Raw genomic sequence first — 531,521 nt, 5'->3', positions numbered from 1 at the left:
CCTAACTAACAATCTAATATTCACTCGTGCAAGGAAAAACTATATTTACAATTATCCCACATATACCTCCTGCAGTGTTCCTACTGTTTCTCAAAAGTAAAAGCTCCCTCCCTTTTGCCCATGAAGCATGTATCCTTCTGAATCATAAGAATGGATTTTGTCACTGTTCAGCACCTGATGGTTTTAAGTTTCTGACTTGTGCTGTAGGATAAACTGTGTACTTTCATATCAAATTTAAAAGAGTGTTTCAAAAGAAGTTTATGGCATAGAGCATACACAGCCATGCAATGAGATAAGGTTCCTGGGGGCTACTTAACTTATGTGGAATAAAACACATTTCAGAAAATATGACTCAAACTTCGATGAAAACATCATTTAAATATAGGGCTTCTTCACTTACCACCCCAACTTATGTGAGTTTTTCAGATAGTTACACTGGTGATTTTTTAAAACTTGTTTTGGAGAAAGAGTTCTAAAAATATCACATATGTCCCTCCCTGCCTTCTAAGTGTGCACATATGCACGTGTGTGTGTATGTGTGTGTGTGTGCACGTGTAAGTCCTCAAATGTTCTCTCTGCTGAGAACTTCTCCATGGGCTATTTCATAAATTTTTACAAACTGGATGGCTAGGAGTAGAATACTATTTGACCCTGCATTGCCCTCTGGCTTCCATGCTCATTTTTACTTCATATCTAAGTTTCTTCAAAGTGTGGTTCACACTTAACTTTCACCACATCCCTGCTTCTTGATCCTTTCTGGACTTGGTAAAAGATGGACTTTCTTTCCATCAGCCTACCAACATGCACTGGCAAAAAGTTCTGTTCCCAAACTCTCTGAATTTAATCATGAACTTTTCTGGAAACTCCTTTCCCAGCTCCCTGGCAATTGCCTCTCCATTATCTTTGTATTGGTCTCACCATTTCTTCTCAGTGATCCTCACCAAAGCTTCTGGCCTTTCCAAGTTCTATTCTGACTCTATTGCCTTGCCTTAAGCAGTTCCACACCCTCTGTAACCACGTCCACCCTAATGATTCCCAAACCCAATTTTGGCCCAATTTTTATCCCTCCACTCAAAATAGGCACCTCAAGCTCACAGAACCCAAGGTGAAGTCACTGTCATCCCCCAGTCTGTTCTTTTTCTTGGCTTGCCCATATCCAAAGCCAGAAGCCTGACTTCCCTGATATCCAAGATCACATCTGAGATTTCTAGATGTGTCTCAGCTCCACTGTTTCTTCTTTATCCTTGTTGTCCATATCTTTATCCTGGCCCCTAGTCTTCCTCCTCAGGATTGTTGCAACAGACTTTTAACTGATCACTTTTTCTCTCTCACCTCAATAATTTTACATCTACGCTCCTGTCATCAATAAAGTTACTAAAGATCTAAATCCGTTTACGTTACCTCTGCTTAAAAATCCTTTCCCCAGCATGTAGAGAATAAGGCGAAGGTCACTGAAGGGCATTTGAAGTCCATCTTGATCTGATCCCTGCCCATTTTTTCATGACTTGCCACTTCAGAATCTATCTTTCAGCAATTTATAACTGCCTATAGTTCCCTAAGCACACATAACCACTAAGAATTTGCTTCATGATACACTTGAGGAACATCACATTTCTTTATTTTTCTAGATAAAATTAAAACTGGCTCAGGCTTTCTTCACCAGTGTTGATGAGAAAGCCATTCCCTAGGATTGAGGTGCTGAACTCAGTCCCCTCCTTCCAGGGAGGTCCATTAGGATTGCAGGGCTCCCACAAGGAAGAGGTCCTGACCCAGGTTCACAGGGTGGCCCTTACTGTGACTGAACTTACCACCTCTGTCCAGGTCATCTGCAGGCCATGAGCACTGCTCATCCCACAGGACAGTAATAAGAAGGGCACCTACTGGGATCCCTGGGTGGCGCAGCGGTTTTGCGCCTGCCTTTGGCCCAGGGCGCGATCCTGGAGACCCGGGATCGAATCCCACGTCGGGCTCCCAGTGCATGGAGCCTGCTTCTCCCTCTGCCTATGTCTCTGCCTCTCTCTCTCTCACTGTGTGGCTATCATAAATAAATAAAATAAAATAAAAATTAAAAAAAAAAGAAGGGCACCTACTAATAGTGCACTTACTATATGTTTATTCAGTGCCACTGTTCCAAGCAATTTGCATACATTCACCTACTTATTCCTCATAGCAGCCTTATAAGGTAGGCATAGACAAGTCAGGAGCCAGTCCCATTTTGCAGGTGGGGAAGTCAAGGTCCAAAGGTCAAGTGACCTACCCAGGGTAAGTGATGGGGCTGGGATCTGACTCATTAGCCTGACTCTTGCTCCTAATTACTATACTCCACACCTCTCCCACTACAGTTCTCTGAAGCTTCTAGGACTGGCCACGGAGAAACTTCATCATTGCTCCCAAGAACTCATTGACCAGCCCCATACAAGCAGACTTGTACCCCTTTCCCACCACGAGTTACCTTCATATCATGTAGCAGAAGTAGGGTTGGGGAGTCTTGTTTCAACACTTTAAATCTATTGCTTTACCAAGAATAAAAGAGAATGAACAAGGTAACAGCTTACACTATTCCACAACTCTGGCTGTTCCTTCTACCTGAAGTGTCTCCCTCCACCTAGGAAGGGAACTCTATAAAGCTCTTGTTCCTTTTTTTAAAATACAGCTCCTCCAAGAAGCCTTCCTTGCCTGCCATTCCTTTTCATTTTGGGTCTGCACCCATACCTTGCACATGTTTCTATTGTCGTGCTTGCCACAAAACATTGTAATGTTTTTAATATTTTTCATAGTAGCCTCTTTTATAAACTTAGGCTTCTCAGGGACAGGAGCTAGATCTTACATAACTCTGTATTCCAGTCCCTAACAAGATGCTTAGAAAACTAATAAATACTGCAAGCTGTTTGATAATTGAAGTAAGCTGACCCAAAGTCAACACTGTACCTATCATTATTTTACCACCTCTCCACTGCTCCCCCACTGGCCCCACACCACCATCATTCCTCTCCTGGTTTAGTGCAATGACCTCCCTGCTGGCCGCAGCACTTCCATGTAATAGCCAGGATAATCTTTAAAATAAAAAACGGAGAATGCTGCTCAAAATCTCCCGATGGTTTCCCACCACAATCAGGAAACACTATGATGACCTACAAGACTTCTATATGATCTGCACCCTTTCTCCCTACTGACCTGATCTCCTTCCCCTACTGAGCTACTTCATCTCTCCAGCCTCCCTGGCCTCCTGTTGTTCCTCAAACACACTAGGCATACTCCCACCTCAGAGCCTTTGTACTTCTGGTGCCCTCTGCCCAGAAGGTTCTCCCCATATAATCCTCAGAGCTCACTCCCTCACTTCCGTCAAGTCTTTGTGCAAATACCACCTTCTCATTGAGGTCTTCCCTGATCACTCTATTGAACACCTTGCTTTATTTGTCTTCATAGACTTTTTCACATTCTGCATAATACAATATAATGTGTATGCAATACACTGCATACTTTACTTATTTATCTTATTTATTACCTATCTCCTCCACATAGAATGTAAGCTCCATGAAGACCTGGCACATTTCAGGAACTCAATACATCTGTGCTGTATGACTGACTCTTAGACCAAGGAACCCAAATCCAGTCTCTTCATTGCCTTTAACTGGACAAGGCCTTCAATCTATCCTCAGCTGCTTCAGCTCTCAAACAAGGGAGGACTGCAAGATCTCATAGAAGGAGGTTTATACTGGAATAAGAAGAGAAAATCTAAGATTTTTCCCACCCACTTTTTGTCTTTTGCACTCTTTAAGGGAAAATTGGCAATCCATATTACAATCTCAAAATATTTTTGGTCCAAAACAATTGCATAAACATTTGTATGTGTGGGTGTGATGGAGAAAATATGAACTCCGTGTTTTCACAGACTTCCTTTTAAGGAGAAGGAGAGCATGGAGTCTTTATAAGTTGATCCAGTAATGAAGGAAGAAAAACTGAGAGAAGGAAGAAAGAATTCATTAATTTACACTAGAAAGGAAGGATCTGGAACTGCTCTTGGAAAAAGAGGACTGATCCAGAGATCTCAGAAAGTAGCCCAGTGTGGGAGGAGGTAAAGATGGGCATTTAAAAATAAAATTTGGTATAAAGAGAAGGGTATCACAAATCTTTGAAATCTAGAAAAAGCCTTGTACTTCCACAGAAAATCCTGCCTTGTCTACAGCACACCCTTCTGGATTATCAGATTCTGGCCTTCCACTGCTAATAAGTGCTATTCTAGAGTACTCTTCTAGAACTCTGTAAACTGTAGATAACTGATAGCTATTGAAAATAGTTCTTGTTGATAGACATGTAAATTCTTTTTTTAAAAAAAAAGATTTTATTTATCTATTCATGAGAGACACAGAGAGAGACAGAGACATAGGCAGAGGGAGAAGCAGGCTCCTTGCGAGGACTCTGATGTGGGACTCCATCCCAGGACACGGGATCATGACTTGAGTCAAAGGCAGACACTCAACCACTGAGCGTCCCAGGTCCCCGACATGGAAATTCTTTCTCACAGAAGTAGAATGGACTTCCCTTTCCTACTGTGGAAACAGTCCAGTCTCACCTCCATCTATACATCCATTTCTATATTCCTAATCCATCAGAGCATCCGTTCTGGGGATTCTTCTTTGAACTGTGACACCTTACAAGTTCCTTCATTAATGAGTTAAATAAAATCTTTAACAAATGTTCACTGTATATCAGTATGAGAGTCATAATCATCTTTCTAAAAAATTATATTCTTTAATTAAATGTGTGAAGAGAATTTTAAAGATGTTTTATATTGTATTATGCAATATGATCAAGAAAATGTAAACAAAATTGAGTTGTTTTTATTTTTTATATGTTGATAATAAGAATGACCTTAAAGTGACCAAATTATTTTTGGACAAATGGAGATCATACACAGTTCCAGAGTTTTAGGAAATGGACACTCCCAGACTGGTTTCACTGCCTTCAGATTCTTCTCCTTCAATCCAGTCTCCATAATTTTGCTAAAGTAATCTTCTACAAGACAAGTTTGATCATGTCAGTCCCTTGGTAAAACACTGTGAACAGTTCTCCATTGCCTATTGGGTGAAGCTCAGAGATCCTCACCTGATAGACAGTTCAGGCCCAAACTATAGTCTTGAGTACATTCCACCTTTCCCTGCCTTAACTCTCCAACTGAACACTCACTCAAAACCTGTGAGTTTGTACCCTAGAGTCTAAATGTGACATCTATTCCCCACTCATGGGAATGACATCCATTCATCCCTCAAGGTCCAGATCATGTCTCACATCTTCAAAAACTCTCCCAGAGTGATCTTCTTTTTTGAATACACTGAACAACTTACCTATTTTCTCATGTATCATATACTGTTCTAAAGCTTATATCTAATTAGACTGTAAACTACTAATGAGCATACCATATTTTATATTTTATTTGTATTCCCCAGGACTTAACTCGGAATTAGGCACATGGTAATAAGGATCTATTGATCCCTATAACATAAGAATTAGCCTCTGAGAGAGAACTCCAATCCTTTCCTCCAGCAGTGGCCTAATATTTGATGAGGAGTCACATGCATCATACACACTCATGTACATACCCCCCCAACACACGCACTACACAAACTCCAGGCATCATATACTACACACCATCCCATACACACACACTCCTCACACCACACACATATTACACACACCCCATGTATACTCCCCACACACACCACATACACACACAAACACACGCACATACATTCTACACACAGCCCACACATACATATATACCAGACACACACCACAGTGCGAAAGCATCACAAATACCCCTAACCAGAACTCCTATCCCTCTGCTTTGGAATCTTTCCCAAGTTCCCACAAATGCTATTTACCCAAATCCTCCAGATGATTCCAACCTGAAACGTACTCCAGGAATTATAGCACATCCAGAAGTCCCCTGATTGGGTCCCCTCTAGACTCCCAGGCTTTCTAAGAAGGGCTCCTCTGCTGTGCCCTTATTTCCAGACTTCATCCCAGGGGCCTCTGAGAAGTTGCAGTCCATTCTGTCTGCCCAGCACTCACTAAGCTCTTGCCCCAACCTTTGCTCATTTTCTTCTAGGCTCCACACTGGCTGGTGGCAAAGCTGCTCCATTTATGCAAATTCCTGCTCCCCTTAATATATGCAGGGCCTCAGCTAGACCTAGATGAGATATAATAATGAATAAGACATTATCCTTGCCCTCCAGACGCTTACAGGCTAATAATACCTGTAGAACTAATTAACTTCTAAGGGAAAAAGAGATAATATCTTCAGTTGTGTCATTTTTGCTCACATTCAGGTTAGACAAAGTCACATGAATTGCTTGTTGGTCTTTGTGAACAAGTACTAAGGAGAAACCACTGCCAAATCAATACATTTTAATTGGATGTGTTTATGAAACCCAGGAGAGTTTCCTAAATGTATTAATTGCTTCCCAAGGAAATATAAATTGCACAATTACTTAAACCATGAAAATTAATACAATGACAGCTCTAAAATATTGCTTTGTAAACTGTTGCTAAATACATAAAAATAAACCAACTGACCTTTTTAAAAGTTTTAAAAAAATATCTCTAAATGATCAGCATACAAGAATCGTTTGCCTTGAAACTAACCAACTTACTTAGGGCAGTATATTAACGCATCGCAATTCATTTACAAGAGATTTCTTCAACTGTATCATTAGTTTTAGAAAAGTTATTTCAACAAAGAAGGTAGCTAAAAGGTTAGATGTGAACTATTTTCCAAAAAAACAAAAGGTTTATCTCTTAATCTGAACTTAGAATTTAAAAAGTAGTTTGCAGTGAAGATAGTAATTATCTGTATTCTAAGATTCTTTCTAATTTGAATTTTCCAATGACTTGCATTAGAAAATATGCTGAGGTCTGGTTCTCTGAGATGGGAGAGATGGAAGAAATGCCATTCATGCAGAGCTTTCAAAACTTGAAATTACTTCCTCTAGAAAAGAGCCTTCTCGTTCCCATGATCACCCTTTCAACAAACACTTCTGAGTAGTTTCCATATAGGCCTCCCACCGCGTCAGGTACTAGGAGATAAAGGGAGAACAACCCAGTCCCCAGCCTCGGGAAGTACAGTCCTAAGGGAATGGGCATATTTGCTTTCCTAAGCTGGGAAGGGGGAGCGCAAGAGGCTGAACACTGAAGTCTCTTCACAGAGGACAAAGCACTTCAACTGAGAACTGAACAATAAATGTGACGTTGCCAGGAAATCAAGGCAGGCAAGGCCATTCCAACAGAAGAACCAGCATGGGCGAAAGACATAAAGACCTGAGAAAGCATGGCAGGGCCATAGAAGAGCAAGAGCTAAGACCAGACCTTAACAATATGAGGCAATCAGTAGGACACACACAGCTAGAGGAGCAAGCAGAGGCCAAATAAAAATAATGACTAATTTTGAGCACTACTTATGTGCCAGGCACAGTGATAGGTGTTCGAGTAAAGCACTTATATTACTATCATAAAACAATTTCCCCTTGAGATAAGTACTATCATGAAACCAATTTCATAGATGAGGAAAGTAAAGCACAAAAAGGTTACTTGTTCAACATCTCACAGCTAGTCAGTAGCTTTGATACCAGGCATTCTTTCTTTAGAGTCCGTAAGCTTAACCACCTTTTAACTATGAAGGATCCTATATACCAGTCATAGGAATTGAGAAAGTACAGATCTTGCAGGCAATTTGGTTTTGCTCGTTTGTATAATGGGAGTGGGGAAGGGGGCAGGGCACAGAGGTCAGAATCCCAGTCATGAAGAGAATACAACTCTTAGTAAAAGAGAAAACAAAGGCCTGCCCTAGGCAGGAGCGGTGGAGACAGAAGGGAAAGGTTGATGCCCATGATGTTTAGGCGGTAGAGTAAAAGACAACATGGCAACCCTGATGGGGATTGGGAAGAGGACAGAGGTAGACAAGTATTAGGAAGGGAACACCTCTTTCCCACTCCTCATGTTTCTTGAAACATGAACAAAGAACATCAATTAATATAAAACTCCAGGCCTCTCTGCCCTCATACTCCCTGCCCCCTTGAGCTATAGCAATTTATCTGATGATAAATCTGGTAGAGAAATGGGGCATGTGTAGTCCACCCTTTCCTCTTCCCTCCATCTTAAGGGCAATAGGTCCTTGGGAAGTATACATTCTATTCTGCATTTCCATAAAGCAGGGAGGCTCACAGTTTTCCTCACAGTAGGAAATAAACTTGACCCCCAACATCTGGTGCAGGAACCGAGAACTTTGAGAAATAAGACAAAATGGTGGCAATTGAGGTACAGTCCTCTGGTGGAATCTGTGATTTGGGGTCGTTTGCTAGTGTTTAGCATGTTAAATGGTCCATGAAGTTGGATTTTGTTGTTGTTGTTGTTTTCAATAAAACCTTTATTAATATTTTGAACAGCCACTGAGAAAACCAGCTATTCAGGCATTACCGAAACTAATTTCTAAATTTAAATTGGGGGAAATAGCTAGAGTGAAGAACAATACCATCATTGGGCACTGTGAATGCCAGACAGAAGAATTAACAGCCACCCTTCAGATGGAGAACTAGGTGTAGGGTTGATGTTTTCTAGACATTGCAGTCAGAAAGAGTGGGGCCCTCTTCTAGCTGCCTGCTTGCAAAGATGAGCCTCTGCTGGTCAGGGGAGATGATGTCTTTATCCTGGATCTCAGCTTTCACATTTTCAGTAGTGTGTCACTGGGGTCTTCAAGGAGATTCGCATTTTGGCCTGTGAGCAAATGCAAAGATACTGCAAGTCCAATCATACTCAGTTGCCTCAACACCAGCACACTGCCACTGGATCATGCCAGCTGCCTCTCCTATGAAGCTGATTTTGACAGGCAGTTGACTTTGAACTGCTAGGCCTGGACAAAGGACCAAGGATGGTTTTCCCTCTGGCAGATTCCCCCGCTTACAGACTGTGGTGGCTCTGTCTACAAGCAAGTAACTTTCTCCAGAGGCAGAGAGGCACATACAGGACTCTACCAAAGGCCAGCACTTCACCAAAGGGGAGAGCTTCAGTGCTGTAAAAGGCTGTGGAGGGATAGGATAGGTGCAGGACTGCAAAAAAATAATGTACTCCTTTAAAACTGCAAAGTAGCTGAGCTCTGCTGTATACAGAGGAGCTCTAGTTGAGTCCTGGGTTCAAATGGTTAGTGCTGTGTAAGCAGGCAGTATAAACCGCGAAAAAAATAGAGGTTTCAAATACACATGATAAGAAAGGGGGGGCGGAATAGCTCTAATAAGATCCTCAAACAACTGCCTCCGTTTCAAGCTTTTACTCTTTGTCAGAGAGCCGCAATGCCTCAGATGGCATGTAAAGGGAGGAGACATGAACGTAGGTGGTGTTTTCCCCAGGTTGACTCAATTCCCCATGCCCAAACTAGCCAACTTCTTGCTGATACGTCTCCCATTGCGTTTAAGGTCACATATTGTGTGTTTCAGAAAGCTGAAAATAGCCAACCGGCTTCCTGATAAAATCAAACTTTCTCCTCTGGTCCTCACACTTACCCATGCATTTCTGCTTCAGCCTTTGGCCACTCTAAGAACAAGGTTCTGGAACACTATTTTGCCCAGGATAGGGGTTGACAGTTTAAAGGTGAAGGGTTGGCTTATTTTCTAACCAATGACCTTGAGTATCCTCTTAAATCTTTAGTTTCTTGACATGTGATGTTCGGGGACACCTAGAATTATATTAATACAACTTCCAAGGCACAGAGACACCTGCCCAGTTTCACGAGATTTTACCTGGACTACACTTCCTGGAAAATTCCCCAAATCTATCCAGAATCAGGAACACCTCTCACTAAGACTGATCAAAATAGCAAACTGAGGAGAATGGATTACTGATTTCAATTTCCATGGACTTTCACATCACAGTGGCAATAAAACATGATTTTGGACTTCCAATTCCTCTGGATTTTATTGATCCTTTAGACTTTAATTTCTCATTAGACATTATATAGGGGATTGATATTAACTTTGGAGGCATCTTAATGATGTTGGCATTTTGATTTCTTGTGGAATTGTAATGTTGTCATTTAATCTCACAGCAAGACATGGGCAGTGTGCCATCATATATCTGATGGAAAACAGAACAAGCTATTGATAGTCAGCTACAGAACAGAGTAGCCTACAAGTTCATTCAGCTGAGAGACTTGTTCAAGTAAACTCTTCACTGCCCCCCTGTGGCTCCAGGTTGAGGCCCACAGGAGTAAGGTAGTCATGGGAGGACAGGTCTGAAGAAGTGAGAGTAGGTTGCTCCAACAAGCTGCTCCTCCTTCCCCTGAGCAGAAGAGTCCCCACTCTGGCTAACCAAATGGTAAAGCCAATAAAAAGACAAAAATATGGTAATTAGCCAAAAGGGAATACATCTTCTTCACTCCCAATGTTTCCCTCTAAGTGAAGAGCCATCAATTACCATAACATACCTGGCCTTGGTCCACCTATATACCATTTTGGCTTGAATCACTGGGTAGGCCCAGGCACCAGTATGTTTTAAAAGCTCTCCAGATGATTCTAATGTGTAGGCAGGGCTGAGAACCAAAGAACTAAATGATCTCTAAAGGTACCTTCCAACTCTTAAGGAAAAAATAAAAAATAAATTGCTGCGATCTTGCCAGAAGTGAGAGGAAATGACTTTGAGGCCCTTGGGACATCCTTTCTAGTAGCCCTAAGACTCAAATGCATAGTGTGCAATCAACCTTCTAATGGGAAAAAAATACATGAGCTTCATGTTGGTCCCAAAGCTTGCCTCTTAGGGCTCCCCTACCGGGTCACTGCCACACAATCAATGGTAGCACTATTCTGAATTGTAACTTGAGAGAGAAATAATCAGGAACAATCCAGCTACGCCACAGCCTAATCACAGTGACTGATATTTCTAGGGCTGTGTTAATCAAGCCTTCATGTAGACAGACCCTTATGGTCAAACTGATTCTGGAATGATTTTGCCTCCACGGCTGGAATCTTTTATAAACTAAAATTCTCCATTCACTCTTCCCTCTCACCTAAGTGCAAAATCCCTCCTAATGGTAGCATCTGTTGTCTGCAGCAAACAGAGTTGATTATAGATGCTCTGAAAGGATTTTAGGTCCTTTCTCATGCTATTCAGGGGGTGATAGTGTGATGAGAAGCAGGGACTCTTATGATTAAAAAAAAAATCTTTGGCTAAACAGTAAGTGCAGTAATAAAGATATGCTGTTGTATAAAATATTAATATTTGTTGGATTTTTATCTCTTTCTTCAGTACTAAATACAGCCAATAACCATACGCGCACTATCTCTTATAGCTACAGAGCAGGTGTGCAGGTAACTGGTTACCAAGCAACGTATTGGCTAGGGATTAGAGCACACAGTTGCATGGGCATAACTCTGAATAATGCAGACCTTGTTAAGTGATACATTTTTCATTATCCTAGTATCACATCAAGTTCTATACCACCTTTTTTTTCTCCTTCTTTAATCTGGGGAACATATTCCTATTAAGAACCTTAAAGAAATCTTACCATCAGATATTTCTTTTTTATTAAAAACAATGAAAAGAACAGATTCATTATATCTTATCCATCAAACTTGTTATCTACCTAAACATCTGTTCAGTTTTTGTTGTCGTGTTTAGAAAGAATAATTATCCAACAGACCTTATAAGAAATGAATTCCGGTGGAGCGAATGAACTTTACTAATGACTTGCATTTATAGCTCCTCGAGGAAAAAGTTACCTATTCTCATAATCCTGTTTATTCTTTCAAAATGAAAAGGTCTTTGGTGGTTATTTTAGATCTTAAAGGGTTTTTAAAAACTAGCTCTCAACAGCTTTCTGATCCTTAATAAATATGATCAAAATATATTTAAAATGTTTGTAGCTCCTCAGTCCCCAAGTATGGATAAATGCCTCTGCTCTTTACCTTTACTTTCCTAATTTAAATATCAGCCTGCGTTAAGGACTCAAAGTAGCAACTATAAAATATTTTGTTTATAGGGAAGATCTCTGATACTTGTGATGACATCATTTGTCCTTTCTTTTGTCATAATTAAAAGAGGAGGCAGTTAGCAGCTGAAAGGAAGACAGTGGGAAGGAGGAAGGAATTCAAAAGGGGTCCCTAATTCCCCCATTCTTTGGAAATATTAAACAAGGAGGAAATCTAGTTATATATATATAGTAATCACCCTTCTGTATATTCCACAGAACACCTCTCTGGAGTTATTTAAATGATCTTGCCTACTTTAGAGAAGGTACTTCCATGTGGAAATGATATATGAAGTGATTTTAGTGCAAGGGAACAAAATAAATATTATTTTCCTTAATTTTAAGATTATATATCCACGACAAATACATTTTTTTAAACATGGAAATAAGACAATGGGGTTTAGTCTTGATTATGAGTACAGAGGAAAAAAACAACTTAGCCTAGTTCTTGGGTTTCATGTCATAGTTATGAATTTAGAGAAAAATAAATTTTGCACAGCCCTTTGGAGTTCATGCAAGGCTGTACACAACCACTTGCCTCAGACAATGGAGCAGTGGGAACTTGCTTCTGACCTGGCGGCTTATTGAAGCTCAAACCGACAATTTTATAAAATTTCCAGCAGCTTTGTAACTGTGTCCATTATTTATGATTCAGCATCTTCAAATTCATCTAAAGTATACTTAACATGAGCAGAACACCAAAAAATGGCAAAGTAGGCAACTTCAAATTTTTTAGGGGAAAGAGCTATGAAAGCTATGCCCTCTCTCCCTATGTGCTTCTTTCCTTTTAGGAAAGAAATATAATATTCTCCATACTGAAGGTAGGATTAGGAGTCAACACACTGAAAATGAAATGGATATTTCTTTTCCTTACATTTGAAATCTATATTTTGGAAAACAAATTTTTTAAATAAAAAAATAAAATTTGTATGCTTGATACCAACCTTATATCTAAAATAAGTATCTGGAATCCATACCTTTCCAAAATTGCAAAATGACATAGCTGCTTTTAGTTTCAAGATTCTGCAGTAAGATACATGTACGGCGGTCTCCCTCTTATCCATGGGGGTTGCATCCCAAGACCCACAGTGGATGCCTGAAAGTGCAGGTAGTACGAACTCTACATGTGCTAGGTTTTCTCCTACACACATATACAAACCTATGATAAAGTTTAATTTATGAATTAGGCACAGTAAGAGATTTACAACAATAACTGAAGATAAAATAGAACAATTATCACAATATACTGGAATAAAAGTTATGTGGATGTGGTCTCTCTCTTACACATACAAAATGCTTTATTGTGCCGTAGTTACCCTTCTTCTTGTGATGTTGTGAGATGATAAAATGCCTGCATGATGACATGAAGTGAAGGGAATGATGCAGGCACTGTGACACAGCACAAAGAAGGCTACTACTGACTTTCTGACAGTTCGTCAAAAGGAGGATCATCTGCTTCTAGACCAGGGTGACTATGGGTAACCGACACTTACTTTGTCCCAGTCTACCTGGTTCTTTCCTTTTATTTTATTTTTTTTAAGATTTTATTTCTTTATTCATAAGAGACACACAGAGAGAGGCAGAGACACAGGCAGAGAGAGAAGCAGGTTCTCCACAGGAAGTCTGATGTGGGACTTGATCCCAGGACCCAGGGATCACGACCTGAGCTGAAGGCAGATGCTCAACCACTGAGCTACCCAGGCATCCCTACCTAGTTCTTTCCTGATAAGACTGTTGCTATGCTGTCTGGATGTGAAACGGTCTTTCGACTAGTAACTCATCAGAGTGGTTTAAACACACACACACATATACACACACACATAACGAGATCTGTTCAAGCTTTACCTTTGTTCTATGAACTTTTTGTTAAACCAAAAAGATATTCTTGTCAACCTCACCTTACTATTTCAGGCTGGAGATTCAAGATCATATCTATGTACAAAGTCTTATAACTTTAAACTAGTTTCATGGTAATTTCCTCATAAATGTCATTTCTACCAAAATCACACTTGAAAGATACTCATTACCAGAAATCATACCTTATCAAAGAAATTTGCATTGACTCAAAACAGATAAATTTATACACATACATTCCTGCTCTACCCCCACTCATGTAATTACTTAATAATTATGTAACAAAGACATACACAAACTAGGTAAAATTTCTTAAGTTAAATTCTTCCAAAAGTATTTATTGTGTGTCCAGTATGCCTTGACTGGTTATTTTCTTTATTCCAATAAGGACTCTTTCTAAAAGTGTTTGCCTAAAGTTGTCTCCATTTCTCAGTATCAGTTAAGGTAATAAATGAAAGGGAGAAAAGACGGTCTATAAGCCTATCTTCTTTTGTGATCTTTCATGCAGAAATCAACTGGGTTACACTTCAGAATTGAATCTTTAGACTTACAAATTAGCAAACACTGCCTAGCCTGTTGCTAATAAAAGGGCTGTATACATACTTGCTTTTTTCTTTACAATGAAAATTTTAAATTTGCAATACATACAAATCAGTAATAAATTCATATTTCATGTCAATTCCAAAACAAAAAATACCTTTGCGAGACCCAAAATGAATACCACCTTCCATTAGTCCATTTGATGTTATGAGTCACCTTTCTTCTTCTTTCTGTTCCCCTACAGCTGTCAGAGAGTCACGGCCAAGTTAGTCTGTTTGCTTTGTTCAGCAAAGAAAATGTTCAGTTTCACCTTGAAGTCTGAATTTATTAAAAGGTATAGAACCTTCTACTCCGAACATCATTACAACTCTTTTCCCCCAAAAAGTGTGAATGTGATCTAAATGCTATTCTCAGAGTGACCACCTAAATAATCATATTTTCAGTTTATTGCATTTCTTATGATGCTTGAATCTTTTCAGAAATAAGACAGGACCAAAAATTATATTATCGAGAGAAAATTTATTACAATGTCTACTATTCCCATATTTAAAATGTCGGCCTCATGATTCATTACCTTTTGTCAATTCTCCTGTGCACTTGAACACGGTTAATTAGCAAAGTCTTTCTTAAAATCTGCCAGGGTCTTGAGGGAAAAAGGCAGGGGGCAGGCAGGAAAAACAGGCCTGCGGTTAGGAGTGAAGGGATAAACTAGATTAGGTCACAGGACTGAAGAACCCCTGAGATAAGACAGGACTGTTGCTCCCCACCCTCTAAACCTGGAGGGCCTCGATACTGTCCTCCTTTGTGACCAGTGAGGCAAAACTCCCCTGAGAAACAGGTAAATGTGTCAGCACCCTGAATCATACCTTTGCACTGCCAGGACTATTTTGTCATCTAGTAGACATATATGTTTTTGTCTCTGGACTATCAGAATATGTCCTTGTCATTATCAACTCAAGTTCAGTTTTCTACGGGAGTATCTATGGACCGTATAAATGAGAATCAACATTTCTCAAGTACATGCTTATACCCAGTGCTTTCTTTGAGAGAGAGAGAGAGAGAGCACATGTGCACTAGGAGGTAGGGAGGGGCAGAGGGGGAGAGAGAATCTTAAGCAGGCTCCATGCCCAGCACAGATGGAGCCCAATGCAGGTCTTGATCTTAGGACTCTGAGATCATGACCTGAGCTGAAATTAAGAGTCAGATGCTTAGCCAACTGATCCATCCAGGAGCTTGTATGCCTGATGCTTTCTGTGCATCTTCTTATTTAATCCCCTCTATACTACTGCATGGTTGTACTCTCATCCATCTATTGTATATGAAATACACAAAACACAGGACTCAAAAAGGCCAAGTAAGATCCTTGTACAAGGGATCGCATTTGTAAAACAAAACAAAACAAAACAAAAAAAACACGGATCTGAGATTCAAATTTAGGTTGGATTCCAAAGGCCCTGTTCTTTCTACAATGCCATGGGGGCTGGTGAGATACAGATTTCCTCACAAGCTGAGGGAATTGATTTTGGCATTAAACAGCATCATGAAACTCTTACCTCTGAAAATAGTTTTGGCAGTTCCTCAAGTAACTGATCTGTATTTTGTTGTATAACATTCATTTTTGTTTGATAACATTTCCAACATTTAAGTACACTGAAGATTTGTTGCTCTGCTGACATTTAAATTAGTTTTTGCATGTCTTTTCTCCCAACAATGTTAGGTCATTGAATTTTGAACAGAGTGGTTTTTCTAAAGAGTTTCCTCCATATGTAAAAAGACTACCACATCATATTCAGAAAAAAATAGTCGAAGAGGAAAGTCCTGAAACTATATACATCTCAAAGTAGGGTCCAAAAAACTTCTCTATAAGAGTTACCTTGGGAGGTTGTTAACATGCAGGTTCCTGAATCCCATCCCAGAAATAATGATCCCAGATATGGAACCCTGTTACCTACATTTTAAGCACAAAAGTTCAGGAATCACTACTACAGGCAATACACTGTCAAAGAAGTATTGTAAAGATGCAACCCATAGAAGTTTTCATGCTCCAAGAGTCACAAAGAGGGCCACTTCTAATTACTGAAGTCTTAAATTTGAAACAGACATAAATGAAATTGACAAGACTCTCTGTGCAAATACACAGATTTTTGTTTATGGAAAGAAATTAGCTTCAGGTATGCCACTCTTGATATGAAGCATGGTAAACTAGCTTAACCCACTTACATCTTCACCACAAACCATTAAACTAAACACATGTACAAAAACCAAGAAGGGCCTTGGGGTCTATGGCAATTGACCCACTGTCCTTCTCCTTCTCCCTCTCTTCTTACATAGGCTTAATTCTTCCATTATTAGATGATTACAGGCCTTCTTTCCTCCCAACTCTTCATGCTTCATAGTGATTACACTTAAAACCTAACATGCCAACATAAAAGAATTCCTGTGTCATGTACACGACATGGAAGGCCATCGATCATGGGTCCCCTGGCAACCCTGCACTTCTCCTTTCACCCACCTCATCATTCTTAACCCTGGAACAATTCCCAACTAGAGCCCCCCTAGCACCCAATTGCCGACCCACACTGTATCCTTTCCTTTTGATAAAATGGCCTTTAACTCATCATCTTCTTTACCTGATTGATATCAATTTACCTCTCAAGGACTGCCTCCTGCTGGAGCCTTCTCTGATGCTCTGTAGCCCCATGGTAGGTGAAGTGAGGGGTTCTAATTTCTGACTGCACATCAGAATTATCTTGTTAACTTTTGATATAAATATAGCCCCTCCAGCTCTTTATGGTTGCTGTGTGCATGCTACATCTTTTCCTGTGCTCCTACTACTTTTAACCTATTTGTGTCTTTGAATCTAAATTATGTTTCTGGAAGACAATGTATAGTTGAGTCTTGCTATTTTATCAAATATAACGTTTGTCTTTGATACGAGTGTTCCTCTATTCACATTTAATGAAATTATTGTTATGGGTGGATTTATTTTTTCCATCTGATGTGATGGATTTCTTGGCTAGTAGATTTCATATTTTAAAATTTCCATGTAACTATTAATTTGATTGGATTTATTTATTTTCAATATGACTATCTGTGTTCCATTTTCTTCATGTATTGCCTCCATTTGCATTAATTACTTGTTAGGATACCATTACAATTTTTCTGGTGACTTTTAAGTCATTTTTAAAAGTTATTTTCTTAGTAATTGCTTCAGGATTGATATGTATCTCTACTTGTCATTGTCCACTTCAGGTTAATATTGACGGAATTCTGGTAAAATATATCAATTTTGTTTCAATGTAGCTTCATTTCTTCCCCTATTTTCCCCCAATAGAACTTCCCCAATAGAACTCTGTGCTATTATTATTAGATATATTACACCTGTCTATGTAATAAACCCCACAATATAGTATTATAACCATTGATTTAAACAATCTTATAGTTTTAAAGAAATTAAGAGAACAAGACAAAAAAGATATTGCTCTAGATATATCCTATTTCACCTACATATTTACCATTTCCAGTGCTCTTCTGTAGTGTAAGTGCCTGACATTAAACTTTCTGATTGTAGCATAAGTGCCTGACATTAAGCTTTTGATTGCTGAGGCATCCATTTCAAAAGACATCCATCTTGAATAAACACATTGCCAGATGTATGACACAGTTACTAGCAAAACAACCAGATGAGGAACTAGGATCCCCTACCCAGGAAGCTCCCTTTTTCCGACAGCCCTGAGTAATCTGGATAACTGACCACTTGAGTGACCCCACTACCCCTTTCCCAAGCCCTAATTCCTGCTCTCATACTTTAAGACAGCTGATAAAAGGGTGAACACACAAAACCCTAGACACTCCTCCCTGGAACATAATAAAGGCAGAGCACCAGGTTGTGCTTCCCCTCCTTGTACTGCCCAACACATTGCTGTGTGGCCCTCTGGCATACCTTGTACCCTCTAGCATCCGTGAGTAATAAATCTTGTTCCTCAAAGTTTCTTGATGATTTTGCTGAATGTAGCTTGCCATTATAGTAAGAACCAGATGGGCCAAGCCAATCACAATATTTATTTATTTATTTATTTATTTATTTATTTATTTAAACCCTAAACTTAGTCCACAGCTTGATATTTTTTCATTTGGTAATGTCTAACATATAGATCTCCAAAGAATTTCCAGTAATAACAAATATAAACAGAAAGAAAATTCCTTGGTACTGCATAAAGGAAATAGAACAAAATTTTAAGAGATTTTTTAACTGCCTCTTATGCTGACAATTATAGGATGATCCTATGACTCAGAAATGTTAAAAGAATCAGTGATACAAAGGTTTTCCTTTCTTTCTAATCTTTTCTTGGTAACAATGATCTATGCTTAACCCCATGCCTGTTGCCTTCTAATTCTGCTCCAAAGATGAATTAGCTTTCCCAAGAAATTCTTCTTCAAGAATTTCCAGACCAACTGAATTGGGTCTCATTTCATTCTCATGAGACAATGAGATTATCAATGCAAATTGAGCAATGGAAAAAACAAAGAAACATCCATTCCCATGAATTACATACCCATCTAAATGAAACACACGGTATGTACATACATGCTAAAACTTATTTTTCATAATGAAGACAGACTCAGCCTTTGACAATATTCTCTGGCTGACCATTTTTAATCTTCTTAGATTTCTGGAATAATTGTGTGCTCTGACCTCTGATCTTCACCCAGCTCAACAGGACTACTATCCTCTCTGGAGCCTACATGGCATACTTTCATAGAAAAAAAAAAAAAAAAACAACCCTTAGAGCTACATTTAAAATGCACATTTTAATCAAAGGCCAAGATTTGAAAAGGGCAGTATTATGCTCATTTTGCCTCCACCTCTAGAAAAAAGGATGGGCAAGATTTACATACTGCTTAACTCCATTGTGAAGAATTTTTATGGAATAATTTAGTTTTGTTCAGCTCCAAATCTTAACAAGGTCAGATTCTCAAATAATTGGCTATAAGGTTATGTACGACATATCACATTCAGTTTATTCCCTACACTCCAGCCCCATAATCTGTGTCTGTGTCACAAGAATAATTGGGAATCAACACAAGTCTGATGATTGTACATGCCATCATGCCCCACATAAACAGACTTGCAGCTGGTAGGTTCCAAAGGATTGCTTTTATGTTCTCTTCTCCCTCTGCTCCAACATAGGTTTTAAGAGATTGGAAATCAAAGTTGCCTGGTTTGACTTCACTTAGTGATTGCAAAGTTTGTTTAATTACTGCCTTATTCCCAAAGCATGACAGAGGGTGAATCGCTGGTGAGGGTTGGGGAGGGAGAAGGACAAGATATCACTAAGAGAATATTATTATGTACCCACTGTTCTCACTTTCCCTTTCCTCCATAAACAGCTCTTGGGCCCATGAGGACCTTCTGACCTACAGGTAAGGCATCCAGAATCCCTTTACTGTGATAGTTAATGAGCCTCATCTCCAGAAAACATACATAGCAGGCTGTTCCAGATTAAAAATGTGCTTAACCTCTTGCAAATGCAGAACAGCGCAGCTTTCATGAAAAATGGCACTAAGGAAAATAATCTTCTGACAATACAAAGTCAGGGGATGTCCAGCAACCTAGAGCCAACACTCAAAAAAGCCCACCTGCTACCCCTTCGATGGCCAGAATCTGTGCTAAAGAACACAAAGCATCTGAAGTTGATCTTTCCCACCCATCCATTTTCATTTGCATTCGCAACTGTGTGTGTGGCAGCATCCTACTCTCCCTGACTGACCAAGATCCCCATTTCAGTGCCCATGTTTTCCCATTCTCCTCTTGGCAGCAACAAATTATTTGTCCTTCTTGCCCTATAGAGCCATTCCATCCAGGCCCTGAATGACAGGTTCACTCACTAAGCCAGGACACTGATGGCTGTCCCATGTGCACCCCCCACTTCCCAAGATACATGATTATTTTTTTTAAAGGGCCTCTAATATCTTTACCCAAAGATATAGCAACGTTGAAATTCCAGATGACCTGCATGATGTCCCTGCAGGGAAAGGAGAAGAGTGTCTACTGATGTCTGTCAAATGATCCCTCATACACTTGTATTGTGTAAGGGAGGCCCAGAATGGGGTCTCACTATCCTCTTCATATACACCAAGGCCAAACCCATTTCCTCACCCACTGCTGAGATGCTATAAGGCTAAGGCCTAAAACAACAGAATGTGAACTAGTCAGAAGCGCTAACAAATGGAGCAGTGACTGCTGATGTATTATCCACCCTGTATGTACCTTATTAAATTCAATTGAGTGGCACAACTTTTGCCAGATTTTCTTAGAAACTGTCATATAGTACAAATATCATGCATACTACAGTAGAAAATATGATTCTGCTGATGACTCCCTATGTTACCTCTCCCAGGCAAGCACCCATTCTGGACCTCAGGTTCTCCATATGTTAACCAGAAATGACAATATCTGCCATCCAGGGCTGTGTGAGGAATAAATGACACAGTGCCCATGAAAGCAGTGAGCCTGGGGCCTGGCACCCAACAAATGCCCTTCTTCATCCTCATTCCAACTTCAAGATTTGTTTCTTATCTAAAATACTTTTTATAAGAACTTGGATATCCATAAAATCCCCTATTTTTTTCTTCTCCATAACCACTCACTTTCCTCCTTGCACTATTTGCCCTGCCTCTTGAGAAGACCAATGCAATCTATCTCCCTGGGTTCTTTGCACACTGGCCATGGCAAGAGATATGAAAGGCTGTGCATGAGTTCACACTACAAGAAGAACCTTCTGAGAACAACCTCTGAGCTCTGCACTTGGTACTGTAATGGCTCCACCAGAACAAGGACAGAACCTGGTCCACCCAAAACCTCCAGCCCAATTAAGAGAAGCACTAAATATGTGAAGCTATTTTAAGACCATGTGAGACTGTATATCTTTACTGTGTATTGTGTTATAAAAGCTAAGAAATTATAATAATGACAGCTAAAGTAATAGGTGCTCACCATGAGCAGCCACCGTTTTAAGTACCATGTATACTGTTGTTATTCCCATTTTATAGATAAAAAACTTGACGCTGTTAAAGTTTAGGTAGTTTGCTCAAGGTCATGCAGTGGAGGAACCGCTGTTGTTATTCAGTCTGTAAAAACTACAAAATACTCTTCTGAGCACAAGGTTTAGAGTATTAGATTAGTGTGAGATTCTTAAGGGAAGAAATCACATCTTCCTGATTTTTTATTTCCATGGTTGACAGTCCATTAATGTGTGTTGGTTAAGTGACTAAAGGAATTAGAGAAGTCTTGCTGACCGATATGAAGCTGATAAGTAAATTACAAAAGAGTAAAGTAAAGGCTATTCATTGCAGGCAGAGTAGCAGGCCCACATGCTCAGAGGATAACATAACTATCAACAGGAGCTGAGAGGAAGACTGACCAATGAAGCCCCAGGCTTATTTTGACGCTAATGATGGATGATAGATGAGATAGACTGGGATATCAAGGATGCCTTAAAAGCTTAAGCAGAAAAATACAGAGTTGATACTATGGGAAATAGGGAATACCAATAAATCCTCGAACAAGGAAACAATTTGAGAAAAGTGGCATTTTAGAAAGACTGATCTGGAAGAATGCAGAATAATCCAAGTGTGAGATCAGGAAGGAGTGAATCTGAGTTTGCCAAACAGCTGAACTAGAAGAAAGAGATACAAGAGCCAAAGCATGGAGAGAAGTAACAATTTAACAATGACTGAGCATCCTTTATGCACCTGGAATAGTGCCAGGGATTGGGGGGAAGGGGAGAGAATAAAGGAGATATAACCCTGGGAGACTAATCACCAAGAAGACGAAAATGAAGTTGAGAGAGCTCTGCCATTGGTGTATAGGTATTAGACCAGAAGTGTACCATCACAGACCTCAGGTCAGAAGGGCAGGATACTAATTTCAGATGTGAAAGTTGATGGGGAGACAATTCTCATCTTTCTCTCATCCCTTCATTAGTATTTCTTTCTGGTAACATTTTAAGCTTCTCCAGGAAAGGAGCCATATCATTCATATATTTCAAGATGACTAGGATAGTGTTAGAAATAGAGAAATAATATGATGAGTATCTAGGATCAATTAAATGTCATGAAATCCAACTGGAATTTCTTTTTAAAATTATTACAATAACCTATTCTCTCTCTATTCCCTCATTATCATTTTATAGTCCCTCCTACCTTTTCTCCATTCCTTCACAATTACCTCTCTACTCCTGACGGGATGTGTTTCCTGCTGCTCCAGCCATCTGGCATTCTGTTTTTGAATCTCAGAAACTCTATCAATTTAGAAATATCATTGTTTGCATACTCCCCCAAAAAATTAACATGAAGAAAAGAAAGCACTGTATATTAATGCTGAGAAGTATTTTAGGAAATACCGTGTGATAAGTGTTAGGAAGGTATATACCATCTTGGTAATGAACTTCTAGAAGTCCAAGGACTAAAATTCCACTACTGACTTTCTGTCTTACACCTCTGTATTTCCTTCCTTGGTACCTCAATTGTTCTAGCCCTAAGTGAAAAATACTCTGATCTGACAAACTCTCACAAAGAAGAAACCAGAACCCAGCACGGGCCTTTGCACAGAAATGGATTAATGGGAAAAACCCACAACAAGTAGGAGGTAACACTCTAGCACATCATCTCATCCATGATTAGAAATGCAGCTCAGGAAAGGCAGGTGCTATTACAACAATGGACTGCCCAGTCAATAATCATCCATAGACAAAAGAAATGGGGGCTAAAGCAACTTCTAGAGGGTTTCAACTCTCCATCAAACTTCAGTTGATTGACACTAACTGTCCAGAGCCCTATGTTAAGCACTTTGGGCTGTTCCTGGGCTTGTAGGAATATGGCGCTGGATTGATTGCTGATACCTAGCATAGGGAAGGCAGAGGTAATGACATGTGTGCTGGTAGGCCATGTCTGGTCATGTCCAAACTCCACCTGGATGATCAGCATGAACAGTCTAAAGGATTGAGTGAAATTCAGCAGTAAAGATTCTAGAGAATGCCAGTGAATCTAATCTGTGTTTCCTGAGTCATTCCTAGGTGTAGGGCACTGCACATTACTAAGGAAAGACTTGTAGTAAGGGAGGAAGAGTACAAAAGAGAAAAATCAAATGACATGCAAGTCTACTAGAAGCTAGCTCTACAACCCTACTCCCTTGGACTTCCATATGTTCATCTAGAAATGAGAGAAGGACATACACTTTCTCATACAAAACTCAATGTTTCTTTTAATTGCTATTTTTACTACTTCTCGTTCACCAGCCCCCCACCTCCCCCCCAAACACACACACACAAAAGGTGATTCTTGTCAAAACACTTCAATCATTTCAGGGGACACTAGTTTACCTTGAAGACAGAACATGGGAGTGATCACAGTTTAACCTAAATACCATCTATATTCTGAGCATTTTAGATCCAAATTTTTTTCACTTTCCCCTTTTTATAAATCATGCTGTACTTATATTCCCCAAATGTCAATCTTGAGAAATATGATGTTGGCACCACCTAGTAAGTGACTGACTACCATGTAGATACTGAGTACTGATGGAGAAAGGGATTATCATGGGTTCCCAGATTTCAAATTTCATAGATGGGAGGATGCTAGGGAGAAGAAAGATTTGGAGGAGAAAAGACTCATTATCTTATCTTGATGTGATTAGAAGGTATCTGAATAAAGCCATCCAGTGGAAATGTAAGCCTGAAGCTTGGAAGAAGAATCTAGGGCAGAGATAAAATTCAGGACTCACTGATATATCAATGATAACTGATATAATAAGAATGGATTAGATGAACCAGCCAGGAGAGTATGTAGAAAAATAGTCTACTTCAGATGAAAAAAAATGCCAGAATTTAACAAGTAAGCAGTAAGGGAAGAGAACCAAGAAGAGACAGTCTATGAGGTGTCACAACAACCAGGAGAGTGAGATTTCATAGAAGCCAGCATAACAGATTTAGATGAAGTAGCGTCAAACAGCAGAAAAAATCAGAAAGGGACTAAAAAAAAAAGTCCAAATGATCTTGTGATAAGAAACCAGGGCTGTTAGCAAGAACTACTCCAGAAGAATAGAGTAAGCAGATGCAAACTCAAATGAGGAAAACAGTAATTTACTTTTATTTTTGAGGAATATGAAGGATTGTGCACAAAAAGGTGGAAAGTGAAAAGCTAATAGTGTGATAAGTTCTGAGCACTTGCTTTTCCCATTGCCTGCAACTGGATAAAAGCAGGCTATTTTTTATTTACTGGCATGAGTCTATCAATGGTTGATTTCGACGGACTCATTTCTGGGAGAACTGACAGACCATACTAAGTAGAAAATAACTTAGCATCTCAGAAAGGAGGAGCCTTCTAAATCCCATTCCCTTGTCTGCTGTGTTACATCTGTCAGGTTTTAAAACAGCCATTCAGTCTCTTTGTTGATCCATTTCCTTAGCTGTGGAATGGGAAAATAATTCCCTTTTAATTGGATCCTGAAGGACTAAGGGCTTTTCAGACTGTCCAAGACTCGGCAGTGTTTAGAGACAATATCCTGGCTCAGAAATTTCCCAGCTACTCTGTCCTGACACCGAGAAAGCCACTTTCTCTCTTCACAGGAAATCCTTAACCAGAATGAATGCTCAAGATATAAATTTTTCCTCGCAGGTTTGTTAGGCACTGAACCCTAAACTATCACCTTGTGTCTACAATATGCAAAGTAAAGTGAAGAACTGAAGAAATGATCCAGAAAATTCAGCCCCAGCTTGAAGTTTGCCTCAGAGTATTCATTTGTTTGGCCAGAAAACTTTCTAAAACCGAATTCCTACAGCATAGGCTAGGGCCTCCAGTTTATTGGGTCTGTGCAAGTTCATTTGAATTCTCTGTTTCTTTCCTCTTGAATTTCAGCCTCTACCAATTTTGCATCCCCCAGGAGCTGTCGTTAGCAGCCATATATCCTCTTGTAAATAAACCCCAACTGTCTGCTGGAAATTTCCACTTGCATAGCCAGTCATCGCACCAAATGCCACGCACCTAAAATCAAATTCATCAATCTCTCCCCCAAAACTGGCTTCTTCCCAGACTCTCCTATTTCTGTCAATTGACATCATTCTCCCCATCAACCTGGCTTATGTCCTCAGCATCATCCCTGTGCCCTCACTCTCCCTCGTCTTCCATACCCACTCCCCCAGTCCTAAAATTTTTCCACTGAAATGCCTGGCCTACCTGTCTCTTCTAGTTTCCGGCGTCTGAAGACTTTCCATGTATCAGACACCATGCTGAATATTTGACAAACTTCACCTTACTTAATTCTCATGACAAGTTTATGGAGAAAGAGGCTGATAGAATTTTCCCCATTTTGCAGATGAGAAACCTGTGGCTCAGAACTTGTGACTGCTAGGGACTGGACTATGTGCATCCCCCAAAACTCCTATGTTGAAGCCCCGACCTCCCATGTGACCATATGGAAAAAAAGTCTCTGAGGAGTGATAAAGGCTAACCGAGGTCATGGGATGGGGCCTTCATCCAATAGGGCTGGTGCCCTGGTAAGAACAGGAAGAGACACCATGGCTCACTTACTCATACTCTCTTTCTCTCTCTCTCTCTACCATGTGAGGACACAACAATAAGGTGTCCATCTACAAGCCAAGAAGAGTCTTCACCAGAAATCAAATTTGCCAGCACCTTGATTTTGCACTTCCCGGGCTCCAAAATGGTGAGAAAATAAATTTTGTTGTCTAAGCTACTATGGTATTTTGTTATGACCGGCTGTACTATGATAGGGACCATGCCCAACCCACTACGAGGGCACAGAGGTCAGATCCAAAGCCAGGACCCCTTTTCTCTGCAAAGCATGCCCCGAGCAACCACGCTGGATGGCTCTGGCCAGCGCCCTGGCTCAGGCTCTCCCCACCGCAGAGGGAGGCTCTGTAACAACTTCTTGGCAACCACCTTGCTTCAAGTCCTCCTTACCTTCCTCCAATCAACCTGTGTAGGTCAGGTTTGCTTTCCCCAAACACCGCCCACCCAGATCAGATCATTCCTTGGATCAAAAAGCTTTCAGTGGCTCCCCACTAACTACAAAGTCAATTTAATCTCTTTAAACAGGCTTCTAAGTACTATCCAAGTTGGCTCTTGCCTTCTTACCCAGATCTGGGTCCCCTCACTGCCTATCCCCAAGGCACCCACGTATCAAAGTGGCATGAATTATTATTATTATTATTATTATTATTATTATTATTATTATTATAATTATTTGTCTGTGAGTTCCAATGAGGACAGGGACTATGGGCACCTCTCTGAGCAACTAGTGTCTGGCACACAGCAAATGCTCAAGAAATAGCTGTTGAGTGCCTGACTGAATTGCACACTAGTCACCTGGCCTGGCTACACTCCCTGTCCTCCCATCTGCCATGTACCCATCCACCAGAACCACAGCCACCTCAGCCCACCATAATCTCACACTTCACCAAGCCCCTCCTCAAAGGGCTCTTCCTGTGACCCGCTCAACACATACTACTTACTAGGATGAATTAACATGATTATCCACATTCAAGAATGTTCAGTTTTGCCCTGTTTGCAATAGCAAACAACACTACAAACTTGTGGCATTGACTGCCAGTGCCTCCTAAAATCCAGTCCACCCTTCTATGTTATAAAAATTCTGATCATTAGCTGGGTCTACTGCTGCTCCACCTAAAAAATATAAAAATTGAAAAACAGCAACAACAACACACTCAGTCTCCTTTGCAGCTAATTATGGCCACTGGACTAAATGTTGGTCAATCAGGAAAAGGCAGACCTTCCTGATCCATAGCCTCAGTCCCACCACATGAAATGTAGACGTGACTCTGGAACTCTAGCAGCCACACTGGACCATAAGGATAAGGACTAACCCAGGTAGTAAGCTGGCAAGAGCCTGGGTATTACCAGTAGCATGGAGCAGTAAGAACATACATACACTGCCTGCCTTGGGCCTTCTTTTTCATGAGTGGAAAATGAAAGTCTACCTTATTTGAACACTATTATTTAGGATTTTCTACTTCATGCAGCCAAGCTGGAACACACTGAAAATACCTATCATTAGAGAAATGAATATATAAAAATATGTTCATGGGCAACTGGCTGGCTCAGTTGGGTAAGTGTCTGACTCTTGTTTTCTGCTCAGGTCATGATTTCAGGGTTGTGGAGTCAAACTCTGCATCATGGTCTGTGCTCAGCACAGAGTCTGCTTGAGATTCTCTCTCTCCTTCTCCCTTTGCCCCTCCCTCTGCTCTCTCCCTGTAAAATAAATAATCTTTTTTTTTAAACATTGATATAAAGGTAGTTAAAAGAAAAGATCTACCTATCTACTCACCTACCTCTATGTTTATCTACTTGAGAGAAAAATAAATGATATATGCATTATACTTTCAAGCAATTGATGGATTTATGTATTATTTGTATAACAAATAACAAAAAAATTTTTAATTATAAAAATGCTAATTTTTTCTACCCTGTATATATTTTGCTTCCTAGATAAACCTTTTAAGCTTCCCAGAAGCAGGGATAAGAACTTTTATTTTGTGTTTGCCACTCTCTGTAGGATATAATATGCCCTAATATTTGATTGGTCAAAATCTGTCAGAATTTGTCAAACACTGACTATCTGTACAGGAACACTGAGGGTAAATGGTGAGGTGGGGGAGGGGGCCTAAAAAATGAAATCCTTCATCCTAAATAACTTTATATTTTATAGGCTGAAAGGTTGTTTACTTCTCTTAGCCCTATATCAGCTTTTATGCTCCATTAAAAATTAATACGTTTGACTAATCTTTATAGCCCCTTCCTCCCCACCTCTCACCAAATTTAATTCACTTATCAGCTAAAAAAATTAACTATTTTGAATTCTAAAATGAAAGGGAAATGTTGATTGTGAAGATTACCAGTAAGAGAAGCTGAAAGGAGCAAAATAAAGACAAAAATGGTATAAAATGGAATTTCTTTACAACATATAGTTTAAAAGATGACACTGATATTCATCCATCTATTTACCAAGTTCAAACATATCTTAAGTGCTTAGTAGTTACGGTCCAGAAGATGAGATTTCCAACTATCAGCAGTGGAAATCCAACCATATTTTGTGCTCTTCACTAGAAGACTTTGTTTGAGGCCTATCAAGAGGTAATAGGGCATGGCACAGAAGTTTATTGGAAAAACAGCTCTTGTTTATTTCATAATTATATACTTGACATTTGGAAACTCCTGCTTGTTACTCATCGCTTAATTAGGCGCTCCAAAGTTCATAAAAAATCATAGGTTTAACTTCAACTTAAAAGATCCTTTAGCTCCTCTTGCTCTGAAATTCGATATCACCCACTGTACATGCAATTACAGCCCTGACAAATGATTGCTGACAATAATAGACCTCATTTAAAGGAGAGAAATCTAAACATAGCAATGATCTGATTTTTTTAAATCTATGTCCAGGGAAAGAAGGTGTGGGACAGATAAATCAATAATGGGGGGTAAAAACCCTAATTGTTGACTTTACATTCAGCAAATCATTAAATGAAGCTTGAATTAATGGAGATTTACATAAATAGTCTAAACAGTGAGTGACCTTCAAGAAAATTACTATTAAGACAAAGGCGTTTGCATATCTCTTCAGAGATGTTTGACAAGGGAATGATGTCAGCTGCATGTCTTCATTATTGCAGGTTTTATTTAGATCACCAGGGTTTTTCTGAAATTATATATATATATATATATATATATATATATATATATGCTAAAGTAAATGGTATATTTGATTAATTTTGACAGTTATAATCACACATACACACAACACCCAAACTAGTTATGTCTAGGAGTGCAAACTATTTTTTGTTTTCTTACCAGCAGTAGTTTGAGAAAATGAGGGTGACTAATGGTGAAAATACTATTGATAACAAAGGGTTCTATAAAAATGCAGAATATTACTTCGAGTCAGTATTTCCCAGGATGGTTTACTAAAAATCCTGGTTCATCAATATGCTTCACAAAAGAGAGCTCTGTGGTCAAAAGAAATGAAATATGATACCTACTACATTCTCTCCTTGATATTCACATTAGTATATTACACTCTATGAAGCATATTAAAGGCTCTGAGAAGTCATGTAATAAAGTAACCTACATAAATGTAATCAAATATTTTTTCCCAAAGTAACTTATATCACTATTCCACTGGGGAAACTATGCTCAAAATCAATAGTCTCAGGTTGGGTTTCCACTGTGCATTATAATCCTCAATGGAATGCTGTTTATTATGAAGGTTATTTACCAAATTCTCACTATGGTTAAAGCACTATAAGGAATAAGAGATGAATAAAGTAGGATCTTCGATCTCCAGGAGCTGCCACTCCAGTAGAAAATCTAACATGTATCCCACACTGAATGTATCATGGTATCTGGCATATGCAGGCAACTATTGCCATAGTTAACTTGAACAGGAAAGATTTCAGAGTCTGTGGCATTTCAAACTGAATTTTAAAGAATGTATTGAATTTCATTTGGGGGATACGGAGTTTGGAAATAACGAGGTGCAAAGATAAAGGGGCAGGAAACTCAAGATGTTCTGTAGGATGACTAATTGGCTAGTGTAGAGATTTTGGGTAAGGGACCTACAGGCTAAATGGCTGGAAAGCTCTCTAGCAGTTTTAAACAGAGTTCAGATTATGGGAGTGGTTAAATGTAAAGCTAAGGAAGGTGGGAGTTATTAGGTAGGCAAGATGGAATAACTATGAAGATGATGTGATTAAAACTCTGTACAGAATGGTTTGCAAGGCCACCTCTGGTATGGAAGTGCAGCAGCCTGAGGCCTCTCATCCTCTGCTTGGATCACAGCAATATATAATTTAAGATCTTTTTTTTAAAAAAAAAGATTTTATTTATTGATTTGAGAGAGAGAGCACACAAGCAGGGGGAGGAGGAGGGAAGAGAGGAGGCAGAGGAAGAGGCAGAGGGAGAAACAGACTCCTTGCTGAGCAGGGAGCCTGATGCAGGGCTCCATCCCAGGATCCTGGGATCATGACTATGACCTGAGCTGAAGACAGATGCTTAACCCACTGAGCCACCCAGGTGCCCCTATAATTTAAGATCTTAAACAAATCCATATGACAAAGGTTCAGAGTGGTATACATTTTATCAGAAATGTTCACAAGCAAACAAGAGACTAGAAAATTATGGTTTTGGAATAACAGGGAAAGGTGATAAATTTCCCCTATCTTTCATAAATCCAACCTGATGGCAATACAAACACGTAAACCTGAAATATCACCCTGTGCACTCCCACTGTCACTTGGGTAGTAACCATGGAACAGCCCTGCAAAACTGATGAGACCAATTTCAACACTGCGACTTTTATTGGTTACAAGAGGTTACCTTTATCTCTCAAAAGCCACACACTATTAAAAATTTACATGAAGCAGAAGTATTTCATGTGAGGAATCTGTGGCTTAAAAACAAATAAACAAACAAACAAACAAAAACTGGCAACTTCATATACTTAAGGACCAAAACAGAAAACACACAATTTGATGTTTAAAAACCAATGGCTGTTTGCTTTAGAAAACAGTTTTACACCCTAAGAGACTCTCAACTATACAGGAAACTGAAGGTTGCTGGAGGGGAGGTGGATTGGGGGGAATGGGCTAAATGGGTGATTAAGGAGGGCACTTGTTGGGATGAACACTGGGTGTTGTATGTGGGTGATGAGTCACTGAATTCTGCTCCCGAAACCATTGCTGCACTGTATGTTAACTAACTTGAATTTAAATTTAAAAAAAGAAAAGAAAAAGAGAAACAGTTTTACTACAGAAACTGCCTTCACATCTACTGCCATAGTTTAGGTAACTAGGAATCTATAATGGTGCTTGCTAGGGGGATGGAAAAGATTGAAATGAGACATGGAGAATTTATTATTTATAATTATAACAAAACACAGTTAGCCAGTTTCCACACAATCCAGAATGGCTCTCCTCACATACAAGGTGTTTCATTGGGAAATGAAGTAGTTTAATCTATGGAGCACTCTTGGGAAGTTCAAAACCACTGACCACAGATAGGTTTGAAGTCTGACTAATTAGAATGGCTGATATAAATAAGGAGCTGAGTTCATATACATTACGAAGTAACTAAAGATCTCTTGTTTTTCTTTTAGTCCTATTTGCTAAAAATCTTCCTGAAATGAATGAATCCATATCCCTTATCTAATCTGCTTATCTAGCGCATTATCTAGATCAGTCATTTGCAAACACCAAAATGGCACCGGACTGGCTATCTCCAAATCACCTGGAGAGCTTCTGAAAAATGTAGATTCCTGGCCTGCTTCTACCGCTACCCCACTACCATTCTGATTCTGTATGAGTCTAAATGAAGTTCCAGAAACATTTTTTTTAATGACCCAGATTGGTGAAGCCAGTAATCTAGATGATAATCAGATGTTTCTTAGATGTTTCACAATATCAGAAGGGCCGTAAGATCTCAAGATTCTATGTCACTGTAGTGACAGGGATCATGTTAGGTTAGATACCAAGCCTTTTCCTGGGTACGGAGCTGGACTACATTTTCCAGCCTCCCTTGCAGTTGAGGGGTGTCATGTAACTGAGTCAACCCATTGGAAGTAGATAGATGGAGTGTGTACCACTTCCAATCCTGGCCCTCAAAAAAACTTCCCAGAGAATCTTCTCGGGTGGCTGCCTTCCTTTGCTTGCCAGTCAGGATCCTTAGTGTCAGCAGAAAACTGAAATTCTAAAGGACTATCAGAGCCATAAGATAGAGTCCGAGTATCTGAATGAGCGTATAGAGCAGAACAACCACCCGTCACCCCACCACAACTAACTCCCATTGCATTGTCAGATGGATGAGACATCAGGTTTCATTACAATAAGCTATTAAAATGCAGGGACCCTTGGTCCCAGCCATTAGCTTACCTTTACTAGTACAACTCCCTTAACATTTTCAGCAGCCTTAGCTGTTGGTTAAGCATTGCAAAATCATAAAGAAATATACTTACATTCTAACATCTAACTAGGCATACTTAGATGTTAGGCATAACATCTAAAAGACACAGGACCATAGGACATATTTAACCTTTAAAAGAAATTCCGATATGAGCTTATTTTTCTGTGGTTTTTCTCCTTCCTTCTAAAAGTAGAGTACAAAAAAAAAAAAAAAAAAAAAAAAGTCTGGCTAATTGAGAGTTCCAGGTAATAAGATTTCAATTTAATAAGGTTTTATAACAGTTACAGGAATAAAAACAAAATACAGCAACTAATAAATCTGAATTTTCAAAGACCAAATGAATACAAAATAAAAGGCTGTGAAATTTTAAGACTTAATAGAATCACACAACCAGAAGAGTATTCAAAAGGTCATGATATTTATTTACTTTTGAAAAAATCTGTAGGAAGAAATTCTACCACTGAGCTCATCATTGTCATCGCTTTGGAGGTGGTTTTACAATATAATGTTGAGGACAAGGTTAGGAGCTAGACAGAGGTGGGTCTAAATCCCAGCTCTTCTGCTTAGTATTTGGGAAATCCTGAAAAAGCTAAGGCTCACTCTCCCCGTCTACACCATGGTGATGGTATTACCTATTTCACAGGTTGTTATGAAATTGAAATGGGCAATGTATGGCACACTGTAAATATTTAACACTTGCTTATATTAATATAGTATCAGCATCATACTATATTGTAGTCATCCCCATTACTACTATTGTGCCTCCCTCTAGCCACCTCTCCTGCAACAGATCTTAGTTACTTGCAAGGTATCTTCTTTATTTAGGACAACCAGTTCTTATCTACACACATAAGGAAGATCTTAAGAAAACTAAGGAGCCATAGACTGCTAATTTTTATCCCAAGAGAAAGATGAGGCTGATAGTAACTATGCCTGGAATTCTATATAGGTAAACATTGTTCTTGTAATGCTACAACTAGTATACTAATACCTATGCTTCTTTTTTTAAAGATTTTATTTATTTATTCTTGAGAGACACAGATAGAGAGAGAGAGGCAGAGACACAGGCAGAGGGAGAAGCAGGCTCCATGTGAGGAACCCGATGTGGGACTCGATCCCGGGACTCCAGGATCACACCCTGAGCCAAAGGCAGATGTTCAACCACTGAGCCACTCAGCCATCCCTAATACCTATGCTTCTTAATCCTTTCTCTGCCAACCATGAAGACCAATAAGTCCTGGGCACGGCTCACTCGTGCTTGACACCCCTCTAAAAATGGTAAAACTCTCCCCATTCTTGGAGAGAAGAGCTGGGCTGCCTGTCATGGTCACCTGATCTCAGCAAGCCTGAGCTGCGGGGGCCCTTCCTATCCTAGCCCACCTCAAAAATGCATGTCTACAATAGGGAGTGGAAATCATATGAAGAAGGTGTGCTCTCCTCCCTCCACCTGGACTGCCCAAGGCATCAGGGAGAGCCTGCCCCTGGAACTTCTTTTGATAAGCTACTGAGGAGACCCTCAGTTTTCTAAGTTTTAGTTTGAAAATTGAATTCAGGAACTTGTCAACTCTGACAGCAAAGCTTTAACATTCAGTTCAAAAACAATCTGCTTGTACTTTACAAAAATCCATCTTCTGACTTCAGAGCAGGAGGATTTTTCAAAATCTTCACATTGCAGGGAATGAAAACTTCAGTTTTTCTTCTTTCCAATTAAACTTGGGTTCTTTATAAAAGCCATTTCATGTTCCCTTCTCTTCCTACCCTAACTCTTTCCCCCCCCAAACCACCTTTTTCAGCACACAGAACTCAAGTCTTACATTTCAAAAAGCAAGGCTGAGACTTTTAGGTAATGCGAGGCCCTCCTCATCAGCAGACTGAGGACCAGAATAGATAACACACATAGGATTAGTCGCCAATCAACACTGTTCAACTGACAGAATTTATGACACTCAAGGTTTTTAAAATAATACAAAGCAGAGCCTCTGAAAGAAATCGCCCCATACCTTGAAGTTATAAAAGTCACACCTGGCAGCAGAGACCTCCACTGAAGGCTCTATTGAGAGGTAAAATTACCAGGATTCAAAGGGGTAGGTCAAAACCCTACACATGGCAGGAAACCAAAGGTAAAAACCACGATCCAATGACAGATGGCAAAGGCCCATCAATGGCGGGGAAATTACACGGTGAAATTCATTTCTGACATTTCATTCACACAAGAATAACAGGACCCTGAAGTTACAATGACATTCCAAAAGGGAACGCCTCCACAGATGACGCTCCTTGCATAGCTCAGCCTCCAGGGCATACACCCAAACCAGAATTTCATACAGTTCAGGTGTGGGTGGGAGGAGGTAGGGGGTGGAAATGCAAAGAGAGCAGAGAAATGAGCAAAGAGGGGGAAGAGAGCCAATATCTAAGCAAAGGGAGGATACGGTGACAGTTCATTTCTGCTCCTTCCCAAAGGACTTGAACCTTCACTTCATGGATTTTTTTTTAAGTGACATTTGAAAGGTGCTGCAATCATCCATTCATTTGTGTTCTGTTTGCCCTTTAAATGTAATATTTCAACTCAGAGTTCAAGCTGCTGGGGGTTTGAGATGTTTTCATGAAAAGTAACCAAGCCAGACAGTTCCTATTGTCAAGGAGACCCTGTTGAAAGAGAGAAGCAACTAAAATTAGCCACACCGGCTAATTTTATCACTTGGGCCCAGGGGCACAAGGCTTCCAGACTACTCCATTCTTCCTAGCAGGAAGGTATTGAAGGGAAGCAATCTTTCGATTCTGGAGAAATCCAGTTGTGTGTGCATGTTCAAGCTGTGGGGTGGAAGTGTTCTGGACGGGGGTGGGGGGGTGGCGGGGGTGCTCGTATCTCAGAGCCGTTTCCATTTACCATCATAGGAAACAAAGTTAAATGCTTTTCAGTGATGGGCAACTCAAGAAAAACAGAGCCCCTTTATTTTTCTTAAGTTTTTATTTAAAATCCAAAGGCAAGCTCTATAGTTCCAGTTACTAATTTCTGCCTCATTGGCCTTCCATTTGAATGGTGACCATTATTTCTTTATTAAGATTTTGAATTTGTTTTCAAATGGCTTCAACAAGACTTAATTAAATATTACTACATATACATACATACTAATACATATACTAATTTCTACTACATAGTATATTAAAAATCAATTCTCAAAGTATAAAAAACAATGGAAAGGATTTCTCATCTTACAGTATCACACACCACACACACACACATACACACACATCCCTCCAAAAAATTCACTTTTGCTTTCTTCTGCTTTAGAGAACAATCACAACTGCTTGCGATGCCAGTGACACTGAGTAGCCCGTGCACCCTCTCCTCATGCCAGCACACGCATAACTATTTAAAAAAGGTGATTACGCACACACCTTTCTTCCCACTGAAGCATCAGACTGGGGAGATGGAGTTTCCCTAGCAAGCCTCAGAAACACAAAACAGGACATTTAATTTGTTTAAGTTTCCAAAGCAATTTGCCGGAGACAAAAATAAAATACCATGGCATTTTGCTGGCATCTTAAAAAAGGAAACCCTCTCTGAGAGGTACAATGAACCCCATGAGATTTCCAACACGAGTCTTCTATTTGTGTGCGTACATATTTTTATAATTTTGTTCACTGAAGAGTTTTAACATATTCCAACCCATGCACGTAGTGAAAGAGGAGCTTCCAGCAAAACAGGTCTCTTATGAAGTAGCCCTCAAGGTTACCAACAGCTAAACAAGCTCAGGCTGCCACCCACACTTGCCTGGCCCAGCCTTGGTAATCAAGAGACTCTGTTCCCTGGAAGAAAAACATTTCTTCGTATTCAATAGAGTATACAGCACCACACTCGCGCCCGCCCACAGTTTTTAAATCTTTAAAGAAAACTTATATGCCCATGAGTAAGGTATGGCCATCTATGCTTTCATTATATTAAAGTGAAGCTTGAAATGAGAATGACTTTTTAAAAAAGAAATTACTCATCTGCAGCTCATGGCTTCGACATTGTACACAGTGCCCAAAGAGGTCAAAGGCATGCATAGTTTAAAAAATTCTAGGCTTCTGCTCTTCGATGTTTGTACTTGACCAGCTGCCACTGATGCCCTATTGTCCTGAAAAACTTTATTTCCCTGCTTGGGAGTGAGTTGTCAAGCCTTTGTTGGTCTGCTAGTTCTCCTTTACCACTGTAATGACTGGTCAGCACAAAACCCCCCAGTGTATGGGGTTCTCTGCTCCACTGCTTCTGTTTGCTCTAACTTGATGCTCAACCACCAGACAGTTATGTAATAGCCATAGATGGGATTTTTAAGGTACCATCTGTTTATGAGGTATCGTTTGACAACACATATATCTAACAAACATCCAGCTCTTTCACCTCAGATTAGAGTTATTTAATTACAAACAACAGAAAAGGACTCTGGCTAATGCACAAGCAGAAAGAGACCTATATCCAAAGATACATACTCTATATCCAAAGAGCAGATAGCAGAGTTCTTGGGATAGATTAAAAAAAAAAAAAAAAAAAAGCCTGGAGATCTGGCACAGAAAAAAAGGTAGAAACCTAGAAAGGGCTGAGTTCTAGCTAACAAGGACAACTTGACAGTCTTAACTAGGAATTGCTGCTGGAATGTATAAGTTCCAATCATTTGGGGGAGAGGGGTATCACTTATAGCACATCACAGATTTTTCACAGTCCCAAGGTGAAGTCCAGTTGCCTTAGGTCAGGACTTCTCAACCTCTGCATTAGTGACATCTTGGACTGGATGATTCTTTGTTATGGGGCGGGAAGGTTAATGCCAGTAGCATTCTCTCTAGTTGTGACAGCCAGAAATGTCTTGACATTGCCAAGTGTCCCCCAGGAGGCAAAATCACCCCAGTTGAGAACCGACTTAGACTGACTCTCAAAACTACCCATCTGATGGCTTGGGAGAGGCCAGGGCCCTTGAGGTGTAATCCCATAAGACAAAGAGAAGATGGGTAAATCTCCCAAAAGGAAGTCGGGCTACTGATCCCAAAAGATACGAGAATTAATGCTTATAGTCCATGTCAACGTTGGTAAGCAGAAAGCTGAAGATTACATTTTCTAGCCCATGTAATCGGAGAACAAGTTTTTTTTTTTTTTTTTTTTTTTTTAAAGTGGAACCTACTAACCTTCTGAAAACAGACTGTTAGAAAAAGTCGTCCATCAGAACAGTGTACTCATCCCTCCCCATGCTGTGCCACTTAGCATCCACATCCTGGAAAAGCACAATCCTAGTAAAGCGGGTGCACTTTCCCATTTTTATTGAAACTTTCCCTGTTTCCCTATCTGTTTTTAAATCCTGCCAGATCTTTTTCCAACTCCTAGTATCTACGGACTTGTGGTAATTGACGTGGCTAATTTAAGGGAAACTAATTCCAAATCCCAGAAAACACCCAATGCATCTCTGTATTAATTAGTCAGCTAACTATGGTGGTTCCAACATGGTGCTAATGAGACCAAAGACACGAATCCAATCCTCGTGCCATATGGGCTTGTTCAACAGCCAACCCGGAGCCCCACTCCAACCAGCCAATTGATAGATAGATGTATACGGCTGCTCGTGGGGAGAGGGGAAGCAGAGAGGATGGATGTGTCCAGACAAATGCACCTCCACTGCTAGCACAGCCCGTGTGGCACAATCTCTCAGGACAGGGGAGCTAATCCTCACAGAATACAGCACGCAGCACACCCATCACGGTGCCTCGTCCCTAACACTCCCACAAAAGACTTGTCTTTCCCTCTCCCCTTTCCAGCTCATACCTACTCAACGTTAGGTTCCTTTGCTGCTTCCTTTCCCTTCTGTTCATTACCATTTCTTTAAAATTGGAGTGCAGAACTTCATCTCCAAGCTGCACTGACTCTAAATTCCCTGATCCTACCATCAGCAGCAAGCCTGGGCTTGTCTCTTCTTCCATTATTATTTCTGACAGCCCCAAAGAAATCACTTAATATTCATTTCAGTCTCCTTTTTCAGACAGTCTTAAAAATCAATTTCAAAATTTTTCTTCTTGATCCTGTCATTTAGCACCGAAATGGCCCAAACTGATTACTTGGGAGCATTAGCGTTTCTCCCTTCTCCTCCCAGGATGTCAGACTTTGAGTCTGTTCTGGTATGATTTTGGTTGGCTTCCATTTCAGGGAGGTTGTTTTTCACTGAGAAATATGATTCTTTTTTTTTAAAGCTATATTTGTAGAACAATTATCCTTACAAAAACAGAAAAAACAGAAAACAAAACCAGCATTAAAAGAATAGGCCAAACACTTGGCTACAAGAAAAATCAGATTCAATGGGTAAGAAAAAGAAAAGTCTTGAAATTCAGTCACCCTAAAACCTCCAAGAGTGCCGTGTGAAAGCCCCTATTTTTCAAACAGTAAATTCGCAACAGTAACATCATCTTATTTATTAATAAAAAGGAGAAGTTAAAATAGCCATTCATGATAAGACGCTGAATGCTGCAAGGAAGCCAAGAACGGGAAGAAAAAGGTCTGAAAGGAAAAAAAAAAAAAGGGAAGGGCAGCTTTTATAAAGAAGCAAAAAGTTCTTTGTCTTTGCTGCCATTCTGTGAACAGTCTGGAGAATTCCGTTCATTGTTATTGTTGCTGCCCTTCTTCCTTGCCATTGTTTTGCTTTTTCAGGTTGTCTTTAATTCTCCAAGTAACATTATTAGAGAGTTGGAGAGGTTGCAAACCACCAGGAGGACCAGGCTGCGGGGGTGGGGGGTGGGGGGGCCGCAACTCAGTGAAACGTATCCAGAGCATTTGATGCCTTAGCCTGTGTTTTCTCTTCTCGGGGAGCCGAGAATGATTTTCAAAGTAAGGAATGCTGCAGACATGACATTAAAAAAAGCTCTGGACCATGCAAAACAGTCCTCCAGCTTGATAACCGTAACCAGTTTCTGCTCTAACCTCTTAAGAATCACTCTATCTTTGTAATTCCACCAGCTTGTTATTTTTATTATTACAATATCTTCACAGACTTTTCCCCCTGCCATAACTCTAGCCTGAGAAAGAAAATCTCTGCTAAAATGACCAGGCAACAAAAGCCATGGGCATGAGCTACAAGAGAGCAAACAACTGGATTTTTCTTATAGGGTCAAAGAGTCAAAGATTGTTCTCTCTGGAACTGGGGACACACCAGACATTGGGACTTAAAAAGTGTCACCTCAGGTGTTAACAAACAAGAGAATGTGTATGCAGCCCCAAACCACTTTCTGAGACTGAGGATAAACTACAGGAGCCCGTGCACCTCACAGCAAATGTGATCTTGCAGACCTTGAAAAGGCATCATGTGGCCTGTGGCAAGAGGACTCTCTCTCTTTTCTGCCTGCCAAAAGTGTGACCCTTCTATGGATAGCAGGTTTCCTTCTAGTGCCACCAGGAGGCCACTTACTTTGCACCACAGCACTGTCCTGGTTTTTAGGCCCTAACTACGGAAAGTCAGCCGGTGACCACAGCGAACTGAAAGTCAACTAACCTAACCAAGGGATGGTGATACTACTGCTGCTTCAGCGTGTACCGAGCATCTGTGATGCACCTCACTCTGCCTGCAACACTGCCTCTGACTAGGAATTCACTCCTCTAGCATGAGGGGTGCCTGGACAAGGAGCAGGAAATTAGAGCTCTTTAGATCACTGACCTTTGTTTTTTTGTTTTTGTTGTTCTTGTTGTTTTTGTTTTTGTTTTTAAATAAATGACTCATCTCTGAAGACTGTGGTGATGGTAGCTGGGAGAAGAAAAATTTTAATATAGATCCTGAAGTAAGTCATACAGTAAGAACAAATGAATTGTGCAACTACACCCAGAATTCTCCTGAAAGTTCTGCCAGACTTCAAGTGAAGCCAACAGAAGAACATCCATACTTTCGAAATCAGGTTATGATTCACCTGACTGAGGGTCCATATATGTCGCTGATGGATTTCACATCTAAATTCTTACAAATAGGGATCCCTGGGTGGCACAGTGGTTTAGCGCCTGCCTTTGGCCCAGGGCGCGATCCTGGAGACCCGGGATCGAATCCCATATCGGGCTCCCGGTGCCTGGAGCCTGCTTCTCCCTCTGCCTATGTCTCTGCCTCTCTCTCTCTCTGTGTGACTATCATAAATTAAAAAATAAATAAATAAATTGTTTAAAAAAATAAAAAATAAATAAATACATTCTTACAAATAATAAATAAATAAATAAATAAATAAATAAATAAATAAATAAATAAATAAAAATAAATTCTTACAAATAGCATTAGCTCTTTGAATGCATTTCTAACTGGCTTGGAACTATAAATATTTCAAACTAGACTGAACTTTATGAGAGACAGAACATCTGAACCACTCATGTAACAAACACATTAGCCTACTCCTTGGCTAATAAGACTAGAAGCAGGTCCTCCCGTGAGGATGACACACCCTTAATCTAACAATGCCACACTGTTACCTTGGTGGTCTTCCTCTCACATTTCCTTACGATGCTTCAGCATTGTCAAAACTATCATTGACTCTAACAAAATGAGTATGCTAACCCAATGCAGAGCCACACAGCATTTTCACTGGCAGGTGACCATTAAAGGTCACCTAACAAAACCTTCCTCTAAGTTCCAAGGCCTCAGAAGCACAATATGCCTGGTAGCCTCACATAAACACATCTGCTCATGGGAGATGACTACTTTTCAAGGCTCTTACATGTCCCTCAACTTCAGGAGTACGGGATCTCACAGAGAGCAGTTAACGTTTACAGATGAATATGTGATGTTCTGTGATACATGAATGAGGGGAACACTTAAGAGGAGAGCATATTTTTATTATAGTCCTCTCCATTCTGCTGAGATGGTTTCCTGATCCTTCCATGTCAAATTTTCTATGTAACTTCACCTCCCTTTGAATCCTTTCCACCATGCTAGCCTCAGATTTATTATCTAATTCTTAAGAATGGCACCACCCAAAATACCAAAGACTGATTTCTTGCAAATCACCTATCAGATGACAGTGTCACACCCATTCACCTAGGAAATGCTGAGAGTGCCAGGAGCCTCATGGAGACACAAAGGAGAAAGAGCATTTCACAAGGGCTCAAAACCTTCAAGTCTGGCATTCCCTAACCAGGGAGTGAAATCCTGGTCAACAATTCTGTGGGCTAACAATTCATTGACAACTATTTGTGGAAGGCCTTTGTGGTCTAGTTACCATGATGGATCAGGAAAAAAAAAAAAAAAAATCTATCAGATGTGGTTCTTCCCCATCAAGCATCTTCCACTGTCTCACTAGGGAGACAAAACTAATACCCAAGGCCAAGGAATAAATCTTTAAACTAACCTTAAGTTTTTAAAATTGAAATAGAAGAGGGATAATTCATGGATTTGCTAATTATACTTCTGTGCTGTACACATTAGCCTTGAATGGCTCATCCATGGCTTAACCTGACTTCAGGGACATTTCATCAAGGCCTCTCTTGACTCTTGCACACGACCAGCTGCTACCACTTCCTAAGCATGGTTTCTTACTAAACACACTCCATTTTGGTGGCTGCTCTAGCTCTTTCCCATTTTATACAAAGCAAACATGAAAGTTAAACACTTTCAACACCTAGCCTGTATTAGTTTCCAAAATTTTCCACGCTAACATGGAAATAAGCTTCCAAAAACCTAAAAAGCATTTTCACACAAATAGATGTCAAGCAATTTTAAATACTCACAAACAGTCCTTTTCACACCCTGTTGCCAGTTTATTTATGTGTAATGTTAAAAAAAAAAAAAAAAAAAAAACAGGAAAAGAAACGGCCCAAAGTGAGCAGCAAGTGAAAGCTTGAAAGAAAACACAAGGAAGAAATATACAGTAGTCCCTCCTTATCTGCAGGACAAACGTTCCAATCCCCCATGGATGCCTGAAAGTACAGGTAGTACCTTAACCATTTATACACACACACACACACACACACACACACACTGTTTTCTCCTATACATACTTATCTACAATAAAGTTCAATTTATAAATTAGGCACAGTAAGGTATCAACCACCATAACAATAAAATAGAACAATATCACAATATAGTGTAATAAAAGTTATATGGACGCAGTGTCTCTCTCTCACACGTGCAAAATACTCTATTTTTCTGCACTCACCCTTCTGGTGATGATGAGATGAAGTGAGGGGAATGACATAGGCACAGTGATGCAGCATGAGGCTACTGTTAACTTTCTGACAGGTCGTCAGAAGGAGGATCATCTGCTTTAAAACACAGTTGACCTGGTAACTGAAATTGCAGAAGGCAAAACCGGGGGATTACTGTATGGCAACCATTTCCATGAACCCTTAGTTCTCCCTGTCAGATTTTAGTTTTACAGGATCCAATTCCACACTACACACAGCAGAGATGGTTGAGACAAAGGAGGGAAAGAGTGAATCACTTAACATACAATTTAGGATATAACCCTATTCTTTTCTGAGAAAATTCATGTCAACTTCCCTTACTCTGCAGATGAATAAAAGCATTTTTAAATAAAAAGCCACCATAAATTTTGATGTTGCAAATAAATCCCCAGATGTTTTGTGTGGCTTCAGAAGTAAAAAGCTTCCAAAGCATTTACTCTGAACGTAATAGTGGACTCTACAGAAACACATTGGGCACTAAATCCACAATGATATTATATGAAAGATACAGTGTATTATACGCTTCTTTTTAGGAGACTTGGGACATTGAGTGCAATCTCTTGGGAATACAAAGTTAGGCTGTAACAAACTTTTAAATGCATTCTTAAAATTTAAATGCTTAAGTGCCTGGATCTGTCTGGAGTTATTACTTAAAATCAGAAAAAAGTAAGACAGATTTTTAAGTCAGGGAAGAAATTAATGTGACTTTTAATTCTTCACTTATAAACACCTACTTGCTGAAAATAAAAGAATACCATAATATCTAAATGAACATTAAAATGTATTAGGTAAAAATAGTTCACATTTGGGTTCTAGGAATCACAATTACAGACTAAAGACTCCCTCGCTTGGCATTAGAGAAGGAACTTAAAAAAAAAGAAGAAGAAAAGAAGAAAAAGAAAAAAATTTTTGAGACAGCTGTGCCCTCTGGAGGTGGCACTTGGGAATTGAATGAATCTTCCCTAAACCAGCAACAATGACTTTCCTAAGGAACTGAACGTACTTGGAAAAGCAAAGGCTTAGGTTTCATTCATGTTCCTTTCATTGTGTCAAACCAGTTTTCAATGCATAATAATTCAGAATTTCAATTTAGAAACATTCAAATGGACACAAAACATTTTGGTAGGAGAGATTAAAAGCTCGTGTTCAATATCTAGCATACAGTGATCAGGAACACTCAATATTATGAAAAGAAAGAATGGCAGTTCCAAATCAAATATCCTCGAGCCTCTTTTTGGTGAGCTGCCTGAGAGCCAATGGACTACGTTCTTCAAACTATCTTTTCCAACACTCTGGCAAGAGAACCAAATCATTTAGATTAGCCAAAGCCTATCCTATCTTCTCAGAATAATTCACTGCCTCTCCTGTACTTTTCTTTTGACCTGTCTTTTTATAGCTCACTCTTAATAAATGGAGCTATCTTTCCCCTTGCGGGGAATATGGATGGGGAAGGCGTTAGAAATAAGTATTTATTGCAGGAGTTTTAGAAATAGAAATTTTAAAAGTTGGCTCTATGTGTTTGGAATTTCGGCAAAAAAAAAATATGGAAATAATGAAGAATGTGATTATGGGTAGGGGAGAATCAAAGACAAAGCCACCCACCCCACTGGTACGTGGTAGATGTGAAAACCAGAAAACAGCCACTGATTCTAAAGGGAGAACGAACACATCGTCTTCCTTGTAAAACCTGCTTGGATGGGGGCAAACGTGTTTCCTCTGAGAGACGTGGGGAAGAGATGGGAGAGCAACTGGGTAGGCCTCACGGCGCCGGCGTCCTTACGGTCGGTGTTGGGCAGAGGGAACACCGGCTATCAGCGCCGGCGGCGGGGGGGCGCCCGCGGTCCCTCCTCGGCGCCGGGGGCGGGGGGCGCCCGCCGGGTCCCAACCTCAGCGCCAGGGGGCGGGGGGCGCCCCGCGTCCCTCCTCGGCGCCGGCGGCGGGGGGCCGCGGCCCCTCCTCACGCCGGGGGGCGGGGGGCCCCCCGCAGGCCCTCATCGCGCCGGCGCGGGGGGGCGCCCGCGGTCCCTCCTCGGCGCCGGCGGCGGGGGGCGCCCGCGGTCCCTCCTCAGCGCCCCGGGGGGGGGGCGGGGGGGCGCCCGCGGTTCCCCTCCTCAGCCCGGGGGGTCGGGGGGCGGCCCGCGTCCCACCTCAGCGCCGGGGGGCGGGGGCGCCGCGGTCCCTCCTCGGCGCCGGGGGGCTGGGGGGGAGCCCGCGGTCCCTCCCTAAGGACCGGGGGGTCGGGGGCGCCCGCGTCCCACCCTCACGCGCGGGGGCGGGGGGGGCCCCGCGGTCCCTCCTCGGCGCCGGGGGGCGGGGGGCGCCCGCGGTCCCTCCTCAGCACCGGGGGGGTCGGGGGGCGGCCCGCGGTCCCACCTCAGCGCCGGGGGGGCGGGGGGCGCCCGCGGTCCCTCCTCGGCGCCGGCGGCGGGGGGGCGCCCGCGGTCCCTCCTCAGCGCCGGGGGGCGGGGGGCGCCCGCGGTCCCTCCTCGGCGCCGGCGGCGGGGGGCGCCCGCGGTCCCACCTCGGCGCCGGGGGCGGGGGGGCGCCCGCGGTCCCACCTCAGCGCCGGGGGCGGGGGGCGCCCGCGGTCCCTCCTCAGCACCGGGGGGGGGCGGGGGGCGCCCGCGGTCCCTCCTCAGCTCCGGGGGGCGGAGGGCGCCCGCGGTCCCACCTCAGTGCCGGCGGCGGGGGGTGCCCGCGGTCCCTCCTCAGCGCGGGGGGGCGGGGGACGTCCACGGTCCCACCTCAGCGCCGGTGCCCGCCGCCAGGCTCGCCGCCCGAGGCCAAGGCCAGGCGCTGCCACCACGGTGGAGCCGAGGAGACAGGAGATGGCCGTGGCGGCTGACAAGCAAGGGCAGCTGGGCTCTAGCACCGGGCATGAGTTTCCTCACTTACCGGAACGTCATCTAAGAAGACGGCAGCAACACCAACAATCTCAACAGGGTTGTCAGGTAGGACCATACACGCCTTCATCCGTTCGTTCTTTCACAGCAAATACGCCCTGAGGACGCTGCTCCTTTGCAAGTGCTGGACGTGCACCAGGGACACCCTGCCGGTCAGACTGGACCCAGGCTCCCACAGTGAATACTCAAGAGGGATGAACCCGGGGTAGCATGAGTGAGGTCCTGCGTGCAGACCTCGTAGCGCAGCTCCCCACTAATGCTCGGTCTTCTCAAAAGGCTGCTGCTTAGGATTATTAGGCGCCCGGGTCTACATCAGCTCCATCCTCCTCCTAGAGAGGAGAGGGTCAGTGCATTCCTGGGTGGCCCGGGCGGGACACCAACTTCTTCACATTAACAACAGGATGAGAGTTTGATGAATGAATGAATGAATGAATGAATGAATGAATGAATGAATGAATGAATAAAGTGACTGAATGAACCCTGCCGTGGATCCTTGCAGGAGGGTGGAAGTAATGAAAGGGACAGAGTGCCATCCTTATATCAGATAAACTAAAATTTACCCCGTAGACGGTAGTGAGAGATGAAGAGGGACACTATATCATACTTAAAGGATCTATTCAACAAGAGGACTTAACAATCCTCAATATATATGCCCCGAATGTGGGAGCTGCCAAATATATAAATCAATTATTAACCAAAGTGAAGAAATACTTAGATAATAATACACTTATACTTGGTGACTTCAATCTAGCTCTTTCTATACTCGATAGGTCTTCTAAGCACAACATCTCCAAAGAAATGAGAGCTTTAAATGATACACTGGACCAGATGGATTTCACAGATATCTACAGAACTTTACATCCAAACTCAACTGAATACACATTCTTCTCCAGTGCACATGGAACTTTCTCCAGAATAGACCACATATTGGGTCACAATTCGGGTCTGAACCGATACCAAAAGATTGGGATCGTCCCCTGCATATTCTCAGACCATAATGCCTTGAAATTAGAACTAAATCACAGAAAGAAGTTTGGAAGGACTTCAAACACGTGGAGGTTAAGGACCATCCTGCTAAAAGATGAAAGGGTCAACAGGAAATTAAGGAAGAATTAAAAAGATTCGTGGAAACTAATGAGAATGAAGATACAACCGTTCAAAATCTTTGGGATGCAGCAAAAGCAGTCCTAAGGGGGAAATACATCGCAATACAAGCATCCATTCAAAAACTGGAAATAACTCAAATACAAAAGCTAACCTTACACATAAAGGAGCTAGAGAAAAAACAGCAAATAGATCCTACACCCAAGAGAAGAAGGGAGTTAATAAAGATTCGAGCAGAACTCAACGAAATCTGTGGAATAGATCAACAGAACCAGGAGTTGGTTCTTTGAAAGAATTAGTAAGAGAGATAAACCAATAGCCAGCCTTATTAAAAAGAAGAGAGAGAAGACTCAAATTAATAAAATCATGAATGAGAAAGGAGAGATCACTACCAACACCAAGGAAATACAAACGATTTTAAAAACATATTATGAACAGCTATACACCAATAAATTAGGCAATCTAGAAGAAATGGACGCATTCCTGGAAAGCCACAAACTACCAAAACTGGAACAGGAAGAAATAGAAAACCTGAACAGGCCAATAACCAGGGAGGAAATTGAAGCAGTCATCAAAAACCTCCCACGACACAAGAGTCCAGGGCCAGATGGCTTCCCAGGGGAATTCTATCAAACGTTTAAAAAAGAAACCATACCTATTCTACTAAAGCTGTTTGGAAAGATAGAAAGAGATGGAGTACTTCCAAATTCGTTCTATGAGGCCAGCATCACCTTAATTCCAAAACCAGACAAAGACCCCACCAAAAAGGAGAATTACAGACCAATATCCCTGATGAACATGGATGCAAAAATTCTCAACAAGATACTAGCCAATAGGATCCAACAATACATTAAGAAAATTATTCACCATGACCAAGTAGGATTTATCCCCAGGACACAAGGCTGGTTCAACACTCGTAAAACAATCAATGTGATTCATCATATCAGCAAGAGAAAAACCGAGAACCATATGATCCTCTCATTAGATGCAGAGAAAGCATTGGACAAAATACAGCATCCATTTCTGATCAAAACTCTTTAGAGTGTGGGGATAGAGGGAACATTCCTCAACATCTTAAAAGCCATCTACGAAAAGCCCACAGCAAATATCATTCTCAATGGGGAAGGACTGGGAGCCTTTCCCCTAAGATCAGGAGGAACAAGACTGGGATGTCCACTCTCACCACTGCTATTCAACATAGTACTGGAAGTCCTAGCCTCAGCAATCAAACAACAAAAAGACATTAAAGGCATTCAAATTGGCAAAGAAGAAGTCAAATTCTCCCTCTTCGCCGATGACATGATACTCTACATAGAAAACCCAAAGTCTCCACCCCAAGATTGATAGAACTCATACAGCAATTTGGTAGCGTGGCAGGATACAAAATCAATGCCCAGAAATCAGTGGCATTTCTATACACTAACAATGAGACTGAAGAAAGAGAAATTAAGGAGTCAATCCCATTTACAATTGCACCCAAAAGCATAAGATACCTAGGAATAAACCTAACCAAAGATGTAAAGGGTCTATACCCTCAAAACTATAGAACACTTCTGAAAGAAATTGAGGAAGACACAAAGAGATGGAAAAATATTCCATGCTCATGGATTGGCAGAATTAATATTGTGAAAATGTCAACGTTACCCAGGGCAATATACACGTTTAATGCAATCCCTATCAAAATACCATGGACTTTCTTCAGAGAGTTAGAACAAATTATTTTAAGATTTGTGTGGAATCAGAAAAGACCCCGAATAGCCAGGGGAATTTTAAAAAAGAAAACCATATCTGGGGGCATCACAATGCCAGATTTCAGGTTGTACTACAAAGCTGTGGTCATCAAGACAGTGTGGTACTGGCACAAAAACAGACACATAGATCAATGGAACAGAATAGAGAACCCAGAAGTGGACCCTGAACTTTATGGTCAACTAATATTCGATAAAGGAGGAAAGACTATCCACTGGAAGAAAGACAGTCTCTTCAATAAATGGTGCTGGGAAAATTGGACAGCCACATGCAGAAGAATGAAACTAGACCACTCTCTTTCACCATACACAAAGATAAACTCAAAATGGATGAAAGATCTAAATGTGAGACAAGATTCCATCAAAATCCTAGAGAAGAACACAGGCAACACCCTTTTTGAACTCGGCCACAGTAACTTCTTGCAAGATACATCCACGAAGGCAAAAGAAACAAAAGCAAAAATGAACTATTGGGACTTTATCAAGATAAGAAGCTTTTGCACAGCAAAGGATACAGTCAACAAAACTAAAAGACAACCTACAGAATGGGAGAAGATATTTGCAAATGACATATCAGATAAAGGGCTAGTTTCCAAGATCTATAAAGAACTTATTAAACTCAACACCAAAGAAACACAATCCAATCATGAAATGGGCAAAAGACATGAACAGAAATCTCACAGAGGAAGACATAGACATGGCCAACATGCATATGAGAATATGCTCTGCATCACTTGCCATCAGGGAAATACAAATCAAAACCACAATGAGATACCACCTCACACCAGTGAGAATGGGGAAAATTAACAAGGCAGGAAACAACAAATGTTGGAGAGGATGCGGAGAAAAGGGAACCCTCTTGCACTGTTGGTGGGAATGTGAACTGGTGCAGCCACTCTGGAAAACTGTGTGGAGGTTCCTCAAAGAGTTAAAAATAGACCTGCCCTACGACCCAGCAATTGCACTGTTGGGGATTTACCCCAAAGATACAGATGCAATGAAACACCGGGACACCTGCACCCCGATGTTTATAGCAGCAATGGCCACGATAGCCAAACTGTGGAAGGAGCCTCGGTGTCCATCGAAAGATGAGTGGATAAAGAAGATGTGGTTTATGTATACAATGGAATATTACTCAGCTATTAGAAATGACAAATACCCACCATTTGTTTCAATGTGGATGGAACTGGAGGGTATTATGCTGAGTGAAGTAAGTCAATCGGAGAAGGACAAACATTATATGTTCTCATTCATTTGGGGAATATAAATAATAGTGAAAGGGAATAGAAGGGAAGGGAGAAGAAATGTGTGGGAAATATCAGAAAGAGAGACAGAACGTAAAGACTGCTAACTCTGGGAAACGAACTAGGGGTGGTAGAAGGGGAGGAGGGCGGGGGGGGGTGGGAGTGAATGGGTGACGGGCACTGGGGGTTATTCTGTATGTTATTAAATTGAACACCAATAAAAAATAAATTTAAAAAAATAAATAAAAATAAAAAAATAAAAAAATAAAAAGAAAGAAAGGGAGAGAGCTGCCACTCATGAGGTAAATAGTAGCTGGGGTTGATGTGGAACCTACAGAATAATAATCTCCTGAGGAGAAGCCTTGTGTCTTTGAAGGACTGACCCCTTTCCCAAGAAAAAAAGTGAGTCTCTTCCATTGAAAGAGTGGTGAGCCTCCCTCCAGCTCATACCCTCGTTAAAAGCTTCCGAAGGCATTTGGGTTATTACCTATCTTCTGCCCCTTTGGTAGGTGTACCTAGAGGCTCCCAGTGGCTTCAGGGGCCAGAAAAGCTTTCTCCCTGAGTTCCCCCTGGAAGGAACTGATCAGAGATGATAACTTATGTCACTAAAGGGAGTCACATAGTTGTAACAACAAATCCCGGACAAATGAAAATGCTCTTCTCAACTTTTTTTTTTAAAGGTGTTTTAAGGTTTCTAATTCTCCAAACAGTATCTAAACATAGGCAGCGTCTTTTTCCTCCCTAGAGCCACCTAAAATGATTTTTCCTTTAAAATAAATTTCAGGAAGATGTATTAGTCTTCCACTGCTGCATAACAAATTAGCACACGCTTAGCAGCCAAAAACCACACTCATTTATTATCTCATAGTTTCTGTGGATTGGGCATCTGGGTACAGGGTTCTCTTTTCAAGTTCTCACGTGGCTGAACTAAAGGTATTGGCTAGCACAGCGATGAGACAAGAAAAAGAAATGAAAGGCATCCCAATTGGTAAGGAAGAAATAAAACTTTCAGTATTCACAATGACATGACAGTATATATATAAAACCCTAAAGACTCTACCAAAAAACTACTAGAACTGATAAATGAATTCAATAAGGTCATAGGATACAAAATCAATATACAGAAATTCATTGCATTTCTATATACTGACAATGAAGTAGCAGAAAGGGAAATTAAGAAAGCAGTTCCATTTACAATTGCATCAAAATAGTAAAATATGTAGGAATAAGTTTAACCAAGGAGGCAAAAGACCTATACACTGAAAGTTATAAAACATTGTTGAAAGAAACTGAAGATGACATAAACAAGTAGAAAGATATTCCCTGTTCAAGGATTGAAAGAACAAATATTGTTAAAATGTCCATACTACCCAAAGCAATCTACAGATTTAATGCAATTCCTACCAAAATACCAACATCATTTTTCACAGAACTAAAGCAAATAATCCTAAAAAATCCTAAAATCTGTCTGGAATCACAAAAGAGCTCAAATAGCCAAAGAAATCTTGAAAAAGACAAAACATGAGCTATCACAATTCCAGATTTCAAGATATACTAAAAAGCTATAATAATCAAAAACAGTACAGTACTGGCACAAAAATAGACAAGTAGATCAATGGGAAAAAATAGAGACACCAAAAATATATTTTTATATAGTCAAGTAATTGTCAACAAAGGAGGCAAGAATGTGGAATGGGAGAAAGGCTGTCTTTTCAACAAATGGTTTTGGAAAACCTGGACAGCCACATGCAAAAAAATGAAACTAGACCACTTTCTTGCACAGTACACAAAAATAAACTCAAAATGAATTAAGGACCTAAATGTGAGACCTGAAACCATAAAAATCCTAGGAGAGAACACAGGCAATAACTTCTCTGACATCAGCCATAGCAGCATTTTTCTAGATATGTCTCCTAAGGCAAGGGAAACAAAAACAAAAATAAATTATTGGGACTACATCAAAATAAAAAGTTTCTACACAACTGAGGAAACAATCAACAAAACTATAAAACAACACTTAACTCAATAAAAAAAAAAACCTAAGTAATCCAATTAAAAATGAGCAGAAGGCACGAACAAACATCTCTCCAAAGAAGACATATGGATGGCCAACAGACACGTGAAAAGGTGCTCAACATCACTTGTCATCAGGGAAATGCAAATCAAAACCACAATGAGATGCGATCCAACACCCATCAGAATGGCTAAAATCAAAAACTCAAGAAACAACAGGTGTTGGTGAAGATGTGAGGAAAGGGGGGCCCTCATGCACTATTGGTGGGAATACAAACTGGTGCAACCACTGTGGAAACAGTATGGCATTTCCTCAAAAGATTAAACATAGGATTACAATATGATCTAATAAGTGCATTACTGGGTGTTGGAAAAGAGGAAAATAAACCAAGAAAACATAAAGCTATAGGAATGTGCTAATTTATAGTCATCCAATCCCTATCCAATGTCAACAGTGACTAAAGGCCCAAGGGATCCCTCCTCCTGTCTGGCCTCAAGCTCTCAGCCCTCTCCAGCCTTTCCCTTCTGCTCTTCCACCCCCCTGTTTGAGGAGGATTAAGGGTCAACATTGGAGCTCAGAGGGTCAAGGGCATTTACTGAGGGCCATAGGCAAGAAAGGCCACTGACAGTCAGTGCGTGGGGCCTCTGACCAGCAGCAAGGCAGCAATGAGAAGGGTCACAGAGGCATACCTGGGCTCTGAGCTCAGCTCAGCCACCTGCTCACTTTGTGACCTTCAGGTCTAGTTCCTGAATCTCTGTTTCCTCATCTGTACAATGAACGTCTAAGATTTCCTTCAGAGCGCTGGTAAGCCCTGGGGAGACAATATACATCAAGCGCCTAACACAGCATCCACATGGGAAGAGAAGACAACATAAAACCCACCTGAGGAGCAGTTACTCCCCCAGTTACTGTTTCCCAAAGATCTACCATTATCCAGAAAGGCGCTTGGAACCATGGGATTTGCAGGCCACCCAGAAATCACGACGTTGAACTTTGACACATCTACAGTCTAGCTGAAGGATGAGGCCACTCAGCCAGCAAACAGGTGCACTGTCACGGACAGACGGTGAGTGCAAGTGTTCTCTTGCTCAAGAATGTTTCCCCCAGAACTGGTGAGCCCTTGGCCTCTCCAGGGGTTCGAGCCGAGGCTTCACTTCAGCAGCTGGCCTTGCCATGACTGGCACCTTCCTGATGGCTGGACATGAGGGCCCTGAGGTACCTCCTAGGGAGACACCTACTTCTGGTACCCTCAGGTAGGTACATCCAGATGCCCAGCCAACGGTCATCAATGGCTGCGTTCACTTCTGCAATGTAAAGGTAAATATCAAGTGCCTTAGAGGGCCTGGTGCCACCAGAGCCTGCCATCGGTGCTGGGTTATCTTCCTAGGGCGGCTGTAACAAATCACACAGACTTCGTGGCTTAGGACAATATACATTTATCCTCCTATAGTCCCAGAGGTCAGAAGTCTGAAGCCAATTCCGCTGAGCTAAAAATCACGGCGTCAGCAGGACAGCCTTTATTCTGTGAGCTCTGGGAAGGAATCTCTTTCTTCACTTTTGCCAGCATCTAAAGGCCGTCTGCACTGTTTGGCTCCTGGGTCCTCATCACTCCGACCCCTGCTTCCACCGATCACGTCTCCTTCTTGGACTCTGGCATTCCTGTCTCCCTCTCATAACGTTCTTTGCAATTACACTCGTCTCACCTGGATAATCCAGGACACTCCTCCTTTCTCATGATCCTTAATCACACTTGCAAAAAATCCCTTTTGCCAGGTGAGTGAACATGGTCGCAGATTTGGGGGGGATTGAGACGTGGAGATTTTGAAGTGTCATTGCATTGCTCACCACAGGTACCTCTTTTGCTGAGACGGATGCCTGTAAACACTTTCTACCTATCCCATCCCCCAAATGACTCTGAAAAAATGACTCCTCTCTAGACATTTACTTGATCCAGCCTGCAAACAACTTGGGGATCGAAGCACATTTTCATAGAAGTAAGTTTGTTGAAGTTCAGTAAGAAAAAGATGCTATGCTTTCAACATCACAGGAGAATAATTTATTAAAATCTGCTTTTAAATGTAATTGATAGGACACATTTAGTAAGACATGAAAACAGAACCTATGTTTTAGTAGCACACCAGCACTTTTCACTTCCATTTTTGCCAACTGTGATGATCACTAACACCTATGTGCCTCCTACCCTGTTACTAACTATTCTTTAAATCGGCTTGATACTGCTTTTTTTTTTTTTTTTGACAGTTCCGTGACAGGCACAAATTATGTGACTGTTACCATGGTAACAAAGGGACAACACCCCCCCACCCCCCCACCCCCCACCCCCGCCAAAGAGAAAACATTAAGATTAAAATAAAAGGGGGAAGGGATAGTCCAAATTGGCACTAATGAGTCATTGTCCAAGTGTAACTGGGTGTCAACTGGTCAAACTTTGGGAGTTTTTCCAGGACAGACCCCAGAATCAGTCAACCAACAGGGGAAATTGCCTGTAAGAACAAGAATGCTAGTCTCCTGCGAGAAGCAATGGTTCAAAGTTTATAGAACCTTCTACTCTCCCTTACATATGCATCTCTTTTATTTGGATCATCTCCTTTGTTCTTCATCTCCTCCTGCTTTTCCCCCTTCTGAACACATTAGTTACTATGGAAACATTGGTGTGAATGTCAGAAAGCTCAGCTCAGAAATGCTTCATAAAGTCAATTTATAGAATGGTCTGACATTTATCTCATGTTTGGGAAATTTAAAGAATTTGTGATATTCATGACCAGAGATGGGGGTGGGTGGTAAACACTGCGCTATGTATGGATTTTAAAATTTGTTTTATATACACTGGGAAAGCATCAGGTTTTGTCTTTTTAGGGAAGAAGAGCAACAAAAACAGGAGACTGTTTTGGGATTTGAAATTGGATTCATTTTCCATCAGTTCAGGAAGGATTTCTACTCTCTAAGTTTGTAAGGCTGACTGGAATCTCTTGTGTCAAAATAAATGCTTTTCGAAAAAATTACGGTTGGCTTATTTTTTTTAACTTAACAATAAGACAAATGGTATTATCTATAATAATGTTCACATGGCAGCAGCAATATTAGTTAAAGGCACAGAAATGTTACACCCATGCTGTAAAAATTCTTACTTCACTATGGGGAATTTCAGAGTTAGTGCTACCCTGTGGAATAACAATGATAGCAGGTAACGTTTAAAGCACATTTACTATGTGTCAGGACCCAATCTAAGTACTTTCCATGTATTAATTCATGTGATCCTCATTTATTATACTTTTTTACACACAAGAAAACTGAGGCATGGGAGGTTAAAGTAACTCATCCAAGTTAAGTGGTAGAAGTAGATTCACACCAAGGCAATTGGGCCCCAGAGTCTAGATTTTTAACTGTCATGCAAAACTGCTTCTGTATGAAAAAGTAAAACAATACTTAACAACATATCCAGATAGAGAGCTTGGAGTTATCAGTTCTAGACTAAAAAGGTGATCTCGGCATCCACTCGCAGTCTATCCTCTCTGGGGTTATTGCCCAAGGCCTTAAGGTTCACCATGCTGTCATTGAAGATGCAGTGAGTTCCTAATGATTAAGTTTGACAAGGAATTCAGTTTAGAGTTAAATCAGATTTCCGATTTGCAGGCTCTTACAAATTTTGTTACATAAAAAAGAGTAATAATGTGTCACTATGTGATTAGCAATAAAGCTATAAACAGCTGACATTAACTCTACTGCATTCCATCAGAAGAATTACAACAAAAACCCAACCCATCAGCCTGTAGGGCGATGTTTGTTTCTTGCCATCCAATGTTTTCCATACCCTCTAGAAACAACTCCCAGTTTTTGTTTTACAAATTTGTACCTGCTTCATTAATGCACTTGACCCTCCTGTGGCCAAAATGGATCATATGCCCTAGACCCAAGCCAATCAGCACATCTTAGCTACATGACCTCCGTGATTAGTTTGAAGATCCACATGTGACCATATCAGAGGCAAAGAAATGCCAGGAAGATTTTTGCTGGGAATGCTCCAGCAAGAAGGAAGACCTCTTTTCCTTGCCTGGAAGACGTGAGTGTGGCATGAGCTGCTCTAACCATCTTTGCCACCACAAAGTGTTGGCCTAGAGCATACAGAGGCCCTGTAGGCAGAGACACTGAAAACTTTGGAACAAACACCATGTGAAAGATTAAGAAAATTCAGCCAAGTGGCATCATTTGATCTTGTGAATATGGTACTGTTCAAATATGTTGCTAGGCTTTTCAAGGCACTCCTGCCCCTCTACCTGTTGTTTTTTTGTTTGTTTGTTTGTTTGTTTGTTTTTGTTTTTGTTTTTAAAGATCTAAACATATTTGAGCTGGCTTACAACAGAAAAAAGCCTAATAAACAAAACATGAAGCATCCATGTCTTTTGAGGGCACTTTACCTTGTTCGTCAACAAGCAGACACTCCCTATCTGAGATTCCAAAATCCACAACCCTCTGGAAATCCAAAAGTCCTTTTGTAGCTCATTTGGTGACAAAAAAGACATGACCTGCATGGACACGAGGCTACTCGTAGTCCTTACTTATCTCACGTAATGTGAATATTCCTATGTCTTGCTAATCTGAACTGCTAATATGTGTGATTACAAGATGCTGTTGCAGAACCTGCCAGAAGCATCAAACTATCTAAGGTATATAAACCCTTATCTTTACTCAATTTTTTAAAAATTATAAGTTCTTAAACCCAAAGGTTTCAAAGGAAAGACCATGGTATTCTAGTAACAGGGTAAATTGAATGAATAATAGTGCTTAATTTCTGACTAGGTTGGGATCTGAGTTAGCCAAAGATACTGTTGAGAACCACAAGATGAAAGCATCCATCATTCCAAAGTTGTATTGAAAATATGCTTGCCTGACACACGATAGACAGGCCTCAAATCAAATATCAGATTGATAAACATCAGGACAAAGTAAACGTTTCTAAGTTCAGAACAAAAGCAAAAGGAGCCAGGCATCTCAAGGAACAGTATCAACAGCTCTGAGAAGAGTATTTGCAAGAATAGAACCTGTTGCCTGACTCCACACCAAGTCAGGCTATACTGTATGTATTATGAACAGTAATTCCAAAGATGTAAAAGGATTATAATGCTAAATGCATGTGGTTATGACCTTGACTAAATACTGAAGTGCTTATTCTATGTTCACAGGGGCTTTGTTTTAAACCCTTCTTCCTGAGTCACACAGACACACATATCATTGTCCAAAATCTGTCTGCTAGACTTTTCAATTATTCAATCAATAAGGCACTTCTATCCTGCCCCTTCTATTTTTAATCTAAACACATTTGAACTGGCTTACAACAAAAAGAAAATGGTCTAATGGACAAAACAAGAAGCATTTGTGTCCTTTGAGGGTGGATACACATCTTGTTCACTTTGTTCATATGCAAGCAAATATTTCCTTACCTAAGATTCCAACACTCACAAACCTTTGAGTTTTATGTTTTATATATACATATAAAATGTTTACTGGGGGTGCCTGGGTGGCTCAGTGGTTGAGCAGAAGTCTGCCTTTGGCTCAGGTCATGATCCTGGGGTCCTGAGATTGAGTCCTGCATCGGGCTTATCCCTCAGCCTATGTCTCTGCCTCTCTCTCTGTGTCTCTCATGAATAAATAAATAAAATCTTTTTTAAAGTGTTTTTTACTTTTCATTTGACTGCAGCCAGAAAACTATCATGCTATGTGATATCAAAAAGAATACTAGCAACTAATTAAACATAATCTTCAAAGTAGAAAACTCTGAGGTCATGACTCATCTGTTTGCTTCTTTATATCCAGGATCTAAAATAGTGATTAGTACACAGTAGGTGCTTAAGATGTACTTTATTAATAAATGAAATACACACTACCTTCTGACACCTCTGTCATCTGACAACACTGACAACTGGTTGGTGGGACAGCTGACAGGAGGAGGGGAAATCAAGAGAAGAAAAGCCCACAAGGGTGGTGACATCACTAATATAGGGAGAAATACTGTCCATGGGCCTCACATCCATTGTAGAAAAGCCAATGGAGATCAATGATCTGTAAGGTGCCTGCTGGCCCTATGATTACCTAGTTTTGCTGCAAGAAAGGAAAATCTAAAAGGGTACAAATAGAAGTCTAGATAACTTGAAATACAAACTAATAAAGCATAGAGTCATCTCTAAATATGGAGGAGACTCTTGAAATTTTAAACTTCATAGATGTGAAAAAATTCTGCATCAAGCATTTTATTACACCTAAAAGATGGTACAGTTGTGAAAAATAGTCCAGCTCAAGATGACCCACACCCTGCTCTGAGAAATATTAAACTTCTACCTTCCTGTTAATAATACTGCTAACATCCAAACCACCAAGGTGTAAGAGTCCACCCAAACCCAGCACGTTGTCAAATTTTACTACGTCTAGGACCTAGTGCTAATCCAACCTATCTTTCCCATGAGAATAGATAACTCCCCCGCCCCTTCATTCCAGGTTCTCCTCCAACCTTCCTTGCATCCAACTGCCAGATGAATTCTCCTAACAAAAAAACTTGGATCCCATCACTGTTTTAAAGCCTCCAACAGCTCCTGGTTAGTTTCAACAGCATGTCACTAACCTTCATGATCAAACCACATGGTCTGAGTTTCTAAGTCTAGCTCCTGCTTTCCGATCTCCAGTCCAGCACTCTCCTCTACCTGTCCTTCAAAATGTTACAGCTCATCTTGATCCATATCATTTTCATTACCTAAAATTGTGCAATTCAATGGCATGGAGTACATTCACAATGTTAGCACAACCCTCGCCCTCGCATCTAGTTCCAGAAATTCATCATCATCTCCAGAAACCCCAGACCTGTTTTCCCCCACTCCCTGGCCCCTGGCAACCACTAATCTGCTTTCCATCTCTATGGGCTTGTCTATTTTGGATATTCCATGGAAATGGAATCTTACAACATGCGGTCCTTTGTGTCTGGCTTCTTTCACTCAGCATAATGTCTTCAAGATTCATCCATGCTGTAGTATGTGTCAGTTCTTCATTCCTTTGTGCGGCTGTAAAATATTCCACTGTATAGTTATACCACATTTTATTTACCTATTACCGATAGACATTTCGATTATTTTCATCTTTTAGCTATTATGAGTAAATGTTGTTATGAATATTAGTGTACAAGTTTTTGCTTGAATACTTTCTTTTTTCATTTCTTTTGTATACATACCTAGGAGTGGAATTGTTAGGTCATATGGTATTACTTGTGTCACTAACTGAGGAACGTCTAAAATGCTCTCCATAACAGCTGCACCATTTCATATTCTTACCAGCAGTGTACGAGGATTCTAATTTCTTTACATCCTGTCAACATTTATTTTTGTTTTGTTTTGTTTTGTTTTGTTTTTTATTATGGCCATCCGGGGCACCTGGGTGGTTCAGTGATTGAGCATCTGCCTTCAGGTCAGGTCCTGATCCTGGGGTGCTAGGATCAATTTCCACATCAGGCTCCCCGCAAGGAGCCTGCTTCTCCCTCTGCCTGTGTCTCTGCCTCTATGTATCTCTCATGAATAAATAAATAAAATATTTTTAAATAAATAAATAAACAAACAAAATCATGGCCATCCTCTTTGTGGTATTGATTTGCATTTGCCTAATGACTAATGATGTTGAGCACCTTTTTGTGTATTTTTTAACTGTTTACATATCTTGTTTGGGAAAAAAAAAGTCTACTCCAGTCCTTTTCCCACTTTTAAATGGGAAAAAGTGGTCTTTTTTGTTGTAAGAGTTCTTGATATATTCTAAATACTAGACCCTTAATAGCTATATAATTTGCGAATGTTTTCTCCCATTCTGTAGGTTGACTTTTTACTCTCTTGATACTGTTCTTTGATATACAAACATTTTTAACTTTGATGAAGTCCACATTATTCTTTTCTGTTGTTGCTTTTGTTCTGGTGTTATGTTTAAGACATCATTTTTTTAAAAAAATTATTGCCAAATCCAAAGCTATGAAGATTTGTCCCTGCATTTTCTTTTAGAGTTTTATTTTATTTTATTTTATTTATTTATTTATTTATGATAGTCACAGAGAGAGAGAGGCAGAGAGAGAAGCAGGCTCCATGCACGGGGAGCCCGATGTGGGACTCGATCCTGGGTCTCCAGGATTGTGCCCTGGGCCAAAGGCAGGCGCCAAACCGCTGCGCCACCCAGGGATCCCCTCTTTTAGAGTTTTAAAGTTTAGCTCTTAAATTTAGGTCTTTTGAATTTTCTTTTTTTTTTTTTTTGTTTCATAGTAACTATTATCACTTTATTTAAAGGATCTAATATAAATAATCAAGGTTTATGTATTATATTTATTTGATTATATGTTTCTTTTTTTTTATTGGTGTTTAATTTTTTTTTTAATTTATTTTTTATTGGTGTTCAATTTACTAACATACAGAATAACACCCAGTGCCCGTCACCCATTCACTCCCACCCCCCGCCCTCCTCCCCTTCTACCACCCCTAGTTCATTTCCCAGAGTTAGCAGTCTTTACGTTCTGTCTCCCTTTCTGATATTTCCCACACATTTCTTCCCCCTTCCCTTATATTCCCTTTCACTATTATTTATATTCCCCAAATGAATGAGAACATATAATGTTTGTCCTTCTCCGACTGACTTACTTCACTCAGCATAATACCCTCCAGTTCCATCCACGTTGAAGCAAATGGTGGGTATTTGTCATTTCTAATAGCTGAGTAATATTCCATTGTATACATAAACCACATCTTCTTTATCCATTCATCTTTCGTTGGACACCGAGGCTCCTTCCACAGTTTGGCTATCGTGGCCATTGCTGCTATAAACATCGGGGTGCAGGTGTCCCGGCGTTTCATTGCATCTGTATCTTTGGGGTAAATCCCCAACAGTGCAATTGCTGGGTCGTAGGGCAGGTATATTTTTAACTGTTTGAGGAACCTCCACACAGTTTTCCAGAGTGGCTGCACCAGTTCACATTCCCACCAACAGTGTAAGAGGGTTCCCTTTTCTCCGCATCCTCTCCAACATTTGTTGTTTCCTGCCTTGTTAATTTTCCCCATTCTCACTGGTGTGAGGTGGTATCTCATTGTAGTTTTGATTTGTATTTCCCTGCTGGCAAGTGATGCAGAACATTTTCTCATGTGTGTGTTGGCCATGTCTATGTCTTCCTCTGTGAGATTTCTGTTCATGTCTTTTGCCCATTTCATGATTGGATTGTTTGTTTCTTTGGTGTTGAGTTTAATAAGTTCTTTATAGATCTTGGAAACTAGCCCTTTATCTGATATGTCATTTGCAAATATCTTCTCCCATTCTGTAGGTTGTCTTTTAGTTTTGTTGACTGTATCCTTTGCTGTGCAAAAGCTTCTTATCTTGATGAAGTCCCAATAGTTCATTTTTGCTTTTGTTTCTTTTGCCTTCGTGGATGTATCTTGCAAGAAGTTACTATGGCCAAGTTCAAAAAGGGTGTTGCCTGTGTTCTTCTCTAGGATTTTGATGGAATCTTGTCTCACATTTAGATCTTTCATCCATTTTGAGTTTATCTTTGTGTATGGTGAAAGAGAGTGGTCTAGTTTCATTCTTCTGCATGTGGCTGTCCAATTTTCCCAGCACCATTTATTGAAGAGACTGTCTTTCTTCCAATGGATAGTCTTTCCTCCTTTATCGAATATTAGTTGCCCATAAAGTTCAGGGTCCACTTCTGGATTCTCTATTCTGTTCCACTGATCTATGTGTCTGTTTTTGTGCCAGTACCACACTGTCTTGATGACCACAGCTTTGTAGTACAACCTGAAATCTGGCATTGTGATGCCCCCAGATATGGTTTTCTTTTTTAAAATTCCCCTGGCTATTCGGGGTCTTTTCTGATTCCACGCAAATCTTAAAATTATTTGTTCTAACTCTCTGAAGAAAGTCCATGGTATTTTGATAGGGATTGCATTAAACGTGTATATTGCCCTGGATAACATTGACATTTTCACAATATTAATTCTGCCAATCCATGAGCATGGAATATTTTTCCATCTCTTTGTGTCTTCCTCAATTTCTTTCAGAAGTGTTCTATAGTTTTAAGGGTATAGATCCTTTACATCTTTGGTTAGGTTTATTCCTAGGTATCTTATGCTTTTGGGTGCAATTGTAAATGGGATTGACTCCTTAATTTCTCTTTCTTCAGTCTCATTGTCAGTGTATAGAAATGCCACTGACTTCTGGGCATTGATTTTGTATCCTGCCACGCTACCGAATTGCTGTATGAGTTCTAGCAATCTTGGGGTGGAGACTTTTGGGTTTTCTATGTAGAGTATCATGTCATCGGCGAAGAGGGAGAGTTTGACTTCTTCTTTGCCAATTTGAATGCCTTTAATGTCTTTTTGTTGTCTGATTGCTGAGGCTAGGACTTCCAGTACTATGTTGAACAGCAGTGGTGAGAGTGGACATCCCTGTCTTGTTCCTGATCTTAGGGGAAAGGCTCCCAGTGCTTCCCCATTGAGAATGATATTTGCTGTGGGCTTTTCATAGATGGCTTTTAAGATGTCGAGGAATGTTCCCTCTATCCCTACACTCTGAAGAGTTTTGATCAGGAATGGATGCTGTATTTTGTCAAATGCTTTCTCTGTATCTATGGAGAGGATCATATGGTTCTCGGTTTTTCTCTTGCTGATATGATGAATCACATTGATTGTTTTACGAGTGTTGAACCAGCCTTGTGTCCTGGGGATAAATCCTACTTGGTCATGGTGAATAATTTTCTTAATGTATTGTTGGATCCTATTGGCTAGTATCTTGTTAAGAATTTTTGCATCCATGTTCATCAGGGATATTGGTCTGTAATTCTCCTTTTTGGTGGGTCTTTGTCTGGTTTTGGAATTAAGGTGATGCTGGCCTCATAGAACGAATTTGGAAGTACTCCATCTCTTTCTATCTTTCCAAACAGCTTTAGGAGAATAGGTATGATTTCTTCTTTAAACGTTTGATAAAATTCCCCTGGGAAGCCATCTGGCCCTGGACTCTTGTGTCTTGGGAGGTTTTTGATGACTGCTTCAGTTTCCTCCCTGGTTATTGGCCTGTTCAGGTTTTCTATTTCTTCCTGTTCCAGTTTTGGTAGTTTGTGGCTTTCCAGGAATGCGTCCATTTCTTCTAGATTGCCTAATTTATTGGTGTATAGCTGTTCATAATATGTTTTTAAAATCGTTTGTATTTCCTTGGTGTTGGTAGTGATCTCTCCTTTCTCATTCATGATTTTATTAATTTGAGTCTTCTCTCTCTTCTTTTTAATAAGGCTGGCTAATGGTTTATCTATCTTATTAATTCTTTCAAAGAACCAACTCCTGGTTCTGTTGATCTGTTCCACAGTTCTTCTGGTCTCGATTTCGTTGAGTTCTGCTCGAATCTTTATTAACTCCCTTCTTCTCTTGGGTGTAGGATCTATTTGCTGTTTTTTCTCTAGCTCCTTTATGTGTAAGGTTAGCTTTTGTATTTGAGTTCTTCCCAGTTTTTGAATGGATGCTTGTATTGCGATGTATTTCCCCCTCAGGACTGCTTTTGCTGCATCCCAAAGATTTTGAACGGTTGTATCTTCATTCTCATTAGTTTCCATGAATCTTTTTAATTCTTCCTTAATTTCCTGGTTGACCCTTTTATCTTTTAGCAGGATGGTCCTTAACCTCCACGTGTTTGAGGTCCTTCCAAACTTCTTGTTGTGATTTAGTTCTAATTTCAAGGCATTATGGTCCGAGAATATGCAGGGGACAATCCCAATCTTTTGGTATCGGTTCAGACCCGATTTGTGTCCCAATATGTGGTCTATTCTGGAGAAAGTTCCATGTGCGCTTGAGAAGAATGTGTATTCAGTTGAGTTTGGATGTAAAGTTCTGTAGATATCTGTGAAATCCATCTGGTCCAGTGTATCATTTAAAGCTCTCGTTTCTTTGGAGATGTTGTGCTTAGAAGACCTATCGAGTATAGAAAGAGCTAGATTGAAGTCACCAAGTATAAGCGTATTATTATCTAAGTATTTCTTCACTTTGGTTAATAATTGATTTATATATTTGGCAGCTCCCACATTCGGAGCATATATATTGAGGATTGTTAAGTCCTCTTGTTGAATAGATCCTTTAAGTATGATATAGTGTCCCTCTTCATCTCTCACTACAGTCTTTGGGGTAAATTTTAGTTTATCTGATATAAGGATGGCTACCCCTGCTTTCTTTTGAGGACCATTCGAATGGTAAATGGTTCTCCAACCTTTTATTTTCAGGCTGTAGGTGTCCTTCTGTCTAAAATGAGTCTCTTGTAGACAGCAAATAGATGGGTCCTGCTTTTTTATCCAGTCTGAAACCCTGCGCCTTTTGATGAGGTCATTAAGCCCGTTCACATTCAGAGTTACTATTGAGAGATATGAGTTTAGTGTCATCATGATATCTATTCAGTCTTTGTTTTTGTGGACTGTTCCACTGAACTTCTTCTTAAAGGGGAATTTTAAGAGTCCCCCTTAAAATTTCTTGCAGAGCTGGTTTGGAGGTCACATATTCTTTTAGTTGCTGCCTGTCTTGGAAGCTCTTTATCTTTCCTTCCATTTGGAATGAGAGCCTTGCTGGATAAAGTATTCTTGGTTGCATGTTCTTCTCATTTAGGACCCTGAATATATCCTGCCAGCCCTTTCTGGCCTGCCAGGTCTCTGTGGAGAGGTCTGCTGTTACCCTAATACTCCTCCCCATAAAAGTCAGGGATTTCTTGTCTCTTGCTGCTTTAAAGATCTTCTCCTTATCTTTGGAATTTGCAAGCTTCACAATTAAATGTCGAGGTGTTGAATGGTTTTTATTGATTTTAGGGGGGGGATCTCTCTATTTCCTGGATTTGAATGCCTGTTTCCCTTCCCAGATTAGGAAAGTTTTCAGCTAGAATTTGTTCAAATACATATTCTGGCCCTCTGTCCCTTTCGGCGCCCTCGGGAACCCCAATTAAACGTAGGTTTTTCTTCCTCAGGCTGTCGTTTATTTCCCTTAATCTATCTTCATGGTCTTTTAATTGTTTGTCTCTTTTTTCCTCAGTTTCCCTCTTTGCTATCAACTTGTCTTCTAGGTCACTCACTCGTTCTTCCACCTCGTTAACCCTCGTCGTTAGGACTTCTAGTTTGGATTGCATCTCATTCAATTGATTTTTAATTTCTGCCTGATTAGCTCTAAATTCTGCAGTCATGAAGTCTCTTGAGTCCTTTATACTTTTTTCTAGAGCCCCCAGTAGCTGTATAATAGTGCTTCTGAATTGGCTTTCTGACATTGAATTGTAATCCAGATTTTGTAACTCTGTGGGAGAGAGGACTGTTTCTGATTCTTTCTTTTGAGGTGAGGTTTTCCTTCTAGTCATTTTGCTCAGTGCAGAGTGGCCAAAAGCAAGTTGTATTGGGAAAAAGAGAAAAAGAGAGGAGAGAAAGAAGGAAAGAAAAGAGAAAGAGAAAAAAAGGGAAGAGAAAAAAAAAACGAAAGAAAAAAAAAAGAAGAAAAAGAGAAAGAAAAAGAAAGGAGAAAAAAAGGGGGGTGGGGGAGGGAAACAAATCAAAAAGCAAAACAAAACAAAACAAAAAAAAACAAACAAACAAAAAAAAACAAAACAAACCCCCCCCCCCAAAAAAAAAAAGAACCACAGGGGAGTATCTTCTGATTCTGTGTTCTTTAAGTCCCTTGGCTTCTCCTGGAAGTTGTCAGTCTAGCTGGTGTTCTGGGGGAGGGGCCTGTTGTGCTGATTTTCAGGCGTTAGCAGTTGGGGGAGCTGCTGTGCCCCTGCCTGGTGCAGGGCTCAGTGGGGGTTGTTTACCCCGTGAGGCCGCAGGAGGAACAGCCCCAGTGGCGGGGCAGCTCTGGAAACCTGGATTCAGCTCCGGCAGGAACTCCGTCTGCAGGGCCTGGAGGCTCCGGGCGGGGCCGCTGATCTGCTCAGCTCGGGGCAGGAGCGTCCTCGCTGTCCTGGGCCCTCCCGGCCTCTGCCTGTCCCGGGGGAGGCGGGATCCTGGGCTGTGTCCCGGCGCCCTGTGCTCCGGAGCCTGCGCTGTTGGATTCGCGCTCCCGGGCCGCGCAGCCCCCTCCGCGGAGCTGCCGCCCGAGCCCCTCCGAGCTGCTCCTGGAACCGCGCAGCCCCCTCTGCACGGAGCCTCTTCCTCTGCCCGAGCCCCTCCGAGCTGCTCCCGGGGCCGCGCAGCCCCCTCCGCGGAGCCGCCGCCCGAGCCCCCCGAGCTGCTCCGGGTCCCGCCGTGCGCGCTGCAGCCCTTAGGGAGCTCGGCGCACTCTCCTGGGCGCGCAGTTGCTCTGTTACTGTCCCGGGGATCCCGAGGGCATCCCTGCCCTCCTGGGTCTTGCTCCACCTCCCTGCGAGGCCCTTTCCGCCCGGGAAGGTCGGTGCAGCTCCTGCGTCTCCGGGACGGGGCTCTCCTGTCCTGGGGACACTCGGCCCGGCCTCAGCCCGGCTCCTCGCGGGCCCCTCCCCCTTGGAGGCCTTTGTGTCTTTATTTCTTTTTCCCCGTCTTCCTACCTTGATAGAAGCGCGAACTCTTCTCACTGTTGCATTCCAGCTGGTCTCTCTTTAAATCCCAGGCCGAATTCATAGATTTTCAGGATAATTTGAAGGTTTTCTAGGTAGTTTAGTGGAGACAGGTGATTTGGGGACCCTACTCTTCCGCCATCTTGCTCCTCCTCCTCCTTTTGAATTTTCATTTTGAGTTACTTCGGTAAATGATGTGAGGTAAGGGTTCAAAATCATCTTTTGCGTAGATAACCAGTTGTCCCAGCACCATTTGTTGAAGAGTTTGTTCTTTCCTCCATTGACTGGTCTTGGCATCTTTGTCAAAAATAAGCTAACCATAGACACACAGGAACTCTTATTATCTTTTACACAGATTTATCCTCTGAGCTCAGGACCCATACGTATCCATAAGGCCATTCAACATATCAACCCTTACATTCCCAAAGCAGACTTCATGGTCTCCTACCTCTCCATGACTGCTCATGTTCCACTGTTCTTTCTGGGTACCACCATTCATCTAGCCATGGAAGTTAGAAACATTTCCTTCTCCTTCAGTCTCCATATCCAATTCCCATCAACTGAGTCTTTATAATAAATCTAGAATCTGCCCAGTTCTTTCAAGCTCCTCTGTCATTCCCTAGATCAAGTTACTAGGGCCTAATCCCTGTACCATTAAAGGTCTCCTAACTAGACTCAGATCTCTGCATTCATTTTTATACTCTTTTGGTCTACTATTCAGGGATTTAAAAAAAAAAAAGACAAATCAAATCATGTCTCTCTCTCTCTCACTCTCCTATCCCTACTCCAAGCCCACCTTATTTAAAGTTTTTCAATTTCCTCCCATTATTCATAGGATAAAGACCAAAATGGCATATACGATTTAGCAAGACCTGATTCTGAATTTCCTCTCCAGCCTGATTATGTACCATTCTTGAACCTTCAAATAAGTCACTCTACTCAAACTTCAGGTCTCCCTTCAAATGTCACATACGTAAGTGCCCTTTGCTAAATCAGACCTCCTTGCTAATTGTTACTATAGTGTACTATACATTTCCTTCATAGAGCTCTTCACAATTTGAAATTATGCATATGTGAAATTATTTAGGTCTCTTCCAATGCTAGATTTAAAGCTCCATGAAGTCTACTTTATCTAGCCTGGAAATGTCAAAATCTTCCATCATCTGTTCCTAGTAGACTTATTCACAACTATTCTTCACATTCTCATCCTCATATTCTAACAAAATCCTATAAAAATTCTGTCACTGTATTCTGTTCACACTGTGGTTTCCTATTTCCTCTTAATTTTTTTCCCACAATTGTTTTGTTATTAGTGTAGCACATTTTCATTCTTCACTCATTCTTCTAAGTTTAATTTATGAAGTATCTATTATATATCAAGGCCTGCACTGGAAATGTAGGACTAAAGATACAAAACAGAGAAAGTCATGGTTTCTGACTCAGAGAAAGCAAGAAGACAGGCCTGTAAACAAAGAGCTACCACACCCCCAGATAAAAGTTGATAGGAAAGGGACTTCTGAAAATTATCATGAGAACAGAGATTTTTCTTCCTGAGAAAAATTGTCAGAGCTCCACAATAGGATGTATAATTATAGCTGGTCTTGAAAGATGAGTAAGGGCAGAAAGAAGTTTTTAGGGATAAGCATTTATACAATGATAAGTCATGATGAAGGGAGGTGGCATGTTTGCAAGTAGCAAGTGGCCCAAGTTGTCTGGCGCATAGGGTTTACAAAAGCTAAGGTGTCCAAACCAAAAGTCTTGCCTTTATATTTCAGATGCAGCTGACAAACACAGTCATAAACAACTGTCCCTTTCCCCTACTTCATTAAAAAGTGTAACTTTCTAATAAAACATTAGAATGAGAAATATTTTGTAAGATAAAACTCTGGTGGAAAGATTCTATGGTGGCTGCAATGAATCCTGTCCCCTGATATATAATCTTGTAAAATCCCTTGCCCTTGAGTGTGAATGGAACTTGTGACTTTGAGCAGAAACAATACAGTGAAGGTGAATAAATTTTGCCAATGAAATTAAGGTCCTTAATCTGTTTATTTTGACTAATTAAAAGATTATTCAGGTTGGGGGTGGGGGGCTGACTCATTCAAGTGAAATCCCACAAAAGAAAGACTGCATCCTCCCTAAAGCAAGAAACTCCACTTGTAAGGAGATGAAGTAACCAGCCATGTTGGAAAAGCCAACAAAGAACTCCTGGCAGCCTATAGTGGACAGCCAGCAAAAAACTAGGTAGGGCCTGTCATGCAACCACAAGGAAATGAATTCTACCAACAACCTTAATGACTTTGGAAGTAATGCAGCCCTAGCCAACACCTTGACAACAGCCCTATGGACAAGAGTAGAGAATCCAGTTGTGTCACACCAGACTCTGGACCTAGAAAAACTGTGTGATAATGAATGTGATTGTTCAAAGCTGCTAAACTGTGGAACTCTGTTACACAGAAATAGAAACCTAACAAGCTTTTAACTTAGCAAGATGTTTTGTTGTTGTCGTATTTTTACACTTTTGTCAAAATAGCTTAAATATCTAAAGGGACAATCAAAACAATAGACTGGTTAGAACAAAATTGAATGGATTTCTAACCAGCTCCCCAGTAAAGGGAAGTGATGAGTGAAGCTTCAATCTGACTTGCTCTACTTTACAATAGGATATGTAACTTGCTTGCTCAGACTTTCATTCTTCTGGTTTCTTTAGCTTCGAGGAACCAGTTGCTCTCAGATGAAGGAAAAAACAAAATGCAGAAACATAGCAGCCTTGAGAATCAAAGCACAACCATAAAGAAATAAATGGAGGGATCTCTGGGTGGCTCAGTGATTGAGCATCTGCCTTTGGCTCAGGTCATAATCCTGGGGTCCTGGGATCGAGTCCCACATCAAGCTCTTTGCAGGGAGCTTACTTCTCACTCTGCCTGTGTCTCTGCCTTTCTGTGTGTCTCTCATGAACAAATGAATAAAGCCTTTAAAAAAGGAAAGAAACAAATGGAAAAGAACCCTTACTACATAATACACAGCAGCACATAAATAGTCCACAGACTGTTCTGCCCCAGTGGCTCCCTTGCTTCTGCTGTTTGAGTCAGTATCTTCCCCTAGGAATAATTGTATAATAGGGAGTGGATGACCCAGCATCAGATGAGTCATTACTATGACTTATATGGTCAGTTTTTATAAAATAAAAGCAAAGAAGGGATCCAGAGCATCTATAATAATTTAAAATGAAAACATTATACTTCAAGTTGTAGAAGATGGCATAAAATGCTGTTCATCTTATAAATTCACAAGTAACATAATAAACATTATGATATAAAATATAACTTTATAGCATCACCGTAAAAATATAACTAATACACTAGACCTGAGAAATATAATAGCACTTCATTTTACATAATTTTGTTAAGAAAAACCTAGAAAGGATAATTAGAAACCTATATCATTTGTGAAAATAGAACTAAAATTCTGAAATAAAATACCAGGAAAAAAGATGCAACAGTAAGCATACAAAGAAAGCAATCCTTCCTAACCATGTAGAACATACCCCCAAATATAGGTTAGTATTCAAAAGTAAATCATTGCAACTTGCATCTACAGGTTAAAAAGGGGGATAAAACTCAATAGATGCTGGAAACTAGTGAATTTATGCTCATACCTTTAATGTTTAAAACTCTTTGAAAACTAGGGCTAATGGGATAATTATTAAGCATAAAAAGCCTTTTCAAACCACCAAATGTTTAACAGGAACTTCTATATGCATTCCAGTTTAAATCCACTATTTTTGGTCAAGCTTTGATTATTTCACCTTCTAAATAGTCCTCAAATCTTTCAATGGGTCAGGCTTTCAGTATTTACCTGAATGACTAAGCAGTTCTCCTAAATGACATCTGCTATGGTCTGAATGTTCGTGTCCTCCCAAAATTCATATGTTGAAATCCGAAACCCCCAAAGTAATAATATTATAAAGTAGGGCCTTTGAAGGTAATTTGGTATTGAGGGCAGAGCCCTCATGAACAGGATCAGTGTGCTTATTTAAAAAAAAAAAAAAAAAGCCCCAAAAGAAATCCCTCAACCCTCTGGCAATGGCCATGTGAAACAGAGTCCTCATAGTCATCTATGAGAAAGAGGGCCCCCATCAGATATCAAATCTGCCAGCACCTTTAGCCAAGACTTCCCAACTTCCAGACTGTGAAAATATATTTCAGTTGTTGCTAAGCCACCCAGTCATGGCATTCTGTTACAGTAGCCAGAACAGAGTAAGACAACATCACTGTCCTTGGCCTGATTCCTCTCAAAATATTCCCCTCATTGCGGTCAGAATTATCTTTCTAAGTTTGATCATGTCATATCCTTGATTAAAACCCTTTATTCCAGGGTATCTCGGTGGCTCAGTTGGCTAGGCATCTGCCTTTGGCTCAGGTGATCCTGGGATCAAGTTCCATGTAGGGCTCCTCTCCCCCTCCTAACCCCCCCCCCCCCCAATAATAAATAAATAAAATCTTTAAAAGTAAATAAGTAAGCAAATAAGTAAATAAATAAATCCCTTTATTGGTTCATCTTCATCCTCAAAAGAAAAATCTAGTGCCTGGGCATGCACCCAAGGCTCTTGGTGATCTGATTGCACTAATGTTTGCAACCTACCTCCTGCCTCCCTGTCTGGTCCTTGTAGGTCCTGTGCATGTTCTTTCCAGCCTCCTGCCTGAGGCACTACCCCCTCCCTCTTCTCTAGAGGTATTTCAACTCGTTTTTAATCCCCAGATCAGGTCTTTTACCTCCCAATTTACCTCCTATGAACTTCCTTCCTCCAGGAAGCTTTCCCAGGTACCACACTACCTCTTAGATTACAGCCAATGCCCCTGTCAGCTGCTCCTCCACAGTGCCATGCAGATATCCATTCCCTACTCCTGCCACGTGATTATCCCATTTAGATACGTCTGTTCTACTTGATGACTGTGTTCCTCAGTGATGCTCAGTGCTTAGCACACAGAAGGTACCGACTGCTCACTGAAAGGAAGAATGATTTAAAAATTGAGACAAAGGAGCAAAGGTGACCTGTATTGGTTGGAATACCTCTACAGAAACACAGGCTAGAATGGAATCTTCTGTGGGAGTTAATTGCCCAGACCAGATGAAAATGCCTGCTTCTCCCTCTGCCTGTGTCTCTGCCTCTATCTCTGTGTCTCTCATGAATAAAATCTTTATTTTAAAAATGCCTGGAAGCATGATCTACCACCAATCCTAAAAGAAACTGCCACAGTCAACCTTCCAGATCTGAAATATCCTATAGACCTGCTTATTATCACCTTACACCCACACTCAGAGGATGTGCTGTTTCCCCTTTAAACGAAAAAAAAAAAAAAAAAAAACAAGCCTTATGTACAAAATGAAATGCTAACAAAGCTAAAAATGGTGGTGTCTGCATACAGTCTAACAAGAAGGGGACGGACAGAGAAAGTCTCCCCTCACTCCATAATCTTTAGGAGAGTGTCTCTGTTTCTTGGATGAGTTCTACACTCTTAGCCTTGTCTTATAAGCCTTTCCTGATCTGCCCCACCTAACTCTTCAATCTTCACTTTGCACAGCCTTGGTGTGGTTCAGGTTCCAGCAGTTCCTCCTATTAGACAACTTTTTTCTTTGCCAAGGTCAGTAACTTTGTTATTTAAAGAGAGTTCAATAACTATGGCAATATTTAGACATCCAGATATTTTTCAGCTTCATTTTGGCAGATAAAGATTTACTGTGATGATCATTATAAAAATGAAAAATAAAATGTTTTCTCATTTCACTAGTATTCAAATAATAGAGTAGGTGTCTTTTGACATAAGATGTGCTTCAAATAAATTCTGGCAAGTTCAATTTGTCTGAATGGAAAATGAAGCATCATTGATTTTTGACATTTTAATTTTAAGTGAGCTGGTTGTCAGATTTCACTTGAAAATGACCCACAATATCTGCATCAAGGGCATATCAACTATCTTCACCCATTCTTGTCATTGTTCTATGTTCATAAATTTATCCTACTATGTAAGTGCTATTATTTGACATGTGTGAGGAAGAATCATCGTTACTCACATTTCCAGTTTATTGCAAATATAACAAAAACACCACACAGAAATTAATATAACAATCCCTACACGGGTTCCATTGTTCAACAATAAGATTAGAAATGATATTGAATCTCTACAGAGGTCATAGCATCATACTAGATGTTGCATCCACAGAGAGGAATAAGAAATGGCCTCTCTCCCACTGGGGAGAGAAACCTGGAGATAAAATGATCCTCATTCTGTGTAAGATGTATAATAATAGGAAATGAATTTTCAGGTGCACAGAGGAGAATATGATTGCTTTTAAGGGGCTTAAAAATATCACAAAGAGGTGACACATGAGAAGTGTCCTGAAGGATCTGTAGGAGCTTGTCAGGCAGAAGGAACTGTGAAGGTAATTGCCCAGAGTTATGAAATGGCCTGGCACTTGCTGGGACCTGAGACTGAAGTATCAGGGGCAGGGTGTGTGGAGTAGTAAGAGACAAGTCTTCAAGGAAGGCCTCAGAATGCCACGCCAAAGACCATGGCTTTCTCCTATGGGTGGTTAGACTTGCCTTTTGGGTAGAGGTAGTAGTAGTAGAGGTGAATACAATAGACAGGAAGGAATAGAGGACCACAGAATGCCTCGTTAGGAGGCTCTTACAAAATATCTCAGCAAAGCATGCTGAAGCTCTAATCATAGCAGCTGGAATAGAGATGAGTCAAGAAGTTTATCAGTTATCTGCGGCTGCATACTAACACAAAAAACTTAGTGCACATAATAGTGCTTGTGCTCACAGACCCAGTGATCAGTCGGGCTGGACTAAGCTGGGTTTGGCTGAGCAGCGAGGAGGCTGAGATAACCCTCCTTTTTGTGTCTCATCTTTTGCTTGGGACCAGCAGCTTGCCCAGGCAGCGCATGCTTTCCTGTGTGTGTGTGTGTGTGTGCATACGCGCACGTGGTGTCCACCTTGCAAGTGCAAGAGTTGTAGTTCAAGAAGTACAAGGTAGTAAGATGTCACAGGTCTTAAACCTTAAGCTTGCAACCGGCGTACCATCACTTTTGCTTTGTTGGCCACCAGCCAAACCCAAAGTCACAAGATGGGAAAAAATACTCTGACTCTTTACTAGTAGGAACTGCAAAATAAAATGGCAAAGGGCAGGAAAACAGGTAGTGGGGACTGGTGTCAATAATGCAACAGATCACACTCTGCCCTCTGGGCTGCAGTTACTCCCTGTGCCTCCCAAATACAATATATACTTATCCCCAACAATGGGTTTCTCAAAGCCACAGCCAATCACAGCATCGCATTCCAAGTTTCAGAGCTGGTAGTCAAGATTAGATCCAGATGAGTCTCATGTTTGAAAAGAACAATTGTTCTTCGTTCAGAGAGTATCAAACAAAAGAATGAGCTGTCTGCCCTCATCTGCTCACACGTGCACACAGAGCTTATAAATGTGGTGAAGTTGGGGCAGGATACCTGCAAACACACTCCCTTTTAAGGAGAACGGCAAGCTCCTAGCTGTCACTGGCCCACAGCAATTCCGAAATCCCACTGGAAAAATGTCGCTCTGTGGATGGGGAATGTGTCTTGATTAGGCCAGGATTCTGTTTCCTGGGAGCACCTCCCTGCCATCCCTTGTTCTCTACTGGTTCTGACTCTGCTCTTGGAGATTGCATCCTCCTCCTCAACCACTTCTGAAAAGGGTTTTGGGAGATACGCCATTTTACCAATGGAGCAACTTTCTCAGGAATTGAAAAAATATTTTTGAGAAACCTCAATTTTTTTTAGTCCTAGATGGCAGTGCTTTTGTTAATTCAATGGTCTGAAATGATTTGTGAATTTCTATGCATTTGATTCCACAGTCTACTCTAGGTGCCAAATGCCAGAAGTCACACCCATAATTCTTTTCTTGACATTCTTTTCTCTCACTCTTGACTTAATTACCACTACTAAGCACATTTGACCAATGGGGACCCATGGCCTTAATCTTCATAAATGTCCCTTTTTCAGCTGAAAAGGTATCCTTCAAGCTCTCAATTTTCTCAGTCTATGTCTTTTATACAAAAATTGAAGACTCCAAAGAGTTCACCTTAAAAAATTCCAGAAAGTATAAGAATGGGTACAAGTACCCATTCCATTAAATATCAGGGCAATGGTATTGACTTGTCATGTAACCTCTGGCAAACTCCACTGTGCTCATGAGAAAACACGAGAGAAAAAGACAATATCTTAGTATTATGAAATAACCTGATCTCCCCAGGCCCCAAAAGGACTTTGGAAAGTCCCAGGGATCACCAAGCTACACTTTAAGAACCCTTGGTCTGGATACCCATTTTCTTCTCAGAGTTTCAGAACAGTTTCTATAGCCGCACCCTTGATTTTCATGCAAATAATATGTAGATTAGATCTCTACGCATATTATTTCTTTATCTTTGTAGTTCTGTAGTCTTTAAGAGGCCCATTTCATCTAAGAATGTGGAACTTGATAATTTGATACATAAAATAAGTCTGTACTAGAAATATTTTAGATAAAAAAGTTGACTATCCATGGTACTAACTTGTCATTCTGTTAACTTCAACTGCAAAATAGTGTATCTAAACCTCAATAAGGAAAGAAGCAGAACTTTGAAAATCTTTACAGAGCTGGGGAGACAAAAATTAGTAGCTCATGACTCGATTAGTAAGATAGGATTTGATGAAACCCTAGTGGTTTGGGTTAAACTCTGAAGGACTGGGGCACCTGTGTGGCTCAGTTGGTTAAGAGTCTGACTCTTGATTTTGGTTCAGGTCATGATCTCCAGGTTGTGGGATTGAGCCCCAAGTCAGGCCTGTGCTCAGCACAAGAATCTGCTTGAGTTTTCTCCCTCTGCTCCTCCATCCACTCGCACACATTCTCTCAAATAAATACATAACCTTAAAAAAAAAAAACAAAAAAAGAAAAGAAACTGAAGGATTAAACCCCCAAATAAGAAAAACCAGGGACTTAAACTCAACTTAGAACCACCTCATCCCTAGCTTCCTGGCAGTGAAAAGTAAATCTCTGGGAGAAGATATCAGCATTCAAAGACTCAGAGTATTTCTACAATTTTTCATAACAATGTCAATCACTCAAAAGAAATATCTAAATAGACTAGAAGGCACAATGTGACCAAAAACTGAGAGAAATAATATAAAATAGAAACAAATCCATAGGATATCCTGATATTAGTTATCAGATACGGGCTTTAAAATGGCAAAGATGAATGCATGTTAAGCAATTAAATGATAAGATTTCAATAGAGAATTAAAAACTATAAAAAAAGAACCAAGTGGAAACTCTAAGTTAAAAAATGAAACATGATATTAAATATTTACTAGATTAAACAGTGAATTAGACATAGCTGAAGAGAAAAACAGTTTCTCCTAAAAATTTTTTGGAGATAATACTGAATCTGTAAGTCAATATGGGAAGACCTGACATTTCACAACAGAGCCTTCCAATCTATGAACATTGTGTCTCTCCATTTATTTAGGTTTACTTCCTCCCAGGAAAGTTTGTAGAGTTCAGTGTACACAGGTCTTGCATAACTTTTATCGAATTTATACCTAAGTACATCACATTTCTGATGCTAGTATAAATAGTATTGATTTTTCAATTTTGGTCATATATAGAAATGCAACTGATTTGCGTGTGTGTACACACACCTGCAAAATGGTGGTTTTATTAAAGCATAGGGACAGAACCCTTGGGCACTAGGGTTGTGAAGAATGGTTGAGTATATACTTTGAAGTTGGGGAGGGGGAGCAACTGATTTTTGTATACTGACCATGTATACAATAACCTTGGTCCCTTATCAACTTAAGAATTTTTATATATTCCATAGGTTTTCTGTAGAGTCCAGTATGTCATGTGTGAGGAGACTTTTAACTCTACCTTTAGAATTTGAAGGGTTTTTCTTTTTCTTGCCTAGAAACTCCAATACAATGTTTAATAGAAGAGGACGGTAGACATCTTTGCTTTGTCTCTGATCTTAAGGGAAAAACATTTAGTCTTTCACCATTAAGTATGAGGTTAGCTGCAGGTTTTCTTAAGATGCCCTTTATTAAGTTAAGGGTGTTTTCTTTTTTTTTCTTTCCTGAGAGTTTTTATCAGAAATGAATGTTGGATTTTGTCAAATGCCCTTTCTCTACTTACTGAGTTGATCTTATGGTTTTCTTATGTTAGTAGGTCAATAGAGTGAATTGCAATAATTTTCTAATGTTAGCCCAAACTTGCACTAACATAAACCTTATTAGGTCACATATCATTTTTACACATTGTTCAATTCAAATTGCTAAACTTTGTTTAGAACTTTGGCATCTGTGTTTGCGATAAATCTTTGTCATTTTCTTGTGATTTTGGTATCAGAGTAATTCTGGCCTCAAAGGAGTTGGGAATTACCCCCTCTTCTATTTCATGGGTGTATTTGGGGGGAAGTGGATATTTTCCTCCTTCAATATTTGAAAGAATTCACCAGAAAGTCGAGTTTGGCATTTTCTGTCAGGAATATATGTAGGGGCACCTGGGTGGCTCAGTTGGTTAAGTGCCTGACTCATGATTTCAGCTCAGGTCATGATCTCAGGGTTCTGAGATTGAGCTCTGCCTGAGGCTCTGCACTCAGCACAGAATTGGCTTGAGATTTTTCTCTCCCCCTCAACCCCTCCCCTGACTTGCATGTGCTCTCTCTCGAATAAATAAATCTTAAAAAAATATATATCTATAGAATCTGTAGTCACATCATTTCTCTCATTCCTAATATCAGCAATTTATGTCTTTTTTTCTCATCAGTCTAAAGATTTATCAATTATATTGATCTCAGAGTTAACTTTCAGCTTCACTGACTTTCTCATTGGATTTTATTTTCTTTGCATTGATTTCTTCTCTAATCCTTTTTCATTTGTTTGAGTTTCACTTGCTATTATTTTTCTAGCTTAAGGTGGAAGCTAAAGTCCTTGATTTGAATTCTTTTCTTTTCTAATATAGACATTCAATGATATAATTTTCCCTGTAAGTACTGCTTTACCCGATTCCCAGAAATTTTTGTTTTCATTTATATTAAGTTCAATATACTTTCTTTTTATTTCTTCTTTTTACATTTAAACCATTTTGTCTTTAAATAGATTTCATGGATTCAGTATATGGTTGGATTAAAAAACTGAATCTGATCAGGGTAACTGACAATTTATAATGAGTGTAATTATCAATATTGTGGTTTAAATCTACCATCCTATTGTTTTGTTTTGTTTTTTTCTATTTGTCCCGTTTATTCTTTGTCTCTTTGCTTCCTTCTTTTGGATAATTTTTGTGGCTACATTTTATCATCTTTGTTGTTTTATCAGTTATGATCTTTCCTTTTTATGGTTGCTATAGGGTTACAGTATACATTCTTATCAGTCTACTTTCAACTAATCTACACTATCTCACAGTGTAGTATTACATTAGAACTTTAGAGTAGTATGCTTACATTTCCCTCCTTCTATCTTGATACGGTTATCAGACATTTTGCTTTACTTTTATTAACCACACAATACCTTGTCATTATTTTTGCTTTAAATCATTAATTACCCTTTAAGGATAATTTAAAATGAAAAAAAGCCTTATATTTGTTCACATATTTACCATTTTTGGTGCCCTGGTTACTTTTCATAGAAACATATTTCTATCTGGTACCATTTTCCTTCTGTCTAAAGGCATTCTTTAACATTTCCTGTAGGGCAAGTCTGCTTGTGATGAATTCTTTCAGGCTTTCAAGGTCCGAAAAAGTTTTTATTTCATTTTTGTTTTTGAAAGATATTTTTGCTGGGTATAGAATTCAAAGTTAAGTATTTTTCTTTCAGTACTTTAAAGATGCTAGTTACTCCACTGTCTCTGAATACTATTGTCTTTCGTCTTCTTTTAACTTTAGCTGCTTTAAGACCTTTCCTCAGCCACAGGTTTTAAGGAATTTGATTATGATGTGTTTTGGTATAGTTTTATTTCTTATACTTAGAGGTTCACTGAGTTTCTTGGGTCTCATTTGTTTCCCTTTCTCTGGAGACACTGTCCTGTGCTGTCTAATATCTAATATTTGAAAAGAGTCTCATATTTTGTGTTTTTAGAATTTCAAATGGGTAAATCCAATCCCTATTATTCCATTGGCCAGAGGCAGAAGTTCATTTCAGGTATCTCATTTTTACCATATACAATTTTTATTTTTTGTATTTACTTAACTTTTAAATTCCATGACAAAAATGTTTCATCTATAAAGTTACTAAAATTGTTTTATTATCCCACCTCTTTAAATACACATTATGTGCATTTACAGAAAAAGGCAATTGGAAAACATTAATGGACTTAAATACAGCATGTAGGCAAAACACACTTACGTTTTCTAAACCTGTTTGATGATGATATACAAGGAAACTTGTTACAAATCATAATGCTTCCAATAATCTGTCAGGAAAAAAGATCACATTAATACCCCTTTACACTTCAACACATATTCTCTGAGCCACCCTGGGAAAAAGTAATATTTGTTTTTATTCCCTGAAGTAATTATTAGTAGGTTTACACTTATTAAATATATCCTTAAAATTTTCGCCACTTTGGAAAATCATAAAGTTAGTAAGCTAGCTAGATTTCTTTTTTATTGGGTCAAATAGGGTACAAATGTTGTATATAAGGTACATAGTTTAAATCTTTGGGACAAGAGACTACGAGAAGATAAACAAGCCAGTAGACCTTCTATTCTTATACCACTAAAACTGTAGATCATAGCAGGTAGATGTATATAGCCACCCCATTACCAGAGAGATGTAAATTCTTCTGACAATTAATCTTTCTAAATTTTGTAGTAAGGTCAAAAATATAAAAACATTACACACAGCACACAAAGAATTACAGAAAGTTAATGATATGAACCCTGAAACAAAATAATCCACACTTTCATTTGGAAGGTAAGAAATGAAACTAATACTATAATGCTTAGGATCTAATATAAAATTTTCACTGATTTAAGTTGAATTATATTGATTGAAACTTTACAGAGTAACTTTGCATGGTATTAATTCATGAGATAATCAGTAGATACACAGCTCTAGTCAAGTCTTATAAACCCCTAAACGTTTTCATAGGTTAAGTGAAATCAGCTAAAAAATACCAAACAGGAGTAGAGATTTGTGAGAAGTACAAAACACATAAATGCAATAGATATATAATGTAATCTGTGCAATTCAAAATCCCCCAAAATTCCTTATGAAATGTACAAGTAATAAATAATAGTCATACTTGACTTAATATCAAGTTAACAAAATAATGACTAATCAACCTTGTGTTTTACTAGTCAATTGCTTAGAAACACCAACTGCCACTTTAAAATTACCTTTACCATAAAAATAGAAGGCATATCAAACTCTTTAATCATCAAACATCCAAAAAAATTTGGAAGGCAATGGTCAATCAAAAATATTATCTGTTAAAAAAAGGTGATTAAAAAACATACATAACCTATTTTTTTTTTGCACAATTTTCTTTTCTTATGAAAAAGGGCACTTAGTGTATAGCTAAAGCTTTCAGAAAATAAAGATCCTGTTGACTTTTCTATTAGGCAGATTACATGTTGTACAGTTTTTTAATATAAAAATATAAATATTTTTGAGTCGGTGAAGGTGAAATAAGTGGTTGGTGTAAAAATCCCATCACCATTTTACTTGAAAAAAAAACTTTTTTTCCCCCAAAGACCATGAAAACAATACTGATTCCAGGCAGTTCTGTGTTGCCAGAAGCTTCCCAAATTATAAAACACTGCAGTATTCAATGAAATTTCAAAAGTGGGCCCGTAGTCTTTTGTTTTCTTCTCGTAGTCTTTCAATTTCAGCCACTAAACCTTCATTCACTGAGTATCTTTCCAGCAAAGAGTGCATTTCATTCTAGAAAAGGGGAAAAATGCTTTTGAAATCATTGGTATTTCACATTTGGCAAGCAAGCTGTTTTACATACATTCAGCTATCATTTCTGTCATGTTCAATTAACTAGCTGAATGGTATTTCTTGTACTTAACCATCCTTACTACTTTGTTAATATAAATGAAAGATCACTGGTAAAAGTTATATATTTGGAAGGCTTATATTTGCAAATGTGGGAAATTTTTAGCTTACTTATTAAAATAAATAAATAAACAAACAAACAAGCAAGCAAGCCGTGGAAAAGTAGCCTTAACCAGAATAAGTTAAAAAGAAGGGTGACTAGTTAAAATCTCTTTTACTTATTAAATTTCTAAAACTCCCTCTTTATTTATCCTAACAACTAGATATAATAAAGCAAAAACATATGACTTTTTAATGGACTTTTTAGATCCACAACTCTAAACTCATTTAAATAAAATATGTCATACTTACCAGCTGCATGTGAAACTGTTTAATCATCTCCACTTGCAAATTCACAATGTCCCTATGGCATGCTTCTCTAAGGAAGAACGTAAAATACTTGGTAAAATTATAATGGTTTCACCAATTCTAGATCATTCAAAAACTGGCTAAACTTTTCTCATTGTTTCAAATTATTGGATGTTAGTAATAATAATACTAATAATAAAAAATACCAATGCACCTAGAATTTATTTACTATGTACTAGGCATTGTTCCTTGTACTTTAAATGGAAGAACTTATTTAATCTTTACAATTAGGTGCAATTATTACCTCCACTTTACCAATGAAGGAATTGAGCCATAGAGCAGTTAAAACTTATCTAAACAAGCAGCGAATGTTGGAGCTAGTATACAAATCCCAACTGTATACCTATACAGTTTTCATACTACACATTCCTTAATGTAGAAACTGACATCAAGGAAAGACACAGGTTTATATTATAATAATTATATTATTATATTATAATAATATAGGTAATTTACTAGGTTACAATGTTTTAACTATTATCAATGTTTTGGCTATTAAAAAAAAAATACTTCCAGTAGAATGCCAAAGGGTTATTTGGGTGGTTATACTATAGGTTACACTATAAAATTAATTCATTCATGCCTACAAAAGAATACATGAAAATTATGAAGTATAATAATAAAAGAATCAGTTACCCACCACACAATTTATGAGCTAGAACATTACCAAAATTACAGAAGCTTCCTCTGTGCTCCTTTCTGACTCTATCACTTAACATAGAAGAAGCCCAGGAAAGAAGTCACTATTCTGATGAATTTTGTTTAAAAAATGTTTTTAGGGGCAGCCCGGGTAGCTCAGCAGTTTAGCACTGCCTTTAGCCCAGGGCCTGATCCTGGGGACCCAGGATCAAGTCCCAAATCAGGCTCCTTGTATGGAGCCTGCTTCTCCCTCTGCTTGTGTTTCTGCTCTTCTCTCTGCATCTCTCTGTGTCTCATGGATAAATAAATAAAATCTTAAAAAAAAATGTTTTTAAAAAACTGTGTAACATAGAAGCTGCAATCAATATATTTTCACTATGCTTGGTTTTGAGCATTACAAAAATACCACATCCTATTTAGTACTGAGTAGTGTACATTTAAGAAATTAACTCAATATCATGTTTTCAATATTCATATTTTATATATTTGTAAGCCACTGATTTGTATCAGTGTACAGATTCTCCTGTCAATTGACATTAGGATTTTAGGATTGTTTGCACGATCTTACTATTACAATGTTGTTATAAACAATCAAATATATAATTTCCCAATCCACATGCACCCATATCTGTAGATGATATACCAAAGAGTAGATATGCTGAGTTAAAGGTATGATCCAGATGTATCCTTACTTAGTTTTACAAAATAATGCGAACTATTTGCGAAGTGGTAGTATCAGTGAACATGCTTGTCAGTAGTATAACACAATTCCTCTTGCTCTGTATCCACACCAAGACTTGGTCTTGCCAGATTTTTTACATTTTCCCATCTAATGGGTGTGAAAAATCTGTTGCATTTTCAGTTCTCTGATTAACTACAGGATTGAACATCTTTCCTGATGTTCATAGACCATTCCTCTTCTGTGAAATGCTTGTCCATGTCTTTTAACCTTGCTTTTCTACTGAATGTCCTTTTTTAAAAAATATTTTATGGGGATCCCTGAGTGGCTCAGTAGTTGAGTGCCTGTCTTTGGCTCAGGGTGTGATCCTGGAGTCCCGGGATCGAGCCCCACACAGGGCTCCCTGCATGGAGCCTGCTTCTACCTCTACCTGTGTCTCTCATGAATAAATAAATAAAATCTTAAAAAACATTTATTTATTTATTTGTTTGTTTGTTTGTTTATTTATTTATTTGAGAGAAAGAGCACAAGGAGGGGGAAGGGCAGAGACAAGCAGACTCCCCACTGAGCAGGAAGCCCGACACGGGGCTCAATCCCAGGACCCTGAGATCATGACCTGAGCTGAAGGCAAACATTTAACTGACTGAGCCAACCAGGTGCCCCTTGAATGTCTTTTTTTCTTTTTCGTTTCTGAGAGTTCTTTACATTATCTGATCCTTTGTTGGATATATGAGACCAGCAGATAGATTTTTGTCCTTTCACTTTGTTAATGGTGTCTTGTAATGAGTAGTCCTTATCAACGTTCTCTAATGACTGACCTAACAACACAATCAAATTTGCCAATCTGTTTTTATTGGTAGTGTATCCTCTTATGTTTTAATAACTTTTCTACCCTAAAGTCACATATAAACTCTCTTACAATGCCTAAAATTTCACCCTTTAAACTTTTATGCTGGGTAGAATTGATTTTTTTAATATCAGGGAATAGGGATCTATAGTTTTCTCTATCATATATCAGATTTCTATATATGCCCAGGTTTTGCTCTCATCCATTTGATTCCTCTGGGCAATTTGTCCATCCTGTGCTAATGCTACACTATTGTAATTATAGCTTAAAGATTAAGCTTACCCATCTGACAAACAAGTCCCCTTCAACCTTGTTCTTCTCTAGAGTGTCTTGGTTATTCCTGGATCTTTTCTTCTTTCACATAAATTTTGAAGTTATCCTATCATCATCTTCCAAAAAACACAGTTGGGATTTGATTGAAATTGTACTCAATCTACAGACCAATTTAGAAGAACTGACATCTTCATATCTTTCCATTTATTTAAGTGTTAATGCTTACTGATAAATTATTAACTGCTTTTCTACAAACATCTTTACCATCTTTGGTCAGATTCATTCCTAAGTATCTTACTTTTTCTGCTACAACTATAAGTTTGTTTTTTTTTTTTAATTCTCTTCTGCTTTCAAGTATGACAAAAGCTGGATTTAAAACAAATAAACTGGGGGCACCTGGGCGGCTGAGTCGTTTAAGTGGCTGCTTTCAGCTCAGGTCATAATCTCAGGGTCCTGGGATCGAGCCCTGAGTTGGGCTCCCTCCTGAGCAGGGAGTCTACTTTTCCCTCTCCCTCTGCCCCTCCCCATAGCTTGTGCTATCTCAGTCTCTCAAATAAATAAATAAAATCTTAAAAAAAAATAAAACAAATTGAAAGCATCAAAGAACCACTAAGGTGGTCAGGATCTGAGGGGCTATGGTCTTGCAAAGAAGGGAAGTTGGGTAGGTAAGCCCCACATTTACCTCTGCTTTTCCCTCTGTGGGAATGTGTCTATTATACAGTTTTCCCTCTGGGGAAAAGAGGCTGAAGTGAAAACAGAAGCCTGGAGTCTGAGAGAGTCTCACTGGTTTGGGGAGTGCTAGGGTTTGCGACAGCAAAGCAGCCAAGGCTTCAAGGTACCAAGAAGGTACCTGCAGAAAAGTAAACCTAAAACTGCAATCTCCCCCTCAAGATATCTGTTGACTCCTCAGCAATGCCTATACTGGGTTAGACGGCAGAAAAACAAACATAAAGCAGCAGCTGGGGTAGACAAAGATTTTGGCAGCCTTGTGATGCTGGGGAAATAGAGGCCAAAGTTCAGGACCCACCAAGGTAAAAAGACCGGTGAATGCTCCAGATATTCAGTTGACATTCTAGAAGGGCAGAGACTAAACGCTAGGAATAAAGGCAAATCAGAAATAAACTAGCCCCAAGAAAACCTGAAAGCCAGCAAGTATAGGAACAGAGTAATCTGCCTGCCAGAGGAAACTGGAATCTTCTTGAAAGATAATAAAAGTAGACCCACAGACTTCTGCTTAGGAAGTAATCTCTCCAGCTCTCAGAGTGAGGACAAGGCAGATAACCTATAAAATCATACATTTTTAAATTCAACTTGAGAGTGCAAAGAAATCTAAATGAATGAAAGTCCAGAAAATGATGAGTCCCTCCTAGAAGAGAGAGCCATGGCTTTTCATCCTCAATAGAGCAGGGGGTGGAGGGTGGGACAGTGGCTGTTGATAGGGTCGGGAGAACTAACTGCAATTTTTATAGGTTTCTGAAGGCCAAATAGGATTGGCACAACAGTTTATAATCAAACAATTTAGAATCAAACAGTTTAGAATCAAACAGTTTAGAATCCAAGGAGTCCTAGCCACAAAGACAGTCTCCGTCCACTCACCAACTGTTTGCCACAGGCCTTTGCTGAGTGCTGAGGTAAAAAACTAGGGGAAGGGCAGGGAGCTGAGAGAGACACAGTAGGGCAGAAATGCACAGGGCCTGTGAAGTCCACGGGCTGTGGAAACTGAGAGTAACCTGCCTGAAGCACTCCAGACCCTTGTGCAGATAGCAGCCTCTACAGCTGAGAAAGGACAGCTGATAGAGCCCCTCCACACCTCCTCCATTCCTCTACTGTACGGTATAGCTATGCAAGACTTACTGTAGGTTGAAATCAGAGTGAGTGAATTTATAGAAACCCTTTGAGCCACTCCGGGTCTGCACTGAGTCCCAAGCACGGGCTGCCTATGGTTCATGGAGGGGCAGAATAGTTGAGAGCAGCCCTACTCATCCCTACTCCCCAGGTGCAGGTAGGTATGCAAGACATGCTGAAAGCTGAAGGCAGGGCAGCACTGTCTTTCCCAATCTGCCCCAGCACAAGAGCTGTCTCCCTTTCCAACACTGCTTTACTCACACTATATTAAGGTCAGCTGTACCCAGACAATTCTCTTTTGCCACATTTATACATTCCTGAAAAACCTCATATTCTTTAAAATTATATATTGAAAACAGCAGGACTAGATTTTTAAAAATGTACCGTGTGTGTAACAGAATATTATCAGCCATAAAAAAAGAAAATTGTGGGATCCCTGGGTGGCGCAGCGGTTTGGCGCCTGCCTTTGGCCCAGGGCGCGATCCTGGAGACCCGGGATCGAATCCCACATCAGGCTCCCGGTGCATGGAGCCTGCTTCTCCCTCTGCCTGTGTCTCTGCCTCTCTCTCTCTCCCTGTGTGCCTATCATAAATAAATTAAAAAAAAAAAATTAAAAAAAAAAAAAGAAAGAAAATCGTGTACTATGCAATATGCAACATGGACAAACCTAGAGGACATTACACTAAATGAAATAAGCCAGTCACAGAAGGACAAATACTGAATGATTCTACTTATATGAGATCTCTAAAACAGTCACACTCATGGAAGCAAAGAATAGAATAGTAGGTATCAGGAGTTGAGGAGAACAGGAAATAGGAAGTAGCCAAATGGCAAATACAAAATTTCAGTTAGACAAAATGAGTAATTTTTAGGGATCTGCTGTACAATATTGTGTCTAAGGTTAGCAATACTGCATTGTAGAGCTAAAATTTATTAAGAGGGTAGATCTCATTGTAAATGTTTTCACCACAATAAAACTAATAGAAGAAAGAAAGAAAGAGAAAGAGAGAGAGAAAGAGAGAAAGAGAAAGAAAGAAAAAGAAAGAAAGAAAGAAAGAAAACAGAAGAAAGAAAAGCCAGAAAAAATACAAAAGAAAGAAGGACGGAAGGAAGGACTGAAGAGAAGTACCTTCTTCCTTCCCTTCCTTCCTTCCTTCCTTCCCTCCCCCCTCCCTCCCTCCTCCCTCCCCCTCCCTCCCTCCCTCCCTCAATCCCTCCCCCCTCCTCATCTCCCACACGTTTCTCCATAACAGACTTAAAGAAAAAGGATAGGAGCAGACTAACTAAAATTTATGCAACTTTGTAACCAGAGAGAGCATTAATAAAAACAATTAAACCCTAGTAAAAATACTAGCATAGTTTAAATAATGAATAATCAATGACTATTTGACCAATAATCAATAATGAATTAATCAATAAACAAACCCTAGTAAAAATACTAGCATTGTTTAAATGGTGAGGTAATCAAGAGGTAAGAAAAAAGAAGAAAGGATTGGGGCTGTCAAGGATGGAGGCAAGGATAAAATATCCAAAGGTGGGGAACAATCACAAAATAAGTCCTTCCAAACATTTTGTGTTTTTTGGCACAAAGCCAAAGCAGGTTAAAAGGAAGGGAACAGGAAGAGATGGGCACTGACAGGGGGTTTGCTGCCTTCAGCTATGTTCATATACTTTGTCTTAGCAACTGTTATATGAACCGACACAACTCCTCACCATCGTTGTCATCACTGTCCTATTTCCCAGTCACAAATGAATTAATCCACATTAAAGAATATATACCTTAACCGGACACATTGTACCTACCATAATTCAACTATAAGGCCTTTGTGGGCAGATTACTTATAATTGTATCTCTAGTATGCAGTACATATACTAGGCATGTTGTAAATGTCAAAAATGACCAAAAATGATTATCTTACTTTAAAAATACACTGTTAACATGCAAAAATATTTTTTCAAAACACTTCTTTAAAACAGGCTCTCATATGGAGCCCAATGTGGGGCTTGAACTCACGAATCCTGAGGTGAGCTGAGATTAAGAGTCAGACATTCAACTGACTGTGCCCGTGCAGGTGCCCCAAAAACACTTTTAACATTTAAAAGAAACATGCACCAGGGCACCCAGGTGGTGCAGTCAGTTGAGCATCTGACTCTTGATCTCAGCTCCTGTCTTGATCTCAGGGTTATAAAATTGAGCCCCATGTCACGCTCCACACTTAGTCCCCACCAAGTCTGCTTGAGAGTCTCTCTCTCTCTCCCTCCCTCTACCCCTCCTGCTTGTGCTCTCTCTCTAAAATCAATCAATTAATCTTAAAAAAAAATGAAAAAAGGAACCTGCACCAACAAAAGCTGTACATCTTAACTAGCATTGTTGCTCAAATATATTCCAAATCAGAGCAAGAATACTAAGTAACTACACGTCAGAAAAGGAAAAAACACACACAAAAGATTCTAATAATTGAAAATAGCTTCCAATATATATTGAGATGATAGGTAAAAGGAAGCAACAGTGTTGAACACATTCTTAGCAAAAAATTTTTTATTCACTATTATATTCTGATGCATTGCTTCAAAATATTCAGAATTCCTTTAAAAAATTCCTTCTCTACTACATTATTACACATATCATACTTAACAGGTGATCTATAAATATTTCAGGTAAGAATATCATTGGGAATTACCAGAATCTGTTCAAATTTTGATGATAAAAAAAAATACATGATGGCAGCCTGCCTGCTACACTGCCCTGCCAAGCTATCTAATAATTGCCCTAGGTAAATGTACTTTTTCCTGGCTGATATTCAATAAATTCAGTACAACAAGATCAACAGAACTCATCATGTTTTCTATTGTTTTTATGAACCCCAAAACCTAGGCAAAAGTAGCAACTGTCAATATTACTTATGGTTCTGGTTTTACATCTAATAAAAAAAGCCAGGTAATGTCTAGATAGAAAGAGCAATTTCTCAATTACTAACTACCTGAAGTCATCCAATGTCTCCTGTATCATGTTCTGAATAAAACGGATTTGAACAGATGTCAATGGTGCATTTGGCCGATTATTTCCAATGGTATCAGCTATTTTTTCTGAGAGTGAACTGGCAACTCCAGCAGTGACAGAGGATGCTATCTTTGGATCTAAAATAAGTAATGGAGAAAATATTAATAGTCAGCTTAAACTAAGAGACATTAAACATTTGTAAATAAGATTTGGCATGAGAAGACTTGAAAAACTGGTAAAGAGGGATCCCTGGGTGGCGCAGCGGTTTGGCGCCTGCCTTTGGCCCAGGGCGCGATCCTGGAGACCCCGGATCGAATCCCACATCGGGCTCCCTGCATGGAGCCTGCTTCTCCCTCTGCCTATGTCTCTGCCTCTCTCTCTCTCTGTTTGACTATCATGAATAAATAAATAAAATCTTTAAAAAAAAAAAAAAAAAAACTGGTAAAGAACAGTGTTCCTGTGACATTTAGAAAAACTCACTGTCTGGAATACAAATATTAGAAACTTTCTATGACATTATTTCTAATAGTCATTCATCTATCTATCTATCTATCTATCTATCTATCTATCTATCAACTGCCAAATGTCTAATATAATAACATACGACAGAGGGATTAATCTTGAAGAATCTTAGAACCATTTACTCTTATAAAAAATGAATGTGACATGCTACATCACAAACTAGATAAACCAAGACTATTAAAAATAAACAGAAGGAATATAGGAGTAAAGTACCGCTACAAGCAAAGCCCCAGTGTTTATACTAATGCAATATATCCACAGAAACCTTAAAATATAAATATCTATATAAAAGAGTTACTTCTATACAAAGAGTTTCTATAGATAACTTGTATAACTGAACCTAATATCCCATTAAATGTGATCAAGTTTTTAGGATCTATGGCATGAACTCTACACAGGACTTCAGTATGGATGGGGGGGAGGGACAATTTCAAGTAGTTAATGACTCATTTTCAAAGGGTCCTACATTATATTCCTATTTGTATCATATTAGATTAAGACCCTTATACATTGGATTGAAAATCAAATTCACACCAAGAGTATCAAATCAATGCCAAGTTTAACCATTCATATACATGTCATTGTCCTTTAGTAAGAGAGTCACAGTAGACAAGCCTCGTCAAGTTTAAACTCTTATTTCCTTAGCCTATGATCACTGTTTATTTATCCCTTCAAGTTAAATGGTGGGAGTTTTCAACTTAACACTTTCAAATATCAGGAGGTTTTATGTACTTACTTGGAGTTGAAGATCCAATGAGGTGGGGTTCATATATGAATTGGGCTTCAATTTCTTTCTCTGGCTTTTCAAATTTCTCAGGACTTCTTGTTTGGTTAGATGACGGAGAGGTATTCAGATTTCCAGTTTCAGTACAAGAAATCAACTTTGCAAACTTTTTAAAATAAACAATATATCAATTCTGGTGTTATCATTATTATATACATAACTTGTATCTACTTTTCTTTTTTCTAGCAGAGTCAAAAAGCGAAGAATAAGAAGGAATATAGAAGGAAAAGAAACTGCTAGAAAAGGGGCAAAACATAACAAGTTTACTAATCAAAAATAATTTCAATGATAACATGATAAGGAAATGCTCATTTGCTAAGCATCTGCTTTTGTGTCACTGAAAATGACATACACACACATCAAAAAAAAAAAAAAATCCCTAAACTCATGTGATAACCAGACAGAAATATTAAAAAAATACGTCAGAAGACATTTTTGTACTTCTTAAATATCTTTTCAATATCATTCTAAAAAATCAATATGAAAATGTGACAGACGTGGCCTTGCTGGTAACAGCTGGTAACATCTGTCCATTCTAAGCCCTTACTTGGCTATTTTGGATACTGTATTATAGCAGAAGGTAATGAAGATGTATACATTCTTAGCACCACCAATTAGCTCTAAGACTTAGAGTAAATGACTTGACCAGTAACTTGTGCTTTCTGCTGCAATGGAAATAAATTCTAAAAAAACTCAGGTATGAACTAGGTCAGGTACCTTGTCAAGAAAAAAAAAACAGTGTAAGTTTGTACCTGCTGTTACCACCAACATTTCCATAGACAGATTTTCAAAAAGTATTTAGTTTTTAACATGTGACTTCATGATTTAAGAGTATTTTTCTCCCTGATAGGTGTACAGCACTGTCAATAATTAGGACATATCCCCCGACAGTTGCCTGCTTTCTCTCTCATGATGAGCTTCATCATATGCTTGCTACTAACAAAGGCACACAGTGAGCTCAAGTACTATTTTTAGGCAGATACCTGTTTGAGGGAGTCCTTAGGTTCCTGTTTTCCCAGATACACTTTCTTAGATTCAGCTGTCAGATCATGATTTTCATTTTCTTCCTTCCCTGGAGATCCCATAAAGACATTAAGAGGACTAGAATGCAATACTGAAGTGCTTGAAGCTACTGGATTTTTTCTTGGAGGAAGGATTGAATTCAATTGTGGTAGAAAATCAATGGCTGAAAAAGAGGAGAAAAAAACTATTCGCATATGGTGGTTTTCCTCAATGTTGGATATTTAAGAAAAGCACTTAACATGACCGACAGGTTGATATGGTAGAAAGACATGCAATCTGGATTCAGGAGGCAAGTTCATTTGTCAGCTCTACTCCTTACTTGATGTGTACAAAATCTTGGGCAAAAATCAAAAACTCTTGTTTCCTGATCAGTAAATGTCAATAATGATATCCATCACCCTGAGTCGTGAAACTAAAGAGAGATACTATGTAAAACCACTTTGAAAACTGCAAAGCCTAATGAATGTTTTAGTTAATATCATTAGTTTTTGATAACTGAAAATTGTTAATTTGGTATGTATCTGTAGTTTATATAGGTAGTCAGCCTCTAAGATGACTCTGAATGATCCCTGCCTGCTGGCATGGATCCATGCTCTCATGTAATTCCCTCCCTTTGAATGTGGGCAGGACTTAGTAACTTGCTTCTAACAAAGAGAATACAGCAAAAGCGGTGGGATGTCACTTCCAAGATTAGGTTACAAACGCGCAGTGGCTTCCATTTTTAGTGCTGTCTCTGACTATCTCAATTGAGGGAAGCCAGCTGCCATGTTGCTAACTGCCCTGTAAGAGAGGTCCACATGGGAAAGAACTGGTATCTTCTGCTAACAGCCACATGTATGTGCTTCGAAGAAGATCCTTGCCCAGTCGAGCCTTGAGATGACTGCAGCCCTGTTGACATCCTGATTAAAGCATCAGAAGAGACCTGAAGCGAAAGGCACCCAGCTTAGCTGTGCTCAGACTCTTAACCCAGAATTATGAGATGATAAATGTTCTTTTCAGTTTCAAAATGTTGGGAGTAATTTGGGGGCATCTGGGTGGGGCATTCAGTTAAGAATTGACCCTTGTTTTTGGCTCAGGTCGTGATTTCAGAGTTGTAAGATCAAGCCCTATGTCCAGCTCTGTGCTCAATGCAGAGTCTGCTTGAGATTCTCTTTCCCACTCTCTCTAATCCTCCCACTCATGCTCTCTCTCTCTCTCTCTCCAAAATTAATAAACCTTTTTTTAAAATGTTGGGGTAATTTGTTACATATCAATAGACAACATAATATCACTTTTAATTTTCATAAAAATACTTCTCAATAGTTCTTACCATCTTTGCCTATGGACTCATCACCTCCCTTGTTAACCACAGCATCTATAATAAAATTAGAAAATCAAATTTTTAAAATTGTGAAAAAGAAGCCATAGCAACTTAAGCTTCCTATTCATTCCCCAGAGAGTTAGATTTTAAGAAGGGAAATCTGAGTGAAGTTACAGCTGAGACTCATAAACTTCATTTTTCTTTCTTTCAGCTTTATGCATAGCAACAAATATGAAAAGTAATTCTATGGTATAGCGTCATTTAATGAGACAGCAAGGTATACTAGAAAAGCACTGCAGAAGGCTCCAGAAATCTATAATACAATTCTGGCTATACCACTTAATAGTTTTATAACCTTAGACAAGTCTTTAATATAATTAAACTTCAGTTTCTGCATCTATATAATGAGAATAACATCCTGATGATCTCATAAGATTGTTTTGAGGAGCAACTGAAACAACATAAAAATAGTTTGTAAGCATTACAATGATATAAAAAACAAGAGTTTATTAATATTTATTTTAATAGCAGAATATGTATAAGAATATTCCAATACTATAATACTATTTATTTACCAACTAACAACCAAAAATTGCTTCACTCCATTTTAGCAAATAAAAAAACAGGCAAAAGCCATAAAAAAAATCCACCAGAAATTCAAATGGTCAATAAATTATCATACATTATTACCATAGTAGTAGGAGTATCATCCACTCCTCTATCTGCATGTGTGGGCATTTTATACACATACACACACACACACACACACACACACCTAGTAATCACACAACATATATACACTTAGAAGTTATTAGTTTTCTCCAAACAAAAACAGAAGATGAAGAAATTGAGGGACAGACTAATAAGCCTTTTACCTAGGAGAGTTGCATTCATAAACCTCTTGACAATGAAAACCAGTACTATATTTAGTATCCATGCTTATTAACAATATGAAATACTAATAAATGAAGGGCATATAGCTCAAAATTCTAATCATATTTTTAAAAAGTAAAGAGGAATTTCTATCTTTTACTCATTTCTCTTAAAAACTACTAACGAGGTGATCCCTGGGTGGCTCAGCAGTTTGGCGCCTGCCTTTGGCCCAGGGCACTATCCTGGAGTCCCGGGATCTAGTCCCATGTCGGGCTCCCGGCATGGAGCCTGCTTCTCCCTCCTCCTGTGTCTCTGCCTCTCTCTCTATCATAAATAAATAAATAAATCTTAAAAAAAAAAAAAAACTACTAACGAGGAATTCATTTATAGCTCAAACACTTTTAAAAAGCCCCTTCCTACATTCTTCAATTCAGAGAACCCCAGGGGTTCTCATAAGCCAAAGCTCACAGATGGTTACTAACCTCCAAAACCTTTCTCAACTCCAGCCCAGGCCACTTTTCCCTCCTTTGCCCATGTCTTTCCTCTCTTTATTCTTTAACTATGTAGTCTGACCCCTCTTCATCCCAAAAGAAAGGAATCCTCTCTCTTTCATTAAGTGGAAGATAGGGGAATCTGACCTGGCAATGAGAGTAGTCATTTTTAGGCCAGGGTAAGGCAGAAGAAGCTAAATAATTCTGTGCCATCACATATATATTTATTCTCTCTGATTATGAAATCAACTGTAGAAAATTTGGAAAACAGATGACTTTAAAGGAAAAAGTGAAATTTTATAAGATCATGAGTGGATATAACAATTTATACATCCTGCTTACTGTTGACATTTAGATATGTTTCAGAGTTCCATCCATTATTATAAAAAAAAAAAAACAATGCATACAAATCTTTGTGGGATTCTCTGAATATGTTCTACATAAATTTATAGAAATGGAATTAACAGGCCAAAGAGTATGAATACTTAACCTACCAAATTATGCCCTAGAAATTTACTCATATTGTTAGTAATACTGCTATTAGCAGTCAGACTACCCAATTAATGGAAATAGTATGACCATCAGTTTCAAAAAGACACAGCCAAACAATGTACCTAGTTCATACAGTATTAACAAAGATAGGTAATGTTTCTATTTATCAAAATGGTAAAGTTTTTTATGTTTTTGTTTTCCTTCTAATGGCAACATATCCTAGCAATGGGGGGAGAGGGGGGAGAGAGGGAGGGAGAGAGAGAGAGAGAGAGAGAGAAGGATAGAGTATGTGTGTGTGTGGTTAGTGTAAAAGATGAGGCAATCTATCACCTAGCCAAATTTCTTCATGAAAACAATGAATAAATATCAATTAGATACTAATAATCAAAAAACAAATTTTTTAGATTAGAAAGATATTTTTTGCCTAACAAAATACCCAAGATTTTAAGATTTACTTAGAAGTAGGATACAACTAAAAAATTGCCTAAAGAGACAAAACTTCCTTTAAGAAACTTCTGTGGAGGGATCCCTGGGTGGCGCAGCGGTTTGACGCCTGCCTTTGGCCCAGGGCGCGATCCTGGAGATCCGGGATCGAATCCCACATCGGGCTCCCGGTGCATGGAGCCTGCTTCTCCCTCTGCCTGTGTCTCTGCCTCTCTCTCTCTCTCTCTCTGTGACTATCATAAATAAATAAAAAAAAAAAAAAAAAATTAAAAAAAAAAAAAAAAAAAAAAAAAAAAAAAAAGAAACTTCTGTGGAAATTAAAATGCTAACTTGAGAGCTATTTGCATAGTTCCCATGTGAAAATGACAAGCATATACTTCAGAATGGTAACATCTGAAATATCAGGGCAAAGGAAAAGATACCACCCCAGGGACTAAGAAAATTAGCAACTGTCATGAACAGAATCAGACTGAAGCTATTACCCAAATCTTTCAGCTAGAATAAAAATGTAATGAATGCCAGCAAGAGAACATGATCCTCTGATCTGAACAGACTTACCATCTCTGATAGGTGAGAACATATCACCTAAACTACTTTTCCTGGTATCATCAAAGCTGAAGAAATCCTGATTTTTCCCACTGTCCGTTTCCTTAGATATAATATCAGTGTTTATGCTTCGTGGCAAACCTTACAGGAAAATTAGATATGAAAATAATTGTTACTACATCAAAATGAATTTATCATCAGAAGCTAGGCTCTATAAACTAATGCATTATCCAAATTATTGGTAATAATTGGTATTATTATTACAACTGTCAGCACCATGAAAAGAAAACAAGGTAATAACAGCTTAGTTAACCATGATTTTCATGGAATGAAGGGCTCCTCAAAAGCAAATAATCTATTTATTTGTATGATACCACCTTATTTTGACCATTTTGGTGAAAATTTCCTAAAATAAGTATTATATAAGCATATAATACTTTGCTACTCTCTTTAACAAAGTATACTGAACACAACCAACTTCTGTCATAATGGGTTTGCTCTTATGAGCATCTACAAATGATTTCAAAAGTATTTAAGGCATATAGCACGATGCCTAACATAAAGCAGGATTCAAGTAATCTTAGTTCCTTTCCACAACTGCAGTAAATCGAAGTTTTTTTCCCTCTTCTGTCTTTTCACTCACAATGGAAGCTTAACACAAAAAAAAAAAAAAAAAAAAAAAAAAAGGAAGCTTAACACTGCTCTCAGTATTAAGGACCTCAAATGACTTTACTAGCCTCAGGACAGATTTAACCAAGAGGAAAGAAACCAGAATACTAAACCCATAAAGAATACCATAGTAGACAACAATGAATAGGCATGCAGCAGTTTATTTTCCCTGCCAGTTATAATGCAAGGAATCAGGGCAAGGACTTTGTAAGAGAAAATCCATGAGCTCAACAGCTTCTTGCTCATTTTTGGGTTGAGGATTAAGTTCTAGAGACTCAAAAGCTATGATGAAAGTCTGGTATTTTAAATGGTAGCATGTGACTGTATTACTTTTTTTTTAGATTTTTTTTTTTTGAGAAAGATTTTTTTTTTTTTTTTTTTTTTTTTTTTGAGAAAGAGAGGGGGAGAGGCAGAAGGAGAGGGAGAGAGTCTTAAGTGGATGCCCCACTGAGCAAGGAGCTGACTCAGGGTTCAAACTCTGTGAACTCGTGATCCCGAGATCACAACCTAAGCCATATACGTGCTCCCAATAATACCTTTTAAGTAGTGTTTTAGTTGCCATCTTGGTCCAAAATGAAAACTGAAAAGCTAGGATAAAAGCAAAGAACCACCAGAATATCCAAAAATGTCCAAACCTGGCAAATAAAATAAACTTTTCTAATAACACCTGATAATAAGTTAAAATGTGGGCAGCCCGGGGGGCTCAGCGGTTTAGCGCCGCCTTCAGTCCAGGGCATGATCCTGGAGACCCGGGATCGAGTTCCACATTGGGCTCCCTGCATGGAGCCTGCTTCTCCCTCTGCCTGTGTCTCTGCCTCTCTCTCTCTCTCTCTCTCTCTCTCTCTCTCTCTCCCCGTGCATCTCTCATGAATAAATAAATAAAATATTTTAAAAAAAAAGTTAAAATGTTAATGAACATTTGTACATCAGTGTCATTGAAGTGTTTATACCAAGAGTTAATTAAACTGTTACAAAGAAATTTTCTCTCCTTCTTCTAGGTCTTTAAACATGTACGAATACCTAACTCTAGCCTCTGGAACTTCAGGAGAAAGAAAGTTTGGTATCATTTGAAAGTAGTGCTAAAGACGTTTTTTTTTTTTTTACTTCTTAAACAGCTGTTTCCTACCGAAAAAGCACTAGCAACAAGTCTCCAGGAGTTCTCTAAGTTTTTATTTAAATTCCAGTTGGTTAACATAAAGGTTAGGTGTACAATATAATGATTCAACACTTCCATACAACACCAAGTGCTCATCACAAGTGCATTCCTTCATCCCCATCATCTGTTTCACCCATCCCCCCCACCCCTCTCCCCTCTAGTAACCACCAGGTTGTTCTCTAGAGCTAAGAAAAAGCACAGGAGGCATCACAATTCTGGACTTCAAGCTGTACTACAAAGTGATCAAATGGTATGGTACCGGCACAAACATAGACACACAGAACAATGAAACAGAAAACCCAAAAAGGAACCTACCATTAATATGGTCAATTAATTTTTGACAAAGCAGGAAAGACTATCCAGTGGGAAAAAGATCATCTCTTCAACAAATGGTGTTGGGAAAACCGGACAAGAACATGCAAAAGAATAAACAAGTAGACCACTGTCTTACATCATACACAAAAATAAAATTCAAAATTAATTAAGGACCTAAATGTGAGACCTAAAACCATTAAAATCTTACAGAAGAACATAAGCAGTAACCTCTTTGACATCAGCCATAGCAAATTCTTTCTAGATATGTCTCCTGAGGCAAGGGAAACAAAAACAAAAATAAACTATTGGGACTTCATCAAGATAAAAAGCTTCCACACAGCAAAGGAAACAATCAACAAAACTAAAACGCAGCCTACAGAATGGGACAAGAGATTTGCAAATGATGTATCTGATAAAGGATTAGTAAACAAAACATATAAAGAACTTGTCAACTTAACACCCCAAAAATGAATAATCTAATTTAAAAATGGGCAGAAAACATGAACAGACATTTCTCCAAACAAGGCATCCTGATGGCCAGCCGACGCATGAAAAGATGCTCAACATCACTCTTCATCAGAGATATGCAAATCAAAACCATGAGATATCACCTCACACTTGTCAGAATGGCTAAAACCAACAACACAAGAAACAAATGGTGTTGGTGAGGATGTGGAGAAAGGAGAACCCTCCCGCACTGTTGGTGGAAATGTAGTGCTTGGTGCCTTTAGAAGAAGCAACGTGAACTTTTTTCAAACTTCCAATTTATTTTATAGAAAGTTTAAAATATAGTAATAGAAATGATGATAATTGTGATGACAACATTAGCAAAGCCATAATTTACTGAGTGCCTATCATGTGCCAGGCACTTCTGATACATTTTCTCTGGTTTTCACAATAACCCTAAAAGTTAAATATTATCTACAGAAGAGAAAATAAGACTCAGAGTAGTTAAGAAAAATGCCCAAAGTCATGCTGGTACGCTGTCACAGACCCAAGACTTAAGCCTAACATACTCTCAATGTTTCAGAGGGGGTAAAATGTATGTACACGTGTGTGTGAGAAAGAGAGCAAATGATGAAGCAAATGTGGCAAAATTTATAAAACAGTGAATCTACTAAAGGATATACTACAGCTCAGGAGTTCTTTGTACTTTTTCTGAAATTCTTTTATAAGTTTGCAATTATTTCAAAATAAAACTAATAAACAAAAGTTTCTAACTCAGTGGGTACAGAGCAAACATTCATTTTGTCAGAAACACTGCTAATCAGCCAAGAGTTATCATTAATCAATGACCCTGAAGACCCAAGTCTTGCATTTCCTAATTAATGCTGTCATCATTACACGAATTTCCTTATTAAAAACTAAATGAATAATGGTGAAACTTCAGAAAGCTGAAAGTAAATGAGAAAAACTTTATTTTGTTTAATTTTGGGAATTATGAATAGAGTCAACAATAATAAAATAATCTTTGAAAATAATGACAATTTTCATAATATAGTTAATTCAACATCTTGGCAAATATTACTTATTCATTTCAAAATGAATTCCTTCTAAGAAATAATATTTGTTTCTGGGAGTTCTTAAATAAGAAACTAATTATTTTTCTAAATAATATGTAAATGACTTATATAAGGATGATGTAGATATTAACAGAAAATTTATAACAAAGATATCTACTTAGTATTTTTTTTAAATACCATTATATACTATCAAGGCTAACAAAGTTTCAATTCTACTTGAAAATTGTAAACTTATGTTGAGAAGGTACAATGAATATTTTTGTTCAAGTTAAATACTTGTCCTGAAACCTTAAAAAGACATGGATACATCCATTTCTAATGAAACTAGTTGGGAAACACAGTGGTATACCATGTAGACTTTAAAAAATTTTTTTTAATTTTTTTTAAAGATTTATTTATGTATTTGAGACAAAGAGAAAGAGAAGCAAGTGAACACAGGAGGGAAGGGAGAAGGAGAGAGAGAATCCCAGAGAGACTCCCCACTGAGCGCAGAGCCCAACACCTGGAGCTTGATTTCACACCCCTCAAGATCACTATCCCAAGCCAAAACCAAGAGTCTGACAATCAACCAACTGAGCCGCCAGGTGGCCCTACCATACAGACTTTTAAAAAATATGTTGCAAGTTGACAGTATAGAATAACTTCTTAAAATAAAAATAAAAAAATTAAAAAAAAGTTTTCAGGAATTTAGAGAAAAAGAATATCAACAACAAATACAGCAAATACAGGGAAGCTAATCATCACAAAGTCTAAATGAATTCTTTAAGAACCATTTCATCAACATGATTATCCGAGGAGGAAAAATTATTTTAAAATTACAACATTTTTATTTTTATTTATTTTTTTAAAGATTTTATTTATTTGTTCATGAGAGACACGGAGAGATCGAGAGAGGCAGAGACATAGACAGAGGGAGAAGCAGTCTCACTGCCGCAGGGAGTCTGATGCAGGACTTGATCCCAGATCCCAAGATCACACCCTGAGCCAAAGGCAAACACTCAACCACTGAGCCATCCTGGCATTCCTGTTTATTTTTCTTTAATAAACTACTACTATCCTGCTTAATATGTGCCAGGCACTATTTGGCACTTAAATACATTCACTTCATCACCTGACTTGTTTTACATTATGAAATATGAAATAAAAGAAGCCATTAAAAGCTTTTTTTTGTGACTCAGATCAAATCAAAATGACAGCATCAAAGAATCATATTCTCTACTGAATAATCTGAAGACACAGTGGAGGTCATCCAGTCTGGAATGATATTCAGGTAGTTTCTGGGGATGCCTGGGTGGTTCAGCAGCTGAGTGTCAGTCTGCCTTTGGCTCAGATCATGATCCTGGGGTTCTGGGTCTGGGGATCGAGTTCCGCATCGGGCTCCCCATAGGGAGCCTGCTTCTCCCTCTGCCTATGTCTCTGCCTCTCTCTGTGTGCCTTTCATGAATAAATAATTAAAATCTTTTAAAAAAGGGTAAAAACATTATGCTGTTTTTAAAATAACCAATATTTCTTACAACAAAAGTTCAGCTAAATAGACTAAGTACCTTTCAGTAATTTTCAAGAATTTACAACTCGAGTTAAAACGGTCACCTCTTCCACTTTCACAACCTACTTCCATTTTATCTACATACACAAGTGAATTTGAGTTCTCGGTTCTTAAAGAAAGCACTATTGATATACATTGGGGTGGGGTGCCAGGTAGTAACACCACATACTATACATAATGAGTATTTACCTGCTTTGTCCTGAACAGCAACAGCTCCTTTCCCTCCGGCAGTTGTCATGGACTGTGGTAGAGGTGTGCCAACAGAAGTGGTGGCTGCTTCTCTGATGACTCCAGAATTCTGAACTCCTCCACTGCTAGCGCTCACATTAATGGCTCGTTTGTTCACAGCTGTGGGCTTATTTGAACAGCCTTTATTTAAACTTGACTGAAAAGTAATGGAATATTTAAAATCTCAGGTTTCTAATGCTCCATAATATACATTAATATTTTATCAATTCCCTGTTAGGTTAAAAATATATAATTTCCCTTACGAATCTTAAGTTTGCCGGTAGATCGGAGAGTTTCCCTCTGAACCAAAAACCCTTTTAAAATATTTTTGAAGAGAGAAACACGAGAATTAAGTACAAACAGTAGTTTTAAAATTAAGTATCAAATGGCTTTGTACTAAAATCATTTAAATGCCTTCATATAAAAATGATTATAATGTAAAAGTACCTGTGTTTAATGGATAAAACATGACTTCGATATTCTGAGCTAGACTTATTTAGTAAAAGCAGAAATAATGAAAAGAAAGAAAATACCTTACCTTAGAAAGAGCAGTGGAGTACTGAAATGCTATACATCGCACAGATGTCTTATGAGCACTGATGGTTTTAACTGGTGACTTCAACATCCTTAAGTCATATTGATATATTTTCCCACGGGAAGATCCAATAGCCAAAGTGGCTCCATCAGGCATGAAATCTACTGCAGTTAGAGGGGTGTCAGCCACTAAAGTTTTCACTAGCCTTTGGAAAGAGTAACAAAATATATATACATAGATATGTGAGCATACGCAAGTATATAAGCATATGTGACATCAAGATAGCTATCTACCAAAACCAGTTACTTAGAATTTGGCAAAGTTACCTAGAATATGCATCCCCAATATTTGTGTAAAGCAGAAATTCAGAATTAGACTGAGAGACATTTCTAATAGAATGGCATATAAAGGCACTGAACACTCCATCCTATTTTTCTATTCACTTGCAATGGGTACGGTCTACATCATCTAGAAGCAGCACTTACTTCTCTAAGTAATTACTACTTTGACAGTGAACGTGACAGGCCTCCCGGGTCTTACTCCACAAACAAGGGCTCTCGTCTCAGGGTTAAGGAGGCCCTAACTGTCCCCTTTCCATTTATTGACTTGCTCACGTCTCAAGAGGACTATGACCTTTTGCAGGGAAGCAGCTGCTACTTTGCTCTTAGCTGAGCATTTCTTGACCAAAAAACTAACAGAATCCACATGGCTTGATCCTTATGAAGCTAATACAGAAATATGGATATTGAACTGCTGAAGCTGAGTATCTTTGCCACAGTATCTTTCACAGTGTAAGAAAGAAATGCTTACTGACTCTTAAGGTTCAGTCAATTAGTTCAAAAAGAAAGAATAAAAAAAGAAAAGTTTTTTAAAAAGAAGAAAGCGAAACAAGTTAACAGCAAACTTTTAACAAGGGCTGACAGAAAGTCCTACCCTAGTCATAACATTGCCATTTTCTCCCACAGAGTCTTTGGATATTGTTATGTGTCTTCAATATACCTGTAGCATTCTTGTACCATTTTTGTTTTTTTTATAGCGAACCAAGCACACCTATAACTATAAGAAGGACAGAAGGCACAATGGACCCAGATACTTAGGAGATGATGTACCCTCCAGTTCTAGGTCAGTGATTCTCAACTGGGGACAATTTTGCTACTTTTGCTAATTTGGGGAGTGTCACTAGCCTCTGGTGGCTGCTGAATATTCTACAATGCCCAGAACAGCCCCTCATAACCAAGAATTATCGAGCCCAAAATGTTAATAGTTTAGAAATCCTGCTCTTGATAATTAATTTTAAAGCACATTAATCATATAGCTTTTAAAATGTACATATTTATATTTCTAAAAAAGAATACTATGCCTATATGCTAAAATAAAGATGTGCAATCATTAACAGGCTATCCTCAACATTTACCATCTGGATGCACTCTAAAGAATATTGGTACCTCATATATTTTTTTCTGCATGGAAAGAAAAAGAAAAAATTCTATCCTCTTAGATATCAAGCACACAAACTTTAGATCCCCCAAACATTAATCAGAGGTCTATGCAAATCACAAATATGTCTGCTAATGAGATAATAGTTACTTATTACTTAATTAAGAAATGATCGTGTCACACTTACTTCTTACTTGAAGTATCATAGAGGATGATTCTTTTATCCAAGCCTATAGTTACAAATAACAATTCATTGACAGGAGAAAAACAGATGCCTGAAGCTGGAGCTTTATGCGTACTGTCAAAGTTATGGTATGGACTCTGACTATTTACATCCCAGAGAGTTACTATTCCATTATCCGAAACACTGCCAAGTAGTGATTTCTTAAATAATGAGTACTTCAAGTGTCGAACAGACTATAAAAATAAGAATAAATTTTATGTAATTGTAAGCATTCATAAGAACATCTTATATAAACTACATAAATAACAGCCAACAATCAACCACACCATTCACAGGGGATTTAGGACTTCTCTGGATTATAGAGTAACAGGTTTCAAGTATTTCACAACCATAAAATCACTTAGTGGGCTATAAGATGAACCTAATACATACCAATATTCTAATCAAATATTTGTCATGGTTTTATTATCTTTGACTAGAGCTACCTCGATTTCCCCTTTTGTAGAGGAAAAATACAATACCAAGTTGAGATTAACTACGTTAATTCATCAGGGTTAGGAACATCTACCACAATAAAAGGCCCAGTAGCTAATCACAGCCAAATCACAAGTAAGTATAAGAGGGCATGATCCCGGGGTCCTGGGATCGAGTCCCGCATCAGGCTCCCTGCATGGAGCCTGCTTCTCCCTCTGTCTGTGTCTCTGCCTCTCTCTCTGTGTGTCTCTCATGAATAAATAAATATAATCTTTAAAAAAAAATAAGTATAAGAGAAGACTGGCAGAGAATAAGTAGTATTTCAAATTTATTTTCTATATATATTTTAGGTATTTGGATATATTTGCTTGAATCTGAGTGAGCATCTGATGTACTGGCAATTTAACACATGAAGCATAATAAAAAATTAATTAAACCACAAGGAAAGAACTGACAACACTCTAGACTGGGGACGGACTATATCCTTCTTTTAAAAGCATCAGCCTGAGGGCAATATTGGCCTTTCTCTAAACACTCATCCCTGAAGGCAGTGGAGATAGTCTCTCTTTCTAGCTTCTGCTGGACCAGAATAAACAAAGATTCAGTTTGAGTAAACAGATCTTGAATTAAAACTGGATAAATTTTATCTTTTACTAAAATGTTGCTTTCAAACTTGTACTGATACTGTAATTTACTGAGCTGAGGGATTAAGTATTTTACATTTAAGATAATTTTTCCTGCACAGAAACAGTAATATAACTATAGAAATTAATAGTAGATAGAACCTGCAGACTGGGAAACTGGTTATAAGACATCTTCAAAGAGTTAAGTTATAGTACCAGATAAAATTATGAATCAGGCTCTAGTAGGCATATAGTAGCTAGACATATAGGTACCAGACAGACCTGGCACAGAATAAAAGTCAAATCTGAAAGGTTTTTTTGTTTTTGTTTTTTCTATCTAGTTTTATCTATTATAGTCCAAAAGCTTCTCTATACCACTAGAAACCACATAGAAACCACTAGCTTCTATAGATTAAAAACTCATATACTACCTATTTCTAAGATGTTTCAAAATAATACCTGTCAGCCTTTAACAACAAAAATATTTAGGAGTAATACAAAACGAATTCTCCCTGAGGAAACAAAAGGACTATTTGTTACCAGACACCTAAGGTAAGATAATTACTATGGGCATGCATAAATTTGGCTCCTCATTTTCATATGGTTAGAGTACAAGGAGAAAACATTGGTTTATATTTTGCATTTCTGTTAAGCAAAAGTATATCTACTCCAAAAGACAAATCTTTCCTCTGGTCTATACTCAAGGAAAATAAACTACTGAGACCTTGACTATATAAAAGACATAGAAGGCATGTGGGTGGCTCAGTTGGTTAAGCATCTGACTCTTATTTTTTAATTTTACTCATTTTTTTTAAAGATTTTATTTATTTATTCATGAGAGACACAGGCAGAGGGAGAAGTAGGCTCCTCACAGGGAGCCCGATGTGGGACTCGATCCCGGGTCTCCAGGGTCACGCCCTGGCTGAAAACAGCGCGAAACTGCTGAGCCACTTAGGATGCCCAAGCATCTGACTCTTAATTTACGCTCAGATCATGATCTCAGGGTCATGAGATCAAGCCTTGCATCAGGGGCTCCATATTAAAAGTGGAGAGATTCTCTCCCTCTCTCTACCTCTGCCCCTCCCTCCACCCCCAAGCGCTCTCTCTCTTTCTCTCTCTCTCTCTCTCTCTCTCTCTCTCTCTCGGAAAAAAAAAAGAAGAAAGAAAAGAAGAAAGGAAAGGAGAGAAGAGGAGAGGAGAGGAGAGGAGAGAAAGAGAGAGAGAGAGAGAGAGAGAGAGAAAGAAAGAAAGAGAGAAAGAAAGAAAGAAAGAAAGAAAGAAAGAAAGAAAGAAAGAAAGAGATCCTTAGTAAATTGCAATGTCTATAGAGTCATGTGTCAACCTATCAAAACATTAATTTTTAAAAAAAACTTTGCAGCACACTAGAGTTCATATATTTATGGTCCTTCATATAATCTAAATCTGGATTAAATACACAAGCAGAATTTACTTAAAAGAAAAAAAACCCTAACACCATAAAACAGATCTCATAGATTCTCTAAGTACATAATATTCAACCTCTTATCCACAGGATTCCTACTGGAATATGATAATCCAGAATCTATTAGAATATAGCAAGGAACTGGGAGCCTATTACTTCATATAACAAAACCTTATAAATAGCTAAAAATGCATTTCTCGATTAAGTCAAAACCTAAATTCCAAATATTGCCTCATATTTTGTGGATCTATATGGCAACGCTTTAAGAAAAGAAAAAAAAGGCTAATGACAACCATAAACCTTCCTCTCAGATAACCTAGGTTCAAGCAGGGTCTTGGCCAAACTCTGTAGGGTCTTGGGTAAATTACTTAAACTCTCCAAACCTCAGTGTTCTCATCTACAAAACAGAAAATGCTCTTGTTTTCCAATCAAAGTTGTTCTAAGGATTAAGCAATCTATGCACAGGGCCATGTACATAGTAGTAATTGCCACTCTTCTCACAGGTTCATGACTCAATCATCATTGTTTATGTACCCATTTGACCATACTTCATACATATTTTTAATAAGACCCTTAAGTAGCAAACTAATTTCTTTAAATGGCTCCCCTCTCTCTGATATATTTCTGACCTTTCTACAGCGATTAAATCATCATGTCTTTAGATTAGCATTAAGAGAGTATCCAATGACCTGGATAAATGAAGTATTAATCTACTAAATTATATTTAAAATAAGTACTAATACATGTTAGTATCAGCAGCACTTATTAGGCCCCTACCTAGTTTCAAATTCAAGCTATTTCTAAGAAAAAAAATACTTACAAGAACATTATCTTAAAAAATCCCTATAAGCGCAATGCCATTTTTTCTTACGATACATTATTATTATGTAAGAATGGCATGTGCTTGTGAAGAAATACATGTTTCTAAATATAAAAAATACATCACTCACTATAGATCAAGGGTTGACAAACTTTTTCTTGAGGGACCAGGTAGTAAATATTTTATGCTGTTGTATGCAAAAGCAGTATAAATGAGTTTGGCTGTGTTCCAATAAAACTTTATTTATAATTATAATGGTCAGCTATTGGGTCATAGTTTGTCAGCCCCTGCTATAAATGTGTGAAATAAAAAAACAAAATACATAAACAAAAAAGAGAGAGAAAACTATCCATAATCCTACCACCTATAAAAAACTAGTTAACATTTAATTTTGTTGTAAGTCTTCATTTTATTGTTTAAATACTCTTCTGCATGAATGTATGTTTGTGTGTATCCAGTAAGTATAAACAGAAAACCTGGAATCACACTTTATTATTATAAAGTTAGCATTGTCACTAATATTTTCTACATGATTTTAACAGCTGGATAGTAATGAATGTATGAGCATATCAACTTATCTAAATAATCCAACATTGGACATATAGGTTATTTCCAATTTCCAAGTACCCTAACTGCTAATTTATGAAGGAATTTGTATTTCACTGTTGTTCATGATTTAAAGGTTCTTGGTTGAAAAATGCTAAGTGACCATCTGTCTTCCTTCTTTTGTGAATTGCATATTAATCTACTTAGTTTATTTTCTATTGGGCTATTACGATTTTTTTAAACCCTAATTTGCAATTGATCTTACTATAATAAGGATACTAATGCTCTCATAAGTATATCTATTTCCCCATTTTTCTTTCAATTTTGTTAATTTTTTTTATATATTGCTTTTTTGCCAGATTTTTGGTTTTTATGTACTTAAATTTATCAAATCTGCCCCCCTAACTTATGACTTTGTTCTTATACTTAGAAAAGCCTTACCTTCACAGAGATAAGACTGTACATTCATATTTTATTATAGCTTTATATTCTGTAATATATGTGTGTATGCATATACACATGTATATATACATATATATGCTAGACACTATACATGCAACTACGTACATACAATAGATACTACACATGTACACACAGACATATGTGCATAAATATATAGTTTCCCCTCAACTCCATCCTTTCCCTCTTAATTTGCAGTGTCTTACTTCAAGCACTAATCAACTGTCACCAGATGTATGCCCCACTTCCATTCTCAGTGGCTTACTATCCATCCTTCACATTAATGCAGCAGTAACCTCTTCAAAACTAGAAATCTGAACATATTTGTCTTACTTAAAATCCTTTTCACTTGAAGACTGAAAAGTTGTTTTTCTTTTTTTTTTAAGATTTACTTATTTATTTATGAGAGACACAGAGAGAGGCAGAGACACAGGCAGAGGGAGAAAAAGGCTCTCTGCAGGACCCTGATTTGGGACTCGATCCCAGAATTCCAGGATCACCGCCCTGAGTCAAAGGCAGACGCTCAACCTCTGAGCCACCCAGGTGTCCCTGAAAAGTTAGTTGTTATGGTGGTGGCAGAGTTTCTGAATATGTCTCTGAATTCCCCTACATATATTTGTGTTTGTATGAACACGCACACAGAAAAGACAACAAGTAAGCCTGAACTGCCTATCCTTACAAAGTCCTATTTTTCAAGGTTGGCCCTTGGCTGGTGTCTGGGAACTTAGGATTTGGGGAGAATTCCCACTACCCTAAGTGGTAAGAGCCACTCACTGATAAAAGTGGCTCACTGTGCCTACACTGTTTGTGTAAAATATATGGCTTATGGCTGAACCATGCCTGAATACCTGCTCTCCTTCTGGGAGTCTGGAATTTCGATAGAGGGTGCCTATGTAACTAACTAGCCTCCAATAAAAACCCTGGGCAATGAGTCTCTAATGAGCTTCCTTGGTAGAAGCGTTTCATACATGTTGTCACAATTTGATGCTGGGGAAATTAAGTACATCCTCTCCACTGAGAGAGGATGCTTCGAATTCTATACTGGGTTTCCTTGGGGCTTCACCCCAGGCACCTTTTCTCTTTACTGATTCTGCTTTTACCCTTTCACTGTAATAAATCATAGCCACGTGTATGATTATATGCTGAGTTGTAGTAGTCCCAATGAATCACTAAACTTGGTGTTGGGAATCCCTAGTGCAATGAGTGTAAATGTCTGAGTGTGTGTGTGAGTGTGAGTGTGTGAGTGTTACAGACAGCAAAACTAAAATCCCATGAACATTTACAACAAAATCAGATGATCAGATATCCCCCTGAGTCATGTTAGTAAGTCATGTTAGTAAGTCAAACAATTAGCAGCCACAAGTCCTTCACAGTGTTAGTATCTATGCTAAAGGAAACAGCAGGAAGTAACAGGGAGCCTGGACAGATATGAGAACAGGAAAAGCCCCAAGTAGCCAATAGATATATTAAAAAAAAAAAAAAAAAAAAAAAAAAAGCATGGTGGCCAATTTGACAACATCAGCTGAAACCAGGATTATTTGCTGCATTGGTGGAACTATACAGAGGTCTGCAGAAAGGTATGAAGAGCTAGAGAAGTTTAGCTGCAATAAACTCCCCAAACTGAGCAGTCGAGACGCCTTCCTCCCAAGTCAGGGCACCACACTAAGGAGACACTGGTAGGAGTGGGAGCAAACCTGAGTAGGATGGAGTCAACAAAGCTGAGGAGAGCAGAAGTTCACCTGCAAGTGAGTGAGTGGAACAAAGTTGGGCAACCTCAGGAAATGAGTCACCATTAAAACAAAAACAAAACTAAATCAAAACAAGAGGGAGCTCTTGTAAGGCTAGAAAAGATACCCTGAGCCCCATCTCTGTGTAGAAATTCAGGGAAACTAGCTACGAAGTTATTATGAGAAGGACAAAGAGAACAAGAAGAAAGGCATTCTCAAGAGATGACCAAAAAGAAAATAAAATGATACAAGACACTACCAAACAATATAAATCAGAATTAGAAAACTTAGAAATGTCAGAACTCAGCAAAGAATTAGAAATTTTAAAAGCCTCTTCAAAAATGAAGGTCAATTTAAAAAGAATATAAGAATTAATAAACACAATAGATAAGATCTTAGAGACAGGCAAAAAGGAGAGAATTTTTGAAAATCGAAAATAAGGAAAAAGTTAAAATGATTTCAAAGTAATAAATCAGTGAAGATCTAGTAAAGAAAAAACAAACATAAGGAAAATAACAAATATGAAAAGGAATTTGAAAAAACTTCCTTGAAAGAAAAGATCTGAAACTATGTATAAAATGAGAACCCCAAGTCCTCATGAATGATAATACAGAATGACCAATACCAAGACACAGTCTAATAAAATTACTGGACTTTATAGAAGAAAAAAAAATATCCTTTGGACACCTAGGGAAAAAAAAAACAAGTGACTTCTGAGGAAAAAATACTTAAATTACCATCAGACATTGGAGACCAAAAATGATGGGAGTAACAACACTGAAGTTCCTCAAGGGGAAAAAAAAGTGACCCTGCTACTGAGTTACATCAAAAGAGAATTTATCTCAGAGAAAAATCAAAAAGCAGAAAACACATACTTATGGAAACAATATTAATGTATGGTACTCTTTGTGATTATAAAATTTTGGAAAATACCTAAAACACAGAAATGTTTAAACTGTGGCATTTGAACAATGGAATATTATAGAGCCATTAAAAAATTATGGTTATGGGGGCACCTGGGTGGCTCAGTAGGTTGAGCATCTGACTCTTGATTTCAGCTCAGGTCACGATCTCAGGGTCGTGGGATCAAGCCCACGTTGGGCTCCACACTGGGTGTGGCATCCGCTTAAGATTCTCCCATTCTCCCTCTCCCCCTTACTTGTGTGCACTAAGATAAATATGTAAATCTTTAAAAAAAATTATGGTTATGAATACTAATAAAATGGGATTCTCACCTAATAAAATGGGATGGAACCCTCCTGTAAAAAAGGCAGAAAACAAGACTAGATCGACAGAATGGTTATTAACTGCATGGAGGGAAGATAGAACTATAGAAACATTGCAAGAAAACATTCTTCCCATTACAGAAAATTTGGAAGACAGATATAGAATGAAAAAAAAAAAAAAAAGCTTTTAAAAAGTATCTACATTAAAGATATAGAAGTTTATTTTATGCCAACATGTCAATTATAAAACTGTTCAAAAAACATACTATATAGACTAGACAAATATACACAAATACTAAAAAAATACATGGAGGACATATTATTATGCAAACAAATAAATGTTCCTGTGTAACATCAAGGAGACCACCATTCTAGAAATAAAGCTTTGTAGTCAGCCAAACCCTCTGAGTGGTAAAATTATATGGGTAAAGATATAACCAGACAAACAAGCTAACCCAATTAAAATTAAACTCATTCTTGATAAGATAATAATTATTTTTAAGTGTAACTACTAATTATTTACACTCACCAGACTCTATACCAAACATGCTTACTAATACTTACAAAATCTATACCTAAAATGTCAAAAAATTACATTGAATAAAATAAACTCATTTAACACATACTGAAATACATTGTATTTCTTTTTTAAAATAGACTATTATTTAAAATCTCACAAATAACCTGCTGCATTTAGGATCATTTTTAAGTCTAAGGAATCCATAAAATAGATCCACTCTGTAACTGCTTTGAAAGGGCTGCAGTTTGGGAAAGGCAGCACAGGTTAACCTATTTGTGAGCCCACACTGCTGAACCTGCCAAAGGGCAACATACAATTGTAATCTAGGAAGTCTGTCGGCCCCCGCAGTTCTGCAGAGGCAGTAAGGCTCTTTTCCCCCCTTCAGTGTTCCACATAAAACTAACAGCTTCAATTCAGTTCAGACACTCCAAAGTTAAGATCTAAATATATTCAGGGAATTTCACTTCCAATATGAAATTCAGTATTATAATGCTGATTCAATGACACTCCAGGTTTTTGTCACTTTTGCTAAGAAATCAATTTGGTGATTTTTAAATATTTCAAATTCTTGATTGTTCATAGAAACAAAAATTAAAATGTTTAATCATTCGATGTGCCCTATCTACTATTTTTCCCAACACCTAGACCCTACCTATAGTAACTGACCAACATAAAAATTATGTCCATTTTCTGGCAGACTTAAATTTTTATGAACATTGATTAAATTTAAGAAATGAATATTTAATATATTTAAAATCGTAAATGAATTTTGAGAAATCTAAATGAACACTCAAGTAGCAATTCTACGTTTCTAGTAACCAATAGATAAAATACTGCATAACAAAATAATTTATAGGAAAAAACAAAACAATCACTCCAATAATTTCAATTATAATACTCATAAAAGGGAAATAATAAGTATGGAGAATTATGAAAACTATGACTTTCCTCACAAAAAAAAAGCTAAGGAAAATGAAATAATATAGTATACAAAAAATAATACAGTACACAAAAAAATATACAAATATATGTTCCGAGGAAAGCGGAAAAATTAAAATACTCCAGTTCAATTTCTTCACTTTCTTTAATGCTCTCCTTCTCCTAAGTCAGTCTAACACATGCAACATGATTACTGAGGTCAAGTTATACCTGGCAAACAGCAGGGATTTGGAGGGAATACACTAAATATACTCAAAGCAGTTTGGGAAAGTGAATCACAGAAGTTACTTTAATGATTTAACATGATTACTCATTAAAAGCCCACACTGAAGTTCCCTGATCTCTTACCAAATGTTAGCACCGATGCTAAATACTCTCAGCATCTCGTTTAGCCCTCATAACAAACAAAAACAGGACTCTACTGAAAGTATATTCTCATTCTCATTCGACAGATAAAGAAAAGGAGGCTCAAGAGTTTAGTAACTCGCCCAAGTTTGCACAGCTAGCTCTCCAAATAAATGTGGGACCTGGGATACAGAATGATACCAAAGACCCTATAGAGACTCTGACCTGTGCTAGCAGGGGCAGCAGACACAGGAAAATCTCAGGTAACCTTGCACAAGAGAAAGCCTAGAGCATTACTGTTTTCCTCAACCAGAAGATAATTTAAATTCAGTTTTGCTATGCAAATAATCAATGAAAATCCTTTGAAAGCCAACAATACAGTGACCTATCTGTCACACAGGATTTCAAAATATGCTGAAAGTAACAAGAGAATACTGCAAAGTTCCCAGAAGCTTTGGATTCTCAAATCTTTATACATTCAGCTGTTCCTGAGCTAGAAAGAGATCCCAATAAAAACAGTGGTACTACTCTTACAGAACAGATCTTCAAAATAGTCAAAAGTCTTGCAATCTAAAAGTCCTCATGTGTAAAATGAAAATAACATACATATCACAAGTGAGTAGCAAAGATTAAATTAGAAAATGTAACGTAAAGCAATATTCATAGTGCTTGAAACACAAGAAATGGTAGTAAGAATTCTACAAAGGTGGTAGTGGTACCTTTGCTGAAATGCTCTCCAAACCTCTCATTACCTATAGTCACCCAGTGGCAACAAGATGGTCTTTTGCAATACATAATACTGACATAATTACATACCTGTATGGAAAACTGAAACCTCTATCTCACACCATACACAAAAATTAATTTGAAATGGATTATAATAGACATAAATGGGAATGGTAAAACAATAAAGTTTTACCTAAAAGGAAAAAAAAGGGCACTATTTTTAAGACCTTGGGGCAAGCAAGATTTTTTCAAGACGCAAAAAGCAGCATCCATAAACGAAAGCGATATACGAGACTAGATTTCATTAAATCTAAGAACTTCTGTTCATTCTTTTAAAAAGGCATTAGAGTTAAAAGGCCAGTTGTAGGCTAAAAGAAGATATATACAACATGCATATACAAAAAATTACTCCATCCAGAATATATAATAAAGTATAAATCTATCAGAAGAAACACAAGTATTTTGTCACAAGAACAGACTTTATCAGTCATTTCACAAAAGAAGTCATATGAGAAAACACCCAACTTATCCAACATGCAGAAATGTAAAAATTAAAACCATAAGATACCACTACACAACCATCAAAATTGTTATAATTAACAAGATAAGCAATACTTGGTATTAGCAAAAATGTGACCCAAGTGAATCTCACAAACATTGCTGGTAGAAGTGTAAAATGGCACAAGCACTTTAGAGAACTTTTTGGCTTTTTTTTAGTAAAGCATGATGCCTACACTAAGATCTAAGCAAAATCCATTTTTGAATATTTAGTCAAGACAAGTGAAAATATATGTCCACAAAAAGACATTCATAAGAATATTCACAGCAGCTTTATTGTAACAGCTAAAAACTAGAAACAAAATACATGTCCATCAACAAACTGTGACATATACACACAATGGAAAACTACACAGTAGTAAAACAATATGAACCACTACTTCATGCATCAAAGCAAACATAATGAAGACTAAAAGAAACCAGACATATCCTATTCTAAGAAATAGATGTAGTGCCTAGAAAGGGTTAAGAGGGAGTCCTCTGATGTGCCAAAAATGTTCTATACCTTGATCCTGGTAGTTATGCAGGTATATGTAGATATAAAAATTCATTAAGCTGTATAATTAAGATGTATGCGCCTTTTTATGCAAGTTATATCTCAATTTTAGAAATCTAAATACTTTACACATAATAAAGCCAAGAGCAATAACTTAACCTAATGTTTTCAAAACTATTCCTTCATATCTGGTTTTAACTAAAAAACAAACAAACAAAAAAACAACAACAAAACTCTCTCACAAGATACAATAAAAACTGAAATGTAAGAATATACATGGTAGGTATCTGGCCTAACTTTTATATTACTAAAAAGTCAGCCCAGGACCTCTAAATCTAAATGTGTCATGCTTCTAATATATCAAAAATCTTTAAAAAAAAAAAAAAAAAAAGGAAAGAAAGAAAATTAATTTCCTTAAAAAGCAAGATATGTGAACAGTAAGATTTTTTCACATTAGTTCCAATGTCTATGGGCTTAAGGTTTTATGTCTCATTATCAAAATACAAATAACCAAACAAAGAATGACAAAAAATATTACCTCCTTTGTTTAGGACTATATTAATACATTCTCTACGGCAAATCACTTTCCACATCCATAAAATACAGAAAGTGAAATTACCTGTAAAGGCGTTCTTTCAGTTCAAGGTTCTAGGGTTTCTGACATTCAACTAATCAAAAACTCTGATTAGCTCCTCAACTGCCTTCCAAAATAAAAGCTGAATCTTTGGTCTGGCATTCAGAGTTCCACATCAACACTATGTCCATACTTTCCTTTCCAATCTTTTTTCACATTGGCCCTATATAAAAACCTTCCTTAGTCCTTGTTTTTCTTCATGTGATTTCCTACATATAAAATATCCTTTTCCCAAAGTTCTGTACTAGCCTATTAAGATCTTTGTCCTCTCTAAATCCATTCACATATTTATTAGATCTTTTCCATATAATGGTTGAGGACAAAGAAATAAGACATGGTTCCAGCTATAAAGTGGGAATGTAAAGAGCTAACCTGAATATAAATTAGAATCAAGTAATTAGCAAAGAAGTCAATTTATACTGTAGTAAAAATAAAACAAAATAAAAATCATTTAAGCATTAGACAAAGATGAAATCCTCCCTTTCAATTTTCCCTATTTTATTCCCAGATAATTCTCTCACTGTTCTGAATCACCATAAGATTGTTTTTATATCAATTACCAATATCATTTTTATATTTTTTATTCCCCCAATACATGAAACTTGAGAAGACTTTTTTCTGTATCATTTAATATCCATTAAATTTTCCTTAAATACTACATACTATTCAAATAATGATTCCGAAAACTGCTTTTCAAAAGTGAAGAGCTCCCATATTTTATCTAATAATAGTTATGGCCAAAGTGATTACAATAAAAAGTAAGGATTAAAAGAGATTGCACCTCACTGGAAATTTCTGTAGATAATTTCATGGAAAGCTGGCCAAGAGTTACATATCTTGAGTAACTGCATTTATTCTTTAACAAATTCTACAGAGTAATGTTTTATAAAGAAAAAAGTTACTTGAATAATTTTCCCTCATAAAGTTTCCCTATTTCTATATTAACCTGAAAGTACATCATAAATAAGCTTTGGCTCTTTGACTATCATATACTTACACAAAAATCAAAGCTCAATTTATCCTGTGCTTAAACACACTCAACTATCCATGTCCACCAAACAGAATTTATGAACTGAAGTATCTGTCTTGTAGCTGACATAGTTTGAGCTATGATAACTGTGATGTCATAGAAAGATTAATATCCACATTTCAGATTCACCCTACCAACAACTGTTTGTGTTTTGTTATATACAGTTATATTCTAGGAGCATATGACTTTTCAATGGCATAACTGAACTCATATAAACAACATAATCTAGTATGAATTAGCTTGTTATTTGAACATTTTTAAATAATATCATTAAAAAATAGCTAGCTCTAAGTTTTTCAAGCAAGCCAAATGCAAATTTAAAGTACTTAATTTTGAAAACTAAAAATTCATTTACTTATGTAAGGTAATCCAAAATCTACCTTATCAATTCTGATTTGAATAAATACATACTGTACCTGGTTACTGCCGTGACCAAAAGGAGTACTAGATAAATTAGTGGTTACACTGTGCAAAATAATTTCGCCACTGAGAGATCCAGAAGCAATGTAGCAATCATTCCAATTATATGTGACACAAGTTACTTCATCTTTATGATCCTGAAAGAAATGAAAGTAAGTACACTGCCACATAACCTTCACACCTTACATTTATTTACATGTTTGTAAATTTCATTTATTGTAAAATATTATGTATTTGTAAATCTAATATCTGCTTTAACATTTTCCTCAAATAACCTTAAAAAAAATTACTCAAATGAGTAGGAAACTATTTGTTCAACACCAAGCCTTCTCAGGGAACAGAGACTTGGTGTTATCATCGTAATAATGATCAGGTACTCTGAAACAAGAGACAAAAAGGAAAGGTAATTTTCTAGACGGCATTACGTCTACCTTCCACTGACAAGTAACCTTTACTGCAAGTTAACTATTAGGAGAGCCCCTGGCCTCGAGGGTATCACTGTTCAATGAGGAAGACTAGGAAGACCGGACATTTAAATTAACATGAAATTGGCAGAAGGAATGCTAGATGAGTAGGGGAGGGGAAGTGTCCTAGGAAAGAGGCATCACGGTGACCTGAGTTGACAGAAGAAGCAGTGGGGAAGACATAAAACTTGAGTTCAACCTTAAAAGAAAAAATGAGTGATAAGTAGGGGAAGAGGAAAGAAACTAGACACGCAAAACCAGAGAGAGAGAAAAAAAAAAGCCCCAAAGCCAGAACAAGCAAGGCATGACTTAGAGATAAGGTAGCTGTTTCCACTTTCTGAATACCTACTGATTCTGGGAACATTAGGAATTCTTATTAGTCCTCAGAAGAATCTTGAGAGGCAAGGTCACTTTTCTCTTTTTATGGATTAGTTAACTACTTGAGGCACAGAAAGGCTAAGAAATCTGTGCAAGCTCACATCACTACTAAGAAGCAGATCTAGGATTCAATTCCAGGCCAAACTCCAAAGCCTATTTCCCTCTCAGGGTACTAGGCTGTCTCCCAATACAAAGGGGAATTCACTTTGAGGAAACAAAACCGGTTTTAAACAAACTGTATTTTCCAACATCAAACTAGAGATACCTAGCAGGAGCATAGAAAAGTGATCAGGGCTAGGAGTATAGTTTTTAACAGTCTGTTGTTTTATCTTTTCTTTTTTTTTTCTTAAAGATTTTATTTATTTATTCATGAGAGACCCACAAGGAGAGGCAGAGACACAGGCAGAGAAAGAAGTAGGCTCCCTGCGGAGAACCACATGGAGAACCCCATGCGGGACTTGATCCCAGGACCTTGGGATCATGCCCTGAGCCGAAGGCAGGTGTTCAACCACTTAGCCACCCAGATGCCCCTCTGCTGTTGTATAAACAAACTAACTTGTGTATCTAATAATTAGATTAATGTAGTATCAAAAACAGTAGCTATAATATTCCCCTTGTAATCATAATTTTTTATGATTACTAGTATGTCTGGAGGTATCTTTACACTTTATTCCCTTCCTAAGTCAATGAAATAACTGCTATCCTGAGGAAAAAAAACGTCTGATGAGAAGAAAAAAAAAAGACAGTGGACATTTAGTGCATTGTTCCCATTTGGAAAATTAAGAACACGGGGTCCAATACAATTTGTATGACTTTATAAAGAGGCAAGCATCGTCCTTATTTTGACTGTGGAAAAATAAGTCATCCAGTAAATATGCAATAAGCACCTACCAAGTGCCAGAAACTGTTCCCAGGAAGAGGACCGCAGAGAAGAGACCCAAAGGTGAAAGATTAGATTTCCCACTATCACAATCAGTCAATCAAATACTTACTAACTGAATGAATAAAGAAATGAAGTACTCTAGGAGTTGCAACCAGTAAGAAAGAAGATAAAACGATCTGGAGTAATTGGGAAAACTGAGGATGGAAAAATAAGAGAATTTTGCCATGCCGTAAAAGTACAGGGGTAAGTGATGCTCCTAAAGTGAGAACATGCGACAAAAGTGGCCACAGACTTCTAATCTCTTCTCAATTTCTGTATTCTCTGTTCATAGTAGGTATACCCCTCTAAATAGCTTTAATTTTCATAATTTAAAAGCTTAAACATGGATAATATCTGAGTTTGCATCTCATCTTTGTCATTACTAGTTGTTTTACATAGAACAAGTTTTTTAACATCCCTGAACCAGAGTTCCTCCACAGGTATAACGAGTTCCTCCACAGGTATATTCTGCTTTGCAGAATTCTTGTGGCACACAGAATAAACATATGTTAAGCACAGTGGCTGGTATACCAAAGAACTCAATAAAAGCTAACTATTCTCATTATTGGCAACTCTTCAATTTTCCTTAAGACTCTTCAAAGTTTAGCTAATATCTGAAATAATGAACTTCCAAAGGTAAGAGTTTAAACAGCAATTACAGGATTACACTTCTGTTTAACTAAAAGAAATTCTCTTTTATATACAATTTCCCTAGTAAGAATTAACTCCACGACATTTGACATTAACAAAATGATAATGATGTCTAGTATTTGCTTCAAACTAATCTAAGGGTGAGATTATATAATAATCTGATTAGAGAGTAGATAAGAGCACATATAAAATAATCTTGGTCATGAGCTAATCATCAAAGTCAGACAATGAATATGTGTACGTAGGTATATATATCAATGTTTAGAATTTTTCATATTAAAATTTTTTTAAAAAGACCTATGAAAATGAAAAATAAACTTAAAGATCAGTGTCCAAATATTAAATATACATAATAGTAGAAGCAGAATTCCAAAAAGATCATAATGCAGAAGCTTTCATGTGATGACTATTTTTATTTTCTAAAACTGTAAAAACGCTAAGTATTTAAAGAAACACTAATTGTAAATAGTAAATTATTTTAGAAAATATTTCATGACCAAAATGAAAACATATACACACAAAAATAACAGAAATAGCAGCAACCAAATACATTAGAGAACTAAGAAGTCAATGCCCAACTTTGATTAGTAGGTCTATTACATCCATCCCAAAACCACTCTCATTATTTTCAAAGAGATTTCAAAAAAAGATCTCTGACAATTCACACTTAAGAAAAAATTAAGGAAGTGATTAACTCAAAAAGAATGGAACTAAGTGAAAAAATTAGGGAAAAGTTTTAAACACAAACAATATGCATTAGTGACATACATGGAGGCAAAAATAGACCAAAAAAAAAAAAATTCTGACTAAATAGCATCTTTATTTTCCCTAACAAATCTCACTTCAATTCTGAAACATCTTATTTTTATCATAAAAGCTCAAAATTAAAAGTCTGGTAACTAAACATCCTCAGATACTTTTTTACTTATAAGGATTTAAGAAAAAACAAGTTGCTTACCTTAAGAGATCGATGAACTCTTTTTGATTTTAAATCCCAAATATTAACAGTGTGATTTAGGCCTCCACTTACCAAATACATAGATGTAGAATTTAAACTGACACATGTCTGTTTTTGCTATTAGAGAAAGAAAAAAAAGTTTTAATTTAATAGAGCTCAGAGCTGACTTTCCAGTCCCATTCAACACTTAGTAAGCACTTTATATGTTGAATTAAATGCTATAAACATGATAAGACTTAGATTCACCTCTCATCATTTTCTACATGCATCTAACAGCTTAAAAGGAGTTCAAAAAGGCTTCAAGGAACTCAACCAGAATGGTGTTCTCCTCCAGAGAACAGAGGGGACAGAGGAAGCTTAGGAACACCAGCAAGTCTTGGCCTCCCGTCATGGCTTACTTGCCCTTACTATTGCCCCTTAATAAAACCTACTCTTGCACTTTCACAGAATATCTTTAATTAGAATCAACCCATAGCTCAGAAAACACTAAATGCAGAAGAGACATTATAAAGGATGTCTAAACCTCTTCTCTCATAGATGGGGAACGTTCATAAAACGCACAAAATAATTTGCCCAAAGTCTCACAACAAAGTCTCCCCAAAAGGAGTCCAGGTCTCAAACAGCAGGTCATCCGAACCTGACTCGACACTCTTCCTCACATCTGTAAAGGCATCATCCACTCAGTTTCTCAAGATAAAAATCCAGAATCATCCTTGATTTCTTTTCTCCCTCCCTGCCATCTACCATAAGTTCTTTCAACTCCAAGCCTAACATAAACATCAGAGGGGATCCCCTTTATCTACCACTGCTACCAGCACACTAATCCAAACCCTACAGAACCACGATTAACAGCAGCCTCCTAACTGGTTGTCCCATTTCCAACCCTACTCCCCTACATTCAATGCTTCACATGTAGGATGACCTTTACAAAAGGCAAATCAGATCATGACTCTCTCATTTAAAATTTTTTGATGGCTTCCAATCATCCCTAGAATAAACTGCAAACTCCTTAACCTGCCTTTCAAATCTCTTCCTACCTGGTCTCTCCCCATTTTCCTCCTCACACTCTAATTTTCCAGCCTCACTGACCTTCTTCCATTCCTTAAATGTATCAGCCCTGTATTTGCCTCAAGGCTTCCACACAAATATTCTTGCCTGGAAACCTAAAGTCCCTGAACTCTGGCTAATGACTTCTTCTGGCCGACAGACAGCAACTTCAATGCCACCCCTTCAGGAGACCTCCCTTGGCCACCTAATGTTGCCCCGCTCAGTATCTTCTTTCAGTTCTCTGTGTAACACCTTACTCACTATCTGGGTATTCTGTTTAGTAGTTCACTCTCTACCACCAGAATGTCAGCTTCGTTAGAGCAAAGACCATATTGATACTCAATAAATATTTATGGAATAAATGGCTAAAAATACAGAGGTTTTCAAGTTTTTCTTACAATGAGTATCTGTGAGTGTGACTAAGATGCTGTACCTGCTCTTGAAGAGCACGGTTTGCCTTTTATCAACCAGAGATGCTCTCTTCCTCAGTTTTACGTAACTGAGGCAGTAGGTCTCAAATTCCTTATCTACCCATAGCAGACATTCTCCGCTCCAGCCTCTAGCATATCTGGGCTAGAACTGATGCTTGCATCAATCCCACCTACCTTCAGGAAAGGATGGATAGAAATCAAAAGTCCTTTTTTTTTTTTTTTATAAATTTTTATTTATTTATGATAGTCACACACAGATAGAGAGAGAGAGGCAGAGACACAGGCAGAGGGAGAGGGAGAAGCAGGCTCCATGCACCGGGAGCCCGACGTGGGATTCGATCCCGGGTCTCCAGGATCGCGCCCTGGGCCAAAGGCAGGCGCCAAACCGCTGCGCCACCCAGGGATCCCCTCAAAAGTCCTTTTTAAATTAGATGAGAGGTCATATTTCATTGTCCTTCTGTGTTCCAAGTGAGCTACCTTACCTATTCCAGTGTATAAAATTATGACAATTCATAATGCTTTAGGGCCTGCTATGAAAACTTTGAACCTTAAATTGAGAAAAAGCTAACTACTTGTACCTTTTTAGTTAAACCTTATTCTTAAAAAAAAAAAAAAAAAAAAGAAAGAAAAATAAAAAGAAAATTAGCTTCCAAGGAATATATGTGACTGAAAATGGGGCCACTATCATTATCCCAAATCAGAGGGATTAACGTGTAAAAACTAAAGGATGAGAAAACAGTATGCAGGGAGAACTTCATACAAATGCTCTGGGACCAAAGCTCAGTTTGACAAAGCCACCTGTTCCAGGAGAGCTTGGGGAGACTCAGGCACGCCCCTCAGTAACCAGAAGGACAGAAGCTAAAGCAGAAGTTACCATCACCCAGGGGTCTTAGCTGATGGTCCTGTAAGGACAGGGCTACATCATTAGGACTCTTAAGGTCAAATAAACCTGGTGACCTAGGTAGGACTTGGGCTTTAAGAAGGCAGCAATACCAGGGAATCTTAATTTCCCACAGAGAGATGGAGAAAGCAAGTGACAAGAAGACAGAATCTAAGTCCTTAATTGCTCCCCTAGGATCCACTATTATTTTACCTAAAGATGTTTTAGTACTCATCTCCTCAAACCTTATTTAAATGTTACTGTATTTTTTTGAGTTTAGGTTAAGAATAATACTTTTAAACACCTTTATATTTAGCTGCAAGCATTATAAGAAGCAGTTACCATCCAAGTAGAACTAAGATTTAATTTTAAAAGTTGTTTTGTTTTGTTTTTTTTAAATCACTTACCCCTTCGCCAAGCTCGAAAAGTAGAAAAGGTTTATTTTTGTAATGTGAAACAACAATCTTGTCACCACTGGAAGATGCTGTCACTAGAAAGTTATCTAAATGAAGAGTTATGGAGCATCAAACAATCCATGAGCATCTCTAGCACTAGACTATTATTGCAAGAATTGTGATGATAAAAGCACTGCACTAACCTAAGAAGACAAAGAAATGAATATAGCTTATATATCAGCTTTCACAAATGGCTCAGGTTACTAATTACTAAGAGTAATTCTCTTTACTACTACCGCAGGGAAGACCTATCCTCTCCGGCTTTGCTATTACTTGAAAGCTATTTTACCCAAGTGAAATACTACTCCATTTTCAAAGAATAGGCCAGAAGGTCTAATTTTATCCTTAAAGAATGAGATCATGATAAAAGCAACATCAGCAAATATCAATCAGCCTTTTCATCTATAAACACTGCTCAAGATAGTTATTTATTAACACAGTACTTGGTACCAATTTAAGTTAGGAAACAAATAAAAAATTAGACCAGTTTCCAAAAATCATACCACACTACCTCACAATCACATCAGTTTTGTTGATAGACCATTAAGTGGTTTATCAGCAAATGCCAACTCTAATAAAACTCCTTGGAATAAAAATAAACCCAAACTAATAAATCTTATCAAGAACTGCTTTTCTCTTATACAGTAACAGGGAAATTAAGCTCTACACATAATAAAAACCTAATAATAGACAGAAGCAACCTCACATATCCGTCACTCTCTTTAAAACATTTTCCCCCCACTACCCATCTGAAGAGTCCTTCAAAAATGTACTCCCTTCACCAGTTTGATTAATAGAGCACCAAAGTAATTTACTTTGCTACTTTAATACAAAATCAAGGAATGATAAAGAGGTATATTTAATTCAGTAAGAAAATTAATCATTTTTATTGCAAATTTGCAAGAATAATTAGGTTGGGTGTGAAAACTTGTTTTTTGTTCATAAATCAGTCATATTTTAAAGCTTTGATACTTTTACTTTCATCAGGAAACAATATTAATTTGATATTTATAAGGTCAGGCGTATGTTAAAAATTTGTCGTTTAAGAAACAGTCTGTATGTTTAAGTTATACAAAAGAATGATAATTTCTAGCATACCAAGTTTATATAACATTTTCATAGCATTTTGTTTACAGCAGTGGTTCTACTGAGGGCGATTGGCTTCTGGTGGGTAAAGGCCAGGAAGGTTTCTAAATATCCTAAAATGCACACAGCAATCCTCATAACAAAGAATCATCTAGCCCAAAATGCCAATAGTGCAAAGTTGAGAAATTCTGATTTCTAAGCTTCTTTCACTCGTTTATTTTATCCACATTTAGAAGCTTACTAAGACAGGGAGGGTGGAAATCAGAAACACAAAAAGCTTGGAAAATTAAATCTAGACAATTTCTGTTTCAGAAATCATACTTTTCATCATACACAGAAAGAGAAATACAGAATACATGAGTAAGATGAGAATGTTGCACAACTTTATTTTTTATCTCCTCCCCCAACTTCGCTTCTGCCTTTGAGTTCTGTCTTTAATTTTAATACAGACCAGATCCATAAATAGCCAAATGTAGATGCGAAAACTCATTCCAAAATCTTTCAGAAGTTTTCTCACCATTACCTACCTTATGTCATTAGGGTTCAATGATGAACTGTTGATAACAAAACTAATTATATGGTCTGTATCTAGTTATAATAGTTATACATATATAAAATATATATATTTTTAGGATGCACCTATAATAAACAATAAAGTGAAACCTCTATTTCACTTTATCTATCTAGCTTTCATAGCTATGCAAAATGTATTTTTTATTAGGCACATGTAAAAGTTTCATTGATACCAGTTATTTAACCTAACAAAAAGTGGTTATTAAATTAAAAAAAAAAAAGGATACTATTGCTGCTCCAACACATTGAGCTGATTCCATGTGGTGATGTGTGTGGGCTGAATTTATCCACCAATGTCAGAGATGAAGCATCCCATATTTTAATATCATCTCCAGATGAAGCAAATCTGAGGTTTTCCTGCATGACTGCACCTACAAATAGTTCAAAACAATATATTTTAAAAAAAAGTAATCAAGGACAGGCCAAAATGAAGGATCTAATCTAAATCAAGAGGCTCTACTGGTTCACTTTTGTTCCAGAAGGGATGCTCACCACAGAGTAGCTGGAATGATCCTTCTAAAATCACATTCTCTCATTTGACCCTCCCAATGGCTCTCCACAGCAATTATAGCTAAATCCAACTTCCTTGGCATGCCTAACATGACCTGGCTCCGGTGAAACTGTCCTACTCCTCTTCCCCAGGGCCACCAGACTCACAGGCCTTCTTGCCTTAGTCTTTCCATCTGCTGCCCCCTCTGCCTGGAATGTCCTTTCCCCAGATTTCCTCTGGTCATCTCCTTCACCTCACTTCAGTCTCAGCTCAAATGTCTCCTCAGAAAAGCCTTCCCTGACCGCCATGGCTAACACAGCCCATACCAGTTACCCTTTATGCAGTTTCATTCTTTTTTTTTCATGGCATCTTCTGTTATTTGCAACTCTTATTTGTTCTCCTAACAATGTCTGCCTCTCCTGACTTGAACAAAACAAAGATCCTGAAAATGGATTTTGTCTTTTGTTTACGATCAGTCTTGAAATGTTCCTGGCACACAAGTAATCAAATAACTGTTGGCTAGAAAACTTCTTATGTCTTTTAAAAATGTATGATAAACTGTAACATCCCTGCGGGTCAGAATCCAATGACTCCAGTTTTTCCCAATAACTCCAAAATTAGCAAATATAGCCAAAAGAGATGTCACTAAGTCCCTATACCAATATTTGTTCTACAATGCCCTCATGCATATTATTTGTTCACAGTAAATAATTCAAATACACAAGAACAGCAAGTAGAAGCAATGCCAGACCAGTCAGTAAAAAATGCTTGGGACGCCTGGGTGGCTCAGGTCTTGATCCCGGAGTCCTGGGATCAAGTCTCACATTGGGGTCCCCAAGGGGGGCCTGCTTCTCCTTCTGCCTAGGTCTCTGCCTCTCTCTCTCTCTCTCTCTCTCTCTCTCTGTGTGTGTATCTCCCATGAATAAATAAAATCTTAAAAAAAAATTGCTCAAAAATATACGGAAAAAAGGAAGGGAACAGGGCCTAGAACTATATACCCTCCACACCTTCCTGGTGTGGAGTGTTAAGACTACAACACAATACTAGTGATGTCACAGAGTCCCAAGTCACCAACAAAGCATCACATTTATGTCCAGTATATCTTATTTCAGAGGCCAAGTTAAAAGGTGTAATAAATTATGGGGCCCACTTGATTCTCAAGAGACAAAAAAGAATTTTTTTTAATGTGCTTATGAAAAGACTAAAACTTTTGTTAACCAGGACAGTCACGTATGGGGTTCATTATGCTTCACGCATCTGCTAAGTTCAATGTTTCCAAACGCCGACAGTCATCTGTTGAAATGCAGACCGGCCGTGTTTGGATTTGGGGCCTCGACACGTGGTAACGTGCGGCTGGTTCCCTGCTCAAGGTGCAAGTGCATGCTGCCAAGGGGGTCTCTTAAACCCAGTACACACAACTTGGGGAAAAAATGTCTTCACTACAATCGTACACCCTCCTGCTGAGCCGTGTGGTGTAAGCGCGGAAAGGTGACATTTAAGTGAAGGCTGAGAAAAAGTGGGTTCACAGGATCGGCCCCCAAGTCAGGGGCCAGGGGCCGCGGCAGTCACTGGATGTCCGCTCCCTTCTCTTCGAGTGGACGGGGGGGGGCACCTGCCCCACCTGCGCCTTCGGGGAGCCGAGCACCTCCTAACGGAGACGCACTGATTACATCAGCGTCTCCAACAAGGTCCCATCAAAGTGAGCGGTCAGGACGCGAGGCGGCAGGCGACAGCCCACCCGAATTTAGGGGCAGCGCCTACAGGGCGGAAACCCACAATCCACCACAGCCCTTCGCTGCAACAGAAGTTCTTCAACTTTCCTCCGCCCGAAGTGCACTTTCCTCGCAGGAGAACTGCTCAGCCGGGGTTACCTTCTGAGGTGCATGCGAGCCCGAGGTGCATGCGAGCTACAAGGGGGAGGCGGCCGGCGGAGAGGCGGCCAACTTTCCGGGGGACAGCACCCCACTCCCGTCACCGCTCGCCCCCCCCCCCGCGACCCCGCCCACCTCTCAGGGCCGAGCCGGGGACCGTGGCCCACCGAGGTGCGCGCCCCCGGCCCGCGGCTCCCGGGCACTTCCGCGCCAACCCCGCGGCCCCGGCCCCTGCCCGACAACTGTCCGGAGCACCGGACGGGCCGGGGCGCGCGGGGCCTGGGGGCCTCCGACCCTTCCCCGGGGTGGCCGGAAGGCTGGCGGGGTTCGCGAGCGAGCAAGGACGCGGCGGGCGGCAGCGCGCGGAGCCCCCCGGAACCTCACCTCTCCACCGCGGCACCCCGGGGGCCACGGCGCGGCCCGCTCCGGCGCTGGGCTTCCGGCTCCCGCCCGGACGGTTAAACTTGGGCGGCCGGAAGTCCCGCCCGCGAGTGGCGTCAGGGGGAAGGGCTGCTCGGGGCGGGGCGGGGGTCGCGGTCCCCGCGGGCGGTGGGAACGGCCTCCCGGCGGCTCCCCCCGCCCCAGCCTCGGTGGTGGTGTGCATTTGTTCGCCGCCCTCCCGCCGAGCCCCCGGCGCTAGGCGGGACTGGGCGCGGCGACGGGTTAGCCTGGGAGGCCGTGCGCGGCTTACCCCGCCGGCCCTGGCCTCGGGGAGCTTACGCTCGCTCGCTACGAGGCCGACTTAGAGAGTCAAGACCCGAAGAGCGGGACTGCCCGTTGCTTCAAAGGAAAGCTAACCCGGGAAGAAAAATAGATGAAAGGGAAATGAGCACGGATATGGGTTTAGGAAAGATTTCATCGCAGAGGAAACCATGGAGAGCAGATAATACCCCGTGCAATTTACAAACCAGAGGGCAGGCTCGGAAAAGCGAAAAAAAATACCCAAATGTGTAAGTGCCCGAGGTATCTGACTTCAAAACCCATGGTCTTGCTTCCTGATCATTGATCTTTCTTAAAAATGCTGCAGGGTCAGGAACATCAAACACCACCTGGTTGGGAAGGCTTTTGAAAGGGAGGTTTCCCAGAGTGGAAAAGAGAAGAGCTGAACTGAGTCTTAAATACCAAGGCCTTTTCTTTTTCTTTTTTCTTTTTCTTTTTCTTTTTTTTTTTTTTTTTTTTTTTTTTGTAGCTCTGATAACTTTTGCTGAGAATACGGACAGTAGGGCATTTCTTCTGCAAACAGGATTATTCTTTCATCACAAGTGTGGGGAAGGAGTAGGAGTGGGTTTCTGAACTAGGTACATAAGCCCCAGTTATTTGTACCCATGTTGCAAATAAACCCAAAAACTCTGAGTGCCGTTTCTTCAGATCAGAAGTTGCAATTCTAACCAAGTTGTAAAGATTGGTGGGGAGCCTCAAAAGGAGAAAGATAGCAAGCAGCAACTGCCTTAAGTGTATAGTTTACGGTTCTTGAGTTTATTAAACCCAATTTTGACAGGAATAGGAGCCAAAAAAAGTTGGAAAATGAGGAAATAGGGTAAGGGAATAAGGGCAGGGAGAATTGGGGCAAATGAGAAAGAAAGGACTATTAACTAAATCTCTGAAAAGTTAGAGCCAGAAAGAAAATTGAAAGTAGAATTTATGTGAAACGAAATATAAAAATATATGTCATATAATACGCGTTATATACTCTGATATAACAAATGTATACAATAGATGTTGAAAAAAAAAAATAGATGTTGAATGCATACTTTACTAAACATATGTATGCATGTATAGATATAATGTGTATATGTATACTATATATACATGTATAGGTCATCCTTCTAAAATACTATTATATGTCCCCCACTTTACATATGAAGAAACAGAAGTTAAGTAACTTGCCTAAGGTCACACAGTTAAATGATATGGACAGGAATTAAACCCAGAAGCATAAGTCTACAAAGACTGCTATTCAGTCCTTTTGCTATCTAGTCAAGAGCTAAAACAGAGCATAAAGAGCCAAATGTTAACCTCCACTGCCCCTCGTTGCTGGTGCCACAGCCTCATCAAAACTTATATGGTCTTTAGACAATTCTGTCATTCCTGTTCCTACCCTTGTGTCTATGTGCATACTTTCCTCAGATCTATAAAATATAAGTAATAGAAGCCAAATGATGGAAACCTCACTAATATGAATTATATAAACATATATACCTTTCCAAAAGTAGACATCATAACAAGAAATATTTCCAGAGACAATGAGGGATATTTCATAACAATAAAACTGTCAGTAAAACCAGAAGTAACATAAATTATAAACATATATGTGACTACAGAATCTCAAAGTATGTGAAGAATAAATACCAACAATTAAACAGGGAAAAGGCATATCCAGAATCATTGTTGGAGACTTTAACAGAATTCTCTCAGTAATTGATAGACTATCCAAATAAGAAAAACAATAAGTATAGATGTGGAAGATCTGAAAACTATTAACTACTCTGTATGAAAGGAAGGAAGAAGAAAGCTCTAAAGTCAATGATCTATGATTATCTTAGGGAACCTGGAAAAGAGGAGCAAATTACATGACGTAAAGATTAGAGTGGAAAACAGTGAAAGTGAAAACAAATGAACAGTAGAAAAAAGTCAATAAAATCAGAAGGTGGATCTTTGTAATTATTAATAAAATTGATAAATCTCTACCTAGACTTATCAAGAAGGAAGAGAAAACGTAAGTTACCAATATGAGAGGTGAAAGACTGTCAATACAAAACCAAAAGATACTTCAAAAGATAGTAAGGGAATAATATGAACAACTTTATAACAATAAATTTGGTGACTTTAAATAAAATGGACAAATATTTTGGAAGACATAAACATTAAAAGAGACAAAAAGAAATAATACAAGGAGTCATGTGCTACAGAATTTGCATTCATAATTAAGGAAAATCTTGCACAAAGAAAATCCCAGGATCAAATGGCTTCGCTGTTGAATTCTATCAAATACATAAGAAAGAAATAATATGAATCCAATATAAACTTTTTCTGAAAACAGAAGAGGGGGATATATCTCTTAAACTTATTTTTTTAAGGATAGCATTACTCTGATATGAATACCAAAGATATTATAAGAAATAACTAGACTCATGTTCCTCATACAAAAATTATACATGTATGCAAATTAAATATATATGCAAATTAATTCCAGTAACATATAGAAAGGATCATACATATGACCAAGTGGAGTTTATTCCAGAAATGGAAGGTTAGCTTAACATCCCCAAAATCAGTTTAACAAAATAAAAAATACCCATATAATTATGGGTCAACAGGTGAAACAAAAGCACTTGAAAAAAATCAGCATTCATTCATGATTAATAAGTCTCCACAAGCTAGGAAAAAAACAGGGAGGAGGGATGCCTGGGTGACTCAGTGGTTGAGCATCTGCCTTTGGCTCAGGTCGTGATCCTGGGATGCTGGGATCAGGTCCCACATTGGGCTCCCCACGAGGAGCCTGCTTCTCCCTCTGCCTATGTCTCTGCCTCTCTCTGTGTGTCTCTTATGAATAAATAAATAAATAAAATCTTTATTTAAAAAAAAAAAAACAGGGAGGAAATACCTCAACTGGGTCAAGAACACATATGAAAAGCTCACAGGCTGTACCATACTTCATGATTAAAGGACCCAATGCTTTTCTTCTAAGATCAAGAACAAGACAAGGGTGCCCAGTCTCACAACTACTATTCAAATTCTACTGGAGGTGCTCTCTGGTGCAATAACAGACAGACAGAAAGAAAGAAAGAAAAGAAAGAAAAGCATACAGAATGGACAGGAAAAAACAAAACTCTATTTGCAGACAACATGATTGGGTAGGAAGATCATAAGAAATACATTTAAAAGCTCCTAAAATCAATAAGTAAATTTAGCAAGGCCTATGCAAAATCAATACACAAAAATAGAGTAGCACTTCTAAATACTAGCAATAAGCAATTGGAAAATGAAATAAAAATTACAATTCCATTTCCAATGGCATCCAAAAGCATAAATACTTACAGTTAAGTTAATAAAATATATTCAATAACTACACATTGAAAACTATAAAACATTGCTGAAAGAAGCTAAGACTTAGATAGAGAGCTATATCACATAAATGAGATGCAAAATATTGCTGGAATGTCAATTTTTTTAAAAAAGACAAATTCAAAGGACCTATAGCTGCTATCGATCTACATTTAATACACATTAGTCCAAAGTGACAGAAAGCAGTGTAGCATTGCCTGGGCAGTGGAAGGGATGAACTCTAAAGAAGTCAAGGAAGCAATTGGTGGTGATGGAAATGTTCTTTACTTTGATTTTTTTTTTCCCAAAATGAAAAAAAAAAAAGCTACTACACAAGTTATAAAGATTAGAATGGCTTTCACGTTCTTAATAGTAATATGAGAATTCATAAGACAATGGAACTGTTCCTTTATATTTTTGAAGAAAAAAAGATTATTAACCAAAAATTAATCTAGTCATAATGCTATTCAAGTGTGAGGGAGGAATAAAAACATTTTCAGTCATGTAACATCTCACCAAATTTCCCTCCCATACACTTTATGAGGAAGCTACCTGATGGGTACTCCACCAGAGCATCAAACCTGGGTACCCCTCTGAGAAAGGGAAAGGGGATCCCCAGGATGTCACTGGGGATAACAACCAGGCACCGGGCTTAAAGAGCAATCAGTCCAGACGCAGGTGAAAAGGCTCCTGGAGTGCTATTATCAAAACTAAAAATACACAAACACACACACTCCCACACACCCATATCTGACATGCTAAATGGTGCTAAGAAGAGATTTGCAGAACTGGGAGAGAGCAGGTAAGGGCTTAATTCATGACTGAATACATTTAAAAAAAAAATGGAAAACCAACCAACCAGCCAGACAATAAGAGAAAACTAATGCTAGGGAAACAAAAAGTTGTGCAAGAAAGGAAAAATGTACATAGCAACCACAATTTACCATATAATTCTGTGATGAGTAATGTTAATGTAATTGTAAAAGGTGGACATGATATGTTAACTTAACCAAAATTGTGATACAGCTACCTTGAGGTGCTAGGGAGGTGGGAAGGATGCATATGTGTGTAGTTGAGTCCTGTAGAACTGATTCCTTCTCTTCCATGGTAAAAATTAATAGGTAAATCCTAAAATTGAAAAACTATTTATCATGAATTAGCTTATTATTCAGAGACAGAGATGAAAAACAAAAGACAGAGCAAAAAAAGTTGCCTCAGGGAGAGTAGTAAGTGGGTGATAATGGGTACGGGCAAGGGACTGCATTTTTTTTTTAATTTTTTTAGCTTTGTGGTTTTATGTTCATCTTTATAACTTATTCCAATATGTCTGATTATTTTAAGTAAAGTAAACCTAAAAAGAAAAAAAAAAAGAGTAAGTACAATATACTGACCCATTCATATTTTAAAGCATCAAGATTTAGAAAGGCTAGAGCAGCTAGATAGTATGTTTTATAGTGGATTTCAGGAATATGCCAAAAGCCACATTGTTATTATTGTAACATCAATGAACATTTGTGAGTCCTCCAACTTCCCAGAAAGCTGTGCCGGTTATTTTGGTCACCAAGGTGAACACGATATCCCTACCTTGGATGAGCTCAGATATACCAAGGTAACACCTACTAGTGATACAAAGTGATAAATGCTATAATATTTATTAGGTGCTGGGGAGTGGAATTAGTACCACCTAAGGAGCTAGGACTGGTTTCAAAAGGAAGCAAGATGACATATATTTAACAACATACAGTTTTCGGATACCCACAGGGCCCTATCACGTGGAGGTCTACACCCCTTCCCTCTCTACTCCTTCCCAACTGTCGCCACCTGTTCCCTTGGACCCTGCTGCCCCACGTGGTTCTTCTTTGCACACTCTTCCCTGGGACTTTCCTGTGGCTCATTCGGCACTTTAATCAGGTTTGTACCCAAACTTTACCTCTTCTTTTCTCCTGACTACCTTTTCTGAAATATCCCCACACCTCATCATGCTCTGTCTTCTTACCTGAATTTGTCTTCAAGGCACATACCTACCTGACATTTTATGATATTATACATTTATTTACTTTGGTTTGGTTTGTTTAGTTTCTTTATTGGAATGAAAGTGCTACAAGAATAAGAATTTTGACCCCTTTTCCCTTACTACTGTACTCCCAGGGCTTAGAATACTGCCTGGCATATTGTCGGCCAGCACTTGTTGTTTGTTGAATGTGTGAATGGATGAAGACGGAATATCTGCAATCTAGATCTCTCACCTGAGTGCAGAACCATGTACCCCATCGCTACTGTTCCTATCAAATCATACAACTGCCCAAACATCCCCTCTTCCATAGCCCCTCCTATCATCCCAAGGGTTCAAATCAGACATCTGCAAGTCAATACTGACTTTCTCCTGTTCCTACCCTCCTTCCCATAAACATCCAGATAGGTCATCACTAACCTGAGATTATTCTGTTGATGATTAACTCTCAAATCTGTCCAGTTCTCCCCATCCCCACTGCTACTAACTCAATTTAAAGCATCCGTGACCCCTGGCTGGATTGTTAAGAGTATCCTCCTAATTTGTTCTCTTAACTTCAGGCTCTTATCCCTCCGACTATCCTCCAAACTCCTACCATATTGCTTTTCATAAAAGGCAAATCTGATCACATGACTGCTCTGCTTAAAACCCAGGTCCTTAGAATAAAATCTAACTCCTTTGCACAGCTTCCTAGGCCCATCACCATGGCCTCATGCTGACATCCTCAGTGTTTCTCTGGCCATCTGTTCAGCCTTACTGACCAGATATGCCATGTACCAGCTTGTCCAGCCTTTGCCCTTGCTGCTTCCTCTGTTTGGAACGTGTCCCTCCTCTTTCCAATTTGATCATATGGCAGAGACCGACAAACTGTCCTCCCTGCTGGGTGTGGCCACAGCATCCTTTGCCGACTCCAGTAAATCGTGCATCTACTCATTGGCCCCCTGCCCTAGACCCGAAGCTCAGGAGCACAGTGCCTGCCTATGAAAACTATGGCTTTGCATCTGCAGGACGTAGCATGATGCCTGACACAAAGGAGACACTTAATAAATGATTGAAGAATGAATGAATGAATGAATGAATGAATGAATCTGTTTTTCAAAAGCTGTTCTTAGAATTTAGCAGTAAAGTGGAAAATGGATTGCTGGTGGGGAGTCTGAAAGCATGCAGACTAGTTAAGAGCTAATTGACATATTCTGGACAAGATGAAGAGAGCCTGGACTCAGGCAGAGGCAAGAGGAATGGAAATAAGGAATCAGAATCAAGAGACTTTTGTTCAAAAAAAAACAAAAGATATTTTATCAGCAAATGCAATTGAGCTCTGTGTATTTTCTGAAGGATGGGTCCAGTGTTTTAAATTTAGACAAAGGGCTGGAAAGCCAGACGTACCCCGTGAGAAGCAATCAATCAACAAACTTGAAAGTTTGTTGAAAGTGAGAGGAGGCGATTGAAGTAGACAAAGAGGTTAGCAAGGCACACAGAGTTTTTTATACAGAAATAAAAGAAAGTGTTTTAACTGCCGAAGAATCTAGAGGCTGACAAGGAGAGTGAAGATTTTAGTGCAGAGGATGTAATAACTGGAAAAGTTTGCTTCTGCCCTTAATATAGTAATAAAATTTGCAGATAGTCTACAACACTATACTGACTGCAAGGTTATACATTATATAAGCTGCCTTCCGTTTTGATGAGAGACATAAAAAAGTAAGCAAGTAAGATTCTGGGGTTTATTGGGGGAAAATAACTAACTTCCAGGGCATGCCATAGTAAATATGCCTTATCCCATTTACAAATAATTGACCTCTCCAGAGTCATAATGTGATGTAATATTGAAGGTATCCCCAAAACATGGAAAGATTCTGTTACGACATCTGTGCTATTCGCCTAAGCATGGGGAAAGGAAAGGAATGGATATTTCTTAGGAGCCTACTATGGGGAGGACACCATGGTTTACAGGTGTCTCTCACCCATCTTTTCTCTTTAAAAATGAACATGAGTCATTATATGTCATAACTGATTTGGGGAACTACTTTTTGGGAAATCTTCAAAAACAATGAAGACTTGCAAATACTACTTTTTCTGAATAGATAATGAATATATATTATGACACATTTAATCAGTACAAAAGGTAGAATTAAAAATAAATCTTCTCCCACCCCAGATACTGAGCCACATTTTTCCCTCTAGGACAATAACTAAAAATAATTTTTATGCACCTTTCTATACATAATGTACACTTTTACATACATCCTTCAAAAATCCATTCAGTATTCACTGAACAGGAACATTAGCTTACTAGACATCTGTCCTGTGCTCTTCTTTTTTCACTTAACAATTTGGCTTGGAGAATTCCCCATCTTAGTACATATTGGTCTCATTCCTTTCTCTCATCACATAATATTCCACTGTGTGGATGTATCATGCCTTATTTAACAAAGCGTCTGTTAGTGAATATTATAGATGTTTCCAGATATTCTTTACACATGCATAATTTCTCATACACATAATTAGAACTGTATTTGCTAGCACTGCTCAATAGTAATATGATGTGAACAACTTATGTGAGTTTAAATGTTTTAATAGCCACATTAAAAGAAAAAGTAAAAGAGGGGCACCTGGGTGGCTCAGTCAGTTAAGCATCTGCCTTCAGCTCAGGTTGTGATCTTAGGGTCCTGAGATCCAGCCTCATGTCAAGTCCCATGTCGAGCCCCATGTCAGGCTCCCTGCTCAATGGGGAGTTGCTTCTCCCTTTACCCCTCTCCCCACTTGTGCATGCTATCTTTCTCTCTCATATAGATAAATAATTTTTTTAAACAATAGAAAAAGTAAAATTAATTTTAAAATATATTTAACCCATTATATCCCAAATATTTCCATTTGTAAATCAAAGTAAAAAATCAGCAATGAGAGGGGCGTCTGAGTGGCTCAGTTGGTTAAGCATCCCACTCTTGCTTTCTGCTCAGATCATGACCTCAGGGTCATGTGATGACCCCTGTGTCAGGCTCTGTGCTCAGTGCAGAAATTGTTTGTCCCTCTCTGTTCCTCCCCACTCTCACACATGCGCTCTCTCTCTCTCCCTCACTTTCATTCTAAAATAGATAAATAAATAACATCTTTAAAACAAAATCATCAATGAGAATTTTGATTCTTTTACTTGGACTGAATCTTTGAAATCCAGTGGTTGGGCTGAGCCTTTGAAATCCAGTGTATATTTTATAGTGTGCAACCCAATTCAGACAAGCCACATTCCAGGTGCTTACCAACCAGTTATGGTCACAGCTACCATATTAGACAAGATAAGTATATACATTCCTAGAAGAGGAATTGCTCAGAAGAGTGAGGAGAGTTGCCTTTCAAAGAAGTTGTACCTATTTAAATTCCCCTCAGTTCAGTTAAAAATAGCATATCACGGGGATCCCTAGGTGGCTCAGCAGTTTGGTGCCTGCCTTTGGCCCAGAGCGTGATCCTGGGGTCCCGGGATCAAGTCCTGCATCGGGCTCCCTGCGGGGACCCTGCTTCTCCTTCTGCCTGTGTCTCTGCCTCTCTCTCTCTCTCTCTCTGTGTCTCTCATGAATAAATGAATGGAATCTTTAAAAAAAAATAGCATATCACTGAGTTTTGATTTGCATTTTCTTAATTACATGTGAGTTGAACATCTTCTGATATGTTGAAAAGTTATTTGTATTTTCTTTTCTGTGGACTATTTTTGTGTCTCTTTCTTTCTTTCCTTCTTTCTTTCTTTCTTTCTTTCTTTCTTTCTTTCTTTCTTTCTTTCTTTCTTTTTTTACTGGATTAGTTTTCTTCCTCATTGATGGATCAGAGAATGAAAATAGTCCCTTTATCTGTCATAAATGTTGCAACTTTTTTTTTCTAGTTTACCCTCTTTTGGCTTTGGTTATGGTATTATTTTGCCATGCAAAGATGTTTATATTTTAAGTAGTCAGAATATAAGCCTTTTATTGTCTCTTGGTTTTATCATACTTGTAGAGGTTTTCATCTAAAATTATTTAAAAAATCTTTTCCATGACTCTTCTAATCCTCACAATAAAGTTAAGAAACTGATGTCATCATTTCCATTTTACAAATTAAAGAATAGGTGCTTAGAGAAACATTAAATAAATTGCTTAAAAACACCCAGCTGATAAGTGGAAGCACTAGGATTCAAACCCAATCTGTCTAGTAATGCTAAAAACTATGCAGCTTTTTTGACTAGAGTGTAATGATCAATAAGATCTGTGTTAGATGTCTTACTATTGTCCATTTCTTTTAAATCTTAGTACTGTATTAAATATATCATCATTACTGATAGCTAAAACATTACATCAATGATAGCACCATATTCCCATAAAATTCCAGATAAATAGAATAAGAACTCTGGGTATTCCATGGTATAAGGATGACCTGTCTACCCCAGGTGGTGGAAACCAAGGATAATCAACTGGAGTACAACAGTTAGGGAAGGCTAACACATGGGAAAGATGGGACATTTGATTGGTGTCATAAAGGAGATACAGAAATTAGATGTACAGAACAACAATACAAAAAGTCACAGAGAATGAACATAAAATATTCAAGAGTTCAGTTCATTGAGTGAAAGAGAACAAGTAAGTTTCCATGAGACTATAAAGACTTCTAAACCAAAGGTTTGGACATATTAATGTGAGAAGCCAGAAGTCAATGATAGATCTTGAAAAAGGCAGTGATACGATTGGAATTACACATCAGCGGATTAATCTGGCTGGTGTTTGTAAGAGCTACTGGAGAGAGAAGAGTGAGGGAGAGAAAGAGAGATGGAGAGAACGGATTAAGGGAGAGAAAGGGGGAAAGGGAGCAGATCATTAAGGATCCTGGAGAGGAAAATTAATCTATCTCATTATTGTACTACATGATTGTATTGTATTCCTATTACTCACCTTTTCCACCAAATTTTACTCCAAATAACAACTTATATTATTTTAAAAGCTCAAATCTGTCCTTTAAAGAAATATATTTGTGCCCCTCCAAACTCTGAGACAAATTCAAGAGAAGTTTCAGAAATATCTTGTGCAGTGATTTCACTGCTAGAATAAATGTACAGCTTCTTAAAGTGAATACCTTGGAAAATGTTCTAGTTTTTTTACCTAATGTTTAAAAAGAAAATCACTTTATAATCTTTTCTCATACCCCAAACAAATTTCAACCACCATAAAGGAGAAGAAAGCCTGCCTTTCCTGTGTGCGATTTTCAGAGAGTATAGACATCTTAATTCCTATGTTTAGTTAACAGGCCATCTTCCTCAAAATGAAGACTCATCTATGGGGGGTTGGTTTTGTTTTTAAATCAGTATCTATCAGAGCTAAGTCTAAAAGTTTGACTAGATTTCAGCTGCAAACTAGATTCCACCATCATCATTCAACAGACTGTAGACATCTGTTGTTTTTGGTTGCCCTCCATTTTTCCCACATATTCTGGAAACAGCACCTCTTCCTCCTCTTTCCTTTAGATTTATTCCTCCCCTCTCAAACCATGTGATTTTGATCATGTTACCATTCAGAGTACCTACTCCCTGGCCTAGGAATGGGCCTATGACCCTGGTCTGACTAATCAGAGTTCTTCCAACCATGTGATATATTTTAAAGTGGTGAAAGAGTTGTTCCCTTTTTTCTCTGGAGTTATATGGCTGAGGAAATGTAAGCCTGGGGCTGCCCACAGTCTTCTGTCCCTGCATGGACAGGAATTCTGTTTTTAGTAGGAGAGAATAAGACCAAAACATAGAAGGACAGGGATGTGTGGAAAAGGGGTTAGGGCAAGAAATGGAGAGAAAATGGTAATATAATTTAAAACCTGCTTCCTCCCTTCTCATTCTCATCAGTGGGAACCAATAAATTCCTTAAGCTGGTTTGACATGAGCTTCCCGTAATTGCAACAAAAAAGAGACCTAATTGCTTCACTTACAAATTAGTTCCAATGTACCCAATATGACCTTACACAAGCCTTTAGCTCATCCAATCTTTTTGATGTCCGCATCTCCATTAGCTATCTTCTCTTTCTTATTCTGTTCTCTTAGCTCTTATCCCAATTCTCTGGCCACTCTATCTTGGCCTCCTTCTGGCACTTTGCCCCAGAAATTTTCATGCTGTGCTTTTCTTCCTGTGAAATAGTATCAAAACCCAAATTCAACAGAGTAGACTCTAAATCAGACATCCCACAGGCCCCTCTAGACCAAGGGGCTGTAATAAACTTGTCTTTGACACCAAACCTGCTCCTTCTACCTACTATATTCTGTATCTCAACTGATTGACCCCATCACCCAACCCCATCACACAACCATAGGCTCAATCCAGAATCCCAAGAATCACTTTTAGAGTTGCTTCTCCTGTCTTCTCTCTTCCTCCATTCTGTCAATCATTAGATCAGACACATGTTATTTTCTAAGTATCCTTCAAATCAGCCCCTACTTTTTACCTTAACATGCCTTACCCTACTTCCAACTATCCAGTCTGGAATACTACCATTACCTCTTAGCAACTCATCCTACCTCTAGGTCAGTCCCTTGATTGTATATGTTTCATCCTATTGACAGAAGGACCTTCCTACAAAACAAATATGACCATTTCACTCCTCTCCTGAATGTTCTTCAAAAGATGGCTCCCCATCACTTTCAGGATAAATTCTAACTCCTTAGCTAGGTACCTATAGCTAGTCTTGAATCACCAAACGTGTATTAAATACTCACCATGTCCCATGTTCTGTAGTAGATGTTATAGCAGCAGAAAATAAAACAAAAATATGGCTTCTGCCTAAAAGAGCTCCTTGTTAAAAAAAAAAAAAAAAAAAAAAAAAAAAAAAAAAAAAAAAAGAGCTCCTTGTTTTGGAGAAAAGTCACTAAACAACAGCAGCTTGGTTGAAATGTACAACACAAATGCTGCAATTCATGCCATTTCTAATTCCATGAAAAAACAACATCAAATATATGATCCAAGAGAGCTCAACCTGAGTTATTTGCCTTCTCTAGTCCCACTCTTACTTCTAGTGATTTTGTTTGAACTGTTGTGAGGCTGTCCTAGAAAAGCTTAAAGGAGGATTCATCCCAAAGAGTGACTTTTTGCATTTCTTGTAGCTACTGATAGATATAGTACTCAAGGAGATTTGAACACTGCAGCCCTGCACTCCTATACCTTGATGAAGAATGTGTTGTCTGCCTATAGCCACATAGGTTCACCTTTGGGTCAGGTAGCTAGCTGTCCTGTACCTTCTAAACACAAAATAAAGAATGCTCTATATCACTTGGTTTTTAATAACATGCCATAGACTTTAATGTAGCATTATGGGGTTATAGTATTTAATTGGCTTGGTGCTTGCTTCCTGTCTACTTTTATAATAAAGGGTACATTAGGTGTGCTTTATGTGTGTGGCTTGACTTTGAATAAAACAGCTGCTCTCATTTTAAACTAGAGAAAAAACTAGGAATTATATCAGAGGGAACAATCCTTCACCTGATGACCTAATGGATTTTTTTCCCCTTCTAATTTCCATGAGTCTAGATGCATCTTTTGTTAGGAAAAAATGCTTTCTGGCTGTTAATTTGACAGCTGGAAATTTTTTGCTCTTTTTCACCTGGACTTTCATCACTGATTTCAGCTTCTGGGGGATGGGGGAGTTATCTCAGAGAAACTATTTTTGAAAGCTGACTAGAAATGGTCTAAGGGTGACTTGTGACGCAGGAAGGTAAGCATTAAGCAGATTGTTGAATAGGAAAAAAAAAGGTTGTTTGATATATTTCTTTCCTTCTGCTGAAGTATTGACCAGAAAAGGGCTTCTTGGGTGCTAGTGAAATTCTATTTCTTTATTCCCTGTAGTCACTAGGTATGTTCAATTTGAATAAATTCATTGAGCTATATTCTTTGGATTCATGTAATTTCTGTATATATATTATACTTCAACAAGAAAAGAAAGAAGAAAGAAAGAAGAAGAAAGAAAGAAAGAAAGAAAGAAAGAAAGAAAGAAAGAAAGAAAGAAAAGAAAGAAAGAAAAAAACAAAACAAAACCCTGCAATATCCCCTCTCCATCTGGAGGATTGGAGAGTAAATACACACACACACACACACACACACACACACACACACACAATTCCTCTTCATGCAAAGGGATTATTTTCTAAAATAACTTTTTCTGTTTTTTAGACTATTTTTTAGCCTTTTTTAAAGACTCTTTCTTCTTTATTAGACTTTAAATTCCTTTAGAGGAGAGCAAATGTCTTATGTAGTGTATGCTCTCTCCTGGAGCTAGCACATAGGAGATACTTAGTTAAATGCTAAACAAATAACTAAGTGAAGGAATGAATAAATGACCAAAGTAAAGATATTAGAAACAGGTTTTAATGACTCAGAATAGGAATATAGTAAATTAGTATTCTCTACCACTGCAAAAGATAATTATGTTCATGATGATCTTGGATATTGGCCAGGTTCTTCAGGTAGCTTGAATCTCATAATTGTGGTAAATATTAAATATAATGTTTGACCAATCAAATAAGTATTACCAGGTAAGCATCAGGAAGACTAAGGTCTCTGTGACTTAGTGATTGTCCTTAAAGAGTGTTGCGACTACAGTACTGCAGGGTGCGATGGGCTTAGTGTTGGAGCAGGGGACACAGCACCGTCTTCATCCTCCATGTGGTAACATCTTCATTCATTGATATTATAGATACCTGACTTAACATGTATGTTTTATTTTGTTATTGTTTTCTTTAGTCTTCCTCTTGAAAACAATTTCGTGCTTAGACTGTGGAAGAACAAATAGAATAGAACAAGTAGAACTATTTTAAAATATTTTTAGTCAATGACCTTTACCATTGTTTTTGTATATAGGCTTTTAGAAAGTCGTTCTGGAATATGGATATCATACCATGATTTGAGGAACAGGAGTGGAGTTCATAATATATTATTTACATATTTCTCTGTAACAAATTACTCAAGAATGTAATGGCTTAAGACAATTAACACAATAGCTCTCATAGTTTCGGTGAGTCAGGAATTTGGGAGCAGCTATGCTGGGTAAATCAAGGCTTAAAAAAAAAGGTTAACTCACTTGGCCAAAGTTACAAAGCTAGTAAGTAGCAGTGTCAAGATTTGACCAGGTTCTCTGACTTTTAATGACTGAGGGTGAGATAGTGGCCAAGATAGTGGCCAAGATACAGTTAGGAAGCTATTGCAATAGTCCAAGCATGAAATAACTTGAGAGGGTTACAATTTATAGTACAAGTCTAAGTGAAACTATTTTGATAGCTGACTGCAGAACTATGCTGAGAGTCAGGCAAGAGGGCCTCCTGCCCAGGACATTTCTTTGAAAAGCTGTATTCTGGACACTTCTCTGACCCAGAGCCAAGACACTGGCCTGCCTGGACCCACACTCCTCCCTTTAAGTTCAGATGCCCAGAACCCTAGAATTACCTGCTTACACTGACCTTAGCCCATATCCAGAAACTTTATTCTTTCCCAGGTCCTTCCTGTTGAGGACAAAACTTGCTATTTGTATACATAACTCTTATACCTGAGAAATATCCTCAGTTGGCTGTTTGCCAAGGGTTTGTACAGAACTTCCCAGTCAGGTAGGGGGGTAGGGGGTACTGTGCATGTATATGAAGCCTCTCACAGTGCTGGGTGCAGTGGAGGGGGTTGTTGAAAAGAGAAAAGAGGGCACCTCTGAAGGCATCTTTCCTTGTGTAACCAAGTTCCTGTGCAGTACCCCAAAGAATTTGAGAATCTTACATTAAAAACGTTTTCCAGGTCACTATAGAAGTATATTTGTCATTAGGATGACAGAACACACTTTAGGTTTAAAAAAAAATGTAGTGGGCAGCCCGGGTGGCTCAGAGGTTTAGCACCACCTTCAATCCCGGCGTGATCCTGGAGACCCGGGTCAAGTCCCACATCAGGCAACCTGCATGGAGCCTGCTTCTCTCTCTGTCTGTGTCTCTGCCTCTCTATCTCTCTCCTCTCTGTGTATTCTCATGAATAAATAAATAAAATCATAAATAAATAAATAAATAAATTTTTTAAAAATGTAGCTTGGGGTGCTTCTGAGTGGCTCAGGGATTAAGCATCCAACTCTTTTTTTTTTAGCATCCAACTCTTGATTTTGGCTCAGGTCATGATGTCAGGGTCGTTGAGCCCACATTGGGCTCAACTTTGGGCATAATGCTTGCTTGAGATTCTCTCTCTACCCTTCCCCCGCTACTTGCTCATGCATGTTCTCCCTCTAATAAAAAAAAATAAAAATAAAGGAAATTTTCAAAAATTATTACTTGACGCATAACTTTTAAGTGTTTGAATACTACTTCATGTGCCTCTATTTGTACCCTGGCTGATCAAATATGGTCATATTGGAGATTTATTTTTCTGGAAATATTTTAGGCTAGAAAGTCTCCAGATTCTAATACTATGAAAGTGTTGAGTAGCATTCTAAAAATCTCTAGAAATGCTGGTTAAATGTAACAAAAATTTCTTTAAATTGTGTATGAGCTTTAGAAAAGAATAAGCAATCCTCAATGTGTGGAGGCCGAGAAAAATCAAGGCCATTCCACCTCAAGTTTAGCATTAGCACAAGTACAGCCATCTTAGGCCCCTGTGAATAAGAGCTGAACTTTATAGGAAAAACTGCAGAATGTCCTCAACGTCCTCACAGGGAATCCCATATCAGAAAGACAACAGAGCCCACACCTGTGGTAGAAAGTCCCATATTAGAATGAGAACAGAGCTCAATGCCCTCGAAAGCCCCATATCAAAGGTAAACAGAACTCGAGAAATTCCTCCACCCCTTCTGAAAATCCCCTAGACCAGCCTATAAAAAAACCCAACTGTAATGCACTTTGGGGTCCAAGTCCCTGCTCCACTCTGTCGGGTATACTTGGACCCAAGCTCGAGCTTGCAAATAAACCCTCGTGCACTTGCATTGGTGTCGGCTCCTTGGTGGTTTCTTGGATTCACAATCTTGGGCACAACAAATGAAGGAAATGAAGAAATGAAATCTAAGGTAGAAAGACTATGAGCTGATACTATAGCCCCACTGAATGAAGCTTTTAGCTTTGATAACATAAGGGTGTATGTAGGTTTTAAGGGCCTGGGACTGCACAGAATGGCATGTTATAACTAAGATCCTTTTATGAAGCTGAGATCTTCAAAACATCATGTGGCCAGCAGATAAATGGCTCCCTCAAAATATCCATATCCTAATAAAGGAACCTGTGAATGTTACCATACATGGCAAAGGAGAATTAAGGTTGTGAATGAACTGATCTTATAATAACAGGATTATCCTGAGTTATCTGCGTGGTTTCAATGTCATCATAAGAATCCCTAAAAGTGGAAGAGAAAGACAGAAGAGGTCAAAGCCATGCAGTGTGGGAAAGACCTGACTCACCATTGTTGGCTTTGAAAATGGAAGGGAGACCACCAGTTGAGGAATGGATGCAGCTTTTGGAAGCTTCAAAAGAGAAAGAAATGGAGATTCTCTAGAGCCTCCAGAAGGAGCTAGGTCTCCTGACACCTTGATTTTAGCTTAGTAAGATACATCTTGGACTTCTGACCTACAAATTTACAGATAGTTTGTGATAATTTACTATAGCAGCAATAGGAAACTAATGCAGACTTCATCTTCCATAAATATCAGACTAGAAAAAAATCTGCTCATTAACACAAGTAAAAAACAAGGAAATGTATCTAATATACTGGTGCTTTAGCTTAAAAAGTAAGATTTTATTACCATGGCCTTGCCCTTCACTAGGCGTAGGATCTTGGACTTCTAAACTGAGAAATCATCAAATTAACTGTTCTCAGGGAGTGGCTTCTGGAAAAATCCTCTTAGAAAGACCCAACCTTAGCCCAGGGCACACACGATTTACACAGATAAAGTTCTGAGACTACTCTACTTAAAATGATAATCCAAATTTAAAAAGAGAGAGGGAGAGAGAAAATAATTTAGCATAAACCAAGTTAAGCAGTTACAGCCGAAAGCAAAATCAGTATCACAGAAGATTCATAGAACAGAAAAATCTGACAGAGAAAGAAAAATGAGTATGTTTTAAATGACTGACAACAGAAAAGAATCAGAATAACAAAACAAGACATTATAAAAAATATCAGAGATTTAATAGAGAACAAAGTGGAAATTCTAAAACTGAAGAAGATAGCCTTTGCAATTAAAACTTTCATGAAGAGATTAAACAGCAGGTTTGATAGAATCGAAAAGAGAATTCACAAACTGAAAGGCAAATGTAGAGACGCCATCTAGAACAATGCCTGGATGAAAAGTAGATAAGAGAGTAGAAAGAAAAGATCCAAAACATGTGGGGTAAGAGTTCCTGAAGAGAATCAAGTGGATGAGAGAGAAGCAATATTTAGAAAATGTATTATAAATATAACTTAAAACTAATGTCAAGTAGGTACCGATGAACAACATAAAATAGTTAAGTACCTTTCTCCTGACTCGTCTCTGGCATAAAGTAAATAATAACACTCCATGTTGCATAATTAGCCATTCTTTCCTACATTGTATATGATAAGTTTCTCCTCTGTCAAAATATAATCTGCAAAAGTTAAAAACATTGTAGTCATAAAAATATAAAATGAATATAAGATGAAGACTTCAACTCATTAATTGGGGAGGAAAGCCTTTAAATGGTAAGACTTATTTGAAGAGCACCTTTAAAATATGAGAATGAGATTGCTAGTTTAGACACAAAACTGGGTTTGTCCTACAGGACAAATAAGGGATCAACCTTTGGGTTATCTTCCCATCACTGGTATCCCTTTGCAACAAGATTCATTTACATTTTTACTATCAGTTTCTTACAAGTCAACCTCCACTCTTACAGAGATGCAGAATGTCCTAATCAGTAATAAATCAAATGCCAAACAAAAGTTTACAGCGCTAGATAATCAGATATGTACCTTAGGCACATTAGACAATGCGCAGCTCTCCACTGACAGGAAACCTAGTGATCCTTTCTGCCTATTTCCAAATTGTACATAGTTTTTCTTAATATCCCATAGATTTGGAAAGGTTTCATAGATTTAAAAATCAATTAACATCAAAATTGGCCCTTCATTGTGCTTCAGGGATTTTTCTCAGAATAACTTTATTTTTTAAAGGTTTTATTTATTTCAGAGACAGTGAGCACACAAGCAGACAGGGAGAAGCAGGATCCCCACTGAGCAGGGAGCCTGATGCGAGGCTTGATCCCAGGACCCGGGGATCATGATCTAAGCCAAAAGCAGACTTTTAACCAACTGAGCCACCTAGGCACCCCTCAGCATAACTTTAAAAGAGAACTCTACTTCAGTTGGTGGTAGGGAATGCTACACTTGGACGGGTCGAATACATTTGGAAGAGCTATTGTAGGGCAGGCTACTTTGATTTTATCATTAAAAAACCCAATGCCACAACCCTGGTGAGGGCTTACAAAGATAACTACATCTTGCCCGCTTGTTTTCAATTCATTCTCCCTCTTGCAGCCAGAATGACCTGCAGTGCAAATCTGACCTCATCTTTTCCTGGCTGCAAATCCTTCAGGAGCTTTCACAACCTCACCGTGGCCCCTGGAGCATTTAGTGAGCACTCATAGCCCTCTAGGCCCTTCTTCTCACCGTCCCTGCACCACCACTGTAGGCTTAGGATCCAGCTTAATTGAACTTCTTTCCAGTTCTTGAAAAGCCACACTCCAGTTTGCCTTCAGGGGTCCCAAAATGCTATTCTCTGAGTCTGGACTATTTCCCTCCATCTTCAGAAACTATTTCGTACTTACGAATCTAAACCCAGTATTAGTTTAAAATCTGTCTTAGCCCAGATTTCCTAGATGACAGAGCCTAAAGCAAGAAACTAATGCTGGTGCTTTGTGGGGAGGGCAGGGATGTGTAATTCTAGGGCAAGCAAGTGTGAAAAAAATGGGTGAAGCAAGACAGGAGGTGCAGCAACTGGAAATGTGTTAGCACACTGGCCACCGCTGCAAGACAAGCCTTAAGAATATAGCAGTATGCTCAGCAGACATGATTTTTGATTATTCAAGATTTCTCAAGGTTAGGGGCGCCTGGGCGGCTCAGTTGAGTAAGCGTCTGCCTTTGGCTCAGGTCATGATCTCAGGGTCCTGGGATTGAGCCCCACATTGGACTACCTGCCCAGTAGGAAGTCTGCTTCTCCTCTCTCTGCTCATGCTCACTCTCTCTTTCTCTGTGTCTCTCTCAAACAAAATCTTAAAAAAAAAAAAAAATTCTCAAGGTGATGGTACAGAGAAACGATGCCTCAAAATGGAAGGAGGTAAGCAGAGGAATCTGTTTGCCCCAATGTCCTGTGTCTTTTGTTTCCCACTAGACTGGCCTTTTGAGGATCTCAGCTCTATGCCAAGATCTTAGTTCTGACTTCCCACACTGTGCATTCCCAGACCTCACAGACATTAAAACCCCAAGTAGAGTTAGCCATCTCATTCTTCTAGGTCATGACATCTGGCCCTTTCTGCAGCCTCTCAGAAAACCAGATTGCCCATCCAACAATGTCATGTGCAGTGAGTCAATATATGGCACTTCTATGTGCCAATATATGCCACTTGGAATGAGAATTATTTTGAGCTGAAAGCATTTGGGATTCAAGAGATACAGAAAGCAGCCTTTCTGGAGCTTCCCTTCTTTGTTGAAAAGCAAAAGCTTCTGAAAAATGAATACTACTGGAAATCTCCTCTCCCAGGGAAGGTTTATGGCCACAGAGAAGATGGAAATTCAGCACCAAGTGGATCTGCACAAAGAAAATATACTCACTGGTTTCTCCCATATATTTACCTTCTCATAGTTTCCCCTCCTTGTCTTATATTTCTCTACAGATTTACTATTCTTTGTTAAGATGATATATAAGCCCAAGTTTTTTGTTTGTTTTGGGAGAGAGAAATGCAGAGGGGCAAATGGAGAGAGAGAATCCTAAGCAGGCTCCACACCTAGCACAGAGCCCAACTTGGGGCTCAGTCTCACAACCCTAAGATCGTGACCTGAGCCAAAAGCAAAAGTCAGACACTTAACGGATTGAGCCACCCAGGAGCCCCTACACCAAGTTCTAACCACCCTTTGAGTTACTCATCATTGAATTTCTTCCATTTGTGTGCATGTTACACACATCAATAAACTGTTTATCTTGTGCTAATCAGCCTTTCGTTGGTCTACTTCTTCACAGGACCCCGTCAGCAAACCTAGAAAAGTAGAGGAAAAGTCTTTTTTCCAACATGTGCTCATTTGGATCCTCTTGAGAAGCAGATGTCAAAACTGAGTTAAATGTCCAAAATATTGATTGTTCAAAATAACTATGAGGACGTTGAGGGAGTGGGAAAAGGTGGAAAACGCAGAGAGTAATGTCAAAGCATGATGGAGTCAGGGAAGGAGGTTCTTACTAAGAAAATTTCAGTCAGGATGATGGGGAATCCTAGACCCAAAGCTGCCTGTCACAGGAGTCCTGTGTCTCACAGGAATGGGCCTGCTTTGCGCTCCCTCTGTCACTTAGTCACTGGCAGAGAGCAACCTGAGGAAGAGGAACATCGGCACCAACACAGTAGTGGAGTCAGAGCACAGAAGCTGGAGTCATCCATCGCTTGTGTTCCTCTCAGCAGATCTGAGTGGTGCACAAGGAGTGAGAATCTCTAGCTGAGTGTGGAGACCAAGATGGGAGCCAGGACCCCTGGGTGCTGAGTCCCTGGCATTGGCAGCACAGCCCAGCATAGAGGGCAGATAAGATCTGTGTTTGACACTGGAGTCAAGGCAATTCTGGAAGCTTGTCTTCAAAGCATCTAATCTTTCATCCTACATTAGGGCTCCTAGTCCTTGCTCTGTGATCCCTTTATCAAAGCATGATTATACTTTACTGCAATTGCATATTTTTTAGTAATCTTTCCTGATAGTGTAAGCTCTGAGGAGGCAGGGACCATATCTGTCTTGTTTGTGGTCCTCAGAAGGGGCACAATGAAGAGAGTTGAACAGAGGAGAGACAGAATCCCTGTTGTCTGTCACTGATCCTTTCAAGGAAGGCTCTGAAAGAATCCATGGACTTTTTTACACCTAAGAGTTTCTATCTTTAAAACAAGTCTCAATTAAAAACATACAGATACATGCATACATAAGTAAAGCCTCTTTTAGTGGTTGTGAAGGATAACCTCATAAAAAAGATGTGGAGTGAAAAAAATTTTAAGTTTAAATTAAAAAAAAAAAGATGTGGAATGGAACTTTTCTTATATTCTTAGACTTTTCCTAAGCCCTAGAGATGAGATCAGTGGTTAATAAGTCAATTCACATTCTAAAGATTGCTGAGGAAGCTTCTAGCTACCCACTTCCAGGACTTGTCAAGAGATGGCAAAACAGGCCCCTTGCATCCCCCCTCCCTCCCGCCTCCCGCCACGCCACGCATACACTTGCCCTACCTGGGTTATCTTACATGAGTAAATGAGAGTTCGTTCACTCAGGGGATGTCTGGGAGAGGAAGAGTGCTGTGGCTTTCCCCCTCTCTCCTCTCTCCATGCTCCATCACGAAAATGATGGGGGTACTGAAAAGAGTGTTCTTTGTTGCAAAAATGGAGTTGGGGTGGGTGGTTCTAGAGAGAAGCATGGTAGAGATCTACACATCCGCAAGAGAGGACCGCAGTCATCTGGCAGCTTAATCTGGGGCCCCCAGGAACAGACAGAGCCTTTAGGAGGAAGGATTAATGTCCCTTGAGTTTGAGGCTATCCTTGTGCTTCTCGCCCGCAGAATTCTGAAGATGGGAGGCTGTGACTGCACCTGTGGCACACACAGCTTCGGCCCACGCTGTGGAAGTTGCTTCCTGTAAGCTCTGTATAATTCTGCCTTTCTGGGGTTGGAGTGTGGTTTACATTTTTATGTCACCCTTGACTCTGAATTTCCACATCTCTGAGTTAGTTCAGTTTGCGGATCACCTTCCCTCATGCACCCTAGACACGGAGCAGGCTTTTCTGATTTCCCCTTTAATGTCTGTCTCTCGTAGGAGGCATCTGCACATGGAACAGAGGAAAGGGCTTTACCCTGTTGCTTCTCACCTTTTTCCCCTCAGACCTCTTCCTTTCCTCACTTCTCTCTTCTATTGGGGTCCCTAGCAAATTAATTTCCCTTTACTTTTTCCTGTAAAATAACTCAGACCACTGCATCCCCCTTGCTTAGGGTTTCCAGTTACCTTATACTTACCATGCCCTGTAAGCAATGGACCATGTTCTCCAAAGCTTCCACCTTGAGCAGCACTAAGCTCTGCTACCTGTCTCTGAAATTATACAGCTGAAGTAAGAGATCTGATTCAGAAGTCACTGAAAAATAATTGATAAGCCACCACTCTCCACCTAGTTCCCTAGAGAGTTGGTGAGAGGACAGGGTGCCCTCCGTCCTGCTTGGGATGGGTCTCAAGGCAATTCCGGAGGTGGAAGAGAACAACATGTTTCCCTGCTAGATAAACTATGACTCCCCCTACTTTTAAAAGCAGATGCCGTGAAAGTCAATTTTGGTTTTAAATAACACATTTTTGTCCTCTTCATTTCACCTCTGTCGCATGAACGATGCCAGAATACATTTAATAAAGAAGTCCGTGCTAATCATTATGACACAATATACCGGTTGTATTGTGTTCTAATGTAACTCACACTTGTGGATTTCAAAAAGCTTCCCAGATTTAATTAATCCTCAGCTTCGCTAATGAAAAGCACGGCTTCTACCGGGCGTGAGTTTGGGTTTCTAATCTGTTCCTTAAGGTCACCTCATTTTTCTTGAAAATGTACATTTATAGTTTAACACTGCAGATCTTTCACATTCCCTATTAAGCAATTATTTTGATTACTTCATTATCTTTCTTTTTTTTTCCTAGACTATTTAGGTTGGTTTCTGCCTACCGCTAGCCAAGTGTAATTCCGACATTCTCTCTCACTCCCTTTATTAGCATGATTTGCATTAGCAAGGGATTCATTTTCATTCTGAAGACTGAAAACAATTTCATTATCTGATAAAAATTATCTCCTCATATGCTGTAAGAAGCAATTCTCCTCATTTATGGTCTCATTAGGCATTTCATATACCTAATACATCTTCTCAATTCTTCCTCTTTCCGGAAGTAATCATTCTTGTGGCTCAACTAACAATATCTTGGGCTCAGGATTCTCATTTTTGCCTTCCTTCCCTCTTTTGTTCTTTCTTTTCCTAACGTAGTAACTGCATCATCTCTGTGAACACTGGCTATTTCCTTCTCTTCCTACACACTTTGTTCAGGTTTTGTTCCAACACCGATGCTGTTGTATCGTGAGTTGTAAGTTTACATTCTGTTGTCCTTAATGGACTATGAGCATCTGAAGGGTGGGCCACAGCTTCTTGATCTTTATATTTTCAGGGTCTGGAACTGTGTCCAGCATATAGCAATAATCAAAAGATGTGTATTGAGTAGATGAAGGACTAAGTAGACAGACAATCATTTGTCAATCATTTGTCTAAAAATGACAGACAATCATTTTTATCCCAAAACTTAGTACTTTTCAAGACACAAGAGAAAGTGGAGAAGCCAAAGTAACTTGATAAGGAAATAAATCAGTTGGACAAACCAAGGTGAGTTGAAGAAATACTACACAGATCTATAAGTAATAGGAAAGAAGGGCTTTAACTGCCCCAATGGGAGCTAAAACACTCTTGAGGCTGCAAGAGGCCAGTTGAGCAAGAGCAAAATTTCAAAGCAAGATCTGGAGAATATGAATACATCACAAAGGATCACATGGGGCAACTTCCAAGTCACACCCAGTGCCTTCTATACAAATAAGATACTGAATCATGACTACTTCTTCTCACCAAATCTCCAAAAGGTGACAGATATTGCTGAAACATTCCTCAGTCTGATGTCACACTCTTGATTTATTTCTCACTTTTATTCATCCCTCAAGGAGGAAAAAAGTAATCAGAATACTTCCTTTTCACCATTAGCATGTTAGAAATATAAGAAATGCTGAAGAATCATCCTGTGGCATTGGGGTCAGTTCCATGGAAATGCCAAGGTGCCTGCCTTGTGTGTCTGCCACTTGGAGCAGAGTGTATTTTTAAGAAGCAGAGTTCCCTAGCAGGTTTACACTACATTAAATTTAAAATGCTATTAAACATTTAAATGGAGAGGTCAAGCAGACAGGTGGCCGTAGGATTTTGGAGTTAGGGGAGCAATCTAGGTTGAAGATGAAAATTTGGAAGACTTTAACACATAAATGGAACAGATATTGTCATCCTGAGTGAGAGTATGGAGAAGAGAAAAAGGAGCACATGCGAGGAAGGAGAGATTTTGCTTAAATCTTTTAAGTAAAGAGTCAGCAGACTATGATCTGTGGGTAAAAGGCCCTCTGCCTATTTTTGTTCAGTCTTGAGCTAAGAATGGTTTTACATTTTTAAATGGTTAGGAAAAACTGATCCAAAGGAGAAGAGTATTTCATAACACATGAAGATTATATGAAATTCAAATTGATAATTAAAGTTCTATTGGAACACAGCCAAGCACATTTGTTTTCATATTGTCTATGATTGCCTTTGCACTACAATAGCAGAGTTGACTGGTTGCAACAGAGACACACAACCTAAAATATTTACTATCTTGCTCTTTACAGACCAAGTTTGCTGGCTTGTGATGTCCTACGAGAACATGAGTCCTGGAACTGCTATGCCATTGCTGCCACTCTGAGGAAAATGAGTCTGAACATGAAAGGTGCAGGGAGGAGGTTGCTAAGATACTTGCTGAGAAAGGGAACCAGAGCGCAGAAGGACTGTGAAACCCCCAGATTGAATCAAACCTGAAGCCCACATTGCCATTGCACTTTTTAGTTAACAAATGAATAAACACCCTTTATTGTCTAATCATAGTTGGATAGATTTTCTGTTATGTAAAACCAAAAACATTTTAACTAACATAGTTATGAGATCCAGATGTAAATCATAGATCTTTTTGCTCTTAATATACCAGCTTGACCCAAATCTCCCATTTCAGAGCCTATAAAAGCCCAAGGTCATCTTCATGATTTCTACAAATTCCTGAAGATTTATTGCCTTAGTTCAGGCTGCTAAAGAGACTACCATAGATTGGGTGCCTTAAACAACAAGTAATTATTTCTCACAGTTCTGGAGATGGGGAAGTCCAAAATCAAGGTGCTGGCCAATTCAGTGACTGGTGAGAGTCCTCTTCCTGGTTTAAAGATGGCTGCCTTCCTTCTGTACTGGCACGCAGCAGAGAGAGTTAGTTTTCTGGTATCTTCTTCTAAGGGTATCAATTCATCATGAGGACTGCATCCTCAAGACCTCATCTAAACCTAATTACATGTCAGAGACCTCACTTCCAAATACCATCAAATTGGGGTCAGGATTTCAAAATATGATTTTGGAGGGGGACACAAAAATTCAGTCCATAGCATTCATGGTCATTGCTCCATGAATTCCATGTCCATGACACATGCTGTCTATTTTTCACCCATTCCACCTCATCACAATTTCCCAAACCTACACACATACTCAGAGCCTATCATTTTGTGAGTTGAGTAATTTTACTTAGGGCTTGTGGGATTATTAAAAGGGGTCACTTTAACTACCATACAATCTCCTCCTACTATCTCCTGGCTATTCATTCTGTTCTCCTCTCTTTACTCTCTTATTCCTCCATTTACAAAAAATAAAAAAAAATTAAAAAGAAATTAATTCCTCTCTTTGTAGGATGAGCTTGCCTAGGACTATCTTAATTTGGGGACCATCCTGCTTTTTATACTGAAAGTTTTGTGTCCCAAAAAGCATCTTAGTCCTGGGCTAAGTGGCAAGATTGGTGACTCTATTTCCATGTCTCAAGTAAAGTCCTTTTATCTGCTTCTCTGAAGCATCCAAGCCAGCTCACATCTGTGACTCACAGAAACCACCTGCTCCAAAAGACAGAAACATCTTCCTAATCAAGGCAAGTCTCCTTAAAGAGAATAAGTAACTGTACCAGATGTTTTGAAAATAATCATTTCTTATCATTAGATGCATGTATACTTAGGATTGTTATGTCATCTTAATCAATTGATGCTTTTAACATTATGAAATGCTTCATTTTACCTCTGGCAGCAATTCCTATCTTGAAATCTATCTTGATATTAATATACTTACACAGGATCTCTTATGTTCACTGTTTATATCCTTTTAGTTTCAATCTGTCAGTGTTTTTATTTAAAATGCACACAATATTTGACTTTTAACCAGAATTATGGGTCCATTTACAATTAGTGTAATTAATGATATGATTGAATGTAAGTCAAATACAAGTCATTGAGACTTTTAGGACAGTCCATTATCTTTTGCCTACCATGTTTCTTTTTTTTTAATAATAAATTTATTTTTTATTGTTGTTCAATTTGCCAACATACAGAATAACACCCAGTGCTCATCCTGTCAACTGCCCCCCCCAGTGCCCGTCACCCATTCACTCCCACCCCCCGCCCTCCTCCCCTTCCACCACCCCTAGTTCGTTTCCCAGAGTTAGGACTCTTTATGTTCTGTCTCCCTTTCTGATATTTCTTACCCATTTCTTCTCTCTTCCCTTCTATTCCCATTCACTATTATTTATATTCCCCAAATGAACGAGACCATATAATGTTTGTCCTTCTCCAATTGACTTACTTCACTCAGCATAATACCCTCCAGTTCCATCCACGTTGAAGCAAATGGTGGGTATTTGTCATTTCTAATGGCTGAGTAATATTCCATTGTATACATAAACCACATCTTCTTTATCCATTCATCTTTCGTTGGACACTGAGGCTCCTTCCACAGTTTGGCTATTGTGGACATTGCTGCTTTAATAAACATTGGGGTGCAGGTGTCCTGGCGTTTCATTGCATCTGCATCTTTGGGGTAAATCCCTAGCAGTGCAATTGCTGGGTCGTAGGGCAGGTCTATTTTTAACTCTTTCAGGAACCTCCACACAGTTTTCCAGAGTGGCTGCACCAGTTCACATTCCCACCAACAGTGTAAGAGGGTTCCCTTTTCTCCGCATCCTCTCCAACATTTGTGGTTTCCTGCCTTGTTAATTTTCCCCATTCTCACTGGTGTGAGGTGGTATCTCATTGTGGTTTTGATTTGTATTTCCCTGATGGCAAGTGATGCAGAGCATTTTCTCATGTGTGTGTTGGCCATGTCTATGTCTTTCTCTGTGAGATTTCTGTTCATGTCTTTTGCCCATTTCATGATTGGATTGTTTGTTTCTTTGGTGTTGAGTTTAATAAGTTCTTTATAGATCTTGGAAACTAGCCCTTTATCTGATACGTCATTTGCAAATATCTTCTCCCATTCTGTAGGTTGTCTTTTAGTTTTGTTGACTGTATCCTTTGCTGTGCAAAAGCTTCTTATCTTGATGAAGTCCCAATAGTTCATTTTTGCTTTTGTTTCTTTTGCCTTCGTGGATTTATCTTGCAAGAAGTTACTGTGGCTGAGTTCAAAAAGGGTGTTGCCTGTGTTCTCCTCTAGATTTTGATGGAATCTTGTCTCACATTTAGATCTTTCATCCATTTTGAGTTTATCTTTGTGTATGGTGAGAGTGGTCTAGTTTCATTCTTCTGCATGTGGATGTCCAATTGTCCCAGCACCATTTATTGAAGAGACTGTCTTTCTTCCAGTGGATAGTCTTTCCTCCTTTATCGAATATTAGTTGACCATAAAGTTCAGGGTCCACTTCTGGGTTCTCTATTCTGTTCCATTGATCTATGTGTCTGTTTTTGTGCCAGTACCACACTGTCTTGATGACCACAGCTTTGTACTACAACCTGAAATCCGGCATTGTGATGCCTCCAGCTATGGTTCTCTTTTTTAAAATTCCCCTGGCTATTCGGGGTCTTTTCTGATTCCACACAAATCTTAAAATAATTTGTTCTAACTCTCTGAAGAAAGTCCATGGTGTTTTGATAGGGATTGCATTAAACGTGTAAATTGCCCTGGGTAACATTGACATTTTCGCAATATTAATTCTGCCAATCCATGAGCATGGAATATTTTTCCATCTCTTTGTGTCTTCCTCAATTTCTTTCAGAAGTGTTCTATAGTTTTTAGGGTATAGATCCTTTACCTCTTTGGTTAGGTTTATTCCTAGGTATCTTATGCTTTTGGGTGCAATTGTAAAAGGGATTGACTCCTTAATTTCTCTTTCTTCAGTCTCATTGTTAGTGTATAGAAATGCCACTGACTTCTGGGCATTGATTTTGTATCCTGCCACGCTGCCAAATTGCTGTATGAGTTCTAGCAATCTTGGGGTGGAGGCTTTTGGGTTTTCTATGTAGAGTATCATGTCATCTGCGAAGAAGGAGAGTTTGACTTCTTCTTTGCTGATTTGAATGCCTTTAATGTCTTTTTGTTGTCTGATGGCTGAGGCTAGGACTTCCAGTACTATGTTGAATAGCAGTGGTGAGAGTGGACATCCCTGTCTTGTTCCTCCTGATCTTAGGGGAAAGGCTCCCAGTGCTTCCCCATTGAGAATGATATTTGCTGTGGGCTTTTCGTAGATGGCTTTTAAGATGTTGAGGAATGTTCCCTCTATCCCTACACTCTGAAGAGTTTTGATCCGGAATGGATGCTGTATTTTGTCAAATGCTTTCTCTGCATCTAATGAGAGGATCATATGGTTCTTGGTTTTTCTCTTGCTGATATGATGAATCACATTGATTGTTTTATGAGTGTTGAACCAGCCTTGTGTCCTGGGGATAAATCCTACTTGGTCATGGTGAATAATTTTCTTAATGTACTGTTGGATCCTATTGGCTAGTATCTTGTTGAGAATTTTTGCATCCATGTTCATCAGGGATATTGGTCTGTAATTCTCCTTTTTGGTGGGGTCTTTGTCTGGTTTTGGAATTAAGGTGATGCTGGCCTCATAGAACGAATTTGGAAGTACTCCATCTCTTTCTATCTTTCCAAACAGCTTTAGTAGAATAGGTATGGTTTCTTCTTTAAACGTTTGATAGAATTCCCCAGGGAAGCCATCTGGCCCTGGACTTTTGAGTCTTGAGAGGTTTTTGATGACTGCTTCAATTTCCTCCCTGGTTATTGGCCTGTTCAGGTTTTCTATTTCTTCCTGTTCCAGTTTTGGAAGTTTGTGGCTTTCCAGAAATGTGTCCATTTCTTCTAGATTGCCTAATTTATTGGTGTATAGCTGTTCATAATATGTTTTTAAAATCGTTTGTATTTCCTTGGTGTTGGTAGTGATCTCTCCTTTCTCAGTCATGATTTTATTAATTTGAGTCTTCTCTCCCTTCTTTTTAATAAGGCTGGCTAATGGTTTATCTATCTTATTAATTCTTTCAAAGAACCAACTCCTGGTTCTGTTGATCTGTTCCACAGTTCTTCTGGTCTCAATTTCGTTGAATTCTTCTCAAATCTTTATTAACTCTCTTCTTCTGCTGGGTGTAGGATCTATTTGCTGTTTTTTCTCTAGCTCCTTTAGGTGTAAGGTTAGCTTTTGTATTTGAGTTCTTTCCAGTTTTTGGATGGATGCTTGTATTGCGATGTATTTCCCCCTCAGGACTGCTTTTGCTGCATCCCAAATATTTTGAACAGTTGTATGTTCATTCTCATTAGTTTCCATGAATCTTTTTAATTCTTCCTTAATTTCCTGGTTGACCCTTTCATGTTTTAGCAGGATGGTCCTTAACCTCCACGTGTTTGAGGTCTTTCCAAAATTCTTGTTGTGATTTAGTTCTAATTTCAAGGCATTATGGTCTGAGAATATGCAGGGGACGATCCCAATCTTTTGGTATCGGTTCAGACCCGATTTGTGACCCAATATGTGGTCTATTCTGGAGAAAGTTCCATGTGCACTGGAGAAGAATGTGTATTCAGTTGAGTTTGGATGTGAAGTTCTGTAGATATCTGTGAAATCCATCTGCTCCAGTGTATCATTTAAAGCTCTCATTTCTTTGGAGATGTTGTGTTTAGAAGGCCTATTGAGTGTATAAAGCGCTAGATTGAAGTCACCAAATATAAGTGTATTATTATCTAAGTATGTCTTAACATACTAAGATTAATTGGTTATTAATTGATTAATATATTTGGCAACTCCCACATTCAGGGCATATATACTGAGGCTTGTTAAGTCCTCTTGTTGAATAGATCCTTTAAGTATGATATAGTGTCCCTCTTCATCTCTCACTACAGTCTTCGGGGTAAATTTTAGTTTATCTGATATGAGGATGGCTACCCCTGCTTTCTTTTGAGGACCATTTGAATGGTAAATGGTTCTCCAACCTTTTATTTTCAGGCTGTAGGTGTCCTTCTGTATAAAATGAGTCTCTTGTAGGCAGCAAATAGATGGGTCCTGCTTTTTTATCCAGTCTGAAACCCTGCGCCTTTCAGTGGGGTCATTAAGCCCATTCACATTCAGAATTACTATTGAAAGATATGAGTTTAGTGTCATCATGATATCTATTCAGTCCTTCTTTTTGTGGATTGTTCCACTGAACTTCTTCTTAAAGGGGAATTTTAAGAGTCCCCCTTAAAATTTCTTGCAGAGCTGGTTTGGAGGTCACATATTCTTTCAGTTCCTGCCTGTCTTGGAAGCTCTTTATCTCTCCTTCCATTTGGAATGAGAGCCTTGCTGGATAAAGTATTCTTGGTTGCATGTTCTTCTCATTTAGGACCCTGAATATATCCTGCCAGCCCTTTCTGGCCTGCCAGGTCTCTGTGGAGAGGTCTGCTGTTACCCTAATACTTCTCCCCATAAAAGTCAGGGATTTCTTGTCTCTTGCTGCTTTAAGGATCTTCTCTTTATCTTTGGAATTTGCAAGCTTCACTATTAAATGTCGAGGTGTTGAACGGTTTTTATTGATTTTAGGGGGGGATCTCTCTATTTCCTGGATCTGAATGCCTTTCCCTTCCCAGATTAGGAAAGTTTTCAGCTATGATTTGTTCAAATACGTATTGTGGACCTCTGTCCCTTACGGTGCCCTCGGGAACCCCAATTAAACAGGTTTTTCTTCCTCAGGCTGTCATTTATTTCCCTTAATCTATCCTCATGGTCTTTTAATTGTTTGTCTCTTTTTTCCTCAGTTTCCCTCTTTGCCATCAACTTGTCTTCTATGTCACTCACTTGTTCTTCCACCTCGTTAACCCTCGTCGTTAGGACTTCTAGTTTGGATTGCATCTCATTCAATTGATTTTTAATTTCTGCCTGATTCGGTCTAAATTCTGCAGTCATGAAGTGTCTTGCGTCCTTTATGCTTTTTTTTAGAGCCACCTGTAGCTGTATAATAGTGCTTCTGAATTGGCTTTCTGACATTGAATTGTAATCCAAATTTTGTAACTCTGTGGGAGAGAGGATTGTTTCTGATTCCTTCTTTTGAGGTGAGGTTTTCCTTCTAGTCATTTTGTTCAGTGCAGAATGGCCAAAAACAAGTTGTATTGGGAAAAGAAGAAAAAGAGAGGAGAGAAAAAAGGAAAGAAAAGAAAAAAAAAAAGGAAGAAAAAAGAAAAAAAGAGAAGAAAAAGAGAAAGAAAAAGAAAGAAAGGAAAAAGAAAAGAGTGGGTAAGCAAACAAAAATCAAAAAAGCAAAAAAAAAAATAAAAAAAAATAAAAAAAGAAAGAAAGAAAAAAAGAAAACACGGGGGAGTATCTTCTGATTCTGTATACTTTAAGTCCCTTGACTTCCCCTGGAACTTGTCCTTGTAGCTGGTCTTCTGGGGGAGGGGCCTGTTGTGCTGATTTTCCGGTGTCAGCACTTGGGGGAGCTGCTCTGCCCCCTGCCTGGTGCAGGGCTCAGTGACTAATGTTTATCCTGTTTATCCGGTGAGGCCACTGTGAGGGTCAGTGGGGGTTGTTTACACCGTGAGGCCCCAGGAGGAACAAACGCAGTGGCGGGGCCAGCTCTGGAGCCCTGGAGTCAGCTCCTGCAGTAACTCCAGAGCTCTCCACCTGCAGGGCTTGGAGGCTCCGGGGCGGGGCGCTGATCTGCTCAGCTCGGGCAGGAGCGTCCTTGCTGTCCTGGGCCCTCCGGGCCTCTGCCTGTCCCGGGGGGAGGCCGGATCCTGGGTTGTGTCCCGGCGCCCTGTGCTCCCGGGCCTGCGCTGTTGGATTCGCTCTCCGGCCCTGCAGCCCCCTCCGCGGAGCCGCCGACCGAGCCCCTACGAGCTGCTCCCGGAGCCGTGCAGCCCCCTCCACACGGAGCCTCTTCCTCTGCCCGAGCCCCTCCGAGCTGCTCCAGGTCCCGCCGTGCGCTGCAGCCCTTAGGGAGCTCGGCGCACTCTCCTGGGGCGCAGGTCCCTGTTACTGTCCCAGGGAGCCTGAGGGCATCCCCGCCCTCCTGGGTCCTGCTCCACCTCCCTGCGAGCCCCTTTCCGCCCGGGAATGTTGGTGCAGCTCCTGCTTCTCCGGGACGGGGCTCTCCTGTCCTGGGGACACTCGCCCCGGCCTCAGCCCGACTCCTCGCGGGGCCCCTCCCCCTTGGAGGCCTTTTGTTTCTTTATTTCTACACACCCCTCCCTCTTCCTACCTTGATGGAAGCGCGAACTCTTCTCACTGTAGCGTTCCAGCTGTTCTCTCTTTAAATCTCAGGCCGAATTCGTAGATTTTCAGGATGATTTGAAGGTTATCTAGGTAATTTGGTGGGGACAGGTGACCTGGGGACCCTACTCTTCCGCCTTCTTGCCCTTCCTCCACCTTCCATGTTTCTGATGAGACATTCGTCTACTCTTACCATTGTTCTATTCCTTAATATGCTACACCTTTTTTCTTCTAGGTGGCTTTATATTTTTTTCCTGTCTTTGGTTTTCAGAAGTTTGAATATGATTTGCTTGGGTATGGGTTCTTATTTAAAAGGCAGAAATCATTTCTGTGAGCCAAAGATGTGGACTGGCTTTGATGCTTGCCATTTCACAAATTTAGTCTATTTTTTCTTCCATGGTACCTGATTTGATATTAAGTTGATCTGACAGGGCAGCCCAGGTGGCTCAGCGGTTTAGCGCCGCCTTTGGCCCAGGGCCTGATCCTGGAGACCTGGGATCAAGTCGGTCGTCGGGCTTCCTGCGTGGGGCCTGCTTCTCCCTCTGCCTGTGTCTCTGCCTCTGTGTGTGTCTCTCTCATGAAAAAATAAAATCTTAAAAAAAAAAAGTTCATGTTATGAATTTTTTTTTATTTCAGAGATTATAGTTTTAAGTTCTGGGATTCCCATTTGATTCTTTTCTATACTTTATATATCTTTCTTGATATTCCTCATCTCTTTACCTATTATATCAATCTTCCTAATAGATTCCTTTACATGTGTAACATAGTTATTTTAAAGTCTTCATCTTCAATTTCTAACATCTGGGACTTTAATAGATCTGTTTTGCTATCTTTCTCCTTGATTGTGGGCACATTTTCCTGCTTCTTTGTATAAATACAGTAATTTTAAAATTATATACTGCACATTGTGGACAATATATTGTAGATGACACATTATCTTCCTTTGAAGAATATTGAGTTTTGTTCTAGGAGACCATTAAACTACTGACAAATCACTTTCATCTTGTGGAGGATTGGATGAAATTGTTGTTTTGCCCTGAGGCCTGAGTTGTCATTCTTAGTCCTGGGATTCACATTCTTAAGGCATGGCCCTCTTAGGGTTTCAATGAAAAGTACAAAGAATTTAAGTCTCTTTTACTTAGCTGGTCTTGAATTCCAAAACTTGTCTCTCTAGCACCAGGCACCCACTGAAATCTCTGCTCAGCTCTTCAAACCTTCCAGGTCTTACTTTCCACTGAATTCTTTGGGATACGATTATATGCAAGTGCAGCCAACAATTTGAGGGGAATTTGTGCAGATTTTGGGGCTTCCCACTCTGTCGCCCAACTTTTTGAAATATCTTTCCTTAACTTCTAACTATTCTGACAACGCCACACTCTGCCTTGCAAATCCTCAGTCCCATCCATCTGCTTCTTCCTGACTGAGCTCTATCCCTCATCTACTTTACAAGATGAGGAGTGCCCTCCAGGAAAAAGCTATTCAAATGTGGCTCTTGGGGTGCCTGGGTGGTTCAGTCAGTTAAGCATCTAACTCTTAATCTGGCTCTTATCATGATCTTAGGGTGGTGAGATTGAGCCCTGCATAGGGCTCAGCATTCAGCAGGGAGTCTGAGATTCCCTCTCTCCCTCTGTCCCTCCTCCCTGCACTCTACTATGCTCTCTTCTTCTAAAACAAATAAATAAATCTTTTAATAAATAAATAAATGTCTATCTTACATAGCTTTTTTCCCCTTTATTTTAAGGATCACATCCCCCTCAATTTCTGTATATTTTCTCCAGGGCTTCAAATAGTTATTTGAATTCTGATTTTTTTTTAATTCTTTTTAATTTTTATTTATTTATGATAGTCATAGAGAGAGAAAGGGAGAGGCAGAGACATAGGCAGAGGGAGAAGCAGGCTCCATGCAGGGAGCCTGATGTGGGACTCGATCCTGGGTCTCCAGGATCACGCCCCGGGCCAAAGGCAGGCGCCAAACCGCTGCGCCACCCAGGGATCCCTGAATTCTGATTTTATAATTATTTACACTTCTTTTTAGTCCAAAGTTCAAAATTGTTATGACTAAATGATAGCTCAATGAATGCTACTCTGCTAATAACTAGAAGTTAATACCTCCTGTTATAAATAAATAAATAAATAAATAAATAAATAAATAAATAAATAAATTTATTCTCTTGTCTTTCTAGGCAAAATTGAACTTTCCTGATAGGTGCATGTAATGATATAAGATATAATTAAAGTGAGAGCTAACTGCACTGTGGGCCTGCTAGCCACTGTTACAAGTGCTTTATCCGTTCCTGACTTATAGATGAGAAAGCTGAAGTGCAGAGAGGTGAAGAAACTTACTCTAGTTTATGTGGCTGGTCAGTAGGAAAGCCAGGACTCCAGTCCACATGGCCCATTGTCATCATTGGCTATCTTAGCCACTGCATGGTGTTGCTATTTAAGTGTGGGTTGCCTTTCCTTGATGGAGACAGTTTAGAGGGGATTTAAGCTTGCAGCAGAGAAGGACTGAACTGAATAAACTTTATGTTTCTTTAAAATCAATGAATCTGTTTACTATAAAAATTATAATCTTCAATCAACCAAAAATATTTTCACATTAGAAAAATTATTTTCCTTCAGTCAGAAATCCAGAAAATGTACACACAAAATGGTATTTCCATGTATACTCAGCTCCCACAGAATTGTTTCTCTTTTCTCTACTTTAGAATCTGACTTACAGCACCTCGAGCAAACTATATATTGTGGTTTTTGCCTGAACTTCCTGCCGCAGTGCTGGTTATATATTGCGTTCATTTCTGAATGTGGTGTTGAGTTTGATAAACCAACTTACTTCAAGCAATTCAAATCAACAACCTTTCAAGTTTTGAAAAAACAGCCATTTTGGTGTGTTTTTCCATGCCACCCCAAACACATTTGGAAAGTAATTTTAACCAGTAAAATTTCTCTAAGAGTAAAAGCCACATTTAGGTTTTTTTTCTGAAACTGTTTCTAAAATCAATAAAAATATCCCTTTTCCTGATACCTGTCCCATGCTACATGCCTCCCACATTGTTTTAAGCTGATTTATCGGAAGTGGATATTGTTTTGCAAAAAAACAAACAAGCAAAATAAATGAAAAATTCTTGAAAAAAATTCTGCAAAATACAACCCCTTGGAAGTCTATGATCTTAAAGATGATCTATGAAATGGGCTGCATTTCACTTCAGGCTGCCCTTGAAGAAACAGTTCATTTAGAATATATTCTCATAAGGCCCCCGAGGAAAAAACTGTTCTCCAGAATTAGTACTGGGAGTACCAGTGCTTCTACATACATGGTCTGTTTTCACCTCACAACACCGTTGATCTTGTAGTGTGCTGCACTTGCTTGTCAACACACACTGCCGGAGAGCATGCCGCCCCATCTGTGGCTGGCCCCTAGTGACTGTAAAGGTTGTAATACCATCTTTTTTTTTTTTTTTTTCAAGAAATTAATTCAACTCCTGTCTCCAGCATAAGGGAGATGACAGTTGGGTCCTACCTTTGTTTCCTTTGCCTCATTTTTCTTAGCTGGCTTTAACTAATATTAGCTTTGTATTGAATGCACACTTGTAAGCTCTCTTCCATCCTTTTTGAGCAGGTCTGACTATAACTGACTAAATTATCAGGATTTGATGACCATAGTTTTAAAAACAAGAACCACTGAACTGTAAATGAAAGTCGAGAGAGGCAGATGAAAACCTGAAAACAATGTCATGAGTTATATGAAAAGAGTTAATAGCCTGGACATCGAAAGATCTTGGAAATCAACAATAACAACAGCAACAAAATAGATGGACATACAGGTAAAGGTCTTGAAGAGGCATGAAAATAGTAAAACATGTGATGAGCCCATGACAAATATAAGAACCATTCAACTTCAGTTGTGGTCAAAGAAACATGAATCAAAATTTAATGAGAAACTTCCATTAAAAATGGGGAAATAAATTCATTGGTTCCTTGAAATCCACCTACCTTGCTCCCTGACCTTGCTTGAGATAGGCAAATTTGCCTATCTGCCCAGTAAAATAGAGTGGGTCTGGTGTGAGCAAGGGCATGGTACGTGAAGGCACGAGGGGGCAGCACTAAAGACAGGTCCAAGGCAGAGGAGACACCAAGGCTGAATCTAGAATGAAGAGCTGGTATCATTAGATGTTATTCTTTTTTGAAGGAAGGGAATCGTGGCATTTTTTGTGGCTGCTCTCTGGCACATAGTGGGCACTTGATAAATGTTTTCTAACTGAAAAGAGTGAGAAAGGACATTCTTGCCAAAAAGCAAAGGCACAAAGTAATGAATAAAATCCATCAAATGAACAATGTGTGCTTGAACAAATGAGCTAAGTTTTTCAGGGAAATACTAGTCTATCTACGAAGGAAATTTAAATGACCAGCCTCCAAAGGACAAAATGAAGATTTGATATATTTTTTCCTTCCTATGGATCATTACCAAATACTTCACTATGAGGAAGTAGAGCTCTAGACAATACTTTTGGATCTAATGACATCCTGATTTTTCTAACCATCTCATCCAGACCACCAGGTCTAAACACTCCCAATTCAGGCATTTTCCCAACCAGTATGCTCTGGAAAGGTGTCTGTGCTGCACCTTAGGAAATATGGATAGTTGCCTCAAATCTCAATACTTTAAACTCTAAGATTGTGTTTTTCTGGCTACTAAGGAAGACAATTAGATATGCTGTAGGACATGTATTTAAATGTTAACATTGTTGAACAGCAGTGGATTTCTGGGTAACTTTTATTTTCTACTTTGTACCTTTTAATATTTCAAAAATTCTCAATATTAGTTCTGAAATGTTTTTGTAATGATGAGAAGTCAGTTCAAGTTATTCTTGTGACTCTTGCAGGGAATAATTAAATTAGGACAGTTGTGAAACTCATGGAAAATCTTCAAATTATTTAGAAATGTCCTGAGTTTTCTTTCACATTGTGGACAGTTTCAAGGGAGGGTTCAAGGTGATTTGCACTTTGGCAGAATGTGTTTTTTAGACCTGTTCTATTCTGTTATTAAATACAAAATGTATAAATGTTATTAAAAATACCAAACAGGACCAAAGGCAATTTATTAGCAATTAATTTTGTGTTATTTCCAAGGCTCCAGTTGAAAATGTCCTTGTTGTAATAAAATTCCTATGCCTCTTAACCCAGCATTTTAACTAATGAATTTAATTGTGAAGAAAACTGCTGTCACTAAAGCTTTCCTCTTAATCATGCCTCTATTTATGACCAAAAAAATATGTTGCTATGGAAATTTTAGTGTCAGACTTGCATCTCATAAAGCTCTACTGAAGTGTAAAGCAAAAATAGGAAACGAGTCTCAGTAAAGAAAAACTTCTTAATATATTTTTAAAAGCATTGAAATTATGGATAGTAGATGGATTTTACAAATGAACCTCATTTTGCATAACAAGTCATGTATAAAGTTCTGCATATATTCCAATTTTAGGAAAATCAAATAATTTAAAGTGTAACTAGGGAACTTACCGTTGACAGACACTGCTCAAGGAATCTGCCTCAATTTAATTAAGCATATATTGAGGCCCTACTATCTTAAGAAACAATATTTTCATAGATTGAATTTTCCAAAATGAGCATGTATATAACTTGACATTAGTTTCAAAATGATTTTTAGTTGTCATTAAAACCCTAAATTATAGAACCAGATGTGAACTACAGCTATATAATGAGACCAGAGTCACAACTCACATTTAATAGCTATTTACCCATAGGTGAGTCAATAACCACATAAAGCACGCTGGCCAACAAGATAAAGAAGGTAGACGATGTACTGGCTTTTAGCTTATGAAATACCTCGCATGTGCAAAAAGTGGAGACCAATATAACAAGACCCCAACTTAAAAAAGACAATTTTACAAGTACAAATGAAACTTCTTGCCTTCTTACTAGATCTCATTCCCCCTTCTTTATCCAAGAGGTGACTCCAAACCTAAATGTTGGGTTGCCCGTGAACCTGCACTGAGAAACATAGTACTTACTTACACAACTACAAATACTCTGTATTATGTCATTTTGCCTTTTATTTTTTTAAATTTTTTTTTCCTTCTTTTGCCTCAAAAAGTGACATTTATTCAAAGAAAAAAATAGGAAAAAAAGTGACAAGATGTCCATCCCTTGGCTCCTTTTCCTCCCCCCTCCTGCTCTTCTTCTGCCCCCCAGACCGAGGCCCGGGTCAGGCTCGGTGGACCACCCTTCAGATGAGGTCAGCAACATTGAGGGGCATTTCCTCAATGGAGGTGTTGTAGAAGGTCTCGATGTCTCAAAGAGTCCTCTTGTCTTCTTCTGTCACCGTGTTAATAGCCACACCCTTAGAGCTGAATCGTCCACCACGACCGATTCTGTGGATATAGTTTTCCTTGTTGGTAGGAAGGTCATAGTTGATGACTAGAGACACCTGCTGCACCTCGATGCCTCTGACCAGCAAGTCAGTGGTAATCAGTGCTCTGCTAGAGCCCGAGCAGAACTCCCTCATGATAACATCTCGCTCCTTCTGGTCCATGTCTCCGTGTATGACAGACACGGTGAAGTCTTGGGCGTGCATCTTCTCGGTGAGCCAATCCACCTTCCTTTGGGTGTTGATGAAGATGACTGCCTGCGTGATGGTCAGAGTCTCGTACAAGTCGCACAGCGTGTCCAGCTTCCACTCCTCTCGCTCCACGTTGATGTAGAACTGGCGGATGCCCTCGAGGGTCAACTCCTCTTTCTTGACCAGAATCCGAATGGGGTCCTTCATGAACTTCTCAGTCACCTCAAGCACATCAGAAGGCATCGTGGCAGACAGCAAAACCACCTGGGTGTTGCTGTTGAGTTTTTGGAATGTGTCATAGATCTGCTCCTTGAATCCATGGCTTAACATCTCATCAGCTTCATCCAGTACAAACATCTTGATGTATTTGGGAGACAGGTATCTCCGGTTCAGCATGTCAAACACACGACCCGGGGTGCCCACGATGATATGGGGAGACTCCATCTGAAGCTTCTGCACCTCAGCATGTACGTTGGTCCCCCCAATGCAGGCATGGCAGGAAGCACCCATGTAATCTCCTAATGACTACCTTCTGTATCTGCTGAGCCAACTCCCTAGTGGGTGCCAGGACGAAGGCCTGTGTAGCCTTTAGATCCAATTCAATTTGTTGCAGAATTGATATGGCAAAGTGGCTGTTTTCCCAGTCCCAGATTGGGCTTGAGCGATCACATCATAACCCTTGATACAAGGAAGACTGGCTCGCTGCTGGATGGCAGAAGGCTTCTTGAAACCATAGGCATAGATGCCAAAGAGAAGGGACTCAGAGAGGTTCATGTCATCAAAGCTGTCAACAATCTCATTCAGTTACTATCGATGACGCCTTTGAGCTCCATCCCATCAGGGCCATTGTCTCTGGATCGGGAATCCTGACTCGCAGACATGATCCTTAGAAAACTCTTTTGCCTGTTTTAAAAACTTTTATATGAATGATGTGTTCATATGTTTTCTGCAACACTTCACTTTTCTCTTTTGCTCAACCTACTTTTGAAGTGCATCCAGATACATATGTCTCTTTAATTCATTTACAACTATTGTGCAGTAGTGTGTTACACATTCATTTCTTTTCTTTTCTTTCTTTCTTTCTTTCTTTCTTTCTTTCTTTCTTTCTTTCTTTCTTTCTTTCTTTCTTTCTTTCTTTCTTTCTTTCTTTCTTTCTTTCTTTCTTTCTTTCTTTCTTTCTTTCTTTCTTTCTTTCTTTCTTTCTTTCTTTCTTTCTTTCTTTCTTCTTTCCTTTCTTTTTTTAAAGAGACACAGAGAGAAGGAGAGAGAGAGAGACATAGGCAGAGGGAGAAGCAGGCTCCACACAGGGAGCCTGATGTGGGATTCAATCCCGGGACTCCAGGATTACACCCTGGGCCAAAGGCAGGGGCTAAACCGCTGAGCCCCCCAGGGATCCCTACACATTCATTTCTAATTCCTGTGTACTGTTGTGCTGTATGACTACACCGCTATTGATCTATTCTCCACCTGAGGAATACCAGGTAGATTTGGTTTTCTGTGTTTTTGTTTTTTTGCTATTGTAATCAAGGCATCAGTGAACATTTTTGCACGAATTTCCTTGGGTGTGTGGGCAAAGCTTCTTTGGGGGGATATACTGCCAATGTCTCAAGTGTGGGAAAACAAGAAAAGGCGGTTAAACAGTGGACTTCCTGGTCCACTGTATTCTTCCCTAATCCACAGTTAAGGGCTTGTCCAATCCTGTGCACACATAGGTAATTTTCAACTACTAAAATTTATGTTTCCATAGGTGGAAGATACCCTGGACGACATTATACATATTTCACCGTGGTTTCCAGACTTCATGGACAGCTTGTCCATTCCAAGATATGTTAACAAACAGTGAGGTACTCAGTCTCAAGCTAAATAAAACCCAAAGGAAGGGGGGCAGACTCACACACTTATGACACTTTACAGCTAAGGCTATCAGACTGCTTGTGAAAATACAACAACGCAAAACTCTGTGCTGAAGGGCACTATTAAGAGCCAAATGAGCAGGGCACCAGCAAGCACCCAAGGAGCCCTGGGACCTGGCTGCTCTGCCATTTGAATTAGGATGGAGAGATTTCATTTAAATGTGCAGAAGGAGAAGGAAGAGCAATACAGACTAGAGACAGAAACCAAGTTTCTAGCACTCTCCAGAAATGTGCCATTTTCCCCCTGCAATTCAATGAAGGAGAACAAGTCTGCTGGGATGGGCAATGTGTAAAGCGCCTACACGGGAAGTGAACCGAGACTACTGCATTTAAGCCTCTGAATAGCTGGCAGGTGGTCAATTTCTAAAGCAATTTCTTGGAGATTGATATGGAGAAAGATCTGGGAAGCTCTGGGATTTTATTACCCATCACTTAGCTGCTGGCACTGGCTCCTGTTCTCCGGCTCCTTGCTCGCCTCCCCTCTCTTTCGGCTTCCCTTTTCCCCCTTTCGGTTTGCGTCCTGTCACTCTCTGTTATAATTAAAATGGAAAACATTGCAGGTGTCTGCTATAAAGCATTTGCAGATATTGTATAGTACATGAAGAAATAAGCAGCTGCAAATTGTGTAATTTGGTCTTAAAAAAAAAAACAAAAAAACAAAAAAAACAAAAAAAAAACACCCTGAAAGACATTCTGGAAATAAACACATCTTTCATCCTGGTAGGTTTGAATTTTCTTTTTGTTTGTACTTCAGCCCATTTGCTCATTATTTCCTCACCGCCTTGTATGGAAAGTAAAGTTTCAGCTTTAACTAGTGAGTGCTCCTCTTTTAGAGGAGATGGGGGAATTTCTGGAATCATGGCTTAAAATGGGGCAAGTGTGTCTGTAGGGTGTGGTGCAGCCTTAGGCAGTGTTTCTCTCAGTCAAAACAATGCCTAAGAATAACAGCAGCTGTAAGTTACTAAAAGTGGAGAAAAAAATAAACGTGTTGAAATATTTATTATCTGTGATAGTTGGAAGGGATCCACCATCCCCAAAGGAAACCAGTATACTGGCATGGATGACAATGGGGACACCCCAGTCCCCACTCCCACAGCCTTGTTTCCTTGGGGGCATCCGTTCAGGTCTGCAAGTCATTTAAAAAAAAAAAATCTGCTCCTAGGGTAGACAATAGGTGTTCCAGTTTTAGCTTGAGGCTCAGCTATGTCTTCCTTCTCCTTGACTTTCAAATTTCCTGGAGCAATGGAGTGGGTGTAAGAGCTGTGGAAGCCAGTGTAGCAATGAAGAGTTAAAATGCTCCAGTCAGATTTAAGTCTTGGCTCTACCTCTAGCTGTGATCATTGGGCAAATTATCTAATTGCCTTATGCTTTTGTTTCCTCATCAGTATTATGGGGTCAGTCATCCTATGGGAATCATGGTCAGGATTCTCATGAGGACAGGAGGAGATAACGCATAGGAGGCATATAATATCGTGTCTAGCATGGCAAATGCTCCAGAAAGGTTAGGCAGTAATGGTAGTGGTAGCAGTGGTGGAGGTGGTGGTGATACCTTCACTTCCCCTCCTTTTGGAGCCCCATAGTGCCATCTTGCCTGGGTCACATCCATCCATCCATCCATCCATCCATCCATCCATCCATCCATCCATCCAAGAAATGTTACAGACATGTGCCAGGCATTATTCTAGGGTCCTATAAATAGTGCATGCCTTTATATCCACTAATGTTTAAAATAAAGAAAAATGAAAAGCACCCATTTAGTAAAAATTTATTAGTGGAAGACATGAATATGCACTCCTTGGAAATTAACGTTAGGTTGAAGTGAATGGCCGTGGCTACTAGTGATGCTACACTTTCACTCCAGTATTAAATGTGTAGGTAATTTCTCGTGCCTTTTTTGCCCCGGTGGCTAAACTTGCCATAAGTTAAACTTTCCCTGTGAGAAACACAAAACCCCTGAAAGCATCCTCTCTCCCACGAGAGAAATTTATAAACTCTAGTGTCTGGCTGAAGGATTAGGAAGCCCTCACCACATAAGAGCCGCCACTATCCTAACGGCTTTTCTGCAAGACCTAAATTTTATTTCCTATGAAGGTATAGCCATCAGGCAATTTCCTTTTCTGAACTCAATGGAAAATATTTTGTTCTTTTTTCTTTCTCTGCAGCATAGTTTCCTACTGGCTTTGTCTCTATTTCTTCCTTTTCCATTGTATACTGCATACTTATCTTCTCTGAAAGTCATTCCATTATTTTTTTCATACATTCATTCATTTTCACTTAACATTTATTGAATGTCCACTAGTGTCAGGAGTTTGCCACTCCTCTCCTTAATCACCGGTAAAAGTACCCCATGATATGCTAAATCAAGCCTGAAGTCTTTTTTTTTTAAGATTTTTTTTTCATTTTCCCTTAACTATTCATGGGCCCGCATACATGAAGCATTTAGGTACAGCATTCTTTGATGCTAAATTAAATGGGTCAGAAATGCGTGATCCTCTTCCAACTTGGCAGGGAAATGATAACTCCTAGCAAAGGGCTATTACTACCTCAGGTATTGTGCTAAGCACCTTGTTACATCATCTCACCCTAATTCACACAACAATCCTATTAATAGCCTCATTCTACAGGTGAGGAAATGAAGGCTTAAAGAATCTGTTTCTTTCTTACAGTTGCAGAACTCTGCAGTAGTGAAGTTACTGTTCAAACTCAGGTCTGCATAATTCCATTGTCTATGCTCTAAAATTTTATGCCATGTTGCCTCTCAGCAGCATAAAATATAAAAGGTCTTAAATTGCTACAGATTTCTTTCCAAGCCACATAGACAAACTCCCAACGTTGAACTGATCACATGTTGACGTTTAATCCAGAGTTCTTCACCCGTGGCACTACTGACACTTTGGGCCAGATAATCCCTGGTTGTTGGGGGCTCTTCTGGGCATTGTAGGATAGGGAGTGGCATCCCTGGCTTCTACCCACTGGAGGCCACTAGCACCCTCCTCCCAGGCATAGCAATCAAAAGTGCCTTCAGACATTGCCACTTGTCCCCTGGAGGCAAAATTATCCCCAGTTGAGAACCACTGTTTTAATCCATTCTTGATCTATGGACACATCTAAAGACAACCTCACATGTGAACTATACAAACATGGAAATAGTTGCACCTGCACACACATATTTTCTACGAACAATTCTGTAAGATGGTATTACAAAGCATTATCATTTAATTCAGATACAATGTAAGACATCACTCAAAGCTACAATTTTTGAGGAAATTTAGCTTCTGTAAGAAACAATTATATTTTGCTTGTTTTATAAGACAGTTCCAAAAATGTATTCAAACCAAGAAAAACAGTATCAATTAAATCCTTTATAAGGTTAATTAACACATAAAGAATGTTTAGGGAATAATTGACACCATCCAGTTGAAAAGGCTTCCTCCTGACACGATACAACCATTAGCAAGATCGAAAAGTCTCTCAAGATTGAATATAGATGGCAGCGAGATATCAAATGGAACCTGAGAAAAAGCAGAAAGTGTTCATGAAATGCATCATTTCAAACTGTTGGCTGAAGTGAAGTTCTCAAACCTACAAATACCAATTCCATATAACGATTTTATGTGAAAGATATTTAACTCTTGCCTAAGGTAAAATGCAAAGTTTCATTTCTCTGCGCTGCTGAAATGTCACACACTATCATTTTAGATCCTATTAAGATTCATAGATTAGCCTATAAAATAGCAGATATTTTAGAAATAGAGACTATTTGCATCTCTATAATCACTGTAGATGATTCTAAAGGTAGGACTTTGGCCCTCTTCCTAACAAAACGCTTTCCTCCATTAACAGGCTGCCCAGTTGACAAATGTCCCTGTCTTACTGGAGCTTAAGTCCTGCCACAGTGAAGCAAATTATGTTTGGCGCCTACTCTCTCTGAAAGAGGCGCGAGGTTACCTGGTGCAGCCGAAGACACCTGAACAGATATAAAAGACGGAAAATAAGAGCACTGGTTATTTCATTGAGAGAGAGGTGGGAAGGTGAGAATAATAAACAGGAAGGAACATTAACATTTCCTGGGGACCTATTCTATGCAGATCTAGATACTTTCGAAGATGAATGAGCAAATGTCTTGTAGAATGACCACAGCGGATTAGATCCTTGTGGGCCTAAATTCTGGCAAGAGATTAGAAGACAAGTTTTATTAATTTCTTGTCAAATTGTTAAACGAACTTTTTCTTCCTAAGGAAACACAGTGAAACTAAAAGTGGAGGCTGATTTTTATTTCCTTTTCTTCATTTCGTTGGATTAAAACACGACCAAAGCATTCCAGTGCCTTCTAAAACTTAAAATAATAAAGAGGCGAAACAATTAATAGTGTCTTCCTTCCTCACTTGATCCTGAGGTACTAGGTATTACCAGTTTGAGGAGTATCTTCCCAAAACTTTTAAAGTCCTTTCACAAATGTATTATTCATGTGGGTTTTTCTTTTCCCTTTTTGCTTTCCTTCGTTTCTTGAAATAGGATAACTGGATTTCCATTATTTGCTTTTTCAACTACCAATATGTAAGAGAAATCCCTCCTTAATCAATTCAGGGAGACAGAATAAACTACATGGAGTTTAAGAGTGTGCATTTTGGGGTAAGACTGTTTTGTTCAAATTCAGACTTCACCACATACCAGCTATGTGAGCTTGAGTAAAATACTTGATCTGTTTGAATTTTAATTCCGTCATCCATAAAATTAGAATATTGTTATTACAATTGCTATCACAATATATTGTTGTTACAAGATGGAATGAATTTAAATATATACTCAGATCGGTGCCTAGCATACAATGAACACACAACAAAGGCTACATGTTACTATCCTTGTCGAACACACTCTTTTTTATGGCTACAAAACAATACATGGGATGGTCGTATCCTATAAATCAACCACTCGCCAGAGAGGTCGTCTCTAGTTTTTGTACATTTGTTTATTCATATACATCCTTGGACATCGATGTTCCTATTTCTGGACCACTGATTCCCCACGATGGTTTAGTTTAGTCAAAGGGTGTTCACATTTCACATTTTAACATTTCTTGTCAGATTACTTTTCCGATACGATTATGGCAGTTAACACTTCAATCATAAATACAGAGGTATAGATAACCAATAAACCCAGATCTTTTTGTTGAAAAGATTGTTCTTTCCTCCCTGCACTGCAAAGTCACCTTTGACATAAACCATGGGACCCAATATGCCTGGATCTCTTTCTGGACACTATTTTGTTCCATCGGTCTATATCTATACCCTCTCCAATCCCCCACTGTTATTACAGCTCTTTCGTAAGACTTGACAACTAGAAATGTAATTCTATTTTTGTTCTTTTGTTCTTTTTTGTTTGTTTGTTCTTTTTTTAGATGGTTTTGGCTATTGCAGGTCCTTTGCATTTCTGTGTTAATTCCCTGATGCTACTGTAAATGATAGCTTTTCAAATATTTCATTCATAAATTTTTCCCGATATATAGAAATAAAGTTTACATTTACATTCGAAAGCATATAGCAAATTTGCTAAATTCACTTATTCATTCTAAGAGTTTATTTGAAGACTATTTTGGATTTTCTATGTCTATAAATAATAAGAATTTTACTCCTTCCTTTCTCATACTTCCACCTTTCTATGTTCTCCCTTTACTTCACTGGCTGAGAATCTTCAAGCTGTGTTAATTAGAAATGGTGAAGGAAGTCATAAACATATGATTAACTTTTAATTCAGGGAAAAGGGAAAGGTTTATTTAATGAATGGCATTGTAAAAGTGCCTACTACTAAAATTCATTATTTTCTTTACTTATGTCCTGTACTATCTTTGTTTAATTTATTCCTAGGCATTTTGTTATTATTGTGAATGTTTTAAAGTTTTACAATTTTTGTTTAAAATGATTATTCTTGAGGTGCCTGGCTGGCTCAGATGGTGGAGAATGTGAATCTTGATCTCAAGGTTGTGAGTTTGAACCCACGTTGGATGTAGAGATTACTTAAAAATAAAATCTTTTTAAAAATGGTTATTCTTAGTAGAAACAAAGTTATTGATTTTTATATCAGCCACTTTATCAGATTCTCTTAATCAAAGAAGACATAGACATGGCCAACAAACACATGAAAAAATGCTCCGCATCACTGGCCATCAGGGAAATACAAATCAAAACCACAATGAGATACCACCTCACACCAGTGAGAATGGTGAAAATTAACAAGACAACAACAAATGTTGGAGAGGATGCAGAGAAAGGGGAACCCTCTTGCACTGTTGGTGGGAATGTGAACTGGTACAGCCACTCTGGAAAATTGTGTGGAGGTTCCTCAAAGAGTTAAAAATAGAATTGCCCTACAACCCAGCAGTTGCACTGCTGGGGATTTACCCCAAAGATACAGGTGCAGTGAAACGCCGGGACACCTGCACCCCAATGTTTATAGCAGTAATGTCCACAATAGCCAAACTGTGGAAGAAGCCTCAATGTCCATCAAAAGATGAAAGGATAAGGAAGGTGTGGTCTATGTATACAATGGAATATTACTCAGCCATTAGAAATGAGGAATACCCACCATTTGCTTCAACATGGATGGAACTGGAGGGTATTATGCTGAGTGAAATAAGTCAATTGGAAAAGAACAAACATTATATGGTCTCATTCATTTGGGGAATATAAAAATAGTGAAAGGGAATAAAGGGGAAAGGAGAGAAAATGAGTGAAAATACCAGTGAGGCTGACAGAACATGAGAGACTCCTAAATCTTGGAAACGAACAAGGGGTAGTGGAAGGGGAGGTGGGCGGGGGGTTGGGGTGATGGGGTGATGGGCACTGAGGGGGGGCACTTGATGGGATGAGCACTGGGTGATATGCTATATGTTGGCAAATAGAACTCCAATAAAAAAAATAAATAAATAAAATAGAAATCTAAGAAGAAAAAAAAGATTCTCTTAATCATTTTTAAACCCTTACATTTTCGTTTTCCAGTTATATCATTTACAAATAAATATAACTTCATTATTTGTTAGTATTTATGTTACATATGATTTTGTTCCCTTCCCTGATTGCAGTAGCTAAAAATCTGAAAGTAATATGGATTCCTAGAAGTGCTATGGAGTCCTGTTACTCCTAAAACTTCTACTTAAATTAGGAATAGGAGGAAACCACCTAAACATGTTCTGGGTAATTTATGAAATTTTATTTTATTAAACAGTAAAATTAAAAAGCCACTATCATCAAAAACATGGAGTTCAGTTTTTAAAAATGTTGAGTTAGGTGAAAATGAGAAATTTATCTCATAGTCAGAGTACACCAATGCTATAAACATTAAGAGAATCTGAATGTGCTTTAGGAAGTCAGAGTTATATCTTTTCCCCAGAGAGTTCAAGATTTTAAAACTTAGAATTTATAAGATCTCAAATAAAATGATACAGTTAAAAGGTAAAACATTTCCTGAGACATGTTTCTTGACTTGTATTTACTCAATCTTGATACCTGAACATTTAAAGTAAGCTCATATAATGTTTTATAATGTGAACACACCCATGAGGCTCAGAGACTTTTTTTAAAGATTTACTTATTTATTTGAGGGTGGGAAGAGGCAGAGGGAGAAGGAGAGAATCTCAAGCAGACTCTCCTTTGAGCAGAACCTGACAGGGGGCTTAATCTCACAACCCTGAGATCACGACCTGACCCAATATAGAGTTGGATGCTTAACCCATTGGGCTACCCAGGTGCCCCAGAGGTTCAGAGACTTTCAGTGACTCACCCAAACTCCCTAGGCTAGTACATATCATAGCCAGGATCTATACTCCTGGCTCCTCAGAACACGTTCCTAACCACTCTGCTGTACCGCCTCTCCGCCCCGCTGCCCAACTGTCCTTTGAGCTCCCTCCCACCGTGTGTGGCATTCGTGAAATACCCCTGTTCCCTGCAGCCTCTCCTTCTACTCCTACCTGACTGCAATCTCCTGCTCCTCCTGTGGGCTCCGTGGTGCTATTGACCCTTTTCCAGTTTTGGTATTTGGAAATTTTATGGAAGTTTCTAAGGCTTCCACAGGGAATTTCTCAAGTAAAGTCAAGCTTATGTGAAATTACTGAATTTCTTTTTTTTTCCTTTTGCCATTCAATAGAGACAGGATTGGTGATCATATAATTGTGGGGGAGCCTTTTATGTCTTTTGTAAGCAGCCTTGAATCTGAATTGTCTTGGATAAGGTACCAAGGAGTCCCGGTTCCTTTCCATGGATCAAGAAAGGCTTTGTGGAGAGAAAGGAAGAAAACCACCTGGCAGGTAAGCAGACTGTAAATTAGTTCAAACAGGCTATGCTTTAAAGGGCAATAGTAAAGAAATGGTGATAGTTCTGCCTGTCTGGAAAGGATAGAAGTTGGAAATAATAGGAGGAAGGGAAAAGAGGTAATCAAGTTGGGGCACGCTGAAGGGGTTCATTGCCAGGACTTGAGCTTGTCTGGGGGAGCTCTGAAAGTCACTGGACAGTTAAGGCTACTTGCCAATGCTATATTCTATAGGAGCTTCTGCATGAAAACTAGATTCTGTCCTAATGAAAGATTTTTGTTACTTCTGTTCTTTTGTTGCAATAACTTTCCTTGACTGAAAGAGAAGTCCTATAGTCTTCAAAGTATCTCTGGTTTTTCTCAATCCAGTGAGTTTTTGTTGAGCACCTACGTTGAGAACTCCCCTTGCTTCTCTCTCAGCACATTGCCAGTTGCCTTTTCAGTGATTCTAAGTGTTAATGACCAAGAAGAAAGGGAGAACACCAAATCCACTCCTAGTAATTGGTAAGTGGGTTATGAAAACCTGTGGGCATAGTGATATGGGTGGATTTAACTTTGTCTCCTTTCAAGAACTTTCAAACACAGAGAGTCAGAGCCATCAGGGGAAAAAAAGGTTTAAAAGCTTCAAGATAAGAAAACAAATGCTTTTTTCATCCAGCATTCTCACATATAAGTTTCTGTACCATGTTAGAGTTCTATCTCAATATATCCCCCGAGTTTTCGAAGTTAATAATTTATTGGATTTTTTTTTCAGACTGGGGAAAAACATTCATTCCAAAGTAGGAAGGATAATATGATACCAGCTTACTTAAGAATCAATATCATGAATGACTGGTGACCCATCCGATAAAAGTTCCAGATGAGAGGGAACTAGAGATCTTTGGTTTCACTTTACTTTATATGATTAAGAGAATCCCTTCACCAACAGTAACACATATTATCTCCCCAATATAACAAAAATAGCACCCAATACTTAAGAAGGTGAGAAGGGCTTGTATACAACCCTGCCAGGCCACAGGAAATTTCACATTTTGCTGAGAACAAGATTTTTTTTTTTAGATTTTTATTTATTTATGATAGTCACACAGAGAGAGAGAGAGAGAGGCAGAGACACAGGCAGAGGGAGAAGCAGGCTCCATGCACCGGGAGCCCGATGTGGGACTCGATCCCAGGTCTCCAGGATCACGCCCTGGGCCAAAGGCAGGCGCCAAACCGCTGAGCCACCCAGGGATCCCTGCTGAGAACAAGATTATCTTTCTCATTCTAGTTTTGTGTTAATAAAACTTTAAATACGGGATCCCTGGGCGGCTCAGTGGTTTGGTTCCTGCCTTCGGCCCATGGCGTGATCCTGGAGTCCCAGGATTGGGTCCCACATCGGGCTCTCTGCATGGAGCCTGCTTCTCCCTCTGCCTGTGTCTCTGCCTCTCTCTCTCTCTCTGTTTCTCATGAATAAATAAATAAAATCTTTTAAAAAAATAAAAAAAGAAAACTTTAAATATGACAGAAAAAAAGGCTCTTTTTAAAACATAATACGACATCAAAGGGTCATTTTGGTAAGAGTAGAAATCTTTTTAAATTAAATTTTAAAGAAATAACAGGATTATAAAGACATCTTGCAGGGAACAGGAAACTGAGAAACTAAAGATGGGATATGGGAGAGAAAGAATTTATACAGAGAATTGGTTCAAATCTTATACTATCTAAAAATAGGATTGATTTCTTCTTAAATCATCATTACCACCACTACTATTGTCACTGTCACTGTCCCGGCACTGAGCCTTGGCTGTGCATGGCATTTCCTTGAGCTCCTGAGCAGAGTTCACCTTTTAATAAAGGACACTTCTTGTTCAGACATGTTGTCCCACATGTGCAGGAAACCAAATGTTTCAGTCAGGCCAGAAACTGTTCGGCCTTGTCTCTCCTCTTGTATCTAAGCAGATGCCAAAAATGTTTTGAACAATAGCCTCTTTGCCTCTTATTGAAATACATGAAGAATGCCTCCAAAAGGGAAGATCGATTGAAGGAGACTACATCCACTGGGTGTATGTTTAAAAGTCAATTTTAGGATATGTTCATAGTTTCCAGTTGTGGTATGATAAAAAATAAGTAATTGATCTTTGTCCCAGCTTCCTGGCATAGAGCTCCTAAAAGAGTTTTCCTTTGTTTTTTTGTTTTTTTTCTTTTGTATGCTAACAAGATGACTACGGCAGGGAAGGGGCCTAATAGCTTCAAGATGGAGCTGGTCACCGGGAAAGCCAGCCATGTGATTGGAGAGATAGAGTTTTCAGCCCTAGGCCCTGATCTCTGGGGAAAGAAAGGAGACTGGAGATTGAGTTTGACCACAGTGGCCAACCATTTAATAAATTGGACCCATGTAATAGAACCTTCACGGAAACCCCATAACCACAGAACTTCTTGGTTGGTGAACACAATGAAGTGCTGGGAGGGTGGAGCTCCCAGAGAGGGCATGGAAGCTCTGCCCCTCTCTCCAGCCCCCGTATCTTGCTTTCTGCATACATCTCTTCTATTTGACTGTTCCTTGGTTGTATCCTTTATAATAAAATAATTGCAAACAAAGCACTTTCCTGAGTTCTGTGATTTAGTCTAGTGAATTATCAGATCTGAAAGGATATCATGGGAACTCTCAAATCTGTAGTCTGCTGAGCAAAAGTGTGGATGGATTGCCTGGGTACTTCATTTGTAACTGGCACCTGAAGTGGATTACAGCTTTAATTCGTGTAGTCTGTGCTAACTCTAGGTAGTAGTGTTAGAATTGAATTGAATGGTTAGACACCCAGTTGGTGTCAGCAAATTGCAGAACTGGTTGGTGTCAGGAAAAACCACCTAACAGTCATATCTGGTATTATGTAAATTAGGGCCATGTTCAGCTGGTGAGTGTCTTTGGACCTTTGGGGCCTTCTCCTACACTCCCCTCCTCTGTGGCAGCTAGTCTGTGCACATTGCCCTTCGTTCTCCTCCCCAGGCCAAGTGGAGGCACTCCTCGATGAGAAATGATAGGGCCGGCAGTGATATCTCCATTATGGGAATATGCACTTTTTATAGGGAGTTATTTAAGAAAACAATCTTGTAATGCCAAAAGAGATCCTTGAGAAAAAAAAATAAAAGTTTAGGCTGTCCATATCAGGCTTGTTCTAACTGCTTAAGAGTCTAAGGCACACCAAAAAAGAATCTTTGAAATGTGACACCCTATGGTGCAGGAAGAGCAGCTGCTCTCTCCCTCTCTCTCCAGGAAAGTATTTTTCACCATACAGAGAACTAATAAAGGGTCTCAAACAGGGCAAATCCCTTTTAAAATATCAAAAGCTCTAATCAGAACAGAAGGATGAGTTATGCAACCAACAAGGAAGTACATGAGGCATAAAGGCAAGATGCAAGTTCATGGCCAGTGGTTCGGTGCTTCTAATCAGGGCTCTGGGGGAAGAGTTAAAGTTCCTTGGATAGAGGATTTCACGGAAATGCCTGTGTTCAATGTGTTATAAAACTGAACGCCTATTTCTCACTCTCTGTGCAGATGCAAAGTATAAATTCTGATACAGTATTTATATATGATTACATCATTTTACATCATTGCCTTTATTTGCAGAAGATAGTTTGAAAGCTTTACCAAGTCCTTGTTTTCCTACTCTGAAAAAAATATGTTTTCTAAGAGAGGAAGCCTGCATTTATGGATGATTGCAAATGGGCTGGAGTCTTTGTTTTACAGAGTTTATTTCATCTGTAAATTGACCGTTTACAAATGAAATGGAGGTCAAGAGAAAATGTGATTGAGCTATGAGGTCACATTGTAGAATGTAGTTTTAATCATGATTGGATGACATGCATATGATGTTTTCTCCTTACTTCTCTGTTGGAAAGTAAACTTCAAGCCAGAGTATGCTTCCGTTTTCCTTTGGCACTCTTCTAATTCCCATAAACAAGGATTAATTAAGCATCCATGTATTCATCACCAGTTAGGGATTTTATCTTTATTCTTTACCTCACTGCTGAGGTTCCGGTTCCTGGGAGACAGACTCTGAGATGAGACTTTGCTTCCAGGAAGCTTATTAGGAAATACTCTTGGGATCAACATTCATGAGAAAAGGAGAAGACAGCAGGATTAGCAGAGAGAAGATGGGCTGCAGGGCAGTCCTGAGGAAGGGCTCAGCCAACACCATGGAGTTCTGAAGCTGGGCTGACCCTTCAGAGATGCACTGATTTGTGGTAGGGAGGGGTCAGGTCTTTGCACCCCATATCAACCAGTATTTGGATGCAGACCTCCCCTGAGGAAGAGGCCATCTCTTTTCCCTGTGGGCAATTCCTGGAGAGGATTGAGAACTGAAAGCATCAGTCAGCACATTTCCCAGGGCTGGGAAAATGAGCTCTTCAGTCCTGAAGGGGAGATCTGGGTGGCTCAGTGAAGGGGCTGTGACAGGCACAAATATTTAATTCAATGGTCAACTGTAAAACCATTAAACAACTAGCAATATGACAAAATGCATACTAGTATATAACCAATATAAGCCAAAGGGAGATTTAAAGTAATAACTAAGTAGGTATTCTTATGCCAGATTTCCAAATGCTGCTTTTCTGGGTCATGGCAAAACAAGCTTAATATATTTTCAGTACAACTCCTATTAATCACTTTATTTGATTACCCCAAGGAACAGTCCCCATTTTGTAGTACAAGGAGAAGAACTGGGAAACAAAGAATAGGAGGAAGATTCAGAAACAGTCTTTTTTCCCTCAAATAATACCTTTCCATAAACTTAAATACAAAGAAGTTCAATAATTTCACCTAAGCTTGACTCTACTTGAGAAATTCCATATGGAAGCCCTAGAACCTTCCATAAAATTTCCAAAGTCAAAGCTGGAAAAGGGTTCCAAGTCCCACAGAGCCGGGGGGTGAGGGGTAGGAGACTGCAGTCAGGTGGGAGTAGGGGGAGAGGCTGCAGGGAGCAGGGGCTTTCTGTGGTTGCCACACATGGTGGGAGGGAGCTCGGAGGACAGTCAGGCAGTTGGGGGGGGGGGAAGGGCAGCACAGCAGTGGTTAGGAACGTGTTCTGAGGTGTAGGTACTCTGACACTCCTTAGCTGAGGAAAGAACCTGGGCAAGTCACTTAAATTTCTCACATGCCATAAACAGATAATAACAGTATCCACCTTAACTAGAAACAGAAATCTAAAGTCACATGCTGACCTTTAGAATATATGTGTATATTAATGTCTGATTGCTGCTAACAAATTTATGACAAACTTAGTACCTTACTATAGATCTCCTCTCTTACAGTCCTGGACATAAGAAATCTGAACCCAGTGTCACTGTGCTAATATCAAGGTGTCAGCAGGGCTGGTTCTTTCTAGGCGTGGTAAGGGGGGAATCTGGTTGTTGTTTTTGTTTTTTGTTTTTTGTTTTTTTACTTTGGTAGCTTCTAGAGGCCACCTGTTTTCCTTGATTTGTAGCCTGCTCTGCTTCCATCATCATGTGCCTTCTCCTATTGTCAAATCTCCCTCAGCTTCCCTTTTATAAGATTGACTATATTTAGGGCCCACCTGGATAGGCCAGAATAATCTCCCCATCTCAACAACCTTAACTTAATCATATCTGCAAAGCCCTTTTTGTCATACAAGGTAAACGGTTCTGGGGATTAGGATGTGGATATATCTCTGCGGGAGCCATGATTCAGCCTACCACATGGGTGGTTAAATGATACGGTTGAGTTCACAAGAACATCATATTTATATCCTATCTCCTCAACAAAGTGCTGGTAGCTGGAGTTACTGAATTGTTTCTATTTAAAAATTCGTAGCATTATTTGCAACAACATGGATGGAGCTGGAGAGTACAATGCCAAGTGAAGTCAGAGAAAGACAAATACTGTATAATTTCACTCATATGTGGAATTTAAGAAACAAAACACATGAACAAAAGGGAAAAAAGAGAAAGAGACAAACCAAGTAACAGACTCAACAACAGAGAACTGGTGGTCACCTGGGGGTCCTGAAGGGGAGGATGGATGAAATAGGTGATGGGGATTAAAAGTAAATTTATCATGATTAGCAGTGAGTAATGTATAGAATTGTTCAATCACTGTATTGTAAACATGTTATCTATACTGGGATTAAAATTTAAAAGTAAATAAATAAATATTCATGGCATTGCTGTAAAATGCCTATTGTACCAGAAAGTATTAGTGTCCCCTAAAGTACATACTTGTTCCTCTACAATTCTCTATGTTCTTGCATATCAGGTTGAAGCCAATATGATATGAACAGAAATTATGACGGTCATTCCATGCTTGCTCTTGGAAATGGTCGCCCTAATTTATGGCCTAAGTGGAGACACTTTTTGAGACTAAAAGGGAAGTATATTAAGCATCTCTCTGAATCAACGGGTATACATTATGAGTGCTGCAGGCAAACTCAGATGTGTGGTCGCCCTACTTGGAAACATCCAGTGCAGTCCTTCAGCTCTCCTCTTCTGCACTGGTGAGGCTGGAGGCCACAGCACAGCTACAAGGAGAAGGAGAGTTGTTCCACCTGTACTGGACTTTGCACAGGAAAGAAATGAACCTTTATTGCCCTGATATTTGGGGTCTGTGGTTGCAGCATAACCCAGCCCATCCTGTCTAAGGCACACAGGTGCTGGCACACTTGTCCTCTCCTATCATGGGGTGTGATGCCATCAAAGTGAGGGCTTAACTTCACTGAAAGGTAGAGCCTTTGGATCTCAGCAGCAAACTTGTAGGAAGAGATGCTTTAAGTGGGTACAGGATGCTGGGCTCCCTCCTGACTGGCTGTGTCCAGGCTGCCTGTGTGCTTTTGACCTGGGACATAGTCATAAAAACCCCAGAGTCTAAGTAATACTTGGCATTTCTTTTTTTTTTAAATACTACATTTATTTTTTATTGGTGTTCAATTTGCCAACATTAGGAATAACACCCAGTGAACACCCAGTGCTCATCCCATCAAGTGCCCTCCTCAGTGCTCATCACCCATTTACTCCCACCCCTCACCCTCCTCCCTTTCCACCACCCCTAGTTTGTTTCCCAGAGTTAGGAGTCTTCATGTTCTGTCTCCCTTTCTGATATTTCCTACCCATTTCTTCTCCCTTCCCTTCTATTCCCTTTCACTATTATTTATATTCCCCAAATGAATGAGAACATATAATGTTTGTCCTTCTCCAATTGACTTATTTCACTCAGCATAATACCCTCCAGTTCCATCCACGTTGAGAAAATGGTGGGTATTTGTCATTTCTAATGGCTGAGGAATATTCCATTGTATACATAAACCACATCTTTTTATCCATTCATCTTTCGATGGACACTGAGGCTCCTTTCAGTTTGGCTATTGTGGACATTGCTGCTGTAAACATTGGGGTGCAGGTGTCCCGGCGTTTCATTGCATCTGCATCTTTGGGGTAAATCCCCAGCAGTGCAATTGCTGGGTCGTAGGGCAGGTCTAAGAACAGGCCAATAACCAGGGAGGGAATTGAAGCAGTCATCAAAAACCTCCCAAGACACAAAAGTCCAGGGCCAGATGGCTTCCCAGGGGAATTCTATCAAATGTTTAAAGAAGAAACCATACCTATTTTACTAAAGCTGTTTGGAAAGATAGAAAGAGATGGAGTACTTCCAAATTCGTTCTATGAGGCCAGCATCACCTTAATTCCAAAACCAGACAAAGACCCACCAAAAAGGAGAATTACAGACCAATATCCCTGATGAACATGGATGCAAAAATTCTTAACAAGATACTAGCCAATAGGATCCAACAATACATTAAGAAAATTATTCACCATGACCAAGTAGGATTTATCCCCAGGACACAAGGCTGGTTCAACACTCGTAAAACAATCAATGTGATTCATCATATCAGCAAGAGAAAAACCGAGAACCATATGATCCTCTCCATAGATACAGAGAAAGCATTTGACAAAATACAGCATCCATTCCTGATCAAAACTCTTCAGAGTGTAGGGATAGAGGGAACATTCCTCAACATCTTAAAAGCCATCTATGAAAAGCCCACAGCAAATATCATTCTCAATGGGGAAGCACTGGGAGCCTTTCCCCTAAGATCAGGAACAAGACAGGGATGTCCACTCTCACCACGCTATTCAACATAGTACTGGAAGTCCTAGCCTCAGCAATCAGACAACAAAAAGACATTAAAGGCATTTAAATTGGCAAAGAAGAAGTCAAACTCTCCCTCTTCGCAGATGACATGATACTCTACATAGAAAACCCAAAAGCCTCCACCCCAAGATTGCTAGAACTCATACAGCAATTTGGCAGCGTGGCAGGATACAAAATCAATGCCCAGAAGTCAGTGGCATTTCTATACACTGACAATGAGACGGAAGTAAGAGAAATTAAGGAGTCAATCCCATTTACAATTGCACCCAAAAGCATAAGATACCTAGGAATAAACCCAACCAAAGAGGTAAAGGATCTATACCCTAAAAACTATAGAACACTTCTGAAAGAAATTGAGGAAGACACAAAGAGATGGAAAAATATTCCATGCTCATGGATTGGCAGAATTAATATTGTGAAAATGTCAATGTTACCCAGGGCAATTTACACGTTTAATGCAATCCCTATCAAAATACCATGGACTTTCTTCAGAGAGTTAGAACAAATTACTTTAAGATTTGTGTGGAATCAGAAAAGATCCCAAATAGCCAGAGGAATTTTAAAAAGAAAACCATAGCTGGGGGCATCACAATGCCAGATTTCAGGTTGTACTACAAAGCTGTGGTCATCAAGACAGTGTGGCATTTCTTGATAGTGTTTTATGAAGGAGATCACTGGGCTTATAGTCTGGCACCCAAAAACAGGAGAGTCTTAGAACAAAGGCCTGAATAAAGAACAAGGACTGAAGTCTGCATTTTGTTTGTGGGACTTTGTGGCTCAGAAGCAAAGCATGACAGGCTTTGTCAGGAGCTTCCACCGGCAGTGGCCAACTGGAAGCCAGACCTTCCGTGTGTGGAGTGGGAGGAAAAACTGAAACACGGGCTTCTTCATTCGTCTGGGTGGACCCTGAGCTGTGGCAAAGCATTCTTACCACGTGGCCAACACTGACTGGCAATTTCCAATAGACAGTCTAACGGAGCTTGCAATTCACGAAAGAATTACACAGAAATCATTTTACAGGTTGCTTTTTAGAATTTCTAACGTGAGCAGTGAACCTCTGTCAATATTAATGAAAGGATGTGCAGAATGGGGGGGGCAAGGACAGACGGGGGAAGAGGAAGGATGGAAGGAAGCGGAGTGGACACTCACCACTGGGCTTCCCAGAATGTCTGTGAGGTGCCAGCTGACTCCACTAGGCACTGTTGGCTAAGGATAATCCTGCAGCCAAATAAAATGTGCCGACATTCATGAGAATTTTTTGGTTCATCAGAAGTGTGGTCTAATAGCTCTAATAGGGAATTACACTGAGTGAAAAAAAAAATGATAACCCCCAAAGGGTTACATACAGAATGGTTCCTTTTACAGAATGTAATAAAATGACAAAATTATATAACATACCAAATTATAGAAATGGAGAATAGATTAGTAATTGTCAGAAATTAAGGATATCAGTGGAGTGGGTGGTGAAGGGTCTAAAAAGGACAATGAAAGGGGTCCCTGTAGTGACAAAATTGTTCTGTACCCTGACAACTAAAGTCAGCATCCTGGTTGTGATGTCGTAATATTTTTTTGCAAGATGTTACCACTAGGGAGAGCTGAATAAAAGGTACACAGGATCTCTCTAGGTTATTTCATATAATTGCAAGAGAATCTATAATGGTCTCAAAAAAATGTTTAATTAAAAAGAGGATGGCTAAAGAAAGAATATTAATAATACATCTATTAGCTGCCTCTTTACTCTTTTTGAAAATGGAGCAAATATTTAGGCTGAAAGCCACTAATGAAGGAAGTTTCTAATAGTCAAATGAACAAAGACTCATTTCATATTATTTAAAGCTGGAGGGGATCCCTGGGTGGTTCAGTGGCTTAGCGCCTGCCTTTGGCCCAAGGTGTGATCCTAGAGTCCTGGGATTGAGTCCCACCTTGGGGTCCCGGCATGAAGCCTGCTTCTCCCTCTGCCTGTGTTTCTGCCTCTCTCTCTCTCTGTGTGTCTCTCATGAATAAATAAATAAAATCTTAAAAAAAATAAAGCTGGAAAAAAATAAAGATGACCACAATGTACCGAATGCTTACCACTGGCGTTATATTGGCACCATGTGGAAAGTGTTGCATGCTTTTTCTAATGTAGTTCTCCATGAAGAGAACATAAAGACAAGGAACTGAAGTATAGAGAAGCAAAGTGACTTGCTCACGGTCACACAATCAATAGATGGTGGAATAGAGAATTAAATCATGTTTTTATCCAGTAAGTTATGTTGCTTCCGAGAATTTCAACAGAATCTAATAGACCTGAGGTCTTTAAGGGCAAAACTGGACAAGAACCCGTGCCCAGCGCTCTTCCTACCATACTGTGCTCTCACAGATGGTTGAGTAAAGAACATAATGGCATTAGCTGCCTGAGACAGAGGCAGAATCAGAGCAAAAATCTCGAATGGCTAGTGTCCAAAGTATTAACAATAAAAATGGGTAAATTTAAACCTGTGCCTTCTTTGTGTATTTATTTTAATATAAGAATATTTGTGCAGAGACCTTCCAAAGCTTGCCAATTGATTCAGCTATATGAGGCAAAAGCCAATATCCTCCTAAAATGAAAATATGATCCCACTGTAAGGGTACAGTTTTTTTAATCAAGACAAAATCGTTTAGCAAAATGAATGAAGTAAATGAAACTAGATGTTTACCTCTGTTTTTGGCAAAATGGAAAGCAGTAAACAAATTTGCTAATGATACCCCTGCCTTTCACCTCCTTTAAAGTGACCCAAAGCGACTAAACTTCAGGAAGTCGTCCCTTTGGTTCAGAAATGCAGTTTTATCCTGAATGAAGCCAGGCTTGCCTAATCCAGCCGTACACACTCTTCTTGCCACTTAGACAGTAAATACACAATATCAGGTTCATGATTATATTTTGGTTTAAATTACATCCAAGTATCATTATACCAGCAAATTGCACATCTCACAAAAGTAGGACCCATACTTTGAGCACAGAGAGCACAAAGGCTCTTGGTTCCATGATGAGCGAGAGCGTATTTCACCTTGACACTATTGCTGGCAAATCTCTGGGAGACGAGCATTTTGAAAACGCTATAAACAGCTTAGCCTTTTCTTAGCATTTTGAAGAGCACATTAATAGCCTGGCCTTTTCTTAAGGGCCTTCTTTTTCCCTTAGCCAAATTTGACAGTTAGAAGTGAACAGTGAGAGGATGGAATCAAAGTCAGGGCTATGTTTTAAAAGCAGTGTGGAACTGATGTCATCCGGCTTTGTCTTCAAAAGAATATAAGAATATTAAGTGGATGTCTCATGAACTTACACACAAAGGATACTCTTCACTTGAGGACAGAATGATAATGTCTCACAGAAGAAAGATGTAATTCTAGATGCCCATAAAATCTATTCAGACAGCTCTTGGCTGGTACAAAAAAAGAAAAAAAAATAGCAGAATAAGAGGAAGAAAAAGAAAAGAAAATCTGCAACATTCAATCAAAAGAAGTTATAGTTGTAAGTCAAATTAATTTTAAAATACTTAGTACACACCTAACATAGACCATGCGAAACCTTAAGCCCAATGCTGTAAGTGACAGTTTAAAGACAGTATGGTTATGGCCACCATTTGGAAAGTTTTTTTTAAAAAAAGAAACCAAGAAGCATATGGTAATGTAATAAGACTAGCGAAAATAAATTAAATAGTTTAGCATCACCCTCTAGGATTTAACAGCCTATATATAAAAAAAAAAAAAGTGAGGTGGAAGCTTTCCTACATAAATAGGGACACATGCAACCCCGTCCAGCACCCAGAAAAACCACATCGGTCATTTCAAAGGGTGCTTTGAGAACCCACCTAGTTTATCTTCTACCCTTTCCATATGACACACTCAGCAACTTCAGGATAGTTACCGAGCATATTTGGGGAGAGTTGAGGACTAATTTTAAAAATTGCCTAAGCAGGTTGGCCAGGAGTGGCCTCTGCTGGAGCAGGAAGGTGCCAACCAATTGGGAGTGCTTCGCTGGATGCTGCAGCAGATTGCATTTTCCCAAAAATGGCTGCAATGATAGCTCCTAACCCACATGCCCTTCTTACAATTTGACACTGACACTCTGCCCATCAAGAGGTGGAGTCTATATTCAACCCTGAATCTGGGTGGACTGGGGGCTAGCCGGGAGAAGTCATCATGTAACTTAAAAAGCTGGGGGCATACACAGTTGCTGCCTGGTTCTCTTGGGAGGCTCATTCTTGAAACCCAGACGCTACACTGTACTGAGGCCCAACCGGCCACACAGGGGTCACGTGTCTTGGCCCACAGCCCACTCTACGTGGCCAACTCCACTGTGGCCCAGAGCCCACTCTACGTTCCCAGCCCTCAGCCCCTCGCCAAGCATCAAGCACCAAACCAAACTAGCCTTTGAGCCTTCAGGGATCCCAGCCTTAAACACCTGAATCATCCCCAAACATGGAGTCCTCCCAACTCATGGTCCAGGTACCCCAGAACAGAGATAAGCTGCCCTGCTGGGTCCTTTCCAAATATTCATTAAAATGTGGGTCATTTAGGGGCACCGGGGTGGCTCAGTTGGTTGGGGGTCTCGGGAATGAGCCCTGCTCAAGGAGGAATGTGTTTCTCCTTCTCCTTGCCCCCACTCTGCTCTCCCTCACTCTCTGTCTCTCTCTGTGTTTCAAATAAATAAATAAAATCTTTAAAAAAAATTGGGTCATTTCATAGCACTAAGTTTGGGGTGCTTTGTTATATGATAATAGTAACTGGAACAGATGAAAATGGGAACTACATGTGGCTAAAAGTGATGTGGGCAGTCATTCCAAGCACTAGAATTACTGCAGCCTCTCTTTCAGGAATGAACTCCGAAGCTTTATCTTACATGTGTTGTTTTTCTACTATAGCCACTCCTCTGCCTACAAGGGTTTAACTCCAAGTGAACTCACATAGCTCTTAGATCATAATGTTTTCTTAGGATGGTGCCAGGCACTATTCTGAGAGTTTATGTGGATTAATTAATCTACACAACAAACTCATGAAGTAAGTACTATTGTTTTTTTTAAGTAGACTCTATGCCCAGCACAGAGCCCAATGCAGGACCTGAACTCACAACCCTGAGATCAAGACCTGAGCTGAGGCCAAGAGTGGAGAACTCAACCAACTGAGCCACCCAGGCACCCCGAGGTAAGTACCATTTTTATTCCCATTTTACAAATAGGGAAACTGAAGCATTGAGGTTAAACAACTTGCTCTGGGTTACACAACTAGCAATCTCAGAGCTAAGCTGGGATTTTGAGCCAGGCAGTTTTTTGGCTCACTAGCCTGTCCACTAACAGCCACATGCACCACTTCCCAAACTCTGACTCTACCTCCCCCTTGGCACATATGGCTCAGTCCAGCCCCACCCCCTGATGGCCATGAGTGTCCAAAGTGCAAATGGGGGACACTCCTGGTGTCGCGGTAATGACAATGGTTAGAGTGCAGGCTCTGGCCGGGGCTGTTGGCAGCTGTGTGACTTTGGGTAGGTCTTTTAACCTCTGTTAACCTTTCTTCTCACTTTATGCAAAACAGCCAACCATTTTAAAAGCACAACTCTCCTTTTCATGAAGCATTAGCCCCATTCCTCCTTCCTAGACTGTCAGCCTCATCAGGGCAGGGACTTTGTCTTTCTCACTTCTCATTCCTTTGGGACCAGCATAGTGCCATGTACTCAACTACAGCCAGTAACTGAGCTGACTTTGGCTTTTCTTTTCTTTTCTTTTCTTTTTTTGAACTTGTCTTTTTTTTTTTAATTTTTAATTTTTATTTATTTATGATAGTCACAGAGAGAGAGAGAGAGAGAGAGAGAGAGAGGCAGAGACAAAGGCAGAGGGAGAAGCAGGCTCCATGCACCGGGAGCCCGACATGGGATTCGATCCCGGGGCTCCAGGATCACGCCCTGGGCCAAAGGCAGGCGCCAAACCACTGCGCCACCCAGGGATCCCTGAACTTGTCTTTCTTTTTGTATCCAGGGCTTTGGGGATTTGTTCTGTTCTTTCTATCCCCATGAACAAAGTCTTAAATCATGCCTTTACCACTGAGCGGGCTGCCAAAACTGGGACTTGGGTTTTCTGCCTCGACTTTCAAAGTTCTTCCTAATCAGAGAAAAAGGCTTTCACAGGTACCCTTGATCATGTTTATATCCACCCAAGGATTCTCTACTGTCTTCCAATCGCTTTCCAAAATAATTAAAACTCCTAACCACGGGCCACAGGAGCTTCTACTAATTTGATTTCCTATAGGGAACTATTGGACTCTTCTTAAAAGATATCATAGGGAATTTCTCACCTTTAGAATTATGTCAAGATGATACCAGAATATTAACTGAAATTATTATTGAGGAGGGTTGTCTGGCCACCAGGCCCCTGTTTTACCCCATACTGTAATGACTTTTGTATTTGTCTCCCCCACTAAACTGAAGGCAGGGACTCTGGCTTTTACTTCTGTACCCCAATGTCCAGCCTAATGGCTGGCAAAGGGGACACATTTGCCAAGTGTTTACTATTCAAATGCATGTAGCTGGTGAGCCCAAAGTCACTGATAATGTCCGGACTAGAACTGCAGCCCTTGAGGGACCCCCAGAGGATGTATCAAGTGCATTTGTTCACTTCACAAACATTTATTAAACACCTCTGTGGGATTCAGCATTAGGCCAGGTGGTGAGCATAAAAATGGAGTAAGATCCAATCTTATTATATAAGACTGAATCTGCTCTGGCAGGGGAGACTGATATGGAAGCACATCACTAGAACACATTTGGGTAAGAACTCTGCACAGAGATCTAAACCACGGTCTTGAGAGGCAGTGATAACAAGAAGGAAGTCTGGGTCTGGTTAACAGACTCTGCGTTATTTCCCATTTTTACATGATAAGCTAGCAAAAGATAAGACGCTAGCATGGTAGAGCGATCCTCCAGCTGACAGCCAGGGTCCTAAGGCCATAAGGGGTCGTGGTTATAGGCGGTCACACGATAGAATCAATACATCAGATATAAAATTAAAGATGTTAATGACTAAACTAAGACAGGTTAATATATCTGTGACTACATCTGCTTCTACCTGTTCTTGTGCCCTCTACTCTTCCTCCCCAAGCCTTCTTAAAGATAATAATGATTTTAGTGGTGAGTCTCAATATCTGATCATAAATACATCAAAAAAACTGATTACTTTAAGAATCGGACATAAGAGAACATGTGTACACTAAATTCAACCATGTTAAAAGGACTACACATGGTGATATACACATGAATAAGATGGAGGTCATTAGAACTTAACTGTCATTAAGGATTTTTATGTTAAATTCAAGTTATTTTTAAGAACATATACTATATAATTAAACTATTTTATGTGTGACCAGGGCTTGAGAAACAATGGCAGACATCAGGCCATCCTGGCGCTTTCTCTGAGTGGAAGGGATGAGTTTTGGGATCTGTTATGAGGTAAATCCACAGCTCAGGAAACCCACTCAAGCCTCTCGCACGCTGTTGGCTGCCTTGCTAGTAGTCCTCTCCTCTCGCATTGGCCTCCCTATTGGCATTTTCCTCTCTCATGTCCAGGAAGGCAAGGGGGCTGGAGGAAACACACAAGCCAGGGTGCCTGGTGCCCCAACAATGTATGATTTCTAAATCTCTAGTGTGGTCTTCAGTCCTCTTATTTGTCGTTGCTCAGCTGTGATGAGTTGCGTCATACTCAATGACCATGAATACTCAAGACCTTTGTCTTTCTCTTGGAAGACCATGCCCTTGACCCTCTACCCTGCTCCACCGCAGGTAGACTTGCCTCTACTTCCTGGGGTAAGTGAAAACCTCTGGGTGTGAACTGCCCCAGCTTTTTCCAACCTTTTCTTAAGCACTCACTCACACTCCCCCACCTTAATCTGCATCTTTCCTCTGTTCCTGGTCAGCTCTCTTGCTTGGGCTGTCCATGTCTTTCTGTTCCCACCCTCTCTCTGAAGGCCCTCCTCCATCATTTGTCCTTCTCTCTTCTAGATGGCAAACTCCATCCCTCCTAGCTCTTTCCCCTCATCCCAATTCCCAACCTAGTGCCGTCCTCAGCCATTCCTTTCCCCCTCCAGACTTCTCACCGAAACCTTCCTGAAGATTCTTCTACACGTGCAACTTTCACTCTCTCACTCCTTGGTTCCGTGCTCCCTATTTTCATGAGACATTCGCTGGGTGTAATTTAGTTAAAGGTGCAGATCCAGGATTGAAGCAGACCTGTATTTGACTCCTGCTTCCTTCACTTACAAGGCACAAGATCCTGAACATGCCACTTAATTTCTTCATTTCCAATGAGGGGATAATAACAGCAATCACCTTCACGGAGTTCTTGTAATATTCAATGGGATACCATATGTAAAACAGTGAATAGTGTCTGCACATGCCATATGCTCAATAAAAATTATTACTAGTAGCAGCATTTGCATTTTAATGATTATTATCATTATTATTTGTCAGGCACTACACTAGGTCTAGTTAGAAATCCTGAACTAAAAGAAATCCTACCAAATTCATGCAGCCAAGGGAAACTAGTTTGCAATCTTCTATTACAGCGTGGCTTATCTCTTGGCTTAGGATCACCTTTCCCACCTTCAAATCAGGGTTGCTCCTAGGAGTTTCTTCCCATGCTGATTCTGTATGACTCTGGTCCGTTCACTTCCCACAGACACACATACAGTAAATTTATTTGTATCATGTGAGCCAATAGGAAAATACTTAATTTAGCTGAACACAGGACCTTTAACCTATGCTGCTTTTGCAGCAACAAAAGTCTGTTCTGTGTGCAGTTGGAAGTCAATAATTACTGATGAGCAGACAGTTGTATATTATGACTTTGTCCTCCCTACCGTCAGTTATCGCAAGAATAGGAAGTATATTTTTAGCATCATGTTTGAATCCTACCTGACAACCCAGAAACTGCAATAATTTCAACCTATGTAAGCAAGGAAAGGATTACTTTGTTGTTGGTACACCAGAAATGAAACCTAACGGTCATTTATAGCCTGTGATTACTCACTAAGAAGGTTAGCAGGGAGCGCTCATTTCCTTCCTCCATCTTCTTGGTATTCTCAATTCTTTTTGGTCACAGGCTGTGCATGGCACTATTTGTTTTAATTAGGAAGACAAAGTACAGGCAACAGCGATTGTAATAGGTATGTTCAGTAAGGAAACAAATTACACAGTGAGATCTCATCTCAGTGACAAAAAGAGCTTCACTAAGGCATGTAATTTTGTCTAACAATTTGCTTTTTGGAACAGGCTCAGAAATTCCTATGCACTGCCCCAGCACTACTAGGTAAGGCTTGCTCTCTGTGGAGGTATTAGTATGGGGTTCATGGGGTTCAACCAGGGAGCCCCTTCTCTTGGACTGGTGGACCCTTTCACTGCAGGGATCTCAAGTCAGGATCCCGCACACTGACCTAATGCCTCTAGGATTCAACAGTGATTTATATCACAAAGAAAATGGTTCCTGATTCATTCTCTACCTTTTTTTTTTTTTTTAAGATTTTTAAAAAAGGACTCTCTATACCCAATGTGGGGCTCGAACTCACGACCCCAAGATCAAGAGTCACATACTCCACCAACTGAGCCAGCCAGGCACCCCATCTTTCTCTAACACTGTTCCTCTCCTTTTCTATCAGTATTTCAAAACAAATTTGGATCCTAAAAATCTCTTTGGAATTAGTTGACTAGGGGATGAAGAATTCACACACGGCAGGGCCACAGTAGAGGTGATGATGATGCCTAAACAGCTAACAATTACAAAACATTTATTTGTGCAAGGCCCTATTCTAAATACTTACTTAACCTGTATTATTTCCTTTTGTCCTCACACCTGTGAAGGCTTGGCATTACTACCTCCTCTTTACATATGAGAAGTTAAATAATTTGCCTGTGGTTCTACAACTAGTAAGATTCAAGGCTGGGATTCTAATCCAGGTTTGTCAGATGCCCAAACCCATTAGTGCTATAAATCATGTGTCTTAAAAAAGCAACTCCTTCTCTGACCTATTTTTATTTTTAACCATAGTTTGTACAAAATTAGATTAAACTTGATTTTTATTATAGTGTCTCCCATGGTAAATCTATAAATTTCCATAATGCAAAATTAGAGTCCCCACTTAAAAAATGGGAAAAGGACATGAATGGCCAAATGAAAAAATTAAGTCAAATATTGAATTTCAGATATTTAAAACTAAAGGGAATTTAATTCCATTCAAGAAAGAGTAACCAAGTGACACACTGTACTAGGCACTCTAAGTATTAAAAAATAAAGATAGTAATTTTTCAACCTCCAAGAAGCTAATGATCTGGTGGGAGGAACACAGTGTAATATTTCAGTTCTTACTTCAAATGTCATCTCCTAAGAGAGGTCTTCCCAGACCACCCTATCTAAACTGTTGCCCCATTCCCTATAACCTTTTATCACAAGGGTTAGTAAACTTGTTTTCTGTAAGGGGCCAGAAAATAAATAATTTAGCCTTTGTGGGCTGTATGGTCTCTGCCAAAACTACCAAACTCTGCTAGCAGCTATAGATCACAAACAAACAAGCATGCCGTATTCCAATAAAACTTTATTTACAACACAGGCAGTGGGCCTGTTAGTTTGTTATAGTTTGCTGTAGTTTGCTAACCCTACTCTAACATATCACTCTGTTTTTTCTTTCATAGCATTCAACAAAATCTGAAAATTATCCCACTTAGTGATTTATTACTATTATTTACTATTTCCCTCCACAAAAATGGCAGCTCCAAGACAGCAAGGTCCTTGCTGCTTGCTCATAGCTAGTTCTCTGGGGTGTAGAAAAGGGTTCCTGACACAGGACGGTTCACTCTAAATATTTATGGATTAACTAAATGAATGAGTATTATTCCACAAAAAGAGAAACACTGATTGCCAATAAACATATAAACTATATTTGGCTATATTATTAATAAATATGAAATAACTGAAAATGTCATTTTTTTTCACTTATCATACCTAGAATGGTTAGAAAAAGGGAATAAGGAAGACAAAGAAGAGAGGGAAAATAAGGGGAAGGGAAAAAGAGAGGGAAGATAGGGGAGGAGAGCCTGTGTAGACAAATATGTGGGTAAGCTGGCCCTCTCATCTACTGCCGATGAGACAGTGTGTGTGTGTGTGTGTGTGTGTGTGTGTGTATGTGTATATATATATATATACATATATATAAATACATACATACACATATATATGTGTGTGTGTGTATGTATACATACACACACACACACACACACACATATAAAGTACTGACACATACTATAAGGATAAACTTTGAAAACAATGTGCTAAATGGAACACGCCAGCCACCAAGGATCAGGATTGTATGATTCCCCCTCTGCACAGGTATCTAGAATAGGCAATAGTACAATAGTACAATAGAAGTAGAAAGTAGAATAGAAGTTACCAGGAGCTGGGGGAAGAGGGAATGGGGAGTTATTATTTAATGAGTACAAAGTTTCTGTTTAGAATGATAAAAAAATTCTGGAGATGGATGGTGGAGATGGTTGCACAGCATTGTGAATGTACTTAATGCCACTGAAGGGTATATTTAGAAATGGTTAAAAGTGTAAATTTTAAATTATGTATATCTTACCGTAATAAAAAAGTATATATGCTTTTTTATTCCAAAATTGTACTCCTAAGAAATAACTCTGAGGAGATAAGACAGACGGGTGAAATATGTATATGCTAGAATCCATCAACCTCAAGATCTATGAATAAAAATCTAGTTGTATAAATAGAGCCTGATAATAAATATACAAAAGAGACCACTATGCAAGCATTAAGCATGACAAAGTAGGCTTTTCACATAAAAATATCTCCATAATACTATTGTTAAATTAATAAAAAAAAAAACAAGCTACGGAATGCATGTGCAGTAAAATTCCATTGATGTAAAAATTCTAAAGTTTACTTATACATGGAAAAAATGTGAAATATTTTCCAAAATGCCCACTATTCTCTGAATAGTAGATTTGAGATGATTTAAAAATTATCCTCTTTATAATTCTCTGTACTTAATTTTTAACAAAGAATATTTTTAATCAAAATAACATGCTATTATAAACTCCTGTTTATCACTCTTTCACATTAATTAAGGAGGGTTAGGCCCTTGATACTTTCATAATAGATGTTTTCTGTATTTCTGTTTCCATAGCAGCGATAATACTTATAAAAGAATCAGATACATTTTTAAAAAGATACGTACCTCAGACAATGGTGTTATAGCTCTATCAGTCAAAAATAGACTTATTATTTCAGAGCAACATTCAATAATCATGTTCTAGAAATAAGAAGACAATATAGTGAGGTTGAACTTACTGGTTAACTACTAGATATTTTAGTTATAAACTATTTCTTTTTTTTTTCCCATCATCACCTACCTCTAATTCCCAGGAGGCAACTTAGAGGGGCTCATAAATCACAATCCCTCAAATAATTGAGGTTATTTGAAAAGACACAGGATGGCCACAACAGATAAGATTTACTTATGAATAAATACATTATTTTACTGTTAAAATACATATGTTACAGAATTCACACCAGAATAAATTTTTGGAAAATCATTTTTTTCTGAGAAGAGAACCCTGGGATAAATAGATTCAGAACCCAGAAAGGGATTTAAGCAGAGACGAATGGCTGAGAATTGAGAAATAAATGGAAAGAGAAATGAAAAGGAACCGAGAGTCAATGTCATATATTCTCCATTGTTGATGACATTGCCACAGCCTCTACTGTGTGGACACAGCCGTGTTTATATGTAGATATCTGAACCCAGAGGGATCTACCCATGGGCAGGGGTGAATCAATTCAGTTCTCTATTATTATAATTTCATATAAGGAAGGGCGAGAGAAGAGAGCTATAGTGAGTACTGACTATAGGAGCTCAAGATCCTGATACAAACATGGAAAAGGCAGCCTTTGAGCCAGAGGTAAGATGAATAAGATAAGGAAACAGATGAGTGAGAACTTACACCCCCTGTAATAAGTAAGCACAGTCTTGGCTCCTGACTCACCAGTTCCATTTTCTGTGAGGCCCATTGCGTTAGTTTTCCAGTCCTTATGTATGAGCTTACTCATTATACCCTGCCACATACTGCCTCCTGCCACACCTACTCTACTTGAACAGTGTAAGTAGCCCTTCTTTACTTATAGCTAAAGGACTCATGACTATCTCTGACTGGCAGCTTGGTGATGTTGCCAGCATCCAGCAATAATTCATTTTTATGGTTATTTAATACATACATGTACCAGCATTCAGAAATATGAAAATGACAGTTCCATTAATTTTTTAAATAATTTTTTAATTTAAATTCAATTTGCTAATATACAGTATAACACCCAATGCTCATCCCATCAAGTGCCCTCCTTAGTGCCCATCACCCAATCACCCCATCCCCTCATCTACCTCCCCTTCTGCTACCCTTTGTTTGTTTGCCAGAGTTAGGAGTCTCTCATGGTTTGTCTCCCTCTCTATTTTTTCCCCAATCAGTTCCCCTCCTTTCCCTTATAGTCTCTTTCACTATTTCTTATATTGCACATATGAGTGAAACCATAAGTTCCATTGATTTTTAAATTATGACTCCCCAATGCTGATTAAAATCTGAAAGAAGCAAACCACTCAATTCACAGCCCCAAACAATACTATATTTGAGTTTTGATAAATGCAGGAACATAGAAAAAGACCACATTTTAGAGTTCCAAAACTATTTCTAATTCAATTCAATTTAACAAATATCTTTGAGATGCTGTGGAACACAAAGGTGAAGAAATAGACCCTATCCTCACAGTGTACAATGGCTGAGAAGAATAGATTCATACACATCTAAATAAAATGTCAAGCAGAATGTGGTCAGAACATGGATAGGAATATATTATAGGAACCTAGAGGTGGGAAAGAGGAATTGCAAAGAACAGGGAAGACTTCCTGGAGGAAGGTTCATGTGAACTGAGTCTTGAATGAATAGTAGGATTTCACTGGCAGACACTGGGGACAAGGGCTTTCCAGATGGAGGGAGCCAAGTTAGCAACAGAACAGTGGATATGCAAGGAGCAAAAAGCATCTGATATGGTCTTTACTGTGGGTGTGTATAGGAAGCATGTCAGTAAGAATGATGAGAAATAAGGCTAGAGAAGTGAACTTATAACAGGACAAATGAAAGTAAGGAAATTGAGAGGCACTGGACTGAGGAAATAATGATCCAGCTGCTTTGAAAAGGTACTTCTGGCCATAGTTTAAAGGTGAACTGGACTCAGAAAGAGACAAAAGAAAGAGAAATTAACCAGGAGGCTAATTTCAAAATGTTTGGGTGTGAAGTGATCATGGCTAGAAGGGGGCCTGGTTCAGTGGGACCAAAAAAGGTGGAGGGCAAGCAGGGTATCCAGCACTGCTCAGGTGACACCACTTTCCTATGATGAACCTCACAGGCTCTTGGCCCACAGAGAGGATACCCCTGTCTGCACTCTGATTCTCTTATTTATCTCTATTTCTATTTCTAATTCGGTTCCTAGGACTGGTTAAAATATGTTTCCTTCCTATATGAAAGGTTTCAATAACAGCCATGATGCAGTAATGTCATGATTTCATCAAGTACTATCAAGCAAAGTCAGACTGTCTACATGATTAATCATTTCACGTAACAGATGAAGACAGCAATGTTACCTGATAAATAAACGCTTTCCACTACCTGTCTCAACATTTATCAAGCAGAAATTTCACCTCAGCAACATCCTATTTCTATGGCATTATTTGTAGTAAGCCATTACAAACATCCAAAGTTGGCTGATTGGATGCTGGGCTACCGCTGAAACATAGCCTTGAGCTCATCACACCAGGCAGAAAGCTGCCAGAGGTGTACTGTGCGTGGTTGGCAAGGGGCTGGGCAGGCACAGAATGACCCTTGTTCAATCTTTGCCATTGCTCCCTTAAAAAGGAGCATCTGTTAATTCTACAAGGATAGTTTTCTGAGTTACTTCAAAAATAATCATGCTGACTCTTTGACTTAGTTTAAATCCTCATCTCTTTCACCTATGGAAAAAGCTTCCTAAATTGTTTTCCATCCTCCAAACTCTTGCTTCCTCATCTCTCCTTCACATGCCACCAGGCTTATCTCAGCAAATCATAAGGTAGATCATGAAAAGCCCTTCCAGGTGCTGCCCCCTTTCTCTCCTACCACTTGTACTCAGCCCTGCCTTTTCATGGTTCTTCCCTACAGAACCAAGTTCACTCACCATTTTGTCATTCAATGCCTACTGTATGCATCCTAAGTGCCATAAGATGGTAATGAACAAGACCGAAAGAGAGTTCTTAAGGAGCTGATTGGTGGTCTAGTGGAGAGAAAAGGAGAGATAAGAGTCTTACAGCACCATGTGGTGAATCAGAGGAGGAAAAGCTTAATTCCACCCACCTCTTCAAGCCTCATCTCCCACTACATACCCCCGTTCTCCTGCCACAACAGATAGCTCATTGTTCCAAATATAACATTCAGTCCCTGACTTCACATTCCTTCTCTTGCTATATCCTCAGTCTGCTATGCATGCCCTCCAACTAAAAGCTTCCCAAGCAAGTACTAGAGAGACACTATGTGTTAGGCACTGGGCTAAACATTGGAGATAAGATGATGAATAAGACCTCCAGCAAAAGAATTTGTGGTCAAGAGAGAGAAAGAGACACAGAAACACATAACTGCCAAAACAATACAGTAAGGGTACAGGGTATTTTGTTGGAAGGCCACATGTGGATGTCACAGAGATTCTAAAGAACATGACAGTTGGGGAAAAGATTTAAAAGAAGTTTTGCTAAATAAATAAATAAATAAATAAATAAATAAATAAATAAATAAATAAAAGTTTTGCTATGTATTTTAAAAGGATTCCCTCTTGAATGTTCTTATGAGACACTCCATTAAGATTTAGATTATTTTCAATGGTTTTGAACATCAGATTGATGCTTCTTTGAATGCCACATTTTGCTAAAAGAGGACCACCAGGTGGCTGGGCTCATTATGAATGACATCTGGGTACTTACAGCCATACTCATACAATGATTAAGCTCCTCCATGACAAAGGTTTAATTGTACTAATTTCTGTATGTCCTTATCTCCTCCCCAAGCCTGGAAAATTTTTGCTTATAATAGTACCTCAAAAAGAATTTGTTAATTGATGCTAATGTCCAATTTTATTTTTTTCTGTTTTCATGGTACTTTGATATTTGGGATACGTTGACATATATTAAGTTTTGTTTAAGATTTTATTTTGGGGGGTGGGGCACAGGAAAATAGAGAGAATCTCAAGTAGGCTCCACACCGAGCACAGAGCCCAAAGTGGAGGTTGATCTCACTATCCTGAGATCATGACCTCAGCCGAAATCAAGAGTCAAATGCTTAACTTATGGAGCTACACAGGTGCCCTGACAATATACAAATTTCAATTGCCTTTTACAATCCAGGCATCTCATAACTTTGTTCAACTAACCTTAGGTGAATTGGTGAACATATTTTAGGCTTCTCATATCAGTATGCTATTTTTCCAAATAATGTGTTTGTCTCTTAAAGTCAGTCTGGTTTACATCTTTCATAATGCTTTAAAGTCGTTGGTAAGCTCTGAAGATATCCCTAAAGCTATGAATGACAGGTTAAAATAACTCAGTAATTCTGAGCCAGTGTTGTTCATTTTAGAAAGATACGCATAGTTTTCAAGCCAGAAGTGATGAGAACACCTGTTCTCTACCCTTTCGTTACATCTTAAACTAATATCTGTATTCTGAACTTCTTAGCTTATTCCAGACCATAGGCTTTGGGTGGGGAGGGGGAAACCAAAGGAAGAGAGAATAAGAAAGAGTTTAAGATTCATTATCCCCCATATCAACCAAAGGCACATTTTCTGGGCCTTTCTGTTTAATAACCCACCAAAAATCTATAGTGTGATAGAAATAAATAGAATAGATTATAGAGGTTATGAAATCCTGTCCAATTCCAGACTAGAATCGATCTCTTCAAGTGTCCTAGTTAACTTCTAATTAGCGTCAAGTGAAGGTTGGCATGACAACCAACTGGCAGATTTAGTCAATGGGATTTGTTAAAACACAGAATAAAGTTGCCTTTTCTTAAAAAGTTCCAGTTAGCATACTGGAAAAAAGAAAGAAAACTTTATACGTTCCTTCTATTTCCCAACTTTTCAAATGTTCTGAACTAATCTGTTTGCCAATTCACCTAAACAAATATTGGTTTGTCTTCCATTTGATGAGATTCCCTCATACATGGAACCAACAGAACTAAAACACATCTAAAAATGCCCTACTTAAAGCTGAAGAAACATTTTCTAAGTTGAAGAATAATTCAAAGATACAGGGGAGAATATCAGGTTTGAAAGCAGTTTTACTCAAAGACTGATTGATCCACTCGCATAGACCATTCCAGTTAGGACATGAAAGCAAGCCACATACCTTAGTTAAGGCAAGGTAGGGCCTCTGGATTCCTCTCTCTGCTTACATTCAACTGCTGCCTGTACTCCCATTTACTTGGTATTTATTTATACTCATAGTCAACCTCTTGACTGAGACGTTGGGCTCATTGTGATAAATTTGATACGTACATTGGACCCCAGGGAAATTCTAATGACTCACATTCCAACCAACAGGCACAGCTCTCCTGCTCAGAGCACTATTTTAGTTAAATGATCATTTTTAGAGATAAGAAGAAAATTAGTCCCAGAAAAAGTTAAGTGAGTGACCCTTCGTAGTAAAACCGAGTGGCAGAGCACAACCTAGACTTCCTGTTTGTATGGATGCTCACTCTCCTGCCTCAGACAATCTCAGCTGAAAAGACAAATGGGTTCAGGAGAAAATAATCCTTTTTCATAGATGAAGTGGATTCAGGGATAATCTTAGCAAAGAATATTCTGGATTATAGCTCAAAGACATTAATGTGATATGTTTGGTCTACAACTAAAAAACTGTGATTATGAAGTGATCTACAAAAGAAGTGCAAAAATGACACGAGAACTGAGTTTTTCTTGAAAACAGATATAAAAGGGAAACCAGGTACTTTATTAAAATATGTATGTTATTTTATTATGTTATATATAATCTCATGGGTTTAAGATATCTCATCTTATAGATTTATTATAAGTACTCTGTATATATCAGTAATTATCACGAAATACCTGGTAATTCATATGGTAACATACAAAGAGACTCAAAAGATTTTGGGATGTATAACCCAAAACCTAAGACATCAATTCTATGATAAATCCAAGCACACAGCAGAGGAGATGTAGGTATGGGAAAGCAGCATTTTGCAAAAACTAACTGTTCTTGCCTGATGAATCCTTTTATACCTAGGCTTGTTGCTTTCACAATAAAGAAAAATGCAGTCACTCACTCTACTGGAAATTCTGATTCAAAATGCCAACAAGTATATTCTGAAAATCAGGAGAGCTGCCAACTTTTATGTTTTCACATGAGTACATAGATGAGGAAAACAACAACAAAAAAGAGCTAAACCTACACCTGAAACTAATGTAACATTGTGTGTCAACTATACCTCAATAAAAAGAAACGTTTAAAATGGCAAAAAAAAAAATTAGAAAAAAGACAAAAAAAGAGCTATACCAATACTATTCTTTAAGAATTAAAAATGATTTGTTATTGGTAATTGAATATTAACCTAGCAAAAAATGATTTAAGGAAAAAGAGCAGACCAAAAAAGAAGGGAAGATCCTAAAATCTTAAAGGAGGCGGGGGGGGGGGGGGGAAGAGCCAGGCCCCAACTGGCTGGAAATTCAACCAGGAAAGCAGCAAAAGGCAGTCCCAGAATTAGACTGTGAGGCAGGCACTGGGGGAAAGAAGTCCCCAAATAGACAAGAAATAAAGGAAATGAGATATTATACGACAAGCATCAACACTTGGGTAAAAATCTATGGATGAACATGTGAAAATGTAATGATCAGAAGAAAGTTAAGGAAAAAAGACAAGTCAAGAAGAATCAAAGCTCATATATGAAAGGAAAATAACCATAGTATACTATTTGACTTGGCTGCAATAGTGTAAACACCAAATATCGATTTAACCAAATTCTGTGATATAATACTCAAGAAAGGGGAAAGGATAAGTTGGGGAGAAGTATAAATGAATTAAAACCTTATATACTATAATAAAACCAACAGATATTATCTCAAATTGATACATCAAAGAAAAAAAGAACAATTAGTTCTAGATATTAGCACTATTCTGGCTTTCCTCCTTCCAAGTCAGTAGAATGTGACATATTTGGCCAATGAAATATTAGTGGAAGTGACATGACAGAAACTGTAAGAGCCAGTGTGTGATTCACCCCCTTTCTTTGTCTCCTGTTGCTGTGACTGGTGTTTTTTTTTTTTTTTTTTTTGAGGTTTTATTCATTTATTCATGAGAGACAGCGAGACTGAGAGGCAGAGACACAGGCAGAGGGAGAAGCAGGCCCTCTGCTGGGAGCCCCATGTGATATTTGATCCCAGGACCCCGGGATCACAACCGGAGCTGAAGGCAGATGCCAACTGCTGAGCCACTCAGGTGCCCTGTGACTGGTAATATTTCATATGATGGATGTGCTACCAGCCTGGATGCTGGCCTGAGGAGATATGGAGCAGAGCCTCACTCAGCCCACTTGGATTTGAAGGCTGTTTCTTACGGAATTTTTCATGACTGATACTACTTATTATTATAGACATGGAAGTAAATAACAAGTGAAACAGCTGAAAGAGTTGAAAATGGTTGCCTCTGCAGAACAGGACTATGTAATGAGGAGAGGTTGGCTAGGAGGAGCTTGTCCCTTTTCAGGAAGTCTTGTAGAGCAATTTGATTTTGAAAATGGCCACAATAACTACAGAATCTATACCTCAAGAAATTAGATTTATGCGCAAATGGAAATTCAAAGAGCAAATGAATACGGGACAACAAATATCTCTCTGCTCCTTTCATTTCCACAGACGGTAAGGAATTGCTACTTCACTCCTGAAGGAGGAGACATCCAGCTTCAGACTTGTAACTAATCTGCTTGGTAAGTTTGGAAAAAGCAAAAGAACATGCTAGTTCAGCCCCTTCTGGGAAATCTTTGCTTTTATTTCTGGAGGCACCCTGCCTGCAGGACTGTTGGTCTTGGCTCCTGTGTGCAGTAAGCCCAGTGGGGGCAGAAGGGCAGTGGAGAATCCTATGGTTACACATGTGTGATGAGATGGGCAAGTCTAGCTCATTCAGGGGTGAGATATTAGTAAGCTCATTTGGTCACAGACCTAAAGCCACGTTTGCTAACCAGTCAGCTTTACCAGCAATGATGCTGATATTTTGATCTCCACTACTCATCTCCTATATCCCATTCCTCAACTGGGTTCAGAACTCAGGAAGGGTAAAAGAGATTTGACCCTCTTCTCCAAACACATTATACCAATCACCACAGAAACCACTCAACTGGGTGATCAAATGAATAATGCATCATTAAGATGTGTAAACTTTTTTTTTGTTGTTCAAAAAATATACATGCAAAGAAAAAGTCTGAGAGATATACGCTTATCTATATTTTCTAGTTTTCCTTCACACATTTCTTGAGTAACAAAAATGTTCAAACAATAGACTTAAGAATAAAGAGTAAAAGGCGATGCCTGGGTGGCTCAGTCAGTTAAGCAGCTGACTTCAGCTCAGGTAATGATCCCAAGGCCCTGAGGTCAAGCCCCATGTTGTCATGCTCCTCGCTTGGCAGGATGCCTGCTTCTCCCTCTCCCTCTGCCCCTCCTCCTGCTCATGTTCTCTCTCTCTCTCAAATTAAAAAGAAAAAAAAAAACAAAAAAAAAGGGTAAATGAATAATATAAAGTTACAAAGCATTGTTTTTTGGGATTCATAGTGATATCTGAATGATTTCTCTAGATTGCCTTTGTTTTCATTCATCATCAGATTCTTATAATTGGTAGGCTTAGAAGAGCTTTGAAGGAAACACTACCTATGTGTCCAAAAAACATTGGATCGTACCTGATACTCCAAAGAGAGAAAACAATAGAACCACAAAGTTCAAATTTAGTTACATAGCTTTGATGAAGTAAAAAAAAAATCACATCAATAATTATGTAAAATGACATCCATGCTGCAATAGTAATGCAATTTTCTATTATTTAATAACTTACTTCCATTTCCTTATCAATTGATTTCTCTTCCATTTCTTTCATTTCAGATACATTTTCATCTGAAGTAATTTCAGGAGTTGTTGGCAATGATATTTCAGCTATTTGCTTAAGATTAGATAGTTTCTCATGAATTGAAATAACTCTAAAAATAATAAATACATATTTTACTTGAAGAAATAAGAAAGGCATTCATTTATTCCCAGAATCAATAATATGTGTAAAGTAAGTCCTCAGTTATTTAACACTTGGATTTCTGACATTCCCAAACATCATTCATTCAATCATTTATTCATTCAAGAAACATGAGCAAAGAGACACAATTCTAAGCTCCATAATCTTTATGATCTAGTTATACACTCAAATAGATATAAAATGACTGGCAAAGGCACAATGGCAGAAAGGTACACATCCAAAATACTGCTTAAGATAAAAATAAAGGAAATAAAACCCATGTGGGCAAAGAAAGTCCAGGAAATGACAGTTTGCTCCTGTATAAATCTTGATGCCATGATATGATTGCCTTGCTGACCTGAAGTAAGAATTACAGCAAGTTAGGCATGGTTCAAAAAGGCCAATCAGGGCAGCCCAGGTGGCTCAGCAGTTTAGCGCCGCCTTCAGCCCAGGGCCTGATCCTGGAGATCTGGGATCGAGTCCCACATCAGGCTCCCTGTATGGAGCCTGCTTCTCCCTCTGCCTGTGTCTCTGTATCTCTCTCTCTCTCTCTCTCTCTCTTTCTCTATGTCTCTCATGAATGAAAAAATAAAATCTTTAAAAAAAAAGGCCAATAAATGAGGCCACAGGAATGCACAGTACATTGTTGGGAGAGAGGTGGAAGGGTAGGTAGAAGAATCAAGACAGAAGGAAAAGCAAAAGCCAAGAAGGAAGGCAGAGGACACAGGGGCAATTATATCAAAGACGGAAAGCTTCTGGAGCCACAGGCCAGGGAACAGTGGATCCTCTGAAGGCAGAGGTAAATGGATAGATGAGGGAGTCAGGAGATGGAAAAGCGTTTGAAGCTGCTAAAGGAGGCAAACAGCCACCTGCATGGCCTTCAGTGATTCCATGCTACAGGCACAGCACATGTGTGCACACGTATGCATGTGTACACCACTGTGGGTGTCCCCACCGATGGAGAGAGGAAAACTTTTATAAGACATAACTGATCCATAAAAGCAAACTGCCATCAGGAATAGAGTCAGGAATGTCAATTCTCTTGTCCCACAGGGCCCTCACCTGCAGCATGGGATAATGCTTGATTATCATAATGATGGTTCTCGGCAATATGAGATGAAAAAGAACCTTTAATTAAATAAGAGGATTTAAAATTGCATGTTTAAAAAACTCTACTATAAAAAAGGTAATGGATAAAATGTAAAAATCTGTTATTAAAAGTTTACTTGGAATACATCGATTAAAAAAAAAAGGGGGTCATCTCCAATAGTGCTAGAAAAACTGCCTGGTGCATTGGAGAGAGAATAGGACTCAAAGGACCTGGGTGGGTCACGCTTGGTTCCATCACACACCAGCATGGGACCCTGGACAAATCACCTAACTTCTCTGGTCCTGACATTCCTCCTACTGCAAGACTGGAACTATAAAACCCACTTCATTTACTTCACAGCATTTTGTAAGAAATGACATAACTACATTCATTCTTAAACATAAGAAACCACGTGAAAGAAAGATGATACTCTAACACACCATTCTTCATGCTAATAATACCTGGAGAAAGAATTCTTATTTCTCTTTCAAAAATAACATAGCTTTCCTTTCTAATATATGGTATTGCAGGATGGATCAACTATCCTTTGATGTTTGGGTTTCAGCTTGTCAATGAATGTCCAGAGCTGCACTATCTGCTTCAAAAATAAATGGCCTGGTCCAACTCTGTAAAAAGCAGGCTGAGACCAAGCAGAGCAGGCTGGGCCCCTTGTGCAAGATGCAACATCAGAGGATCTAGCTTCTCAGCTTCAGGCCCCAAGCCTTCTGACCCCATTTGCCCCAACGTCTTGCCCACATACATCTTCACCTCTCTGTCCACATCAAAGCTGGGTCCAGCTTTTGAACTCCCACATTGGCCCATGAACAAATATCCATCATCCCATTTGGGTTGGACCAGCTGCCTACAGCCTCTGCTCTCATTTCCTGACTCATGAGCACTCACTCTACCTGGCTGCTGGGGCCGAGAGGCAGGACCCAGCCAGGAGTAGAAATGTGGGTGGTGGGAAACCTGAAGGCAGAGACAGTAGGTAGGGAGCTGGATCTTGGTTAGAAGAGTTTAATTAGATAGAATAACACAAATCTTTAGGCATGTTTATTGAGAACAGTATCTTTTCCTTTGTTGTGGTAAAAAAAATGCAAATAATTAAAATAGGTTTTTCTTGGTGAGTACTTAATTTGGAGATTAGGAAATGAAATGAAGGAGGGCTGCCCAATTTGAAGGCTATTCAGGTCTCTTCTCTAGCCTATTTTTTCTGATCTGTTGTACTCTTACTTTGCCTCCTGAATGATGGTCAACAGGAGCAAGTTCCCACATACTGATCCCATCTTGACCCTCCTAGGAGCACAAGGAATGCCGGCCTCAGCGAGAGACAGACGCCACTTTGCCCCATGCCACCGAGGGACAGCTTAGCTGAGAAACTGTCAGGCACGCTCCCGTGTGTTTACCTCGGTGACTGCTGCATGTCCCTAATCTTAGGAAACCTACCATGGCTCATAAACACTCCAAGTTAAGAACTTGTTGGAACAAAAGAGAATTCTGTCAGTTTGATTACATTCTACTCTGCAGAAATTATAATCATTTACATATGATTCTGAAAAAAAAAATCCTGCCATTTTTCTGGCTACAAAGCAAGTGTTTAATTTCCTAACTTTGTTGCTTAGCTGGGCTAGTATATGTCCCATGTCTAGAATTTCTGCCTCACTGAGAAAAAAAAAAAAAAAAAGGAAATTTGAATAATTGAAAATATGCCAGCTCTTGAAACATCTCTTGTTTTATTCTCTTTTATGGCGAGGCCAAGAAGTCCTTCAAAATGAAAACCATGGAGCATGAACAAAGCTCATCAGGGAAGAACAGAGAAGCACCCAGTCTCTGTTCACTAAGCACTTACGAGGTGCCCAGCAGTGCACAGAGTTGACACTGACAGACACAGAGGTTAATAATGAGACCTGACCTGACATTTGCCCAGTGCTTTTGGCCTTTCAGGGTATGTGCACACACTGTCCTGCTTGATCTTAACAACAACCTCGAAAGGCAGGCAGAGTAGATATTATTTCCATTTTACAACTGAGGAAGTGGAGGCTGAGGTCACAAGGGCAAGGAACAATGGAATCAATACTAAATTAACTAAGCAATGAAAAATTTAAAAACAGACTAGGAATTTGGTAAATTCTTGGGAAAAGAGAGAAACCAGGCATGAGCAAAATTAGGGATATGCCCTGTTTGATGGAGAGGAAGGAAGACAACCTAGATGAGGCAGAGACTACTGATGTGGGGAACAATATAAATTAGGATCTGACACAGGGCAAGGGAGGTGGTGGACTTTGTCCTTAATGTTGCAACCCAAAACAGAGCCACATGTTATTTTTTAAACACATCTCAAATTTCAGAAAAATATAATACAGACAGTATCCTTGTACTCTTTATCATCTTTATGATGCATTAGGAACTGTTTCTCCAAATCTAAGTACTCTTATTATTATACCCACTTCATTGATAGGGGTAGGTTAAGCACAAAGAGGTTAAGTAACGTGCTCAAGGTTGCAAGGTGCACCACTGGCATTTGAACCAAAGTGGGCTGGATTCAGAGTCCATGCTCTTAACCACTACAATATCATACTCCTCTAAATAAAAGGAAGATTCTTCTAAAAAAGGCTTCTAAAAGTTCTGTGATTTACCTTGTACATTACTAAAACAGCCTATCCCAATGAAAAAATCAGCAGAGTTGTAGAAAATTCACCATTACTTGCCTGTTCAGTGGAACCCACAAAGAGCCAATACAGACATTGCTAGAAGTGCTATTAGGTGCAGCATCTGAAATATTCTGAGGCTTCATATTATATGCATACAACAATAAAACCTATAAGAAAATTAAAGGACATAAAATATGGCATCAAAATTACATTTTGCTTCAAAATAATATCATTAAATTTTAAAGTTTTCCTTTGAAAGAGAAAACAATATTTTTTTCAATTCACTTTAAACAACTTTTTCTCAGTAGGTTCTATGCCCAATGTGGTGCTTCAACTTACAACCCTGAGACCAAAGAGTCTCATGCTCTATAGACTGAGCCAGCCAGGTGCCCCCTCAATTCACTTTCAAGAAGAATAATATGAACGAGAATTGTATGAAGTTTATGATGTAAAATAAATGCCATTTGATAATAATATTATTTTTGAAGGGTATCATTTGTTATTGCAATTAAGTTTAAATCTCAGTCTTCGAAGGCCCTCTGTATATTGGAAATATGTACCTGGTGACTATCCAACCTTGTTTCTTATTACTTCTCAATATGCACTTTCCCCACCAGTGGTCATAGCTGCTCTGTGCATCATTTACACTTCTCCTTTCCTCTTTCCATTATTCAACCTACACACAGCATTTTGGTCCCCACTTCTAATGTAGAACTTCTACTAATGACTCATGCTCTGGTAATTTCCCTGTTGTTTGCATTTTGACAATCTTTAAAGGCAATTCCATATATTCTAGTACCTATTTATGGCCATCTTCACAGAATTTGAGATTCACAGAACCTTAGAGAGGATCTTGTCTAAGGCCCTCACTTCAGATATAAAAAAACTCAGGCCCAGAGCTGCCAGTCAAAATTGACTAATTAAGCACATGCATTTATCTCTGCTTCCTTGATAGTCAAACTAAAATAAGAGTAAAGTATGCATTTAAAAAGGCATAAATCTACAAAGACAGACAAGAAGAGACAAGGTAAAGGAGACAGGAGGTGTTAGCAACATGCTGAACGACAGAATGTACTCAGAAGAGCACTGGGTGACTCAGAAAAAAGGAAAGGCTGTGTCCTGACTGCCTTGGGAGGGGTTGCCAACAATGAGCATGACGGAGAGCCCTGGAAAGGCTTAGGAACTGGAGACGTCAGGTATCTTAATCTCTCTCCTATCCCTTCGACAAGCCCATGCAACCAGATTTCCCCATTTCACTTAACTCCTCTCTGGCCAAATGTCTTCCATTTTCCTCTCTGCCGAGGCTAAATCAGAGACTTATCCTCAGGGGAGTTAGGTACAGGAATGAGATGCTGAACTGAAGACACTAGAGGGGCACCTGGGTGGTTCAATTGGTTAAGCGTCCAACTCTTGGTTCAGCTCAGATCATCATCTCAGGGTTGTAGGATAAAGCTCCACATCAGGCTGTATGCTCAGCACAGAGTCTGCTTAAGACTCTCCCACCACTAGCACACACTTCGTAAAATAAATAAATAAATCTTAAAAAAAAAAAAAAAAAAGAAAAGAAAAGAAAACATTGGAATTAAGTCAAAGCCTGTGTTCTCAACAAGAGACATCCCCTACCCCACTGCGGGCCCTGCCCGTGATGTAGGAAACCAGACAGAAATTGAAAAGCATCCTCTTTAAGGAAACTGACCAAACAAAGAGAAAAGACCTATGGGCACTGACATTTCAGCATCCTACAATGAAACTGCTGGCTCCTGCAGTTACCTTACAATGAGGTCTATAAATCAATAAGTCTGACCTGATACACTTTTTAGCACCTTCAAATATGAATGAATAGCCAAGGGTCACTAGACATGAAATGAAAGGTAGAGACCAAAACTAATAAAAAAAAGGAACTTGAAGAATCAGGTATAAGATGGAGAGCAGAAAAAAACTTCAATGAAACCATAATTGAGAACTTCAAAGAGAATAAAGACAATATTTCCTCTGTGAATCCAGAACACAGTGCTGTTAAAATGAACAGAGAACAAGAAAAAGCTCTTAAAAACTAAAAAAAAAAAAAAAAATATGATCACAACAACTGAGTAATCAACAAAAGATATGAAATATAAGGTTGAATATATATCTCCCCAGAAGTAAACCTAAACTTAAAACACAGGTAACAGGGGGAAAAAAGAGGAGGAAAAAATTGATAAATTCAATATTTGAATAATAATTCTAGAAGGTATAGAGATAATCAGAGGGAGGAAATTATCAAAGAAAAATATTCTTCTTGAACTAAAGGCTATACTTTCCAGATTGAAAGGGGCACAATGGATGAAAGTGGTACACCAAGGCTCATCATGGAATTTCAGAATAAGGGGGACAAAAGAAAGATCCCCAGAGCTTCCAGAGGAAAAAAAAATCAAAAGAAAGAACTAGGAATCAGAATAGGAGCAGACTTAACAGCAATGCAGGATTGCCAGAGACAGTGGAGCAATGTCTCCCATGTTTTTAGGGAAAATAATTTTCAACTTAGAATTATGCCTAAAGAATAATGAAGTCAGCATTAAAATGATGACTTTCTGTCGGACACTCAAGGTCTTTTCTATTCTGTGTAAGCATAGGGTCAATCTCGGTCAATCTGTTGCAACCTGTTCACACCTCAGGGGACTGTAGTCATGGTATTGGCCCTTGGCCAAACCTGAATGAAATGTACTACTGCAGTCCTGTCCTTGATTCTGAAGCACCAGGAGGCAGCCTGTGCCATCCTGTCAGCATTTTGGTAGAAAATATACATATTGATGATTTGCATCTGCATTCTATTGTTCTCTTCATTTCTATCACTAAATCTGATCCTATGCATGGTTTTGACCACATGAACAGAGTTATGAAAGACTTTTCCTCAGATGAGACATCAGCCCTCTTGAGACCAAGATATCTTACCATATTTTGGTGCTTATGATCTGTAGATGAAGTGTGTCCTGTGCAACTGAGCAAGGACCCTGGCAACTGCTCCTGGGCATCTTGGATCTTTCTAATGGTTATCTTTGCTTACTTTATCCTGCCACACCTTATCCTTTACCAAAATCTTCCATGAATATACTTTGTGGAATATATTATATGGTATATCCTTTGAATAATCAGAACCTCCAACACACCGTTTTTGGGGAAGCTGGAAGATGTATTCATTCCACACAAGAGAGCAAGTCAAGATAGAGAGAAACACGGGACCCAGGGAACCCATCTCAGAAAGAGATGAAGGAATTCTCAGAAGGAAGGCAAATGGGCTCTTATGTTGGTATCTGAGCCAGGAGAGCAATCAATCCAGTTTGGAGAATATCTCTGAAAACAAAGACAATAAAATAATGAGAGACAAGTTGATGAGTGTGACCATACAGAGAAGAACTGTATGTTCTCTGAAAGTTTAGGAAGAATGAGAGATTTTAGAATACAGAGAACACTAAGTTAAACAACAACAACAAAACAACAACAACAACAAAAAAAAAAAGCAGGTTTTTTTTTTTTTTCTTTAGAAGATGGAAAGGAAGGAAATAGTACCTTATCTGGTTCAGCTGTGAGTGATATTTACATAGTTGTAAACATTGGCTATTGGTTTAAGAATTGTGATAGAATTCATTTAAGAGAATGTGTGGAAGAGAGAATGTATGTGAGGGGGAAAAGAGGTTGATATTAGCCTTCATCTTCCACAGTAGTATGTGAGTTTGATAACTCAAGGAATTATCATGTGAGCATGTAATGTAGATATATGGCGGGGGGGGGGGGGAACCTAAACAAACAGAGACAGCTGAGAGTTAAAAGTAGTTGTATCTAATGGTGGAATTCAGAGATGTGGACAGCTAGACAAAGAAATATACTTTTTATTCGTTAAAAGTCTTTTAAATTTGGTTTTTCAAACTATGGTAAATTTGATGAAACATTTCTGAAATGAAAATGTAATGAGTCCCAGAGAGATTAGTCTGTCTTATGGTGTTGCTGTTGTTTTGTATTTGTTAGCCTTGACTCCCAAACTAGCATATGAAATCCCTGTGACAGAAGTGACATCTTGGACTTTTTAGTAGTGCTTGCAGCACCTGCTTCATGTTAATTAATATCTTTATATTTCTGAAATTTTCATTCCATCTTTTAAGAGCTAATGAAGTTCCCCAAAGCACATTAGTGGAAAAATTTAAATAGACAACATACTTAAATTTAACCCCTGATAATGAAAATGACTTTCTCCCTCCTCAGGCTGACACTTGTCAATGGCTTTGAAATGCAACTTTAAAGCCTTTTCTATCTGAGTATATCACAACTGAATTCAAAGTTTAACAGTCTGAAATCAAAATGGACTTGGATAAAATAGGGCAGTGGTTGAACAACAGAACACTAAGCTCACTTGCATATTTGTTGTGAGCCTGGGCTTTGGGGCCAGAATGCCTGAATTTGCTCCCACCACTGTGTGATCTGGGCAAATTATGAAAGTGTTGTGCCTTTAATTCCTCATTTGTAAATGGAAGTGTGGTAATGCCCATCCCTTGGATCGTGTGAGGATTCAATGGGTCAATGTGAAGTGCTTAGAGCATCACTACTGTAGTTGCGACCATCATGCCCACTCCTGGCTCCTCACCCCCCCTTGCTTGGTACCTCTATGGAGAATTCTCCATAGTCTTTAAGACCCACTACTAAACCCAAGCTAGTTTCCTGTATGACTTCCCAGGCTGTCCTCATTGAATCCATGTGCTTAGTTCTATTCCCAAATTGTCCTCACTCCTCAGGGATAAGTGTCACCCTGTAACACTTTACATACTCAGGATTGAATTCTGCAGGACACAATACACCAATGACGACATTTCCAATGCTCCTTAGTCACTTCTGCAAAGACTTGTTTTTCAATGGCAAAGAAGTGATGTGATCTTGACAAACATTGAGGAATACTGTATTTAAAATTGGCTTGAATGCAGAATCCCTTACAGCCCTGCAATGGGTGAAAAAAGAGCCCCTCCTCTACTAGATGGAGTTGATTCATTACTTCCCCACCTTGGTATCTTAGTCACCTAACAAAGTGCCTGCCATATGTACATGTATTGAGTATGTACTCAATCAATGTTTTATTAATTAGTTAGTAAGCAGCTAAGTTATATGCATGTTATAAAGAAATCCATATGAAGAACTAGAAGACTATGGTCCCCATGTCCATTTTTGTCATTAATAAGTTGTGGCATTGGTCAAGTCACTTTACCTACATGGGGCTTGGCTCCCTCATGTGTAAAATGAGGGCATCAAATAGACAGTCTCTTAGTTTCTCTTCATTTCTGAAATTTTATTTGGGTGGTACTAAGAGAAGTCAGAGAAGTTTTCCAGTGGGAGCTGTGTAAGCCTCAATGCAGTAGCTTCTTGGAGTGGGGTGTTTTGGTAGCCCTGGCCTAGCCCAGTGCTTCTCAAAGTTAAATGTGTATATATTATTTGGGAGATATTAATAAAATGCATATACTGATTCAGTGGATCTGGAGTAAGACCTAAGATTCTGCATTTCTAATGAGTTTCCAGGAGCTGCCAGTGCTTCTGGTCTTTGATTCTCAGATGCCAGTCCCTGTCTCCTCTATGCAGTTTTGGTCTTCCCCAGCTCCAGAAGCAGGGTGTAATTTTGGGCCTCATCTGCAGCACCAGGCTCTCATTAGTCACTTGGCCAACAAGACCTAGAATCCAGAGCCCCTCAGAGGGAAGCCCTGTGCATCTGTATGATCTCTGAGTTTCAGCACTCCTGACATCTGCACTGACAACACTGAGCTTCTGAATTTACTATGACTTGATAGTTTTCCTAGGAATCCCAATTCTTCCTTCAGTACATAGGACTGAACTTGTCTTGAATGCACAGCCTGCTTATGAAATACAGTCTAGCTCTAACCAGGGTCATAAAAATCTCCAGAAAAGAGCATTAGCTCCATATTTCTTGTTCCCAGACTGGCTGGATTTCTGCATTGAATAGACCTATCTACAAGAACCTTTCTGGTTCTATCCAACTCTGTGTTTTCACTTGACACTTGGAGTCCTAATTTTCAGTGCTTTGCTTGATCAGACACCTTGCACTTGATCATGCTTGACTGCCTAAATCTTCTGTGGCCTCTAAATACCGTATCTTGGACTGTCTAGCTGCACTTAACGCAATAGCCTAGCAACAGTCTGATTCCCTCCAAATGAGGTCTCATAGACCAAAAGAAAGGCCCCATTACTGCTTCTTTATTGCCCCTCCTCCCTGCTAGCTCCCAATTGCATCCCTTTGAGTCTCATCAAGTAATAAACATAATTCAAGTCTCATTTTAAAACCTGGGCTGGCTTGTAATCCCAACATACTGGGAACTCTGGATGCTAAAAATAACAAGAAGATGAGTTACAATAAAGCTGAAGGTCCTAAGATATATTCTTAAGACAAATCTGGGCCATCAAACCTCTGGCTGTAGTTACACCTTTTTAAGCTGAGCTGTAGTTATGCATCTCTGAGCCATTCTTCACAACTAATTTTAAAGCTTGTGTCCAGGAGGTTCATTAAAATGATTGCTCCTTGAAACCTCTGTAGTTTCTGTCTCTAGAAGATACTGGAATTTTTCAAAAGATGTTTAGTTTATAACAAAATTCCAGTGAAGAGCTTATATGTGGTTCTACTATATTCTTCTAAAGATTATCTTGTTAAATAGGATAATACAATTTCTACCCCCATACTTAAAGTTAAACTTTCCCATATTATAAACTTAACCCTCAAAAGTATTGTGGCATGGAAATATTTAGCCCTTGAAAATTCTAAAAATTTTATGTCAAAATCCCTAGTTCCAGGATTTCTGCTTTGCTGCCACCAGCATCCTTAGCTCCTACCAGCATTTCTGCTTCAGATACTAGATTAACTGAAGAGGACTTAGTAGGTGAATCAAGGGATATTAACTTGCATTGTTAACCCTCTAAGTCCCTGGAAACTCCAACATCTTAGGTCAGATATTAATTTTCATCATCATCCCGCCCAGAGGCTAGATGTGCCTGCAGCCAGGACCATTGTCTGAGGACTCAACAAAGCACCATGCTTAGGAGTGCAGACTTGGAATCAGATTTCTCTAATCCTGATTCCTTGTCAGCTAGCTTTCCTCTGTCCTGTGTCTTAATTTCCTCTTCTGTAAATTGGGGCTGATGATAGTACCCACTTCACAGAGTTGTTGTGAAGTTAATATAAGCAAAGTATCTAGAATATACTAAGTTTTACATTCACTATTGCTATTATCTTGTAGTTTTATGAGCTGTAGCCAGTTATTCAATACAAAACTCAACACTAAACACCTAAGATAATGAGCAGATAAATGTTCAAATACACCAATACTTAAATCATCAAACAAATTTCAGTGTTATCTTCTGAAAAGATAGAATCTCAGCTCTGAGGATATCTAGTCCATCCAAGTCACCATTTCCCATTTTTTTGACTAAAATTTATGTCAGCAACTACATCTTTTATCATGACCCAATACATACAGATTTATTACCAAAGAGGGGAAATAAGAAACGGGAAAACCGTGTGTTCTTGTGTCTTTGCTTGTGGCATAAGAAAACCACTCTAGCAATCTGTTTAAATCATAATTTGTTAGCTGGTGCTCTCTTTTTAATCTCTGACACCAGTTCATGCTTCCATGTTAACTGTCAGACACAATCTTTGATGCATAAAACCCTATTACTCTATCAGCCACAGATATAGTCATAGCATTAACTTCTCAGATCACTGTCTCAGACTGATATGGATATGATACTTGTATGAGCTTGCAAAATGAACTTCATACTTTTCTTCCTTATTATTTAAAATTAGCTGCTTAGGTAAACATTCTATTTCCCAAGTATGTAATCCTTCTGTACCCATACCCTCCCTGCATGGATATACTCTTTTATCACTTGGTTGTTTCTCTTGCCAGCAAGTAAATAAATTCTGACATACACTGAAAATCAATTAATCTGAGAAATTTTCTTTTTGACAACATCGTGAAACAAAAACTTCAGTAAACATTTTTTTTCTTGTTTTAATTTCTTTAAAAAAAAATACTACTCAAGACCCACACAATATTGATTCCATGGTCCATTAGTATTTTTGGATCCACAAATTGAAAACTACATTACTAAATTCCCCAAAAGAGACTATGCAGATTTATTATTTTTAAATGTATATAGAATATCTGGCAAAAGTTTGATGTGGAAAGTGTGGGAAGGAGAGTACTTTCAAAATGTAAGAAATAGCTTTAAATATTCCTGGGGAGTGATATGTTAAAGTTCCTCTTTTTGTATGAGTAAAAAGAGATATAATTGACCAAGAGTTAGCAGCAGGTTACCAGCCTAAAGAGGCTGAATGAAGAGACCAATGGGAGAAGTGTGCTTGAGAGCAAAGAGAGGTAAGCCCAGGAGGCTTCACAATCTGACAGGGTCACATGGGTCAAGGAGCAACAGAAGCTACCAGAGGCGCGGCTAGAGGGGACAGCACTCAAGAGCTGGAAAATTCAAGAGTAGACCAATGCAGAAGGCTAAAAGCAAAGAAAATGCTGAATAGGGCAAAACTATATGGCAATTGTTTTATGGGGAAAAGCCTGAGGCTCTTCTTAGAGAGAGCAGCAATCAAAGGAATGCTATGGTGGGAGGTCCCTCTGCAAATGGCTGTGGTGACCAACTGTTCCATTTTTTAAAGCTTGACCTCTCATAGAGATTCTCCTAGAATGCGAATCACTGTTCTTTCTCCAATTGTTTGGGGATTGATATTAAACTGCTTCTAAATACTTGCCTCCATTTCCTCCTGCTCCCCAATTAGCGCTAGTGCAAAGGTCTTTCCATGCATATGGATATAGATACGGATAAAGACACAGAGTTAGAAAAAGATAATAATAAACATTAAAACAAGGAGTGATATATGTGATATGAATTTATGAAGGGCACTTAGAAGCAAACTAAGGTTTTTTTCCGTATATGCTATGCATTTAAATTTTGCTGGTAAGGCACAGTTTACTCTCTTTTCTATACAATGTTGGCAGCTAAAGTATCTATAAGAAGATACTGTTGCTAAACTTTATTTTTTTATTTTTGTTGCTAAACTTTAAAAGAAGACTTTAAATAATGTTTAACAGGTGTATTACATGTATATTTGAAGTTATTAAACTTTAAAACAGTATAATAATTTTAAAATAATTTCAGATAATAATAAATGCCAACTATTATTTATTGAGGCTAGACATTTACCCAATTGTCTCTCTTTCTCTCTTTTTTTCTTAAGATTTTATTCATTTATTTGTGTGAGAGAGAAAACATGAGTTGGGGAGAGAGGCAGAGGGAGAGAGAGAGAGAAGCAGACTCCCTACTGAGCAGAGAGCCCGCTGACAACAATGTGAGGCTGACTTTGGGATCATGACTTGAGCCAAAGGCAGATGCTTAACCAAGTAAGCCACCTAGAAGCCCCTACCCAAAATATCTCTAATTACAGAGGAGGGTAACTATGATACAAGAAAGTTAACTAATCTACTGAAGAACACAAAATTATTAAGTGACAGAGCTGGGATTCCAACCCATGTAATTTGGCTCTAGAGTCTGTGTTCTTAACCGCTACACTAATATAAGCAAAATAAATAAAAACAAAGCCATTCCCAGTAAAATTTTACAAAGTCAAAGAGAAAATTTCAAAAGCTGCTAGTGAAAGAATTCAATACTTTAAAGCAATAAAAGTTAGTCTCCCAACAGCAACAATGGAAATGAGATGATATTTTCAATGAAATAAAATAACTTCCAATCTTAAATTATTTACTCCATAAAAATTTATTTCACAAATAAATGTAAAATAATGACACTTGTCAGACAAACAGAAATTGAGTGTTTGCCTCTAGAAGATCCTCACCAAAGGAAATCCCAAAGTATATACTTCAACAGAAATAAGTGATCCTGGATAAAATGTCAAAAATGCAAGATGGGGTAAAAAAACAACAAAACAAAAACTACAGTAAAAACAGAGAAAATTCTAAATGAAATAACTCTTGTATAAAGCAATTAAAACTATTATTTTGAGTTAATAAAGAAAATGTACAGTAATATCATAGAAGTCATTAAAGGTAAAAAGATATTCATTAACTTTAGGCTTTGATAAGTATGTAGGTTGTCCTGAAGGTAACCACTAAAAGCACTGAAAAAAGTGTATAATTTCAAAACTCATAGATGAAAAACAGATGATAAAAATAATCCAAAAGAAGGGAAAAGAGAAAAACGGAAGAGCTGAGACAAGTAAAAACACAAAATAACATGACAGATTTAAAACCAAATCTATTAGCATTTACATTAAATGTAAATGTATTAAATTCCCCAGTCAACATATAATGTCAGACTATATTTGAAAATATTCAAGTGCATGTCTTTGGTAAAAACAATTAAAATGCAAGAACACAAAAGGGTTGAAAGCAAAAGGTTGGAAAAAGATATAGTGTGAAAATAACCACAAGAAAGTCATTTTCCTATAGTAATATAGTAATATCAAACAAGGCAGACTTTATGAGGGTAAAACATTATTACAAAAAGGCCACGAGTCATATCAAAATGATAAAATGCTCAGTTCACCAAGAAGATACAGAGTTAAACTGACTGCACAGTCAGAACACAGTTGCAAATTATGTAAAACTAAATTATGTAAAACAAAATTTGACAGAAGTAAAGGAAAGACTAAACAATGAGAATCACTACAAGAGATTTAAATATACTTCTTTTAATAACTGATTTTTAAAAATTAAAGGTAAACAAGAAAAGGGGTTTGAACAAGACTAACCAACTGACCTATTGGATATATATTATATATATATATAAATATATAATATATATATTCATATATATATATGAACACTGCCCCGGTGACCGAGGACTGCACATTCTTTTTAAGAGCAATGGAATATTTATATAATAAATCTTTCCCTGGAGAAAAAAAGCAGGTTTGAACAATATCAATCATGTAGAGCATTTTTTTATTATCACAGAACAACATAATCTAAGAATAAAAAATAAAAGATAACTTTCTAATATAATATATAGAATATATATAAGAATATATACAAGTTCTGTGTAATTTGGAATGTAAAAAACACATGTTGAAATGGCCCATGAGTCAAAGAATATATCATAACTAAAATTTTAAAACTATTTTAACTGAACAATACTGATAATACTATAATAAAGACTTGTGGGATGAAACCAAAGTAATGTTTAGAAAAACTCAGTCTTAAAATGCATACATTAGGGAAGAAAGGACTGAATATTAAGCCAAACATCTATCTCAAGAAGTCAGCAGTTAGAAAAAGAATACAAAACAAAACAAAAACAAAATAGAAGAAAGATATATAGATCAGTGAAATAAGATTAATTAATGAGAAAGCTCTGGTGACAATGACCAAGAAAAAAATACATAAACCACCAATGTAAGAAATAAAAAGTGACACTTCAATATAAATACACTGGAGAGATTAAAAGTATGATAAAATTTTTAAATAAAATGAAAAAATTCCTAGATAAAGCAATTTAAACAAACCTGACTCAAGGAGAAACAGAAAACTCCAATGTTCTATAAATAGGGGTGATAGTCAAAATATTTAATACTTGGTTTGACATGGACACTAACCATTAGAACAGATATTGACCCAATCAGAATTAATACCAAGTCTGGTATCTAGTAAATGAATACTAGTGCTTAACAACTGCCCCTACCTATTGAGAATTATATTACTAGTTTTCTATTTTCTCACAAATTAAACAGGTCAGATTGCTTTACTGATGAGTTCCTATCAAATATCTGAGGAGAAAAGTTTACTCCAAACTTACAGAAATGTCACCAGAGTACCAGAGAATAGAAAAACATGATTATATTTATCATGAATTTATAAGTCTAACAAAATCTTGATACAAAATATATCTGGCAAAGATAGTATGAATATGAAAATTTGTAACCCAATATTACTCTTAAACAGTGGCAAAAACCCAATACAAAACATTAGTAAACTGAATCTAGTAAAATTAATACATGACCAATTGGACTTTATCTCAAGAATACAAGATTGGGGATCCCTGGGTGGTGCAGCGGTTTGGCGCCTGCCTTTGGCCCAGGGCGCGATCCTGGAGATCCAGGATCGAATCCCACATCGGGTTCCTGGTGCGTGGAGCCTGCTTCTCCCTCTGCCTATGTCTCTGCCCCCCTCTCTCTCTCTCTCTCTGTGACTATCATAAATAAATAAAAATTAAAAAAAAAAGAATACAAGATTGATTTAACATTTAAACTGAGATCAATTAGTATATTTAAAAATTCTAAAATCATCTTAAAGACACAGCAAAAGATTCTGATAAAATTTCTTAGCAAGTGGACAATAGAAAATAACTTCCTTAATGTGAAAAAGAATGGCTGCAAAACAAAAGTTAAAGATCATATATTATGGTGACACATTAGAAAGTTTCCCTTAAAGATTAGGAAAAAGGAAAAATGATCAACTCAAGTTAGACTTTTCCTGATTTCTTAGTTATTTTCAGATTTATTCTACTAGACAATATAGGCTCTAAATTGCTGTATATTCTCACCTATATGACAAGGGGGGGTATTCTCTATTTTCAAGTTATAATGGTCAAGTTAAACTTTATATTTAAATATAGGATTTAGCTTTGTGATTATATTACATACCAGAGGTTCTGTGTCCTTTGGAGGTCTTTCTAGAGGGGGAATGTACCACTGAAAGCAAAGTTCTTTGTTTAAATCTTGTATCTTCATATCTGATGGCACATCTGCAGAAGATGGGCCGGTAGAGAGCTTTAATGATAAATCGGAGTGTAGAGAACTGCCATGACATAACTAGGGAAAAATAAAAAACAATTTAATTGCTGGTAATAAATAAATCCATTCAATATCTAAAACATTCACTCAATATCCATTCAGTATTGGCTACATTATAATACTCTGGGAACTGTCTTTGTTTTATGGGTGTAGCTTATAAAACTGTCCCCAGTTATCAGAGAAGATTCTCCTACAAAAAATATGCTTCCAAACCCATGGGACTCAGGGTGCCTGGGTGGTGCAGTTAGTTAAGTGTCCACCTCTGGGTTTCAGTTCAGGTTCTGATCTCAGGGTTGTGAGATCAAGCTCCACAATAAGCTCTGCACTATGTGCAGAGTCTGCTTGAGATTCTCTCTCTCTCTCTCAAATAAATAAACAGATTTTTTTAAAAAGCAAAACAAAAAAACAAAAACAAAAACAAAAAACCAAAAAACAAACGACAACTATGGGACTCAACAAATGTCATCCAGTTTGGTGACTCTCCCAAAGTAAAGATCTAGAGAGGAAAATGTCAATGGTATCCTTTCAGTCTTAAGACCACCTCAGGTCACTGGAAACATCTACTTTTTTTCTTGTTTATTCTATGGTAAATGAACTGAAGATACGATTTTAAATAATATCTACTTTCCACCAGCATTTTTGTCAGTGTCATATTCAAAATAAGACACAGTTTTTGCTGAAAATATTAAAATCAATTGCTCTCATTCCCTCTTTACATGAACATGGCTGATTTGTAAATTCAATCTTGGTGAATCTGGGCCTAGCTTTGATGCAACCAGGTCCCTGAATCAGAAATTTTCAGGGAACATAAAGTGTAGAATGCAACTGGAAATTTCATAAATTATTTAGTTTTTTAAAAGTAGCTGAGAAAGCAAAGCATGGTTGCTGCCCAAAAAATAACAGTCTAGCCAGAGAGATAATAATAGTGATAATAATACCTCAAATCTGAAAAGAACCTTCTTTAATGGAGTGCAAACTATTTTCAAAATTAACTTGTTGTAATTCCCAAGATTATAGCATGGTATCTGGGAAGCAATTCTTCCATGGAACTTTTGACATCTAAGGTTATCTTAAGGTTTGATGAAGGGGAACATTGAAGTAGCCAGTAAAAAATGCCTGGCATTTCTGTAAGGCTTTGTACCTTCCACTATTTCTGAGCTTATTCAAGATATAATATAACACTGTCAATGAGAGTCTTCAAAATAAAATAAAAAGAGAAATAAAGACACTGACCTTTCAAGTTGTCTACTGATTAAAGAAAAAATATGTCATGACTGAAAGGTAATATTAAAGAAGAAAACTTTCCAAAAATATCTAGAGACTATCATTATAAAAGTATATAAGCCAGAATCCTCATTTATTAGCACTATGATATAAAAAGCATGAGCAAAATAAACAATGAACAAGATCATTAGGTTTAAATAATCATTTAAAGTGCTCAACAAAGATTAATTCTGTCAGGCAGTTCACCAAAAAATCAGGTAAATAAAAAAAAAATCAGGTAAATAATCAATTCAAAAAATAATTTCTCATATTTTTTCATATCTGAGTGCCTTTCAGAGGTTCTGACAACTATTTTAGCAAAGAACTCATGTTTAATAACTAAGAAGAAAAAAATAAGGAAAAGATTTACTATTTCAATGTATACAGCATTTACTAACATGACGGTCTAAGAATGCTAAATTGTAACAAGTCAGTATCAAAATAGACATTAATTTCCATTATCTTTAAAAAAACATAAACTCCAATCACTAATGAAATTAAGTATATATGCTAATTGATGGACTATACACTGAATATTTTCGATATGTTTGATTTATTCTTTGAAATAAATGAAATAACAGTCCTACCAGGAGAAGTCTTGTTTGCCACAGTCCTATAAACAACAAATCACTTTATACTAGTCAATTATTTGACCTTACAACACAGTCTAAACATGAATAACCCAGCATTGTGCATAATTTTAATCATATCTTTTTTTCTTGGAATTTTTAATGTAATTTGTTTGGCACCTTTGTTTTTCCATGACAGAGCTTCAATAGACCTAACAATATGCAGACGCACACACTGATGAGCCTGGCACCTAGCAATGACCGCTCTGGAAAGACATCTACTTCTTTGTGGAGGAAAAGCAGGATTAAGTATCAAATTATAGAAAGAATTTGATTGAAATAGCCTCCTGAGTGATTAAAAGCTCAAAAACGTTATTATAAAAATCAGCCAAGCTTGCAGTTTATTTAAAAAAAAAATCCAAAAGGCTCTATGCTCATTAGCTGTCTACCCCAGTGAAACGAACACATGATGAGGTGGCTTGCACCTGTCAGACAAGTGACAGTGATCTCTAGAGCTGATTATTCTGGGAGAGTGTTACACTAATTATTTTTTTTTTTTAAAGAGCAAACAGAGTACAACAATCTTTGATAACGCTGCTGCCATTAGAAATGTCACATATATTTACAATGCATTCAAGGTTCTACATTTGGAACATCATGCTTAGGAAATGGGTAATGCTAGGCTGCCCTTAATCCTAAAATACTCAAGTAGAGTTCTTGTCAGAACAGTATTTAAGAAATCACACCTATTAGTTTCCAGACTCATACAAAATAATCACAAGAATACATTCACTAAAACTATAATTCTCCACCTTCTCATTCTCTGCCTCCTAGGCCAGAATTTCTGAGGCATCTGCAACACATGGCAGTTATCCCCAAAAGTAGTCAGAATTTCTGGAGGGGTGAATCGGGATCTGGTGTTAGATGGAAATGATTTTACCCCATTCCTGCTGCTTACTACCCTACAGAGTGCCAGACATTCATAGTACATTACTGGCCTTTCTGCTTCCTTTCACTCCCTTCCCCTGGAGAGCTACTTGATTGGTGAATTTGGGGGGAAAAATGTTGGATATGTATAGCTATGCTGTTTCTTCTTGGAAAAGAAAGAGAATGGTTTGTAGGGAGTGAGTGTTCTCTTTGTAGGGAGTGACTATCCTCTACTTCTTCATGAGACAGATTTTAAAGGGGTCTGTATCCATACAGATTTTAAGGGGGCCTGTAATGACCAAACCAAACAAACAAAAAAACAAACACAACCGGATTGGTAAAATCTGTCCATTTGCTGTTTGCTTTCAGGAAGACCATTTACCAGTAAATATAAATAATATCCTGCAAGGTCAACATTATGACTCATAAGGGTGGGTAATTTTTTAATCCCAAACTCTTAAACTCTTTATTTCTCAAATGACTTATAATGTGGGCAAGAAAGAGGGATGTTGAATATTGGGTGTGCTCATCCCTAGTATCTGGGAACTAATTCAAAAATCCTCCCATGTGGGTTCTAATACACTGCCCTGAGAACAACTCCATAACCCTAAGAATCACATTTAAATGAATTCTTAAATATCTTAAATATCTTAAATAGATCTTCCACTGCTTTTTAAAATCACAATTTATTAAGTTACCTCACTCTTTTGCTCAAAAGAATGATTTTTTAAAAAATATTATTATCTACCCAACAATCTAGCAGGATAAGATAACCAAAATTTCTCAATTTGGAAGAAGTCACATTTTCAGGTCACTTCTCTAGGATATGAAATATGGCCAAGTCTGGTATGGACAAGTCTATAATCATAACAATGAAAGCACTATATGATGGATTCCAAAATCAAGATAATTGAAAATAAAGGACTGATTTTTTGTTTGTTTGTTTGTTTGTTTGGAAAGAATTCAATGGAAATGACTTGATTTTTTCATTTCATAAATACATATTGGAAATTTATAATATACTATGTCCACTTGAGTTTTCTCAAATGTGCTTCCTTCAGAAATATACTGGTTATAAGAAGTTTTATAAAAATATATAATGTTTGGAAACAGTACCTTGACTGAGTCATATAAGATTTTTTCTGAAAAACCAGAGTTTTCCAATCCTTGACATAGTTCTTTTGGAAATTCATCAATACAGGAGGAAGAATACAGCTGTAAAAATCTTTTAAGGAAAAAATGCATTTCTTTTTGGCGTAAAATCAGCCCAGAGTTGAAAAGGGATGTGAGAAGTGTGTCATCTGGCAAAGAAATTCCAGATCCTGGCTTTGGAGATGCTTAGGGAAGAAAAATACCTTAATTTAGAATCATGTTAGGTAACAGAACAGTCTCAGTATTGTTGATATTTGCTCATTAACTGCTATCGCTGTAATTCACACCACTTCAGCTAGTGTCTGTCAGTGTAATTCCTCCATTTTTTAAGCTTATACACTCATGGAATTGCTTCTTGCCCCAGGAATGAAAGAAAATTTCAGAAGGATATGAGAATATTGCTTTAAGCTTTAAGTCTTGACAATGCAAAATATTCTATGTAGTCATCTTATCTGGGACTCATCCCAACAAAGATCTTAAAGCAAGAATTTAGATGCAGGTAATTTATTTGAAAAGTGATCTTTAGGAGCGTAAGTGAGAGAAGGAACAAAGTGTGATGGAGAAAAGAGCCAATGAAAGTGAGTTAATGGGTGGGCTGCAGCTTTGGACAAGAAAGGCTCAGTCCTGCTGAGGACCTTCTGGAAAATCACCTGTAGAATCATCTGGGACCGGGAAGGTGGAATGTTTTCTACGGTTCCCTACCTCATTAGTATGTGTGGAATCCCTGGCACTTTGGGCTGTCCTGACAGTGGGCTGAGTAAGTCTCAGTAGTTTCAGGAAGAGCCCAGAGCAGAAAAGGAGTAAAATGTGGGTGTGTGACATGTCAAGTGCCAGCAGGTGAATTCAAAGGTGAGCTGAGTTGCTGTGGGGCAGGCACTGCCAGAGTGTGCTGTACTGGCTCATGTCCACATCCTTTGCCATTGAACTTCTTTTATTCTTGCCTTTTTCATAATGTACCTTTTACACCTGACACCTTTCTGAGGCTTGTCTATCCCACTGCTAACACCTCGTAGCTGTGCTTAGTCGCTCTGGCTGGTTTCTCCACTGGGCCCTGACATGGGTCAAACTGTCTTTTCCGACTATTTGCAGTAATGAATAACATGAAATCACCAATTTTATGTGCACAGATAAAACACAACATACATTGGCACAAATACAAGAAGGACTGATGTGAGGCAGACTATATCAGTTTTTCTGAATGTTCTTCAGACAACATTAATAATACAACAAAAAACTAAACAAAACAAAACAACTCAATGGAGTGGCTGTCTTGGGAAGCCTCTGGATAAATCTATACAATAATATTTTTAAATACATGAAATAAAATATATAGAATGCCAAAGGAAGTCAGTTATGTTGCAATACTATTCTACCCAAAGATCTGTGTATCTCAAGAACCCCTGAAATTTCCACATTCTCATAAGAATTCATTCCAAAAGATGTCAAAAGCATTTTACAATTCTAAATAAGAAGCTTGACTTAAACAAGAAATGGAAAAGAATGTGTTCTTAACATATCAAAAATCTACCTAGAAGTTTGCTCATATTATTAATCCTTTGCAGATGAATATAGTAGCGCAGTAGAAGAATCCATGTAATATCCACTTTAGTCTGAGTTTTTTTTCTAGCATCTGTGCTGTCACACACGCCTTCACTTTGACAAGAGACTGTATAGGCAGTCTGGAAGACCACTTGGTAGTTATCTGAAAGTGAAAAATAATAATAACAGTAAGCAAAAAAAGTTTGTAAGATAAATACTATGCTTCCCCTGAAAAATAACCATGTATAAAACAAACAAACAAACAAACAAACAAACAAAACCAAAAAACCACAGTCCATAAAGGAAAGACTGACACATTGGACCACATGGGATTTAATGATTTAAAAACATTTTTGTAACACAAAAAGACACCAAAGTTAAAAGACAAACCATTGACTGAGAAAAAATATTTAGAACATGTATGAATTATTTTTCTCAAATATATATAATACCTTGCACCAATCAATAAAGAAAAAGTCGGAGTCCAACAGAAAAGTGGACAAAGAATTTCAACAGTCAACTCATAGAAAAGGAGACCCAAATAGCCAAAATGTTAGCATCACTTAAAATCAGAAAAATGCAAATTAAAAAGGAAATACCATTTCCCAACCATCAGTAATTGATAGATACTAAAATCTGAAAATAAGAAAAATTGATAATAATGTGAAGAAACTGGTTCAAACTTCTTGGGAAAGCAGTTTGGCAGGATCTAATGCAATTAAAAATGCAGATACTCATGTAAGTGATAAAAGTGTATGAGGACTCTGGTAGAAGACATTCATGACACCATTGTAATATCAAAAAAAAAAGGAAAAATAAACAGAAGTCTATTTATTTGATGGCATGTAAAATGAATTAATTAGATCTAAGACAGAAAGTATACAGTGTAGTGTCACAGTTCAAATTATTGATGTACTTCTCACCAGTGCGTGAACCTCTCTGTACTGTAGGTCTCTCTAGACTTTTGACTTCCTGGGTTTTAATGTTCTTGTCTTTAAAATGGGCATGGAAAGATCCTGGATAGATCTTGACAACATACACCAAACTAACAAGTAGGCTCCAGATGATACCTAGAGTATACTACCATTTGTCTAAATTTGAAAAAAAAAAACTCAATGCAATATTTTGTACTATTTATGTGTACACATGCACACAATATATAGCATTTTATTAGGATAGTGGTTGCCTCTGGGAAGGAAAGGAGGAAAGATGAATAGAATCTTTTATGGTTAATGGCCTATGTATGTTTTCTTGAGTAATAAGTTGAATCCCCATGTACTTACCACCCAGTTTAGCAAATAGAATATTCCCAGTACTTCTGGAATATTGTGCAAACCCCTCCCTAATTCTATATTCTTCCTTCTTTCCTTCCTTTTCTTTTTTCTTTTTTTTTTCCTATCTCACATACTTGTTTCTTTTTTGTAATATTTATGTACTGAGGTACATTTTCTAGTAACTTATTTTAAAAAGTTCACATACACAAAACACAAAACACACCATTTGAGTCCTTACAGGGACTTCATGCTTGATTGATTATTTAGCTAAATATATGATTTGGGTTGAAATTCATTTTTCATTAAAACTTGGAAGGCCTTCTATTGTTTTCTAGTATCCATCATTGCTGGGGAGAAGCTGATACTAGTCAAATGCTCATTCCTCTGTGTTTGACCATCTTCTCTATTCTGTGATTTTTTTTACTTTTTTTTTTTAATTTTTATTTATTTATGATAGTCACAGAGAGAGAGAGAGAGGCAGAGACACAGGCAGAGGGAGAAGCAGGTTCCATGCACCGGGAGCCTGATGTGGGATTCGATCCCGGGTCTCCGGGATCGCGCCCTGGGCCAAATGCAGGCGCCAAACCGCTGCGCCACCCAGGGATCCCTATTCTGTGATGTTTTTAATGAACTCCTTGTCATTTGTGGTAATTTAAAATATCATTTTTCATCTAAGCCTTCTCAATTTGGAAAGTAGTAGGCCTTTTCAATGTGAACACTTATCTTTCCTTATGGTCTTGCAAAATATTCTTATATTTATTTCTGCAATGAAATAAATATAAGAACATAAAGATTCTCTCTCTCTTGCTCTCTTTCTGCCTTTCCCTCTCCCTTTCTCTCTCACTCCACATATTTAGCCACTTGATTTATAACAGATGTGACACTGCAATGTTATGAAGAAAGTAGGTCTTTGGTCTTTTTAATACATGGCTCTGGGTTAATTGTATATCATATGGAAAAAATCTTGACTTCAGCCTCACACCATATACAAGAATAAATTCTAGGTGGATTGTAGATCTAAATGTGAAAAATTAAAAAAAAAAAAGGAAGGTAAAGATAGGAGGGTACCTTTGTGACTTTTGAATAGAAAAAGATTTCTAACTGGATACAAAAAGCATAAGCCATAAAAGACAAGGTTTATAAACTGGACAACATTAAAATTATGAACTTTGTATAATCAAAAGATATCACTAGCAGAATGAAAAGGCAAAGCACAGAGGGTATAAAATTAATTGCAATACATATAATCTACAAAATGGTCATATCCAGAATACTTAAAGAATTTCTCCAGATTTCTAAGAAAAAGACAGAAAACTCCCAAGAAAACTGGGCATGATTCTTGAATAAGGAGTTCCCAAAAAAGACTAAGCAAAAGCCAATACTATATATAATAGTTCCCACCTTTCTAGTTACCAAGGTAAAATTTAAATTCAAACTCCTTTGGAGAACTTCTTGATAGTGCTAAGTTGAAACTATATATACTTATGACCCAGTAATTTTACTCCTTGGTATATACATAAAAATGTGTACATCTGTGCATAAAAATGTAACATACAAGTGTATTCACAGAAGCATCATCCCTGATGACCCCCAAATATTTATCAATAGTAGAATGGATAATAAATTGTTATTATGTCCATCAAAGAGTGAACTCCACACACATAACGTTGAACAAAAGAAGACAGATACAAAATAGTATAGACTGTATAATTTCACTTACACAAAAATCAAAAGCTGGCAAAACTAATCCATCTGTTAGAAATCAGAAAGCAGGGAGGTTAGGATGTACTGACTAACCCTATTGTGATAATAATCCCACAATGTATACATATATAAATCATCACACTGTACTTAAATGTACACAATGTCTTATGTCAATTATATCTCAATAAAGCTGGGGAAAAGGGGGGTTGAGAGGGGGCATGATGTAGACCTCTAGGGTTCTGGATTTGTTCCATTTTTGACCCATGATGGTTATATGGGTATTACATTTATGATATAGAATGAAGCTGTATCTTCAGGAATTTGTGTGATTTATCCTATTTATAATACAATAAAATATTTTTGTGGTGATTTCCAGCAAAGGTGTTCATATGGTATTGGCATGTCCCCTTCTCCTGGAAATCATCCCAAAACAACACAAAAAGCAAGTAACAAAAACACAAATTCTTTTTTCAGTAAATTGGGAAAAAGCTCAAACCCCAAAGCACAAGATGCATGGAATTGTGCCCAAAATAGTTGTCAGCAGGTATAGGATACAAAGGAAGCAGAAAGAAATAGCAATGTATACTTCTTGACTGTGAGTTGAATATTTTTAAAACAGTATTATGGTGCCAGTTAAGTTCAGCCATCTTAAGACCAATTGTTCAGAGTTTAAAGAAAAATAAATACATATACATTTTGCACATGGATGTGATGAGCTCTTTAAAGTAAAAAAAAAAAATTATTTGTTACAGCTTTTCAAACTACAAATGATAAAGTCAGCAAAGCATCATATAGAGTAGGTTATCAGCACACAAAAGCCTAGAAACTAGCAAGTTGACATTGCTGAATATATACCCTGAAGTCTAAGAGCTAAAGGTCCTGTTTGCAATAGCTTCCCCTGGTTGAAAAATCAGTAAACAAAATTGTAGCACTTTCCAATAATAAAATAACTTGTTGAATTAAAGATGTAGTTGCAAACATGAAGACTCAGTTAATAATTCATCTGCAGAGTTGTACTTTTTCCTTACAAATGCTCAAATCTACAGACATTGTTGGACATACTGTTTTGCTTGTATTTATCTAGTAGTATCAGTACCAACTACTGAAAGAAGATCTTGTATGTGAATGATTAGCAATAATTCAAGTGAAATATGAAAAATATTAAATAGTCTTTCTGAATCCCATCGTTTATCCTGGAATAATCATGTTGATGTGTGCATTGATGGCGAAAAGAAATGGTAAATAAAAGTATGGTGCCTTAGCATGAACCTAGGCAGGCACTTACATCAAACTGCACTAGTAGTTAGTTTTTGTTTTTGCATTCTCCATTGCCGTGCACTTGCAGTAAAATGAATAAATTAATTAAAATGCCAGTTTCACTTAAGAATGTCCCTGATGAAGCAGTAAAGTTAAAGTTATTAACTACTGACCCTCAAGTATACATCTTTTTTCATATTCTTTGATAAAATGGGAAGAACACATAAAATGTTTCTACTCAGCTATCAAAAAGAATGTAATCTTGCCATTTACAACAATGTGGATGGAACTAGTGTGAATTATACTAAGCAAAGTAAGTCAGAGAAAGTAAAATATTATACGGTTTGACTCATGTGAAATTTAAGAAAGAAGGAAAAATAAAATAAGATAAAAACAGAGAGTGAGGCAAACCATAAGAGACTCTTAACTATAGAGAAAAAACAGAGGGTTGCTGATGAGGAGGGGGGTTGGGTAAGGAGATGAGCTAGATGGGTGATGGGCATTAAGAAGGGCACTTGTTATGATGAGCACTGCAGTTACACATAGGTGATGAATCACTAAATTCTACTCCTGAAACCAATCCTACACTATTATGTTAACTAACTTGAATTTAACTTTAAAAAATAAGGAAATACATGATGGCTGTCTTAAAGAAAAGCACTTCTGTGATGAAGTTGCAAATGGAATACACTGCTCCCCATACCTCTCCCTACCTCATACCACGGAACACCATTTTTTACATAAAAGGACAACTGAGAAGACAAACTAAGTGTTTTCAGGCTTAGGTCTATGGCAAACATTTTCCATAAAGTAACAGGCCTTCAAGGAAAATAACTGACAGTATATACTGCCATTGATAAACTCCAGATTTTTCAGTAAAAATTTAGACTTTTGGAAAATTTGTGTATGCCACCATTGGCTTCCAATACTGAGACTTTTCTGATAAGAATGGTGGTGGTATTTTAAAATTTTGATATTTTAAAAATTGTCCAGTGAATTGTACCAACATCCAGAAGTCCTGCATAATCCAGGGAGTCACTATTTTCCAAATATCTGATGCATGATATTACAAAATCATGCATGAGTAAAAGATCCATTCAGACTGAAAGACCAATGTATTTTAATGTATTTTTATTTTAACAGAGTACAAGTTCAATGATATTGTTTCATGGTCTACAATGGAACTAACCTTCAAGAAACTACCACTGTTGGTTTGGTACCAAAGAAAACTATCTACAATTATCTGAAAAGGCTCTTAAAATAGCTTTCCATTTTCTATCTCATATCTTTGTGAACTGGATTTTCTTCACATATTTCAACCAAAACATTATGCTATAATAGACTGCAGAAGTGGGTGTGAGAGTCCAATTATCTTTCATTAAGCCAGACATTAAAGAGATTTTTAATGTTATTTATGATAACTTGTAATGGATTTATTACTATTCTTTTAAAATTAATAAACTTTAATTTTAATTTCTAATGTAACATTATTTCTTCTATAATAATAGATTTCCCTAATTTTATATATAATTTATTTTGAAGTAAATTATATTTTTCTCCAAAGAGAAAACTCATTTTACAAAGAGTTTAAAATTCATTTGCTTCAAGGGGCATCTGGGTGGCTCAGTCAGTTAAGCATCTGCCTTCAGCTCAGATCATGATCCTGAGGTCCTGCTCCCTGCTCCATAGGGGCCTGCTTCTCTCTCTCTGTCTGCCTGCCACTCCCCCTGCTTGTGCACTCTTTCTCTCTCTGTCAAATGAATGAATAAAATCTTAAAAAATACATTTGCTTTGAGTTAAAAAAAATCAGCTCAATTTCTAAATATCAGTGACTACTTTGTTCTTATCATTTAGCCTTTTTTAAAAAAGATTTCATTTATTTATTCACGAAAGACAAAGAGAGAGAGAGGCAGAGACACAGGCAGAGGGAGAAGCAGGCTCCTTGCGGGGAGCCCAATGCAGGACCCTGGGATCATGCCCTAAGCCAAAGGTAGATGCTCAAGCACTGAGCCACCCAGGCGTCCCATCATTTATCTTTTTTTTACTGTAATTAATTTTCCTAAATAAGTTGGCTAATGGTTTGTTTATTCCCCTGAAATTACATTATTTTAATGTTTTTGTTTCCTAGTTTATTATATACATATTGTAAAATGATACAAAATAATGCCAAACGTAACTGCTCATGTCAATTAATTTAAGTTGGCTAAAGTTGCCCATTACCAAAAAAACTACTATAAGTTTTAAAACAAAGAAAGCCCAACTCTGTGTTCTATTTAAGAGGCATATTTAAAATAAGATTATTTAGAAAGGTTGAAAGTAAAAGAATGGGCAAATGTGTACTAAGACAATGTAAATCAAAAAAGAAAAAAGCAATATTTGTGAATCTACTATCAAATAGGCAGGCATTCTAGCCAAAACAGATTCTCCCCTAAAGCCTCCAGAGGGACATAGCTCTGTCCACACCTTAATTTTAATACGGTGAGACCTATTTTAGACTTCTGAATTCCTGAATTGGAAGATACACTTTCTGTTGTTTGAAGCCACTAAATTGTGGTTGTTTCTTACAGCAGGAATAGGACGTCAGTACAATAACAGCACCAACAGCACTCGGTTACTTGCAGAGAAGATAGAAGGGATACTTTCTCTCCATGCCCTTTGATGTCTTTTGAATATTTATTTATTTTTATTTTTTTAAACATTTTACTTATTTATTTGAGAGAGAGAGAGAGAGAGAGAGAGAATGTGGGAAGGAGAAGGAGAGAGAATCTGAAGCAAACTCCACACTGAGCACAGAGCCCGATGTGGGGCTCAATCCCACCACCCTGAGATCATGACCTGAGCTGAAACCAAGAGTCGGATGCTTAACCAACAGAGCCACCCAGGTGCTCCTCTGGAGTTTTGATTCTTAAGAATAAATTACTTATGTAAAAAAATGAACTTAATTAAAAGAAGAAAAATGAAGCCAATGCTATCTGGTCTTTAATGTCACAGAAGAAAAGTAATGCCAGCTCAACTTTTCTCTATATATAGAAAGGCTACTTTTTCTGATTGAAAGCTTACAATTATATTTTTTGTCTTTATAATCTGAAAGTGATGCCAGAATTTGTCCTGGTACAATCTACACTATACGTTTATCTTCAGGACTTTTGTGGAAGGTATATCCCATTGCAATGGTTCCCCTTCAGCCACAGCCAGAGTTGCATGGATGGGTTGCACTGGTTTTGGGCCAGTATTTACGCTAATTTCCCTGCATTTTTCAGGTGGTGAGAATTCGAACCTTATAGTCTCAGGTAGGGTTCTGACTTCTCTCAAATGGCTCATTTTGGGTCCTGACTGGGCACTTGGCTGGTTCCTTGGCATCTACTCAAGCCAGTGGGCAATGTGTTTCTAGTCCCAATGTGTTCGTAGGCAAATCCACTCTGAACCTCCATTCTATGTAGTTCACTGGGTTCCAACCTTCCTACCTACAGTGCCCTCCTTCCAGATGCCCTTTTTGTCCAGGCATTCAGAGTCCCCACCCCAGCTCTTCAGCCCTTGCTTATTTTGACTTTGGTAACTTGAGATTTTCTTTTCCTGATTTCATGCTCAGCGATAAATTAAAACAATTTTGGTTCTGTTTTGCCCAATATTGTTACAGGTTTGGATTGGGGAGGTGAAAGCATTTTTCATCTCAGCTCAGTCCAAAAAAGGGTGATGCATTAATTCTGCACTTTGATTTCCTGGCCCTCTTATCACACCCAGCAGTGATCAAGGGCACAGCTCTTAGAACTGGATAGATCAGGGTTTGTATCAGCAGTAGAAAATTATCCTAGTTACATAACCTCCCTGAGGACCTTTCTTCATTTACCATATGTGCATAATGACACTCTCATGGAATTTTCCTAAAGGATAAATGAAATCACATAAGAAAGCACTAACGCATAGCACCAGAAGCCACTGGTCCGACTATTAACTAGTACTTGCTGCATATGACTTTCTGTTTTTGTGTCAATTTTTTACTGTCTGGGCCCTGCTAAGGGTTCCAAACAACTTTGTTACATTTACTTTGCTTCCCACAAGTGTCAGTCTTCCTCTGAGTCTTCAAGGTAGCATTCCATTGCATCTGTTGCTTATTTTTCATTGTTGATTCTGTCCTAATTGTCTCTCCATACCTAGTGTCTGAAAATAGAGGGTGGAGAATGCATGTTCTGCTCTTGGTCATGGGACTATTCCTTCTCAGATTTAAGTCATCAAAGGAAGAGATCTCAGTGAAATTTCTAGAATCTTGTATGTGTTAGATCAGGACAGCTCTACTCCACTGAGGATGGTTCTTATCATCCCCCGACTGTCTCAGGTGCTTATACTATGAACCAATACAGATCATATGCACACACACACACACACACACACAACTGCTGTTAGCATAAATGATTTATCTCCATTCTCATCTGTAAATTGTATACTAGTTTGAGATTGGGGAATGTAATGTGCCTCCCTAATTCCCTACCTATGGACAATTGTGTCTCAGAGAAATAGAACAAATCAATATAGTAGTAAAGAAATGGCATCCCAGTTTGTAGTTGGTATTGACCCCATGTCTCTGAACAAGGGGCAAGGCAGTAAGAAAAGAATAAATCATATTTTTTCAGGCTGGAAGGTTTTCTCTGTTTCAAGAGGCAGAGCATATTATTAAAGGTCAGTTGTGATGCTTAGTTCTGCTCTTTATATTCTTTTTTATTTTATTTTTGTATTTAAAATCTATTTTGTTGAGGAGTACATAAAACAAGAATATAAAGCCCAATGAAATACTATGAAGTGCAAAGTGAACAACCAGGAAATTGTGTCTATAACCAATTACCAAAACCTGGGTCACCATCCCTGCCACCAAAGTAAACTCTACTTGACTTTCATAATATATGCTTCCTTTTACCTGTCACTTTTTCCCTTGGAGAACAAATCTCTAATCATTAAACTATAGTTTTGCCCATTCTTGAACCTTATATAAATCAAGTCATGCAATAAATGTCTCATTTTTTTTTCTGGCTTCTTTTTTTTATTGGAGTTCGATTTGCCAACATATAGCATAAGACCCAGTGCTCATCCTGTCCAGTGCCCCCTCAGTGCCCATCACCCAGTTACCCCAACCCCCCACCCACCTTCCCTTCTACTACCCCTTGTTCGTTTCCCAGAGTTAGGAGGCTCTCATGTTCTGTTACCCTCTCTGATATTTCCCACTCATTTTCTTTCCTTTCCCCTTTATTCCCTTTCACTATTTTTTATATTCCCCAAATGAATGAGAGCATATAATGTTTGTCCTTCTCCGATTGACTCACTTCACTCAGCATAATACCCTTCAGTTTCATCTACGTCGAAGCAAATGGTGGGTATTCGTCGTTTCTAATGGCTGAGTAATATTCCACTGTATACATAGACCACATCTTCTTTATCCATTCATCTTTTGATGGACACCAAGGCTCCTTCCACAGTTTGGCTATTGTGGACATTGCTGCTGTAAACATACGGGTGCAGGTGTCCCGTGTTTCACTGCATCTGTATCTTTGGGGTAAATCCCCAGCAGTGCAATTGCTGGGTCGTACGGTAGTTCTATTTTTAACTCTTTGAGGAACCTCCACACAGTTTTCCAGAGTGGCTGTACCAGTTCACATTTCCACCAACAGTGCCAGAGGGTTCCCCTTTCTCCACATCCTCTCCAACATTTGTTGTTTCCTGTCTTGTTAATTTTCCCCATTCTCACTGGGGTGAGGTGGTATCTCATTGTGGTTTTGATTGGTATTTCCCTGATGGCCAGTGATGCAGAGCATTTTCTCATGTGCTTGTTGGCCATGTCTATGTCTTCCTCTGTGAAATTTCTGTTCATGTCTTTTGCCCATTTCAGGATTGGATTGTTTGTTTCTTTGCTGTTGAGTTTAATAAGTTCTTTATAGATCTTAGATACTAGCCCTTTACCTGATATGTCATTTGCAAATATCTTCTCCCATTCTGTAGGTTGTCAATTAGTTTTGTTGACTGTTTCTTCTGCCGTGCAGAAGCTTTTTATCTTGATTAAGTCCCAATAATTCATTTTTGCTTTTGTTTTCCTGGTCTTCATGGATGTATCTTGCAAGAAGTTGCTGTGGCCAAGTTCAAAATGGGTGTTGCCTGTGTTTTCCTCTAGGATTTTGATGGATTCTTATCTCACATTAGATCTTTCATCCATTTTGAGTTTATCTTGTGTATGGTGTAAGAGAATGGTCTAGTTTCATTCTTCTGCATTGGCTGTCCAATTTTCCCAGCACCATTTATTGGTGCTGTTCTTTTTAGATATTGGACTGTTCCAGATAGATATTGGACTGTTCTTTTTCCAGTGGATAGTCTTTCCTGCTTTGTCAAATATTAGTTGACCATAGAGTTGAGGGCCCATTTCTGGGTTCTCTATTCTGTTCCATTGGTATATGTGTCTATTTTTGTGCCAGTACCACACTGTCTTGATGATCACAGCTTTGTAGTACAACTTGAAAGCCGGCATTGTGATGCTCCCAGCTCCGGTTTTCTGCTCTTTATATTCTGACAATAGGTTCACCAATGTTAGTTTTGAGTATGACACACATTTATGTTTTTCTTTATACCAAGTGTATTTAGTTCTGAGAGGCTGCATCCAGGACCACTAATCCTAAATATTTCTTTTAATCCAAAGTGTCTTATAGAATTTAACAATTTTTCTCCTAGCTGAATTTTTATATTAAGGCCCCAAGAAAATCAAGACAAAAAGATCAGTATATTTTAAGACAAATAGGCTGAAAGTAGCCATCTAAAACATGTTTTTTGCACTGAAGCTAAATATGTTCCTATATTGACAGTACCATCATTTCAAGGTCTCTATTTCCATAAGACCATGTAAAAGAAACCTCAATAAATCAGACCAGCTGAATCACTCAATTACCTTATTGTCCAACAGATATCATACAGTAGCTCTCTGGTATACACACTAATCTCTTCTGGCACACATACACATGACTAGTCTATTTGTCATCATCTTTCTCTGATCAGCAGTTACTCTGCCTAGAAAATGTGCTTTCTCTCCACTCTCCTACCCAGGTCTCTGGTCCATTTACACCTGCCTTACAGTATACTTCTAGAAGAAAATGTTCCTAATTAACTCACATGCCCATCTTGCCTGTGTCTTGTTTTAGTTTAATCTGTCTCCAATAATGTGGTCCTCTTAAAAGATGCATTTATATAATTTCAATGTGTAAGTCTGTTCTGATTGTAAATGACTGGAAGCTCATGGAAGGCAATGCTCACTTTCTTGATGTGTTCCATGACTACTCCTTCCCTTTGGACATAAATATCTGACACAGTGCTCTGCACAATGATTACTGATCACTACCTTGTGTACATATCAATGCTAGTGAAGGTGAGATTACTGAGGAGGTTTTCTTCTGGATGCCAATGTATGCTAATGTAAGGAAAATTAAACAGGTTTTATTTGTTGCTGTTGCCCTTTAGCAATTCCTTATAATATGAACTTCATTATCATCTGGGTATTTGTAGCAGTCAGGAGGGGATTCAGTACCTCCTTCCAACCCAAATAACTGAAGTAAGGGAAATCATCAAAATGAATTAATTATCAGTCTGCTAGGAAAAATACTGGAGGGCAAAACTATTATCCTTAAGGCAAGGAAAAATGCAAAATAGATTGGACCTCAAAATTCAGTCATTTCAAATTAGTATTTCAATACAATAGTAAAGGAGTGCTAATGGCACAAAACAGAAATTGAAAATTGGAATATGCTATGAAAACCACTAATATAGGCAAAGAAAGCATACACTATAGCATTAAGCACAGCTAAGATGAAGACTGCCTGCTCAATTGGATCAACTAAGATCATCTGCACAGGGGATGCTGTTCCTTACTGCTTGTGCCCATGGGTGACAATATTAGTTGATCATTGTAACACCTTTTCCTGTCTTTCCATACAGCAGTTCAGAATTCTTCTCAGGTAGCTACCAGCCATAGATTTAACTTGTCATGTATGACAGTCTGGATTATCATTCAGCAAACATTCATGCCCCTCTCCCCTCTTCTACAGGCAGAGATGTCCATTCCTCACTGATGTTGGACTTGATCTTATGATTTGCTATGACCAATGGGATATGGTGTGGAGAGATGCCCAGAGTGTGCTTCTGTGATTTAGCTTGGCCCCTTTGCTCTGATGTATACCATGAGAAGAGCATGCACCAAATAGGTATGGCCTCTTTAGCCTGGGCTTCATAACAAATGCACATGGGCTATACCCGAACTCAATCTATAGACCAAAGCAGACTACATGAGACAAGTCAAAGAATGAATTCTTGTTGTAAGCTACTAAGTTTTAGGGTTGCTCAGTATATAGCATAATTTTGGTAATAACTGATCAATACAGTGTTTTAGATGAAATTGATGAAGCAAAATCCCACCAGGCATTAAAGCAATAAAATAAGAAAATTACACCTCAGTGTAAAAAAGTCCATCTAATGGTTTAACCCCAGGCAAAACATTTTTAGGTTGGAAAGGAAGAAAGACAAGGTAGGGGATGATTTCAGACACTAGCCCTTTGGCTAAAGTTGACTTAACACTTCAGGAGAGTAAGCTACAGATAGGTTTTCAGAGGCTTTAGGAAGACGACTCCCACCTCCACCAGGTTCAAGTAACACTCTTCATTCATCCCCTTTGGCTCAATGCTTCACCTACTGCCAAGGAAAATTTTAATTATTGTTGTTACTGAAATGTCAGCCTGGAACCTTACTTCTTAGAACCCATCCAAGTACTCAGTACATAAAAAGCACTCAATAAATATTTTTCAAATGAATGTTAAATATGTTACTGCTGATCTCACTTAGAGGTTTATTTTATAGTTTACTAACTAACAAAGGAGTCCTAAATGAGAAAAAGTAATAGTAGTGAGGTCAAGTTTAAATTCTAACCTCTCATTCATTAATCCATTTAACAAATATGAATGTCTGTAATGCGCAAGTAATGTGTGATTTTCTGTGGTTAGGGAAGCAAATCAAGGTCCCTCCTCTCAGGAAACTGATGATAGTTCAATGAGAGAAAGAGCTCAAATATGTACAGCCAGGTACACACTCATACATGCACACATACACACACATTTAAAATAAGTAAGAAAAAGAACAAAGAGCTACATGAGAGTATGAGAGCAAGTACACATTTTAAAGGATCAGGAAAAGACTTACAAGTAAATATTTTCAAAAGGCCTCATTTGACATGTGTGAACTAGAAAAGAAGCAGACAGAAGGGCATACCACTTGTCCAGAGCCCTGCATCTGAAATGCAGGAGCTGACTGAATAACATGTATATGTATGCAATGAAATGACTCCCCTTTGTTTTGTAAGGTAGGCCCTAGGAAGCCTATCCTCTCTCTCCCTGAGGTTCCTAACACCACTATCCTTGCTAAGCTAAAACTCAACAAACCACAATTAAATCTTTGCAACTTGATCACACATTATATATATCAGGATTTCATAAAATGTCTAGGCATTTCAAACATACCAAGCAAATAGTCTGTGTATGAAGACAAAAGATCCACGGTGGCAAATTCTGGGATATTTGGTAATGTCCCTTGGCTTACTTTATCAGTTCTAGCATTCTTCTTTCCAATAAGTAGATTTATTGTCAGCACAGCTTCACTGACCTAAAATTAATGCATAATTAAAGTCCAAAAAAGCAAGCTTTCTGATTCATAGATTACCCATTAAGTAAACAATGTGAAAAAGTGAATTCATAAAATAATATTAAATATACATTGGAAGAAAAAATAAAGATAATCTGGAAAACAACATGTGATCTCCAACAGGTAGTATATATCATTGTCAAACAAATCATTACTGTTGACAATTTAATTAATGTATGAGCCACTGTAAATAGGCTCTCTCACCTAGCTACAACAGATATTTGCCAAAATGTCAAAATGTGCTCATATGTATCTGCCAATACTTTCATTAAAGAAAAGCTGAAACAAACAAAGCCAGGTCTGCTAACTAAGATTAAAATCACTACATATGTAAGGAGCATTTCTAATCTTCCCAAAGAAACATCACTGGCATAAATTATAAAGAATGTGAATTTTCCTTTCTCTCATAGAGATACATTGTGCTGCCCTAACTGCTGGCAGATAGAGGATACAGATAGGACAGTAAAGAAAAAGATTAAATAAAAATCACACCAACCTGGGCAGCAGCTCTTATCACAATCCAGGCCAGTGAAGTGTACATTTCAAATTTATTTACTATTGGTTCTTTAATAGAACTATGCCTTCTGGTAGGAGCCTAAAAAACATAGCACATACATTATGATAAAGATAAAGACATCATGAAGTTTCTCAAATAATCTTCAGAGTCATCCTCTGAAGATGACATTTCAGTGGAGCACTAGGGAGCCATTAAGAATAATAATGTAAAAAAAAGAACAATAATGTATATGTATCTATTGACATGAAAAGGAATTCAAAATATATTAGAGAAGGAAAAGTAGGAGCTACAAAACAGTTTGAAAAGTGTTATCCTATTTCTAAAAAGACATGTACACACATATACTCCCTGTATATAGAAGCAGAGAAAATTAATAACAGTGGTTACCCTGGGTTTTAAGGGTGATTATTTTTATCGTATTTTCTAATTTTTTATAATGAGCTTATATTATTTGAGTAACAATAAAATAAACACAAAAATATTAAGGAAATGCTTCCTTAAAATGATATTTGCCATTTTAATAGAGGATTTATACATTGACTATATCATATATAAGGATGTCAGAAATAAGAATGTTAAAGATTTTTTTATCTACTTAAAGATTTTTGATACATATTTTCTATCATCTTTTTTAAAGATTTTATTTATTTATTCATGAGAGACACAGAGAGAGAGAGAGAGAGACAGAGAGGCAGAGACACAGGGAGAGGGAGGAGCAGGCTCCATGCAGGGAGCCCAACGTGGGACTTGATCCCGGGTCTCCAGGATCAGGCCCTGGGCTGAAGCAGCGCTAAACCGCTGAGCTACCTGGGCTGCCCTGCTATCATCTTTTTAACTGGGAAACTATTTTTTTTAAATTTTTATTTATTTATGATAGTCACACAGAGAGAGAGAGAGAGAAGCAGAGACATAGGCAGAGGGAGAAGCAGGCTCCATGCACCGGGAGCCCGACGTGGGATTCAATCCCGGGTCTCCAGGATCGCGCCCTGGGCCAAAGGCAGGCGCTAAACCGCTGCGCCACCCAGGGATCCCTAACTGGGAAACTATTAAAGGGATAATGTAATCATAAAATTCTATAGAATAGCAAAAGTAACATTAAATGGGGATATTTTTTACTGTGTGTTGTGTGTTAAGTTTTTCTGTATGTGTGTGTTCAGTTTTTTAAACATAAGAAAGTGCATGCTATGAAAGTTGACAGAAACTCCACTAGTAACATAGTATCTGCCTGTTTCACATTTTTAATGTCACCTTTAAAATAAACAGTTCTTAAGATTTAACTAATCTGGATAACTATTCAATTAGAATGCTTGGTTCCAATTTTTTGATGTTCATATTTTGGCTAATGCTTTAATCTTCAACAAGACTGCAGAATAAAACAAACAATAACAAAAGATATCTTTCTTTTACTCCTGCCTACAAGATTCCCAAGGAAAAAGTCAATGAATAATGCTGATGCCAGAACAACATGCAAATATGGCCTGGTCTAGATCAAGGGCTAAGATTTGTAGGAGGTAGATGATACCTGGAGAAATCTGCCTGAGGAGATCTAAGCAATACAGCCCTGTCCCAAGATATGAAGACCCTAGTCATTAGCTGTAATGAAACTACTTAGGTTCTGGGGTAGCCCTTGCCAGCTTACTGGCTCTGTAAGTTTGGGTAATTTACCTAAATTCTGGAAACAAGACTAATAGACATTAAATGAAGAATACATAATAACATTAATAATTATAATGTAAGAACAAGTAGTGACAGATATTTAAAAAAGAAATCAAATCTCATTTTGAATTGAGAGGGAGGCTTTATTAAGATGGTTGGGCTAGAGTTCAAAATAGAATAATGTGGACAGGAAAAGAATATAATGGGTATCTTTTTTAGATGGAGAAAGTGTTTAACACTGTGTATAAGATTCTAGCTTATGCAAACAAACAAAAAGAAGAAAATGTATCTAGACTGGAAATGAAGAAGTAAAGTGGTATTTGCTTGCAGAAGACAAATGTAGGAAATCCCCCCCACACACACACATACATCTCTAGAATTAATAAATGTGCATAACAAGGTCATAGGACACAAAACTCAATACTCATAAATCATTTGTATTTCTATGTATCATCAGTGAACAATCTGAAAATGAAATGAAGAAAACATTCCACTCACAATAGAAATAAACTTAACAAAAATGTACAAAATTTATACACTGAAAAGTAAAGATCATTACTGAAACAAATTAATATCTAAATAAATGAAGAGACAGTTCATATTCATGAATTGGAAGATTCAATATTAAGATGCCTGTTGTCCCTAAATTGATTTACAGATTTAACACAATCCCTGACAAAATTTTGTTAGTTTTTTGCAAAAAATTGACAAGCAGCCTTTACAATATGTATATGAAAATGCAAAAGACTCAAAGTAGCCAAAACTATTTTGGAAAGGAAGAACATAGCTGGAGGGCATGTACTTTCCAATTTTAAAACTTACTGAAAGCCACAATAACCAAGAGGGTGGATACTCTTATAAAGGTAGACTTATAGCTCAGTGTAATAGGACTGGGAGTCTAGGAATAAACATTTACATTTATGATCAATTAATTTTTGAAAATGGTGTGCCACGGCAATTCAATGTCAAAAAGATAGTCACTTGAACAACAGATACCAGGACAACTGGATATCTATGTGCAAAAGAATTTAGATCTTTGCACTTTACATAAATATTAATTCAAAATGGATCATACTTAAACATAAAAGCTACAACTATGAAACTTCTAAAAGAAAACATAGAAGAAAATCTTCAGCATCTGGGGTTAGGCAATTAATTCTTAGATATGCAGGTGCCTGAGTAGCTTAGTTGGAAAGTGTCTGCCTTTGGCTCAGGTCATTATCCCATGGTCCTGGGATCAAGTCCCATGCTCTGTAGGGAATCTGCTTCTCCCTCTGCCCCTCCTCCCATTTGTTCTCTCTCTCTCTCTCTCTCTCTCTCTCTCTCAAATAAATACATAAAAAATCTTTTAAAAGAATTCTTAGATATGCAACTAAAAGCACAATATATAAAAGAAGAAAAATGATAAATTGGACTTCACTAAAATTTACAACTTTGTCTAAAGACATTATTAACAAGGTGAAAAGACAAGCCATCAACTGGAGGAAATAGGTGATAAGGGACTTGAATCTAGAATATACATTTTGGGGGAGGAGCAAGATGGCGGAAGAGTAGGGTCTCCAAATCACCTGTCTCCACCAAACTACCTAGAAAACCTTCAAATCATCCTGAAAATCTATGAATTCGGCCTGAGATTTAAAGAGAGACCAGCTGGAATGCTACAGTGAGAAGAGTTTGCGCATCTATCAAGGTAGGAAGACGGGGAAAAAGAAATAAAGGAACAAAGGCCTCCAAGGGGGAGGGGCCCGCGAGGAGCCGGGCTGAGGCCGGGGCGAGTGTCCCCAGGACAGGAGAGCCCCGTCCCGGAGACGCAGGAGCTGCACCGACCTTCCCGGGCGGAAAGGGGCTCGCGGGGAGGTGGAGCAGGACCCAGGAGGGCGGGGATGCCCTCGGGCTCCCGGGGACAGTAACAGAGCAACTGCGCCCCGGGAGAGTGCGCCGAGCTCCCTAAGGGCTGCAGCGCGCACGGCGGGACCCGGAGCAGCTCGGGGGGGCTCGGGGGCGGCTCCGCGGAGGGGGCTGCGCGGCCCCGGGAGCAGCTCGGGGGGCTCGGGCGGAGGAAGAGGCTCCGTGCGGAGGGGGCTGCGCGGTTCCAGGAGCAGCTCGGAGGGGCTCGGGGGCGGCTCCGCGGGGCTCGGGGGCGGCTCCGCGGAGGGGGCTGCGCGGCCCGGGAGCGCGAATCCAACAGCGCAGGCTCCGGAGCACAGGGCGCCGGGACACAGCCCAGGATCCCGCCTCCCCCGGGACAGGCAGAGGCCGGGAGGGCCCAGGACAGCGAGGACGCTCCTGCCCCAGCTGAGCAGATCAGCGGCCCCGCCCCGGAGCCTCCAGGCCCTGCAGACGGAGTTCCTGCCGGAGCTGAATCCAGGTTTCCAGAGCTGCCCCGCCACTGGGGCTGTTCCTCCTGCGGCCTCACGGGGTAAACAACCCCCACTGAGCCCTGCACCAGGCAGGGGCACAGCAGCTCCCCCAACTGCTAACACCTGAAAACCAGCACAACAGGCCCCTCCCCCAGAACACCAGCTAGACTGACAACTTCCAGGAGAAGCCAAGGGACTTAAAGAACACAGAATCCGAAGATACTCCCCGGTGGTTCTTTTTTTGTTTGTTTGTTTTTGTTTTTGTTTTTGTTTTGTTTTGCTTTTTGATTTGTTTCCTTCCCCCACCCCCTTTTTTTCTCCTTTCTTTTTCTTTCTGTTTCTTCTTTTTTTTTTTTTTTCGTTTTTTTTTTCTTTTTCTTCCCTTTTTTTTTTTCTCTTTCTCTTTTCTTTCCTTCTTTCTCTCCTCTCTTTTTCTCTTTTTCCCAATACAACTTGCTTTTGGCCACTCTGCACTGAGCAAAATGACTAGAAGGAAAACCTCACCTCAAAAGAAAGAATCAGAAACAGTCCTCTCTCCCACAGAGTTACAAAATCTGGATTACAATTCAATGTCAGAAAGCCAATTCAGAAGCACTATTATACAGCTACTGGTGGCTCTAGAAAAAAGTATAAAGGACTCAAGAGACTTCATGACTGCAGAATTTAGAGCTAATCAGGCAGAAATTAAAAATCAATTGAATGAGATGCAATCCAAACTAGAAGTCCTAACGTCGAGGGTTAACGAGGTGGAAGAACGAGTGAGTGACCTAGAAGACAAGTTGATAGCAAAGAGGGAAACTGAGGAAAAAAGAGACAAACAATTAAAAGACCATGAAGATAGATTAAGGGAAATAAACGACAGCCTGAGGAAGAAAAACCTACGTTTAATTGGGGTTCCCGAGGGCGCCGAAAGGGACAGAGGGCCAGAATATGTATTTGAACAAATTCTAGCTGAAAACTTTCCTAATCTGGGAAGGGAAACAGGCATTCAGATCCAGGAAATAGAGAGATCCCCCCCTAAAATCAATAAAAACCGTTCAACACCTCGACATTTAATTGTGAAGCTTGCAAATTCCAAAGATAAAGAGAAGATCCTTAAAGCAGCAAGAGACAAGAAATCCCTGACTTTTATGGGGAGGAGTATTAGGGTAACAGCAGACCTCTCCACAGAGACCTGGCAGGCCAGAAAGGGCTGGCAGGATATATTCAGGGTCCTAAATGAGAAGAACATGCAACCAAGAATACTTTATCCAGCAAGGCTCTCATTCAAAATGGAAGGAGAGATAAAGAGCTTCCAAGACAGGCAGCAACTAAAAGAATATGTGACCTCCAAACCAGCTCTGCAAGAAATTTTAAGGGGGCCTCTTAAAATTCCCCTTTAAGAAGAAGTTCAGTGGAACAGTCCACAAAAACAAAGACTGAATAGATATCATGATGACACTAAACTCATATCTCTCAATAGTAACTCTGAATGTGAACGGGCTTAATGACCCCATCAAAAGGCGCAGGGTTTCAGACTGGATAAAAAAGCAGGACCCATCTATTTGCTGTCTACAAGAGACTCATTTTAGACAGAAGGACACCTACAGCCTGAAAATAAAAGGTTGGAGAACCATTTACCATTCGAATGGTCCTCAAAAGAAAGCAGGGGTAGCCATCCTTATATCAGATAAACTAAAATTTACCCCAAAGACTGTAGTGAGAGATGAAGAGGGACACTATATCATACTTAAAGGATCTATTCAACAAGAGGACTTAACAATCCTCAATATATATGCTCCGAATGTGGGAGCTGCCAAATATATAAATCAATTATTAACCAAAGTGAAGAAATACTTAGATAATAATACACTTATACTTGGTGACTTCAATCTAGCTCTTTCTATACTCGATAGGTCTTCTAAGCAAAACATCTCCAAAGAAACGAGAGCTTTAAATGATACACTGGACCAGATGGATTTCACAGATATCTACAGAACTTTACATCCAAACTCAACTGAATACACATTCTTCTCAAGCGCACATGGAACTTTCTCCAGAATAGACCACATATTGGGTCACAAATCGGGTCTGAACCGATACCAAAAGATTGGGATTGTCCCCTGCATATTCTCGGACCATAATGCCTTGAAATTAGAACTAAATCACAACAAGAAGTTTGGAAGGACCTCAAACACATGGAGGTTAAGGACCATCCTGCTAAAAGATAAAAGGGTCAACCAGGAAATTAAGGAAGAATTAAAAAGATTCATGGAAACTAATGAGAATGAAGATACAACCGTTCAAAATCTTTGGGATGCAGCAAAAGCAGTCCTAAGGGGGAAATACATCGCAATACAAGCATCCATTCAAAAACTGGAAAGAACTCAAATACAAAAGCTAACCTTACACATAAAGGAGCTAGAGAAAAAACAGCAAATAGATCCTACACCCAAGAGAAGAAGGGAGTTAATAAAGATTCGAGCAGAACTCAACGAAATCGAGACCAGAAGAACTGTGGAACAGATCAACAGAACCAGGAGTTGGTTCTTTGAAAGAATTAATAAGATAGATAAACCATTAGCCAGCCTTATTAAAAAGAAGAGAGAGAAGACTCAAATTAATAAAATCATGAATGAGAAAGGAGAGATCACTACCAACACCAAGGAAATACAAACGATTTTAAAAACATATTATGAACAGCTATACGCCAATAAATTAGGCAATCTAGAAGAAATGGACGCATTCCTGGAAAGCCACAAACTACCAAAACTGAAACAGGAAGAAATAGAAAACCTGAACAGGCCAATAACCAGGGAGGAAATTGAAGCAGTCATCAAAAACCTCCCAAGACACAAGAGTCCAGGGCCAGATGGCTTCCCAGGAGAATTTTATCAAACGTTTAAAGAAGAAATCATACCTATTCTCCTAAAGCTGTTTGGAAAGATAGAAAGAGATGGAGTACTTCCAAATTCGTTCTATGAGGCCAGCATCACCTTAATTCCAAAGCCAGACAAAGACCCCGCCAAAAAGGAGAATTACAGACCAATATCCCTGATGAACATGGATGCAAAAATTCTCAACAAGATACTGGCCAATAGGATCCAACAGTACATTAAGAAAATTATTCACCATGACCAAGTAGGATTTATCCCTGGGACACAAGGCTGGTTCAACACCCGTAAAACAATCAGTGTGATTCATCATATCAGCAAGAGAAAAACCAAGAACCATATGATCCTCTCATTGGATGCAGAGAAAGCATTTGACAAAATACAGCATCCATTCCTGATCAAAACTCTTCAGAGTGTAGGGATAGAGGGAACATTCCTCGACATCTTAAAAGCCATCTATGAAAAGCCCACAGCAAATATCATTCTCAATGGGGAAGCACTGGGAGCCTTTCCCCTAAGATCAGGAACAAGACAGGGATGTCCACTCTCACCACTGCTATTCAACATAGTACTGGAAGTCCTAGCCTCAGCAATCAGACAACAAAAAGACATTAAAGGCATTCAAATTGGCAAAGAAGAAGTCAAACTCTCCCTCTTCGCCGATGACATGATACTCTACATAGAAAACCCAAAAGTCTCCACCCCAAGATTGCTAGAACTCATACAGCAATTCGGTAGCGTGGCAGGATACAAAATCAATGCCCAGAAGTCAGTGGCATTTCTATACACTAACAATGAGACTGAAGAAAGAGAAATTAAGGAGTCAATCCCATTTACAATTGCACCCAAAAGCATAAGATACCTAGGAATAAACCTCACCAAAGATGTAAAGGATCTATACCCTCAAAACTATAGAACACTTCTGAAAGAAATTGAGGAAGACACAAAGAGATGGAAAAATATTCCATGCTCATGGATTGGCAGAATTAATATTGCGAAAATGTCAATGTTACCCAGGGCAATATACACGTTTAATGCAATCCCTATCAAAATACCATGGACTTTCTTCAGAGAGTTAGAACAAATTATTTTAAGATTTGTGTGGAATCAGAAAAGACCCCGAATAGCCAGGGGAATTTTAAAAAAGAAAACCATATCTGGGGGCATCACAATGCCAGATTTCAGGTTGTACTACAAAGCTGTGGTCATCAAGACAGTGTGGTACTGGCACAAAAACAGACACATAGATCAGTGGAACAGAATAGAGAATCCAGAAGTGGACCCTGAACTTTATGGGCAACTAATATTCGATAAAGGAGGAAAGACTATCCATTGGAAGAAAGACAGTCTCTTCCATAAATGGTGCTGGGAAAATTGGACATCCACATGCAGAAGAATGAAACTAGACCACTCTCTTTCACCATACACAAAGATAAACTCAAAATGGATGAAAGATCTAAATGTGAGACAAGATTCCATCAAAATCCTAGAGAAGAACACAGGCAACACCCTTTTTGAACTTGGCCATAGTAACTTCTTGCAAGATACATCCACGAAGGCAAAAGAAACAAAAGCAAAAATGAACTATTGGGACTTCATCAAGATAAGAAGCTTTTGCACAGCAAAGGATACAGTCAACAAAACTAAAAGACAACCTACAGAATGGGAGAAGATATTTGCAAATGACATATCAGATAAAGGGCTAGTTTCCAAGATCTATAAAGAACTTATTAAACTCAACACCAAAGAAACAAACAATCCAATCATGAAATGGGCAAAAGACATGAACAGAAATCTCACAGAGGAAGACATAGACATGGCCAACATGCATATGAGAAAATGTTCTGCATCACTTGCCATCAGGGAAATACAAATCAAAACTACAATGAGATACCACCTCACACCAGTGAGAATGGGGAAAATTAACAAGGCAGGAAACAACAAATGTTGGAGAGGATGCGGAGAAAAGGGAACCCTCTTACACTGTTGGTGGGAATGTGAACTGGTGCAGCCACTCTGGAAAACTGTGTGGAGGTTCCTCAAACAGTTAAAAATATACCTGCCCTACGACCCAGCAATTGCACTGTTGGGGATTTACCCCAAAGATACAGATGCAATGAAACGCCGGGACACCTGCACCCCGATGTTTCTAGCAGCAATGGCCACGATAGCCAAACTGTGGAAGGAGCCTCGGTGTCCAACGAAAGATGAATGGATAAAGAAGATGTGGTTTATGTATACAATGGAATATTACTCAGCTATTAGAAATGACAAATACCCACCATTTGCTTCAACGTGGATGGAACTGGAGGGTATTATGCTGAGTGAAGTAAGTCAGTCGGAGAAGGACAAACATTATATGTTCTCATTCATTTGGGGAATATAAATAATAGTGAAAGGGAAAATAAGGGAAGGGAGAAGAAATGTGTGGGAAATATCAGAAAGGGAGACAGAACGTAAAGACTGCTAACTCTGGGAAACGAACTAGGGGTGGTAGAAGGGGAGGAGGGCGGGGGGTGGGAGTGAAGGGGTGACGGGCACGGGGTGTTATTCTGTATGTTAGTAAATTGAACACCAATAAAAAAAAATAGAATATACATTTTGAAGACTCTTGTGATTAAAAAAAAAAAGAGATATATCTCAGTTTAGGTTATGGGCAAAAGATTTGAATAAACAGTTCCCCAAAGAAGATACAGAAATGATCAGGAAACATAAGAAAAGATCTCAACATTATTAGCCAGCTGGGAAATGCACACCAAAGCCACAAGGAGATATACTTCATCCCCACCAGGATGGCTACAATCAATAATACATATAATAACAAGTTTTGGCCAGACTGTGATGAAATTGGAACCCCTATTCACTGCTCATAGGAATACAAAATGGTACAGGTACTTTGGAAAACAATCTGACAGATCACCAAAAGGCTAAACTTAGAGCTAGCATATGATCTAGGAATTCAATTCTTAGATATACACCCAAGAGATCTGAAAACAGGTTCACTTAAAAACTTGTATACAGACATTCAAAGCAGCATTAATCAAAACAGCCAAAAAAGTAGGAACAATTCATATATCCATCAACTGTAGAATGGACAAAGAAAATACTGTAGATCCAAAAGATGGAATACTATTCAGCAATAAAAAGGGACAAACTACTGTTACATGCTACAACATGGGTGAACCTCAAAAATGTAACACTAAGTGAAAAAAAGCAGGCGCAAAAGATACATATTGTATGGTTCCATTTATATGAAATTCCATTATATGAAATATACAGAAAAGGCCAATCTTGGAAATAGAAAACAAATTAGTGGTTGTTTGGGGCTGGGGGTAGAAATAACGGGAATGCTCTAAAACTGGATGGTGATGCTAGCTCCACAGCTCTGTAAAGCTACTAAACATTTGTGAACTATACTCTTAAAATAGGTTAATTTCATGAATTATATCTCAATAAATCTGTTTTTAATATGTGTGCTTGCTAATCTCTTTCTTTGAACTATTTTCCTCCTGCTTAACTATTTGGAAAACTTCCAGTCATTCTTCAAAATTCATCGCATCTGTGAAGCTTTCTCCAGTATTCCCCCAAAGCTGAATTAGTTCTCACTTTGTTCCACTTCTCTACTTGGACATATCTTGATTATGGTCCTCATTAGATTTTGATAGTTATTTCTCTGCCTTGTTCCTCTGTGCTTCTTAGGAAAAAAGAATAACATGCCTGGCATACATTAGGCACTCAATAAGTATTTGGTTAATGAATGAATACATGTTTGTGAAATAGTCAATTCCATTTAATTAAAAAATAATTATTGAATAACTACTATATACAAAATACTCTAGAAAGATAAAATGTGAATGTTTAGTCACATATTGACAGAGAATAGTGCACCACTCTTTTTTGAGTACTTATTACATGCTAGGCCCATTATCTTGTTTATTTCCCCCACCTACTCTAAGAGGTCAGTATCCTCACCTCTATCTCACAGATGAGAAAACTAGGTTTAGACAGGTCCCAGTCACAGTGCTGGTATGTCACAAAGCTAAGATTCACACCCAAACCAGTCTCTTGGTCATTCTGCTTGTAGACTCTCCATAAGGTGAAGCATTAGTGCTTTCTTTTAAGGCATTATAAAGCATTGTCTTTATTAGGACAAATTTCTAATGTGATATTTCAATGGTTGAATGTGTCTGGATAAATTTATGCTTGTCTTTGGCTGTTTTCTGTGCTTCTAGTAATTATATAACTTGCTAAAATATTTGTATTATGTCACATAGAAAATGTGATGCCATATGGAATTATGCTATTTTTTCATTCAAATTCTACTTTGTTCAAGCTCTTAATTATAAACACTTCTCTAGTAAAGGCCAAAAAGGTGATACATTACTATCCTAGATCCTATTAATTTGCATTGCTACTTGCCATGGAAGTAAAGATTTTTGTTTTCTCTTATTAGAAATAAACATGTTTATCACATCATAAAAAGTAAGTTTTCTATGCAATAATTTTGATTAAAATAAAATAAATTCTGCTTTATCCACCTCAGCAGCCACCATATGAATAATTCAACTGGCTGAAAAGTCTGTTTGCCTAAAGGTATAAATCATGCCCATGCTGTCTCAAAAGTTGGAGATTTGACACCAAAATTTTCTGAAAAAAATCTCTTGGTGGGTCAAAGGATTACTTAACTGAGATGAATTATAAAAAGTCTACTGAAATTTAAAAAGTAAAAACTAGAAGTTATGGATTCACATATCTCCAATGCACCCACATCCTGCTCACAGGATCTCCCTCAGTCTAGATTCCTGGAATTCAAGTGTGGCCCCCAGGCCAGCAGCAACAGCATTAACCTGGAGCCCCTTAGAAATGCCAAACCTTAGACCCCATCCCCAACTTAGCAAATCAGATTCTGCATTTTCACAGGATCGATGCTTCTGCCCCTTAGTTTGGAAGCACTGCTTTAACATAGTATATATCTCTGCAACTCTTTGCATGGCTCCCTCCTTATCTGGTAAATCCCACCTTGAACCTCATGTCTTCCCAACACAGTCATTCATAGTTCCACCAAGGCAACTTCTTTCCTAATCCCCAATTTCACCACCTAAACCATGCCCCTTCCTGCTCTTCCCTCCCTCTTTTCCTTCCTTCCTCCTACCTTGCTTCTTCTTTTACTTGTTTATTGTCTGTCTCCCTCTACTGAAAAGTAAGCTCCATGAGGACAAGGACGAAGTTTGTCTTAATCACTGCTTGATAACCTTCCAGAATATTGTCTAGGTCATAGTAAATAGGTATGTGATGAATAAATGAATGACTCTATCAAAAGGTGATCTGTTTGTATACCATATCCATGATGAAAATCTTATATCTGCTTCAGAAACATATCATTTCTTGCAATTTCCTGATTAATATAAAGATCTTAGAGTATTTACACATACCCACATCTCATGTATAACATTTTAACAGGTAAAAATGTCCCCATGATCTCTATTTTCAGAACCCTATATAAAATATCCAAAGAGGCATCTAAACATGAGTGTGACTATAAAGTAATTAATTAATTTCTCCAAGTCATACAGGAAAATCAGTCTCATTAAGTCAATAGCAAGTCACCTAAATAGCAGGTTCAAAGACAACTGACTTACGATTTCTAACAAAATAGTTTATTACCTTAAGTGTTAATGGTGATGTTGAAAGTTTGTTTTTTGGCTTCCTCATGTGTAAAAATAATAGGGCCATTTCTAAGTAGGAGTCTCTTATCAACCTAAAATGATATAACATTGTACTTATTAAATAGCTTCACCATTCATAATCATTTTACATCATTTTCCACAATTTCTGAGCTAATTAAAGGTAAAAACAGACAAAACCAGTATCTATCCCATACTCACACCCTCTTTTCATAGCACTGTTGGCATTGACACCAGCACCTTCCTCCCTACTGAAATTGGAAGCTCTTGAGCAATCTACCTTGTCCTGTTCTGACAACACTCTATGACATGACTGCTCTGAAGCCCAGCATCAAGACCATTCTAGAACAGTTCAGCACACAAGGCACAAAAGAAGTGAAAAATCAGAACTGAAGGAACCTGCCTTGAAAACCAGACCTCTTTTTCTATTCTCCTACACTAATTAAAATGGAAAGAGACACACAGAGTTATGCAGAAAGCAGTGATTCAGTATGGGTTAGGTCTGTGCATTCGCTATCAAACCTGTCAGTTGGAGCCATTTAACTTCGTATAGATGGGATGAGCACTGGATGTTATACTATATGTTGGCAAATTGAATTTAAATTTTTAAAAATCAGTGTAGATGTAATAACTGTGGCTTATTCTCGATCTTAAGTTGATTTTTATATAGAATTAAGTTGGCCAGTCCTGGTCCTCCTGACCAGAGTGAACATCCAGATAAATCTTATCTAGATACAATATCACATCGATAGGTGGCTGCTAGAATCCTGGGACAGACAGGAGATCGATGTGAGTAAAGACTAGAAGCAAAATCACAGTCTAATATGCCACCACAATAACTGCCATAATCAACCATCACTATAAACAAGGCCTTGGGTCAGAGCCAAGGGCAATAGTCCTGAAAAGGAAGTAAACTTGTTGGACAATAGACCACAGGGAAGAGGGTCTCCCAATCATCCCAGCCTGGAATGTTCAATGTATTACCAAAACATGGGGCTTATACCAAAACATATATTGTTATAATAATGGAAAGATTATTTTTTACCCTGAGTTTTTTTTTTGTTTTTTGTTTTTTTTTTAATTTTTATTTATTCATGATAGGCACACAGTGAGAGAGAGAGAGGCAGAGACACAGGCAGAGGGAGAAGCAGGCTCCATGCACCGGGAGCCTGACGTGGGATTTGATCCCGGATCTCCAGGATCACGCCCTGGGCCAAAGGCAGGCGCCAAACCGCTGCGCCACCCAAGGATCCCTTACCCTGAGTTTTGATCATTTCTCAAGCTTAGCTGTATAGCTTCAAATAAACTCTCAAGTTGCGAACTTGGAGATTTCTCTTCCATCAATATTTGACGTTCTATTTTGCCTGAAAGAATAAAAAATATATATATACAAAAATGGTTTTTCCTTTTTCTATCTTTTAGAACTTCAGAATAAATATTTCACACTGGAACTTCAGAAAACTGGATGTGCTGTCCTTTTTGCCCATTTGTCTGTTGTTTTTGCTGTAAGGTCAGCTAATAGTGAAAGAAAGATCTTTTGCTTCCTTCCCCAGGAGTCTCCAGGCTCACCTTGCCTTTAGTCATCAACATTGAGTCAAAGCCTCCTTTGGCTTTCCGGACACAAATGTTCTTACCATCTTATTTTTCTCTCTATTTCCTTACTTTGTACCCTCCTTTCTTCCGGTAGGGCTCATTCCCTTTATCTATATCCATGTCCTCTTTCCTTTGTCTAGTATTGCAGATGTCATAGAAAACATTTCCCTTAAAACAAGTTCTAGAAAGTCAAGGAACATTTGAAAACAATCACAAATTATGCAAATGCATTAGTGCTCACACAGCTCTCAGACCTCAGGGTAAGCTGCAGCCTTCACTGGAATGGCACTTCTGTAGCCAAATGGGCAAGAAAGGGAAAACTTTTATCACTATAAAAGGATTTGCAATTTTCATGCAGCATGTGAATAGGGCACAGAGCCTCCCATTGTGAAGTTCACATCTGGGCACTATCATTAAGTAGCTGCTGATCTGGAGAAATTTACATAACCAGATTACATCATTTTCTTCCCCTGTCAATGAGGATTGGCCATGTCTACCCTGTAGAGCTGTTGTAAGAATTAGCAACATGAGACGTTAAAACACAGATTTCTACAGAGCCTTGCATCTAGTAGATGATCAATAAACGACAGCAATCATCATCATCACTCTTTTCATGGCTAAAATAGCCACAATAAAATGTATGAATGTATTATGCAAATATGTATTGTATATAAGTTATAAATATAGATGTGGGGATCCCTGGGTGGCGCAGCGGTTTGGCGCCTGCCTTTGGCCCAGGGCGCGATCCTGGAGACCCGGGATCGAATCCCACGTCGGGCTCCCGGTGCATGGAGCCTGCTTCTCCCTCTGCCTATGTCTCTGCCTCTCTCTCTCTCTCTGTGACTATCATAAATAAATAAAAATTAAAAAAATAAAATAAATAAATAAATAAATAAATAAATATAGATGTGCTATGGCTATTTAATTTAAATGAATATGTATCTTTTATAGAAATTAACTAAAATGCCTAGCTAAGGAATGAAATCATACATAAAAAATGTCTTCCAAGCATTAAGAAATATTATTCATAACTAAATGGCTGATGATGACATTTTTGAGCCAAACATGAAATTTTGCAAAAGGAGGGTCAGTTGTAATTATAAAATAAACTAAGAAGCAGTACTCCCCCCCCCCCACTTTCTTGGTATAAACTTAAAATAAGCAGTGTTCTCTTTATTCCAAACTGAGTCTGGCAGAGGTACCAATGTCTTTGTCATCAGTAAGCCCTATGTAAAATTGACACTTTTTATAGTCACTGACCAGATTTTCAAGAAGCCTTTTGTTAATAGGAAAAAAAAATCCATAAACTTTATCATAGTTCTGACCCCAAGTACATCTTACCTTTCTGAAAAAGAATTTCGGCTTCCACCTCATGTTCTTCTGTTGCTGATATCTTACAGAGCTTCAGTGCTATTTCAAAAAGACGAAGGGCAGGAAACCACTTCGAGGGATCCTTCTTTTTACTGGCATAATATACTTGTTTGGCCAGTGTATGTCCTACAGGGAATAAGTTGTTCATAACAAGCCTCCAAGTTATCAGAACTCTCACACAGTGAGTTCTATTAAGAACTCTGGTAGTCTTTTTAGCATCTAAGAAATATTTTCTTAAAACTCAATACCCAAATATCTCAACAAACTATAACAGTGGCCCTTTGAAACTTTATCTTTGAAAAATTTCAACATTTTCTCATTTTTAAAATGAAGGATAATTTCTCAAGTCTCAGTTCTAAAATTTCATTATGTTCTACAAAACAACTGTGTTCCTAAGATGAGGTTGTTAGCAGGGTAACATCTGGAAGTTTTTGAGGTTTTATATTGTTCCCAATAAAAATTTGCATATATTAATAGGCAGTAATTTTGTTTCTATTCAGCTCTCTTAGTGGTTGCTTGCTATGCATATTTTGTCATTGCAACTAGATGGCAAAAGCCATTTGGATAAGGGCCATGTGCTATACTTCTTGTGTGGTCCCATCAGCACTTAACATAATGAAGATCTGTTGTATTATTAAAGAGGCATTAAATTTAATCTGTGTGCCCTCACAGACAGACAGACAGACAGACAGACAGACATATCTATTCAGCAAACATTTTCTGAGTTCTGGGTAAAATGAGAGGCACTGGGAAAAAAAATGAGAAAAGAGAAAAATAAGAGGTCAGGTTTATTAAGTGCTTCCTACAATTCAGTTCCATCCCAAAGACTTAAGCATTATCTCATGTAATCCTCCCAATTCTGACCAGATTTCATTAGTACACTCACTTTACAGAGGAGAAAGCAGTGGCAGTGAGGTTTAAGTATTTTGCTCAAAGTCATGTGACTAGAAGTAGCAGGGCTGTGATCAGAACCAAGGCAAGTCTGGCTCCAAGGCCCACACTCTTAAAATATGACAAGAGTCAGATTATGGAGCTTAGTGTTTAATGGGGAATGAGAATGGCCTGAGAGGCATTTAAAATACTGTGTTGTCAACTGAGTGGCAGGGAAAGCACAGGGCGATGTGGTAGCAGGTTACACTCAAGGGGCCTTTCTCTAGACCCAAGAGAGGTTAGGGAAGCCTTCCCAGAGAATGTGGCCATTGGAACTGGCAGCTGAAGATTGCCTTATCTTATGGTAATTTTAAACAAGGAAAATGTTAGGATAAAGAGTAGAAAGTAGGGATCCCTGGGTGGCGCAGCGGTTTAGCGCCTGCCTTTGGCCCAGGGTGCGATCCTGGAGACCTGGGATCGAATTCCACATTGGGCTCCCAGTGCATGGAGCCTGCTTCTCCCTCTGCCTGTGTCTCTGCCTCTCTCTCTCTCTCTCTCTCTCTCTGTGTGTGACTATCATAAATAAATAAAAATTAAAAAAAAAGAGTAGAGGGATCCCTGGGTGGCGCAGTGGTTTGGCGCCTGCCTTTGGCCCAGGGCGCGATCCTGGAGACCCGGGATCGAATCCCACGTCAGGCTCCCGGTGCATGGAGCCTGCTTCTCCCTCTGCCTGTGTCTCTGCCTCTCTCTCTCTCTCTCTCTCTGTGACTATCATAAATAAAAAAAAAAAAAAAAAAAAAAAAATTAAAAAAAAAAAAAAGAGTAGAAGGCAATGGGGAAAAATACTTATCAATAGGAAAGTTTAACCTGCACAGTAGAGAAATACAGATAGGTAGTGTAGGACTGCAGAATGATACAGATGCTGGGTTCCAGCTGAAGTAAGTGCTGGGTCCATGCCATGTCATTTGAGGCCTTGAACAAATCCCAACATGCCTCTGGGTCTTGAATGTCTTCGTCTGAAAAATGAGGCAGTAGAAGCAGAAAATATCTAGGGTCCCTTTGGGTTCAGAAATTTTTCAATTCCAAAATGCTATGCCCTACAAAGAGTTCTCAAGAAACCTAGAACTTTTTGTAAGTTTTTAGTTGAGGAATGAACAGACGGATGGTGGAAACAGTGCCTCTCTCTCTCTCTCTCTCACTCTCTTTCCTCCAGGAAGAAGTCAAGAAGTCAAGGAGCCTTTACTCTGAACCTACTCTGCAGGTTAACAGCACACTGGTGAGAAAAAATGGAGATGAAGAAACTGAGCCTTGCTTCAAGGGTGCTCCCAAGAGAGCAAGGAAGCCAGGCACGGAACAGTGAGACTCACTAGTGTCTATACAGCTATCAAGTAGGTACCCTTCTAACAAGGCACACATTTGCATCACCTCACAACAAGCCAGTAAGATTGCTACTTTTCTTATTCACCTTTTACAAGAGAGGAAACTGAAGCACAGAGGAGTTAAAATGCTCTGCTCAAGGAAACCAGACCAGAAATCTTTCTCCAGAGTCCCTGCTCTTCATCCCAACAATGGCCAATTATGAATAGATCCCAGGCAAGCATATGCTAACATCATTTGTCCAATACAATCTCATATTCCAACACATCTCCCATTTTTATGCGTCTCACTGTTTCAAATTATACTATAGCTGTTTATTAATATAAGATAATAAGATCAAGTATCTTCATGTAATTTAGGCACATGTATATATATATATGTACCATATATGGAATATATACATGCATAATAAAGTATCAATAAAAGCACTTGAATTGTCTTCTAGATTTTTGTTAAAATTAGAAACAGACTTGTTTCAGAAATCACCAAGACTTTTCTTTCTCTCTCCCCCTAACTGGATAACAGGCTTTCTGAGGGTAGAGATCGTGACTGGCTTCCTCATATCCTTACTCCCTAGCATCATTCTTGCAACTTTCTTCACTCCTATTATACAATCAATCAGTAATCTACTTTTCCATCTTATCATAAAGCTTAAGGTATAGTGATTAATGGGAAAAATAATCCCGAACAACCATGATGTTTATCTTTGGTCTTACAAAAACAATCTCAAAATGCCTTTTTCTGTCAGAGGCTCTCACAAAGAAAAAACAATTATTTAAGGGGCTCTATTCTTGTGATGCAATCTGTATGCCCACTATAAAAGAAAACTGTCGAGAAAGCATCAAATCAGATGATTTTATGCTTCATAATATTGAAGTGCTCCTGTTTCCAATAAACATAAACTCTGTGAAAAAGAAGTTGTGAAACTGATGTTGTTTTGACAGAAAAGCTGCTTTTGGTTTTGTTTTTTAAGTCTGTATTTAATATAATATAACAGAAAACAAGCTGTTCTGCCTCAAGTGAGTCTAAAAAACAGTGGCACCATTGTCACTGAGTAGTGACACATCTTCAAGAGTAGGAAGTCATGAAAGTAGAGAATATATTTGATTTAACACAATCCATACAATTTAACACAGTCTGTACTTAAAGTTCTTGTAGAAATCAAATATACTGATAAAGCAACAAATTGTGGACTAAAAATGCACAAAAATAGCTCTCATGGGATCAGATTGCTAGAGGGAACGCCAGAGGTCAGTCAGCCCAGCCGAATTTCATAAATAAGGAAACTCAATAATGTAGAGGTGATGCAATTTACTCCCCCTAATAGCAAAATTCATATCGATGATGATGATAAATTACAAAATAATAATAATCAATAATTATGAGAGGGAGGAGCAGAGGAACATTAAGGAGAGGATTCTGGACAGATGATGGTTTGACCACACCTCTGTTGCCCTCCCTTCTCCATTCTAGTCTCTCCTGAGCTGAGCAGCTGCTGGTACCAGAGGCACATGGGGCTCAGGAGATAAAGGGTAATGTTTTAAAATGTAGGTTTTATTACTATTCAGGTGTGATGAGGTCAACAGGCCAGGTGACAAGTACCACTGAAAAGATAGTTTATTACTCACACTTGTGGGTAAGGGCAGGGGAGAGGATGGGGAACACCACAGCCATAGAGAAAAGCACAAAAGTCAGTCAGGAGATTGAGGGAGCAAGAAGAAAATGTGGATAAAAACCTTTACTCTGGATTTTGTAGGAGGGGGTGATTATGTTGTAAGCAGGCTAAGAGGTTTAGGATTGGCTAGTCTAAATAATTTCAGTGGGCTCTGCCAGTAGTCTGATACCTGTCCCCAGGGTGATCACGGCAGAAAAATAGTGGCTCAGCATTATCAGAGCCCAGCAATGGATAATAAAGGAGCTCAATAAAGGTTCAGAGAATGGCCTCTGGAATAGTTTGTATTTAAGAAGCATGTTTACAGGACAGTGGCTTGCTAAGCTCTAGGAGCTGGCCATCTTATCTATGGAAATCTCTTAAACATGTCTTTCATAAAACTGACCACAATTTATAATTACATACCTATACAAAATTCATTACCGTACATAAGCTTTCTATATCCTCATTGATTTTTTGTCTGGTAGTTATCAAATATACATTCTATTTTATAGAATATTTATCTTATTAAATTTTATAAATGTTTATAAAACTTTAGAAATATTTTATAAGTGTTAAAAGATTTTATACAATATTTATATATAATATGTATTTCATGGTTTGTTTACTTGCTTATTTCTGTCTCCCACACTAAGATCAGGGACTATATCCATTTAATCTCTAGTAACTTTCCAGAACCTCACAGAGAGTCTGGCACATGGTAAATAATCAAAAACTATTTGTTAAAATAAATGGAGCCTGGGTATTCATAAATATTGCTCCATTTGAGTGCATTCCTATGATAACCCTCCTAAAAATAAAAATTTTTCTTCAGTGACTTGAGTGTAATATACGTTTAAGTGTTCTTACCAATTCTCATTTTTGTTTTGGCCAATAACATGACATGAGGAAGATAAATATTTTTCAAAGGCTGTAATGGGCTTGCATAGTCCATATTTGATAAGGGAAATTCCATGGTTTCTCCAAAAGTTAGCATCTGTAAAAGGAACATTATAGTTAGTAACTAGCTAACGTGGTTTGGAATAAGAAGACAGAAAGGTAAGTTGCTAAGTCTTGAGGACACAAAATCATGCTCACCTGTTCAATAAGAATGTTGTGAGACTGAGTCAACAAATTTAATTTTTCTGTTTTTAAAGGAGTTTCCTTGAATTTCTCGGCTTTTGTTAAGTCATCCAGCAAAAGCATGCTTCTCACCAGAGTTAAATGAGATCGAGGAGAAATAAATTCACTTTCTTCAAGCAAATGTATTATAGCCTATTAAAATAAAATTATTCCTTTTGATAGTCCCATTTCCAATTCACTGAAGCAAGAGCTGGCCAAACTATCATGCATTCAGCACCTAATGGAATTTAAAATTCTCTCCTTTTGTTCTAACCAGAATCAGTAGGTAAATATCAACGTGAATGAAGTTTCCTTCCTACCTCAAGGTTTGTTATGATGTCTGCCTTTAAATGCTTTTCTTGTAAGCCAATGATGATAGCTTGCATTAAGAATTCAGCCTGTAGCTCCGTGTCACCTGCACTTTTTGCCTCCTCGCACACTTCTTTGATGAGGCTGACGTAATCTATCATATCGTTTTCTAAAGTAAATAATGCAGTTATTTAAAATACACTGGGAAAGTAGGAAATTACATATACATAACTCTCCCAAAATCCATCACAAGAATATTGCATAATATAGAAAAACAGGAAGATATAAATTTGGAAAACAGACTCTACATGAAACATTAAAAATAAATGTGTTGCAATTTGGGAGAAAGTACTTTTGGTTATTGCAGTGCTGTAAAAGTAATGACACTACATGGAAAAATTTAATGTAGACGATAGATACAGATGGGTGGACAGATTTACAAATAGATAATTATTATAATCACTATAAGAACTAACATGTATATGTGGGCAGGCTATGATCTTAAACTTTATAAATTTAACACATTTAAGACTGACAATAACCCTATGAAGTAGGTACAATTTTTTTCCATTTTAACTGAAGAGGAAACTGAGGCATAGGGGATTAAGAGACTTGGCCAAGATCACACAGGGAGAAAGTAGTGGACCGAACATTTGAATCCAAATCAAGTACCTGGAGCCAGAACCTATGCTGGGGACCCCTATGCTATGCTGCCTTCCTAAATGACAGGAAGACCTGCACATTAGTATTTTGAAGTCTCCTTGCCTGTTTTGCATACATCAGAAACACATAAGCCATTTTCAGTAATACAAGGAATTACTGAAATGATTAGTCTTATTTAATGACATGAATTTCTTATTCTGGAAACAGATCAAGCTATAAAGTTAGAAAATATTAATGTTATAATAATAAAATGTATCTCATTAAAACCTCCATTACCTAAGTAAAATTAATTTTTCTGAAAACTTTAAGAAAATAGGATATTTGTACCTGTCACCATCCCAATGCCATGAACCTGTGCAACAAATGCAGTCACCAATGCTAAGCGGCACCTCAACCACAGATGAATGTTGAAATATTCTCGAGAACTTAGGGAAACAGGATCTAAAAATTCATTATCATCTTTATTTTCAGTAGCCTAAACGACATGAGAATGACGGTTATCTTGCCGTTTAATAACGTTAAAGTTCTAGCCTAATGCTAAATGTAAGAGAAGCATGTGATATCATTTAATACTATTAAATTTTTAATTTTGGAAATCTGTCTTGCACATTCTATAAAATATAAAAACTACACACACAAAACAAAATCATTCACAATCCCACTATTCTCTATTAATATTTGGTATACTGGTTTTCAGCTTTTTTTTTTTAAGATTTTATTTATTTATTCACAAGAGACACAGAGAGAGAGAGAGAGAGAGGCAGAGACACAGGCAGAGGGAGAAGCAGGCTCCATGCGTGGAGCCTGACGTGGGACTGGATCCCGGGTCTCCAGGATCACACCCTGGACTGAAGGTGGCGCTAAACCACTGAGCCACCTAGGCTGCCCTCAGCTTTTCTTTCTCTTTCTATACCCATTGTAGAAAATACTTTTGCAGTTCATCGTAAATTATATTATCAGTGGTGTTTGTGTCTTCAAAAATTTTGTAAATATTTTAACAGCTGAAAAATAATAAATAATATGAGCTAATATTTTTTTAGTACTTATTACATTCTGTGTTGAATGCTTTATACATGTTATTTTATTCAATCCTCCCAAAGAGCCAAAGAGGAATTACTCTTATTTCTGTTTTACAGATGCGAGAAAGGAGATCTAGGAAGACCTAGGAAGGTTAAATATTTGCTTAAATTCCATTACATTTTGGCAGAGGTGGGATTCAAACTTGTGTTCTTCTGAATTTAGAGCCCCCAGTCTTAATCTAATGTGCCGCATGCTGCTCAGGTTCCGAACATGTATTATAACTGATTTCCCATCTTCATTACTGCACTTTACAAAGGGGTGGCCAATGTCCAGAGCTCCTGAGAGTGAAGGACAAAGGGAGGTTTTTTTTCAAGGGGGGGAGCAGATCCCATTTTAGACATCTGGGAACTTTAAAATCATCTAGAACAATGCCCATTTGTTCTAGGAATTTCCTGCTATGCATCTCTGACAGCTCAACCAATTAGCAGCATCTAATCTCAAGGAGTGGCCATTAGGATTTGTGGGAGGCTGGAATGTGGATAGAAGGTGGGAAGCACAGAAGAGGGTGAGCCAGCCCTAGGGAACAGAGTAAGAAGTGAACAGAGGCCTTGAGGCAACATGATAACTAGTATGAGCATGCCAAGTACTCAAGGAGCCTAGGATTTAGATTAGCAATACAGGAAAAAATGCCTATCCACATACCTTAATCTCTCAGCGCCTACATTTCCTGTTACTATTGAAAAGCCACATCACACTTAATCTAAATCAGGATTTTTCAACCTCAGCACTACTGATAGTTGTGGAGGACTGTCCTGTGTATTGTATGTTTAGCAGCATCCCTGATCTCTAAGCACTAGATGCCAGTAGCACCCTGTCCAGTTTTAACAACTAAAATGTCTCCACATGTTGCCAAATAATCTCTGGGAGGCAAAATAGCCCCCAATTGACAACAATTCCTCCAAGTCAATTTTTGAAATAGACTGCTTTTTAGCATTTTTATTGCTTTTAATATAGTAGGAAATGAGTTTCTATTTAGGATAATTAGTTTTGCTTATTTGTAATGACACTAGATATTAGTAATTTTATTAGTCTTTTATTAAAATAATGAACAAGGATTCTATGTGATGAATCTTTATCTTTTAATCCTAAACAATTCTTTATTATTAAATTACTTGGTCTTATCAAACTCCAATAAAATTTCAAAAAATTTGTGACACCAGTTAAACAGATTTCAGAGCTTAAATGTGGAAGAATCTAACTATGAGAAATCCAAGGTAGGAAATACTGTCATACTGGTGATGCTACTGAAGGAATAAATTCAAAAGTGAAATGAAGAACAGAATAAAGCAAAACAATTTTACTTGCTAAAGAAATCAGATCTAGAATATTGGAATGATGTATCTGGAGGGACCTTCGTGATTATTACATTCAATTCTATCAGTTCACAAATGAGATTTAAATTAAAAATTAAAATTTTTAATTAAAAATTTTTTTAAGTTTCAGGGACTTGCATAAATGGGGCTTCAACATTTACCTTTTTACTCTGAATTCAATGTTTTTTCTACTTTACCCCTTTGTTTTATACAAATAGACAATTTCCTAGCATGCCAATAGTTTTTACATAGTAAACACTGTAAAGATAAATATTAAATTTATACATACAGAAGCTCCTGGAGAGACGGAATTCTCTGTGTCATCTTGTACTACCTTCTTTTTAAAAAGTTTTGAGTCCTGGAGAAGTCTAAGTGTAGAAAATACTATTGCAGCACTAAAATAGAAAATATATTTTAAATCTTATTAGTCCTGACAATCTCATTAATAAAATGAGCACATATGCATTTCATATGTATCAGAATGTGGTTTTTGAGGTTATAGAATTTTGTTACTTAAAGCTATACACTTGGAGACTCTTAAGCTAAATTATTGCTTAATCGGTGTCTAGCAATACCAGAAGGCAAATGTACGAAATTATGAAAACAGAAGCGAGGATACAGGAATTCTCCTGACTTACTGTTGGTCTGTACATAAGTTTGTCCTCACTTTAAACCTTCATATGCTTCTCAACTCTGTAGAATGATAAATCTGTAACTGCTGTCACACTTCTTCAAAATATCTTAATAATATATATCGAGAGACAACTTCTTTTGAATATCTACTACAAAATGAAATTCAAAATGCAGAACAATCTATCTTCCTGAAGATATTTTGTAGCATTATTTTATAACATGTGAAGACTGGATGAAAGCCAGATAGACAATACACCCATCTAACTAAGTCCCCACTTGAATAGCTTAATAAACAATCACTTTGAACATGTGTTATCGGGTGAATTGTGTCCTCTCAAAAAAAAGTGGGGGTGCCTGGGTGGCACAATTGGTTAAATGTCTAACTCTTGATTTGGACTCAGGTCATGAACCCAGGGACATGAGATTGAGCCCCACTTCAGGATCCCCACTCAGCGCAGAGTTTGCTTAAGATTATCTCTCTCTCTTTTCTCCTCTGACCCTTGCCTACCCCCTGTTCCTGCTCTCTCTCAAATAAATTAATTAAATCTTAAAAAAAAAAAAAAAAGTATGTTGATGTCCTAACCCTCAGTACCTCAGAATGGTAGTAATCTGAAATAATTAAGTTTAAATAAGTCATTAGTGTGGACAGTATTCTAATAGGACTGCTGTTCCTATAAAAAGGGAAGATTTGGACAGAGAGACAGATATACACAGAGGGAAGATGACGTGAGGACACACAGGGAGAAGACAGCCACATGATTGGAATGGTGCCTCTACAAGTCAAGGAATGCCAAGGATTATGGGCAAATGCCAGAAGCTACAAGAAGCAAGAAAGGCTTCTCCTCTAGAGCCCTTCAGATAGAACATGGCCCTGTTGACACTTGGATTTTGGAGCATTGACTCCAGAACCACAAGACAATAAAACTCTGTTGCTTTAAGCCACCCAGTTTTTGGTGCTTGGTTATGGCAGCTGTGGGAAACTAATAAAATATATTAATAGCAGATCCCCCGGCTTTTGCCTCCTACACCAAACCCACTCCACTTCCCTCGTCTTCCATCCCAGAGGCAGAGTCCAGAATCACCATTGCTACTCATACTCTATGTTCAATCCATCAACAAGTTCTGTCAGCTTCACCTTCAAAATATGGTACCATTCAGCAGCCCCTCACCTCCTCCAGTGCTAGCACCTTCGTCCAAGCCACTATCATTTCCAAGCAGCATAAATGGGAGTTTCTTGACTGCCCTCTCACCTTGGCTCTTTTTTTCTCCACATAGCAGCCACAGCAATCTCTTCAAGAGGTAAATCAGATTCTACCACTTCCCTCCACATATGTTCCAGAGGCCTCCCATGTCCCTGGACTGTGCGCAGTACATTTCTTCCTGTGGGTCAGTTACTGAGGTTTTAAGCCTAGTATATGATCAGCTTTACACATGTCCATGGATGCTTGTGAGAAGGTATGGTCTGTTTGTAGGCTCCCAGAGTGTGTACATATGCTCAACTTTTAAATTATATTTTTAAATTCCCTTCTTTTTTGTCTACATGCTGTATTACAAGCTGATAACATGGGGTACCTGGGTGGCTCAGTAGGTTAAGCGTCGGCCTTCAGCTTGGGTCATGATCCCAGGGTCCTGGGATGGAGCTCCAAGTCAGGCTCTCTGCAGAGTCAGATCATGATCCTAGAGTCCCAGGATTGAGCCCTACATCAGGCTCCCTGCTCATTTGGGAGTCTGCCTCTCCCTCTCCTTCTGCCACTCACCCTGCTCATGCTCTCTCTCTCTCTCTCAATTAAATGAAATCTTGAATGAATGAATGAATGAATGCTGGAAACATGGTGCTAACACACAGAGGTCCACAGAGGTTTCTCTGTCCACAGAGGTTTTCTCTTTTTTTTTTCCTCCACAATCCTTTAAAAGAAGAATTAACTGGTATTTACTGAGTGTTTACCACCTGTCAGGTTCTCTGTTACCTGCTTTGTGGGACTTAATTTACTTAATCTCCACCACAAACCTACAAGTAGATTCTATTATCATCATTATTTTATAGATTAGGAAATAGAAATGTTAAGTGACTTGCCTAAGATGACACAGCTAGAAAGAAGAGGCAGGATTAGAACTCAGTAGCCTAATCTAACCCACTTAACTGCTGCCTATGGCATAGCCTCCGTCTTTCGTTTATTTTGGTACAGTGTTCCTCAGTGCCGTGTTTGTGACCACTATACAGTCTTTCTTGACCACACCTTTTATCAACATAAAGGTCCTCTCTGCCTTGCATTCTACTTTGCAGACTTCATGAAATTGAATCATTCTAAGGATAAAATGTATTTATTCTTTCACTTGCTCAAAAATACATACTGAGTACTTTCTACGGGCAAGGAACAAATCTAGAGGCTGTGGATACAGTCGCTGTCCTCATGGAGTTGACATTCTGGTAAGAGTGGGGTGTGACTTAGCACGTAGGAGTGCTTAGCAGATAGATGACGCTCGGTGCACACTAGCTGCTCTCATCTCATGTATTGAGTAGGCCAGGGTATATGGGAGGAGCTAAACTGATTTTTTTTTCCAAATTAGTAACCAGAATAGAAAGCTTCCTGCTAATTATTGAATTTTAAATTCCCAAGATACTGCTGAGTCATTAAAATGGTTTAGATACTGGTAGAATAATTTCTAAGGTATGATTTGTGTTGTATGATCTTACGGGTTTTTATTAAAATAAAACTAAAAAACAAACAAGCAAGAAAACAACAAAAATTGTAATGCAGATTGAGTATGTATATGGGAATGCAATTTCCTCTCCCTGACACCCTTCCCCACTCCAGGGTACACACCCGTTTCTAAAGGCCCCTTATTTCCTGCGCAGCTTCAGAGGCTAGCAGAGGATGGCTCCGGGAGGGCCTGGGAAGAAGGAAGTGGTACCCACCCCATCCTCCTGATTCTGAAGGCTAAATTCTGACTGCAAGAGAAATGAGGTCTGAGGTTTAGAATCTTGCTAACCCAAAAACTTAATGAATAAAATATAAACATGCTAGTATGTCCTAATCCACCCGGTACTGCGTAGGTGCACAATGGAAAATTCTAGTTTCTGCACTTCATCACAGAGACAGAAAGTGCAGGAGGATTACTCACTCTAAACACTCTAAAATCCCCAAGGAAGGAAGTTTCATTCCGACACAAAATTAAAAGGCTCAAATGTTATCCCATTTAGACAATAAATTAAATATAAAGGAGAACAGAAAGGAACTTAATAACAACAACAAAAAAGAGAGATAGGACTCTGAGAGAGGCAGCCCTAAAAGAAGGAGAAATACAGTTTGAATAACTTTGATCCCATTTATTTCTTATTAACATTCATGACAAAAATGGTCAGTTTGTTCTCATAAAATCCATGCGGCTCACTCTACCTGTCACCCTAGGGAATGTGCCTTTCAATTTCCTTGACACATAATTTTATTAGAAGTATCATAAAATGTCAAGCTAACCATCATTTGGGAAAGGGACTGTCCAAAACTCTCAGCCGCGCCCAAACAGAAGCTCATGGGGGGTAAAGTTCACATAAGAAAAACTCATTCATCTTGACAGTAGGCGTCCCTACATGACAACTCTGCTGCAAAAAGGCAATAACATCAAAGTTTCTGCAGGTTTTGTCCCAAGGGTCGGATTCATGTATTTAAAATAGGAGTGATTCTGATACAGTTGCACATTATTTGCATATGTCTATCTGGTTTTCAAGTTAAAATTCTATGATGACACTCCTTTCTGAAGCAATTTTCTAATTTCTAGTTTCTTGTTTCCTTTTTTCCTCTCAGAAAAAAAAAATCACTCATGTTTTCCATGAGTGTAAGACATGTAGAGGGCTGGGAAAAGAAGGAAGGTAAAAGACAAGAAATATATTCTAGGGCTGCTGTTGCTCTCTGAAATAGCATGGAGAAAAGAGTTCCATATTCTTCTACAGGAAATCATATAGCCATATATTTTAAACAAAGAGAAGGAGACAATGTATTTCTATATATACATATATTTTCTATTAAGAAATCACATAGTAAAAGTTCCTTCTCCTCAAACTTCAAAAGGGAAAATGTTACATTGATGCTAAGCCTATTTACCATCAATCAACTTCCACTGTATTCTTAAAGATAGCTACAAATGTAACAATACTCTAAATCAGTGTGTCCCAACCTTTTTTTTCTCTCAGCACTCACATTTAAGGCATACCCTTAAAAAAATTAAGAATCCTCAAAGTTCCATTAACACTTATCATATTAGGACTTTAACTTCATTACTATTTATTAATTGATTTTAGAATAAAAACAATAAACCCATTACATGTTCACATCAATAATGCATTTTTATGAAAACATCTGTATTTCCTAAAACAAAAAAAAAATAGTGAGAAGAATGCCATTATTTTGCATTTTTTGCAAATCTCTTTAATGTCTGGCTTAATAAGAGAAAATCTATTTAACAGAAGACTTTCATATCTGCTTCTACAGTCTGTTGTGACATATTGTTTTGACTGAAGTATATGAAGAAGACTAGGCCTCACAGAGATAGCTGCTGGAGATGGAGTATTTTTAATATCCTTTTAAAATAATTATGACTATTTTTCCCTAATACTATACCAAAATGTGACAAGTGATAGTTTCTTAAAAGTTTCTTGCAATGTGAAAGCTAATACTACACACTGACGAAATTTCCTTTTCTGTTACATTATTACCTATTTTGCTAACAGGATTTTGGAACATTATCTACTGGTGATTTGGAAAATATTAATTCCCTGAGTTATGCAAATCCCTTTAATGCTGAAACATTTCTTTACACAATTTAAAAAATGATGCTTGTTAATATTAATTACCACCAACATCATCAGAATGATATAAGCATTAGAAAACTGTCACACTCATGGTGACAAAATAGAAATTTTCCAAAATTCTCATTTCCCTACAAAAGTTCAAATTTTATCTTTAGCAACAAATACTATTTGTTGTTTTCTTAGAAGTGGCATGTTCATTTTGTTCATTTTCAATAAAATGCCTGTCAAATACCCAAGTCTGAAAAATCAGTTTTTCAGTGCTTTTTCAAATAAAAACAGTATTCCATGAAAAAAAACTGCTTGATCAGTTTGCATTTCAATCATGTATGTGTTCCTCCCCAAGACAACCAAACACCAGACTTTGATATACAGCAAAGATGCTTTAGGTGTATTTCCCACTTAATATTTCCACAGAATATTAAAGATATATCCAAGGATATGGATTTATAAATGTAACAGATTCTACTGGTTCATCAAAGGTGTTCTTAAGTGAAATTGGCTTTTGTTTTTTTAAGTAGGCTCCATACCCAGTGTGGAGACCAGTGCAGGGCTTGAACTGATGACCCTGAGCTCAAGACCTGAGGTGAGATCAAGAGTTGGATGCTTAACCGCCTGTGTCATCCAGGTACCCCCAGCTTTTTTTTTTTTTTTTTTTTTTTTTATTGCAAGTGTGAGGCAGTAAAGAACGCAATAACCACTAGTACGGTTTGGTGCCACTGTGATTCACAGTGAGATGCCAGAAGTTTTACTACTGTTGCTCTTGCAGCATCAGTGCAAATAATAACACACCAAAGATGGTGAATGACATATTAGTTTTGTTATAAAAATAGTTCTGACCTTACAGTCCCTCTGAAAGGGTCTTGGAGATAACCCTAGAAATCTGCAGACCACATTTTGAGAGTCACTGCTCCAAAATGGACTATATGGATTTTCACCTCAGTTTAAAAACCACAAAAATTATAAATTTCCAAAAATCTATACTGCTCTAGCATAGAATCAAATTTAGATGTGGTTATTCATGGGGAGCCTTTGGTCAAGGCTCACACTGATGAGATGGCTGTGTGTTTCTAATCAAAGCAAAGCAAGATTTCTGCCACATTGATTTTCCCTTTGCAAAAGCTACAGGTGGGCTTCACCTTTTTCTCCCAAAGAAAGCAGCTGGGCTTGCTTATCTGCCTGCCCAGATGTGGAACAGAAGGGGGAATGGGGGGCCTAACAGTTGTCAGCCATTGAATATCAAATTGGAGTCATACTCTTTACTACAACTGCACAATTTAAAGTGATAGTTCCTCCTCCTCACCCTGTCTCTACTCCTGATTTCTCCGTATCATGTATCATTTTTGGCCACACTATATAATTTACTTACTTGTTGATAGTTTAATGTCAGCCTTCATTATCTCATAAACTCCATGAGAGTAGAATTGTTTTTAATATTGTTAAATATTTTGTCTATATAGTACATATCAGTATTAGGATATTGATATATCTCAAGAACTTAAAACAGTGGCTAGCATATTGTAGGTACCCCAAAATTACTTTTTGAATGAATGAAATAATAGTAAAATAATAAATTTGTGCATTATTCAAAGAATCATTACTGAGAGGGCTGCATGATAGAGGTATTTACCACAAATGATATGAGAAGTTCTGGAAAATATAGGTTTTCTATAAAAAACCTATATTTTTCTATATTGTTTTCTATTATCCCACTTAATTGTTTAAATATCTTTCAGTATTTGGACACAGAAACTATATTCTATTCATCTCTGTATCCTCAGTGTCTAGATCAGAGCCTAACAATGAAGTAGTTAATGGATACTGGTTGGGCAAATGAATGACTCAATGAACAAGTCAAATGATAGATCTGACACTAACAATTGCATAACATTTAAATAAACATCCACCTAAAACTGTTTCTTAAATGGCTCCGTAAAACATAGTTCAGAAAATGTTACTTTTTCATAATAGAGCTTGTTTTTAAATATTAACTATACTGGAGTTAAAATTTAAAAATAAAAAATAAATACATAAATTAAAAAGCAAAGCTCTTTAATTTTTTCATTCTTTATATATATTTTTTCTTTATATATATTTTTATAGAAAAATTTTCTTTATATATATATAAAGAATGGATGTATAGAAAAAATCCTTGCTATATGCTTTAATAAAGCAATCATTTTGTTTAGAACTGTAGTTTTAAGTGTAATAGTATATGAAAACTCCTCTGAAAAATAAAACACAAATAAGCTCTATTAATATTGGAATTTATACAACTCACATAAAATTTAGGTATATTTGACAAATTAGGGTGAGGAAGAAATTCTCTTCCATGTGAAAAGAGACTAACCTGTACGCTGCCTGGTGTCTCTGCAGGGCAATTGCAGCCAGCTGAAGCCTGGCCTCCACCACAATCTCCAACTCACCAGCAGAACACTGAGAGAGGTTCTTATGGTCCGGATGCACCACCTCTGACACAAGGAAGTTTAGCTTGTCCTCAGCTTCTATCAGTAAAATTGACTAAGGAAAGAACACCATATAATCACATAAGTCCAAAAACAATACAAGTAATATCTCATCCTTATTCATCAGGTGTTTTTCATGTACTGGGGAAAGTAATAATGAATGGAAGACCAGATAGGAAACTTGAACATAATCATCAGAGAAGAGTACTCAGCAAACAGGCAAAAGGTAACAGGAAATTAAAAGGAGATAAATGGCAAGAATAAGCATGGATGACAGCTACCCTTTATTGTATGCACAGCCAATGCTCATTATTCACAGTTTTTAAACTCTTCTGTAACGTAGCCGCAAATACTGAATTAGTAAATACAGAAGCATTGTTCCCAGAGGAAATACAGGGATAGGTTCCTGAGGGCCCCTAGTCATGACATTTTTGCCAATGACCCATACATAATTTTGTTTAGTGTGTGTTTATATTTAAGGACACATTATTTAATATATGCTGTAAATTCACTAACTTTGAACTCACAGCTAATAGTTCAAAAACTCATGCCTGACTGAAGCTTACCTAATACATTTATTTATTTGTAATTTTATTTCTTCATTCATGAGAGACATAGAGACAGAGAGAGGCAGAGACACAGGCAGAGGGAGAAGCGGGCTCCATGCAGGGAGCCCAACATGGGACTCAATCCCGGGTCTCCAGGATCATACACTGGGCTGAAGGCGGCGCTACACCGCTGAGCCACCCAGGCTGCCCCACATTTATTTTTTCCATAAAGCACATCACAGCCTTTTTATACTTAGGAATACTAAATAGCATTTCAGTACTACACTTTGGGGCCATTTCAAATAATGAAATCACCAACAAAGCACAAAAATGAAAAAAAAAGATGGCAATAAATAGATCATGGAAAGAACACTTGTTTACAGTATGAGGGTAGAAACAAAAAGAGCATTGCCTTGTCCAATTCAGCTGGGAATTGAGTGTGTTAGGCAACTCAAATTTTTCTGTGCTCTGTGATGTTCACAAATGACCATAAATGAGTATCAATTTTGGAGTTGCAAGTAAATTTTAGCAGATAAGCAAATTAGCAAATACTGAATCTGTGAATGAGGATTGACTGTATTTCCAGGTAAACTATGATCACCTAACTGGTAATGTGAAGATAATGAGGTTTACAATTAGCAACTTAGCATGGCAGAGGAGAAAGGGACCAGCCAATCATTCAAGAAACATGTATCTAAAAACTTGTTTGTACAGAGCAGTAGATATTATATAAGTACTAGGGCAGCTTAGCATAATGGTTAAGAACACCATCCATATTTTATTAGTTGCATGGCATTACTGAATTTTTTCCTAAGCATCTATTTTCTCACAGCTCAAGCACATAATAGTTCAAAAATGATTAATACCTACATCACAGAGTTGTAAAAATTAATCATGCAAAGTGCCTGTCATGTAGTAAGCACTGAATAAATGGTAGTGTTGTGTTGCTGTTGTCATCACTATTATTATTAGGAAATGAGAAACAGGGCATGGAATACTCAAATCCCATCAAATAATGAATCATATTTCCCACAGTGCCTTAATCAGGTTGTAAAGTCAAAGTCTGACAACCTCTGGGCATCTAATTTTCTCGTAAGGAGTTGATGCCACCTCTGGCCTCAATCCAGGTTTACTCAAGAAAAGCCACTTGGTCTCCCAAAAGCAAATACAGACCTCAAAGTGAGCCTGTCCAGGGCCTAATAGTGGAGATTTCAGTAACTAATTTAGTATGATGTGAAAAAATTTCCAAACTTACCTTCAGTGTGCTAAAAGTGAAGTCATCTTTCATTTTTACAAACTGACCACCTGAGCTTCCATCATCCTTTAAACACAGCTCTATAAGACACAAAATTTTGGAAGAACCAAGGAGATCTGTGGTTAATTTAACTATTAATTCTAGTTCATAAAACTCATCATTAGTTGGGAAATCGATAAATTTCACATTTTAAGAAACCCACATTGATAATTAGAAACATTTTATTCTATCAAATGATCCCTAGATATATTCAAGACTGAGGATGATTTCTACAACAAGTCAGATAATTCTGAAAAGATCTTTAGGATGCTTGGTGATGTTCTTTAAATTATTGGCTACTGATATAGAGCAGTGGTTCCTCCCCTGGGATCACAGGACCTTCTAAGTTCCCCAAAGTATTTTGAGTCTTTCAGGTATTTATATTTCTATAAGATCTCCTTGGAAATGTCAGTTCCAGTGATTTGCATAAGCCCTTCATACAAAGAGCAGAGAGTGAGACCATCTGGAATAGCACAATCCACAATTCCCAAGTATCTCAAAATAGCCACCCACAACCTGAAAGTTGTCCTTATTCTGAGCCAGGGAGAAATGAGATAATCTGGATCACAGACTCTGCCTGCTTTAGTAAACCTGACTTCTAGAATACAGGAGAGAGAGAGAAAAAAAAAAACATGACTGAGAAGTGCTACAAAAAATATACCTACTTAAAGAGACTAAGTTCGTCAGAGGAGCAGAGGAAGTATAAAACAACGCAGAATTGAACACACTGGCCTTCCCTTCTTCTTCTAATTCCTACCTACTGGCTCTTCTCCTAGATTAGGGGGATCTGGAGTGAGAGGTCAGCTGAGTATGAAAGAGGGCTTAAGGGGATCCCTGGGTGGCGCAGCGGTTTAGCGCCTGCCTTTGGCCCAGGGCGCGATCCTGGAGACCCGGGATCGAATCCCACGTCGGGCTCCCGGTGCATGGAGCCTGCTTCTCCCTCTGCCTATGTCTCTGCCTCTCTCTCTCTCTCTCACTGTGTGCCTATAATAAATAAATAAAATTTAAAAAAAAAAAAAAAAAAAAAAAAAAAAAAAAAAAAAAAAGAAAGAGGGCTTAAGAACTGGGAAAGGCCCAGCAGAAAGATCCGGGGCTGGGTTTTCTCCCGTTAGGAGAAAGTGAGGGAGAGATAGAAAAAGATAGAAATAAATGCCTGGAGATTGGTAATGGAAGAACCCTGGGATATGTATCAGAACAGGAGAGAAGCTAGGAAGACTTGGATCCACATTTTCCTCCTGCTCTCTCTGCCTCTGAGTGACCCTGGTGCTTCTGTGTGTGACCCTCACAGGCAGTTTCCTGCCCCACGTCTTGGAGGGTTAAATGGCAAACTGTTTTAGTGGCCATCTCCTCATTTGTTGGCCTCACCATACCTGAATAATAATAACGATTACATTTTAAAACAGAGTCAATATTACTCTGATATCCAAACTGGACAAAGATACCACAAGAAATGAAAACTACAGACCAATATCTATCATGAATAGGGATGTAAAAATCTTCAGCGAAATACTAGCAAACAGAACTCAGCAATGTATAGAAAGAATACACTATGACTAAATGGTAGAATTAGCCTAAGAATGCAAAATTAGTTTAAACACTCAAAAATCAATTACTTTACTACACCATAACAGAATAAAAACAAAACAAAACAAAACACACACAACCCCTCCCCCCCCCCATAGAATCATCTTAATAGATGCAGGAAAAGTACTTAACAAAATCCAGCTCCCTTTTATAATAAAATCATTTGAAAAACTAGGAATAAAAAAGAAATTTCCCTACCTGATAAAGAGTATTTTTTTAAAAACCCACAGTTAACACCATACTGAATGGTGAAAAACAATTATTCTTAGGGCAACAGCCAATACTATTCTTGGGGCAACATCCAAATATGGAAGAATATATACTAGACTATTCATATGGATTATTGGGAGTGGAGTGAGAATAGTTGGAGAAAGAGGAGAAAGAAAAACAAGTAAAAAATAAAACAAAAAATTACCTTTCAAGTTTGGAAGGTTTGCTTTACTCCTCTCAGAAATAAGTCCATGGTAGATTGTTTTCACTGAATTTTCTGGGACACAATTTATTGTTGCAGCCACACTTACTAAAAAGTAGGCTTTAACGTAAGAAAACTTACTTAAGAGATGTTGTTGGCCAACTGTAACCAGAATTAGAGGCAATCCTTTACTTATTAATTCATCAAGTGCCTTAAAAAAATGAAGAAAACAAAGCAAATCCGTGAAATACTGTTTCTGGATAATATTAGTTTTCATCCTCCTTTGCATTCCTCATTTGGTGTTGGGTGAAGAAATGCAGGATAGACGCAAGGTACCATAAATGGCAGGTCTGCTGCAAGAGATGTGCAATGTCAGAATTACCGCATCAGTTCTAAGTACTCCTGTCACTCCCCACCAGTTTGTGACCTGTGCCTCATGAGCCCAGACCTGCCACATAATAAGTAAACCTGACTCTGAGAGCAAGGGAGGGGACATCTTACCAAAATAGAGAACCCACGAAAGTTCATCGGCCATGCCTGCCTGCTGGCTCTGCTTTGCCATGAATAAATTAGAGGTACTAAGACTGCAGCAGGGTTAAGACTGTGTAGATGAGCATGCTCCCTACCCAGCTTCAAGTCCATGCTCAGTCGTCAGAACTCCACCTTATGTACACCCTATGGACTCCCTGGTCCCCTCCTGTGCAGATCCACTTCCTTGGTAAAATCCAACACCAACACCAGGACTTCTCTAGGTGTGTGCCCTGCAGCTGAAGATGGCTGAGGAGCATGCTGTCCGACTAAGGTGTCCCATTTCAAGATCCTGACCAAACCTTTGCACTACCTGGTCATCCATCATCTTACATCTCAGTCCATTCACTCTCCTGCTCTCTAAATCCTCACCCTTTCTTCCTGGTGCTCCTCCCAGCTAATGACCTTGCTTCTTCTACTTAGGAGAGAAAATCAAAGTGGTCAGAGTAGTGTCCATAGACCCTATAGCTTCATCTCTCCTACCTAACCAAGCATCGGTCCCACCACTCTGCCTCCCTTCCTGACACTTAGGCCACTGATCCTGTCCCCACTGGTCTACTCAGACATCGTCTCCTTGCTGCAGACATTCTCATCAGCACATAGCCATGCTGTTCTCTTCTACCTTAAAAAACAAAAACCATCTCTACCCTGACTCCCTTCTCCAGCTACTACCCAAATTCTTACTCCCCTTCATAGCAATGATCTACAGAGTTGCCAATATTCCCATTTTTCTCCTTTCATTTGCTTTTAAACCCATTCTTTTCCTACACTGAAACCCTCTCATCAAGGTCATCAATGGCCTATACTGGCCTTAACCAGTGTTCAATTCTTAGTTCTTAAATGCCATGTTACTTTTAATCTAAGACATCATCATCTCATATGTCAATTAAACTATCACGTCTTCAACTATAAAATGCACTCTAATTTCAAAGCTATTAAATGTGAAAAAAAGATCCATGTGTAAGACTCAGTGAGTTATGGTGCTTAATTCATCTGCAAAATATGGCACTATTAATCAATTCCTCTTTTGAAATGTTTCTTTCAGCTTTCAAGTCACCACATTCTCTTGGTTTCTTTCCTATCTTGTCAGTCATTCCTTTTCAGTCTTTGTTGCTTCCTCCTCTTCTCCTGTATTTTTAATATCAGAATGTTCCAAGGCTTGGTCTTTGTTCCTTTCCTTACTACCTTCACCCTTAGGTGATCTCGCTCCCCTCCGCCCTTAGATGATCTTCAGCAGACTCATGGTTTTAATTTCATCTAAATGCTGATGAAATCCTGAGTTTTTCTTTCCAGCTCCAATCTCTCTTCTGAAGTCAAATTGACTTCTGGCTCAAATAGTCCACTTGGATATCTAAGAGAGATCTCAAACTCAATACATCCAAAACCATATTCCTAGTCTCCCCAAAACCACACACACACACACTCATTACATCCAAAACCGTATTCCTAGTCTCCCCAAAACCACACACACACACACACACACACACACACACACACACACACAGTTTTACAAGGGCTGGGTATTTATCTCCATTGTTGATTGATGTGTTTGATTGAGAGCACTAGAACAGTACCTAGCACAAGGGCACACTAGATCAACTAGAGTTATCCCTTTAAATGGGTAGATCAGACCACACCTCTGCTCTAAACCTTCCACTTGCTTCCCACTTTGTTCAGAGGAAAAACCTAAGTTACAATAAGACCCTACAAGGCTCTTCTCAAACTGAACCTGTTATCTCTCCAACCCCAGTTCCTACTGCTTTCGCATCCCTCACACAGCTCTTCACCATGCTGAGATGCCCTCACCAAGCTAGGCAATTCTGCCTCAAGGCCTTTGCACTCACTGCACCATCTTCCTAGATGGTTCTTTTCCAGATTTCCTAAACTTGGACCTTTACCTGTTCACAGATGTCAGGTCAGTGAAGACTAGCCTGATTACCCCATTTAAAATTACAAACTCCAACCTAGCCCCATGCTCCTCCCAATCCCCTTTATGTGCTGCTGGGTTTATTTTCTCCCTTAGTGTGGTTCACTTTTCAACTTATTATACAATTTACTTAATTATAATGTTTACTTATATATCATGCTTATTATTAGTTTTTCCCACTAAAATGTAAGCGCCCTGAGGGCTTGGAGTTTGTCTGTTGCTGACTGACTGATGTATCTCTTTAACAACACCAGAAGAGTGCCTTGCATACACTAGGCTCTTACTAAATATTTGTTGAATTAACAATATTTGTTCATTAATATTTTTGGCTGCTGGGGCTATCTATTCTAGAAGAGAGGGAAACTTTGCCCTATGTGAATTAAAAAAGAAAAGTCTCATTGTTTGGGGGAGTTTGAGGCAACACTGGCAGTGGAGAGGTCTATTGCTGTTGTTCATTCTCTTGACTCTTCTACATGCAGAAGAACCAGACGTGGAGCAGCACTGAGCCTGAGCAGGCAACAAACTACGTACTAGGAAAACGGTTGACATTCTACATCCAGGGAGGAAACTTCAGATTGGTTGGTGGTGTAAGGGGAGGGGAGAAGGTTTCTCTTCTCTTTTTCTCCATAGAAAACAGTGTCTTAATGAGCCTTGACAATTACATACAAACACTCGAGGATCAAAAAAGATTAATTAGTAATGCTATTTAACACTCCTTTCTCTCCTTCTATAAAGAAAATATAAAAGTGTAATATGAAGAGTCTTAAGGAGACCAACAGTTCTGTTTTAATTAATTAGGTAATAGAAATCGGTTTTCCATTATACTGTCAGTCTCTTTTTGTTTAAAAAGAAATTATCAGACCGACATTCCTTTTACATCCAAAAACACTCCTTTAAAAAGTGTTTTTAGGATGCCTTGGAATTTATGACGGAAAAAAAATATTCTTAAACATCCAAAGGTCTTAGAACACTGAAACAAAATATGAATATGGGGATCCCTGGGTGGCACAGCGGTTTGGTGCCTGCCTTTGGTTCAGGGCACGATCCTGGAGACCGGGGATCGAGTCCCACGTTGGACTCCCGGTGCATGGAGCCTGCTTCTCCCTCTGCCTGTGTCTCTGCCTCTCTCTCTCTCTCTCTCTCTCTCTCCCTCTCTCTCTTTGTGTGTGTGACTATCGTAAATAAATAAAAATTTTTAAAAAATGAATATGTATGTGTATCTCCCTAATACCGATTCTTTCATTTCAGGCAACTTGCTTATAAATCAAAACAAATCTTAAGGCCAAACAATGAATCATCTGAAGCATAATTAAAAGTGAAGTTTGTGGAATAGCATGAACAATAATGGAAAAGTAGTAAGATTACATTTAATAAAAGGTAGACATAATGCCTATCAAAATTATGGAAGATAAAACTAAAGCAATATTGAGAAATGTTTCTCAAAATTATTTAATAAAAATAGCTTACTTCATGAAACAGAATGCTGTTTCCTAGCATTTAAAAAAAAATAAAACTATATGCACCTGTCTCTCTACATTGATAAACAGCTAGTTGTGTGGACACCTTACCTGGCTGTAACCTCTTAACAAGACTGCATGACCACTCTTCTGCTCTAATGCTTTCTAGTGGACAGACTGACGACACTCCTTAGGTTTTAAAAAATTGTTTTTAAGATATTTAAATGTTATGCAATGTGGATGGAGCTAGAGCATATTATGCTAAGCAAAATAAGTCAGTCAGAGAAAGACAAATACTGTATGATTTCACTCATATGTGGGATTTAAGAAACAAAACAGATGAACTTGGGGGGGGAGGCAAACCATAAAACAGACTCTTAACTCTAGAGAACTGAAGGTTGCTGGAGAGGAGGTGCGAGGGGGAATGGGCTAAATGAGTGACAGGTATGAGGGAGGGCATTTGTTGTGATGAGCACTGGGTGTTGTATATAACTGATGAATCACTAAATTCTACTCCTGAAACTAATATTACACTACATATTAACTAACTAGAATTTATATAAAAATGTGAAACAAACCAAAAAGATATTTAAATGCTACTAGGTTATCTAAAGTTTAAATCCCAATCATTCAATTACTGACAAGAACAAACGTATGGAGATGCGCAGTCTAGTCCTCTCTTTGTAAAGAACACTGGGATGTTAGAAGACTTTTTTATGAAAATGTCATATGAAAACCTTCCATTAGCTAGCACTACAGTGGTAATCATAGTGCAGTATAAAAAATGTATCAAATCAATTAAACACCTTAAATTTATACAATGTTATGTCTCAATTTATTGTGTCTCAATAAAAAAACATTTTAATTTTTTTTTATTTTTAAAGACTTTATTTGAGAGAGAGAGTGTGTGAGAGAGCACGAGTGGTAGGGAGGGGCAGAGGGAGAAGCAGACTCCCCACTGAACAGGGAGCCCCTACGTAGGGCTCAATCCCTGGACCCCGAGATCTTGACCTGAGCCAAAGGCAGATGCTTAACTAATTGATCCACCCAAGTGCCCCCCAAATTTTTTAATTTTATAAATTTTTTTTTAATTTTTAATAAATGAGAGAACAATTGGCTGAGAGGCAGTCTTAGACTGGGGAAAGGATGTCAGTAAAAGCAGTATTAAACAAGTGGACTAATAGCAAAATACACAAAATCCTTTTCTTATAATCAAAGTCAGCCATTCTTGTCTAGATAATCAAGATAAATATTAAAATTAGATACTTAACATGTCCATACACAAAATTAATACACATTCATAATTGAAACATTTACAAGTAATAATTGATATTTGCTCAATTTGAAAACCAGATCATTTTGGGTCCAAACCTACCCTGACCCTCAGCCTTTGGAGATAAAACCCCATTATTAGGAATAGAAGAGTATTATGTAGCAGATTTTCAAAAACAAGAGTTACTCCTACCAAATAGATTGAAATGACTCAAAATTAGCCTTGCTAAATATCCAACATTTATAAAATATTGTTATCCTTACCTGAATATTTTCTTTACTGGTAAGAGGTTTTCCTGAGTCAAATGATTGAAATATCTGCCAATATACAAAACATTAACTTCAGAAACAAAAATATTGTTTATATGAAACCACTAGTGTGTTCTAAAAGTATACAATTTTTATTGTAAAAGTATACATGCTTTAGTCAGAAAAGACAAGAATTACACATAAATCAACTTCTTTAGGTTGTCAATGTTAATATTTTGATGCATTTAAAAATTTTACATATGTGTGTTTGTATTCCTTTTCATGAAATGTTATATCAGAATTATTTTTCCATGCCATTAAGTCATTCGTAAGCCTCAGGTTTATAGCTAGGTGATATTCTATCCTATGAACGCACCATAATAACTTCTTTCCTTTTGTTACACATGGAGGGGGACTAATTCCCAGTTCCATCCCATCATTCACCATAGTTTAAATAACAGGGGTGGCTATTTTGTTTATTTCCAAATATCCCCTTTGGATAGATTCCTACTAGCAGAATTGCTGGGTCATAAGAGTATTAGCACTGAGTATTAGCATTTAGAAGAATCTTTGCCAGTTTGAGGTTATTTAGAAGAATCTTTGCCAGTTTGATGTTAAATCATTTTACTCTTCATAATAACTCTTTTTGTGGTTCTTTTCCTTTGTGGTGAATCGACCTGTTATAGGTTTGGCTCTAAATACAATGTTGTATTTGGAAACATTCCATTTATTTGCCAGAGAAGATGGTTGTACCATCATGTAGGGTGCATTCCTTTCGGTACAGAAGGCCCTTTTTTGAATATGTCAATACTGATACCCCACCCACATCTCCTCAGTCACCTAGAAGTTACCAGCAGCTTCTGTGGGTAGTTATTCACATAAGGACGGTATCCTACTTCAAGTACCTTTGCTTGCGGGCCTTCTGTGGCCACAGGAGTGTTCAGAAAAGGCTAGAATTACAAGGAACAATCCATTCCAATAAGCACAAGATTGTTCTTCTGGTCTTGCCCATGTAGGGAACCTCGTTAATTTTCTCTGTGATGGTTCTCCTCCTTCCCTATTTGACTCCCATGGACTTGCCAATCTCCTTGAAATCACCTCCCAAATATACTACTTGTTCCCAATTCCTTGTCTTAGAATCTGAGGGATTTGGAAGACCCCTAAACCAAGATATCACATACAGATCTTACTAGAATACAGTATTTATAAGTGTTAATTTTTTCCCTTTTTGAAGATATTCTTTGTCTTCTCTAATCCACTAAAAATAATATTTACTAAATATTTACTAAAAAGTAAATAACTGAATCCAGGGGAAGACCTTGGGTGATATAATTGGGAGAGTTGATGATGGAACTCTATATTTAGTGATAAGAGCAGAAATCCAGTATGAGTATCATGTTAAAAGACAGAGTTTCTTAAAAAGCCTATGGAAAGTCCAATAGTAATCTGTAAGACTTTTTCAGTTACTTCTTTTACAACTAAAATCTAATTAATTAATCCTTTCTTTAAATAACTAGCCTGCAGCCTAATAACATTGGCACCTATTTTAATCATAAACCCTGAACGCATTTCCTCTTTTAATTACACTTTTTAAATTCCCAATTGAAGTTGAAAAGCTTCATATTAACTTTGAGAATACAAAATTTAGAGTCACAATCCACTGAAAGACAATTCACCCACACTTTGCTCTTATGAAAACTAGTTAATAAAAATGAAGTTTGGAAAAATTAGTTTCAGACTCTTTGCTTTAGTGAAAGTAATGAATATTAAAAACTCTCTTGTAAAAAAAAAAAAACAAAAAAACAAAAAGACAACTCTATCTTGTTTCTCATTCTACCCAACTGGATTCTCTTTTCTTCTCATCTTCCTGGACTCTAAATGTGGATGACCCTAAGTTCAGTCCTCTTGACTTCTATTTTTCTCTCTCTACTTCAGCTGATTTCATCCAGTCCCATGATTTTAAACCTCTATGCTAATGCTCTGAAATTTACTTGGATCTCCACCAGTGAGACCTCTTTTCACTCCTTCCCCATTATTACCCTAACCACTATTAACCCAATCATGGTCATGACTCACTCACTCTATTTGTAAAGATCTTCAACTAATTTCCCTATTTATTCCTATGTTCTATTCTCCAAACAGCAAGCAAAGTGGTCCTTTGAAAAGTAATTCCTACCCTGTCACTCCTGTGCTCAAAACTCCATAAGGTTTCCCATCTAATCTACAGTAAACACCGGTTCCTCACCAAGCCTTATGAGGTCCTATGTGACTGCAGCTCTTGAATCCCTAACATCTGCTCCTCCTATTTTATCAGTCTCACTTGGACACTTTGGTTTTCCTCAACCACTTTTTTCAGGCATCCCCCTCAGAACCTTTGCCCTTGCACTTCACTTCCTCCTAGTTGTATGGTTGTTCCCTCAAATCTTTCACCCTCAAAACTCTGTTATTAGAGAGATTTCCCAAACCATTTTTAATAAAATAGCCATCTACTGCCCTGATCACTCTCTGTCCCCTCAGCTCAGCTTGACTGTCTCTCAAGGTACATCATCACCTGACATATATTTATTTATCTGCTTAATATGTTTGTTTGTCTTCTTCACTGGACTGTCCAATAGTAACATGCTTCCAAAAAGTCAATAACTCCACTTATCTTTTTACTGGTGTATCCCCATAGCTAAAATAGTGCCTGTATTCAGTAAGCACTCAATAAAATATTTAAATGATTAAAATATAAATTTAGTTACATAAATCCAGGTAAGAAGATGAGTTAGCTAGCTCATGCCAAGAAAATGAACAAAAAACTAAGTGACTCCTCCTGTGTCTAGATAGATTGATATAGAAAGAGACAGAGATGTATATACATACACACACAGACGTCCCTCTTAGGCTTATCTGTAGATAATCTCATGCTTACCCAAGTACAACAGTTATAATGCTGTAGCAGTCACGCTGAGAAAGGAGTGACATTTTAGGGGAATATACTGAAGTAATGAATGCATTGTATGCATATTTAATGTCAGCTTATACAAGTAATTTTCAAGACTGAGAGCCTATTCCCCAGCTTCTTCTAGGTCTTCTAAATTTGTTTTTTTTTTTTTATTTTATTTATTTATGATAGTCACACAGAGAGAGAGAGAGAGGCAGAGACACAGGCAGAGGGAGAAGCAGGCTCCATGCACCGGGAGCCCGACGTGAGATTCGATCCCGGGTCTCCAGGATCGCGCCCTAGGCCAAAGGCAGGCGCTAAACCGCTGCGCCACCCAGGGATCCCAGGTCTTCTAAATTTGAATCCCACCAGTATGTACTGTGTTTGTCGGTCTCACTCCTTATGTATACTGTCTTCCCCAGGAAACTGACTTATTACCTCCTTTACTGCTGGATCACAAGGGTCCAAGCACCTGCAAGATCACTCAGAGATTCCCATGAAACCCCAAACAGGAAAATAAGAGCTCACTCTGATTTAAATAGAAGCACCAGTATTCATTTTCAAGAATGTTTCAGTTATCTAATTTACAAATACAATTTGAACAATACATGTTTAACATTTTGGTATAAAGAATATAAATCAAAATATCCAACTAAAACATGAGAAGGGACTGTTTTGACTAAAAACATTAGCCAGAAATTGTAAAATTAGATGCCAAAAAGTCTAAGAGGTGGCGTCCCGATGCATCCACTGAGACCATCTGTAACATAAAGACAGAATTCCACTGTAAAAATTGACTCCAATGCCATACTCCTCCATATGACATCCTTCCCTTCTAGAAGAATGAAACCTTGTAAAAGCCTGCTGTTAGCTATAAGCAGGCTTAACAAAGAGGCTTGCAGTACTAGAGACTTTTAAATACATTTTTGTGGAAGCATTCCCCAAATTTGAGGAATGTAGCCTTCAAAAGGTAAAGAAATGACTTTGAATCAAATCAGCAGATTTACCTTCACTTTTCCAGTAGCCTTACAGCCAGCGGGTATTGAGGAAGGCATGTTTTTTCCATAAAAAATCTGGGATATCTCATAAAAGGCTTCAGAAAAAAATCCTAAATCTGTAAGGACTTCAATCTTTAAAAGAAAGAAAAAAATGAGATTTTAAATTAAATAATTTGTTTTACTTAAAAATAAAAATTTTAGAGAAAAATCATCAACTTGCTGAGACCCAAAATTTCTGCTTGATGTAATTGGTAATGCCTTATAAACTAATGCTTGGTAAACACAGTGGATGGAGATGTATGTGTTTGTGTGTAAGCTAGTTTGCATGTGCAATGGACCAAGAAGCTCATAAACAACAGCAGGCAACTGTTCAAAACAATGGACATTTGTCAGATGTGGCTTACTTCATCAGAACAAACACAAAAATATGACAGGCATGGAAGAGTTAAAAACAATAATTGAATTTGTTTTTTGTTCCCATGGTGAACTATGACTTAAATGAAAAATAAAACAAAAACACCCCTGATGTTCTGTAATACTCTGAGGAAAGTCAAACCAGGAGATGAACTCTATAATGTATCAACTTAGAAACAACTATTCATTTTGTCACCCATAATTAATGCACACTGTCAGTTTTAAAGACATATCCTTAAAACTAATCAGTTGGTAACTATAAATTGTACATTATTTTGAATATTATCCAGCAGGACTTTCAATCAGTAAATTATGGGGAAGAAAAGTTCCTGAACAAAAGTTGACTATTCATTCGTTTAACATGTTTATTGAGCACCTCTTATGCACCAAACCCTCTTGGATGTTACATTCCTTCCATGTGTATATTTACTTAATTTAAGTGATACATGAAGATATATACACTGTATTATCAAGGTAGAAGATATTGACAAAATGAAACTTTCAAAGCTCCAGTCAAGAAGGACTTCTCTGAGAAGATACTCAAGAGAAAAATCTGGGAATGACATGAGAAAAGGATATGTGAAAATTTGCTGAGAGGACTCAAGTACAAAGGTCATGTGGCATCACGAGCAACCTGGGGATGTTGGGGTCCTCAAGGAAGGTGGGAGGAGTGTGGAGAGAGAGAGAGCAAAAGGGGGTAAGAAGGCAGGTATGAAGGTGGCCTGTAGACCAGAATGAAAACCTGGAATTTTATTCCTTGTGTGATAAGAAGTTATTGGAGAGTTTGAGCAGGACAGGGCCCTAACCTGACCAATGTTTTTGAAAACTCCAGTGACTGTGAGAACAGAGAAAGTTGTGCAAGCAAGGAATGAAATACAAAATAGGATGAAGATTATATATATATATTACACACACATACACATTTATTATCTCTTTTCCTTTAAGCACTGCCTTAGGAATCTTACGAGTATATAAATTTTAAAGAAATAAAGTTAGGAGGAAGTTGAATGTGACAATAATATGAAAATAAAGCATAAAAGGTTAGGAGAATATTTTCAATGCAGAAGAGAAAACCACTTGTCTATTGAATTCCACACTTTGATTTTTGCCTATAATACCTTGGGCTCTAATCTCCCAGTGCTGAATAATAACCAAGTACACATTAGGGAATCCTAGGAGTTCTTTTAGACTTCTAGATGAACATTTTCTCATTACCCCTTGGAGGAAATGCTGTGTGAGGTTTGTCTCCTCTGATCTCGGCTGTGAGGCGGCTGTACATGAACAACCTGTAACCTCTAGGGCTACCACTGTTTTGGTTTATCATACCAATTTGGCCATTTGAAAAAGCAATGGTGATAACAATGAACATGTATTTTCAGAAATGACCAACAGTGTGAACATAAACAAGCCAGATAGAAAAAAAATACCTTTAAATCAACTCTTCACTCACACAAATACAGAAGCATCAGTACCCTTCCCAGGAATGCTGGATATGTTGAGACTAATAAATCTTTCAAGATGTTGGCAGTTCTAAAGTGAAGCCAGACTGACTGATCATAAAGAGGTCTTAAAGCTTTCCCTGAAAGACACTAGGGCACAACAGAAACTTAGCAGCGTGATCTACTGCTGTTTGACTTGTCAGAAAGCATTGTTTGCTGTTTCCTGACTATGACTTTTCTCTCTTCCCACTCACTGACCTCAGTTTACTTCCTAAAGGTCAGGCAAACTCTACTCAAACAGGCTGTCATTTCTTCCTCTGTATGATGCATCACTTGCCCTTTTTCATTGCTTCTGTCAAAACCCTAGTTGGGTGTTCCCGTTCATGTGCCAATATGATGCCACTTCCAACTCACTTTGCTCCTGACACTGTTGCCATGATACATCTGATCATGTTCTTCTTCTGACCAAGATTCTGCAATTCATTCCACCTCTCAACCCAAGGCTGCAGACTAGAGTCCACAGTTGTTCACTGGCTTTTAAGCTAGCCCTAGTATGAAGAGTCGCCAAGTGCTAACAGTCCAATAAAACATAGCCATTTAATCAAAAGCTTCATTCCAGATAATATCTTTCAGTGCTTCCCTGGATCTCCTTCTGACATGCTACCAGTGGTCACTGTAGCCATTCCCTGCTTCTCTTGCCTCTAAATGACAGACCAGAATAAAACTGCCACCCAATTCTTATTTCATAATCTCATTTCTCTCACAGCTCCTCTTCCACACTATGCCTTAGTTTGGAATTCAGGACTGGGCCCCATTCCCAGTCACGGACATCATGGATCACAACATGGATCTCTGGTATTCTCATATGACCTCCCTCCTCAAAGTCTCCTCTCTGGCTTCACTGAACCACTCCTGCCCCCTTAACAAGCCAATACTGTCTCACCTCCAGATGTTTTGCACTATTGTCTGTGAAGAATGTTCCCTTCTTCCTCTCCCCTGCTCAGTTAGTTCTGCTTTCTTCACTAAATCTTACCTACTTAGTAAAACCAAGAGACCCAAAGTCATTTTCTCTTTTCCAAACTCTAGAAGACAGTGCTCATCATACTTATTTGGAACTGATCAAGTGGTAAATGCACCGGTTATTGTCTTGTGTGTACATCCTGTCTCTCTTCCCTATTTTCACTTTATTGAAAGCAATGACTACGGGTTACATTTCTTTCATTAGAGTTACTAACATGGTGCTTTTATATAGGAGATACTCAAGAAATGTTATTTTAGCAGTAAAGCAATAAATGTTTACCAAGTATCTTCTAGGTGAGTTCCTACTAAACATTAAGGAAGGGGTGGACAGTAGGCACTTGATAAATGTCTATAGATTTTAAATGCAATTCAATAATTAATTATGGAATGTCAGTATATGAATTTATTGCTCAAGATACAAGAGAGAATTAAAAGATGAATAAGATTTAGGCTCTAACTTCAGGAACTTTGCAATCTTGGACAGAGCACTGCTTTTTGGGGTTTTAAGGATTTTATTATTTATTCATGAGAGACAGAGAGAGAGAGAGAGGCAGAGACATAGGAAGATGGAGAAGCAGGCTCCCTGCAGGAAACCCGATGTGGGACTTGATCCCAGGACCCCAGGATCATGCCCTGAGCCAAAGGCAGACGCTCAACCATTTAATCACCCAGGTGCCCAAGTACTGTTTTTAAAAGAGAGAGAGAGAGAAGTTATATGCAGCTTTTAAAAAGTATTATTGGCAATCAAAAGCAGGATAACTCTTAAAGAGTTCAGTAAGTCAGAAAGAATGAGGCAGAAATTTTCATGGCTGATAAAAAATTACTTATTCCTGAGTTCAAATATATTCTCTTAATAATTAGCACCAGAATTCTTCTTAGGAAAAGTATTGTCTTTATTTAGAAATAGAATGTGATGGACTATTTGGGTCTGAAATCACAGGCCCAAGGGCAGGGTCCAGATGAAGAGAGGAGTTCAAAGGGAAGTCTAATTTTCCCTCATTAGAAAATAGGAAAGATATGGGGTAGAAGGGTATACAGAGGATTCCCAAAAAGGGAGAAGGAAGGTTAAGTCAGTACAATGATGGAACCACTTACTCCCAATTGCAAAAGGAGACTATATCTTGTCCCAATTCTACATTCCATAATGCTCAGTTGGTAGGCTGAAGTTGGCTATAGTGTGAATATTTGCACCATGGAAACTGAAAATGCTACAAATCAGAGCTTTTTGTTTAGAGTGACATCTGAAACATTTACCAGCACACAGCTGATTAAGCCATAGGATGGGAGGAAAAGAATGAGGTATCGGCTAAGAATATTTTAAACTCAGAGATGTTAAATATTCTAAATATTCTATTTTAAATAGAATCCTAAATATTCTATTTATAGATTCTAAATATTCTATTTTAAATTGTTTGTTTTGCCTCAACTTAAATTTTCCTGTGCTCCAAATTTTCACTAAGTCCAGTATAAAATAAAGACCTTGGGTGACTATGCTGTGTATGTTTATGTGTAAATGAGTGAGTGCGTATGTGTGTGTGTGTGTGTGTGTGTGTGTATGCATAGAATGTGGATTAGGACTGAATTGCACATTCAAGATGAGGAGGTACAGAACAGGGAGTAATCTGCTGGATATTGAGATGATTCACGCACAGAATGAACTCAACAGAAATGAGTGACTCTGACCATAGCTCACTAGGAAAAAGGCAGAGAAAATGAGGTGCTTGAGCTTCCCCCTCCACATGGGGTTCAAGCCAACTTCACATGGATCATGAAGGCAGAGAGCCTCACCTTACTCTTAGGTGACAGAATTAGTTATAATTTAGCATTTGCCTGTTTTGTCATTTCAATTGCCTGTATAATGAAAACTTCTCACGTATTATGATATACATGAAGATCCTTAGCAAAAAAAGTTCACAGAAACTTCAGAAAATGGACCATTATTGTTTCCACCTCAGGAAACCAATATTCCAGAAGTGGTGATTTCCAACCTGTCTGATGCTGGGCAAGCCTTGTCCCTAGGTGTAGCTGTTCCTCATTTTTCTGTGGCTTAAGGATAAAATGAGATTCTAACCAGTTCTATCTCATACTTTATTATAATAATGGGCACATTTTTTTATATCAACACAACACCATGTTATTACCAGCGTATTATTATGAGTATTAGAACCAAGTTAGTTTATAACAGTATCTTTACAATTCAAGAATATCAAACATCTTAAAAGTTTGTGACTTACCTTGAGGATTCTTGCTTCTATATTTCTGACTAGGTCTTGGCAAATTCCAGAAACAAAATATTGGTACAGTGCAAGGAGAGGTAGAACCTACCAATGGTAAAAACATTGTTTTGATTTAAAACATGTTTTATTGAGTTAATAACCTAATAATAAAATGTAGCCAAATATTAATGTAGGGGAGGTTATGTAAAACAGCAATTGATTTTGCCATACTAGGAGACTATACTGTTTGCTGTAAGTGAAATGATCTGCCTAGCATAGATTTCATAATCTTATAAGAACTCAAAAGTGCTATCAGGGGGACTTGTAGATGCCACCTGGTACCCCCAAACCTAGGTTTCAAACCTAGGTTTTAAGCATGGAAAAGTGAAAATCGAATCAATTATCTTCCTTGGAAAAAATTAATTTAACATATATGCATGAATCACTGAGGCCTATGGAAACACTGTAGCAAATGAGCTATCAAATAACTGCAAAATTTAAAGCAAAGGAACTCATAATCATGTCCCCTACTCATTCATCTCAATGGAAGCTGCTATTTGTCTTCAACTGGAATATATCAGTTTAAAAAAATTTATAATACGCCCATTATGTGTCAGGCACTGTTGAATGACAACAAAATCTAAGTTCCTGCTTTCACAGAGCATATCTTCTACTGACTATCCAAGCTTACTCTTCACATAATATTTTTATTTTCCTAGGATTAACCCCAAAGTTCCACTCCTCTTGAAATCTCATGGATATGGGTGAAGGCTTACAAACTATCAATATTTCAGTTGATCCAGTCATTATCTAGCCAGAGTCAGGTGTTGAGGGGACAGGTGTTTGCCTAGACTTCTGATCAGTTTCTGATCTCAGCTGAAAACCTAAGCTTGGTTCACACAACTGGGCCCTTCCCCACTAAAGGGAGATAGAACAAGGAAGAATATTGGGATCCCCATTATTTAGCAAACTATTTCCCATTATTCCACAGCAATGGGTCTGCTAGCAAATTTTGTATGTGACAGCAATCTCCTTATCCATTGGGCTTCTTCTGGAGGGTAGTGTAGTACAAAATAGAAACTGTTTACATCTTGCAGGTTCAGCTAAGGAACCTCTAATTGTCAGTCAACTGGCAGCTGCTAATGGCAACAGCTTTTGAAATGGTCTTAAATGATTTCAAACATAATACATTTTCTTACAATTATGCACTACAAACATAACACAGTATCTTTTTCTACAATTAATGCAGCACAAAACAATAAGAGTTGGCTATTATCTTTAAGATTGTTTCTTTTCTTTAGTGAGAAATAAAAACACACCACTTTATTGCTGCCAATTGCTCAATTATTCAGAAAAATGTTCTCAATTTCTTAAGCTTCAGAGAAAAAAAGTCTCATTTCTTTTCCAGTGCAGTGATATGTATTATATATGAATATAACTAGGCAGCTAAAGGTTACCCAGGGGATATAACTATTTTCTAAATCCAAAAATGAATCCCCTTAACAATGAGAGGAGCACCATTTTGTTATCTTTTCATAGTAAATAATTTCTTGCCAAATATGCCAAGTGTTAAAAGCATTTATCAATCTCTTTAACATACGGCCTTATAATTTAACAACTCATATCAAAGGACAACAAATATTTTCAATATAAGGAGAGAGAGTGAATTTAGAAAAAGAAAATAGAAAACAATATATGAGGGGGTGGAAGAAAGTAGGTATGAAAATTATAGAAGAAAAGGAAAGAACCAGAAAAAGAAAGAAAAGGTATTAAGAAGCAAACGTGGTGGGGGAAAGATACAAAAGTAGAGGAAATAGTATATGGGAAGAAAATAGGAGAAATAAAATAAAAGAGAAAAATACAAAATGACCAACAGGTAGAACATACTAATCTATTTTTTTAAAGCAACCAACTTCAAATTTATGATATATACTGTGCTTTCTTCCCCCAAAGGAAGAGAATTGTATGAGGGTTTTGAATGTCCTACGATATTAGGAAGTATTTGTTTTTTATTTCACACTTTGAATCTGTTGTTCACTTAGATGTACCCTTAACAGAGAGAAGACCAGAGACACAAAGATCAATTTATCTCAACAAAGAAATATTCTTTTTTTTTTTTTTAATTTTATTTATTTATTTATTTATGATAGGCACACAGCGAGAGAGAGAGAGAGAGGCAGAGACACAGGCAGAGGGAGAAGCAGGCTCCATGCTCCGGGAGCCCGACGTGGGATTCGATCCTGGATATCCAGGACCGCGCCCTGGGCCAAAGGCAGGCGCCAAACCGCTGCGCCACCCAGGGATCCCAAAGAAATATTCTTTCTTTCTCTTCCTTCCTTTCTTTCTTTGCTTGCATTTATTTATTTATTTATTTATTTATTTATTTATTTATTTATTTATTATTCATACACACAGAGAGAGGCAGAGACACAGGAAGAGGGAGAAGCAGGCTCCCTGCAGGAAGCCCAATTCAGGATTCGATCTCAGGACCCCGGGATCACGTCCTGAGCTGAAGGCAGGAGCTCAACTGCTGAGCCACCCAGGCATCCCTTTTTTTTCTTAAACAAAGAAATAGTCTAATAGTTTTGGTACTGATGTGAGCTCCATGACTTAACACAGTGAGTTACATGTGCACTAGATTCCTTTGTTTGAGACCAGTGAAATAGTCTAATCAATTTCCCCAACTGTCTCAAGAAGGAAGAAAAAAGGATAAAGTAACAGAGTAAGAAAAGAACAAAATCAAACACACATTAACTTTGTATCCAAAATGTAGTGCAACCAGTGATGTCAAAGATGGAATATTAATTAATATATTTTATCTTGAAGTACAGGTTAAGAATCCTGAATATAGAGTTTAAGAGTTAAACAAGACCAACCAAGAACACATTAGCAAAATTTGAACGCTGGAAGGTATAAGGCAGAAATACCAAAGTGAATTAAGATTTATTGATTTTTCAAGTTACTTACTATTAAATTTTGCTTCGTATAGTGCAGTTCACGTATAATGTAATACAGACTGGCAACTACAGAGCAAATGTCCGCCCTGTATCTGTCTGAGAAGAGCTCAACACCTGGGAGAAGCTGAGTGATTTCATACTGAGCATAGCAACGTTCAGCTTTGGGGTGTGGAAGTGTGGTTCTAAGCAAACCCTGAAAAATGAAAACAGGTGAAATGAAGAGCTATGAGTTGCATTCCCAACACTGAAACAAAGATAAGTATACATATTACTTCCTAAAATGCTTTGTATATGCCTAGAACATCGTATCAATGGTACTTATCATTAATGTTCTCATTATGGTTCCCAATGCTTTCATCACTCAAGATGGGCTTTTTAAATTCCATGGTGGTTGAATACTCTTTATTTTTAGAAGAAATTATCACTATACTATCATTTGTTGGGGTCAATTTTGTGTTGGACACTATTTGTAAATTCTTTATAAACACTACCTCATTTAATCCTCATTTAACCTAACCCTAGAAGGAAGGATTATTACCTCACAAATTACATAACTAGGCTTAAACAATTAATTTATTTGAGGTCACATAGCAAATGGTGGCAGAAAGAAGATTCAAAGTCACATCTATTTAAATGAAAAAAACAAAAAACAAAAACCTGTGTTCTTTCCACTATACCAAACAATAAGCAGAGGAGATCTATTATTTCAGAAGTCTAAATCAAGCAGAGTTAATTCTGAATTTTTAACTGAATTAAGTAAAAAGATGAGTTGTTTAATTTCACCAATATTTCTTAGGTAATTTATATGACCAACATTGTATCTGATGTTGGGAAACAAGATTGATACACAAAACTAAATTTTACATTTAGGAGTGCTTCTGATGTTATCCTAAATAATTAAGTGCATTATAACATTTTTTTAATGTATATATCTGAAAAGAATTTTAATCAGATTGTTCTCAAAGTTTTAAGGTACCTACTCTAAAATACTCTGCAATTGTTTACATTTTGAATTTTACAAATCTGCTTTAAAAATCACAAAAAAAAATTTTTAAATAAACCTCAGCAGCTTTTATTTTAGGTGTAGTATTACTAAAAACTACATTCCCATAGTAAGCAAAAATTTAATTTTTAAATTACTTCTTTTCTAAAACATAAACAGCATTATCTTCAAGAGCAAGCAGTATCTGACAGTAAAGAATGCAATATAAGGAGTCAGGTTCAGATTGTCATTCCCTTTACACTCTTGCCTCTTCTACCTCCACTCTTTTAAAGCACAGGCAAGAGGTGCATAGAACATAATAAAACTGAAAAGTCTGGCCTTACATCCAGAAAAGGCTTTTCAGAGAGTTTATCTAACCAGATTTAATAAGCTATCAGATACCTCTGATACACAGAACATGAGTGTCCACCCTTCAAAGTAAACAGAACCTTTAGTAGATTGCAAAGGCCACGGCTACATCCCTGTATCTCAAAATGTGTTGTATTTCAGATAAAAGCTCCTTTCTTCAATGAAGTCAAACCAAAATTCTATAAGCTGCCAACAATCTAGTTCTGTAGTCTTCAACTTATTTCTTGCTTTCATTATATGGTATACTTCACATTGTACAATCAAACAAAACTTTATTTAGAGATGAGGTAACCTGAGGCCACCATATGGAGTCAAACAAACTGGCTTCACATCTCATTAACAACACAGTCCTACTAATGATGAAAGACTCAGTTTCCTTATCTGCAAAACTCCTTCCAGAGTCTGAAGGAGAAAGAGATTCTGCTAAATATTCAAGGTGAAAAAACCACAGGGGTTTAGCCAGTGAAGGAAAGGTGGACTCATGATTTCTCATCAAGGTCTGTGCTATCTTCCTACCTGTGAGATTTATGACTATGATAAACCACTGCACTTCTTTTTCCCCAACTGAATGGTCGCTACTGTAAGAAGATATACATAAAATGTTACCTGAAAGAGTAATGCAGACAAAATGCAACAGTTGGTTCTCTTGTCAACCTCCGAGATCTTGGTAAATCTAAATAAGTATCACAAAAATAAATGGATTCATGGACAATTTTCCAATAATACTTTTATATAAATACATCGCTAGTACAGCTTTTCCAAAATTAAAAGACTTTGTGATTCTAAAAGTGCTATACTCTTATATAAGATCTAGAACATAAAAAAACATAAAAAACAAAATGAAATATCACTGATAATCCTACCACCCAAACATGACTGCTGGTAACATTTTAGCTAATTTCCTTCTAGATTTTTTTCCACTTATAGAATTTTTTAAATTTTCTCTATAGATCATGATACTATGCATGCCTTTGTCCACCATACCCTATAGATAAGCTAAAAATGTACCTGGAGAGGTGAAAGAAACCTGTACCTCTACTCCTTCTACTCCTTCCATACTTTTTAAATTTCTCACATTATTCAAGTCTTTAAAATATCTGTCAGTGCTAAATAGGTATAAGACACTGTGGCAGACTTTCACATATGTCACGTGTTATAGGTTACATGTAGTAGGCTGAATAATGCTTCCCACCTCCTGCCAAAGATATCCATGACCTACTAATCCCTCAAACCTATGAATATATTGCTTTACATGGCAAAAAAAAAAAAAAAAAAAGAGAGACGGCAGATGTGATTAAAATTAAGGTTAGTTTCAATGTAATCTCAATGGTCCTTATGACAGAAAGGTAGGGGAGTCAGCCAGAAAAAGAGAGCTGAACACAGAAGCAGAGGTCAGGGAGAGAGGAAATGGGAGAGAGAAAGAGGAAGGTAATCCAGACTGTTGATCCTGAAGACAGAAGATGCAGTCATGAGCCAGGAGTACAGGAGGCCTCCAGAAGCTGGAAAACACCAGGAAAGTGATTCTTCCCTAGAGCCTTCAGAGGATACCACAGCCCTGTCAATACACTAATTTTAGGACTTCTGACCCCAATAACTGTAAGATAATAAATCTGTGTGTTTTAAGCCACTAATTTTGTGGTAATTAGTTACAGAACTAGGAAACTAATACAGGATATATTATGAGCTAAATTATGCCCGCCCCAATTCATATGTTGGAGTCCTAACCCTCAGTAACCTCAGGATGTGTCTGGACTTGGAGATAGGTCCTTAAAGAAGTAAACAGGTTATAATGAGGTCACTAGGGTGGGCTTTTGTCCAATATGACATATATCCTTATAAGAAGAAGAGATTAGGACATAGACATGCATACAGGGAAGACCACAGAAGGACACAGCAAGGAGACAGCCATCTACAAGCAGGGAAAGGCCTCAAAAGAAACTAACCCTGCCAACACACTGATCTAAGTATTTGAGCCTCCAGAACTATGAGACAATAAATTCCCCCACAAACTGGTCCTTTGTTATGGCAACCCTAGCAAACTAATAGAGTATGTCATGCAATTCTTGCCACCACAGTTTACCAATGAGAACACTGAGGCTCAGAGACAATGAGTAGCGAGCCAAGGGTCCCAGAGTTAGTAGGAGACTCTTGAATTAGGCTCAAGCTGGCCTGCCTCCATACCGATCCCATATCAACTGTTCACTCACTCATTTGTTCATTCCACAAGTAGTTATTAAGTGCCAACTCCATGCCAGACACTTAGGATACACTGGTGAACAAGCAGAGATCTGTGCCCATGTGAGGTCCACACTCTGGGGAATAGGGCTGGGGTGGGGGGTTTTGGGGGCTCTTTTGTCTTTTAGTACATCAAAGCATATTTCTTTTAATAAAAAATCGACAGTACGTACATTATTTAAAAAAAAAAAAAGAAAAACCAAGTTAAAATTGTGTGTGTGTGAGAGAGAGAGAGAGAGTGTGTGAGAGAGAGTAAAATTGATGGATGCCACCAGGGTAGACTAATAAAGCAGTAGGTACAAAACAGTTCCATGGGAGCTAAAAATGATGACGGATTTGAACTTGCTGAGGTTGAGAACCAGAGGATAGAGTAAAGGGTGGGCAGTGAGGGATTCGTCAGGAAAAACCCATAAGAGGGAGAGGAGATGATCATAGATAATAAGCATCACAAATAAGTAAACTGTCTACTTTTGTATGATATGGACACAGCTAAGAATCCCATGTGTCTGAGGCACGGCACTCTATATGGCACAGGGGGGCACTCCACAAAGGGAAGCTCACTCCATTGCCACACTCACTGTGCTATCTTTGCTGATATGACCGCTCCTTGCAAACATCCCCAAATGCCAACTTTTGACAGAAATTCCTCACTATAATCTTTGGAACCTGGAATTGAATAGCTGCTGGCATTGGTGAACGAGGTACCAAACTCTTTCCACTTATGTAGCACATCTTCTGATTTGAATATTTCATCAAGAGCTTGACACCAACATTTAAAAGCAGCCCTAAAAGAGAAACAGAGCATCAAGCAGCATGTTTTTCAAGATCTATGTCATTAAATCTATCTTCCAAAAGAGAAAACAAGTGCATTAAAGAAGTATTTTAATTAAAATGTGAGAGAATGAATCTATACCATTTGCTGCTTATAACTGTTTCAGGTAACATTTGATGAATAAAATGTAGCAATGGAATATTATCAAAGAACTAAAGTTTACGAAAGACAATATTTTTTTCATAATAATTAAAAATATTTTCAAACAAACTACCCAAAAAAGTTCTCCCTTGTTCTACTGACTTCCACTAAAAATTTACCTTTTCTTTTCAGCAAAGATGAAAAGGCTTCCAAGTTCATGTAATGCCTGAACTTTAAGACTTCTCTGATGGCTGGCTTGGAGAACATCTGTATTTTTAACCAAGTAAAAGAACAAATGTCAGTTCTTAGAAAATATCTTCCTCGTATTCTCAGGAATATTTAAATGGCATCATTCCTTAAATGTGCCAATAAGCAAATTGCAAGTGAATACTGCCTTCACAGTTCTCCTGATAATATACAGAAAGAAAACAAATGATACTCCACCTGAACACGGTGGAGAAAGTGATTGGATCTAAGAGATAGGAAACATGGAGAGAGTGGAATAAGAGTCAGGCAGGTGGAGGTGGAGTAGAAGAGAAATTCAGAAGAAGCACACTATAGAGAAAGGGTGGGGTGTATGTGGAAATGACGTGGGTGGCTGGACTATGGTTTTCTTGGGAGTGTAAAGGAGATAGAAGGAGATAGTGAATTTCTGGTGGAGAAGTGTGTACATTATTCTATAACGGATAGGAAGACTTGAAGTGCTTGTTTTTAAGCAGGAATGTGACAAGATCACAGTGTATCAAATTTTTCCTTTACCCAAATGCAAAAACAAGGGGGGGGCAGCCCAGGTGGCTCAACAGTTTAGTGCCTCCTTCAGCCAGGGCCTGATCCTGGAGACCCAGGACTGAGTCCCACATCAGGCACCCTGCACAGAGCCTGCTTCTCCCTCTGCCTATATCTCTGCCTCTCTCTCTCTCTCTCTCTCTCTCTGTCTCTCATGAATAAATAAATAAAATCTTAAAAAAAAGCACACCTTTAATAGCATCTAAATTTTGTTTTGTTTTCTGATAAGTGCATAAATTCAGAGATATATAGCAAAAACCAAACCAAACCTAACAGTGGTTTCTAATGAGAACAGTACTGACTCCTACAGGGTATTTTAGAAATCTGAGGAAAGTTTTGTTAGTTGTCACAAGAGGACATCTCCTGGCATTTTGTCGGTGAAGACCAGAGACACTGGATAGCCTGTAACACACAGAATCTCCCCCTACAGTGAAGAAAACAGTGAGAAACCTGTTTACAATTGCCTAAGTCTAATCTCTAACTTCATTTTTTACATATAAATAGGGCATTTTTGTATGTGTTCAAAATTCTCTGAATTTTTCAGAAATGCAACCATTCACTGTAGTGCTTTGTTTTGTACTGCACCTAGATTTATTAGCCATTTTAGAAAAACACCATCACTAAAATTAACAGTGCTGATAGCACTTGCAGCACCGATACAATAAAGCTGTTTCAGGCTGTATTTGTAGCTATGACATTCATGGTGATTCAACACACAGGATATGAGCCTCTAACTGCATCATTATACTTTCTAGTGCCTGAGCATTTAACTGCCACAAATAGATTATTTTATTATAAAACAATATTATTTATCCTTTATGTTATATTTAGGACATTATCTATTGTTTTAAAGAACATGTGTAGAGAGACTATATTAAATATACATTTTTTTCAGGGGGTAAAGGGGATATTACTAAATGTCTGTCACAAAAAAAGGGGCATGTTGGGTCTACAATGCAGATTGAGTATATACTGCTGAATTTGTAGAAGAGCCACATCAAACAGAAGGACAAAGAAAGTGAGATTAGCTAGGGCAGAGCAAAAGAACACAACAGTGACCACTTTCCAACAATTGGTTCACAGATGCACTTAAAGGGTGATGAGCAGAAGAGTGGAAACCTCAGCATGCTGACAGCCCAAGTTGGGAACGTGGAGACTGGGAGAGACTGAAAGTGTTATCCCAACACTGTTCTGGCACTGCCTACAAGATTTTATGCTCAATCTCTTTCATCTGACATTTAAAGGTGGCATTTCAGGCTCAAATGTAAACTCAACATTAATGTCCAAGATGCTACTGAAAATGAATATATAATGAAATGAATCTTACCAATAGTTTTATAATAAGAGGAAATTACAAGTCCCAGTTGAGAATAGGGAAGTTTACTTTTCTCCACTGAACTAAAAACTCTGAAGTGTTCCTGAGAGAGGTTGGGGGGTGTTGGCATATGCATCTCTTCTGTCCCCAGGCAAAATTCCACCTTTCCGGTAGTAAATTTTGAATTGCTTATTCCTCCTCTATCTCCTAAATTCACGGAAAAAAAAAAAAAAAGAAATTTATTTATTTATTTACTTACTTTTTTTTTAGAGAGAGAGCATGAGAGCAAGTGAGGGGAGTGGCTTGACAGAAGGAAGAGAGAATCTCGAGCAGGCTCCAAGACCAGCATGGAATCTGATGCAGGGCTCCATCACTTAACCCTGAGATCATGACCTGAGCTGAAATCAAGAATTTGACATTTAACCAACTGAGCCACCTAGGCACTCAAAAAAGAAATTTAAAAAGGAGATAGAGGGGAAGCTGATGAGGAGGGGAAAGGTAAAAGAAATGGACAGGAAGAAAAAAGGAAAAATTCTGTGCATAGCTGAGATTTCTTTGCAGTTTGACAGACATTATTTCCTTAAATTTGGTATCTAGTATGATTTCTGAGGAACTCAGGTACATGTGCACGGGCTCTATACCTGTTATTGTGCCAGAAAGTAATGTTGAGGGCAGCCCCAGTGGCGCAGTGGTTTAGCGCCGCCTGCAGCCCGGGGTGTGATCCTGGGGGCCAGGGATCGAGTCCCACATTGGGCTCCCTGCATGGAGCCTGCTTCTCCATCTGCCTGTGACTCTGCCTCTCTCTCTCTCTCTCTCTGAATAAATAAAATCTTTAAAAAAAAAAAAAAAGAAAGAAAGTAATGTTGAAATAATGCTTTGCTTCTCATGGGGAATTGCTGGACGTTAACATGGTTTGGGTTTGCCTTTTTTTAAGGGCTTCCAACAGTAAGATGTTAGTCTGCCTCTGGGGCAGAGACCTCTGGGATAGAAGCAACACATAGTTAGTTCTGACCTAAGGAGGGAAATGGGAAAGAATTGGTCTCTTCATAAGATCAGAGAACACACAAGAAAAAAAGTAAAACTATTCTAGGGGAAGCACTCAAAAGCTGCAGAGGAAGAGAAGCTAATGTAGAGTTTGAAGTCTGTAGCCTGAGGACTGGGGATAAATTGCTGAGAATATTTTAATACCAGGTGAGATTCAGGGTGAACCAGTGTAATCCACTCTTAGGAATTATATTTGCTTTTTTTGTTCATGCCCTTAACCATTATTTTTTTAACCATTATTAATATATACCATAATTGAAAGAAGTTTATACATAACATAGAAAGCTAATTTAATGTAATGTGGGCCTATAGACAATACAACCAAAAACTATGGGCACAGGCCATAGTAAGTGCTTTTTTTGGGGTGAGTAGGGGCAGCAACAAAAACAAATATAAATATATATATGTATACATACATAAAATTTGTCAGTGATTGTAAAAACAAGATTTGGTCAAATTTCTGAAATACGAGTTCACTGAATACTAGCATCTTAAGTTTACATTTAAATCTGTTTTTAGTAACTATAATTATTTTAAGTCTGTTAATTTAAGTTTATGCTTTAAGCTTATTTTTATTATTCCAATAAATTTGAACAGCAAGAATCACAAACATATATTAGGATTTTAAACAAATTTTTAATAACCCAAACATAAATAAGACAGGATTTTCCCCACCTAAATTTGAGTATATTCTTCCTCTCTGGGGTTACCACTTAACCAACTCAAAAACCTACTTTGATTGAGTTCACAAATCAATAACTGTTGAGAAGGAAAAAAACAAACTAATGTGATGTAACCAATGATAGTGAATATCTTGTTTTAAGCTAAAAGAAATCTCTAAGATCAAAATCTACAGTATTAATAAGAAGTCTTGTTGATGCTTATATTAAAATGCATCTATTTCCTCAACACTGATAAAGTAGGGCTTTGTTAATTGTTAATTAACAATTGTTAATTAACAATTGTTAATTTGTTAATTGTTAATTGTTAATTTGTTAATAGGTTCTAGTTAATTCAGTGAATCAAGTCATCTACTCATGAAAAAATTTTTTAAAAGACTATAGCACATACTTGTGAAGAGATGGGTAAGAATGTAGATGTACAGAGTCCAAAAAAATAACAAATGTTGTTTTTGTGTCTACTCAAGGGAGTATGCTAGTTTCACAGGAAACATAAAAGCAGATGAGTGAGACAGTCCTTGGTTGGAATGAAGTGTGTGAGAGAGGTCATGATCCACTAGACAAGAAGCAGCAAGTGAAGGGCAGCAGGACAGGGAGGTGGGGAAAGGAGGGACCTATGGCAGAATATGGTAGATCCACAGAATAGTGTTCCCCCCATAAATAAAGAGCAAGAGATATAGAGCAAGTATTTTACCTTGTGTCTGGGCAAGTAATAACAAAAGCAATTTTCTGCTGTGTCGGATTGATCTGTTATGATATCTGGATTTTTCCAAGGTCTCTCTAAAACATCTCAAAGTGTCTGTCACGTCCACAGGCACACAGACAAGCTCTTTGGCGTGGCTGTATTCTGAAAGGAAAAAGAAGAGTACTGGAGGATGAAATGCTGCAGTAAGCCAACTAGTAGCAAAAGATTTTCTAATTCAGATAATTCCTTGGTTCCAAACTAAAGCTGCTAAATTCAAAGCCCCCAGGTCTGCAGCAGGTGTTTCAACGTTCAGATCAAATTTTTGTGGTATATTTGAAAGTTCTTTAAAAAAAGAAAAAAAAATTTAGAAAACTTTTGATTCCTATGAAATGCAAATAACTTTAGATCTTGCCAATTTTCCTCATGAAGCCTCCTACTTTTTCTTTTGCTGATCATAAAAGATGAAATAATCTACCCCTTTTCAGCAGCCTCTTCAAAGCAGAGGTGCCTTGGGAAAGAAACGAAAGTAGGAAACAAAGAAGCTTGGATGGATAAGTGCTCTCTTAAGAGAAGGGAAAGACAGGTTTCTAATATTGGATGATGCAAAGGAAAGGAAGATGAGGCCATAAAAGGGAGCAGAACTAAAAACAGTCCTGAGAAATGGCAGGAAAGAAGAGTTATTGGCAGCGAGTGGCCTCAAGGTTCCCTGGAGAGGAAGTGATGGTCCCTAGCACCAGGCTACAGATTTTCGGCCATAGACCGTGAAACAGTCCCGTAAGAAGGAAGAAATACAAGCTTCAGATAATTCAGAAAAAAAAAAAAGCAGGAAAAAATCACAAAGGAATTTCCTTCTTCAACAGGTTGAACAGGTGGATGGCCCCCTACTTGAGAGTAGCATGGCAACCTGCAAGGGAATGGGGGTACAGAGGTTAACAGGCATGCCCCTCTGCCCTCAAGAGGTATGGTCTAGCTAAAGAGATGAAGCATTCAGACCCTGGAGTATTAAACTCACATTAACAGAGAGTTCCTGGTGCCAAAATGAGGGCAAGAGAAATGAGAGATCAGCAACAGGGAGGAAAGGATGCTCAAGAAAGAGAGAAGATATGCTAGCTGTGTCTTGGAGGATAGGGAAGATTTGCTTGGGAAGAAGGAGGCAAGAAGTTTTAGAATAAGAACAGCTGAAACTCAGTGAGTACTTATACTACTTATACTACACCAGGAACTATTCTATATAATTTACTGTAACAAACTCATCAAATCCTAAAAACAATATAAAAGGTATGTACTGTTCGTTATATCCTCGTTTTACAGATGAGGAGAAGAAGGCATAGAGAAGTCTGGTAGTTTCTCTGAAGTCACAGAACCAGTTTTGTACAAGGAGAGGCATAGAAGCAGGAGTCAGGGTGGTGACTCGGGGTGCAGTGAGATGACATGGCCACCCCCACTGAACAAAGAGGGCTTCCCAGAGACCTGAAGCCCCTCACCCCTTAGAAAGTTGCCTTCATCCTTTCTAAGAGGAAGCACAGGAAGAGGAAGGGTTTTGAGCAGGTAGACACAATGCAAGCAGTATTTTAGGAAGAGCTAGCAGACTGCAACAGACAGAGGGTGGTGGCTGAGAGGCCACAAGACTGATACTGTGATTTGAACTCAACTAGGATGATAGAAATGGGAATAAGAAAAGGATGCAGGGAATGTTCCAATGTTGGAAGAGACAAAAAAAAAAAAAAAGTGGTTATTTGGCTATGTGGCAAAGAATTACCTCTTCCCTGTCCTTTCTAGGCCAATGATCTTGCTTCCCATCTCACTGGGAAAAAAATCCAAGCAATCCAAAGGATCTTCTACAAACCCCCACCAGTGGTTCATGTTGTTCTAGAACATTCTTCCCTCAGATATTCTTATGTCTCACTCACTCAGCTCCTTAGGTTATTGCTTAACCTTAGGCACTTAACCTATTCCTAAGATTATTGCTTAACAGTTAATTTCTCAGGAGGCCTTCCTTGATCACTGTATTTAAATCAGTGATCCTGATTTCCCTATTTCTCTTTTCTCCATTGCACTCATTATCTTCTGACATATTATGTGTTGTTTGTTTATTGATTGTCTCCTGCCACTAGACTGCAAGTTCCACGAGGGCAGGGATTTTGGTCCATTTTGTCTGCTGCTATCAACCCAGACCTATAATAGTGCCTATTAAGTGGTATGTGCTCAATAAATATTTGTTAAATGAATGAATGACAAGTTTTCAAAGCTAAATGGCTGGGATAAACATCATTAATAATCACTTACATAGATCTTAATCTCAGTTAATTCTCACAGCACCTCCCCAACTAGTAGAGGTGAATATTACTCACATTTTAAAAGGGAGGAAAAGTGAACTTGGGCACATTAACTCACTTTAAACCCTTATAAGACACAAAAGACAACCAGTGTTCAAGTCCAGTACTTTTCCCTAATAGTTTGCCAGAGGGCATCAAATCTTGGGTAACTGGCAGTGATCTAGATTCAGGCCTGCTAATTTAAGTACAGAAACCTTTGAGAATAGGACAGAAATAAGCCTAAGAAAAGATAATTAGAGAAGAAGCCTGGGGTCCTTATGAGCTGAGGGACATCCCGATGGAATAAATGGCACAGTTACATTCTATGGCCATAGAGAAAACATCTTTCAATCTACCTCAAAGCAAACTGAAATGTCTAGAAATACTGGAGGCTCTAGTCAAACCAGATACATGGCCACATTGAGAACCATTTGCCCCCCTGGCAAGCTCACTCTTGACACACTTGCCTATCACACATTTAAGATAATCAAATATTTAGCTGACAGAAGCTCTTACTAACTTCCCAGGGGCTCTCTTCTACCCTACCAATTTCATTGTCCTGTCCACTATCTTGCTCCCTCAATTCCCCTCTTATCTCCTCTACCCATGCACAGTCCTGCATGATCCAGACAAAGAGACAAGGCATGCTCCGACTCCTCCCACCACTACCCTTATGCATAATGCCCTAGAGATGATATGGATTCTGCTCTGTTTTTGTTTTTCCTACAAGAATTCATGAGCTTGGATTTTTATCTTTTTCTCCTTAAATAGTGAGATCCGGGAAAGAAGCAAAGAAAGAAAAGGAAAAGGCAGAAGCTGGAGCCCCTCACCTATCAATATTTTAAAGATAATCGGTTACCTTCTCTAGTCCCTAACTTTCCAATCTCTGCTAAAATTGGGATGATAATATTTATCTCCAAGGGTTATTGTTTTAACCTGTGTGTGAAGTGTCAGGCATAGTGCCTATCAGGGAGTAAACATCCAATAGATATAACATATTGGCTGTTAGTCATGTATTTAAAAAAAAAAAAAAATATATATATATATATATTAAGCACTTAACAGTATTAGGTGCTATGCTAGACACTGAAGAGATAACAAAACAGTTACACACCTTGCTCTCATGGAGATTTCACTCTGGAATAAAAATTCACAAAGGCAAGCTTGTATTTGGGGGTAATCAGAAGGATAGGAGGGACAGAAGATGTTTGTAGTCTTTAAAATGTGAGGTCTGAATACAATCAACCTGCTACTTTGTATCAAATATCCCCTTATAAATTATTCCTCCTTGTTTTTTTCATAAACTGTATTTCACTTTGTTGTTTTTTGTTGTTGTTGTTCTTTCCTTTTTTTCAAACTCTAGAAAACCTTTTTTTCTTGTAATCCAACTAGGGTTCTGCCAGTGATTTTGTGACTATCACACGAGGCAGAGGCCCGTCCTTACTTCTCTGTCTCAAGAGGGAGCTTCTCTCTGAAATTGCTGCTATCTATACAATTGGTCACATCAATCCAAAAGCCCATGAGATTCAGTAAGAAAACACACCTGCCAAAGGTTGAAAATTTGAAAATTCCAATATACTGGAAGACTGAAGAACCCTATCAGAGATAACTTAAATACTGATAAGGTCAAAACTCGAGACACAGATTCTAGACAGAATGCAAAAGTAGCTACAATAAAAGACATATTCATAGTTCTCTCCCCTGTGAAGCTTATCAAGCAGGCAAGTTACTCATCCATACAAAAAATAATCTGTAAAGTGAGGTATTCTCACTTCTCTACATCCTACAGAGACTATACCAAAATACATATGCATTATTAAATAGTTAGAGGGAGAATAGAATGTTGTTAAATAATGAGAACATCAAGTGTTCATAGGCACTGGAGCATTACAATATCTGTTCTGAAGAATTAAACGTATCAAGCATTACCGCCCAATGCTGTTATGCCAAAAGAAAATCTATGATGTTCTAAAGAAGCAATCTGGTGTGGAAACCAGCAAGAGTTCACTTGGTCTTTCAAAAGTATTGTAAACATGTCATGATAATACACATAAGACCCATCATGCTTATAAACATGTTAATGATCTGAGTTCAGTACACTGAAAAAAATTCACCATCCTAAAAGTTTGCCAAATAAGCCCAAAAGCATGGGCCAAAAGATGCTCCTAGTCACAGAGGTCCTAGAGTCTAATAAAGAGCTGTAAATCAGATGCCAAGATTTTAATGATACTGGCTTAAAACTTATAATTAGAATGCAGGATATCTAAAAACTACCATACTTATCACAGTAAGTCAAGAATAAAGTATCTGTCTCCCCATGACCACTGATGTATAGCAAAATTTTTCTGATTGCTATCAGTTTAAAGGAAAGACTAACTTGCAAGAGGACAAATGGTGAACGGGTCAGGTAGTTTAGTGGAGCACATACAGGCCAAGCAATCAGACAGACTAGAGTTTGAATCATGGTTTTACTACTTACTAGTAACATTTAATTTTCTCATCTGTAATGTAAGCATAATAATTCTACCTCCTAAAATTGTAAGAATTTAAAAAGCTAATGGTTATAATGTGCTAAATATAGGGCCTGGCCCAATTCATTATTACTGTCATTACAATATTTTTTAGATTTTATCCATTCAAATATTCCTGCTATAGTCATTGCTCAAACTGACTATAACTCCACCACCATGAGAATCAACCCAAATAATCATGGTAGCCTGACCCTACGTACCTTCCTTTCTGTCCCACCACCAACCATCTTGCCTTTCCAAATGTAGCTTTAACAACAACCTGCCGAAGTGCTTTTCTGACATGTTACATCCACTATCTATAAGACCAGTGGTCACACAGGTCTAGGATTTTGCTAGGCATGTTTTTCTTATCCCTTAGGTGCTAGTCAACATTTTTGATAATAAGCATTTGTGACGTTTTCTCACATTTGTTGCCCATCATTTTTAGGATGGAAGGGATAATACAAATCACATTCTGAGCTAGAGATCCCAAATCGAGAGATCTCCAGAGGTTTGACAGATATGATCAAGAAAAGAAGAACATAACCAGGATGAATCACACTCTTATTAGAACTCCACTGTTTAACGAATAAGAGAGGATAATTTATCACTAATGGAGAACTCACAAGCTCATGGTCACCAACTCCCTCAAATGGAGCCTCTACCACTGCTCTGAAGCCCTTCTATCTTCCCTCTATTTCCCTCAGGGGCCAGGCGACTCTTTCACATTCCTTCTGAAATCTTCTACTTTAGTAACCTTGGCTAGGCTCTTAAACCCTTGCTTTATTAAGAAAATCTTTAGTACCCAATGAGAATACCTTCAACTTCTGCCCTATAAAATTCCTGTGTTTGGGTCCATTCTCCCCTTCCCTTCTGCCCTCACCTCTCAGTATGGCCCCTCTAGAGGATAAATTCATGTTCTCCTTTCTACCTTGGTAACAATCATGGAAGCTTGTGTCAAGATGGAGGTTCCATCAACCTATGATGAGCAGCAGCTCAATATTCAACCTCATCAAACACAGTAGCGTGAGCAAAAAACCAGACTTTCCCTTGTGTGGAAGCGATGAGATTTGGGGATTGTTTATTACTACTGTATAGCATAGCCCATTTTGAATGATACAGCTTCCAAAGTGAGCCTGTCCTCAGGTCTATACTCCATATAACTCTCCTGAGCGACCTCATGCAAGAAAACCCCCTGATTTCAACCACCACCAATGTACTGATGATGAAAATGTAAATCTCTGAATGCCTGACTGGTCTATCTAGCCATATACTGAATAGTTCTACTCAGTAATCACCCTGGCACCTCAAACTCACTAATTCCAAAGTAACTTTCTCTGATCTGCTCCTCCCTTCAGTTTTCCTGTGGAGTGAAGACATCACATCCATCTGGCCACCCAAGTCAGGAACGAAGGCAACCTGGACTCCTCCCATCCTCGTCTAAGCAGTATAGAACACAATCCTCTGGACTTCTTCAGGCTTTCTCTCATGTCGGTCTCCTCCCATGTTATCCTCACCTAAGTCCAGAGCCTTATCACATCCTCCTCCTCCTCAGGAGGAGCCACCCTTCTGCTTCCATGAGCTATGCTTTCAGTTGGTTCCCAACACAGCTGCATAAGGTTCTTTCCAGAGCGCAAATATGATCATTTCACTTTCCTTCTTTAAATCCTTGTATCTAGCTCTTTTTAGCCCTCCAGATAAATTTGCTTTTCTATATCCCACCTTCTAAGGCCCACCTGCCAATCTTTCTAACCTCAGCTTTGTCTTTTCCTTTTTAATGAGCTCCACCAAATTGCACAGTCTTCTCAGCAGCAATGCTGTTAACTACCACTGCTTACAGTGGAAGCAGCAGGGGTAGTCCTAACATGACAGTTCTTATTCTATACTATCATCTCTGGTTTACTTACCAGTCTCTTTCAATGGGTTGTAAATTCTAGGATAACAAATCTTTAGTCTCACTAAATCTTTAGTGTCTTTGTGGTCTCAGTATCCAGTACAGCACTTAACACTCAGTAGACACTCCATAAATGTTTGCCAAATGACTGAGTGGCCGCCTGTCTCAATAAATGAATAAATGATTACACACATACATACATAAAATCAAGAGATAAATGAAAGAATCCTAAGGAAAAATTTGCATTCCTTCCCTATGCCAGAAACAGAGGCACATGGCAAGTGCAACTAAGAGAAAGCATTATTTCCATTTTCATTTGATTCTATTGCTTCATTCCCACAAACTGCACTGCCAAAAGTCTCCAACAGGGCTTCTTGGCTAAAAGCAAAGGAGTCATGACATTCCCTCATCTTCTCCTGTGCTCTGGTGAAAAGACCTACAACGCAATCATGATAGAGCCAATAGGAGAACAATCTACACTGATTATGGAAATGGGAGTTTGTTTGTTTGGATTTTTTTTGAAGATTTTATTTATTTATTCATGAGAGACAGAAAAAGAAAAGCAGAGACATAGGCCAAGGGAGATGCAGACTCCCTGCAGGGAGCCTGATGCAGCACTCAATCTCAGGACCTGAGGGTCACGACCTGCCCCGAAGGCAGATGCTCAACCAATGAGCCACCCAGGTGCCCCAGGAATGGGAGTTTTTATGGGAGTCAAGACAGAGCTCCAAAAAGAATAGCAACAGATCAATTTGATGACTTCCCAAGTGAGATAAAAACAGGGAGAAATGTACAAGATAGTCTATTCCATGCTTATTTTTCAAATAATTTTCTTTTCTCCTTTTCTTTCTCTAATTTACAGATTAAACTAATAAGCACATGTGTTTTAATTCCTCTTATGCGACATTTATAGCAAAATAAGATGATAAATATCAAATGGATTAGTTTCAGTCCAATAAGCCTGCAAAAGAGATTTTGCAAACATTTTAATTATGGAAGAGCTGACATGCAGAACACAACGGCAAACCTTGCTTTAAAAAAGCTGCATGCTAAAATGGTTCCAACCTGAATAGATCAACTTTTTCAGGAAGTCTGTGCAGTTTTCTGTATCTGTCACTTCACTGGTTGAAGGATTAATCTTGAGCTGCTTCCCAATGAAATTTCGGCAGGTTATCTTAAAAAGGAAAAGGAAAACAAATATTACTTAATAAGGTATTTATGCCTGAAAATTTGGTTTACTTAAAATGTTTATCTTATTTTCACTTGTCAAAAAAAAAAAAAGAAATACAAAAGGACGCTACAAATAAAAGCTAGCAGAATAACACTTGATCATGATAAGTTTCAGGGAAAAAAGGAGCCACATAACTTTTTATATTTCTTTTGTTCAGCACAGCTGGAAGAGCATTAGGCAAATTATGTAGAGCAATTAGAATATGATTTTCTGATATTCTGTAAATCCACTAGTCTAAATATATCTTCCATTATGCAAGCTGAAACATATCTAAAATATAGGCTTCTTTTCCAGTGGCTGATTTTTCTACCCTACTCATAATGAATGCAATTTAAACTTCCCTGGTGAAGTTTGTCAAAACTAACTTCCTCTGTAGTATTTTAAAACTTTATTTTCTAACAGACACTTTGGTCCTAAAATTGTAAAATATCTGAAATCAGAAAAATTTTAGACAAAAGGAAATTCTTTTAAAAGGCCCAAGAACCAGGACACCTGGGTGGCTCAGTCAGTTAGGCAACGGACTCTTGATTTCAGCTTGGGCATGATCTCAGGGTTCTGAGATCAAGTCCCACATCAGGCTCTGTGCTGAGCATGGAACCTACATGAGATTCTCTCTCCCTCTCCCTCTGCCCCTCCTCTGCTCACAGGCACACCTGCTCACTCTCTCTCTCCCAAAAAAAAAAAGAAAGTCTAAGAACCTTTTTTGTCTCTCCATTCCTACTCCTTGAACTAACCTATTTCTCAAAATACAACCTCTTTGAATCTATGTCTGATGTAGATGCTGCTTCTTTATTGTCCCTTGTAGGTACTTGCACAATTAGATGTAAGCAATCTAATAAACTGCAAATTCCTTCCTTTCTATGGCCTAACAAGGCCCTAATTGACCTAGTCCTTCCCATCTCCCAGTTTCATTAAATAAATCTTAATTGAACACCTATTATGTGTCAGTCACTACTCCAAGCTCAAGGATAATATAGTGAACAAAGTAAAGTTCCTATTCTTATGGAACTTATTCTAGAGAAAGTAGAAATACAATGAACAAAATAGAGGAGTACATTAGAGAGTATACTGAAGAGCTGTAAGTGCTGTAGAGAGAAATGGAGCAAACAGGTACATAATTTTATGTAGGCTAGTGAGACCAGTGACAGAAAGTGACATTTAGCAAAGACTAGAAAAAAGTGAGGAAAAATCAGCGTGGATATTTGGTGGGGAGGAGCGTCCTAAGCAGGGGAGCAGCAAATGGAGGATCCCAAGGCAGGAACATCTTAAAGAACAGAGCAGCTGAAACCTGCAGGGCATTAACAGGAGATGAGTCACCGGAGATCATGGGGAATGTGTGGTGCATTAAGGCCTTGATAAAGATGTTCACTTTATCTCTGAAGCAGGTGGGAAGCTGCTGTAGGCTTTAAAGAGGAGGAATGACATGATCTGACTTAGGGTTTTCAAGGGTCATCCTACCTGCTGTATAAGGAACAGATTATAGGCTGGAGGCAGGGATTCAGGGAGATTGGAAGCAAGAAGACTAATTAGGAAGTCACTGCATGAATCTCAGCAAATATAACAGGGGCTGGGATCAGAGTAGATGTGGTGGAGGTAGTGTTAAGTGGACGGGTTCCGAATACATTTTTTTTTAAGATTTTTATGTATTTATTAAGACACAGAAAGAGAGAGAGAGGGAGGCAGAGGCAGAAGGGGCTCCACACTGGGAGCCCAACGTGGGACTTGATCTCGGTCTCCAGGATCACACCCCTGGCTGTAGGCAGCACTAAACCGCTGTGCCACCGGGACTGCCCCCGAATACATTTTGAAGGTAGAAGCTTTGATAACCAATTTGAAGTGGAGTAATGAAAGCACAAGAGGAGTCTGGGATGTCTCCAAGGTGTCTGGCCTGAGCAATCTGGAGAACAGTATTGTCATCAGTTGAAGTGGGGAAGACTTGTCAGAACAGATCTGAGATATACTAAATTTCAGAAGTGTATTAAACATCTAAGAGATCATGTTGATTAGGCAGTATGATGGGTTTTTGAGGGGTCAACTTGGTTAGGCTGACCTATGAGGACAAAAAGAAGGGAAGTATCCATTTTGAATGCACACAGCTATTCAAACCCTAATCTAGCTGTGGCTATGAAGGGATTTTGCAGATAATAATTAAAGTCCCTAATAAATATGCCTTAAGCTAGAGATTATTTTCAGTGGGCCTGACCTAAGCAGGTGAGTCCCCAATGTGCTGGAGGAGTTCAGACTCCAAACAGCATCCAGGTCTACTGACTGAATCATCCCTCACTGACCGCCTAAGGGTAATAGCTTCTGGCCATACCTGTAAGGTTCATTCCTGCTCATGATCCTGACTGACCACCTTATGATTTTGGACTTGCCTGGCCAGCCTCCATAATCACATAAGCCAATTCTTTGCAATTAATCTTGATGGATGAGAGAGATAATAGATCTTACTAGTTCTGCTTCTCTGAACCCTGACTGATACAGGGAATATGTCAACACAGAATTCAGGAGAAAGGTCTAGACTGGAGCTAGAATTTCAAGAGTCATTATCATAAAGATGATACTTAGAACCACAGACTAAAAGAGCTCACCAAGGGAGAGTATGTGGATAAAGAAGACAGGAAGATTTAACATTATGACATTGGGGAGAAGAGGAAGAAGCAAAGCCCCCTCTTTTCACACTCTCCCCTGTCTGTGACATTCCAGACACACAGGCCTTCTCCTTGTCTCCGGGCCTTTGCCCTTGTTCTTCCCTTGGGCTAGAAGGCTCTTTCTTATGAATGGCTGGCCATTTCTCATCAAAGGTTACTGTTTTCAAGAGTCATTCCAGATTTTCACCTTCCATCCCACCTATCTCTAACCCACTGACCCAGTTTATTCTCTTCAGAGAACTCATGATGATCATAAATCTTTTTATGCATCTGTTTACAGGTTTATTTTCTGGCCCTACCTCTACCCCTGCAAAATTAAACTCCAGAAAGCAAGAACTCACACTGTATTCTCATTGCGTGGAAAATGCAGGAGGCTAGACTATGCAAGGGCTATAAGGAACCTCTGTGAGAAGATAAATGGAGCCCTCACCGTGTGGCCACAACTCCACAAGCACACAGACTGGTGTGGGAGGCAGGACTAGATTTCAGGCCTCACCTACACTGGGAGCCCTAGGGAAGGACACAAATGTGTAACAGTATGCTATGACTCTGGGATTACACAGTCAGGTAGTCGATACACATTTATTAAATTAACAAATGAAAGAATTTACTTCTCTTTCCACCACCTAACTCAAAGCTGTATCATGACTTTTGGGTCCTTAGACATTTACTTTCATGAACCCACACATCCATAAAAAATATTAAAAATTATATCATAGGATGATGTTGGCATAAATACAAATATAGTTAATTTTAACATAAAAATTCAAATATTTTCTTTGACCTAAAAGTTAATTTTTTTCTTCACATTAAAAAAAATGAAACATTCAGTGGGCCTCTGAAAGTACTGTGGCTCTAGACTATGTCTAATGAATACATCAGTGCTGGTCTGAAGGTAAGTTTCCTATGTACAAGGGCTTAATTTTCGTTAACCCTGTATCTGGAAAATATTGGCACATATCAGGTTTTCAGGAATGTTTGTTGATTTGAATGATAAATGTCTAAGTGAAAATAATATTTCTCTGATCTCTACATCTTTGTATTTTATATATCCACTCATCAGAAATTACATCTGCATAGGTAATACAGCCAAACTCACCTTCTCTTTGTATTCAGCCTCATATCTTGCACAAGGTTGTTGGGTAATATCTGGGCCATTGAACTTGGATATTCTTAGAAGCAGCTGACGCTGGGCATACACCAGGAGTGGTGTCACTTGCTCTGTGTATCTCTCACTAGAGAGGGGTAGAAATACATTAAAAAACAGACATTAGTGAAAACACATTTTTTAAACGAGAGCTCGTCACCTTTAATTGCCCTTACAGCAATACTTACTGTGAAATTGTGTTGAATTGGATGGCAAGTGATACCAGTGTTTCCCATTTTTCCACTTGATATAAAAGTTCCAGAGATTTCAACACAAAGTCATGGATCCATTTCAAACCAACCACATTTACATCATCCAAATGGTACTCAAAATTAAGGCTAGAACCACCATTATCATTTTTAATATTTCCATAGCAGCTTGGAACACTGAACTCTCCGTTTTCGTCAATAACCTACAAGTAGCACACGGGGAAAAAATGTGCATTTTCAGATTTTACTACACGTTTTTTCTGAAAACTGAAGGTGATTATTTTTAACAGGAAAAGAACTGAAGATAAGAAAATTATATGTTTTTATTATGCAAAGCAAAGCCTGAATATTGCAATTCAACAGAACTTTCTATGATGATGGAAATGTGCTATGTGTGTGTTGCTTGATATAGTAGCCACTAAGCATGTGTGGATACTAGAGCTAATTTCATTTAATTTTAATTTAGCTTAACTTCAAATAGCCACATATGACTAGTCATTACCATGTTAGCACAAACTGAGGTCTATACTTCTGGTACACAGTCACTATCTGTATTAAACCAATAAGATAAAGTTTTGAAGAACAGGTTTAGTATACACAAATAATTACAATTCCATAATATATTGGTTACATTCATCAGGTTGCAAAGGTTAAACCTATGGAGAAGGTTAATAAGTTAATAAGATATTAAACCAATAAGATAAAGTTTTGAAGAACAGGTTTAGTATATACAAATAATTACAATTCCATAATATATTGGTTACATTCATCAGGTTGCAAAGGTTAAACCTATGGAGAAGGAAATCTCCTGGAAAACTCTGTTTTTCCCTAAGTTAAAGAGGTACCATGTAACTAATGTATTCATTTCCCATGAGTCCCTGATGCACTTGTGTGTACCCTTAGAAATTCTTGAGGCAAATAAAACTCCTTAAATCCACCTATAAGCCAGGTTGCAGCCCAGGAAATAGTTGGGTAACTCAAGACCAGCCTCTCTTAAGCTGATGTTACTAGTAAGGGTAATCCACACATAGGGGAGGGAAGATATCAACAAAAGTAGAAGGCATATATCCCTAACAAGATTCATGGTCCTTAAGGTTGGAAGAAATCTAGGAAGTCATCTGTCTGTGCAATGTAAAATGCATGCCTCAAGTCAGTCTTGGGTAGGTGTGAATAACAGGTGTGCCATATGTGACCTATGTGAATTAGCCTCCTTAGCACGGTTGCTGGCACATGGGACATACTCAGTAAAGGGTAGTTTCCATTTTATTGATGTTATGAGCTCCATCCCACTACCCACTGATTTTATAGTAAGATTTCCAGCAGCACAAAGCTGCATAAGGGGTTATCTCCATTTCCTTGACCTCAGGATTCCAAGTGGAGGCACTCTTGACCATTACTCTTGGTGAGTGTGGAAAAAGTAAAGCCACTCAGCTTTTCCCAGGTGACTGCTATGCCAGAGCCTGCCTGCCAACAGGATGACATTCTTTTTTTTTTTTAATTTTATTTATTTATGATAGTCACAGAGAGAGAGAGAGAGAGAGAGGCAGAGACACAGGCAGAGGGAGAAGCAGGCTCCATGCACCGGGAGCCCGACGTGGGATTCGATCCCGGGTCTCCAGGATCGCGCCCTGGGCCAAAGGCAGGTGCCAAACCGCTGTGCCACCCAGGGATCCTGACACATTCTTTTTTCATTCAGATATGAGTACATTTCCTGAGTACAGCTGAAATAACTTTCCTGGGCCATCCATGAAGAAGAAGGGTATCTACTATCAGTTTTTTTTCCCCCAATTTTTTGTTAAAGAAACCAGGTTGTTTATCTTGTAGAGTTTTGAAATTAGGAAGTTCCTATAGGCTGTGTTTTTATTGATGCATCATCCCCATAGTTTCATTCCAAATGTTTCTGTCCCTTGGATTTTCTGTAAATTGTTGGTTAGATTTAAACACTTGCTCTGATTCCAGGTTGATTTATTTTTTTCCAACAAGTACATATACTTCACTGGTGCTGTTCATCCTCCCATGAATTCATAAAGAATTACAAAATCCTCATATTCTAATTTTAACATCATTTCTTCATTTATTACCTGGAAATTCTATAAAGAAAAATTTTTCATCACGGGCTGTTAACTGTTTGGGTCTCCTCAAATATAGTTCACATAGAAAAACATAATCAGCCTTTTTTTTTTTTTTTTTTAACACCAAGGAGTCCTACTTCTTCCAGTGGGAAATGGTTTTTAAAGAACACATCTGGGTGCTAAGGATTGTCATTTCTTTGAATTCTCTGAATTGTTTTGATACCTTTGTAACATATTGACCATACATAGGAGTATATTTTAAGATTATTTATTTTACTGATATATTTCTCTCTTTATGCCAATATCATAGTCTTCCAATTACTACAGCATTGATAAGCCCTGAGTTCTCCGAATTTGTACTTTTTAAAGATTTTTCTTGGCCACTCACATTTCTTTGCATTTGCTTATAAGTTTTAAAATGAACTGTCAATTTACACCGAAAAAAATGTCTTTTGGAATTTTCATTAGGATTTCATTGAATCAACAGACCAAATTAGAAATGATATCCTAGCAATATAAAGTCTTTTCATTCATGAACATGATCTTTGTGTCTATTTAGATCTTCTTTAATTTTTCCTGCAATGTGTTATAATATTCAATATAAAAATCCTACACAGATTTCATTAGCTATATTCCTAGAAATTTGATGTTTTGAATGATATTTTTAAAATTTCATTTCCTAGTTGTTTTCTGTTAGTACAAAGAAATACAATTTATTTTTTTAATTGACTTTATGTGCTGCTATTTTGTTTATTAATTCTAGTAGTTGTTTTATAGAGTACTAAAGAGTTAGAATTTTCTATGTAAAAACTCATATTATTCCTTTTCAATCTGCATGCCTTTGGTTTCTTTGTCTGCCTTACTGCACTTGTCAGGATCTCTGGCATGATATTGAGCAAAAGTGGTATGAGCAGACATCTTTGCTTTGTTCCCAATCTTAGAGGGAAGCTCACAATATTTCACCATTAAGTATGATGTTAACAGTAGATACTACTTTTTATCAGGTATTCCTAGTTTGCTGAGAGTCTTTAATATCAATGGCATTGTTTTTGTTTTGCTTCCAACTGTATTAGTCTCTTTTTATTCTTTTAATAATCTCTTCCAGAGTCAACTATTTCTGTTTATAGGTGATGAAATGTATAATGATCCACTTCACATTTGGCACTCTATGAATATGGTATTTTCCTTTACTTCAACTTAGAATTAAGACTTGCCATTCTTATTCTTTTTGCTTATACACCAGTTCCAAAAGTAGTTTTCCCTGTAGAAGTTACCTGAAGCTCGTCTCATTCTTTCTACTTGTGGTCTACAAGCAGGCTTTATCCTCTCCAGTAACACTACAAGACAGACTTAGTTTGAACATATATTAAAGTAAGAGGTATTCTCTCAAATAAGTTTAAATGCATTTTATTTTTAGGTAATCTACATGATACGTTTTTTTCTCTTTAAAAAAATGAGTCCACTCCAAATAAATCAACATTAAAATAAGAGATTAAGACGACATCATCCAACTGTCCAAGTCCTGATATTGTATGGATGCATGAAAAGCAGCAGCCAGTTATGATGACAGGTAACAGATCTAAAGTAATTGCCATTCTGTTAACATTTTTTCCATTTTGCTAACATTTCTTCATTTCTAAACCATTCTTGAAGAAAATTATATATAGGGTCAGACCATCCTCATGGTAGTCCAGCAGAGCAACTATGCCATCTGGTTTCATATTTTCACCAATAAAGAACTGGTAGTTTTTGAAATTAGGAAAGACATGCTTGATTTGTCTGCAGCCTCTGTTATAAAAGGTTTATACTTTCTGGTCTCTGTTCTTCAAGTTTGCCTTAGACTGATTTCCTACAATCTACAATGAACTTTTTGTAGGCTTCGTTTGTGAAGTTTGTTTTCTGTAAGTAATGGTTTTTGACAATATCAACACCAATGATTACTGTGCTTTCACTACTTTTGCCTTGGGGGCCTTCAGCAAAGTACATTTCCATCAATGGTACCTTCTGTCCTGCTGACTATCTTCCCCTTCACCTCCAGGCACAGCTCACTCACAACCTCCAAAATCTTGTAGATGCCAGAAAACATTTCATCATGGCTGATGAGGTCCAGATAGATAATCATGATGGCAGCCCTGGCTTAGCAAGAACCCAGAATTCAGAGCAAGAGCAGTGCAGCTGAAGCAAACTCGAAGGGAGAGAAGGCAGGTGGAAAAAGTGATATCAAGTTTTGTAAATACTTTTGTTCTATCTATTTCAATGGCCATATAATTTGTCTCCTTTATTCTGTTAAAATAGTCAATTACCTTGATTGATCTTTATTTTACTTTTTAAAAGATTTTTATTTTTTTATTTGAGAGAGAGTGTGCAAGCAAATAGGAGGTGAAGCAGAGGGAGGGAGAGATGGAAGAGGAAAGGATTTCAAGCAGACACCACTCTGTGCACAGAGCCTGACACAGTGCTTGATCTCACTACCCTGAGATCATGACCTGAGCCAAAACCAAGAGTTGGATATTTAACCAGCTGAGCGACCCAAGTGCCTCTTGATTGATCTTTAAATGTTAACCTTATATTTCTGGAATAAGCCCACTTGATCATCATTTGTATAACTGTAGATATTATAGACCTCATTTGCCTATTTTATGTATTGCTGGGTTTAATCTGCTAATATTTCATTAAGGAGTTTTGTGTCTATGTTCATGAGGGATATTGGTTCATTACTTTCTTTTTGATACATCTTTTGGATTTAAGCCGCCTTTGCTTCTAAAAAATGTTTGTATATAATTTATTATTTTGTCTCTATATGTTTGCTAGAATTCCGCAGGGAAATATTCTGGGTCTGGAGTATTCTTTATCTCAGAGTTCCTAATTATAAACTAATTTTCTTTAATATATTTAGGACAATTCATTTTTTCTATTGCTTCTTGTGTCATTTTTTCTATTGCTTCTTGTTAAGCTGTGCTTTGTGATAAACATGACCATTCCATCTAAAGATATCAAATTCATTAGTAAAAATTGATTGTAATATTCTCTTATTTTTCTTTTAATATCTATAGGATCTATAGTTATATCCCTCTTTCATCACTAATGTCAATTATTTATGCCTTCTTTTGTGCTTTATCAGTATTCCTAGGATTCTGCCAATTTTAATAACCTTTTCAAAGGATTCATTTTAACTTTATTAGTTTTGTTTTGTTTTATATCTATTTCTGCTTATTATTTCCTTTGTTCTTTTTACTTACTTTGGATTTAATTTGCTCTTCTTTTCTCAGCTCCTATAGGTGTACACTTAGATAACTGATGTTATATCTTTCTTCTTTTCTATTAAACATTTAAAACTAGTAGGTTCCCTCTAAGCACTGGTTTATTTGCATCCCACAAATTTTAATATGTTGTCATCATTTTGAAATATTTCTCTTGTGTTATCTTCTTTGACCCACGGATTATTTAGAATTGCGTTAATTTCCATATATTTGGAGATTTTTCTTCCTAATTTTTATTAGTCTATCCATATGGTAGGAGTCAGAGGACATACCCTTCAAGATTTCAGTCTTTAAAATTGTATTAAGACTTATTTTTTGATCCTGCATATAATCCATCTTGATGAGCACACACACTTGTGCTCTGTTTCTAATCCACCTATGTGTCCTGCACCTCAATTCTGTCATAACTACCTATCCAGAATTAAGGTCAGACTCCAAAAGTTTAATGATTTAGTCCTCCGCAAGACTGCTCTTACTTTAGATGTCAGCCACAAGTCTCAGGTCACCTGCACTTCTGAATGAACAGTAAATTTAGGGGTTTCCATAACCCCCTCAGGTTCAATAACTGACTGACTGACACTCACTTAAAACATTATACTTAGGATTACAGTTTTACTATGAAGGATACTCGGGGATCCCTGGGTGGCTCAGTGGTTTGGCGCCTGCCTTTGGCCCAGGACGCGATCCTGGAGTCCCGGGATCAAGTCCTACATCGGGCTTCCGGTATGGAGCCTGCTTCTCCCTCCTCCTGTGTCTCTGCCTCTCTCTCTCTCTCTATCATAAATAAGTAAGTAAGTAAGTAAGTAAGTAAATAAATAAATAAATAAATAAATAAATAAATCTATCTTAAAAAAACTATATTATTATAAAGGATACAACTCAGAGAAAGCTAAATGAAAGAGGTACATAGTCTGGAAGGGTCCTTGACAACGGGCTTCCATGCCCCCTCCCCATGGAGTCAGGCCACAACAACTGTTCAACACATCAATGCTTTCACCATCTGGAAGCTCTTCATGCTTTGGGTGTCCAAATATACTTTGAGTCTCTGTTATTAGGAGCATACATATTTATGACTGGTTAATTGAGCCTCTTCTCATTATGAAATGTTTTTATCTCTATCTTTATCTTTTTCTATCTAAATACTAAATATCTAAATACTCCCTAATTTAAAGGTTATTTGGGATCCCTGGGTGGCGCAGCGGTTTGGCGCCTGCCTTTGGCCCAGGGCGCGATCCTGGAGACCCATGATCGAATCCCACGTCGGGCTCCCTGCATGGAGCCTGCTTCTCCCTCTGCCTGTGTCTCTGCCTCTCTGTCTCTCTCTCTGTGTGTGACTATCATGAATAAATAAATAAAATCTTTAAAAAAAAATAAAATAAAAAAATAAAGGTTATTTTATCTAATACTAATACTAATAAAGTCTCTCCAGTTTTTTTAATGCTTACTGTAATCATGGTATATCTCTTTCCACTGATTTATTATCAATCACTTTCTTTATATTCAGAATACTTCTCATGTGGCCAACTATCCATGTCTTTCTTTATATCCAACAATTTCTGCCTTTTGATTAGGGTGTTTAAGCACTTATATTTAATATAATAATTGATATGATTGGGTTAGATTTATTATTTGCTACTTAATTTCTGTTTGGCCCATATGTTTCTGTTCCTCTGTTTCTTTTTTCCTGCCTTCTTTAATTAATTGACCACTATTTAGTTTCCACTTCACTGCAATGGCTTTTTAGCTATATCTCTTCCTTTGGTATTACTCTAAGGATTATTAAATGGATACTTACCACATTCTACTTAGAGTTAATAGTGTACCACTTTGCATTTATATGAAGTGGAAAAAACTTATTACTCTGTCTTTTGTGCTATTGTTTTCATGTATTTTACATCTGGAAATGTAAATATAAACTCCATTACTCAATGTGTTTATGTGTTCATTAATTTTCAATGTGTTTAAGTTATAACATGTTTGCATTTTTTCCGTTTTATTTTCTACCACAGTGTGGTAGATTTTAAATGGCTGCAAAGTCTACCAGATCTGGAATAATAGAACAAGGACAGATAAAGCAGTAAAGTACAGAGCAACTGACAAGTTATATGATCTTTCTTTGAGTCTGTTTCTTGGTCAAAAATTTGCTATGAGGATTAAATGCATTACAGGTACTTTATACAGAAGCTGGAGCTCAGGGCAGCCTGGGTGGCCCAGCGGTTGAGTGTCTGCCTTGAGCCTAGGGCGTGATCCTGGAGACCTGGGATCGAGTCCCACATCGGGCTCCCTGCATGGAGCCTGCTTCTCCCTCTGCCTGTGTTGTGTCTCTGCCTCTCTCTCTCTCTCTCTCTCTCTCTTTCTCATGAATAAATAAATAAAATCTTTAAAAAAAAAAAAGCTGGAGTTCAATAAATGTTACTTTCTGTTTCCTTTAAAAAGTTGAATTTTCAGGCTAAGGTATTTATAATTAATATCAATGTGAGCTGTGTATTCTGAACCAAATAATAATGAGAAGCAAATGAAATATATACAAACCAAGTAAGACTCAATGAAAATATTAATTTCTGTTTATCCCAAGGTGCAAAAAGTCTTTGTTAATTGACTACGATAAAAATAATTACTAAAATGCCCTTACCTTAATAGAATTGATATTTTGTAGTTCTATTAACATGTCAATAAGTAATTCTGCTCCCAAATAGAATGGCATAACACAGATACAGAGGAAACCATCCTGGCTAATAGGAAATGTTTTATACAGATCCACTGCTTGTTTAAGAAGTATCTGTAGCTCATGAGTAAAGTTCCAAAGGGCCCGACAGCAGTTCTGAAGCAGAGTCCAATAGCCACCACGATGAGCAAGAACCTAACACAAACACAACATTCAAAACAAACCCCAAGGCTTCAAAAGTTAAAGATCTCTGAACATTGTTCTGCAAAAATTATGTCAATAAAAAAAAATAACACCATTTATTATGTGTACTTATATCATTATCTCAGTTAATTCTAACAATAGCTCCTACGAAATGAGTGTGTACTATAGTATTCTACTTAATTTACAGATAAGGAAACACAGACATGGAGCTAACTTGCCCAGGGTCATGATCTACTAAGCGGTCAGCTAAAATTTGTACACCAGCAGTCTGACTCCAACATTTCCATTGATCTATGATCTGGGAATGTGGCAATGAGCAAGGGTAACTGGGTCTGCCTTCATGGTGCTTCAGTTTATTAGGGGAGACTGACACTAGATAAGCAGACAAATGAAAATATTTCAGGGATTAATAAATATTGTAAAGAAAAATAAAACAGAAATGGGTCAGAATCTAACAAACATGAGAGGATATGCCCTTTTAAATGAGGCGGTCAGGAAAAATGTCCTCTCTGTGGAGGTGACATAAGCAAAGACTTGAATGTTGAGTTGAACATGTCATGTGAAGGTGGGAGTTGGGGTGTTGGGGGGAGGACAGCATTTGAAACTGAAGGAGGAGCAAAGGATGGAGGGTGAACTTGAGGGATGAGAAAAGAACAAGCACTGTGCTTTCAAGATCACACAAAGGACAATGGACTGAATGAGAGCAAGATGAACTGAGTTCTAAGAAGTGAGCCGGACCCAGACCTTCTAAGGACCTGAAGCTTGTGGAAAGGATAGGAAGCAATGCTCATGGTCAAAAGGGATGATTTGGGTTTCCTTCATATTTTTTAAGAAATCACCTTCTCTACAGAGAAAATGGGAACTCAAGTGTTCTAGAAAGGATAGATTTCCTCTCAACTCTTGAGAGGTTTGAAGTATATGCCATTCATGCTATGAGAAAAAGGAAAATTAATTTATTTGTACCTCATGATTCCAATTTTAATAATGTATCATATAATATTTAAGGAAAAAAAAGAGAAAAGCATTTTAGAGAAGACACAATTGGCCTATAGAAGCAGGGGGTCAGGAATCAGGAGCAGGGCTTTCCTCTGGCCCAGAAAGAGTGTGCCCTATGCTAGAGGGAATAAAGGGGCATATGGTACCCTAAACAGGAGCAAAACTCCAGAGAGGAACCACTGGTTTCACCACCATAGAAGGCCATATCCCAAATGTGGAAACAAAGTGGCAGGGGGGTGTCTGAATATTAACAGGGATTGTGTAGGCAAGGACAAAGGCCACCTCCACTCTGCACCAATGGATGACTGATGACTAAAGCAGCTTACCCCTCTCCCTGACAACTTGACAGTGTGTAAATCTTCAGCACTATGGCAGACAAACCTCAAAAATGACTGATGTGAAACACAGCAAGTTTAGTTTCAAAGTTGAAATCAAAACTATGGATGGTAAGTGAATAAATACAATATATCTTACATGTCCAAACTAATGGCCTAAGATTTATGTCTACTAATTTAGCAAATTAGAAGGACCACCTTACCATTGCTCTCCTGCAATATAAAAAGATTTTCATAAAATGATCCAATAGACCTAAATTTGTTGCTCGATCCTTTTCTTTAGCATTAAGACCTGATTCAGAGTCTGAGTCATAAACTGGTTGTGCCTTGGATACATTTTCATCATTCATTCTGGAATTAACAAATGTGGAAAATTCTTCAGCATCTACAGTCCAAAAATAAAGCATAATATTATTAAAAAAAGAAAGTTCCAGAAGACATAGGTGATAAGCATCAAATGAGTAATTAAGATAAGAAAGGCTATATAAATTTGGAGGAAGGACAGGATTATCATGAACACAACGAACCAAGGAAAGTTTCTAGAGAAGGAGGCATCTATACTAAGTTTAAAGGGTGAACATGGCTTAGCTATGCAGAAAGACTATGGAGAACATCATTCTCAGCAAGAGTGATGGCCAAAGGAACAATGAAGAGGCAGGAATGTCATGTTTTCTGAGGGACCAATCACAGAATCCCACTTAATTTCCTTAATTACTCCCTAAATAGTCTATTCCCAGGACATGTACACTAGAGGGTGAGTAGCATCCCCTAGAGTTAAGCAGGGTAGCAACCATATCTATTCATTATCCTGTTGGTGTGGTGTAAAAATATAGATTTCTCCTACTGCAAGCCTTTTCTTAGAATTCTGCATTAAATAATACATCTCAATAGCACAGTATTGTATTGTGGATTTCATGGGAGGTCTTAGGCAGCTAGTTTAAAAAAAAAAAAAAAACCTTAAGAAGCTATATACCACAGCCTATGTACAAAATTCTGACTCTGGGTCTAGGGAATTTATTTTCAAATACTTCAGTACTCATAGTATAACATGAAGGTACCAGCTAAATCTAATCTACACCCTCAAGAAATCAAAAAACATGTCAAGTACTTCAAATATGAATGAACTCCTGATGCAGTTGCCCAGTATATGAAGTATCTTGATAGCAATAAGTTACATAATACTTAAAATATTATTACTAAAAGTCTACATAAGAGGGTTTGTAATTATATGAAAATATTAGAAGTGATTATTTGTGAAATGAATGGTATAGGTGATTGCTTTGGAATAGTGTCATCAGTTGTAGCACCCAGATTGAAAGCCCTGTTCATCTGTATTTCTCCACTTCCCAGAGTGAGTCTCCTGTCACCTGAGCAGACAAAAATACTGGTTGGTCCTGCCATTCAAAAATATTATGGCATTCACTTTGAGTAAGGTTTCACGGAAGGTGCTAGTTGGAGATCCTAAGGCAAGAGTAAACTTCCTTGAGCATAAAATGTGTAGTGGAATTTGTTCTGAAACTTACTCCCACTAAAATATAACACCTGATATCAAGTCTTCACCTATCCTGACAAGAGGAGGCTACCATTATTTTAAAAAGAGCATTAGGGGTGCCTGGGTGGCTCAAATGGTTAAGGGTCTGACTTTTGATTCCGGCACAGGTCATGATCTCAATGTTGTGAGATGGAGCCCCATGTTGGGCACCATACTGGGCATGGAGTCTGCTTAAGATTTTCTCTCCTTCTCCCTCTGCCCCTCCCCACTCCTCTCTCCCTTTCAAATAAATAAATAAATAAATAAATAAATAAATAAATAAATAAATAGAACATTATATTTGGTGAACAGGCAAATTGGTTTGGAGTAGAACAAACATATATATTTCTAAATACATATGGTGATATCATAAAAATACAGAAATTTTTTTTAAAAACTGGTCAAATAAGAATCTCCTACAAAATACCACAACTCATTTAAACTCCTGAGTCATTTAAAAATGATGTGTATACTTCTGTGTGTCTGTGGGGTGTGTGTGTGTGTGTGTGTGTGTGTGTGTGTGTGTATGTTGCATCACTGAATAAAAATATAGAGGGCAATTTGATAATACAGATCATAATTTTTTATTTTACCTGATGGTAAGTTGGCCTTTCTTTTTTTAGCTGTATGAAGGAAATCAAGTATCGCTTTATAGTTTTCTAGAGTTAATTTCGCTGTTGGTAACACTGTTCCTGAATTATATAGTGAGAACATATTAGGATCACATGATCGGAAACTGCAGGGAGAGGGAATATCATTAAAAAAAAACCATAAACAAAATTGAATTGAATCTGGCAAATATAATTCACTTTAATTTTTAAAATATCTGTGAGTTAGTGCTCCCAAAATTTGGATCATATTAAATTTTAAAATTATACAATGTAACTTTGCTCTTAGGAATTTTAACATCAAAATCTATTTCCCTGAAAGGGCCCTTGAAAATCCAAACTCATTCTAAGGGCTCTGAAACAATAATTTATGTCAATTTAACCTGATTCAAATACAACTTAATGAAGATATATACATATATATGTGATATATATGCATATATCTGCATATATCTACTATATATGCATATGTCTACTATATAAAGCAATGTGTCTAAGATCAATGTTATTCCTTTTTTAAAAATAAGGCCTAAGCAGTAAACAGACCTCCACCAAAAATAGATCAATAAATAAATGTAAAAATATATTCACACATAAATATTATGTCTTAATGGTTTTAGTAAAGTTGAATTTAGCACCAAGTTCTCTGATACAAATTTGGTCATTGTCTAATTGCTGTGCTATGAAGTCATCATGTCTGAATGGTCACATATGATTGGAACTTCAGAGAATTCTTCTCAGTGTTCAGAGGAAAGTTAGGAAGCCCATCTGGTCTGAACCATTCTCTTTTCATGGCCTCATGGATGGGTTAGTCTACCAAAAGCCTTCCCTGTTGGTCAGGCAATCTAATTATTTCTTAAATGCAAATCTGGTTTAGCCTACATAGGAAATGGAACCATTTGGAGATGTTTTTATGAAAGTTCAGTCTGATAATGATTTTAACCAAAATTCTAAAGAAACAGAAACTGGAACCAAGTTCGCTTTGGATTTCTCCTGGATATTTTATCATTGGATATTGAAATAAAAACACTTTTAATTCATACTCCTATCACAGTCTCTCCTTCCTCCAATCCATTTGGTATGTTGCTGCCAGAGAAATCTTTTATCATTGTCCTGGTCAAAAACCCTTATTCTAAAAAAAAAAAAAAATTTAAATAAACCCTTAATAATCTCCCACTGTATATAAATTAAAGTTCAGATTAAGTTAAGACTCTCTAAGATCTGGTACTGATCTACTTTTTAAATTATTTCACACCATTCCCTTTCATTTCCTCTAGATTCTGGTCAGACCATTTGGGATTCTCATCTTATGCTTCCTACCTGGTCTCTGTGTCATATGCTTCCATCCACCTGGAATACCTCTTTCCTCATCTGCACATTTCTAAATCTGGCATGTCCCTCAAGAATCAGGCCAAGTGGCCCCTCCCTACAAAACCTTTCCTGTGAATTTCTGCCAGAGGAAAGCCTTTTTCTCAGGAACAAAGACTTTGTGTATACTTCACTTTACACTATGATTTACAATTGTCTGTTAACACTTGTGATCCACCCTGCAACACTCTAAGTGGCACATCCTGCTCATCTTTTCATGCCTATTGGGTCTACCTCAGTCAGTACCTTGTATCTAACAGGTACTCAGCTATATTTTTTGGATGAAAGATTCTATTCACCTTTTCAATGATTATATAGTATTTTATATTTGTACTTATCTTCTATTTTTATCTTCCAAAACACTTTAGCCAAAGACCCTCAAGAGCTCAAAAATGTCTTCTGAATTAATGACATATTACATCATATGAGAATATATGATCTGTATTCATAGAGGCTTAATATACCTCAAAATGAAACAGATTTGCCTAATACCTACTAATAGCTATAGGTATTACACAATTATATTAAATTTCTCTTGAAATTACACTTTCTTCTTTACTGAAAGCTATATTAACAAACCTATTTAAGATAAATGCAGATTGGTATTTCATTAGTGCTTATATCCAGCATTGGTTTAGGAAAGATTCTGAGACAAGAAATTAAGTAATATACCAATGATCAGTAGAGAAGCACTCTGGAAACCTCTTTAAGTTATTTATCAACATTGGAGCCCTGAACATATAAATAAAATCCATGCTCATACTAAAAAAGTATCATTCACTGATAATATTCTATACCTGACCACTGCACTTGAAGTGCCAAATTTCATCTTCATATGTTCCCCTAGCTTCGTTAAAAGCAGGTTGAAATGTGCATTTGCCAGATACAGGTTCATCTGAGCTCTCCAGGGCATCTCCTCAAGAAATATTTGATGGAACCGCTTCTTTTTCACAAAATTTAATATTATAGGATTCAAGTTATCCACGAGGAATCGATAGGCCAGTTTTCTAACATCAGTTCTCTTATTTCTGCCAAGAAGAAGCAAGTCTTAAAATTACACAAGCTTCCAGATATTTAATAACGAAGAATGATTCCAATTTGTATCAAATACATCAAGAAGTCATTTGACTGCCCTTATACAAATTATTCTGACTTATTTATCATTTCCTTAGTGCTAAGAATGTGAAAGGGCAGTAGACGAGGCATGAGGATAAACTGTAAGGGTAAACACACTACATATTGCCTTCCATTCTCTCTGATGTCTGTGTCTTAAACTCAAACCAAACAGCTTTTCTTTTCATTAACCAAAAAGCCACTGAGATTAGATGACTAAATTATAACATAATGCTCACATTCATCCCCTAATATCAATATTAAATAAGAAAATAATTCCTCTGTATTGTTCCTTAAGGAAAAAAACAATGGAGCAAATTTTTTTCCAATATTAGCTAGACTACAGCAGAAATAAAACATCAATCAACTATAAATGAAATAACTTTATAATCCATATTCAATATGCTCTGGAAAAAACTAATATTTCAAAATTTAGCTAATAGGTCATATTTTAAGTATACCATATATTCAATTTGTTTAAAATTATTCCTAGCAAAATCTCAGTCATCCAACTATTTTTATAGTTGCATAATTGCTCACATGGCATGACAATTTCTTCAAAGTACTTCTTTTTTTTTTTTAATGTTCACGATGTTGCTGCCCCATTGGTCAGTGCCATTCTATCTGATTTATATTGGAGAAAGGAAAAAAATCTCAATTGGTAAGTGAAAGTATTGTGCTCACTTTAATGAATTATATGTCTGAATCTGACACAACACACACACACACACGAAAGGAAAAGAAGCTGGATGGAAGGTAAAATCTCCTCAAAAAGTGATAGAGTTTGACAGAACAAGCCACATCTCCCCTGCACTGAAGGTGAGAGAGTCCAGGGAGAGCAGTGACAGAGGACAGCCTTCTTCTACATATCTTTTCAAGGTAATTACAGATCCCAGGGGCCTTGGAAGGCAATGAGAGCCAACCAAGAGGGTAGAGAATGCTTCTTTTACTGCCTGAATAGTTGCTTTTTTAAAATTTATTTATTTATTCAAGAGACACAGAACGAGAGAGGCAGAGATGTAGGCAGAGGGAGAAGCAGGCTCCATGCAGGGAGCCCGACGTGGGACTCAATCCCGGGACTTCAGGATCACGCCCTGGGCCAAAGGCAGATGCTCAACCACTAAGCCACCCAGGCATCCTCTGAATAGTTCCTAATGTGCAGGGTACTCAACAAGCAGCTCTGTGTTTCTATGAGCCATAGATGTGAGTGGACCCGGAAGCTCAGGAAGGACAGTCAGCATAAATAAATCTCCAGTGATATGGGACCATGAGAGAAAGGAAATGGAAACCTGAATTAGAAAAACATTAAGGCATCCAGACACAATCATCTGTATATTCTAGCTTGAGCAAATAAGTTAATATATTACATGAACAGAAACAGGAATCTTACCATTATAAAAAAGCATTACAATTAGGGAGAGAGAAAACACAGGAAAGTATCCTGTGGTATGGAACTGAAAATGGACACATCAGTATGACCTTATGGTTTTAGAGAGATCTAAAACCATAGATCTATCTGGGTGAGCATATATATTTCCTAGTTTTGTCTTCCAGTTGTTGGCTATTCATGAAGTTTTTTCTCCTAAATTTAGAATCAGCTTGTCAATTTCCATCAAGATAATCCCAAAATTAAATGAGGTAAGCATCCTATATCTGTATATATTCTTTTTTTTAAAATTTTTATTTATTTATGATACTCACAGAGAGAGAGAGAGAGAGGCACAGAGACACAGGCAGAGGGAGAAGCAGGCTCCATGCACCGGGAGCCCGACGTGGGATTCGATCCCGGGTCCCCAGGATCGCGCCCTGGGCCAAAGGCAGGCGCCAAACCGCTGCGCCACCCAGGGATCCCTGTATATATTCTTAACGAAATATCTGTTCATGCTTTTTGCTCCTTTTCTTTTTTTATGATTTTATTTTTAAGTGTCTTTTGCTCATTTCCTAACTGGACTGTTTGTTTTTATTATTCTTTTGAATTTTGAGAGGTCTTTATATATTCCAGATATAAGGTCTTTCTTGGATACGTGGTTTGCAAATATTTCTTCCCAGTGTGCAGTTTGTCTTTTCATCCTTTTCACAGGGTCTTTCACAGAGCAAAAGTTTAAATTTTGATGAGACCTGAGATTTTATGGTAAGCATATGATTAATTTTATTTAAAAAATCCCACAACCTTTTCCAGAGTGGCTGTGTCTTTTACATTCCCACCAGCAGTGTATGAACGACCCAGTATTTAGTGTTAATCATTATTTTTTATTTAAGCCATTAAAATAGGTTTTAGTGATACCTTGTAACTTTAATTTGCATTTCTCTAATGGCTAATGATATTGAACATCTTTTATGCGTGCCAACTGTATATAAGCAAAACTTTCAATATCTCTTCACAATATGACAGTTCACACAGAAAACCTGTATCTATGAACAAATTATCAATTAAGTTCCTATACAAGAATAGAAGCATTCAAAACTGTAATTTTAAAATACCATTTACATTTGGATACCAAAAAAAGTACTTCTTCAATGTAGCTAATGAAAGATGTATAACATCTTTATGGAAAATATCATAAAAATTTATTGAAAGACATTAAATAAGACCTAAGTATATGGTCTGAATACTAATAGAAAGAATCAATATTGGGGGCGAAAGCTTCCCAAACCAATCTATGTATTCAATTATATCTCTATCAAAATCATGAATTTTTTGTATTATTTGACAAGCTATTCCAAACTACCCTGTGGAAGAATATAAAAGACTTGCATGAACATGCTGGAGAGACTTGTTCTATCAGACAACAAGAATCAATTTAATACCAGAGTAAGTATGATGGTGTGATATTGACTCACAAATAGATAAAGAGACTAATGGGACAGAAAAGAGATCTCAAAACTATATACGTGAAAACTTGCTAAATGACAAAAGTGACAGTGGTAGCAGAATAGACTACTTGATAAGTGGCTAATAATGGCTACTTGATAAATGGGGCTAGCCAGTTGAGTACCTGCAGCAAAACTACAGATGGGGAAGGTGACTCTCCCTGTCATGTTCACGGAAATAAATTACAGTTACATGAAACTCCTAAATGTGAAAATCCAAAATTTAAATTTACAAAGAAAGTACCTTTACTACCTTGTTTGAAAATAACAAAGAGGAATGGTGATACATTTTGCTCCCTTAACAATTATAACTTTTAATTTAAAAAAGAAAACCTTTAAAATATAAATAGATGGGGGCACCTGGGTGGCTCAGTGGTTGAGCATCTGCTTTGGCTTAGGTCATGATCTCTGGGTCCTAGGATCAAGTCCTGCATTGGGCTCCCCACAGGGAGCCTGCTTCTCCCTGTGCTTGTGTTTTTGCCTTTCTCTCTGTGTCTCTCATGAATAAATAAATAAAATCTCTTTAAAAAAAAAAAAGATAAATAGATGAGCCACAAACTGGAAAAAGCAACAGTATCCAAACATCTAGAAATAAATAAGAAAACGAAAGTTTTTTAATGTACAAAGGATCTAAACTAGCAGTCCTGAGAACAGAAAAACCCTAGGGTCTAAAAAAACATGAAAAGATGCCTGACCTCATAGTAATCAAAGAAATAAAAATTAAAATAACAATGACATAAAATTTCACAATTTAACAGTCCATAAAAATTAGAAAATTTGATAACAATACCAAGTATTGGTAAGGATGTTGAATAATGAAAACTTGACACACCACTGATGAATATTTAAGAGCAACATAGCCATAACTAATAATGTGAAAAATATTCATATCTCAGGGACTACACTCCTATGTATTTATGCCAGAAACTCACATTTGCATACAACAGCTTTGTGTAAGAATGACCTTTCCAGCACTGTTTACTATAAGGAAAAACTTGGAAACAATGTAGATGTCTATTTACAGGAGACTGAATAAATAAATTTTCATTTATTCATGTAATGGAATACTATACAGCAGTAAAATGAGTAGACATATATCATCAACATGAAAAAATCTCACAGATGTAATATTGAGGAAAATGAGCAAATTAGCAGAGTAAATTATTAAAAGAATAATACTATACATTATTTAGGGATATATATATAATTTTATATATATAATTGAAGTATAAAGTCACTCATAAGCATGATAAATGCCAAATTTGGATAGTATTACATCTGGGACAAGATGGACAAAAATACATTCCAAAGAGATGCATGGGAATTTCAACTGTGTTTGAAATGTTTTATATTTTATACTGCATAGTGGGTACATGGGGGTTTTTTTGGTTGTTGTTGTTATATGATTTTCTAGACCCATCCAAAATATGTGATATTTCAAGTCATCATGGTGGAGTAAGTTTTCAACTAGCAATAATTGTGCCTTGGGTAAACCTCATTGGCTGTGATACCACCACTGCGTGATTTAGAACTTAAAGCAACAATCATAAGTATACTCACTGGCCTTGAGAAAAGAAGACATCAGTTAGATCCTTACAAGAGGCATAAGAGAGCTAAAAAAAAAAAAATCAGTGAGAGTTGAAGAATACAATAAATGAGATTGGAAACAAGTGTGATACAATGAACAGCAGGCTGGAAAAAGAAGAGGAACAAACCAGTGACCTAGAAGACAAAATAATGAAAAATAATGAAGTTAAACAAAAGAAAGAAAGAAGAATTAGGCAACATGAGAATAGGCTTAGAGAACTGTGACTCCATCAAATGTAATAATATTCATATTATAGAAGTCTCAGAAGAAGAGAGAGAAAGGCAGGCAGATTTATTTCAAGAAATAACAACAGAAAACTTCCCTAATCTGAGGAAGGAAGGAAACAGACATCCAGATCCAGGAGGCACAGAGAACCCCCATCAAAATCAACAAAAGCCGGCCAACACCAAGACATACTGTAGTTAAATTTGCAAAATATAGTAACAAAGAAAAGATCTTAAAAGCAGCAAGATAAAAGAAATCCTCAACTTACAAGAGAAAACCCATAAGGCTACCTGGAGATTTCTCAAAAGAAACTTGGCAAGCCAGAAGGGAGTGACATGATATATTCAAAGTGATGAATGGAAAAAATCTGCAGCCAAGAATATTCTATCCAGCATGGCTATCATTCAGAATAGAAGGAGAAATAAAAAAGTTTCCCAGACATAATTTAAATAAAGAAATAATAATAGATAGCAGGCAAGTACAAAGTGAGAGTGGTTCTATTAATATGTACGTGTTGCTCTTAAAATCCAAAACTAAACAGATAAAAACATTCTCTGTATATAATGAAGACAAAAAATATATAAGAATCATAAGTTCATACTCATAAAAATAGAAGCTAAACATTTTACCATAAGTTTTATGGTTTGTTTTTCTGCACAAGAACATAAGGCCTACCAATAATGAAAAGTAATTTATGAACCACCCTAACTGCTCTTAACCGCCCTAATCTGAACTACTCCTGCCATCACTTCTACCCAAGGCCAGTTACTCTATACCATATCATCTTGTTCATTTATTTTATAAAATGTATCAAAATCTTACATCATCTTGTTTATTTGTGTTTACTCACTTACTGTGTTCCCATCATTAGTATGTAAATCCCCAAGGGCAGTGATCTTATCTATCTAGTACGCCACTATATCCTTAGTTTCCAAAATAATGCCAACCACATAGTAACATTTACAGAAGTAATCAGTTAATACCTTTCATGTTCCAACATTTCGGAAATAGGTGGATTTTTGGAAAAAAATTCTCTTAGCGTTTCCTTTCTTCTACTTCTTTTTCTTGGCATCATTTCTATAGTCTCAATATGAGAGATGACAAAAATGTTACAAATTAAATCTAAATTCTGAACAAAATACTATAATTTATTCATACCCTAATGCTTGACACTAAAATACAGTGATTTCTTTATACCCCTCAATTAAAATTACTATCAAAAGAAACAGAAAAATATGACTCTAAAAATATCCATGTGATAACTTAAGAATTACAATGTACTAGGACATCTGGGTGGTTCAGTGTCCAACTCTGAATTTCAGCTCAAGTTGTGATCTCAGCGTTGTGAGATCAAGCCCCAAGTCAGGATCCAGGATGCCAGCATGGAGCCTGCTTAAGATTCTCTCTCTCCTTCTCCCCCTGCCCTGTGTTCCACACCTGTGTGTGCATGTATGCTTTCTCAAAAAAAATAAAAAGAATTATAATGTACCGTATAATAATAAAATCGTTTGTTGGTATTTCCCTGTTTCATATTGTAATAAATTATAATGCAGCCAACCATCTTTAGATACATGAATCTCCGCATTTCACTAACTTAAATTCAAAACTCCTATATAACTTACTCTTCCAATCTCCATTATTGAAGCTTTGAACTTCTTCAAAGGTTTGGTTGTCTTTTTACACAAAACATTCTCCTTATATTTCACTTTTCTTATTCCAAGTAGGGACTCATTCCTCCTAATAGAAAAAGATAAAGTCAGTTAAAAGGATCTGTAGGAATCTGCAAAACTACACCAAAGCAATAAATCTTTAATGAATGTTGTCACTGAAATTATACAAGAATACCCAAAATTGTTTGCATCCCATGCATTACATTAGATTGTGATATTCTGGGCAGCCTGGGTGGCTCAGCAGTTTAGCACCACCTTCAGCCCAGGGCCTGATCCTGAAGACCTGGGATCAAATCCCATGTTGGGCTCCCTGCATGGAGCCCGCTTCTCCCTCTGCCTGTGTCTCTGCCTCTCTCTGTCTCTCTTTGTGTCTCTCATGAGTAAATAAATAAAATCTTTTAAAAAAAAAAAAAGATTGTGATATTCCTGATCATCGAGGAATAGCTGGCCTCTTGAAAGAGCAAAATGTAAATCATACATAAAATGTGATGAGAGCTGACATGTGACATAGGAGAAAAAGAATTGGACTGAAAATAAAACAACATGAACATGTCCCTTTAAAACTGAAAAGATGACTACTTAAGAGTGACCCTGGACAAGCTCTCTTGCTTGCAAAATTTCATTCTCTTTGGTTCCATCACATCCATATCCTTCTGGATACCAACAGGTGCTAAGCATTTTATGACTTCAAAAACTTTTCCCTTCCCCCAATCACTTGCTGAAGTTCTTAATCTCATTTTTTTAAATCTACCATGGACCTCTATGGTAATCCAGCCCCTTCAAATACTGTGAAGTCTCTTATTATCCCTCCTTCTACTGATACTTATCATCTATTTTCCCTGAAATTTATGTATTTTCTAAATTTATATTTCTGAGCATCAGGGTGGCTCAGTGGATGAATGTCTGCCTTCGGCTCAGGTCATGATCCTAGGGTCCTGGGATAGAGTCCTGCATCAGGCAACCTATAGGAAGCTTGCTTCTCTCTTTGCCTATGTCTCTGTGTGTCTCTCATGAATAAATAAAATCTTCAGAAAAATAAAATAAAATAAAATGTATATTTCTTTGAGTAAGTACTAGCTAATTCCAGCAAAACCCTGCTACCATTGGGGCACCTGGGTGTCTCAGCTGGTTAAGCATCCAACTCTTGGTTTATACTCAGGTCATGATCTCAGGGTACTGTGATCGAGCCCTGCATCAACGCAATCTGCTTGTCCCTCTCCCACCCTCTCTGCTCCTCCACCCACTTGCACTCTTGCTCTCAAATAAATAAATCTGAATTTAAAAAAACAACAACCCTGCTATCACATGATAAACGGGGTCCAAAACCTTAAATTGAATAAAATGTAGGGTCACATAGATACAAGGCTAATGAAATGACTGGATGAGTCTGGATAGCTAGTTACACGGGTTGGGTTTCCTAATTCATCTTGGTCCCAATGGCAGTTGGCCACTTGTTTCTATTTTGATGAAGATGATCCTGGATCCTGTGGTTGGTTGGGACTCCAGCCTAGCAGCAATTCCAAGGGTCCCCCAGCTAGCTGGCATTCATTTTGGCAAATGTTTTGTCTGCCTGAACTAAGAAACTTGTACCAGTGACCACTGAGGGGTGGGGATCCCCTCTCTGCAACTTGCATTTTGAGACTGGATGCCTGCTATGTTCTAAGCATGTTGGTCTCTTCCCTATTTCTGCCTCTCTCACCCCGCTGGAATGCTCGACCTGCTTGGTGTTACTGCTAGAAGAGATGAGAAGGACAGAAGGTCACAGATATACATTTGCCATCTTCCTATCTTCTCAACATTCGCCTCCATGCTCTGAAGAACTCTCACTCACTGAATCAATTAGATTCCTCCACTTCTCTACCCCTTCACAGAATGCTTCCTCCTACCTTCTTGTTTATGGTATGTTATGAAAAATGGTATTTTAAAACTTTTATGTAGTCAATGCCATTGATCATTGATTTCATGGTTTATTCATTGTTTTGATTAGTTATATTAGTACCTGCTTCTGACTCGAAACATTGAATCCCAATAGCTGTCTGCCTATTATTTCACAAACAGAACTCTACTAAACTTTATCTGATGGTACAAATTTCTTTTGCTCTTTTTCATTTTTCAGATATTTTTCATTATTCTGCATCATTCCATAAACCTAATTTGATTGGAATTATATTAAGCCAATAAATTAATTTGAAGATAATAGAAATTATAGTAGTCCATCTGCCCATAAGTAATGTACTATGTCTCCATTTATTCAAGTCACTTTTAAAAAGATCTCTTAGTAAAAATGTTTGGTCTTCTTCTATCAGCCTAAGTCTACTCACAAATCCTGATAAATTTAATCCTGTGCTTCATAGAAATGGATCATTTTTTCCATTATACTTTCTAGTTGATATAGGAAAGCTATTGCTTTGCAGCCAGCTATTCTATGGAATTCTATTATTAGTTCTGATAGTTATTGGTTAGTTAGCTTAAGTTTTTTTTTTTAAATCATTATTTGCAAATACCAATCATTTTATCTCCCTTTCACAGTACTTCACCGTGGAATTCATTTGACAAACATATTTGAGACCCTATTATGTGATAATCACATGAATTCTAATCCTAATTTCTATTTCTTATTGTAATGCACTGGCAAGATTTTATATAACAATGTTAAGTGATAGAAGGAACAATAAGCTTCCTTATTATAAAGCTTATTTTAACAGAAAATATTCTTTTAATCATAATTTGCCAGGAATGGTTGATGAATTTCACCGCATGGCTTTTTAGCATCTACTAAAGTCTTGTTTATTACAACCAATAATAATTACATTTACAGATTTCCTACTATATTTATATAGATAATAAGATCTACATTTTCAACACTGAATTTATAAACTATTTTATTGATTTTTGTTTCTATATACTGCTAAGTAAGACTGATTCCTAAATTTCTATTTTTTTAATAAAGTTATTTTTAATTGGTGTTCAATTTACCAACATACAGAATGACACCCAGTGCTCATCCCGTCAAGTGCCCCCCTCAGTGCCCGCCACCCATTCACCCCCACCCCCCGCCCTCGTCCCCTTCCACCACCCCTAGTTCGTTTCCCAGAGTTAGGAGTCTTTATGTTCTGTCTCCCTTTCTGATATTTCCCACACATTTCTTCTCCCTTCCCTTATATTCCCTTTCACTATTATTTATATTCCCCAAATGAATGAGAACATATAACGCTTGTCCTTCTCCGACTGACTCACTTCACTGAGCATAATACCCTGCAGTTCCATCCACGTTGAAGCAAATGGTGGGTATTTGTCATTTCTAATGGCTGAGTAATATTCCATTGTATACATAAACCACATCTTCTTTATCCATTCATCTTTCGATGGACACTGAGGCTCCTTCCACAGTTTGGCTGTTGTGGACATTGCTGCTAGAAACATCGGGGTGCAGGTGCCCTGGCGTTTCATTGCATCTGTATCTTTGGGGTAAATCCCCAACAGTGCAATTGCTGGGTCGTAGGGCAGGTCTATTTTTAACTCTCTGAGGAACCTCCACACAGTTTTCCAGAGTGGCTGCACCATTTCACATTCCCACCAACAGTGTAAGAGGGTTCCCTTTTCTCAACATCCTCTCCAACATTTGTGGTTTCCTGCCCTGTTAATTTTCGCCATTCTCACTGGTGTGAGGTGGTATCTCATTGTGGTTTTGATTTGTATTTCCCTGCTGGCAAGTGATGCAGAACATTTTCTCATATGCTTGTTGGCCATGTGTATGTCTTCTTTGGTGGAATTTCTCTTCATGTCTTCTGCCCATTTCATGATTGGATTGTTTGTTTCTTTGCTGTTGAGTTAATAAGTTCTTTATAATATTGGAAACTAGCCCTTTATCCGATACGTCATTTGCAAATATCTTCCCCCATTCTGTAGGTTGTCTTTTAGTTTTGTTGACTGTATCCTTTGCTGTGCAAAAGCTTCTTATCTTGATGAGGTCCCAATAGTTCATTTTGCTTTTGTTTCTTTTGCCTTCGTGGATGTATCTTGCAAGAAGTTACTGTGGCTGAGTTCAAAAAGGGTGTTGCCTGTGTTCTCCTCTAGGATTTTGATGGAATCTTGTCTCACATTTAGATCTTTCATCCATTTTGAGTTTATCTTTGTGTATGGTGAAAGAGAGTGGTCTAGTTTCATTCTTCTGCATGTGGATGTCCAATTTTCCCAGCACCATTTATTGAAGAGACTGTCTTTCTTCCAATGGATAGTCTTTCCTCCTTTATTGAATTAGTTGACCATAAAATTCAGGGTCCACTTCTGGGTTCTCTATTCTGTTCCATTGATCTATGTGTCTATTTTTGTGCCAGCACAACACTGTCTTGATGACCACAGCTTTGTAGTACAACCTGAAATCCGGCATTGTGATGCCCCGAACTATGGTTTTCTTTTTTTAAATTCCCCTGGCTATTCGGGGTCTTTTCTGATTCCACACAAATCTTAAAATTATTTGTTCTAACTCTCTGAAGAAAGTCCATGGTGTTTTGATAGGGATTGCATTAAACGTATAAATTGCCCTGGGTAACATTGACATTTTCACAATATTAATTCTGCCAATCCATGAGCATGGAATATTTTTCCATCTCTCTGTGTCTTCCCCAATTTCTTTCAGAAGTGTTCTATAGTTTTTAGGGTATAGATCCTTTACCTCTTTGGTTAGGTTTATTCCTAGGTATCTTATGCTTTTGGGTGCAATTGTAAATGGGATTGACTCCTTAATTTCTCTTTCTTCAGTCTCATTGTTAGTGTATAGAAATGCCACTGATTTCTGGGCATTGATTTTGTATCCAGCCACGCTACCAAATTGCTGTATGAGTTCTAGCAATCTTGGGGTGGAGGCTTTTCGGTTTCTATGTAGAGTATCATGTCATCGGCGAAGAGCGAGAGTTTGACTTCTTCTTTGCCAATTTGAATGCCTTTAATGTCTTTTTGTTGTCTGATTGCTGAGGCTAGGACTTCCAGTACTATGTTGAAGAGCAGTGGTGAGAGTGGACATCCCTGTCTTGTTCCTGATCTTAGGGGAAAGGCTCCCAGTGCTTCCCCATTGAGAATGATATTTGCTGTGGGCTTTTCATAGATGGCTTTTAAGATGTTGAGAAATGTTCCTTCTATCCCTACACTCAAGAGTTCTGATCAGGAATGGATGCTATATTTTGTCAAATGCTTTCTCTGCATCTAATGAGAGGATGATATGGTTCTTGGTTTTTCTCTTGCTGATATGATGAATCACATTGATTGTTTTACGAGTGTTGAACAGCCTTGTGTCCCGGGGATAAATCCTACTTGGCCACAGTGAATAATTTTCTTACTGTACTGTTGGATCCTATTGGCTAGTATCTTGTTGAGAATTTTTGCATCCATGTTCATCAGGGATATTGATCTGTAATTCTCCTTTTTGGTGGGGTCTTTGTCTGGTTTTGGAATTAAGGTGATGCTGGCCTCATAGAACAAATTTGGAAGTACTCCATCTCTTTCTATCTTTCCAAACAGCTTTAGTAGAATAGGTATGGTTTCTTCTTTAAACTTTTGATAAAATTCCCCTGGGAAGCCATCTGGCCCTGGACTTTTGTGTCTTGGGAGGTTTTTGATGACTACTTCAATTTCCTCCCTGGTTATTGGCCTGTTCAGGTTTTCTATTTCTTCCTATTCCAGTTTTGGTAGTTTGTGGCTTTCCAGGAATGCGTCCATTTCCTCTAGATTGCCTAATTTATTGGCGTATAGCTGTTCATAATATGTTTTAAAATCATTTGTATTTCTTTGGTGTTGGTAGTGATCTCTCTCAGTCATGATTTTATTAATTTGAGTCTTCTCTCTTTTCTTTTTAATAAGGCTGGCTAATGGTTTATCTATCTTATTATTTCTTTCAAAGAACCAACTCCTGGTTTTGTTGATCTGTTCCACAGTTCTTCTGGTCTCGATTTCGTTGAGTTCTGCTCGAATCTTTATTAACTCTCTTCTTCTGCTGGGTGTAGGATCTATTTGCTGTTTTTTCTCTAGCTCCTTTAGGTGTAAGGTTAGCTTTTGTATTTGAGTTCTTTCCAATTTTTTTTTTTTTATGATAGTCACAGAGAGAGAGAGAGAGAGAGAGAGAGAGGCAGAGACACAGGCAGAGTGAGAAGCAGGCTCCATGCACTGGGAGCCGGACGTGGGATTCGATCCCGGGTCTCCAGGATCGTGCCCTGGGCCAAAGGCAGGCGCTAAACCGCTGCACCACCCAGGGATCCCTCTTTCCAGTTTTTGAATGGATGCTTGTATTGCGATGTATTTCCCCCTTAGGACTGCTTTTGCTGCATCCCAAAGATTTTGAACGGTTGTATCTTCATTCTCATTAGTTTCCATGAATCTTTTTAATTCTTCCTTAATTTCCTGGTTGACCCTTTCATCTTTTAGCAGATGGTCCTTAACCTCCACGTGTTTGAGGTCCTTCCAAACTTCTTGTTGTGATTTAGTTCTAATTTCAAGGCATTATGGTCTGAGAATATGCAGGGGACGATCCCAATCTTTTGGTATCGGTTCAGACCCAATTTGTGACCCAGTATGTGATCTATTCTGGAGAAAGTTCTTGTGCACTTGAGAGTAATGTGTATTCAGTTGAGTTTGGATGTGAAGTTCTGTAGATATCTGTGAAATCCATCTGGTCCAGTGTATCATTTAAAGCTCTCATTTCTTTGGAGATGTTGTGCTTAGAAGACCTATCGAGTATAGAAAGAGCTAGATTGAAGTCACCAATTATAAGTGTATTATTATCTAAGTATTTCTTCACTTTGGTTATTAATTGATTGATATATTTGGCAGCTCCCACATTCAGGGCATATATATTGAGGATTGTTAAGTCCTCTTGTTGGATAGATCCTTTAAGTATGATATAGTGTCCCTCTTCATCTCTCACTATAGTCTTCAGTGTAAATTTTAGTTTATCTGATATAAGGATGGCTACCCCTGCTTTCTTTTGAGGACCATTCAAATGGTAAATGGTTCTCCAACCTTTTATTTTCAGGCTGTAGGTGTCCTTCTGTCTAAAATGAGTCTCTTGTAGACAGCAAATAGATGGGTCCTGCTTTTTTATCCAGTCTGAAACCCTGCGCCTTTCGATGGGGTCATTAAGCCCATTCACGTTCAGAGTTACTATTGAAAGGTATGAGTTTAGTGTCATCATGATATCTATTCAGTCCTTGTTTTTGTGGATTGTTCCACTGAACTTCTTCCTAAAGGGGAATTTTAAGAGTCCCCCTTAAAATTTCTTGCAGAGCTGGTTTGGAGGTCACATATTCTTTCAGTTCCTGCCTGTCTTGGAAGCTCTTTATCTCTCCTTCCATTTTGAATGAGAGCCTTGCTGGATAAAGTATTCTTGGTTGCATGTGCTTCTCATTTAGGACCCTGAATATATCCTGCCAGCCCTTTCTGGCCTGCCAGGTCTCTGTGGAGAGGTCTGCTGTTACCCTAATACTCCTCCCCATAAAAGTCAGGGATTTCTTGTCTCTTGCTGCTTTAAGGATCTTCTCTTTATCTTTGGAATTTGCAAGCTTCACTATTAAATGTCGAGGTATTGAATGGTTTTTATTGATTTTAGAGGGGGGATCTCTCTATTTCCTCGATCTGAATACCTGTTTCCCTTCCCAGATTACAAAAGTTTTCAGCTATGATTTGTTCAAATACATATTCTGGCCCTCCGTCCCTTTCAGCTCCCTCGGGAACCCCAATTAAACCTAGGTTTTTCTTCCTCAGGTTGTCGTTTATTTCCCTTAATCTATCTTCATGGTCTTTTAATTGTTTGTCTCTTTTTTCCTCAGTTTCCCTCTTTGTCATCAACTTGTCTTCTATGTCACTCACTCATTCTTCCACCTCGTTAACCCTCGTCGTTAGGACTTCTACTTTGGATTGCATTTCATTCAATTGATTTTTAATTTCTGCCTGATTTGATCTAATTTCTGCAGTCATGAAGTCTCTTGAGTCCTTTATGCTTTTTTCTAGAGCCACCAGTAGCTGTATAATAGTGCTTCTGAATTGGCTGACATTGAATTGTAATCCAGATTTTGTAACTCTGTGGGAGAGAGGACTGTTTCTGATTGTTTCTTTTGAGGTGAGGTTTTCCTTCTAGTCATTTTGCTCAGTGCAGAGTGGCCAAAAACAAGTTGTATTGGGAAAAGGAGAAAAAGAGAGGAGAGAAAAAAGGAAAGAAAATAGAAAAAGAAAAAAGAAAAAAGGAAGAAAAAAAGAAAAGAGAAAGAAAAAGAAAAAGAAAGAAAGAAAAAAAGGGGGTGGGGGAAGCAAACAAATCAAAAAGAAAAAAAAAAAACCACGGGGGAGTATCTTCTGATTCTGTATACCTTAAGTCCCTTGACTTCCCCCTGGAACTTGTCCATCTAGCTGATCTTCTGGGGGAGGGGCCTGCTGTGCTGATTTTCAGGTGTTAGCACTTGGGGGAGCTACTCTGCTCCTTGCCTGGTGCAGGGCTCAGTGGGGGTTGTTTACCCCGTGAGGCCCCAGGAGGAACAACCCCAGTGGCCGGGGCCAGCTCTGGAGCCCTGGAGTCAGCTCCCGCAGTAACTCCGGAGCTCTCCGCCTGCAGGGCCTGGAGGCTCCGGGGCGGGCCGCTGATCTGCTCAGCTCGGGGCAGGAGCGTCCTTGCTGTCCTGGGCCCTCCCAGCCTCTGCCTGTCCCAGGGGGAGGCCGGATCCTGAGCTGTGTCCCGGCGCCCAGTGCTCCCGGGCCTGTGCTGTTGGATTCGAGCTCCCGGTGGCGCAGCCCCCTCCACGGAGCCGCCCTCGAGCCCCTCCGAGCTGCTCCCGCCCCACAGCCCCCTCCGCGGAGCCGCTGCCCGAGCCCCTCCGAGCTGCTCCGGGTCCCGCCGTGCGCGCTGCAGCCCTTAGGGAGCTCGGCGCACTCTCCCGGGGCGCAGGTGTCTGTTAGTGTCCCCGGGAGCCTGAGGGCATCCCCGCCCTCCTGGGGTCCTGCTCTAACTCCCTGGGAGCCCCTTTCCGCCCGGGAAGGTTGGTGCAGCTCCTGCTTCTCCGGGACAGGGCTCTCCTGTCCTGGGGACACTCACCCCGGCCTCAGCCCGGCTCCTCGCGGGGCCCCTCCCCCTTGGAGGCCTTTTGTTTCTTTATTTCTTTTTCCCTGTCTTCCTACCTAGATAGAAGCACGAACTCTTCTCACTGTAGCATTCCAGCTGTTCTCTCTTTAAATCTCAGGCTGAATTCGTAAACTTTCAGGATGATTTGAAGGTTATCTAGGTAATTTGGTGGGGACAGGTGATTTGAAGACCCTACTCTTCCACCATCTTGCCCCTCTTCCCTAATTTTCCATTTTTTAAAATTCTTTTCATAAACCTGTTATCTGAGACTCCTGAGATAAATTCACTATGAAACTATATACCCATGTCCTGAAGCAAAGTAAAAGTTATTTGTTCCTTTAAAGTATGAAAGAAGTAGCCTAAAAAAAAAATGGAGCCATTCAAATTCTTTTTACTTTAATAAATTCTTATAATTAAAATTTTTCAAGATTATCATCACTTTTGATTAGAAATTATTCATATTAAATTGTATATGCTATTATCTAATATTTAACCGTTTCCAAATTTAGGATTATTACTTCTTTGGATTACTTGTTTTTCACGTTTTCTTATTATGCTGGTTGGAAATTCATGTAATTTATTCGTATCTTCAAAGAACTAGCTCTAGCAGTTTTCAAGTAAATGATTTTTTTTTTTTTAAGAGAGGGAGGGAGAGTGATCTTGAGCAGGGGGTTGGGTAGGGCCAAGGGAAGGAAGAGTCTCAAGCAGGCTCCATGCCCAGTGTGGAACCCTAGGTGGGGGCTCATTTTCACGACCTTGAGATCATGACCTGAGCTGAAATCAAGAGTACTTTGCTTAACCAACTGAGCCACGCAGGTGTGCCTTCAATTAAATGATTTTAAAACCAAACTTTAGTTGTTTAATTTCAACTTGTATTTTTCTTTTCTTTGTTTCTGCTTTCCTATACTTATTTTATTTTTCTAATTGCTTGAGATCAACAAAAATTCATTTGATTTAAAAAAATTCATTTGATTTTATTTTTCTTATTTACTAATAGAGGATTCTAAAGCTAAGAACTTCTAATTGCTGTTTAGAATACCTTTGATACTAGAGTTTTTATCATCATTACTTTCAAATGTTGCTATACTTTTAGATTTCCTTTTTGATCCAATAATTATATATATGCCAGTATTTTGTTATAAAATTTCAGTTTTATTAAACTGTAAAAGAATGTGGTCTTTATAAATTTTAGTCTAGGCTATCTACTGAGCTTTATTTTGCAGCTCAACGATTACTTTTTAAAAAATCTAATTAGTGCTTTAAATGTTTAGTCTCAATTGGTTATATATTAAATTAGTGTTACTAATTACACTTTTTATTGTGTCCTTTTTATGTCTTTTTAAAGTAGCATGTTAAACTCTCTCAATATTTCTGTATTTGGCAAATTAGCCTTGTCTTTTTCAGCAGTTATTTCCATATATGTGGATTTTTCTGCCATGTAAAACATGAAAATTCATGAAATATCTTCATTGTGATTTATAAGCATAGTTGGTAGAATCACCATTTTGAATGTGAAAAGGTGGAGTTGAAAATAAGTAACAAAGAGATTATTCTTTAAATGTTACCAGGAAAACTGATAAACTGGGGAACCGAAAGTTTAATCTAAATCCCTAAACCAAAATAAACTCCATATGGATTAAAACATTAAATATAAATCATGAAACTATAAAATTGGAGGAAAATACAGCTGCACGTTTGCCTATTGCAGAATACTTTCTTTGTGTAAAAGTATGTTAAGCATATGAACATAAAAAGAAAATAGCTATTACCATCAAGGTAGAAATCAAGGTGTTGCATCTGCTTCTCCCCTATATTCCCTGACTCGGAGAATAGCATCCTAAAACATCTGCTCAGCCTTGAAAATTGAAATCATTACCTTTGTTTTGAACTCAGTCATACTCCTCAATCTTCAACCTTGAGTCTTTTGTTATACCACCGGTCAATGCTTCTAAGCCACTTACTCTGATTTCCTCTCCCAGAATATCTATTATTCTTAGGTTGGACCTCCATAGTCAGCCTTCCAAATTTCACTGCACACCTAAAGTGTTTTCTGCTTCTCTTTGGTATTAAGAATGTGATTTATAACTTCTAAACTTCTAATTTTGGCTATGGTCTTTTTAATTTAACAGAACTCTCTAATTCTCTAAATACTATAACCTGTTTCATTTCATAAAAGCAATTTCTTCCTTTATCATTTGAGAATATAAAGCACATATACTCCAAGCTTTTGTTCTAATAAGTACTTGTTTTAGGAAGGACTTTTTCTTTTTGCTGCCATTTTAAAAATAGACCTCATGCTATTGATGTTTCTTTTTTCTAAAATGAGAAATAGATCTATGCCCAATGGTGAAAGAAAAGCCTAGTTGTTGGAAGAAAATGATTATTTCTTTATTTATGTACACACACCAACACAAATCCTTACTATCTCCTCCATGGCTGATTGCCCCATCCTAGGTGTACACACCACCCTCTTTTTCATCCACCTTATATATATTAAAGTAATAATCTTGCCTATCTTTTAAAGTTGTAAATATTAATAAAATATATATTACAAATACCTTTTCAAGAAGTCATAAACAGGACTTGTTATCTCCACCATAAGATGAAATTTTTCATCATTCATACATTTTAGCATAACTTGTGTAAAGAATTCTAGAAATCTAGGTCTTTGCTTAAATTTCATAACTGTGAAAACAAAGAAGTGTAGCAGTAAATGTGTCAAGAACTCCTGTATAAGATCAAAAAATCCTTTATAGTCTATATTTCACTTTTCAAATATCTCAGTGTTGAGAGAAAGTTCTCAAAAGTTGCCCCTAATATATGACAAGTTAGGAGAAAATTGCTGATAATTATCAGAATTACTAGTTATCCTAATTTCTTTCACTCTGAGTTAAACAATAATGTTGCTATTTCTTCATATCTGAACTTAAAGATCACTCACATTTTTCAATTTCCTAGTTTTCATAAGCTTCATAATAATGTCATTTACTACCAAAATAAGTCACCATCAAGGTTCTGACTTTACAGATTTTAAATCACATTACTTGATAATCCATATTCTACATTATTCTGAATAGGTAAGAACCCAGAACCTTCTTCCTAGAAAGGAGAAAGCTTTCAGACAACAACAGAACCCACAGAATAAAAGATGATCTTCAACAGAAGATCAATGATCTTCAGTAGAAAATCAAGCATATTTACATTTAGGTTACCTACCTTCTTTCACAGCACCTTTGACTGACCAGTTTATAACAACAGGGTAAAGAAATATAGGGTCCTCTGATCCTGAGAGTTCTGTTGCAACATCTAAGGTTTTAAAAAATTAGTAAGTTGTAGGTTCTATTTAACATGAATAACCAAAAATGAAAATTCTTCGGAAGGAACAAAAAATGGGAAAATGTTCAAATGTTCATCCTAAATTATATGCCTTTAAAATGTCAACTAAAAAATAAATAAATAAATAAAATAAAATGTCAACTATATCATTATATTTTGGAGTTTAAAAAAATCCTGTGATCTCCATTATTCTTCTTTTATTTTTTCCCCCTAAAAGCCAGAGTCCACCACCAAATAGGTGAAGAGGTTCCAGGGCATGAGTCACTGTATTCAATAGCTGTTTTATTATCAGCAAATCCCAGACTCCAAAATCTTCCAATTATGTCAACTTCATCTTTACAAAATTACCCTTAAAAGACAGCAGTATAGAAAAATGAACAGCACAGCCACTGCAGCGAGGCTGCCTGGGTTCCAATTCTAACACTGACACCAGTAACTAAATCAATTTCTTAGGCAGATTTCCAAACTGCAAACTCCAAAATTCCCATCACTGTGTTAACAATGGTCCATTATGAAATTCCTATTTGACACAATGGCCAAAAATTAAACTACTCTTTCACTTGAACAGACCATGGTTCAAATCACTCACACATTAACACACCCACACTCACACCCACACACATACACTATCCTTTTATTTCTCAGGTACATTTCTGCCTTTAGAATAGTAACTCTCAATTTTGTGCCCTCCTCCCCAATGTATTTGGCAACATTTGCTTCCCAGTTGATTATCAGAGTGGGGTGAGAGGGTGGGGAAGTGGGGCGGGGTGGTGGGCAGATAGTGTGCCCCGCATCTATTAGTAGAAGCCAGGGATGTTGCTCGACATCCTATGTACACCACAGAGAAGAATTAGCTGGCCCAAATTGTCAATAGTGCTGAGGTTGAGAAACTCTGCTTTAGAATCAGAATTTAGGCTCAAAAAGAAGCCAGCTATGTAATCCTAAGTAAATCACTTAATCATTATGAACCACATGGAGGGGGGTGGGGCGGAGTGGTTAATAATCTGTTATTAACAGTGTATTGTTAGGATTAATGACATAATGTAAAAGCACCTTAAAGGATTTACCAAGTGCTAATCTCATCTTAATCCTTTTAACAAAATATTTTCTGATCTTAAAAAACATAATGCTAAACAGGAGTATCCAGAAAGAAAAAAAAATGACTACATTGCTTTGTCAGTTTGAGTAGGTGTGTCTCCAACAAGGCCAGCTGTTCATTTATTTTTTCAGGTACTATCATCTGCTGTGGCTTCTTAGGCTTGGAAGACTTCTTAGGAGAACCCTAAAAACATTGGTTAAGTGTCAGAATGTACTTCAACATGTCTCAACAGTTGTCACTTTCAAGTAATAATCTTTATTATTTCATACTTTCATTCTTGGTACACAAAACTATGATCTACATGGCCAAGTGATATAAATTAATCACAATAGTCATTTCATTCTAGCTAAATGACAAACATAATACTCAGTGTTTGATGGAGGTTGGCCAAAATATTTCTTCTCTTCCCTTCTCTTCCTTCCAGTAACTTCCACCCCCCTAATTAGTACTACCTGCTTCAACCAATACACACACTCTTCTGAAAGCAGCTGAGGGTAGAATGCTAAGAATCCTCAAAGGAAAGTTCCTAGCCTGCCCTCAGAAATATATTCTTTTTTTCCTTTTTCTTTTTTCCTTTCTTTTTTCCCAGAGGAGCTTCTTTACAACTAAGCTAATTGCCTTTGCTGCTTTGCCTTTCAGTGAAACATAACAAGATCAGCAATTAGTGGATTAAGCAATGGCAGGTCTGTACTCAGGCTCCCCTTGTTTTCAACAGTGTGTTCTCAACAAAACAAAAAACCCTCCCAAGCTCCTATAGGCTTAAGGGGACCTTGAGTAGCTATAAGGAGTTCTGACTCCTATAAATTCAGTATTAGCTTCTCAGTCCCTACAGCCTTAGAGAGAAGTAGCACGGACATTCTGCTAGGCTTGAGGCTCCATGGAAAGAGGCAAGGGGTCCTTTCCTATAACGAGGTGAAGGAACAGGGTGATGAGTCAAGCTTGGCCTGGGTGACATAAATGCCTGGCTGATGACTCTGAGAGTGAACACCACTTGGTGGGAAAAGCTCTTAAATTGCATCCAGCTTAATCAAAACTCTCTCTAAACCAAATAACCTCTACTCCAAAAAAGCATTATGGCTAAAAAAAATATGTACCTTTTTTGAAGCTTTTTGTGGCAAAGAAACACACTTACATATAATTCAGCATATAAAAGAGACAGAAATGGGGCTATTCCAACAGAAACAGAGTCCAGAGTGATAGTCTCTACCCCCACCCCAGTCAGTGAAGGGGCTTCAGGTGATTCCTAGTGTTCCTCGGAAACCCAATAAACTAAGCAACATTTCAAAATTCAATCCACAAAGACACATAACCACATAGCTTCAAGAAACGGCAATAAAACAGGTTCTGTAAGACCCACGCTTGCAAGGCAGATATTAAAAAGCAGTCTCAGACATTAGCAGTCTCGTAAAGAAGACAATTTAGGTGTCACAATGAGTTTAGGAAAGATCTACTGTGAACAAAGTAAAAAGCTCTGACATGTGTTAACTACATTCCATGACCCACCCAGAATAATAAAATCTTTAATTTGGGAGACTTTAGAGGCCTTTTAGTTCCAGGTCCAGCTGGGTGTAGGAAGCTCTCTATCAATGCCTAATGATCAGTACTGGTGAGAGAGGGCTCTTCAGTACTCTAGCAGGGATTTCTTTAAGTAGGGAAGGCCCTCAGTCATTTTTTGTTTATATAAACATGATAAATTTAAAACATCAATTTTCGGGATCCCTGGGTGGCGCAGCGGTTTGGCGCCTGCCTTTGGCCCGGGGCGCGATCCTGGAGACCCGGGATCGAGTCCCACGTCAGGCTCCCGGTGCATGGAGCCTGCTTCTCCCTCTGCCTGTGTCTCTGCCTCTCTCTCTCTCTCTGTGACTATCATAAATAAATAAAATTTAAAAAAAATAAAAATAAAAATAAAACATCAATTTTCTAATATGTTTGCTAATACTATATGACCCTTCAAAGACTCAAATAAGTATACATTTTAAGATGAGAAACAAAAATCAATTACCTCCTCCTGCATTTCTTCTTGGTCAGTCATACCAAATAGAGATTTACACCCTGATGTGATGTCCAACATCTTTTTTCCATAATTTATAATCATTACTGCCAGGTCATACTCTTTCCATGAACGCAGAATCTAATTAAAAATATTTCTTAATTATCCCTGTTGGAAACACTTGTCTATTTTCAAGTATCACCCACCATCTTTCATAAAGTCCAAAGTCTCATTCATGTTTTGGGTCGAAGACTTCCCCTGATTTTGTTAAGGAAACTGGAAGCTTACCTCCAGATCCTATTGCCCTACAATTAAAACTGCATGATTCCATTACTTTAAACAAAGGATAGATAACAAGATTATCTTATCAGAATTCCTCATATTTCTGGGACACATAGCCACGTATATTTTGGTGTAGGAAGTTAACAATTAGGAAACTATTTCCAACTTAAAAGATCCATGTTAAAACAAAATCATTCTAAAAAGGCCACATAACCACCACCTCCCATGATGTGAAATGGACAAGTACTGACATCAGAATGTCCTGGGTTGGGGGGAGTAGTTATATCAGTAAATGATTTAAAAGACATCTGGCAGTGGACTGGACCAGAGATAAACTGTTGTGAGCAGATTCTCTGTGAACCCTATGGGAAAACAGACATTACAGTCAGAGAAAGGGGAGCCCCTCTCCTCCATAATTCCTTATGAATTTCTATTCTTCGGCCTTTTCTAGCCAGGCCCTTACCTACTTCTCTGGGGTAAACCACTCATTTCCTTGTACTTTAAGCTTACAAAATATAAATTCTGAGCAGAATATAAATTCTGACATTCCCCGTGGTTTCATGACTTTATGCCTTTGTACCCCTAAGGCATCTCTCAGAACAACTTGCCCACCTTATTTATATAGCTTTACCTGGTCATTAAAACCTGGGCTCTAGCAGGAAAAGTTTCCCTGGCCAGCAATGTAATTTCCATATGCCCTCTGGAGCAAAGCATCATATAAAGGGGACACATTCATGGTGAATTCCACAGGGCAATTCTCTAAGAGTATAAATAAGCTTGTAGGAATTTGTTAGATGTAGGTCGGTCTGTTCTATCAGGCGGATTAGCTTAGTTATACGTATAAGTAACAACAACTTAAGTTATACTTAAGATCCTTTCCCCATGCAGGGAAAGGATATATATATATGAGTGGTTGCATAAATCTGATAATACCTACCTGATGCAGAGTGCTAAGAACTGGAAATACTCCTGAGAAACCAGGCAATAGTGTTAAACTAATACTGACTGTGAGACCAAGTGTAGGAAGGAAAATGGTGAAATAAAGGTTGAAAAGGCAGATGAGATTAGGTCAAGCAGGGCCTTGAATGTCAGGCAAGAGTTCAGTCTCTACAAAATGGATGTGAGAGAGTATGTTTTATTAGAAAGCCAAAATGAGCCAATACTTCCGCTCCTTTCAACTTTGCTCTCTGACATACTTGGATCCAAGGCTTAGAGAGAACTAGAAAGAACTGTGTAATCTTTTCCCTTGTTTTAATATGCCAGTAGAAAATGATAAATGATCAAGAATTCTCCAATCAACAGAAAAATAGAGAATCAATTCTACTAACAAACCAAATGGTAAACAGAAACAAAAAGACTATGCCAGATGTTGAGCATAATAATTTTTTAAATGCAAAAAATAATGAAACATTTAGGATGACACTTTTCAGAAGTGGCACTTTATTTGGAATTCTGGCAACTTTTAGAAAAAATAGTGCTGCCTAAAGAAGAAAGATTGAGCCATCTGAAAAGGTTACCAATGATTTAAACAGAGGAAAAAAACCCAGAGCCATTAGACTGATTGGGCTTTCCATGTCATAACAGAAAATCCACACAAAAATGTGTTTATAAAAAAAAATGAACACCTAAAGTCTGGGACTCGAGGCAAGGCCAGGGCTCTGGGGCTATTGGTCAGGCTGGAGGAAGCTTCTGAAAGGGCAATTCTTAGTGTAACACTATGGGACAAAACCAGCTCTAATATTAAAATCCTGACACTGATACACACTTTAGTTTTTACAAATATCCAGAACACATTCAGGGTCATTCCTACAATAATCTCTCACTATATTCTTCAGGTTGGGGGTGGGGAAGAGCTAGTGGAGTTGTGGCTGGCAGGTAAAGCAATACAGGGCCAGCCCCAAGCTGCTGTGTGCTATGAGAGAAAAATCTCCCGAAGCTGAAAGACAAGGCATGTGAATTTGAGGACTTCAACATGCAGTAGGCCCCAGATGCTGGTCTCTTGTTCCAGGTCAGTAGTCTCTCCCATCTTCCAGAGGGGTTCTTGCAAAATCTCCCATTCTTCTCCATCTCTGAAACCCACCCTTACTTCCCACCTTCTCTCTCTCTCTGAAACCCACCCTTACTTCCCACCTTCTCTCTCTCTCTCTCTCTCTCTCTCTCTCTCCCCCCCCCCTTGCTTTCTTTTCACAGGGGAAATGTAAGGAAAGTAATTTATCTCCTGTCCAGAAATCTACCTACATGCTTACCTGTAACTACAACCATCCATCCTACCCTCCTGTTAAAGAGGTCAATCTCCTGCCCAGAATCATTCCTCCCACATGTGCTAGGGTCTCATTGCCGCCTGCCTTCTCCTATATCCACAGATAGTACCAATCCTAATATGCTGTGTTTTTTTTTTTCTATACGTGTGTGCCCATGATAAAGTCTAATTTATCACTTAGGTGCTGTGAGAGGTTAAGAACAAAAACTTTAACAAAAGAGAACAATTATAACAATGTACTGTAATAAAATGTTAGGCTACTACTGGCCTTCTGACAACTCATTAGACGGACAGCCAACTGCTTCCCGAATGGAATTGACCATGGAAAGCAAAACTGCAGATAAGGAGGGACTGCCATAGTTCAGTTTATCATCTCTCACCTTCTAACTCACTCCCTACCTCAGGTTCTATCTCACTTTATTAGTTGTTGTGCCCCCAAAATAATTTCTTTTTTCTAAAACGCAAATTCATCATTTCCAGGTTTAAAACCCTGGAATGGCTCCTCCCTTACCTCATGAGATGGCCATTCATAATCTGGTACCTGTTCACTACCCCACTTTTTAAAGTGACTGAAATAGATCCTTCATAATTAAAGATAAATCTGATTCTTCTTTTCCTAAACTGTAACATTACTTCATATTTTCTCATTGATTACTCCCTAAAGGCCACATTAAAAATCAAATATCTGTCAAATATTTTTTAAATATTTGCCTTTAAGCCTGTTATTAGTGTCTTGTCATAAAAATTTTTTTTTACTTATCATGTAATCTATCTTTTTATCAGGTTTATCTTTTTCTGTGTACCTTTTGAATTTTATGCCCTATTGCAAAAGGAGTCTCTTCTGACTTCAAAGCCATGAAAATATCCATATGTCTTTATTTTGTTTATGATAGGAGGCAGGACTCTGGCTTTGTTTTCAGATGAATAGTCAATGATGCCAGCACCTTTTATTAAATAAAATATCTTAATATATTTTCATTTTCCCAATAAATCCACATGCCACCTTTGTCATATATTAAGTTCTTCTATAGACCTGGGGCTGCCTGGCTATTCCTGGACTCTTCTATTCCTCTGAACTATTTGCCCACTACTTTGTTAACACCATTTTTTTAAATGAAGTAACCTTATAATAAATTTTAGTTATCTACTCACAACTTTTAAATTATTCTAATCAATTTCAGAGAACCCCCATTAGGATTCTAATTAGAACTGTGTATTTATTTATTTATTTATTTATTTTTAGAACTGTATTATATTTAAATACTATTTTTGGAAGGATTTATATTTCTGTGACAGTAAGTCTACCTATTCAGGAACTTGGCATGGCCTGCCATATATTCAGATATTCAGATCTTATTTTGTGCCCTTCAGTAAGATTTTGGTTCTTTCATTTGGATCTTTTAGCACTCTGGAGGTTTAAAATGTTGTATTTTTTTCTCCAAGTTTTTATTTAAATTCTAGTTAATGAACATACAGTGGAATACCAGTTTCAGGTGTAGAATTTAGTGATTCATCACTTACACACAACACCTGGTGCCCTCCTTAAAACCCATCACCTAATTTCACCCATCCCCCTGACCACCTCTCCTCCAGAAAATACTGTTTGTTCTTTATAGTTAACTGTCTCTTACAGTTTGCCTCCCTTTTCTTTCTTCCTCTCCCTATGTTCATCTGTGTAGTTTCTTAAATTCCACATATTAGTAAAAATGTGTCTTAAAATATTGCACATTATTAGTGGTATATTTTCCTCTCTCCATTTCTAATTGGCTACTATTAGTAGTAAAAAAATAAAGTTTTACGCATCTCACAATCATTTTTACAAATTCTTTTTCTTTTAATTCTAATATTTTTTTAAACTAGGTTCTCATGAGTTTTTGAGACCTCTACAATTACAGATGAATTATACTTTTTTAATATTGTAAACTTATTTCATATCCTTATCTACTGCATAAGATAAAATCTCTACAAATAATGAATCACACTCTTAAGAGTCAGCATCTCAGGATGCCTGAGTGGCTCAGTGGTTGAGCATCTGCTTTTTTGGCTCAAGGCGTGATCTCTGGGTCTTGGGATGGAGTCCCACATCAGACTCCCTGCAGGGGGCCTGCTTCTCCCTCTGCCTGTGTCTCTGCCTCTCTTTGTGTGCCTCTCATAAATAAATAAATAAAATCTTAAAAAAAAAAAAAAAAAAGCATCTCCTACACCTGATTTTTAAGGAAACAGTTTCAGAAAATTGCCATTTAGTGTATTTGCTATAAAATTTTGGTAAAGTCTTTATCATTGTTCAATAGACTCCATTCATAACTTACATATAATTTTTCTAGGAAAGGTTACTAAGTGCTATCAAATGCCTTTGTAGTATTTTTACTTAATCTAATTGCCTTTCTTTTTTAATTTGCTGTTGTAAAAAATTCAAGTTTTGTTTTAATTCAGACTTGATCTTTAATCTTGACAATGACACTGTCCTAAGACAGAAAGTGACCAGATGCCTACCAGAAGCAGCGAAGTATGATAAGACAAAACAGACTTGAAGAAAATTAATACAATGTCTTTTTTTGTCCCGATTAATATTTGGGGCCTTGTCTTCTCTTTTTCAGGTATAAAAACAGCTACTCCTTCTTTATTTGTGTTTGTATTTTCCCAGTACCTCTGTTTATCCATTTATTTTCAACCAATATTTGTCTCATTGTTTTAAGGCTTTATCTTGATTGTATTCCTTCTCTCTTAAATACTATATCTCTTCTTCCTTTTTCTTAGTTTTGCTGAATTAGCCATTTTTCCTCCCTGTCATTCCTCTCTTTATTTTTCCTTCTTATCAATTTAGAAATGCTACTGTGCTTTAAAAGTACTGCACATGGCAACTCATTCCTGAATCGTCTTTAAATACATATATTCTATCAATAGAAAATAGTAATTTTATATTACATGTATTTTTTAAAACACAAAACCATGCACCAAGAATTTCTATCTGGTCTCCCCGCCCTTGACCCCAAACAAGATAAAAGTTTTAGTTCTAGGTTACTAATAAGCTTCTTCTTTCAAAGTTAACACTTCTATTTCAAGAATTCCTAGTTAGCATTTATGTTACAAAATCGACATCACCTCATTATTACCTATTTAATTTTAATAATACATATATTGCAAGATTCATTGCTCCCATTATTCGGCTCCTTTTTGTCTTTCCCTACCTTGGGCTTTCTCTCCTGAACCAACTGTCATTTGATAGAATATTTCCTCAAGTGTTTTCCTCAGATAAGTACATTGGCAGAATATTTTTTAAATGCCTGAACTCCTGAAAAATGTTTATTTTGCCCTGACAAAGGAATGATAGCTTTCCTGGTTATTAGCTTTTGGAACTCTGTCTTCTCCCCTCAGGATTCTACAAACGTTGCTCCAGTATTTTAGCTTCTAGTATTGCTGATAAAGTCTGAAGCTAATAGATTCTCTTTCCATTGCAAATAACCTGTTCCAAAACTTTGGATATTTCTTTATCCTTGGACTTCAAGAAGCTCACCACCAAGTGTCAAGACACAAGTTCTTAAATTAATCGGTCTAGGACTGAGGAAAACTATTGTCCATTTTTTAATTTCCTACCTCCAGAACTCTTTATTTCATGTTAGGACTTCTGGATCTGCCTTCTGAATTTATCTCTAGATAATTCCATTCTATGCTAGCTAATAGCTACCCTCGCTCAGTCTCTGCACAGACAAGGTTAAAGATGCAGTGGTAAACCAGTAAGCAATGGAAAGATATAATTTTCTGCCCCTGAGGTCAGGCCATAAACAGCTAGCAATCATGACTTTTTTGCCAAGATAGAAGGAAAAGGCCTCTCTGTTTCCAGACCTTTGCTGAAGCAAACTGAAGTCCTAACAGATGGATCGAGTCAGCCCACCCATGCAGCGTTCTTCCAGACCCCTGACCAAATCACAAAAGGTCCTGTGAGGACCATATAAAACAGGCAGGCAGATATGGCCCTTCTTTGAGGAAATTCCCTGGATTCAGTCAACTAAAGCCTATGAAGAAACAGGCAATGCTGGTCTTTGAGCCAAGCAATGAAAATTAAATAAACTTACCTATCAGCCTCTGGGCTCTTGGTTCTTTCTCGTTTCCAAGGTGAATGAGGTCCCACAAAATGCACTCTTTCCCAATCCTTCTCTTGGCCTAAGAGACACCCTCCAGGCTTTACCAACTGACCTACTCAGGCAACTTTTGATCTAAAATGCACTGTGGGTACTATTTTTTAAAGTATTCTATGTAATAAAAGTAATTTAGCTTTCTAAATCATTGCTATTCCTAAATTCTATGGCACTAGACAAAGAATGAGATAAATACCTTTATTATGTAGAAGATACAACAAGCTATCATGTGTTGTACACTTTCAAAACTTGCAGTATGTTTCTTTGAGTGGATGATATTTGGTAATCCTTGCAAAACCACTACACACTTTATCAAGATCTAAAAAATAGAAGCACAATAGTTTCTGTTGAAAACATTACCCTCACTCATTAGGAAATGCTCTATTCAAATCATTAAAGTTTTAAACCAAATTTTATTATTATCAGTAATTGTCAATAAATTACTTATTTATATAAGAATGCACTTTGAGATAAAATTAATACATTCAATTTCAGATGAGTCCCTCATCTAAAGTAACTTGAAAACTAGAGAAGAGGATAAAATAAGTATACAAAGATTACAAAACAGCACATTTTGACAAGTGTCATAAAAAAATATAGGCAGAATATTACATACACAAAGCACTAAAGGCACATCCAGTCTTACGAGGACCTTAAAAAACCATTTGGAGAAAGATGTACCATATTAAATACATGGTGATACGAGGTAATTGAAATAATAGTTTCCTTTAAAATTACAACCAAGCATTCATATCCCATATCCCATAAATATTGGTGTTTATGCCACCTCATATTATGTGATCCTGAATTTGATCAAGAGCTAGATAATTAAATTTACCTTTCAATACTCTTGCACTGTTCTGAGTAACATTATTGTCAGAAAAGCAGGGCTGAGACTGCATCAATCTATTAATCATCCAGATTATCAAAAGACAAGTTAACGTATGGATGCTGGTCTTTTGTAGGCACACTAATTGCTACAAGCCACCATTCTAACAATATTATTATCATTACTGTACACTTATGAGTATTTGGAATGTTTCTTTAATTCCTCCCCATCACTACCCAACCCCACCCCTAAGCAGACTGCCTTTGCCGCACAGCCTGAACCAGCAGATTTAGCCTCCAAGACAAGCCACTGGGAATGAGCCTTCCAGGTCATGGAGAGGGTAAGTGTGAGAAAAGAAGGCAAAGAAGGTGGGAAAGTAGAGATTCTCAGAAGGCATGCTCACACTATACCATATCCCCAAATCATGTTAGCAATTTAGTAGTTTTGTATGTATACACACACACACACACACACACACACACACACACAAATACTCAAGTATACATAGAGGGAGGGTTAATGTTATGTTAAATAATGCTATGTCACAAAATGGAATTCATAAACACTTGCTTGAACTATGCATTTCTGTTTCAACCATGTCTTGTGAAAAATTCCTCCAAGTCTACAGGTATAGTTCAAATTCATTATTTCCAATGACTGCCATTATATGATTTAGCGTGCAACAACCATTATTTATTCAGCCATTTCCAGAATCCCCATGTTGCACACACTTTTACAGCTGACATTTTACAATCTAGTATACTGGCCATCCTCCGGCTACTGCACTTTGTCTTTGTCTCCAGCTTTTTTTGTCACCACCAAGAAGGCCACAAGAAACACCCTTGTACATGCTTAGTTGCCAATATGAGTGGCAATTTCAGCACCAGCTTTGAGATGTTACCACGTGAGGATGAAGCACCATTTTCCAGGGCAAAGTATACACTCTATATCAATGACAATTACTTGGTGTTGGGTCCCCAGTAGGTAGAACACACGGATCTGGGAACTGAGGGGTGGAACTAGGAATAGCATCTTACTAACTGGTGATTTTATTCTATGGGATAAATTACTAATAGAAGGATTAGTATCAAGTGTGTGTCAAGTATATTTGTTTTTAATTTTTAATTAAATTTAGATTTAGTTTAATTAAAATTAAGATTGCTTTACCAAAACCCAAAGCCTACAGTAATTCACATGTTCCCTATCAATGAATGAGAATGCCTTTGCCCCACATCGTCACGAGCAAGAAGAGTTACACAGATCTTTTCAATTCTGTCAGCAATATTATATTGTTCATTTAATGTGCATGTCTAAGGATATTCAGAGTTTGAGCATCTTTTCATGGTTCTTGGCCACTTGAATTTGCTCTCCTGTAAACTGCCTATTCATATCCTGTGGACATTTTTTTAAATTAAGTTGTTGTCAATTTGTAAGACTTGTTAGTACTATATATATAAATATCCTTGTTAGATATTTTTTCCAAATCCACAAATTTTCTACTATCTTTGTTATGGTCCCTTTTGTCACACATAGGTTGCCATAAATATTGTCAATAGTTCTTATCTTTCTTATTATTTCTAAGTGGTCTGTCTTGCTTAAAAAGGATTTCTACAACCCTGGATTATACATGTAACCTGGGATTTTTTTCCCTTAACTTTTTGCTTTATTTTACATTTAAGTCTTTAGTACATCTGAACTTTTTATATACGGTATGATATAGGTGTCAAACTCTATTTTCTTTCAGATGAATATCCAGGGGTTTCACCAGCATTTACTAAAAATATCCAGTCTCTTCCTGCTGAAGTGGATGCCAATTCTGTCACATATTCTCATACATATTGAGGCCTATTTCTAGTATCTCCTCTTGCATTCCACTCACTTTTCCTATTTTAAACAATACAATTTATTAGAACTTTTTTTTTGAGGCTTCTCCTCAAAAGTCCACTCTCTCACCTATAGCAAAAGGCACCCTAAATCAATGGGGTGCAAGAGGATGACAGTGGATTATCCTGAACTTGACCAACTGAGCACTGGTTGCAAATATTGGTCCCAATGTGGTATCCTTGCAAGAGGACACTAAAAAACTATGCATTGCTATGGCTAATGTTTTCTTTTCTATTCAACTGGGAAGAACCAGAAGAAGTTCCCATTCATACTGGGAAGACAAAAGTACGTATTCAGCATCTTTCCCCAGGGCAGTGATAATCCTCCCAGCCTCTGACATATTTCAAGAAATGAACTGAACTCTCTGGGCATTTCTCAAAAACAAAACATTAGATCATTACATCAATAATATGTTAATCGAAATTAAAAGCAAGAAATGGCAAGTGCCCTCTGGAGGGTTGAAATAAACCCTGTGAAGATTCGGGAAACTGCCACATTAATGTACTATTTGGGGAATGCTGAGACACTCCCTCCCATGTAGGTCTGATATCTGGCATCTCTCACCTCTAAGAAGAAAGGACAATGCCAAATAAATGCCTTTGGGTTCTCGAGGAAGCATACACCACACTTGAGAATGCTGTTCTACAATCTATCTACAAATGACATGGAAAGCTGCCAACTATGAGTCTAGATTTTGGATTCTGGAGGCAGATCTCCTAAGCAACTGAACTCCTAAATGTGGGGATGTGGGAGAAGGAGGCACATCTATGCTCCAGTATAGCCACACCAAGGCAAGTATTTGTTAAGTTACCCAAGCCTATTAGTTTTCTCAATGGTGAATTAAAAAAATCTGAGTTGATGATGATAATGATAACGATGATGGTGAAAACTTTCTAAAAGATAAACAGTGAAACCTTACTTCTCTCATTAGTTCCCTGTGGTAGGCAGAATTTTACAACCATCCACAAGATTCTTCCCCCTGGTGTACAAGCCCTATATAATCCCTTCTCTTGTGTGTGGGTAGGACCTGCAAATATGGCAAGAATATCACGCTCATGACTATCTTGTTATATGAGACTCCTCCTTGTGCATACTAGAGGAGACTTTCCTGCTGGTCTTGAGGAAGCAGATTGCCATGTTACGGAGAAGACCATGTGGCAGGGGACTGGTGGTGAGCCTTTAGGAGCTAAGGACCTCCTATCACCTGAGCACAAGGAAATGAGTTCTCAACAACCAGTGAGTTTGGAAGAGGCTCTGCAACCTCAGGTAGGATCACAGCTCTGGCCATCACCTCGATTTCAGCCTGATAAGACCCTCCACAGAAGACTCAGCCAACCCATATCCAGTCTCCTGTCCCACAGAAACTATGAGATAGTAAGTATGTATTGTTTTAAGCCAATAAGTTTACAATGATTTGTTAGGAAGAAGAGACAACTAATATAATCTCTTCAGCCAGCTCTCACCTACTCTTTTTCCATAAATTCCAACTCCTCAATCACCAAGAAACCAAATATTTTTTCTTGGGTCATCTACCAATTATTTTCCCAGATGATGACTTTAACAATATGTTTTTGAATAAATAATGCTGTTTCTAACATTACACAAGCATAAAAATTGAAATGACTTAAAAAAAAAAAACTAGAAAAGCAGATTGTCAATGTTTAAACATGGATAGCAATGGGGCTGAATGTTTTCAGAGAAATACATTTTAGTCCTTATTTATGTTTGTCCAGACATAATTTAAGTTATTAAAATGTTTTTCAGTTAACTCATGAAATTTTACACCTGTCTTTGACCTATTTGTACATTACAAAAGATACATTGTTTTTTTTTTTTTTTCTAAGATGCATTGTTGAATTTCCTTTGTAAAAATATCCTTATTTGGGGGGATAAATATGCTTACCTGTATGACAGGTACCAAAACAATATTGTGGTAGATTATAGGAACAAGGAGGCCATAACATTGAGTCACAGCTTGAAGGGCATAATTGGAATCATTTAGGTAGTTGCTAAGTTCCAATGCCACTAATATTCTCTCACATTCAATTAATCTAGCAATCTGTAAAAAAAAAAAAAAAAAGAAACAGATACTGTTACTCAAAGTGAACATCAAGTGCTTCACCAATGTGTCTCTAAGGAGAAGAAAGGGTAGGAAATGTGATCCTTGTGGCTTAACAACATGTTAGTATGTTAAAATGTTGATATGAAGAAAATCTAAATTCAAGAACAATTCTAACTCCACAACAATGTTATGTATAGATAAGACAACCTTAGACTTAAACTTCAGAACATTTTATAAATAATACAAATACCACTAGTAATGAAAAAGGGACCAATCTTTTTAAATTTTTAGGTAAAACTAAAACTTGGCTATATTTGGTCAGCCCAGGTAGCTCAGCGATTTAGCGCCGCCTTCAGCCCAGGGTGTGATCCCGGGGACCTGGGATTGAATCCCACTCAGGCTCCCTGCATGGAGCCTGCTTCTCCCTCTGCCTGTGTCTCTGCCTCTGTGTGTGTGTGTGTCTCTCATGAATAAATAAAATCTTTTTAAAAATTTTTTAAAAATTAAAAAATAAAACTTGGCTATATTTTAATGTTAGAAAAAAATCAAGCTTTTTCAAAACATAAATTGTAACAAATCATAATTAAAATATTTGTCTCTAATTTTGCCCCCATTGACTAACAAAGTCCCATTTTCTTTCGGGATTTGTGAAAAAAAAAAATGGTAAATTTTCAGTAGACCAAATTAATCTTCTATTATACTTCTGCTACTTAAATAAAAATGGTAGCAAAATAGAAATTATGATTAAATGCTACTTTAAAAAAGTAGAGATCCTATCCTACTTTTCCTTCCCTTTCCCGAAGGAAGATTTCACTATATTTCTTCTCTCTCTTTTTTTTTTTTTTTTTTTTTTTTTTTAGTTTTTATTTATATGAGGGAGAGAGAGAGAGCAAGCACACGAGTGGGAGGAGAGGGAGGGAAGCCAACTCCCCTCTGAAAATGAAGCCCGATGTGAAGCTCCATCCCTCGACCCCAAGATCATGACCTAAGCCAAAACCAAGAGTCAGACACAACCTATTGAGCCATTCAGGTGCCCCTGTTTTTCTATATATACATACAAAATTACATACAAAGAAATTTATCAGTGGCAACCAGAAATTTCCAGGAGTAAATTTTTAGTAGAATGGTAACCCAGCATTCTGAAATTCATTGAAGTACTTAAAGATGGTCTTTATAAAGGCAACATAGTATGAACAGGATGTTGTTTGTAAGTGCTTGGGCTCTGTAAGACTGTGAACTTACCCTGGACAAAAGGGCCATGGCTTGTTTGTTTGTTTTTTCATTTTTGTATCCAAAGACACTGGCAAAGTCTCATGTAACAATTTATTGGTTGATTAATTAATAAATGCATGGGTAGGAAAAAGCAACTGTAAAAAACAAATACATTGAAAAAAACCTCGATGTGCCTAAGATTTCCTTCTATAGAAGGAAAAAGGAAGAGGGAGAAAGAAGAGTGATGTTCAATCTAGAATGAAAAAATAAAGCAAAGGATTGTTTTTAAAAGCGAGATGTTAAGAGTTGAAGGTTGTAGATGTACATACAGCAATGTTTATAGCCACCCTGAGAATCCAGCAGTAGGAGATAGGTTACATTCCTGCCTCTATTCAGGAATGCAGTATTAAAATGAAAAACACTTTAGTATGAAAACAAATACTCGTTGACGTTCTTCACCCCAGAAAGGCAACAGTACCTAAGAGAGAAACACAGGAGAAACTAGCCAAAATAGGCAAGATCACACCAGATGTCATCTTTATATTTAGATTTAGAACCAATTTGGGTGGTGGCAAGACAATTAGCTTTGGCATGATTTATGATTCCCTGGATTATGCAAAGAATAATAATGAACTCAAACATAGACTTGCAAGACATGGCCTGTATGAGAAGAAGAAGACCTCAAGAAAACAGGGAAAGGAATGCAAGAACAGAATGAAGAAGATCAGCAGGACTGCAAAAAACCAATGCTGGTGCTGGCAACAAAGTGAGCTGTAGAATGGACAACGGAAGGAGTAAAGATTCTGCAGTGACTTTGTGCTGATTGTGCAGATATTTCATGAGAGAATTAATAAACTGAGAACTGTAAAAAATTTTTTTGATAAATTGATATGTATCTGCATGAAAATATCTTCAAGATAAATTACAGGGGCACTTGGGTGGCTCAGTCAGTTGAGTGTCTACCTTCAGCTCAGGTCATGATTCCAGAGACCTGGGATTGAGTCCCACATTGGGCTCCCTGCTCAGTGGGGAGTCTGCCTCTCCGTATCCCTCTGCCTCTCTGCCCCACTTGTTTTCTCTCTCTCTTGCTCTCTCACTCAAATTTTTTTAAAAAATAAATTATAAGAAATGTTAAATAAGAAAATTGTGGAATAGCAAAGAGACTGTGATGTCATTTTTATAAAATAATAACTTGCCTATGCATATTTTTAAATATCAGGGATAAAAACAAAACAAAGAAAACAAAATCAGAGTTATTTTTAGTAAGAACAGGATTATGATGCATTTCACTTTGTACATTATAACTTTTTGAATATCTGAAATTTATACTACTTTTGTAGAGACAAAAAAAATAAATTGAAAAGAAGAAAAAAATATATATGAACTTGGTCCTATGAAACCTATAAGGAATATCAAATAAACCTGCATGATCGTAAAATGACCTCTCAGCCCATTCACAAATCAGGATATGCAATCCCAAAAAAACATGAACTTGAAACATCAAGAAACAAATAAAGGGAAATTGGCACATTTTTGGTCATTTTTAGATTACTTACTTGTTGAGAGGGGAAAATCTCATTGCCTTTAATATTATCACAGAAAAGATTTTCTTCTTTAATTTTAATGTCACTTGTTACAAAAATATTTCTAAGAAAAAGGTATAAGAGGATTGAAGAAGTCTCTGCCAAAATATCTGAATGTAATCTGCAAAAGAAAGTAAATGATGTTACAGGTATACATATAAAATGATATAGCAGGTAAATGCACCTTTTTAGATTGATCTGTTCTTAATATCTACACAGTGATCCCAAAATAGCAGCAAAAATTTGTGGAATAACTTCTCTCACACTGCTGCTTAAATTAAAATTAAAGATTATGTTTAACAACTAAGAAAATGAAGCTTCTGACATATTGTGTCACAAATACATAAAAATAACTATCAGTAAAATGTTCTGGTTCTAAAGAAGTTTATATACTTCTTTTCTATCAATATCATGAAATCACTACAGATATTCAGAAACTTGGAAAATAGGCCCAATATTTCAATTAATAAACTTTGTGGAAATAAGGATCACCTATAGCAAGAGCCACCATGGGTACAGAAAAAAAGAAGAAAGAAAGAGGCAGGGAGGGAAGGATGGAGGGAGGCAGAGTCTTAATAACTCTTGGATTATTTTTAATTATCTTTCCTAAATTGCAGTCAACAGTGCCAACCATTAGCAAAACTGTGAAATCTGCAACCTTCCTTCTTTGTTTCCAATATTCCCTTCCTTGCTCTCAGCTTTACTTGGTGGCAAACTCTCTCTTCTAAGCTTCAGGTCCACCCTCCATTTCTAAAAAACAAGGAAGGATGTGACATCAGTAATTTATACTTGAGGACAAGCTGCTTCACCACCGTGTTAAACGTGGGAATTGGGATCCCTGGGTGGCGCAGCGGTTTAGCGCCTGCCTTTGGCCCAGGGCACCATCCTGGAGACCAGGGATCGAATCCCACGTCGGGCTCCCGGTGCATGGATCCTGCTTCTCCCTCTGCCTATGTCTCTGCCTCTCTCTCTCTCTCATTGTGTGACTATCATAAATAAAAAAAAAAAAAAAAAAAAAGTGGGAATTATATTTGCTAGGAGAAATTTAGTTCTCTCATTCCTGCAACTCATACTGACTCTCTCTTCACTCACATGATGATCATCAGTATCTGCACATAGGTAGGCAATGCATCCAAGCTGTTGCCTTTCGTGGCTCCATTTCCTTCCCTAAAGACTCACACGCTGGCCAGTCATTTCAATAGTGACCTCTCTAATGCTACAGATCCTGCACCCCTATTTGAAGCCATAAATCAGCCTGCCTGCCCTTGCATAGATGTCACTGGCTGCTTTTTTAGCCCTGCTACAATAGTCAGTCACTTATTCACTTATTAACTTCATTTGATTTTTTTTCCATTCAAACTAGTGTTTGCCAAATACCTACCACATAGAAAACACTATTCTAGGCCTTGGGTTAATAAAGATGAGTCAATGAGGCCTTAGCCACAAGGAATTGGGCTCTATGACAAATTCACATTATGTGATATCACCTTCGTCATTAGTCCTTTTCAGCAACACTTCCATTATTCCTCATGTCTCTTTGTTCACAATCCCAACAGCGAATGCTCTAAACCTTCTGCTCTCCATTCTACGTGCTCCTCTATCCTCCTGGCTCTACCACCATGATGTCCTTATCACAGCAATTTGCTTGTATCCTCAGTTTCTCCCTCTCCACTGTCTCCTTCCTCTCCACCCTCAAACATGCTTTCCTTGAGCCTGCCCCCCACCCCCAGGGGTCTGCCATCCTCCTCTCTACCACCAAACTTCGCATGAGTGATCTTAGCTTATTCCAGTTCTCCATTTTCAATCACTTCTTACCCAACTGCAAACGGTTTCTGGCCCATTGCACCACAAAAAAATAGCCCTCTTGAATCATCAATGGCCTCCTAACTGCCAATTTTAAAAGCCTTCATCTCAGTTTTTATCCTACCCAACCTTTCTGTAGCATTTCTTATGGAGCAAAGCCCCTGCCTGACCTTGCACTAGCATTTAACACTGTGGACCAGTCCCTCCTGGGTGATACTCTCATACTCTCACTTCCCTTGGCAATATACTTTTCCAGACTTTCACCTGCTGGACTATTCCTTTTTATAGATTAAGTTATGATAGTTGAGTCTTCTTCTTTCTTTCTTTCTTTCTTTTTTTTTTTTTTTTTATTGTAATGGAAGGGACTGACTTAAGTTTTGATTGCCAAAGCATCTACTTCAAAGAGGCATTCACTTCAAAGATGGCTTTCTCTAATCAAGATATTGCCAGTCACACAACTAGATAAAGAGCCAGGCCACCTCTCCCACTGAGGCTCCTTTGTTTTAGAAATCTTGGTTGATTTCAATACATGACAACTGGGGCCATTTGTTTATTTCTGTTCCCTTGCTTTAAATATACTCTTACTTTTTTAATTCAACAACAAAGAGTGAGCCTATGAAATCCTAGGCACCCTTGACCTCAATAAAAGCAGAACCCCAAGCCCCTGATGTCTCTCTCTCTTTACCTATGACCTTGCTGTGCGGCCCCAGGTGTGCTGTGTAATTTCCAGATCCTGTAAGTAACAAACTTTTATTTTTTTCAAAATTTCCAGATGGTTATTGAAGAGCGTCTTGCAATCATAAGAAGAACCACAAGGGCTGGTTCAGATACAGCATTGGTTATTGATAGGCTGAGACCAGCACAAAATATTTTCAGTACCCTTCCTTGTTTCCATCTCCTTGCTTCAGCCTCTTAAGTGTAAGCAATGTCCAGCATTCAACTCCAGTTTCTATCTTTTCTGCTAAACAGTTCTTCCTTGGGAGATAGCACTCGTCAAAACTTCAATGATGACCTCATGGACATTTTCTCAATCTATCTCCAGCCTTCACCTCTTTCCTAAGTGTCAGTACTAAATATTCAACCATCTACTGGGCACCTCATATCCACAAAGGCATCCTGCTGGAAAACTAAACTCAAAATATTTCCTATCAAATCCATTATCTCTTCCAAAAACTTATCCCAACTCTCTCATTCTCCTAGGACACACTATAGGCCTGCCTGCCAGTCAGGTAACAACAGCAATCCGAGTCAACTTCACTACTTCTACTCTCTTGTCCCCATGTCACATAAAAGCTTCCAAGCTCTGTGTCTTCCTTTTCTAAAGTGCCTCTCAAATCCATCCTGCATAGCACCTAGCATTTTTGTACATGGATAATGCTAAGTCTACATTTGTTTAATTGAATGGAATTATACCTTTATGTGAATAAGCAGTATCAAAGTCTTGCCTCAACCAGCATGTGCATTTAAAGTCATTATCTTTGAGGAATAAAGGGTTTATCTTCTTGTTAAAGACATTTCAGGCATTAACAAGCAGGTGAAAGAGACTGTTGTTTTGAACTTGTTGAGACAGCCTGAAATCATTAATGCTCATTTCTGAAGTTGTTCTTAATTTTTTTTTCTTTTTAAGGAAAAATGGCCATAAAGCAAAGGATGGCCTGTGGTTTTACATGGCTCCTACCAACCCGTTTGCAGTTGCTGATGGTCTAATCCTGGGAGCCTCTTCAAGCAAAGGAAAAACCTTCTTATCCTAACAGCCCACCCATCAGACCATAAATTTAACCCCAACTTGCTTGTTACAAAAGTCCCCAAAGCATATTTGTGTTTTCTAGAATAACCAACATTATCTTGGTTATTATTTGGTATCTTTGTCCCATAGCCTTCACTACTTTAAATTCAGAATGCATCTATATGTCTCCTATGCTTTTTCTGACTCTGGCAAAGAAATTTCTAACAGGAACTCAAGAACTTGGAATGTATATGCTTATTAAAACACTTATTAGAAATAGTTTTACATTGACTATCTTAACATGAAATTGAATATTAATTATAGGCTTCACACCCAACATCCATATTCTCAAGCATTAATATTTTAAAAGAATATTTCTAATTACCTTCTCTGTGTAATAGTCATTATATTGCTTAAACAAATAACAGACTGTTCATCATGATGTAGTGAAGCAACAAAATAATCCCAAACTGGTGAGAAAACTTTCTTAGACACCTCATAGTTACCAATCTGATAGGCAACCTACAACAAAGAGTACATTATTTTATGCAATATTTTTATTTGTGAAATGTATCTTTTAAACAGGAATTTTGAGACAGTCTGCTCACACATTAGTTTCATACACAGTTATTCACATTTGTTGTTTTGTTCTACAGAGCCATAGTAAGGTATTGATAGCCACTGGCAAGGGAGGCAGGCACATTTTGAAATCTCTTTTATTTCTAAATTGCATGGAAATTTGAAACCCTGTAAGGATGTTTCAAATTCTCATAAGCAAAACAAAGATCACATCTGAGCCAAATTAATTTCATTTCCATCTATCTCAGCAGTGCACTCCATTTATTATAGACACTGTTATAATGAACAATCTGTTCCAAGAGAAACAATCAGATTTCCCAAACCCAAAATATGAAATATACTTCATTCTCTTCTGGTTTAGACTGACACTTTCAGAGCTTTTTGCAACAAAGGGTTCACAGCTAAAAAGAGTGAAAAATAAAACCGAGATGCTTCCAAGAGGCCATGATATGTTTTTAATTCAACACATTCAACATTAGGCAAAATAACTGATTGCACTGGTAAAAACAGAAGCTTACAAGAAGAAAAATCCTCAACTTATCTATTTCTTTTGGTAGAACACATTTCTTTACAGCTATTTCTTAAAATCATTCTGTTCAAATATGTACAACAATATAAAATCTCATCACGAGTTATGTGCTGCTTTAAATCCTTAATGGAAGCAGGTAAGATATAAAATACAAATAAATTCATTAAATTAAGTATGTAAATGACATGTTGCTAGAATATATTCCACTCAAGGGAATAACTTACAGGGCCAGAACTTTTTAAATCTGCCAACTCTGCACTCATAATCAACCAACCAGTAAGGTTTTATGAAGTTTCTACTCTGTGCTAAGCACTGTAAGGATAGGTTCTTCAAAGCTTAAAATGACCTTATACTCCATTAAATTCTAATCAAGTTACAGACATAAAACACATGAAATCACCAGAAAAACCATAAAGAATAACATAATAATTGTGGAGGCTGAGAAAAGGAGAAATGAAGGCTTCGAAAAGGAGTCAGGGCTTGAGTTGAACCCTCAGGTAGGAATAAGGTTCAGATGGGCATAGTTCAGACAGATCCTGAAAAGGGTCCAATAATGAAAATCACCATAGTGCATTTAGGAGAGACTGGAAAGACAGGTCAGAATTTGAAGAAAAGCAGGAAATATGATGGACAGGTAAAACAGGAACAATCTGAGAAGGCCTTGAAAATCAGGTGGAAGTATTTAAAGATGTCCAGGCACTTCATATGCATTACTGTAGTGACTCCCCATTACAGCTTTATAAGGTAAGCTCCATTACCATTCCTATTTTTCAGATAAGGAAACTGAGGTATTAAGAAGTTAAATAATTTGGGACGTGCCTGGGTGGCTCAGCAGTTGAGCATCTGCCTTTGGCTCGGAGAGTGATGCTCGCTCCAGGGATTAAGTCCCAGGGACCCTGCTTCTCCCTCTGCCTATGTCTCTGCCTCTCTCTCTCTGTGCCTCTTAGGAGTAAATAAATAAAATCTTTAAAAAAAAATTTTTTTAAAGAAGTTAAATAACTTGTACAGATATTTAGTAAAAAAGGTAGAGCCAAGACTTAGAGTGGTAGAGGAGGTCACTTCTCTGGCTGCATTGGTTAAATGAAGGAGGTAGCCTACTGGTCACTAAAACATCATATAATTTAATATGTATCATGGAAATTAATAACAAATGATATGTGAGTTGGGTAAAATTATAATTGAATGTTCTTTCTTCTTAAAATATGTCCTTCTAAAAATAATGGCATTTTCAATTAGTGAACATTGTAAAATAAGGAAAGATGACATGATAAAACTAAGGTTTGTAAATTCATCAGTTTTTGTAGGTTAACAGAGCAATGCCATGATACAAGATGGTGACCTGGTAGTAGTGAGTTGAATAGACTTTAGAGGGGGTGAGGCTAAAATGAGAAAGAAGAACTAGAAGACTAATGAAATAATTAAGTACAGTAGAGACTTCTTCCTTGATACATGACCTTCTCGTGGCTTCCAGAGCTCCACACTTGACTTTTATTTTCCCTCACATTCCTTATCAGTTGCCTTTGCAAGCTCCTACTCTTGTCCTCAATCACTTTATATTGTATGTCCCAGGGCTCAGTCTCTGGACCTTTCCTCTCTTCTATCTGTACTTATTTCCTCAGTGAAATCATCCAGCACCATGTCTTTAATGGTCACATGACTACTATCGACTCCTCCTCTCTAGACCTCTCTTCCACACTCCAGATTCATGTATCTCACTGACTACTCAATTGTTCTCTCTGAATATCTAATAAACATCTTACCTCAACATGTCTCAAAATGAATTCTGATCTCCCTTGGCCCCAAATCTACACTACCCATAGCATTCCCCAACTCAGCTGATATCAAGCCTATCCTTCCAGTTAGTCAACTAAATATCTTAGAGTCATCTTTTATTTTTCTGATTTTATTATTTCCACTAGGAACTCTTAACTCCTCTTCAAAACATATCCAAAATCTGACCACTTCTCACCACACCAACTACTATCACACTGGCCAAGCACCACCATCTCTCATTGGATTACAGAAGTAGATATGTCCCTCTGCTTCCGTCCCATCTCTATTATGGTCTATTCCTAACATAGCAGCCAGGGTAAGCCTCTGAAAATAGAAGTCACATTACGTCATACCACTTCTCAAAAACAAAAACAAAACCTCCCCAACAGTTGCCCATTTCACTCAAACTAAAAGCCAAAATTCTTACAACGACCTAGAGGTCTTGTCATGATCTGCTCCCTATCCACCTACTTACCTTTCCCTCTCTAACCAATTATTTTACTCCCCATGGGTCCCTCTGCTCCAGCCACACTGGTCTCCTTGCTGTTTATCAAACATAACCAGGTACGCTTCTGAAAACCATAGAGCTTTTGCCCTAGCTTCTTATGCAGAATGTTCTTACTTCAGAGACTCCCTCCTGCACCTCCTTTAAGTCTCTGCTCAAATCTCACCTTCTAGATGAGCCTTCCTTGATCACCCAGTTTAATACTCTGATCTACCTTCCATTTGCTCACTTCACACTTCTAATTCCTTTGGCCATACTCTACTTTTTCCTCCCATAGAATTTATCTTGTAACATGCTAGGTAATTTACTTATTTACTTTGTTTGTTGTTTATTACCTAACTCTTATGATATTTTGTTCACTTTGCTTAAAACAGTGGTTCTCAAAGTATGATCCCTGGACCATCAGCATCAACATCACCTAGGAACTTATTGGAAATGTAAAATTCTGGGCCCTACCCCAGACCTAGTAAATCAAAAACTGGTGGCAGGGCACAACAATCTGTTTAACCAGCACTGAAGGCGCACGTTCAAGGTTTAGAATCAGTAGCCTGGAGCAGTGCGTAGCACAGAGTAAGCGCACAATAATAACATGTTAAATAAATTTTAAAACCTTCTTTTTGTGGTAATTTCCCTCTACCCACAGAAGAGGAAACTCAGCAATTCTACTATAGCACAATTGACTGCCCCAGGGTAAGTGCCTGACCCAAGCTGAATGTTTTATAGCCCCCTCTGCAAAGCAAGATGGATCCCCACACAAAATGTGGTTCTGCTGTAGGCTAAAGGCACTACATGCACCATGAGAATTTCAGAGAAAGTTTATTATTCACACAAGGGGCTCCTAGGGAGTGTTGGGCAGGCGCTAGCAGGCCTGGGAAGAAATGGGTTGGGCCTTGATTAGTGGCTAAGGGAAGGAAGTGATAGGAATAAGAAAAGCTACTGACACCTGGGAGATTTAAATTTCAAAGGTGAGCTCACAGACCTCCAATCAGCCTGCCTTTGTATGGAACCAAAGGTAAAAAGAGGGGTGAAATTTAAAAACAAGTCAGTAGTCAAACATCAAAAAAGAAGTCAGACTCATTTTATTTGGTGGGCTACTCAGAATCTCTTTCCTAGGAATCTAGAATCCAGGTTAGGAGCTAGCCAGGCAGTCTCTGTTATAGCTGCAATTGAGAGAGATAAAAATGCAGGGGCTGCCATTTTTCCATTAGAGATAGAAAAGTAAATAAAGTCAGTCTTTAGGAGGAGAAAAAGAAGAAGAGAAGCAGATGTACACAGAGAACCAAAGGTAGGAGACCTACAGCGGCCGGGGACCACAGTCTTCCCAGGGCCTGGCTGCATTCTCCCAAGTCAGGCTGATTCCCTCAACTTGCAATCGGAGCCCTAAAGGAAACAGTAAATCCAAGTTACCTAAATATAGGTTATCGTTGTGGTAATGAGATTGATAAAAAAGATAGTTCAAAGAAAGAAGAAATGACATCTAGCACAGAACCTAGGACAAAACAGACAATAAATAATTCATCAATAAACAGATGAGTAGAGAGAATAGCAATATTCAGTTGGAGGATGAGAGGAAAAAGAAGAGTTGAGACTTCTTTAAAAAGCTTTAAAAACTGGATAACTATATTTTGCCTGGTAGACTTATTGTTTTTAATTTGGTCATAGAGAAAAGGCAACTCTATCAGAGTTTAATTTATATATAAAGTGAAAAAAAAAGTATGAATTTCATTCTCCTGCCACCACTATTACTGACAGACAACTCTACTGCCTAACTGATCATCAAGACCCACTGAGCAACAACAACCTAGGCAGAGAAGAGAGAGCAGAAACATGGACTCTAGAAGAACTTGTTGGAGGTTGAATACATGACTTCCTTGAACCTGAACGGAGCAGTAGAAAGTTAAGTGCTGGTATCAGGCTTACCATCCGCTACCCAAATAACCTTGGGTTACTCAATTATATGACCTCCCTGAGACACCCTTTCTCAAATAAAATGACAGGGGAAGGATTATATTTATCTCACTTTCCTCAACTATAAAATGAAAGTAATACCACTACCTCACTAGTTATTATAATAAACATAATAATGAATTTTTAAATACCTGGCACATAGTAGTTTTTAAATAAATGATATTCCCCATTTCTTTTTCTCAACAAGCCATTATGCCCACTCATTATTTGATTGAGTACTTCAATAACCCAGTACATGACATTGGATCTTATATCCACTTTAGAGATAGGGAAATTGGGATCCCTGGGTGGCGCAGCAGTTTGGCGCCTGCCTTTGGCCCAGGGCGCGATCCTGGAGACCCGGGATCGAATCCCATGTCGGGCTCCCGGTGCATGGAGCCTGCTTCTCCCTCTGCCTCTCTCTCTCTCTCTCTCTCTCTCTGTAACTATCATAAATAAATAAAAATTAAAAAAAAATTTAAAAAAAGAGATAGGGAAATTGAGACCAAGTAATTTGCCTAAAATCCTAAAATCCTGCTCATAGGTTTCTAATTTTCTATGTTTTATATTACCTAGATATTCATGACTTAAAGGGGAAAAATAAAAATAAATGAAGCTATAAAAAGGAGGAAATTAGAAAGTATCTGTAGAAAATATATCATTCATCAGGGTTCCTCCATTTTCCAGATAAATTAATAGTTTTCTACATTAAGGGGAAACCTAGTTAAGACTCCACTGATTTTAATATCTATAGAATAACGTCGAGTTGAAAGTAAACCTAAAATTCCAAGCCAAGTTAATCATAGGCATTTGGTGAAATGTCTCTATATCTTACTATAAAATATATATGACTTTTTAAAGATTTATTTATTTGTGAGAGAGAGAAAGGAGCAAGGCAAGGGGGAGAATGAGAGGGGCAGACTCCTGACTGATCATGGAGCCTGATGAGAGGCTCAATCCCAGGACCATAAGATTATGATCTGAGCCAAAACCAAGAGCTGGACGCTCCAACGACTGAGCCACCAGGCACCCCTATAATATTTTTTAAGAACTTATTAAGAAATTATCCTGAAACTAAAAACTAACCAGTCTCATGAAAAATAGATTGCAATTCCAAAGGAAAGATACATTTTTTTGCTAGAACTTAAAGGCTTAAACTTGAGCTGTAAATTAAGTTTTACTAAGCTTACTAAGTAAGAAAATTTTGCTTCAGTCACTTAACATTATGAGAGAGAATGCTCATATACTATCATAAATGAACACAGTACTGCAAATATAGTGTCAATAATGAAACATTGGTCATTACTTTATGACACTTCTCATTATTCCAGTAGAATAGCTTGCACTTGGTTTTATTAACTTTTCAATGAAAGTTCTGCCAAATGAAACCCAAAAGTCAAACCTCCCTGGAGAAAAATTAGGCCTTGATAAAATATTCGGTTCCTCACTTTGAAATAACTCCATCACTGCAAATTAGGGAATATATTAGATTCCAAAGAAATAAAAACATCAGAAAACCATGAGCCAATATGACATGCTAAACCAATGCTAGACAAATCCTAGCAATTCTCTCGATTTAATTTTCTTTGAAAAATATGAGAATATAAAATACCATTAAGATCTTAGCTTATTATACTAATCAACTATTAAGAGAAAAATAATAGCACAATAGAAATGTGATAAAATTTAAAATAGTCATCATTTCTAGAGCCAACGATAGGCTTAAAATTAGATTCTAGAGACTTAGGTCAATGAGTCATTCTTCCTTGTGTCCTATTCACTGGTGATCTGTTTTATAAGGCAGGCAATCATTTCAGCAAAAATGTTAATTCAGGAGTATATTCATAACTAAAAATAATATTTACTAAGTGCCTACTGTGTGACAAGTGCACTGGTGAAACATAATTCCATTTAATACTCATAATACCTCTGGGAGGTAACCACTATTATTATTCCCACTTCATACATTAAAGTTGCTTGCTTAAAATCATGTAGCTAACGTGAGGAACTGGAACTTGAACTCAGGCCTGTGTGTCTGGAAATTTCACTTCTGTAAATCTAACCCAAAAAAGTAATCATGGATGCAGATAGATTACAGCATCTATATATATAGATTATATATACCAAGACGTGCATCACAGCTTTGTTTATAATAGCAAAAGACTTTTGAAAAATATCAAAATGCCCACCAGTAAAGATTACTAAGTAAACTATGATCTATCTGTAAGATGCAGTATCGTTAAAAGAGGCAATACCTTTATAAGATGCAGGTGTTAAAAATTATGCTGTGGAGGAATACTTACTGGAATGAAAAAAATGTCAATTATATATTAAATGAAAATATCAGGATATAAAATTATATGCTGTGATTAGATTATATATTACACATAAATTCAAACACGTATATATATAAAAATGTGCGTGTATATAAAATTGTATACACACACACACACACAAATGGAAAGATAGCTCTGGATCAGGGTTTCTCCCATCTTGGCACTACTGACATTTGGGGCGGACTTTGTCATTCTTTGTTAGGGAGAACTGTCCTTTGCATTGGAGAGTGCTTTTCAACATTCCTGGGGTCTACCCACTAGATGCCAGAAGCACCCTTCTAGGTTATGACAACTAAAAATGTCTCCAGACATTGACAAATGTCCCCTGGGGACCAAAACTGTCCCAAGTTAAGAACTGCTACTCTGGATGATAGGATAATAGATAACATTTATTTTCTTCTTTGTACATTTCAGTATTTTCTAAATTTCTAAAATTAAATTTAAAATTAAATTAAATTTAAAATTAAATTTTACAATAGCATTTTTTTCCTGAATACATTTGTAATCCAAGAAAAAAATGTTACTGTAAAAATCAATCTCACTAAAAAGAGAAGGAATGATTCCTATTTTTATGAGACTAAACTGCAGTAATGGAAATATGTATTACAAGAGCTTTAGAATATCCACTGTGATTTTTTTCCCATTAGAAATTACTTAGTAACAGCTTAAGAGAAAAAAAACATAGAGGAAAAAATTAGCAGAAATTTCTTCTACCTGCGTCAAGAACATCCGAGCAGTAACAGCAGAAAGAGGTGGATAAACCAGAATTGGTTTAGTTGTTTCCCCAACAGCATCACCAATAAGCTTCCCATTAGAAGAATAAGCAGCAATTGCAAAGACATATTTTTCATTAGTTTCTAAACCTTTCACTTCAAAAATGCTTTTACCATCAGCCGGTATCTGTTAACAAAAACATATTTCAAGTTTATATATGGGAAACTGAAGTAATATGACTTTAAAAATATAATTAAATAATCCTTCTATATAAAATAAATAAATAAAACCTTTGTATTTACTGTTGGATTTGAGTTAGGACTTAAATTGAAATTAGAGAAATTCACTGAAATAATGATAGAAGGGGATAAAAAAAAAACATTCAGTTGTCATTAATAAGACTTTTGACAAGATTTCCTGACCTTTAGAGGTTTTTTTTTTTAATTTGACATACCGCTTCTCCTGAGTTTGGGAGATGATTATTGTTTAGCCTTACTTTTCCGTAGCTCCCTTCTGCTTTGCAACCCAAAATGCAGTACCAGGAAACCTGTCAAGGAGAGAGATGAACCCATCATCCATAGTCTGTCTAACAAAGCATTCAATTGCTTTTATCAAGATGTGACACTTAGTTGTGATGAGCACCAGCTATTGTATGGAAGTGTTGAAACAATAAATTATACACCTGAAACTAATATTACACTGTATATTGAGTAACTGGAATTTAAATAAATCTTAAAAAAAAAACAAAAAAGATGTGGCAAGAGGAATACTTTTCCAAATAAAAATATAACTATTTGAGTTTTAAAACATGGAACCTAAGTTTACAAATATACTTAGGCTTAATCTCGAAAAAATAAAGACAAATATAGGGCTCACTTTATCTGGGACTACAAAAACTATTATTCATTATTGATTATTTTAACTACCATTAAATGAGCAGTTTCTATGTACAAAGTAATATTAGGAAATTTACATAAAAAAAAGGAAATTTACATAAACTTTCTAATATTTGCAACATCCCTCTGAAATGGGATTACTGTGGTCACTTTGCGCTTTACAGGAAATGGAGAAACAGAAATGCTCGATAACTTGCCCAAGATCAGATAATAGCATGATATTTGATAATTCTTAAATACAGAAAGACACCAAAAACAAAATGCTAATTCTACAAAACACAATCAAACTTAAACTTAATTAAATGATTAGAACTGATTCTTCTGCCCAAGGTGTCAAAATAATGGAGAGTCCTCAGTGAAAGGAGGGAAAAGGGAGTAAGTTGATACCTAATGTATGAATAGCATTATGAAGGAGCCATATTGTCCTGAGGTTGGGATTGGATGGGTTGTCATCATGTGTCATTCCCTTTTCCCCAGAGGCTCCTCTTCCCAACATCTCAACACCTAAATGATAAGGAAAACTGGGAAGAAGGGAAAATGTAATTGTCTCTAAGAAGCAACTATCTAAAAAAAAAAACAAAAAAAAAAGCAACTATCTCTGTAGCTTAGCTTAGCTATTTCTTCCTCTAGGTCAACAGAAAAATCCTAATGGTGTCTTGTCTGCACGACTGGCTCTCAACCCTGACTGTGCAGAGAAATACTGTTTTCACAGAACCAACCATTTTTCTAAATTACATATACCCAAGCCTGCCTGGACTCAATGAATTAGAGTTTCTGGTACAGGTGTCCAAACTTTTATGTCTATACAGAAAACTGCTCAGGTAATTAAGGGACACTTGACAAAGGTAGAACTCCAAGGACAAAGACACAGCATTGAAAGAACTTGGAAGCTGGAAGCCAAGAGGGGGGAAAAAAATCAAATGAATTTCAGAAGAAATTTAAAAACTAACTTTCCATGCAAAAAGAGTACCATTTTACAAAAAGGGGGAGGGGGCTGGAGGCAGAAAGATTGTGTTATATGACTTAAATTATTATTTTCTCTAAGTTAAGCTCTCTATATAAATCAGAATTTGAAGGGTAAAATTCTCTCTAAAAGCATTTTTAGAAGGATATATATTCCTATTTTGCTCCACAAATGAAGATATCTTAGTTTGTGTAACTATAAGGAGCAATGTGTAATTAGAATCTATGCAAGAGTAAAGACACCATGAACAAATCAGCACTAACTTTAGAAGTAAAAGTTTATTAATAACATCAGCATTTTCAACTATTAAAATAGATTTTAATAAAACAAATGCTTTAATAAGAGATTTTGATAAAACAAAAGATGGCTGAACCCTCTAACCAGAAAACTTATTTAAGCCCACAGCACCATCTAGTGTTGGTGAGTATGTAATAAATTCGTGGAGCACAACTCTACTAATGTATAATATATATAAAACTTCACATAATGTGCTAAGTGGCAGGTCCTACAACTACAGGTCCGATATGAAATACTTGTACCTTCCTATTTCTAAGCATTATGAAGTAATATAATCTATTCACTAATTTGAAATACAAAAAAATATATATTTTGGTTAAATAAACCAGAACATTTGAATAAAAACAAAGAAAAACTCTTGGTAAGGCATCCAGTCTTAGTTATATACTGAATTTCCAAAATCAGCAAATACTCATTCTTAAACAGATCCAAAAAAATATCTAAAGTTGAACTTTAAAAATGCTAGCAATAGCAATAATGCATTGATAACAACACTGTTAGGTATAAGATGAATATTATTCTATTTCACCAATTATAAAACATTATAAAGGTTGTATTGCTTCTCACTAATGTCCATATCCCATTTAGTCTGCAGCTCCTCAAAGAATGGAATCAAACTTTGTGATTATTTTTATATCTCAATTATCTCACACAGAGCTGGACAGATAAGAGATACTCGATAATGCTCAATGCACAAAATTTATGAAAAAAATCATCAAATAATATAATCACATTCTATACCATCATTAATTGTTTTAAGCAAACTTTATTTACTACACATGTTTTATATAAGATATGGAGGGATGTCAACTAATATGACAGGACTGTCATGTATTATTTCATTTAATTTTCACAGCAAATGTATTTTACAAATAAAAACACCACTACCATCTCTCAAAGTATATTTAGATTTCCTAAGGTCATACTGCTAATGAGTGGTGTCTGACTTTAAAGCCTGTGCCCTTTCCACAATACCAAGTTGATATAAGTTCAAGCAGAATATCCTAAAGACAAACATAAAACTTTTTTATACTACATCAAAGAGCATGTTGTTGATCATCCAGAGGAAAATTTAACATTTAAAACATAAATCAAATGGAACGCTTGTGAGGACACTAAATTTCAAGTTAGAGTCACATTTAGGCCAAGTTCCAAGGCACTGGGGATGAGAGCAAGAGTTCATTCTTCAATAATACATAAAGATTTATGATTTACAATATGGCTGGAATTGTCATTTGTTTGCATTAAGAGAATCCTCATTTACTCAAAGAACTCTAGGAAGAACCCCCAAATCTGCTATCCCCAAATTTCCTCATCTCCATCATTGGCTCTGAGAGTAATTTCTATCCTCTTCAAATGCCTGTTTCCAGTTCAGCTGAGCACTTCATCTTGAACACACTAGGATGTCAGCATATGGCTACCCCATGGTGACAAAGATACGTAAGGGAGAAATGCTTCTCCCCTGTTTATTCTTACTATATATTTGGGTATAGCAAGGCTAAATAGAACATAAAGGAAAATAGCACAAAGAGGAAAGGTCTTGAAGAAGCTAAGTATAGTTAAGATAATACAATACTAATCCTAGTGTTCGGTGCTTATAAATAAGACTATTCAAGTCCTAAGAGCAAGGAAAGTATCAATCATGATAGTCATAAAAGTACTTGTGTTGCTTTACCTGAAATAAAGATCATAATTAGGGCAACATACCTTAACATCTGAAATAAATGGAGCAGGTTTCAATGTCACAGAACAATGAGTTCGGGATAGCAGGATAGGTGGGGGAGGAATTCTGCTTTTCTTTCTTTTTGAACTTTCCACATATTTTTGATATGAATATAGGGTATTTTGTTCTGCTTCAGTCTTCTCAATTAAAGAATATGCTTCCTACAATAAAGTGTGAACATAGAAAAATACATTTCAAGATTTGAACTGTATTTATATTTGTAGAATTCTGGTAATGTTAAGCAACATTATCTTGCTATATGTAGCTTTTTGAGCCTGTGTTATACATATTTCAAGAACTGAATGATTTTACAGAAGTAAAAAGTAGCTACTAAATAAGACTAAGTAAAAATTAGCCATAAATTAAATGAAGCAATGGAGTCATATGTCTAATATGTTTATCATTATATTAATATCAGACATTTCATTTTCATATCAGACCCTCTGAATACTTATATTTCATTGTCCTTAGAAAACTCATAGCACAATCATCTACATTTATACCAATGAACTGTACACCTACCCTTACTTAATGCAACTTGAAATGTGACTCTCAAGTAATAAGACTACTGGTGGGGGATCCCTGGGTGGCTCAGCAGTTTAGCACCTGCCTTCAGTCCAGGGCATGATCCTAGAGTCCTGGGATCGAGTCCCATGTCAGACTCCTTGCATGGAGCCTGCTTCTCCCTCTGCCTGTGTCTCTGCCTCTCTCTGTGTGTGTCTCTCGTGAATAAATAAATAAAATGTTTAAAAAATAATAATAAAACTACTGGCATATGTGATTTATGAAATGAATATTATCAACAGTTTCCTGCTATCAGAAAGAAGAAATAAAAACACTTATTCTGTAAACCTGAAAGAAAAGTAATCCCCATTTCAAAAAGTAACAATATGGAGGGATAACAAATAAAACAAAAACATAAAAGTCTGAAGATCTGAATATTTCCAAAGAAAGTCTAAAATGTCATCAATAATAATGCATGTAAATGGATTAAACTTGTCTTTTAAATTAAAAGGCAAAAGATTCTTTAACTGAGCTCCAAAGCAAAAATCCATGTAAAGATTAAAATTAAATGGTAATAGAGAAGAAATTGCCTTTCCAACAAATGGTACTAGGACAATTAGATGTCCACATGCAAAAGTAATAAAATTGTACCCCTACATCACACTATATACAAATATTAACTCAACATGAATTACAGACCCAAATGTAAGTGGTAAAATTATAAAATTCTTAAAAGGAAACATGAGTAAATCTTCATAACTTTGGGTTAGGCAATGATTTCTTAGATATGACACCAGAAGGAAACACACACACACACACACACACACACACAAACACACACACAAGTAGATAAACTAAACTTCATCAAAATTAAACATTTCGGGATCCCTGGGTGGCGCAGCGGTTTGGCGCCTGCCTTTGGCCCAGGGCGCGATCCTGGAGACTCAGGATCGAATCCCACGTCGGGCTCCCAGTGCATGGAGCCTGCTTCTCCCTCTGCCTATGTCTCTGCTTTTCCCTCTGCCTATGTCTCTGCCTCTCTCTCTCTCTCTCTGTGACTATCATAAATAAATAAAAATTAAAAAAAAAATTAAACATTTCAAATGATATCATCAAGAAAGTAAACAACCAACAGAATGAGAGAAAATATCTGCAAATCATGTATATGATAAGAGACTTGTATTCAAAATTTATAAAGAACTGTTGCAAGTCAATAATAAAGACAAATAACCCCATTAAAAATGGACAAAGGATTTGAACAGACATTTCTCCAAAGAAGATACATAAATAGCCAATAAGTATAAAAAAGATGCATAACATCATTGATCATTTAGGGATGAAAAAATAGCTAATAAGTACAAAAAAGATGCACAACATCATTGATCATTTACAGATGAAAACACAAAATCAGCAAGCTAATTCAAGAAGTAGAAAACTTGAATGCAGGACAGTCATAGAATATACTGAGAAAGATATCCAAAAAGTTCTCCCCACAGCAATGTCAGCCTCAACTGATCTCATTTTTTACAAATTTCAAATCTTAAGGAACTGATAATTCCTATGCCATTTAAAAATTTTCTAACTACAGAGAAAGACAGCTGCTCAAATAATTTTACAAAATTATAACTTTGATAAGAAAACTTGAAAAATGACTGCACTTAAAACATAAAGCAATCTTCTTTGAATATAAATGCAAACATTCTTAATAAAATACTAATACATGGAATCTAGCAATATATTAAAGAAATAACATACTGTAATTATATTCTCTATCTCCCAGAAATATATGGATAATTTAATATCAGTAAGTCTATGATTACAATTTAATTTATCTATAAATCAAATGAGAAAAAAATATGATTACAGGCTCAATGGCCAAAAAAAATATTTTAACTTCTTTAACATTCACTGCTAATTTTTTTTTTTAAAAAAGAAGAGGTCAATAAGGAAATGAAATAAATCTTAAGATAAATGAAAATGGAAATACAACATACTAAACCCTATGGGATGCAGCAAAAGCAGTTCTAAGAAGGATGCTTATAGTACAAATGCTTATATTAAGAAAAAAGAAAGATCTGGGGTGCCTGGGGGGCACAGTCAGTTAAGTGTCCAACTCTTGGTTTCTGCTCAGGTTGTAAGATTGAGCCCCACAGCAAGCTCCATGCTCAGCATGGAGTCTGCTTAGGACACTGTGTCCCTCTCCCTCTGTCCTTCCCCCTGCTCTCACTCACTCTCTCTCAAATAAAAATAAATAAATCTTTTTTTAAAAAATAGGTCTGAAATAAACACTTCAAGGAAACCTGAAAAAGAGTAAAAAAAATGAGCCCAAATTTAGTATAAGGAAGGAAATAACACAAATCAGAAGAGAAATAAATGAAGTAGAGACCAGAAAGATAATAGAAAAGATAGACTAAAATAAGAGCCAGGTTCTTGAAAGATAAAACTGACAAACTTTTAGCTAGACTAAGAGAAAGAGAAAAGACTCAGATAAATTAGATCAGAAATGAAAGAGGAGACATTACAACTGATATCACCTAAGTACAAAGAATCATAAGTGGCTACTATGAACATTTTACACCAACAAACCGGATAACCTTAGAAGAAACTGGTAACTAGAAACATACAGCTTACCAAATTGAATAATGGAGAAATAGAAAATATGAGCAGCCCAATAACAAGTAAGAAGATGAGTCAGTAGTCAAAAGCCACCCAAAAAAGAGAAGAACAGAATCAGATGATTTAACTGGTGAATTCTAACAAAAATTTAAAGAATTAATGCCAATCATTCTCAAACTCTTCCAAAAAATTAGAGAAGGGGGATTTCCAAATTGATTTTAAGAGGCCAGCAGGGGATCCCTGGGTGGCGCAGCGGTTTAGCGCCTGCCTTTGGCCCAGGGCGCGATCCTGGAGACCCGGGATCGAATCCCACGTCGGGCTCCCGGAGCATGGAGCCTGCTTCTCCCTCTGCCTATGTCTCTGCCTCTCTCTCTCTCTCTGTGTGACTATCATAAATAAATAAAAATTTAAAAAAAAAATTTTTAAATAAGAGGCCAGCAGGACCCTGATACCAAAGCTAGTCAAGGACACTATGCAAAAAGAAAACTACAGCTCTACATACCTGATGAATATAGATACAAAAATCCTCAGAGCAAACCAAATTCAACAGTACATTAAAAGGATCATACACCATGATAAAGCAGGATTATTCCTTGGATGCAAGGATGGCTCAACATAAATGTAATACAAATTAATAAATCTGATATACCACATTCACAAAATATATAAAAATAATATGATCATTTCAATAGATTCAGGAAAAGAAAGTTGATAAAATTCAACATCCTTTTATGATTTAAAAAAAACTCTCCACAAACTGGATATAGAAGGAACATATCTCAAAATAATAAAAGTCTTATACGACATACCTACTGCTAACATTATACTCAATGATAAAAGGTTGAAAGCATTCCCACAAAGATCAAGAACAAGACGAGTGCCCACTCTTATCACTCCTCTTCAACATGGTACCAGATATCTTAGCCAAAGCAATCATTAAAAGGTATCTAAATCAAAAAGAAAGACGCAAATTGTCTCTGTTTACAGATGACACAACTGTATATATAGAAAACTGTAGACTCCACCAAAACACTGTTAGGACCAAAAACAAATTCAGTAAATTTGCAGGATCCAAAATCAACATACAAAAATCAGTTGTATTTCTATACACTAATAACAAATATCCAAAAAAATTAAGAAAACAATCCCATTTATAATAGTATCAAAAACAAGAAAATAGGAATAAATTAACCAAGAAGGGAAAAAAAAAGCCTGAGCACCAAAAACTATAAAATATTTATGGAAGAGATTTAAAAAGACACAAATAAATGGAAAAACACCCCATGGTCATAGATAGGAAGAATTAATATTGTTGAAATACCCATACAACCCAAAATGATCTATAAATTTAATGCAACATCTATCAAAATTCCAATAGCATTTTTCACATAAATAGAAAAAGCAATCCTAAAATTCATATAGAATGACAAAAGATTCTAATAGTTAAAACAGGCTTGAGCAAGAAGAGCAACACTGGAGATACCACTTTAGTAATAAAAAAATATGGTATTAAAAGAAAGTCAGGGACAAAGGAAGGATGGGAAGGAGGGAGGTGGGGGTGGGGGGGAAGGAAAGAAATAGAATAAAATAGAGAGCCCAGAAATATGGTCAACTAATTTTCGACAAAGTCGCCAAGAATATACAATGAGGATAGTTCTCTTCTATAAATGGTGTTGGGAAAAGTGGATATCCATTTCCAGAGGAATGAAATTAGACCCTTGTCTTAATATACACAAAAATCAACTCAAAATGCATTAGAAACTTAAATATAAGACCTCAAACCATAAAACTCCTAGGGAAAAAAAAAACATAAAGGAAAAACTCTTTGATATTGGTTTTGGCAACAATTTTTCAGATCCTACAGCAGAAATATAGTCAACAAAAATAAAAATAAATAAGCTAAAATGCTTCTTCACTGCATTGGAAACAGTTAACAAAATGAAAAGGCAACCTATGGAATTGCAGAAAACATCTGTAAACTAAACATTTAATAAGGGTTTGCTATGGAAAATAAAAGTAACTTTTAACTCAATAGTAATCAATCAATCAAATGATTTTAAAATGGGCAAAAAACCTGAGTAGACATTTTTCTAAAAAAAAGGACATTCAAATGACCAACAGGTACATGAAAAGATGCTCAACATCACCAATCATCAGGGAAATACAAATCAAATCACCATGAGATAGCACCTCATACTTGTTAGGATGTCTATTATCAAGAAGACAAATGATAACAAATGTTGGTGAAGATGTGGAGAAAATACAATACTTCTAAAATGTTGGTAAGGATGTGAACTGATACAACCAATATGATAAACAGAATGGGGGCTGCTCAAAAAATTAAAAATAGAAGCATCATATGATCCAGCAATCCCACTTCTGGGTATTTATCCAAAGGAAATGAAATCATTATCTCAAAGAGATATCTCCACTCTTATGTTCATTGCAGCATTATTCACAACAGCCAAGATATGAAAACAATCGGTCTACTGATAGATGAACAGATAAAGAAAATGTGTCACACATATACAATAGAATATCATTCGGCCTTAGAAAAGGAAACCCTGCCATTTGAGACAATATGTATGACCTTGAGGGCATTAATGCTAAGTGAAATGAGCCAGATGGAGGAAGAGAAATACTATATGGTATTACATATGTGTGTAACCAAAAACAGAAAGTAGAATGGTGGTTGCCAAGGGCAAGGAGTCAGGGAGGGGAATGGGGAGATCTGGGTCAAGGAACACAAACTTCCAGTTATAAAGTTCAGAAGATCTAATGTACAGCATGGTGACTACACTTAGTAACAGTGTACTTGAAATTTTCAAAGAAACAGATCTTAAGTGTTCTCACTCAAAAAAAAAAAAAAAAGGTAACTTACTCTGCCATCAAAAAGAATGAAGTCTTGCCATTTGCAACCATGTGGGTAGAACTGGAAGGTGTTATGCTTAGCAAAATAAGTCAGTCAGAGAAAGGCAAATAGCATATGATTGTACTCATACGTGGAATAAACAAAACAGATGAACATATGGGAAGGGAAGGAAAAATAAAGTAAGATGAAATCAAAGGGGGAGACAAACCAAAAGAGACTCTTAACTATAGGGAACAAACAGGGCTGTTGGAGGGGTGGTGGGGGGGAGATGGGGTAATTAGGTGAAGGGCATTAATGCGATGAGCTCAAATGCGATGAGCACGGAGTATTGTTTATTTTTAAGACTTTATTTATTCATGAGACACAGAGAGAGAGAGGCAGAGACGCAGGCAGAGGGAGAAGCAGGCCCCATGCAGGGATCCCGATGCGGGACTTGATCCCAGGATCCCGGGACCATGCCCTGAGCTGAAGGCAGACACTGAACCACTGAGCCACCCAGGCATCCCACCACTGGGTGTTACATGCAATTGATGAATCACTAAATTCTACTTCTAAAACTAATAATACAGTATATGTTAGTTAAAGTGAATTTAAATAAACATTTTTTAAAGGTAACTATATATGATATGATAAATGTGTTAATTAAGCTGCCTGTGGTAATCATTTCAAAATGTACAGTAATCCCCACTTATCCACAGGGATACATTGCAAGATGCCTCACGCCACGGACAGTATCAAACCCTATATATACTATGTTTTTTTTTTTATACATACATATGATAAAATTATTTTCTAAATTAGACACAGTAAGGGCTTAACAATAACTAAAAATAGAACAATTTTAACAATTTATTGCAATAAAAGTTACATAAATGTGTTCTCTCCCTCTGTCTCAAAATATCTTATTGTATTGCACTCACCCTCCTCCTGTAATAATGTGAGAAAATAAAAAGTCTACATGATGAGATGAAGTGAGGTAAATGATGTAGACACAGTGATGTAGCATGAGGCTACTACTGACCTTCTGATGATGCTTCAGAAGGATAATCATCTGCTTCCCTACTGTGGTTGACTGCGGGTAACTGAAACTGCGGAAGGCTAAACCATGGATCAGAGGAAACTATTTTATACACATATATATGTATATATATATCATGCTGTACATTCTAAATATATTACAGATTTATTTGCCAATTATGCCTCAGTAAAGTGGGGGGAGGGAGTGGCAAACCTCAATAAGCTAGGAAAGCTCTTTCTTTAGCTGAGAAAAAAATATTAATTTTAGACAATAGTAAAAATTATGGCTAATACTGAATCACTAAAAGAATTATCAGGGGCACCTGGGTGGCTCAGTGGTTGAGCATTTGCCTTCAGCTTGAGTGCCATATCGGGCTCCCCACAGGAAGCCTGCTTCTCCCTCTGCCTGTGTCTCTGCCTCTGTCTCTGTGTCTGTCATGAATAAGTAAATAAAATCTTTTTAAAAAAACTAACTAAATAAATAAATAAAAGAATTATCAATAAAATCCAGAAGGAGACACAATGCCACTATTCCTTTTTATTCTGGAAGTTCTAGTCAATTTAATCAATTTAAGAAATCCTGAAAACGGGAAGACAAATGTCTACCAAATTTCAAATATATTTCACTCTCTTACAAAAACCTGTGCTTTTCCTCTGCAGAAGACATGCTAAGTTCAATGCTTCCATCTGGAGATCTGGACGCAAGCTCAAAAAAAGGGTAAGACTGGAGATGGGATCCATGAGTCATTTGCATCAAAGTGATATTTAAAGCTGAGTGAGTAAACCAGTTCCCTGTGGGAGTGTAGATTATAATAAAACTGTAGTATCATACCTTTTTTTTTCTAAAATAAAGATTGACCTAAATTGAGATCAGAATTAACTCATTTTTATTTTTTATATGAAATGGTTGGCATTAAGGTCTAAAATCATTAGTTGTGATTAAAATTTATCTATAATAATAAACGAATTTTTAAATTCTGTTTGTTCTGTGACAGGAGACCTTGAAATTTTCTTTTGGTATTTATAGTTCAAAAATCTTAGCCATGTGCATAGGACAATCAGTCCTTCATGTGAGAAGAGATGTATTATATGATAACCATATTTCTAAGGCCCACATGCCAAAGACCTTAGCTGTTTAGACTCAAAAGCTAATTTACAGATACACAGTACTCAGTATAACTTGAATCACTGAATGAATGACTCAGTCAAGGAGCAGAGGATGGCATCTGTTATCCTTTACCATCTCCATTTTTTCACTAATTCAAGCAAACTGAGGAAAAATGGAGAAAATGGATGGAAAGAAAGATGTGGAAGTCACTGTGTCACAAAACACTATGAGTCATGGCATCAGCCATGCCAGTTTAGGCCAGAGGACACAAGCACAGGGCTGGGCCAAGGCTCATTCACCTTTCCACCCTCTACCGTAGATGACAGACCAGCTCTGGCTCCCTGAGAGGACGGATGTGCCCATAGAGCGGGTTCCCTTAAAAGGCAACAACAGGTAGGAGCTTGATAAGAGGACAGAATTGAAATGAGGAAGAAGCCTTAGCAGAAAAAGTAAGTAGATTCCCCAGATAACTGTCGAAAATTTAAGAAATTCCTACTTGAACAGAAGGGAGATGAAAGCTATAATATTTTGAACATTAAATGTTAATATGCTTTCATTTACGACACAGACTGTGGAGACCAAGATATTTTAGGCTGCATAGGAACAGGTGAAATCAGCCTAAGGAAAAATTACACAACACAAGGGAAGAGACCTACGCCTTGAAAGTTTCCCTCCTCTGGATTATGCATGCAGCCTATAAAATGCACCAGCAGCATGGGTTTGCAGGCCCTGATATTAACAGACTGCCTCTGACCCCCTCTCATGGACTAGCCAACTGCCCTGGGCTTTCTTCACTTATTCCAAAAATTTGCCTCAGCAGTTAATGCTCCAGTGAACCAGTCAGACACTAGCATTTTCTGACTTGACTCTAGCAGCTTCTCTCTGCATACCCATAAACCCAAATGAGATTTTTTTTTTAAACTTCCTGCTTTCTGCCATGGGCTATCACACAGATATTTCTCAAACCTGGCTGTTGATCAGTATCATCGATGGAGCTTGTTTAAATATTAAAATAACCCATCCCCACTATGAACCTACTTAATAAAAATCTCCATGGTGGGGCTAAAGCATCTGTATTATTAGTGAATGTCAAGGGTAATTTTGAAGTACAGTAGGGACTGGGAACCACTAACTGAGATAATTTTATCAGCCTCCTACCTTTTCTCTCAGTCACTAGTCTCTAGTCTCCTCTACCCCCAAGCCCTTTGATGACTCCTCTCACACTTGTTACAGTGCAAATTCCTCCTGTATATTCTGATCACGATTTTGCTTTCTCGCCTAATCTCCCTCTCTACTCTTTTGTTCTCCCATAGCTACCTCCTAGCCAACCTAACCTCCAAACCATTAAAAAAAAATTAAAAAGTCATTCATTCCCCGAGAAGCTATGCTTGTCATACCTTAGAGCTTTTTTAATGCAACTTCCTCTTCCTGGAGAGTTTTACATCCTTTTCTATGCTTCAAGACTCACTCAAGCATCATCTCTGAATCCTCCCAAGAGAAGTCCCACACACTGAAGTACTTATTCTCCTCTTTTTCCATTCTTTATTTTAACAGGTATTACACAAAATGATCCGTGCGTGTGGCTGTCCCCACTTTCTAAACAATGAGTGTCTTGGTGGTAAGGACAGTACTTTATTTATCTCTTTAGGTTCAATAAATGTGTTTTGAATGAAAGACGTGAAATTATGCCAGATGAAGATGATATATAATGCATTTTAAGACAGTATGTTTAAAATGTTCTGTTTGGTAAATAAATAAACAAATAAATCCTTTAAAAAAAGGAAAAAGTGTTATCAATATGGATATCACTGTCACCTATAACATGTCCAACATGTTGTTGTCCACCAAAACATATTGTTTTATTGCCAGAAAACATTAATACTGAAGTCCAAAGTACTATTGTCTGCATGTAAACCTCTCTGCCTCCAGTTTCCATTACAGAAACAAATCCACCTCTTTTTAGAAGTTACTCAGTGTTACGAGTACAGATTGACATTAAATACATTTGCCAAGAGCTTAATATCCATAGTGCAGCAAAACACTTAGGGAAAGAAATAATGCAATTTTCAAAGTCATGATTAGCAACTATCCATAAAAAACTGTTATATGACTATAATGATAAAGTGCCATATTTACTACTTGCCTAGTAGACCTCCCGAGGGTACATTCTGGATTCTCAGCACTATTATGTACATTTCAGAAGGAGATGAAAAGTAGTTCTGATATGATAAAACAGAATGTTCCAGAATGCTTAGAGTGGACAATAGAGTAGTAGTAGTAATAATAATAATGGCTTATATTTATTGACTGCTTATTCTGTGCCAAATGCTAAGCAATTTTATATGCATCATTTCCTTGTATCTTCCCAGGAACCTCCATTTTACATATGAAGAAATTAAAACTTAAGAGAGCATAAGTAACTTGACCTTGGTCACACAGCTATTCAGTGGCAAAACCAAAACTCTAATCCAAAACTGTATCTTCCTAACCACTATGTATTTTGTCTTATTAATACAAAGCTAAATTTAAAAGAAGCATGGAAAGGCAAGCTGGATGGTCTCCTAAGAAATGCCTTAAAACCTGAAATGGAAATTAGCTAAAATCTTGTCAGTACTTTAAAAGGTCAAAACATGACCTCAATCACGGGAGAGCATCAGAATCAGAAAGGGTTCACTCTTTATGATGAAGACTTCAGCATGGAACAATTAAAAAATGCTGATAAGAGCTCTGAAAAAATTTGATTCACATATATTCTTCCCCCAAAAAGAAACAATTGATTTGACTAAAATGCTATAATATAGAAAAAATAATTATACTTAGTAATCCAATTACTGCTAACCCAGTTAATGAGTGGTTTTTAGGAGACATGAAGGTGTAAATTTGGGAAACAGTAAAGCCAGGAGTGATTAGAACTTCAAGTGTCTGGACTTCTTCATTAGTTCTGGTTCCAAAGTAGGGCCATAAAATTAAATTGTGTCGATTACAAAAAATAATCTGCTAATTCATAGTGCTCTTTTGCTTAGAGTTGAAGCAATATAACCAGATTTTGGAACTGCTAAAGTCATCTCAACTACCAACTTGTTTAGGTTCCAAGAAATAGAATTAGGAGAAAACTAGATGCATCAGCTGGGGTTTTTTGTGACAGGAGCAACATGAAAACCAGGCCAGGACCACAGCAGGCCCAAAGAGGTTGGAGGGCTACAGAACACAACCGTAATAGTCTGATCAGGACACAGGCATTGGAAAGAAGGAATGTCAACTAGCTTTAGTCTTTTTGTCCTTCTACTCAAGATTCAATTCCAAGGAAGGAGTCCCCCGTTGGCCTCAGTCCCATCACTAGTCCTCTGACTAGCTAGCAGAGAAGAAAGCCCCTGAAAAGTCCCACCTGACTACATCTAAAAGGGAAGAAGGAACACCTCAAAAGGTGGTATTTGGAAGAGGAAACAGGTACTGGAAAGAAAAAAACAGTCTATAACCCTGACCTTATAACACTTACCTTGGATTGAGGAATATTCCTGCCTCTTCCCAATAAGAAACCCCATCTGCAGAGAGACAGAAAGTCTCGCTGGCCAGCTCTGAAGTGGACTGAGAATGATGACCATAAACCACACAACCAGTGCTCTATTTGATCCGAAGTAGATCAGGGACAGCTGAGACTAGTTCCAAGGGCAATACACGAAAGTGAATCTGTGGTATATTGTGAAAAAGCCAACATGGACTTCCAAAAGTCCAATAACCAAGACAGGAAAATGGGGGTGGTGGTGCAGAATCCCCATTTAAAAAAAAAAAAAAAAAAGACTACATTTCATTTAGAAAGCTAACAAGCTATTATCAAAGGTTTGTAACCTCAGTCCTGGCAACAACTTGGTCCACTTTTAACTGATTAGGAATAAAATGGACACCTGATGAGATTATACAGCTCCACAAGGTCAGGAAACTTTTGAAAAACTAAAATAAGGTATGAATTATTTAAGAGTTCTGAAAAGACCCAGGCTTTTTAAACCTTTTTATGGTATCAGGTGATGCATCAGTTACTGATTTGGGGATAATTTTATTACAAGATCATGATAATGTAAAACATTCTGTAATATACCCCAGTAGAAAATGATTGCCAAGGGAAAGAAATTTATTTGTCTTCTTTAAGGAAACAAAGTTTGGCAATTATTTGAGCCATAACATCATTGTTTATGAGAGTGCCCTAAGGACTGATCATTACGCCTTAACACTTGGCTAAAAAACTACCACAGAGGAGCAGAGGTAGCTATAGAAGATTTCAGGACTTCTAAATAAATATTCAAAATGTTCCTAGTGGATGAAAATCCTTGTGGAGGACCCTTTATAAAAAATAGAGCCTCTAAATGCATCTCATGAGTCTATCCTAAGAGGACATTATATTTATAATTTCTCTTAAGTTAAAATAGTTTTACTTAAGAAATAGAAGGAAAAGGGGGATCCCTGGGTGGCTCAGTGGTTGGGCACCTGTCTTCGGCCCAGGGCATGATTCTAGAGTCCCAGGATCAAGTCCCACATCGGGCTCCCTGCATGGAGCCTGCTTCTCCTTCTGCCTGTGTCTCTGCCTCTGTGTGTGTGTGTGTGTGTCTCTCACGAATAAATAAATAAAATCTTAAAAAAAAAAAAAAAAGAAATAGAAGGAAAAGATACTCAAGGAGAAAAAGGTAAAAACTTGAGGCTTCTTACATCTCCAGTGCGTTCCCCAGAGTCAGAGGTAGGAAGAGAGAAGCCTAACAGGGAACGAGCATATTACAACAGTTACAACAGTATAAGGATCAGACTGAGTCATAATAAAACAAAAAAGAAAATCCCAGGGGTTTTATTCTCTCCAGGCTCCCAGAAGCCACAAGATTACTCCTGAGAGAAATAGTTCTAAAAGAAATATGTTTTATTTGACATAGAAATAGGACTGAAGTGTTAGCATCCTCCAAGCACTAGACAGTAGCAAGTGGCCACAGAAGCATCTGTTGAGCATCTGTTGGATGGATCTGAACACACCTCAAAATCTTCCAACAAAGGTCAGGCACCACTTGGTCTTGTCAGCTAAGACTGTCCAACACCATCATCAAACTCCTTCATTCAAATGCTGGAAATTCCATAATAAAAAGGCTCTTTCCTAATTCTGCCAGGAAAGATTTCCCAACCTTGAACATTAACAGCATCTGTCCACCCAAAATCCTCAGACTTCCTCTCTGGTCTCACTGCTTACCCTCTTCTCCCAACAGCCTCATCTCTCCCCTTTGCCATTGCATCTGTGCCTCTACGACACCAAGTGATCTATAGAACCACAAGAAGTCTACGAACCTTCTAGGTTCAGAAGACATGTTGTTTTCTCTTCCTATAAAGTCCTTTTCACTATTTGTCTTCCTCTTTCTCCGGCCACTCCTGCCTGTTTATTAGTATTCAACTTGATGATTCCCTTTCTGAACGTCTCCTTACACATTATCCACTACTGGGTTAGATACTCTTCTGCTGAATTCTCCTGGCATTTTTACAGTTAAAGTATCTATGACAGTGACTCATAATTACCTACTTACTTGTCGATATTTCCACAAATTGGATTTATTTTGAAGGAGGGATCAATATCAAGAGAAGGCAATCCATCAATATTTGCTGAGTCGATAACGGATTTTTGTTTGCTTGTTTTTATCCCCTCTACCCAGCAAAATACCAAGCACATAGTCAATGTGCAATAGGTATTTGCTGAAGGGATCTTAAGTACTCAAAACATTTGTTGGAGGAACAAAGTCATGGACAGATGATCAGAAAGTGCTACATATCAGAAATCTTAAATTCCAATATCCTACTTTCTGACCTCAAACACCTATTATCCCAGATCTCTCACACACTGATTTTCTGGCCCCTGATCACACAGAGATGTCCAGTCTCTTGACATCTCCATACTCACAAAGTCTTTAAATACCTTGAAGGCGGAGAGGCGGGGCAGGCTGGCAGAGGAGTAGGGCCCTCACCTCACCAGGCCCCACCAACTCACCTGGATAACTTTCAAATCATCCTGAAAACCTACGAATTCAACCTGAGATTTAAAGAGAGAACAGCCGGAACACTACGGAGAGAAGGGATTTCGCTTCTAACAATGTAGGAAAGCGGAAAAAAATAAAATGAAAAAGAATCAATTGGGGGAGGAGGCCTGCGAGGAGCCAGGCTATGGGGGGCGGTGAGAGCCTCCGGGACAGGAAAGCCCAGCCCCAGAGAAGCGGGAACTTTACAAATCCGCACTGGATTCTTCCCGGAGGGAAAGGCGCTTAGCCGGGAAATCGAGCAGGACCGCAGGAGAAGCAGTGGGGCCTCCAGAAGTGCGCCCGGGGGAGAGCGCACCGCACACCGCGGCCTATCTCGGTAAAGGGCTGGAGCTCGCACCCGGCGGGGCCTCGGGAGGAGCCGGTCAGTCAGGCGGCGGCTCCGCGCGGAGGGGGCTGCGCGGCCCCGGATCCCAGGGCACCGAGTGGACACAGCCCAGGATCCTGCGCTCCCCCCGGGACAGGCGGAGGCCGGGACAACACCGGACAGCGGGGACGCTCCTGCCGCCCGGCCCCCGAGCTATGCAGGTCAGCGCCCCCACCGCCCCGGGAGCACCTAGGCCAGTGCGGACTGGGAGCTGCGGTAGTTATTGCGGGAGCTGACTCCAGGGCTGGAAGGCTGGCCGCCCCCAGTGGTGTTGTTCCTCCTGGTGTCACCCTGTGCCTGGGAGAGGTGGGGCCGCCAGGGGACAGAGGCCTCACGGGGTCAACATCTCCCCCTGAGCCCAGCACCGGCAGGGGGCGGGGCAGCTCCCCCAGGTGCACACACCTGAGAGTCAGCACAGCAGGCCCCTCCCCCAGAAGACCAGCTGGAATGACAGGGGAAGAGCAAGTTCTTGACCAAGCAATGCTGGAAAGCTCCAGGGGAAGTCGATGCTTTACAGTATATAGAACTAGAGGATACCCCTCCTATTTTTTTTCTTCCTTTTTCCAATACAACTCACTTTTATATCAGACTATAAATTTCTAATTTTTTTTCTCTTTTCCCACCTTAACTACATATTTTATCACCTCTTCATTTTTAAGATTCTTCCTTTTTGACTTTCATATTTCTACAATTACAGGTCCTGGATATTTTCCACTTCTAGATTCCCTTCAACATACTCAACTTAATTTTGGGAGATATACAAGGTATGTTTTCTTGTTCTGTGTTGTTTTCTCTTCCTTATTTTGTTCTACAATGGCATAAGTTAATATCTTCTAAAACATGACCAGCATGCACCCAGAACCAAGTGGTATACTGTGCTGGTTCATTCTGTGAGATTCCTCATTCCCATTCTACCCCCCTCTTTTATCTCATTTATGTTTTGGTGGTCAATGTTGGGGCTTTCTACAAGCATTTCTGGTTTATATAAATTTGGGGCTGAGTATCTTCTAATATACAGAACTCAATATACTCAGAACCAACAGGATCACCCTCTAGGACCCCTCAGGTAGACTACATTCTCCCTCCACTACAACTTCGTCACCACCATCTCCCAATACCCCCCCTTTTTTTCTTCTCTTTACTTTTGCTTTTTTTATCTTTTATTCTCTTTTCTTTTTTTTTCTCTTCTTCTTTGGGATTCTTGGCCTTTTTTTTTTTTTTTTTACTACTTTGCTTTTAAAATTTGTTTTTCACTTTAGTGGTCCTTTTGTTTTATTTTGTTCTGATCTTTGTTTTCAATTTCTGGTCTCTGACCTCGTCAGAATCATCTAGAGTGAAATTTACTTAGGTTGTGGTTGATATTCTTGATTCACCCCACTCATACAGCCACTCTGCACTGAGCAAAATGACTAGAAGGAAGAACTCATCACAAAAGAAAGAATCAGAAACAGTACTCTCTGCCACAGAGGTACAGAATTTGGATTACAATTCAATTTCAGAAAGCCAATTCAGAAGCACAATTATAAAGCTACTGGTGGCTCTGGAAAAAAGCATAAAGGAATCAAGAGACTTCATGACTGCAGAATTTAGATCTAATCAGGCCAAAATTAAAAATAAATTAAATGATATGCAATCCAAACTGGAGGTCCTAACGACGAGGGTTAATGAGGTAGAAGAAAGGGTGTGCAACACAGAAGACAAGCTGATGGCAAGGAAGGAAGCTGAGAAAAAAAGAGAAAAACAATTAAAAGACCATGAAGAAAGGTTAAGGGAAATAAATGATAGCCTCAGAAGGAAAAATCTACATATAATTGGGGTTCCAGAGAGCACCGAGAGAGGCAGAGAGACAGAAAGCATATTTGAACAAATCATAGCTGGGATCCCTGGGTGGCGCAGTGGTTTGGCGCCTGCCTTTGGCCCAGGGCGCAATCCTGGAGACCCAGGATTGAATCCCACATCGGGCTCCCGGTGCATGGAGCCTGCTTCTCCCTCTGCCTGTGTCTCTGCCTCCCTCTCTCTCTCTGTAACTATCATGAATAAATAAAAATTTAAAAAAAAAAATATGAACAAATCATAGCTGAGAACTTCCCTAATTTGGGGAGGGAAATAGGCATTCAGATCTAGGAGATAGAGAGGTTCCCCCCACCAAAATCAATAAAAACCATTCAATACCTTGACATTTAATAGTGAAACTTGCAAATTCCAAAGATAAAGAGAAAATCCTTAAAGCAGCAAGAGGCAAGAGATCCCTAACTTATATGGAGAGAAATATTAGATTAACAGCAGACGTCTCCACAGAGACCTGGCAGGCCAGAAAGGGCTGGCAGGATATATTCAGGGTCCTAAATGAGAAGAACATGCAGCCAAGAATACTTTATCCAGCAAGGCTCTCATTCAGAAAAGAAGGAGAGATAAAGAGCTTCCAAGGTAGGCAGAAACTGAAAGAATATGTGACCACCAAATCAGCTCTGCAAGAAATATTAAGGGGGACCCTGTAAAAGAAAGAGGAAGCCCAAAGAAATAATCCACAAAAACAAGGGCTGAATAGGTATTACAATGACAAAAATTCTTATCTTTCAATAGTAACTCTGAACATGAATGGGCTAAATGATCCCATCAAAAGACATAGGGTTTCAGACTGGATAAAAAAGCAAGACCCATCTATTTGCTGTCTACAAGAGTCTTTTAGACTCTTAGTCTCATTTTAGACCTAAGGACACCTCCAGTCTGAAAAGGAACGGTTGGAGAACCATTTACCATTCAAATGGTCCTCAAAAGAAAGCTGGGGTAGCAATCCTCATATCAGATAAATTAAAGTTTATCCCAAAGACATGAAGAGGGACACTATATCATACTTAAAGGGTCTATCCAACAAGACCTAACAATCATGAATATTTATGCCCCTAATGTGGGAGCTGCCAAGTATATCAATCAATTAATAACAAAGTAAAAACATACATATTATTATACACTAATAGTAGAGACTTCAACATGGCACTTTCTGCAAATGACAGATATTCTAAGCACAACATCACCAAAGAAACAAGAGCTTTAAATGATACACTGGATCAGATGGATTTCACAGATATATATAGAACTTTCTATCTGAATGCAACTGAATACACATTCTTCTCAAGTGCACATGGAACTTCTCCAGAACAGACCACATACTGGGTCACAAATCAGGTCTCAACTGATACCAAAAGATTGGGATTGTCCCCTGCATATTTTCGGACCACAATGCTTTGAAACTACAATTCAATCACAAGAAGAAATTTGGAAGAAACTCAAACACATGGAGGGTAAAGAGCATCCTGCTAAAAGATGACTGGGTCAACTGGGAGATTAGAGAAGAATCAAAAGTATTCATGGAACTAATGAAAATGAAGATACAAGCATTCAAAATCTTTACGATATAGCAAAAGCAGTCCTAAGAGGGAAATACATGCAATACAAGCATCCCTCAAAAAAATTGGAAAAAACTCAAATACACAAGCTAACCTCACACCTAAAGGAACTGGAGAAAAACACTAAATAAAACAAACCTACACCAAGCAAAAGAAAAGAGTTAATAAAGATTCAAGCAGAACTCAATGAAACAGAGACCAGAAGAACTGTAGAACAGATCAAAAAAACAGGAGTTGTTTCTTTGAAAGAATTAATAAGATAGATAAACCATTAGCCAGCCTTATTAAAAAGAAAAAAAAAGACTCAAATTAATAAAATCATGACTGAAAGAGGAGAGATCACAACCAAGGAAATACAAACAATTTTAAAAATGTATTATGAGCAGCTATATGCCAATAAATTAGGCAATCTAGAAGAAATGGACACATTTCTGGAAAACCACAAGTTACCACAACTGGAACAGGAAGAAATAGAAAACCTAAACAGGCCAATAACCAGGGAGGAAATTGAAGCAGTCATCAAAAACCTCCCAAGACACAAAAGCCCAGGGCCAGATGGCTTTCCAGGGGAATTCTATCAAACCTTTAAAGAAGAAACAATACCTATTCTACTAAAGCTGTTCCAAAAGACAGAAAGGGATGGAATACTTCCAAACTCGTTTTATGAGGCCAGCATCACCTTAATTCCAAAACCAGACAAAGACCCCACCACAAAGGAGAATTATAGACCAATCTCCCTGATGAACAAAGATGCAAAAATTCTAAACAACGTACTAGCCAATAGGATCTAACAGTACCTTAAGAAGACTATTCACCATGACCAAGTGGGATTTATCCCTGGGATTCAAGGTTGGTTCAATGCTCGTAAAACAACCAACATGATAGATGATATCAACAAGAGAAAAAACAAGAACAATATGATCCTCTCAATAGATACAGAGAAAGCATTTGACAAAATACAGCATCCATTCCTGATCAAAACTCTTCAGAGTGTAGAGACGGACAGAACATTCCTCAGCATCTTCAAAGCTATCTACAAAAAGCCCACAGCAAATATCATTCTCAATGGGGAAACACTGAGAGCCTTTCCCCTAAGATCAGGAAAGCGACAGGGAAGCCCACTCTCACTACTGCTATTCGACATAGTACTAGATAGTCCTAGCCTCAGCAATCAGACAACAAAAAGAAATAAAAGGCATCCAAATTGGCAAAGAAGAAGTCAAACTCTCCCTCTTCGCAGATGACATGATACTGTACGTAGAAAACCCCAAAGCCTCCACCTCAAGACTGCTAGAACTGATATAGCAATTCGGCAATGTGGCAGGATACAAAATCAATGTCCAGATATCAGTGGCATTTCTACACACTAACAATGAGACTGAAGAAAGAGAAATTAAGGAGTCAATCCCATTTACAATTGCACCCAAAAGCATAAAATACCTAGGAATAAACCTAACCAAAGAGGTAAAGGATCTATACCCTAAAAACTACAGAACACTTCTGAAAGAAATTGAGGAAGACACAAAGAGATGGAAAAATATTCCACGCTCATGGATTGGAATAATTAATATTGTGAAAATGTCAATGCTATCCAGGGCAATTTACATGTTTAATGCAATCCCTATCAAAATACCATGGACTTTCTTCAGAGAGTTGGAACAAATCATCTTAAGATTTGTGTGGAATCAGGGGATCCCTGGGTGGCGCAGCGGTTTGGCGCCTGCCTTTGGCCCAGGGTGCGATCCTGGAGTCCTGGGATCGAATCCCACGTCGGGCTCCCGGTGCATGGAGCCTGCTTCTCCCTCTGCCTATGTCTCTGCCTCTCTCTCTCTCTCTCTCTCTCTCTGTGACTATCATAAATAAATAAACATTAAAAAAAAAAAAAAAGATTTGTGTGGAATCAGAAAAGACCCGAATAGCCATGGGAATATTGAAGAAGAAAACCAGAGCTGGGGGCATCACAATGCTGGATTTCAAGTTGTACTACAAAGCTGTGATCATCAAGACAGTGTGGTACTGGCACAAAAACAGACACATAGATCAATGGAACAGAATAGAGAAGCCAGAAATGGGCCCTCAAGTCTATGGTCAACTAATATTTGACAAAGCAGGAAAGACTATCCACTGGAAAAAGGACAGTCTCTTCAATAAATGGTGCTGGGAAAATTGGACAGCCAATGAAGTAGAATGAAACTAGACCATTCTCTTACACCATACACAAAGATAAACTCAAACTGGATAAAAGATCTAAATGTGAGACAAGAATCCATCAAAATCCTAGAGGAAAACACAGGCAATACCCTTTTTGAACTTAGCCACAGCAACTTCTTGATACATCTATGAAGGCCAGGGAAACAAAAGCAAAAATGAACTATTGGGACTTGAAATCCAGATAAAAAGCTTCTGCACAGCAAAAGAAACAGTCAACAAAACTAAAAGACAATGTACAGAATGGGAGAAGCTATTTACAAATGACATATCAGGTAAAGGGCTAGTATCTAAGATCTATAAAGAACTTATTAAACTCAACAGCAAAGAAACAAACAATCCAATCATGAAATGGGCAGAAGACATGAACAGAAATTTCACCAAAGAAGACATACACATGGCCAACAAGCACATGAGAAAATGCTCTGCATCACTGGCCATCAGGGAAATACAAATCAAAACCACAATGAGATACCACTTCACACCAGTGAGAATGGTGAAAATTAACATGACAGGAAATAACAAATGTTGGAGAGGATGCGAAGAAAGGGGAACCCTCCTGCACTGTTGGTGGGAATGTGAACTGATACAGCCACTCTGGAAAACTGTGTGGAGGTTCCTCAAAGAGTTAAAAATAGAGCTACCCTACAACCCAGCAATTGCACTGCTGGGGATTTACCCCAAAGATACAGATGCAGTGAATGACTGAGACACCTGCACCCCAATGTTTATAGCAGTAATGTCCACAATAACCAAACTGTGGAAGGAGCCTTGGTGTCCATCAAAAGACGAATGGGTAAAGAAGATGCGGTCTATGTATACAATGGAATATTACTCAGCCATTAGAAACGACAAATACCCACCATTTGCTTCAACGTGGATAGAACTGGAGGGTTTTATGCTGAGTGAAGTAAGTCAATGGGGGAAGGACAATCATTATATGGTTTCACTCAAACAGGGAATATAAAAAATAGTGAAAGGGATTATAGGGGAAAGGAGAGAAAATGAGTGGGAAATATCAGAGAGGGTAACAGAACATGAGAGACTCCTGACTCTGGGAAACGAACAAGGGTTAGTGGAAGGGGAGGTGGGCAGGGGTGACTGGGTGACGGGCACCGAGGGGGGCACTGGACGGGATGAACACTGGGTGTTACACTACAACATATGTTACATATGTTGGCAAATTGAACTCCAATAAAAAATATACAAAAAAATTTAAATAAATAAACACCTTGAAGGCATCACTTCCCTCCCTACTCAATCTGCACCCATTTTTATCATGAACTTTTTTAACCCCTACTTTCATGTGTAAAAGGCCAGCCCTGTACAAATCTCTGCTGTCACAGCTACTAAAAATAGTACCCCAGGGTAGTGCCATACAACTGTGCAGATGGGGCCCAATATAAACTCATAGTCTCCAACTTCAGCTAGAACTCTCTGCTGACCAGTACTTTACCTTGGGAGTCAACTCCCTCATCCGCTCCTTGTCCATTCCTCACCACTCTCTAATCGTCTTCTCCTATCTCAGTCTGACTATCCACTCTCATTCCCCATTGCTGCCACCATAGCCTTGCCTCCTACTTTATCAGATGATTGACATCAACTCAACTCCTGCCTCCACACCAGTAGACTTAATCAAATCCACATCTGTCTGTTCCTCCTTCCCTTTTGTAGCAGAGGATAAGGAGTCTGCCCTGCAGCCTACCCTCCACTGAAGACGAATCACTTCATCTGTGTTTTCAAACTCATCTCCTTCCCTCTTCTAATAGGACTCTGCTCTATTATTAACCCTTCTCATATTTTCAATTTCTCTCTTTTCTTCTGGCTCTTCATACTCATTATATAAATATGCTAAACTTTTTCTCTTAAATTCTTCTTAATCTCTGTATCCTCTCGCTTTGATCCACTTTTTTCTTTCTCTTATCAACTAAACTATTTGCAGCATTATTCTCTACTTCACCATGCGCCATTTACTCAGCAAATACATCATATTTTTGTGGGTAATACACAGGGACATTTTTAAAATCCACTAGCTTGAAATGTGACTGCCTTCAAGAATTTAAACTCTAAAATCAACACACAATGAATTGGCAAGAAGACAGAACAATTTCTAGGCCAGAGTAAGATATAAATTAGCAATATCCAACTGAAAGAAGGCATCTGACCAATGGACTTGTAGTAATTTAATTCCTTAGTAAGAAATCCATTATGCTAGCATAGTGTCACTTAAACTCTGTAGTTTCTCTCATTTTTAATCCTTCTGATTTTATTTGGCTTCCAATGTTAGTTGCCTCTACAGAGAGAGAGCACAGAGAAAGTATCTCTCATTTCAGGAGAGTTCAGGACTGGCAATATAGATTGGTTCCCCTGTTCAGAACTGTTCTACTTCCCCAAGAGAGAACTGAATATAGGGAACCTGAAAGTTCATAATCTAATGTTAAGAAACAACACATTACTTTTAGCAAAGTGAACTAAATCATTCATTTAACAAAGGTTGTATATCAGGACAAAAAAAAAAAAAAAGAATGGCATGTTGTTACCACCAAAAAGTTGTGTGAAAATGTAGAGGTTGCATCTTTCTCAAATATTAGAAGAGCTTTCTGCATCAAGTAAATTGCTTTGGATAACTTATTCTTCTTTATTTTACTCATTACACTCAATTCTGAAATAGAAAACAAACATTTTACCAAAAGGGAAACATTAAAAACTATCTTTAAAAGTTTTTGGAAAAAAAAAAGTTTTTGGAAAAACAGTTTATCCCAATTTTAATTACCTGTAAAACAGTCATTGCTTGTAGGTTGTTTTAGCTTTTCTGGACCTTTGATAGACATAGGTTTGCTATCAGTTGGAGTCTGCAAAACTGAAGGAGGAGATTGCCATTACAATTAGATTCACATTCAAGAAAGGAAATATTTTCTAAACATTAAAGGGTAACTATTTGTAAAATTACTGCTTCTTCTCATATGCCATCTTTTTTTTCATTAATAGATAAAAATTCAAAGAAATCTACTATAATGCAGTTTTATTGACAAATTCTCTTTTATTTGCCACAGTATGCCTAAGTACATCAAAAATATTTAAATTATAAAAACATTTGATTTTCTATCTCATCTTAAATAAAATCATCTTGAAAGCTTACAAATAGGATCCAATCTGCTTTTGTTCACTTTCCCTTTTCATAAACTTTTAAGAACTGCTTCATCTATGGGCCCCACAAGAACTCAGAGCATTCCCTGAAGACCTCCACTCTCCTCTTTCAAGAATTTAAAAAAAAAAGAAAAAAAAGAATTTCAACTAACACATAAATTATTGCCAGTTGACTATGGACAGTGAGAGATCCTGGTATATAGCTGGGACAACCACCATAATGGCCCAGGAAAGAGAGGATGATGGAGAAGAGAGTAAAAGTATGCTGCCCCAGGAAGATGGACAATGTTACACTAATTCTTGATTTTCTGGGTATAGTCCCCAAGAGACTTGGCAATATTATTCTGTCCTTGGAGGTATGTGAAGGTACTTAGAGTAACCTTACAACAAACCCCTTTTATTGAGGTTGAATTATTTGTGCTAACGCCATTGACTGATAAAAAGATGCCACTAGACACCATTAAAGGATATAAGGCTTCTTTAATGGTGAAAGATAAGGGAATTTATCTATATGGCGACAGCAACACAAAGCAGAAAATAATGCATCATGTCTCAGTACCTGGGGTATTATAATTGCTAATTAAACGATAGCTCTCATGATTATAATCGTGAGAGATAAGGATGCCCAACATAGATAAGTCATATCTAATGCCACTGCCATCAACATGCAACCATTGTAAAGTTCTTGAATAAGAATGACAAAAGGGGCACCTGGGTGGCTCAGTTGGTTGAGCATCTGACTCTTGAGTTCAGCTCAAGTCATGATCTCATGAGTGGAGCCCCATGTCAGGCTCTGCACTGTGCATGGAGCATGCTAAGGATTCGCTCCCTCTCCCTCTACCCCTCCTCCACTTCTCTCAAAAATAAAGGAGAAAAAAAGAATAACAAGTGGTATTTAGGCAACATTAGTCTGAAACTACTAAGTAAGTTTAGGATTTCTTGCATGCAACAGCATGCAAGAGTGAAGAAAGGAGGAAAAAATGAAAATCTGTATTAGGGTGATAGTTCAACAAGCAGACAAAAACATCAAGAAGACCCAGAGATACAGCAAAGGAATAATAACTAATTCTATTTAAATCTGAGCTCATATCTACAATCAGTATTGTTAAATGGTCTCTGATAAAAACTCAGAGGATCACTTGGTCTTCAAATACTTATGGATGACAATTAGAGAATGAACTAGCATAGTAATTCTGTAAGTAAAGAGACCCCACTTCATTACAGAAGATAATACAGTCATTAAGTGAGAATTATAGTTTTCTTAAGGAAAATCTGACACATAAATGCCATTCACATTTGGAAATACATTTCTAATTCAAATAATTTTAAATAAAAAAATATTCAAGGTTATTATTCTAAGAAGCCCTATTGAAAAACTATATATGATGACACAGAGATGTTTTCATTTTTAGTTGCTTCCCTCTATATCCAGGAGGTCTTTTGAGAAACAGTCTTTGAAATAGTATAAATATTAAAAATAAGGTATAAACCGATGAAAACTATAAAAGGATAAAAGAATGGGAAATAAAGGAAATTCTATATAAACAGAATGCAAATACAAACAAGTTCTAAGTATATATCAACTGGGAATATAACCATACAAAAAATAAAATTAATTCAAGTGAATTTGAACACAGTTCTCTAATGTGTGGCATATTCTAAAGATATAATGTGAACTGCAAAGAAATCCTAAACTTACTTAGTAGTTTCATTGTTAATGTTGCTATTGTTTGAATAATTCTGAAAATACTTTGTTAATATGATAGGATAAAGCAAATGTTATTACATCGATACTATTGGGAACCAGTGTGCTCAACATGAGAGAGAGTAAATACAAAAATGAAATGTGGAACTTTGGATTTTCAAAGTGTTGGACTTGGAATTGGTGATATCAGAAAGAACTTGCAGTGTGTGTGTGTGTGTGTGTGTGTGTGTGTGTGTGTGGTAAGTCTAGAACATTTAGTTATACAGCAAACAAAACAAAAACCTGCTCAAAGAATAATGGGGACATATCAAAAAACACACAATCCAGTTTGAGACTTCCCATGGTAAAATGTGTGACTTTGAACATGAGAAGAACAATGATAGTAACTGATTATAAATGATTTAATAAAAACAAAACTCAGTCCATAGTATAACACCACAAATTAGAAGAGCCAAAGTGGACAGCTCTTCTTTACAAAGAAGGGCAGCAAGTATATTTAGAAGGAATAGTTCAATTAGAAAATCACTGTGCACAACCATTGTAACAACTAATTCTGCAAGGATCACCAACAGAAGTTAAAACCATTGGGTGAAAATCTGTTGGGGAATAGGACATTTATTCCATCTCAAAGCATCACCTGACAATACCAATTATTTTGTCATTATGCAGAGGGAAAGATGCCCTTACCGTGGAGAAATCTGGTAGACACCACCTTAACAAAATAAAAACTGTCTGCCTCATCAATGATAGGACAAATAAACAATATGTGCAGCCTAATGTGATACAACGGTATCTAACAACATCACCTATGTAATCATGAAGAAACTACTAGGAAAATTCAGATTGTAGAATGTTCTAGAAACACAACCTCAAAAATGTGTCATAAAAGAAAAAAAGTGAGTTATTATTCTAGATAAAAGAAGAACAGGACAGAGAGGTGATGTCAGCATAATGGCAGCATAAGACATCCCTTCCCCCCACACACAATCTGTAACAAAAATTCAGCATCCATTCATGGACAAAAAAAAAGCACCTGAGAAAGAAAAGCCAAAGTAGAGACATCAAACTTCCTGATTTTACACTATACTACAAAGCTATAGTAATTAAAACAGTATGGTACTGGAATAAAAATAGACACATAGACTAACAGAACAGAATCAAGAGCCCAGAAACAAATTCATGCATATATTTCCAATTAATATTAGACAATGAAAAATACTTAATGGGGAAGAGACAGTCTCTTTAATAAATGATGTTACAAAAAAAAGGATATCCATATGCAGAATGAAATTGAACTTGTTTTATACTACTCATAAAAATTAACATGAAACAGATTAAAAATTAATCATAAGGACTGAAACCATTTAATTTCTTTAAAAAAATCAAAAATAGAACTACTATACAATCCAGCAATCCCCTTCTGGGTGTATCTCCAAAGGAAATAAAAATAAGATCTCAAAGAGATACCTGCACTCCCATGTTCACTGCAATATTATTCACAATGGCCAAGATATGGAAACAACTCAAATGTCTGTCAACTGATGATTGGATAAAGAAGATGTGAGATAGATAGATAGATAGATAGATAGAGAGATAGATAGATAGATAGATAGATAGATAGATAGATGATAGATAGATATCGTGGAATATTATTTCATGAATATTATTCAGCCATTATTATTCAGAAAGAAGGAAATCCTGCAATTTGCAATAACATGGATGGATCTTGAGGACATGATGCTGCTAAGTGAAATAAGACAAATACTGTATGACATCACTTAAATGTGGAATCTAATAAAGCTGAAGTCACAGAAACAAAGAGTAGGGGGGTGGTGATCAGGGGCTAGAGAGGAAGTGGAAGGGGATGAAGATATGTCAGTCAAAGGATACAAACTTTCAGTTATAAGATGAATAAGTTCTAGGGATCTCATGTACAGTATGGTGATTATAGATCATAATACTTGAAAGTGGCTAAATAAGTAAATCTTAAATCTTCTTACCACAAAACAGAATTGGCAATTATGTGATATGATAGAAGTGTTAACTAATGCCCTGCTGGTAATCATTTTGTAATATATTAGTGTAACAAATCAACACATCTGTACACCTTAAACTTACACAATGTTATTTGTCAATTATATCTCAATAACCTCGGGGGGGGGGGGTTTGCACTCAAAAATTAATTAACTACCATTTGATTAAACCTATTTAGTTGTATATATGATGTGACATCTAAATGCTTTATTTTTCTTAGGTTTTTATTTGAATTCCAGATGGTTAACATACAATGTACTATTAGATTCAGGTATACAATTTAGTGATTCAACACTTACATACAACACCGGGTACTCATCCCAAGTGCACTCCTTAATTCCCATCATCTATTTAACCTATTCCTATCCACCTCCCCCTGATAATCATCAGTTTGTTCTCTAAATATATGCATCAGTTTGTTCTCTAAATCATCAGTTTCTTCTCTAATCATCAGTTTGTTCTCTAAAGAGTTCTCTAAAGACTCTTTAGAGACTCATTGAGGACATGATGCTAAGTGAAATAAGACAAATACTGTATGACATCACTTAAATGTGGAATCTAAGAAAGCTGAAGTCACAGAAACAAAGAGTAGGGGGATGGTGATCAGGGGCTAGAGAGGAAGTGGAAGGGGATAAAGATATGTCAGTCAAAGGATACAAACAAAAGTCTAATTTACAAATTAGAGTCATCAGTTTCTTGGTTTGCCTCCCTCTTTTTTCCCCTGATTGTTTGTTTTGTTCCTTGAATTCCACAAGTGAATGAAATCATATGGTGTTTGTCTTTCTCTGACTTATTTCATTTAGCATAATACACTCTAATTCCATCCAAATCATTGCAAATGGCAAGATTTCATTCTTTTTATGGCTGAGTAATATTCCATTCTGTGTGTGTGTAAGTATATATATATATTCTTTATCCACTCGTCATTTGATGGACATTTGGGCTCTTTCCATAATTTGGCTACTGTTGATAATGCTCCTGTTATAAACATTGGGGAGCATGTATCCCTTCAAATTAGAATGCTTTAGACAGAAATCAGAGGTCATATTAGAATGGAACACTTCGTTCTATTCTATAATGAGTAATTTATAATGAAGTAGTTGTTAAATACTGGCTATATAATCATGCCAAACATAACTTGGCTTTATCAAAATTTAACTTCAGTTTTTATACATAATAATGTTAAATTTTATTTTGAAACTCAAGTAAATGTATTATCTGTATGTACACTAGTATTACTATTGACATCTTTTTAAAAAATGTTTTGACCTGTTTAATAATGAGGCCAAGATAATTTAGATCCAAATCATGTGTGCTCTGACATTACTCTTAAAGATGTCTAAGTTCTTCAGTTGCTTCCAGGATAAATATAAATCCCTTAGCCATTCAAAATTTAACTTTGATCTATATCACTAGGCTTATCTGTGTCATCCTCTCAAGTGTGCTCTTCATTTTGGCCATAAGAGAATTCCAGCAGTTCCTAAATTGCACCATCCAATCATTTGCTTTCCAGCTTGCTAAAGGCTGTTTTCTCTATCCAAATAACTGTTTCCTTTTCGATCTTCTTCATAAAGATATTTACTAGCCTTCTAGTCAACTATCACTTCTCCCAGGAAGCCATCCCTGACTCTTGTTCATTAAAGATACTCCTCTTCTGTGTGCCCAAATAGTCTGAGTCTACTTCTGTTAACATTTATTAAGCTCAACTGTTACAATTGGCTTAGTTATCTAGAAGCTCAAAATTAGAGGCTGTATCTTATTTATACCAAACACAATATGATTCCGAGATCTTAGTAGGCACTCAATAATTATATATAGATTGAATTAACAAAATATTGATAATTTACTACACCTCAAACAAAATCAATTTAATTTTTTGGATGTGTACCAAGGGATTTGCTATGTGAGTTATAAAGCAATAATGAAAGGTATCTATTGATAGTAATCCGGGAAAAGAAAAGAATGAAATTTATCTGGAAAATACTAAGTCAACAAGAACATAATTTACAAATTAAATTGATTCTATTCTTGAACTCATCTTAAAATTGATGCAGAACAAATTATATGTTTTGAGGACTACTACCTTGCAATTGGTCAAGAAGCACAACAGCTATATGGTGCTGGGCTTGAATCAGTTCAAGATGCAAATCCATCATGAAAGTATTTGGTGTGACTGGTTTGCAAATGTCTCCATCTATATCCTGGGTGTACTTTGGTAGAATTGAAGTAAAAATAAAAACAAAATACAGTTATCAAAACATACTAAAAATAGCTCTATCCTAATTATCACTCAAGTTATCATTTTACACTAAGCCACTAAATTCTGTTCACTCTCAACTCTTTGCAATCTGATTCACATGCTAATAAACCTGCTTTTCAATACAGTGGCCTCTTTAATAACGAATTGAGAGACTCCTCACTCTTCTTGATTTCTTCTGGCAAGAGAGGAAGAGATTTCTGGTCTATGAGAGCAAGGTCACCACAAATCATGCTTTACGCACCTATGTGTGAAACCAGCCCTCTTTCTAGCTAAGTAACACTTAAATCTCATGTAAGAGTTTCCCATTTACCTTGGTATAGCAATGGTCAATCACTGATGATCCATCTGGCAAAGTACTTAACATGCAATTCAAATTTATTCCATCAATTGCTTTGTCAAGAAGTTCATAGGCCAAAAATAACTGTTCCACAGGTTTCTTCTAAAGTAATTTTATAAACAAAACAGAAATGTAACACTTAAGAGAAAATCATATACAACAATTCCAAACTTCTTTTATAACAATTCAAACCAAGTGACAAATTTAAAGAGTCTATCCAATATCAACAATGTTATATTTTTTACTAAATGTATGTCTTTGATTAAATGTGGAGTACTATTGATAAAAGTGAAATAATAAATACATTTCATTTTTCCGATTATAAGTTAAACTTTTTATAAACATGTATATATCTTCCTTTCATGGTTTTCAAAATTCTGAGTGTACCAAATGTATAGGTAAATTTTTAAAATATAACTCACAAAATGTGTCGTTTTCACACATTTCATTTTGAAAGTTTGTTTTTTAAATCTCAGAGCTGGAAATTTAGATGTAGAGGCCATCAAATCCAATGGCATATATCATGATTTTCATTGCATATATCATGATTTTCATTGTATTTCACGAAATACATTTTCATTCTAATTATTCTCACAGAGAAACAAATATAAAATAATATAAAAGGCATCAGCTTTGTTCAAACTTCCAAATTTCCCATATTTCTCGAGAAAATTTTTAGGAAATAAAGCAAGCACAAACATGGAGATAACTGAAATCCTCTATAGACTGCCCACAATGACAATCCTTTTCTCTGCTCCTAAAAAAAGCCACTGTGCTTTGGTTTTTACCATTCTTTTGTGTGTTTTTAAACTTTTACAATGTGTGTATCCATTAACAATATGCAGTACTGCCTGCATATTTTTTAATTCTGTCAGAAAATTTTGCAATCCACTTTATACATTCAAACATATGTTGTTGAAACTTTTTCATGCTGGTATATGCAACTCAATGTGTCAGAGTTTGGTTAACAACACAGAACAACTCTAGATACTCTTAAGCAGAAAGGGATTTGATACACAGAATTAGAGGTGTCTGTCACTGTTGGAAAGCCAGGGGGAGCAAAGGCCAAGAAAGCTGCCAGTGACAAGTCTGCTGCATGCAGAAGCCTCTGTGAATCTAAGAATCAAGGAGGTGGCTGACAACCACCACAAGTGACTGCTACACCAGATCAAGCGAATTGCAAGAGCTTGCTCAGCAGGGCTGGTCAATTAACTTCTTCCATCTGCCACTGCCAAATAAGAACTGTCTTCCCTTCATTATAAATTCATGCAAATGTGCCTCATCGGAAGACTAAGGTAGAACCACATGGAAATGAGATGCTAGGAAATGCAGTTCCAGCTTTTCCCCTGTGACACAAAGGTGGCTAAAGAAGGGAATGGCAGTGATGCCAAGCTGACTCTAGTTCAAGCCCACACTAATTCGCTCATCCTCACAGCCACAATGAAATGGTGCTATGCTGAGGAATATGTCACAATCTATTTATCCACTCTTCAGATAAGTATTTAGATTCCTATTACTACAAATATATACAATGCATTGTACTAGTCTAGGGATCAAGTCAAGGTTGGTATTTGCTTTGCAGTCCTTATGCCTTTTTTTCTCTTTTCTTTCGCAGCTGACTGTCTAAGACCTCTAGGACATATTAAATAGAATAGATACTCTATGTTGTTACTTCAGTATAAAAGGACTGCTTTTAATCTTTTACTATAACATTCATTACAGGTCTCTGAATGATACCCTTTATGGGATATAGAAATTCTCCTCTATTCCTGACTTACAAGTTGTGTTTTGGGTTTTTTTTTTTTTTTTAAGATAGGTGTTGATTTTTGTCAAATGCTGTTGTTGCATCTTTTTATCTAGTGAGGCAGTCATATTTCTTCCTTTCACCTGCTAATGTGGTGTATTGCATTAGATTTTCTAATGTTAAATCATCCTTGTGTTCCTGGAATATATACGATTTGATTACACACATCCATTCCAAAGTATATAGATGTATATCTCCATTCAAGAATCACAGACATTGGAAAGGTCTCATGCAACTCAAGTAATATAAAGTCAAATAACAGACCTATGTGAAGGCTGGCCCAAGGTTATAAATCGTTAGGAAGAAAGACTTTCTTCCCACCCACCCACCTCTCACTACCCATGTTGAGAAACCTCCCCATACAAATAGGCAAATGTTTTTTTTTTTTTTTTCAGGTCTCCCTTTTCTAGAATATGGTCTTTTGGAAGTTATAATTTTAATGTGTGAGTCTCAGTTCCAAACCCCCATCTTTCATGTGCCCAAGCCTCATATCTTGTCACTAGATGGCTGTTAACCTGAGCTTTTTGGTAACCAAGCCTATCAACCAACTGCAGCATCTACTCATAAAATGACCATTCTAGTTTCCAGTTCCCCTTTTATTTTGGCCCCTAGAATTTATCTTACTTTCTTGTGAGCTTCACAATGTGTTTGAGGATATTTGTTCAATTCTGTCCAAAATTTCTAGGTGCTTTGTAGCAAGAGGGTTTTCACCTTACCCGATTTGCTGTTTTGCCAGAAACAGAAGTCTCTAAAGATGCCCTTTTAACACCAAAAAATTTCAAGCATTCCCCCCACATATACCTATATTCTATCATCAACATCACTACCATCACTATCATCTTTGTTATCTCTGTCATTATCATAACTAACATCTAATTAAACTATCTTCTAGATACTGGGCTAAACATAATAAATTTTTTAAATGCCATTATCCTATGAAGCAGATACCTATTAATTATTTTAATTTTATAATACATTTATTGAAAGAAATAGATGCTATGCATTTAGTAAACTTTTAAATAAATTCTGAATGTAATCACAATAAACACCTCATTTTTTAAAGAGCTGTATGTATATATGCAAGGTACATAATTCATCCTGCCTACAATTTCTGATAGGTGAGCATACAGATTTTGGATCCTCCTTACAATAAATTCTCACTCCTTCTCTCCACTTCACTCCAGATGGATCTGAGACCCTAAGATTCAGTGCTCTACATAAAACATAAGAGAAAAACTGAGTAGCTACCACGTGCCAGGTACTGGTTTCTGTAACATTACTAATACCTCATTTAAATGATATAACTTAAATAATATCGGTAGAATAGGTTCTACTGTTATTTTACAGATGAGGACATTTATTTTCAAACAGATGAAATAATCTGTTCAAGATCACATAGTCAATATTAGATTCCACTCTGGGTCTTCCAACACCAAGCATTGTGCCCTTAGGTCATACCAATGAACCACTTGTATTACGTCTACCATATGCCACAGTACAGCTGGGCAGGTTGCCTATTGCACAATTTTAGGGGGTGCCATTCATGCTGTTGTCATCACAAACTTGTATGTTCATTTTGGCAATTTCCCAGAAGATAGTAATAAATCATATCAAGGAAAGGGTACATTTTTCTAATTTAAATAAGAGTAGCAATAGTTCATAAAGGGTCTTCAGCTTCTTCATTTGGGAAAACTGCCACCTTCTATGAAACACATTTTATTTAGTGGCTCTAACTGCCAGAAATTTTCCACCTGAAGCCAAAATCCAGCACTTTGTAACTTCTACTACTGTTTTTATTCCTGCCCTATGAAGCCTCAGAGAATAAGTACTGGCCCACTCAGCCAGTGATTCTGAAATTCTAGTTTCCTTAAGAATCTACCTGGGGGATTTTAAGCGGAAAATACCTGGAATTATAAACTTTTAAGACTCCACAATTGGAAATTATAATCCAATATGCCTAAAGCGGAAAATAGGAAGCTGTATATTTAGCAAGCATTATAAGATCCCTGGAAAAAGCACTGGCAGCTATTATAAATAAGCCTCCTCAATCTCTTGTGAATTTAAATTTACTGTTCCCAATTTAAGATTTCTCAACTCTAGCTCTCTTAAGACACAATATTACATAAAGAACTCAAAATTGCATCCCTTAAAACCTATAATTAGAGGAAAGTAAATTCAGAATGATCCACCAGTCCTCCACTATATTCATGATATTTGATTGGTACCCAGTTATAAGATTGTATATTTTATGCATTAAAAAATATCTTTTATACCAGTATCCCGAAGACACTTTTTTTTTTTTAATCAAAAAGCAATGTACCATAGTGACTAAACACATGGATGTTGACAGCAACACACCTAAGTTCAAATCTACTTACTGCATGCAACCATGAGCAATTTGGATACAGCAGCAAAAATCATCAAGATGACTATACAAATCAACTGGAGTAAATCTCACAAACACAATACTGGGATAAAAAGCAAGCTGCAGAAGAATACACACACTATCTCACACACACACATATTTATATAAATATTTAAAAGCAATACTCCTTACTTCCTAGAATACACACATATGTAATAAAAGTATGCCTGGAATTTATCATCATTATATTTAGAATACCAGTTGCTGCTATGCAGGAGGAAAGGTGATATGATCAAAGGGGTTAGTGGAAGAGTTTCAACTGTACTAACAAGGTATTGTTTCATAACAGGAATTGGGCCTACCTTATAACATTCTTTATAATTTTATGTCTTATATTTCAAATTGATTTTTCAGAGAAAATACAGCAATTATGAGTATTAACATTTTGCAACAGGAAAAGTGCCAAGCGAAATGATGATAGAAAAAAACATCAAAATGTTGCTATGCTAAAAAATATTAAAAAGACTAGAAGAGAATATAAAAAATATTTCAATCCATATAGTGAAATTGCATATTTTCTCCCCTTTTTATATCTCTAAATATCCTCTAATGTTAATACAACTTTTGTAATTTAAAATTATAGTTTTTTAATTAATCAGGCAAACAAAAATAGAGATCACTGGCTTCCTCTATAGAAACGTATTTTTCAACAGTAGTCCACAAGCACTAGTGTCTTAAGTAGTTATTCCATAAGGGGTAAAATGGATTTTATTTTCAAATAATGAATATATAGTATTCCATCTCTTCTTGGAAAACCACAACGCTCATAAGCAAATGAATGCCTCTTAGAAGACTTACAGTAAAGAACGTATTGCGCTTAATCCAGAGTCACCCAAAGTTACCTGACTCTGGCATCCTTTTCTGAGGCATAGTATTAGCAACACATAGGACAGACTTGGCAAAATGCTATTCTAGTTCTTGTTTATAAATAAAAGAATGTTTATAACATATATGACGTGGTTCCCAAGACTCCCATTCAGATCTACAGAACAACACAATCCTCGATGGACAGAAATAATTCAAATATTTTATGAAAAACATAATCAAGAAGAGGAACGGCCAGGACACTTAGGTGGTTCAGTGGTTGAGCATCTTGCCTTTGCTCAGGGCATGATTCCGGTCCCGGGTCAAGTCCCACATCAGGCTCCCTGTGGGGAGCCTGCTTTTCCCTCTGTCTAATCTCTGCTTCTCTCTGTATCTCTCATGAATAAATAAATTCTTTAAAAAAAAATTCTCTTAAGGTAACAATTACTAAGAACTTGCCATGTGCCAGGGACTATTCTAAGTGTACTTTCAACAGGTAATAACTTATTGACTCTGTCAGAGGAATATGCTGAGCAGGACATCTCTGCTTTATGAGTCTATGAACCATAACACATTCAAAACTCCAACAGTAATTCTTTTAAGATAATTTACTAGGTTATTTTTAAAGCTGATTGGGATTTTTTTCTACAGTGAAAGCAAAAGGTAGAAAATGCCCCCTAGTTTTCAATGTAGATAGAAACTATAAATTCTCAAATATTAAATATTCAAAATTATTTCTATAATTAACCATTACACATTTATAAACTTAATATCATTTGAAAATCTAAATTCATGTTTTTAACCGTATTTTCTAAAATATTTTTGCAATACCTTTAATATGGGAAGAACGTCCACGCTCCCTTTCAAAACTCCAAGGAATTCACTAGTTCCTTTCCTGAAAGATATCTCTGTGGCGGGGAAAAAAGGAAAAGAAAGAAGGAAGAAATGAAAGGAACAGAAGAGAAAAGGAGGGAAGAGAAGAAGAAAGGAGGAAAAAAGGGTAAGCAGGAAGAGGAGGAGAGGGTAGGAAAGAAGAAACAGGCAAAGAAGGAAGGACCAGAGGAAGGAAGGAAAAAATGTAAACATAGCAGTGAATCACAATCCTAAAAAATGTTATGCTAAATTGGTTGCCCTTTTAATGACTCATGATTTTAGAAATGATTCAACACTTAGAAGTTGACAAAACACTAAACTATTTCTTCCATATAATTACATTTTGTTTTTATATGCTAATTTTATATGTCTTTATGTAAGTTAATTTTGGTTTTATATAAGTTAATTTAAGATCTTACAGTAAAACAATTAAAAATATTATTAACAAGGTAATATTATGGTAAAGAGACTGGTCTTTCTAGTCTGTAATGTCTATTGAAAAGCATTCATAAAACAATGTAAAAGCTTTATGAATTTGGACAAATATCAGAGAAGGCTGGTTTGAGTTAAAGGAATATAAATTATAAATATATGGTAATGCTAGTTTCCTATTTGAAAATGTATTCAATAATTTAAACTAAAGGGGCACCTGGGTGCCTCATTTGGTTAAGTGTCGTTTCAGCTCAGGTCATGATCTCAGGGTCCTGGGACTGAGCTCCACGTTGGGCTCCCTGCTCAGTGGGGAGTCTGTTTTTCCTACTCCCTCTGCCCACTCTTGCTTTCTCTCTCTCATTCTCTCTCTCTCTCTCAAATAAATAAATAATTTAAACTAAATAATGCATTACTTAATAAACAGTCCAATAAACATTTTGAATCATACTGGCATGATTAATACACAAGAACGACTTGTACTTTGTGCTTTATGTGCTAATAAGATGATGATAATAACAATGTTGGAAAGTTCTAAGAATTTATATACCTAAATGGGGACAACTCCTCACTACATAAATGTAGCTTTTTCTATTTATAAATGGATCATGTTCCAATATTGATTAGTATTTTAAAAATGAAATATTTTAGCAAAGAATCAGTAAATTGCATTTAGTTCATTTATAATTAAACAGTGTAAAATACAACAAAACAATAGTCTCCCAAAAGAAATAAGTAAAAAAAAAAAAAAAAAAACAATAAAATTGAATAAGAAATAGACTTTAAAAAAAAAAAAAGTAATCATTGGGCCTTTTGCTTTCAACAACAGGTAACCTGGAAAAATTCTCCTAACTAGAGCCCACTAGAAAAGCTGGAAAAAAATTTTTTTCTTCACCTGTAAGCAAAGAAGATCATGAAAATATAAATATAGAGCCAGGATCTTGAGAAAAGAGTATCATCTTGATCTTGGGAAGAGTGCCCAGGGAATAATATAGAAGGGCATTAGAGCTACCTTCCCAACTGAGGACTCTCTCATCAATTCTGGAGAAGAAAGCTGAGAAGCTGAGTGATGCTTCTGAGAGAACTAAAGCAACAGAGGTTAGTATCCAGGGCCACCAGGGTGAGAAGCCAGAAGGGGCTGTATCCTTGGAGTCAGGGTAAATGGAAAATAAGTCAACAAGAGAGCATCTCAGCTTCAAATTATCTTCATCTCTCAAACTGGACTAATGGGATCCTGGAGTTGTAGTATCTTCATGCACCTAGTAAAAGCAAGCATAAATCTTCTCTGGAAGAACATTAACCTTATCTAATGCTTCAAATTATCTCTATAAAATATTCAGCAAATATAATGTCTACCACACAATCAAAAATAATCAGAGTAATAGTTGATGAAGTAAGTTCTTCACTTAAGAATTCAATACAATAAGTGCAGAAGGAACAACAGAAGTTAGAAGCCCATTTTGGCTTCTCACTCTCACTCCTCTGGTAGCCTTCAATGAATGACAGATAAAAGTTGTATAAATATCTCAATCTCCCAGCTCTCTGGGGCAGGTTCTCCAGGTCTCTCATGGGAATAAGCCCTAAACCTACAACAGTGGCCTTCTCCTTAACTTACTATACCTTGTATTGCCTTCCTTTCCTTTTCTGTCTCACTCCACCACACCACAACCCTGCTTCTCTGGATAATATCCTAAATAAACTACTTCACTCAACAACTTGTCTCAGAATCTATATCTAGGGAAAACAACCTAGGAGAAAGGTCAGGCTAACAATAGCTAACCTCACTGGTAAGTCTTTATAACACAGCGTGTGGGATAATTAGGCATTATATGCCTTCTGATTCAACACAGCAGGGACTGAACAGCACCGCCTATGAAGTATTCTTGCCAAATGTATAAGATATTGGCAAAAAATCTTTTTGATAAGATATCACTTGAATCTAAGCAAGATTCTAGATCTAACTGCCAGGTAGAGAAACAAGTTAACACCACAAAGACACAAACAGCCAGATGCAGAATGTGAGGAACCCTAAAAGGTGATGAACCAGTGTCTTCAAAAAATAAATGGCTTGAAAAGAGGAGGAGGAAAGGAACTGTTATAGACTAGAAAGAGAGACTCAAGAAAAATGTAAGAAAGTAAAATATATGGGCTTGTTTGGATCCTGATTGGAACAAACCAACCTAAGATATTTTTTTTATTTTATTTATTTATTCATGAGAGACACAGAGAGAGAGAGAGAGAGGGGAGGGGGGGGCAGAGACATAGGCAGAGGAAGAAGCAGGATCCATGCAGGAAACCCAATGTGGGACTCGATCCTGGGAGTCCGGGATCTTACCTTAAGCCAAAGGCAGATAGATGCTCAACCACTGAGCCACCCAGGTGTCCCTAATCTAAGATATTTTTAATACAATCAGGGACACAGGAATTTTCCTCTAATTTTGTAAAGTATAATAAAAATGGCATTATAATTTTGTAAAACAAAACAAAATCTTTATCTGTTACATAGACAAACCAACACACATACACACACACACACACACACACACACACACACACACACATATTGGGGTATTTGATGGTGAAATGACATGATGTCTGCTTTAAAACACTCCAGAGGGAAAAACTGTGTTACAAAAAGAAATTAAATAAGATTAGCAAAATGTTCTGGATAATAGGAACATGGTAACTTATTTCTATATTTGAAATTCTGCATAATGAAACTTTAAAAAAAGGAAAAAGTGTTTAAGGAGAGGACATTTAAAAAAATAGGACTACAGACCATTGAATGTATTAGATAGTCAGACATCTTTAACCAGTAGTTCTCAAACTTTGATGTACACTGAGATCACCAGATATTGGGGATCCCTGGGTGGGTCAGCGGTTTAGTGTCTGCTTTCTGCCTAGGGCATGATCCTGGAGTCCTGGGATTGAGTCCCGCATCAGGTTCCCTGCATGGAGCCTGCTTCTCCCTCTGCCTGTCTCTCTTTCTCTCTGTCTCTCATGGATAAATAAAATCTTTTTTTAAAAAAAATCACCAGATAAAGTAATAAAGACTAGAAAGTCTCAGGCTAGATGAAGTAGGATAGAATCTGGGCCTTTGTATTTTTAACAAGTTCCCAAGTGATACTGATGCCAATCAAAATTTGAGAACCGTGGCTCTAAAATTCGACCTGCTAAAGCCACACTCAGCAACCCTGGACAGCAGATCCAGATCAGCACATCTCCGGGAAAACAGTTATAGCAATAATGACTTTACTACAGAGGCCCTCAAATGTCATACACGCTCTATAAGAGGGGTGAAGTAGGGAAGTAAACACCTACTAACCACACTCTGACCTCACTCCCTACATATGACGTACCTTATAAAACAGACAGTTCTGGGGTTAACGACACACTGAAGAAAGAAGGTGGTCAGAGCATAAGGCTGCCCTGTGAGAGAAGGAAACTTCTGGAAGAAGAATGCTGGCAGAAAGGGGCTGGAGCAGGGAAAGGATGGAGTGGGTGGGAAATGAGAACAAAAACGAGGAAGGTAAGAGGAAAGGGGAAAAAGAAAAGGAAAACAAAATAAATGAAGACAACAAATTTTAAAAGGAGGGAATCCCAAGAGAGGAGAGGATTAAAAAGGAGATAAAACGTAGAACACAGATTCGTTCAACAGACATTATTCAAGTTCCTGGTCTGTGTGGGGCAGTGTGGTGGCTACCAAAAATACAATGGCAAGCAAAACATAGTCCCCTCCTTCATGCAGCATGTTCTGCTGGGAAGTGGCAGAGGAGGAAAGGAGATAAAAGGGAGGAGAGAACAATAAAAAAGGAAGAATGGGAAAGCAGAAGAGAGGTGAAAGTAGTAACAAGGAATGGAGAAGGAGAATGCATGAATAAGGGGAAGGCAAAAGTCACTTATATGCGACGGAACCATAGAGCATATAACCTCTTTTTAACATCCCCCCGGTTAAATCTATATTATTTCTATCTTTGGTTATAAACCATCAAGGAAGCACAGTACTGAAATGCCTGGTTTCCATTAACACTAGTTATTCCTTATGCCAATTCATACTTATACATTCATATGTGTTTATGTATATTAATAACTTCATACTTTTTCACTCATTCCATTACCTAGAGATTTTTTAAATTTCTTTCGTGGGTTTCCTAATAACTCCAATATTTCACTTAATCTCAACGTAACCTCTGCCACCATCACAATGTCAATGTCTTCCATTTTATAGCAGTGAATTACTTCATTTATCTGCCACAGAAGATAAACCCACTAAAAAGAGAAAACATACAGCAAAATCAATTAAAAGTACATTACATTGTAGAGTCATATTTTTTTTAACTTAGGACTTCCATGAAGTCATCATCTTCTAAACATATGGGAATGTTAGGTATATACTCCCTTATTAGTACATCTTAATTATAAAGATCAATGATCCTAATCAATTTATTTGATTAGGATCCCAATCAATCCTAATCAGTTTATTTATATAAACTCATAAAGAAGATTCACCTAAGCTTATAATCTGCATATCGATAGCCATAATGGAAAATTTATCATTTTTTAAAATTATAAATTTTTTTAAAGTATCAGTAAAGATTATCAGTATCCTCAAAGTTCTCATTCTGCCTTCACAAAGCAGTTGTTAGGATCAGTATCAAAGTCCTCCAAAATAGTGAAGGAGAAGCAGGTGTTTCAGGCCTCATACTAGGTGTCTTGGAAGCTATCTTTCATGTCTATATCCCCAAAGCTTAGCACATAAAATTAGCCATCAGACTTTGGGAACTAAAATGAGGAAACAGCATTACTTTTTCATTTCATTACTTTTTCAGAGTACATGGTAAAACCAAGCCCATGTACCCTATTTACAACACATCCAATATGTTACTGTTAAAATGTTTCCTCCTAAGTTTCTGGGTTTTAGTATTCACCTGCTCAACTTTTTCCTTTCCATGTAAGAGCTCTCTGAAATAGTCTAAATATATTAGTGCAGGGGAAAAAAACCCTTTTCTATTTATATTTTCTATTAATAACCTTCTTAACTTACCCAAGTTCATGTAACCTTCAAAATACTAAGAATCTGAAATACCTTCCTACTCCCCTTAAAAATCTGAAATACCTTCCTACTCCACAAAACCAAATTGCAGAAGTGCAGAAAATATGCTTAAAAGAAAGGCTCAGTCAGTCCCACATTTATTTATTTATTTTTTAGCCCCACATTTAAAGAATGGTAGTTAAGCAGGTGGATAAATAGGGAAAATTTAGATTGGAAATATGCATCACAACTTAAATTAGCAACAATTTAAAAAACAAGTGAAAGGAAACAAAAAAGGAATACTTTATTAGTACTGATTTTCTGGGTGAATTTTGCATAGTCATTTCTGGACAGATTGACCCTCTGAATTCCTAATTTGCATTTCTGCCATAGGAACATTATCGTGTCCACAACGATTTCTTTATCAGGTTGAACATTCTGAAAACAAAAATGGCAAAGTAAATTGGTAAGAAAAATAAGATACACATATAGATACAGCTATATAGCATTTACTGTGTGCCAGGAAACACTCTAAGAGCTTTACATACCTACTGCAATAGACTGAGTGTTTGTTGTCTATCCAAAACTCCTATTCATTTAATCTTCATGACAACCCTATGAAGTGAATGCTATTACTATCATTCTCACTTTCCAGATGACCAAACTGAAGCAAAAGAGTAAGTGATTTGGGGGGCACCTGGGTGACTCAGCAGTTGAGTGTCTCCCTTTGGTTCAGGTCATGATCCTGGAGTCCTGGGATCAAGTCCTGCATCAAGCTCCCCATAGGGAGCCTGCTTCTCCCTCTGCCTATGTCTTTGTGTGTGTGTGTGTGTGTGTGTGTGTGTGTGTCTCTCTCACATGAATAAATATATAAATAAATATTTAAAATTTTAAAAAAGGGATCCCTGGGTGGCGCAGCAGTTTAGCGCCTGCCTTTGGCCCAGGGCGCGATCCTGGAGACCCAGGATCAAATCCCACATCGGGCTCCCGGTGCATGGAGCCTGCTTCTCCCTCTGCCTGTGTCTCTGCCTCTCTCTCTCTCTCTCTGTGACTATCATAAATAAAAAAAATAAATAAAATAAATAAATAAAATTTAAAATTTTAAAAAAAGATTAAGTGATTTTTCCCAAGATGAAATGAATAGAAAGTAGCAGAGCCAAGATTCAAACCCAAGCAGTCCAGTTCAGAGTCCACACTCTTAATGAATGCTCTAGGCCACTTCTGCCTCTCTAAAAAGAAATGTTCCAAACATTTTTAGGTAAGCCAATTAGCTCTACCCAAATTTTAAAGTTTTATGTACTACTTTCTTTTTAAATTTTGTGTGGGGAGGAGGAGGAACTAGTAAAGGAAGAGGGAATAGGAAGCTGTGAAAAGATATGAACAAGGAGGAAAGAGACATGAAGAAACCAACAGAACATCACACTTCATATCAATAGATACCATGAGTATAATGAACATATCTCCTTTCAAATCAGTTATTTGGTTGGTTCTTTTCAAAAGAAAAATATAACTCATACCTGAACTAGAAAGATAATGAGTTTATGATTAAAATACACCAAACCTTGAACTCCTTTGGGGCAGCCCTAAGCCTTAATTTACATATGTAGTACCTTGTATGGGAACATAACAGAGAGCAATAAATGTTTATTGAATTGAATGAACTAAGACATACATAATTTTTTTTAAATCCAGTAGTAAAACTTCCTTGCCCTAGCACACTTGGGTGGCTCACTCGGTTGGGTGTCTGACTCTTGGTCTCAGCTCAGGTCTTGATCTCAGGGTTGTGAGTTCAAGCCCCAAATTGGGCTTAGAAAAAAACAACTCTGGTTAGGAGCTATACTGGATTAACAGTGCAGATCTGGGCTATTAAAGTGGACCAGAATGGCTTTCTGACACTAAAGAAATTAAAAGTGTGGGAAAGGGTAGCCTCTTCCTCCAGAGGGCACTGTTTGGCCTCAGAGATTCAGACAAAGCAATTGAAGTTAGATTTTTACATCTGGTCATAGGAGCAATGTTACTAGAAGAAGAAATTATAAATAAGTGTAGAAGAAGGTATAAATAAGTTATGATCTTTTCATACAGTGTAATACTATGCAATAAAAATGAATGATATACAACCACGTGCAACAATAAGGGTGACTCTTGCAAACATAGTATCGATTGAAAGAAGCGAGATACTAAAAGTAGGCATAGATCTTCCTTGATTTATACATTTAAAATACCATAAATCAAAAATGCATTTAGCACACCTAATCTACTTAACATCATAGTTTAACCTTACCTACTTTAAACATGCTCAGAATACTTACATTAGCCTACAGTAGGACAAAGTTCCCTAACACAAAGCCTACTTCATAATATAGTGTTAACTATCTCATGTAATTTATTGAATACTGTGCTGAAAATGAAAACCAGAATAGTTGTGCATCTGTCATTTACCCTCATCATCGTGTGGCTGATTGGGAGCTACAGCTGCTCCTGCCCAGCATCATGAGAAAATTGTATTGCATATTTCCAGCCAGCAAAAAGATCAAAGTTCACAACTTAAAGTATGGTTTCTACTGAATGCGTATTGCTTGTGCACTGTTGTAAAACTGAAAAATCTTAGGTTAAATCATCCTAAGACAGGGACTGTCTATATTTTTTGTATCCAGTTACATACAATACAAAAAAAAAAAAAAAAAAAACAGGTGAAACTAACCAGAGGAGTTAAGATATTGAGTACCCTTGGTAAGGTCAGTGACGGGAAGGGAGCACAGGAGGAGCTATTGGGTGCTGGTCATGTTCTGTTTCTTGAACCGGATGTGTTTCATTTATGATAACCCATGGAGCCTTATACTAGTAAAATGTTTATCATTATATATATTATACTTCCAATATAAAGTTTTAAAAAAATAGGTAAGATTCAAGGGGCACACCTGGGTGGCTTAGTTGGTTAAGCATCTAATTCTTGATTTTGGCTCAGGTCGTAATCTCAGGGTCATGAGATTGAGCCCCAAGTTGGGCTCTGTGCTCCCTCTGAAGTCTACTTGTCCCTCTCCCTCTGCTCCTCCCCCTATTTGTACTCTCACTCTCTTTCTCTCTCTCTCAAATAAATAAAATGAATAAAATCTTTATAAGAACAATCAAAAAGTAAGATTAAAAGTACTAAATTTCTACCTATTTCTGTTTTAGAATATAAACACCATGTACTGGATAATATTACAGACAAGATATGTCAGGGTGCTTGGGTGGTGCACTTGGTTAAGCCTACAACTCTTGGTTTCGGCTCAGGTCGTGATCTCAGGGTTATGAGATAGGCCACATCTGGCTTTGAGCTTAGCATGGAGTCTACTTGGGTTTCTCTCTCCTTGTCTCTCTGCCCCTCCCCTAACCATGTGTGTGCATTCTCTCTCTCCCTCTCTCTCTCCAATCAATCAATCAATATTTTAAAAAGGATATTTTAATGCTTCCAACCTGATCTTTTAAAAATTTAGACAATAAAGTAAAGTATAAAAATAAACAAAATCAAAGCTCATAGGTATTGATGGCTAATGATCAACATCAAAGATGGCCAAGAGAATGGCACAGGACAGAAATGGGTCCAGTTTCAGGAATAGCAGAAGAGCTCTCCATATCAGGTTGGACATAAAAGGGACATGAGCAACCCATCACACCCTATCCTCTCCTCTGAAGAAGGTTTAATCATCTTGTCCTAAGTTTTCCCAGTTGGTCCTTTATCCCTGGATTTAGCAACTGAACTCAAGTACAGAGGTCCTCAAGATAAAACCTTGTCTATTAGGCCTTGAAAAAACAAGTCTAAGGATGACAGGTTGGAGCCTCTTGGCATATTTGGAACATAACTACATCTGATTCCTATTTAGCTAATAACTCATGATCATTACTTTTAGAACTATACTCCAATGAAAATATGATGTTTGGAAAACTTGTCCTAAGTTCATCATTAAAATACTTATTTGTAAAAAAAAAAAAAAAAAAAAAAAAAATCCTTGCCCTTTTCAGCCTTGATTAGAATTTTTTGGTTTAACCCCCAAAAACGAATAATCCAGTTAAGAAGTGGGCAGAAGACATGAATAGACATTTTTCCAAAGAAGACATACAAATGACTAACAAACACATGAAAAGATGCTCAACACTGTCCATCATCAGGGACATAAAATCAAAACCACGATGAGATACTACCTCACTGCTGTGAACATGGCCAAAATTAACAACACTGAAACAACAGATACTGGAGAGGATGTGGAAAAAGGGGAACCCTCTTACACTGTTAGTGGGAATGCAAGCTGGTGCAGCCACTGTGGTAAACAGTATGAAGGTTCCTCAAAAAGTTACAAATAGAACTACCCTATGACCCAGCAATTGCACTACTAGGTATTTACCCAAAGGATACAAAAATACTGATTCTAAGGGGCATATGCACCCTGATGTTTATTAATAGCAGTATTATCAACAACAGCCAAACTGGAGAGAGCCCAAGTGCCCATCAACAGATGAATAGATAAAGAAGATGGAATATTACTTAGCCACAAAAAAAATGAAATCTTGCCATTCACAATGACATGGATGGAATAGGGTATATTATGCTAAGTGAAATAAGTCAGTCAGAGAAAGACAAATACCATATGACTTCACTCATATGTAGAACTTAAGAAACAAAACAGATGAACACAGGGGAAAGAAGAAAAATAAAGAACAGAGGGAGGCAAAACATAAGAGACGCTCAACTATGGAGAACAAACTGAGGGCTGCTAGAGGAGAGGAGGGTGGGGGATGGACTAACTGGGTGATGGGCATGAAGGAGGGCACTTGTTGCAATGAACACCGGGTATTATATGTAAGTGATGAATCACTAAATTCTACTCCTGAGACCAGTATTACACTATATGTAAACTAATTAGAATTCAAATAAAAACTTGAAAACAATAAAAAAGAATTTTTTGGGTTAGCTCCTAAATATAATCATTATATTTGCTATCAAATACCTTTCTTTCAAAAATTAAATATGTGTCCCAAGTATTAAATAAACCCGGAAGAAATAGAAAACATTCTAACAGTGGAACTTCTCAAGTCCCTTACTGTGGTTTCACTTCCCTGAACAAATGTTAACACAATGCTCTATCATTGCGGTTTCCAAACTCTTTTTAGAATAGTAAAACCAAATTTTCAAATGTAATTCTATCTCAACATTAACTAATAAAAGGAGGTTAGGGTGTTACTAAACAAACTGAGCTCCTGAGGAACTTCAGGAAAGCCCTGAGAATCCCTGCAATTCAGTGTTAACACCAGTGCTGTGCTAGTTTTACTTAAACATTCATACCCACAAATCATCATGTCCACTGGCCATTTTGTGCAAAGTGACTCCAAATAATAACCAATTTCTATATTCATGGACTGAAAAGCAGTATTTCATTAAGAATGTTAACTCTAGGGGTATCTGGGTGGCTCAGCTGGTTATGCATCTGCTCAGGTTATGGGGATGGTACCCCACATCGGGCTCCCTGTTCAGCAGGGAGTCTGCTTCTCCTTCTCCCTTTGCCCCTCCCCCCCATTTGTACCGTGTGTTTGTGTCTCTCTCTCTCTCTCAAATAAATAAAAATCTTTAAAAAAAAGAAGAAGAAGAATGTTAACTCTAATTGAAACGACTGCCTTATTTCCTTCAGTATTAAAAATATAAAGCCTAGGAATTTCCCAAAAAGGAACAAAAGGAGTTACTATCAATATCAGAGTTATTAACAATATCAGACTTAAAATCACAAGCCAGGTTATGACTCAATCTCTTATTTAATGATTAAACAATATAAAATTCTGGCAGGTTGTAATTCCTGTGATATTTTAAATCTGGCTTTACATTAGGTATAATAGCCTCCTTCAACACTATTACAAAATATTCAAAAAAGCAATTTCACCTGAGGAGAGGCACAGACACAAGAGTACAAGGTTGCTGCCAAATGGAAAATGTCTTCTGAATATCCATAAGTCTTCATACTAGAATCTAATTCATAAAATAGAGAAAAATGAAACAAAAAAATCAATTACAAAATTTCAAATAGAAAAGACACAGAAACACAGAAATTCTACAAAATGATATAAATAGTATCTGGGTAAATATGTTACTAAGATATTTCTATACAAAAACTAATCTAAGCGGGCTCTCATGCAATTAAAATAGACTATTATCATTAATCTGCAATCTGTATGCCAACTACATCCAAAATAGAATCAAAAAGGCTCATAATATTAAAACATATGTAAAATATGGCAGTTGAAATAAAAATAACAAAAATATCTATTCAGAAACCACTAGAAAAAATATATATCATTATTTGGTACAAATTATTTACTGCACTTGAACAGCCATAAAATGCCTTAAGAACATTATAAAACATAAAACACACGGGATTAAATCATCTCGTCAGTCTAAAAATAGAGGTTGCAGATTTTCAGTTATGTACACAATAACTTCTAAGACTTACAATGCTGGAATGAAAAACTACCCCCACTGAAAAGAGGGCACCACCAAATCTTCCCTTGCTAATGTGAATTGATGGCTTTTGATTTACTATCCTTCTGGTGTCTCACTTACCAACAAGACAGTAGCTAAGTAGAGCCTTATTCATCTATTCAAAGTCATCATGCAGAATAAAATCCAGCATCTTTACAAGGCCTAGAAGCCTACAGGATCTGGCACCCAGCTATTTCTCTGACCACATTTCCTATCACATTCTCAACTTCCACCACACCACCAGTGCACTCCAGTCATACATGCCTCATTGCCATTCCTTCAATAACCAACCACACTTTCACCTCAGGGTCTTTGCACTTCCTGTTTCCTCTGCCTTGAACATTCTTTCTCACTTCGTCTAGAGAGAGTGTATTTTATCAGATGAAATTTTAAGTTTTCAAAAAGGCAAATAAATACTCACCATGAAAAGCAATTTTTTTAACATAAATTTGAGCTGACTGTCCTTCTTGGTAGTTTTCCATTGGAAAGACCAAACCTTTGTTTCTCTTTACATTGATTAGAGGTTCTATTGCAATCAGAAGAGTTAAATCCTTTTCTGCTTTCTTTGACTCTGGATCAGCCTGCCTCTAAGAGAAATATATCCCACAAGTTAATTAATAATTCAAAGCCATCTTAACAAAATAAAAACAAATTATAGATTTGTATATATTACCTGGAGAAAATCAATCAGCTGCCCAGCTGATGATTCAAATAAACTCCATTCCTCATAAGTAAAAGCTAATTTTACAAATTTTACAGCAGCATCTATAGAAATAAGATTTTTTCCTTTTATGGTAAGTTGCAAAAGAGATGTCTGTGGAAAATCAAGCATTCCATCTGCACCAGTATTTGACACTAGAAAAGGAAAGAGAGAGGTCTGAATGTCATTCATACAAAGAAATATTTACTAAATATTAACTATCAGATAATGCTAGGCCCTAGGGAAACATGGAAAAGAAGCAAATATAATCCCGGCCTTCACAGAGCTTATACCTTAATAGGGAAGCAAGAAGGGTTAGGGGGAAGTACAGGGTGCCGTGAGGACAAATAAGAAGGGCATTGAACATGAATTTGGAGTAAGAGAGTGGTCAAGGATGGCCAGCCAGAGGAAGGAACATGGAATCTCAAACACAGAGAATTAGCAAGCGTTAACTAGTCAAATAGGCAGCTAGATATTACAAAGCTCAGGAAATAGATCTATAATAAGGATACAGTTTTAGAGTCATCATTATAAATCCATAGTAAACAATAGAAGCAGTCATGGGCAATGTACAGCTACCTAGGACAGGAGAATTAGGAGCCCCAATATGCAAGAGAAGGACACAGGGAGAAAAGGCTGGAAAGAAGAGTGTTTAGAAAAAAGTATTCAACAGTAACAAATACTAGAGTGTAAAGGAAGAAAAACACTGAGAGTGACCCTTGGATTGAACAAAAAGGGAGTTGTCCATGACATTCTCCATAGAGAACTAAGGACAGAGAGCTGAAGACTGTATAAGTAGAAAGGAAAGAATTTAGAACAGTGAAAATGGACTAGTTCTGACTATAACAAGAGGAAGAAATACAGGGAGGAAGCTAAAAGGGACTGTTTGGAAAGATTAGGCAAAGAAACTTAGAAGGAACATCTCTTCCTTCTCATTTTAATGAAAGACAATGGAAAGGATGGGTACAGGTGAAGGCAAATTTTCAAGTTTGGGTGAACAAAATCTCATCTGAGAGCATTTTCTTCATGAAGAAGAGATGGGCCCAAACTGTGGCAGAGAGACTCCTTGCCCTCAGATAGGCATGCACGTGTGGATCCGTGTACACACACACACCCTAAACTCACCTGAAAGTATGCATGCTATGGTCTAGGCTTTCACCTCTCCTTCCAGGTAGATATTATGGACAAGTTAGCAAAGTGCACCAAAGCAACAAAAGGCAAACTCGTGAAAAAATAAAAAAACACAAACACCTTGAAACAAAGACCACAAATGAAAATACCTTTTACCAAAGGAAGCACAAAAATGGAAAAGTGAACACTTAACCTTAAAAAGTATTCTCTCAAGGAAATAAGATTTTAGAAACATGAAGTGAGAATAAACTGCTATGAAAAAGAATTAAACGGAAACTAGGTATAAATTATTTTATTGTTGAAATGAAGAATTCAATAGAGGAATGGAATAGAATAGCAAGAACCAAAGAACAAATTAGTGACCTGGAAAGTCGAATTGAGGAACTTTCCCAGAAGGCAATAGAAAGGAATAAAGAGATTAAAATAAGACATGGAAAGTGGGATGTAGATCTTCCTATTAGGGCCCTCAGAGAATTTTTAATAATACTTATTTATTTACTTGATAGAGAGAGAGAGTGAGTGAGTGGAGAGCAGGGGCAGAATCTTCAAGCAGACTCCCTCCTGAGCGCAGAGCCTGCCTCAGGACTCAATCTCATGCATGACCCATGAGATCATGATGTGAGCAAAAACTAAGAGTCACATATGCCTAACTCACTGAGCCACCCAGGTGCCCTGAGAATTTTTAAAAAGTAAACATAAGGAGAAGGAACAAAGAAGTAACATAAAAAATGAAAGAAAGATGTAAGATCTCAAAGTACCTCCTGTATTACCAAGCTCACCCCTAGACTTAGCATAATAAAATATAAGAACATCACAGAAGAGGACATTGTAAAAGCTAAATCTGTAAAATAACAAGGTTTAAACTATTGAGAGACTTCTCAACACCATATGCAAGACTATGGAGAAATGTCTTTAAAATTCTAAAATAAACCAACTTCTAAGCAAAGGATTATATCCAGCTAAACTATTTCAAAGTTCTTACAGTTTGTATTTAAGCAAAAAGAAATGAATTTACAAAGAAGTAGTGAAAAATGGGAAAGATGAAGAAAAAGGCTTAATAGTATATTCATTGTCTTAAAAAAACAATGACTAGGACTTGTATCTAGAATATACAAAGAATTCTCAAAATCCAATAGAAAAGATAAGCAATCCAATTAGAAAATGGGCAAAAGACATTGAAGAGAAGAAGAATATAAAGATGGCAAATAAATACTTGAAAAGATGTTCAGCATCATTACCCATTAGGGAAATAGGGAAAAGCCACAATGAAATATCACTATATACCTCTCAGAATGGCTAAAAAAAAAAAAAAAAAAAAATGGTGAGAACACCAGATACTGTCAAACATTACAAAACTGTTACACAATCTTACAAAATATTGTAGATGGGAATGTAAAATGGTACAGTCAACCTGAAAAACAGTATGGCAACTTTCTACAAAACAACATAGACCCTTACCCAGCAATTATTCTCTTGAGCATTTATCCCAGAGAAATGAAAAAGCATGTTCACACTCAACGTTCATAACAGCTTTATCCTAAGAGCCAAAAACTGGAAAGAACTCAAATGTCCTTCAACAGATCAAACTGTGATACATCTATACCATGGACTACTACTCAGCAATACGAAGACAACTATTAATACGCACAACTTGGCTACATCTCAAGGTAATTATAGTGAGTGAAAAAACACACAGTCACCTAGTTTATGGCAAAAGAACATTATAGTCAATGGGGCAAGGAAGGTCTCTTCAATAAATGGTGCTGTGTCAAGTAGATATTATATGGAGATAAATAAATCTTGATCTCTGCCTTGTACCACAAAAACAAAATTTAGACCTAATGTGAAAGGCAAAATAACAAAGCTTCTAAGAGAAAACATTGGAATATATCTTTATGATATTACAATATGGAGATTCTTAAACATGACACAAAAATGGTTAACTATAAAGGATATATTGATAAACTGGACTACTTTAAAATTAAGAATTCCTCTTCCTTGACAGCTTAATTAGGAGAGTGAAAAAGCAAGCCACCAAGTGGGAAAAAATATTTGCAATACATATCTTCAACAAAGAACTTGCATCCAGAATCTATAAAGAATTCTGACAAACCAATAAGAAAAAGGCAAATAGCTCAACATAAAAATGGGCTAAAGGACACCTGGGTGTCTCAGTGGTTGAGCATCTGTCTTCGGCTCAGAGCATGAACCTGAGTCCAGGGATCAAGTCTCACATCGGGCTCCCCGCATGGAGCCTGCTTCTCCCACTGCCTGTGTCTCTGCCTCTCTCTCTGTGTCTAACATGAATAAATAAATAAAATTTTAAAAAAAGAAAGAAGAAAGAAAGAAAGAAAGAAAGAAAGAAAGAAAGAAAGAAAGAAAGAAAGAAAGAAAGAAAGAAAGAAAGAAAAAAGAAAGGAAGGAAGGAAGGAAGGAAGGAAGGAAGGAAGGAAGGAAGGAAGGAAGGAAGGAAGGAAGGAAGGAAAAGAAAAGAAAAAAAAGAAAAGAAAAGAAAAAGAAAGGAAGGAAGGAAGGAAGGAAGGAAGGAAGGAAGGAAGGAAGGAAGGAAAGGAAGAAAAGAAAAATGGGCAAAAAATCTTGGTTCACAAACTGGCCCCCATACATGGAGGGCAAAGAGACCAAAAAAAAAAAAGAGGCAGACCATTCAGATTGGTAGGTGGTAGTTTTAATAAACAAAGGAACGTATATACAAGGCTTGTCCATAGTTTCTTTTTTTTCCTAATATTTTATTTATTTATTCATGAGAGACACAGAGAGAGAAGCAGAGACACAGGCAGAGGGAGAAGCAGGCTCCATGCAGACAGCCTGACATGGGACTCGATTCCAGGTCTCCAGGATCACACCCTGGGCTGAAGGGCAGTGCTAAACCGCTGAGCCACTCGGGCTGCCCCTTGTCCATAGTTTCTATAGCATTTCTATACAAGACTCAACTGGGTTCAGTCACATATACCATACACATAGTCTCAATAATACTTACTCTCACAAAGCTACAGCCTTGAAACCACTAGTAGTACAATAGTAGGTAGGACATACATACCAAGGACAGGGTGGGGTGAGAGATGGGGAGTGTAAGGAGCCTCCAAATGCCTGGGTCCAGCTCAAGAACTAACTGCTGGTTATATTCTCTTGATGATCTCCTCCAACAAATCTAAACAGGCACTTTGCAAAATAGGATATCCAAATGATGAAGAAGTGTATGAAAAGGTGCCCAACTTCACTAGTCATCAGAAAAATGCATATTAAATCCATAATACTACTGAATTTACTGAATTCACACCAGAACAGACCAATGAAAAAGACAAATAAATCTAAGCGTCCAAATTTGAAGCAATTAGAACTCTCATAAAATGAGATACCACTTATAAATTAAATCGGTTAAAAAAATAATTTTGGAAGACAGTACCTGTTATAGCAAAATACACACATGCCCTATGCTGTATCAATTCCACAACAGAAATGCATAGCAGATGATGTTCACCACTTCTCTTTCAGTAATTTACAAAACAAGCTGACCAAAAATATCAGTAGGAATAGAGAAGATTTAACTACATATGATTTACAAACTTCACTAATCAACACACACAAAGTAATGTACCCAAAATGAAAGAATATATAGTCTTTTCAAGTATATACAGACTATTTACCAAAATTGACAAGTTAGGCCAAAAACCACATTTCAACAATTTTAACAGCTTCAAAGAATAGCAAATAGAATATGCTTTCTGGCCAAAATATAAGTAAGCTAGAGATCAATAACAAAAAGACAATTACCATTATCTCTCTGTTTTTTGATTTGTGACCCATTTATCAAAGAAAAAAATCACAATGGGAATTTGAAAATATTCTTAACTAAATGTTAATGAAGCTATGATAAATCAAAGTTTTAGGTACATAGCTACAGTTGAATTTAGAGAGAAATGTCTTAATATACATGTTACATAAAGATAAATCCTGAAAAATCCACGATCTAAGCTTCCAAGTCAATAAATTTTTAAAAATCATCAAAGTAAACCTAAGAGAGTAGAATAAGGGAAATAATAAAGAACAGAAACGAATAATACGGAAAGCAAATACACAACAGAGAGGATAAACACAAATATTGCTCATGGAAAAGACTAATGAAACTGGTAGACTCCTGATGAAATGGGAGAAAAAGGCAAGCTGACCACTATCAGGAATGAAAATGAGGAGCCCAGACACCTACCAATCTTATAAACATTAAGATCATAATGAGATATTATAAACAATTTTATGAAAATTTGAACATATTGTATCAAAAATAGAACTTTTTCAAGCAAAGTCCTATTTACCAAACTGATAGTAGGGTTTTTTTTTTTTTAATGAAAAGAAAGCCTAAATCATTTTCTATCTATGGGAAAATTTTAATCCATAGTTAAAAACCTTTCCACAATGAAAATTCCAGGTCCAAATGCTATCACCAGTAAATTTAATTGAATGTGAAGGAAGAAAAAACACCAATCTGACATGAAATCTTTCAAATAAGAGAGAAAGAGGGTATACTTCTCAACTTTTTAGATGAGGTCAATATGACCTTGAAAGCAAAACCTAAAAAGGAAAGGAAAACCTCTCATGAACAGAGAAGCAGAATATTAAACATTAGCAAATAAAATCAAATAATGTATCAAATGGATAACCCTTACCTCCACATTAGATCTCTTCCAAAAACTTAGGGTGGTTAAAAATTAGATAGGCAATCAATGTAACTTACCATATTAATAGAAATAAAATAGAAATCTATTTAATCAACTCGATAAATCCAGAAAAGGCTTTTGATGAAATTCAACAACTATTCAAGATTAAAAACAAATAAACAAAAGTCAGTAAACCAAGAGTAAAAGAAACTTCCTTAATCTGGAAAAAAAAAGTATCTAAAAAAATCCTTCAGCAAACACCAAAATTAACGATAAAATGTTGAAAGCTTTCCATGTAACATCATGAGACAAGGATATCTGCTATCACAACTTCCATTTCATGTTTTATTCAAGATCTTATCCAGTGTAATAAGCCAAGAAATGCAAGAAAAAAGATATTAAAATATTAAGGATTGGAAAAAAAGAAACAGAAGTCATCATTCACAGCCAAGATGATTATATACCTAAACAAATCCACAAGAAAATCTAATAAATTATTCAAATTATCAGTTGACTTTAACAAGATTGCTGAATTTAAGATCAATAAAAATTGGATATCAGTTTCTTATATGTTGGAGTAACACACTAAAATTTTTGTTTCTCATGTTCTACCATAAAATATTATTTTAACAAATTATTTACTTATTAAAAGTTCTTTTCCCGCCATAAACAGTTCTGAGACAACATCACGAATTTCTACTTCCTCTGTAGCAACAGGTCCAGTCTGTAGTGTACGCCTATTTGAATCAGAAAGAGCTTCTAAGACAGCCAGAAACCGGGATGAAGTACTATCAAACATCTCATCCAACAACCGTTCTGTGACAGTACGTGGCCACGGCAACTGGAATAAAAACAAAACAAAACAAAATTTTAAAAAACACAGTCCACTTCTTTAAGGTTCTATAGTATTTAATATTATAAGCAAAAGTAAGCAAGGCATGTTTCATCAATGCTAAAAGAGAGAGTGGTTGGCCTGTCAATGAGATGGCTACTTTTATAGTTTTCATTTTTGAGGTATCTCTCCAGACTCCATTAAAGTTTATGTCATATCGCCATTACATCAAAGACTTTGCTATTTCTTTATGTTTATGTTTCCAAGGCAGCATTAAAAGGCTGTTTATTACTGTCTTTTTATTTGGGCAACATCAATCTCCATATGCTTTGTGTTACCTTAATTACAGCCTTCAGGAACTGAGACTCAAGCTTTGGTTGCCTAGGAATCTCTCAAGAGTGCTTTTTAGATTCACAGACCAAATCTTGAAGTTCAGTGGGGGGGGGGGGGGGGGGGGGGGAGCACTTTGCATAAGTACCACAGGAAATTCTAATGTAGATGGCCCTCAAACCCAAATTTGAAACAATATTTTACAGTATAAATAACTGGTCTTATAGTCAACTAAAGAAGAGTTGACCGGATATATACTAATAAGCTAATGACTGTTGCAGCTCTGTATGAATTCCCAGCCACTCTGCTTTGTATCATCTCAGAATGACTTCCCCTCCTGCCTGTGACTTGCCTCAACACTATTATTCTAACAATTGATCTGTTCTCTGTATTTAGATTACCAGGAAATAAGAGAGGTAGCTCTGGTCAGCTTTTCTAGAATCCATGTGGAGTTAGAAGATGCCCATCCTATTCCCCATGATTCCCCTGCTTCTCTCCTTTTCTTGGAGCAAAGTCAGAAAGACAGAAAAACATAACAGGGTTATAATATAACATAACGACAGAAAAGCATAAACAGGGTTAAAGCTGCTTTGGATTATTTTTCCCCAAACACCAACTTCTCTACTCATTAGTTTCTATGCCTTTTCAATTCATAGGTTAACTGATACATTAAAAATCTCAATAAAACTCGAACTTCATGCCCTAGCCTCTCTTTATAAACAGAGGTAAGGGTTTCTTCTAAGATTTTTACCATAGGTTAAAACAGAGCTTTTAAAAATTATACTTATAAGCATAATAAACTTTCTAATAACTAGAAATATTCAAAATGAAATAAAAACCAAAAATTATAATTAAATTGTTTTTAGAAATATCATAAAAACTAGCAAAAAGTGAAACAATATTTATCAGAGCTGTAGATGAATACCAAGTAAAATATTTTAAAATATAAATATTTAAAATATCTATAAAAAAGATTAAAGGCAATAAAAAACAAATGGGCTGCCAAGCATGACAAGCAAAATATTAATGTCTATAAAAATAGTGAGCTCATTCAAATATATTTTAAAAACTAAAATCTCTAGCAGATAAATGGTCAAAAACTATGGATAATAAAATTCACAGAAAAAGGAAATAAAAAGAGTAAATACAAATATAAAGGAAAGTTGGATCAAAGAAATAGTTAAAATGACAAGTCATTTTATAAAAGCTGAATTATCAAAAAAAAAAAATCAAGAGGGGCACCTGAGGTGGCTCAGTCAGTTAACCATCTGACTCTTGATTTAGGCTCAGGTCATGAACTCTGGGTCTTGAGATCAAACCCTGGGTTGGGCTCTGTGCTCAATGTGGCGTCTGCTCTAGATTCCCTCTTCTGTTCCTTCTGTGCCTTCCATGCTCACTCACTCTTTCTCTCCCATTCTCCCAAATTAATTAATTAATTTGGGAATATATATCAAGAGAATAGAAGCACTTACATCCTTTGATTCAAATCCTACACCTTGAATTTTGCCCACAGGAAATTAAAAAAATAATAATGTATCGAAGATGTTGATTACTTCAAGTTTTGACATGTGAGAAGAGACTGCTGTCCCTTTCATGCTGGGCATTATTGCCTGCCCAAGATTCTCCAGAGCTTTCTTAAATCCCCTACAGCAGAACGACCAGCAGTTTTCAAAATGAGGGCTTCTCCTCAACCTGGCCCTGAGCAGCATTCATGAGCAGAGCCCCCTGTTAACTAACTCTAATAACTATGATGCCAGTGGGAAATAAATGGTTGTTTTAAGCCACTAAGATAGGGGGGTTGTTTTTGATATGGTGTAGCTTAGTTCCTAAACACTCCCAAGGGTGAAGTCTTAAGCTGAGGAAAAAAGGTGCTCTCCACCTTCTCTCTAACCTCAAAGTTAGAGGTTGAGGTTACCTCAGCTGAGCTAACACCAAGCAGTCAAAGACAAAGGCCTCTGTGACACCACTCAAAGTTTGCATTTCAATCTTTCCCAGGCTCCTCTTCTGCATCTTGTCCTTAAAAGTCACAAAACTCGGACTGTGGGAAGGTACAAAAGCTTTAAGTAAGGGATGAAGTGAGGCTATGTCCAAAGTGGGAAGGCATTCCTCTATTTGTCATTGGTGCAGAGAACAGGGGACAGGATTTGGCTTCAAAGATAGAGGTGTGATACAAACATACTGCAAGAAGAGTCTGAACAAGAGAAGACGTTTTTAGACTTACAGTTTGAGCTTCCCTCAAGTTAATTCTTATCTTTGGTCTAAAGAAACTTTTGTTTTTTCTTCTAGACTCAAATACTCCTCTTTTGAAGATCATTACTGCCATCTGTCTCAAAAAAAAGAATTATATATGAGGTAACAACGGGATGCACTTCTCGAGCACTAATATTAAGTACTTAATCAACTATATAGTGCAGTAAATTTCTTTTATTTCATGAAATTTTTATACCTTTATTGTGGCCTCTCTATAATATCTTCTGGATTCTTCCTGTGATTTTGAGGAACTCATTAATTCCAGTTGCCTTAACTCATCAATTTTAGCTAAAGCACGACGAGCAAATGCCTATATGCGATTAAAATAAATTTAATTCATAAGTGAGAGTTATAGTGATTAAAAATATATCAAGACAGTATGTTTTATTCTCCCAGAATTTGATTTAATTGGTGAGTTAAACTCTAGATTGATGCTAACTCCGTATAACACTATAACTATCCCATCAATCATTTCCTACAAGCATCCCAGAAGTCTGAAGGTCTAAAGTTAATAAACTGTCAGATATGCTAATTTTATGAATCAAGAAAATTTTTAAAAAGTATGAAAAGCCAAAATCTGTAGCTTCATATAAATTATCATATCTCTGGCATTATGAGCAGGAGCGTGCGCATGCACACTCACACACACACACACCCCCCTCCTCAAAATCCTGACCTTCTAACTAAAACAGGCTATATTATTTAGTCAGCTGTCCACTAAATTGTGAAGTTCTTAAAGGTTCTTATTTATTTTTATATCTCTAGTACCCAGTATATAGGAAGTATTTACTAATATCTGAGGACAAAACGAAGGAAGAAGGCAGTACTGCTTATTTAATCAGATCACATTATTATGATTCTCTATAGTTCAATTTATAGAATTCATTTTACCATTTCTTTTTTTTTTAGATTTTATTTATTTATTCATGAGAGACAGAGAGAGAGAGAGAGAGAGGCAGAGACACAGGCAGAGGGAGAAGCAGGCTCCATGCAGGAAGCCTGATGTGGGACTCAGTCCCAGGACTCCAAGATCACACCCTGGGCCGAAGGCAGGCGCCAAACTGCTGAGCCACCCAGGCTTCCCTCATTTTACCATTTCTTTGAAATATTTCATCTATAATTTATCATTTTTTATGAAGATGCTTCTAGACATAACATACATGAAGGGTTAAATTTCCCAATAAGGAAGAATTCCAACAGGAATCAAATAGTCAAAACTGTGTATACCATTTTAATAGCTACAGAAATATGCCAACTAACTGTACATGCATGGTGAGTAGTTTTTAGAATGTATCTTGGGCTAGAAAATGTACCCACAAGGGCTATATTAGGCTATATAGGATGAGCTACTACCATCCAATCCTTCAGAATTAATTTGGGCAGAAAACACTAAATGTAAAAAAGCCATTAACTAGCCAGATGGCTGTGAACAGGATATGAAAAGAAGATTTGTACAGCTGTGAAGGCTCTGTCCTGCATAAGGCTACAGCCAAGAGGTTGAGTAAGGGCCAAAATCCAGCCCCCCACTGCACTCAACAGACCACGCACACTGGTACAGGGATGTGCTGGCCTAAAGGAAGGGGCGCCTACTTCTAATACTCACCAAGCCCTCATCTATTGACAAGCCAGGTACCATGTGCTGTAGAAAGGATGTCTTTTTTCATCTACACAGAGGTACCATATAGGCCAATAGGTACTCCTAACAGATAAGTTACATTCCAAGTATTCGGTCTAAAAGATATACAGGAAAAGAAAGAAAAACAAGAGATAGAGTGTATTAAACAAATGGTAGCTGGAAGCAGAGAAAAGCAAAACAAATGGACTGTAGGGTTATATAAATATAAAATATAAAACTAAATAGGGAAGGAAAGTGACTTGTATACAAGAATCCAATGAGGAAGGTAGGATAGCCAAAATCTTATTCAGAAAGGGGACAAAGAAGGTGAATGTGAACAGAGAATAAAGGAGAGAGCAGAATGCAGAGCCCAAGGTTCAACACAAGGGAGAAGCCAAGCACATTTCTGCAACTAAACCCTGGCCAGGACTTTTATCTTTGCTCCAATGCAATTCTTTGGATTCTGTCTGTGTTTGTGTTGCTGGGCATCTGAAGAACAAAATGCTGAGTAGCTCATATTTTTAAATATTGGAATCCTGAGATTGAAAAGTGGCCTACCTCTCCATGAATGCCAGCTTGGGAGTCATAGTAGCACTGGCAGACGGCAGTGTAAAGAGTAGCTCTCCACGTCAGGGACCTGACAGACAGGAGTGGCACCGAGAACTCCATACACATACTGGCCCACAGGAGGTATTCTAAGGCCTGAGGAAAAAGGAGCACACTCGAATGTATTTTCATTTTAAGCTAACCATGCTGATTTCTATCCAATATAATCAAATTATAAGTTGTGAGTATGGTTGCTGACTGCTTAAACCCAAAAGACCATAAACAGTGAGGCAAGAAAAAAATAAGCATTTAAAAAGTAAAGGAATAATTTAAAGAACTCAAAATTTTCAAGTTAACTATTTTAGAATGTCTTCCTTCTTAGCTCCTAAAGTGCCATGAACTCGACTCGTTTTTATTAATATCTGTCAAGTGTCAACAGCAGTGTAGGAGGTAATTTACATACATGTTTATATCTCTATATACTTACATTCCATCCAATTCCATTAATATGCTCATGTGTGCAGTTCCAAAGTGAGACTGCAGTCTCTTTGAAAATAAGAATCTTATTACTTTGTTACTTACCTTGTTACTCCATCACCAGCACCTAGAAGAGTACCAGGTTCATAGCAGATATCCCCAAGTGCTATTAATTGAATTCAGTAGAAACCTTAAAGTCGGCAGAACCAACAACATAGGAGAGCTAACAAGTATTTGAGATTCTCAAGAAAATAACGATAATAAATTTGGACAACAGAATAAAGTCCTTCTTCTGGTAACAAATTCGGCCTTCAATAATTGAGTAAGTAATTAAGGAAAAATATGTCTAAAATAGTCAAGTCTTGAAATGACTGAAATCCATTGACTGTCTGATTTTCATTAAAAAGCTCCAGTTAATGGTACTAATGTGGAACTGTGTCAAGTAGCCATAGAATCAGAGGGCTGAAAGTCAATCTAATTTCATCCCCTCCAGTATCACCAGCACCACAACCAGATGTCCTATACCTTCCCTGTCCAAGCGTTCTCATATCTAGTGACAAGGAACATGCCACATGGTGTCGGAAGGCGATTCTAAAACATGAAAAGTGTTTCCTATATCTGAAATGAAATTCACCTCGATATACTTCCAGTGCATTGGTTCTGGTCATGCCTTCTGGAACAGCATAAAACCGCCCCAAGTCCACTCCCAGGTTACAGCCTTCCATGAATTAGAAAACACCTATGTATCCTGTTTTCTCCCCCATCTCTCTCTCCAGGGCAAATATCCCTGGGCGCTTTTGTATCTCCTAGGCCTGCACTTCCTTTCTCCATCATGGCTAGTCTCCTGTGGCTTTGCTCCAGGTTGCCAAAGACCTTTACAGTGCATGACTTCTCCACAGTAAAATGAATACTACATCTCTACTAAGTGGGCCCGGGGTTGCTTTCTTGTTGTTTTTGTTATTGTCATTGTTGTTTGCCAACCTTGCCACATTGTGAACTGAGGTGGAATTAACAGTCACCCAAACGAGTTTTCTCACATTTGCTGCACTAAAATTCTATTGTGGATTTTTGCATATGGACTGTTGTGGTTTGTGGGGATATGGGATCGAACCATGCATAAATTTTCTCCCTTTAAATTCACATATCTTTTCAAAACCCCTTGGGATCCCTAATATTAGAAATTTCACATTTCAAAATAAAAATAGCTTCAGTCACCAACTGCTACCATTATATTTGGGTTCACACTCAGACTTAGAATAAAAGACCCCAACAACATATCTTAGTGCCAGAAGGGACCGTCTAAGAGGTTGAACTGCTAGTAAGCAACAGAGCTGGGGATAGAATTCAGGTCTTTGGACTCCCAAATACAGCTGCGATCTATCCACTATGTGGGGCAGCCTTGACAAAGGGGGAGTTCTGAAAACCCATCATCCTACTTGGGGTTCTGGAAAAGTGTCAGGTTTAAAAATGAAAAGCCATTTCTAAAACAAAACAAAAAATAAAACAAATCTTAATTTGCAGACTTTTTTCTTGCCCCTAAAAGCTAGGAAGAACAATTTCTATTAATAAAAAAAAGTTGATGTGCTTTCAGCAAACTGTTCTCTTCATAGGGGAAAAAAAATGTGAAAAACCAAGTTATAAGAACCCTGCAAGGGCATGGCTCAGGTGTTGCATAGGAAAAACACACACGATTAATCAGCTCAGCCACAGGATGGCACTGCAGCATCATTTATGTCAGTGTGTAGCACTGGATGCAAACAACACTAAGAAACATTTCAAAGTGGGATTTGAAGTCTACATAATGGTACGTGGAATAATTTGACAATAATAATAATAAAAATGGTACATGGAATAATTTGACAATAATAATAATTTTCATGCTACAAAATTTTACCAAACCATTTCAGTTCTGTAGCAAAAGGGAACAAAAATCAACTTTTTTAGAATGAGTAGATATTCTGTTTGCTGAGTACCATAGAGTTTTAAATGCTTCAGATTAACCTTAACTACAGATTAAACCTTAAAGGAGGGACACCTGGTGGCTCTGTGGTTGAGCGTCTGCCTTTGGTGCCAGTTGTGATCCCAGGGTCCGGGGAGCCTGCTTCTCCCTCTGCCTGTTTCTCTGCCTCTCTCTGTGTCTCTCATGAATAAATAAAATCTTTAAAATAAAAAAAAAACTTAAGAATTAAATTATAAATAAATAAATAAATACTATAAGTGAAAGCCATGTTGTTAGATGTCTTTAGGGAAAGAGGCTTCATAAATCTGTCCTCCCTCCATTCCGTAAGGTTATACTGGTGACCTGTCTGAGCACAAAGGTAAGTGTTTCCTCTAGAGAAAAATCCCTGGTCAGTTCGGGTCTTCAGAATATCTTCAGGAATACACACTTCATGTCAAAAACTATTAATCCACCTACATGGGTCCTCCATTTGAGTGGGTGAACCAAAATAGGATGGGTCATGATAGGATTAAACATAGTCAACAGACATGCATTACTCTAATGGTGTTGCGAGGCAGTATACTGCGGCACTGGCCTCAGTTACACTTCTCTGTGAGACATTGAGCTTCAGCTTCCTCATCTTTAAGATAAAGGTAATAGTAGCACCTTTCTCAAAGTGGTGGCATGAGGCTTATATGAGATAATATGTGAAGAAAGTGCTTAGCAGCATACCTGATAAATGGTAGGCATTCATTCAACAAATTATGAAGATGATGGTGGTGCCCACATCATAAGATGGTACTGAACATTATATATGCAAAGCCTGTTACACAATAGCCAATTCATAGTAAGGAATCAATAATATCAACAATGAGGTAGCCATCATGTCTAGAGCCGACAGGAATAGGAGTTTAGATTACTCTAGGATGATACCACGAAAAGCCCGAGGATCCCATGTCTGTTTCTCTTTCTGTTGTAAGCTACAACAGATTCAAACTCTAAAACTGCTACAGAATCATGATCCCTCTGGGTGCCTACGTGGCTCAGTGGTTGAGCGTCTGTCTTTGGTTCAAGTCGTGATCCTGGGGTCCTGGGAGAGAGTCCCGTATGGTGCTCCCCACTGGGAGCCTGCTTCTCCTTCTGCCTGTGTCTCTGCCTCTCTCTGTTTCTCATGAATAAATAAATAAAATATTTTTTAAAAAGAGAGAGAATCAGGATCCCTCATACCCAGAAGTACTCAGATGTGGCTGGACCTCCAAGGGCTTTTCCTCATTAAATGGACCCATCAAGTTCATTTATAGCCTCAGCTCAGGAATCAACTCACTGACTGAGGGAATTTCTGAGTGAAAATTATCAATTTCCTTGAAACTTATTATAGTGAACAAACTGAAAGAATCTCATTCCAATCTTTAAATGCCAACTGCACCCACCACCCCAAAAATTCTTGCATCTCTCACTCCCTACATTCCTATCCCATAAGACTGGGACTATAGAACTATCCTCCTCAGTCTTTATTTTGTCAGACAAAAGCTCAAATTCAATAGAAGGGAGAGGACAAGTCTTACATAGGATCTAAATAAGAAATTATTTTAAAATAACTATCACATTAAACTAAAATTCTCTCAGCATTAACAAGTACAAACACTAACAGTTACATTTTGACACAGATATCTCTGCCCTTCAAGACTTTGGCAGACAAATGCTGTAACAGACCAAACTATGATGACTCTGTGCAGCAGTATTTGTTGCTACAGCAAGTGCAATAGGAGTATGCAAATTATCTTTAGGAAATCATCTGGAACTGAATGTAGAATTGTTGGAATAGTGTGTAGGCCAGATTTACATTATTCATGAGACAGTCTCCCCTCATTTTAATTTACATTCAAAACACTGGCACAGAGCTTGCTCAAGTCACTGTCAGTAATAGAGCCTTTAAATTTGAGGAACAAAACAGAGAGAGAACACATAATTAATGTTATGCATTGAGCATGCAAGTACCTTTGCTTCCATTTCTATTTCCTTTTTTTTTTTTTTTTTCCATTTCTATTTCTTAAGCATTGTCAAATTTTAGGATACTTGGCTATATCTTGAAGAAATAAAAAAAAAAGTATCTGCACTGTTAGAATATTCAGCATAAGGTTTTGCATGCATTAAAGAAATATAAAGTAATAATGTTTCAGACACCAGAAACAATTCAAGCATGGTCTCAGTGGGAGTGTATTCTCCATTCTTGGCCTATATTCCAATGACTGGACATTGACACAGGGAATAAATATGTCTCCTACAGACAGAAGTGCTACCCACATTGAAGGGAAGTCAATAGAAGTGTCAGCCACTTCATCAAGCTAAAACTGAGCAGTAAGTACCAGTAAGTACAGATCTTATTATAAAACAAAGGCCCTTTACCCTCAGCTCATAACTGGGACAGTGTTTAGGTAGATATTCACCCAACAAGCATATGGGCCATTAAAAAGGTCCAAGCTGTTCAAAGAAAATGAAGTCCAAACTTCATAGCATATATAAATAGAATAACCATATTTTATCACCCAAACCAGAATACTTTAAAGAGCAAAAAGGAGTACTATTAATAATTACTCTAGGACAACGGACATAAACCAGAACTGTCCTGGCAAGCCAGGATGGATGGTCACCCTACCTAAAGATATAGTTACCAGAGGGATGTTTAGTATCAAGTTGACAAGTAATGACTAATCTGGGAGACTGAGGGACACTGGAGATTACCTATCAATTTTAGGAATTTGTTTTTTTTTTCATTAATACTTTATTGTCTTTTTTTAGATTTTTATTTTCACAGATGATCATGTTAAAACAAAAGAACAGGAAAACTATATGACAAATATTTATTAAATACTGCTATATGATTCAATAATTTTGTTGAGCACTCAAATGTGCTAACAAAAGTCTTGAGAAAAAAAAAAAGTCTTGAGAAGAACAGGAAATACGGGGTAAGATATTTTGTCAGTAAATTTCATACCTTGGAAGACTGACCTATGACCATCAGTTTTCTGCAAATGGTGTAAATGTAAATGGTACCTAAAGAAAGAAAAAGATTGTTAACATGTTTTACAGTTACATAATGGGAAATTTTATATTCTAATTTCTATAGTTTAAGTCTGTAGTTCCTAAAACAAGTGCTATTATCTTATGAAAAAGTCTGGTAATGGTTATTAGAGAGTTAGTTATAATCATTACAATTTTTTTGTAACTTGCAGCCAAATAATTTAAAAAACTAATTAGAGGGATCCCTGGGTGGCTCAGTGGTTTATCGCTGCCTTCGGCCGAGGGTGTGATCCTGGAGTCCTGGGATCGAGTCCCACGTCGGGCTCCCTGCATGGAGCCTGCTTCTCCCTCTGCCTGTGTCTCTGCCTCTCTCTCTCTCTCTCTCTCTGTGTCTCTCATGAATAAATAAAATCTTTAAATAAATAAATAAAATAAAAAACTAATTTGACCATATTTTAAGTAAGTTGACATAGGAAATCTTCTATCCCCATGTGAAAGGCAGTTTAAGTTCTGAAATATATTGAACAAAATAATATTTTAGTAGCATAATTTATGTACCCTGTGCTTTTATTAATTCATACAAAATGCTATTAGTAAAAAAAAAAAAAAAAAAAAAAAAAAAAAAAAAAAAAAAAAAAAAAAACAAAATGCTATTAGTGCCTATGGTTTCTTTATGATTGAAAAACTAAAGATTTATCTCCAATAATATTAGAATACATATTTATCAAAATGGCACAATACTAAACAAGGAAATTCATGATAATTTAAAAATCAAAATGTATAATAGGTTGCATTTTATTTATTTGCAGTCTCATAATATTTACTCCTTTATTAAATTATGTCCTATAAGCACTCTAGTGAAAAACGGCATTTCCAGTTCTTATTAAAGACCATTCAAGTATGAATTTTTTTTTTTTTTTTTTGGTCAGGCCATTAATTAAATGAAAACATAAGGCTAAAAAAAAATAAAAATAAAAATAAATTTTAAAAAAAACCATAAGGCTAAAAAACTGGCAGAGATGGAGGTAGGGGTGGGGAAAAACATCACCAGACAACTCTCTCTATATATAAAGGACATTATCATACTATAAACATACCCCAAAGATGGTAACATGCCTTAAAAATCATGTAATTATAATGACAAGTAGTCTAAATATTTTCTATAAAATATGTGATCTAAAATTCATAACCATCCAAATTCAACAATTACAAATCCGTGTTCACACTTAAACTTTAAAAGCTTCTGAGAAAACAGCATCTGCTCCAAAATACACATCATTTGATTAAAATACACTTGTAAGCATGGCATACTAAACATTAATTACATAAGTGACAAAAAAATATCAAATAAACTTTTAAACTACAGCAACATAAACTTTATAGAGAATGCCATAGGTCCTTAACATTCAAGGACTCAGCCTTCTTAGTGTGACTGCCCCCACGACATGGCATTAGTTATTTCACATAAGATTTACTGAGGAAGAAACCACTTGGCTAGTAACAGCTCAAATCCAGTGTTCTTACCTCAACTAGGCTTCATTGACCTCTGCTCTTAATCTTTAAAAATGAAATTGTCTGTGTTTCTTTATTTTAAAAGTCACCAAGTAAGGATACCCACAGCAAACTCATGCCTCCCTGCAGAACACGTGATTCAGGTGTTAGCCAGGAGTCTGTATAAACATGTCAGTAATGGGAACTGGGGAATTTCAGAAGACCTCAGAAGACTGCCCTCAAGAATGACAAGGGCCCTCTGTATTTTTAAAATAAGATTTAACCTTTCCAGACCTAGTATGTCCTAACTATACCTGAATCCTCCTTTGATGGTTCAAATTTCCACAGCAGAAGCCTGATAGAGAGTAAATGACATAAAATGGAACACAGACTAAATCTTTACAATCTCAGGATGTCTCTGAAAATTTGTTTTATTTTTAACCAAATCCCTAATACGGAGTTTATTGCCTTGTGTGTGACTCCTTTTTATCCAAGATGGCCACCACCAAAATAATCCGGCTATGTGAGGGTTGAAATGAGTCAGGATTGGGTTGGTTGTGAAGTAAGGTATTATGCAATAGTCACACATCCAGTTTGAGTTTGCAAAAGAACCAAAATCAGTTAACTATCTTAAGAAACCAAGAGTGTGTATGTGTAATAGTCAATTAAAAGTAAAGAGAATCAGTATTAATGTCTAATAGAAAAGGTAAATGTATTTTGATAAACTGACTGCAGGCCAATTTATTTTTCATTACTTTAACTCCAAACTTTTAAAACTACAAGGTTTTTGCACTTGTTAATCCCCCAGTTGGAATGCCCATCCCTCCAAATATCCAGACGTCTCAGTCGGGTGTTTACTCAAATGTCATCTCAGTGACGCCTTCCCTGACCATTGTTTAAAATAGCAGCCCCCCCCCCCCAAAAAAATAGCAGCCCAGCCCCAACCCAACCTCTGCTCTCCCTATCCCCTTCTTAGCTTTGTTTTTCTCCATAGTACTCATCACTACCTGGCACACCATTTAATTTTGATTTGTTTATCATCTCCCTGAAGCATTATGTAAGCATGAGGACAGAGTTTTTGTCTATTGTCCACTCCTACTCCTATGTCCCTAGCACTTAGAACAATGTCTGGTACTTAATAACTTTGAGGTGAGTTCATTAAAACAGGGACACTAATTAGCAAAACTAAGTATATGTATCTCCCACAACCCAGCAATCCTAATCCTGGACATAAATCCCGGAAAACTCTAACACAGGTTTGTAAAAGGACGTGTGCAAGGATATTCACTGCAGAATTATTTGTGCAACTATAGAGGTAGGGCAAACCAGGTGCCCACCTTGAAGGCTGTAGGGATATCTGGAATACAATTCAACAGGCAGAATTTAATGAACTAGATTTACATATAGGAACCTGGTTTGGCTCCAAAACTATGTTATTGAGTGAAAAAATATTTAGGAAACAGAACAAAATCCAGAGCATGATACCATATGTATATAAAAAAGCACACACCAAATAAAGGCATCTAGAAGACACAGAAATTGTTGTTTTGTTTTGTTTTTAGAATATTAGGATTATTTGCATGTGATCTTAAAAAGACTGCAGACAAGGAATTACATTGCATCATTTCCACCTCTCGAGTAGGACCCAACCCTCAGGCCCACCACTCTGTCTTGAGCACAGAACCTCTGGTCCTGCTCAGTCCCTGCCAGGATATGTAAACAACTCAGGGGGAAGGAAGGTAATAGCTATTCAGGGAATCACAGATCTTCTTGAAGACCATCAGGCACAAAAGCTTAACAGTCACTGGACTGAAAATTTCTTCCAAAATCGGACTCATCTCTGGCAGCAAATGTAAGGTCCAGTTTCAATCAAAATGTCAAAAAAAAAAATTATTTGGGGAGGAAGAAGAAGGAAAAGGCTAGGAAACATACTTTCAGTTGCCATGGATGAGGAAAAATCCAATACATTTTCTTTTAAGTGATTTTGCCCTGGTCTTACACACATAGAATACACTGTCATTTTTCTTTTAAGAAATTATCCAGAGATCAATAAAGCAGGTGACTGACGGTAACTTTAAAAATAATTTAAATTGAATTTAAATGGTAACTCCTTAAAGAGAAAAGCAGATGCTATATTTTGATAGATAAGACTCTTTACCAAGACCAATATAATGTATATATGTGTATCTATACAATGTAGATATGTATATAAATCCACTATACACACACATACACATACATTCTCAGAGCTCCTCACTCAAAAGCAAGTAGGAGAAGGTTGATATGTAGAAAGCAATAGTCACGGGACTAGGTATTTGAGCAAAAGACCAATAAATGGATGATGCTTAGAACTAATCTAACCTGCAGTGGTCCTTTGATCCTTCTCCATTTATATTTACTTATTAACCATGGCCCCCACTTCTATACACCTGAAACTGACTATCCCCACAGCCTCTGACCCTCCCTTGAGCAGAAAATTCAAAGACATGCTTTTTAAGTCCCTGCTTATAAGGATAAACTAAAATGCAACAAAAATATAAAAAGACAAAAACAAAAACTTCATAATCATCACCATTTTAATATATTATAAGAAATTTTTTAGAATTTGGATACATAATTTTTTGTCGTTTTTATTTTTATTTAAATTCTAGTTAACATATAGTATAATATTAGTTTCAGGAGTAGAATTTAGTGATTCATCACTTATATATAACACCCAGTGCTCAAAACAAGGGCCCTCCTTAATATCCATCGCCCATTTAACCAAGTTAACCAATCAAATTATGATCAAATTTGGCATTTAAATAACTTTCTGAAAGTCATGATAAAAAATAGAAGACATTGACATATACCATTGAAGATAATCCAGCAAAGATGCTCCTGGGGCAAAGCCACCTGCATGATGAGTCTTAAAGAGGACAAAATATGCAGACACTGGGTCACAGAATCTTTATTCTGCAGGTTCACATCATTGTCACAGACCAGCTCATAGTTGCAAATATTTTTGCCACTTAAAGCATGAAACTGAAACACAGGGAAAATATAAATAGGAATATAAATAAGGTTTATGCAACTTAGAAAAGTATTTCTTAAAATGTGAAACAGCAAAACAGAAATGATTCTGCTTAAATAAATTATATAGTACTATAGACTGAATGTTTGAATTCTTCCCCCTCCACACACACACACACATTTTCTACACTGAAACCTAACACCTAGCGTGATGGTATTTGGATAATGGGGTCTTTCGGGAGAGGCTGTCACAAAGGTGGAGCTTTCATGAACAGGATTAGTACCCTTATAAAAGAGACCCCAAGGAGCTCCCTACTGCCTTCTGCCTTATGAGGACGCAGAGAGAAGACAGACATCCATGAATCAGGAAGTGGGCCCTCACCAGACACCAAATCTTCTAGCACCTTAACGTAGTGGTTGCCAGCCTCCAGAACTAAGAGAAATAAATGTTATATAAATAAATAAATAAATAAATAAATAAATAAATAAATAAATAAATAAATAAATAAATAATAAATAAATAAATAAATGTATGTATGTTATTTAGACCATCCAGTCTATGAATTTTTGTTATAACAGCCTTCAAGGACTAAGACATATGGAAAGAAATGTGGTAAAACAAGTTTCTTCAAAGCTTCCATTTAGTCAAGCTTACTTGTCCTTAGTCATAAAAACTTCAAAAGTCAAAAAAGGTACAAAATTCTATTTCCAAGAACATAGAATTGAATCACATTTTGTGATTCTTCACAGCATTTTAACTTATTAATTTGGATGCAACTGTTACCATTTACACAATTCATTCAGCAATTGTTTGTTGCGTACCTCTATTTGCCTCTTAAAGCAACAGGGACTCAAGGTCGAAGACATGGTTCCTGCTCTTGGCAGAAGGAAAAGCATTCTAGGCACATGCAATGTTAGGAATGCTTAAAGTGGTTGCTGTGGTCACTGAATTGAAAGTCTTTTATAAGGTTGGGTTAAAAAGCTTAAAATAAAGAGATTAGGCATGCCTGGCTGGCTCAGTTAGAAGAGCATTCAATTTTTGATCTTGGGAGTTTATGAGTTTGAGCCCCATGTTGGGTGTAGAAATTACTACAAAAAAATAAATAAACTTTGGGGCACCTGGCTGGCTCAGATGGTGAAGCATGCCACTCTTGATCTCAGGGCCATTGAGTTTGAGCCCCACGTTGGTGTAGAGATTACTTAAAAATAAAATCTTCAAAAAAAAAAAAAAAAGAGCAATTAAGCTATTAAGGTAGTCCCTGGTCAGAACATGGAGTGTATTCCACATCATTCCAAGGAATATGGACTTTAGCCAAAAGGCAGTGGGATAAAATGATTTGATTTATAGTTTAGAAGTTTAGAAGTTAATCCTGACAAATTGTGCAAGATAAAAAGCAGAGGATGGGGCACAAAGCTACAAGCAGAGAGGCTAGGAAAAATCAAAGGCCTTTGAGGTAGTCCAGAGATAACACAGTCCTGACATGGGTGCTGGGATCAGGGATGAAGAGAAAGTGATTGATTGATTGATTGATTTGAGAGCACGCATGTTCACAGTGGGGTGGGGGAGGGGCAGAAAGAGAGGGAGAGAGAATCCCAAGCAGAACCCCAAGTGCAGAGCCTGACATAGGGTTTGATCCCAGGACTGGAGACCAAGACTGCAGCCAGAACAGAGTCAGATGCCCAACTGACTACATCACCCAGACACCCCAAAAAAAGGAAAGATTTAAGTTTTGTCTCAAGATTTAAGTTTTATCTGACTCAATAGGATTTAATATTTTTTTAAGATTTTATTTTTTTGAGAGAGAGAGAAAGTGAATGAGAGAGAAAAAAAACATGAGTGGGGGGAGGAGCAAAAAGAGAAGCTGACTCCTCCCTCATCAGGGAGCCCAATGCAAGGCTCTGATCCCAGGATCCTGGGATCACAACCTTAGCAAAAGGTGGATGCTTAACCAACGGAGCCACTCAGGTGCCCAAGATTCAAGAGGATTTAGATGTGGGAGGTAAGAGAGAGAAAACAGTATACAGTGATTTCCTCCTTGGGGGAGTGGCTCGTGCCAATTATGGAGGAAGAGGAATGAGTTAAGTTTAGGATATGTGGAGTTTGAGATGTTCATGACATAAATCTCAGAAGAGAGATTTTGGCTAGAGAATCATCACTACTGCTAAACGTGTGGAAGTGCACACACAATAATACAAATGGGCCTTCCTCTACCACATGAGATTTCCCACTAGGATACATATATACTATTTCTAGCCATTATATAACTAGTTTCACAGAAAAAAAGAGATTTATTGACTGCATGTACATGTTGGAATAGTTATCTTCAAAATGTTCTCTCTCTTAGAAGCCAATAGTGAAACCTCATATTTTTTGAGTGTCAGGCCCTATTCTAACTCTTTTATTATCTCGCCAAACCTAATACAATTCTTTGAGTTCTTATTGTTATTTCTGTTTTACAGATGAGGAAACTAAAACACAAAGAAATTACATAACTTCTCCAGGATCCCATCATTAGGAAGTGCACAGCAGATCTTTGAACCCAGGCAGGCTGGCTCTAGAGACTAAATTCTTACCAACCCCACCATAATGCCTCCCTACAGTACATACAAGGGGGATCATTAAAGAACATGAGTAAGTATCTTTGCACAAAAATATCTTGACAGTAAATTTTACATTATTATTGCTTCATCCATGATTTTTATGTATTTAACTCCAAAATCTATTTCTCTAACAAAATTTCTCAAGACCTCTAAGTTTATTGTCCAGCTCTTACTGGACTACATTTTCAATCCATTCATTCTCTTACTCACTTATTTTTATAGACATTTATTGAGAAACAGTGTGCCAGAACCTCAAACTTAGCATGTAAGAAAAAAAAAAAACCAAAGTCTTCACAGATTTCTCATGCCTTTCATGACGGTCCTCCTGGCACACTCTTCCATTGGCTTCATTGCTTTCCCATCTGCCTCTAGTCTTTGTCCTTCTAATCTATTAGTAGTGTTTCTAGATTAATCATTCTGACTATATCACTTTATTTATTCATTCATTTTGTAAAGCTTTATTGAGTATGTATTACATACCCGGCACTGTTCTAGGCACTAGAGGTCAAAGATTAGAGCAGTCCCTGTCCTCGTGAAGCTCAAATTCTAGAAGCGGAGGCAGGCAATAAAAACATAAACAAATAAAAGTGTATCTGGTGATAATAAGTAATATAAAGAAAAATAAATCATGAAGTGCAAGAGACCTGAAGGAAGTAAGAGATGAACCACACAGATATCTAGGATATGAGCTTTCTAGAAGGAGCTCACCAGTACACTGGTATTAAACCAAGAGGCTGGGTGGAAGCAGAATCACGTAATAGTACAAGAGAAAAAGACGGGACCCTGGACCGGGGTGGTAGAGAAGGAGCCTTAAAAAGTCTAAACTCCTAAGCTTTTCATCCAGGTGGTAGAGAAGGAGACTTAAAAAGTCTAAACTCGGGATCCCTGGGTGGCGCAGCGGTTTGGCGCCTGCCTTTGGCCCAGGGCGCGATCCTGGAGACCCGGGATCGAATCCCACGTCGGGCTTCCGGTGCATGGAGCCTGCTTCTCCCTCTGCCTATGTCTCTGCCTCTCTCTCTCTCTCACTGTGTGCCTATCATAAATAAATAAAAAATTAAAAAAAAAAAAAAAGAAAAAAAGAAAAAAAAAAAAAAAAGTCTAAACTCCTAAGCTTTTCATCCAGTACTCCTCCCAGCGGGGTGCCAATTTACATTGCCTAGTATTCTTATTCATGTACTTATGGTACAGCCAAATTGAACTGCTCAAAGTGCTCCAAACATGCCTTGAGATTTAAACCACTATTAAACTGTATATTGTTTCTGAAATCTTGAATAATCACCAAGTTCGGAATAATATAGTTTTGGAATCAGACTGATTAGGGCTCAAACACCAACTCTGCCCATTGCTTTAAGTGGGCTGGATTTCTTAGTCCCTGTTTCCACATCTGTAAAAGAGGCATTGCAGTACCCACCTTCTGGGACTGTAATGAAACTACAAGGAGACAATTCATATAATGCATACAGAAGAGTACCGAGCACCTGGCAACCACTCAACCTGTGTATCAATGGTAGCAATCAACATAACAATAATATTGGTTATATTAGGAAAAAAGCATGACATTTTTTGTATTAAAAGATCTATGTTTGATCTCCTGAGCCACTAGTTAACTAACTGTGCCCTTAGCTTTCTTTTTCTCTTTTGTAAAATGAGGATAATAATAATATCTAATTCATAAAGTTACCGAGGATCAAATATGTTTTCCAAAGCACTTTGTAAACTAAAAGCACTCTACAAATATTAGTCATTATAATGATAATAATCATCTGCTGGAAGAATGAGTGATTATTGTGACACAATCTCCAAAATCTTTACAAAGTTTAATAAGTACACTTTCTTATCCATAACTAAGAACATTTATTAAGTAACTTATAGCACACAAACAAATGTCATGCTGAGCAAATGAAAGACATTTAGAAGCTGTCAACTAAAGAATGCATCACATGGCTAATCATAAATGGTAGCTAAAATAGCTACTGCTTTCATCTTACTGTATGTGCAGCAGCTTGGTCTCCAAAGCCTTTTGGAAAAAAAGCAGTTTTGAACTGATTCACATCTGCTTTATTCTCATCAAAGCTGATACTGAACTGCTGAAGATATCTTCCATAGCATTGTAAAAGGGCCAGTTTATATTCCTGGAGGAAATAAAAAGAGAACTTGATGAAAGTTTCAAAGTATCATTTTGCTTATCATTATTAAAATTTGGTAATATTCATATTATTCTTAATAGTATCAATGCCGATTATTACTATAACACTCTTACTACCACCACTACCTTATTACTACCGTTATCACTAGCATTTCTAAACACATATTATGTGAAGACATGCACTGGGTATTTCATGTACACAATTACATTAATCCCCTCCCAACAAGCCTATTGTGAAATAAGGCCATCACAATCTCAAGGAGGAGAATATTTACCAGGGTGTGAATAATGATGATATAAAAATGAGAATATTCACCAGGGTGTGTGCAGTAATATCTATCTATATATACTCAAAATCCAAAAAATTCAACATCACTGTGTCATGGTAATCCACCTACTCAGAGAGGCAGATGAGTTGCATAACTGGCCTTGCCTCTCTGACACATCCTAAGTTCCAAAAGAGAAAAGAAAGGAGGTGAGGGGGGGTGGGGAGATGAGCAAAGGAAGGAGAAAAGGAGGAAGGAGGGAGAGAAAGAGAAAGGAAGGAAGGAAGAGAGAGGAGAGGCAAGGAAACATGCTCACTCTCTTCTGTCAACAGTCTCTGAAGCTGCATCAGGACAAATTTTTAAAAGTCTGAGCTACTGTTATAGTTAGGATTCTTGTTAGTCCTAATTCATGCTTCTTTTTTTTTTTTTTTTTAAGATTTTATTTATTTATTCATGAGGGACATAGAGAGGCAGAGACATAGGCAGAGGGAGAAGCAGGCTCCCTGCAGGGAGCCCAATGCAGGACTCTAGCCCAGGACCCCAGGATCATGCCCTATGCTGAAGGCAGACGCTCAACTACTGAGCCACCCAGTAACCCCCCAATTCATGCTTCTGTTTCCATAACAAAATTAAGGCTCGTTTCTACAGCACACAGGGCACAGTTGACCTGGAGTTTCAGGGCAGGGTTGATGAGCAGGGTTGTGGATATGAGTCAACTGCACACCTTCATCAGCTTCCTCCCCTACAACTGTCTCCAGGAAAAGCAACTATTCTAGGTGTCTACTACCAGCAGAGTTACCTAGCCCGATAGGAGGGATACACAAACTTTTGTTTCTATTTCAATTGACTTGTTACTCTTCACTAATTCTGAATCTTTGCCTTTCTAACTTAATTCATATAATGAATTCAAAACTAGGTTCAAAACAGGACTATTCCAACAAAATGATCTTTACTGGAATTAAATAAAAATAAAGAGATTCTAGAACCAAAGTCACAACTCAAGTTCATTTTCAGGATTCTAAATACCTTTATCAGCCCACTATTCTCATCATTGAAAAGTAGATAAAAATGTTTTGCTTACTCCTTTAAGTAAATTTTACAATACCCTATCTGGGCCTTTCTATCTGAAATATTCTGAATCCTTAAATATCACCAACTTCTAACATGTTCTTCCATCCTCTCTCCACCAATATCCACTCCACTCACCTAAATACTCCATAAACAACACCAAACTGTGGTGTATATCACCAGCTTCTTACATTTAGGAGAAGCATAAAAGCAGAGGGAACACTCTTCTAATGTTTGTCAAAACAGTGATTACACTTTACATGAATATAGCTCACAGGTTGGATTTTGTCCATCAGTTTGTTTGCTTTCTATAGTTATCCTTTGGAGAAACTTTTTAGTCTACAGTTTTCCTTTATTTTTAACTTCCTAAGAACCACGGTCCAATTACATGAAGCTAAGCTGATGCTCTAATTTTGGCAGCAGACAATAGATTGTCTTCATCATAAAATTTCCTCCACATCTCATCCTCCATTTGCTAAATTTCCCTTTCACCAAAAAATAAATAAAAATTTAAAAATTCAAGTCCAGAAAATAGAAATGGAGGAGGAGAATAAAGCTGAAAAAACTAAAGCTCAAGAAAACATTGAAAATACTTTAAGAACACTTTGGATAAAAAAAAAAAAAAAACTTTTGGTCCAAGGATTCTAGATGTGTCAAACAATCATCCTTGGAAAGTTTGGGGCCTATACCAGAGCCTAAAGGGAAAATGTACATTATCATTAACTAAAAACCCAGCTATGGTGTGGTCTTACCGAACCAAGTCCACAGCAATTCAAGACCCAGGCATTGATAGGAACCAGAAATTGGGCACAAGCTCAGTTTGGAACTCAGTGCTAAGCAAGAAACAGGGCATGCAAGGAATAACTGCTATAATTACATATAGCAAAACATTAAGGAGCTGAAAATCATTAAAACAGGGCACTGGAAACCAGACAACATAGCAGCAAGGCAAGGAACCATGAAAGTTGTCACTGGGCAAGGTCAGCCATGTGAAAAATAACAGGAAGTGGTGTCTGGGCTCCTTTGTATGAAGTAGGAACATGATGACTCAGCATTTCCTGTTGGACACCTACCACACCCTGGTTAACTAGGGGCTGTGTGCCTGCCCAACCCCAGCCAGCTATCTTTCTATTCGGGAATCTCTCACCTCTGGAGAATCTCAACTACAAAATTAAAAAACAAACACTTTTTTGGTTACTGTGCCTCATTAAAATTTGTAGCATTCATTCATATTTTTCCAAGAAAAAAAATCAAATAATGTAAAACAGGAATCGTATCAAACTAAATAATAATAATTACCCAAGTAAGTTTCATTTAGGCCCTTTTTACTCCAGAGGCACTTACTTTCATTTCACAAAGGCTATCTCCAACCTTCAGAAGCTTTTCATTGTAATAGGCAGCTGGCAGCCGGGGGGCATATTTGGTCCAGATATTAAACAAAGAGGTGGCACTGTAAAAATCATAAAATAAAATCTTATTTTCAAAGTCAGCAGGAAACCTCAATTAATTACTAACAATCCTTAAAAAGTTATTTTGTACTGTCTTTCCAATGTGCCTTACTGTTAATGTCTAATTATTACTAAATAGTTAAAATAATTGCTTCCTTTATTCTATGCACTGATTGAAGCTCTTTAAAAAAAAAAATTATTCATTTGAAAGAGAGAGTGGGGAGAGAGCACAAGCAGAAGGGGCAGAGGGAGAAGCAGACTCCCCGCTGAGCAGGAAGCCTGAGGCAGGGCTTCATCCCAGGACTCTGGGATCATGACCTAAGCCAAAGGCAGATGCTTAACAGACTAAGCCACCCAGGCGCCCCTGATCCAAGCTCTTTATATGCATTTTTTAAAACAGATTTTGCTTTCTTTTTTTTTTTTTTTTAATTATTTATGGTAGTCACAGAGAGAGAGAGAGAGAGAGAAGAGAGAGGCAGAGACATAGGCAGAGGGAGAAGCAAGCTCCATGCACCGGGAGCCCGACGTGGGATCCGATCCCGGGTCTCCAGGATCGCGCCCTGGGCCAAAGGCAGGCGCTAAACCGCTGCGCCACCCAGGGATCCCCAGATTTTGCTTTCTAAAGTAGTTTCAGGTTCATAGAAAAATTGAGCAAAAGTTATGCAGTATCCCCATATACTGCATGTCCCACACATATGCACAGCCTTCCAACCCACCACCTCCCCCCAGTTACCAACATCCTCCACCATAGTGGTATATTTGTTACAACTCATGAATCTACATTGACACATCATTATCACCCAACATCTACAGTTTATTTTACGGTTTAGTATTAGCAGTTATACATCCTCTGGGTCTGGAAAAATGTATAATGATGTGTATCCATCATTATACTATCACACAGAATAGTTCCACTGCCCTAAAAATCTTCTGTGCTCTGCCTATGTATGCATCACTCTCTCCCTCCCAGAACCCCAGGCAACCACTGAGCTTTTTATTATCCCTACAGTTTTGCCTGTTTCAAAATGCCATTTGGTTGGAACCATACAACATGTAGCCTTTTCAAACTAGCTTCTTTCACTTAGTAATACACATTTAATATTCCCTCATATTTTTTATGGCTTGATAGCTCATTTCATTTTAATGCTAAATAATATTCCATTGTCTAGATATACCACATTTTATTCATCCATTCACTTACTTAAGGGTATCTTTTTTGCTTTCAAGTTGTGGCAATCGGAATAAAGCTGCTATACACATCCATGGGCAGATTTTTGTATGGACATAAGTTTTCAATTCCTTCGGGTAAATACCAAAAAGCCTGATTGCTGGATTGTATGGTAAGAGTATGCTTAGTTTTGTAAGAAACCACCAAACTATCTTCCAAAGTGGCTGTACCACTTTGCATTCCCACTAGCAATGAATGCAGAGTCCCTGTTGCTCCACATCCTCCCCAGCATTGGGTGATGTCAGTGTTCTGGATTTTGGCCATTCTAATAGGTGTGTAGTGGTATCTCATTGTTTTAATTTTCATCTTCCTGATAATATATATTTTGGGGAGCATCTTTTCATATGTTTATTTGCCACTTGTATTATCTTCTTTGATGAAATGTCTGTTAAAGTCTTTGATCCATTTTTTAAGTCAAGTTGTTTGTTTTTTTATTAATTGAGTTTTTAAGAGTTGTTCATATATTTTGGATAACAGTCCTTTATCAGATGTCCTGGAGAAATACTTTCTCCCAGTCTGTGGCTTGTCTTTTCATTTTCTTGATGGTGTGTTTCACAAACCAAAGATTTTTAATTTTAATGAAGTCTTGCTTATCAACTCTTTCCTCATGGACTGTGGCTTTGGTGTTCTATCAACAAAGTCATTGTCAAACCCAAAGTCATCTAGATTTCTTCGGTTATCTTTCAGGAGTTCCATAGAATTTTACATTTAGGTTTGTGATCAATTTTGAGTTAATCTTTGTGAAAGGTATAAAGTATGTGCTAAGATTCAATTTTTGCATGTGGATGTCCAGTTTTCCCAGCACCATTTTTAAGAAGACTATCTTTGCTCTATCGTATTGCCTTTGCTCTTCTGTCAAAGAATCAATTGATTACATGTATATATGTCTATTTCTTGGCTCTCTGTTCTGTCTCAATGATGTATATTTTCATTCTTTCACTGATGCCACACTGTCTTGATTACTGTAGCTTTAGAGGAAGTCTTGATTGAAGTCAAGCTGTATCAGTCTTACAAATTTGTTCTCCTCCAAATTTGGAGAACTGGATTGGCTGTTCTGGGTCTTTTGCCACATGCGTTTTTGTTTTCATTTCATTCCACAACAACCTTCAGATAGGTAATATCAATATCCCAGGTATATAGTTGATAAAACTGAAGCTCATTATATCCACGATCTTAACTAGTATTATCACTATACTTGCCTGTCCTCTGGAATGTAAACTATCTGAGGGCAAGGACTTTGACTATGTTATTCATTGCCCAGCCTCAAGAGTAGTGAATATCTAGTATATATATGTCCTCAACAATTATTTGTTGAAAGAAAAAATGAATAAATGACTAGGAAAAAAATTCCTTGTTCTTAGTAAGAGTTCAAGGATTTCACTATCGAGTCAGTCCATTAGGGTTCTATTTCTTTTCACCATGTAAACCAAAATAAAACATATAGTATTCTCAAAATGGTTTCTAATTAGTTTCAAAGGGTAGCAGATTACTGCTTATTTTGTTCATTCATTTAGTTAACATTAATCCTTCCCACTCTCTCAGAAATTACAAATGCCTCTAGGAAAAATCCAAATTTTCCTTAACAGTTTTTGAATCCTATCTCATAAATTTCTAGATGAGGACAGCGCTGTGTACTAAATGAATATGTGTCCTCATGAAGTTCTTATGTTGAAGTCCTCGCCCATGGTGAGGCTGTATTTGGAAAAAGGTGCTCTGAGGAAGTAATTAAGGTTCAATAATTCAGGTTAAATAAGGTCATAAGGGTGGAGCCCTGGTCTGATAGCATTAACACCCATCTAAGAACACTAGAGAATTTGCTTTCTCTCCTTCTTTGTACTTGCTCAGAGGCAAGGTTATATGAAGACAAAGTGGTCTTCTGCAAGCCAGGAAGAGCGCTGACACCAGAAACTGACCTTGCAAGACCTTAACCTGGGACTTCTAGTCTCCAGAACTGTGAGAAAATAAATGTCTGTTGTTTAAGCCACCCAAACTATGGTGTTCTGTTATGGCAGCCCAAACTAATTTGTAATTACTAATTAGTAATTAATAGCCCAAATTGACTAATACAGGTTGGAATGTAAACTTAGGGACTGAAGATGGCTCAAGTACTTATGATATATATGTTTAGATCTTATCAGAACAACCTCAACAGAAACATGTCAATTAATTCAAATAATTAAGTGACAGTGATTGATTACAAGGGAGAGGTAGGGGACAGGATATTCTTGCCTTCTTCAACTGATAAATAATATTTTGGCGGGCAGCCTGGGTGGTTCAGCAGTTTAGCGCCGCCTTCAGTCCAGGGTGCGATCCTGGAGACCTGGGATTGAGTCCCTGCATGGAGCCTGCTTCTCCCTCTGCCTGTATCTCTGCCTCTCTCTCTCTCTCTCTCTCTCTCTCTCTGTGTCTCTCATGAATAAATAAATAAAATCTTTAAAAAATATATTTTGGAAATATATGTATATACTTGTATATATGTGAAAATATATACATGTACCAAATACAGCCATAGAAGTTTTAAAAGGAAGAGATTTTTTTTTAACTTTTCACTTTCATTTGCTGCTTCATGAAATGTCACAGTATTAGAATAAATACAATGGATCCCAAAAGTCAGCTAGAATTCTTAAATTATGTAGATGAAAGACTTAATGCTTTCCAACCTTAAAGATGAGATAATGATGACTATGTTTATTACTCATAAAAGAAAAATACCCACTTTGTTAAATCAATCAAGGTTATATAATAAGATAATTTTTTTAAATGAACTTTAAGTTCAAGTTAAGACTGTTCACTGGGAATGGCTTACGTAATGACTAAACAAGGAAAATATAATATACACTATATAATGTGCATCATTTAAGAAAACATTAATATCTTTTGGATTGCTGATTTATTATAGTTGCTGCTGAATAGTTAGAAATCTCTAAAATAGAAAATCAAGACTATATAAACAGAATATGTTAATCTCATTTGGTTATAACAAAAGCATATCTTTAAAAAGATCTATCATACTCTGAATATAATAACATTGCCAGTATGATCAAACTCTGTATTTTAGATACTGTGAATCTTTATGCTTATGTAAGTTCCTATAGTCATAAAAACTTTTTTATTCTAAAAAATAATCATTTATCAAATATGTTATAAAAGCAAATCCTACCTCCTGTATTCTTAATTGGCCTCCAAATTGTCATTCTTGCTCCATTTGGAAAAGATTAGATAAACATATATAAAATATTAAATGAGGTTAATCCCTTGCCCAAAACTACCCAATGGTTTCCCACTGCATTTGGAATAAAGGCAAACGCCATAAAAGGCCTCTAAAACCTTCCACAGCCTCACCTATGCCTCTTATCTCACCTCATACCACTGCACTCATACTCACTAAGCCATGCTTACTGGGCCTCTGTTCATTCCTCCCAAGTCTCTGGCTCTTTCCTGCCAAGATCTTCCTATATGCTTGTTCCCTCTGTTTATCCTCTCTCCTTGCCTGGTAGCCTTCTAATCTCAGCTTAATGTCACCTCCTTCATCGTTTGTCTGAAAGTGGGTCCCTGCTGCGTTCTCTTTAAGCCTCTGCTTAAGTTTCACCTATTCTGACCACATTATTGGAAATTGCAATCTCCTATCTCCTACTCCATAACCCTTCCTCTCTTTAGCTTTCGTCCCAGCATTTATTACTTTCGAGGTTACCATAAAATGAACTTCTTTACTGTTTATTGCCTACTTCCTCCTCTAGAATATAAGCACCATGAAGACAAGGATCCTTGTTTGGTGCACTGCTGTATCCCCCACACCTAGTACAATGCCTGGCACATGTTAAGTGCTCAGTAGCTTCTTCTTTCATAGCACTTGTTTGTATGCTGACTTAATGACTCATTGAAACCTAACCTCTCTCTGTCTCTCTCTCTCTCGTTCTTGCTCTCTTGACTGTAAACTCCATGAGCACAGATTCCCTATCTATTTTGCTCATCATTATATAACCTATGGCTAATGCATTGCTGGGTACATAGCAGGCATTCAATAAAAGCTGTGTAAATAAATAAATAAATACCTAAATTGTGTAAGAGGTTGTTAGATTGCTAAGGACCATGTCAATCATTAATGTTTGTGATTCTCTTACAGTCTCTTTAAAGATGGGACAAAAAATAAATAAATAAATAAAGATGGGACAGATACTGTACTTAACAACTGGCCCAGGTCTACTTTCCCATATATAATAATAATTATTGAAAATACAAGGATAATAATCCTTGAATTCTTTCAATATCAAATACTCATTGAAAGTTTGCTCTACCCCAATCACCAGGCTAGTTGCTAGATAGAAAAATGAAAAACAGACACATTATCCAAAGTCAGCAGGGAGGTTATATTCTAATGGGGGAAATGGATAATGCACGAGAAAACAAATAAATAAAAAACATAAATGGGTGGTTGAACCTGCACTAAGTAGGAAAGGCCACTCAACAGAGGTAAGAACTGAGCTAAGCCCTGATGGAAAAGAAGGAGCCAGATATTTGAAAAGCTGAGGATAAAACATTTCAGACAAAGGCGACAGCAAATATAAAGGCCCTGGGATGAAAAATACAGTATCTGCCTCCCTGGAAAGTCCTGAGAGAGAAGTGAGGGATGGGTTGAGATGGAAGAAGCAGGCAGAGCCAGATGCTCAGACCCTAGAAGACAGAAGTCGTAAATTTATTCTAAAAGGAATGGGAAAAAAAAAGGAAAAAAAAATAAAAAATAAAAAATAAAAGGAATGGGAAGCAATAGAAAGTCTTGAGATAGGAGAGTGGGTGGTTGATTTATAAAGGTTACCCCGACTGCTAAAGTGAAGGATAGACTTGAGACTCCAGAGGCTGTGGGGAAAGCACAATATATAGTGGTTTGAACTATAATGCTCGTTCTCGAAATGTGAAGAAAATGTGCTATCTAAGGCACAAGAGCAGAAGTGTTTTAAATAGAAATATATATAGCTAGGTATGTAATGCATTTTCCTTGGTCAAGTCGTGGTTCTCATCTTACTTGGCCCATCAGCAGGATTTGCCATCGTTTTTTGTTTTGTTTTTTTTTCCAAAGATTTTATTTATTTATGAGAGACACACAGAGAGAGGCAGAGACAGAGGTCGAGGGAGAAGCAGGCTCCGAGAGACACACAGAGAGAGGCAGAGACAGAGGTCGAGGGAGAAGCAGGCTCCACGCAGGGAGCCCAATGTGGGACTAGATCCCAGGACCCTGGGATCACACCCTGAGCCAAAGGCAGATGCTCAACCACTGAGCCGCCCAGGTGTCCCAGGATTTGCCACCGTTAATCAACTATTCCTTCCTACTTTCAAACAGTTTGTCTCCCTGACTTCCAGCACACCACACACTTACTGGTTTTCCTCCCACCTCCTTGGCCACTCCTTCTTAGTCTCTGCCACTTTCTTATCTTCTCTACAGGTCAGTGTTGGAGCGTCCCATGGTTCAGTCTTCAGACTCTCCTTTTCTCCGTCTACACCAACTCCCTTAGCTATCCCATCAAGTGTCATGATTTAAATATCATTAATATGCTGACAAATCTCAAATGTCTCTCTGCTTTGACCTCCAGACTCAAATGACCAACTATCTACATAATAGTTCTGCTGGGATGTTGAATTACATTTCAATCTTAATATATCTGAAATTAAACTCTTGGGATGCCTGGCTGGCTCAGTCAGTGGAGCATGTGACTCTTGATCTTGTGGCTGGGTTCCAGCCCCGTATTGAGTATAGAAATTACTTAAAAATTAAAAAAAAAAAAAAAAAAAAAAAAAAAACACCTAAACTCTTTATCTGCCTCTCTCCTACCAGAAACCTGTTCTTCCCACAGTCTCAATCCCATGCCAGGAACCTCACACTTCATTCTCCCTTGTGCCTAACTCTTCCTACAGAAATCTTCATCACTTGCTGTTCTATCTCTTTTTTTCATCTTTCTCAAAGGCCACTTTTCTCAATTTACCCTGACCATGCTCCCAGCCACCCCCATTCTAAATTTCAGTGTCATAACTTACCTTCCATCCTCACACTCTGCTCTAATCTTCTCCCTAACACTTCTTTCCCCATAAAATGATTTCTCTTATTTGCTTAGTAGCTGTCTGTAGTAACAAAAATATATGCTCCGTGAGGGTACAAATTGTCCTACCTTTTGTGAATTTGATGTTTTCCTAGTTCCTAGAATGGTACCTGCTACACAGATGTTCAATAAATAGTTGAATTTATTAATGAATAACAAATATAAGTTAAAACTATGTCTTCATATTAATTAAATGCATGAATAAAAAATAAAAGTGGAGGGATCCCTGGGTGGCTCAGCGGTTGAGCGCCTGCCTTCAGCCCAGGGCCTGAACCTGGAGTCCCGGGATGGAGTCCCTTGTCAGGCTTCCTGCATGGAGCCTGCTTCTCCCTCTGCCTGTGTCTCTGCCTCTCTCTCTCTGTCTCTCTCTCTGTGTCTCTCACGCATAAATAAATAAAATCTTAAAAACAATTAAAAAATAAAAGTGGAAATTACTTCAGCTGGTATTCTTTGACATTTGTCTACATTGGTAACTGTTCGGTTTGCAAGGTATTTTGACTGGGAAAGAAAGATGGTAACATAATCAAGAAAGATCCTTTAAAAATAAGTCATTTGACGTTCGGTGATAACATGGGGATAGAAAGCCCCCAAAAAGGCAAACACATGTGCAAAATGAGTTACAAAAATCAGTAAAAAAAAAAAAAAAAATCATTGTGATCCTAACAGCAATACAAAACGGAATTCACGTGCACGTTCACAGAATCACATACTTCGCGGCATCAAGAACTTTTTCAAAAACCGAAGCTACCTCAAAGTCATGCCTTTTGCTTCACACACAAAATGTACCCACCACGTGGCAAGTGAGGCCCTGAGTGCGTCACACATTTTCTTGGCAAGTGGGAGGGACTGCGGGGCACTCCGGGGAACGGTGAGTTAGGAGAACGCTTCTGGGTAGGTTTTGAGTTTGACCCGGGCAGGAAGCCAAGGTATAACCCTGACCAGGGGTTAAGGACTGTCCTCGCAACGAGCCTCCACTTCCGAATCGTCGTGGTCGTCTCCAGGGCCTCCGCGCTGACCTAGCTGCGGCCCCGCGGGCGCAGCCGCCAGGGCATCTCCCCACGAGCCGCCCTTCTCCGGCCGGCGCCCGGCGCCCGCGCCCTGCCTCCGCTTACCAGTGCCGGTGGAACTCGTGCTTCTGCTCCTCCGTTGTCGCCAACGCCTTCTTTCTCCTCATAAAGCCTAGTAATTCCCGGATTTCCCTCTCGCAGGAGGCCAGCAGCGGGTTTTTAGCGTCCAGGGGCCCATAAAACACGGCGAGGGGCAGAGAGCTCTCGAGGCAGGCGGAGCGAGGCACTGGGCTCGGGGAGCTCTCCTTGGACTCCGCGGGCGACTCGGAGAGGGCGTTCGAGGTCGGGGGAGGGGTCGGCGGCGGTCCCGGCGGGGACAGGGAAGTGGGAGAGTGGTTGAAGGGAGAGGTCGCGGAGGCGCCGAGCGCCGCCATGTTGGCGGGACCCCGGCCGGCCGAAGTGTGTGTACACGCGGTTGCCTGGCGACGGTCTCGCGGCAACCGGGCCTCCCGCGCGCTTTCGGGAAAACACAGCGACCCCTGGAGGGCGAAGGAAGAGAGAGCCCGGTCCAGAAAGGAACGACGCTCCTGGGGGCTTTTTTTCTTTCTTTCTTTCTTTTTTTTTTTTCTTTTGCCCTCTTGCTCACTGGCCCCCCGCGGTAGGAGAGAAGAGAGAAGATTGTGCGCAGAGAGCCCGCGGATAGTAGAGCCAAAAACTTACAATAGCAAATTCAGACTATACTCGTTTTCCATTTCGACCACTTAATGACGATAACGATTATTAACATGTGCCAGGCGTTGTTCTAAGCGTTTGTCACATAATCTCATTGATCTCATTTAATCGTGATAACAGCTTTATCACGTAGGGTATTAGGAGTAGCTCCATTTCCCAATTTAATACACCAAAGTTCACGCATCAAAGTCAGAGTAAACCGTAGTGTCGGGGACCAGATCCCCCAGCCTTCGGACTCCAAAGCCTGGGCTCAAAATGAATAAGCTTCACTGGCCATCCAAAAAAAAAAACCTAACCTTATCAATAAAATCAAAATTAGGAAAATATCTGACAATTTAAGAATCAAGTTCGTGGGACGCCTGGGTGGCTCAGTGGTTGAGCATCTGTCTTCAGCTCAGGTCGTGATCCCGGGGTCCTGGAATCGAGTCCCGCATCGGGTTCCCCATGGAGGAGCCTGCTTCTCCCTCTGCCTGTGTCTCTGCCTCTTTCTGTGTGTCTCTCATGAGTAAACAAATAAAATCAAGTGCATGCAAATGATCCATTCTCTTCCCTCTTTTTGTACCTTGAGGTCTGTAACTGTGGAAATGATGTCTGTGCCTAATAAGGTTACATTATAGTTCTTCATTTATGTTTCCCCTTACTCTAATTATCACTGTATTCTAAATAAGCATTTCACTTGAAATTAACTGCCGGATATTAATGCATACTTGCGGCTTCAAGTGTTAACTCTCAAAATACTTTAGCGTTTTAAACTGATTTTAGGTCTTCTGATTGGGAAAACTGTATGCCCTAAGGAAAATATGTGAGGACAAGGGAAGTTCTTCTTTCCCTGCGTATTATGGGCAACAATAAGTTCATTTACTTACTTAAGGTATAAGTTTTAACTCATAGAGAACCTGCTTGCTTTATAAATTAGGCAATGCCAAAAATTAAGAGAAGAAACAAATGTTTGATGTCTTAGAAAAATAGATTTTTAACACTGAAAAGTGTTACTGGTTCTGTCACACATAAGAATAAATAAAGATAGTGACCCTAACACCCTGTGAGCCCAATTTTCCACTTAAGATTAAGAAGCTTATTGGACCACAGCCTGATTTCTTTCAGGTCTGACCTAATTTCTTGCAGGCTCTGTGGGCCTGTGCTAATTTATGAGGCTGGCCTAATATGTCATGTGCACTGTACTCTAATATTCTTTGAAGGAAAATGATGATGATTTTGTTCTTCAGAACAGGTAATTGTGACCCAAGAACCTTTCTTGTCAAGACACTTCACTGTAGGAGTTCAATTCTCCAGTCAGGATATAGAAATCATTATTTAAGATTTTATCTTGTCTCTAAGTGAGCAGTAAAAATGTTAAAATCATTATTTAAGATTTTATCTTGTCTCTAAGTGAGCAGTAAAAATGTTTAGGCCTTTAAGATTTTAGGCCTAGGGATCCCTGGGTGGCGCAGCGGTTTGGCGCCTGCCTTTGGCCCAGGGCGCGATCCTGGAGATCCGGGATCGAATCCCATGTCAGGCTCCCGGTGCATGGAGCCTGCTTCTCCCTCTGCCTGTGTCTCTGCCTCTCTCTCTCTCACTGTGTGCCTATCATGAATAAATAAAAATTTAAAAAAAAAAAAAAAAAAGGATTTTAGGCCTAAAGAAGTAATTCATTCTTGGGGCATTTACAAAAAGTATTAATAGATCTTCTTTTTGAAAAAATGAGCTTGATAAATTCTTTCTGTTCTCATCTTCTCCTTTTTCTCACATAACGGACTGGTCTATTTCGGATCAAAAGCTGATGTAATTTGCCACTGAGTTCTACCTATTATATCGATGAATGTGAAACTGCAGGATAAAATTAAAGTGGTCATAGAGGAGGAAGGAAAAGAAAAATAAAACACATGAAGTGGGGGTTCTTTCCCCTCTCGATCTGTCTATTCTCACAATCTTACTAAGTGTGCAGGCACTTACATTTCAATATCACCAGTAAAAGAAAAAGTGACTTATTAAATTCAGATACTTGAATTATGTATCTTAGTCATAGCATTGCATCTTAGTCATTTTCTTCCTTGCAAATACACAGTTGACAATGCTTCACTTGCAGTAGTTTTTAAAAGCTTGTCTGAATATTTAAATGGCTGCTGTACTCTGAATCATCATCGTGCTAAGATGGAAGTTTCCATTTTGTTCAGTTTATATTTGAAGCACTTTTTTTACATTTTTCAAAGTATTATCTTTCTTGTAATGAGATGAAGCTATTAGAATATCTTTTCTACTCCCTTGTCACTTCACTTTATTCTTTCCACTGTAGTGAAAGAATGGAACCCGGCAACTATTGTGTCTGGAAGGGCTAAATAATGTAAATAGCTTCCTTATAAATAATGTAAATTGCTGTTTCCTTATAATTAGCGTCTCTGCAGGCTGCAAGGATCCTTTGTGCTCATTCAAAAGTCTTTCTCATCTAAAGTTACTGTTAGAGAAGGAATAAATAAGGTTAGTACTCTTTCTATTCCTAATTTAGTAGTTAATCATTTGGGCTGTCCCAAACATGTACCTATATATGATCTTTAAAAAAAAAAAAAAGCCTCCAAAGATCTCCTTTTCCTACCTCACCACCTAATATTTAAACTTTTTAAAAAACTTCTCCATCCTTTCATTTAGTCAAACACAACAATTTCTTTAGCATGTCGTACAATGCATAGGTGAACCCACACATTCCTCATAAGAAGCAGATGACACACAACTAACCACAATAAAAAAAAAAAAGGTATGCTGTGAAATGTGCCGTAATAAAGATTTTTTAAACACTGTAGGAGTCCAAAGATGAAGTTTGGAACTGGAGAAAGAACAGACGATTCTGGAGGTTATATTTTAGCGCTAGGCTGTCTCTGCTCCTCATTAATAGAAAGCCCCTTGCAACAGGGATTTGCCTATTTACTGTGATAACCCAGCACCAGAGCCTGGAACCTGGTACAGAGTAGTATGGCTTCATAAATCTTTGTTGGAATGAATGAATGGGAAAAAAAATAAGACAACATTTAAAAGGATATCACTGATTGAGAGAAAAGCCTGAGTTAGGAACAAAGTTATAAACATACATGGTGAGTTCCATAAATCATCTGTCTAGTGTGGTGAACCAAAGACTATAGTAGATCCAGGGGCAAAAGGTGAAGCAGAAAGAGAAGCATGATCAAATATAAGGCGTAGTTGGAAGATGTGCTAAGAAATTTTGATTTAGTTATGTATTCAGTGGGAATCCGTGGAAAAATAGTGTAATTAAAAACAGTAAAGATTAAAAACCCAAATTCTGGAGCCAGCAAACATGGTTTGAATTCCCACTCCTTCCACGTTGCTTAACTTCACTGTGTTGTGGTTTCCTCATCTGTAAGATGGAGCAAAATAATACTACTACTTAACTCAGTTTTGTTTTGTTTAGAATTAAAGGAATTAATATGTGTAAAACCCATAAAACAGCGCCTGGCATATAGTAAAGGCTATATAAATGTTTGCTGAGATAATTACTCACTTGGAACTACCAGAAGTTCCTAAACAGAAAAGAATACAATCCAGCCTGTATTTTTCGTGTTTTAGAAGGGAAACAATGATAGCAGAATAAAAGATGGATTGGGGTCAAGAAGGTTACATCTGATCTCAGGTACACAAATTATCACAATGATTATATACTGTCAATCATGAGACAGAAGGAGCCAAACTAAAACCACAGATAGACATTGAAGGAGAATCCATAGGAAACTAAATTTTAATCAATATAGTAAAAGAAGAGTCGAGTCACAGAGTAACATGTAATTGATATAATAATTATGAATATAGTATGTATGTAATATATACAAAATAGTTGTAAAAATAGTAGAAGAAATTCTAACATGCATTTATTATTTTTTTTCCCTTAGGATTTTATTTATTTATTTATTTATTTGAGAGAGAGAAATAGCAAAAGATAGCATGAGCAGGGGTAAGGGCAGAGGGAGAAGGAGATTCCCGGCTGAGCAGGGAACCAGATGTGGGGCTCGATTCTAGCACCCCAGGATCATGACCTAAGCTGAAGGCAGATGCTTAACCAACTGAGCCACCCAGGCACCCCTGTATCCATTATTCTAACATGTAATGTATTTATGGTCTTGAAGTAAAGACTTTCCTAAAAAGTACAAAAGTAAAAGTAAAAGGAAGTAAAAGAAAGAAAAATACTAATGAACTTGAATATATTATAAATTTTTGGAAGGGTGAAAGATAGCACAGCCTAAAGTAGAAAAGCCACACACTGGAAAAATATATTTGTAATATATAGCCTACTGTGTGAGCACTACGTCGATAAATATCAACAGCAGGTTCAGATAAAGATACTTCAGATAAAGATACTGCTTGGGTGAATTAAACAGGTTTACTTATCACAGGCTCCCAAAGGAAGTCAGTGTGTAGTCAGGACATATAGCAAAGAGAACAGCAACATTACCCAGGATAGATGGGGATATCTGTTTCTAAAACCCAAAATCTTCCCATGTGGTACACAGTTCTAGGTGGTAATATCCCTGAAGCTTCCAAGTCTTTTGTGCTTGAACAAGTATCTGCAATTCCTCTGGGGTGCACTATTGCTTCCAACTTAACACTTTGGTGTGAACAGTTTTCAGATACTCCTGCCTGGCCCTTCCACCCATAACAACTCTAGTGCCACAGGTTAGGGATCCAGGATTAGGGCTCTGCTAAATATTAAATCTCCTCTTCGAGGGTAGTGAGGGCCCATAATTTCCATCACAGCAATTAATATCATATTTTTGCCTAGTCTGTCTTGAATTGTCTGGTTACACACATTGAGCGACATTTTCGTTGCCTCCTCATCCATCTTGCCTTATAAAACCATGGTCAGTTAGCCAACACCAGACACCCCTATAGGTAAAGGTACCTTGGTTGTCACTCTTGTCTGCCTGTCCATTATAGTAATTACATCAGTAGCCTCTGTTAGCTGCTACTACCTGGCTTTTGCCATTCTGGAATTGCAATGTCTCGACTAATATTATGAAGCTAAACTCCTTAGCAGGATGCTCTACTGTCAACTCTGGCCCACAGAAGACAGAAACTGTATCAAGCTTCTCCAAAGATCCTGGTGCTCCCGTTATCACTGCATTCTCTACATTCTCAGGGAAGCGAACATTCCCTGACCATCCCAGGGAACATAGCCAACCCGTGGGTTCTCAGGACGTACATAATAAGTGTATTCTAAGATTCCCACCTTTCTAAGCCTTCTGGTCCTTTCTTCAATATTATACCAAGGAGGTTTTGCCATCTACTTCATTTGCTAAAGAACATTATCAGGTCCACACTTCAAAAAGCCATCCTGTTAAATTATTAGGAATCCTGAATCACGGCTAAGTACCCCCATATTAATGAATTCTACTCTATTTAGCTTTGTGTTCTGTCCTCCTGGTCTAACGTACTCAAGATACACTCCTATACACATTTGCCCAGTTTCAGCTAACACCTATTAGCCAGATCCTGCAATTCCTCTGGCATGTGGGCTGTTTCTTCCCAGAGCTTGTATTTTCCTGTTCAGGCTGTGCTGAAACCTGACTTTGGTTTTTAGCCAGGTAGGTAATGGAGGGTGTTGGGGCATATCTTGAAGAAAACAAGAATCATCTTGAAAGGCACCTGCTTCAGATTAGATTATTGTATGTTCCCCCAGGCAAGCAGAGACTGTTTTGCTGTGACAAATGGTTAGAGGCTATTTCTACCCGCCTGGAAGGCTCAGAGTAATCTAGGAGCTCAAAATTCTTAGCCTTGTCTACCTAAACATCTTCATTTCAAGTCTCTGGCCCCATTCTTTTCTTGGAATCTTTGCTATATGATCAGATCCTTGGCCTGATTTTGAGCAAAGTCTACCTACAGTTGCCCCGAGCTGTAACAAAGCCACTCTGACTTTCAGAGCATGACTTAAGTTGTCAAATAATTGCCCTAAAACTAGAAAGAGAGAGAAAGTCTGTGTGTGTGGTGTGTGTACAAAAATTTTTTGCAAGACTGTCAATGCCTACAAAAGAAGCCACATCACAATTCCTTTAATTAATATTGCCCTCATACTGACTAAGCACAATAGCTATTTGATCTCCCCAAACCTTGTTGTATCTGCATCTCATCACAATTAAACTATGGGTGAAATCACTGCATGCCAGGGATTATTACCACACCACCTACCACTGCAATTGGCTCCCTATTGCTTTCAGACAGTGGGCAATTCAGCTCTAAAATCCCATCCTGAGGGTCCACTTTTTATAGCTCACTCCTCTGTGTTAACCTAGGTTTTCTGGAAAACAAGAGTTTGAGGCAAAAGCTTAAGTGTTACTGCTTTGTTTGGTAGTGCAATTCCCTGAGGCAAGAAAGAGGGAAATGGGAAGCCAGACAGGGACTGCAATGATTAATTTTATGTGTCCACTTGACTAGGCCAATATCTGCCTGGATAGCCAGCAAAATATTATTTCTGGTGTGTCTGTGAGGGTGTTCCTGGAAAATATTTGATAGACTGAGTAAAGAAGATCATCTCACCAATGTGGGTGGGTACCATCAGTCACTGAAGATCCAAATAAAACAAGAACACAAAGAAAAGGTGAATTTGCTCTCTCTGTCGGAGCTGGCACATCCATTTTCTTCTGACTTAGACATCAGCTTTCCTGGTTCTTGAGCTTTTTGGTCTTGGGCTGGAATTTAAACCACTGACAACTCTAGTTCTCAGGCCTTTGGACTTCAATTGAACTATACCTCTGGCTTTCCTAGTTCTCTCATTTGCAGATGGCAGAGCATGGAACACCTTAGCCTCCATAATCATGTGTATTAATACCTTATGTAAATATATATATATATCTTATTGGTCCTGTTTCTCTGGAGAATCCTAATACAAATATTGGTACTAAGACATGTCACTGGAGAATGAATACCCTAAACTGTCAAAGTGACTTTGGATCTGAGGGATGGGTAAAGGCTGGAAGACTTTCAAGGTGCATGCTAGAAAAGTCTATGTTGCTGTGAACGGGCGCCTAAGAGAAATTCTACTGAGCACCTAGGAAGGAAGAGGATAGCTACAGAGAAAGCCTCAGTCTTCTTAGAGAATACCTAAGTAATCCTGAACAGACTTTTGATAGAAATACTGATGGTAGAGGCCATTTTGATGAGGCCTGAGATGCAAATAAGGAACATGTTATTGGACAATGGAGGAACGGCCATCTTGTTATAAAGTGGCAAAGAACATGGATGAATTGCGTTCACATTCTGCTGTTTTGTGGAAGATAAAACTTGTGAATGATGAAATTGGATATTTAACTGAAGCTATTTCTAAGCAAAGTGTTGAAGGTGCAGCTTGGCTCCTCCTGACTGCTTATAATAAAATGTGAGAGGAGAGAAATGACTTCAGGATGGAATTGTCAAGCAAAAAAGAAACAGAATTTAAAGATTCGGAAAATTCTCAGCCTATTCATATTGTAAAAATTGAGAATGCTATTTGGAAGAGAACACTAAGAGTGTGGCTGAGTGACCATTTGATAAGATTAGTACAAATCAGCCATCTCAACAATGGCCAGGAGCTAGTAATTGAGACAAGAAAAGAATGACCTCAGGCAGCCCTGGTGGCTCAGCGGTTTAGTGCTGCCTTCAGCCCAGGGCCTGATCCTGGAGGCCCAAGATCAAGTCCCACATTGGGCTCCTTGCATGGAGCATGCTTCTCCCTCTGCCTGTGTCTCTGCCTCTGTGTGTGTGTGTGTGTATGTGTGTGTGTGTGTCTCATGAATAAATAAATAAAATATTAAAAAAAAAAAAAGAATGACCTCAAAGGCAATTCAGAAACCAGCTGGGCTGGCACTACTACTATCACAGACCCAGGTTGCAAGGGCTGGGGGACAGAGTGGTACCCAGCACCCATCACATCACAAGATCCTTGACAGCCCCAAGGGCAGCTCCATCAGGCTTCAGTGGCCTCCCCTCCAGAAGAACAAGCAGCAAACACTGGTGATCTCTGCCAGTGCACAGAATGCACAGGCCCGGGGCATATAGATGCCTCTACATAAGTTTCAGGTCCCCAGTCCTGAAGACTCCAGCCTAGGGCGGAGAACCACCTTGAGAGAGCCCCTGTAGGGCTGCACCACTGAGCTATGGGGGCAACATTGCTACCTCAGTGGGCTTGAAAGACAGAGCCTCAAGCTAAAAAGGATTATTCTTCAGCTTTAAGACTTAACGTTATTGGCCTCATTAGGCTTCTGGACTTACTTAGAACCTGTCACTCCTATCTTCTTGCCTATTTCTCCCTTCTGGAAAGAAAATGTCTATCCTGTGCCTTCCCCACCATTGTATTTTGGAAGCACATTACATGTTTGGTTTCACAGGTTCACAGCAAGACAGGAATTTGCCTCAGGAGAAATCTTACCTCAAGTTTCACTCATATCTGATGTAGATGATATTTAGATGAGACTTTACACGTAGGCTTTATTTTTTTTTTTTTTAATTTTTATTTATTTATTTATGATAGACACACAGTGAGAAAGAGAGAGAGGCAGAGACACAGGCAGAGGGAGAAGCAGGCTCCATGCAGGGAGCCCGACGTGGGATTCGATCCCGGGTCTCCAGGATCGCGCCCTGGGCCAAAGGCAGGCGCCAAACCGCTGCGCCACCGAGGGATCCCTACACGTAGGCTTTAAAGTTGGTGCAGAACAGGTTAAGATTTGAGGGGACTATTGGAAAGAAATGAATGTATTTTGCATATGATAAGAACATGAATTTGGGGGGGGGGGGGGTAGAAGTAGAATGCTGTAGACCAAATGTTTGTGGCCACCCTACCACTGAAAAAGTTCATATGTCAAATCCCAAAATCTAATGTGATGGTATTTGGAGGTGGGGACTTTAGCAATTGATGAGGTCCTGAGAATGAAGCCCTTGTGAATGGCATTAGTGCTTGTATAAAAGAGACCCCAGAGACCTCTCTCTACCCATCTGCTATGCGAGGACACAGCAAGAAGCCTACCATCTATGAAGCAAGAAATGGACTCTCACCAGACATTGAATCTTCCAGTGATTTGATCAGACTTCTAAGCTCTAGAACCAAAAAAATAAAGTTCTGCTGTGTAATATACCCAAATTATGGTATTTTTGTTATAGCAGCCCAAAAAGACTAAGATGAGGACAGATGGAAAGGAAATACAATGCTGGCCAATGAATCATGAAACACATAGCCATTTGCTCAGCCATGTGGGATAGCTCCCAACAGGCTATATAACTTTTTAATGTTTCATATCTTGGAATACTCTATAAGAAGGGGAGGTGGAGAGAAAAGGTCCCCGCTGTTTTCTTCCCATCCTCTGTACCCCATTGGTCAAGACTCATTTCCATGCTCCCAGGTTGGATCCCTGGCACCATAGGCAGCTACTGGGGATGCTGAATTTTGTACCTTGTGATATAGTGTTTCATCCTACTTCAAAAGTGATGGAAGGAGCCAGAAACTCCATATGGTAGCTTCAGGTGGTGGAACCAAGCAGGCCGCATGGAGTCAGTCGCCACAGCAGCTGCTGGAATGAAGCAAATGGTTGAGGGCCCAGTAATTGAGTGAAGACAAAGAAATCCAAGGCAGTGCATACAGTATGTCCAAAATACAAATTCTCTTGAATGCCAATGTTAGCAATACTCTAAGGAAAGCAGAACAGCAACATGGAAAGAGCCTGGATGCCCAACCCTGTGAAGCTACAATACTAGTCCTGGACCACCCACACCCAGATTATTATGTGAGATAAAAAATAAACTCCCATTTTGTTTAAGGACCAGTCGTTGTAGGAGTACCCAAAGCTATAATAAGCCATATGTCTTAGAAATTTCATGTCTGGGGATCCCTGGGTGGCGCAGCAGTTTAGCGCCTGCGTTTGGCCCAGGGCGCGATCCTGGAGACTCGGGATCGAATCCCACGTCGGGCTCCCGGTGCATGGAGCCTGCTCTCCCTCTGCCTCTCTCTCTCTCTCTCTCTCTCACTATCATAAATAAATAAAAATTTAAAAAAACGAAATTTCATGTCTTGAAATCAGCATGGATAATCATTTACAGTAAGTATAAAGCAGTCTGCTTGATTCTCTTTCTCCCTCTCCCTATGCTCCTCCCCCTGCTTGCTCGCTCTCTCAAATAAATAAATAAATCTTTTTAAAAATGTGAAAGTAGGGATCCCTGGGTGGCGCAGCGGTTTGGCGCCTGCCTTTGGCCCAGGGCGCGATCCTGGAGAACCAGGATCGAATCCCACATCGTGCTCCCAGTGCATGGAGCCTGCTTCTCCCTCTGCCTGTGTCTCTGCCTCTTTCTCTCTCTCTCTGTGACTATCATAAATAAATAAAAATAAAAAAATAAAATAAAAATGTGAAAGTAAAACTATTAATAGTTTGTTTTCCTAGAAAGATAGAATTGCAAGAATCTTTGTTCTGTATACTTTTCTGTACATTCCAACCTTTCCACAGTGAATATGTATTATTTTCATTGTAAAAAACTAATACTTTTTAACTAAAGCATAAAGATACATATACACAATAACAAAACTACAAATTAAAAATAGAAATTCCATATGCACGAATTACACAGAATTTCCATAACTATATCACTTGAGGGGACTTATCTAGAAGCACATTCTTGGACTATGTACTATTTGCTTCATTTACTAAATCAAAAAAGAGGCAGAAGTTTTTGATACATTCGGGCATTTTTAAGACTTAGGGTCCACATGGACCATTAAAATAGGCATATTTTCCTTAACTCCATGTCCTACCACTCTTATCTCTCCTTACCATTCCCCTACCACCAACTTTCTTCATTACACACAAATCCAAACACTATGATTCCAAGCTTACTACAAAGCAGGAAGTAAAAGGAAATATGCAAAGATACATAGTGACCCCAAAAACTGGCTCCCCCAAGGAAAAGCTTAAGAAGAGCAGAGATTGGAAGAGCACCATGAGGAGGTCTTTCTTGATATCAGGTCTATCATATAATATACTGTTCAAAGAAAAGCTGAAATTTTATCTGACTTTTGGGATTGGTCATAAACCGTAGGCTAATGATTTCCAAACCTTCTTACCATAATTCATGGCAAGAAATACAAAAAGTATGATGACTATACTTTTAATTTTGTTCTTGTCAGGAGGCTGCATATTTAATTCCTTTAGTTGTATCTCTTACCAGATTGAGATAAAAATTCAACCCTGCAAAGTCGTAGAGTTTTGGGACTGTTTCATTCCTCCTGCTTGAAAACCAGCCAATTCTTTTCTGAGTTCATATCTTTCCTATAATATGTTGGCAAATACAATCAGTAGCAACCAACATATGCCTTTTGTTTCCAAACCCTTTGCCTAAAACCCCAAGTTTATTCAGTATATTTCATGCTACCAAGTTACAGCAAATAACAGTTTTATTAACTATCTCATCATTAAATAACATGAGTCGCCATCTTTCTAGGCTCCAATAACAGTTTCCTTGCTGCCCAGTCTTTGGCTCTGAAGTGAATGCTACACATTTTAAGTTTTTCTTACAACACCCAAATGCTGGTACAAAACACTACATCACTCTCTTTAGACTAACTTATGCTAAGGTAAAAAAGCAATCATACGTCTCCATAGTATAGAAGAACAAAGTTTCATTCCTCATTCACATGTGTGAATAATGTGGATCAGCTGGAGCTCTGCTCCATGCACTATCTTCACTCTGGGACTAAGGCTAAAGGAGCAAGTCATATCTGGGACACTGCAAGTCTCACCTCCCCTTACATTTTATTTTCTAAAACAACTCAAATGGTCAAGGCTGTTCTCAGTGGTCCCAACAAGCATAATCCTTCTACAGAGAGGAACAGTAAATATTTTGAACAAAAATTCAATCTACCAGAGTACCTAAATTTTAACATAATCTGAACTAAACACACATCTTTCTCCCAATCTACACCTCTGCTGCTTTCTTTCAGTATATAATAGATAGCATTAGTAGAGGCTCCAGGATATTCATACTAGAAGAAGGTTGGTGTGGCAATTCATTTATAAAAAAAGAGCTAGGTGACTAGTTTTGAATCTGCATCTTCCAAGCAAACATGTAATTTTCATTTAGATTGTATGGTCATTTAAGTTGACTTGATGGAGTTGGTTGAAATTGTCCCAGTTGTCCTTCAACTGGTTGCTACCATTGTAGTTACCCAAACAAGAAACAATGATATCTTTGAGTCCTCTGATCCTACTTCCAGTCCTAATTTCTTCCACTCCCAAATTCTACAACTGCACTGTCCAATATGGCAGCCATCAGCTACATGTAGCTAATAAGGATTTGAAATGCAGCTGGTCTGAATTGAGATATGCTATAAATGTAAAGTGCACAGCAGATCTCAAAGACTTCATAAAGAGGGGTGGCTGAGTGGCTGGGTCGCAGTCAGTTAAGCATCCAGCCCAGGTTGTGATCTCAGAGTCCTGAATTCAAGCTCAGAGTTGGGTTCTACATGGAATCTCTGTCCCCTCTGCTTCTGCCCCTCCCTGCCACGTGCACTCATATGTGCTCTCTCTCTCAAATAAAAAATAAATCTTTAAAAAAAAAACCAAAGACGCCATAATGGAAAAGAATACAAATATGTCATTTTTATATTGCTGGCATTTTGAAATGACGATCTTTTAAAGTATTGGATTAGGGCAGCCCGGATGGCCCAGCGGTTTAGAGCTGCCTTCAGCCCAGGGCCTGATCCTAGAGACCAGGGATCGAGCCCCATGTAGGGCTCCCTGCGTGGAGCCTGCTTCTCCCTCTGCTGTGTCTCTGTCTCTTTCTCTCTTCTCATGAATAAATAAAATCTTAAAAAAATAAAAAATAAAATATTGGATTAAATAAAATATATTAAAATTAATTAAGATTAATTCAAATCTTTTTGATGTGGCTTCTAGACACTTGAAAATTACATATGTGGTTCTTGTTTGCAGCTTACATTAAACTTCTATTGGAGGACACTACTCTAGGCTGTTTTTTCCTCTTCATCGCCACAGTTCCAGCCCTAGCTTAGGCTTTCATCTTCTTTTGGTGAGGTTTCTATCAAAACCTCCTAACTAGCCTTTCTGTCTCCAGTATGGCCTTTCTCCAACTGATTCTACAAAGTGGCCAGAAAGATCTTTTAAAACAGAAATCAAATCATGCTCAAACAGCTTAATACTGTTCCATGAGTCTCTTCCATTGACTTTAAATTTGTCACTCCATATATATAGTCTTTCCTGATGATCCAGACCCCTGGTTTTAAGTGACTCTATTTCCTGAAGTGGAGCTTTCATATTTTCCACATATTTATGCCTTCAAAGGCATCTGCAGTCAAAGTTCTCTCCCCTCCTCCCCTTTCACCATTTTTCTTATCTTTCTGACAAAAGAAAGATATCTAGAATCTCACCATGTGGCTTTGATGAAACAACTGTTTAATTTAAACAAGGTACCATAACCACATTCTTACTCATTGTAAGACTTATTGCCAATACAATATTCACAATACATATTTTAAAATACTCAGGAATATAGAAGTTTTGGAAAATCTTTTAGGGAATAGACAAGAAACTGTGAGAACCATTAACTAGCCCATTGCTCATGACGTCCTACTCATATTCCTATAAGCACCAGCACTCCTCCCCAATACACAACATGCACATGCACTCACACACTCCTTCCTAGATCCAGCTTTACTCAAGACTCAGCCTACCTAGCTATTGTCAGCTTCAGGGCTCCTCAGAACATTCTCCTTCACCCTCTTCCCCCAGCTAGTTACTCACTACGACTCCTGCTTATTTGATGGCATCATCAGAAAAGAATACTTTTCAGTTTTGCTATACAGGAGCTTCACAAATTTTCTTCTATTATGTGAGCTTTGATTTTCATTGCACTTTATAAAATAAACTTGAAGGAAGATGCAATTTTTTTCTATTCAATTTTTATTATCACCATAGTACTCTTTACCAAGACTTCTCTCCTTTCATTAGTCAAATGAGTTGTTTTTTCCTCCAAAATGTGTTTGATTATTTTTAAGTGTTGCTAAAAGAGTAGTTTCAAGCAGTTATTACTAGGGTGTCTTATTTTTTAAACAAAAAATACTAAGGTATTTGGAACACCTGGCTGGCTCAGTGGTTGAGTATCTGCCTTTGGCTCAAGTCATGATCCTGAGGTCCTGCAATCAAGTCCCACATTAGGTTCCCTTTGGGGATGTCTCTACCTATGTCTCTGCCTCTCTCTGTGTGTCTCATGAATAAATACATAAAATCTTTTTTTTAAATGTCAAGGTTTAATTATTGAGCTCATATAATAAGTAAACATATATGCATATATGATGCTGTTTAGATGGACAAATGATGATTGTTATTGATTCTCCCATTGTAGTTGCCATAGTGTTGTCACCAAGTTCACTGTCAAGGTCACTATGTGAATGGTTATAGGGAGTATAGGAGAGTGATTAGGGACATGGGTTCCAGAATCAGACTGCCTGGCTCAACCACTTGCTAGTTGTGTGACTCTGGAAAATGCATTTAGCCTCTCTGTACATCAATTTCTTCATCTGTAAAATGGAGATGAAAGGAATAGCAATTCCCTCATATGTTTGTTGTAAGAATTAAATGACTTAAAACTAGTGAAGTGCCTACAATGTAAGCCATTGGTTGTTTGGATAATACAAAAAGCAATCAGTAAGATGACAAGCTCATTTTTTCAAAAGACTTGTTTGCAAAACTCTGCAAAATTACCAGAGAAATATCAGATTTCTGCTTATCCACTGAAGTACATTTTCAATTTTCATCTCAATAACAAATCCTTTTAACAGTATCGTGAGTACAAAGTTAAAATCACCAAGTTCCCTGTCAACAAAAGTTCATTTTTTTCCAGTTCTCACCACATATGAAAATTGTTTTAACTCTCTGGGTTTTATACACACACACACATACACATACACCAACACATAGACAAAAGGAGTGAGATTCTGCTGATTTTGCTCACACTTAAGTATGGCAAAACTTTTAAAAGCCTCAAACTTCAAAACATCTTTTCCTCAAATATCTTCAAGTAATTTAATTTCTTAGAACATAGCTCACAAACCTTTTCTGTTAGGTCCAGATAATAAATATTTATGACTTTTCAGGCCCTAGATCTCTGTTGCCACTACTCAATTCTCCCACTGTAGCCCCAAAGAAGCCACAGACAATAGTAAATAAAAGTGTGGCTGTGTTCCAATAAAACTTTATTTAAAAAAAAAGGCAGTCAGCCAGATTTGGTCTGCAGGCCATAATATGCCAAGGCCAATGTAGACGTCACTCCCTATTTACCTGGTGACTTTGATCACCTCTAGTATACTGCGACATATCCATGGTGAGAGAAAAAACTCAACTTGTGAAGCAATAAGCTACAGCAAATGGCATTATAAAGTACAGAATACAGGTACATGTAAAGTAGAAGAAAAACAGATAAAGAGACGACTGCAGGTGAGAAATAGGTGACATATCAATTCCCCAGGGTGATAGTTCAGCAGGAAACACAGATCAAAACAAGTACAAGTTTTGTTTTCTGCCTCAGAGTACTTACCTGTGTAAACACATATATTCACCTCAACTCTCAATTAGCCTGTCAGAGACACACGCACCACTAGCACAGTTCATCAAACGCTGTTCCCCAAATGACATTATCAGCCCACTGAAACAACACATTCTTTTTCCCAGGGCTCATCAGTGAATCCCTCAACATCTTACTCAGAATTCTTCTTTTCATATGTCTATAGTTCAGGAATAAACAACACCTATGGGCGTTGTTAAGGATGTTTTCCCAACATTCTCAGCCCCTTTGATCCTCTGGACCTACCTCCAGAGTTAAAAAATATTTACAAGTTAATGAATTATATATCAATCTCTAACTCCTTAATTATGATTCCATTAAACCATAGCGATCAATCACCATGGGTCTGAATCAAAGCTGTGGTTGAATGAACTGAAAAGCAAAGCCATAATCAGTGAAGAGTTAATAGAATTTGATAGTGACGCTGGGGTTAGATTTGGGGTTTGGGTTTTTTTCTTTTGTTTTCTGCCTTTGTTTTTGTTTTGGTGTGTTGATTATTATATCCAAGTGCTTAGAACAGTGCCTGATACTCTACAAATACTTGTTGAATGAACAAATGATTGAATGAATAAATGAACAGATAGAGCAGGGAAAATTTGAGCTACAAAATATTATACAAGCAGTGAAATTCATGTCATTTTCTAATCATTTGGAAGCTTCAACACCTCTTCACAACACCTTGAAAAGAAGTCTGCAAATTTCAAACTACCTCTTTGCAAATGGATTTCTTAATGTCACTAGGCTCCACACATTCACAGCCCACGCTCTTTCAGTTGCTAAGTGCACTGGATTGTCACAGTATGTTCCAGAGGCTCTACACTTCTCTCAAATGCAAAAGATGTTCTTCTAATTGGAAGCAAAATCATTGTCTTTCAAATACAATATTCTCTAAAGCGGGGGGGGGGGGGGGGGGGGGGGGGGGGGGGGGGGGGGGGGGGGGGGGGGGAAGAGTACTGTTAGATTCCAATCAGTTCAAATTAAAACTGATTTCCCAAAGCAAAGGAAAGCTCATGAGCTCTAAAATTCAATAATATTATTTTACAACGTGGAACCCAAAGATGATTTATAGATTAGTTTTATGTTATTAGCCTCACTTCATTAGGAATGACAATCATAACATGCTACTGAAAATATTTATTCCTAATATGCATTGATGACTACTATTGAGGAGATGTATTACAAGAGACTGAATTTTTAAGTCAATAATACAAACAAAATTTAGGCCAAAGTTTAAGACTATGATGAAAAAAGAGGGAAACTATGGCAGGAAATATGTAAGAACATTTCAATTTAATGGGTGTATGTATATACGTAAGCTTAACAAGTATATATTGAGTGAGAGCACAATAACAAAGTAGGCACCAGTTGGATATAAAATGGTTGGTCATCCATTCATTCAGGGATCCCTGGGTGGCGCAGCGGTTTAGCTCCTGCCTTTGGCCCAGGGCACGATCCTGGAGACCTGGAATCGAATCCCACGTCAGGCTCCCGGTGCATGGAGCCTGCTTCTCCCTCTGCCTGTGTCTCTGCCTCTCCCCCTCTCTCTGTGTGACTATCATAAATAAATTAAAAAAAAAATTAAAAAAAAGGTTGGTCATCCATTCATTCAATAAGTTGTGGGGTTTTTTAAAGATTTATTTATTTATTTGAAAGAGAGAGAGTGCCAGCACAGGGAGGAGCACAGGGAGAGGGAGAGACTTCCAAGCAGACTCCCTGTTGAACACAGAGCCTGATGCTGAGGCTGGATCGCATGACCCTGAGATCATGACCTGAGCCAAAATCAAGAGTATGATGCTCAGTTGACTGGGCCACCGAGGCTCCCCAAAAATTTTAATTAAGATACTTCACTGGTGGGGGACTCCTGGGTGGCTCAGTGATTGAGCGTCTGTCTTCAGCCCAGGTTGTGATCCCAAAGTCCTGGGATCAAGGCTGCATCAGGCTCCCTGCAGGGATAGCCTCTCAGCCTATGTCTCTGCCTCTCTCTGTGTGTCTCTCATGAGTAAGTAAATAAAATCTTTTTTCTAAAAAAGATACTTCACTGGGTATTAAATCTTAATTATTGTAGTATAGCTTGGAATACTTGAACCTATGTCAACAAGTTTAAACTTTCATTCTAAGATCTTATTATATTACAAGGAATACATGTTTTTTAAAAAAAGATTCAACTAGGGATCCCTGGGTGGCGCAGCGGTTTAGCGCCTGCCTTTGGCCCAGGGCGCGATCCTGGAGACCCGGGATCGAATCCCATGTCGGGCTTCCGGTGCATGGAGCCTGCTTCTCCCTCTGCCTGTGTCTCTGCCTCTCTCTCTCTCTGACTATCATAAATAAATAAAAATAAAAAATAAAATAAAAATATATTAAAAAAAAAAAAAGATTCAACTATAGATAGAGTGACAGACTTTCCATAACTACCACCACTAGGTGGGGTAACCACTATTACATTACAGGGTATCTTTTCACACGTCTTGAAGCACATACAAATAAGCACATACAAATACACACAAAAGCCTTTTTTAGAAACAAAAATGGTATATCATACTATGCACAGAGCCAGGTCAGCATGCCTCTTGAGAGCATGGTCTTTAAGCAATACCACCTCAATGCAAATCCCAGGTCTGCCCTAACCTTTTGTAAATTACTACACATCTCAATGCCAAAATTTTCTAATCTTTAAAATGGAAATAATAGGGGATCCCTGGATGGCTCAGTGGTTTAGCGCCTGCCTTTGGCCCAGGGCGTGATCCTGGAGTCCCAGGATGGGGTCCCACGTTAGACTCCCTGTGTGGGGCCTGCTTCTCCCTCTGCCTGTGTCTCTGCCTCTCTCTCTTTCTCTGTGTCTCTCATGAATAAGTAAATAAAATCTTTAAAAAATAACATAAATAAAATAAAATGTAAATAATATTAGTACATATGTCATAGCATTATTATAAAAAAAATGAATACTCATAATCACCTAGAACAGAGCCTGGCACATTCTAAGAACCCAACCAATGTCAGTTATTATCATGCAGTTTATGATCTTACTCAAGATTATATTGTGGACCTCTTTCCTCCACTTCATTTTTTTCCCAAGGCCCAAACACTACCATGGTATGGATTTACTATAAGTCGTGTAATACATTTTTTGTTGTTATATGGACAGATTGCTCCAATGTACTCAAAAAGAATGCTGTAAGAATGCTAATATCTTCATGCCTATACTTGAATACTCCTGAAGTATAAATGCCTAGAGAAGAAATGGATGGATCAGAAGAGGTAAATATTTTAAAGTGTATTTGAGATTCTTCTGAATTTCCCTTCTAAAATATGCCAACTTATATTCATACCATTACATATTAAGACGATCTTTTCCCTATATGGGGTATGGGTGTGTGTTTCATGTTTGAGCTTTTAATAACCCAGATATTTTTGTATGTATTTCATGTTTGGGTTTGTTTCTTTTTTTCTTTTTTTAAGATGTATTTATTTATTTTAAAGACAGAAGGCATGAGAGGGAGAACAGAGAGAGAAGGAGAAAGGATCCCAAGCAGACTCTACACTGACCACAAGCCAGGCTCGGGGCTCACTGTCACACTCCTGAAATCACCACCTGAGCCAAAACCAGGAGTTCCACATTCAGCTGACTCCACCACCCAGATGCCCCATCATATTTGGGCTTTTAATAACCCAGATTTTTTGTGTGATATAAGGTAGAGATCAACTTTATTTTTGTTAGATAACCAATTGTTCCATTGCCATTTTCTATTCCCGACTTCTTTGAAATTATACTCTTATTAAATACTTAATTTCCATATATACATAGCTCAGTTTCTACTATTTTTTTCATCGAAACATTTGTCTTTCTCAGAGAGTACCCTATTACTTTAGTTGTTACTACAAAATTGTAGTAAGTTTCAGTATCTGTTAACTTTATATTCTTTTTAAAACTTATTCCTGCACTATACTGTTGCACATTATGGCAGAGATGTCCAGCTGCCCACCAAAAACTAATGTTTATCTTTCATAAGTTAGTATTGTTTCTAGAAAGCAGCCACCTACTTGGGGAGAACATTTCTCAGCTCTAGCCCTTTATAGCTAGGTAGGCCCATGTGACTAATTTTCACCAATGGGATATAAGCAAATACATTGTATGTCATCTTCAGTTCAAAGTGATGCGGAAGCAGGATGCCTTCTTCATGGTCATTGTCCCTATCCAAGGACTCCAAGGACCCCCACAGGAGGACAGACCTACAGAATGGAAGATGCCTGATTTCCAGAATGATCTTATGGAAGTCAGCCTAACCACAAACTCTTACACTTGACTAAGAGTAAGATATAAATCATTTGTTGTAATAAGCCAATAAAATTTAGGAGTTTATCTATTACCTTAACTAATATACAGAAGATGGATTATAAACGGCATTTTTTAAGAATTCAATTAGGATTTTAATTGGGAGCGCATTTTATTTAGAGATTAAGTTAAAGAGGATTGACATCTCAATATTGAGTTTTCATATCTGGGAGAAATCCCATCTTTGCATTTCTGGTCTACTTTTGCAACCTTCAATAAAGCTTTGTTGTTTTCTTTATGCAGATCCTAAACATTTCTTACTAAGTTTACTTCTATATACTTTATATTCTTGTTGTAGTGCAGCTGCAATCCTTTTCCATGACATTTTCTGTTTGACTATTGCTTGTACATATACAGAATGTTTGCTTTTATAGGATTGTCTTTTATTATCTTACAGAATCTTCTTTGTGTCATTGGCTCACTGGTTTCATTTCTTGCATTATTTCTAGCAAACAGTTTTACCTCCTCCTTCTCCAGATACTTTTTTTTTTTTTTTGCACATCTGCTAGGATCTTGAAAATAGTGTTGAAAAATAGTAGTGGTAGCTTTTTTGCCTACTTTTCATTTTAAATAAAATTTCATTAGTAGTTAACCATTAAATAACCATTAAACGCTTCATAGTGATTTGATAAAAAGCCTTTTATCAGGTTATGGAAACCTCCTTCTATTACCAGCTTTTAAAAAGGTATGTGGGGCACCTGGGTGGCTCAGTCAGTTAAGCATTTGCCTTCAGCTTGGCTCATGATCCCAGGGTCCTGGGATGGAGCCTTGCATTGGTCTCCCTGCTCAGCAGGGAGCCTGCTTCTCCCTCCCCTCTGGCCCTCCTCCTGCTTGTGAGCTCTCTCTCTCTCTCTCTGTCAAATAAATAAATAAAATCTTCAAAAAAAGGATTTTTTTTTTATTGTTGCTGTTGTTAAATTAGGATGGATCTTATATTTTATCCAAATGCCTTTCCTCTCTATTTAATTTACTGTTTTATTTCTTTTTTAAGATTTTATTTATTTATTCATGAGAAACACAGAGGCAGAGAGAGAGGCAGAGACACAGACAGAGGGAGAAGCAGGCTTCATGCAGGGAGCCAGACATGGGACTCAATCCCAGGTCTCCAGGATCACGCCCTGGGCTGAAGGTGGCGCTGTACTGCTGAGCCACTCGGGCTGCCCTGTTTTATTTCCTTAATATAGTATAATATATAACATATATCCTAAATATTAAAAGATATTTTCAGGGATGCCTGGATGGCTCAGCGGTTGAGCGCCTGCTTTCGGCCCAGGGCGTGATCCTGGAGTCCTAGGATCGAGTCCCACGTCAGGGTCCCCGCAGGGAGCCTGCGTCTCTCTCTGCCTATGTCTCTGCCTCTTTCTTTCTCTGTGTCTCTCATAAATAAATAAAATATTTTTAAAAATAAAATAAACACATTTTCATTTTATGTAACCCTTTCTTGGTCATTTTATATACCTTTAATGTGTCCGACTATTTATGGAATATCTTTGTCCATACTTTCATGTTAGAGATTGGTTAATAGGGGTGTGTGTGTGTGTGTGTGTGTGTGTATACAGCATTTGCCTAGTCTCATCAGGAATATTCTATCCTGTAGAACAAAATTCAGAAATTTCATTTTCCAATGTTCTATAAGGTTCAATAAGATATCTTTTTTTCCCTGAATATTTGAAAAACTCACTTGTAAAGTCAACTAAGGAGAATGTCTTTTGGTGGAGAAAGATCTTTGCTCACTTTCCACTTTTTCTACAATTACTAAACTATGCAAGTTTCCTTACCTCTTCTTGAAATTTTAAAACATTTTTACTTCTGAAGTATGTATTTCATTTATTTTTCCAAAGCTTTCTTTCTCAATTTGTACTTAATATTCTCCTTTAATTTTTCAAAGTTTCTTCCACCTCTGCAACTATGTCTCCTTCAGATTTTTAATACTGCTTCTCTGAATCTTCTCTCTCTTTATCGTTTTGAATAGGCTAAGGCTTGTCTATCTGAATTGGTTGTTTCAAAAAATCAGCTTTTATTCCAAAAGTCTAAAAACTGTGAAAACACTATATCGAAGATCAGGTATTTTATTTTTCTCAGGCAGATTAAAATTTTTATACATTGCTTTAAATTTAGTGGTGTTTCATCCAAAAAGTTATCTGGAAGCTGAAAAGCATATTGAACACATTTGTTGAAGTTTATCCCATCTGCATGTTTATGGTAGTTGCCTGACTGCTTGGGCATACTATATACTCAAGTTCGTGGATTGTTTTGTCCTAATCTTCCAAGTGCTTACTTATTTTTGGTCTACTTTATCAGTCAGTTTCTCAGACAGATGTGTTTTAAAGTTTTCCACCGTGTGGGCAGCCCTGGTGGCTCAGCGGTTTGGTGCTGCCTTCAGTCCAGGTCCTGATCCTGAAGACTGGGGATCTAGTCCTGCATTGGGCTCCCTGCATGGAGTCTGCTTCTCCCTCTGCCTGTGTCTCTGCCTCTGTGTGTGTGTGTGTCTGTGTCTCTCATGAATAAATAAATAAAATCTTAAAAAAAAAAAAGTTTTCCACCATGATTCTAGTTTCTCAAATTCTCCTTTTCTAATAGTTTTTTTTTTTTAAGATTTTATTTATTTATCCATGAGAGACACAGAGAGAGAGGCAGAGACATAGGCAGAGGAAGAAGCAGCTTCCTTGCGGGGAGCCCGATTCTGGACTCGATCCCAGAACCCCGGGATCACACCCTGAGCCAAAGGCAGACGCTCAACCGTTGAGCCACCCAGGTGCCCCTCTAATAGTTTCTAACAGTTTTATTTCATAGATTTTTTGACGCTATATTGTTGAGATAATACTGTTCCACCTTATTATCTCTTTTTAGTAGATTTTACTTATCCATATAAATTTTGTTTGTTTCACGGACACTTTTTGCATTCTGAGCAGCAGCCATGCTAAAATATAACCCCCACTTTTGCCAGTGGATTGGTCCAAGTAGTAGGTCTGGGCCAACAATTTCTTCCTGAAAATCATTGCTTGGGATTGTGAGACTCACCAGTGATTGAAGCTGTACCATGCAAAGCACAGATGGCATGGGTACTGCCACCAGCTATGAGTAAAAGAAACTGAACTGGAAAGAGGTGAGTAAAGTAGATATACAGAGAAACACACAGATACAGACTGGGAGATGGTTTTTTGGATACAGTTTGAGTCTGAAGCCCTCTAATCTTTTTCTTTAGGCTCTGTAAGATATACTCATTTCCTTATGATAAAACTCCCTTTAGCTTAGACTAGCTCATTCATTCCACAATTATTTATTGGAGTGCATAGTATGTGCTGAGTCCTGCAACTGGAACTCAAGACACAGCAGAGGAGAAAGAGCCTATCACCAATGGAGTTTACATTCTAGATGGGATATACAAAAAGCCAACACTAAAGACAGGTGGGGGTTATGCTATTTAGACAGGTGGCCAGGGAAGCCCTGTCTGAAAGAGGTAAAAATAAACAAGCTAGATGTCTGGGGGATGAGCATTTCAGCAAGAAGGAAGAGCAAGGGAAAAGACCCTAAGACATTAAAGGAACTTTTAGGGATGCCTGGGTGGCTCAGTGGTTGAGCGTCTGCCTTCAGCCCATGGTGTGACCCTGGAGTCCTGGGATCAAGTCCCACATCAGGCTTCCTGCATGGAGCCTGCTTCTCCCTCTGCCTGTGTCTCTGCCTCTCTCTCTCTTTCTCTCTGTGTTTCTCATGAATGAATGATAGATAGATAGATAGATAGATAGATAGATAGATAGATAGATAGATAAACCTTTAGCATTTTCCTGGAATGGCGGGAATACCAGCTTGGCTGGAATTGACTGGGTGTGAGAAGATGGAAGAAAAGAGGGCTGAGGGTTGAAGTGGTAGCCAGAGGCTAAGCTCCTGCAGGGGCTTATAAACCTTGATAAGGATCTTGGAATAGGAAGCTACTGGAGGGTGGAGACATGATCAGATTACGTGTTAATTGATTACTTTGGCTATTGAGGAGGAAATAATAGACTGTAGATGGGCAAGAGCAGAAGCTGGGATGCCAGTTGGAGGCTCTTATAGTAGCAAGAGACCTTAGCATTTAAAGGGAAATTAAGGGAGGTTGGTGGTAGGAAGGAAGTTGGATGGAAGTCAGATGGAGGTTGTGGTTGGATTCTGGATACATTTTAAAGGTAGAGAGGATCCCTTGATGGGAATTTGAAGTGGCAGAGAAAGGGAGATGTTAGAGACTGAAAGGTACTTGGCCTGGACAAGAATGGTTACCATTTTTTGGTAATTCTGGTATTCCAGTATACTTGCTCTAGCTAGGTACTAAAATATCATTACGTTTCTTTGTTGAGTGACTGTTTTCAGCATTTTTGAAAAATATGAATCATTTATGGTTTAAGACCTATCTATAATCAATGGTACATGTTTATTATTCAACCTTTCCTCCACATCCATTCTGTTATTCAGCCCATCTTTTGAGCTAATGAGCTGTAGGCTGTGTTGTAGGAGTTTTGTGCCATAGGAGAGGCTTGCCAGGTGTTCTGTATTTACAGCACATGTCATCTATTTAATGATTTTGTCCTATGTACTACATTAGTCTTCTCAAGACACCCTACATGTTGTTTATTTGCGTTTTCCCCCCAATAAATTACAAACAACAGCAGTTAGCTATTTTTTTCCAAAACAGAAATTGGCGCTTAAGTCACTTAAAGGACCACCTACCTCCGCAAGAAGATTTAGACAGTCCCACAATCTTTCGTGAAGGAAGACCAAAAGGGGGACTGAGCATTAAAAGTACTTATTTTTCCATATATGAGAAAGGAAAAGACTGTTCTTTGGTCAAAGACCCAAATTATGAACAAGCATCCTTCCATGTTAATGCACATGCTCTGACTATCAGCTAACAATAACCTCACAGTTTCTGAAAGTTGGCAAATCAAGACAGCTCCCGGCTTCCAGAAACCAGCTAACCCAAAGTCCTTAAAGTCAGCCCATCTCTGACAGCTCTGCCCTCCTAGACCACAGGCCATCAGCAAATGCCTCAAAGTCAGCCTTACTCGGGAGGCTGAAGGAATGAACCTGAAAATCAGGCAGCCCCCAAATACTCCACTTCTAAAAGCCCACCAAAGCCTGAATGCCAGACTCCCTAAAACCTCCCAGAAGATCAGATTTGGCTTTGTTTACAAGCAAACCAGAGTTTTACTTCTTCTGCATTAGCTAGAGAGTCCAATGTGTCATTAGTCCATGAATTCACAGCTTTCTCAATGGTTCAACCACTTTTTTTTTTTTTTTTAGATTTTATTTTTATTTATTCATGATAGACACAGAGAGAGAGGCAGAGACACAGGCAGAGGGAGAAGCAGGCTCCATGCAGGGAGCCCGATGCGGGACTCGATCCCAGGACTCCAGGATCGTGCCCTGGGCCAAAGGCAGGCGCTAAACCACTGAGCCACCCAGGGATCCCCTCAACCGCTGTTTATGCGAGTTGGACTTGGGAGTGACAGACACACTGATGCTCCTGTGAGATTATCGAATTCAGTTTCTTTGTTGTTGGCAGTGCTTGCCATTACCTATTTTTGTTTATTGGTGTGTATGTGAACCCAAAATGCCAATCCCCAAGTGTACATTTTGTGATGAATTTTCTGAACGGTGGATTTTCGTTAAATAAGGAAAACGTCATTTTGAAGCTCTCAGTATGCAGTTGTTTATTTAGTATCAAAAACGGTGGAAAGTCAAATGTGAACCAATAATACGTAACACGAGATACAGCATTCACTGATCAGCATTCACTGATACAGCATTTTGAACTAGTACCAAAGTGATAAAATAACAACTTGTTATTAAGAGAAATTCAGATGCAGAAGATAAAACAATCAGAGGAGCAGCGGTAATGACCTTCCACACCATGTTATCAGCATAATCTTTCAGCTCAAATGACCTAGCTGCAGCACTCCTATTGCTTACAAGAATTTATTGAATGAATTTTTAAGAAAAAGACTTAGGAAACGTGTACCCTTTTCAGGATAAAGGTTATCCATAAAAGGAATAACATTACTAACAGACAAGAAAAGAAATGGGCATGCAACTTGAAATGGACGATTATAATGGCACTTGCCATGACAATTTCATCCCTTGAAGAACTCTACTGTTTCATATGGATGTTACTCTTCCAACAGGGCAGCTAGTGGAATCATATGGGTAGTGTCATAGAAGAGGGAAGAAAAATTGACAATATTCCTCCTTGTCAGTGGACAGAGTTCTTAAAAGTTATTGATCAAGAGATCACAGCATAATCCTGAAGAATAAAAAAGCAAGTTATACCCGAAAGATGGGATTATGTGCTTCAACAAGTCAAATTTGGATGCCACTTCTCCAAGTTGTTGACTTTATGCCAGTGTATGTTCAGTCTACCAACTCATATTGTTAATTTTTAGCATACTTTTTCACTAATAAATGTTCAGTGGACAAAAGAATGAAATAAGTGGACTACTGTGGAAACTATGCTATGTAAATGGAACATAGGCTAAAAATGAAAGAAATTCCATAAGCAAATTCTGCATAACAAAGAATTAAGGAGAGACAAAGGAGGAGAGATCCCTAGGTGGCTCAGTGGTTTGGCCCCTGCCTTCAGCCCATGGCGTGATCCTGGAAACCTGGGATCAAGTCCCACGTTGGGCTCCTTGCACGGAGCCTGCTTCTCCCTCTGCCTGTGTCTCTGCCTCTCTCTCTCTCTCTCTCTCTCATTCTCTCTCATGAATAAAGGAATAAAATCTTTAAAAAAAAAAAAAAAGGAGAGACAAAGGGAATATAACTTTAAAAAGTGGCACAAAATTTAGATATTTAGAATTTATTTTGGATAAATAAGTAATTTTTAGCATAAGTATGCCCCAAGCAATATTTTCTTAATGCACATATGCATAGCCAATTAGAAATAATTAAAATTTAACTGAGTGTTTTTTATTTTTATTTGCTCATTCTGGCAACCCGAAGCGAGAGGCCATTCTTTTTTAATTTCCCAGAACTTAAATTGCTTCTTTTAAAAATAGCAGCCTGCTCTTTTTTATGGATATAAGAAATTCGCATGGATCTCTCTGTTCCCTGAATTAATTCTGTTTCCTCACAGGAAATTCTTTCTTTTCTACATTGTGGTGTCATTCTTTCATGCTGTTGGTTTTCCTCAAGGGTTTGGGAATTCTTGGTTTCTCCCACGTAATGATTTCACGGTTTAGATTGACCCATTTAGATAGCTGGAGTGTTTGAGCTCATGAAATCCTTGTTTTCTTGGCAATCTATGCAATTCTTGAGTAGGGAAGAGAGAGTGTGGACAAATAGTCTTTTCTTTATGGAAAATAGCAAGCTTGCTTTCTGAATGCAACTGCTCTCCATATCTTATGACCAAGGAAAATAATGTCCTGTTTTGCCTGGGACGACCACAGGTTATACTTCTTATCCTGGCACAATTATAAATAGTGCTTGCTTTTACTCAAAAGTGTCCCAGTTTAGACAACAAATTATACTTTCATCCTTCTTATGACAGATGGAAGCTAGCTGGGATATTGTCCTATTTCTCTCTCTAGCCCCAGCACCCACCTGGGAGTGTCTGGTGCCAAATATGCCAGTAGATTTAGAGAGCAGCATTCACAGCCTCATCCAGGGGGCAAATGCTATAGCAGTCACTCGAAGAATAAAAGACCGATACAGTTACTCCACAGCACTGTAATTAATTACCCTCCGGGCTGCCCTCCTCTGCCCTATTACTTAGCATCTTAGGTTTCTTTTTCAGGGGTCATCAGAGTTGCTTTTGCCTAAATAGGATTATAGGGTGTGTTTTTTTAATCTCTGGTGGATGTTATTATCACCCATGACTAACCCCATCTGCTTTAGTATCCAATATTAAACCTATAATATCATCTATAATAACAATAATTTTTTAAAGATTGTATTTATTTATTTATTCATGAGAGACACACACACACACACACAGAGAGAGGCGGAAATACAAGCAGAGGGAGAAGCAGGCTCCATGCGGGGAGCCTGACCTGGGACTCGATCCTGAGTCTCTAGGATCACGCCCGGGACTGAAGGTGGCGCTAAATCGCTGAGCCACCCGGGCTGCCCTAAAATAACAATAATTATAGGCGGGATGGGAGAACTTATTATGTCAAGTGCTGTTCAAAGCACTTTACCTGTATTAATCCTCATAGCACACTATGAGATAGGTACTTTCATCTCCATTTTTCAGTTATGGAAACTGAGGCACGGAGAGGGAAAGTAATTTACCCAAGGGCTGAAAGACACAGAGAGGAAGCAACTTACCAATAACCCAGCACTTGAGTCCAGAGCTTACATCCTAAGCCACCACCTAAACCCCTTATCTCAGACGACAGCCCTTTCCCTGGCTTTCTGGAGCTGCCTGGGGTTTAGCACCTGTATACAGTTGTCATTCCTACGGGGCTTTGAGAGGACCAAGGGGTTAGTTACCTCATGAGGTCAGGTAATATCTTGAACCCGAAGCTGACCTTATCAAAGTATTTTTACCAAACTCGAGGAGTCTGTAATACTGAAGAAGGTTCTGGTCTAAGTGATCATTGTTTTACAGTCAGTCTAAACCTTCTGTGAGCCTACCGTTGCTAACGTGCACAAACATTCGCAAACCACTTCCCACTGCTTTGGCTAAAAGGCTGGCTGAGGAGCTGGCATAAAAGCAGGAACTGTGCCATGGAAATTTCCACGCAGCTCGGGGAAACTCCACGGCAGGTACATTGTGGGCCACTCCAGGGTTGTGACAGGGCCTCCCTTTACAGCATGAAGACCTAAATTGTATCATTTTAAATCAGAAAGAGTGGCAACCGAGGCTGATCCATTATTTTGCAAATAAGAAAACTAATTGCACAGAGATCAAGTGATTTACCCATCATCTCCCAGCTAATTAGTATAATTAGTGATAAGGCCAGAACGGATGTCCTAAGAATCTTTTTTTTTTTTTTTTCATTTTGTCTCGCTGCTTTATTTGGTTGCTTTGGGAACAAAAAGAGAAAAATCATTAAAATCGTGTTATTGTATGTCCAGAAATGATTGTTTTGTGTAGGTTTGATCTAGATGTTCTTTCTGGACCCATGCTTTTGTAAAAATTACTATCTCGGTTTGAAAGGTTTGATTGCCATATCTGTCATGGTTCCCTACGCTATTTTTCAGGTTTTTCTGTGATACACATGCTAGTACAGTAAACCACGCTTCTTTTCACCTCCAAAATAGCATTGACTGATATCTGTTCAAATATATTAACATTTTCATCTCAACTGACTCACTTGCGAGGAGCAACAGGCTTTTGTGCCAGTTCCCAGCAGAATCCACATCACCCCTCCGCTGGATTAAATAAATATTCTACTCTAAGGCTTAATGAACTTTGAAAAATGAAAGCCTTTTCTTTTTCCTGTTTTTCCTGATAGCAATTGGCTTTTGGGGTTACAGATATATTCTAGAAATTGCAACATTGGGAAGGTTAGAAGTGGGGGGTAGGGGGTTTTAGGTAAAGAGAAAGGAGAAGAATTACACGATATTTCTTAATTTATCAAGAGATGAATATTTCGTTCTAAAAGAAATAAAATGGTCTTCTTTTTTTAAAGATTTATTTATGATAGACGGAGAGAGAGGCAGAGACACAGGCAGAGGGAGAAGCAGGCTCCATGCCGGGAACCCGACGCGGAACGCGATCCCGTGACTCCAGGATCGCGCCCTGGGCCAAAGGCAGGCGCTAAACCGCTGAGCCACCCAGGGATCCCTCTAAAATGGTCTTCTTATCCAGGACTAAAAGGAAATGTTGTAGAAGGAAAAAGGAAAAACAAGTCAAAATAAGCTATTTTATTGTATTATTTGTTATGGGGAAGAAATAGCTACCAATACTCTAATCTATTTGGAAGCATTTTGGAAACTACATTCTAAAATGTCTATTGTTAAAAAAATAAAAATAAATAAAATGTCTATTGTTCATAAGCCATAAGTTCAAGATAAAAAGCAATAATCCTTGTCCATTAATAGCTCTATCTTTTCTCCTTTACTGTCTCCGCTAAGAGAGCACCAGAGCTAGAAAATCTGCTAACACTATCTCCAGCTTTCAGGACAATCAGGTGATCCATAATTCCCTCAGCAGATGCATTTATTTGGAGTCAGCAAAATCCCCCATCTCTTTCCACCCACAATCACCTACCCAGCCATTTGCCTCTTGACACTGATGCCTCCAGTTCCTCCTCTCGGGAGAACATCCCACCTACACTCCTGTTAATCCTAGCTAAAATAGTATCTTTTCCTGCTGAATTTTCTTTATAGCTCTTTTTGCTATCACAAGTTATCTCATGCTTACATATTTTGTTGTCTGTCGGCTCTTTTTAGAGAAGACTCTATCTGTTTTACTCAACATGCAACTCCAGTTTCTAGAACAATGCCTGACACCTAGGAGGTGCTTAAAAATATTTGTTGAATGAATAATTTATTTGTCTCCCTTGAAGCTTCAGAGCATCTTGGGCACTGGGATATCAAAGAGCAGCTATCAACTCTCACACCTTGCCCACTTCAATCATCACTTGGAAATGTCCCACCTCTGAAATTTTAAACCTCATGGAAATTTGCTCCAGTGGCTATGCCCTCTTTCTCTGGTACATTCTCTACTGCATTGTTTCCAAAAGCTCTGGACTCTACAATTGTTGTAACACAAATGCTCCATCAAGTCTATTTAAGGCTTTACTTCCTTCCTTCCTCAGCTGAGCTTAAAGAGGAGTTTACACCCACTAGTTTGATTTTATTCTCTCTCAACCCAGATATTCTGGTTTCTCTTTCCACAACTCTATCAAAACCGCATTTGCCAAGGTCACCACCTCATAATCCCATCGGATTGTAAAACCATTTTCAAAACAGAAATCTGACACCAAGTGTTAGGAATATATGGAAAAAGAGGAACTTTCTTACACATGGGGGAAAAATGGCAGAACCATTCTGAAGAGTAATAGGTAAAGTTGAAAATAAATTACCAACAACATAACATATTCCCCTAGAAAAGCTCTCTCGCTTGAGCAAGAGAAGACCTATATATGAGTGTTTGTTACAGCATTGTAACAGCAAAAATTTGGAAATCACCCAAATGTCCATTGTGGTAGAGACTTTTACTTGGTCTCCAAAATTCACCTTCCCCTTCTTATTGGTAACTGAACAACCAAATTTTTGACATGTGGTCACTAGGAATAAAGATTCCCTTTCCCACTCTCTCTTACAGTTGTGATCATGTAAATTAGTTTTAGATAATGGGATGTAAGCAAAATTAGAGAATGAAACATCCTCCTTTTCTTCTCTCTACTGTAAGAATGCAAATAATGTCCACTAAAGCTGGAGCCGTTCTTTTGAAGTCCAAGGGGACCTGTATAGAGGAGTAATAAGACGGAGGGAGCCTGGGTCCTGAACTTGTGGCACTCAATACCATTTCTGGAAAACTAGCTTTGGACTTACACACAAGAAGGAAGATTTTTTTTATCTTCTTTAAGACTCTTTTTTTTTTTTTTTAAAAAAAAAGACTCTGTTTTGTGTTTTTTGTTGTTGTTGTTGATCTTCTTTAGCCAAACTTAGTCCTAAACAATTGAAACAGTGTATCCACTAAACTGACTTTAGTATAGTAATAAATAAACAAGAGAAATCTATCCACATGGATAAATCTCAGAAGCATAATATTGCAGAATAAGGAGTACAAAATAATACTATTAAAGTTAAAAATGCATGATAACATAGTTTATACTTACATAAAAAAACAAAACACAAAAACTAGTCATAATAACTTCAAGATAGTGTATCCTCAGAGTAGGGATTTTTCTGATTTTGCATGGATTAACCAGCTAATTATTGATTATCTTATCAGCCAGGATGGTCAAAGCCAAACCAATTAAAAACCACTGAGTTTATCTTGTCAAGAGCTTTCAAGGCGGCTCTGTTCACCCTTCCCTTGCAAATCATTGCTACTGAAATAAAGCCCTGATCTTCAGTATTTGAGTCACTCCTGAATGATAAGAGGTAAGACAAGCTGTTTCCGGGATGTGACTTTGTGAAAAGCAAGCCAAGAAAACTATCTTGCCAAATTTAATAGAACTAAAGCTGAAGTAGCCTTGGCTAATTGGCCACTGTGGATTAACCAAAATCTATTCATATTCACCAACTTTTTCCTGAGTTTGTACTGAGTTAGGGTTAAGAATATTTGCCTTGTAAATTAATGTGAGTGAAACAATAGCTGGCTGCATTCTTTTTTTATGTGGAGACAATCTGATCTTGAGATCAAGAAGAAAATCAACCAGTTAGCCATTTTCAAGTTTCTAATAATGATGAGAATAAAAAACACCATTTGTTGAGTACTCACTATGCGCCAGACACATGATGTATACTTGCTGATTTGAAATATTTTTCACAACAACCTTATTTTATAAATTCAAAAACTGAGACTTAGCAATGGCTAGTGTCACATAGGCCGAAAGAGATTGAATCTGGGTTCTGTTTTTTTTTTTTTTTAAAGATTTATTTATTTATTCATTCCAAGAGAGAGGCAGAGACACAAGCAGGCTCCATGGAGGGAGCCAACGTGGGACTCGATCCCAGGTCTCCAGGATCACACCCCGGGCCACAGGCGGCGCTAAACCACTGCGCCACCGGGGCTGTCCCTGGGTTCTGTTTAAAGAGCTTTCTAATCCAAAGTCTTTATTCTCAAATATTGTGCTAGTCCATTTACCACCACTGATGCTATGTACTGTCATGGGTTAATCGCATGAACAGGTAAACTAAATAGCTGATTACACTGCACAGTTAGAATGGTGATTACAATATGCACAGGCCATTGAAGGCCATTGTCCCCTAAATTCTTCTCCATATACTGCGATGTTGTTACCATTTATGTCACTTTTGGGGTTAAATAATGTACCCTAGAATGTTAGCAAAGTTTGTCTCCTCTGAGGAAGATATTCTAATAGACAAATCCATGGATTGATTTAACAGTTAAACTACAACTTAATAACAAACTACTAAAAGTGGATTCCCAAAGGAATAAAATACCTTCCACATACATTTTAACACATAATCTAAAAGTCTATTAAGGATCAAGTTCTCTGTAAAAAAAAAAAAAAAAAAAAAAAAAAAGCTGTGACAGAGGGACCTTAGCAGTTAAATGAAACCATAAAGGTGCTGTATACCCTGTAGATTTGGTGTCTTAACCTGAAATGGAATGTTGTAAATTGAAGAAATCTTGAATATTACCTACCACAACTCCTGCATTACCACATCCACAGAAAGACACCGTTTACGAAAGTAAGAGCTTAGCTTAGCTCAGAGAGATTCCTCCATTTGTTCATAGCCACAGAAGTAGAATTTCACTATGCTAAATCATAAGCCTCTTAACTCCAAGATTATTTCTCTGTCAAAATTTGAGGAGAAAATGGCAAAAAGCAGAAAAGAATGAGGAAAGAAAGAAATATTTGGTCCAACTCATAATTTTAACCAGCCCGAGCCTACATACCCACCAAATGCCTTTATCTCATTGGGGATGACAGGAAGGGAAAAGGCAGAGGATGTAAGAAGATGGCTTGGTGCATGCCAAGGGCACTCTGCCTCTGTTTGGGAGAAAAGGTGTTCAAATCACTGTGAGCTGGAGCTCTGATTTCTGCTTCTTTTTTTTTTTTTTTTTTAAGATTTTATTTATTTATTAGAGACACAGTGAATGAGAGTGAGAGAGAGAGATACAGGCAGAGGGAAAAGCAGGCTCCGTGCATGGAGCCCGACGCGGGACTCGATTCCGGGGTTTCTAGGATCACACCCCGGGCTGAAGGCGGCGCTAAACCGCTAAGCCTCCGGGGCTGCCCTGCTTCTTTCTTCCTTCAAGCCCACAGCTGATCTTAGGAGGAAGGAGAATGTCCTCCCTTTCATAATGGGAGGAGAGGCTTACTGTCATAGAGTCAGAGAACTCATCTATTTGCAGCCCAGTCCATCCTCAACCCTTAACATCCCTATCAAGGAGTCCCAAGCTCGGGTGACAAGGAGCCAAACACTTCCCTGTCAGATCTAATCTTTGAGCCAAAGTCAAGCTTGCTATGGTTCTTACCCTCTGGTCCTAGTAACTCCCTCTAGAGCCATTCAAACAGGTCAGACCCTTTTGTTCAGAATAATCCTTCACCTACCTGATGAGTAGAGTAGTAATAATAACAGCAAACACTTGCCTGTTATCAGCCAGGATAGTCTTCAATGTGTTTTACTTAACTGTTATCAGCCAGGCAGTCTTCAATGTGTTTTACTTAACTTTCTCAACAACCCAAGGGGCTATTATTGTCATTGGCACCCTGGAAAATTGAGGCAGAGAGAGGTTAAGACATTTGCTGTGCTCTCACATTTAGTAGGTGTTCAAATGAGGGTTTGAGTCTATGCAATCAGTCAGCATGTTACACAAGCTTTTCCTCCCTATTTCTTGCTCCCCCCTTCAGCCCCTCCTCATATGATAGGATCCTCCATCCCTTTCACCCTGTCCTTTGACTCACACTCTAGTTGGTCAATGATGCTTTTAACAGAGTCACTGTTGATGGCTGAGTTCACTGGGAAGCAGGCTCTTGCCACAGAGTTTGTAGTATGCAGGATGTTTATTAATGAGCACCCTTGATGTCAACACCTGAGGAAGATGAAAAAGATGGAGGGATGGGGGCAAAACAGACCTAAAACATTCGCACAAGTATGGTAGGTCTATCGAAGTATATATCATAAAATATTCACAGGTTACTCAGAAAATGTAAACCATTTTCAATGCAGTGGATATAAGACTGGCTGAAATTTTGACCACATTAAATTAATAACCTGCCCTATTTTTGTTCTAAATGTTAGTGAGGCAAGTTCACCCAAGTTGTTGGTTTTTGTTTTGTTTTGTTTTGTTTTTGTTGTTGTTGTTGGGAGTTGTTTCTCCCTCTCTCTGTACTCTCTCATGCTCACTCTTTCAAAATCTTGATAAACTCCACAAGAATGGAAACCTTGCCTTGCTCACTGGGTCAATCCCAATGGCAATAGCATAGCCAGCCTGGCACCTAATTCAATAGATTTTTGTTAAAAATGGGACATGATGGTGTTTGTGAAGGATGACAGTGGAAATCCTTTTACTGATTCAGGATAATTAAGTAAAAACTTCTGGGTATTCATGCCTCTGCACAGATATGATTTATCTTCCAAAAGAAAAGGTACATACCTTTGGTATGTATCACATATTCTTGTGTTAGGAAAAAGTCTACAGATCCCCTGGAAAGATTAGTAAGCCCCATATTTGTGCAAGCTCTTTTGTTTTTTTAGTTTAATAATGCTACTGCTCGTTGATCAACCAAGTTGTTTTTAAGAGCTCCACAGTATTTTGGCAAGTCTGTAAAGTAATAGATAATTAGTCCCCAGGAAAAAGAGGAGGAGGATGCCACAGCCCCCGCAAATCTGTTCCTTCCCAGATGCCTATTACAGTGGCTGCTCCAAATGCTATGAAAGTTAAACCTCAAATTCTTACCTTATTTATGCTTCCAGTCTGTTTATCAACTGTTCATATCTCAAAGCTGCAGATAGTCATATTCTTAACACATTACCCATTTCAGCACAGTTGATGTCTTAGCTAGAGGAATTTTTACAGTATAAATATTAGAGATCATACAAAGCTATACAAGAGAAATTGGTGGGAATATTATTTTAATAATAGCTATGAATACAGAAATGAGGAAACTTTTCAAAGGGAAATTAAAAACAGGTACGTTAAAATAACAGGAAATGGAATGTGATGAAGAACCGTCCACCTGCTAAATTAATATAGTCCCATTCAGTGTGAACACCGATGCATTGTTCCTGCACATTGTTAAGTTTGCTGAAAGGATTTTTTAAAGATTTTATTTATTTATTTGGGAGAGAGAGAGAAAAAGAGCACGAGGAGAGGGAGCAGCAGGCAGAGGGAGAGGGGGAAGTAGACTCCCCACAGGGAGCAGGGAGCCTAATGCAGGGCTCCATCCCAGGACCCTGGGATCATGACCTGAGCCCCCCCACCCCAGGAGCCCCCTGAAAGGGTATTTTAAGTGGTAATTCCCATCTTCAAGTTGAATTACTTCTACAAAGTAAGCCAGTTGCATTCCCTGGATGCCAGTCTCTCCGTTACGTTTTCCAACAGGTAATAGCATCTCCCTCTCATACCCAACAGAATTCACATTTCCTTCTGGGACACCAGACATAACTTCCTGCTCTTTGGAGTAGTCCAGCCTGGCTCTTTCACTAAACTGACTCCATTCGTTTGTCAATTTTACATAAAGATTCTCCATTGAAACGGCTCCTTCTGAGTCTCAGTCTGAGACTGAGAAAAGAGCAAAAGAACTCAGCCAGGTACACCCATTAGAAGTACCTGCATTTTGTTTGACCTCCTGGAACCAACGAGTTCGACAGAAGTCAGAGAAGAATAGAAAGCTAATCAGATAAGCTGTTCGTCATGGGGCAGCTTTCCCATGAATGAACCCGTGATTTCCTCCAAGAATTACATAACACGCGTTTGCTCACTTTGCCACAAGTCCTTATCGTGCCTATGATGTAAAGCTGAGCTGCGAGCCATACACGTCGAAGAGAAGGGTCAGCTGGAGGCCCGGAACCAACCCCACAACTGCAAAGGGAAACTGACTAATCTTAGAAATGTGTTTTTCCTTCCTTGTCCTAGGCTTGATCCAACTGGAGGAAACGGACTGGTATTTCATGATTTTCCTTTACAATAAGCCGGGAGCAAGCTGCAGAGGAAGCTGGTCGGGTCAGAGCAGAAAGGAAACTGCCTAGCACCTTCGTCAATTTCCTGTTGCATCCAACTGATAGCAGACAGGAGAGGACGTGATGTCATAGGCGCTGGCCCTGGGCTCCTAGATGCTGCTGATAAACGCTGCCACCTTCCCATCAGGGGCTAGTGATTCAGGGTTCTCCACCAACTTCATCTCCATTCAGACTTTAAAAACCGCTTCTTAACTGCCCAGACCTTTAAAATGCTTCATCCTGTGTAAGAGAGAGAGAGAGAGAGAGAGGGCCAATAGTTAAACTATTTCCTTCACAACCAGCCCCTGCTGATCCACCAACTGCTTTCCTCCAGAAAGACCCAAGATCTGTTTCGAGGGACATGGGCTCCTTGAGAATTCGGTCAGCTGATACAGACATTTCCATGGGAGGATGGGGAGAATGTCTTCGGATTTAGGCCAGGGTAAGGGTATGTTGGAGACATTTCATTAGAGACTTTCCCTATAGGACACGTGACTGCCCTACTCAAAAATGCCAATGACTTTCCCTTAATTACTGAATGGAATTCTAGTTTATTTGCAAATGGTTTGAAAGCCTTAAATAAGGCTCAAGGTCCCTACCTACCTTTCCAGAACTTGTCTCAAACTATCTTACTACTATCATTTAAAAACAAACAAACAAACAAAAAACAAAAAAGCAAAACAAAACAAAACTGTGTGCATGTGGTGTCCCAAGTTCCAGAGCTTTGGCTCAGGCTAGGTCATCCAAAATGATCTCCCTATTGCTATTCTTCCCTCCATGACTTAACCATAATTCATGTTCAAGTTGCTGTTTCTCCGTCAAATCTTCCCTGATTATTCTAGGTACAAAGAAATTGCACTAACCTTATAGTATTTCTCATATCTACTTCTCCCTTAGCCATAGATCATTTCGCTGAGCACATTTTGTGCTGTTTTGTTGTGTGACTTCTTAATTCTTGCATTCCTGTTTGGGTCTGTATGCTTTTGTAATAATTCTGGAAGGTTATATAGTTTACTTTTTTTTGAGAGAGAGAGAGAACACAGGAGAGAGACAGTGAGAGAGCACAGGCAGTGGGAGGGGCGGGGGGGGGGGAGAAGCTGGCTCCCTGTTGTGCAGGGAGCCTGATGTGGGGCTCGATTCCAGGACCCCGAGATCATGACCTGAGCTGAAGGCAGACCTTAACCAACTGAGCTACTCAGGTGCCCCTGGCTTACTTCTTTATATGCCTGCACCCCACCCAGAAAAGGCCTTCAATTCAGCAATACATCTTTTAGATTAATTTTTTGAAAGCGCACGATATTAAACAGAAACAGACACAATCATGTATGAACTTAAGTGGAGGGACGCCTGGGTTGCTCAGTGATTGAACATCTGCCTTTGGCTCAGGTTGTGATTCCAGGGGTCCTGGGATTGAGTCCCGCAATGGGCTCCCTACATGGAGCCTGCTTCTCCCTCTGCCTGTGTCTGCCTCTCTCTGTGTGCCTCTCATGAATAAATGAACTATTTTAATAAAAACGTAAGTGGAGAGGAATAATCTAGCATACAATAAGATAATCATGCGTTTGGGGAATTTAAGTAGTTAGGTTCTTACAGACGCTCAGATTTGTGATTTAATAGGAAATACCTTGACTACTTTCATCAGCCAATCAACCAATCTATTAAGCAAACAAAAGTAAATAAAAAACTCCTCTGAGGAGCACCTGGGTGGCTCAATCAACCAAGTATTTGCCTTCAGTTCAGGTCATATCCCAGGATCCTGGGATTGAGTCCCGCATCAGGCTCCCTGCTCAGCGGGGAGTCTGCTTCTCCCTCTCTTTCTGCCCCTTGCCCCTGCTCATGCTCTCTCTCGCTCTCAAATAAATAGAATCTTTAAAAAAAATTTGTTTTTAAATAAAACCTCTTCTGAGTTTGGGTAATAGTGATACAGTTTCATCGATTGTAACAAATGTGCCCCTCCAGTGTAGGATATTGATAGTGGAGGAGGCTGTGTGTGGGGAGGGGCGAGGAATATATGGGAAATCTCTGTACTTTCTGATCAATTTTGCTCTGTGAACCTAAAATTGCTCTAAAAATAAAGTTTATTTAAGGAAAAAAGAAAAACTTGAGTACCCAGTGTATTAAACCAGTTTAGATACTGCACTCGACAGTATCCGGTCTCCGCTCCCAAACCTCAACCCCTTGACGTGCTTCCATCATCACTGCGATCAAATCTGGAGTCCCCATTGTATGATGTCACATGACAAGGAGGGATCACTGTATTTGCACGTGGCTTGGACCCCTGGAGGTGCTGCCTTCTACCAGACTTGCCCGGGCTGGCTGAAAATCGCAGAAGGGCACATGGAGTTAATGCCCCCAGTGGAGTAGACTTTAATCAGTGAGAGATAGAAGGCGGGAGAAACTCAACAGATAAATTGTCCTTCATCCATCCATGGCCTGTCTGGTTTCCTGTAGCCTCTCTGGGCACCAATCAGCAGTGTTCTGTTGTGAGCGGCCAGCTCAGTGACACCTCCTTGTATTCGCTCTCCTTCCTTCTCTGACTCATGCCCTTCTCTTCACTCTTACTTCCCTAGGATTGCCCCCCTCCCTAAATCATGGCCATGTAAACTCCTACCTCCTGCTCTATTTTCTAGGGAACCTGAACATCTGTCAAACGCCAAACCCTGTGCTTAGTGTTAGGGGAAAGACCTAGTGCTCTCTAGTTACAAATGCTCTTTCTATATACATTGTTCTTTCGTAGACAATGCATTCACATGGTTCATAAAAGGAAAGATACAGTGAAAACCTCCCTCCCCCATACATGTGCATGGTACTTCATGCCTTCTGCACTCTGTTTCCTTTCCAGTAATAGATCTGGGAAATTGTTCCAATCAGTAAATTAAAAACTTCCACACGATTTTGCCTGCATGGCTTCCTAACATGTAGATGTGCCACGATTTACTTACTCATTCTAGTAGAGATGAAACTCTAGGTTGTTTCACTCTGATCCTCTTACAAAGAATACAGAAATAAATACCATTATATGTAAGCTATTTTGCACGCATACCTGTGTAGCTATCGGCTGAATTTCTAGAAATGATATTTGCAGGTCAAATTATATTTGCATAAGAGCATCTGTTTTGGGCAGCCTGGGTGGCTCAGCGGTTTAGTGCCACCTTCGGCCCAGGGCCTAATCCTTGGAGACCTGGGATCAAGTCCCACATCAGGCTTCCTGCATGGAGCCTGCTTCTCCCTCTGCCTGTGTCTCTGCCTCTGTCTCTCTCTGTGTCTCTCATGAATAAATAAATAAAATCTTAAAAAAAAAAAGCATCTGTTATTAGGTATCTGACAATACAGTGTGTTGAAGTTTTCACTTTTTGTCAGTTTGGTTAGTGAAAAACGCTATCTCAACATACATTTAAATTGTACTTCTCTTACTATAAGGGAGGTTAAATATAATTTTAGACATTCAAGAGCCATTTGTTTTTCCTTTTCTGTGAGCTGTTTGTTTGTGAAGAAGCCTTCACCAAGGGAACAATCTTTGGCGCCTCTATTTTTAAAACCCTGTGCACCAGACTCAAACCAAATTAAATTGAGGACTTTAACACAACTCTCATCTCACTACTTGAGATACTGCAATTTATACCATCTCCACGTTGCAAAGTCTGGTCCCCACACTCAGCCCCTTCAGTCTAGCAATAAAGGAAGACGGTGGGGGAAAGGGAGCAAATTAGACTGAAGAAGATCCAGCTGTTCCAATGATAACACCCAGAGAAGCGAGAAACACTTCGCTGATGATGGGTGATATTGGTACCCAAAGGCACAAGGTGCCGCTGGCATGTCTGGCTTATTTGGAGGGGAATGAAGCGCAGTGCCCCAATTCTAAGAAAAACTGCTAAGGATGAAGCCTGACTCCAGCTAAGAGTAGACAGGGCTGGGACAGGCAAGGATGGAGACAGTGTAAGCATGAGAGTAAAGGTGTTTTCAGACTGCTGTGGGAACGCAGCAAAGAGGAGGGAAGTAAGGTTTGGAAAGGTCACACACTGAGATGACTTTTGAGTAAGGCCTTGAAGGATAGGGTGGAACAAGCAAGCAGAGGTATGGCCCTTCTATACAAAGGAAACAGAATGAGCTAAGGTATGGGGTCTGAGGTCTTCCTGCGAATGATGGCTGATCTAGGGTGACCAGAGAACAGGGAGGGTGTGTGTGTGTCCGTCCAAGTGAGGGGTATGAGAGAGGGGCAGAATGAAAGATGAAGTCACCCTTTAATTAAAAATTAAGAGCTTTTCTTCCTTAGGGTTCTTCACAACCAAGCTCAAATTTCCTTATAAATTTTTTTTTGGCATAGATGGAAAGCCCTAGAATAAATACAGCTTGGGGTGATGTAAAAACAACCTATTTTAAGGAAGAGGAAGAAGCTCACTAAGTTAGAGAGAGTTGGACCCTATTAGTCACAAGCCGTCTTCTTCTCAAACAAAAAAATTCTGGGGCATGAAGGCTAATGGGCATGTTTGTAAGGATCAGCATCGAAGGTGAAATAAAGTAAAAACTTATATAAAAACTGAGGAAATGTATATCCCTCTTCTGTTTATGGTAATTAAAACTGTAAGGATAAAGAACAATAAAAAGGTAGATGCAAAGAGAGGTCAGTGAAGTGAAATTCGCTGCATCGGAGAACCCTAATGATACCCACTTACTAAATGCCCCGTCGATTGTACTGATGGATACCCCAGAGCTGTAATCATTTTTTTTTTAAATCTAGTTGGCTTTAACAAGAAAAAAAATATGATAATTATTTTTCCAAAGAGACATTGCCAAGGTTTATTCATGCCAAAACACTGAGTGAAATTTTAATGTGAAATAAACCACAGGAAAGCGATGATAAGTGAGAGGCTTACAAAAGCTCTGCCGTCGGCAGACGCATTGGCAGTCTCTCTGCTCTTCCTTCGGCCTCTCCTGTCCTCTAATCCTTGATGTTTATATCCTCCTCCTCTTCAAAATCCAACAATCTGCAGACTCCCGGGCTTAAAAACAAGGGCACTGGATTACCAACCCTTTAGGTGGAAGAGAAAAATAGTAGCCGAGGTTCCAAGGATCTCACGGGCTTTGCCCTTTGCTCAGCTTTGCCCTGCGGGGCTAGGTGAGGGCCGGTGGGTTCTTCCTTCTAGACGCTACCGGCAACATTTTGCTTGCTCCAGGGCAGCTCCAGGGTAAAGGTCAAATCAGGTCCACAGCTTCCCGTCTAAAGGGCTGGGGAGGCCGGGCTCGGGGTGGCGGGGCCTGGACTCACCGGCTCCGGGGCGTCGCCCTCCCTGCCCGCCACCGGGTGGGCCCTTCTCCTTGGCCAGCGGCTGCCAACACCCGGGAGCGGGCACCAGAGCCCGACCTGACTGGTGCGGGGCCAGCAGAAGTCGGTGGAGGGCTTGGAGGAGAGATTTCACTTCCTGATAGCAGAAGGCAAAGGGAGGAGAAAACCCTTTTGCCTCCAGCGTGAAGGCCTCTGCGCACGGGCAGTGGCCGCCTTCGGGGTTGCGGAGCCCTTGCTGACTCACGCGGGAGGCAGGGCGCAATCTGCCCTCTTTGATAACATTGTTGAGTTACCAAACCAGCCTGGAGACAAGCATCTTGTTAAGTAAGCACCAAATACACTTAGGGTCTTAGGTCACTATTTATTAGGGGTTTTTTGTTTGTTTGTTTCTTGTAGCTGGAAAAGACATCCTCTAACTGGGAGGAACCAAATCAGTAACCAGGGAAATAGTGCTGGGGGTGGAGTCCACAGGGTCGGTGGAAAGTGCGAGAAGGGGGCCAAGAGCATGTCAGCCTGCAGTGTGGGAAACAGGTTGGGAACACGTTCAGGACTGGGAGTGTGTCCTGGGCTCTCCTGGAGGCCTCCCGCAGGGTGCTGGGGCTGGGGGGCGAGGGGGGGGGGGCGGGGGTTGAGCGAGGGAGAGGGGGCTGCTTCTAGAGTCAGTGCAGAGCTAGCCATCTGGGAAAGCCACAGCTCCCTTGACTTTTCTCTGTAGCGCACCTTAGCCCAGATCCTTGTTGCCTAATACGTGCAATCTTACATGTGTGACTAGTCTCCTATCTTGGGTCTCTACCTTCCAACCCACTCTGGACACGGTAGCCAGATTGCCTATCAGTTCTGTTACTCCACACTTTGAAACCTTCCATGGCACCTCCCTGAAAAGTCGGGCTTCTAGAGTCCTTCGTCATCTTGCCACTCAGGGACTCATCAAGGTAGACTATGGTCTCTTGAGAACAGTTCCAAGTCACAACCTTCTGTCTCTCACAGTTCTTAGAGCAACAGCTTATGTGCAGTAATTTTCAGTAACTATTCAAGACAGATTTTTTTTTACCCTTAGCCTTTATCCTGTATCATGTATTTTAGATTAAACAATATTGACTGGTTATCGGATGATATGACAACATCTACTGATTATATAAGTGAATCACTTTAAGTGTGCAGTAAATAGCCATTATTCTCCTAAGTTATGTCTACCTTAATATTTTTTTCTTGATGGCCATCTATTGTTTGTGTGATCTTATGACTTTATGGTGATATGAAAACACCACTAATGATCCTTAGTGGGGTGCCTGGCTAGCTCAGTCGGAGGAGCGTGCAACTCTTGATCTCAGGGCTGTGAATTCAAGCACCTTGTTGGGTGTAGAGACTACTTAAGGAAATAAAACTTTTTAAAAAATGGTCATTAGTGTTGTTGACTTCAGTAAATTAACAAATTTGAGCAACTATGATATTTTGAATTTAAGTTTCTGTTTATTATAATTATTTTTTAAAATAATTTTTAACTAGATCTACCTTTATAATTGCACAAGCATTTGGTTTTTTCTTTTTCTATTGCAAAAACAGAACTTTATTTTCTCAGTAGCTTTATTTAGCTCATCAGTAGCCAGCTTCCTGGCTCACAGAATTATCATTTTACTCTTTGACCATTGCAAAAACCCCAGTTGGTATTTTTGTATCTTTTGCAGGTTCTTGATTCCATGATTTTGCTCTTTTATTATTCTCTCCATCTAGAATACTCTCTTGTCTTCCCTTAACTTCAAAGCTAAGTCCCAGTTTCGCATGCCCTGTGCAGCCTTTCCTGACCACTGTAATCCACAGTGGCTTCTCTTTCTTCTGAGTTCCTAGAGCACTCAGTATGTGTGTCACCCTTCGTGCATGTTTTCCTTGCACTGTGAAGTCTTCTTTTTAAATGTGCATGTAACCCAAATGTTTCCAACACTCGGCCTTCTCTTTTAGTATTAAACAGAACAAGTCAAGCTCCTATTGGATATTGCTCTGCTCTCCTGAGAACCCTTGGAATTACTGAGTCTCACATCTTGCTCCTAGCTCAATTCTTGATCCTCTCTCACCACCCTGCCTCCTGCATTTGTAGCCTCTCTTAATGTTCCTTTTCCCCAAGAAGAGGAGCCAGCTCTTCTCCTTCGTTCCTTTTTTAAAAAAAGATTTATTCATTCATTCATTCATTCATTCATTCATTCATTTGAGGGAGAGCACACATGCATGAATAGGGGCAGAGGGAGAAGCAGATTCCCCCCTGAGCACAGAACCCAAGGTGGGGCTCCATCCTAGGACCCTGGGACCATGACTTGAGCCTACAGGGGACACTTAACCAACTGAGCCACCCAGGCGCCTCTTCTCTTTCATTCCTAAATGCTTCACTAACACAAAGCTGTTTCATGTAATGGATTTTTACTAAACATTTGAGAATAATGGAGAGTAGCCTCGCTTAGAATAGAAAATGATGAAAAGTTGTATATGATCATCAAAATAATTACCAATTACTGAGCAATTAACATGGGCCAGGTCCTGTGCCAAGCATTTTACATACCTTATTTTATGTAGTATTCAGAGCATCCTTACACCCACTATCATACAGCTGGTAAGTGAAGGAGCCATCATTCAAGTCCAAGTCTTTCTTTTTGGCTCTAGGGCTTGCCATAATCTTTACTGTTCTTAAAGTTCATGGTCCTGAGAGAATCTCTTACTGTATTAGTAGAGTGTGTGGTCACCTATCCATGTTTAACTCCATTTCTTTTCTCTACTTCTTCTAGGACTTTGATTTTGTTCAGGAACCCAACTTCTTCAAGTCCCATCCCTGAGATCTGCATCCTGGTTCTTCTCACCAATTATGGTTGGCAGTCACTGGTGTGGGCATGGGCACAGGATGCATTTTGGCCAGTAAGACATGCAAAGAAATCTTCTGGGCTCCTTCTAGGAAAAGTTTCCTCTTGCCAAAAGAGATACATAGGGACACCTGAGTGGCTTAGTGGTTGAGCCACTTGGCTCAGAGGGTGATCTTGGAGTCCTGGGGATTGAGTTCTGCATCTGGCTCCCTGCAGAGAGCCTGCTTCTCCCTCTGCCTGTGTCTCTGCCACTCTCTCTGTGTCTCTCATGAATAAATAAATGCAATCTAAAGAAAACAAAATGAAACAAAAGAGATACACAGAAAGAGGTAGTCTCTCCTCTGACCGTTGTCTTGTGCAAAGGTGACAGGAGGAACTGCTGTGGTTGTCTTAGAACTGAAAGAAAGTTACCCTGAGGGCAAAGGCAACACAACACAGGATACAGAAAGGAAAGATAGAATAAAACCCAGTGTTTATTGTTGGCTCACCAAAATATTTAATCTTTTTTTTTCAAAATATTTAATCTTAAACATTTCTAAGTCTGTGCTTCCTGGAATTATAGTGTTATTATTTAGACCCACTTTGAGTTCAGTTTTCTCTTACAATGAAAACTATTTTATCTTTTTTTTTAAAAAAAGATTTTATCTATTTATTCATGAGAGACACACAGAGAGAGAGAGGCAGAGAGAGAAGCAGGCTCCATGCAGGGAACCCAACATGGGACTCGACCCCAGGTCCCCAGGATCACACCCTGGGCCGAAGGTGGCGCCAAACTGCTGAGCCACCCGGGCTGCCCCAATGAAACCTATTTTAATGGATGCTTTGGCTTCTCTCTTCTAAGACTCCAGCCTGCTGCTACTACAAGGATTCATTCTCCCACCATCTGCAGCCTTCTTTGAGTCCCAGGCTCCCCAAATCTACTCTCTCTAGAGGTCAAAGAAAACCTCCTCAAATTCTAGTACTTTACTGGATAAAAAAGGGTTTGTCTCAGCTTCACTCATCTAGCCTCTGGGGTCCCCTGCCCACCACTTCATTACCAAAAGACCCACTTAATGAGTTTTCCTAAAGAATTTTCCCAAGAGATGAGATTCTAAAGACCAGGAGTCATGTGACCTGAGTCTAAATCTCAGTTTCATTTCTTGCTAGCTGTGAAAACTTTGACAAGTTGCTTTAATTTTTCTGAGGCTCAGCTTCTGTCAAAGGGGAATAATAATTGGAGGGTTGTTGTGAAGATCAAATGACATCCACACAATGCCTTCACGATAGTGCCTGGCACTTGCAGAGCATTCAAGATAAAATGCTGATTGGAAGTAAAGGAAACTAGCTAAGGTAGGCCAAAAAGGAAATTTCCATTCAATGCATTAGCTCATAGAATGGAAAGTCCAGCTTGATAAGCTGGCCCAGAAAAGCCAAGGACTGGGGCAGGCTTGGGGATTCAGATAGCAAGCAGAAAGTGATATTTTTCAATTTTTCATTCCACTACTCAAAATTAAAATTCCTGGGATGCTTGGGTGGCTCAGCAGTTGAGTGTCTGCCTTTGGTTCAGGGTGTGATCCCGGGGCCCAGGGGCCCGGGGATCGAGTCCCGTATCGGGGTCCCCACAGGGAGCCTGCTTCTCCCTCTGCCCCTGTCTCTGCCTCACTCTCTTTGTCTCTCATGAGTAAATAAATAAAATCTTTAAAACAAAATTAAATAAAATAATACAAATTCCTCAGAGCAAGCGTCTGATTGGCCTAGCTTGGGTCAGCCCCCCGTCTTGGTTTGGCTGAAAAAGGACTTTGGTTGCTGTCTCCAACAGTGGCCCAAAGCAAACTTGGAGCGCTGTCACCAGAAGAAGGAGTAAAGTGGAAAACAAACAATCTAACTACATTCATTGGTTACTCCATATTTATTATATTATGTTTATCAAACAAGGATTATGCTTAATCCATTTCATTGCCTACTATCCTATTACAGCCGTTATTGATGTTCGAGATTTGTTGTTTATTCTTATATAACTTGACTTATAACACTGATCATTGGTATTTTTAAGGTTTGATCTAAAAAAACCCACATGTTCCTTTTTTGGCTTTTTTTTTAAGTGCAGGAAGCCTGTTAATGATAATTATAAAGGGATATAACACGGTTGTTTTTGAAGAGTGGGGGCAGTAGACTATAGGTGAGGTTGTTAACCAAAAAACTATCACTATTAAAGACAAACAGTAGAGGAAAACATAGACAATTGGGGACGCTACATAGTCATCCTATCTGCAACCTTTTCTAAACTTTTAAATTTATTTATTAAATAAAATAAATCATCCCAAGAGGATGAAACAAAAAAGGGGGGGGGTTCAAGGAATTAGTGAGAAAACATCTCAGTGGTCTAACTGGGTCTTTTTGTTTAATCTTCGGAGGAAGCGCTCTTTGGACCTCAAGCATGATCAAAAAGAAGGCAAGAGCCTTAGAGGAAACATTAACTTCACTGTTTATCACTTCTTTTATCCACATTTTCAACCACCAGTTTGTGCCCACTTTTCCTCAAAAACATATTTTGCCTGGATCCCAGTCCCCTTGTGGCTAAACTGCCACCAACAGCTTATTCTTACTCTATTCTTTTCTGTGAAACCGGGGCACAGGTCAACTTCCTCAAGCATTATTTGGCCTCATGCCTTTCAAATCATACTTAAACTCCCAATCCAGCTGTGAGAGCGATTTGGCTGAGACATCTGTTGGCCCTTTGTTCATCAGTGTTGAGTCTACTGATCTGATTGAGGAGGCAGATGTCCCCCCTCTTCCCTCACTGTTCCCCACGCACCCTTCCCCCCAACCCAAGAAGCTGTACACATGGAAGTAACGACAAATAAACAGGAAGGAAAGCCTTGGTCTTGGGTAAGAGGAGAGGAGGGGCTTGGGACCAAGTATCAGTGAACTTCAACGTTAAATGGCTACGTGGTAGAGAGCGAGCTTGGAATGAAACAGAGAAACAGAAGTCAGAGAGGTCAGAGGAAAACCAGGGAAAACAATTGGGGAAGCTAAGGAAAGAGAGGGCCTCAAAAACTAGAGAGGTTGTAAACAAAATGTGGCAGATCCACATACATACAATGGAATATTATTCAGCCTTAAAAAGGAAGGAAATTCTGACTCATGCTACAGCATAGGTGAACTTTGAGGACATCACACTAAGTGAAATAAGCCAATCACAAAAGGAGAAATCCTGCATAATTCCACTTATGTGAAGTACCTAGAGTCAGATTCATAGAGGAAGAAAGTAGAATGGGGGTTACCAAGGTCTGGAGGAAGGCGGTTGGGATTATTGTTTAACTGGGATAGAGTTTCCCTTTTGCGAGATAAAAAGAATGTGGGGGATAGAGCACAGTGATGGTTGCATGACAATATGAATGTACTTAATGCCACTGAGATGCACACTTCAAGGCAGTTGAGATGGTAAATTTTGTATTATATGTCTTTCCTTTCTGTGTTATGTGTATTTTAGCATATTTTTAAATTTTAATATTTTTTGGCAAATTTCTGAAACATTTACTTAATTTCTTTGAAATCCCATTTACTCTTTCATGCCATGCAAACTTATTGCACAGAATAATTCCTTTCCACACACAATTGAAAACATGCCTACAGATTTTCCTAGCCAGAGGAGAATAAGCCATCACAAATGCTTTGCTCCATCCCCTCGTCGGTCCTAACTTCCTAAATTTAATTCTTCTTCTGAGAGAGGGTGTCACATTATCAGTTACCATGTGGTGATCAGGGGACCCTGGGTGGCTTAGTTGGTTAAGTGTCTGTTTCGGCTCAGGTCATGATCCTGGGGTCATGGAATCGAACCCCGCATTGGGCTTCCTGCCAGGAACCTGCTGCTTCCTCTCCCTCTGCCTGCTGCTCCCCCTGCTTGTGCTCTCTCTTTTTATCAAATAAATAAATAAGTAAAATCTTTAAAACAAACAAAAAAACATATGGTGGTCAGCCTGTGGATAGCAAGCAAACCAAATGCTGAAGTGTAGGAGAAATTTCAAGAAAAAAGGAAACCAGATTGTTAGTAGCTAGTGGGTGTGCAAAGTGAAACACCAGAAATTGCACTTGAGACAACAAAATAAGAGGGGCTTGGGGTGGTTAAGTGTCTGATTAAAAAAATATAAATATTCCAGGCCTTTGCTGTTAGCACTTTTTTTTTTTTTTTTTTTTTTTTTAAGGAGAGAGGTCAACAGAGTCCCATGCTGCTGAAAGGTCAGGTGTGAAGAGAACTGAAATGTCCCCTGTGTGTAGTGTCTTGGTGACTCCTGGTAACAAGTGCTAGAAGGATCCTGCCATATTCTGGGTGACTTCACTATCCACATGTACACATCCATGCATATTTTCTGGCTCATAACTGAATTGTAAGTAAAAGCAAGTCAAGGCAGACTGATGCCCTCTCCAGGTCCCTGGCTCACCTCCCCCTCCTCCTCTCTCTGCCCTCACTTAGTGCATTTCCTTCACCTTGTTCTCCTCTCGATGGGTTTCTTTTTTTTTTTTTTTTTAACCAGTGGGCTTTCAAACCCCCCTTTAAAAAATAAAAGATTTTATTTATTTATTCATGAGAGACACACACACACACACAGAGAGAGAGGCAGAGACACAGGGAGAAGGAGAAGCAGGCTCCATGCAGGGAGCATCGATGCGGGACTTGTTCCTAGGACCCTGGGGTCATGGCCTGAGCTGAAGGCAGACCCTCAACCGCTGACCCACCCAGGTTCTGTCCTCTCAATGGCTTTCACACATATTTCACCATTTTCTGCATAAAATTTAACAGGACTTACACGTCCTGCTTCCTGAGGAGACTACTTAGGCCTCCCCTCTGCCAGCCTGTATCTCTTCCCCTGCTTCCAAATAGTAGCTAAACACTCCAAAGTTTTTTCCTAGGTTAACTCCATTTGGCTTCAAAAATTCTTACTCACCGTTGTCTTTGTCTTTTATTATCCACAATATTTTTTTTTCTTATAAAGAATGGTAAAATGCCACTTGTCATTCCTTCAACAATTGCATACTAATTTAATATTTCAGAAATATTAATAGAGCCTCTATTCCATACCATGTATTGGGGGCGTTGCTAGAGATACAGTCTCTGCCCTCAAACAGCTCATAGTCCTGTGAGGGAGAATTTATCTTCTCCTGGACTTTGTACAGAGAAGTTTTGTCTTGAGCTTAAATTTAAAAATGGGAACGGTCAAAAAATATATATCTTTATAGAACGATTTATAACTATTTTAGGAAAAATATAGTTTTATAACTTCGGTAGGAACTCCTTCCATTCCTGATAAATTAAGTATGCTAAAAATGTATCACTCTGGCCTTGTTATATGCAGCATAACTTCTACAGCAGAACCTTCTCAGCTCCCCTACACATACTCTATGTTCCAGTAAGACTGAATTACTTTCTTCTCCCATTTCTAAAATGCAACTGATGGTTATAAGGCACACCATCAATTAAATAACATTTTAGAGAACAAGAGATACAACTGTAGTATATTCAGATAGTAATTATAAGACACATGCCAATTATACCAAATTAGATATGTTAAAATAGAAGGAGGAAGTAAGAGGATGAAGTGCATCTTGAGTTCAAAGATACACAGTGTTTTTTGCTCTCAGAAATTGCTTTGCATTTCCTAGGCTCCAAATATTTGCTTATGCTTTTCCTTCTGTTTGAACGTGTCTCATTTCTCTACCCTTACTTATAACCTATCCAGTCCTGCAGGGTACCTTACTTCCTTTCATGAAACCTGTCCTGATCTTGCCAAGGAAATGGGATCTTTTGTTTGTTCATTGATTCATTCAACAAATCTATATTTCATGCCAGCTGTGTTTTAGGTGTTGAGTTTTTTTTTTTCAAAGATTTTGTTTATTGATTTATTTAAGAGACAGAGAGAGAGAGAGAGAGAGGGAGAGAGAAAGCGCACATGCACAAGCAGAACCCCAGCTGAGCAGAGAGTCTGACCAGGGGGGCACGATCCCAGGACTCTGGCATCATGATCTGGGCTGAAGGCAGATGATTAATTAACTGAGCCACCCAGGTGCCCCTGTTTTCAGCACTATTCTCGGCGTGAAGGAAGACAAGACCGGGACACCTGGGTGGCTCAGTGGTTGATCATCTGCCTTGGCTCAGGGCGTGATCCCAGGGTCCTGGGAACAAGGCTCCCATGGGGAGCCTGCTTCTCCCTCTGCCTGTGTCTCTGCCTGTCTCTCTGTGTCTCTCATGAATAAATAAATAAAGTCTTTTTAAAAAGTAAAATAAATGGAAGACAAGACAGACAAATATAGTCTTGCATTCTCTAGAGCTTATATTCTACATAGGGAGACTGATAAAAGTTAAAATTAACAAATAAATTAAATAATCATAAATTGTAATAAGTACTATGAAGAAAAACAACAGCAAGGAGCCGGGATCAATTATGAAGAGAGAAGTCTCCTCTATGATGGGCAGCCAAGGAAGGCCTCTACAAAGAGGTAAAAACAGAAGTTAAGCTCTCAAGGAAGAGGAGAAATTGTCCATATTGTATAGGGGCAAGAGCATTCCAGGTTCAGGGAAGAGCATGTGCAAAAGTCAGGAGGTGGGGGTGAGTTTTATGTGCTTAAAGAATAGACCTTTCCTTCCTTTGAACGTCACAGAACATTTTATATCCACCTTTGGGATTTACACTTGTCTCCCTGGACAAGTCTTGTTATCATTTTCTTATTCTCATTCCCATGCCTTATGTGTTAATAAATTCTCGAGGGCAAGGATTGAGTCTATTTCTTCTATGGGTTCCTTTACAGTGCCTAGGAGAGTACCATGCACAAATTAGATGCTCAGTAACTATTTTTTGAATTCCATAAGACTACAAATTTGGGTCAATTTACTGAGTCCATTATATAATTTTTTACCAACCTACATTTTAATAGAATACTTTGGGTTTTGGGGAATCCCTGGGTGGCTCAGCGGTTTAGCGCCTGCCTTCGGCCCAGGGAGTGATCCTGGAGTCCCAGGATCGAGTCCCACATCAGGCTCCCTGCATGGAGCCTGCTTCTTCCTCTGCCTGTGTCTCTGCCTCTCTCTCTCTCTCTCTCTCTCTGTGTCTCTCATGAATAAATAAATAAAATATTAAAAAAAAAAAGAGAGAGAATACTTTGGGTTTTTACTAAAGGTTGCTACACCAGCCATATTAAATCCTTGAGGGTATTTGCTATAAAATGTTATTGAAAACATTACTCAATGTATTATTTATTTAATGTACCTTCTGTAAATTCATTTTGGAATTCACGGCCAGCAAAATTTTACTTCTGGACTAGTTTTCCTCTTACTTTCTAAAACCAAGATTTATATAATGGACTATGTTTCATCTTACTGTTATGAGAGGTAAAAAATTAAAAACCAATTCAATAATTTAATTTGGACAATTAAAGCAATGTTTATCTATTTGATCCTAATATTTGTATTTTTCTCAGATTCTGACTTTTCTCCTTGTAATGAAAATAATATAGTTTGCCAGGTGCCATGCCAAGTACGTCACACGAATTATCTCATTTAACCTTTATAATAATCCTGAGTTTTACAGATGAAAAACCTAAGTTTTGAGTAATGTCAAACAGATTGTGAGTACTGGAGACTTTATTGAATCCAGGCAGTCTGACTTTTCCACTGAGCTATATTTTAATATCATATGGGGTAAGTCTCTTAAAATAATTTTGGGAAAGAATAGGAGAAAAATATATGTGTATGCTTACATGTACATACGTATATATATATAATTATTTTAATAATTCAATTAAAATAATTTTAATTGAATTAAAAAGTAAGATACAGAGCTTGATGACCTATCTCACACATTTTTATATTTGGTGGTCATAATGAAATATGCCGAGTCCACTAACCCTTTGATTATTTGGTATAGGTGAGTTAGACTACAAATTTGGGTCAATTTACTGAGTCCATTATATAATTTAGAGTTAGAAGGACCTAAATAACAAGTAATTTTTTTTTAATGCAGTTTGAATACATGGTTAAATTTAGGATGTAAGAGATTTTATTTCAAAATTTTATCAGAATATGAGTTTGGATAAAGAATCTGCAAAGTTTCAAGTTCAAAATATGGCCCAGCACACTGCAACGAATTTCAAAGTGAGAATTCCCAGCTGCACTGCAGTAAAATTCTCTCAGATAATATTTGCCATGTTTTAATATAAGATCAGTTCCCAACAGGGAATTGGATCATGGGTTTCTAGCCTTCAAAGACTCAAGTTGAGCTCATGAGGAGAACTTTACACTTAAATTCTGCATTCTCTGTCAGCCAAGATTGCTTTTGCATTTTTATTGAAATATTTATCGACTGAAAGGAATTATTGGTATTTATTCCCAAAGCAAAGGCTATCTCTTAGGGCAGTATTCAAGACTACCTTTTCGTCACTTGTGACAAGAGTTTACATGGGCACTAGTAAGAAAACAGGGCTATTAATATATCGAGAACTGAAAAAAAATTGCCAGGAAAATTTGTTTCCCTTCACTAAAGCTACTGAGGTGAGAAAGCTCAGTAGGAGAACCTGTTTCAGCAACAAACAAAACCACAGAAGGAAATCCTCCCAGGGCATTAGGACTCATTTAGTGAGAGCAATAGCTTTTTTTTTTTTTTTTTTCAGAATGAACAGGTGTTTCCCCAGGAAAAAAAAAAGAAAAGAAAAGAAAAGAAAAAACAAAAAACTGCAGAGTCACCTTGCTGAGCCAATACATGATTGGAAACTGGCAAAAGCCAGATTCCTGCAGAATAACTCAAGAGGAACATAGGATACCCACACATTTATCGCAGAGTATATTTCACTTATCTGTCAGTGAAATTGCTTATCTGTTACTAAGCTTACTTGGCAATATTATTGGGAGCTTGGAGCGGGGGCGGGGGAGTAGAGTTGTTTCCAACTGAGACAACAACAAAAAAAGACTCTTTTTTCCTTCATTTTGGAAGGATTAATGGGAAAAGCACAAATTGACTCCATCATATTATTAAAATGGTCAGGAATTGAGTGAACAAATTTTAGTATGGCCAAGAGCAGCAGGGAAAAAATATGCTCTCTAAAGTAAGAAAATAACTGCCTAAGATGGTCGCAAAAAACCAAGGGGCTAGAGTCTGTGCACAAGTCAGGTACATGCTGTTCAAACAAAGGTTTGCCAAATGGGAATTCCAAGATGGTTTTGCCCATTGTCAACTATGTTGTTAATGGGATAGGGGTTGGGGGAGTCATCAATTCATATGTCTAAATAGTTATCTTGCAGCAGGCTTTCAACGGTTGCTGGGTGTCAGAGTCTGCCCACTGGACATGGAGAATCTTTCAAAACCTCATTCATTGTTTTATTAGTCAACTAACATTGCCTGGGTGCCCGCTAACTGCCAGGCACTGTGCTGGGCTGAAAGGATACAGAAGTAAATAAAAGAAGGAATGATGATGGTGTGATTGGGTCTCAGGACAATGGTTTTATACCACTCAAACTCCCAAGAGCTTGTTTGACAAGAAAGAGATCAATTAGCTTCTAATAGAAAGTGTTAAGGACCTGGATTGTGAATTGGGACTGCATTCCTCATAAATACCCACTATAGAGCCTAAGTCACAGATCATAAGACTCTGGAAATACAGATTTACCACAAAGAGAACTGGATTTGTTTGCAAAATGGTACCTTCTCCAAAGATACTTCTATTCATTTCCCTTTAAATAAATCCCTCCTTCCATGGATATCCCATATTTACCCTTCAGCTAGGAATTCTGTTTACTCTCTGTATGCTTATTTCCTCACCTATGTCTTCAATTCCTTAACATCTGTGTACTGATTAAGAGCACAGCCTGAGAGGTAAGGAGACCTGGGTTTGAATGATAACTCAGCCACTAGCTGTGTGCGACTGGATCAGTTGCTTATCATTTCTGAGTTTCAAATTCCTCATCTATAAAATGAGGACAATAATAGTACTTGTCTCACAGGGTTAGTATGAAAATAAAATGAGATAATATATGCAAAACAGCTAGCCCAATTAGTTATAGCTACATAACTACTATATTCTGAAAGTATCTGCTCTCATATCAAAGTGGCATATAATCTTGACTTCTGCATGTCTCATTTTCTCCCCAGTTTTCTGTTTTGTTTTAATATGTAATTCATATTCTAAAACTAATATAACAACATTATGGAAAATTTGAAAATTAGAAGGAAAGAAACAATAACTCTTAAACTTTCCTAATATAATCACTAAAAATTAAAATTATTCCTGACATTATTACATTTGCACATCTGCTTATATGACATCTAGCTGGAATTGAAGGGAAAAAAAGTACTTCTAAACATGGCATCCTTGGCTTTTATACGCATTCTCTGTTGTTATGGGATGCGAAAGCCAGTTTGCTTACTGTGAGCCATGATTCTGGCGCCTGGCAACTAGCAGGTAAAAGGCTGAAGAAACACCTTTGCATCTCTCTACCCTGAAAATACATGAGACTGTGAGGTGCTTCTGTTACTTGTTTTGTTTTAAGAAGACTCAATTTGGAAAGGCTGGAATTTCCTAAAAGCATGCATTTTCCCCAACATTCCTGTCTAAAGGCTTCTTTTTTTTTTTTTTTTTTTTAAGATTTATTTATTTATTTATTCATGAGAGACAGAGAAGTAGAGACACAGGCAGAGGGAGAAGCAGGCCCCATGCAGGAAGCCTGACGCAGAACTCGATCCCGAGACTCCAGGATCAGGCCCTGGGCTGAAGGCAGCGCTAAACCCCTGAGCCACCCAGGCTGCCCCTATCTAAAGGCTTCTAATTGCATTACTAGGCAAAGGAAGCCACAGGCAAGCCTTGTGCTATTAAATGGTCAAGTTAAATTATAGCTTGGAGTAAAGGAATAATAAGGAACCAGTGTCTTTGCAAAATTAAACACTCTGCTCTGGATTTACTAACATTTTGTCTGTTACTTTGGATCAGAATGTGGAGGAATTTGCGATTACATCATTTTCTTCTTCTGAAAAGAAGTGCCAGTCATTTTCTGTTGTTTATCTGTCAAATATGTGCTGAAAATTTTTTAAATAATTTTATGAGCCCTTTTGGGGAAGCTCAAAAACCCTGAGTTACCTGGAATGGTAAAGAGTTATTTATTCAAGTAAAAACTACAGTTGCAAACAAAATTTCAGAATTATGGTGCACATGCAGTGTTTGGCAACACATCTGGTTTTTCTGCTTTGATGAAGAAAGAAGCTTAACACACCAACATGAGTCATTGCTTTCTACATCACCGTGTGTAGGCATCAAAGCCCTTGCTAATAGTCCTGAAGAAGTTTTGCCTATTGCGGCTGAAGTCGTCAATTTCTCTAGACCTTTTGACTCTTGGGGATTTAAAACAAAAATTTATCAAGAAATGGAAGCAGAATGTGAAGTTATTCATTGGAATTCACTCCTAAAATTAACCCATAGGAAAGAAGTTGTTTGTGGCTTGATATATTTGATCACATGAATAAGGTAAGGCTTTTTTTTTTTTTTTTTTTGGAGGAGATTCTGAGGATGACATTTTGAAACCAAAACACACACACACACACACACACACACACAAGAACTGAAAAAGCCCTTTGGGTCAAGTTACTATTGTGAGACAAGGGATTGGACACAGAGAAATAGGAGCCTTTCCCATACTGGAGGAGAGTCTTCAGGCTCTACTCAAAAATGATGAAACTAGTCAATTTCTCACAAAGCAGAATGTGCAGATACCTGGAAACACTACGAAACTTCTCCAAAAATTAGTTATGCTCATTTGATTTTAAAATTGAAATGTGGATTTAAAAAAAAAAGATTTTATTTATTTATTCATGAGAGATACACACAGAGAGGCAGAGACACAGGCAGAGGGAGAAGCAGGCTCCATGCAGGGAGCCCGATGCAGGACTTGATCTCGGGTCTCCAAGATCACACCTTGGGCTGAAGGCGGCGCTAAACCCCTGAGACACCGGGGCTGCCCTGAAATGCGGATTTTAACCCTGTCTTTACTGACATATATATCATTGATGATGCAGACCTTGCAAAAATGTATAAATTCATTGACCGGAGGACACAGGAAATGATACAACTATCAGCTTGAAGAGTTCTAGAAAAATCCAATACGTCTTGCCATTGGTTGTAACCTACTTTGTTAATCCTGTTCACTTGTGGCTATCAAAATTAGGAGTAAACATTGATAGAGTATCATAAATGACCAACGCATTGTTATGTAAAGATTACTATTTAATTTCTTCTCCTGTCAAATGATGGCAGCCTTATTTAAATTTGCTTTGGGGAAGAATTTAAATTTTGATGTTTTGTATTTGCATACTGAATTTATTTCAATTACTTAATTAATGTGAATAAACAAGAGAGATGGGAAAATTTTTGTAAGTTTTTCCTGTGCGAAGGGAATCAATTTCCAATGCAATAAAATATGTAATATGAGGGAATACTTACATGCATTTTTGTAGACAATTATTTTCCTTTTCTATCAGATCAAAGAGGGGAGAATGATTCTCCCCCCAAAATGGTTAAAAACCAGGGATCTGGGGCAGCCCCGGTGGCTCAGCGGTTTAGCGCCACCTCCAGCCCAGGGCCTGATCCTGAGACCCGGACTGAGGATCAGGATCGAGTCCCATGTCAGGCTCCTTGTGTGGAGCCTGCTTCTCCCTCTGCCTGGTCTCTGCATCTCTCTCTCTCTCTCTCTCTCTCCTGAATAAATAAATAAAATCTTAAAAAAAAAAAGAAGAAACATGGATATAATATAGCCACTTCATTTTACAGTGAGTAAGTGTGGAGACTCCAGAAATGAATTATTTGCCCAAAGTCACACACCTACTAAGTGTTAAAACTGCAATTTGAGCCTAGATCTCTTGTCTGAGGCCCTTATACGATGTTGCCATTATGTTTCTTCAGTGGGACATCCCACAGTCACATAAGAAAGTTCTTTGGAACCAAACCAGACCAAAACAAACCAACCACCAACAAACCTTTGTAAAAATGAAAGCTTTTGTTCCAAATGTGTTACTACCAGACTTTCCCAGCCTTGACTTCCTACCTGCCTAGACCTGCACTGATCGCCAGCTGCTAGGAAAATCCATCTGCCACCTACCCCATCTTGTTCCTGCCTGTTTTTCTTCTTTAATGACAGATGTCCTGGTTTCAAATCTACTAGCAGACTTAAGTACCTTAAATAAATAGCACTAGCCTTCACCTGGGTGTGTCTCTATTCTCTCTCTATCCTTTTTTTTTTTTAATTTTTAAAAAAATTTTTAAGGGTTTATTTATTTGACAGGATGAGTGAGAGCACAAGCAGGGGGAGCAGCAGAGGGAGAGGGAGAAGCAGGCTCCCCAGCTGTGCAGGGAACCCGATGTGGGGCTTCATCCCAGGCCCCCAAGATCATGACCTGAGCGGAAGGCAGATACTTAACTGAATGAGCCACCCAGGCACCCCGATCTCTATTCTCTAGACTCTGTGACAGATTCAGTGTCTAGTGAGAACCCATGTTTTGGTTCATAGTCAGCCATCTTCTTGCTCTGTCTTCACAAGGCAGAAAGGATGAGGGAGTTCTCTGGGGTCTCTTTTATGGGAATATTAAACCCATTTGTGAAGGCTTCACTCTGATGACCTAGTCACTTACCAAAAGTCTCACCTCTTAATACTATCATATTGGGGTTTAGGATGTAACATATGAATTTGGGGGGGGTGTAAACATTCAGTTTATAGCAAATAACTGTTACTAGAGTTTAGTGAGTTCTGTAGTAAGTATCTTATGGCAATATGCTAAAATGGACCCTTTGTTTGAAAAAGAAAAAAAACATTAGGACACCTAGGTGGCTCAGCAGTTGAACGTTTGCCTTCCCCCCAGGGCGTGATCCTGGGGTCCCAGAATTGAGTCCCACATCTGGTTCCCTGCATGGAGCCTGCTTCTCCCTCTGCCTGTGTCTCTGCCTCTCTCTCTGTGTGTCTTTCATGAATAAATAAATAAAACTTAAAAAAAAAGAGAGAAAATGCTAATTTAAAGCCTTTTCATCTTCAAGTGTATGAAAGTCATGTATTTTTCTCATTTAACTTAATGAAGTATCTTTTTTGGAATATGAATTACTTTGAGTCCAAGAGCTTTTTTAAAGTTGCTCATCAAAACAGAGTTGAAATTTTGACTCTCAGTCTGTAGTTCCTATCTGCCACTTTGAAGATGGGGTAGGCCTTTTGAAATAAGTCTGCTTTTAGTACATGAACAATACTTAATAACATTAACCATCAATATCAGTATCAATCTGGTAGTGAGAGCTGTACAAGCATGCCTATGTCCTTACAACCACTCTGCAAAGTAGAAAGTATTATCTCAATGTATAGATGAGCAAATAGAGGTCAAACAGGTTAACTTGCTAAGAGATATACTGTTAAAAAATGGCAGGGTCGGGGATCCCTGGGTGGCGCAGCGGGTTAGCGCCTGCCTTTGGCCCAGGGCGCGATCCTGGAGACCTGGGATCGAATCCCACATCGGGCTCTCGGTGCATGGAACCTGCTTCTCCCTCTGCCTGTGTCTCTGCCCCCCCCCCCCCCTCTCTCTCTCTCTCTCTGTGACTATCATAAATAAAAAAAAAAAAAAAATTAAAAAAAAAATGGCAGGGTCGTGAGACTGAGCACCGTGTCTGCTCCATGCTGAGTGTGGAGCCAGCTTAAGATTCTGTTTCTCCCTCTCCCTTTGCCCCTCCTCCCCCTCAAAAAAAAAAAAAGTGTCAGAGCCACTTATTATGTTACTTAGAATAAATATTTTTTAAAAAATATTTTTTAAAAAAGATTTTATTTATATTTTTGGGAGAGGGAGAGAGAGTGAGCAAGAGAGAGAACACAAGCAGGGGTAGAAGGAGAGGGAGAAGCAGGCTCCCTGATGAGCAGGGAGCTCTAAGCTGGGCTCCATCCCAGAACCCAGGGATCATGACCTGAGCCAAAGGCAGATACTTAACTGACTGAGCCATCCAGGCACCCCCAGAGTAAATATTTTTAAAAAAATTCATACCAAGCCCAATATTTAGACACAACCTTTCTTATCACTAAAAAATGAGTGTAGTTTAGAGGAAGTTCAGGAAAAACATGCCTACTGCTGGGAACCCCAAACACTTTTGTCGGCCCCTAGTCCAATTTCTACCCTCTGCAAATGGGAACCCAGTAGGTTGGAACAGCAGGAAGTGAAATCAAAGTAGGTGAACTTGAAAGGATAAACTGAAACAGAAGTCTATCTAGGAAGTCAACAGTGTGCAGGGCAAATGATAGCAGAGGCAGCCTCAATTTATCCAGACTCAGCTTGCTTGAAAGCATGGCCGTAACCAGCAATAGAGAAGAGCAATTAAATGACACAGGTAGCAACTGACTGGGCAAGAGCACAAGGCAGGCACCCCTCCCTTCAGCAACTTCCAAACACACTCTGGGGAAGATTTTTGCAGAGATGTGGGGGGGAGCCCTTGAAACACAAGTTACCCTAATATGATAAAGTTGCCAGTAAAAATGATGATCATGAAGACAACAGGAACAAGTGTTTAAGATAATGGTAAGTCGAGAACATGATACAAAATCATCTGTGAACTATTAAAACATATATGAATATGAAATAAAGGCTGGAAAGCAATACTCCAAAATGATAAAAGTCACTGTGTTGTGATTGAAGAGTTATGGGTGGTTTTTTTTCTTTTCTAATCTTTCATAATATTGTTACAATTTTTAAAGAGTTTTTACCAAAAAAGATGGTAGGTGAAGAGAACATTTAATTAACATTTTTATATTCTATAAGAAAAAGAGAAAGTTCTTAAAAACAGTAATAATTTTTTCCTTCATTCTTCCTTGTCATCTTTTCAAAGTCTACCTCAATCTGCCTCTCATTCCAATTCATTCTGTGTTTCAAATGAAACAGATTGTTCCCCCTCAGGCTGAGTTATGATATAGCTTGAGCATATTGTGTTTTGCTGGCTTAGGTGTCACTTGTGTGAGCCATACAGACGTGCCTAACTCTGAGTTAGAAGTACCTGACTTGCAAAAAAAAAAAAAAAAAAAAAAAAAAAAAAGCTAAGGCATCCAATTTGTAAGACCGCAGAAGGCATGAATCAGATACAAAAGCACAGACAATGTTTCTTAGGTGAAGAAATAAAAGAACTTAGATGCCAAACTTGGGAGTGAGGTTGTTTTATTTATCTTATTTATTTAAATTTTATTTGGTTAACATACAGTGCAATATTGGTTTCTGGAGTAGAATTCAGTGATTCATTGCTTACATACATCACCCAGTACTCATCACAAAAAGGGTCCTCCTTCAACCATCTATCCCATCCCCCCACCCATCTTCCTCCATCAACCCTGTTTGTTCTCTATTGTTGAGTCTCTTACGATTTATTTCTCTCTCTCTCTTTCCCCTCCCTTCCCATATGTTTATCTGTTTTCTTTCTTAAATTCCTCTTTTGAGTGAGATCATATGATATTTGTTTTTCTCTGACTGACTTACTAAGTGAAATGTAGCATAATATACTCTAGTTCCATCCACATCATTGCAAATGGCTAGATTTCATTCTTTTTTTAAAGATTGATTTATTTATTTGAAAAAGAGAAAGAGTGGGGAGGGGCAAGGACAGAGGGAAAAAGAGAGAGAATCCTTAAGTAGACTCCCTACTAAATATGGAGCTTGATGTGGATCCCATATCCCCTGAAGTCATGACCTGAACCAAAATCAAGAGTTGGCCACTTAACCAACTGAGCCACCAGGAACCCCAAGATTTCATGCCTTTTGATGGCTGAGCAATATTCCATTGTATGTATATAACACATCTTTATGCATTCATTGGTAGAGTGAGGTTGTTTTAGTTGAGAAAGTTGGAAACTTGAATTTAGGAAAAGGAAATAGATTACTTCACATTTATGGGCCTATGCGATAAACAAAAAGTAAATTTTTAAAAAAGATTTTTAATTTATTTATTCATGAGACACACACACACACACACAGAGAGAGAGAGAGAGAGAGAGAGAGAGAAAGAGGCAGAGACACAGGCAGAGGAAGAAGCAGGCTCCATGCGGGGAAGCTTGATGTGGGACTCGATCCCAGGTCTCCAGGATCATGCCCTGGGCGGAAGGCAGGCACTTAACCACTGAGCCACCCAGGTGTCCCAAAAAGTAAATTTATCTCCAAAGATTACTTAAAAATAAATTTGTTAAGGATTTACAGCATATCTCTATTGTAAAATAAAATGTTTAAACTTTTTGTTTTTTAAAGATTTATTTACTTATTCATTGAGAGAGAGAGAGGCAGAGACACAGGCAAAGAGAGAAGCAGGCTCCATGCAGGGAGCCCAATGTGGGACTTGATCCCCAGATCTGGGATCATGCCCTGGACTGAAGGCAGACACTCAACCACTGAGCCACCCAGGCATCCCTTAATCTTTCTAATGAAAGTTTACTACTGATCTTAATCTTACTATACATAAACCCTAGACCCAAAATTTATATGACTCTGCAGACATAACTATATCTTTAATTATTTAAAAATAAAGGCCTAATCAGTAAATCGAATTTAAATTTGGTAATTTAAAACTTTAGTTTTCATAGTATTGCCTTGCATCCAAGATTCATAAGGAATGGTATAGCATAGCACATCTACAATTTGGCAAAGCATTAGAGGCTATTTCAAAGTGTCCTGATTACTTTTTTCCGTTATCTGTTTATAAAATCACTCATTTTAAGAGAGACACGTGGAGGCACCTGGGTGGCTCAGTGGGTGAGTACCTGACTCTGGATTTCAGCTCACGTCATGCTCTCAGGATTCTGAGATTGAGTCCCACATCGTCAAGCCCCATATTGAGCACCGTGTTGGGCTCTGTGCTGGGCATGGAACCTGTTTTAGATTCTCTCCTCTCTCCCTCTGCCCCTCCCCTCCTTCATTCCTAAAAAGAGAGAAAGGGAGAGAAAGGGATCCCTGGGTGGCGCAGCGGTTTGGCGCCTGCCTTTGGCCCAGGGCGCGATCCTGGAGACCCGGGATCGAATCCCACGTCAGGCTCCCAGTGTATGGAGCCTGCTTCTCCCTCTGCCTGTGTCTCTGCCTCTCTCTCTCTCTCTCTGTGTGACTATCATAAATAAAAAAAAAAAAAAAGGGAGAGAAAGACCTGCCTTTGTCTCTATATGTAGATTCATTGTTTTTTGAGACAGGATTACCGTTCGTAAATGAATTAATAATAATAAAGAATCAGCATTTAAAATAAATATACCAAAAGCTATAGAAGGAGTAGCATAGCCCGTCTACCCTGCACATTCTGCTTGGTGCTAGAATATTGGGTCAAACTACATGTTGTGCATTCCATGAGGCCAGGGATTACCACTTAAGGGCTCCCACGTTCTTGATAGCACTCAATGCTAGATTCCTAATTAGTCACCAATCAGCACTTGTTGACTTATAGAAGCCATGTAATGTGGCTTGATTGCCTACTCCCTGTACTTCTTCCAGCTAGAGGTCCTCCTCTTCCTCCAAGCAGCATATTCAGACTTTTATCTTCTGCTGTTAGTTTTTCTGAGTTATGGCCAGGCCTTCTTTTCCCCTGAGACACAGAGGCCTTTGAGGACGGAGACATTGCCTTTTATTCTTCTATTCCTGACAGTACTTGGTACATTCTAGACACCAAATATGTATTGGTTGGAGGAATAATTGAATGAAATAGTAGTTTAAAAGTAAATATGAGGGTTGGAGGACTTCTAGCTCTGTTTCCTAAAATTGCTTGAGTATCTCTGACAAAATAAATTGAAGTTTATATTTGTATTTGTAAATACAAGGTATAGAAAGTAGATAAATAGGAATCTGTATTCATGTGTTCTGTTCCCCTTACAGGAAGATCTTTATACATCACAAACTATATGTGTTTTATTCATAATGTTATTATATTACTGGCCCTTCAGAATTTGAATGTTAAGTAATACTTATGACAAATAAT

The 531,521-nt window shown here is 38.2% G+C and overlaps 2 protein-coding genes, 3 long non-coding RNA genes and 2 pseudogenes across 26 annotated transcripts; 2 read left to right on the top strand and 5 right to left on the bottom strand.

The window, feature by feature from the left end:
- Nucleotides 1-51,795: 51,795 nt before the first annotated feature.
- Nucleotides 51,796-54,579, top strand: LOC111098903. Its single transcript, XR_005369974.1, has 3 exons — nucleotides 51,796-53,349; nucleotides 53,427-53,570; nucleotides 54,451-54,579. It is a non-coding gene; the product is annotated as an uncharacterized LOC111098903 (long non-coding RNA).
- A 23,839-nt stretch (nucleotides 54,580-78,418) lies between these two features.
- Nucleotides 78,419-125,673, bottom strand: NEDD1 (NEDD1 gamma-tubulin ring complex targeting factor). 6 transcript variants are annotated; one of them, XR_005370588.1, is made up of 16 exons: nucleotides 125,544-125,673; nucleotides 123,026-123,169; nucleotides 121,092-121,186; nucleotides 118,327-118,443; nucleotides 114,950-115,090; nucleotides 101,973-102,202; nucleotides 100,352-100,553; nucleotides 99,775-99,970; nucleotides 94,389-94,517; nucleotides 91,540-91,584; nucleotides 90,191-90,393; nucleotides 89,160-89,313; nucleotides 87,882-88,038; nucleotides 83,065-83,171; nucleotides 80,561-80,627; nucleotides 80,022-80,092 (listed from the first exon to the last, which is right to left on the bottom strand). XR_005370588.1 is itself a non-coding variant. In XM_038558719.1 (15 exons), the coding sequence occupies exons 2-15, from the start codon at nucleotides 123,159-123,161 to the stop codon at nucleotides 79,988-79,990; spliced, it is 1,977 nt and encodes a 658-aa protein (XP_038414647.1). In that variant the 5' UTR covers nucleotides 123,162-123,169; nucleotides 125,544-125,673; the 3' UTR covers nucleotides 78,419-79,987. The 6 variants fall into 6 exon arrangements, 5 of the variants coding, with proteins under 5 accessions (XP_038414647.1, XP_038414649.1, XP_038414648.1 ...); XM_038558719.1 differs by lacking the exon at nucleotides 83,065-83,171 and having other exon boundaries at nucleotides 78,419-80,092; XM_038558721.1 differs by lacking the exon at nucleotides 83,065-83,171 and having other exon boundaries at nucleotides 78,419-80,092; nucleotides 99,775-99,940.
- A 39,168-nt stretch (nucleotides 125,674-164,841) lies between these two features.
- Nucleotides 164,842-166,207, bottom strand: LOC479485 (annotated as a pseudogene).
- Nucleotides 166,208-170,056: 3,849 nt separating this feature from the next.
- Nucleotides 170,057-467,457, bottom strand: CFAP54 (cilia and flagella associated protein 54). 15 transcript variants are annotated; one of them, XM_038558716.1, is made up of 69 exons: nucleotides 467,105-467,457; nucleotides 458,572-458,677; nucleotides 455,736-455,879; nucleotides 450,987-451,158; nucleotides 446,618-446,676; nucleotides 441,219-441,362; nucleotides 439,242-439,355; nucleotides 439,017-439,118; nucleotides 436,276-436,474; nucleotides 429,803-429,984; nucleotides 429,551-429,716; nucleotides 428,534-428,619; nucleotides 422,928-423,062; nucleotides 421,711-421,861; nucleotides 417,122-417,198; nucleotides 411,231-411,359; nucleotides 410,741-410,870; nucleotides 404,548-404,634; nucleotides 404,315-404,436; nucleotides 381,607-381,783; nucleotides 378,197-378,289; nucleotides 377,743-377,928; nucleotides 369,745-369,881; nucleotides 365,804-365,951; nucleotides 362,877-363,032; nucleotides 358,457-358,579; nucleotides 351,595-351,723; nucleotides 349,661-349,775; nucleotides 348,374-348,463; nucleotides 347,716-347,842; nucleotides 336,010-336,124; nucleotides 335,371-335,471; nucleotides 329,388-329,618; nucleotides 327,208-327,350; nucleotides 325,287-325,468; nucleotides 323,516-323,743; nucleotides 315,531-315,754; nucleotides 315,295-315,430; nucleotides 311,379-311,487; nucleotides 303,604-303,756; nucleotides 301,198-301,392; nucleotides 299,264-299,351; nucleotides 298,750-298,956; nucleotides 296,543-296,609; nucleotides 294,596-294,778; nucleotides 291,647-291,733; nucleotides 286,549-286,671; nucleotides 282,631-282,684; nucleotides 277,186-277,393; nucleotides 275,148-275,227; nucleotides 273,230-273,399; nucleotides 265,732-265,837; nucleotides 263,377-263,524; nucleotides 262,398-262,555; nucleotides 262,054-262,230; nucleotides 261,826-261,952; nucleotides 257,028-257,183; nucleotides 255,352-255,457; nucleotides 254,074-254,167; nucleotides 241,500-241,598; nucleotides 240,823-240,964; nucleotides 227,047-227,220; nucleotides 225,483-225,703; nucleotides 221,458-221,625; nucleotides 208,827-208,936; nucleotides 204,858-204,999; nucleotides 195,915-195,989; nucleotides 195,300-195,357; nucleotides 170,057-170,736 (listed from the first exon to the last, which is right to left on the bottom strand). In XM_038558716.1, the coding sequence occupies exons 1-69, from the start codon at nucleotides 467,431-467,433 to the stop codon at nucleotides 170,726-170,728; spliced, it is 9,471 nt and encodes a 3,156-aa protein (XP_038414644.1). In that variant the 5' UTR covers nucleotides 467,434-467,457; the 3' UTR covers nucleotides 170,057-170,725. The 15 variants fall into 15 exon arrangements, 11 of the variants coding, with proteins under 11 accessions (XP_038414644.1, XP_038414642.1, XP_038414643.1 ...); XR_005370580.1 differs by lacking the exon at nucleotides 195,300-195,357 and adding an exon at nucleotides 198,938-199,033 and having other exon boundaries at nucleotides 170,690-170,736; XR_005370581.1 differs by lacking the exon at nucleotides 195,300-195,357 and adding an exon at nucleotides 200,180-200,325 and having other exon boundaries at nucleotides 170,714-170,736.
- On the bottom strand, nucleotides 319,092-320,748 carry LOC111090050 (annotated as a pseudogene).
- LOC111090051 lies at nucleotides 438,775-487,652 on the top strand. 3 transcript variants are annotated; one of them, XR_005370584.1, is made up of 7 exons: nucleotides 438,775-438,843; nucleotides 439,082-439,147; nucleotides 445,910-445,990; nucleotides 453,607-453,778; nucleotides 486,462-486,574; nucleotides 486,797-487,008; nucleotides 487,462-487,652. It is a non-coding gene; the product is annotated as an uncharacterized LOC111090051 (long non-coding RNA). The 3 variants fall into 3 exon arrangements; XR_005370585.1 differs by lacking the exon at nucleotides 438,775-438,843 and adding an exon at nucleotides 438,847-438,957; XR_005370586.1 differs by lacking the exon at nucleotides 486,797-487,008.
- Nucleotides 487,653-501,637: 13,985 nt separating this feature from the next.
- LOC111090049 lies at nucleotides 501,638-509,939 on the bottom strand. The gene is made up of 4 exons (XR_005370578.1): nucleotides 509,309-509,939; nucleotides 503,173-504,674; nucleotides 502,178-502,305; nucleotides 501,638-501,982 (listed from the first exon to the last, which is right to left on the bottom strand). It is a non-coding gene; the product is annotated as an uncharacterized LOC111090049 (long non-coding RNA).
- Nucleotides 509,940-531,521: the final 21,582 nt, after the last annotated feature.

This window comes from Canis lupus, chromosome 15 (assembly GCF_011100685.1).
Source record: "Canis lupus familiaris isolate Mischka breed German Shepherd chromosome 15, alternate assembly UU_Cfam_GSD_1.0, whole genome shotgun sequence".
NCBI classification, from domain to species: domain Eukaryota; kingdom Metazoa; phylum Chordata; class Mammalia; order Carnivora; family Canidae; genus Canis; species Canis lupus.
The sequence above is the reverse complement of the archived record's forward strand: the minus strand, read 5'-3'. Positions and strand labels throughout refer to the sequence as shown.

Bases quoted from the DNA above. Each gene is read 5' to 3' on its own strand.
- NEDD1 (XM_038558719.1), bottom strand. From the start codon at position 123,161: ATGCAGGAAAACCTCAGATTTGCTTCATCTGGAGATGATATTAAAATA. The intron at 90,394-91,539 runs GTAAGAACTATT...CCTCTTTTTCAG, and splicing joins TGAGTCCATAGGCAAAGATG to CCATTGATTTTCTACCACAA. The intron at 80,628-87,881 runs GTAGTTAGTAAT...GTTCTTCCTTAG, and splicing joins GAGACATTGGATGACTTCAG to AGAAGCATGCCATAGGGACA.
- CFAP54 (XM_038558708.1), bottom strand. From the start codon at position 467,433: ATGGCGGCGCTCGGCGCCTCCGCGACCTCTCCCTTCAACCACTCTCCC. The intron at 441,363-446,617 runs GTATGAAATTTA...CTTTTTCCTCAG, and splicing joins TCATAGGTCAGTCTTCCAAG to GCCTTAGAATACCTCCTGTG. The intron at 227,221-240,822 runs GTATGTTTGAAA...TTTCACTTTCAG, and splicing joins ATACACAGACTATTTGCTTG to ATAACTACCAAGTGGTCTTC.